The 520,145-nt window shown below is 57.5% G+C and overlaps 7 protein-coding genes, 1 long non-coding RNA gene and 1 other non-coding gene across 30 annotated transcripts; 7 read left to right on the top strand and 2 right to left on the bottom strand.

Annotated features, from left to right (window-relative positions):
- The first annotated feature begins 1,774 nt into the window (after window positions 1-1,774).
- Window positions 1,775-20,657, top strand: LOC105070377 (tumor necrosis factor receptor superfamily member 26). Of its 4 annotated transcripts, XM_074371501.1 has the most exons (9): window positions 1,775-1,848; window positions 9,801-9,837; window positions 11,128-11,256; window positions 12,289-12,403; window positions 13,788-13,867; window positions 16,347-16,466; window positions 16,965-16,990; window positions 17,814-18,071; window positions 19,254-20,657. In XM_074371501.1, the coding sequence occupies exons 1-8, from the start codon at window positions 1,798-1,800 to the stop codon at window positions 17,919-17,921; spliced, it is 666 nt and encodes a 221-aa protein (XP_074227602.1). In that variant the 5' UTR covers window positions 1,775-1,797; the 3' UTR covers window positions 17,922-18,071; window positions 19,254-20,657. The 4 variants fall into 4 exon arrangements, with proteins under 4 accessions (XP_074227602.1, XP_074227600.1, XP_074227599.1 ...); XM_074371499.1 differs by having other exon boundaries at window positions 16,347-16,990; XM_074371498.1 differs by having other exon boundaries at window positions 16,347-18,071.
- Window positions 20,658-27,842: 7,185 nt separating this feature from the next.
- On the top strand, window positions 27,843-63,340 carry CARS1 (cysteinyl-tRNA synthetase 1). 4 transcript variants are annotated; one of them, XM_074371493.1, is made up of 23 exons: window positions 27,844-27,948; window positions 34,324-34,569; window positions 38,713-38,804; window positions 39,867-39,955; window positions 40,500-40,596; window positions 41,079-41,177; window positions 42,051-42,200; window positions 46,599-46,739; window positions 46,961-47,049; window positions 48,798-48,919; window positions 51,796-51,908; window positions 52,267-52,395; window positions 52,747-52,876; window positions 52,957-53,060; window positions 53,534-53,631; window positions 53,823-54,012; window positions 54,435-54,503; window positions 56,833-56,914; window positions 59,001-59,081; window positions 59,676-59,743; window positions 61,903-61,962; window positions 62,483-62,566; window positions 63,031-63,340. In XM_074371493.1, exons 1-23 carry the CDS (start codon window positions 27,924-27,926, stop codon window positions 63,163-63,165), a joined length of 2,493 nt encoding a protein of 830 aa, XP_074227594.1. In that variant the 5' UTR covers window positions 27,844-27,923; the 3' UTR covers window positions 63,166-63,340. The 4 variants fall into 4 exon arrangements, with proteins under 4 accessions (XP_074227595.1, XP_074227594.1, XP_074227597.1 ...); XM_074371497.1 differs by lacking the exon at window positions 27,844-27,948 and adding an exon at window positions 32,918-32,934; XM_074371494.1 differs by lacking the exon at window positions 34,324-34,569 and having other exon boundaries at window positions 27,843-27,948.
- A 9,275-nt stretch (window positions 63,341-72,615) lies between these two features.
- NAP1L4 (nucleosome assembly protein 1 like 4) lies at window positions 72,616-116,368 on the top strand. 2 transcript variants are annotated; one of them, XM_074371488.1, is made up of 16 exons: window positions 72,616-72,645; window positions 88,168-88,198; window positions 88,965-89,023; window positions 91,401-91,500; window positions 93,887-94,028; window positions 94,261-94,347; window positions 95,584-95,718; window positions 99,182-99,253; window positions 103,583-103,722; window positions 105,008-105,153; window positions 107,376-107,398; window positions 107,774-107,893; window positions 108,104-108,439; window positions 109,983-110,012; window positions 110,439-110,495; window positions 115,276-116,368. In XM_074371488.1, the coding sequence occupies exons 2-16, from the start codon at window positions 88,185-88,187 to the stop codon at window positions 115,312-115,314; spliced, it is 1,500 nt and encodes a 499-aa protein (XP_074227589.1). In that variant the 5' UTR covers window positions 72,616-72,645; window positions 88,168-88,184; the 3' UTR covers window positions 115,315-116,368. The 2 variants fall into 2 exon arrangements, with proteins under 2 accessions (XP_074227589.1, XP_010955109.1); XM_010956807.3 differs by lacking the exons at window positions 72,616-72,645; window positions 108,104-108,439.
- On the top strand, window positions 99,848-99,970 carry LOC123617356 (small nucleolar RNA SNORA54). Its single transcript, XR_006725502.1, has one exon. It is a non-coding gene; the product is annotated as a small nucleolar RNA SNORA54 (small nucleolar RNA).
- Window positions 116,369-127,156: 10,788 nt separating the features above from the next.
- PHLDA2 (pleckstrin homology like domain family A member 2) lies at window positions 127,157-128,259 on the top strand. Its single transcript, XM_074371492.1, has 2 exons — window positions 127,157-127,682; window positions 127,951-128,259. The coding sequence occupies exon 1, from the start codon at window positions 127,276-127,278 to the stop codon at window positions 127,669-127,671; it is 396 nt and encodes a 131-aa protein (XP_074227593.1). The 5' UTR covers window positions 127,157-127,275; the 3' UTR covers window positions 127,672-127,682; window positions 127,951-128,259.
- Window positions 128,260-130,135: 1,876 nt separating this feature from the next.
- Window positions 130,136-152,128, bottom strand: SLC67A1 (solute carrier family 67 member 1). Of its 6 annotated transcripts, none has more exons than XM_045517975.2 (12): window positions 151,999-152,128; window positions 151,850-151,878; window positions 149,684-149,842; window positions 147,437-147,534; window positions 146,401-146,561; window positions 146,143-146,275; window positions 139,087-139,205; window positions 137,748-137,855; window positions 136,680-136,780; window positions 132,442-132,543; window positions 132,119-132,239; window positions 130,136-130,369 (listed from the first exon to the last, which is right to left on the bottom strand). In XM_045517975.2, exons 3-12 carry the CDS (start codon window positions 149,825-149,827, stop codon window positions 130,182-130,184), a joined length of 1,275 nt encoding a protein of 424 aa, XP_045373931.2. In that variant the 5' UTR covers window positions 149,828-149,842; window positions 151,850-151,878; window positions 151,999-152,128; the 3' UTR covers window positions 130,136-130,181. The 6 variants fall into 6 exon arrangements, with proteins under 6 accessions (XP_045373931.2, XP_045373930.2, XP_010955110.3 ...); XM_045517974.2 differs by having other exon boundaries at window positions 149,684-149,839; window positions 151,999-152,122; XM_010956808.3 differs by lacking the exons at window positions 151,850-151,878; window positions 151,999-152,128 and adding an exon at window positions 150,419-151,260.
- Window positions 152,129-162,960: 10,832 nt separating this feature from the next.
- On the top strand, window positions 162,961-165,615 carry CDKN1C (cyclin dependent kinase inhibitor 1C). 2 transcript variants are annotated; one of them, XM_074371486.1, is made up of 4 exons: window positions 162,961-163,321; window positions 163,501-164,156; window positions 164,682-164,818; window positions 164,925-165,615. In XM_074371486.1, the coding sequence occupies exons 1-3, from the start codon at window positions 163,101-163,103 to the stop codon at window positions 164,813-164,815; spliced, it is 1,011 nt and encodes a 336-aa protein (XP_074227587.1). In that variant the 5' UTR covers window positions 162,961-163,100; the 3' UTR covers window positions 164,816-164,818; window positions 164,925-165,615. The 2 variants fall into 2 exon arrangements, with proteins under 2 accessions (XP_074227587.1, XP_074227588.1); XM_074371487.1 differs by lacking the exon at window positions 162,961-163,321 and having other exon boundaries at window positions 163,332-164,156.
- Window positions 165,616-193,713: 28,098 nt separating this feature from the next.
- Window positions 193,714-515,162, bottom strand: KCNQ1 (potassium voltage-gated channel subfamily Q member 1). 9 transcript variants are annotated; one of them, XM_074371477.1, is made up of 17 exons: window positions 514,690-515,162; window positions 463,570-463,660; window positions 427,465-427,591; window positions 426,917-426,995; window positions 426,462-426,558; window positions 425,767-425,907; window positions 418,300-418,410; window positions 416,948-417,043; window positions 414,666-414,788; window positions 413,592-413,736; window positions 381,969-382,178; window positions 365,742-365,862; window positions 267,781-267,856; window positions 263,131-263,225; window positions 262,255-262,301; window positions 261,399-261,460; window positions 193,714-194,994 (listed from the first exon to the last, which is right to left on the bottom strand). In XM_074371477.1, the coding sequence occupies exons 1-17, from the start codon at window positions 515,145-515,147 to the stop codon at window positions 194,764-194,766; spliced, it is 2,310 nt and encodes a 769-aa protein (XP_074227578.1). In that variant the 5' UTR covers window positions 515,148-515,162; the 3' UTR covers window positions 193,714-194,763. The 9 variants fall into 9 exon arrangements, 8 of the variants coding, with proteins under 8 accessions (XP_074227578.1, XP_074227581.1, XP_074227580.1 ...); XM_074371480.1 differs by lacking the exon at window positions 514,690-515,162 and adding an exon at window positions 514,046-514,557; XM_074371478.1 differs by lacking the exon at window positions 193,714-194,994 and adding an exon at window positions 226,505-226,909.
- LOC141578801 (uncharacterized) lies at window positions 326,405-350,836 on the top strand. Its single transcript, XR_012509483.1, has 2 exons — window positions 326,405-329,414; window positions 349,440-350,836. It is a non-coding gene; the product is annotated as an uncharacterized LOC141578801 (long non-coding RNA).
- Window positions 515,163-520,145: the final 4,983 nt, after the last annotated feature.

Raw genomic sequence — 520,145 nt, 5'->3', positions numbered from 1 at the left:
GGAGACAGCGGACCAGCCCTAACAGCACGCGAAGGATAAAAGACCCAGGACAGGATGGAGCCAGGACTGGAGCCAAGGAAGGGGCAAGTGGGCACTGCCATTCCAACCGTCATGCCTGCCGTAGGCAGAGGACTCCCAGGGCCCCTCTCCGAGGTCAGTGCCCCAGACTGGCTCTGGAGCCCCACTGCTGGAGAGCGAGTGTCCCGGAGGTGGCAGTGTTCCACATCTGGATTCCAGGGCAGGCTGCTCTGGACTGGAAGACCTGGGCCACCCAACTTGCACCCTGAACCCTCTTTCAGAGCCGGACTTGGCCACCCTGGTGCAGCCTGACTCGCCAGCTCTTCCAATCCCTGCCCCCTGCAGCTTCCGAATCTCGTCCAGAATTCTCTTTATGACCTGGGCATGCTAAGAACTATTCTAAGTCAACAAAGAAAAGAAAGCTGGGTGGGCACAATCCCAGGGAAACAGGTGGCCAGTGCACAGAGAGGTGGTTGCCAGAGTGTCCTGTGGCACCTCCACGTACTAAAAACCTGGATGTAGTTTCTGGGTTCATCAGGTCAACTGTTGGGTGTTGAGATGCCGGTGGGGCCATCTAGGAGGGTGTGGGGTGCAGAGCTGTGCCTCTCACCCCACCCCCACTCAGCACGCCCCCCACCTGCACCACCAACCCTGTGCCTGGCTTGGCTCCCAGGGTATGTGGGCAGGACGAGGACAGGGCAGCTGAACTGGGAGACAGGAAGCTCAGGAGGGCACGTGCCCTGGCCCCACCCCACCTTCCAGAAGCCCTAGAGCAGCAGGAGCAAGTTAGAGGCGGGGCACTTCCCCGGGGACATGACATCACCTCACTGGCACTCGTCACCTCCTGGGGTGACCTGCCAGCAGCTTGTAGTAGGAAGAATTTCTAGCAGAAGGGACCTGGGTCCCGGGCGGGGCTCAGAGACTGGAGCAGCCCACCGGCCCCTCCTGGAGTGTGGGGCTTCCGTGGGGGGTGGCATGGAGGAGGCTTAGGAGACTAAGGGGACTGGAGCTCCCTGTTCACCTGCGGGGGCTGTAACCCGTCCCCCCCCACAAAGAGGGGTCTCCTCCCCTGGAATCCCTCTCATCAGCCTGTGAGTGAAAAATGTTGTCACATCTGTAAACAAAGGACGTTGCAGCCACCAAGTCACCACAGGTGTCCCCAGTGATGCTGAGCCCTGAGGGAGCACAGGACAGAGTCAAAGGGGCTGCCCCCTGCCGAGCCCTCAGCCACTGCAGTCGGCCTCCCAGAGGTGCCCCCGCCCCGAGGGGACTCAGGATGGGGAGCACAGGACACGGCCCTGGACAGCCAGGGCTTCCATCTGAGAACGATGTCAGGGAGCCCGACCTTAGGACCTTCCCAGACCCAGAGAGGCGTTCGGCTCCCTAACCTGAGGTAGCTGGTTTTCCTTCGTTGACAGGAGCCTTTTGAAGCTCTGACTGCCTGGGCTTTGTTGCAAAAACTCCTGTATGTGCTGGCTCTTCTCTTACCTCTGTGGACAGCCCCTCCGCTGTTCTGAGAGGCTGTCTCCTGTGGGAGCGGAGGGGAGCGGCGGGTTAGCGGAAGCATGGGGTCTGGGAGGGGCGGGCCTGCGGGGCGGGCCTGCGGGGCGGGCACATCCAGGCGGGGACGGGCAGGGCCAATAAACGCGAGGCTCGCTTAAGCTGCGTTTCGGAAAGCCAATCAAAACTTTGTACTAGGCTCCGGGAGGGGGGCAGTCGCCCAGGTCTATTTATAGTCGGCTGCTGCCACAGAGCTTGCTCATTCGACCTCCCCGCGACATGACTTGGTGGCTTCTGGTCGTCGTGTTGCCGTTGCTGCTCCTGGCGCAGGTGGGACGGCTGGGCGGCGGGGCTCGGGGGCTGCGGCGGGGGGCTCCGGGGAGGGAGGATCCTGGGGGCCGGGAGGCGGCTGTGCCGGGGCGCGCGTCCCGAGTGAAGCTGACGCCGGCGGCGTGATGGTCACGGCAAGACTAGGATCAAGTCTGAGTGCTGGAGTCACAGGGGAAACACTCAGCATCCTGCACCCGGATCCCGACCCCGAGCGGGTGGCAGCGGGGATTTTCCCCCACTCCGCTCAGCCCGAGGCCGGGCGGAGGCCACAGCACCCCCTCGGCCACCAGTAGAGCCCCGGGGAGCCGGCGGACGAGCGGGCGGAGTTGGCTGCGGGGAGCGCGGGAGGGAGCCGGCGGAGCGGGCGGAGGGGGACGGCAAGCAGATTTAGCGAAGGGGTGAGGGGCGGGGGGGCGGGGGGGCGGGGGGAAATGTGCGGAGCGAGAGGAATGAATGGAGAGGGAGTCGGCAGAGGCCTGCTCCCGGCGCGGGGCGGGACGGAGGGCGGCGGGCGGCGCAGGAGCCGGCGGACGAGCGGGCGGAGTTGGGAGCGGGGAGCGGAGCCGGCGGGGATTGGGGGTGTGCGGAGCTCGGGGAGAAGTTCCTGGAACGCCGGGAGGGCGCGGACCACAGAACCCGCAGCGGGGCCGGCGGGGATGGCGGGCGGGGCAGACGGGGCTGGAGGATACTTGCGGACGCGACCGAGGAGCCGGCGGAACGCGGGGCGGCGGCGGCGGGCGGCGGCGGGGTCCGGGGGCCACCGCTGACCGGGGCCGCCCCCACACCGCTGGGGGGTGAAGGCCGGGGCTGGGCGGCGTGGGCAGCCGCGGGGACAGCGCGCACAGCCCCGGACACCGCTGCTCTCCCCTCAGCCTGGACAGGGTCACGCTAGTATAGCGCTAGAAACCAGTTCTCGTATCGATTTCAGTCTGGAGGGTGACCGAGCGCGCTGCTTCTCTGGGGGTGACCACCCGGCGCCTGCGGAGACGTCCGCTGGTGGCGGGTCTGTTTAGCGCAATCTCTATGGACCTGACCGACAATGAGCAATCACCATGACTAATCGGGGACCCGGGAACTTCTTCCGGGAGCCTGAATGAAAATAAGTTTAGTTTTTGTTTTGTTTTGTTTTGTTTTTGTAGGGCGAAGAAAATTAATTGTTCTTTTAAGTGGAAGTCCTGGGGATTGAACCCAGGACCTCGTGCATGCTAAGCACGCATTCTACCACTTAAAGCTCACATTTTTGAAGAAGTCCGGTTTATCACTTTGTCTTCTACGGACTGTGCTTTCGGTTTGCGATCTAAGGATGCTGTTGTGTCCAACGGCACAAAGCCTTCCCCCTAGGTTTTCTTCTAGGATTTTTATAGTGTTAAGTTTTACATTGAGGCCTATGATCCATTCTGAGTCAGTTTGGGTATACGATGAAACAAGTGTGGCTCCAGCTCCATTTGTTCATAGGTCAGGACCCATTTGTTCCCACACCGTGTACTGAGAAGGCTGTCCTTTGTCCACTATGTTGCCCTGGGCCTTTGTCACAGTCAGGTGTCCATATATGTGTGTAGGATTAGTTCTGGTCGGTGACAGACCATTTTGAAGCCGGACTTCCTGCAACACCAAATACCTCCAACCTGCCATGTCCCCTCGGCCCGAGCTCAGCAGCCCCCAGCATGGGTCGTCTCTTTGTTAGTGAGTTGTAGGAACTCTTTATATATTCTAGATAGGAGTCCTTTATCAGAGATGGGATTTGCAAATATTTTCTCCCACTCTGTGGGGTATCTTTCACTTCCTTGATAGTATCCTCTGAAGCACAAAAGGATTCCATTTTTATAAAGTCCAGTTTATCAATTTTTTTTTCTTTTGTGTTCTCTGCTTTTGGTGTTATATCTGAGAGTCCTTTGCAAAGTCCAAGGTCATGAAGATTTACTGCTCCATTTTCTTCTAAGAGTTTTGTCATTTTCGCTCTTACACTAGGTGTTTGATCCATTAGAAACGTTATTGATGTGAAGTTTACGTAACATAAAATTAGCCATGTTCAAGTGAACTATTCAGTGGCATTTAGTGTATTCACAACGATGCTCAGGCACCACCACTGTCTACTCCCAATATTTTTCTCCCTCCCAAATAAAACTCTGTATCCAATAAGCAGCCAGTTAGTCCCCATCCCCTTTTCACAACAGTGACTGGCAGGCACCAATCTGCTGTCTGTTTCTGCAGACTTACCTATTACAGGGATTTCATATAGATGGAATCATACAATACGTGACCTTTTCTGTCTGACTTCACTTAGTGTATTTTGAGGTTCATTGACAAATGTAGCAGATACCAGTGCTTCATTCTTACTCATGGTGAAGTAATATTCCATTGTATGGATGTACTATCGTCGGTTTATCCGCTCCTTAGTTGAACGACATAGGGATTATTTCCAGCTTTTGGCTATTCTCACACTGCTCCTTTGAACATCTGTGGGGAAGTGCTGTGGGGCACGTTTGTGTGAGCCCCTGTCTGCAGCTCTCTGGGGGGTGGGCCTCGGAGGAGAGCTGCTGCGCATATGATCACTCCAGGCACTTTTCTGAGGACCCACCAACTTTGTGTTGATATGGTGGATCACATGAAGGGACATTTGGATGTCAAGTCAACATTCCCGGGAAAAATTCCACTAGGTCACGAGGTGTAATTGTTTTGATGTGTTATAGATATGATTTACTAACATTTTCTTGAGGATTTTTGAGTGCGTGTTCGTAAGCATGACTGGTCTGCAGTTTTTGGTGATGTCTCTGTCTGGTTTTGGTATCAGAGTAATTCGGGCCTCATGGAATATGTTGGAAAGTGTCCCCTCATCTTCTATTTTAGGAGGAGTTTGTGAAGAATTAGGTGATTTCTTCATTTGGGGTGAAATTCAGCAGCGAAGCCACCTTCTGCCTTTTCCTCGTGGGCACCGTTTTGATTACTACTTCAGTCTCCTCGCTTGCTACAAGTCTGTTCCCATTGTTCCTTCTTCTTGGGTGTGTCCCTCTAGGAATTTATCCACTTCACATACTGTCAGGACCTTTCACTGTCCCTGTGGCTAACGTCAAGGGACTAGAGCGCACAGTCTACTTTCAGAGAATCTCTGTCCTGAGACACATCACTTGCGGATAATGAGGCTCAGGCTCACAGCTGGATGTCCACGTGCGGTGTCCCTGGGCGGGGTGGGGGGTCGCCTAGTGACTGGGTTCGGGTGAAGTCCAGTTTGTGTGTCTGTGCCTTTGTTGCCTGTGCCTCTGGTGTCACGTCCAAGAAGTCATTGCCGGGAAGCTTTTCCACTATTTTCTTCTAGGAGTTTTGTCATTTTCAGTCCTGCTTTTCGGTCTTTGATCCGTTTTCAGTTCCTTTTTGTGTGTGCTATAGGGCCAGGGGGCAACTTCATGTTTCTGCACGTGGGTATCCAGTTTTCTGAGTATCATTTGTTACAAAGCCTGTCCTTTCCTTGTAGAATGGTCCTGGTATTCTTGTCAAAAACGATCTGACCGCATATGTAAGGGTTTGTTTGGGGGCTGGCTCTTCTGTTGTGTACCACACTCTTTCGCTTTCTGCTGAGTTTTGAAATCAGGCGGTGTAAGTCTTCCAACTTTGTTCTTCTTTTCAGGATTGTTGTGGCTATTTGGGGTCCGTTGAGAGTCCATGTAAATTAGGGGATGGATTTTTCTTTGTACAAAGAATATCATTGGGAATGTGATGGGGACTGCATTGCATCTGAGAGCTTTTTGTGTAGTCTTAACATCTTAGCAATATTAAGTCATCCCACAAATGAACATGGGGTGTCTTTGCACTTCTCTGGGTTTTCTTTAAGCACTGTTTTATAGTTTTCAGTTTACATCTTTCACCTTCCTGCCTCAGTTAATTCCTAAGTATTTTAATCATTTTAATGCTGTTGTAAGTAGATTTGGCTTTTTCATTTCTTTTTTGAACTGTTCATTGTTAATATATAGAAATGTAACTAATTTTTGTGTTGATTTTGTGTCCTGTAGTTTTGCCAAATTTATTAATTCTAACAGGTTGTGGGGTTTTGTTTTTTTTTTTTTTTTTTTGGTGGAATTCTATTGTTTTTTGCATATAAGATCATGTTATCTGCGAACAGAGATCTTTTGATTTCTTCCTTTCCTATTTGGGTGGCTTTTATTTCTTTTTCTTACCTAATTATTCTGGCTAGAAATTCTAATAGTATGTTCAATAAAATTTTGAAGACCAGTATCCTCGTTCCTGATCTGAGAGGGAAATATGCCGTCTTCCCTGTAAAGGATGATGTTAGCTGAGGGTTTTCACTTATGACCTTTATTGTCTTGAGTGTGTTTCTTTCTCTTCCTAGTGTGTGGAGTGCTTTTATAATGGAATAATATTGAATTTTGCCAAATGCTTTTCCCTGTTGACCGCGATGATCACGTGCAGCTTTCCTTCATTTTGTTGCTGTTCTGCATTATTTTACAGTGATTGATGTTTCGTACTGAACCATCTGTGTATTCCAGGAACAAGGCCCAGTCGGTCACGGGGTATAATCCCTTTAGCATGCAGGTGAATTTTGTTTGCTCTTTTGTTGAGGTTGTTTGCATCACTATTCATAAGGAGTGGTTGTCTGAGGTTTTCTTGTCATGTCTTTGTCTGGCTTTGGGTGCTGCTGGCCTCACAGAATGACTTTGAAAGTGCTCCTCTCTCTTCAATTTTGGGGGAAGAGAGAAGGGTTTTGTGTTCTTCTTTAAATGTTTGATAGAATTTACCAATAAAGCCATCTAATCCAGGGCTTTTCTTTCTTGTTTGTTGCAGACTCTTTTCCATTAAAAGTTATCACAGGGCCTTGAGTTATTGTGTAGTGTCCTTTTATTTCAAAGAAACTCACTTTAGCTTTTCTTCTAGGACAAGTCTAATGGCTACAAACTCCCAGCTTTGCTGAATGTAGAGTTCTAGGGTTACAGTTTTTCCTGTTAGCATCATGATTATAGCAACCCATCGCCTATCACCTGGTACCCAAGGTTTCCAATGAGAAATCTGATAATCTTATTGAGAATTTCTATCATTTCTGTCTTGCTGTTTTAAAGATTCTCTTTTTGTCTTTGGACAATTTGAGTATGTGTCTCAACAGAAATCTCTTTGACTTTGTCATACATCGAATTTGATTGGCTTCCTGGATTTATAGATTCAAGTCTTGCATCAAATCAAATGTTGCAGGCCATTATTTCTTCAAATAACCTCTCTGCCCCTTTCTCTCTCTCCTTTCTTCTCTGGGGCTCCCGCAATGCACAGAGTGGCCCACCTGACAGTACCCTTTTGGTCCCTTAAGTGCTGTCCACCTTTCTTTAATGTTTTTTATTCCTGTTCCTCAGACTCAGTCATTTCAGATGTCTTATCTTCATGTTCTCTGATCTTTCCTCTGCCTGCTCAAATTTGCTTATGAATCCCTCTAGTGGATTTTCCATTTCAGCTACTGTGCTGTTGAACTCCAGATTCTCTTTTTCGTTTCCTCTCTCTATATTGATTTCTTTGCATTGTTCCTGTATCACTCTCCTGACTTCGTGTCTTCCTTTAGTTCTTGGAGCATCTTTATGACAGTATTTTAGAGTTTTGTCTAGTAAGTCTGCCATCCGGCCTTCGTGTGGAATGTTTTCTGTCAGTTTGGTTTTTTACTTTGAATAGGCCATACTTTCCTGTTTCTTCATGTCTTGTGATTTTTTCTTTTTCTTTAAAACAGAGGACTGACATTGATGGGTCTGCAGACCACCTTCAGATTATGCCAGCTGTCCCACTGATGTCCTTGAGGAAAGCTGGAGTGCTGCCTCAGTCTCTTTTTCTCTCCCACAGCCTTAACACTGTGGAAGAGCACTGACCAATCATTTAAGAGATTGTTCCTCAGTTTGGGTTTGTCTGATGGCTTCTCATTTTCAGTGAAAACACCACCTAAGTGACATTGTGTTTTTTACAGCTTAGTTCAGTTAGTGTCTGCTAGGCTTGCTCACTTTAAGTTCACTTCTTTTCCTGATGTAATTACCAAGTATCTTATGGGGAGTTGCTTTCAAACTATGTAAATGTTCTGTGTTACATTTACTACCGTTAACACCTGTTGATGATTCTTGCGTGAAACAGTTGTTGCTGTGGTGTTTGCAAACTAGACTTTCTTGTTTAAAGTTATCTAAGTATGTTTTTCTGTTACATTTTGCTTCATTTTTCCCAAGGTAAAATACAACATAAAAGCAATGAAAAGGTAAAAATAGAATTTACTCACTTTTGCACTGAAGGGAGAAGCAGGAATCTGGGAGGACCGGGGGCATGAGGAAAGCAGAAGCCAGAAATGAAAGGGAGAAAGGAACCAGAGGGAAAGCGTGATACCACGAACACAGAACACGCTGGTGCAGATGGACTGAGGGTAGTAATCCCACATGCACAGATAAGTGAAACTCACTCGTGGATTATCAGGTTGAATTAGAAAGGAAAGTCCAGCACTGTGGCGTTGGTAAGGGCTATCCCTGAAGGGCAGGAGTGCAGCACGTAGACGGCCATGCAGAGCACGGCAGCCTGCGGCATGCGCAAGGCTGGGCACAGAGGTACCAGGCAGGGTCTCACTGTCACGTGGAAGGGCGTGCAGGCCGCAAAGCCCCAGTGGGGAGGAGCAGTGCGCAGCCTGCTGCTCGGGGGAAGAAAATAATAACTGAGTCCTGTATTTGCAACACTTCCGTTCTATAAAGTCACTCTGAGCACAGAATTAGCCAACGCTGACCACGGCCTATAGAGACGGGCAAGGTGAGTTCCCTGGGAGCTTCTAGCTGCAGCATTTTCACCAGCCTGTCAGTATAGAATCTGGTTTTATGAGTGTTTCTGTTTAAAGACACCTGACTTAATATGTAGTTAATTCAGTGTAAGTCGTTCCTGCACAAAGTTTATTCAATGTACCTGTTTTTCATCACATGTGTGTAAAACACGTCACAGTCTTCTTGTGCTTCAGAATCCCAGGCAGCACACCCACACTGCACTAGGGACCGTTTTAAACAGCAAAATCACCAACAACACAAAACTATGAAAAACTGGCTGCAGAAGGGACACTGCACTCTGAGAGCTGACATAAGAAGGCGGCATCACCTTGGTCGGCCTCAGCTAGGAACGTGTATGTCGGGAATGGAGGCTCTTGCCACTCTGCCCGTGTCTAAGAAAGCACCACGAGTCTCAACTCTGGGGTCACAAATAAATGTTAGCACGTAAGCGAGTTCAAAAATAACAGAATTCATCAAATAATGAGGATCGACTGTCCTAGTGAAACAACATGACACATATGTAAACAATAACGCAGCCTCAAAATACAAAAGGCAAAAATTGACGTCATTGCTTGATGTACTCTCCAAGTCTACAAACTTACTAGGAGGTTTTAATATACCTCAGAACCAACAAATGGAGCAGAAAAAAGCAGTAATTATATACAAATATTGAGACCACATAACAGGTTTCTGTGTATGTGCACATGTTCACACACACAGTGATGTACACACTCAGGTACACATAGATCAGCTCAGATCCCTGTGCCCACACATAGACAGTATCTTTTCCTGATAAAATGTATATGCAACTGCATAAAAAAATCAACTATCTACTAGAAAGAAACAAAAGACTCACTAAATTTTGAAGGATCCCTACCCCAAAGGATCTAGTTCTGACCTTGCAAATAGACTAGATGTCAGCCATTGGGATAGATTACAAAGACACATGCATTTGGGAGCTAAAGGACATATTCCCCCTGGATGATCCTGCTCGGTATAGCGAGTGGAACAGCAGAGAGATCAAGGAGACGTTCCCATGTGTGATCCTCCTACGAAGCCCACCCGCCACGACGGAGGCAGGGCTCTGGGCTGGCGGGTGGCTGGCACTCCCTGCTCGAGCCTGTGTGCTTCCACCAGGAGCACAGGCCGCCCTGATAATGCCAGTCTCCTTTCTGATTGAAGGTGACCATGACAACAAGGGAGACCCTGTGTGACCCAGGTGAGTACAAGGGTACGAGCCTCTGCCTCTGCTATAAACTCTGTCCAGCTGGTGAGTCCAGGATGACTTCCAGGGCCTTCTGGGACAGACCTCCTACCTCGGAGAAGGGAGCTGTTGGACCCTTTGAGCAGAGCTGGGGGGAGCACCTGCTGTCTCTGGGTGAGAGGGCCTCTCCTTGGCAGCCGTCCAGTGCCCCACCCCTGCACCCACTTTGGGGGCTCTTGTGGGAACAGCGGGGTTGTGTGCTGGTTTTGACGAGGATGAGGCGTGTTCAGCAGGGCTTGGGGGACAGAAGTGGGGTGCATGCCCGGGCTGGACAGGCCCAGCTTCCTCCTGTCAGGAGGGCAACAGTGGGCACCCAAGGGCGGGAAGTTTCTAGTGGGGAGGTGCCCGCCACCACTGCCTCATGCACAAATCCATCCATTCTCGTGAGGATGCTCTGAAGTCAGAACCCACCCCATTCCCGGCTCTACCGCACCTCCTGGCCAAGTGCTGCATAACACCTGGGCCTTTGTGGGGACCGTGGTCCCAGGCCCACGGCCCACATGCCGGTGAGACTCACCATCCCGCACCCCAGCGACACACGCAGACAGCATGCTCCCACAATCAGGGAAGCTGCCTTCTCGCTCTCCCATTGTAAGGGGCCAGCCGCACACCTGTGCCCTCGCACTCTGCGCCACCCACTCAGATACCTGCACACGTGCCTCGTTTTATCCACAACCTGTGCCTTCTCGGGGCTCCTGTTTCAGACACCAGGCCCCAAACCCCTGGACCACTGAGCCCCGCCACTCCCCACACACCTGGACACGCACGCCATACATCTGTACACATGCCCACCTGTGCACGCACACACACACACACACACACACACACACACACTTACACAAAGCACATTTAGGAAGGAATGAGACAGAATTGGTCTGACGTGGTATCTGGTGAACTCTGCCCTGGAAGGGTGTGAGTTGGCTCCGTGCCAGTCTTGGCCGAAGGTGAGCACGGGGCCAGGGGGAGCTGCTGAGTCTGCTGGGCTGAGGGTGAGGGATTCCAGTCCTGCCAGGCCAGCTCTAGCACCCACACACTCCAGGGCACCGAGGGGCGGTACAGGTTTCCGGTTCCTGGGACACAGGCAGCCCCAGATCAATCCAGAATGTTCCAAGGAGGCAAGAGGGGTGGTCCTGTGCAAGGGATCCGGCCCCAAACCTTCTCAAGGACAGGCCTCACAGACTGAGCACGTCTGGGGCAGAACAGGATGGCCCTGGGCCCCCACCTCCCCTTTGTCCCCCCTCACAGGCTACTACCTCACCGAGCAGTTCCAGGAGGGCCGCAGCGTCAGAGCGTGCAGGAAGTGTGAGTCTGGGACGTTCAGGTCCCACCCCAGTGCGGAGACCAGCTGCGTGCACTGCGCCCTCTGCCGGGACGGTAAGTGGCGGCGGTCGGGCAGACGTGCTGTGGCGACACGCCTGGGGGGCCTCCCCAAAGGAAAAGGTCCCAGCTGGACACGGTGATGGAGCTGCTGGGGCAGCTGGGACAGAGCGCTGGTTTTCGTCACCATGGTGTGTGTACCGGCTAAAGACTCCACGTGCAGGCCGTTAAGATCTCAGAGCTGCTGGACGTACGACAGACGACAGGCAGAAGTTCTGAAACTGTATCAGCAACAAAGCGCCTCTAAACGTGTGTTTTAAACATCTGCATTCACCAAAATGACCCCAGAAAAGATACTTTAAGGAAATCTCAATCTGCCAAGTAATGCCGTGAGATTGTAAGCAAGGAGACTCCATGCGCTAAGACTGTCCACTTTCCACGGACAGATTCTTAGATTTTGCGCATTCCCGGTGAAAATCCCAACAGGGTGCGCCAGCGCCTCGTGCAGTGCACCTTAAGCATGCACAGGTTTGTTTTAGGTATTTTGGGAGGCGGGTAATTAGGTTTACTGATTAATTTATTTTTAGAGGAGGTACTGGGGATTGAACCCAGGACCAAGAAAAAAGTCTCAACAGGTGTCTTTGTGAAACTTGGTGAAGTGACAATTAGGAGACTCTGCAGGTTAAGTTAGAGACAGCTAAGCCAAGTGATGCTCGGTCAGCGGTGGACAGGGGGCCAGTGGAAACCGTCCCACGGGGCGAGAAGTAGGGTGTGGCACCGTGACCGTGCCGTTCACAAACCTGCTGGGATGGGTCATTCAATGTCACACGGAGTGGTGGCCTTTTCTCCGTGGGGCAGACAAGATGGACAGAATGATTTGAGGTCATTTCTGAGGATGTGGCCCTGTCCCCCCAGCACAGATAGATGGCAGGGGCACCACTGGCCCCTACGCAGACAGTCCGGGTTGCAGGGAACAAGGTCTGGCTGTTACCTCTCCATCCCTGCTGAGAAGGGAGGGCGCGGGCAGCTTTGGGCGTCCACAGACAGGGTCCTGGCCCTGGTGACTGACCCCCATCTTCCCTCCAGCAGATCAGGAGGTGGTGACTGAGTGCTCCCCGACCTCCGACCGGCAGTGCCAGTGCAAGGAGGGTCACTTCTACTGCGACTCGGGGAGCTGCACAGAGAGCTGCTTCCGCTGTAAAAGGTCCAGCCTCGGGGGCCCGGGCCTGCGTCCCCTCCCCCACTCACTGCCTGTTGCGCTTTGGGTCACTCATGTTGCCGCCCCCTCCCAGACCCCCATTTTCACATCTGTCAAGTGGGGCTAATGGTAGCACCTGCCCCAGGGAGGGGTCCTGAAGATTAAGTCAGCACATCGCCTGGGCTGCTTGACGTCAGGGTTCCTTCATTCACTCCTTCGTTTACAAATGAGTATGAGCCCTACTGGGGCCTGCAGGCCTAGCACCCACCTGGCGCCCCCAGCCATGGTGGAGCCCATCTGAACACACACTCGGGGGCAGAGAGGGGACAGAGGGGCTACTGGAGACAGTCGCTACAGCAGAGGCCCAAGGAGGGAGGGAAGGTTCCGGGGAAAGTGAGCAGTGGGCAGAGACAACGACCGTGCTGTGCCCTGGGGCCTGAGTTTCCCAAAAACCCACTGAGGTGTGTTCTTTCACAGCTCGGGAGACCAGAGGTCTGAAACCACGGTGTTAGCCGGGCCCTGCTCCCTCTGCAGGCGCTCCGTCACTTCCTGCTGCTTTCCACGTTGCTGGCAGTCCTGGGCTCTCCTTGGCTTGTAGACACATCACTTGTGTCTCTGCTCCTACCTTCAAGTGGTCTTCTCCGTTCTCAAGTGTGTCTGTGTCCCTTGTCTTTACATGGCCTTGCCTCTGTCTGCATGCAGTTTCCCTCTTATGAGGACATTGGTCATTGATTCAGATCCAGCCTGATCCAGTATGACCTTGTCTCCACACAATTACAGCTGCAAAGACTCTATTGCCAAAGAAGGTCGCATTCTGTGGTCCCAGGCTGGCGTGGATTCAGTGAGGCTACTGGGGGAGACATTGACAGTGGTGAAGCCACTAGCACAATAGTTCAAATAGTTCAATTTGTAGACTCTTAACTGCAACTCAAGACCATGTTGAACGATTGGCTCTTGAACCTGACAAGTCCAAAGTAAGGGCTGCCTTCAGGTCTGGTTTGATCAGGGCTCTGGCGTCTCTGGACTTGCTTCCCTGTCCCCTTCTCCATGAGCTTCTTCTTTAGGCTGATTTCCCTCTTGGTAGAGAGATGGCTACAACAGGTCCAATCCTCATAGCCACACACAGCTCTGTTCAGGAATAGAGACAGAGGGAGCCCCCCCCCCCCACCGTGTATCACAGCGAATGCCCAAGCTTCCTTCTCATTGAGCCCCCTTTGGGCAGGATAGCCTGGGAAATGCCAGGACACTGATTACCTGCTGCCTGGTGGGCCAGCCCAGGAGACGGGGCTGGTCCCTCTGGCCCCTGGCCTGTGGGTGGTGAGAAGGACGCTTGGGGGCGGGTGTGGGCAGGGAGAAGACGTGCTCAGGGATTCTTTGCTCTCCCTCTCAGATGTGAAGGCAGCACCGTCCTTCATCCATGCAATGCCACCAGGGATACAGTTTGTGCCACAGAAAGTAATCCAAAGCCAGGTAAGAGTCCAATTCCATCTCGTCAATCCATAAAGGCACAAAGTTAAGGCTGTGTGGGCCCTGAGATCCCTGCCGTCACAACTCAGCTCTGCTGCTGCGGAAGAAGCTGGAAGCTGTGAGCAAACAGGTGCTCAGCTGCGTGTGAACAAAACTTCACGCACAGAAGTAGGCAGTGGGCCGGACTGGACTGGCAGGTCACTATTCAAGGGCCCCTGTCCTGAATAAACGAATAGGATCGTTGGGGACAAGCTGCAGCCTCCTCATCCTTGCTGCCCAAGTCGGGCCGTGTAGGGTCAGGCTGAGCCGCCCCGGCCTGACCAGGTAGCTCCTGGGTGTCATCCTGCCCCCCGTTCACAGGGAGCAAGGGGAGCAGAGCGGCTGGGCTGGCCAGGGCAGCATCTTTCTCCCCCTGCAGGTGGCGCACTCCATCCCCCGTCCTCCTCTCCCGACATCCCGACGTCCTGACATGCCAGGTCCCTGCCCTCCTGGGACTCTCCCAATGGGCCTTGAGGACATGAGGTTGGGCACCAGCCAGGCGCGGACAGGATGCTCCTGTGTTAGTGTCTGTGGGAGAGTCTCGCCCGTTTTTTTTTTTTAAAGATTTTTCTTTTTAATTGAAGTATAGTCGGTTACAATGTGTCAGTTTCTGGTGTACAGCACAGTGTTTCAGTCATCCGTATTCCTGCATGTTCGTCTCCAGATTCTTTTTCATTATAGGCTATTACAAGATATTGAATGTAGCTCCCTGTGCTGAAGAGCAGAAACTTGTTACTTTTATATATAGTAGTTAGTATCTGCAAGTCTCGAACTCCCCATTTCTCCTTTCCCACCCCTTCCCCCCGGGAACCATGTTTGTTTTCTATGTCTGTGAGTCTGTTTCTGTTTTGTAAATAAGTTCATTTGTGTCCTTTTTTTTTTTTTTAGACTGTCACCCATTTTCATATTGGGTTGTCTAGGGGTTTTTTTTTTTTCGTCTTTGGTGATTATTTATCACTTGGGACATGAGCCCTTTGCATTGGAAATCTCTCCCCCATCTGCCAGGTGCCCCTTTATTCACTTCGCGGGGTCGCTTGTGGACAGAGGCCCTGCATGTTAGTGTGGTTGAGTTTGTCACCGTTTTCCTGATTTGAGAAATGTTTGCTCACCCGGTAGAGACATTCTGTCGCGTGACCTGCCAGCAGCTGCATGGTCTTACCTTTCTCGTTTCATTCTGCACGACCCTGGAGTTAGGTTGGCATGGTGTGAGGTAGGGGTCGGCGTTAGGTGGGTTTTTTCCCAAGTGCGTGAAAGGATGACCCAGGTGGTGTTGAGGACCATCCCTTCCCCGCTCTCCGGGTTCCTGGGTTGTAACTGAGCAGCCGTCTGGGCGTCCTCTCTGTTCCGGGACCAGTGCCACCTTCATGCCCCCTTGCCTCCTTCCTTGGACTCGGCACATCCGTTTACGTTTCAGAATTGGCTGGTTGATTCCTTTTTTTTTTTTAATTGAAGTACAGTCTGTTTACCCTGTTGTGTTAATTTCCGGTGTGCTGCATAGTGATTCCTTTATACATATGTATACATCCTTTTTCATTTTCTTTATCCTTATAGGTTATGACAAGATATTGAACGTAGTTCCCTGTGCTAGACAGTAGGACCTTGTTGTTTATCTATTTTATATATAGTAGTTTATATATCTGCAAATCCCAAACCCCCAGTTTATCCCTGCCCACCTTGATTTCCTTTTGGTTTCAATAACATGTAAAGACATTTAAAGGCTATTTCAACACCAGAAAAGAAGAGAGAATTAGAAAGGGCCTAATTTGAGAATAAAGAAAAGCCTTTAAGTAGGATGGTGGCACCGCATGAAAGATTCACTCCACTGTCCTCTGTCCTTCAACAGGTGACATCAGGGTGGCTGAGCGTCCACAGCCCTGATGGGCCTCCCCTGCCCCCCCATATCTGTGTGTCCAGGGCTCCTGGGGGTGCTGAGAGCCCCCCAGGGTGAGACAGACACACCCTAGTGGTCACGCCAGACATGTCCCCAGGGTGGACCCGGCCCTGTCCCTTGAGCCACCGTGGCCAGGCCTTGCTCCAATCAGGACGGGCCATCCACTCCCTCCTCCCAGCCTCCTCCTCCAGGCCCTGCCTCCTGCTGCTCATGGAGTATGTCCGGCAGCTGCGACCACCTGCACCTGAGCCCCTTACTGGGACGCCAGGGCCCCTTGTCGCTCTTCCAGTGGCTCAGACCTCCTGCTGCTTCCGAGGACCTGAGCGGGACCTCCCAGCCTCTGAGCCCAGGGTCTTGTCTGAGCAGAAGGATCAGCCTGTCCTGCCTTCTGCTGGAGCGGTTCACAGCGATGGTCGGCTTGGGAGCACTTTGGGGCCTGCAGAAGGCAATGCTGCCACCCATCCCAGAGAGGGACTCTCCTCCGGCACGTCACTGAGATGAGGAGAGCGTGTCTGACTCTGTGACAGCATTCTCTCCTCTGCGTCTTTCCAGGAACCTCAAGCTGTTCGTGGCCACTACTTGTGGTCCTCGCCCTCACCCTCGCCTTCGCCATCAATGCCTTCATCCTCATCCCCTGCATTCGCACCATCCTTCACAACCATAGCAAAAAAGGTAATCATGGTCACATCAATCCTGGAGAAAACAAGATCACAGCTGCATCGGGAGCTCAGGAACGGGGGACTGGGGCTCGTGGTTCCTCATGGGAGGGGGGCGTCTCATTTGAAACACAGCTACACTCACTTTCTAACTCGGGGGCCTTTCATGCCTCTGATCTCGGGGCCACCTGCTTCGGGCTCCCGGACACACAGGACTTAAGACCAGGATCTCAGGTCAGCTGGTTGGAGACAGGGTGTCCAGGGTGCCCTGTCCGGGAAGCAGGGAGAGACTGGTGCTGCCCGAGCCAGGGGCATCCTCAGGGAGGCAGGCCCCCAGGGGCTGGTGAAGCTCACCAGGTAAGGCCCCTCCTGCATTTTCTCAGGGGGTCATCGGTTTCTTGAAACTTTAGGACACTTTCTTTGCTGTGAGTTCAAGGCAGCTCCTCTCCCTCAGAGAAGCCACTGTAACAAGTAACATCTGTTATATTTCTTTCTCTATCTTCTTGATTTGCAGAAGATCCGAATGAGCCAGGCAGTCCTGTAAGTCTCCCCCTGGGGTTTGTCCAGTGGGGCCCCGGGTGACATCTGGGGTGGGGGCAGGCGCAGGGCACCCCAGGCCTCCCACCTGCACCCGCTGCTCAGCCTGGGCCGTGGTGCCTGCACTCACTTCAGCAGAGCCCTGGGGCGTCTGTGCTGGAAGAGAACTTGAATTCTGCTGGTCGTCTGACCACGGAGAGGCAGCTGAAGCCCAGGGGACAAAGGGCTTTGTCTGGGTTTCCCAGGGCTGCAGAAACAGGTCCCCACTGACCCCAGGGCTTGAGACACTAGGAACGTACTATCCGCAGTTCTGGGGACCATGAGTCCAAAGTCAAGGGGCTGATTGGGCTGGTTTCCTGTGGGGGGCTCTGGGAGAGGGTCCTTCCTGGAAGCTTCTTTTGCTAGGGACTGGACATCCTTGGCTTGTGGACACGTCACTCCAGTTTCTGCCATCTTCGTGTGGCCTCTCACTGTGTGTCTCTGTGTCTCCAAATCTCTTTCCTTTTAAGGACAGTAGTCGTGAGATGCAGGTCCCACACTAGTCCAGTATGACCTTAGCTGCAAAGACCCTATTTCTAAATAGGCCCCATCCACAGGCACTAGGGACTGGGATGTGGGTGCCACCATATAACCCACCTCCGGCTAACTCCCCAGGGATGCTCAAGGGGTAGGTGACAGAGCAGGGGCCTGACCCCATGCCGTGTTCCTCTCTAAAATGCACAGCCCTTACTTATCTGTCAGATAGTTGGCGTTTCTCTCCCTGACAGTGACTTGGGAAAGGCCTGTGCTGCCTCCTGTCACCGGAAGAAATGACTTTGTCCCTTAGTCACCTAGAAGCAGCCAGCCCGATGCGACGCGGACGGGCCCTGAGAGGGGCCGACCAGCCCCTGGCCAGGAGACAAGACCGCTGTCGTGGGGGAGGACTCAGCCCTGACACCCCAGGCTGGGGCCAGCCCGGGGCCCTCCCATGACCCTGAGGAAAGCATGGAGCTGCAGGTGGTGGTGGTGGAAGGAAGTCCTGCAACCCCAGGGCAGACGCCAGGCCCAGGCGGAGGCGTCCCCCTCCCTCAGTAGGCTGGAGCAGGTACGTGGGCATCTGGGTGGGTCTGACTGGTGGCAGGCCCGCTGGGCGAGCTTGCTGTGTGCAGCGCTGTGTGCAGGGCCTCCTGCAGATTCCCTGGGGCTGCTCTGACAAAGCCCCACAGCTGCGGCTGGGAGGCTGGTGTTTACACAACAGACATTTATTGTCTCCTGGTTCTGGAGGCTGGAAGTCCAAGATCCAGGTGGCTGCAGGGTTGGTTCCTGCGAGGGCTGTGAGGGAGAATCTGGTCCGGGCCTCTGCCCCAGCTTCTGGTGGTTTCTGGCCATCTGTGGGGTTCCTTAGCTGGCAGAAGCATCACCCATCTCTGCCTATTTTATCTGATTGCTGGCTCGAAAACCGCCCACCGTGTACCCAGGCCTCCAACAAAACTGATGATGGCTGAACACCTTGAGGAAGTGGGCACATTGTAACCCTGCGTAGAGCAGCTGCCGTGGTGCGGCTCCAGCTACGGGAAGAAGCAGCGGGGGGAGCATTTCCTGGGTCACAACAGACCAGCAGGACGGGCGAGCCAGAGAGCTCTTTGGTTATCAGCAGGGCCTGCTCCACACATTAGCATCTTGACTGGCATGTCAACAGAATCTTCACCTGATCTAGGAATAAGACTTCCTAGTGCTGTGGGCCAAAATTAGTCATGAAATGTCTCCCAAAATATTGATCCAATTTAGGACCAAAGGGAAGCCCTGTGAATGAAAACCAGCGCCAGCCCTATCAGTAAACAAAGGACGGTGTCACCAGCCGCCGCGCCGCCCCCGTGAGCGGAGGGAACTCAGGACGCAGACAAGCAGGCAGCCTGGCCTCTGCAGTGCCCCCAGGGGTGCCCTCGAGAGGTCTCAGGATGGGAAGGAACAGGACACTGGCCCTAGACAGCTAAGCTGCAGATCAAAGGAGTGATGGCAATGAGCCCAGACCTTTCGCCTTCCCACACATAGAGAAGCACTAAATTCCTTAACCTGGGGTAGCTGGTTTTCTTTAAGTAACAGGAACCTTTTGATGTTCTGACTCCCTGGTCTTTGTGGCAAAACCCCCTATGTATCCTGGCTCCTGCCCTGCCTCTTTGGAGCAGCCCCTCAGAACCACCCGAGAGGCTGTCCCCAGGCTCGAGTCCCCAGAAAGCTGACAAATAAAACGTAACTCTCCACTTACAGCTTGTGCATTTCATTTCAGATGACAAGGACGTCCTGGAGGAGCTGGCCGGTCGCAGCCCCTCCCTGGGGCAGCCTGAGGATGTTGGGAAAGCCGCCACCTTCGTCCTTCTGTGGGCATCTCCATCACGTCCTGTCGATGCCCTGGTGCCCAGGGAGTCCGTTCCAGCCGGCCCTGAAGGAAGGGTTCCCCAGAAATCTGGGTGGACATAATCCCAGGAGACACGTGGCCAGTGGAAACCAGTTGGATTGATCCCACCTGTAGGCCTGTGAAGCTACTGAGCCCGTAAAAAGGGACACCACCACGCCTAGTGGCCCCTTGCCCGCTCCCTCCCCTTCAGGGACGGCCCTCACTCTGTCTGTGGAGTGTGTACCTGCTTTTGCTTTAACCTGAGCACCCAACTCCCACACCTCTTTCCCTGCCTTTCTCTGGCCTTACACTCTATGCAGTGTGTATCTCTCTAAAGAAATCTACCTTTACTCAACGGTGATTTGCATTTGAATTCTTTCCTGCACGAAGCAAAGGACCGACACTTGGCTCAGCCGTCCCAGGGGCTCAACTGAGATCCCCGCTTCACCCCACACCCGTTTTCCTGCATCAACAGGCCGTCCAGGAGGGCACGTGTGGGAGTGCAAATTTGGATTCTAGTGTAATGATTGCTTTTGCCAAATCATAGTCTCACCTTTCTGTATTCTCACCTTTACGTAAGGGCATAAGAAATGTATAATCAAACCCCATGCTTTCTGTATGTGTCATTATACGGATCCTTCACAGCAAAATGTCCAAGAGCACAAAAGACTGAACCCTCAGTACCGGTCACCACCTTCTCTACGGGACTGAGCTCCGCTGCCTTGAAGCTGCCGTGCCAGCAGGACCTGCCACAAACTGTCTCTGCGCCGCCGTGAAAAGCAAGAGACATGCTTTGCTCGTTCTGCTTAGCTTGAGGTCGTAGGTTCAGGGCTGCTTGTGCTCATGGAAAGTCACAGCTCGTCCCCTGCCCTAACGGGCAGGATGTGCTTCGCTCATCAGGCGCAGGCGGATAGCGCGGGCCGCTCCTGCTCACGGAAGGCAGTGGCTGACCCTCAGCTGGGGACAGTGGGGCGGCTTCGCGAGCTGAGACGGTTTCTGACCATCATACGGAGACCCTGTGGCGGGCTGGGTTTTCATTATAAATTATTTGGAACACTGTAACCTTGCTCATGATTCTTTGAGGCTTAAAATAACCATTCGTACTGTCAATATTGTAACCTTCTCTCTAAGTATAAATTAAGGTTATGCTTCTGTTTTCCATGAACTGAGACTGCTGGCCCGCATCCCTGCACGCGCACGGCGCCCCTCACTCGCTGCTGTGACGCATGTCACTTTGACCCTCTGTCTGACTGTTCCCAATAAATGCAAGCGCTCTGGAGGCGCTCGGGGAGTTGGTCTCCGCCTCCCTGTCACTCTCCTGACTTTATCCATAAAGTCGTGAGTAATTTCGTTCTTCCGTGGTGGGACTTGACGGACAAAACCCATGGCGAACAGAACACACAGACACGTGCCCTGGCCCCACCCAGCCTTCTAGAAGCCCCAGAGTGGCAGGAGCAAGTTAGAGGCGATACACTTCCCCTGTGACATGGTGACAGTCACCTCACTGGCACTTGCTGTGAGGTCTGGCAAGACATCTGGCAGGAATCTGACAGACATCTGGCAGATTCCTGCTCCAAGGCCCCTCGGACACAGCAGGAAGGTGTAGGGGTGGGGGACGTGTGGGGGGGGGGGGCCCTCAGGTGCCTGGCTGCTGCCCTTTAAAGATAGCAAAGACCACCCCTTCCCTGGTACATGCCTGCCTCAGCCAAGATAATGATCCAGGGTGCAGCACCGGGAAGCCTGCCCGCCAGGCCAGCCTCAGCCCCCTCCCAGGGCCCGGTAGCCTTTCACGACCCCCTTTCCCTGTACCTCAACATCAACCAGTTAGAGGCTTGTGCCAAGTGCATCAGGCGTCTTGTGACCCCACGGTACCTGGTGTGACCCTCCCTTACAGAAGACCCAGCACCCGGCCCCCTGGGCTGCACAGGCGACTCTTGTCTGCGACAGCGTCCCTGAGAAACTCCTCTGCTCTCACCCTTTGTCTTTTGGAAATTCCTTTGCTGCCTGCGCATACCAGCCCGCTGAACCCCACGACACTTGTCACCTCCTTGGGTGACCTGCTGGCAGCTTGTAGTAGAAAGGGCTTCTAGCAGAAGCGACCTGGGTCCCAGGCGAGGCTCAGAGACTTGAGCGGCTGGCAGGCCCCTCCTGGAGTGCGGGACTGCCGGGGGGGGCATGGAGGAGGCTTAGGAGTGTAAGGGGCCTGGAGCTCCCTGTTCACCTGCGGGGGCTGTAATCCGTCCCCCCAAAAGGAGGGGTCTCCTCCCCTGGAACCCCTCTCACTCGCCTGTGAATGGGAAACGTTACTGTTGCCCGTGATTAGGGGTTTGGCTTGTCCCAGAAAGAGCTCGGAGAGCAGACGTGGCAGCTGAGGAAGGGAAGTGAGGGTTTATCAGGGGACGGACGGCACACTCTCCCGGGGGAGTGGGCAGCTCAGGGGAGCAGCTGCCCTGAGGTTCTGTGACAAGCTGGTTACACAGAGTGTAAAACTGAATGGGCGGAATACTCACTGGGGAGGGAAGGGTTTGGGGTCGTATTCCCTGACTTTCATCCCAGCTCCACCTTCCCGAGGGGAGCAGGGATTTTTGTCCTTATTCAGCCTGGATCAGAAGTGTCATGGTGTTGGTGCATGCTGGGTACTTGTAATCTGCAAGGCTAGTTTTATTGTAATCAGGGCGCAATGAGAAAAGGTTACATTTGGACACTGGAGATTCCTACCTTTTCCCACCTTTCTTTGTCGGCCTCAGGGCACTTGTCACCCCAAAACGTGTGACCGCTTATCAGCCCAGAGGTTCCAGCTTCTCTCTGTCTGCCCAGGGCCCCCAGGGCTTACATGATGTAGGCTGCACTTGGCCTGTGCCCCTCGTTTTTGTCCAATTCCTGCCATTTGGCCCACGGCCCCCTTGCTCTGCTCATGTCTAACTACCCACCTGCTCTGACACTTTCGGCACAGGGAAGAGCTGACTTACGTTACTACTTGCAACCAGTACAAGGCTGTCTTCTCAGTCTGTGCGCGGCCCCACTCACATAAGCCCCGCATTCAGCAGACACCTGCTGCGTGAAGCGGGGAGCCAGACAGACCTGAATTCCCAAAACTGCTGCTGGAGCGAGCCCGACTTTCCCCCCTTCCCTTCCAGACTCTGGGTGGTGGGAAGGTAAGGGACAGATAATGCTCTGCCTAGGTTTGTGGTTTGTCTGCTTTTCATGGTTTTCCTTTTATTGAGGTAAAGTACACGTAACATAACATTTCCCATCTTCACCATTTTTAACTGCACAGTCCTACAGCATTTAGTGTAATCACATCATTCAGCCATCACCACCATCCACCTCCAGAACCTCTCCTTCTTCCCCAGCAGAAACTCTGTCCCCTGTAACACTAACCCCCTCTTTGTCCTCCCCTCTTTCTCCTCCCCCAGCCCCTGGCCCCCCCTCCACCATCCTACTTTCTGTTTCTGTGAATGTGACGCCTCTGGAGACCTCATGCGAGTGGGATCAGACAGTATCTGTCCTTTTGTGACTGGCTTCTTTCACTGAGCATCATGTCCTGAAGATTCATCATGCTGTAGCCCGTGTCAAAATGTCCTTTGTTTTTAAGGCTGAATAACCTTCCATTTTCGGGATGGATCACATCAAGTTTCTCCATTCATTGTCGACCAGCACTTAGGCTCTTTCCACCCTTCAGCTGTTGTGAATAATGCTGCTGTGAACATGGGGGTGCAAATCTCTCTTCAAGATCCTGTTTTCAATTCTTTTTCTTTTAATGGAGGTGCTGGGGATTGAACCCAGGACCTCGTGCATGCCAAGCCTGCTCGAACACTGAGCTCCACCCACCCCCGTGCTCTCAGTTCCTTTGGATCTCCTGTGGGGTGGGAAGTGGCTTTGCCATGGCAGGTCCTAACCAGAATCCTCAAGATGGGCTCCAGGGGAAACCGGCACCATCACAGACCCAGTAGAAGCACCAGCCCTGCCCAGGTGACGGGGCGGGGTCTAGAAGCAGCCAGGGCTCTCCCACTCCAGCCACGCCCACACCTGGACCTCTTCCTGAATCTCTGTCCTTGCCTGACTGCTCAGCAGCTGCCCCAGTGTCCCCACCACCAGAGACCTCGGGCCTTAGTCATTCGGAGGGTCTGAGCAGCAGAGCTCAGGGTCACGTCCAGGGTGGAAATCAGCACCTGCAGGGGTCTGCACGACCCGTGTTTGGAGACCAAACGCTCCTTCAGGACCCGCTCAGCCTCGCTGCCACCTGTGCGGGCTCGCTGCTCCCATGGGGGTCCTTGGGGACTTCAGGCCAAACACCCCTTGCAGATGGGATGACGTGCTCCCAAAGCCATATGTGCAGGTCCTAGCTCCCACGCCTCAGAGTGGGCCGTGCTCGGAGATGGGATGTGCCTGTCCCACATGCAGATGTCCTCTGTTAAGATGAGGTCACAGTGGGCGAGGCTGGGCGGGAGGCCTAACCCCCCAGGCCCTCTCGGCCCGACCCAGGGGCAGCAGGGCGGAGCCCAGCAGACGCTCCTCCCACGGGGCTTCTGATGTTCCCGGGGTCCTTGGCTCCTTCTCTCTGGCTCATGGTCTCCTGGAATGAATGAGCATCAGATGTGTCAGGAGACACGGCAGGTCATGGCCAGACTTTGGTCTCCTGGTCCCTGGACCTGGATCCTCCTGAGGAATCATCTGAGCTGGCCCCCCACATCCTGGCCCATGATGTGCCGCCTGGTCCCCAGGCCCTGGGGAAGATGGAAACTCCTCTAGGAGGCAGCCCCGGGAGCAGTTACGGAGGATGCTACACGCGCCGCCCAGAAGTGTAAACACCCTTCCTTTTTTTGTTTTTATTTTTTTCGGCCACCAATAGGATCTGCTATGAATTTGTACATAAGGCTCCAGAAAGTAACTGGAAGATGTCTATGGGGTTTATCGGACTTGATGAAAATGACGTGATAAGGGAACCCAGACATCCAGGAAATTTGGAAGAGGCTCAGAAGCTGGCCCGCAGGGGGAGGACTGAGCTGGGGAAGGATGTTTCTAGTTTCAAGCTCATGGCTGCCCTCTATAGGATGCATATTTGCAAAATATTGTAAACAAACTGGTTGCTGACATTATCTTGGGTGGGCAGGCAGAGACACCCAGATAAACCCTTTTTTAGCACAGGATTGTTCCATTAAGCATGATCCTGCATGGACAGGATCGGAGCTGCTTTCCCCGTTCTGATCCCATTGGAAACTTCTTGAATCCCGATGGAGCTGTGGCCCTTATCCAGAGAGACTGCATATACATCCTCCAGTGGGGTGGCGGGTAGTTCCGCATGCAAGCAGAAGTGCTTCTGCGCTGGGGCGGGTGAGTCCGGGGCGTGAGCTGTGGCCAGTGTGGCAGAGGTGGCATTCCCGGGCTCACGTTTCTCGGACGCTCTCCCCAGGCGCCGAGGCCAGGAGGGTTTGGTTGTTGTCTTTCTGCCCCTACCATCTCCTTGATCTCAGGTCACTGTGATGTCTCCATGACCTAGAACCGGGCGTGGCACTGACCAGGTGCCCCATAAATATGTATGAGCAAGTCGATGACAGGAAACCCACGGGCCACTTTGAGCAGTCACAGACATGAGTCACACCTGGCTCACACTGGGACCTGACTATCCAATCAGAAAATAGGCAGAAGCCCTAAATAAACATTTCTCCAGAGAAGACATACAGATGGCCAATAGGCACATGAAAAGATGCTCCACATTGCTAATTACAGAGAAATGCAAATCAAACCCACAATGAGGTATCACCTCACAATGGTCAGAAGGGCCATCATGAAAATGTCTACAAATAATACATGCTGGGGAGGGTGTGAAGAAAAAGGAACCTTCCTACACTGTTGGTGGGAATATAATTTGGTGCAGCCATGATGGAAAACAGTATGGCAGTTCCTTAAAAAAACTGAAAATACAGTTACCCTATTAATGAGCAATCCCGATCCTGAGCATATATCCTGAGTAAACTCTAATTTGAAAAGACGCATGCACGCCAATGTTCATGGCACCACTATTTACAATAGCCAAGACATGGAAGCAAAATAAATGTCCATGGACACATGACTGGATAAAGAAAATGTACATATATTCAGTGGAATACTACTCAGCCATGAAAAGAATGAAACAATGCCATTTGCAGCAACATGGACAGACCTAGAGATTATCATAAGAAGTGAAGTCAGTCAGACAGAGAAAGACAAATATCATATGGTATCACTTATTTGTGGAATATAAAATAGAACACAAATGAACTTATTTACAGAACAGAAACAGACTCACAGCCATTGAAAACAAACTTATGGTTACCAAAGAGGGAAGGAGGTTTAAATTAGGAGTTTGGGATTAGCAGATACAAACTACTCTATATGAAACAGATATACAACAAGATCGTACTTTGTATATAGCACAGGGAACTGGGTTCAATATTTTGTAATAACCTATAATAGAAAAGAATCTGAAAAAGAATATATATATTCAGGTATATATATATAACCGCCATACACGTGAAACTAACACAACATGGTAAATCAACTACACTACAATAAAAAAGAAGAAAAAAAATCTCAGACTACCCTTCAGCTCCTCTAACTGAGGATAAGACTGGAATTTGACTAAGTCCCACCTTTCTAAACCAGGAAGGACAAGCCAGGGTCAGTCATGGTGACAGTCACAAAGACCATTTTTAAGTACGTTCAACTATTTATATTGTAAGGAATAGATATCACTATAAACTTTTTATTTTGAGATAATCATATATTTACAAGCAGCTGGAAGAAATAATATAGAGAGGGGAGGGGATAGCTTAGTGGTAGAGAGCCTGCCAAGCATACATGAGATCCTGGGTTCAATCCTCAGTGCGTCCACTAAAAAAATACATAAACCTAATTACCACCCCCCTCAAATATATATATAGAGAGATCTCCTTCTCCTTTACCCAGTTCCTGAAATTATAAAGTTTTGTGAAAATTGTGGTACAAAGTCACACACAGCCCGAGTATTGGCATCGACAGTCAGTACACAGAACGTCTCCATCATCACTGGGTCCTTTTATAGTCACACCCACCTTCTTCCTGTGTTCACTTCTGCTGTTCACTAGTCCTTTCTTTTTATGATTTTGCTGTTTCAACATGTTAAATGACTGGAATCATACAGTATGTAATGTCTTGAGGGTTTTTTCTTCCATTTAGCATAATTCTCTGGAGAAATACCTTAAGCTTTTCAAAGTATTAATGCCAAAGGTACTCTTTTGCCAAAAGATTGTACAATACAGCAATACACGGTTTTATAACTTTTCCTTTCCTGATAGAATTTCTATCCTAAATGGCATTTCTTCCCATTCCCTGTGAGTGCAGAACCTTGAGTGCGATGTCCCTGGGAGGTGGTGTCTTGCACAGAATAAAGCATGGGTCACAACAATGTACTGTGGGGTGAGGGGCTCTGAAACGGAGATTTAAGGCCTGAGAAGCCTCTACTCCTTCTGGTTTGTGGTGTCTCCAGGGTCTCCATCCATGGTTGAGCTCAGAATGTGAGCCCTACACTGCCCCCTCTTTCCTACCCAACATCAACAGTCCTGGAAACACAAATCAGCTGCCTACTTTCACCCAGCACATCTTCAACTTCAAGTTCATCATTGAAGTAAATGCCACAGCCACCAGTCAGTCTCCCTCAGTCCAGAAACTGGGGTGTCATCTCCAGCCCCACAGCTCCCTTATCCCCCCACATCCCAGCGCCTGCTGCCTCCCGTGTTTAAAGCAGAAATCCAGCCATGCCCACCCCTGTCTAAACTCTCCTGTGGATCTCTGCCATTCTTTCTTTTGGTGGGGAAGGTAGTTAGGTTTATTTATTTATAGGTAGGTACTGGAGATTGAACCCAGGACCTTCTGCATGTTAAGCATGCGCTCTACCACTGAGCTATACCCTCCCCACCTGCCATTTTTGACTTTGTTTACAAGATGCTTCCAGGAGAGCCAGCCCTCGCCCGTGCCCCAAGCCCCATCTCTCACCAGGGCTGTTCCAGCATGTCCCGTGGTCATGCTGAACTTCTCAGTGGCGTGCTCTCTGTTGGGTTCATTTGCAGGACAGTCCCCTCCGCACAGAATGCACTTCCCACCCATCCCCAGTCCCCTCTCTAAGCCTCTGTCCTACTGGTCCTCCCTCCTGGACCCTGGGAGGCTGGAGCTGGTGGCCACAGCACTTGGTGCAGTGCTAACTTCAACACCCAGGCATGAGATGATCGGCCTTTCAGGCCCGTCTCCCCGCGGTGAGGCTGCGACCTCCACCCGGAGCCCCGTGCCCGGGCTGGACCCGGGCCTGGTCCCGGTTCCGTACACAGAACGCTGGCCCCTGCGATGCTCCTAAGCCCGGGAAGCAGCGCAGTAAGAACCACAACTCCCAGCATGCTCCGGGCCGGCGGCGTCCCGAGCCCGCCGCGGTTGCCTAGCGACCGGGCGTGTCCCGGAAGGCGGGCCGGGCGCGAGGCGGGACTTCCGGGACGATGGTTGCATCAGATTCTGGGAAGCTGTCGCCGTGGTCGCCGGTGCGGGATTCCAACGATGGCAGGTTCCTCCGCGGAGCAGGGTGAGTGCGCGTGGCGGGGCGGGCGGGGGCGGCCCCGGGCCTGAGGGGCGCGGGTTCCCGGAGCGGAGAGGCGACCCGGATCTGAGGGGAGCCAGGTCCCCGAGGGGGCGGGTAGCGGGACTGGCAGAGGGCGAGGCATGCGCGCGACCCCCGGGTCCCTTCGGCCGGGCTCCGCTCCTCCATCCCCGCGGGTACCCGGCCCGACCCGCCTCTGCCGAGGCCACCCGCTCCTCAGCCTCAGCCACCTCCTTGGGTTGTGCCCTGGTTGTCTTGCGCCCCAACCCCGGAAGGCGGCCCTGCGTTTCCCGCGCCGGTCCCTGGTCCAGACCTCGCCCCCTCCCGCGCCCCAGAGTCGGGACAGCCACAGCCCGAGGGTTGTTTTGGGTTCCTCCCAGCCCGGGCAGCACCCTGGGTGGGCGGAGGGCGCATGAGGTTGGCATTTAGGAAAATGGGGCCGAGGAAGCGGGGGTACGCGCACACACATGAAAGGCTTGGGGTTTTACGAAGGCTTTCATCTGCGGCCGCGAACAGTAGCCATTGGGAGCTGCCTGTTCAGAGCGTTATTGCCCCACTTTATTACCGCCTGGGAGTTTCCGGGAGCAACTCTGGCTCTGCCCACCCGGGTCACTCATGTCACCAGCCGGTAGACAAGCCGCCCACAGGCAGACTCCAATGAGTCTTTCCTCACCCTCCCTCAAGCAAGGTTTTAGGTGCCAGACAGACCGGTGGTTGTCCCGAAATTCTTAATTCTGGAGCAAACTTTGTGCAGGAAGAACTCTCAGTGTATGGCTTTCATTCTCCTGGCTGTGCCCTGTGGGCTGCACAGGCTTCCTTGGCACCCGCTGGTCCCCCATGCTACTGGGGTTCCAGATGGGGAGCTCTGACTGCCTGGGTAACCCAGTGACGTAGGAGCCCCCTGATGACAGGGCTGCTGTCACACACCGGTACCTACCTGCCAGGCACCCCCACAGTCCCCCTGACAGGTGTGCCTGGATTGCAGCACCGACTCCGGGCCCCCTACCCCCACCACGGAACCAGGCCCTCAGAAGTCCACCTAGACTCCGGTGAAATAGCAGTGTGGTTGACAGCCCACTGGGGTCCCAGATTTGCCCCTTCCTTCCCTCCAGCGGGGTAGCATGCCCCAGCTCAGAGGGTGTCGTGGGGGTTCGAGGGGTCGGGAGGGATAGAGGATTTAGGATAGGGATGGAATAGGCACTGTGTCAGGCTTGAAAGCGGAGCCTTTGGGGTTTTTTTCTTTTTCTTGCTTCCTTTTTTTTTTTTTAATGGAAGTGTGTTTTGGGTTCATTTGTGGACATAGATGACATCTTAGGTTTTTATGTTTTGGATTTTTAAAGTGCTTCAGAACTTGAGGTTTTCAGAGCCTTGGTAAGAATTGGCCTGTTTTTGGAGCTTGGTATGTGGGTTAGGATGCACCCCTCAGGATGTCTGGGCAGCTGACAGATTTTCCTAGTCCTCAAATTTAGGAGGACATCTCCTAGCCTGCACTCTGCACCAGGGCATAGCCCGCCTGCTCTGGCTTCACTGCTGCTGCTCCCTCCCTCTACCCCAATACACACTGTCCCTAGGGCCCCCCCAAAGGCCAGAACCTGTGGCCATCCCGAGGAAACAGGAGGTACAGTGAAGCGGTAAAGGCGTCACAGAACCATTCTGGATATTCCTGGTTTCCAGTTGCTGAATGCTTTTTACTCTCGAGTTTGGATTCCTGGAAAGTGAGCACCTTCCCAGACTTTCCAAGGAGGCCCTCATGAAGAAAGTCCTTTTCACTTCACATCATCTTCCTTAAGTTGATTCAGAACACCTGTTTGGTCCCCTGCGATGCCAGTGGGGCTACAGCTTCTTTGGAGCTTGAAGTCATGTGACCTGTTCCAAGTTTGGGTTGTCTTAGAGAGATGAGTGTGGAGTCTGGGGACCCCAGGGTGGATGGAGTTCATCTCAGAGGCCTTCCCCTGCAGATTGGGGCTCTCTGCAGTGGGCGCATGTTAGGTCAGACTTGCGGTTTCATTTTTTATAGAGTCTAATTCAAAAGTCCTTCGTGATAATCATACAGCTGGCATTTTTCTCAGCATGAATCTGTGCCAGGCTCTGGTCTAAATACATCTGCGAGGGCCTGTAATCCTCAAAGCAACCCTTTGTGGTCGATACTGCCCTTATCTTCCTGTCCAGGCAAGAATCCTGAGATTCAGAGAAGTTAAGTGATTTGTCCAAGGTCACACAGCTAGCCAGAGCCTGTGTGGCTGCAGAAGGGGCCTAGACTATACCGTGCGGCCTCTGATAACTGGTCAGAGTGACACTAAGCGCCCCAGTTCCAGAGCGGGTCCAGGCAGACCACAGGGTGGAGCTGATACTTCCTGTGTCTCCCACAGAAAAATGAAATGGACCTATTTATAGACCACAGATACTGGCTCATGTATGAACTCAGGTTCCCCGGTATTGACTTTGTTAAGAGTTGTGAGAGATTGTGCCCTCGGGGTGGAGGTTACAGTGTTTCCAGTGTCCCTGAGAAGATCTGTCACGTTCTGTTTATTCAGTAAATGGGCTTCAGCATCAGCTCTGCCAGGTCCTGGAGGGACAGCGGTGGGGTGTCTCAGCCTCCCCGGACTTTGCATCCAGCGGGGACGGGGTGGGTGGTGCACAGAACCCAGAGCCTCTGAGGGTGGCTGGGCCGTTCCTCTCTGGGTCATTTCCCACCTCACGTGCTGCTGGTAGGCTGCGTCCAGGGAGGTGGTTCAGAGGCCGGGCCCCTCCCCTCTGTGGCTCCATCATTGGCCACATCCTCCTGTGCCAGCTGTCTGTCACTCTGGCAGGATGGAGGGCAGGGACACATGTGGGCAGCTCTCCGGGCATCAATCTGCTGGCCATGCTCAGTCCCAGAGCCTGGAGATGGAGGGCCTGGGTCTTGGGAGCCCCCTGCATCCTGCTCCTGAGGAAGGGCCCGGCCACGGCGTGGGGCAGGAGGCTCCCAAGAGGGGCTGGAAGCTGAGCCCAGAGCAAGAGCAGGAGTGGGGCTCCTGGCACAGAGCACTGCGTGCCCTGAGACCTGAGGGCCAGAGCCTGCTGCCTTGCTTTCCATCAAGTTCCAATGAGGCCAGAGGGCGGCAGGGCTGGGAATGGGCCATGGGGAGGGGTCTGCAAGGGCTCTGAGTGCCTTGTTGGAATTTGGGTTTTGGAAGGTTATCTGCCCCCTCCCCCATGTGGACTGAGGCAGGGACACCAGGAACACCCAAGACAGTGGTGACCGGAGTGGCAGCGGGGACAGGAGAAGCTGGCGGCTTGGGAGGACCAGGCTCACTGCTGGGTTTGCCCTGAGGAGTGAGAATCAGAGGTGGCCAGCTTCAGACCTGGCGGGAAAGGTGGCCCTGCCATTCCCTGGAATTGTACCCGTGTTTGGGAGTGAGACGTGATGCTGGGGAACAGCCCGTGGCCAAGTAGCAGCTGGACTTCAGGGCTGGCACACAGGAGAGAGGTGGGGGCTGGAGAGCGCTGAGGGGACTTTGGCTGGTGGGAGGGGCGCCTCGGTTCCTGGAGTGGGTGGCATTGGCGCCAGGTGTCAGAGAGCAGGGGTGCACGTGGCCAGGAAGCAAGGGAGGGGTGCAGACCTCCGCTGAGCCCAGGCTGGTCTTTGGAATGGAAACAGACCCGGCCTGGGAGCTTGGTAGACAGGCGGACCTGCAGTGACGGGGTCCGCACGCTGAGGTCTGCGAGCCCTGGTGCAGGGCATGGGCCCATGGGGAGCTGGCCACCTTCAGGTTCCAATTACAAAGGTCTCAGCTGGGCCTGAACATGTGCTTCCAGGAGCTCCCCATGCTGCCCTCGCCATGGAGCACCTCTGAGCTGGAGCACGCCTGAGCTGGTAGCATGAGGGCAGCATGAGCTGACTGGATGGGGAGGAGGAGGCGGAAGGGAGGAGGTAGGCGGAGAGCAGGTGTCAGTGCTGACGGGAAGGGGCTGGGGAGGTGATGGCTGGTGGACTCACATCTCGACTGCGGCTCCCTTGCTGTGGCTTTGGCTCCTTATCTGCCTGCTTATCACCTGGTTCCTGCATTTGTGTAGTTTGTAAACTTGTCATAAGGACTTTGGCTTTCTAAACTGTGGTATCGGTGCATGTGTTCCGCAGGCAGAATGTGTGTCTCCTGCGGTGTGTTTCTGAGTGGAACCGCAGGTGGCCTGGCCGTGGCTGTGCACTGGAGTTTGCTGTCTGCATGTGGGTGCATGAGGCTCCGTGTTGAGGGGTCCCCTGTCCCAGAGCCTCTCACCTCTGGGCATCACAGGCTGACAGGCAGACCGCGGTCTGGCGCACAACCACGGCACTTGAGAGCTGACCTGCGTTTAATCTGTGTCCTCAACATCCACTTGAACGCAGCTGCCGCCTTCACCCCGGGGACTGTCCACCTCCGCCCTGCAGCCTGGGAGCCCGTCCCCTGACTGGGCACTGCCCCTCCTGCCCCAGACTGGGCATTTTAACTGTGCCTGATCCCTGGGTAACCTCCTCCGGGGCAACGATGATGATGATGATACTAACAACACAGCAGTGGTCGTAATGATGATGATGACAAGCGGGTGGCACTGGCTGTGAGCCCAGCGTGTGGCACACAGTTGGCAAGTGCGATGTCCCTGATGGCCACATCTTTACCGTCTCCTTCCCTGGCTCAGAGGGGATCCAGGGACACGGCTTTCCTGAAGATGACCATGTTGTGTGCGTGTTTTCCCCACGAGGGGAGGAGCCCGAGCGGATCTCGGCACCGGCGGGGAGCTGCCAGCAGTGAGGGGTGCAGACCCCGCTGCCCCCAAAGCCCCCTGAACTACTCCATTAGCGCCTGAAAGCCACGCTGTTGCTGGGAAGTTTGACACATCTTTCTCATACAAATAACACGCTTGTGCAACATGTGAGCAGAAGAAAAAGGAGGGAACCCCCCACACCCCTCCCCCGTGAGCGCGCTCACCCCGGAGGGTCGCGGGCAGGGTCTGGTGAGTCCCCGGGGCAGTCTGTGCGTCCAGGTGCTGTTCTTGGGGTGAGGGCAGGGGGCGTGGAAGTCCACGCAGCTTCTCAGAGCAGGGCTGTCACCTCTGCCTGGTCCCCCTGCCTCCCGCCCGCTCGGTCCGGGCACAGGTGGCTGCACCAGAGATGCCTGAGACGGGTGTGGGGATTCGGAGGGTCCCTGTCAGGAGAACCGCTTCCCGAGGGCAGTCTGAGAGCCCCTACCGGGACGTGGCCCACCCCTCAGCTCTGCCCACACCTCTGGCAGGTCCCTGATGACCTTCCGTGAACTTCATTTTCTCCCTCATGAGAAAGGAGATGGCTTCTCAGGTCCTGACAGTGACAGGGCTGCTGGGACCACGCCAGTGATGCAGACATTCCCTGGAAGGAAGCTGCTGCCAAGGAGTCTGTGTAGAGTTAGGTTTTCCCGGTGCTCGGGGCCCCCTTGGCAGCTGCTGCCTCCTCTGGGGATTTCACTTTGCGGGAAGAGACCGTCCTGTTAGTTTCCACTGAAGCCGTGAGGCGGGGGCCCGAGGTGAACCCCTCAAAGGAGAGCAGGGGGCCCAGGCCCGCCTGTCCTCTTTCACTGTCTCAGAGGGGATCCAAGGACCCATGTTTCCTGATGATTCCATGGCAGGGGAGTGGCCTCATGTCCCTGAGATAGACAGTGACAGTTGTCCTCGGTAACTGCCCCCGGAAAGGGGGCGGGGCCTGGGCCAGGTGTGGGCGGAATGTTGGGTCTCCAGGCAGGGGGCTGAGGGGCTGCAGTCCTCCTCGGAGCTCAGCCTTGGCTGCTTGCAGCCAGCCTGGTGCCGGGTGTAGACGGAGGTGGACGGAGCGTTCTGCAGTTCCCCCACCCCGCCCCCGTCGCCCACCTGGGGACTGGTCAGCTCCAGCCTCCTGGCTCTGGGAGGGAGGCAGACCAGTGCTCAGGGGGCGGGTGTGTTCCTCCTCAACTGAGGTGAAAACCACCAAACATAAAATGAACCATTTTCTTTTTCCTTTTTTAACTGGAGGTACTGGGGATTGAACCCAGGACCTCGTGCATATAAGCACGTGCTCTACCACTGAGCTCTACCCTCCTCCTCCTCAAAATGAACCATTTTAAAGTGAGCATTTTGGTGGCACTTGATGCAGTGACAATATTGTGCAGTCACCATCTCTGTTGAGTTCCGAACTGTTTTCATCGCCCTACCCCGGAGCCCCATAGGCAGTCGCTCCCCGCCCCCCACAGCCCTGGGCACCCACTGGTCTGCGTTCTTAGTTGAGTTGCCTATTCTGGACATATCCCATCCGAGAAAGGTGACCCTGGTCCCCGTGTCATTCTGGACTACCCCAGGCCTCCATCCACACTGACCCACGTGCCTCTGTCTTTGCAGCTCCCGACTACAGGTCCATCCTGAGCATTAGTGACGAGGCAGCCAGGGTGCGGGCCCTGAACGAGCATCTCAGCACGCGTAGCTATGTCCGGGGGTACTGCCTGTCCCAGGCGGACCTGGACGCATTCAGGCAGCTCTCGGCCCCTCCCACCGACGCACAGCTCTTCCACGTGGCTCGGTGGTTCAGGCACATACAGGCGATCCTGGGCCCCCACGCCACAGGCCAGCCCTGTGGGCTTCAAGCAAGTGAGTAGCAGAACTGCTCCCCACAGTGGCCCTGCACGGTCAGGGCCTCCTCCATCAGGGCCCCATAGGTGCATGGCCTGGTGGGCAGCAGTGCCCCGGAGGAGACCACGGGGCTGGCTCCCGTCCAGCATGTGAGCACGCAGCCTGGTGGGCCGGCCAGCGTCTCCCGAGTGGAGGTTAGGATGAGACCCAGAGAAGCTGGCTGGGTTGGGGGCGGGTGCAGAGCTGCCAGGGGTGTTCGCTGCCCAGAGAACTGGCCTTGGTGTTCAGCTCATTCCTTTTGTGACCTGAATTTGCTTTGCTTCTTTTTCTTTTTCTTTCCCTCAGATGGCAGGGCATGTGTCCACCAGATTTAGAATTGTTGAGTCCTGAAGCAGTCCTCATTAACATGAACTTTTTGGAAACCAGAAAGAGGGTGTTTCTGGGCTTTGAGAGAAGAGCAGTCACGTGCGCCTGTGGCGGCCTGGCCCTGGCTACTTTGGGGGTACCTCTCAAAGTCCCGGGGCTCGGTGCCTGGGTGTCTCTCTTTGACAAGTCGAGGTGCTTCTCCCATAATCGCTGATGCCCTCGAGCAGCTGGGTTTCCTCTTGGGGGGCTTCGGGCCTGCGCCCCCTTCAGCCAGAGGCTGCCACATGCCACCTCAGTGGTCCCTGCTGGCCGGGCAGCCTCCGGGGGCCTTTTTCAGATTCTTTCAGCCAGAAGTTTCAGCGCCTGCGTCTGCTGCGGCGGGGTGGGGGTGGGGGGCGCTGGTTTTCTGGATCACCTGCAGCAGACGCCCCTTTCCTGTCATCGGGTGGGAGTCTTGCTGTGCAGGAGGTCCCCTCCCTGTGCGTGCAGGCAGTGACCCAGTTGACGTCGGTGGTGCCCGGTGCCTTCTCTCTGAAGGGCTCAGGTGTCAGGTTGTCCCCCAGGTCCCACCTCTCAAGGCATGGCCTCCGGGGGCGGGGATCGGGGGAGTCAGGGTTCTGAGCCTTGGCAGTGGGCTGTCTGGTGCTCCGAGCAGGGCACTGGTGGGGAGAACGAAGCAGGCACACGTGGTTGGCAGCACCAGGAGGTAAACGGGTCTCTGGCCAACCCCCAGCGTGCCCTGCGGGTGGGTGTGGCTGCTCGAGGCCTGCGGGGAAAGGCAGGCTCCCAGGACGACACAGATGGGTTACCCACCTCCTTCACTTCCACGTCCCCTCCCCACCTACACACCTGGGAGGCCAGCAGGGACCCTGGGTGGCAGGTGTGAGGTCGATCAGCCTGCGAGTGGAGGCCAGACACTCTGCGTCCGTGTCCTCGGTGACGTCCCTGGGATGATGTCCGAGCATCTGCCTCCTGGCATCACTGCCCCATCTCAGACGTCTCTCAAGTCTGTCCCGGGCGGGAGTGCCCCCTCTTCCAGCCCCTCGGTCCCCAGCACCCCACTTGCCTTCCTTCCGTGTCCTGCTCCTGCTTCCAAGTCCCCTCGACTGCTGGGCACCCCCTCAGCACCGGGGAGCCTGTGACCAGCTCATCACCATCCTCTCTGCCGTCCCTCAGTCTGTGCCCCTGTGCCTCTCGTGCCTCCGCATCTGCCCATGGCCAGGGCCCTTGGCAGCTCAAGGAGGCCTCTCAGATGCAGAAAGCGGGACCACGGCTCTGCCTGAGGCCCCGTCCCTCTGCTCCTTATCCCGCCCCCTCTCCATCTTGTCGACCTGCAGGGAGGGTGCACTCTGCTCAGGGCCTCCAGCCTCGCTGTGTCTGTGTGAGTGCCCCTGGCCCAGAGCAAACGGGGCTCAGTCCAGTTGGCTCCTCCTTCCCGGGGCTCCCTCTGCTGCCGGCCCCATCCCCCTACTGGTACCCCGAGGGAGGAACTTCAGGGCCTGCTCTTCACTGAGGAAGACGTGTGGGTCTGTCAGAGGCTGGGCGGGTCTTTAGGGCTGTGAACCTTTGTGCTGCTTCTGCCCCGAGGCCAAGGTGGGCACAACGCCCCGGGGGACGCCGGCTGGTGTGTCTCCTTCTGTCTCTTCCTGGAGCCTCGTGGGACGCCGGCTGGTGTGTCTCCTTCCGTCTCTTCCTGGAGCCTCGTTCCCAAGGCGTCTCTGAGCCTCATGTTCTGGTTTTGTTGCCGCGGGTCAGGGATTGGTTTCGCCACAGGGACTGCCTGCCCTGGATGGGGCCGGGGCTGGATGGCGTGTGCTGGGTGAACGGAGGCGTGTCAGTGTTTCAGACAGAAACCAGGATGGCGGACAGGCACGGTTGGTCTGCGGGAGGCTCAGGGAGACAGTCAGTGCCCAGGGCGCCGGGGCAGTTGGCAGTGGAAGGGGACTCTGGTGACAGTTCCTTCTCATCAAACCGAGGGTCCCTGGGTAACATCTCCGGGTCTCTCCCTTTGGCAGATGGGAATCGTGTGTGCTGACTTCCTTGGACTCTCCCGGCCTTGTGGCGGGAGCGGCCCTCTGCGAGCTGGAAAGACCTAGTGGGACCTGTTGTCCAGGACAGTGTCCCCTGGCCAGGTCCCTGGCTGCACCCTCAGCCGTGTCCTGTCACCACCATCTTCTCAGATGAGCCTTCAGTCCTGTGAACCCCGCGCCCCTCCGGTTTAGGGCCAGCCCCATGGTTGTCAGGGTCACGTCCGCGTGTGGGCAGCGCCCACCCTTGTCCCCAGTCATCCCGGGGGGGCAGCTCGGTCCCTGTGTCGGGAGCTGCAGCATCTAAGTGAGGAGAGGCGTGGATGGAGTCGTAGCAGGGCGGAGCGAGCCAGCGCATCCTGGACCAGCAGTGTCCTTCAGGGCTGTTTGCTGCGTTGACAGTGAACCTGCAAGGCTGTACCTGACCTCAGGGAGCACTTCACCTCTGCGGGGACTTGGGCTTTGCCCCCCTCTGGTCTGTGGCCACTGGGGAGTTCGCGGGCACCTACCAGAGTCAGGGGCTCCTGTGTAGCTGTCTGTCTCCCTCCCAATCTGCCGCTCCTCCGCCCACCTGCACACTCATGCCTGTAAGTGCACACGCACACACACACGCAGCCGCCTTCCCCGCCTTCCCTGGTCAGTTATGTGTGTCCTCTAGGGAGTGCATGGCCAGGCCCAAGGCTGATTCCTCAGTGACTCCTCAGGGGAAGCAGTGGGCGGCCACCCGCTGGCCACGCTCAAGGTGGGTTCGGGGTGGGGGGCCCTGTGCTGGGTCTCATGAGGGCAGACACAGAGGTGGGGCAGGGATGGGAAGTGCTGAGAGTGTCCACCTGCGCCTGCAGCTGTGCAGGCGGAGTGCAGGCAAAGCTGGCTCTGGGTGAGGATGGGGGAGGATGGCTGGGTTCCAGGTGTAGCAGCAGCGCCAGGGGAGGCTGGTCCGTCACTGGATGCCTTCGGATGTGAAGACTCACCTTGGTAATTAGCTCCTTCAGGCTCTCAGGGAGCAAACTGTGGAAGGACTGCCCTTCATCTGGCTGGCAGCGTGGGCTGGGCCCCCAGAGCAGCAGGGGCAGCCCCAAGACTCGAGGGAGGGGTGGGGGTTGGGAGGGGAGACTGGCGGCAGGAGGAAGGGAGAGCAGAGGCCCCGGATGAACGTGACTGGAGGAGGCCCGGCTCCGTGAGCCCCGAGCATAGCATGGGGAAGACCTCAGGCTACTTCTAAAGGCCTTCAAGAACTGGTGTGGAGCCGTGAGGCTCTAGGCCAGAGCCGCGCGCGGGAGCCACCTGCATGTTGCGGAGGGCAAGGAGGGACCAGAGTAGAGTTGCGGGCCGGCTACTCGCTGACGAATGCTGGGCTGGGGCTGCAGCTGCTGCTGACTGACTGTCTGCAGCCATGAGCCAGCAGCTCTTTCTGTCCAAACCTGGCTTCTGTGTCTGGAGATGGCCCGTGTCCCACTTCCCATGAACCCTCCACAGAGGGCCATCCTCCCGGGGAGGGTGTGAGCCCCGAGTTAGGGACTGCGCTACAGTCAGCCGTGTCTGGCACCGTGTGCCCGGGGCCAGCAGAGGGTGGGGGCTGGGGTGGATGTGGTGGGCCTCCTCACGCCCTGTGGGGTTCGGGGCAGTGGGATGGGCAGGGCAGGACAGAGAAGCAGTTGCGTTTGACACGGCGGCACCGTTGGAGAACGGTGGTTTCTGGGAGCGCAGTCCTTCTGTCGTGGAAGCGAAGTGGCTGGTGCGGTGTGACCAGCTGTGCTCTCTTCGGCAGGTAAAGGCCGGCGGGCACAGCCCCAGTGGTCCCCTCCAGCCAGGTCCGAGCCATGCCAGCTCCGCCTGTACAACAGCCTCACCCGGAGGAAGGTAAGGTGGGCTCAGGTGGCGGGGCGGAGCCGGCGCTGTAGGAGCCCGTGTGCCCAACCCAGCACAAACGGCGGTCCGCTCACTGGCTCAGGCCGGAGTCCATAATGCTGGTTTGCTGACCCTCAGCCAGTCAGCAAGTGTCCCCCGTGTGGCTGGGGCCGAGCTGTGCCCTGGAACTTGGCACACCCGGCACACCCCACACGAGTGAGCGCCCCGGCTGGGCCGGGGCCCTGCCCGCACACATGTGCTCGCAGCCCTCCACAGCCAGGCCAGGGATGGCGTGCTCTCAGAGGGGACGCGTGGTGGCAGCGAATGTCCCAGGCAAACCGAGCAGGGCGGCAGGCGCAGGACCGGTTGCTGTTGGGAGCCCAGCAGGTGTCGGGGAGGAGGCAGAGCCGGCTCCTCCCTGAGCGGGGCTCACTCGGCGGGGCCAGTGGCTTGAGGGATTTTGAAAAGGGCTCCAGCCACGAGCTGACTGGGGGTCCATCAGCGAGCACACTAAGCAGGCAGGAGACAGGATCCCCCTCATGGGCCTGGTTGGCGACAGCGGCCCCGGAACTGGGCTGAGACTGGTGGACCACCTGAAGACAGCTGCGCGCTGGCTGGTCCTGGCCGCGAGGCGGCTCCTCCCGGAGTGCGGACCCCGTCCTCTGTGACAGCAGCGCTGCCTCTGGAATTGCTTCTGGGAGGAATACAGTCAGTCTCAGCGCTCAGCCCTGGGGGTGCCTGATAAAGAAACTGTAGCTGATCTTGTGAAAGAGGGAGGACTCCAGCAAAAACAGAAGCATCCGCTTCCTTGACCACCAGCCTCCAGACAGGAGTAGAGCCCTGGGGAGGGAGAGGCCTGGCCACCTGGGCTCCTCGGTGCGTGGAACTCGCCTCAGGAGCGTCCTTGGGCTCCCCTCCCCCACCCCAGACAAACACGACTTTCCTCAGGAAGACTCAGCTGTCCTTGTTGAGCGTGTAAACCACAGAAGCCCGCGTGCCCGTGTCACGGCTGCGCGGGCCCCGCAGGTGCCTCCTGCATTTCTGGTGACGGTCCCTCCTTCGTTTCTAACAAAGGACGTGTTTGTTCCTCAAGATGGGAAAAGGGTGACGTGGTACTGCTGCGGGCCGACCGTCTACGACGCGTCTCACATGGGGCACGCCAGGTAGGGCCCGCCCTCCCCCAGCACCCGGCTCTGCCCGGGGCCTGAGGCCTGAAACGACAACCAGTGCCGCGCGTTCCTTCTCTGGTTTTTAAGATTAAAAATTTGAGAGCAGTGGGGAGGGTGTAGCTCCTTGGTAGGGTGACTGTTTAGCCTGCGCGGGGCCCTGGGTTCAGTCCCAGTAAATAAATGGACAAACCTGATCACCTCCTCCCTCCAAAATAAACCCCAGAAAAGAAAAGAAAACTGCATTCCATGAGCACTCCACACTCGCTGTGGCAACATTAAGAAATCCTGATAACCAGAAAGTCCCCCTCCTGGGCTCTGGCCAGACACTTGTCGCCAGGAGCCTGAAGGCCACCCTGTCCTGTGGCTCTGGTGGGAGGGCCGGGTGCTGGTTCCCTGACAGTCACGGGCGGGGGCGGTGGGCGAGTAGCTGGCCGTCGGGGGTGTCACGGCACCCTTTCTCCTGTGCGTGTGTAACTGCGAGGCCGAGGCCATGTGCGTGGTGTGCCCTTTGGAAAGGCTTGTCTTTTCATCACTGTAGGTCCTACATCTCCTTTGATATCTTGAGAAGAGTGCTGAGGGACTACTTCAAGTTTGACGTCTTTTACTGCATGAACATCACAGACGTCGATGACAAGGTAAAGGGGGTTTTCAGGATGAAAGGTTAAGTGCCGGGGGCGCACAAGGGGGAAGTGACGTCGGGGAAGTGAGTGAAGCGTGCAGGCCCAGCCCGGGCTGCGCCCTCATGCACGTTGAATCCAGTCTGTGAATCACGTCCGTCTGCGGGTGATGTTGTCGCGTACTCGGCTGTTTCAGTGCTGCTGGAGCCCTGCAGGCTCAGGGACCAAGTTCAATAAATGTTATAACACGCGGTGCGTGGGAGGGAAGACCTGGGCAGCGTGCCATCGTGTGCGTGGCGCACAGCTGGGCCGGCCGGTCTCCCAGCATCGGGAAGGTCGTCAGGACGGTCTCAGCTCCAGGAGGCGTGGAGCTCAGGCACCGCTGGCGCGTGGGGGACGTGGCCCGGCTGGCATCTGCGGCCACCCCTTACTCCAAGTGACTGCCGCGCAGGGACGAAGCAGGTGCTGAGCCAACCCCCATCTCCCTTCTCTGCCCCCAGATCATCAAGAGGGCCCGGCAGAACCACCTGTTTGAGCGGTACCGGCAGAAGCCGCCCCAGGCGGCACAGCTCCTGGAGGACGTGCGCGCTGCCCTGAAGGTGGGCCCACCCACTCCGCGTCCCCAGGCCAGGCCTTTGGCCACTCGCACAGCTCGGGTTGGCAGCAGCTGTCCTCAGCGGGCTTCACAAGTGGGCGCCACTATAGCCGGCCCCACCAAGGTCACCGGGGTCTCAGTCACAGTGCTGCCCTGGCCCACGGGCAGGGCGCAGTGTGGGTGACTGTCCCTGCCACAGGGGAGGGTGCAGGACTGGTCCTGGAGCCGGTGAGATGAGCATCCAGTCATCCACCTGGAGGTCACAGCCCAACCATGTGTGCTTGACTGAGACGCAGAAGCTGTGCCAAGCCCGTTAAATCGGTGGTGCTGGGCATTTTCAGGATTATTTGAAGACATTGGTTCTTCCCAATTTAGTATTTTCATTATGGATAAATGGTGTCACAGATTGTTGTGTTACATAGTGAGATTAGAAGAAGGCCTTTTGTTGTTTTTAGTAATTACAGTGATAATTACTATTGTGCTTGTGAAGTTTTATCTCTGGAAGCAAAAATCGGGCTAAAATGAGAGCTTAGCAGTCTTCTAGGCCAGCGAGGGGAGGCCCCCGGGCGGTGGCGCCTTCGTGGTGGAGGCAAGTCCCTGAGTCCCGGGTGACACTGTGTGTCCCGAGTGCGGCCTTAGGAGCTCTGCTGTCACCCCCGGTTCACATCGAGACCCGGAGGCCGCACCAGCACCACCCAGGCCAGGCTGTGGGGTCACTCAGCCGCTTGGGAAGAGCAGGGCGCCCCTCGTGCAGACTTGGACCCCTGTGTCCCCACGGGCGGGGGCAAAAGTGGCCTCGGGCGTGTGGAGTCGGCCTTGGGCCTGGGGTGCCACTGGGCAGGAGGTGGCTAACGGTGACCTCTCCCTGTGGTGGCAGCCCTTCTCTGTAAAACTGAACGAGACCACGGACCCCGACAAGAAGCAGATGCTGGAGCGCCTGGAACGCGCGGTGGCACTAGCCGCTGCGCCGCTGGAGGAGGCCGTGGGGCGCAGCCTGGCTGGGGAGGAGCTGGACGGCCCCGCGCAGGTGAGGCTCGGAGCGGCCCAGGGCCCGGGTTGGAGCCCGTCATGGCAGCAGCCGCCCCTGCCCCTCCCCCTTCCCATGGAGAAATCGGGCGGGGGGCCTGGGGGGAGCCGGCTTCTCAGAGTGACCCCTAGAGTGTCCAGAGGACTCTGTCCTGACTGCTCAGCGGCAGCCCTGGGGAAGCAGAGCGAGAGGCACAGGTGGGATGGGCTGTGGGGTTCATGGTTTCCCCGCTGAACCTGAGCTTCCCCTGGCCGGCCTCCGTCTCTGTGAAAAGGCCTCCATGGACACTGGGGAGGGCGCGGGGTGCCCGAGGGTGCCCAGGCCTGAGCCACCTGGAGGGGCGGGTCCCACGGTCCTTCTCTGTTGCACCGGCGCCCCCTGCTGGTCACTTACAGAACCTGCAAGAGGATGGAAGCTGCAGGGAGCTGGCCCCTGCCAAGCCCCCTCTGCTCTGCCCTCGCAGGGCCTGGCTCGGCTTGTCCTGAGCTCTCTGAGGAGGAGTCGGGGGCAACAGGGTCTTGGGGACGACGGCTTCTGCGCAGGGTGTGCCTCTGAGGGGGGCCACACGTGGCAGCTGTCCTTACTTGAGTGGACGCCTCGGGCCCCGCTGTTTGCTTCTCCCGGGCGCTGGGTTTCCACGTTACCAACAGGGCTGCTGTGAGGTTTCTTTCCCAGGTGTTCCACTGACATCCTGTTCATTAAAATTGTAAAGCATAGTTACCTCCAAAACCTCCAACATTCTCTTCCAAAGATTTTGAAGTTGTGCAGTTCCCATCGACATCTCTGACCCCCCGAGAGTGGGCTTTTGTAAGTGGTGCGAGGAGGGACCCAGCCCCCTCCCCCCAAGTACAGGAGGGCCCCCTTTCCTCGGGGTCTGCGGTGGCCCCTGGCACGTGGCCTCTGGTCTTGTTCCGTCGGCCAGGTTGCCTGCCCGCGTGAGCATCACGGCGTCTCCGCGATGCCCGGAGAGGTCGGAGGCCTCGTCTTGTCTTTGTTCTTCAGGTGTGTTTTGAATGTGCCTCCGCTTGTCGGGTCCCATGCGAGGCACCGTTGGGATTTTAAATTACGCATGGAAGGATCGTTTCAGAGCCCCGGCTCTGGTCATGCTGACACTCTTGCTCTCTGTTCTATCTTCTATTTTATCAATTTTTAAAAAGAGTTTATTTTTTTAGAGCAGTTTCAGGTTCACAGCAAAACTGAGAGGAAGGTACAGAGATCTCCCTGCGCCTCTCCCCCACCCTCCATCCCCCTCAGCCTCCCCCAGAGGCTGGCACGTGGGCTGCAGTCAGTGAACTCCGCTGCACATCGTTACCGCCCAGAGTCGCTGCACATGAGGTTCTTGCTCCGAGAGCTGTGATGAGCAGGTGTGCGTCCCGTGGGCTTGGACGAACGTGTGGTGACGTCCCTGCCGTCAGTCTCATGCACAGGCGCTTCGCTGCCCAGAGTCTTCTGTGCTCCGTTCATTCACCCCTCCTCCCCCAGCCCGGGCAGCCACGGGTCCTCTTACTGTCTCCGTAGCTTTCCATTTCCAGAGCATCACAGAGTTGGAGTCACACAGGACGCACCTTCCTCACATTGGCTTCTTCCACTTAGTGATGTGAACTTAAGGTTCCTCCGTGTCTTTTTGGGGCTTGATAGCTCATTTCGCTTTAGCTCTAAAGTTTAGTCCATTGACTGGATGGACCACAGTTTGTTTATCCATCCACTTACTGAAGGGCACCTTGGTGGCTTCCAAGTTTTGGTAATTACACATAAAGTTTCTATACACATCCACATGCAGGTTTTCATGTGGACATAAACTTGCAGCTCTTTTGGGTAAATGCCAAGGAGCGTGACTGCTGGGTCACATGGGAAGAGTATGTGTAGTTTTTTAAGGAACTGCCACACCCTCCCAAAGTGGCTGCACTTTGCATCCAAACCAGTGACAGGTGAGAGTTGCCGCTACCCCGGAGCCTCGGCAGCCCTCGGTGCTGGCCGCTCTGACAGTGCGCGAGGTCCCGTGTCAATTTGCATTTCCCTGATGACCTACCACGGGGAGCAGCTTTTGACTTTTATTTGCCATTGGTATGTCTTCTTTGGTCGGGTGTCTGTTGATATCTCCGGACCATTTTTTTAATCAGGTGGTTTTCTTATTGTTGGGTTTCAGTGGTTCCTTGCGTATTTGGGGCAGCACTCACTCACCAGATGTGTCTTTTGCGAGTGTTTTCTCCCAGTCTGTGGCTGCTCTTCTCGCTCTCTTGACAGTGTCTTTCCCAGAGCAGAAATTTTTAATTGTAATAAATCTGGCTTATCAATTCTTTCTCTCATGGGTCCCACATTCGGTATTGTTGGGACGAAGTCATTGCCAGACCCTAGGTCGTCTAGGCTTTTTCCTGTGTCATCTTCTAGGAGGGTTACAGTTGGGTTTTGGTTTTGGTTTTGGTTTCTTTTTGCTTCTTGAGGAGGGAGGTAATTCGGTTGGTTGGTTGGTTGGTTGGTTGGTTCATTTGTTTGTTGAGGACGAACTGGGGACTGAAGCCAGGACCTCGTGCGTGCTGCGCGTGCGCTCTGCCGCGCTCCCCTCCTCGGTGCTGCACTGTGCTCTGAAGCCTGTGCTCCCTGAGTCAGTTCTTTTGGATACGCAGTGGTCGAGCACAGTTTGTTGAAAAGAGTTATTTTGCTCCACTCTGTTGCCTTGCAGTTGACGGTACCTGAGCCTGTTCCTGGGCTCTGCTCTGTTCCGCTGATCTGCTGGCTTGTCCTGTCCCCAGCACCGCAGTGTCCTGGTGGCTGTAGCTTTATGGTGCGTCTTGAGGTCAGGCAGTGTCGTCCTCCAGCTCCGGTCTTCTCCTTCAGTATTGTGTGGGCTTCTCTGGCTCTTTTCCCTCTCCTTATAAAATTTAAGGTCAGTCTGTTAGTGTCCACAAAGAAACTTGATAGGACTTGGGTTAGGATTAAACTGAATGTACAGGTCGAGGTGGGAAGAACCGGCACCTGACTGTGCTGAGTCTCCTTCCCGCAGACGTGGGGTCTGTCCCCGCTCTAGACTCACAGCTCTGTGGTTTTCCTCCTGTGGCACTCGCACATACTTTGTAAGGCTGACGTGCAAGTGTTTCATTTTATGGGCGCCAGTGTAGATGGGGTTGTGTTTTCTATTTCAAATTCCACTTACTTGTTGGCGTATAATTTTGTCTTCTTTCCCAGTGTTCAGACGGTCCCCGACCTCCAACAGTTTGACTTACAAGATTTTCAGCTTTAGAATGGTGCAAAAGCAATAAACATTCAGTAGAAACCGTACTTCAAACTCTTCTCCTGGGCCAGCAGTGTGCGGGCCTGGACTCTCCTGGGATGCCGGGCACCAGCAGTGAACCGGAGCTCGCGGTCAGTGCCTCGACCACCAGAGTAGATACCTGCTACACTTAGTTACTCGGGTCCCAGACAAGCGTTTTGTTTTACACTGTCAGTACAATACTAGTGCGTTACATGAAATGCTGAGCACATAATTACAAAACAGGGTTCGTGTCAGATGATTTTTCCCAGCTGTGGGCTGGTGTATTCTGAGCACGTTTTAGGTAGGCCAGGCTAAACGGTGATGGTTGGTGTGTTAGGTGTTTTAAATGCATTTTCAGCTTAATGATACTTTCAGCTTGTGATGGGTTTGCAATCCTGTTGTGGTCTGTCTCTTCTTTCCCCCTTCTCTTGCCTTATCGTATTAGCAAGGACTTCCAGGATGATGCTGGAAAGGGGCGGTCAGAGGGGACTTGATATCCCCGTGTTTACCTGATCTTAGTGAGAAAGCTTCAGGTTCCTCACTGTTCAGTCTGATGTCAGCTGTGGGCTTTCTGTAGCTTTGTTTTAGAAGTCCCCCTCTCTTCCTGCTTCACTGAGACCTTTTATCCTGAACGCTGTCGCGTTTTGTCAGATGCTTTTCCTGCATCTATAGATGTGACACGTGGTTTTTCTTTTTTAGTCCGTTGATGTGATGATTTACATTCACTGATTTTGCAAAGTTGAACCAGCCTTTGCATCCTTGTGATAAATTTGACTTGATTGTGGTATGTGATTTTTTTTTAATGCTTTTGTGGATTCAATTTGCTAACATTCTGTTAAGGATTTCATGTCTATGTTTGGGAGAGATACTGGTCTGTGGTTTTCTTGTAATGTCTCTGTCTGGTTTAGGTGTTAGGGGAAAGCTGTGCTCATAGAACGAGTTAGGAAGAATTCTCTTAGCATCCGTCCTCTGAGAGAGATTGTGGAAAACAGATGTATATTTTTCCTTAAGTGTTTGGTAGAACTCACTCGTGAGTCCACCCGGATCCGGCTGTGACGGCGCATCTGAGCCCCGGGAGGCCTTCGCTGGCGCAGGTCGGCCGCACCAGCTGTCATACTACGTGTGGAAATTGTTTCTTTTTATTTCAGGTGTTGTTGGAAGAAGCAAAGGATCTTCTTTCCGACTGGCTAGATTCCACGCACGGCAGTGAAGTGACTGACAATTCCATCTTCTCCAAGCTGCCCAAGTTCTGGGAGGAGGAATTCCACAGAGACATGGAAGCCCTGAATGTAAGTGCCGCCGCCTGTCTTGGCCTTGCTGTCTTGGAACAAGGGCCCCAGTGACCGACAGGCCCCATGGGGTCCAGACCATCTTCATTTTGCAAGTAAATTCAGTTTAAAACGAGAGGCGAGGGGCCCTGGGCTCACAGCGGTGCTTTCTGGTTTTCTGGGCGTGTCTCCCTGGGACAGGCATTTCAGAAGGAAGAGTCGGACTTCTCTCGTCCCTCCAGGTCCTCCCTCCCGACGTCCTGACCCGGGTCAGTGAGTATGTGCCGGAGATCGTGGACTTCGTCCAGAAGATCGTGGACAATGGTTACGGGTAAGCGCGAGGCCCTCCTCGGGGCCGCCCAGCGCGCAAGGGAAGGTTCTCCAAGGAGAGCAGCGCTCCTTCTCGGGCCGGGGCTGGGAGCAGGGGAGCTGGTGGTTGTGCTGCTCAGGGTGGCAGAGCCCAGGGGCTCCTGTCGCAAAGCGCTGGAGGCAGCAGCTTGAACCAGAAAAGTGTGTTGGCTCACGGCCTCCACGGCTCAGGGTTGTGAGGGAGGGTCTGTCCAGGCCCCTCTCCTTGGCCGGCAGATGGCGTCCCTGTGCCCACATACCCTCGCCCCTCCTCTTATGCCCTGATCTCCTCTTCCTGTAAGGACACCAGCCCTACTGGATTAGGACCCACCCCAGGGGACTCATTTCAACCTGATTCCCTCTGTAAAGACCCTATTTCCCAGAACAGTCAGACTCTGAGGTGGGGGGGGTCAGGACTCCGGCATTCAGGGGACACGGTTGAGGCCATAACCTCATCATACGAGCAGCCCCTCTTCACTGTCCCCTCACAGCAGCCTCTCTCCTCTGTGCCACCTGGATCTCGGCTTCAAGGTCACTTTGTAAGAGAGCCTCTGGGTTTTCTTGGTGTTGGTTGCCATCCAGACAGGTGATCAGCTGTGCACGGGTCACCTGTTTGTTCAGGGCAGGAAGGAAGAGCAGGAGGGCGGTGCTGGCTGCACCCCTTGTCCCCGCAGACCTGCTTGTGTGGCTCCAGGCCTTGGCCAGGACCTGGGCCACCCCCACGCCCAGGGCCGACCGGCCCCTCTGCTCGGGCTCGTGGCCTGTCGTGGGGACCTCGATGAGAGGCGTTTCAGGGAGCACCTGGCCGGCGGTCCACTAGGAAGCTCCCAGTTAAGACCACACATCACAGGGGCCCCAACACTGTACGCTGCTGAGTAGGGGCACTGCCAGTTCTCTGGAGACATTGGGTGCATGGTGCGGGTGCTCCGAGACTTCCTGGTGTCAAACCCCAAGCAGGGTTGGTTCGTCAGTGGTCCCTGCGGGGCTGAGATTCGGCCCCAGGTTACCATTCTCCCACCACCTGCCTGTGTGGAACGCTTCTCAGGTCCCTGAGGTCAGCATTTTCAGGAACAGGCCACAAGTAGGGGTGTGGACGGAGCCCAGCAACCGTCTGCTGTTTAGGGGTTCCTGCCCCCAAAAGCTCCCTCCCCACCTCGCGGGGAGATGGGGGATGGAGGTGTCATTGTGCCTTGGGAGGAGCCGGAAGCCTCAGGCCCAGGGCCCAGGGCGGCAGGTTCTCGGGAAGTGACTGCACCTCCATGCTCCCCCGACTCCACATGGTCACGACAGGGCGACTGTGTGCCAGGCTGGGTGCCGTGGGCGGGCCAAGGTGAGAAGAGAGACTGTTCTGGGCTGGAAGAATCGGGAGTAGTCCTGGGAGGCAGAGAGCCTTGGCAGCCGGGCAGGGGGTAGAGCGCAGACAGAGGCGAGGGTGTCATGCGAGATGGTGTGGTCACTGAGGCCGAGGCCAGGGCTGGGGCTACACCCTTGCGGACTCCAGGTGGAGGGTCTGTGCAGAGGGATGGGCTGCTGGGAGGGGTGAGTCGCCGTCACATCCCCACTCAGCCCACCCTACTCAGTCCACCCTGCGGCCGTGGTTTGGAGCAGCCACCTGGCCACCCCGCCGAGTGGCCCAACCAGAGGCAGATGCACCGAGCTGACACCGGATGGTGCTCTGAATGTCCAGATCGTCCTTGGGTCGTGACAGCCGCCCTGGTCTCTGTCTCACAGCTATGTTTCAAACGGCTCCGTGTACTTTGACACGGTCAAGTTTGCCTCCAGTGAGGGGCACTGCTACGGGAAGCTGGTGCCCGAGGCCGTCGGGGATCAGAAGGCCCTGCAGGAGGGGGAAGGTAAGCGCATTGGGCTCGCAGCCCCCGAACACTTGCTGGAACCCTGCTTCTCATCTAAAGGGATTGTAGGACTTAGCCCTTGAAGTGCATTATTGTTTAAGGAGCAAAAGAGTGAGTAGGTACAGGCCCACCTTGGAAAGTGTCCAGACCTCGGGGCCCCGGTGGGGGTTGGTGTCTGCTGATCTCGGCGCCCAGGGCCCCCGGGCTCAGTGGGCTGTGGGGCCCTGCGGGAGCGTGGAGAAGAGACAGGTGGCCCGCTGAGTGAGGGGCGCACGCCACCCACACGATGGCGGGGAGCCTGGGGAAGGAGGACCCCGGGAAAGGAAGCAGTCGCAGACTCACTACTCACAGGCCTGGGACACGGGGCAGGGCGGGCAGGGGAGCTGGCACTGCCTGTTATGAGGTGGTGGCAGGAACTCGTGAGGAGAACCCTCAGCCCAGTCCTTATCTAAGGGTCCAGGCTCTGGGTGTGGGCAGCATGGCCACCCTGTGAACACCAGGGTGGCAGCTGGGAATGGCTGTGTCCTTGTCACAGCGAGTGTGACACATATATAATGACATCCACCATGCCCATTTTGATCCAGATGCTTCAAACGTAGACACCAGGCTGCTTCTGGACCAGGCGGAAGTCTGTCTGTCGTGTTTTCTGCATTCTCTTCCGCGTGGCCCTGTGCTGCGGGCGCTGCTCCCACGAGCCAGACACACACTGTTCACCCACCAGCATTTCTGGAAGCCACTTGGACCCTAAAAATGTTCATGCTTTTTGTTTTTTGAACCATGGGTATACTTTTCGCAAGTTATCTTCCAACATTTAGGTTTCACCATTAAACATGCTGAGCAAGAGTAGATAGTGGCCCTACGTTCGGGTTTTTGAAATGCAACGATAAGTGGGCGGGCGGCTTTAAGGCTGTGATGGGTAGAGCAGTCCGAGCATCAAGGCTGGGAAGGCCTGCCTGTGCGCTGGCATGCCTGGCGCCCCGGTAGACGTGGAAAGCTTTGTGTTGGACTTGGAGGAAAAACCCGCTTGGGACTGAACTCAGGTCTCAGGGTGCTGGCAGACCCCCTCGACTTCAGACTATGGACAGAATGAGGTGTCTTCGTCAGTCCACAGAGACTACTCAGTTGTTAATTCACAGCATTCACTTTCCCCAAATAGGGAAAACGTTTGCATGCTTCGATCAAGTAATTGCACCTTAGGGGCTCTGTTCTGAAGACACATCAGAACCTAAAAGAGAAGACGCAGAAACAGTGAGAAAGGACGGGCTGCGTTAGTCTCACAGCACGAGCGCCGGGCCCGGTGGCGCTTAAGGCTAACAGTCGCGGAGGGGCCGGGCATCGGGCAGACCCTGCAGGCCAGGGGAGCACACCCTGGGGGAGCCACGTCGGGCACCAGAAATGACCCCGGGTGAATGCAGAAGGGTCTGTGGAATTTATTTCTCGTCCTTAAAATATCTGGAGCAAATACCAAGTATGACCAGGTAGTGACGTTTGTTGACGTTTGTTGAAGACAAACGTTGGGGGAGGGGGTGTGAGACAGAGAGGATCCTCCTTTCCCTGTTACAAAATTTTTCAAAATAAATTTTTTAAAGTTAGATACATTCATGATAACTATGTTCCTAACAAAGAAAAAATTTTAAACTTCAACGTATGCTAGCTGTCAAGGAAAGGGTGGGTAAAGAGGAGGTCGCAGCGCCACATCTAATTACGTTTTTGAGTAACCGCTGACGACTCGGTGAAATGCTCACCGTGCGAGGAAACAGACACAAACCAGGATGACGCTTGTCCTGTTTGTTGGATACGTCTGTGTTTTGCTTACGGGGATTAAAAAGCCGCAAACCGCAAATCAGCACACCGAGATGTTAATGGTGGTTATCCCTGCGTTTATGCTTACGGCATTTTCCCCATGGTTCTATTTCGTGTTTTCCAAGTAATCTGTGTCTAGTGCCTGTTTTACCATCACGAGGTCTGCATTTAGCGGTGCCTCCCTCTGGAATGTGTCCTCGGGCAGCTCATGGGCGCTGCTGGACGTGTTGCTCGCAAAGTGGCCTTTACCCAGGTCCCATTCCCGGCTTTTCCATGAGGGGGCGACGGCACCCAGGAGGAATGAGGGACCTGGCAGACCTTTCAGGGCTGAATCAGGACAGAGGCCTTTGCTCTGACCCATTCTCCCAGCACCTGCCCAGCCCCCACGAGGGTTCTCTGCATGCAGGTTGGACTGATGGTGGGTTTTCATTGTCACAGCAGCTGATGTGTCCCACGCATCTGATGTGGTCTAGGGGAACCTCCAGCGGTGGCCGTGGGGTGGTCCTCTGGCTGGCTCCGTCTGCTTTGTGGGAGGAACCTTGTCCAGGACCTGAACTTGGCCCAGGGAGCAGAGCTCCGTTTCGCTCTGGGTTCCTTCTTCCCATGACTTCCCTGGATGAACACGGGAGGGGCAGCAGAGTCCCCCAATTTGCACCTCCAGGCCCAAGAGGCCACACACAGCCAGCTGACTTGTCCTCATCCTTCCAGAGCCACAGCCACAGTCGCGCTGGGTGTCCATACAAGATCGTGGGGTCCCTGAGGCAGGCCCAGGAGGACGTCACACCCTATCCAGGAGCCCTCACCTTCCTAGACGAGGGCTGAGCATGCAGGGAGGCGGTGGGTGTGGGTCCAGGCCCGTGGTAATCGCCGTTGGACACCAGCTCGCGAGTCTGTGTCTTCTGAGCTTCCAATGAGGATTTCGTAAATCTAGGTCCTGGGGCAGCTCCAAGATCTAGTCACAGTCAGCTTGGATATGTGCTTGCCCAAGTTAATAACAAGTGAACAACTCGTCCCTTGAGTGAGAGGAGTGCGTCCACCAGGCAGCAGAGTCACTGCCTCCCCCGTGTCCGCAGGCGACCTGAGCGTCTCGGCAGAGCGCCTGAGTGAGAAGCGGTCCCCCAGCGACTTCGCCCTCTGGAAGGCCTCCAAACCTGGGGAGCCGTCCTGGCCGTGCCCCTGGGGAAAGGTGAGCGTCCCAGGAGGCGGCTGGGGCTGGTGGGACGCGTCCTGGGGCCCCCTAACCTTGGGGCATGTCATCTCCCTTCCTGAGCCTCGCTCCTTCTGCTCTGCCGCTGGGGGGCCCCCGTCCTGGGGACCTCTGCGTATTGGGGGACACCCTCTGACAGTCCGTGTCAGCAGTCCTGACGGCCCAGAGCCGCAGGGGTGCCAGGGATTCCGGAAGTACCTGAAGCTTGTGACCTTCCCAGTTCAGCCCCCTCACCTTCCCAGGTGTGGAAACTGACCCCTGCTCCCAGCTAGTTTTGGGGCGTTGGGGGTCGTGGGCGCCAGCGTTGGTCAGGCACTCACCGCCGTCTTGTCATCAGGGCCGTCCAGGATGGCACATTGAGTGCTCTGCCATGGCGGGCACCCTCCTGGGGGCCTCGATGGACATTCACGGAGGGGGCTTCGACCTCCGCTTCCCCCACCATGACAACGAGCTGGCACAGTCGGAGGTAGGCGGAGGCCGTGGGGGTGGGCTCAGGCGGGCGGGGTCCCCACCGTGGGGTCGCAGATCAGACTGTCAGCCAGGTGCTTTCTGAACAGAGCCTGGCGTCCACGTCGGGGCTCCGTCCATGGACTGTGAACCCTAATTACTTAGTCTGGTTCACACATAACAGCCTGGCCTTTGGCGGCACCCAAGCCTGGCTTCCAACCATCTGTCACCTCCTGGCCCGCTGCCCCGCCCAACAAGGGGGGCACCTCCTTCCACGTGTGAGGTGCCCACGAAGGGGCTCTGCGCCCACCGAGCAGCCGGCGGGGCGCCCCTGAGCCCTGCGCTGGCCCCCCTGCCCCTTCCCGCCCAGGCCTACTTTGAGAATGACTGCTGGGTCAGGTACTTCCTTCACACGGGCCACCTGACCATCGCGGGCTGCAAGATGTCCAAGTCGCTGAAAAACTTTATCACCATTAAAGACGCCTTGAAGAAGCACTCAGGTAAAGAGAGCCCAGTGTGTCCTCCAGCCGCGCGGCAGTGGCTGCAGGGACACGGAGGGACCCTACTGCTTCTCTCCCAGCGCGGCAGCTGCGCCTGGCCTTCCTCATGCACGCCTGGAAGGACACGCTGGACTACTCGGCCAACACCATGGAGTCGGCGCTGCAGTACGAGAGGTTCCTGAACGTAGGTCCCGGGCACCTCTGGGGTCCCTGCCCCCGTCCCCCTAGAGAGAACAGGCTCGGGCCAGAGCAGCCAGATTCCAGTGGGGAAGCCAGCTCCCTGCCCCTTGCCTGAAACTCCTGCCAACCTGCCTTGTACCCAGAGCCACCATGGGCTGAACCTTTTTTTCAAACACAAGCAGATTTATTAGACTTACTTACTAACCAAAATGATAATCTTAATGAAACCAACACTTTGAAGTAGTTGAAGTGAAGTATTTGTAGAAGTGATTTTAGGGCTCCCTAAGACTAAAACTGAAATGCATTTCTGTCTTGAAGAAAAATCTTTCACGTTCTTGCTTGGCGCCTGTGTGACGCCGCCTCCTTGCCGTCTTCACGCCACACGTGAAGGAAAAGCCCGTCGGCAGAACGGCGCCGCGCCAGGGCTTCTGGGGCGGAGAGGTCTAAGGGCCGCTCAGCTGAGCTTTCTCACCGCAGGAGTTCTTCTTGAACGTGAAGGACCTCCTCCGCGCTCCCGTGGACGTAGCCGGTCAGTTTGAGAAGTGGGAGGACGCAGAGACGGAGCTGAACGAGAGGTGAGACGGGGCCTGCCTCCCCGCCGGGGCTCACACACCGTCCTCGTGTCACACACCCCGACAGCCAGGAGGCGGCCTGTGGCACCGTCACACCTGTTTGTGCAAAACCACATGCAGAAGAGCCGCGTGTGCGGTGGGGAGGGCCTGCGGGGTGATGCCGGCCTGATGCTCGCCTCCCTGTCCCCACCCAGCTTCTACGACAGGAAGTGTGCGGTTCACCAGGCACTCTGTGACAACGTGGACACGCGCACCGCCCTGGAAGAAATGCGGGCTCTGGTCAGCCAATGCAACCTCTACATGGCGGCCCACAAGGCCGCCAGGAGGAGGCCCAACCGAGGTCTGCTGGAGAGCGTGGCCCGCTACCTCACCCACATGCTGAAGGTGAGCAGGCCCAGCCTCCAGCTCTTGGGTAAAGGCCCCCATTGGTGCAGGTGCTCTGCAGGCCCTGTCCTGCACTCCATCCTCAGGTCCTGCCGCAAACCTGGGCCCTAGGGATCAAGCCCTGCCCCGTCCTTGCTCGGAGTGATTTCGCATCTTTGCCTCAGTTTTCTCCCCTCCCATCTTGAGGTTTGAAAAGCACAAGTGCTTTTTCCACCAAGTGGCCCTGGCCGGAGGGGACCAGGACTGGTCCTGGAGTGGGTGGGGGCTGGGGGAGCCCGGGCCTGACTCTCCGTCTCTTCCCACCTGCCAAGGCCATTGCCCTGCCGTCCCGCCCCTCCCGGCACAGCAGTGTGTCCTGAGGACCCGTCCCCACTTGTGGTCTCTCAGGACCTCGTCTCCTGCGTGCTTCCTTCTTTCCCTAGATTTTTGGGGCCATAGAAGAGGAAAGCTCCCTGGGTTTCCCCGTCGGAGGACCTGGAACGAGCCTCAACGTGAGTAAAGCGCACTTGGGCCTGGAGTCTCCCTGTGAGGTCAGCGCATTCTGTCTCCCCTCAGGGGTCAACCCCGCTGCAGTCTGAGGCCGGGACTAGGTCCCTCCTGACAGGAGGGACAGAACTGTGACGTCTAGCCTTGGGGGCCTAACAGCCTTCCTCACGGCAGCAGTGCTGTCTGTGTGAGCTTGGCCCCAGGAGACCAGGCTGGATGGGACGGTCCTTGGCCCTCGGGTGAGCCTCAGTCATGGCCACAGCCCCTGTCCCATGAGGAAGGCTGTGGCCGTGGCCACAGCCACGGGGTGTCCCGGAGGCCCCCTGCTCGTTTCCCGGCTTACATGCAGCTGTACGCAGGTGCCCCGTTGTCCGATGGTCCCTGCAGTGAGAGAACCCGCCTGCAGTTGCGGTGTCTCCCGGTAGTCGGACACGCGGTCTCCGCTGCGTGGTGACCGACACGGGCACTCGGGCTCATCTCGGACGCCCTCCCCGCCTCCCCTGGTCAGGAGCGCTCTTCAGTGATTTGGCTACAACACGCGTGTCATTCCTTACACACGACAGGGGTCAAGTCTAAAGTGAAAAGGCAGAACCTTTTAAAGGTCATGTGTCCCCGTGACGGGCGGCATCAAGCTCCCTCTCCTGCAGACGGAGTTTAGGGGCGTTTCCCCTGGAACTGAGCTCCAGGAGGAAGCGAGAGCCGCGGCCCCGCCCTCCTCCGCGCCGCGGCCCCGCCCTCCTCCGCGCCGCGGCCCCGCCCTCCTCCGCGCCGCGGCCCCGCCCTCCTCCGCGCCGCGGCCCCGCCCTCCTCCGCGCCGCGGCCCCGCCCTCCTCCGCGCCGCGGCCCCGCCCTCCTCCGTGCGCCTCTCAGCCGCAGGGCTAGCTGTTAGTACTTGCTGCTTTATTTTTAGGAGGGAGAGATACTTAGGTTTTTATTTATTTATTTTAATGCGGGTACTTGGGAATCGAACCCAGGACCTTGTTCATGCCAAGCACATGCTCTACCACTGAGCTAAACCCTCCCCTTAGTTGGTGGCTTTGAGGAAGTGATTGCTTTGTTCTTTTGTGTGATGATACTGGATGTTTATTTTTCTAAAACAAAGCAGAAAAACCTGCTAGGTTGAAGAAAGTCTGCCTTTGAACGTAAAAAAAAAGTTTAATGTTGAATGCCCGGTAGTTGCTTGGGGGCCCTCAGTGGTGCTGGACTGCCCCTGAGCTCCCTGGAGTGAGTGGCCTCGAGGAATCGGGGTGGGTGTCTGCTCAGCCAGGGGACGGGAGCCGCGGGTCATGCTTTTCCAAGTTCGTGGATTAACTTCCAGACCCAAATTGTCTTAGGAGCAGGGGAGGCAGCTCCCAAGTCTCGGGCCACGTGCACTGGATGGCCCGCAGCATGCGCTAGTGTGGTCAGCCGGACGGCTGGGGGTGCCTCCCTCAGGTAGGAGGCTGGCAGGGGTGAGAGCCCCATCCCCCCGCAGCAAGGCTCCCCAGCAGCTGTGGGGGTGTGTGCGGGGAGTGAAGACTGCAGACCGTGGGGTCCACCCCACCCCACCCCCAGTGCACCGGGCCTCGGCCCACGTGCAGCAACGGGCCTGGCCGTGGTCTAGTCCACGCCCAGGGCTCGGCAGCCTCCCCAGCATCTGCGTTTACTCACTAGGTTTTGGTTGCTGAGCTGCCGAATGACTTAATTAAGAGGCAGGAGAGACCTTGCTTGAAAGCCTACTGGGAAAACGTGACAGACGTCACAGAAAGGCTTGCTGTCAGATCAGTACTTCTCCAGTTTGGATCTTCCTCTGGGGTTTTCCTTTATGTCCCGTGGCTGCCCATGTGTCACTGCAGGTGGTTTAAGCGTCGAGCAGACGTGAGTGTGCGTGTGCGTGTGGGTGGCAGACAGTCCGAGGGGACAGTTTACTGGTGTGTAAACGAGTGTGTGTGGCCCTGGGTCAGATTCCCCCACACCCAGGCTCTGCGGCGCCAGCCCCACTGGAGGCCAGGCCCCAGCCCAGGACGACCGGTGTCACACCCCAGAAAGTCGTCCCTCCTGGGAACACCAGTTGTCACCACGAGGACGGACTCTTAACAGCCGTGTGTCTGCATGAGACCACGTGGCCCCTGGGAGCAACCGGTCCTCAGCTGCTGGGAGACAGGAAGGCTCCCTCTCTGTCCCCTCCTCACCACGTGCGGGCGCCCTGCGTCTAGGGGCCGAGCGTCCGGGAAGGGCAGGCCCATGCTGTGGTCACTGGGCACAGCAGAGGTGCTGCCCAGCCGCGTGTCTGGACTCTTCTCTGTGAACATGAGGGGGCTGTTCTCTCCCAGCAAACAAACGTTCTCCCCACAGCTCGAGTCCACGGTCATGCCATACCTCCAGGTGCTGTCGGAGTTCCGGGAAGGGGTGCGGAGGATTGCCCGAGAGCACAAAGGTGAGCAGTGCGCTGGCCGGGAGTGTGGGAGCTGCGGCCCCTCGCGGGCTCGTGGGCGCTGGGCACCTCGGGCCGGTCCTCCCCCTGGCGTGTGGGGAGGTGGGCAGCTCCTCTGGCCTTTGCTTACGAGATCCAGGCCCTTCCCCCTCCCCAGGCCCAGGCGGGGCAGCCAGGCCCCCAAGGGCACTGTGAGGGGTCGACATCTTGGGGGGGGCCCTTCTGTTTGTGGGAATGTGGTTGTGCTCTCTGGGGTATCCGCAGGCCGAGAGCTGGAGGTGTCCTCGTTCCTGCTTTGCAGAGGTTACCTGGTGACTGGACAGCCTCTGCAGGGACACGTGTTCCTCAAGAGAGGCAGGGCCAGCGTGCAGAGCCCCCTGGGATCAGGCTTCCAGGGTGGGGATCAGGATGCCCTGACGTTGAATGGGGTGAGCCTATTGCAAAAAAAAGGCAGAGTCAGGAGCTGCATCCTGGGGAGGAGCCAGCATTGCTCCCAGCGTGGAATTTACAGAAGTCTGTTCCGTGATTTGATCCTGCTGAGCTTTGGAGTCAGATGGCCGTCACCTGCCCCTGAGCCACCCGAGCTTCTCCTGCACAGACTCCCCACCTGGACGCTCGGTGCAGGCCGTGGCCAGCAGAGGGCTTGGTCAGATGGGACGATTGGGCCTAGCAGCCTCCGGGGGCTGGGAAACGGAGAGCCGGCCTAAGACCCGGGCTACTGAGGTCCTTGTCCCGGGTCCCCGGGCCCCAGAGCATTGCGGCTGGGAAGGGGTGGGTGGCCTGCTTCCTCACCGGCGTCTCACTCTCCTTCTAGCTGCGGTCGGGGTGGCACTGTGTCCTGTGTCACAGAGGGGACCGCCGGTCCGAGAGGCCACAGCCTCACCCAGGTTGCCCGCCTCCTGGCCCGGTTCTTACCCCAGAGTTGCAGCTCCTTCATGCTGAGGTCAGACACACAGAGCTGGAGTGTCTGGAGAAGTGTGTGGACTTGGGGTATAGCCCTCACGTACCCCTTGTTCCCAACTGTGGATGGGCTGGCCTCTCCCTGCCACATCCTCCCAAGTCGGTCAGCTTCCTGAGGACGGGGCCTGTCTGGCCATCGGGCATCCTGGGTACCATCCCGAAGTCAGGAGGGAGTCAGTGGTGTTGACTTCTGCCTCTGGGACCAGCAGAGAAACTGACACAGTGGTTACGAGTGTCCACACCTGAGGGGCCGCCCGGCCCAGAGGCCACACCAGCAGTCCTTTCAGCCCCCCGCTTTGTCCGCTTCACGTGTGTCATCTCTCCTGGACTAGTCACTTCAGAGCCAGCGGCCAACCAGGCCGACACTTCCTCCCTGGCTCCCTGGGTCTTCTGCTCCTTCCAGCCCAACTCTGGGCGGCCACCCGCCTCGGGTGGGGCAAGGCCTGGCCAGGAGCGCCAGTGCGCGAGGCAACGTGTCGCCAAGGCGGGGCGTGGGTCTCCATCCCCCAGGCCCCTGGCCCTTTCGTATTCCCTACTTGGCTGGGGTCTCTCGGTGAGAGATACTGGCAGCTGTGGAGCCACTCCAACTTCCAAACACCCATCTCTTCCTGGGGAGCCACACCCTCCACTGCAGCTGTGTGCTTGTTCTTGCCGGTGGGTCCCTGGGCTCGGTGTGCCTGGCTGCAGCATGAAGTGACCTCAGGGCTCAGGCTCAGAGCACGTGTGGGTTTGGGTCCCTGGTTCTGGACTGTGGGGCGCAGCTGCCTCTCAGGATTGCTGCGCCAGGACCTTGGGGCTTGGCGTTCCTGGATACCCTCCCAAGTGACCAGGGATCTTGTTTCTGTGCAGCAGAACCCTGGCTTCCTGGGCCTGCTGCCCAGCTGGCCGTCCCTGCGCAGAGCCCAGGGGCCAGTCCGTGTCCGTCTGCAGGAGCGCTGGCCCTGAGCAGGGCCCTGAGGCAGCACCCAGACCACGGGGTCCTGGGGGCTGCAGTGGCCATGCCTTGGGTCCTCCCGCCTCCTGTGGTGAATGGAGCAGCCGGCCTGTCCAGAGGCTCGGGGAGGCGCAGGATCTGTGGGTCCAAGGCACCCTTGTGCCCAATGGACTGAACCGCTTTCTCTGTCCGCAGTCCCCGAGGTCCTGCAGCTCAGTGATGCCCTGCGGGACGACATCCTGCCTGAGCTCGGAGTGCGGTTTGAAGACCACGAAGGTGGGTCCTCGGCCGTTCCTGGGGGCCTATTAGAAGGAGCCCCGGATGTGACGGGCAGGGACATGGGAAGGACACTCGGGTGGATGGTTGTTTTTGCAAGGGCCACAGGAAGAACTCCCGGGGTGGGTCCGAGGACATTGAAACTTTTACGTGATGCTGTGGTCCCGGGTGGCCTGTGGGTGTGTCTTCTCATGGGTCACCGCCAGCACCTCCTCTGTCTGAAAGGCGTCCAGGCGTCCACTCCTGCCCCCTAACTGCCTGATGCCCATTTCTGTCAGGCCACTGGCCACCTTCTTTCATGACCTGTCCCTTGGGAGACGGCCTGTGTCATGCGGATTGTCTGCGAGTTTCACAGCTTGTCTTTTGACTGGTAGGGTTTTCACTGCACAGAAAATTACTGAATTTTAAACATGCAGACACCACGTCTCATTTTATGACTTTTAGGCTTTCTGTCATGAGCAGCAAGCCCCCCGCACGTGACAGTCAGGGTCTGAGCTGTGTGAGCAGTTGGAAGCCCCCCCACTTCTCTGCGGGGGCCCTGGGGGCTGGGGGGCGGGCCAGGCTCGGCCTCATCTCTCGGCTGTCGCTTTTCAGGACTGCCCACCGTGGTCAAGTTGGTGGACAGAGACGCCTTACTGCGAGAGAGAGAAGAGAAGAGAAGGGTGAGTGACACAGAGATGACCTGGGCGGGGTACTTCCTGGAAACGTAAAGGCCGCTGGCGTTTATTTTCTTCACCTTCTGAGAGTCAGTGTTTATACTCTTACTAAAGTGCCAGAACTTATAAATGTCAGAAGGAAGAATTAACTAGAAAAGTAACTATTTGACAACTCTGTTAACAAAACCCCAGCTTCTGAGGAAGGACGTCTTCTTAAAGAACTGCGCCCAGAGCGTAAGGGGGTTGAACGGGTCACAGTCACACCTCCAACCGTCCCCGGTACCCACGCCTCACGCGCCTCAGGCGTTACGCCACCTCTGGGACCGACTGAGCCAGGGGCTCCGTGAATCGGAGCCTTCCCTGCTCCCAGGGACCTCGGGGTCCCGTAGAACAAGAGAGACGGGAACCCAACAGTACCCGTCGGGACGGCTGGGCACAGCTCGTGGGGGTGCAGGCCCGGAAGGCCTTGAGAGGAGCCCCCATGGAGAGGGGGACCAGGAAGGGACCTCACAGCTGCTCGGTGAAGAGCCGACAGGACAAGGGTTGGCCAGGGACCAGGAAGAGCGCTCCCCGGGCAGGAAGGGTAAGGAGCGCGGGTGCCGTGCGGGTCTGGCGGAGTTAGACTGATGACTCGTCAGAGGCGGGAGGTTTCGAGGAGCTGGGGCCCTTCTCAGCCACACTCCCCCCCCACCATTTCCATCCCATCTGGTCACCCCAGTGGGTGTCATGTCCCTAGGGCAGGCTCTTGCCTGTCCTTGGGCTCTGTAGCGTGTGAGGCTGGCGGTGCCTCCTGCCACCAGGGCCCCTGCTCCCCTCCCCCGAGGGTTCTGCCACCTGCACGCGCTGGCCCCGGGGGGTGAAGCCACGGCGGTCAGCTCGGTTCCGGCGCAGGCGGGCAGCCCTCCTGCCACGTGCCTCTGCCCGGTTCCTCACTGGCCACAAGGCCCTCGAGGAAGGAGTCGCCACAGCGCCTCCCTCCAGTGACCCCGTTTCCCAGCTGGGGGCCCCCATTCCAACCAGCTCTCCATGCGGAAGTGCCCAGGACTGCGGCCTCGTCCCCAGGGCCAGCGGGCTGCCCTGGTCACTCTGGTGGTTTGTCCTTCTGCCCCCCCCCCAGTGTCTCGCTCCCCTAGCCAGAGAAGCACATCCTGTCTCTAAGGGAAAACGCAAAAGTCCTTGGCATGTTTCTTCCCACTTCCCGAGCTCCATGCAGCCCCTCCTCCTCTCTCCCTGCTCCGCCCCTTCTGCTCTAGTCAGTGCTCTGGCTGGGTTCTTGGTGACAAGCACGTCCTGGGGTGGCCCTGCCCTTGACCCCTGCTCTCTGGAGCCGTTGCTCTGCGTCCCTTACGCACTGGCCGTACCTTCCGCCTCTCTGGCCTCCCCTTCCCTCCCTGGGTGACCTCACCCCGACCCACAGCTTCTCTGCCACCCATGTGCCTGTGACCCCCAAGTTCTCTCTGGCCCCAAACTGGCCTGTGCCCAGACTCCGGTGTCCAGCCGCCTACCTGAGGGCTCCACTTGACAGGAAACACCTGAAACCCAAGGCATCCAGGAGGGAACTTGTCTTTCAACCCCCCAGACCTGTTCCTCCTTCCTGTCAGTGGCTCATGTCTGTCCATGCAGTGGCTCGAGCCAGAACCTTCCAAGGCAGCCTCTCACGGGAAGCTCAGCACCCAGGCCAGAAGCTTCCTCTGTCTCTGGGGCCCTGGCCCCTGTCTGGATGCTGCCTGCCTGCTGGGAAGCGGGCTCCCAGCGTCCATGCTGTCTCCTCCAGCCGGCCCTCCCTCCTTTCCTCCCCAGGCGCCCAGGACCCACGCAGGGTCAGCCCTCACTGTGCTGCCCTGGTCCCCCGCCTGACAGAGGCTTCCCCCACCGAGCCTGGCCAGTGGTCTCTGGTCACTTCGTCGTATTGGTCGTACTGCAGAGGGTCTTGAGTGGTGTCTGCTCCTGCCCCAGGTCCAGGGCAGGGCTGGGCTCCCAGAGGCCCTTGTGGATAGGTGCTCGCCTGGAGGCCCTGCCTGCACCAGGCTCATCTCCGCTGTGGGGGCGGCTGGTAGAGTCCAGCTCCCAGGCAGGGCACTGGGGGACGGCAGGGGCTTGTCCTGTTCTACCCCCACCCCAGGGCCTCTGTGGACCCGGCTCACAGGGCGTCTGCTCTTCCCCAGGCTGAAGAAGAAAAAAGGAGGAAGAAGGAGGATGCCGCCAGGAAAAGACAGGAGCAGGAAGTAATGCACGGCTTCGGGGGGCGAGGGGGGGCAGGAAGTAACGCATGGCCGCGGCGGGGTGGGGGGCAGCAGGAACTACCCCACGGCCGCGGGGAGTGGGGGCTCTCCTGCACCCATGGAGCCTGGATCTCTGCCTGCTCTCTGCCTCCCCCAGCCCGTGGGAGGCTGGGAGCCCTGGGCAGGGACAGATCTGTAGCTTTCGCAATATGGTGATTGAGGAGCCTTCCTGCTGTTCCCGCAGGAAACGCCCACGTTAGTGCTGCCTTATCCTTTTTTTTTTTTTTGGAGGTGCTGGGGTTGGAACCCAGGACCTCGTGCATGCTGAACACACCCTCTACCACTGAGCTACACCCTCCCCACCCCTGCACTGTCCCTCCTTTAATTTCCCTCTGCCGGGCTGAGACTCCCCAACTTTCCTGTTGCTCTCTGAATTTGGGGGCTGGGGTGGGGGCTGACACAGGGTCACAGGTGTGGAGCCCGATGTGAGCTCGGCAGCAATGACCCCGCGTCTGTGTTCCAGGCGGCAAAGCTGGCCAAGATGAAGATTCCACCCAGCGAGATGTTCTTGTCAGAAACTGACAAATACTCCAAATTTGATGAAAACGTAAGAATGCCCATTTATCTTTTCAGAACATGCTAGGCCACTTAATTGGCATGATGGGGGTTTTCAAACTTGGAGGAGGAGATTCCTTGTCTAGGGTGCGATTTTCAGAAAGGAAGGGTGATGTGGGTGCCTGTTGTAGGTCCAGCATCTGCAGCCTGCAGTGCCTAGGGGCCTGCCCCGCCATCCCTGTGGCCTAGGGGCTCTGCACTGGAGGTCACCACCTGGGCCGGGTGACGGATTTACAGGGACTATTGTCCCAGGTGGCCCAGAAGTGCCCTGGTACAGATGTGCTCGCTGCCCCGGGATTCTTGAGTACGAGTCAGAACGAAGCCCTGTCGGCCCTGGTGGGAACAGCGTCCCTCACCCCTTGAGCCGGCAGGCAGGCGGCCCCAGGCTGGCTGCTTCCCGAAGGCTGGGCCCGGAGCGGCGTGGGGAGTCGTGACCGCTGGTGCTCCGCCTTGCAGGGGCTGCCCACCCACGACGCAGAAGGCAAGGAGCTGAGCAAGGGACAGGCCAAGAAGCTGAAGAAGCTCTTCGAGGTACAGGAGAAGCTGCACAAGGAGTATCTGCAGTCAGTTCAGAATGGAAGCTCCCAGTGACACCAGGGGCTGGTGGCAGACTGACCGTCAATGCACGACAGCTTCCTCTGCCCGCCGGTGGCTGCCCCGGCTCTGGGGGGCAGTGGTCCTCGGGCCCTAAGTTAAGAATTCTGTCCAGAGAGACCTGAGCCACGCCCGGCCCTGAGACCTCACTAATAAATTCTACCAAACGCGAGGCCGGGCACCCTCTCTGCCGTCAGCCTGCTCGGTCAGCACTCGCGGGGGCCGCCGGGTGCTTGGTCAGCAGGTCACGACGGGCTTCAGCCTGGGAACATCCCCCGACCCCGTGCAGATTGCTATCGGCTAATCTCTGGTGCGAGGGCGCATTTGGAGGTATTCGAGCAGAAAAAAGACAGGCTCCGGCGGGCGGCAGCCGTGGCGCCTGCACAAAGGCTGCCCGCCGGCCCCCTGCCGCTGAGTCGGCGCAGTGGGTCTCCCGGCCAGGCCGCACCAGGCTGCCGCAGGGCTGGCTCAGCTGGGGACCGCCACACCTGGCAGCGAGCCCGGGATCTGCGCGGGTGAGGGGTGGGTCTCAGCACCGCAGGGCGGCCAGTGTCTCTAGGTCCCAGCGTGGGGACCGTGCCCTCACCGCCCCCACACCTGTTTCTACTCCCTGGGCCAGGCATCACCCCCTGAACTCAAATGCGCTTGACCGTCCTTACCTGAGGAGGGCGTCAGCAGCGCCGGCACCTGCTCACCTGAAGCGTGGCACGAGGTCGGAGCCACGCAGACAAGTGATGAGTCATCGGTGCGGGGAGATGGGCCAGAGACGCCGTCTGGTTCTCATGCAGCCATAGTGGCGGCGCCAAGCGGCAGGAGTCCCGTAGAGGGAGTGTGGCCGTGTCCAGGGGTGGGCGCGCTCACCCTTCTCCCCTGGAAGCCCGCCTGTGGGAAGCTGTCCGCAAGGGCCCTGCGGGCCAAAGCATCTGTCCGCGGGGCAGCTGGGAACCAGGCTGCAGGCTGGTACTGGGTGCACTCGGGGCTACCTTGAGGCTGGGCTCTGGGTATTGACGTGTCCAACTTTTGAACCCGGTAAGTGTTTTGTATAAAGAAAAATAATTTAACCAGGAATTAAAAAGGCCCCAAAACAAAGTGGAACAGACCCATTCCAGTTAACTATCGCTGCCCACCAGGCCACCCCAGAGCTTAGTGGCTGACACGACAACAACCTTATTGCCGCTGGCGGTTCCCGTGGCCAGGGTTCCCTTGAGCGGCTGTCGGTCAGGGCCGCCCCCCGAGGGCGCAGTCCACCTGTGAGGGTCTGCGCGCTGGTGCCTGGGGTCTGGGTGGGAGGCTTGCGGTTGGGGCTGTTTGGCGTGGCCTCCAGCTCAGCGGCTTCCACGCATCCAGGAGAGACGGGCACTGCGTGCCCTTTGGGGCCTAATCCCCGAGGTCACGGGGGCTCCCACTGTCTTCCCTGAGTGGAGGCCGCCCCGGCGCCCACCCGCAGTCACCTCCCTGCAGCGGGAGCAGCGAGGGGCTGGACAGAGCGTCACAGCTGTTGCAGAAAGTGCCGTCTGCCGCAAAACTGCAAACCAAGTGGGTGAGAAAAGGGCCCGTTTGGTTGATTTGAGGACTTGCCACTTTGCTGCACATCGTTTGTGGGTTGTATTCTGAGGCCACAGAAGTGACAGAAGTCAGACGCAGCTCAGTTGCCTTGCTGTCGGTGGGACCTTGGTGGTGGTGTCATCGACCCCGAGCTGTGGGGCGGAGCCGACCTGCACGCCTGTGTCAGCAGCAGAGTTCAACGAGAGGAAAAGCACAAAGATAACGTCAAGGAAGTTGAGGGAACTCACTGCTGTTAAATAGGAGCCGGAGAAAGCAACGTGGGCTGTCAGGACACTGCGAGCATCCCTGGGGGCCTGATTCCAGGTTTCTGGGTTCCAGCCCTCTCCTTGGAGAAGCGGCTGATGTCAGGCCTGAAGCAAATGCACCAGGGGACAGGCCACCGGCACCCCAGGGGAAGCTTCCCCAGACTGAGGAGTGTCAGAGGGACACGGGGGTCAGGCCAGTAACACACAGCAGCCTGGCGGGTCTCCAGGGCATTGGATCATGAGATTCCATGGAGATGACTTTCTCGAGATGCCAAAATTGCAAAGCAGGTTAGGGAGGCCAGGGGTGGGGATGGAGGCTGACTAGAAGGGACAGCAGGAGAAGGGTATCTTCATGGCAGTGGGACAGTTCTGGACAGCCCGCCGTCGACTGCAGTGGTGGCCGCAGGAGTCTCCGCCCACGGCCACAGGACAGCATTGCTGCTGGTCTCCTGGGCTGACCTTGGGCAGGATGTGACTATCGGGAACCTGGGGGGGGGGGGTGCAGGGACGTCTCTATGGCAGCCTCCTGGGAACCTCCAATTATTTCAAAGTGAAGAACCTCAGGAGCTTCCCCTGGCCAAGTCTGGGACAACTGAGCATTGAAAAGAGGGAGTCAGTGAAATCCAGGCATGTGTATGTACCCTTAAAGGCGAAGGCCAAGAAATAACTTGTCACCACCGGAGGTGACGCTTGGTCTGGAAACTTGTTTATAACGGCAGAATTCAGCATCTCTCCTTCTGTAGGGACTGTATTTCAGGGCCACCAGCGGCCCCACCGAAGGGGTAGTAGTGCCAGCTGGTAGAAGTGGACGAAGCAGGATGATTAGAAAGCGTCCACGCTGCAGCCCCACCGCAGGCCAGGGCCGTCGGTGGTGCCGAGACCCTCGGTGGAAGTTGGTCGGAGCTGACTGTTCTCACGATGCCAAAGCGTCACCTTGAGGGGGGTTGGTAGGTCACGGGACTGGGAAAGGTGGGCGTGTCACCTTAACAATGCTGAGCTCTGCCTGTGCCCACCTCCCCCACCAGTACGCAGTGTCAGCATCCCCCAAAGAGGGGCCGTGAGCATGAGGTGTCCCCTGCAGGGAGCCCCCAGCATCACCTGCGCAGGGAAGTCTTTCCATCAGAAACCTGCAGTCAGTGTTGAATGAAGCCTTTAGACTGGTGCCGCCGGGACCTCCTTACCACGCGGTCTGTGACTGGGGTCTGGGTGGGGCCGGGGGGCCTGCATGTCCCCCAGCCCCTGGGGTGACACCCAGGCCTCTGCTCAGGGGCCCCACTGAAAGGAGGAGGCTGTCCATTTCCCTTCCTGTTCACGGGACGTACTGGGGGTGGAGGCACAGGCAGAGGATGCCGCAGGGAGCAAATGGAGCCATCTAGAAGGCAAGGCCCTCCTCGGGACCCCTGAGCTGGCACCTTCACGGAGTCCTGTCTGGGGGGAGGATCAGACGGACGGGACAGGAGAGACTCGAGAAAGAAAACCACCATGTCCCATGTACGAACCGTGATTGGTCTGAGCAAAGTGGCCACAAAGACGTTTAGGGAAATCAGCACATGGACTGGGTGTGGTGTGAAGCTAAGGAATTTTTGTTCATTTTGTCAGTGTGATCAGGCAGTTGTGTCCACAGATGTCCTGAGTTTGGGACAAAGTGATGTGAGGCCTGTAATTCAATGTCCTTCAGCCAAGGGAACTGATGAAACAAATCACGCAGGTACTCACGGTCACACCTCAGTGACCGGCGTCTTTCCGAGGTCATCCTGTCTGCCCGCCTGTGTTCAAAACTGCCCACGAGCAAGTGCTCTTTAAAACATGTCGCCAGGAAACACTCTCATCTTCACTGCGGACAGGAGCCCAGCCCCGCTGCTGCAGGGGACCGGTGTGCGGGCGGCTGGCCTCTGCCAGGGTGCCTGGACGGGGCGGACTGGGGCCACCTGGTCAGAGCATCCTCGCTGGCCCCCTGCATTTGGCCTTTGCACCCTCACAAGCTGCTGCAGAATCTTCTGGAACAAGATGAGGCAGAAACTTTTTTTTAACTTGTAAAATATTAAGTCACCGTAAAAAGCGTTTCTTTTGTGTGCAGGAAGACTCTTTCCAGTTCTAAGAGCCAGAATTGTCTTTCTGCTTCTCCCCAAAGGGAAGTCTTTCATGCTTCTGTTACACAAAGTCATAGTTCACTACTTAAGAAATCAAATTATGCAGAAAATGACCCTTACAAAGTAGGAACCTAGTGTCCCTTTAAGGCCGTCTCAGAGAGCCTGTAACAGTTGGGGAACAGCCCCCCGGACTCCTTCCTCCCGAGGGTGTGAGCCTACAGATACACCGCGTTGTGCGGCTCTCTCCTCGCACGGACTACGTGGTGGGTATTTCTGATGCCGATACACCAGGAGATCTGCTTCCTCCTTCACGTCTCCACGTGTCTGTTTTATTAGTGCATCGTGACCTGGGTGCCACTGCCCTGTTGGGGAGTCTTGGGAGTGCTTCCGGGGCGTGGTGCTCCCCCTCTTCTACCAGCCCCAGGGGTTGTTCATCCAGCAGAGCCTCCAAGAGGTGAGGGGAAGGTTGGAGGTGGTCCAGCCATTTCTGAGCGCTGGGTGTTGGGCGGGGTCTGGAGGGGTCGTGCAGCCCATGTTCCCGTTTCCTCCTCTGGGGATGGGACCGTGGTGTCCACGCGAGGCATTGCCAGGCCGAGGCATTGCCACTATTCTGTGGCGCCGAGATGAGGCACACTCTCCAGGTGGGAAGCAAGATCAGGTGCCCATCCTCCTGAGCTCAGTCTTGGGGTGGCCAATGAGGCTGAGGCGGCCAAGGAGCAGGATCCAAGGGCAGGGCCGCCCCGGGAGGGTAACCCCCTGAGCTCCCCAAGGCCGGAGGCAGAGCCAGGCTGGGGACCTGTGCAGAGGGGCTGTTGACAGATGTGCATGTTCTCAGAGCTCACTGGGGTCAGTGTGACGATGGTGGGGAAAAGAAAGCCATGAGCTGGCCAGTGCTTCCCGGCCCTGGTAATACTTAGAATCATCTGGGGACTTCTAAACAAACCACTGGCGCCTGGCCCGCCTGCCCCGTTCTGGGTTCACCAGTGGCAGCAGGGAGCTACAGAAGGCTGCAGAGCAGCAGAGCTCGCCAGTGTGCTGGTGGACAGTGTGGAGGGTGCAGATGGACAGAGGACTGGCTGTGACCTCAAGCCAAGGGCACAAGGGGCCTCAGCCTATGAAGAGCAGGGACCCTCCTGGCTAAGGAGGGACTGGCCCAGTGGAGATCCATTTGCTAGTGCTTCTGCCGTCGGGGGATAGTCAGGAAGGACTGTGTCCGCGGAACAAGAGTCTCCAATACTAGGCTCTGGTGTCAGCAAAGCTTGGGTGTTTGTCAGATGAAGGTGTCCTGAGGGGAGAGATGGGAGTGTGTTCCCACCTTCCAGGCATCCGTGTGACATGGAAACCACCTTCGCTCCCGGCTTTTGGGAAGCCTCCAGAAGCCTATGGTCCAGGGTGGGGGTGGTGTCTTCAGACACAAGGCCCCAGATGCTGGGAGCTGGTTTCTAAAGCCAGGGACAGGGAGCCCAGGCAGCCAGTGGGGCTGCTGCTGGAGGGTGGGCGTCTCGCAGTTGCCTTGCTCTATTGAGTTCAGTAGTGTCCCCCCAAAACTCACATTCACCCAGAACTCCACAGTGCGAGCCTGTTGGAGACAGTGTCTTTGCAAATGTAGTCAGGCTAAGAAGCGGTCGCACTGGCTGGGTGGGTGGGGCTCAGTTACAGAGCTCACGCTTAGCATGCATGAGGTCCTGGGTTCAAGCCCCAGGACCTCCAGTAAAGTAAGTAAATAGATAAACCTAATTACCTTCCCCCTCCAAAAAAAAAGAAGGAGAGGTCGCCCTGGAGTAGGGTGAGCCCTAAATCCAAATGACTTGTATCTGTAAAAGGGGAGACACAGACCCAGGGAGAGGCCACGTGAGGACAGAGGCTGTAGTGCTGTGGCCACGAGCCCGGGGACACCTGGAGCCCCTGGAGCTGGAAGAGGCAGAAAGGCCCTCCCCTAGAGCCTCTGGAGGGAGGGGGACCCTGCCCACACCTCAGCTTCAGGCTTGGCTTTCCAGAACTGGGAAAGAACACCTTTCTGTTGTTGAAGCTCTGCCATTTTTGGTACCTCCTTGTGACAGCCCCAGGAACCAGCAGATATCCATCCCTGAACTTTGGCCTCTTCAACACATTTAATATGACTTAGTGCTTTATTTAAATAAACCCATATGTGACTATAATGGGTGGGGGGCAGAAAATATAGTCACAGTGCAGGCAGGCGAGGAACGTTGCCTAATTTCACAATAGACACAGAGGGACATTTCGCAGGTTTCAAAGAGCCGTTCCGCATGAGGACAACTGCAGGGCATTCCTATTCCCCTTTCTGTTGGGGAATCAGACTCAGTGCCCGAGGTCTGGGGAAACGTCTGACCCAGGCAGAGGGCATGGGGTGGCATTGCTGGCATCACTCTGAGCCTGGCACCCTGCTGGCAACACCCTCCCATCACTCCTCCTTGCAGGTGAGGCCACGGAGTGCAGCCTGGCTGAGGCATCACCCCCTCTCCCCCGCCCTGAAATCTCTGTCATGCAAATGTGTGCCCGGACATCTGCCAGGAGCTCCCTGCAGCCCCCCACCCCCCCAGCTGTCTGTAGGTCCTGGAATGCCCTGTGCTGCCCACCTCCTGCCTCCGCACGCGCTCCGCCCTCTCCTACAGTTCTCAGGTATCTGGAGCACCACTTCCTCCTGGAAGCCTTCCTGCTACTTTTTCTTCTAGTAGAGGGGACAGACTTGCTCCTGATTGAGTGAACATACTTCAAGAAAGCTGGCGATAGTGCTGTGGTGGAAATAAGGCAGGGGTAGGTGGCAGTAGGGGTGTTCAAAGAAGGGCCCTCCGAGGAGAGTACTTCCAGCTGGACCTAAACGACAGGTAGGAGCCCACAAAGGAAAATGTGGGCAGACAGGATCTTGCTATCACTCACAAACCCCCAAAAGGGGCCTTCTCCCAAACCTACATGAGCCCCAGAGTGGCAGGCCAGGGGTGTGGACAGGAGGGCTCTACCATCCCGGGCCCTGCCTGCTTTCTCCAGGTAGTGTCTGCGCCACAAGCAGGCCCCAAAGTTTGGCCCTTCTGGCCTGTCAAAGGGCAGCCCAGAGTGGCCCTGGACTCAGTGTGCTGGCTCCGAGGTGGCTGCACAGGCCACCCTGAGCATCAGGGCCTTTGGCTGTGGTGGACCAGATGTCACCTGGGGCAACGCAGGCCCAGCGGCTTACCAGACAGGATTTTCTGCGCAGGGACTAAAGGGCAGAGCCTTCCCCCTCGCCACGTGTCGTGTCCCCAGGCACTTAGTCCCTGGCCCTTGCCAGGCAGCTGCGGCAACCAGAACAGACCCACACCAAACTGGCCACTTACCCAGTGCTGATCCAACTCTCCCCAGTCCCACAAAGCAGGTGCCAGCTTCTCAGCCAAGGCCACCCAGCTAGAATTGGGTAGAGCAGGGCTCTGGCTCCGGTGGTTCCACCCAGGAACACCCGTCCCTTTACCCCTGCTCTCTTGTGCACAGCCCATGGGTCGAGGCAACGGCCAGGGCACCGCCTCAAGGTGCTGTGGCCCGAATGGCAGCCTCCCAGTTACAGGTTCAACCCCTACTCCCAGAACCTGTGCACTTGATGGTCAGAAACAGGGGATTTGCAGATGTGATAAAGTTAAGATGAGGCCATTAGGGTGGGCCCTAGTGCAGGGACTGGAGTGTCTTTCTAAGCAGAGGACACGTGGAGACACAGAGAAGGCTATGTGAAGATCAGGCAGGGACTGGGGTGAGAACAGCCACAAACCCAAGACGGCCTGGAGCCCCAAGAAGCTGGCATAGGCAGAGAGTCCTCCCCTGGAGCCTTTGAAGGGAGCCCAGCCCTGTGGCGTCTCGATTTCTGCCTCCTAGCTTCCAGAACCCTGAGAGAACACAATGCTGCTGTTTTCTAAGCCCCACTGTTTGTGTTCCTTTGCTGTGGCAAGAAATCAAAACAGCATTCTCAGTATTGTCATAGACAGAAGGTCTTTGGACGATGTCACCCACCTCCCCACCAACTCACTAAAGTGACCCGGGAAACAGCCACACCACCACAGCCATTCCACCAAGGACCAGACCCAGCTACCAGCCCACCAGGCCACCTAACTACCGCTGGCATGGTGGCCGGCTCCGGAGAGGACTCCACCAGCTCGATGCCACCTGCACCACCCCCCAGCATCCAGGCAGGACGAGATCCAGTGGCCTCTGAGGGTTTGAGACTTTATTAACCAGGCGGAGGAAAGACCTCCAAACTTGAAAATGCTGGGGTTCCTATTTTTGGAGTAGCTTATGTTCCCCCTCCACCCTCCAGCTCTGCCCCAACCTCGCCAAAAGCAAAGCAAAGTCATTACAGGAAAGATCCAAGTAAAGCAAACAGGAATGACACACACATGCTCCCAATACAGATGCGGGCAGAGGCCAGTCTCAGCTGTGAGGGTCACAGCCAGGCACCTGCTGGCCACCCTGTGGTTTGTAACAGACCTTATGTCCCTAACAGGAGCCTCGGGATGGTTTCAAACTCCTCCCATCCCCCAACACCATAGAACAGGAACTTGCTGAAAGTTAAGAGTGTTTCAGACGCCACTCAAAGAAAGTAAAATTTCTGAAGAAACGGACAGAAATAATCAAAGACCCTTCCGTAACTGAAGATAGTGCATAGAAATAAACTCTCTCAGACCAGGCCTGGGGAATATGGGTTTCCAACCAAATTGTCATTTTACTCATGCAGTTTTTAGATTAATGCTTTTCTAGGAACTCAGATGAGGCCCAGCACCCCCTGCCCTTCCGGCCAGTGGCTCTGCCAAGCTGAAGCCAGGCTGAGAGACTGGGGAGGCAAGGCCTGGGCGCTGTCCAAAAGAGCACGTGAGTGTGCGGGATGGGGTGGGGGTGGGTGAGGAAGACGGGACCCCGCGTGTCAAGCCCTGCAGGCAGGAACAGCCCAGGAATTTGAGGGGAGAGGCCCAGGCGATGGGGTCGCCGGAGGTCGGTGGGGTCAGCGCGCGCGCTCCTGGCGGTGGAACTCAACCAGAGGAACTAGGGGGCGCGGGGGGGTGACTGGGCAAGGAGATGGCACCCAGTCCTACGGGGCCTGGGGAGGGGGACCGCGCAGGAGGAGATGGGGTGAGCCCGAGTCGGGAGTGGGGGGGCTGCACTGGCCGGGGTGGGGCGGGGTGAGGAATGCACAGCACAGGCCTGGGTTGGGGGGTGGGAAGGCGGTGCGACGGAGGGGGTTGGGGGGTGGGCTGCCGCAGGCGCCCTCCACGTGGCTTCCGCGCGCCCCCGGCCCTTAAAGAGACTGAAAGAACGCGGACGCGCGCCCCCCCAGACGTCACACCCTCCTGTTTGCATGCGGCCCGCGGGTCTCTGCCGGGCTCAGCTTGGCGCCTCCTCTGCGGCCTCTGATTGGTCGTCACCATCGGCGCCGAAGCGTAGTTGACTTGCGCCATGCCCCCCCAATCGCAGCCCAGTTTGCTCGTGGAGGGCGGGGTCAGAGGCTCAGCCAATGGGAGGCGGCGTTATTGGCGGCCACGGCGGCGCAGTCCCGGAGCGAGCGAAGCAGACACGGCCGCCGCCACTGCCGCAGGAGGCGTGAGGTATGGACGCGAGGGCTCGACCGGGTAACGGCGGCTGGGGCGGCTGGCGTGGCTGGCGGGGCAGGGGCGGCGGGGACGAGGCCTGGGGCTGCCATCTCGGGAGTTCGCGGCGGCAGGGGCGGGGCCCGGCCCGGAGCGCCCGGAGCGGCGGCGGGGAGCGGGGCGTGCGGGAGCGGGCGGCGGCGGGGCAGCGGGGCGGCGGGCGGGAGCGGGACCCGCGGGGAGCCGGGCGGGGCCGGGCGGCGGCGGGGCGGCGGCAGGTGTCGCGCCCCGCCCCGCCCCTGGCGGCCTGAAGGTCAGTAGCGCTTTGTTCCCGCGCGGCCCCCGCCTGCCGGCCCCGCGGCGTCCCGCGAAGGTTAAGGCCGCGGGGTCCGGGGCGGACGCAGAGCCGCCCAAGGACCTTTGTTTTCGGAACCGGAGCTCTCCGCGCGGAGAGTGAGCGCGCGCCGCGGCGGGCTCCGTCCCCGCGTCGGTGCGGCGGGGCTGCTGCGTTTGCGGAGGAAGTGGGACCCGGCGCGGTCCGGGGTGGTGCTGGAGGCCGCGCAGGGGGCACGGGCGGCGGCGTGCGCCTGCGGCGGACTAACGGACACGCGGGACGGGGCGGCCGGCTAGCCTGCGCTACTGTCTAACGTCATCCTGCAGACGGAGAAGTGGACCTTCCAAGAAGGGAGAGTTCCGTGGCGCGGGCACGTCACGGATGGAACGGTGCCATGCATGTCTCGGCTCAGAGATGTGACAGCAGACACACTGGTGTCTTTTTACCTGAATGCTAGGCCACTATCCTCCACGCCCACCCCACCCCCCCAATCTCTTGTTTTCTGAATGCTTTTTGTTCGTCCCAGGAAAGGGCTGCCTGGTGGTGGTAAGACTTGCCACCGTCCGCAGTTCTCTATGGTCTAAGGTGAGCCTGGCAAGAAGCCTTTAGGCCCCTAGGAGGGCTGTGTCCGGTCACTGGTGTGGGCGCGTGTGCGCTCACCTAGCAGGGTTGGCACTGTCCTACACTCTCAAAGGAATCCTTGGGACGCGTCGGTCCGGGCTTTGGTTCACATGCTCACTCTGCTTTACCTGCGTGTAGGTGTAAAGCATGCATACAGGCTTGTGAAAATTCTCTCGTACAAGCAAGCAGGGGAAGTCGTGGAACTTAAAATTGTCCTTTTCAAAGTTCCTGCCTTCCTGCAGTAGTAACTGTACCTCGAGATGTCTAGTGACTGTACTGCACACCGTGACCTCCGATAATCTCTTTGGCTGCGTCAACTCACAATAATAGTCTGATAACCTTATGAGATAAGTACTGTTCCTTTTAACCACTGAGGAAGCTTGAGGCCCTGTAAGGCAGGCGGTTTTCACTTTGCCCAGTTTTACTGTTTCTGTATAGAAAATAAAGGAAGTTTTAATAAGAAATTGTTATTATTGCACTGAACCTAACAGAAGACTAGTTTTTGAGAATTTTAGCTGGTCGATCACTTCCAGCTCCAAAGTGTGATTCCCCAGAATGCTGAATGCTTCCCATAATAGAATCTGGAAATAATTTCAGATTGATTATTAACAATTGCTAGTGGGATAAATAATACACAAATGTAAAATGAACTCCTGAGAAAGGTGGTAATAGAGTAGGGATATGTTTAAAAGATTAAATGAGTGACTAAAGCAGAGGGAGATGGTTTAAAAATTAAAGTTATCAGTGGTTAACTTTATTAAGGTAGAGTTGACAGGAAAAATAACCCAGAAAATGAATTTTCTCGAATCTGCTAGCTACTTTTTTTCTTTTTCTTCTTTTCTTTCTTTCTTCCTTTTTTTTTTTTAACTTGTTTTGGGAGAAGGAAAGTTTTTTCTTTCATCTTTTGAAGGTAAGTTATCATTTTTGTTCTGAAATTTGGAAGACAACTGAGGATATGACTATTGGTCAAAAAAACATTGCAAAGCTTAATTTCTTATAGAATTAAAGTAGCAACAGAAATTAATTTTAAAGATAAAATAAAAATAGAAATTGTAACCTTCCCAGGTTTACTTAGGGACATTTTCACTAGAAGCTTAAGACCTTGTCTCATGGTATGAGAATAATTATTCTCAAAATAATTGTTTATAATTATACAAAGTAACTTTAATTGTGTAGTGCTGTCTTAAATACCTGTTAGTACACATACATTTGCAGTCTTTTTTTCTTTTTTTTTCCTCCCCTGGTTGAACGGTGTTACTAATTTCAAGTGTTTGTGATTGAATGTGCCTCTGGATCATGAGATAACATCTAAGTACTTATGTGACACTATCTTTGAAAATGATACATAGAACAGCGAGTGGAGACGTTGAATGGGTTCTGTACCATGGCTGGGTTTGTCATTTTTGATTTGATAACCTCAGTGAGCTGAATTCTGGAAAGAATACATGTGTTTTGGGATTGTTGTCCTCTGAAAATATCCAGGCATTGTAGTTTTGTGAATTGATGGTTTAGATGATCAGACTCTTCTGTGGTATTTTGAGTTTAGAGATTTTTCTCTGTATGAGGTAGTTCATAATTTTACAGAAATTGAGTGCTTAGAGTTGGAATGTGTTCATCAACACATTGCAGTCTGAATTTATACTTGAATCTTCAGTTAAAATAGTTCCATTAACCTGTCAGGATTTTTAGCAGCCTGATATTGAGAGCACATTAATTCCCTGTATCTGCAGTTCTCTGACCAGCTGGGGTTCAGACTGAAGCCTTCTCCACTTTCCTTCATTGGAGCAGTTGATAGTCTTCTGGCTTCAGGAGGAGGTGACCTCAAATGCACGTGTATACATGAGATAACAAAGTTCAGAGTTACTCATTTTCAGAGTGTTTTTCTTCCTTTTTGTTCATTGCCCACAGTTTTACAGTGGTTTAAAACTGTTTCGATAAGTTCATGTTGTACTTCCAAAAAATTTGCCAGTGAACCCAGTTTTCTTGTTTGTTTGTTTTTGAAGAATAGTATCTGGGCAGGAGGTTATCAGCTGTATGAAATGGGGAAGAACCAGTGCTCCCAGTGATGGCCGGTTTGAATAATAAGGCAGCAGTGAGGAGTTTGTTGGGCGATTGGTCTGGGATTGTTATCTAAGGAGTGCTTACTTTTTTGTTTTTTATTTTTATTTGTTTATGTTTTGGAGGGGAGATAATTAGGTTTATTTACTTAGTAGAGGTACTGGGGATTGAACCCAGGACCTCCTGCATGCTAGGCGTGCACTCTACCACTGAGCTATACCCGTCCCCTCACTTTTTTGTTTTTTAAAGGGAAATGGGGGGAGGGTATAGCTCAAGTGGTAGCATGCTTAGCACGCATGAGGTCCTTGGTACAATCCGCACACCTCCTCTAAAAATAAAGAAAGAAACCTAATCTGTCCCCCCAAATAAATAAATAAATCGAAGAAGCTCAAAGACTTCATTCATTAAAAAAAAAAAGAGGAATTGTGTTTAGGCATCCAAAGTAAAAGGCTGATAAACCACTTAGTTTGTCCTACCATTGGGATAATTTCAGAAATAGAATGTTGTTGATGCAGAGTTACTGCAGGAAGTCGCTCTTCTCTGGCCTTAGCTTACTTTGAACCATATCTCCTAGTTTAGTGAATACTTGCCTTCCTAAACTGCAGTTGTGAGATTTTTTTTCCCTTGAGCACAAAGGAAACCCTTATTAATGGGTAGTGAAGAATTTTGTGTTGGACTGTTACGACAGTTTCCAAGAAATAGTTTGTGATGACATAGGTTTGTTTTTATTTGACAACCATTGGTTTTCTCCCCTGCCCTTTTCAGAGATGACAGGGCTGCTTTACATTGTTTGCCATTGAATTTTAAATTTCATGAATAGTTAGCAACAAGAGCAGCAGTATATTTCTGTAGTAAGAAAACTACAAAAGATCACTTTGTGAATTCTGCTTTCTGATCTTGGTCACCTGCTGTGTAGCCTTACATTTCCTCTTACAGGTATACCCTGTCACTGTTGTTCTTAAATGTGCTTCCATTCTGGGTCATGAGACTTTTTTTTTCAGTGTTTGTACTGTTCATTTTATTATCTCAAAAAGTCTATTCAAAAATGAGGTAAGATGGCTTCTGTTTAGTAGTTGTGCAGTAGAAAGATGGATTATACAGCTTAAATCTGTACAAAGGTGATAAGCATGTAGTTGTATTGTAAGTTAGAACATCATTTTTGCCCTTTTATCACAAAGTAGCTTGCAGTGCTTCACATCTATTTGTTCTTTCATTCACGGAGGCCTTCAGTCTGTGAGGCACGCTTCTAGGTTCTGGGGTGCTGAGCAAAGCGGACAAAAGGCCTTGCTGGCGTGCACTCCACGGTGGGTGACAGGCGAGCTAGTTGAGTAGTGGTAGGTGTTTTTGAGAAGAGAAGTAGGGAGGAGTGGGGACTTGGGTGATGGCCGTTGTAAATGGGGTGGAGAGGAAGAGCTTTGGTGACCTTGGATTAAGAAAAACTTTCAAATGTTTGACTCATTCAGTCATTTACTAATGAGCTGCAGAGAGAAGAGTGGAGGGGGAAATTGGAACTATAGCAGTGAAGAACCACTGTGTCTTGAGTAAAAATTGGAATGTTTTGGGTTTTATTTTTAAATTAATTTCACTTGTTTCTTTTACATTTTTTTAAATTTATTTTTTAATTCATTTTACTATTTTGGGGGGGAGGTAATGAGGGTTGGTTGGTTATTTATTTATTTATTTATTTATTTAGAGGAGGTACTGGGGATTGAACCCAAGACCTTGTGTATGCTAAGCATGCGCTCTACCACTGAGCTGTACCCTACCCCTGGAATGCTTTGGTTAAGGAAGGGAAATTGTTTTTTACTTTCTTCCTGAAAACGGAGGGCTTGGTCTCTAGCAAGCTTCTGAAGAGACAGTCCACTGTTGTGTCATGACAGTTAGATCTTCTAAGCAGGCATGACTTCCTGTGTGTCTTCAGAACCTGCTTGGGAGAGGCTCAGGTATGCATGGGATCCCTGACCCCGTGCTGTGTACGTGTAACACAGGCAGACTCGCTCAGCAGCAGTGAGTGAATGAGGCAGGCAGATTGCTTGGCCACTGTCTCCTGCCACAGGCACTGCTGCGTTGAGCAGGTAGACAGGCCCGTGCTTTCCTGCGCTTGTTCTTCAGCGGGGGGACAAATGTGTTGTTCATCCATTCTTTTTTTTTTTTTACATGATAATAAAAAGTTTTCAGCCTATCCAAAAGTAGTGATTCCCCGTACCTAACTACCTAACTCTCAGCAGCAGTAGTTAACTATTTGCCAGTCTTGGTTTATCTATGTAGTATGTGTGATTTTTTTAAAATAAATTTTTTTTATCATACCAAAAGAAAAAGGAAGTGCATATGTATTGGATTATCAGTCTTATACTGTGTTCAGTATCTTACAGTAACTTATGGTGAAAAAGAATATATGTATGTATATGTATGACTGAAGCATTATTCTGTATACACCAGAAATTGACACAACATTGTAAACTGACTATACTTCAATGAAAAAATATATATACCCCCCTCCAAAAAAAAAACCCAGTGCTTCTAATGCTTACAATGGGGACACTAGAAGATGAAATATAAAAGACCCTGGTATATAAAGATAATTAATTGTCAAATAAAAAGTAAAGTACCAATTCAGAACTCTTAAAAAAAAAAGGTTATCAGTCTTTACACATGATTGAAATCAGTTTGAACGTAAGTTTGAGACTGCTTATATGAGTTTAGGATCTGAACACTTTTTTTCAATAAGAGATAACAAGTATATTGAAGGGTGTGTTGATTTGCGATTGCTTTTGCCAGTAGTTCAGATATTTACATAGTTATCTGGTTGTTTACTTTAGATATATTTTCACTTACCTGCTGGTTTGTTAATTCCTACGTAATTACTTGCTAATACTAAGGAATGTAATGATAAAGACTGGGTAAGGGATCCACAGATTAGAGCAAAATGGACTAGCTCCGGGCTGCCTCAGCCAGGGCTTCCTATACTGGCCAGGTTTTGTGGGTGATGTTGTGGTGTCCTTCGGGGATGTCCTAACTCCTTCTTGGAATTAGATGAGTAGCTGGCCTGTTTGCCCCTCTGTTGTGGTCCTAAACCAAAATATGATCTGGTGTCCTTGCAGGGCTTGGAGCTGTTCCCTGGGGCTGACCAGGCTTCATATTAGGTTGACAGGGTGCGGTCACTAGTGCTCTGACTTACGTGAGCCAAATAATTATGCTGTGGGGTTCGTTTAACTACCATCCTAACCTAATAAGAATTATAGACTATATTGAAATTCTCAAGTCTTACAGAAACATATTGATGACGTTCAAGTTAATTTTAATCGTTTACTTATCTCATGGGGACACATTGAGGACCTTTGCTAAGACAGTTAGTAAAATGGACCAGTCTTACTAAGGATAACTTAGAACTCCACTGGCCATTGTAGGGAACCTTTGATCTCCCCAAACATCAAACCAAGACCCTGGCTACCAGATTAAACCATTCAAATGGGGTCATTATTTTAATTGTTATCTGGAGGCTCCTGAATGTGTTCAGGATTCTTAAATTGCCTTCTTACAAAATCCTGTTTCCAAATCCCAAAATCCTGTTTATTTCCAAGCAAATAAACAGCTAAAGATGGATTTTTAAAAATGTGAGAGGCCTCTGTATCTTAGTGCGAGCTGAGGTCCCGTCTACCCCCACTGCTCCACATCTTCTGTGTATCTCTTTGCTGCCTCCTTCCCCTCCCCTCTGTCTGAACTTCCTTGCTTTCCTGTCTCTGAAACCTCACCAGCCAAGTCCATTAAAACCTCCTCTTTCAACACTGGACCACAGCAAGTTTCCTGCACCCCTTGGGCAAAGGTCAAGTTTAGGGCTGTAACTAAGGAACTTTCCCAAGGTAGCTTAGGAGCCTCTTTGGTGAGAAATTCAGTACTGTAAACCCTGACTTGCCACCTTGATCTCTGCAGTCTACCAGTCAGTCCACATGCTTGCCTAAAATAAGGCAAACCCAGCACTGGATTAAAACAACTGGTGGAGAAAACCCTGAACATTAGCTAAGGCTTAAACTAAACCAGCCACCTGCCGTGTTGTGTGACCAAGCTCTCCATACAGCCAAAAGACAACATGAAGCCACCCCTAGAGCCTCCCCCAAGTCCAGGGACTGGAAGATGCAGGCATGCATCCAGAAGCATGCTGTACCTGTCCGTAGCTGTTCTGGCAGGCCCCAAATCATGTTCAAGCGGAATTTCAGGCTTCTAGTGGGTGCTGACTCCACCCAGGGGCTTTTAACTCCATGTTTGTAAATGACCTAACCAAGGAGTTAATCTGTTCGTCAGAAGAACCTGTATAGAATTGGAGACTGTGTCTACCCTGATGTCGTCAATCTGGCCGGTCAGTTACCTAGTACCCATAATATGATATCAAAAGAAAGACAACTCCAGCAGATGGAGACTCCGAAGCAAACCTGGCCGTTGGAAAAAAGATTGCTATAAATTGAAATCCAAACAGTTGCAATCCTCCAAGAACCAACAGCCAAACCCACTCCAGTGTTGGAGCTCAGAGGACACACATGTTCCCTGTCGTGCCTTTAAGTTTAGGCTGGGGGAGATTGCTTTCCACATGGGAGACAAGTTCCTGACAGCAGTGATAGGCATGGGGCTGCTCTGCCAGTGCCCAACCTAACTGCAGTTAAACAGTTTCTTCCTCAGAGTAGTGCGCGTGTTCAGCGCGTTGTACCTCGGGCTGCAGTGAGGCCCTAGCCTCAGCCATACCTTTTTGTCTGGGGCTTGTGCAGAGCACTCATTTCTCCCCGTCAGTTTGGCTCCCATACTTAGTTTACTAGGAGGAGACTCCTGGAGAAGTGGCACACTGCCATCCTTTCTCTCAGAAGGGGGAGGCATCCTTTTAATTCTGATCAGCACTGAGGAGAATTCAGCCCCTTTGCCTTTAATACACTGCAGACCAGAGAAGAGCAAACCTTGGACTTACACCCCCCCCCCCCACTAAACCGGGTATCAATCCCCACTGCTCTTCGGGCAGAATCCTCAGCAGACGTAGGCAGAATTCATGGTGCCTCTTCCGTTGAGATCCAGATTGACCCCTCAGAACCTCTCTGAAGAATAAAGTGGTAGCCTGTAAATAAAGAAATCGTACGGGCATAAATTCTGTCCAGAGGACTGTAAGCCCAAGGACTCACTAAGCCTTGCCCCAGTCTGATCATGCCCCTGTTTTACCTGTAAAACTCTCAGTGGCCAAGACCTCTGGTGACAGACAGCAGTGCTGTCCTTGCTGTCCTGTCGTCCCTTATGCCCACGTGCTTTTGGCACCCGTCTAGACCAGAAGCCGCTTTTTCACTGTGGTTGACTTATCCAGTGTGTTTTTTGGTATTGCTGTTGCTGAAGGTAATCAGTATCTCTTCGCCGTTACCTGGGAGGCCACAGTGCACTTGGACAGTCACGCTTCAGGGCTTCACTCAGGCTGCTTCTCTGACAGAGTTTAAAGGCCAGCTTAAATGACATAGAATTCTCTGGAGGCTCCACCTTACTGCAATATGTAGATGGTTTGCTTCTTTGCTTGCCTCCCAAAATTCCCACAGAAAGACACTGTTCACCTGTTAAAAATCTTAGACATTAAGAGATACAAGTTCTCTAAGGAAAAATTGCAATTTTTCTGAACTCTGGTTCGATACCTAGATGTTTACTCTCAGAACAGGGACTACACCTGGATCCCAGTAGACATCAAGGTATTTTAAACTTTCCAGACCCCAAACCAAATGTCAGCTGTGGGGTTTTCTTGGGCTAACTGGTTATTGTTGCAGTTGGATTCCAAACTTCTCCGTAGTGACTCTCCCCCAAATGCCTTCTGAAGAACCCCAGACCTGCCCCCAGTGTTGGGGCTGACCAGGGTAGCTTAGCCTTTGAGGAAAAGCTTAATAAATCCACCTACCTTTGGATGCCCAAATCATCAGCTGCGCTTTTTCTTTTTGGTATATGAGGAGGAAGGGATGTCGTCAGAACGTTTATGGGAAAAACATGGGGCTATCACCCGCCCTGCGTTACTGGGGCCAACAGTTAGAGCCCTGGCCTGAGGGTAGCTCGTGCCTTAGAGCTGCCTGCTGCGCCCTTTGGGTAAACTGCCATCTGTGCACCTCGGACCATTGAGGCTCCCTTGAATGCACACCACACTCAGCACCTCGCAGCAAGCCATTCTACCCTCCCCCCACAGTGAAGTCTTCCTCACTGACTCAGTCACTCTCATTCACTGTAGCAGTCTCAGGTGTCAAGTCTGCACCCGTCCCCCCTCCTCTCCTGATGAAATTCCCTGGGACCCTGACTTTGGTGGGTCACCTGTGGACCGCTCGTGACTATTTACAGGAAACCCCCTTGATGAATCCTGATCTTGCGTGGTTTATCAGTGTCTCCCACATAAAAAATAAAGATGGTAAGTTTTGTGCTGGGCACATGTTACCGGCTCCTTTCAAGATCACTGAGGCTGTCCCCTTACCTTCAGCTGCTTCAGCTCAGCAAGCTGAGTCGTACAGGGGCACCTCGTTGTGCTTCGCAGATCTTTTTTATAAATTGAAGGTTTGTGACAACCCTGTGTCAAGCAAGTCGGTTGGCACCATTTTTCCAGCAGCACTTGCCCTCTTGGTATATCTGCCACATTTGAGTAATCCTTGCAATACTGTTAAATTTGTTATGGTGATCGGTGATCTTTGATGTTACTACAACTTGCTGAAGACTCAGATGGTGGTTAGCATTTTTTAGCAGTAAAGTATTTTTAAATTAAAGTATGTACATTGTTATCTAAGCTATTATGCTGTTGCACACTCAACAAACTGCAGTACAATGTAGACACCAAAAAATTCACGTGACTTGCTTTATTGTGACGTTCGCTTTACTGAGGTGGTCTGGAACCAAACCTGCAGTATCTCCGAGGTGTGCCTGTGTGCTCTCCCTCAGGCAAGACAGGAAACATCAATTGATAGCTAGTATGCCTTTAGAGTGGTGCATTAGTTTGGAGTGTTATGGAAACAAGTGTTTCCCCACTTCCAGTGGAGACCAAATTAAGAATGTTCAGAATCTGGTGGAATTCATGCTGCTGCCAGTAGCTCTCGCTGTCGTTGAAGTGCCTGAGCTCTGCAGGTCTGGTTCCTGGAAGCTAAAGGAAAACGCCTTGCTGACACCTCTGCAAAAACCCTCTCATACGGCATCCACAGACCAAAGCTCCGTCATGGCCCGAAGGCTCTTCCCCTGCAGGGACCTAAGGGAACTACCAGGAGTGGACAACCGCTGGCCTCTGAAAGAAAAGCACAGCTGGAAATCTGAAGGCTGGTCATTACACCCGCAAAGAACAGGGACTGTGGTTTGAACCCAGTAATAAGCTGGTCCTGCCAGAAAATCTGAAACTTCCCTTACTGACCACTGTATGTGAATTAAACCATTGGCCACTGAGAAGACGGCAGCCTTTGTAAGTGGTCATTGGTAGAGAAACAGCAGCGAGTCCACAAAGAGCGCTTGTCATGCTTGTACCTGTCCTGAATTAACCCCAGGGAGGCCTGCTGGTCCCACCCCAGGACGGACAGTTTCCTCAACAGGCTGTTAAAGTTGTGGCAAGTGGATTTCATACAGTTGCCCCCAGCTTGTGGATGTAAATATGTTCTAGTAACGGTTTGCATGTTTTCACGTAGAACGGTGACTCTCTCTTCTGTAGCTGAAGTCCTTTTAGAAAAGATCACCCCCCAACCCCCGCCCTGGAACTCCATAGTGACCAGAGGACTCCTGTCACCGTGCTGTGTGGCCAGTTCTACCCTCCTACCAGGCTTATCATCCTCAATTGTCAGTACTGGCTCAATACACGAATGGAGTTACAAAGATTCTGTTGGCTAAATTAGTTGAATTCCTTCAAATACATTGGCCAAAAGTACTGCCCTGGTTTTTCCAAATCTTGGATCTCCTCCATTTGGGATTCATAAATTCTCACCCTTTGAAAATAGTCATGGACGGCCTGTGCATTTAGCCCCTGCTTCCTTTGACCAGCTAATAAAAGGGCGCACACATCACATTTGCACAGGTCTGAGGTTATGCTGTAGTGAAATACCCTTTCCACAGCATGCTCCCAGGAGATGAAGATGTCTCTTTACAGTCTGGAGACAGAGGCCTCTCCATAAAGACTCCCCCCACCTCATTGGAAGGACCCCTACCAGGTGTTATGGACTAACCCCTGTGCCACCAAGCTCCAGGGGTTAGGCTCCTGGATTCACGTGTTCCCATCTTAAAAAGGCCCCCAGACCCGAGTGGACCTGCATTGCAGCTCAGGACCTAAAGCTGAACCCTTTGACTGAAGCAAACACCAGTAGACGGCTCTTCAGAGATGTAACCTCTCGCTTTACCCCGTTCTGTATCACACAACCAAGGCATGCTGCTTGAAGTTGTAATTGTCTTTTCTCTGACCTCCTTGCCACCCCCTAGTTTGGCTGTGATGCACCCCTTTGCTCCCACCTTATAAAAACTGATTTCCACCAACCTCACTGTTGGTTGCACCAGTGTCGGTAACACTCATGATGAACCCGAACTGGAAGCCTGGCCGTTATCCTTAGAAGGATGGCGGGAGGTTTGTCTGGCAGAGATGGAGGATTTTCCTTTCATGCCTTCGCAGCTGTATATATCCTCTCTTCTGGTAAGTTGGCATCTGATATTACAGCATTCCATGGGGTGCCTCCCCACCCATACAGTCCAGACTCTTAACCCAAAACCTTGCTCTTGTTTTAGGAACATTAATGGGACGGGTGAGTCTCTAGGCTGCCTCCTGCTGAATGCTTGTAATGATTGTGTATGACTCAGATGGTCATGAATCTATTCCCCACTGGAATCTAGGAGACTAATGGGTCTCTTTGGTGGGATAATGAAAAGGGTAATGATACCAGGAGGTGGGAAGCTGGTGTGCTTCCTTCAGTGGTACCTCATAGGGAATTGATCAAAAATCTGCTGAGTGGTGGAGACTTAAGCCGGCCTGTGTTCTCCCTGGAGCACCCCCAGTCCTCTGTCGGGACGCCACCCGCCGCAGGCAGACGCACCCGTTACTCCACGCATACTGAAACCTAAGAAGCCCCTCTAACCGTTCTGACCGCTAACAAAACCACTTATCATGTGTTTATATAAATGACTGGTTTTGATCATGAGATCTTTTTTATTCCAGGAAAAGAAATCTGGACAAAAGGGCCCACTGAACCCTATCTTTAAAGGCACTGGTTGTTACTTTCTGTGTGGAAGGAATGCCCTCTCCACACCCCTTCAGTGGAAAGGACGCTAGAGTCATTGCCATCCCTCCTGATGCTGAAGTCAGGGAAACCCCGCCTTCCATCACCACCAATCTTGACCCTTTCTCCTACCAGCTTACAAGCGCACAGCGTGGCTGGGATGGATACAGCTTTGGGTGGACGCCTACAGATGCCCCCGTGGTAGATGGAGACTTGGACGTGCCTTTGCCCAGGCCTTTCCCCCTTTGGTTGGAGTAGCGGAGCTTGAGAAGGCAGTTCAGAATCTCTCCACAGTCATGGCTGCTACCTTTAATGGTTGTGTGAGTCTTTGAACATCAGCAAACCCAAATGGACAGCCTAGCAGCGGCAGTCTGAAAACCACAGCGCCCTAAACCTGTGTCCAGCTCAAGGAGGAATGCTGTTTTTATGTTAACATATTGGGGGAATTCACACAGGAACTACAAATAATGAAAGATAGCATCAGACTGTTAACTGAAATAGGCCAAACCCGAGGGTCCTGGGACATTTTTGACCTATTAAACGTGGACAGCTGGGGAAACAGGTTGAGAAGTTTATTCCAGTTGGTAGCTGTAATTCAACTTCTGGCCTTGGGTATAGTCCACATAATTAAATTTCTGCTGTCTTGTACCAGCGGGCAAATGTCTTTCTCCCAGATGTGTGTACAGAATAAAGTTCTTACTACCAGATGTAAATACAGAGTAAAGGCTTATCCTGAAACTGAACTGACCACCTTGGAGGAACACAACTGAGATTCCCCATTTCTCAAGGATTGTTTCATTGCTCAGATGAGGCCAGATAGCCACTTGTGGTTTCCCTTCTCTGTGGGACGAGACATCCAAGGATGGGTCTCCTCTGCTCCAAGTGACACATAATCCACTGGGGCCAGTGACACCTTTGATTAAGTGAGATTCCCGTACAGTAAGGTTGACCGGTGACACTTCCTGTGAAAGAGCTTGATCAAAAGGGAGGAACGTGAAAGGATTTTAATCTGAAATGAAACCAAAGGCTGTGAAGTGGAGAGTCTCGTGCATGTGTTCTCAGAAAACAGAGTCAAAGATGGTGGGACTGATTTCCCATAAAAGTTTGATTTACAAAAGATCAAAACTTACTTTCTAGACAGTGAGTATCTGCCAAGAATCTCTCCCCATCTTGGAACCAGTGGACTTGCTGCTAACCCCTAGTGGGGTTTTCCCCTTTTGCACTCTGCCAATGGAAGCGACCCCTGCTGCGCCTTCAGTAGACTCACCTGTAGCTCGCTGTAGTCGGCGTGTCCCGAATCGCGGTTTCTCTGCGATTCCCAAATAAACTTGCTTTCTGGTAACTCACGTTTGCCTTCATTTACCTCCTTTCTTTCATGTTGACAAACCCAAGTCCACATCTTAACTAGCCAGGTGGCCGTGGGCTAGGCATTTCACCCTCCTCGTCCTTGGTGTCCTCCTGTATGCTGGGAGTGCCTCCTCCCTGCCAGGGTTGGTGAGGGTATGAGACGTAGGAAGTACCTACCCCGTAGGTACTGTCATTGGTACAGGAGGTGTTGGAATTGGGTGGTGAGAACTGGACTTGGTCCATCAGGCTGGCAGTGACAGCTGCCGCGGGAGAGTATTTGGTGTGTATGTGGTCTGCACAGAAGGTGCAGTTGGATGTGTTAGTTAGACGATGGAGAGTTTAATTATGTGGACAAATTAGAGTTGCCTGGAACCTTTTTGGCAGTAGGTACCCGATCCACTTATGGTCTTTGACCCGGAAATCCTGCTATTGCCGTCTCGATACAGGACAACTCGGGATAAGATCTCGTGTAAACTAAGACGTGTTTGTACAGATGGTATCAGAGGTGTATCGCGGGGGAAACCTCAGTGTTTAACAGCCGGTAACAGGCAAATGTATTTGCTCTTGAAATTTTGTTGTCAGGTGTTACTTTGAAGACCAACCTCTGTGTGTCTCACGCTTTGCATTTATAATATATGAAAAAGCAGAACATACTAGCTTGGGAGTGAATACCCCAGGTGCAGCTGTGTGCATGCAGCAAACTGCAGAGGAGCTGAGCTGGGGAGCCTGGGGGTTTCTGGGTGGACTGACTCTGGACTCAGCAGTGATAGGGACCCTTGAAGGGTTTTTTTTTTTTTCCTTCTGGTTTTTATTTGCTTCCTTAATTCATTTAGCTTTTTGAAAAAAATAATGTAACATTTATGTAGTATTTTTAACTTTAAAGGTAGTTGACATGTTTTATTCTGAAACAAAATGGCCTAAGAAAGATGCGGTTGAGTTAAATACAGAACAGTTGTAGTTCATAAATTTCAACTGGAGCTGCTTTTCTTAAGTATGAAGGGTTATTCTTGTTTTGTTTGACCCTGAAGCACTGATTTAGGGGTTTGGGCTTCTCTCAGATGCCTAAGAATGAGACGTCGACCAGCTGTCGGCTGGGAACCACCCTTCAGAGGGGCTCTGAAGTGTATTTCCTACGTCTGGGAATAAGCAGTTCCATCCCCAAACCTGACTCTATAGCTATGCGTTTAGATAGGGTTTGAAATTGTACTAATAGAATGTTCTGTTCAAGAAGTTAATATCCTAGAACCCACCTTTAACACCTGTAGGTGAAAGTCTTCTAGGCTGTAAATCCTTCTTCATACGTGTCTTGTGGAAGTGGGGTCATACTGAGGATGTTACGTACGTTTTACGCAAGCCCCACGCCTTCCGTGTGGAGCTGATAGAACACAGCAAAGTAAAACCGCCCGCTGAGTTAGAGTTTGAAAGGCAATATGAACACCAGTAAATGCTCTGGATTACTTTAAACTAAACTTAATATAGAGATCAGGCAAGTTCAAATTGATTGTCTTTGTTCTGAAGTCTGGTCATTTGAGTGCCAACAAGAGAAATTTTTTATAAATAAAACGTGCTTGCACTGAAACACAGATCCTAAGTGTATAGTTACTTTTTTACTTTTACTTTCTATTTTTGGTGAGGGGGTAATTAGGCTTACTTATTTACTTATTTTTGGAGGAGGTTGTGGGGACTGAACCCAGGACCTTGGAATGCTAAGCGTGTGCTCTACCACTGAGCTGTATCCTCCCCCCTCAAGTGTGTAATTTGATGGGTTTTGACAAGTGTATGTTTCCAAGTAACCAGTACCCCTCTCAAGGTCTAGAGCATTTCCGGCACCCCAGAAAGTTCCTCGAGCCCCTCCTTAGGAGATCCTCATCCCCCACAGTAAATCACTGTCAAAAGAGTACATTTGAACATTTTTTGTTTCTGAATACTTAGTAACGTTATTTCTTTTTTAATTTGTAGGGGATAAAAGCATTCAGATGGCAGATAACAGGTAAGCCAAAACGGACTTTGTTTATTGGAGTTTAAAATTTTAGTCGGCGACAAGAGCCCAGCCTTATTACTTCAGTAAACAGCACTAGACGTTCCAGCTGTTGGCTTCCTGCGCCCACCCCTGCGCCCCGCTTGTGTATTTGAGCCCATAGAGAACTGGCTTTGGGTGTGGGAATGTCTCAGGCCTTCATGAGGAGCCCTGGCACCTCCTGGGTGAGCAGCTCTTGGAAGATCTTGACGCCACCCTGGTATCCCTGTAGCTTCCAGGGGTCGAGTGGGAGACTTTTGCGGATTGCCCTGAGGGCCACAGCGGGTTATGCATTGTGTTTGATGTGGCTTGTTTTTGGTGAGTGGGGGTGTGTCCAGGCATCTTTGAAGACTGTTAGACCTGTGTTCGTGAAGTTTGTTTTTAGAACTTTGTGTGGCTGTGTCACAGAGTCTCTGTGGACACCTGTCCTAACAGCTTGGCAAGGCTGCTTTTTTAGCATAACAGTGAGGAAAATGTTTTATACATCACACCTGTGTCCAGAGTTCTCTTCTGCCCAAATCTGAAGTCACCTTAGAGACACCTCTTTAATATATTAAGTAAGAAAAACACCCTCTGGCTACCAGTTTGATGGCTTGCTGTCAAGTATGTTTCTCAGTGTGTATTTATCCATCCCTTCAGTAAATGTTACTGATAAAAGAGAGAAAGAAAAAGAAAAACACCCTTGAGCTATTTATCTTTTGAACTTCCTGTAGAGTAATATTTTTTAAACATGTTTTAGTTTTTCAGATGGGGTTCCTTCAGATTCCTTGGAAGCTGCTAAAAATGCAAGTAATACAGGTCAGTTCACTGCAGTGGGAAATTGAACTGTTGGAGGGTTTGCATGCAGGGCAGGGAGGCTCCTACTCTTGAACCATTTACTGAAATAAAACAAGTGATTCAAGTACAGGATTACTATAATTACTAAACTTTAAAGACTACAGCAAAGTTAGAATAATTAAAATGAAATCTGTGTCATTTAAAAGCATTTTACTCTAGGAAATTCAGCCTCTGCAGAAGGAAAGTGCACGGTGCAGGCGCTCTCTGTACCCGCGCCACGCAGGGCTAGCGCCGAGCCCCAGACACCTGGCCTGCCTTCGCCTGTGCCTTTCCTTCCCACCCCCGAGTGCTTGGAAGCAGGTCCCAGATACCATGTCATTTTGGTGTGATCAGAAATTAATAGGTGTGTTATTTTCCCCCTGTTTTCAGACCTATAGATAGATCCTTTTTTTCTCTCTGACCTGTTTGAAAACAAGTTGTAGATACTCTGGCTCTTTTCTCCTAAAACAGTTTAGTGTAAATTTCCTAAAAACCAGGATAAATTCCTATGACCACATGCAGCTACCACAACCAAGCAGTCTAACGTCACTGCATCCTGGTGGCTGACGTGTGGCCCCGTTCACTGCACCCCAATGCAAAGTCAGGCCTGGCCAGGGGCTGTGTATCGCATTTACTTCTGTCTCTTTCACTCTAGGGTTACCCACTACCTTGTCCCTCTTCCTTGAAGCAGGCTGTGTGTCCCCTGTCTTACAGAGTGCCCACACCCTGGATTGGTCTGTTTCCTCCTCGTTAGGCTCAGGGGAAACGTTTTAGTAAGACTGCCACATGGTGACCTGATGGGGTGGGAGGTGCAGTTGGGCTGGTGACGGGGGCACTGAGATTGGTGACTTGGTGGAGACAGTGCCTGCCGGTTTCTACACTTTAGGGTCCTTTGCATAAGTGAGCTGTCGGATGCCCTGTGGGAGTCCTGTTCTCCATAAAACTTTCCCACCAGGATTGTGGCACAGTTGGTGATCCTTGCAAATCAGTGATGACATTGGTGGTTATAAAAGGGCGTTTTTCTAGTTCTGCCGATCTTATTAACATATTACATATAGTAAAGGAAAGCTTTCCTTCCCTACTCCCCCCACCCCATTTTAATGTTACTGTAGACTCATGGATTAGCTTTTTATTCAGTGATTTATCATTTGCCATCATTCATTTTGGACAGTGGAGTTGGGGGGGGGTCCCTTTAAGCTGGCTTCTATGTCCTTTTCCTGTGTCCCCACTAATTTTGAGTACTTTCTAACTTTGTGGCACAAGTGATCCATTTTCTCTTGAACTTTCCTTGTCCTAGACCTGGAATCTTCCATTTATGCAAGAGGCCCTGTGACTTTTAGTGGAGGGAGATTTAAAACCCAAAATATAGGTGCCATCTGTCATGGTTTTAGGCCTCTCAGAGGCTGGTGCTAGAGATGCATGTTTGCGTGTACGTGTGGTATTTACGTGTTACACACGCATACAGTTTTATATCTACACACTTACGTACCTTCAGTACACACACAGTGTTTCAAGTTCAAGTTAGTGCTTGTGCTTGGAGTTGAATGTTAAACTGAGTGCCGACTTGTGTTCAGCTCCCACGTCACTGTCCTGCAAAGGTAGAATTTAGGTGTGTGCTTCCTTTTTGAGTCAGGTGAAGGCGCTAAGTTTGGGTTTCTGTACAGGGTCACTAGGAGGGAATTGGCTCAGCACAGAGCGTGTGCCACTCACTGGGACAACTGACCTCTGGGGGTCCTGTTTATTCGTGGGAACCAGTATAGAGTGTGTGAGCTGTAAGGCAGCGTGGTGGACAAAGCAAGTGGCTTTGGCAGGGGTGGTCAGGCAGGGCCTTGAGGTGGGTTTGGGCAGAAGGGCACTGCAGGTGAAGGTGGAGGCCAAGAGCGCCGGGCAGCCTGGCGCCTCCTGCGGACTGGTGGGAGTCGTGCTTTCCTGGGCTGTGAGCTGGGGTGCCCGTGGGTGCTGATTACTCTGAGGCCCAGGTGCCCGTCCCTGTCCTCAGCTCCTGGGCCCCACCAAGGGACCTGGGCAGAGAAGGCGGGGTGACAGGAGATAGGCCGCCTGAACTGAGCAAGTGGCAGTGCCCTCAGTAGGGGGATGTGGGGCGCAGACAGCCCAGGGGGGAGTCAGGGCTGCGGGTGCTTCGGTGGATTTACAGCTGTCCACTTGGGTGATTAACAGCGAGTATCAAATGCCTTTAAAAATAAGTATTTTTGAAACATGTTTTCAAGAAGCCACTTGCTGTCTTTAGAAATTGAAGTAGATAAAGCTAGTCTGTGTGTTGGCGATTTGACTCCTGGCTCTTTGTTGTGTGGTGGGCATAGCTGACATCTTTGGCCTTGTTTTTTTAAACTCTTAATAGAAAAGCTCACAGATCAAGTGATGCAGAATCCACAAGTTCTGGCAGCTTTACAGGAGCGACTTGACAGTGTCTCCCGCACCCCCTCGAGCTACATCGAGACGTGAGTATGCTGCAGGCGAGGCTCGACACGAAGGGGAGGCTCTCCTGCGCCCTCAGACCAGGAAGAAGCGCGTTTTTGTTTGGCAGCCGTTGCCTCCTGAGAGTCAGGCATCGGGTTCCAGCACGAGGGCTGGGGTCAGAACGTGGTGTGGGACCATCCTGTTAGCTCATAGGTGAGGGCACAGTGCCGCCCTTGGTGATAGTAGAGGACTTCCCCCATTCAGGGGAGTCAGGGGGACAAGGAGACCATAGCAGGGGGCTTGGACCAGGTGGGTGGGCGGAGTGCTGTCTCTTCACGGTGGCTTGTATTTGGCCAAGAGAACCGCTCCTGCCTGACTCTCCTCCATCACCTGTGGGAGCCATACCTGTGTGTAGGGAGGAGGCCAGTGTCCTGGCTGTGCTGCACAGTGGGGACAACGGGGACACCCACCCTCCAGTCCTCTTCTCAGGGCCTGGGTGTCCTCCTTCCAAGGCCGAGCTGCGCCCACTGCACACTGGTCCCCACGTGGGCCTGACGATGCTCCTGGGGTCCGTTACAGGGGGGCGGGCACACTTGCGGTCAGCTTTGCCCATCAGTGTAGAGGGTTCTCTGGGAGGGGACTCTGTGGGGATGGTCTTGTGAGATTTCGCAGGCTAAGTCTGTGAGGTGTAGCGACACTGAGGGGGCGGGTAGAGGAGTATGAGCGATGGTTTCTGGTTTTCTGTATTTGGGAACTGAGTGAATGGGGTGGCGTTCATTGAGAGGAAGTGCAGGCGTGGGAACGGTTTTGTGGGAGCAGAATTTGTTCCACGTCGGACACACAGGGCAGGGAGGATGGTGTGTCATTGCAGTTACTGTTTGGAAGGCGGTGGGGGTACCCTTTGGCTTAGAACCCTTCTTGTTACTCCATTAAGGAGGCTTTGCAAGTCAGGAGGTGTTTAAGTTGTGTAATTAACGAGGAAAAGAAGTGCAGGTGGTGCCGTGTGTCTGCTGCTCTGCTCGGCTCTCTGCCTTTCCCTTGTCCTCTTCTGCTGCCTGTGCTCTCGCGGGGCAGCTGTTGCTGGGAGTCTTTGGTGAAGGACCTCTGCCTAAACTGAGGTTGCCGTGGGCGTGGGCGTCGCGGGACAGGGGTCCTTTGTGGTTCAGGACTGCTCCTGTACCGTCCACCCTCCTCATCCGCCGGTTCTGTGGGTTCTGCACCTGCATTTCAACCAACCGCAGGTCAGAAATAAGGGGCGGGGGTTTCCCAGAAAGTTCCAAAAAGCCAAACTGAACTTGACCTACACCGGCAGCTGTGTGCATAACGTTTACGTCGTGCTGGTTGTTGGGGGTAGTCTGCGGAGGGTGTGCAGTGTGTGTGAGGGTGTGCTGGGTCGTGTGCACATACCACCCCTTTCCACGCGAGGGGCGGGAGCATCCAGGGGTTGAGGTGCCCACAGCGTCCTGGGACCAGTTTCCCTGGGGTGCTGCGTTTCCTGAACAGCGCTGTGCTGGAGAGCTGCCTGGTGCTGTGTGCTCTCGGCCCTGCCCTTGCGGGAGAGAAGCACCCAGAGGGCGGGACCTGGGCCCACTGACAGGGACTGTGGGGCTTTGAGAGTCCCAGGAATCTGCTCTTGGTTCTAGAGCGTGACTGAGAGCTTTAAGTTAAACAAGTGATTCTGATGGGTTTAAAATGGTTTCTTCTAATTTATGAAAGTAACGCATACAAGCGAACGTATTTTTAAGAAGATGGGAAAGTATCAGAAAGCAAAGAAGCTCCCAGTTCTCTGACTTTAGAAGAGAACAGAGACCCTGGCTGTGTTGTCTCTGATTTTCCCTGGGTCAGGGTCAGGGTCAGGGTCAGGCTCAGTTCGAGCACTTGACGTGGCCCTGAGTCTACCTCGAGGACATGGCTGAGGACAGGCCCTGCTTTAATTCTGCACATCTTGTCATTGTTTCCAGTCTGTAGATGATACACCAGTGGTCATTCCAGTATATTAACTAAATACTTTGTTATTTCCTTAGGATATAGTCTTAGAAGTAGATCCAAAGAACATTTCCAAGGATCTTGTTTGCCCCTAAGAAAGATAAGTCAGAGGGCCTCTGCTTCCAGCCTCATCAAACCTGGGGATTTTTTTTTTTTTTTGGCCAATTTGTTAAGGAAAAGACAGCAGTTCTTTTAAATTTGCATTCTTTTGGATGTTTTGTGAGATTGGATCTTTCTTTGATGTTTGATTATTTGTGTTTTTTCTTTCGTGGATTATGTTTTCAGCTTCCTCCTCCCTCACCACCCTGCTTTTGGGGGAGGCGGCAGGGGTGTCCTTAATGATTTTTAGGAGCTCTTTTTCATGGTAAGGTGGTTAATTCTGTGCATGCCACCTTATGTTGCAGACTTATGGATGTTTTGTTGTCTTGTCCCCTCTTTCAGTTTACCTAAAGCAGTAAAAAGAAGGATCAATGCGTTGAAACAGCTCCAGGTGAAATGTGCTCACATAGAAGCCAAGTTCTACGAAGAGGTCCACGACTTGGAGAGGAAGTACGCAGCCTTATACCAGCCTCTCTTTGACAAGGTAGGGGCTCTGTTGAAAAATTTAATCAGTGTATTTCAAATCTTCCTTTAGGTGAAACATCAGATATACCCAGTGAATCACTGGATATTATTCTTGAAGCCCTAAAACTTAGAATCCTAAAATAAGTTATAAAAGCACTCCGTTTCCCCACACTTCATTTACAGTCTCGTTGTCTTAGCTCTCGATTGTGTGAATAACTGAACGTAACTCAGAAGGTTTCGTCTTCACTTAGAGAAGGGAGTTCGTCACCGGTGACGCTGAGCCCACAGACGCAGAGTCAGAGTGGCACAGTGAGAATGAAGAGGAGGACAAGCTGGCTGTAAGTTTCCTAATGAGTGCAACTTGTGTTCTGTTCCAGTGCTGCTGGAAAGAGGATAGTTTCAGTGGCTTTGAGCCGTGGGAGAGAGCTGCTTGCAGCAGGTGCTGCTCCAGCTGCAGGCTGGGTGTTCACGTTCCTTTATGGCAGTGGAGCTGAGCAGCCTGCAGGCCTGGCACTGGACTGGGTTCTGTCTGTCAGTGTGACGGACCAGACTCAAGTCACCTGTGACGACTCTGCACAGTAGTACAGTGAGCTAAGGGGCCAGGGGAGCAGAGGTGGAAACGTCAGGGGAAGTCTTAGTTGAAGGAGCAAAGACCTGCCCGGGGAGAGCACACCGAAGACGTCTGAGCCGTCCTGCTCAGGGGCCAGCAGTGCCAGCGCCGTAGCCGGGTGCACTTCGCTGCTGTAGGTTGCTGGGTTCCAGGTCCTTCCGGTGATGTGCCCTGTCGGTCACCTGCTCACAGCCTTTTTCTGGTGACAAGTATCATTCCAGTGCCGTGGGGAGTCCCAGCATGGCAGGGTGCACTTTGTCAGCCTGATTTTATGTTTGGGAGACAAGTAGCTATTTTTGTTCTATAATATAAATTTTCAGGGATTTTTGAAAGTGTATAATGTTAGTTTTGGTAGCCACATATGTTCTTGATCCTTTAAAAATCTGGCATAGTTGAAGCCATGCTGGTGTATCCATGTAGTTATGAGCCAGTCTTTGTTGCTTGAGGAAAATCTGCCTCTGTTAATTCAGACACCCCTGTGATCATTTTCTCTAAGAATCGTGTCGAGGCTGTGATGTTGGAAAACACTCCCGTCCTCGTGGCCACAGGGCCTTTCCCGTCACCGCCCTGTGTCTGCCTTGTGCCTCCGTCCTGACCTCTCCCTCCGTGTAGGCGGGTGTGCAGCTTGGCTGGGGCGCATGTCGGTGCTGCCTGCCCCGAGATGGGCGTCTCCGAGCCGGCACTAGATGGCCTTTCCCAGATGGGGGGCGTCATACCAGCTCTTGATTCAGCTTCTTCCCTTTGATCTGACATTGAAGCATGAAGTCACTCCTGGATGGAACGCCTTGTTTCTTGGAATCGTTTGAAATTGTGATGGGCACAGTGGGTCTTAGAGGCGAAGATTCGAAGGACAACTTTTGTTAGAAGTTTACATGGGATTTTGAAATAATGTTTTGTATTAAGCCATTGGGTTATTTGTAAACTTGTTACTTTGTGGTGTTTTATTTTACTTTTTTTTTTTAAGGGGGACATGAAAAACAAAGTAGTCATAGCAGAAAAAGAAGCAGCAGCAGCAGCGGAAGAGCCAAACCCCAGAGGAATCCCAGAGTTCTGGTTTACCATCTTCAGGAATGTCGACATGCTCAGTGAACTCGTCCAGGTGGGCACACGTCCACCTTACAGAATCTGCGAACCGCTCAACAGGGTGTTCAGCAGTTGTTGATTGCGGGTGGGAGGGCACCTCCTGTGACCAGCAGCCCAGACAGTGAGGGTCCCGCCGGGAGGCGTGGTTACGGCCGGAGCCTGCCCTGCGTGCTGCCCAGACCTTGGTCCTCACGGGGGGGGGGGGGGGGGGGGAGGCTGCCGCTCAGCACCTGCGCCCAGTGCCCCAGGAGGCGTGCTCAGGGCCCTGTTCCACCTCACTGCGACCCGAGCCGGCGGGAGGTGTGAGATGGGAGACCTGCACACACGCTCTTGCTGGCGCAGACTCGGACTGCTCTGGGATGATTTCTGAAATTTACTGCATTTGAAATTTTAGTGGAGCGAATAGACCCTGGATGTTTCTCAGTGGTTTTTGAAACTCAAAATGGGCCTGTCGTGCGGTGCTGCCAGTTGTATAAATACATAGCAAGTTACTCACGTGTTCTGATTGTCTTACTTGAAAACTTCTCTAGTTCTGTTTTAATGGGAATAGCTCAGCCTTCTGTTTTTATCTTGTTGTGTTAGACTTTCTACAATGAAATGGGAAGCAGTTAAAAGGCAACAAATGTAACTTTCCCTGAGCAGAGTTATGGTAGAAGTTTCCAAAATTCAAAAAAAGATCCTGCTCAGAAGTCCACGGAGATGGTCGTCTCTGCTTTCGGGCTTCATCCAGTCAGATCTGCACGGTGTGTCCGTGTCAGCGTGTGGCCTGCAGATGGCGCTACTGCGGTTGTGATGGTTCCAGAAACTTGCCGCGTCGCTGCCTTTCTTGCCCACCTCTTTTAATGCCTATCCGAAGGCTGGAAGTTAAGAAAGGATGGGCGGGACGAGTTTCCTGCTCTCCTTCCAAGCTTGTGGAACGTTTAAAATACATGACTTAGGATAGCCTGTGTTTTGTCTTGAGTGTCCTTTTTCATAGGAAATGGTGGGGCTTAAGAAAACTAGACCATTTAAAAGAATGTCTGATCGAGAAATTTACTGGAAAACGTGAATAGCACGCACTAAAGCCTGGTTCTCAGCCTGACTGTGAGAATCACCTGGGCAGCTTCTAAAACTGAGTAGCGTCAGTGTCTCCCCTGCCGCACATCAGAAAGAGCTCGCCGTGTTTGGAGAGGCTCCTGCGTGTTTCTGACGTGCACTAAGGGTTGAAAATCCCCCCACTAGCAGAGCAGACGGAGAGAGGGATGGAACTGTCATGGGTGTACCCAGCACCTGGGCATCCCATGAAAATGCAGGTTCTGAATCAGGTCTTGGTGGGACCTGAGGGTCTGCATTTCTGATGTGCCCCCATGTGATGGCCCTGCTGCAGGTCGAGGGCACACTGAGTGGCGTCAGGATTGCCATGAAGTCGGCTTTTCGGTGCTGGTCAGGTGACTTGACTGGGTGACCCGACTCTGGTGCTGTGTGGCCAGCTGGTCAGGTGGGAGCCAGTGGTGAGAGCAGCTGCTTTGTGTGTGGCCTGTCCTTGGCTTGGGGGTGGCAGCACCGGTGGCTGTGTTTTGATGAGGTGTCTGCTCCGTTCTCCCAGCACCTCTGTGTCCGTGTCTGCACTTCAGTATTTACGCCGCAGAGCGTCTCCCTGCGCTTTGTCTTACGGCTCTGAAAAGACAGGGTGGTGTTTTCCGAGAACTCCCTCAGTGTGCAGAGGGTGATGAAGTGTGGCTCAGGCTGTTTATAGCCTGAAGCAGGTAATGGTGGGAGGTTCCCCGCTGGTCAAACGTTAGGTCCTGAAGACAGGCCCGCCCCCCGGCCCCTGGCCCCTGGCTCCTCTGTCTGGGGGCGGCCAAGGTGCAGACTCCACAAGTAGGGCTTTGAAACTTGGGAAGGGGGCAGCTTTAAGTCTCAGTCCCTGTGTTGCTTCCACTGTTGGCCCTTAGGGTCCATAGTTCTGAGTCTGCTAACCTAGGGCTTTCCATTATGCTCTGGGCCACAGAAAGTTCTTGGCCCGCATGGTACGTGGCTCGTTGAGGAAATTAAGAACATAATGGTTATTTCATGAATTTGGGAAAATGCCAGTGGGTGCTGCTGGTTTGCCTGGGCTGAGTTTGAAGACCCCAGTGCCACGTATGGAACGCATACAGTGACACGTGCGTCTTGGAGCATTAAGAACTAGCCGTGTGTGCCAGGTGGGCAGGCTGCAGCCTTAGGGCCAAGTGTTTCCTGGTTCTGGAGTTTGGGACCTGACGCCTCATACTGATGCGGCCTTCTCTGAGAACCGTCTGGGCTGCTTTCTGTCCGGGGCCCTGCTGGGCGCCTTTGGGGCTGCTGCTTGTTTTGCGCTAGACAGGCACACCGCGGGGGTGCGTGGCTTTGGTTCGGACCGCTGCAGGGAAGCGCGTGCAGCCTGAAAGCGAGCTGCACGAGGGTGTGGTTTCCCAGGGCACGTGCAAGCTGCGGGCGCACGTCACCTCGTAAGTGTGCGGTAGCGTGTCTGAAGGTGGTGCATGTGCCTTACACTTCGTTCTGCTGTGTCACGTTTTTGGCTTTTGTACTGAAGTGTACGGTAGTGTGTCAACGTGCATTCCTTAATGTAAAAGCACTTTATTGCTGGAAAGTGCTAACCTTCATCTGACAAGAGAGTTTCCACCCACCTTCAATTTGGGAGAAAAAAATATATATGTATTTGTATTTATGTATTTGTGAAGCATGATAGAGCGAGGTGTGCCTGTAATGTCCAAGGAATTTAAAGTTGGTGGTGATCAGACTCAGTTCTTAGACCCTAATGGAAATCACTAGGTCCAGCCCCAGGCTTCAAGGGCAGAGAAGTAACTGCTTTACGGATGAAGCAGTCATCGTTAGTAAGTGGTCACCGGCTTCCGGTCTCGTGATTTCTTTTTCTCCCCCGAATTTTTCTCATTTGGACTTTACAAATGACAGGCCCTGGCAAACTTCTGAATTTGTGTGATAATGACATATAAAAGCATAGGGCCCCTAAAGAAGTCTGTCACTGAGTGGCCCCGTAAGTGGCCCTGACTGTGAGTAACTATGCGTGTTGGATTTTGGATATTTATTGCCACGTGCCATGAGCAGGAATGGCTTGGCTGCCAAGGTCAGTAGCTTGTCTAGGCATGTCCTCTGATGCTGTCCCTTCGGAGGTGCTGAGGACCACCGGTCTTGGTTGGTGGCATTTCTGACCCCGTGTGCAGTGGCGCTGGCGTGAGGGCAGGCAGGGCCCTTGGCCTTCCTGCGCGACACTGATGTTACCAGTGCTCTGTGCCATACAGCGTGGCACCTCGTTGCTGCCACCCTACAACTGGACGGCGGTGGACAAACTTGGGTGACTTCCTGGGAGTGGCGAGGACAGGATTCCAACAGGGCTGACTCTCCGGTGTCTTGGAGTACACGCAGCAGCCACTTAATGAGAACATGTGTGCTGTTTTTAGAAAGCCCACTGGAGGTTTCTTTTTTCTCTTTATGTTCAGGAATATGATGAGCCAATCTTGAAACACCTGCAGGATATCAAGGTGAAGTTCTCAGAGCCTGGACAGCCTATGGTGAGTCCTGATGGTCTGAACTCCTGGCTGGTATGAGAAAGGATTGGGGCACTGAGGGTAAAGGGCTTGGAGCCAGGACAGGAAATCCAGACCCGGCCACTCGCTTGTTGGGTGACTTGGATGCGATGCTTACTTTCAGATGGCCTTTCTGGGCCTCGCCCAGCACGTGCACAGCCTGACAGGTAACTCAGGCCACCAGCTGCTGGGTGGCAGGTGCAGGCGGCAGACGCAGGGTTGGACTCCTCAGCCGTGGTGTCCGCTGTGCCACGCCCTCTCTCCGAGCTGGTTTGTTTCCTTGGTCGGGAGGGGTGGTGTCATCCTTTTCCTCAGTGTCCCAGGTCTGTGAGGATCTGAGGTATACAGAACAGGCAGGGGAGGGTGGTAGGTGTGGACTCAGATAGAAGCAGCGCTGTGACGGAAGCCCAAGGTACTAGTGAAAGAAGCCTGCTAGGGTTCAGCTGTAGAAACAGCTGCAGGTCGTTAACGTTGGGAGAACGTTTCCCTGCTGTCATGAGACACAGCGTTGCAGAACACGTCCCACGGCCTGCAGCTCAGTCTCAGTGGCTGCAGTTAGGAGAGTTGGACCTGGGTGGCACGCACTGTTCGTGACCTGCTGGTCTGCCTGTGGCTGGTGGGTTCCATTCCGGTGCGACAGTAGTTCCAGCGGCACATGACTGACTGACTGGTGGCCCTCAGTCTCAGCTCGTGGGGACACAGTGCCTGAGCGCTGTAACTTTGGGATCTTGGGATGGGAGACGGGAACCTGGGCTTGGTTCCTTCCCTGCAGAGCAGTGTGAGTGGGATTTCTCTCTTCCTGGTCCTGCAGGTGGTTCCTGCTGGGGGCAGGAGCAGGGGCCACACACACCTGTCCCTGTCCCTGTCTGAGTCTGCTCTACTTTGGGAGGTGGCATTCAGCTATCCCTTTGCAGGTGGGGCACGGGCACCTGCCAGCGTGGTGGTGCCTGCTCACAGGTTGGGGCCACTCTGGTAGCTGAGGGGCCCCTCTTTCCCGCGGCACCCAGGTTGTTCCTAGCTGCTTCTCCCACACGCGCCCCTCACTGTGCAGGGCTTGGCCGGTGCGCCCCCTGGCGGCCCCTCGTGGCAGTGCACTGCCTTTGCTGTGATGGGGTGCCTTGGCTTTCCCCATCGGGCGTGTGCGCGCGGGCGCTGTTGTAAGATTCTGTGTGTGTTTTCCTCACCTGTGACTGACCCAGACTTGATGACCAGTTTCCCCCTAGGGATCGTTTCCTTTTCCCCTTCCTTTGCTCTTGTCGGACACCTGTTTGGATCCCCTCGGCCCGTTTCCTTTCCCTCCCAGCCTGTGCCGGTTCCCCTCATCTTGTTCAGTGGCCCGTAGGCGGGTGGAGCCCCAGGTGCGTGCGGGAGGCTCCAGACTCTGAGCCAGTCTGGTGTTCCTGCTACTTCCCCGCGCACACTGTAAAAGTCGTGTGTGCTTCCTGTAAGAAGACTGGGACAAGACGGAGAAGTGTGATGAACACTGTGCAGATCTCCGTCTTCTGGAAGTGACTACCAGCGGCTCAGTGAGCTTCCCCACAGTCCGCCCTTTTACAGGTTACTGTGAAACAGCTGAGACATTAAAGTTACAAAGAAAATGAAAGGAAGCCACCTAGCTTCAGGATGAAACACTGCCAAGGCAGTCGTCCCTCAGCCCTGGCCCCGTGGCCACCCCCAGCTCACCGTGCTCATCGCCTTAGCACCGTGGAGTGACGGCGTCAGGGCCTGTGGACAGCGTGACCCTGCTCCTTCCTAGTCCTGCAGACTGTGGGGTGGGCAGGAGCTGTCGTATCTGTTGGCTGTAAACAGATTTATTTAACATTCCCCCAGATGTGCCACTACCGCCACCACCCCGTTCTAAACCGATGCATTATGATCGGCTTACTTGAACCCCAGGCTTTTGTTTAAATTTCTGGTGGTTTCCTCAGTTCAGATTCCTTTTAGCGTAATTACTGGGTCAAAGTAAGGCCTAGCCATTGTTCGGTTTACTTTCTGATGATGTTAGTGCTTTTTTTACACTTTTCTCTTTTGTAAGAATCTTTTTTGTCGCGCTTAGAGCGGAGCTGCAGCAGCGGTGCAGAGACCCCAGACTTGAGTTGCCTGCTTTGCCCCATGGGCGTTGCTGGCTGGAGACCACCTCCTGGTCTCCTCAGCCTGAGTGCTGGCACAGACAGTGGCAACTGTGTCACTCTGCGGGGCGGAAGAGATGGGATTTTACCCTTAGCTCCGCGTGCGTTTGGGCGTCTGCCCTCTGCTCACGGCCAACTTGGCTGTAGGCAAGGTCGCCTTGAACTTGGCCCTGTTCTGCTGGAGTAAATGCTGTCCTTAAGTCAGCCCCACTTGCGCTTGGCTTACTGGTGACTAAACAGGGCTCGGGACAGGACAGAAAGGAGAATACGAAGGAAGGCGGTAGCGCCCTTGCTTTGGGGAGATGGCAGGTGAGGAAACGGGGAGGAGGGGAAGCGGAGAGCTCCGTCTGTACAGAAGGTGGGGTAGTAAGGGAGGATGGTCGGAGCAGCCCCAGGCTGCCCGCGCACACCTGCGGCCACAGCCCCGGGCCGCTCCCAAATGAAGCAGTCTCCAACTTTTAAGCTTTTTTTAAAATTTATTTTTTAAATCTTATTTTATAATTATTTTGGGGGCGTAATTAGGTTTATTTACCTACCTGGGATTGAACCCAGGACCTCGTGTGTGGTACGCACGTGCTCTACCACTGAGCTACACCCTCCCCCCATCAGCCTCTACGTTGGCGGCCTCCTTGCCTTCCGTCTTTACCCTGGTTTTTCTCAAACCCAACATAAAGATCAGGTTTGGAAGGGGGCTGGGGTCAGGGTCGGGAGAGGCGTGGAGCCGGGCCTGCTGACGTCATCGTTCCCCGTAGCTGCTCGCCCCCTCCCCGGCCGCGCCACCCCGGCAGAGGCCAGGCCGCAGCTGGCTGCTCCGGCCCCTCTGGGCACTGACTGGACTGCCCCAATCCCCTGCCCTCCTGTGACTGGCCCTTCCTCCCTCCACCCCTTCTTGGGAGAGTTCTTTTTTCATTTCCCTTGTGAACATGGTTTGTTTTCAGTCTTTTTAAACTTTTTTCCCCAAGTGATAGTTGTGTCATTATAACAAAATAGCCAACTTCCAGCAGGCATTGCCTGTGGGCCTGGCCCTGCCCTCAGTGCTCCTGTAGAGGAGTTCTCCAGTCGGCTCAGAGAGAGAACTTTTATTCCATTTTGCAGACAAGGATACTAACACACTTCATATATTTTATACACTTTATATATAACACACTTTAACATACTAAATAACTTTGCAGAATCACGCAGCACCAACGGGCAGAGGTGGGATTTGAATCCAGGCTGTCTGAACCCAGAGCCGGCCGTGTAGACTAATTCGCACGCCCGGGTTGTCTCTGATCCTTTATAAACAGGGCCGAGGTGGGTGTCTTTGCACAAGTGGCTGCATCCGTCCAGGCGTCCTTTGCAAACAGGACGGGTTCCTCAGAGTAGAATTACCGAGTCCCGGGACGTCATTTACATTGTTCATTTTTGGCGTTGCTGAATTGCCCTTCACAAAGCCCTCTGCAGTGTGTAAGTGCACCTTGTTTCCCAGAAACCCGTACCAGCACTACACAGTCTCTGGACATTTTGCCCAGAAAGGGGGCTTCTCGTTTTATTTTTCGTTTACTTTGTTCCTCGTGAGCATGGGTGTCTTTCTGCTGCCATCTGACTTGCGCCTGCTGCTTTGTGCAGTGCCCCTCCCGTTCCCCTTGCGTGTCCCTAGGTCGTCAGGGCACTCTGAGTGAGGGTGGGCTTGTCCTCGGGGTGTTTTGAAGAGGCCCAGTCAGTGCTTCCTCTCCCCCCCCACGTTGAGTCTTGCACTTTGCCGGCAGAGCAGATGTTCTGCCTGCGTCTCGGGGCCTCTGGCGGCGGAAGACTGCGCTGCTTCTGCCCTCTTCTGCCTGCGGAGCCCCGCCCTGCCGTGGCCTCGGGCAGGGAGGGGCAGGGCAGCGGCGAGAAGCTGGATCCCTCAGAAGAGCTTGTCCCCCACCAGGGAGGGGGCATCGGAGGGGCCCACGCCCCCGCTTGCGCCTGAGGGGTGGCTGGTATTTCCCCTGACTGCCGTTTGTGTTTTAACTTTGGGCTGGTGTTTTTGCAGCAGAGACATTTTTCTGGTCACGTGGCCATACCTGTGAGCTTCTCAGTGATGGTTCCTGCCTGTGGTGTCCTGCTTGGGGAGGGGGGCTGGATTCCAGTAAGTTCTGGGCAGTTCATGAAATCTGTAGTTTATAGATTTTGTGTGGTGCTTACCCCAAGTTTTTGTTTTTAGTCTTTTGTATTAGAGTTCCACTTTGAACCCAACGACTACTTTACCAATTCAGTCCTGACAAAAACGTACAAGATGAAGTCAGAGCCGGACAAGGCTGACCCCTTTTCCTTTGAAGGGCCTGAGATCGTGGACTGTGACGGGTAAGAAAATGCTGTTTCCACTTCTTTTTCTGAAACAAAAGCCCGAGATGGTTTTAGAACTTTACAAGTAAGGCAGAAGTTAGGAATAAAGCAAAAAGTCTTTAATCTGCTGAAAAGCCCACTAGACAAAAATGTACAAGAAATAGTCTTCCTAGAAAAAAAAAAAGAAAGAAAGAGTCTTCCTGTTTGGGCGTGCGATGGCCTCCTGGGAAATGTACTTTGTGGTATGTGGGCCACGGTTTGGGGCAGTGGCCCAGTTTCCTCACTTTAATGAGGGGAGTGGGTTTTCTGGTCCCGTGAAATGAAGCGGTGCCCAGTGAGCTAATAGATTCCTCCAGCAACCGTGTGTTGAGTGAACGGGTGAGTTGGTACCGGGCTGTGCTGGTCAGCTGCTTGCTCTTGGCGTTGGTGGGGCAGTTTAACTGTTGTTTGCCTCATGACCAGGCAACTTGGTGATTTCAGTCTGGACTCATTCAGAGGAGAGGATGGCTTGGAGTTCATTCCCCCAGTTGGTTTGGGATGTTTTGGGAAATTGTTCTATTCCTCATTGAAACAATTACCTTCATTCACTGAGCCAAGCACTTATCCTTATGAACTTCCCTGTTTGAGCAACACAGAACTTTATTCAAATCCTACTAGACTCAAATAGCTAGACTCATTTAGAAAGGTCATTTCCCTGGGCCAGGCCACCCTGTGAGAAGACGACCTGGCTTTCCAAGTGTGCTCTCAGGCAGACACTAGTCGGATACCGCCAGGTGTCACCTGTTGGTCCAAGGTGGTTGAAAGAGTTAAACAGCCGTCCGTGCTCAGCCCCAATCGGGGACCATCCGGCACTCCTGGAACCGGTGTGGCTCACAGTGGCCGCCTGTTTGCTTTCTCCAACCTGTCTCCCTCACTTAGTTGCCTTGTGAATTCGGCTCCCTGAGTGGGTGGCTTCGTGTGCACTGTGGGGTCTGTCAGGGGCAGCAGGTGACAAGCCCAAGAGCCTCACACTGGCCCCTCTGCCCGGCCTGGACCAGGCATGGCCACAGCAGGATCATCACAGCCCTCCCCCCTACCCCCACCAAAAGTGACTTGCAGGGGCATAAAGCTTTGCCCGTGGCCCAGGGCCACGTGCCCCTCCTTCACCCACCTCCATAGGGGCTTCGCAGGCGTGTGGGACGCTTACTTGCAGGCTGTTAAGTTTTGCAGTTTAAGCAGAGAGCTGTGATGTGGCTTTCTGTGCACACATGAACCGGTTTTTCTCATGGAGTGTGTCCTCGTGACGGTGGTCTTGTCCCTGTAGGTGCACTATTGACTGGAAGAAGGGGAAGAACGTGACAGTCAAAACCATCAAGAAAAAGCAGAAACATAAGGGTCGAGGCACCGTCAGAACAATCACCAAACAGGTCCCCAACGATTCTTTTTTCAACTTCTTCAATCCTCTGAAAGGTGAGCTGGCCGGGTGTTGGGTGACTCCTGGCTGCACACTCACATAGAATGACAGGTACCCTCAGGAGGCTGGGTACCGGTCCTCAGGCCAGCGTGGCGGTAAAGGGGCAGCGGCTGTGCCGGCAGCAGGGGTGCAGGGACACAGGCTTGTGGATGGCGGGGTGGGGCTCTGGTCACATGGGCTCAGCTTTCAGATCATCTGCCCACCCCTCTCTTTCTCAGATTGATTCTTTGTGTTCCTGCATGCCTGGATACAGAGCTTCAGGGGTTTGGGAATCTATAGCTTGTGACAGACAGAGACTTTGGGCAGAGTCACAGCTGGGAACCCCCTCCCCCAGTGAAGTAGAGCTGGGGCTTCACGCCAGGAGAGGCTGAGCCCCTGGATTGGAGGGAAGCTGCTCGGAGCCCTCATGTCGTCTCCTGACCTCTAGGGCTTGGGGGCCAGCCCAGCTGACAGTGCTGAAATACAGAAATGAGGAAAAACCTTTTTCTCTTTATTTTCCACGAGCAAAATACAGTTTGAAATAAAGAAATGCTGGCTCTGCCGTAGGTAACTGCCGTAGGAACCTTTGGGCTGTTGGTCCTGGGGTCACAGGGTGGCTTCACCCGGGAGTCTGGCCCTTGTGCCGTGTTACCAGGCTGCCCTTCAGCTCTCAGTCCACTGGTTTTTACTGAGGTGACTATTTTCTGTGATTCGTCTTTGAACCTAGAGGGTGCAAGTGTGTATTCGTTTGGGCACAAGAACGGTCATAAATTTAGTTCTGAAGTACCCTTTTTGGGGAAGATCCCTTTTGGAGCCTCACGTCAGCACAGTGGATGTTACTGGTGTGCATTCTCCGTGAAGCAGAGGAGCTTTGAGCCCTAAGTTCGGTGGCTTTGCTGGAAGCCTTAAATAAGTAACAAAACTGAAACGGAATCAAGCTAATTCGAGTGGATTCAGGAGGTGATTTTGGGGAATCTAAACCTGACCTGCCGTGGCTGCACATGCAGCTCTGGAAAGGCACCCGAAGCCACTGAGCGGTGACTGCTTGGAGGTGAATTGTATGGCATGTCGATGATGCCTCAGCGTAGCTGCTTGCAGAGTGATCAAGTAAACACAACAACATCAAGCCTGGCTCCGTGGTGGAGGGTGACAGTGGGGGAGGGGTAGTCTGGGAGAAAATCAAAATTGATGAAATGGAGGTAACGGGATGGCTAGTCCAGCGCCCTGTAGTCTTTAATCCTGCAAAACCAGTCCAGTCCAGCAGTCAAATGAGGAAGGTCCAGGGGCTGATTGCTGGCTCCCAGGCCAGAGCCGCCGAGCCGGCGTCTTGAGCAGCCTGTGGAGCAGGGGCGCCCACGCCCAGCACTCAGTGTCCTCGTGATCGGCCAGTGCTGCCTCTCTGCGCTGGCTCCCCGGGGACAGGCCTCCATCACAGGGGCTCACGAGAGGGTAGACAGGCCGGGCTGAGCCCAGCTGGGGCTCCACTTCCGGTGGAAGTTGGGGTTCCGAGCTCAAGCGCCACTGGGCTTCCCTGAGCGTGGTGTTTGGTCTCTTTCCTGTCACGCCTGGTTCCGGGCTGGGCCCCACTTCGGCACCCAGGTCTGTGTGGCCGTGTGTGTGGAAAGTAAGTCTCCCTGACTGTGAGCAGCAGCGTCCTGCCCGGGGGGTTCTCATTCTATGGAGGAGCACGTCAGCACTGTTCTCTCCTTCCTTTGCCAACAAGCAGAGGTGCAGTTTCAGCCGAGCTGAGGTGCAGCACCGCGCTCACACCCAGGTCTTACGAGGCTTACAGAGCTTCCTCTTGAGGGGAGGGTGGAGCTCAGTGGCGGAGCGCATGCGCAGCACGCACGAGGTCCTGGGCTCCATCCCCAGTACCTCCGGTTAAAAACAAACCAATGAGATTTTCCTCTTTCTCTACTGGATCATCATGTGTACAGGACATGAGTTAAAACTCCACTTAAAACACAGATGCCCTGAAAACCCGCAGTCTGGGGCACTCGGTGCACCTTTCCCCCTGTTAATACTTGAAGCTTTTGTGAGTTCTTTCCTTAGAGCGGCCTTCGCCAGCTGGGCCTGTGGGCCCTGGAGTGGGGGGCGGTGGGGAGGCACGAAGCTCAGGCAACTCCCACTGGAAACCTCGGGTTGTTACATACCCGGTTTATCTCAGCTGAGCTTCTGGTGTGGGCTGTGAAGAGGTTTTGGTTGCCAGCGTAACGTCTGTCTTCTGGTTTTTTTCTAGCATCAGGAGATGGAGAGTCCCTGGTAAGCTTGTGTCGTCATCACAGACTTCATTTTGCTGTTGAAGCCTTCATTTCCTGAGCCGTCTGCTGCTTGCTTTCCAGTCTGCTCCTCCTCCCTAGACTCCTGGGCTGGCTGGTGCCCCCTGTGGCCCGGGGTGGGGCGGAAGCATGTGTTCTGTGGGCGTCCTTCAGCCCGGGCCCCCCGCAGGTGTGGGCCCTGCCCTCCGTGTGGCAGTCCCGGTACCGCTGCCCCGCCTCGTAGATGGCTGTCACTCGGCAGTGCTGCCAGGAGGCGGGGGGTGCTCCTCAGCCATGCCACTGGAGGTCGGGTGAAATGAGGCTGAGAGGGCATGACGTTTACCGACTGAGACGAGTTAACGTTCAGTTCTCCCCTCAGGATGAAGATTCCGAATTCACATTAGCCTCCGACTTTGAGATCGGACACTTCTTTCGCGAGCGGATAGTCCCTCGAGCTGTGCTCTACTTCACCGGGGAGGCCGTAGAGGATGACGACAATGTATGTGGCTGATGGCCGCCCAGGCGCCTCCCTCCCTCGGGGTGGCTCGGGGCGCCCAGGCCTAGGTCATGGCATCCTTGGCCAGACTCGTGGGGCCTGCTGTGGGGCATTGGGAGGACGTGGACCGGGGAGGGAGGGACGGCAGGCGTCCGAGCAGAGAGCCAGACACTGCACGAGGCCCGCCCAGGGACTCGTTTCACATGTTCTCAGGGACCAGGGCTCACTGTGCTGCACTCGGGGTCTCTCAGCTTGGGGCAACTGAACACGAGGAGGCTCATTCCCGGAGGTCTGGCCACACCGAGCACTTCTCAGCAGAGCCGATCGTGCCAGCAGAGCGGTAGAGACCCCTGCTCCGCACAAACACGGCGCCGCCGTGCTGGCCGCCGTGCACTCTGCCTGAAGGAGCCAGCCCCGCCACGGTCGGAACTGGGGAGCAGAGCCCCTGAGCGCAGCCTGGCCAGCCGCCCTTGGGCTGTCCCCAGAGACAGTTTTCCATCACGACCAAGGCCCAGCGTACTGCCAGCTTTCTTGACGTGGACGAGTGAGGTCTGGTTCGGGAACACGTTGATGGGAGAAGACATTGATTCCCTTGTGTTGAGTGCTTGTGTGTCTCCTCACTGCTGCGGTCTGTTGGGGCCTTGACAGGGCAGTGGGCGCTGGGCAGGTTCGGTGGCTTTGTGCCCTGAGGCGGTGGCGGTCAGCGTCTCCTCACAGCTCCCTCCTTGTGCTGAAGGCCCCAGTGGCGGGAGGGGCCCGTCTGGTGTGCCAGCTGACCGGTCTGAGACTAGCTGACTTCTCCAGTGCGCTCTGTCCGCCCTGGGCTGGGAGGTGGCTTTCAAGGTCCAGGAACAGGGACACACAGCTGCTCAGACTTAATTTTACAAAATGCTGGTTCCGTAGCAAATTCTAGACTAGCACAGTCCAGTGGAACCTCCTGTGATGATGGAATTTCCTCTACCTGCTCCAGCCAGTGCATTAGGGCCAACACCTAGTGGTGCTGGAAGATGTAAAGTGAGGAACTAAATGTTCGGTTTTATATAATTTGGCCAAAAACCATCTAGGGGCTGCACACAGTGGAAACTCATCTCCAGATAGTGGTCTCCAGACTTTTTTGGTTATACACCCATCAACTTAAAACCTTGATACGCTGCGTGTGTGTGCTAGAGTGCAGTGCGGGTGCTCACGTGGGCAGTGCGGCGTGTTTGCTTGTAGCACACGTGCATGTGCTCGTTCCCAGCACCTCTGCACATGACTGCTGCTGCGCAGTGTAGTGAGGTTAGAAGTGGGGTTCACCTCAGCCTGCTTAGGCAGGAGCCCCAGTCCTGCCCATTCCCCGTGTGAGCTGGAGGTGATGTAATGACTCCAGCTGCTTTTCAAGCCCTCAGAACCCCGCCCGGCAGAGGAACTGCTCGCTGAGGTGCAGGGATGAGCTGGCTGACCTGAGGCTCGCTAGGGGCGTGCGCATACAGGACGTTGTTTTGGAATGAAGTGGGTGTAGAAGTCCTGGTTTTGTCTCCCACACTCTTGTGGGTCACCTGGTAACTCCTCCCATGTCGATGCAGCCAACAGTGATAAGGTGTCTTTAATTTTGTTTTTGCTTTATGTTTGAGACTCAAATCAGTGCCCAACCAGGGATGTCCTTGGACACGGGAGAAATTCATTCAAGACCAGCCAGCTACAGTATTGGAGTTTCCCCTGTGCACTTCAGTTAAGACTGAACGCCAGGGTTTTATTGTATTTCTAAATACAGATTAAAGACTTCGCCTGTATGAGATACAAAGTGGCATGAGAAGTCCTGTGTGTAATAGAAGCACGCTGGGGTTTGCTTAGCTCAGCCAGTTTCCCGGTGGGACCCCGCGCACTCCCAAGCTGACCGTCTCCTTTCTGCGCCCCTCCGCATCCACGGTCCCCCTTCGAGTGGTTTTCTGATCCCTGGTGTCCCTCTGACACAGCAGGACTCAGGAGCACGCGGCCCTGTGCTTCAGGCGGCGGCCTGACCGGCGTGGGCACCTGCCGGGGACCGGGTCTGGGTCTGGGTCTGGTTGCCGTCACACTTAATACACCTAAAACCCGTTTCCTGTCTTTTCAGTTTGAAGAAGGTGAGGAAGGAGAAGAGGAGGTAAGACGTCTTTTCCTGAGGTTGCACTAGGCCTTCTCTCTGCTTGAGTGGCCAGAGCCCGTGACGTCACAGGCGCGTCACAGTCGTCCCCGCGGCGCGGCCTTGGCGGCCGTCAGCCCTGCCGAGCTGGCGCCAAGGGAAGGCGTGGCAGATGTGGAACTGTGTCCAGAGTGGGACCCTGCAGCTGGCTGCATGAAAGTGCATCTTTGAAAATAATCATTTAACAAACAGAATCTACTTTTTCAGCAATCTGTTCATTTCAGGGTTGTCTGTGAGAACAGAAGGTGCCCGGGGGTGGGGTTAATCAGTTACGAAGACTAATGACTGCAGTTGATTCCCTTGTGAATCAGAGTTTAGCTTTATTTGGGCAGTGGATCCACAAGAACTTAATTCGTGTCTGTTCAGCTAGTTCTCCTTTTGATACAGGAGTTAGAAGGTGACGAGGAGGGAGAAGATGAGGACGACGCCGAAATCAACCCCAAGGTTAGTGATCTGGGGGCCGCGTGGTTGGACTTTTAAATCGTGTTCCCCACTTTGAGGCAGTGGTGTTACGAATGTGTAATTGTCGTTCTATAATTAGTAAAGTTAAAACACACCAGAAAAATACTTGAATGAGGAACTGTTGAGACATGTGATACATAATTTGAGTGTTAAGTGTAAATATTCACTAAAACGCTTTCCAACTCTTTCACAAGTTGTATCTTATTTTATAGAAACTCGTTCAGTTTTTTAAATGAATGATGGAATCGTGGGCATAATCTTACAATTGTACTTGGGCTGAGAATACTCAAAAGTTAAGTGTCTAGGTATCTCAGATAATTTAAAATAAACTCAGAAGCTTTGCTTAAGAAAAAAGAATGCTAATGAGGGTGAGTGGGCACCTACAGATCAGAGTTTTCACTTTTGATCTCAGACGAGATCAAGGGCCTTGCCATCTGGCACGCACTTCAGATACAGAACTGTCCCCGTGCTGTCCTGAAGCTGTGATGAGAAGTGCTCCTGTTTGCTCACGTGACATGTGCTGCTCACCTGCCTCTTAGGACTAACACCACGGGCTGTGAGGCCACTAACATTACCTGGCATTGGAGAGCCTTGCCTCTGTTTCTGTAGACTGTGTGTGTTTCTTACCCCGTTTTTGCCCAGAGCAGAACGTGTGCTGTGCTGTCGGGGTGTGACTGTCGTGGTGGCCGTGTCTGAGCGCTCGCTCACGGCATGGTTCCTTCCTTAAAGTGCCCAATAAACACTGCTTTGGGCGCGGGCTCACCAGCACGTTCATCTTTTCAGAGCCAGCCTGTCCGTTTCGGCACGGACACGCCTGTGCTCAGTTCCCGAGTGAGGACCGCCAGGGGTCGCGAGGAGGGCCGCCGGCCCCAGCCCTGCTGTGGGTGCAGCGCCCGGGGCGCAGGTGCATGTGTCCGCCCTCGGCGCTGACACACGGTGCCGGTGTGGGCTCTGGAGTGGAGGCGGAGGCCGAGGTGGTCGGCCCCGTCCACTCCGGGCGCAGTGTGCAGTCTGTCTTCCCCCGCTCGTCTTACCGGCAGCGGGTGCTCCGCTCCTCCGTGTCTTGTTTCCTTCCGTCTGTCCTCCTCCTCTGCTGTCCCCTCGCTGGACCTTCTGTCTCCTCTCACATCTGAGTTTTCTGGACAAGCATTGTCACCAAGTAGTTACAGACAGCTTAACAAGAAGTAAAGAATTGTCAATACTAACCCTTCATGAAGTCTTGATTGTTTGTTGGTTGGTGAGAAATGATTTAGGAGGGTCAGTTGTGTGAGCTGAGAACTGTCAACCACGTGGTCGAAATCCCCCAGTCTTGCCCTCTGGGGTCATGCTGTGACATTTCTATTCCTTCACGCACACCCCTTCAGAGGGGCCTGTCACGTCACAGCCTGCACAAACAGAGGAAAACGAGAGAAAGGAGGTTCTGGTGTCAATGGCCCGGCTCTGGCAGGAGGCTTCCCACCTCAGGGTCGGGGCCTCGCCCTCGTGTCACGGGAGGCAGTGGCTTTTTCCTCCTGTGTAACTCTGTGCATTTCATTTTCTTTCACGCTGACAGTTCCTTTCAGTTTTTTTCCCCATTTAGGTGTAATTTTTGTCTGTTAATCATACGTTTCTAGGTAAGGTGGAATTCCATTTATTCCTAACTTCCAAACTTCGGGTCCACGCTTCGCAACAATGCCATGTTGTGACTCAGTGGATAAAGAGGAGGTGGCTGTCCAGGCGACTCACCGGGTGCCAGGCTGGACTGGGGCTGGCTGAAGAGCGGCGTTTTGTGCAGGCATCTCTCGCGTGTCCTCTTAAAGCCAGCTGGCAGAAATCACATCTGGCTTCTGCTCGCCGAGCCCAGTGTTGGTCGCTGACCAAGTAGCAGGGATGTAACTGCTGTGACATCTTTGTTGACGACTGGGCTGCCCTCCAGGAAGAAGGCAGAACAGGGGGGCCCTGGGATCGGCTGCCCACGATGGCAGTAGGCATCAGCCCACTGTGATTATCTTGACACATGTCTCTCGATCATTTATACTTTTTAAATTGAGGTGTTATGCAGACTGACAGATAAGGAAGGGTAACTGAACTTCTCACACCAGAGTATTTTACCTGAAGAGCCACTGGCATCCGTTTCATGTCGGCGTTAGTGAGTGCTGCTGAGGGTGCCGGGGAGAGTTCTGCCTGAGCGAGGCAAGAACTGACTGCAGGTTTCAGTGGGCATCAGCCAGCCCCGGCGCCGCCCTGTCCCCCACGTGGGTCATCGGGCATCGTAGCTCTGCCCCAGCCAGAAGCCCCCTCCCTAGTATGGTGCACGGGAGGGGCCGGTGGGCCTCTGGGGGAGACCAGCTCAGGAACGGCGCTGTCCAGGGAACAGCAGGGGCTGCACGAGCTGAGCTCAGTGGGCGGCCAGTGTGTGGGAGAGGGGGCCGTGTCTCAGTGCCTCCTCGTGGCTCGGGGGGCCGGGAGGCCGGCTTCCCCAGAGCCTTGGGGGCCTGTCTGCATGGCCTCCCTGTCTTACTCCTGTGGGCTTGGTTTCTTAGAGAATTGCTAGGCAGTGGGCAGACATGGGCTGAGGAAAGCATTTTAACTCGATGGAGTGAATGTACATTGTGGATCTCTGTGTCTGAAGGCCAGGTCTGATCACTGGTGGTGGCATCTAATCGCCCTTGCTTCCCACACGTCTGAAGACGCCCGCCAGGGCTGTCCCTGTTACCTGGAGCATCTGCCCGCACCGACCTGTGTCTCTAGGAGCGAGGGACTCTGTTCAGTGTAACCACGGCAGTGCCGTCAGACTGTCAGCAGGGCTGGAGCTTCCCCCGGGAGGAGGCCGTCCCTCTGCAGCCCGGCCGCCCTCGGCCCCGGGCTGCATGCCTGTGGCGCGTGCTTGTTGGCTGTGTGTCTGTTAAAACCCTTATAAATGGCCCCTGACGGGCAGTGTGGGCTGTTAGTTTGTTCCTTTGAAACACCGACTCCTGTCCTTTGTGAGCAGCCTTGGGTGCCCAGGCTTCTGACAGCGTCTGACTTGAAGCAGGACACTTGGGTTTAGTTGGCAGTTCTGTTTCGGCCTCTGCCACAGGCTGAAGACCGTCGGTGTCTCGTGGATGAAGTTCACGTCCCAGTTCTGTGTCAGCCCTGCAGCCTGGAGTTGTGTCCACGTGGACGCTGTCCCCAGGGCCGGGGCTGCACACGGGCCTCGGGTGGTGGGGGTGCCGGTGGCGGCCCAGTCCTCCTCATCTGGCCAGCTTCCCGGCCTCCCTCCCCTCCAGACGCAGGGTTCCCGTCCAGCTTCTTGCCCTCACAGTGGCCCTGGCCCTGGTCTTGGTTTTGGTGAGGACCCCTTTCCGCCAGCCATCTCCGTACCCCCAGGAGGGGGTTTACTTTACGTGAATAAGATGCGTTCTCCTGAGTCCCTCGAGGAGCACGTTGTGGACTGTGCAGCGCTCTGCCTTACCTGGCATCCTCGGTGTCCAGTGTACACATTTACCTAGGGAGATGCAGCATGCCGGGTCCCCCCGGCCCACCACCCGCTCCGGCCCCACCCCACCCTACCCCCAGCTTCGGCATCTCTAACCTCCTTCCTTCTGCAAATGCATTCTGGAGACACGCACACCCTTCTCCCCTGGTCCTGCCAGCGCTGTCCTAGGCCTGGAGCACTTCTGCACCCCCAGTGAGTCTGGAGCCAGCGTCTGGGCCCCTTGGCCACGGGTCTGGGCCGCCTCCAAGTCTGTCCTTGGAATGGCGGTGTGCGGTCTTCCTCAGCTAGGATTGCGGGTGGGGTGCCCGTCCCGGCTCGTCCCTGTGCCCTTTCCGTTACACTTCTGGGCGGGGCCTGGGACCAGGGCCCACGGGCATTTGTCTGTGTGCATCCTTTGCACACAGTTTTTCACCCCTTCAGTGTGGTTTCCCTGGAACAGGCTGCAGCCTGGCTTGTCCTCTGACGGGGTTGGTGGCGCTGTCCCAGACGTCCTTTCAGACTGTGCTGCGGGCTTTTCTGAAACTCCGTGGGCCTGGCCGGTCACGTTCAGTCATTGGTCATCTTCACGGCCAGAAACCACGGGTTACTGGGAGGAAGTCTTGTCTGCTCAGAAGCTCCTTCTCTCGGGCTGCTGTTGGCTCCACACACGGTCCGTGGGGCTGCCTCGTGTGTTTCAGTGGTGAGGTGTGGGTGTCGGGTCGTTCTGAAGTGAGTTGCACCTCGGGGCGGGGAGGGTCTCCCTCACCCCTTTTCTGGAGGATAGAATTCCCCCATGGGCAGGCTCCTGGGAGGGCTGGGGCTGGTCTGTGAAGCTCTCAGTGGCCTCTCGTCCTCTGTCAGGGCGCAGGCAGAGCCCAGTGCCGGGGGCGTCCCTCCTGCGAGCCTCGGGCCAGCCGGCCGGGACAGGGGTTGCTCCAGGCAGCGGCCCAGGAGCCTCTTCCCTGCAGGGCCGGAGGGGTGCCCGTGGGCAGGGCTGTGGTTGCCCCGCGGCTCTGAGGTGCCTTCAGCTTTGGGACCGGGGCTTTCCTGTGCGTTTAATCAGCCTCTGCCTCCGGAGGACCCTCCCTCCCCCCAGGACCCTTCTGCTGTGAATGAGAATGTCCTTAAACAAAAATGGGCAGCCCCACTGTGATCTTTTTCCTGGGAAGTTAATTTTTTTGTTACTATTTTAAAAGTATATCTTGAGGAACCCTTTTTTCAGTAAGAATAAATGAAACATTTGAGTCTTTGTGTTCGATGTTGGTTGGAGATGCTTGGTTGATGGGGTTGGTTGATTCTTTACAGTCTTGTTTTCTCTTTTGACAGAAAGAGCCCAGCCAGCCCTCCGAGTGCAAACAGCAGTGAGACGCCCCGCGGGTGTGGCCGCCGCACGTCGTCAGCTCTGCACCGACCCGCGACCTGACAGTGCTCAGCTCTAACTCGCTTCCAAGTGCATGGTTTTCACCTAACTTCTTTTACTTTATTATTTTGCTTAACCTGTACAGTGGTAACTCAGATGCATTTCAGAAATACGAGGTTTAATTCTAGCACCCTCTACCGCCTTGGGCGCAGCTCAGTGGACCTGCCAGGCGCCGCCAGGGGTGGGGGGGTGGCACAGACCACACAGGGTAGACGCCAGGGGCATGTGTCCGGGGATGTGGTTCCAGGGCCTCTGGAGCCGGTTACCCCTCTCCCGCCATCGGGCCAGACTCTTGTTTCATTTGAAGGACCCACACGCTGTTTTCCCGCCGTGCCAACTGTTGGGGGAGCCGGCGGAGTGGCGCTCTCCTCTCACTGTCCTTTCCTGGGCTTCGCTTTCCTCGGGTGGGCATGGGGTTGTGGCGCCCACTGACCCTGAGGCACGAGTGCTTGTGGTTCATCTTGTATTTATTTACCCTTTCACGCTGGTGAGGGCTTGGGACGCACGCTGTTGCTTGTGCTTAGAGTTTCTGAAACTAGGTTTGTGACTGGAGACCTGGTGCCCTGCGCGGGAAGTGGTCCGGCTCCTACGGGACGAGGCCCGCATGGAAGAAGCTGCCGGCGGCAGGAGCCGGTCCCCACGACACGCGGGCCACAGGGCAGAGCCGGGATCTGCCAGTCCTTGTGGCACGGGGCTCGGGCTGGGGAGGAGAGCCTTTCCGTTCAGTGTGTAAATGTTCTGCTTTCTCAGCAGCTCCCGTTTCTTGGCCCCACGTTCATCTTGTCTTAAAAGCCCTGGGTTGGGAGCGACCTGTTCTTGGCTGGCGTGTGGGTTCCTGAGGGTGCGACTGCAGCCGCTGGCAGCAGGGGGCGCTGTGTCCACGCTGTGGCCAGGCCTGTAGGGTGCTGAGCCTTACTTACTACACATTTGTAACTGAATACAGTGTTTTCAATTTGTACAGAATAGTTAGAATATTCTATTAAAGTTGTGAAACATGAAGCCAGCACTGTGATTGCCTTTCTTGCTGGGCGGAGCGGGCGGGGGCGCCGGCCTGCTCCCCTCACGGCAGCGCCAGGTGTGGTCACGCAGCCCCCTGGTTTTCTGTTTTGTTTCTGAGGCTTCTGAAGCCAGTCTTTAGGAAGAGGCCACTTCACTGGGGTGGGTCTGGGGTCCCCAGGTGGGCTCTCTGCTACCTTAAGGAAGCGTTCCTCCTGTTTCCAGAGCTTGTGGGGATGTGCCTTTTTGGTCAGAAGGTTCCAGGAGGGACACTTCCTGCGTGAAGGCCGTGTTTGCTCTGTCGTCTTGTTGGGGCTTCCCTGGTGGCTGCTCCCTCTCCACAGGAGGGAGCGCTCTTCCCAGAAACACCTGCTGCCGGGGCTCTCACTCCAGTTCCTGACCCTGGGACCGCCCTTGGCAGGGCCGCCCCCTGCTCCGCGGGAGCCGGTGTCCAGCTCACCTGGTGCTGGCCTTCCTGAGGGGCCGGCTTCTCCCCGGCAACAGCCAGAGGGAGAGAGTACTGGCCACGAGAAGGAGCAGGAAGCGCCCGGCACGGCTGAGCCCAAGGTGACCAGAGCCAGAGGGAGCGCTGCCCTCCTGAGGTACCCAGGCGAGTGTGGTGTCAGACCCCGTGGCAGTGGGGCTGTGGTGAGCCTCCCCAGGCCTGCCCCAACCCTGCCCCGATGGCCGCTGAGAAGAGGCGAGGGTGCTGGGGGTTTGGTGAGTTGCGGGGACAGCCTGAGAGGACGGAGCGGGGGTGTGGACTCAGAGCCTCTTCCGGGCAGCTGGTAGGGTTTCCAGAGAGGTGTGACTTGTGGCAGGCCTTCAGCCTGGAGTGTGCGGGCACAGGGGCCAGGTGCGCTCCCGCAGCTTACACGGGCCCCGAGGGGGCAGCCCTCACTTCCCAGGAGGCAGAAGAGTCGGTCCCCACACGCCCACAGTGGACCGACTGTGGCCACAAAGCTCGAGGGCGCCCACATCCTCACGGGAACACTCTCTGTGGTGCGTCGAGAGGCGCATGGCTGCGCGAGGCCACGGTCATCACGTCTGGAGGCTACGGGCCAACCAGGGAGCTGGACGGAGGGCCAGGCCCAGGCAGCAGAAGATCCAGACCTGGGTGGCTCCCTCCCTGCGTTCTCTGTGGTGACCCACGTGACATAGCGCCCAAGCAAAATGTCCTGATGTCAGGCCAGTACAGATGGGAGCAGGGGGAGGGCCATGCTCAGAGGTGCTGGGTTTTATCTCCCCTGTGGGGTACGAAGTGTGCGAGGCTGCCGTGCAGGCCTGGGGCCTCCTGGCCTCAGGCTGTCGGTCGGCCGTTCCAGGTACGCTCGGGTGGCAAGGCCACAGCTCGAAGCCCTGAGCGTTGGTGCCACCCCATGTGCCATGGCTCCGACCTCCCCTCAGCCAGTCCCCTCCTGTGGGACCCTCCAGTGCCTCTGAGAGCCCCGTGTGCCTCATCCCCATTGCTGCCAGGACCTTGAAAGTGCAGAGGCCCTCAGGCTCGTTCAGTCCCTGCCACTCGTGCTGTATGTCACGGAGTATCCAGTAGGTTTGCCTGGAGCCATCAGCCAGGGGGCGGGGGGCGGGGGCACTCCTGCTTGGGTAGGGGGTGCAAGCTGGGTCAGCTTTGCAGGGCATGCCGCCCAGGCTGCCTGGTCAGCCCTTTGCCTCTGTCCCCACTGGGCCCCTGGACTGCCCCTAGCTGAGGAGGGCCCCCCTCTGGGCGCCACGTTGATGATGCTCTCACCCCACGGCTCTGCCTCCCTGCTCCCTGGGTTACTGGCCCCAGGCTACCCGAGCTGTTGGAGACATGGCCTGGCTTATCTGTCACACACGCTCAAAACCAAGGGACTGACTGGGCTTAGCTGCCCTTTCTGGTTTCTGTCCTGTGCCGGTCTCGGCACCCCCACTTCTGGGAGGCACTGGGCCCTGTGGCAGGGTCTCGGGGAGCAGGGGCCCTAGGCAGTGTGGACACGTCCACCAGTGGCCAGCAGTTAAAGGTGGGCAAGAGCAGTGGCTGTGCCCCTCTCGGACCCTCGGCATCAGGAAGCCCACAGCACCGGGATCTCAGAAGTGTCACCTGCGCGGGGCTTGGGGCGACCCTTCTCTGTGGCATCCAAACCTTCCAGGCCTGTGTGGGGAGCACGGCTGCCGAGAGGTGGGCCTGGGGCCGGCCGGGGCGCTGTCTGAGGGAAGGGAGGAGCCGCGCGGTGGGGGAAGCTCCCTCAAGTGGGTCCGTTTATAAACCGTACCTCAATGAAGCTGGTTTTTTAAAAGCCTCCCACGTTAGGGCACTTCCTAATGGTCTCCCCCTTAGGGGTTGGGAGTTCCGGCACCCGGGGCCTGCCCTGGCGTAGGGAACAGTTCTCCCGAGCCCCCCCAGCCCCTGGCAGCTGGTCTGCTGAGTCGGCTCATGGCCCCCACATCATGGAACAGGGGCCAAGTGGACCCACCCCCTTGTGCGCGCAGCACCTTCCCAGGCCCCAGGGCTCCCTCCGTCGAGTCCAGGCCACCACCGGACCAGGCTGTCTCAGCCCCACGGCTCCTGCTCCCTGGGCGCTTTGACCTGGAGATGGGAGACCAGGCCCGGTGGGAGGGCGGAGCCCTTGGGCTGGAAGTGCTGCTGACCCCTGACCTGCCCTCTGTTGGGACCCCCCCCCCCAGGAGCGCCCAGTGGGCCCAGTGGGCAAGCTGCTACCTCCAGCTATGCCTTGAGGGAGCCCCTGGTTGAAGAAGGGTCCGTCCTGGGCGCTGGGCCTGGCTGGAGGGCACTGTCCCTAGTGTGGGTGGCCCTTGGCTCCCTGCCCGCCGGCCTGCCCAGCGCAGCCACACCTGGACTTTGGCCCCTGCCTCCGAGCCCTTCCGAGCGGAATGACTTCCCAGCTTCCTTCCTGTGGAGGCAGCCGTGTCCTCCCAGCCTCAGCCTCAGAGGGCAGAGCCACGTGGCAGGCGGGAGCCTGTGACCCCAGGCCCTGACAGCAGGTGCTCCCTCTCTGGCCCAGGTTGGACTTTCAGTTCCTCTGAATTTGGTGTGATTCTCCAGGCACCTCGCCTGCCTGGGACCCTCCTTACAGCCCCTGAGCCTTGGAGCTGGGGCCTCTGACCATGGTCGACTTGGGCCACAGCGAGGACTCCCACCAGGCGCTGACCCCAGGGCCCCCTTTCAGCACCCCCCTTCCTCAGGCTACCAGGCGGGTGAGGCCGGGACACACCCCCTGAGGCCAAGTCACCTTGGTGCGTCTGGGCGGAGCCCCTGCCCTCCAGCGATGTCACCACTGGGCCAGCCTGGCCACGCAGACTCAGCTCAGGGTGGTGGCCGGATGTTACTTTCCATGACGACCTAACAGGCCTGGCCCAGCCCCACCCAACTTGGCTCTGAGCTCGCGGGGTCTGGGGCCCTCCTCCAGGCCCAGGAGGACGGGTTGGGCCCTACAGACACACCCTCCATGGTCTCCTTCCGCTGGGACAGGGGTGCTCCCCAGGGCTCCTCCAGAAATCTGGGAGTGTCGGCCACACCCCAGCCTCCCTGGGACTCAGTTTCTGCATCTGAGACAGGAGGACAACCACCACCTGCCACCCTGGGGACTCGGGAGAGGAAGGCCTGGTGTGCGAGGCCAGGGCTGCCCTCGCCGGCCTCCCCAGTGCCTGCCGGCTGGGAGCCTGTCAGGAGGTCAAGGCCCTCGGCCTCAGCGAGCCTGGGGCCAAGCTGGGGGACACGGAGGCTCCAGAGTGCATGTCTGGGCCCTTTTGTCTTTACCCTCAGGCTGCCCCGTTTTCCGCAGCAGCTGGAAGATCCCAGCAGAGCAACCAGGGCTTCCCCTGCTGAGGACCACGACCCTTGAGAAGTGAGCGCCTGGACCCCCAGGCTGTGAGCCGCTGTGACCTGGACGAGCCCCTTCCCAGCTCTGCAGTGGAGGTGGGGGAGGGGAGCTTGAGGGGCACCCCGGCCCTGCCCTTGGGGCCCCCTCAGATGGCGGGGCAGAGGGGCTCTGAGAAGAGTAAGTGGAGACTGGGTGGGGGCCAGGCCCAGGGGCCTGTCCCAGCTCCTCAGCAGAGGGCTCAGGACGGGGCTGGGCTGGGTCTGATCTCCAGAGCGGGGAGGTAGTACATCTGTGTTGTTTCAGGCCCCCAGGCATGTTGTCACCTGTCGCAGTGCCCCCAGGGCACGCGTGTGGATGGCCACGGGTGGCCAGGCTAGCGGCGGGGAGGGGAAGGGGTGGCAGAAGAAGCATAGGAGAGGTGGGAGCAGGGGAGGGGGTCCCGAGGCCTCTGGCCTGCGAAGTGGGAGGTAGGGAGGGGACACTGTTCAGAGCATGAGATGCCTGGATAGGGGGCCCAGGAAGCCTGGGCCAGGACACCCGGCAAAGTGCCGATTGAGAGAGGCTGATGGGCCAAAGGAACCAGCGTCTCCACCAGAGGAGGGGCCAGGCGGACCCCTCTGACCAGCCCCTCCCCACTAGTGCTCCCCCATCTCAGGCAGCTCCCAAACCTCTCCTCGCTGTCTGGGTCGGAGATCATCCATCCTCTCAGCCACACAAGCTGGACTCAGGTTGTCAGGGCACCTCCGCCTCCCGCCATCCACATCCAGTCAGGCTCCGAGTCTAGGGCCAGGAAGACCTGGCCTCAGGCTCCCCACCTGAGACAGGCAGTGTTTCCGTCTGGATTTTCAGACTTCCGCAGAGCACACTGGACGTCCAGCTCCGAGCCCATGCCCAGGGCAAGCCAGGGGATGTGGAGAACTCCTGTTCATCCTTGAAAACCCAGCTCAAAAGTCACCCGTATCCCCAGGAAGCCTTGACCTCACCACCCATGGCCGGCTAATGACCCCGTCACCTTTGTCTGGTCCTCATCTGCCACTAGACTGTGTGCTCCAGTCCCAGGGGAGGGGGAGGGCTATAGGAGAGGGAGGGCAGGGTCAGCACCGACTGCCTGGGGGCTGTATCATTGTCCTGGGGTGGCTGTGACAAATGACCACAAACTGTGGTGCTTAAAACAACAGAAATTTACACTCGTGGTTCTGAAGGTCGGAAATCCAAAATCAAGATGTTGGCAGGGCTCTAGGGAAGGATCCTTCCGGAACCTTCCAGCTTTGGGGGTTCCAGCTGTCTCGGGGCTGTGGCCACATCCCTCCAGCCTCTGTCTCCAGTGTGTCTCTGATAAGAACAGCTGTGATGGCACTCAGCCCCCTGGGTAATCTGAGACCAGCGCCTCCTTTCAAGCTCTTGAATTTAATCATCTAATCGTGTCTCTTGCCGTACAAGGTAACAGTCACTCTTCTACCATGTAAGTCACAGTCACAGGTTCTGGGGATGAGGACACGGACACACCTCTGGGGACCATCAACCCACTCCAGAGGCTCTCAAACAGACACAAGGATGTGCATGACAAAGATGGCAGACACACAGTTTCTTAACTATGGTAAAACATATGTAACATACAATTTACCATCTTAACCATTTCTAGGCACACAGCTCAGTGGCGTTAAGTTCATTCACAATACTGTGCGGCCACCATCACTGTCTGTCTCCAGAACGTCTTTGTCTTACCAAACTGAAACTGTCCCCATGAAACACTCACTCTCCACCCCGGCCCCCACCATCCGACTGTCCGACTATGAATTTGGTGCCTCTGGGGGGCACACATGAGCGTGAGTGGCATCAGACAGGATTCGTCCTTCTGCGTCTGGCTTGTTTCGCTGAGCATCACGTCCCCAAGGTTCATCAGCACTGTGTCCCGGGTCAGCATTTCCTTCCTTTTCACGTCTCAGTAATATCCCATCGTGTGGCTGGACCACATTTTGTGCATCCATTCACCCATCAGGGGACACTTGCGTGGCCTCCACCTCCTGGCCGTTGTGAATGATGCTGCTGTGAACCTGCGTGGGCAAGCACCTCAGGTCCCTGCGTTCACGTCTGGGGGACACATGCAGCAGTGGAGCTGCTAGGTCACATGGTGACTCTAGTCTTCATTTTTCTGAGGAAATGCAAATGCATCTTTTAAAAAGGATCATTAAATGTTATAATTAAAAATAAAAATAAATTTAAAAAAGGATCAAAAGTCACTCGCTACGTCAGGTGGGCCTGGGATGGGATCATGAGAGGTGAGGACTCAAAACTTTGAAATCATTCAGTGATTTTTTACTTTTTTGTGTCAACACTTTGTTACTATTTTGATAACTTTCTTTTGGAAAGAATTTGATTAAAATACACACGACAGAGCCCTGTCCCAGCCCAGCTGCACCGGACGCTGGAGGTCGGGGTAGGCGCCCTGCCTGTCCTGTGGTGGTGCCGCCCGGCCGCCGCGAGGGCTGGCCACTGCTCAGAGGGTGGCGGCCATGCCTCGTCCACCTCCACCCTCCTCCTTTCCTGTATTTCGTTCACTCGTTCATTCAAGCTTCCAGAAAGGTCCCTTGTCCCCGTGAACCAGGCCCTGGGCAGTCTGCTCAGTGACGAGAATGCCAGCGGCTCCCCCCCTCCCCGTCCATTCTGTGGTGATGGGAGAGGCCCCTCCCCTCTGCCCCCCAGGCCTGAGCCAGCCTGGCCCGGTCCCGCCCCCCGACAACCCCCACCAGCAGCTGTTTCGGTTCCACAGACAAGCAAGTGATCCCCACGTCGGTTGCTCTGCCCAGAGTGGGGAGTCTCGGACAGGCAGATAGATGCTTTTCAGGTCCACCCATTTCCAGAAGCACTTCCTGAGCGCCCAGGCTGGGCCTGGAGGTTGCCAAAGACGAATGTCACTGCACTCCCGGAGCTGGTAGTGGCTCCTGAGCAGGGTCCCTAGGGGTGAACAGGAGCTTGACAGGGGCCGAGGAGGAGGAAGGTGCAGTGTCACTGTCTCATTCGATCCTCAGGGCCCAGTGAGGCAGGGCCTGCCAGTCAGACTACAGCTGAGGGGCTCAGGGAGCCAGACAGAGGAACAAGGGACACAGCCCGGAGGGGCCAAGGCCAGGCTGACCATGAGAGCCTGGAACCAGGTGGGGACAGGCCTCCTGCCCCCCGCCCTTGGACCGCTCACTTGTCCCAGGCCGCGGCTTTGAGGAGAGGGACTGAGGGCAGGCCTGAGTTACAGGCCACGGCCAACGGGTGATGTTGGGCTCAGGTCAGGTGGCATCAGGCCACCTCTCAGGTGCTGCAACTCCAGGCAGCTAGGGCCTCCCCCGCCCTCCTCCCCAGGCTCGCCTTAAACGGGACCCCAAGGCCCAGCAGTTACGTCATTGGTGGAAGCAGGCCTTAGGGTGGCCCTGGCAATCTGGGAGGGCTTCCTGGAAGAGGCAAGAGCAGGGGGACCCAGGTGGGGGAGCCGGAAGAGTATGGTATCGAGCCCCAGGCACCGGGCTGCTGACACATGGTTTCCGTTCACCCGGCTTGTTGGGAAAGAGCCTGGAGGGCCTGGCCTCGTCACCGCCGTGGAAATGACCTCACCTGGTGAGTTTCAAAGAAGCGCCCTCGCCTCTGCCCAGGCTGCCTGACATCCTCACCCAGCTGGACGGGATGGCAGGTGTCCCCAGCTGGGTGTTCGGGGACCATCTCTGTCTGCCCGTGGGGAGTTCCCTCAGTCAGGCTCCGGTGAATCCCGGATGTGGCCCTGGGATAAATATTAGTAAACTTGGCCGAGATCAGCGCTGCCTGACGTGAGACAAGGCCCAGTGTGGCCCCCTCCCCGTCTGAGAAGCAGCCACCAGACACCCCCACCCAGAACCAGCTCAGCTGCTTGGGGGAGGCCACTTCCTGAGTCCCTTAACTTCTCTGAGATCCCTACCCTGTTCCCTGCAAAACCAAGAAAGCACCCCCACCTCATGGAGTGACCACGAGGGAGACACGAGGCCAGGCCGGCTGGGCGGGGCCATGCTGGCCTCCCTGCAGGTGCCAGGCTCCTGTCTCTGGTCAGTGGCTCCTCCCTCTCCTGTACCAACCTGGCTAGAACCCTTCGTGGGGTGGGGAGCGGGGAGCGTGGCTCCCTACGGGTGCAGCCTGAATGAATCCACACCAGGGGGTCCGTCCTGGTGGGTCCTCTGAGGTCCTAGGTATCAAATGGCCTGGGGGGGCATCCCCCTAGAAGGTCCCCACTGTGGGTGAAAAGTCAGCTCTTGGCTCCCACATTCCAGAGGGCCTCAGACAGGCCTGCTTGGGGGTGGGGACAGGGTCCCTCCTCGCTCCGGCTTCATGCTGGTTTGGCGGCTTCATGCTGGTTTGGCCTCACAGGAGCTGGGAAATCACTGAGGCGGAGCGGGTGGAATCGGTGACCCAGGGGCCTCTGGGGGGTGGCCGTCCCCGCCTCCCCTGGGGAGAGGGGTGGTGGGTTCCCCACCCGCTACGACCTGCCCCCCCAGCTCCCACTGATGCCCACCTGTCAGAGTGGCACCCCCAGGTCACTGGGCAGCGACCCCTGCCCCCTCCCCCAGAGGCCTGGCAAGGAGAGGAGCTCAGGGCAGGGTGGGCGTGGGGAGGGGCAGCTCCCCTGGCCTCACCTTGTCTTCAAGGGCGCTCACTTCTCTCCTCTTGCTCAGTCATTCCTCAGCACTTTCAAGCCCTGTCTCTGCTCCTATCTCTCCTGTCCCTTCCTCCCACATCTATGAAATGTGCTGAGAAGTATGCCCACCTTGGGTGCACTCCCAGCACAGGCCTGGCACGCCAGCCCCTAGCAAGCCTTCACAGCCTCACTGACCTGGGCTCCTCAGGGACCCTCTCTGGCGCCTGCCCTCCCCATGGAGTCCTCCAAGCCATCCTCTTGGCCCCAGACCCTCAGCCCCCACTCCCTCACAGCTACCCTGGTGCTCCCTAGGGCAGGCAGGGGTCCTCCCCTCTCCTCAGGGTCCTAGCACCTGCCAGTCCTGCAGGCACACAGTAGGTGCTTAAGCAATGCCAGTGTCTGAGGTTCTGCTGACTGGCCTCGGGGGCTGCGGGGTGTTGGTGGGTCCCGGAGGGGGTCCGGGCAGAGCGCTGGGCACCCAAAGGCTCACAGTGGCTCCCGAGAGCAGCGGCACAGAGTTCCGCCCTGGTCTGCCTCTCCCGGGTCCCACTGCCCAGAGGACCCCTCAGCACAGCCACAGCCCAAGCCCCATGGTGGCAGAGCCCCTGGATGGAGGGTCAGTCGTCTCACCCTGCCTGATGCTGGAATCCTCTTAGCCTGTCATGGGCTGGCCAGCTCTGCTGGGATGCCTGTAGTGATGGGAAACTTACCACCTTACAAGTCTGCCCTGTGTTGTCCCGAGGGGAGATCCTTTCCCCCACCCACCTACCCACCCCGTGCTGCCTTCACCTTCTGGCCAGCTCCCTCCTCCACCCCCACCAGAACACTGACCAGCAGTCCCTATGCTCGTCCTGGGCCCCACCTCTGCCCTCTCTGCTGCCCAGCCCTCCTACAGGCCCTCTGGACCCACAGGTGGGGACCACTGGGCAGCTGCCACCTGCCAGCCATCTGCCCAGGCCTGTTCTGAGCCAGAGGTGACCCTCATTCCTCAGGGTGACCCTGAAGGGCCAGGGACGGGACTTGCCCCAGGCCACACAGCGAGGGCAGGTAGGGCCAGCCTAATGGGCCTGCACCCAGAACGTCCCACACTTGGCTTTGTGCTTGGCAGTCACCAGTCACCGTCCTGAAAATGTTAATGCTTTTGGAACCAGGGCACCTGTGTTTCCGTTTTGCAGGGCTAGGGTGGCTCTCCCAGCCCCACACCACTAGGGTCTTCCTTGCTGTGTCTGCTTTACAGCACCTGCCCAGCTCACAGCCTGGTGGGGTGTTGAAGGTGGGCCCCCCCCATCTCTGCCGGCTCTCCCCACCCCCACCCCCTGGGAACCCGGGAGGAGCCCGCGGTCACTTCCTGCTCCTATTAAACCCTTTAAAGGAAGAGGGTAAATAAAAAGCCTTGTCCGGCTGGCAGGCCATGATTCAGCCGCCCTCACCGCCCCCGCCCCGCCGCGGGCCGGCCGACCCCCTTCCCCGCTCCCCGCCATGCACTCCGCGCCCCCTCGGCTCCCAGGACCTCCGGCCGCCCGCCCGCCCGCCCGCGGTCGCAGTCGGAGTCGTCCTCCTTCCCTCCCCTGACGTAGAGCCGCCACGGCCCCCAGGAAGGGAGCTGGAACGGCCTCTCCTCCCCTCACACTTACTGGACACTGTGGGGAGCTGTTCCAGCACTTTCCGTGGGTTACCTAATCTAACAAGTGTCACTGTCCCCATTTTACAGAAGGGAAAACTGAAGCTCTGAACGTCTGCTCTCCCGTTCTGCCTGACCCAGGGGAGAGAGCGCAGGTCCTTCCAGGCGCGGATGATGGGTGGCTAGGTGGGACATAAGGCGGGCTGGGGCACCAGGGGGTCTCCCCCAAAGGGCCCCAAGGGTGTGGGAGGAACAGGGGCTGCGTTCTCCATCTGCCCCACAAGCCCTTAACAGCAGGGCTGGGTGTCAGGGCTCCTGGAGGGTAGGGGTCTGGGACCCGCCGTCACCGCGCCCCGGGCCGGCCCCAGCCGCGGGCACTTCCCGGGGCTCCCGGGCAGTGAGTCACCGCGGGCAGGGCCGGTCGCAGCACATTCCTCCGTGGGGCCGGCGTCCGGGGTGGGGTGGGGACCATGAATCGCCCCATGGAGCTGGGGGGCTGGGGCGCCGGGGGAGCGGTGGGTAGGGGCCCGCAGGCCGCAGGCAAGGGAGAGGGGGCGACCTTGGGAGGCCCGGGGACGGCACGCGGCGCGCAGCCTCGCGGTGGCCAGACTTGGGGGGCAGGGGCGGGCTGGGCTCAGGACGGGGGTGCGGGCGGAAGGGCCGGGGCGTGGCCGGGGCGGGGCGTGCACGGGGTGGGCGGGGCCGAGCGAGCGGGGCGGGGCCTCTATAAAGGCCGCTCCGGGGCCGACGGAGCGCACTGCCGGCGCCGCCACCAGCCGAGCCGTCTCACCTGCCGCGCCCGCCGCACCCGGCCGACATGAAGACCCCCGGCGAGGTGCTGCGTGAGGGCGAGCTGGAGAAGCGAAGCGACAGCCTTTTCCAGCTGTGGAAGAAGAAGCGCGGCGTACTCACCCCCGACCGCCTGAGCCTGTTCCCCACCGGTCCCGGCGCGCGCCCAAAGGAGCTGCGCTTCCACTCCATCCTCAAGGTGGACTGCGTGGAGCGCACGGGCAAGTACGTCTACTTCACCATCGTCACCACCGACCGCAAGGAGATCGACTTCCGCTGCGCGGGCGAGAGCTGCTGGAACGCGGCCATCACGCTGGCGCTCATCGACTTCCAGAACCGCCGCGCCCTGCAGGACTTCCGCAGCCGCCAGGAGCGCGCCGCGCCCGCCGCGCAGCCCGAGACCCGGACGGCCCGCGCGCCCTGAGCGCCGCCGCGGTGAGTGCCGGCCGCCTGCCCGCCCGCCAGCTCGGGGTCCTGGGGGAGGAACAATGTCAACCTCAGACGTCGCGGGGAGGCCCTGCCCGTCTAGGGGACACTGTCGAGAGGAGACTGGATGCCGCGCAATCGCCGCGCCGCTAAGGCGCGCGGCAGGAGTCGTCGCTTGCGCCTCCCGTGTTGGGGCTTTAGGGGACCCACAGACTGAACCCCAGCCCGCTCAGCCCCGGGCTTGGGCACAGCCCCCTGACCCTTCCTCTCCCCACAGGAGCCACACACTGGACCAGTCGAGCAGGAGCCCAGGGGATTCCCAGGGCGGCAGGAGCCCGGGCGGCGCCCACCCGCTGACCACAGCGAGGACAAAGGCCGGGGCGGCATCCCTGCCCCGCAGAGAAGGACCCTCCCGTGCGGAGCCGAGGAGCCTCGCCCCCGCTGTGCGGGCGCGTTAAATTATTGGACTATCTATGTATTTATTTTGATGATACTTGTGGTAAAACCATTTGTCTTAATAATATATATTTTTTGCATCAATATGTCCATTCCAAATAAACTACTTGAGCTGTTCTCTTTTCTACCAGCTGGGTGTGATGCAGTGAGCTTCCTCTGGGGAGGGGAGCGGGAGTCAGAGGCCCCTTCATTCAGTGTGTGTTGGAGCAGGGGGAGCAGCCACCCCAGGCCTCCGAAGGGCAAGGAAATGCGCTTTCAATGAACACTGTCCTCTGCTGGACCCTAGCCACACCCTCCTTGCCAAGCAGCCTCTCCCAAGAAGGCTGGGAAGTGCCTTGGGGTTTGGCCCTGGCTGACTTCCGTTCTGGGTGTGGAATGGGGAGGACTGGGCAGTGCTTACTCAGGGAAGTCACTCACCAGCTGGCCCACTAAGGTCAGTGCACCTCCCCGAATCTGAGCTGCTCCTGTACTCAGTGGCGGACCTAGGCTGCCCCCTACCCCAGCCACCTGTCCACACCCCTGAAAAGAAGCCCTCGGCCCTGGCTGCTGGCCCCCTGCTGGCCAGTGCCCGACTTGTGGGGCCAGCAAGGTGGGCAGTGCTTCTGGGCATCTGAGAGAGAGGCCTGCACTGTGTCTGCTAGGGTGGCAGGAGGCTGAGGCCTCCGAGTGGCCCAGGACGAGACATGGGGGTGGGGAGGCCTGAGGTACCTGACAAGGCGGGGAGCTTCCCTGTTTCCTGCCTGGGAAGGGGGGTGGCCTGGGACACACTAGGGCTGCCCCCCCCACCCCTCCCTCAGGGTGTCTCCCTCCACCCAGAAGGTCTGTTGGTGACAAAAAGCCAACACTAGAAGAATGGGACAGGACACTGATCCTGGCCTGGTGAAGGGGCCTTTGTTTCCCCTTTGTGGCTGGGACAATACCAGGTGTGGGAGGCAGCGGTGAGGGGAGGAAGGACCCAAAGTGGCCCTAATGTCAGTCACTCACCCTTGACCTCGAGGGCACCATCGCAGGCCTCTAACTGGGTTCCAGGGGTCAGACTGGGGAGGGGCTGTCCCTCTGCTGGGAAGCCGGGGGGAGCCTGGGTACTGGGTCCGCAGAACACACCACTCCCGCGATGAATTCTCTCCTGAACAACACTGTGAAGCCCCCGTGCGCAAGGGGAGTGGGGAAGGCCAGCTCCAGGGCCCACGTCCACCCGGGCGCGACTTCATCCTGCCCCACCTGGGAGGCCCCTCCCACCAGACCTTCCTGAGGGAGCAACCAAAGTCAGAGAGTGCGATCCCCGCTCCTGCTGGGGCCGGAGCAGAGGCCGGGAGGGCGGAGGGCCGCGGCTCTCTGAGGACCAGGGGACTGTGGAATTCTGAGGTTGGGCATTCGGAATTTTAATCACTTTTTCACAGGCAGCCTGTGGGGGAGGGGTGGCCTTCCCCGTCTGGGGGCCCCTGCAGGCCTGACACGTCCTTCTCTCTACACTGGTCATTGGCCGCAGCAGCCAGCTGACCTCCCCATGTCTGGTCCCCCTTCTCCACAGAACCTGGGCTGGGAGGCGGGGGGAGGGGGAGGGAAGCCAGTTCTCAGGCCTGGCTGCCCCGTTCTACCCTGGGCTTCCCAGCAGGAAGTGAGAGTTCCTTTCCTAGATACTGTCCCAAGCCTCAAATTCCTGATCTTTTAAAACTGGCCTGTCCTGTTTCCCTTCAGGAACAATGAGGGCCTGCGGGCACGTGCTCAGCCCAAGGCACGGGGTGGGGAGGGCTGAGCAGGGAGCCCTCGTCTCTGGAAATGTGAGCAGAGCTATCTGGGCAGCAGCGGCAGGACTGGCGGGCGATGGACCCTGGGGTGGGGCCCACCTCACACTGGGAGGAACTTGGGTGATTCTGTCTTCCCCAGAGCCCTGGGGCCCAGCTGCAGGCCCTCTCCTCCAGGAAGCCCTCCAGCATCCAAAGCTCCATCTTTCATCCCCAAGCCTCCTGCCCAACGGGTGGGAGCCTGCAGAAATCAGGCTGAAAGAGGTCCCGAGGGAGTTTATTGCCGGTCTGTGCCCGGGGGCATTAGTCACCAGACTTTGTCTTTCTTCTGGGGCATAGGCTGCCTCCAGAGGAACAGGAGGACAAGGAAGTTGACTGCAAACTGCACGTGGCCGAAGATGGGGACTCCAAAGCTGTGGTACAGGAGGCCGCCCAGGGTGGGCCCCAGGGTTCGGGTCAGCGGCTGCACAGAGGCGCAGAGGCCCAGCATGGTCCCTGTGAATGGGTTGGGAGCGTAGTCAAGGCAGGGCAGATCCCTCAGCACCACTGCCCTGGACACAGCCACAGCCTCCCTGCCTCCACTGTCCCCCTCTCCATCCCCCAGCTCCTTCCCCTCTGTCCTGTGGGTCTGCTCCCTGCAACGTGGGCCAGGGCATGCCCCGTGTCACCCCCCACGGCCCCTACTGCCTTCAAATGGACCAGAGGGAACAGCCTACAGGGCTAGGGAGGGGCTTCAGGGCACAGGAAGGGCCCCCACCTGCTTCTCTGCATTAAATTCCCAGGCTCCCCTAGCTTCTTGCGCCCCCTCTTATCTGCCACCCCCACCTCCCCTCCCCCTCGTCAGCTGTGTCCACTGTGGGTCGCTGAGTGTGGCTGCTGTCAACACTGACATCTGTCCAGAGGGTCCCGGGCTCCAGGGGCTTAGGAGCCAGGTCTCTGGGAGCTGGGAACCCTGGGCGGTGGGGGCGGTGGGGCGTGGCTAGGCAAGGCCCCGCCCAGGCTCAGGGCCAGCGTGGGGGAAATTTTAAGAGCAGCCTCTCCCATCGCCCACATGCCCTGCAGACACCAGGGAGCAATTACCGCCCCCTCTGTGGTTTGGGTTCCCAGGCCGGCTGGGAACCAGTTCCTGGCTCCTTCCAAGTGGAGGGTGGTGCCTCGGGCCCAGTGCGGCCCAGTGGCCTGGATCTGCTCTTCCCTCCTCCCTCTCCTGCCTCCTGCCCTCCCTCATCTCTCCAGGCCTTGCTCCACTGCTCCCTCCTCTTGGTTCTCTAAAGTGCCAGCCCACTGTCTCCAGGAAGCTGTCCAGGACCAGCCTGGCCTCCCAGAACCACAGAGCCACAGGTCTGGAAGGCCTTGGAGGTCCTCAGCTTGCCAGACAGCCTCCCCATTTTCATCCTGGCCTCTAGACCTCAGTCTGCCCCTCCCAGAAAAGCAGGTAGATGGCCAGAGGGTCGGCCAAGCCCCTGAGCTTTCTGGCCCCACTGCTAGGGGAGCCTTTGACCTCCACCAGTCCCCAGGAGCCCCTGACCTGGGTCTGCGCCATGCCCAGGGCAGTGCAGGGGAGCCTGGGCACCATCAGGATGGATGGGAGACTCCTTGGCCTCAAGAAAGAAGGCTGGTGCAGAGTGGGGGCTGGGGGTCCATGTCTGGGGGTTCCTGATTCCAGCGGCTGGCCTGGGGGCCTCCCAGACTTAGCCAGCTGCGTGCATTCACTCACTCAGTCCTTCACTCAGAAAGCACCTGCACACCCGCTGTGTGTTGTGCGCACGTGGGGAGAGAACAGAAGGCCGCGCCGGTGCGGACCGCTGGCTCTAGTCTCCTTCCCATTCTGGTCTCCCTCCTTCCCTTTGGCCTCTGAGGTGGACTTTCCGACCCGCAACCCCACACCTTTGCTCTGCGGGGGCTGGGCCTCGGGTGCCACCTTTCCTCCTCTCTTCTAACGAAACCCTGCCTATGCTAGCTTCAGAGCCAAGCCAGACACCACCTCCAGGAAGCCCCAGGGTTGGCTGGGACCAGCTGGGCTCGGGGGTGGGCAGAACTCTCACCTGGGCTTTCTTGTAGCCCACCATCCTCACTCTGCCCATTTAGACTCTAGGCCACCCGCCCTGCTCAGCACCTACTGGGTCCGGGCAGGTCTCCAGTCAGGGCAGCTGCTCTGCCTGAAACTGCTCAGCAAGCCGCCCAGAGGGGAGGCCGGAGTGCCCCCGGGGCCCGCCCCGCGCGGGGCCGGGACGCCTCACTCACCGGTGTCTGAGGCCGAGACGGCCTTGGTCAGCATGCTGTCGGTGACCACGTTGAGGGCACACAGGCTGAAGACCAGGCCGGGCATCAGGAGACAGAAGTGGAAGACGTTGGCCATCAGCGCCTGGTGCAGAGCAGGGGCCCTGGTGATTGGGGGCCACACGGACCAGGATTGGGGGGCCCACCCCTGAGGTCCCACAGAGGTGGCCCTGGGTGAGGATGGAGGGACCCAGGGCCTCAAGTGCAAACTGGGCACCTGCAGAGGGTCAGGGGAGTGGGCCTGGGACCCACTCATTGTGGGGGCAGCCTGAGCAGGGCGCTCTCACCATGGCCAGGCCCACGATGCTGAAGACCAGCACGCTGGCCCGGAGCAGGTCTCCCTCAGAGAAGTGGCTGCTCAGTCGTCCGATGACCAGGCCCTGGATGACCTGGTGAGGGCGAGAAGGTGGAGGTGGGTGTGGTGGAGCCCTGGAAGGGGGTCTCCCAGAGCCTCCCCCACCCTCTGCAGCCCTTGGGGCCCCTGCCACCACCCCTAGCAGCAACCAGGCACAGGGCAGAGGGTGGAACCCACGCTCGGACATGGCCTGCCCGCACACACATGTGCACACACACGTACAGCCAGCCGCTCAGAGGTCTGAGTTCCACATTCAAAGCTAATCTTGTCTCCAATTTCAGACATGATAAACATGTTTTAACCAAAGGTTCAGTTAACTCCTGATGGGGGCGTCGGGGAGGCAATGGCTTATGGTGCAAAAAGCTTCTTAGCATTAAAAAAATTTTTTTAACATTTTTCTTATTGTTAAAAAAATTTTTTTAAATGGAGGTACTGGAGATTGAACCCAGGACCTTAAGCATGCTAAACTAAACATGTGCTCTACCACTGAGCTCTACCTTCCTGCCAAAAAAAAGCTGCTTTGATATGAACATGCTCACAGTGTGGCCCTGACTCCAAAGCCTGGGTTCCCTTGTGGCCCTGGGAAGCCCCCTTCCTTGTCACTGGCCCCTGTGTGCCCCCATCCCGGCCAGCCACTCTTCCTCAGCCCCCTCTTTGGCTGCCTCTTCTGGGAGGTAGGACCTGCCCATTTCACAGATGGGGAGACCAGGGCCCAGAGAGGAGGAGGTGGCTGGACTGGGACCTGAGCCCAGAGCCCTGGTGCCCACCTGGGGCCCTCGGACCAGCTGGCCAGAGCAGGCACACCAGCTACTGTCTACTGGGTGCCATCCCTGTGCTGGGGACTGGGTCAGGAGCCCCGTGTCCTCCACACCATAGGAGGCTACCACCCCAGTTATAACTGGGGACACTGAGGCCCAGAATGCTGGCATCACCTGCTCAAAGTCCCACAGCTGGCTGGTGATGGAGCTGGGGTACAGTCTGGTGGGGTGGACAGTGAACCTCAGGACCCAGAACCAGTGCCTTGTCTTGAGCCTGTCAGGTGAGGGCCCCTGAGGAGGTGGCAGCCCCGGGTAACCCCCACTGACACTCAGCTGTCCACTCCCAGCTGTGTCCTCCTCGCCCTCCCCCGGGATGGCCAGCCAGCCAAGAGCCACGTGAAGTTAGAGCTCCCCTTCCTGCCCTTTCCACGAGGGTGGGAGGAAGGGCCCCCAGCAGGGACACCCAGGACACTGGGGATGTGACTCAGAGGGCAAGCCCAGCCCTCAGGCTGTTCCCAGGCCAGGGTGAGGCTCCCTCTCTGGTCCCCGGGCTGGCAGGAAGTGCCCAGGGCACAGTGGGTTTGGAGCAGCACCCACTGGGGCTGGGGCCGGGCAGGGCTCAGTGTCTTGGGCTGGGCTGTGGGTCCTGGGGAGAGCACAGCCCTGAGGAACTGGACTGACCACTCTCCTCGCTGCCTGCCTGCTGTAAGGAAACTGTTCTAAACCAGAGCAAAAGATGCGCTTCCTTAAGAAAAAATCCTACTTTCACACTTGCTTATCTTAGTTTTGTTTGTTTGTTTGTTTAAAGGGAAGGTCTGTTTGGCAAGTTTCTCTGAGTGCAGGACACCAAGAGGAACCCACCAAACCACAAGGGATTGAAACCTGCTTCAGCTTTTCCCACAGACCCCAAGGCCAGGACCAGTGAAGGCTGTCTGTCCATTTTCCCGTTAACTTTAAAAAGACTGAACTTCTGTGCCTTAACGGATTCTTACATGAAACTGAAGTTACCAAACACACCAGATGTTTTGCTTTCTCCCAAACTTCCCACCTGGAGACCCTGTCCACTTACCCCTCCTGCTCCCTGTCACCCTCGTCCTGGCCCGAACACCACTCCCAGGTCACACTGGCCACGAGCACCCAGTTCTATACACACCCCTGCTCGAGCAGGCCTGGGATGGGGCGCAGGGCCGGTAAGACCACATCCAGCCCCTTCACAGCCGCACCCACTCCAGGTGACTCTGAGTGAATCCAGGTCCTTCTTGGCCTTGCAGCCCACCCCCCGCCGCAGTGCACGTCTTCAGAGCCTGGTTCTCTCCCCTCAGGCCGGCTCAGCCACCCCAGGGCCTTTGCACTGTAGCCCCTCCTCGTCCTGTGGTCCTCTCACTCCGGTTTCTCCCTGCGCCAGTGGAGAGCGCCCCGCCAGCCACCCCGCATACAGCGGCATCTCTACCCCTCCCAGGACCTCGACTGTCCCTCGGTGTTTGTCACCCTGATGCGTCAGATGCTAGGCGGCTGGGGGTTTATCTCCGTCTCCCCGGGTGTGAGGCAAGCTGCTCATCTCTGCAGTGGCACCATGCCTGGGGCGCAGATGAAGGCCAAATGCGGGGCTCTCACAGCAGGGCCCTCTAGGGACAGAGGGCGGCAAGACCACCAGCGGGAGGTGACTGCTGCCTCTTTTGTTAGGACCGCCTGGGCTGGTGTCCCCTGAGTCCCCAACCCCGACGACCCGCCCACACAGGGGGCTGACGGCGGCGGAGGGTGCTATAGCTCCCTGGGGATCAGGCTGCAGCCGCCACACCTTGGGTGGGGCCGGAAATGGTTTGCAAGGGAAGCAGCAGGTGTGAGATCAGCTGTGGGGGACCAGGTGGGAGGCACAGTTCACCCTGCAGAGGGGCCACCTCCCCGGACCGCAGGGACCAACCCTGCCCTGGGTGGGGGTGGGGAGGGGCCTGATGAAGGTGGCTCAGGTCTCTCTGCAGACACAAAACTCAGGCCCCAAGGTGGGGTATAGCTCAGTGGTACAGCACATGCTTAGCATGAACAGAGTCCTGGGTTCAATCCCCAGTACCGCTATTAAAACATAATAAAAATAAAATTTAAATTAAAAAAAATCAAGGACCCTTCTCCAAAAACAATCCCACCAGAAAACCCAGCTCCCAAGTCTGCCCTCTGTCAAGGAGGCTGCAGGCCAGCTGCCCACCCACCTCAACCCCTCAGGACTTAGGGCCTGGGGTCTGGCACCCCACCGCTGCTCTGTGGGCTCCCTGCCCCTCTCCGAAGGCCCTCCCCTCCGCAGCCTCCTCCATCCAGTCGGCCTGTGCTGGGGTCCCCAGGCCTCAGCCCCAGGCTCTTCTCCGTGTCCATCGCCACCTGTATGGGGTGCTGGGGCCCCAGGCTCATCTCAGTCAGGCCCACCCTTGCACCCAACCAGGCCAGAGGCTACCAGGGTCTGTCCCTGAGGGTCTCAAGGGTTCTGCTGGCTTCAAGCAGGGTACAGGGGAGCCCAGGATGAGCTCAGGCTGGTATCCTGGCCCCAGGCAGGCTGCTGCAGTCGTTTAGAACAAGGGTCCCGTGGCCCCCGATTTTAGATTATTATTATTACTGTTGCTGTTTTCTGTGTATATCTTTTTTCCGCCACCAGGGTGGCGCTTCCCAGCCCAGCTAGGCCCTCTCCGCCCACAGTGGGGCGGGGCAGGCCCCTCTCGGGTGTGGCTATTTTAGTGTCAGGGCTGGACCAGTCCTGGGCCCAGAGGCGTGGGGAGCAGATGGCTTGGAGGTGCTGGGAATGCCACTCGCTTCCGGAGAATTCGAGAGCTCTCTCCCCGACTCAGGCAGATCCCAGAATAGCCCTCCTGCGCTCCGGCTGTCAGGCAGACATCCCGGGTGGCGGCGGCACGTCGCCACCTGTCCCCGCCACGGCCACACGACTGGTGGGCAGGTGGGCGGGGGAACGCAGAGCCTGGCCGTTCTCCTGAAACACGCCCACCCCTGGGGTCTCCTCCCTCCCTCCCCTGTCCGCTGCAGTGCCCAGACGTGCACTCGCGGACCGTGGGCTCCCGATGTGTTTCTGACGGGAGGCCAAGGGCTCACCAGCCTCCACGGGGGATGTTTCCCCTCTCCCCTCTCAGATGGAAACCCAGGGCAGATGGGTGGGCAGACCAGGTAGGTGGGCGCAGACCCAGGCTGGGGGTTCCGAGAGCAGAGAGGAGGCGACCCAGAGGCAAAGGTGGGGACACCCAAAAAGCGAGCATGCAGGATGGAACCCGCACTGCTCAGGAACCCAGCCAGGCAGGTGCGAGGACCCAGGGACCCTGACACAGGCCGACAGCGTGGATGGGGCTGGGAGGGCAGGGGACCACAAAGCCTGGGATGCCAGACCCTCGCCCACCCTGTGCACCCGGCACCCACTCACCATCTGGAGGACCCCGAAGAAGGACATGAGGTAGCCGGACTGGGCGGCCTCCAGCTGGAAGAAGTCCATGGAGATGATGGAGAACATGACCATGAAGAGCCCTGGACGAGGCGGGAGGTCAGGCTGCGAGGTCAGGCTAGGGGACCGGCCTTCCCCCCACCCCCAATCAGCTGGCCAGTCAGGGCTCCAGGGGCCCGGCCGCAGTGACTGACTCGGGAGGCCAATGCCAACCCTCCGTGGGGTCCTCGCTGGCCAGGGAGTTGCTCCCCGTGCGGCCGCTGTGGACCGCGCACAGGAAGGTGCTGGGAGCTGCCCCATGGCCGGGGCGGCTGAAGCCCAGGGCCATCAGAGGAGGGTGGTTGATGATGTGGGAAGACGTGGCCCCAGGACTGCCGTCGGTGACTCAGTTCCCATCACTGTGCCCCCAGAGAGCCGCCCCGGATGTCAGACAGAGCTGACTAGGGAGCCCCTCCTAGGAGCTGGGGCAGGTTTGCAAAGGCAGAGAGCTTCCTGCAGCCGAGGGAACCCTCCTGCACCGATGTGGACGGGGAAGCCCTTAAACGCCTGTCAATCATGTCACACTGATTTGTCCTCTGTGCTGCTCCCCTGGTTGGAGAACCCCAGACGGGGGCTCTGAGGGTAGCTACCAGGCACGACTGTGGTCAGGGATGCCCTCAGGTCCACCGAGAAGGGACACGAGGTCGGCAGAATGTGTGACTTCACCCGCAGACTGCCGTCTTCTCTGCCTCTCAGGCTGCCCAAGAGGCCTCAGGGCGGGGCAGTGAGAGCTTTTGTAAAGCAGGAGCCCTGAGGGGCTGGAGGACAGGGAGAAGACAGATGCTTCTCTGTTCCTCCTCCTTCTGGCCTGAGCGCCACATCTGCCCAAACCAGGCGGCTGTCTTCCTCTCTGGGACAGATGTGACTGGCTCAGGCACCAGGGAGGCGAGGAGCATGCGGCACAGGGCAGAGGGAAGGGGCGATCAAAGGGCCGCAGGCCTCCGTCCCCACGGCCCGGAATTCTCGGCGGCACCAGGCTCTGGACACCTGGCTGGGCAGCCCAGGACTCACCGGAGGGGAAGCCAGAGATCACCTTGACCAGAAATACGGGCAGGACGCCCGGCTGCAGCAGCAGACGAGTGATGGCCTTCAGGTCAAACACGCTGGCCTTGGGTGCACCTGGGGCACCAGAGGGGGTCGTCAGACCACAGGACAGCTGCCTGGAGACCCGTACCTGTCAGGGACGGGAGCCCTCCACAGGCTCCCTCACAGGCACCCTGGGTGTGCCCCGGGCAGCTCATCACACTCACAGGACCGGACCTCAGGCCCTGCCGACCCTGCGAACCTCTGAATTCCGGGAGACAACCTGGCCTGGACCTGGGTACCAAGTAATGGAGGCCCTGGCTCCCCCAACCCCCGTAACCGGGGCAGCCGCTCCCTGCCCAGCCCTAGGCTGCGGCGAGAGCGCGACACGGCCAGGGAGGCAGCCGTTACTGAGAAGGGACCACCCTCAGTGGCTGAGAGTGACCACTGGCGGATACTTGAGGACCACGGTGCAGCCTCCCAGCTGGGTTTGGCTGCGCTGCCCTGCCTGACTCTCCCAGGCTCCTCCTGCACCTCAGCCCTCTTCCTCTGTCCCTCCAGGCCTGACCCCACCCCACGCCCTCCCTCCTGACTCTTTCTGGGTTGTTCCATCAGAGCTGTGGTTCAGAGGCCTCCTGTCCCGGGCTGGCTCCCGGGTGGGTCTGTGGGTTGCTCTCGGTCACTGGGCCAAGAGGCCCGGGGTCCTATGCTGTGCCAGGCAGGAAGTGGATGGGCTGGGATGTCCTGAAGGGGACCCCATGTGGAGCCCCACCTCTCCCCACGAGGCCTGGGAGGCAGGGTGAACCCATGTGCCCTAACCTGGCTGTGCTCTGCTCCCTACCTCGGTGCTCCCCCAGAGCTGCGCTCCTGAAGCTGGTACCCTCAAGTCACCCTATACAGCATGGCGACCAGCTGCCCTGGGCCACAGGGTCCTGGCTAACGACCCCTGCCCTGCCCCAGGTTCCACCTGGGCCTTTCCAGGCTCCGCTCTGATGGTGTCCGAAGCTGGGAGATGCCCAGCACCCTGGAGGGGCTTAAGGAAGGACAGAGCACACCCATCTCCCCCACCCCAGCAGGTGGGAAGCCACCATGGACGCTTTGGCACATCGTGGTCTTGGCAAACCCCCTGGAGGAAAGGCCGGGCTGGGGAGGCCTAGCCCGGGGTCCAGGCTGCTGGCTGGTGGTGGGGAGGGCTCAGGCCTCACGCTGCCCAGGTGTCTGGAAGCAGTGTCCCTGGTGGCTGTAACTGACCAGGTGTGTCTGGCAGTGAATACCTGGTGGGACGTGCACGGTGGGGCACGTTTTGTGTGCATCTGGTGGCCCTTACCTGGCAGGGCAGCCTGGGCCTGGGCGCTGGCCTCTTTGGTGCTGGTGGGGATGCAGGTGAAACTGAGGACAGCTCCCAGGAGATTAACCACAAGAGCCACGATGGCCGGACACTGAATCCTGGGAGTGACAGTTGTGGTCACACAGGGCTCAGGCCCCAGGGCACAGGTGTCCCCTGGGCATCTCCCCTACCTGCCCCTTCAGTCACATGTAGGCTCCGACAGCTGAGGACAGCTCAAATGCCGCCACCCAAGTCCCTGAAGCCTCTGAGCTGGAGGGCAAGAATGGGACCCTCAGGGCACGTCACGCAGGTGACAGAGGAAGGAGGAGGTGGAGCCCTTGCCCTCCCGCCCCTCATGCTGTGGACACTCTGAGCGGGGGCTGCAGGGGGACCAGGATGGTGAGCCCTGGAAGGGCGGGGGTGGAGGTGATTCTCCAGGGGACGTTCGGCTCCCAGGCTGCTGAGGGGTAGGGAAGGGGTGAGAAGGGCCCCTACTGCTCCTGGCCAGAGCGGGGGTGTCAGAGACCAGGGGCCCTGCACTGAGCCCTGGGGGCCGTGTTCCGTGGAGCCGGAACCAGCAAGGAGGATGGTCCCAGGCACCCGAGCCAGGTGAGGGCAGCGCCAAGGGTCCCGCCCACTTTGTAGAGCAGGACACTGAGGCTCCTGGGGAAAGGGCCCTGTCCCCAGCTCCCTCGGTCCCCCTCCCTCTGGTGGGACTGGAGTGGCCTCCTGGGGGAGGATGGCGGCTGAGACCTCTGCCCTCGGTGACTCAGGTGAGGTGGGGTAAGGGCTCACTGGCGGCAAAACGCCAGGTGGCACTGGGGCTGGGCGCCAGGAGGGGCACCAGACAGACTGGGGCCGCTGTGCCGGGTGGGCAGGGGGCCTGGGTTTGAATCGCAGCTCCACCCACCCTCATGGAAGACCATGGGACCCTCCTCATCCTGCCTCCTTCCCCTCATGGGGGACAGGCCTGCCCTCAGGGGGCCTCAGGAGCCTCTCCCCCTGCCCTGCTTCCTGGAGGGGGCAGGGCACGCTAGGCCCACCGGGTCGGGGGTGCAGGGTCCGGGGTTGGGACACAGCCCACGGGACGCCTTCCCTCCTCACAGCACCACCGAGGGCTGTGACTCAGGCTCTCATTTCTGAGGGAGCGTTTCTCCTCCATGAGTCACCACATGGGAACTCAGCCCTTGACCCCTCTGGAAGGCATGGGCAGGCCTCGGCCTCCAGCTCCAGGTGGCCAAGGCCACCTGGGAGCAAGGGTACTGGGGGCTGGCTGTTCTGTCACTGCTCCCTCCTGAGGGCTGGCCTGGTACCGCCACCCCGCACCCCCAGCCCTGAGGGGAAGACAAGGAGTAAAACAGGAACTTCTTACTGAGCCAGGCTACTTGGACCTCCAGGCCTGTCACGGCCAAGCACCTTGACCCTCAGAAGAACAGAAAACTCCTATGCATCCTGCCAAAGCCCTCTCTGTGAGGCCCTCCCACTCTCTTCTTTCCTAGTGGGCATCCTGTCCTTTGTGAAGGGTTTCCTCCACTACAGGGCCAGTATCTGGCTCCCGCCCCACCCAACCACAGCTGCACCAGAGCACCAGACCCCGGGCACACAGGCACAGCTCCCACGGGAAACCTCAGGCAGGAAAGGGCTCTACCCCACGTGAGATCAAGGAAACCCGTGGGGCCTCTAGCACCAGAGAGGCTGGGCCTCAGCCACCCTCACTGCTCGGGCTGGGACCTGCCGGGGCTCAAACGGTTGGTCAGTGGTGGACTGGCCCATTGGCAGGGCCCCTTCTCTGACCCCCTGGCTGAAGACCGCTGTCTAGAATGCTGGGTTTTCTGGCTGTCAGGGTTCCAAACAAAGGGGTGTGTCCCTTGACTGCCGGGCAGGAAGCGTCAGGGGGCACTGGACTCCAGAGTGAGGCCTCTGCTGGGACCCCAGGGCAGGGATGAGGCCGGGTGTGGGAGCCATTGCCCCCTCCCCCAGCCAGCAGGGACACCCTGGCCCCAGTGGCCAAGTCCAGAGAGAAGGGCCCTTTCTTCAGAGCTCTGGCCTCAGAGGCCCGCACGTCACTGCTTGGGGCCTGTCCAGGCAGGGACAAAACCAGCTTTCTTTGCCAGATGCCCTGGGAATTTGTGAGGGCAGAGGCGGCCACTTAGATGGCTATTTTGGGAGGCTGGTGGCAAGCAACCGGGGGCGTGGCAGGGAGCCAGGCCGGTTCTCCTGAGATCTCTCCTGTCCCTTGTGTGGTGGCCAGTGAAGTGAAGGGGGCACAGGGACCCTGGAGGGCCCTTGGAGGGTGTCGGGGCCCCAGGGTGTCCTTCCCTACTCAGTGCTCACTCTGACCCCCTCAGACCGAATGCCAGAAGGAGAGTGAACGGATGGGAGGGACACACTGCAGCCCTGGGTCTCCCTGAGGGCCTGCTCCGTGGGGACACCCTCCAGCCTCGTGCCCCCAACTGGTGCTGCTCTGTCATCCAAGACACAGCTTGGGCGCCCCTCCCCGCGGGCCTTCGGTCGACGCACCCCCAGAGTTGGCCCCTGTGGGCTGTGTGTCCACTGGCTTATTGGACCATTTGTTACAAACTGAGCTCTGACCATGAGGCAGGCACGGTTAGGATGTCTTTGTCCACTCACCCCCTTTTATTTAAGCTGAGTGGCTGGACAGGAGACCAGACACATGGACCCATGGACACCCTGAAAGGCCACCGGGCCAGACTTGGGCCACCTGAATCCTTCTGTCCCTTCCCCGTGGCTACCTTGCTGGGTGACCTCTTTTCCTCAGAGGCAAATGAGGGCTGGACTCACAGGGAGTCCCCTGCCAGGACCCCCTGTCCGCCCCACCTTGCGTCCCCCCGGGGGAGGCTTTGGGGACTGACCACGGCTTGTCATGGCTGCCACTGGCCCTGGTCAAACTGCAGCAGCGGCAAACACTGCCTTTCATCCTTATCTTGAGGGCCCGGAACTTACCGATGTGACATTGTCAGGAGGGCGGTGGGCCTGGCTATCTGCCCACTCCGTGTGGACTTTCCGCCCCACATCATGGGTCTTCTGCCCATCTCTGGGGTGACAACTCTTCCTGCAGCTGGAGCTGCCCTCCCCGCCTGCTCTGGGGTTGAGAGTTGATGGCTCTCGGCCACGGTCCCCCCGGCCTGGCTGCAGGTGGGGCTCACGGCCTCCTGGGCTGTTTACCCCTGTCCTGTCCAACCTGGAGGGCAGTCTGGGGTCTGTGGGGACCCAACTCCAGGTGAAGCCTGGCTGTAGGGGCTCTCGACAGTCACTGGGTGTCCAGCCTGAGCTTGGGGCCGAGAATCTCCCCGCCCTTCCCGATCCACAGGCCACAACGCTGTGGCTAGAGCCGTGTCTGAAAACAGACGTCTTGTGGGGCCACTCCTGATTCAGCCCCACTCTGGCTTTCAGGTTCCAGAAAAAGGCCTTCAAGCTGGATCTGGCCTAACTCTTTATAGCCCTCCATTCTCCGGAGCATCTGACCACACAGACCTCAGGCAAGCCCCAAGCCCCTTCCTGCCCCAGGGCCTTTGGTGGGCTTTCCCTCTGCCTGCAGCACTGACTTCTGGTTCTCAGGTCTAGACTGAGCTCTCAGCCATTTGTGCCCTGTCCGTGTACTTCCTAGTGCCTGCAACACCCAAGTTCTCTCTGCAGGGCCTGTGCGACCTCCGGGGTGCGGCCCGGCACAGCCTGTGACGACCTTGAGCACCGAGTGGGGCAGGAAGCCTGGCTGGCCCCTGAGTAACTCCTGTCCCAGAGCTGTTCAGGGCAGCCCCGAACGTCTACTCATCAACGTCAGGGAAGCTGCCGTGTCACTGGGGCGGAAACGCCATGTCAGCAGGATCAGGGGCCCGGACCAGGGGCAGAGGTACGGTCCTCAGGGAGGCTGGCTTTCCCAGGCCTCCGGATAAGGAGTGGGTCATACCAGCTGAGTCATCCAGGGCCCACGGGGCAGAGCGGGGCTGAGGGTCAGAGTGGGGCCACATGCCAGACAGTTAGGGCCCAGGAGGGCTGGCCATTGACCCTGAGGCCCAGCTTTGCCTGACCTCTAGGGTCTGTGGCTGGACACTCCCCCAGCCGAGGCCTGAATTGAGTGGCCACCCTGGTGGGCCATCTCCAGGGGGCCAGAGCCCAGCTGGACCTATGATTTGCTGTGCAGGGCTGCCCCTTCAGCGCGCCGTAAAGACCCCACGTCCCACCGTCACCCGACACACCAAGTCCACAGTGAGGCCTGGCTCTGTCTGACTCCACTGTCAGCGAGGTTTGACGCGTGGCGCCCCCTTTCACAGATCCCTGGACCTGGTGGGCTTGGTAGGCTGGTGCTGCCCACCTCAGAGGCACATAGCCCGCTGTTGGGGAGGGGATGATAGAGGCCTCCCCAGGCTGTGAGGTGCCAGGCTCCAGGCCATGAGTCACAGGGCTGCCCCCTCACCTGCTAAGTGACTCAGGGCCAAGGTCTGTGCCCTCCTTGGGAGCCCGGCCTCCCAGCCCTGAGCCCCAGGCTGGGCCCAAACCAGTTATACCAGTGCCCAGCCCACAGCAGTGGCTGCCAAGTCCACTTCCTCCACCTGCTCCCCGGAGGGGGTGGCACATGGCTGAGGCCTTTAGGGGACAGGGCAGCGGGGGTGGGGTGGGCAGGGAGGAACAGCGAGGGAGATCTTGCATCGTGTCTCAGTTTCTATCAGAGAAGGGGAGAGGGGGCGGGAACGGGGCCTTTACATCTGCCTGGCCCTTGCCCGGAGCTGTGCCAGGAGGCGGAGTGGCTGCTGGCCAGCAGAGCGGCCAGACCGGGAGAGGGCCTTGCCGTGGGGTTTCAGGGTCCTGGAGCCCATGTCCCTTGGGCCTTGGACGGGACTGGGCGCTCCACTGGGGAGTCTTTCTTACCCTCTCTGGGCCTCAGTTTCCCTGCCCATGAAAGGAAGTATATAAAGCACCTTAGATCTTGGGATGAAAAAAGCTGATGGAATGCTCTGGAAGGTGAGGACAGGGTTGGAGGTGGTCTTGGGGGCTGCTGGGGGGGAAAAGGGAGTGAGGGGTGTCTTCTGGGTCAGCAGCTGGGCTGGAGAAAAAGGCAGGCGATGACAGGCGGGAACGTGGGGTGGGGCTGGCCTGGGGAGGCCTGTGTGTGTCTGTGTAGGTGTCCCCTGGACACAGGGCCTGGCCTTAACTCCTAGGAGTGAGAGCTGATGGGCCCATTTCACAGCTGAGAATACCTGGCAAGGTGAGGAAAGTTGCCACATGGCCCATGATGGCCGGTGGCAGGGCTGGGAGGTGACCCACCATTCCTGGTTGCTGAGTTCTGGGGGGAGGGGCAGCATGGGGGCTCCTCCCTGCCCGCCTCTCCCTCCCCTACACCTAACCCTCCTTACTAGGGGCCCCTGACTGTCTTTCTTCCCCCCTGGGTACACAGAGGCCCTCTTTCTCTCGCACCTGGTCCATCCACCGAATCGGGCTTCCGCCCCGGCGGTGCGTGGAGGGAGGCGGCCCGGGTCCAGCAGAATCAGCAGTCATGCTCAGGAGTCCTGTCTTGACCCACTTGCCTGGATGTTCACCTGGACCCCCTTCCCTCTGGTCCTCCCGGTGCCTTTTCTTGATCCCCGGCTTCTAATGTAAAGCACTAGCCTTGATCTGAGCTGGTTCACAGGGCTTACAAACTACCCCCTGGAGGACAGAGCCCTGCTCTCCTCCAGCTCAGACTCCCTCGCCCAGGACCCACTCCAGAGCTCCTTCCTTCAAGCATCTTTTGGGCACCAGACTCATCCTGACAGAGACCCAGCTCCTGCTGGTGCCTGGGCAACTCAGATCTCAGCGAGGCCCACGGCTCCCCCAGGACTAGCCCCAGAGTTGGGGCACTGCCTTGAGTCCACACTTACATCCCAGCCATCAGCAAAACCAAGCCAGAAACTGCCCTCTGTTGTCTCCCCATCACGGCCATCCCTGCTCCAGCTGCCATCCTCTCCCACCAGGACCTCACTGGTCTCCCTGTGGTGGCCCGAGCCCCCCCACACTCTCAACGCAGCAGCCGGGTCATAGCCTGCCCCTGCTCCATGGCCTGACCTAGTGCCCACCTGCCCCGTCCCCCCACTGCTCCTTCACCCCAGCCCCACACAGCCCTTCCTCCCACTGCCCCGACCTCAGGGCCTTTGCACTTGCTGTTCCTTTGCCTCCCCTGATGTCCTCTGCCTAATGTTGTACGAATACATATCCTAGTTATTTCACCTGAGGACTCACCTGTCATGTTCACCACTGCATCCCAGCACCTGGAATCCCAGGGGCACTTAGTTCAATAAATATCGATGAGAAAACAAACAAATGAAGCAGTCCTGCCCTCTGCACCCCAGCTTCCTGCTTACAGCGCTCAGCAGAGCCTGCCATCCCCAACCCAGCTCTGACGAAGATGCTGGGGGGGCGCAGGGGGTGGTGGACGCCTTGAACAGACCTCCCTCCAGAGATGGAGCTGCCTTGACAAGGGCGCTGGGCCCTCCTGTCCCTCAGTCTCTGGGCTCAGCCATCGCCCACTCCCAAGTCTGAGACTTGTGTGAGGCACCTGGGGAGCCCAGGGAAGCTAAGGCTCCAGCATCCCGGCGGCTGGCATAGGGTCGTACAAGATCGCAGGGCCGGGTTCAAGAGAGGCGCTGGCTGCGTGCTGAGTGTGCACGCACGTGGTTCAGACATCAGGAAGGTCCTTCCCGGAATGGAATCCCAGGGTAGCTCATGCTGGCCCTGGCAGAGCTGGGGGATCACCAGCTGGCACAGGGCCTCTGGTCAGGTAGGCAGGGGTCTCCACCGAAAACTGGGCTGGACACCTGGCCCCGACTCCCCCAGAGCCACACCCACCTGGTAGGTTCCTGCAGGTCACCGTCCCAGGGACATAACCTGCTCAGGGTGCACCTGGGGAAACTGAGACCTGGAGAGGTGGCGAGGCTGCAGGGCGGGGTGGCGGTGCAGAACCGACCCAGCCTGGACCGTCCTGATCACATTCCTGTCCACCACTCTGTCCATACCTTGTCTGGTCTGCCTGCCCCCAGCAGGGTCCTCGCCCTGGACACTCACCCACATGCGCTGCTCAGGGTCCCGCCGAGCAGGGAGCCGACGATGACGCCGATGCCGAAGCACAGGCCGAGCCGGCCCAGGGCCGCCGGCCGCTCCTCAGGCACGGTCAGGTCTGTGATGACCATCTGGGCAGCTAGGCGATGGGACAGGGGCTGAGCGCCGCGGGCCCCTCGCTGACCCTCGTATGGCCTGCGGGTCCAGGCCACGGCCTCTCACCTCCCCACCCCACCCTGCTCTCCTGGCCCCCATTGGCCTTACCTGGCAACGTGTGCATGAGTGCTGCGGGCAGGCGCGAGGCAAAGAGTAAGGCCACGCCGGGCAGGGACGGGCTGCAGGCTGCGACCAGGAGCAGGTAGAGTGCGGAGGATGCCAGGAAGGAGAGCGTGAAGGCTGCCCTTGCCCCGTGCTGGTCTGCGAACCTGGGGGGCCCCACACCTGTGACCCTCACAGGTGGGAGGCAGGGTTCTCCTCCTCTGCACCACACCCACCCCTTGGGACTGCCAGGGGCTGGCCCAAAGTGTCCCCTGCAGGGCTAATCAGGGAGGCCAGGGTTTCTGCTGGGCTGCGGGCCTCCCTCCTCTTAGAGCCTGTTTCTCCATCCTTCCAAAGGGAAGGATCTCAGGGAGTCTGACCAAGACGGTCATTCCCACTCCTATGAGGTAACTTGTGGGATGCAAATGGACCAAGGGCATGTGCACGTTTTATAGAAAGTGTTTCCCAGGCTCCAGCCCTTTCTCCACCCGAGCTCCAGGCAGCATCGTGAACCACTCCCTCAACCCCAACAACCCCTGCTCAGTCTGATCTTACTGGGTCTGGAGTTTCCTCTGAGTTACTCTGAAGATCCGACTTGTGCCACATTAATCTGTCCACTGCGGGGTTTGCGGGAGGACGTCTCCCGTCCTGCCCCTCAGCCCAGCGCCCCCGTAGCACTAAGACTAGTGGGGCTCCCAGTCCCCAGAATTGTCTTTTCCAGAAAAATTGCTGGTGAGACTCCCAGCTCACTGGGGCTGAGCGTTTATAGTCACGAGTGTCTCACCAATTAGATCTTCTCTCAGGCCACACATCAGAAGTCATGGGTGAGGACACCCTGGGAGCGAGGGCTTGACCCAGCCTCAAAGCAACTAAAGCTCCTCTGTGCCTCAGTGAGCCCGTCTGTGCAGTGGGAGCTGCCGTCTCTCCAGCAGGGCCCAGAGTAAAGTCTGGGTACCCAGCATAAGCCAGGCCATGTCCTCCAAAGGGCAAGCCTGGGTCGTCATGGGGTGAGGGCCCCCCAAACCTCCCTGTCCCACAGTACCTGCCAAACACGGGCCCACCTAGCAGCTGAAGCACCCCAAAGATCGTCTGCTGGTAGCCAAAGGCAACAGAATCCAGGCCCAGCCGCCGGGACAGGTACTGAAACATAGGAGGTTCTGTTGGAAGGCCCTGGGATGGACCCCAGCACCTGTGACCCAGGGGCCTTCGTGGGCAGGGGGCAGGAGGGGTAGCCATGAACAGGGTGGGAGGGAGTTGAGGGTCTGGCCCTGACCACTCTGCCGTGCGCCTCGGAGGGACCCTTATGCTTGGACTCAGCTGCTTATCTCGTAGGGGAGCCCATCAGAACCTTTGGGTCCAGACTCCAGTGAATTCAGCTGCTGCTCCTCCCTCCCCTCTTCTGGGTACTCGTCAGACAAGTGAGGAGAGGCACCCGATGCCCACTTTGCCCCTGCTCTATACTCAGTGTCTAGAAGCACCTGGAAATCCACACATCCATCCAGCACTGACTCCCAGCCTCCCTCCAAGACCAGCTCCTCTGCTCCCCTGCTGATGCCTCCACCCTTCCAAGGGTTTAGTCCTCAGTGTCACCCCTGACGCACCCCACCCCCTGCCGCTCCTTTCTCGCACACCCACATCCAATCCATCATCAGCTCCTGGGCTCAAACTTAACCACGGAGCCTCCTACCCTGTCCCCAGCCTCTCAGAGGTCCTGTAGCCCCTCCTGGCCTCAGCTCCTTCTCCCCTCTCCAGCACTGGTCCCACTTTTGCCCCAGACCGCCAGCCGTCCTCATGGCAGCACCGCTCCCCATGGCGGTCCCAGCTCCGTTCCTCCTGCCCCCCCCCCCCAAGGGCCTTTGCACTGGTTCGCTCACTCCTGAGTCTCCTTTAAGCCTTTGCTCAGGGTCATCTTCACAGGGAAATTTGTAGACCCCAAGCCTGCCACACTCCTCGCACCCCCAGTGCCCCTCCCCACCGCCGCCCTCCACCAGCACAGGCTAACTACGCAGAGTTTATGCATTGTTGGTAGGCGTCACCAACCCACTGGACCACCAGCTGTGGGGGTGCACATTGTCTAGTCCGATTTGCATTCTGGTGTATTCTGAGTTCTGAGAACAGGTGCTCAGAGTACCTGCGAGCATTTACTGAACAAACACAGGCCCCTCCCTGGAGGGCCAGTGATGAGGGGAGGGTAACACTGCGGCTGCTCTGTGCCTCACGTTCTAAGGGTTTCAACTCTTCACTCATCACTCCAGCACCGACCCTCTGAGGGAAGGACACTTGTCACTCCTTTTATTATGAGCCTAGGTCACCTGGCTGCTAAGGAGGGGAGTCAGGGCTTGGAGCAAGCCATTCGGTGGAAGTGAGCCGAGCTTGGGAGGCCGGGGAGATGGGCGTACTGCTTGGCCAGGGACAAATGGTGACAAAGGCGAGGGCCTCTCCCACCCAAATCTTCAGGCCCACACCACTCAAGAGAGTCTCCTGGGGAACTTTTAAAATTGGCCCTACCCAGACCAGGCAGAAAAGGATCTCTGGGGCTCTTGGCCTCCCAAAGCCCCCTGGGGGCCGTTTCCACAGGAGGGAGGGACCCTGTGGGGCAGCTCCACCAGTGGTTGTTGAATGAATAAATAAGAGTGCATAGGGGGAATAAAAGGAGGATGGGCCAGCAGGCGCCAGGAAGCCATGGTGGCCATTTAACCATCTGGTTGCTGTGGCCTGGCAGAGCTCCAGATCAGGGCAGGTGGCAGAGAATGGGATGGATCAAGTCCCACCCTCACGTCCTGGCTGGGGAGGCAGAAATAATCTAATACCATGAAGTACAACGTAGGGTGCGGGCAAGCTGCAGATAGACCTACCAACCAGGACCGAGGATGGAGAGGAAGCGACTCCAGGGACCTTGCAATGTTGGGAGTGGGGGAGGGCCCGCTGTGGAGGAGGCCTACGCAGAGGCCTGAGTGCAACTAGGAAGTAGCTGAGGTGCTGGGGCAGCGAATCAATAGGGCAAAGGCCTGGGGGGGAGCAGGAGGAACGGAGCTGGGACCGCCATGGGGAGGGGTGCTGCCATGAGGACGGCTGGCGGTGCAGCCAGGGCCCAGGACGTGCTGATGGTGGGGGAGGTCCAGAGGCAGAGTCCCTAACTGGCTCAGCTCCAGTGTGGCAAGGGGCCCTCAGCAAGAGGAGTCCCGGGAGCATCAGGCCCTACCCCCGGCCCCGGCCGGGGCCCAGATGGAAGGTGAGAGTGCCTGCGTGGGCACACTGGCAGCAGGGCTGCCTGGGGAGGGGTACTCACGGGCATGATGGAGAATTGCATGAAGAGGCAGGTGAGCTCCAGGGCCGCCAGCACATAGGTGAGTAGGATGACCCCAGACCGGCCTAGAGCACCCATCCCACTGGGGGACTGGCCCTGGCCCCTGGAGTCCCCGGCATCCTGCATACTGGGCAGGTCCTGCTGGGAAACCATGTAGGAATCTGAGCTGGAGGCTGAAGGAACAGGCGGGGGCAAAAGTCCTGCTGTGCCCAGCGAGGGTGCTGAGTCATAGGGCGGGCAGCCGGTGGCCCTGAGAGGTCCTGTGGACAGGACATCCGACTCCAGTTGGGCTCTCCAGTCACTGGCTGTGTGACTTTGGGCCAGTCTTGTTCTTGGAGAACATGACAGCTGGCCCTCCCCTCCATGACAGACAACACTGGGTCTCCTGGCCCACAGCCATGGAGATGGAGACCCTTGCAGCGTGGGCCAGGCTCAGCACCCCATTTCCAGAGGGAAATAGGCCCAGAGTGGCTGCCGACTGCAGCTCAGGTAGGGGCCTCCGGCAGGTGTGGTGCTCGCTTGGGTCCCTGTGTGTCGTGGGGGCGGGGTCCTTGGGGCCCATTGTGCACCCCCTACCACTACAGTGGTTTCAGCGTAAGGCCTACTTTCCTCAGCTCCCCCAGCCAGAACCAGAGGGGCTTCTGGAGTGGCCGGGTGTGGGCTGGATGGAGGACAGCTCAGCCTTCCAGGCCCCCAGGCAGGGCAGCTCCGTCTCACCTCCTGCAGCGGGGCACGTCTGCTCCACACACCCCCACAGGCTGGAGCCAGATTCTGCGGTTCCACAGCGGCCTCCGCAGTTTTGCCAAGTTAACAATTGGTTGTACAGGTGGGCCCAAGGGCGGCCTTAAGAACCCCGGCCCTGGGGTGGGATGGGGTAACATCAAGGCGGGGACCCGACCCGACCCGACCCGGGACTGTGCCCAGCCGCCTTCCCCATCCCTGGGTCAGGCAGCTTGCGGGTGCGGGGAGCAGGGCAGAGGCTGAGAGCGGCAGGTCAGGGGCTGCTGGCTGGGCAGGGGCTGGACACCCGAGCGGGGAGCGGGTCAGGGAACGCGCTCGCTAGAGCGAGCTCCGGTCTCTGGCTCCGCAGGACTCAGCTTGGGCACTGTCTCGGTGAGGTGAGCCCTCCTCGGGTGAGCTCTGGCCTGGCCCTTCTGGAGCTGGGCTCGGGCACCCACCCTCTCGGGATGACCTGGGACACCCACCCTCCCGGGTGAGCTCCCGCCCGCCTCCCGGGATTGACCGGGTACGTCAAACACCCCGGGCTGGGCCCGCCCGCGCGCGGCCTCCACGCTCTCTCATTGGCTGAGCTGGACACGCCCCCAGCGCGCCCCGCCGCACCCCGCGCCCGCCGTCCCTGCACCGCCTCCTTCCTCCTCCCTCCAGGCTTTGCTCCCGGTTGGCGGGGGAGGCAGGAACCCAGGCCTCTGGAGCAGCACTGAGTGTCCAGCCTGAGCTTGGGGTCGGCAGGGTGGAGAGGGTGATGGGACGGAGGGACGCAGGACAGGGGCTGGGAAGAAGGATGGGAGAGCTAGGCGGCGAGGAGGCATTGCCTATGTCCCCCCACAGAGCAGGAGGCTTCTGGGAGCCACCGAGATGCCAGTTTCAGTTTTCCTCATTTCACACTGCGGCCACCCCGCCCGCTTGGACAGGGCCATCAGAGCCCCAGGGGATGCAGGTACACATGGCTTCAAACTGTTCCTCTGCAGGTCTGGCCTGGTCCCCCTACAGCCACCCAGAGACTCCCCCTTAGGTCCAGGAACCATTTCCCAGATAAGTAACCAAATAATGGCAACTCCACCACCTCACACCCTGCACCACAGCCTGGAGCCAGGCCACAGGCCCAAATGTGAAAACCAAAGTCCCCTCTGGCGTTCGGGGCAGAAAACTGCAGGGGCCCTGAGACATGTGGGGCAGGCAGCCACAGAGCCGCCCCTGCAGTGCCCGGGAGGGCAGGCCAAAGTCCGGCAGTGAAGCACAGAGCCAGGGAGCCCCAGGCCTGCTGTGGGCCCTTCAGGGAGGGCAAGGGGCCCCAAGTCCGCAGAGGGAGTGGCTCAGGCCCAACTCTCCGCATAGTGGGCCTGTGTCAGAGGAGGACTTAAGTCCAAACGCGTGGGGAGGGGGGGCAGGAAGGCGCTAGTTACTCACCTTTCTCTTCCTCCTGTGTCAGACAAGGCCTGTGGGTAGAAGGGAACTGGTTTGAGCAGAAGCAATCGAATCCTGCCTAAGTGTTTGTCGTGACAAGTTCAGGGGCAGGGAGCTTCCTGGCACCCAGGGACTGTGGGAAGTCTGCTCACTTAGCCTGGCATCCACAGGCCTCCAGGACCCACTCCAGCCCCAGGGCATTCACAGCCTCTAGGCCTCTCACGGAAACTTGTTGAAGGTTCTGCTGGGTGAGGCTGATCCGGGTGGGGCTGAGGAGGAGGGCTTCTCAGAGGAAGTGACACTCTGCAGTCTAAAGAATGAGCTAGCCGAATGCAAGCGGCTGGACGGCTCTGCCACACACCTGCCGTTGTCTGGTGCTGGGCTGTGAAACGGGCAGCCTCGCTGAAACCAACAAACATTTTTGAGCTCCTACTGTGTGCTGGGCTCTGGTGCTTGGGATACTCAGTCCACAAATGGGGTTGCTCTCGTGTACAGCTTCTAGTGCATCTGTGTGCCTGTGAGTGTGCAGACGTGTGTGTGTGTGCACACGTGTGACTGCGTGAGTAGGGGAGGGCGGGTACCCAACGCGTGGGATGTGTAAGGCAGCGGTGCACTGATTGTGAGCGTGCAGGCTTGCTCTGCATGCCGTGGAGCCGCTGCAGGGTTCTAAGCTCACCTGCTGTCCTAGAAGGGACCTCTGGCTGATCAGTGGCTGCTGGGGTGGGCCGGGGTGGGGAGGCTCCTGCAGTCCTGATGAGGGTGACGGGGACTGGGGCAGGAGGTGGCAGCGGAGCCTGAGACCCAGCAAATCCGGGCAAGGAGGAGCTGACTGGGTGTCCTGGTGGTGTTTGTCAGCTGAGGAGCTGGGGTATTTGTGGGGGGCCTCAGGGGAGAGCCTGTTGGGGCTCAGTGCTCCAGTGGTGGAGTCGCGGGTCAGCACACAGGTGCAGGGGCGTGGGATCGGGCTGGGCTGTGGTCTGAGCTCGGGGTATGGATTAGGGCATCTTTTGCATTGAGACAGTGTTTAGGGTGAGACACTCTGGACAAGATGAGCCCATGGGTGGGTTGATGAGGGTCCCATGGAACAGTGCTTATTACTCTTATTGTTCCCCCAGGGCGCACCTCAGTGTCACCTCTTCAAGGCCGCCAACAAGGTTTTGGTTGGGGTGGGACCAGGGTGGGGGCCAAGGTGAGAGGTGGGTCTCCTGCCCCAGACTTACCTTCCCAGCCCGGTGAAGGGCAGTTTCAGACCTTGGCCGGCAGGTGGCGCCCGAGCCCACAGCAGCATGCATGCCCCCAACAGCGTCCCCAGGCGGTAGGACTCTGGCTTGGTGGGTGTCCTTGACGTCACCTCAGCTTGTGCGGTCACCTCAGCTTGTGAGCTCCATTTTGGAGGCTGTCAGGTTAAGGGCCTGGGAGGGCAGGTTCAAAGTCCCTCTACAGATGCCACATGAGGGGCTGGGCTGACAGGTGCCGGGGAACCTTCCAGAACTGGAGTCTGTGACTAGGGCCCTGGGAATGGAGTCTAGGCGGGGGCTTTTTGGAAGAGCAGGCAGGAGCTGGGCCTTGTGTTGGTTCCAACTCACCGGCAGGATTGAGGCCTTCAGGCCTCGGTGTGGCCATGCACGCAGAGCAGGCTCTGGCGGCCAATGGGGGCTTCTCCACTGGCCCTTAGGGATGCAGGGACCCCTGGATCTGGTGTCCAAGCAGAAGGAGGGCAGCAGAGGTCTGGGGTCCTGGGACAGGCGTGCGCCCACCTCTTACCCACTGAATTCTGCTGTGCTCCTGGCCCAGTGCTGGGACACAGGGTCCCACATGGTGGGGTGTGGGTCATTCACTCCAGGGGCTCATATGGCAGCCTAGATGGGGACACCTGGCTGAGAAGATTACTGGAGGTGGTGTCCAGGAGAGAGGCCTGTAGACGAGGGACCTCAGGGGCACTTGGTGATGGCTGGGGTACAAGGTGGGATGGCCACGTCCCCTTTCTCCCACCACCAGAGGAGAGGAGGACCAGGGGACCCTGCTCTTGGAGGTGCCAATGGCTCTGGCTTGCGTGGGACGTGGGGCTTTCCACATGAAAGCGGAGGCAGTCCTTGGACAGGACCAGCCAGGCCAACTGGTCACCCTCCCTTGAGGGTCACTGGAGGGCAGGCAGACTCACACTGGGCCTTGACCCAGAGGAAGGTAGGGGTGGAGGACAGCAGGGGCTGCACTGCCAGTTCATGGGGCCCCACTTCTAGAGCTCTGGATGAACTTGGGCAGGAAAAACAGCTTCAAAGGAGGGATGTCCACCCAGGAAGGCCAGAGGGGGCATGGCTGGCAGCCGGAGGTCTGGCTTGGTGGTGAGAGGGTAGATGGGCAGCCTGGAATCAGGGAAAGATGAGCCTTCCAACTTCACAGGGAAGCAGGGCTCAGGGAGAGCAGCCCTGCACCTGTCAGCCATGCTGGGTGGGGAAACCAAGGCAGGACAGGTGGCGTGAATGTGCCTCTCTGCATGTGTCCCGGTGCCTCAGTCCCCACATCAGGCACGTGGCGGGGGGGGGCCTGCATCTCCCCTGGGCACCGCCTCCTCGTCCCCCACTAGAGGGGCCACCCCATTTTCTGACCATCCATCTCACATCCACTGTCTTCTGGAACCTTCACCCATTGGGAACTCAGTAGAGAATCCAGGAAGTAGAGGACTTCTAGAAAGTCAGAAGGGAAGTCACCAACCCACGCACCCCTTCTTACCCCAGAGAGCTCCCTGGCCCCCACCCGTGGCGGTTTCACGGGGCCTGGTTACTCGCTTGCTGTTGGAGACCGCCACACTGCCATCTCTAGAGGGGAGAAGCAGACGCCGCCTTCTCTGCTCTGGGCGCCCTGGGACCTGGTGGGCCTCTCTGGCCCCAGCTGCCCCCGCCCCAGGACCTCCGGTCTGCTGCTCAGCTCCAGAGCGGCAAGGTCTCGCATGCGTTCTGCAGACTGAAGAAGTTGGAGAGAGCCTCAGCTGGCCTTTCGCCCTGCCCCTTCCACCCATGGGACTCGGCACAGGCGCGGCCCTGGAAATCCTCTCTGGACCCGTCTCAGGGGGCAGTTGGCCCCTCTGCCTGGCTGCAGCCCGGGTACCGCCCTGATCTCTTCACCGACTTTTGCCCCAGCCCACGACCTGGAAGCCCCTGGAAGGGAGGGCGCTCCTGAGGTCCCAGGGAGGTGTCTGCTGGATGGAGGGGCTGCCCAAGGTCATGCCGAGACACTGACAGTGGCCGAGCTAGGACAAGACTGGCTCTGCAGTCAGCCCTGCTGGACCGGCATATGACTCATCCAGCCTTGACTAGCTAGCATCTCAGCCTCTCGGGCCTCAGCTTTCCCTTCTGTGAAATGGGGACAACGCAAACTCCTCCCTCGTGGGGTACTCATGGGACTAAATGAGGTAATTTGCACATCAATTGTGTGGTGTGGGGTGGCTGCCTGGCACCGAGCAGCTGGGGCCAGACAGGGACACTGTTGAATGTCCCACAGACACCCCTGAGTTCTTGGGTGCAGTGGAGCCCTGTCCAAGCTGCTTGCTACATAAATACTGTTTCATCCTGTCTGACAATTTATTAGGGAACTGCCCATGATTTGGGGGTACAAATGCCTTTGCTGGGATCTGAGTCTCGCTGCCAGCCCACGTCCCCAAGCTCAGGGCGAATGTCTAGTTTTCATGACCAAGTTAGCTGGTGGGGTCGTCAGTGCACGGCTGGCACTCCCAGTCCTCCAGGTCTGGAGGGAGAGACTGATGCTGGGGAGGGGGGGTGCCTCCTTCTCAAGAAGAGGGCCACTGTGTCAGGCACAAGGAGGAGTGGCCTCAAAGCCTCCTTAGGAGCCTTACAGATGAGACAGCAGAGGCACAGAGAGGTTAAGCAGTTTGCCCACAGTCACACAGCCAGGAATAGGCAGTCATTCTGCCTGAATCCAAAGACCACAGATTTGCCCCTTGACCTGGCAGGTCCCCTCCCTTGCCCCCTGCCCCTACTCCTCTTGGTATGTGACTGTGGCCAGCATGGAGTGGCCAGAGGTGGAAAAGCCAGATGCCACCAGCAGGAATCCCCCTGGCACCCCAGCCACATCTCCCTGTGGCCACACCCTCCTGCCCGCCAGCAAGGGCGTGCTGCCTCTTACCCCCATCATCACTCCAGCGACACGAGGCGCCTCCTGGCATCATCCTCCCAACTCTTCCTACCCTGCTCCTTTCTCCTACCCTCTGATCCCAGGGTCCCGGAACCCCCTGGCCTGGCCTCTCCTGGGCCCCCAACCCGGCATTTCTGCTTGCCTGACTTCCTCACCTCTCTCCCAGCCTCTGGTCGTGGCATCTGCAACCACTACTCAACCACAGGACCCTAGACCCCCAGCCAGAACCCTCCAGGGCTCCCTGTGCCTTCCGGATGTGGCCAGCTCCTGGGCTGGACGGAGCCCCCAGCCCGCTCATCCTTTGCTCACCCTTGGGGCAGCCACTGTGCTGGCCTGGGCAAGGCCACCTCCTTGCCTGGGAATCCCTCCCTCCGCAGGCTCTCCCTCCTTATCCGAAACTCTCCCTCCTTATCCTATGGGGCCTCTTGCTGCACCCCACTTCCCATCATAGCCCCAGGAGCTGCAGAAGCTCAGGGTTTGTGTCTCACTGTGGGCAGCTTGGGAGTGGACCCCAGGCCTTCATGGTGGCCCACAGGGCTCCCTGAGGGTGTAGGGTTAATTTTGGGGTGCAGGCAACTGATGGAGATCATGAGGCACACACACCCCTTCAGGCCTGTCGGCTTCTCTGTGCTCCCCTCCGCCGGCCGTGGCCAGGCGTGCCTGCCCCGAAGCGGCTGTGTCTGCCCAGATGCCTGCCAGGCCCTGGCTCCCAGCCAAGGTGGGAGTTTTGAGGGCCGGCATGGTCACTGATGTTAGGTGGGCCGGAGTTCAGTTGGCTTCCTAAGAGAAGCAATGTGGGTGTGTGTCCACACGTGGCTGCCCAGCCCCACAGTGGCGGCAGGCAGAGGGGCCAGGTGTGGGCCTCATGGAGAGGCCCGGACTGGGGCTCTGACCAGCTGCACAGATGTGGGGAGTGAAGGCAGAGGGCACTGGGGTGAGGCCTGGCCCCCAGCAGGACCTGGCCGGAAGAGGAAGAGGAGGAGCTGGGGATGAGGAGGGGCTGAGGGGCAGCAGAGGGGAAGGAGGGGAGGGGAGGGGAGGGAGGGGGAGGGGAAAGAGGAAGGAGGGGGAAGGGAAGGGGAAGGAAGGGGGAGGGGGAGGGGAGGAGAAGGAAGGGTGAAAGGGAGGGGAAGGGGGGAAGGGGAGGGGAAGGGGGGGAAGGGGAGAGGCAGGGGCCCTAACCTGGGGTCTTTAGCCTCTTTGTCTCTCCCCTCCCTGTGCCTTGGCTCCCTGGCCCCCTGTCCACCCTGGAGGTAGGGGAGGCCTGCACCCTATTTCCTACTAAGGTGTGAGTGACAACCTGCCAGCACCCAGGGGTGTTTTGTTTTTTTTTTTTTGAAAATGAGGCATTCCCCCTCCACAGCCTGGACAAGCCACACTGGGCAGAACCCCCCCACCCCACCTCATCTCCCGCCTCAATCTTAGATTTGAGGAGATTCGGGGTACAGAGAGTGAGGCTTTTGCCCAAATAACCCACAGGGTAAGGAATGAGGGAGGTGGGCAGGCAGGCAGCAACCAGCTGGGGGTGGCTTTCCCAGTCCGTGGGGGTGGATGGGCGGGCTCCCGGTGGTGGTGCCCTTTATGGACACCAGGGGGCAGCAGGCCTCAAGTTTTGGGCCTCAAGCCTGTGGTTGGCTGGTGAGAGGCGGTCTGGACTGGTCTGGCGAGTGGCCTAGGGGCTGCTGATCACATGGAGGACCCTGGCTGCTGCCCCAGCCTCAGCTCCCCTGTCCGGGCCATCGGGGAGGGAGGGGACAGGCGCCCCTTCTGCTGAGCCCCTGCTCTGTGCAGCCCTGGCTTTGGGGAGGACAGACCAGAGCTCATCCTTTGTCCACGGCCTGGCCTCTGTCCTGATCAGCAGCTGATCACCTTGGAAACCCAGCCAGGGTCAGGGGAGTTGGGCAAATGTGGTGACCGAGTGAATGGGGGCATGGATGAAGTGGTGGGGGTCTCCTAGCCTGACTGTGGACAGGCAGCGGGCCAGGGGCTGTGCCTTCATCCCGCCCTGACTTGCGGTGGGAGCCTGCTCAGGCATGTCCCAGTGCTGGCCACGTATAGGGGCGCAACTCCTGTCTCAAGTGAAGTCTCTCCTGAGGTCTAGAAGCCCCCTGCCCTGAGTCCTGGTGGGCACGGGGGCTCTTGCCTCTTGTTCCTGTATAACTGCGGGGCCAGGTTCTGCTCTGGGGGTGGGGGTGGGACCCTAATGTCTCCTCCCTGGCATTTCTCTGAGCACCGTGTAGGGGTGTTGGAAGCAGAGTGGCAGCTGGCGTCCCTGGTGTGCCCTGGGAGCAGAAGATGCTGACCCACAGGGGTCCCCACTAGCTCAGAAAGATGAGGCAGGAAGTTGGGGGAACAGGGTCGGGGCACGAGGCCTGTGAAGGGGGCACCTCCTCATCCCCATGCGTTTTTCATGCTGCTTCCCAGGAAAAGTGAGCCTCCGGCCCCGGGATGGTTCAGTCTTGTGTCGTGCAGGTGAGGAGGAGCGGGGTGTGGTGGGACTGAGAGCCAGTCACAGAGGATGTCAGACAGGCCCCCACATGGCCCTAAGACCCTCCTCTGTGCCTCCCCCCTGCTCCAGGACCTCTCCTCAGCCCTTGGAGGGTCTGTCTGGAGCTCTCGATGACCAGTGGTCCAAGGTCTCCTGAGACGTTGGGTGCTGAAACCAGAAAAGGCCCGGGGAAGCTAGGACAAGGCCCCCCCCCGCCCCCCGCCTGAGACCCCAGGGAAGCAGCGGTGGGGGAGCTCTCCCGTCGGAGGCTGTTCCTGTTCCCGCCGCCCCTCCCCCAGGATTGCCCAGCCCCCTCCCGCCGATTGCGGGGGAGTGAGGACCCCGGCCCGGGACCCTGAGCACAAGGCAGTCCCTGTAATAGGAGATTTGGATTCGCGTTGTGCGGCATGTGGACGCGTCACCGGAGGGAGGCCGGCACCTGCGGAGGACGTGCCTGGCAGCCGCCCCGAGAACAGCCTGTCCTGGGGGGGGGGGGGGAGGGGGGCGGGGCGAGGCGAGCCGAGCGCGGGAACTCGGTGCGGGAGGAACATTCTCGCTGCGCGCGGGCGCTGGGCCCCCGCCAAGTGCGCTGGGAAACCTCCCCCTTCGCCGGGCGGGCGCGGAGCTGAGCCTGTCGCTGGGGGCTGGCTAGTTAATCGGTAACTCTCCACACCCCTCGGGGCCTCCAGGCTCCATCTCAGGGAGGAGAAGGTGAAGATCGGAGGGGCAGCCGCCTCCGCAGGGGGTCGGCCAGGCCTGTCCAGGGCCTTGGTGAAGTGACTGCTGGGGGATGTGCCTTGAGCTTGAAGGGGTGGCCCTTCCAGGCTGGGCAGACTCCCCAGGGCACAGTGGGGGAGTCCGGTGGGGCAGCGAGGGCCTTGTACTGGTGGGCACGAAGTGGACAAGCTAAGATCTGGACAGAGGAAGGCAGACCTGGTGCAGCAGGGGCTCAGTCACCTCCCTGGTGGGAGGCACCCCGGGGGTCAGCCATCCCAGGGCAGGGCCATACCCCCTCAGATGCCCACTCCTGGTTCCAGGGCTTCCAGGATGTCAGAGGAGGTTAACCTCAGGACTCAACTGCTTTCGAGGGGCTCAGGGCTGGACCAGAGGCACAGATCTGCTGCCATTGAGTACTGGGTGATCTCAGGCAGGCTGCTCAACCTCTGAGACTCAGGCTTGTCTCAGGCTTGGGCCATCCAAACGCCTCCCTCTGCAGGTTCTTGGAAGGATTAAATGAGACTTGGAGCCCAGCGCCGGTGCAGGGCAGGCTCCGGGTAGCTGGTGTTGTCAGCGTTTGTAATATTTCTCCAGACTCCCCAGAAGGGCACCACGCTAGATATCTGGCTAGTTGCCGCGAGCTGCCGGGAGGGACATAGACACCCCTTGAAGTGTCCCCAGTGAGATCCCAGAAGAGAGGTTTGAGGTAGCCAGACAGGTGCAGTGCAGGAGCCAGCCACCAGGAGGCAGCACGCGGCTGAGGATGGCGATTCCCGCGAGCAGGGATCAGGTTCAGCCACTCGCTTGGGCAAGCGTGTTTCCCCTCAGCCTCAGTCTTCTCAACTGCCGCTCTCCTCATGTTCTGTGACCAAAACCGGCGGCGTTCTGCCTCAACCCCAAGCTGTAAAGGTGTTGGGGGAGTGCTCTTTCCATGTGTTCAGAGGAAAAGGTAAAGATTTGGCGAGCTTTTCTCTGCTGTTCCTCCTCTGGATGGGGTGAGAGCTACAGGGATTATACCTGTAGGATGCCAGCAGGGAGCCTGGTGCTTATGACACCCCCCCCCCGCCCCCTGCTGCAAACAGGCTCCCTGCGCCCACACATGCAGGATTTGGGGGCTAGAGCAGCCGCACCCTTCCCTGGCTCTGCTGCCTGCATATTGTTCCTTTTGTATGTATGCTTGTTTCCTTCAGGTACATTTTAAATTACAAAAGGAGAGCTTGGCTGTTGTACCTAGACATACGGTTGCTCGGTTGTTCGCTTCAGAGCCCCTTGGGGTGGAGGACTGAGCCTCTCCTCCGTGCTGGTTGGGGCTCCCAGCCCCCAGTCCCCCAGCTGTTCCCCGGCCCCCTGCCCCACCCTGGGTCTATCCCTGGGCTCCGGGAGGGACCCAGCCCACTCCTGGGACCAGCAGGTTCAGCAGACTCAGAAGGCCACCTCCCTGTCCTAATGCGTGGACGAGAGAAGAGCTGTCCACATGGCCCCTCAAGAAACAGAAGTAGGAAGCCAGGCAGCTGGGGGAGGGTTGGGTCTGAACCCTGCTGTGTGGCCTGGCAGCTAACCCAGGCTCTCGGTCTCCAAGTCTCCAGCTCGCCACCATTCCTTCCCTGTAAAACAGGTGAGGCCCAGCAAGGGAGCCACGGAAATCATCCTGCACTGGGCTGGGCTAGCTGAGGGCTCCACAGCTGCCTTGCTGTGTGACCCGACTTGTAGGGACGTCCACTCCCAGTCCTCGGAGACAGGACTCTGGCTCACATGCTGTTGGTCTTGTCACTGGGGTGCCCCTGGGACCCACCTGCCTGAACTCAGCTGGCACCCATGAGGGATCCGTTGTGCAACAAAGGCAGTGGGAACGCCCCACCCCCAAGCCCATCCCCAGACCAACTGTGCATGGGGAGGACAGGGCCGCACGGAAGCCTGGTGCAGGGACTGCTCCTGCTAATTTATGAAGCGTGCACTAGGTTCCCTGCCCTCACGGGGCCCAGGGCAGACAGGTGCTCACACCACGGGGCAGTCTCCGTGAATCCTGCCTCCCCTGGGTGTCCAGAGCCGGCCTGGGAGTGGGTGGTTTCCCTGACCTGCCCTCCTGGATGGCTGGAGCCAGGGCATCCTGACCTCTCTGGAAATCCTGAGGGGCACGTGTTTCCACATTTTGTGGTCATACCCACTGTGGTCTGGTGCATATGTCCTCTGGGGAGGCTGGTGTAGCTGTGGCAATGGGGGTGGCAGGGCCCTGCCTCCTAGTGATATCAGCCCCACCCAAGGAGGACACAGGGGCCAGGAAGCCTTTGTCATCTTCTCTATATTTTCCTGAAGATTAAAAAAAAAATGTAGTATCTGTACTTGTGAGAAATTTGGAATACAGTGTACAAAAAAGAATAAAGAAATCAGCACCAGTCATTACCTTTGGTCCTGCTACCAAGAGCCAGAGTGGCAACCTGCCCTGTGCCTCAGCTGGGCTGATGCCCTCTCCTGTTCACCCTCCTTGCTTCAAACCTTGCTCCCCTGATCTCCTCTGTCATCGTGGAGTTACATCCCTGCATGCCCTTGAGCCCACCTGACTAGGGGAGGCACCCCCCTCCCTGGGCTCTGGGCTTGCTCACCCGGGACAGAGGCTGAGAGCTCCGCTGGGCCTTCCAACAGATGCTTGGCAGGTCCTTCCCTTTCTGGACTGGTCTCCCCATCCCTGACACTGTGGTGGGGCCCACTGGCTCACATGCCCTGTCCTTCATTCTTAGGGGTGCATTTCGCCAACCAACAACGTTTATTGTGCACAACCGAGGGGGCGCTAGTTTTCCAGCATAGTGGCAGAGAGATGCAGCTGGAATGGGGCTGCCCCTGAACCCCCCACCCACCTGGAGGTTCCCCGTATGACAAGGAATAAGGCCAGCCCAGAAGATCAGCATACCCAGGCAGGGCCCCAGGCTGGGCAGGGCCAAGCCCACCTGCCGTGGAGAAGCCTCTAGCGCCCAGTCTGAGACCCATCCAACACAGCAGCAGCCTCCAGTCAGCCAGCCTGGGCAGCCGGACCGCTCACCTAGCGTGGCTCAGACTGGCCCAAGCCTGAGGGGGCGGAGCACCCAGACAGCAACATGATGGGAATAGCCCAGGATGGGCACAGCCAGTTTCCCATCCACTGGGCAGGGCGGGCGGCTCCAAGAGCTAGAGGTTCCAGACCCCGGCCAGCTCTAACGGTGTCCGCCACTTCGCCCTTGGAGAAAGTGGAGCTGAGCCTCCCTCCCCCTGGCCCTCCACACCCCTCTCCCCGCGCGTGGGCCTTAGGGCCAGCAGGTGTGTTAGGACTCCAGGTGCGCGGAACTCTGCCATCGACACAAGCCTCGGGCGCAGCAGGCCGCGCGGGGGCACCCGAAGACCCCGTCTAGCTCCAGCCAGGGACGAGATGGCCGCGGCGGGTTAAAGGCCCGTCAGCTGGCGCGGGAGACTCAAGGGCGAGTGCGGGCAGTGGGGCTGGGCGCCCCCCGGGGAGCGACTCGGGCCAGGCTGGACGCCGTTGCCCCCGCGTCCGGGAGGGCGCGCCGGCCGAGGTGGGGGCTCCCGCGCCACCGCGGCCGAGCAGCCCCCGCCTGGAGACAAAGGAGCCGGAGGGGGGCGGGAGCGGGGGGGGGGGCGCCGGGGGGATGGGGCGAGGGGGCGGGGCGCCGCGGTGTCACGTTACCGCCCGCAGCGCCCTTTAACTCCGGCCCCGCCCCGCGAACCGCCCCCTCCCCCGCCGCTGCGCGCGCCCCGCGCCCGGCCAATCGGCCCTCGCGCCCCGCCCCGCCCTCGGGTGGGTGTGTGCGCGCGACCAATGGGAGGCGGGTGGGGGCCGGGCTCCCGGAGGGGCGGGGGCTGCGCGGCCGCGGCCAATCGCCGCGGTGTTGTTGAAACTGAAAATACTACATTATGCTAATAGCAGCGGGGCCCGCGCGCGGGGGGGTGGGACCCTCGCGTATAAAGGGGCGCGCGAGGACTGGGCGTTCCACAGGCCAAGTGCTCTGCGCTCGGTGGGTGCCAGCCAGGCCTGAGCCAGCCCAGCGAACGAAGACAGGCACCGAGGGGGCGCGGCCGCCGGCCGGACGACACAGCGAACGAGACTCAGGAGCAGTCTACTGCCCGACAGCCAGGTAGCCGCCGCGCCGTCCTCCTGCCGCGTCCCTTTGCAAATGCAGACTCCGGGTGCACGGGGTCTCACTTGCGCCCGGCCTCCGCCCTCCTTTCCTCTCTTCCTCCTCCTCTTCTTCCTCTCCTCTCCCGCCGCCCGGCCCGCGCAGCCCCCGGCCATGTCCGACGTGTATCTCCGCAGCACATTGGCAATGGAGCGCCTCGTCGCCCGCCGCACCTTTCCTGTGTTCGCACGCACCAGCGCCTGCCGCAGCCTCTTCGGGCCCGTGGACCACGAGGAGCTGAGCCGCGAGCTGCAGATGCGCCTGGCCGAGCTAAGCGCCGAGGACCAGCGCCGCTGGGACTACAACTTCCAGCAGGACGTGCCACTGCGGGGCCCTGGGCGCCTGCAGTGGACCGAGGTGGACAGCGACTCCGTGCCCGCCTTCTACCGCGAGACGGTGCAGGTGGGGCGCTGTCGCCTGCTCGTGGCGCCCCGTCCCCGCCCTGACGGTGCGGTCAATTGCCCGCCCCCGGGGCCGCCGGCCGATGAGCCCCTTGACGGCCTCGGGGAGGCGCCGGCGCCGCCGTCCAGCGGCCCGGCCGTAACACCCGCCCCGGCCCCGGCCCCGGCGCCGCAGGAGAGCGCTGAGCAGGAGGCGGTCCCGCCGCCGCGCAGCCAGGAGCCTCTCGCCGAGCCGCCGCACTCAGGGATTTCGGGGCGCCCCGCGCCGGGCACTGCCGCCACCGCTGCCGCCACCACCGCCGCCGCCGCCGCCGCCGCCGCCACTGCCACCGCCACCACTGCCGCCGCCGGAGGCGCCGCGATCAAGAAGCTGTCCGGGCCTCTCATCTCCGGTGAGTTCTGAGCGGCCCCGCCCCGGCCCGGCCCGGCCCTGCTTTGTCCGGCCGGCCGGGCTCCACGGCCCTCGGGGGCCTCACTCGGTCCCCGCCTCCTCCGTGGCATTAAAGGGCCCGCAGCGCGCAGGGCGCGGCTGCTCCCGCACCCCGTCCCCTCCCTGTTGTTGTGCTCTCGAGAGTCTCTCTCAGGAGAGGTGGGAGGGCGCGCTCTGGCCCCCTCAGAGCGCGATCCTCGGCCCGGCCGCTGGAACCCCTTCTCGGGAGCGGCCGGGCGCGGCGATCGCGGCGCGGAGGGGGTTAAGCGCGGCGATAGCCCCGGGGGGCTTGGCCGCGGGACAAGGGGAAATGCTTACACAGCACATTGCGCGGCGACGTAAACAAAGCTGACCCGCCGCGGACCTCGGCGCGGGCGGGGACGGCGCCCCCACCCCGGCCTGCCAGCCGCCCGCGCCCCCTCCCGGTCCCCTCTTGGGCTCCCCGGCCGGCCCCGCCCTGACCGGCTGCGCTCACTGTCGCCCGCAGATTTCTTCGCCAAGCGCAAGAGACCCGCGCCCGAGGCCAAGGCGTCAAACGAGGTTCCCGCGGGATGCGCCGCGCCTGGCGCTGCTCCAGCCGTCGGCTCGGCTGAGCAAACTCCGCGCAAGCGGCTGCGATGAGAGGTGAGTGCGGTGGCCAGGGTGGGCGGGGAGAGTCGCCCCGCAGGCTCCTCGCGGCCACTCGGTCTCCTCTCTGCCTCCTGTCGCTCACCGTCCCTCTCTCCCGCAGCCTCGTGCCCAAAGAGCCCTGAGGGAGCCCGCTGGGCAGCGGACAGGAAAGGAGCGCTGGGCCTCGGCTGGGACCGTCCATGTAGCAGCGACCGGCGGCAGCTGCCTCTGAGCAGCCTTCGGTTTTAAGTTTGAAAACTGTGCAATGTATTAATAACGTCTTTTATATCTAAATGTATTCTGCACGAGGAGTACACTGGTCCCAAGGTGTAAAGCTTTAAGAGTCATTTATATAAAATGTTTAATCTCTGCTGAAACTCAGTGCAAAAAAATGAAAAAAGGAAAAAAAAAAGGAAAAAAGAAAAAAACATGTATATTTGTACAAAAAGTTTTTAAAGTTATACTAACTTATATTTCTATTTATGTCGAGGCGTGGGCCGCTCTGCCACGCAACAGCTCGGTTATTGGTTACGCCAAAGGCACCTCACCCGCATCTGGTTATGACAAATGTAAATTTATTTTTATAGCGGACTCTGGGGGGAGGGGTCGCTCACAAGCTGTAGCTGCCGTACAAGCCCATCTAGCTTGCAGTCTCTTCGCGCTTTCGCTGTCTCTTTTTATTATTATGATTAGTTTAAACTTGAAGACAAATCTGTTTAAAAAAAAAAAAGGTTCCTGAGCCGTCTGCACCACTGCCCCGGCCCCTCGTCTGCCGGGTTCTAAATAAAGAGGCCGAAAAATGCTGCAACTCAGCTCCGTGTGTGCTTGTACTGCCTCCAGCTTTCTTCTCTGGCACCCCCAAAAGTTAGGGAGCTAGAGCTCAGGATACAGGGGCAGCGCGGCTACTGTCTAGGCTGTCGGCACTAAAGGGAGGGGGACTTGCTCTTGGCAGGGCTGGCCCACGCCCACCTGCTCTAGGCCCCTAATTTAGGGATGAGCGGCCCCGCCCTCACTCTGTGTGTTACACACACACACACACACACACACACACACACACACACACACACACACACCACGTTCAAGTCTGTGCGCCGAGCCCACTCACACCCCAGCTGCCCTGGGCTGAGCCCCAGTGGGGCTCAGGGGGGCACCTGCAGAGACCCCGCCGTTGCAGACCTCCTGACTTCCCTGCCTCGGGGACCTGAGCTTTAAGTTCTTCAGGCCCCGCACCTGGTGGAGCCCGGAGTGCTCCAGAGTCCCCAGCTTCATGGGCCCGGGTCTCCCAGGGTGGGGCTGTAGGACCCCTGATGTGTTCCTGGCCTACTTTGGGCCCAATGTGGGGGAGGGGCAGCCTGCAGGCCTGCAGGGGTGAGGGGAGAGGGGGAGCGCGAGGAGAGGTGCCCAGGGCCAGGTTGGGGTGGGGAGGGATGGGCTGCATCGAAGCTTCTGCGGAAGAAGTCAAGACTGGTTCCATCTGTGCGCCCAGCAGCCTTCTGGTTTCAAAGTGCTCCCTTTTAGTCAAACGGAGAGGTTTATTTTTTATTTTTTTATAGCTGACCTATAAACCTCCGAAAATTATGGCTCACAGTGGAAAGGGTGGCGTGAAACAGCAAAACCGCGTGGCTAGCAGTGTTTCTGCCGGTGCCGCGGGCTAGGAGAAGCGGGGAAGTGGTGTATTTTTTAAGTTAACCGTTTTTGGGGGCTGTATGCAATGCCGATGTCCCCCACCGATCAGGTTCAAAGGCTTGGCTCCAGCCTGATCCTGGAGATGTATTTCCCCCAGTGATGAACTTACCCTCCCCCAACCGCCTGAAAGGGCGGGAGGAGGGAGATGGGGACTGGTCCTGAGTTCCAGACTCGAGGCTGAGAAGTGCCCCCCTGGGAAATGAGAATGGGGACCCTGCTGCCTTCAGCTCGGGATCAGCTGAACTTAACCCAGGAATTAGACCGCCTCTCCTCTGGAGTGGGGCTGCGCTGCCTCTGTGACCAGGCAGAAGCCCAGCCTGGCAGAGAGGGAGGAGGATGGCCCCTGAGCGTGAGCAGGTGAGCGGAGCCGGGAGTGCACAGGCAGCATCGCTCCACCTGAAGGACGACTCGTTACAGAGGACAGGGTCCTCACATCATCCCCAGACACCGCGCCCCAGAGTCATCATTGGGTGGGCAGGCCTGCCAGGCACCCTACCCCTGCTCTACTGCTCCCAGCCCTGCCCCCAGCATGGGCCCTGGGGATGCGGCTCCTGCTACCTGGCTTCCTGGTGTCACTCAGGGCGGCTTTCTCAAAAGCAGCACCAGGACTGGAAATGAAACACTTGTGTTGCTTCTCGGGCAGGAGCTGGCAGCAGACACCCAGAGCTTGCCGACCTGAGGGGAAAAGTGCTGGATTCTGAGTCGTATGTGTGACCTGGGCACCTTGTGACCCTGGGCGAGTCCTTCTGTTCCTCTGTGGGCCTTAGTTTCCCATTTCTGACATCCTTTGGTTCTTGTCAGAGGGTCATCATGGGAACAGTAACAGCTGATGGCCCGTTTGCAAAGCTCCTTTGTCATCTGTGCTCTTGAGGGAGAGCATGAGGGCTTGCCCTGCTGTCCGGAAGGGCCCTTCCTCTCTGCCCCCCAGGCCCTGCCCAAGCACGGAGGTGGGGAGCCTGACCTCAGCCCCCTCGGGGATCCATGACCCTACTGTTCCTGACCAGCCTGAGGCCATGCTGGCTTACAGTGTGGGCTCTCTCCCCGTGCCAGGCCAGTGCTGAACCGGACTCGTCCTCAACCAGATCCTTGCAGTGTGGTCCCACCGTGTTCCCATTTGCCTAAGGTGGAAACTGAGGCACAGAGCAACCTGCTGGAGGATGAGCAGCTGAGCTCAGCAAGGCTGAGGGGCTCTAAATGGGGGCAGCCGGGCCCCCGAGCCCGAAATCATCGCACTCTCCTGGAGGGTGGGCACCAGGTGGGGAGGAGGGCCAGGTCCCCAGGCTGACGTGAGGAGAGTGAGTTCACACAAGCAACTCGTGGTGTGTGGCACCTGGTACACAAAGCAGGCTGAACCTCCGGGGTCAGCATGATGCCACAAATGCGCACCGAGGACCAGGCTCCAGGGAGATGGCAGCTTCCTAGGACCAGGCTGGAGCCAGGATGGAGAGCCTGTAACCCCCCGCCCAACGAAGGGAGGACAGCCAGGCAGAGGCTGGGAGGGGACTGCCCTGGGCGGTGGTGGGCAGGGCGCTTTAGCTGGGTGTTCAGGGAAGCTGCAGGATAAGACGGTACCTGTGTGCAAAGGTGGGATGGACCCCGTAAGTGGAGGGAGGACAGAGGCCGTGAGGGAGGTGGAGTGAGCGTGTTGGAGCCAGAGGGTCCAGATGAGGCAGGAGAAGGGGATCAAGGGGGCTGCTGGGCCCTCAGCTGGCCTGGCCTGCTGATGGGTGTTGGGCCCTTGTGTTATTTAAACAGCATTCAATGTAAGAGTGCCTTTTAGGGTACACCTGCCTGGCTTCCCGACTCCCTGGTCTCCCTCTGGTCTCTGGGACCTTCCAGGGTCTGATGGGCTGGAATCAGCTGTTGGATTTTGTCTGCAGGCATGAGAGAAGCTGAGACAATTTTCAAAGACATCCTGTGGCTCCTGGGCGGGGAGGGAAGTCGGGACTGGTGAGGACTACCGTGGCCATCCGAGCAGAGGTACCTGTCTGGCAAATACCCCAAGTGCCTCAGAAACACAGCAGTGAATGCAAGGGACACAATTCCCTGCGGCAGGAGTGGGCCCTGCAGTGGGAGGTGACATAATGAAACCTGTGAAGTGAGCTGCCTTGTTAGGAGTAAACAAAGTGCAGCCCCGGAGCCAGGGGGCTCTTCTTCAAAGCAGACCGTGCCAGGAAGCCCCCCTCCCACTCCCCAGCAAGTGACATCTGAGCTGGGCAGAGGTTCGGGTGCCAGCCATGGGGGTAACTGGGAGAGGATAGCTTCAGGCAGAGGGGACAGCCAGTGCAAAGCCCTCGAGGCCTGAAGTGTCCAGGGACGAGTGGACCGGAGGGGCTGGAGTGGGAAGTGGGGTGGGGGGAGCTCGACGGGGAGGGAGGACTTGCCAATGGACTGGATGGGGGTGGAGGATGAAGGGTACTGAAAAGCAGGCTGGGGAGGCCTCTGAGGTTCCTGGTTCCATGTGAGTGTCGATGTGGGCTGTTCTCACAACTGAGAAAGACTTCCCAGAGACATGTTATAGGCTGCCCCTGCCCCGATTTCCACTCCCAGCCCGGCCCTGCGGACCCCAGGATACGTGTTTACTTCTCTTAAAGTCTTGTCAAGGAGGCGTTCACTTTCCACGTTACAGGTTAGGATGGCAAGGCTCAGAGACATAAAGCCACCAGCTTAGGGTCACTCACTGGCTAAGTACCCAGCCAGGAACCCCACCGCCCAGCGCTGCCAGCCCCGCAGCTCTACCTACTTCCCCCTGACGCTGCCTCGAAAGCACTGTTTCTTTAAAAAAATTTTTTAATACATTATTAAAATATTAAGTAAAGTCTATATTTTATGAGTTCACTCAATGCTGGATGTTTTATGGGTTTGGACAAATGTATGATGTCATGGATCCACCACTAAAGCATCCTACAGAGCAGTTTCACTGCCCTAAGAACCCTGGGCTCCACCCCTCCCCCAGCCCGGGCAACCACTGGTCCTTTTACTGTCTCCATAGTTTTGCCTTTCCTAGAAGGTGCAGAGCTGGAATCACCCAGTGTGCAGCCTTTTCAGATTGGCCCCTTTCATTTCTCTTGTTAAGTTTCCTCCAAATGAGTCTGAGAGCTCATCTCTTTTTATTTCTGAGTAATGTTACCATCATCTGGATGGACCATGTTGATTCATCTGTTCACCTAGTGAAGGACACCTTGACTGCTTCCAAGTTTGGGGAGTTATAATTCGTGTATTTTTGGTGTGGACCTGAGTTCTCAACTCCTCTGGGGAAACAGCCAGGGCCCTGGGTGCTGGACAACACACAGCAAGAGGACGCTGAGTTTTGTGAGACACCGCCAAGGCAGCCGTATCGTTTTGCATTCCCACCAGCAGTGAATGAGAGCGCCTGCCCAAGACACTGTTTTTCAAATTTGTCTCCTATGTGGACCACACCGACCACCAGTTTTAAAGTGAATTAGTGAAAGAAAGAAAGAAAGAAAGACACCTCATTGCAATTCAGACATAAGAACAAAGCATAATTAAAACCGAGCACTGAAGACTGTGGCTTTACCTCAGTACCTCTCTGGTGTGACCCGTGGGACCGAGAGCCTGCGCTGTTGGTCAGCTCCTCATCCAGTTGGCGCCACATGAAGGCGGATTGCACTGTTACCAAATATTTGCTGCCCCGCCCTGCGGGAGGGTTCTGCATCTCCTGCACGTTGCTATCAGACTTGGTCACGCGACTTGCTTTGGCCAATGAAATGTGATTGGTATGACCTGTGCCACCATGGAGGGGAAGCTGTTCAAGCCCAGGTGTGGCTCCACCATCTCATCTCTCCACTGTGAGACCAGCAGGGCCCTGATGGGGGCTGCCCCTTCTGCCAAGTTGCAGTGGCACCCAGCCCTGGCCCACCAGGGTGGGACTGTCACAAAGCGAGAAATTCTCTGTGGTTGGCATTAGCCACTGAGATTTTCGTTACACAGCATAAAGTAAATGAAGCTGACTGAGACAGCTTCTTTGAAGATCCCAACTCCTTGTTGTAGGTTTCCAGGAATGAGAGCAAGGGCCAGGTGGCACTGTCGGATGCTTGGACACCTGTTGGGAAATTACGGAGATGCTTCTCTGAGCACTGCCTTCAGGTGCCAACTCCAGCCTGTCACGTTTAAGGGTGGGAGGCCAAATCTTTCAGCGTGGCAGGGTCCCGTGTCCTCGCCGATTGCCTTCTGTTCTGCTGTAGAGTTTGTATGTGATTTAAGAAGCATCCAGTAGGTGAGGCGGGGAGCATCCTGGCAGAGGAGCTGCAGGTGGAGTGGAAGAGCATGGGGGCAGGACGTGGTCCTTATGCATGGCTGGTGCAACAATGACTCAGCTTCTGACAGCATCACTGAATGAGATGGTCGCACGTTCGTCCCTTCCACGGGGACCAGTCATCCTGAGCTTTGCTGAGCCACCAGGACTGACAATGAGCTTCTACAGGAAGGAGACCCAGCAGCCAATTCTGCCCTGCTGTCCCCTGGCACCGCACCGATTTGGCTGGTGTCCAGGCCCTGGGCTCTGGAAGCAGGGCTTGCGTTCCCAAGTCAAAATGTGCTGTACCACCGAGGTGCTGGTCCCCACCACGGGGAGGTTGGCTCCTGGTGGCTCAGAGGAGTGTTTCTCCAGGTCTTGCTCTCAGGTGAAGTGAGCTGCTTTCTCCCTGCCTACAGATGCCCCACCACCCAACAAAGGCTGGTGGATTTGAGGGACAAAAGCCCCAGCCTCTTGCTCTGAACAGACAACTCCGAGGGACGATCCCAGCTCCAGGGTCCCCAAGGGACTGGCTGAGACAGTTGTCACATCAGCCTCAAAGCTCAGCTTCTCCCCTGCTCAGCCCTGCTCCTTCACTGCCCTATGCAGGTGCGTCCACGAGGAGTCCCCGGAGAATCTTCCTGTGTGACCCCCCACACACACGTACACACTCACACAGGCACAGACACACTCAGCTAACGTTTTTATGACACGAAGGAGGAAGATGATCAAACTCTGGGAACAGGTCCCAGTCTCAGAGACTGCACCTTCTTAAGGAGCCCCCATGGCCTCTTCTGAAAGTTAAAAATGGTGTTACTGAAGTCCTGAAGTGAGTGTTTCAGGGGTCGTCGCAATCCAGATTGTATTGCTGGTATATGTTTCTTAGAATAAGAAAGAGAAATGGCCTCTTGTGGCCCGAGTGGCATCCGGAAGAAATGCTTTGAACTTAGCCGTTGCCTGAGAGCCCTGGAAAGTGGGTCCTCCTTGGGGGCCAGCCCGCTTCAGGGTCATGTGCACCGTCCCCTTCAGCCCTGAGACATGATCACAGATGCGCTACTCAACCCCAGGGGCATGAAGTCAGAGGAGGTTGGCATCTGGAACCTTCTTCTCCACCAGCATGAAAACACCTGTTTCAATGATCTCTTGCCAAGTCAGAACTGTCCCTATGCTTTGTGGTTGCAAACAACGGTTTTGTTTATCCCTACAATGTGATGACTCAGGAGCTTGGGAAGTGCTGGCAGGTCCCTTGGCCCCATTTTAGGGGGTGTCAGCCAAGGTGGTGGGATTGGGGTCAGGGGATGGACTTCTGAGATGCCTCAGTCCCCTGCCCGGCAGAGCAGAGCTGGAGGCCGGTTGGAGCCTCCCCTCCTTTCCACACGGCTTCTCCACGGGCCCTCTTGGGCTTCCTCATGGCGCGGCGGCTGGGCTCCGAGCACTCCTGGAAGGAGCAGCGAGGTATCCAACAGCCTGGCCTTGGGGGTCAGGTAAAGCTCCCTCTGTCTCATCCGACTGAGCGGACAGGTCACTAGGAGCACCCTCGGTCCAAGGCGGAGGGACCCCAGCTCTGCTGCTCCGGAGTCTGAAGCCGCGTGGCCACAGCACCCTTCCTGGTGGCGCTCAGTGCTGGCGCTCAGCGGGTGCCCGGCACACCCTGCTGGGGGTTTGCTCTGGGACTCACAAAAAAATCATTACCCAAATTAAAAACAAAGCTGTTTTCCTCTAGCATAGAGTTTAGTAATCAACAGAAAAAAGGTCATTGAGCACATCTTGCGCTGGAACTGACCAAATGCCGCCGGGGTGGCTTCTTGCTGAAACATCAGAGCTGGAACCAGGCGAGAGGCAGAGCCGGGGGCTCATGCCCGTGACAGCAGTGAGCCGTCCTCTCGAAGGCCACTGAGACGGCGCCGTGACAACCCCTGATCAGGCCGTTTCGCTAGCAGCCCTTTCCGCCTTCCTTTACTGTGTGTGTGTACACTTTATATAACATATATTTTGTATAACGTATGTATCTACACACATTTATATGTATACATATGTACATACATACGTATCATTTCTCTCGTTTTTGTTAACTATGTAGCTGGTGTTCAATTTTCCCAGCAATAGTATCACTTGTACCTCCTTTAAAAAAATGCTTTCCGAACTTGGAACTTGCAAAGCTACACAAAGTTACTAGAACACACCCTGGGCTCCCCTGACTCACCAGCAGGCCTCAATAGTTGTTTGCATTTTCTAAACTTGTCAACTTCTTTTCCTTCCCCAACTTTTAATTTTTTGTTGCTGCTGTTTGTTTTAAAGTGGATCCTAGATCCCATATCCCTCCCCTGGGACCAGTCTGTCCTTGTCACCAGCGTAGGCATCAGTCTGCAGGTGTCGTGTGGATCCACGGTGCCGGCGCAGCTGTGGGCCGTCCCTGCTGTCGGGGCGGTGCCCATCAGTTGGTCCTGGACAGCATTCCTTCCCCTTGTTCTAGAAGAACACTATTGGCCTCCAGGGAAGGCCCTGTGCTTGGTCTGAAAACAACACAAAAACCTCGCCGACCTCATGCCAGCGCCACACCACGTTTCCTAAGAGACTGTGCCCAGGGGGTCAGCTCACGATGTCCCGTTTCGTTGCCAGTCGGAGGGCAGTGTGCCCCACCTGCTGGGTGGCCTTGCATGGACAGAACAGCCCACGTTTGCCCTTGGGTCCTGGCTGGATGATATGTCCATTGATTTTCTGAATCGCTTTTGGGCCATTGGTCCATTTTTGGTGACTGAAATAGTAATAGTAATAATAATAATAATAATTTAAAAATAATAGTAATAAAAACGGGAACGTCACATACGCTCAGATCCCTGTGGAGGAGTCTAGCTGGGGGCTGAGGCGAAGGCAGGGGTCTGTGTCCTCTGCTGTCCTGTGCAGACCACCCCCGCATGGCCCTCCTGCACCAGGAGATCCTTTCCTGGTCTCTTCTACCCCGGAGGGGCAGGGGCTGCGTCCTGGGGTCCAGGGCCCAGTTCCCAGCCTGCACTGAAGATACTCGCATTGGTTCTGATAGTGCTTTAAGCCCAGAGCCATGTGCCTGCCCAGGAAAGAAAGAAGGAAAGAGAAAAAGAAAGAAGGGAGGAAGGAAAGAAGGAGAGAGAGAAGGAAGCTGGGAGGAAGACACACCATCTGAATCCTGTCCAATGACTCTCGTTTGTGTTTTTCTTGTTTTGTTTTTCTTTTTGGTGGCTCATTCCAGGGCTTTTGGTTTTCAGGTTTACTTGCAGTGTTTTGGGGGCGCAAGGAGCCAGGCTTAGAGAGCAGACCAGCCCCCCTGCTCTTCTGGGCTCCTGCACCTTCCGCAGCCTGGGGCTGGGACAGGGCCTCCTGCCGCTGGGGGTGTGGAGGCCCCCAGTTCTCCACCTCCTCACGCCTCCCGCCTAGCGCACCCCGCCGAGGGGGCAAAGTGAACAAACTCAGCCAGCTTGCAGAACAGCAGAAAAGAAAAGCGCGTGGGCCTCGGGGAAGTGGGTCATCGGGCTTCCGTGGGGAGACAGGGCCTCCCAGTGAGGAGCCCTCCTCGGGGAAACTGGCTGAAGCCAGACAGGGCTGCCTCCTTGGAGCCCCAGGGAAGAAGGTGGGGAAGGTGGGAGGAAATGGCTTTGGCTGGGCCACTGCACAGGCAGGAATGAAAAGTGGCACCTGGGTGGGACACCAAGGGGGAGACGCAGCCCCACAGCTCGGCTGGTCGAAGTCTCTCGAGGTCAGAAATGCCCAGGCAGGAAATAAGACACAACTTGTAAAAGACATCAAAGCAAATGGAAAAACATTCTTCTAAGATGTCAGGCAGAAAAGGGGGAGAGGGGAAGTGCTGGTCCTTCACGAGGGGAGGGGTGGGGGAGGGGGTGGCGCTAGATAATTAAAAGCAAGATGAATTTGAAAAAGCCGGAGACCTGGGGGTGGGGGCAAGCATCTCCCTGCAGCCAGGAGACCAAGGAGCAGGCTCAGGCCCTCTAGGTGTGCCCCTGTGCCAGGCATCCTGGACTAGTCTTCAGCGGCCTGGCCATCTCAGCCAGCATCTGCAGGCCTGGGGATGCGGAGTCCCTTGGGGGGCACACAGCAGGCCGCCAGCGCAGGCTGGCGCTGCCAAAGATCTGGCTGCTGAACGCACTCCTTTTCCTGGAAGAAAACCCCAGCTGAACCCGTGTGCCAACTCTCAAGGATGCCTGGAGCACTGCGGTGCCTGAGTCCAGCCCTTCTGCGGAGAGAGAGGCAGGGTGTCAGTCCAACTGAGGAGCTGCTGCCCCAGACGGGACAGCTGGCCTCAGCACCCTTGTCCACAGCCGGGGGCCACGCCCTCCCTCTACTCAGGTCAAGGCTCACTCTCACTGTGCACCTGAGGTTGGCTGTTTGGAGCAGAACCCTGTCCCCTGACTCTGTGGGTGGCACCCCAAAGTGGGTCTTCCCTGCTGCGTCTCTGTGCCCCCAAGGTGGTGTTATACCCACTGTAGCAGCTCCTGACCACTTCCTGGCGGTCAGCATGGCCCAGCTCGGCCGTCACTTCCACTCTCCAAGGAGGGAGATTTGTGGCCACCAAGGATGTTTCAAATAACATCTGGAGAGATTCACAGCTGCATCAGATAATTGGAGGAACTAGTGCTCAACACTCCCCGCCCTCACCAAGACCTGGGCTCTGATCAGGGCGCCCTGGAGCAGACTTGCCCCATCTCCCCCTCCGCCCCCGGGGGTCCATGGAGGTAAGCATGGCTGCAGGCTGACTTTTTTATTCTGAGGTTACAGGGGAAGTTGATTCTGGATGCACAGGTGAGTGTCCAGGAGTTGAGAGCGGTGCCCTCAGGTTCCTGGGAGCGTCCTTTCCGGCTGGAGGCCTCCATCCAGCCTCTGAAAGGGGAAGGATGCAGGAAGCACGGGGGACCCTGGCCTGACCCTGGGACAGGGAGGGCCTGGTGTGGCTGGAACAGGCGGGGTGTGGATCCCCTCTTTCAGGCACGTCCCTAACTGGGCTGGGCCTTAGCGCAGTGTGACTCTGGCCAGTGCAGTCAGGTGGGGTTGTCTGTCCCAGGCCCTAGGGGAGCCGTGGGAGCCTGGTCCCCCCTGAGGGGCTTTCCGGGCTCCCAACACTGTGAACACCTGCAACAGTAAAAGCAGGGGCTCGAGAAAGTTCAAGAATTTGGTTCAAAGGCAGTCCGACCAAGCACCCCGAGCCCTGCAGGCCAGAAGGGGCCCGCTGGGTGCACGGGTGCATGGGCCACTCAAGGGGACCCCAGCCCTGGGCGCAGGCTGCTACCGAGGGGAGGCCCCGGGTCGGTTCCCTCGGGCGCGGGCAGCTGCGCGGGTGGGGAGGGAGCGCGGCGGCGCCCGGCGGCCCGGCCCCGATTGACGGCGGCCGCTGGCCGGCAGGCGGGAGGCTCCCCCTTGGGCCGCGGCCGCGCTGGGCTCACCCGTCCGCGGGGAGGGGCGGGAAGGCAGCTGGACGCGGCGGCGATTTATGGGCCTTTCAGGCGAGCAGGTGCCTCCTCGGGCCGCCCATTGTCTCACAGGCCTCTCAATGGGGCTGCTGCAGCCGCAATGCCGGCCCCCACCGCGGCCTGCACGGGCGCGAGGGCCCCGGGGCGGCGCGGGCCGTCCGGCCGCCGTGCGCAGGTCGGTGCGTCCGTCCGTCCGTCCGCCCGCCCGCCCGTCCTCCGCGCGCGGGGGAGCGGCGAGGCTGCCCTGCGCGCCCGGCCGGCGTCGGTCCCCGCGCACGAATTGCCCGCGCGGCCGACGGGAGCCCCGCGCCCTGACGTGCGCCGGCGGCCGTGGCGCCCGCTCCTCCCGCGCCGTCGGGCACCGGGCTCCGCCGGGCTGGCACGGCTGCGCCGCCGCGTCCCGGGCGCACACACAGGGGCCCATTCTTCCCGGCTCCGCGCAACCATATGGCAAATCCGCGTCGACACAGCGGCCCCCGCTCATTCAGGCGCAGAATGTCCCGCAACAGGGAACAATCACAACTCTGTTCGCGTCTATTAAGGATGCGAACTGGCGAGGAAAAAAATCATTTACCTCCAAGAGATAGCCAGCTAATTACCAACCATATGTGAGCCCGGATTCAAAGCGATGCCGAGGAGTTCATTCTGAATCGGGGCGACTTTATTAGGTATAGAAGACAGATGTCCCGACAGCACACGCATCACAGAAAATCGTGTCGGGGAGTTCTTGAAATGTCCGGGAGAGCTCTTTAAATATTAAAGACCCAGCCCTGCTGATGGGCTGCGCCGGGGTCCTCTGGGAGCCCCGGGTCCGGGAGCCCAACTTAGCAACAGCGACTGTGGCAGACGCTGGCCCTGCGGGTGGAGGGAGGCGTCCCCCTTCCTCCGCCTCCTCTTCTCAGTGCTCGGAGGACTTGGTCTCAGGTGCTCTGGGGACCACAGGGAGATGCAAAGGGAAACTCGCAGGTGTTGCTGGAGCCCCCCAGGGCCAGGGCATGGTTATGCCGGCGCACCGGGGGCCCCCCTTTGCCCCTGGGGGAAGGGACTGGAAGGAAGCTGGGGTTGGGGATGTCTGGTTCCATTGGCCCAGCCAGGGCTAGGCTGAGCTGTGCACAGTAGGTCTCCCACTGGAATTTACTGAATGAGTGAATGAATGAATGAGCCAGTGGCAGCCAACCCAACTAAGAAGATCCCTTGGGGTGGGGAGTGGGAGTCGGACAGTCACGAAAGGAAAACACCCCTGGTTTCTTTACCGGGAAAGTAGCCTCTGGCAATGAGCCTCATTCTTTCAGGAAGGGAAAAGAGAAAGCTCGTTAGAGAGAGAGAGAAAAAAATCTTCCTCTGTTTTCCATGCAATGCAATTATGTTCCAGCTTTCACTCCTTGTTATTCTTTTAAGCCAAATGTCTGAATAAAAGGATTATTCCCCCGCCCCCCCCCCACCCCCAGGACTGTGGGGGCCACTGCTGGCTAGATTAACTGCCGCCCGTGGCTTCCGCATCTTCTATGAAAATAAGTGAGGTCAGCGGCTATTCAATTGTCCCAGCATATATATTTGAAAATTTAAATATTTGAATCAAAGGGAAAAGGAGGATTTGCATTTCTGCTCAACACGACGAGCGCCTTCCCTGAACAGCGCACAATGGGAACGTTTCAATCGGAATGAATTGTCTCCTTGCGGGAGGATTCTGTATAAAGGCAGCCAGCACTTTCTCTTTTGTTTCTTCTGCTTTTGTTTTGTGTTGTGTTTTTCTTGCCTCTTACCCGCTCAGTCCAGGAGGGTGTTTTCTGAAACTTGGTGACTGACTTTGGTTTCGAGGACAGAAAGAAACATGGAAAAACTCCCAAGAAATGCTTGCATCAGAGGCCTCTCTGGCACAAAGGCAAAATTTAATTGAACATGTGAGGGTGGAAAAAATAGATATGGGGGACTCCCAATGCCACCAGAATGGGCCAATCAGCTGGCCCCAGCTGGACTGGATGAGGCTGTTAATGATGACCTGGTGAGCCGGAGCAAGGCCCAGCGCCTCCGGCAGCCCTGGCTAGGGCCTGGTCCTCCAGGTGGGCCCTGATTCTCCAAGGGACCAAACCTCCCCAGCCATCCGAGCTGGCCAAATCCAAATGTGAACTTTCCCCAGTTAGTGTTAGGGATGCACAGTCGTGGGGCTTCTTTTTATTTTGGCATTTGGGGAGGGGACTCCCCACTTTCACAGTGTGTTGGGACGTTGCTTCTAAAGAAAGCTGGCTGGAGGCAGCTTAATGCACTGAGTTAGAAGAGGCCTCAAAGCCTGGCACGGGTGGGGGTCCCTGTCGGTCTGGAGCCCTGCGACGCGGCCTCTCTGTCCACCCTGGCTGCATGGGTTTGCACGGGTGTCTTCACCTCTGTTGAGCTGGGCGGGCTGAACGCCGGGTGTATTCGTCTCCCAGGACAGCGGTAGCGGTCCCACAGACGGCATGAGGGGGGTGCTGAACCAGCACAGTCACTGTCGCCCAGTCCTAGAGGCCGGAGTCCAAGATCAAGGCGTGGGCAGGGCTGGCTCCTCCCGGGGCCTCTCTCCCCGGCATAGAGACGGCGGTCTTCTCCCTGGGTCCTCACGTGGTCGTCCCTCTGCGTGTGTTTGTGTCCTGATCTCCTCTTCTTGTAAGGACACCAGGCCTGTGGGATTAGGGCCCACCCTCGGGACCTTATTTTACCTTGTTCACCTCTCTATGTCCAAATAAGGTCATATCTTGAGATACTGGGAATTAGGGCTCCAACATGCGAATTTTAGGGGGGACACAACACAACTCGGCCCGCAATGCTGGGCTCCCAGTTTGGGTCTCCTACCCTGTGACCTGGGATGCCCAGTAGTGAAGCGTCCTCTTCAGGCCTTCAGCAGCCTGGCTCAGGGGGAGACTGGGGGCTGGGGGGCCTGGTGACTGAGGTCCATGACTAACGCAGGCTTCAGGGCCTTGCACATCTCAGGGAGACCCCCACTCTCCCAGGTCCCCTCCTCCCACTCCTGGACTGAATATTCCCCTCAGAGTCTGGCAGTGGGTGCTGCCTGATCCCCAGCCCCCTTAGAACCTGGCTCTGGTCAGGGGCGCAGGAGAACGGGCCAGCAGGGCCACCTCAAGGGCCTAGTCCCGGCCTGGGCTCCGGAGTGGCCACTCTGCCTGGCCCCCTGCCCCGTGGAATCAGTGTTTCTTGTTTGTTTCCTGTGTCTGACTCTGACTTTTTTTTCTTTTTTTCTCTCATCACATTCCTGCTTTTTCTTCTCTTTCTCAATGCCCCGCTCACCCCCTTCCTAAATCCAAAAAAAAAAAGCCCAGTAGGGGCTGAAATGCAATAGACGCCACAGCTCTGCAGGATGACCTGGGGCCGGAGCCCGATATCTGTTCTGGCCCCATTGCTGTGTGGCCCATATAGGTTTTTTGACCTCTCTGAGCTTTGGCAGGCTGGCTTCATGGCAAGCAAAATGCTGACCTGTCTAGTGGGCAGAGTGAGAGGGAGCTAAGAAAATGGCTGAAAAAACACTCCAGGCATTTAAAAAATGTCACGTAATTGCAAAATAATAATAACAACAATATACTTTGGAATTTTGCTGGAACCAAGAGTGGGCCCAAGTGGAATCTGGCATGGAGGGAGCCTGCCCTGGCCTCTGTCCAAGGGGGTTTGGTTACTGAGGGGTCCCCAGGACTCTGTTGTGAGGTGGTCCTGCCACCCAACCCGCGCTCTCCCCTGCAGGTCTGGGGCCAGCTCGCAGAGTTGTTGCCACAATGCTCAGGTCACATGACTGGAAAACCTACAGTGCTTTTGATTTTTTTTAATTCCCCAAATGAAAATAGCCTTATATTTCCCCGTGATTATAGAAATAGTATACACTCATTGTAAAACAAAATGCAAACAATACAGAAATGTATAAAAAAGAAAGTGAAATTCCCCCAGGGTGGCAGTTCGGGGGTGCTACACAACTTTGGGACCCACATTTATGTTTTAGGTCCAAGTGCATATTTTAGTATGACTTTTAAAGCATTAAAGTGAATAGATGCATACACATATATTGTTTTAATTTTAAAATATTTAACCCCGGTGAGAGGTTTAAAACCCATAATATGTTTGTGGTAAACAAAGTGACAGACACATGGTTTGGAAGGAAGAGCTCAGCACACCCAGCAGCTGGTGACGGTAGGAAAAGCGGGAGAAGATGCTTGCTTCTTAGTAATGCATCAGCCAAGGGCCAGGCTCTCCCCCGGTTACAGGTTTGAGGGGACGCCGCTGTTGAAAATCGGCAACACAAACAGGAGGAGAGCACAGATACTCCAAAGAAACAGCTCACAGTACAGATGTAACCATACCCGAGGCCCAGGGAGGCCAGCGAGGCCGGGGCAGGGCTGCCGTTCCAGGACACCTGGCAGGCTCCAGCCTCATTCCCAGGAGGAAGCTGGAAGTCTGGGTAAAGAAGAGACTGCAGGTGGCTAGGGCCAAACCATGTTTGTCTCCAGTGGGTGCAGAGATCTGCTTTGAGATGCTTCCTGGAAAGAAATGGAAGGGGAGGTCTGAGAGGGGCACCTGTTATTTCCACACTGATGGGAAATGGTTTCCATCCCGTGACCATGGAAACTTCCATGGTGCATCCTGGCCATGCATTTCCTAGAGCCCCCCCCTGCCCATAGCTTGTCCCTGGGTTGGTACAGATCCTTGGCCGGCAGACTGGGCATCAGGGCAGAGCCCTCTGGTCCAGGCCCGAGTGTTGGCTGGAGCCCCCGTGATGTCCCCCCGAGTCTACTGAGTCAGGCTCTACTGGGCACCCACAGGTGAAGGTGGCCGAGGACTTCTCTGAGGACCCAGGTGAGGGAGGTGCCTGGGACTGTTCAGCAGAGCAGCCCCCAAGAAGCTGGGAGGAATCCAGGAGGAGGTGCCGGTCAGAGGGGCTGGCAGGGAAGGCACTTCCGGCAGAGGGCTCAGCAGCAGGAGCCCGCACTGGGCTGGTGGCAGCTGGACCAGTTCACCGTGCTGGCCATGGAACATCCTATCAGGGCATGTCAGCCCAATGCCAGACTGCAAAAGTAGAACAGAAACTCTGAGGAATACACAGGTCCCTCTTTTTCCTAATGGTTGCTCTGGCCTGAGTGATGTGTCAGGAGTGTCTGCTGGCCTGGAGAACGGCCCCCGCCCCGTTTCACAGCTGGTGGCAGAGCAAGTCCACCACCCTGCAAAGAACAGGATTTGTAAGTTTGTGGCTAAAACACTAGAAGGTCGCAAGGGACTTTCCCCATCAACGTCTGGTTCATTCATTCCTTCCATCCTTTCTCCCAAGCGCCCCTAGCCCAGTCCAGCTGCACACCCTGCCTACCCCTGCGGGCTGTGTGGTCTGGTTCAGCCCGCTCTGGGCACAGAGCTGTGGGTGCGGGGAGCCGGGCATCACCCTCGCCTCTCTGGGGCCAGAAGCCTGTGGGGGCAGCTCAGCTCCTGCTGAGGCTAGAGATAGCACAGGAGGCCGGGCTGACCCCCAGCGGTTGTGCCCCCCGCGGCCTGCTCCACTTCCGTGTACAGCCGGGCCTGGGCATCTGTTCCTGGCTGGAAACTGGGGGAGGGGCGCCTGTCTGCATTCCGGTTGCTCAAAGCGTCCCTGGAGCCGTGGCTCCAATTAAAGAAGGCTCCACGCCTGCCAAGACTTACCAGGACCCCCCCCCCCCCCACCAAGTGCCATCCTCGGGCGGGGCCCTGACGTTAGGGTGCGAGGGGCTGGGCCTGGGGCAGGGGGCCCGTGGCCACCTCCCCCCCACCCCCAGCCCCAGCCCCTTACCCGCCTGCCGCCCCCACCGCGCCGCGAGAGTCTGTTTGGAGAAGAAAGCGGGCCAATTTGTTTTCATTCAGAATCACTTAAGATCCCATTTTGGAGAAATGAAAAGAGAAAAGCGCGCTTCCCGCGCCCCGGCCCGCCGGGTGCCCGCTCGTGCCCGGCGGCGCGCTGGTTGGGGGACGGCGCCCCTCCCCCTCCTTCGCCGCCCCCGCCCCGGCGGCTCGGGGTCCGAGGGCGGCGGCCGGCAAGCGGGGCAGCGGCCAGGCCGCCCTCATCTGCATGAAGCGCACACTCGCGGCCCATCTGCAAAGGCGCAATTAAGCGCGGGGGGCGGGGGGGGGGGGCGCCCGAAATTAGCATTTCCGCGGCCATCTGGCGCGAGGAGCGGGCGCGGCCGGACAAAGGGCGCCGGGCGAGGGGAGAGGCGAGTGTGCCGCGGCATTGACCTGCAAATGAGGCTTTGTCAGCGCATTAAAGCTGGCCGGACCCCCGACCCCGGCCCCCGCCCCCGCCTGCCCCTGCACGGCCCGCGGCCCCTCGCGGCCCCTCGCGGCCCAGGCCCTGGCCCGGCACCCGGAGGCCTGGGGCCAGCCTCGGCCGCGCTCGGCCTGTGCGGGAGACAGGCCCGGGAGCTTCGCAGTTCCGCGCCCAGGCCTGGGCCTGTGGCGGTGCGTGTCCAGCAAAGCCCCTGGGCCTGGCCGCCACCGCTCCAGCCACCCCCTACGCCCTGCCCCCACCACCCACCTCTGGGCCTTTTACTTCCCTGCTCACTGCCTGGGAGGGGTTTTATGGAGATGTGGGTGTCTGGCCTAGAATCCTAGCTGGTGGGTGGGCGGAGGGGGCATGGACAGGAGGGGGCCAGGTGGGGGAAATTTCATACTGCGGAGATGCTAAAACCTGACCAAGTGACTACCTGGGCAAGTCCTCCCCTCCAATAGTCTTTAATGCCCTGAATCTTTGAAAACGGTGACTTCAGGGTGTTCCATGATCTCAGGAGCTCAGGCAGAATCTTTGGCAGTGGGTACACAGTTCTCCAGCTTGGTGACGGGGGCTCAGGGATAGGCCACCATTGACAGTCGACCTTGTTCAGGACCAGGCCCTCTGAGACTCTGATGTGTGGGAGTGAAGTGGCATTAGAGGAACTGCGTGACTCCTCAGAGGGTGCTGCTGGGGCTGTGGGGAAGGCTGAGGGTTCTGGGGGCCGGAGGCAGGACTGGGAACCCTGGAGATAGACTTCCTGGTCACTCGGTGCCCTTCTAAGTCTCAAGGACTTTCAGCAGCATTGCTCAGGCTCTGGACCCCCTTGGTAGGTTCGGTCAGTGGACAGTGTGCGGCTGTCTCTGGGCCTCAGTTTCCCCAGGTAGACAAGTGGGCATCTTGATGATCCTGTTCAGGGTGACATCCATCTGTGGTCGCTGTCCCTCCTCCCCTTCACATGCAGCCTGAAGATGCCTGGGAAGCTTCCTGGAAGAGGGAAGCCTGAGCTAAGTCTTGAATGAGGCAGAGGGAGGAGAGAGGGACCGTTGCCCACCCTAGCTGGGTGGGGATGGGGCCTGGGGCCTGGGATGCAGGGTGTATGGGCTCAGGGTGTATGAAGGAGGATGCAGGTAGGTGCTGGGTTTTAAGGCCATGGGGGCTAGACTGAGTCATGATTTGTGGAGGCCTTCAAATATTCCCCCTTAGCAGGGGCCCGAATTCTAAAATTTCCCAGAAATACAGACTTCAGGGCTCCCATAGGTTCTTCTGCTGTTTCTCCTGCTGGAGTGCTAAGACTGTCAGAAAGAGAAAACTGAAAGTTGAGTAGTCAATAACATTCTAGTGAAAATTAGTCTTGGAAACTTGGGGCCCAGGGACCAGTGTTCAGTGCTGAGAGTCTTGGACAGGCGCCCTCAGCCTGGGAGGCTCCTTGTATGGCCTGGTCCTGGCCCGCAGCTGCGGGGGCTGTGGCTTCCAGCCACCTTGAGGGGCAGGAGTTCCTCCATCTGTGTTGTGCCTGACGTGGATTATGCGTGAGAGGTGGGGCACAGGTTTCTGGCCTGGGAGCTGTGTGAACGTGGATGGGGTGTTTCTCCACCCTGGCCTTGCGTTTTCACTGTGTAAATGGAGCAGGGTAACCCCCTCCCGCCCTTACCACAGAGGGCCTGGGGCGTGGTGCCGGAGTGGGGTGACATCACAAGCACATATCCTTCGGAAGCTGGAACAAGGTCCATCAGACAAGGCTGTGAATGTGAGATGCCTTGGAAAGGAAAGTGAAGGCATTCCTGGTGGTGGTGAGGATGGCTGGCCGCCGTCTGTGCTGGGTCTGTGCTCGGGGCCGGGTGCGTGGCGTCTCATTCTCCCAGGCCTCTGTGGCTGTGCCCATAGAGGAGATGGGCACAGAGAATTCAAGGAACCTGTTCCCTTGATGTTGCTTTCAAAACTGTACAGCTGAGGGGTGTGGGTAAGGAGGGTTCTGGGGTGGGTGGGTGGAGCCCTACGGGGCTCCCGGGGACCGCAGCGCAGCCGGGCCGTGGGGACAGGGTGCTGCCGGGAGGTACGGCTGGAGAGCAGATGGAGGGCGTGTCCCCTCTCTCCTCGTGGTTCTCGGTGGGCATCTCCCACTCTCCAGGGTCAGGCCGAGCCATCAGCACACAGTGGAGCCCAGCACCCAGGGCCGTGAGCGACCACAGCCCCTGCTCTTGTTGCTGGGAGTTCCCAGGCCCGGCCGGAGCTGGCTTCCTAGGCAGCTCCTAGACAAACACCGAAGGGTCTTCTGTGTTATGCGTCCCCCTACTTAGCCCACTGAAGGGGCATCGCCTGCAGTGGCAGAGGGCACAGTCAGTGTCTGCAGTGGGTGCTGAGTGCTGCGGGGGGAGACCTTGGCCACATTGGGCTGGCCCTTCAGGAAAGGAAGGCTTCAGGGAGGATGGACCACCTGCCCTGGGCTTTGGCGGACTAGTAGGAGTTTGCCAAATGGCGATGGGGAGGAAGGGCCAATTTGGTGGGAGGTGGAGCTGTTGGCAGCTACACCGGGGGTGGTGACTGAGAGGAGCTGGGGCAGTGGCTGCTGGATGGGTGAGAGAATGAGGGGCTGGGCCTGGGGACCGCTTCCTCCTTCGAGTTTCCAGTCCTTATTTCTCCAGCTGGGTTGGAGCCTCCCGGCTACGGGATGCTCTTTTCAGTGTGACCAACCAGGCAGAAGAGCTGAGTGACAGGCAGCTCGTGGCCCAGCCTCGGGAGAGCAAGACTGCCTCTGAGCATAGCGGCAGAGTCCTGGCCCGGGCCTGAAGCTCGAGAGGGAGCCTGGGGTGGCCTGGAAGGAGCCCTTGAAGCTCATCCTGGCTGTGGAACCTGGGGGCGCCCTGCCCAGCACTGAGTCAGGACAGGGCTGCACTGATGTCTGGTGGCTAAGCTCGCCTCCATTTCCCTGCCCGCCCAGCTCCCTCTTCCTGTCCGGTCCACAGGTGGCCAGTCTGGCAGGGGATGTAGCTGTGGGAGCCCCTGCTGTAGCCTCCCTGGGAGAAGAATAGCCTCCTTCTGACTAGGGGCTCAAGGTTGGCCAGAGGCTGGGCCTCCACGAGGCCCGTGAGGCTGCAGCTTGTGCCCAAACGCGAAGGCCAGGGCCGGGGGTGGGTGGGGGCAGGCGCAAGAGGCAGGTCAGTGGTTTCAGGGCCCCAGGTCTTTCTGGGTCTCCCTTGAGTGGAGTTAAGGAAGGGAGTGGTGGTGGGGCCTTCTGTCCTCAGTGCAGTGCGTGAGTTCACTTGCTTCCTAGACTGGCCACAGCTGGCCCATCTGTGTAATGGGTCCAAGAAAACATCTTGGGGTAGGGGGCTGGCCCTGCTGACCTCACACACCTTGGTTCTCCCGGCTGCTCCTTCCCCCTGCCTGATCCTCCCCAAAGCTGCTGCTGGACCCACTCTCCTGCTCACTCAAAGGGGACTCCTGGGCGGGGCAAGGGCAGGCTTGGGGAGGCCGCCCCACCCAGCTCCACCCAGCTCTGCTCACTGGTAAGGGAACTTGGCAGTGGAGTCAAGCACTCCAGCCTTGAGTTCCTCGTCCATAAAGTGGATGCAGTGCGGGGACTGGCTCCCGTAACACTCGGCTTGGAGGGTTTCATGTGCCCCCTCAGGCCGCGTGCAGTCTGTGAGGCTCTGGAGGTGGGGCAGGGGTCTCTGTCACCCTCTCCCCCTCCAACACCTGTGTCCGGGGGCAGGCAGTCCGGGCAGCACTGGCTCTGGGAGGCCGCTGCCCTGGCGTGGGAGGGCCCAGGTGGGGAGGCAGCCGCCAGGTCGGGCCAGGCCTGCTCCAGCGGAGGCTGAATGGGTGCTCTGTCCTGCAACCTGCGGCTGTCATCTGCTGCTGGGATTTGGTTTCCTGGAAGCTGGTGCGGCTGCAGGTGGATTCTGTGTGGCCTGGTGACCTCGAAGCCTGGAGCCCGAGTGTCTCTGAGCCAGGTGGGGGCCGAGGAAGGGGGAACAATGAGGCCTTTTCCCCGGGGGAGCAGGGCTGAGCCGGCAGCGGGAAAGCAATCTGCCCCTGCCCTCGGGCCCCGCGGGCTCGCTGGCACGGAGAGGGGCTGCTGGGGGCAGTGGTGCCAGGCCTTGGCAGGGCTCGCGGGAGGCTGGGCCAGCCAGGTGCCGGGTAACCAAAGCCGCTTGGACACACGCGGGGTTTTGTGGAACATTTTCAGGGCACGGCTCTGCCTGCTTCACCTTGGGGCTGGTGGCAGTGGGGAGATGGTGGGGAGGGAGGAGGGCAGAGGGTTGGTGGGCGCCAGGGACACTGGGACAGACCACCTGCTGGCCTCTTGCTTCCCCACGGCAGCCTGGGTTCTGCAGGAGGTGAGGTCGGGGCTGGCCCCCTCACTCCCTGTGCGGGGACAAAGGTGCTCTGCGTAACGAGGGGTCTAGGGGCTTTCTGGCCGTTAAGAGCAGGGAGCTTGGAGTCAGGCAGGTGTGCCAGCTCACCGTGTGCCTGACCTCTAGGGTCCTCGTTTCTGTTCCTTGACACTGGACACACTGTGGGGAGTGTCGCCAGCTGAGTCATTCAGTCACACGTGCATCTGTTCCCCTCATAGCTGCCCACCTGGGTGTGCCCACCTGGCCACTTGGGGACCGGCCTAGGAGCCCCGAAAGGAGGTGCCTTTTGAACCGCAGCTTCTCCCTGTGAGCCTGAAGGGTCCTTTGGAGCGTCCATGCTGCTCTGCTCCGTGGGGTGACGAGGAGCAAGTTGGGGCTGCCAGGCACACTCCAGGAGTGTGCTTTTGGCTCCTGGGGAGTGTGGTTGTGGGTGTCCCCAGTTTGGCACTCAGTGGCCGCACCCCAGAGACAAGTGAATGTCTGTCTAGGTGTAGGGAGGGCTGAGCATGGTTACAGCGAATGGATGGAGAAACTCCGGGCAGAAGCTCAGCAGAACTGGACGAGCCTGTGGACAGGCTCCGTAGTTCCTCGTGTCCATGGCTGGAAGGGCCAGCAGCTGCTCCTTAGTGTCCTAGAAGGGGCCCTTTTCTAGTCCCGGGAGTCGGGGTGTTTGGAAACACACAGGAGAACGTTTTTATGTCTCTGCCTTGAAAACAAGTCAAAGGAAGAAAACCGTGGGTGCAGATGGGGCCCTCTGGGGACTGTGGGCCTAAGGAGCGTTCAGCTAGTGCCCACTGTGTGCTCATGATGAGTCTGATGGATGGAGGACCGACGTGCAGCGATCTGGGTACCTGCCCTGAGTTTGCAGGCTCCCTCCCATTGCACTGCCCCCGTGCCTCGGTTTCCCCTCCTGCAAGTGGTCGTTCTCAGTGGCTGCATTGCTGAGGCTTTTGAGGGGATGTGTAAGAGGCCTCCCCCCGAGTGGTGGGGAGGCAGCCTCCCCCTCTGCCGACCGGTCCCCTGAATGGGGCTGTGCGGGATCACTCTGGGCCCCCTTGGGTGAGACTGAGGCCCGGGAGGAGACCAGAGGGCTTAGGGTCACGGATGGAGTTGTAGGCCGGGCGGGGGCCCCAGGCCCCGTGCTGCCGGGCCGGCCAGTGGAGTGGAAGGCTTGTTGACTGTGTCCTGCCTCCCTGTCCTCTCCAAAGTCCTTTTGACACGGCCTTGTGGACGGGAGAGGAAATCTGATTAAGACTCTTTGAAATTACTTAATGACATTAGCCACCGTCCTGACAACCATTCTTCAGAAAGCCCCTCTCTTGAGCGGCCTCCCAGTCCGTGCTGGACGGGCCCCTTTCCCAGGTGACGCTGCGGTTCCCCGGGCCCACCCGGGCCCCAGCCCATCAAAGGTCAGGACCCCGCGTCTCCACCCTGCAAGTGCCTGGGCCCCACCCAGCACGAGCCTCCTCTCCCTGAGCCCGGCTGATCCATCTCCGACCTGTCGCTTCCACTGGCCTTGGCAGAGGGGCTGCTAGCTGGGCCTTCGGGAGCGGGCGGAGGGCACGGCTGCGGGTGAGCGCTCCCTGTGTGCTTGCCCCAGGCCCCCTCCGGCAGGTCCTCTGGCCCCCGGGGGCTGAGACTGCTCAGGGAGGGCCCTGTGAGTGACCGCGAGAGGCTTCTGACACCCGGGTGTCTCGGCCTTGCAGTGGGGGCTGTCCGTCCCCATGGGCCCTGGGACACTGTTGGCCTCCCTCAACCATTCTGGGGGAACTGGATGCTGGTGGTGAGGCCCTGGGCCCTTCGAGTGACCTGAGCTGGCCAGTCACGTGGAGGGCAGTGTCCCACTCAGTGTGCACTTACTGTTGAGAGTCCCACATCGGGGACAGTTTTGTGTTGCAGTTACATATAAAGACACATCCCTGGGCTAAAGAATGCAGTTAACGTGCATGTCTGTCCCTGACTTCAATGCGCACTGTCGCGGGTGCCTGGTTCGAGGCTGCTGCGGCTTTCTTCCGGTCCTTGCTTGTGCTTAGCACCCTTTCTGGCAACTCTATGAAGCTGAGGCTGCAATGACCAGCTGAAGCTCAGAGAGGTTAGGGGCCCTGTCCAAATATGCACAGCCGGAGAGTGGCTGAGCCAGGATAGGAACATACTTGCGCCGTGTGTCTGTGTGTGTGCACGCGCGCGCGTGTGTTTAGGGAGTGGGTGGTGGGGAGGGACACAGCCAAGAAGCAACCAAAAGGAATTCAGTGGGGTTTGATGGATTGAATCAGTAATCATGTTTGTAACAGAGTTTCCTGAAGACCCAACGGGGAGTTGGGAATTCTGCATGGCATGTGCAATGGCAGCCTTGTTGGAGCCAGTGGACGTGTCCTGATGGACTACTTGCACCCGGCTGCATTGGGCAGGCATAGTATTTCCTGGCTCCTTGGCCCAAATGGACTGGCAGAGGAGCTCTGTTCACTCCGCCTGGGAATTTTGCACATGTTTTCCTCGGATCTGGCCTCGCCAGCACCACGATCCAATCCGAGAAGGCCAGCTGTTTGTTTCAGTCAGTCCATCCTTGCCCTCTGGCTTCCTGGCCCAGCAACAGACTTCTCTCCCATTGGAAGTCCTGTTTCGTCTCTGAGGCCTTTTTCAGTGCAAATTCACCGAGACAGGTGCTGCGTTGGGCTGGCCCTTCCCTGGGCCTCGGTTTTCCCATCTGCGCCAAGTGGGAGGACCCATATGCCCTGAGGCCTCTGCTCTAAGCATCTCCCTCCCCTCAGCACAATCAATGTACCCCATGAGCACCCCATCACCCCCTCACCATATGTTCTGCTGCTGCCACCAGCTTCCTGGGGCCGTGGGCTGGGCAGGAGGGCGAGGCTGCCGGCGGGACTGATCCAAGCAGCTTGTGCCTCCTACTTGGATGTTGCTCCTAGAGGTCACACGCTTCTTACTGGCTGGAAACCCAGAGAGAATTTTGCCAGGCAGAGTGTGGAGGGGGCTGGGTTGGGGTGGAGAAGGTGGGGGGTCTTCCAGAGTCCCTGGCAGGTGGGAGTCTTGAAAGTGTCCGAGTGGCGAGCTGTCAACTCAGTCTCCACACTCCCCGTCCCTGTGGCCCGGGACCACCAGGAGTGCCTGGGTGTGCCAGGCCTGCCGTGGGCGTTCGTCCTGGGCTGGCTCTGGGCCTCCTCAGGCTGAGCGGCCCCTGCCCTGATGTGTGTGAAACCTAGGCTCGGGATAAGGGGGGGCAGATGTGCGCGGCTCTGGGAATTAAGGGCAGACCTGCCCCTCTGGGTGCTGCAGGGGTGGGCCCTGGGATGGAGGCCTGCGTGAGGCTTGGGTACTTCACAGGGGTGCTGGGGCGGGGCAAAAAATGAGATCAGGCCAGCAGGTCACAGAGGCACTTGCTGAGAGGAGTGGATCTGGGGTTCAGAGTGGACCTGCCACCTCCTGCCACTCAACTAACACCTGAGATCAGGCAGGGAGGGGCTGGTGTCCTGGCCTGGGGATGGGGCACACCTGGCCAGGACCCCTATCTGAGAAGACCCTTCTTCAGACCGATGTCTTTGGCTGCTGCCGAGAGCCTCTCTCCCACCCTCTACCCAGGCCTGGTCTGCTGGAGCTGGAGGGAGGCAGCTTCCCACCTTCGAGCAGGTGAAAACATGGCAGCTGCTTGATGCGGTCAGAGGGCGCCTGCTCCTGGGCTCCCATGCTGCCCGGCTGTGGGGCCCTCTGCCTGCCCACCGAGGTTCTGCTACACAATGAGGCTGGAAAGGGCGCGGGTGGGGGCTGTCTGCTTCCAGAGGGCCTGGCCCCTGGTCCCTGGCACTCAGAGGTCAGTGGAAACTGAACTCTTACTTGCCTAGCTCTGGTGGCACTGAGCACGCTCTCGGCCCGGCTGCATGGCTGACTGCGTCAGGCCTGATCCCCCAGCTCCCCAGCCCCCCGGGGCCACATCACAGGGCCAGAGCAAAGAGGGGGTGATGCTGGGGGCTGAGAATGGAGAGGCAGACCCCCTTTCAGATCCCCAGTGAGCCACAGGGGTCCAGGACCCTGAGGGTGGCCCTGGGATGAAGACGGGGTTTGGGGAGGGCAGGTTTCTGGGGAGCTAGGAAGGGCCTCCCACATCAGGGTCTGGCTACATGTCAGGAAGGGGGTGTCCGCCCTGCCGGCAGCCCAGCAGATCCTGCCGGTGGATGCTGGCTTGGGGATGTGTTTGGGGCCTGTCCCAGGAACCTGGCCCACATCTGCCTTTTGCCAGCTGTCTGGCCACCGTAGTCAAAACGCACACCAAGTCCCCTCTTCCAGGGAACAGGATGGCCAACCCCCAGAACATAATCACCTGGCACCGCCTGGTGGTGCCCTGCCTGGGTCAGGCAGGTCTGCAGCCCCAGCAGTGCCGGTAGCCTCTTTCCAAACCCCGATTTTATTCCTTAATTTAACCGGCACTCCCTGAGCCCCTGGTGGGCTCGGGCCCTGCGCCAGGCGGCCCTGGGCTCTGCCTCCCCTTGGGGCCTGTAAGCCCCAGCACAGCCCTTCTCCAGTGGCAGGCTGCAGGGCACGCTCCTGGGCCCTGCTTAGTGGAGGGGGCGCTGCCGGCTAAAATGTTCCTGAGCGGAATAGGGGTGTTGGCAGGTGGGCTGTGCCTGCTGGCAGCTCAGGGCCCCCTAAGATGCAGGGAGAATATGACTTGGGCCCAGGACAGTGGGTGGTGGACAGCTTGCCTTGTCTCTGAGAGGGCGCTTGGAGAGGGTGGCTGGACATAGAAGGGGGCAGGAAGTTGCTCTGAGGGGTCATGTGGGCCAGGCAGTGGGGGTGCAGTGAGGAGACAGACCCTAGAACCAGGTTTCTGGCCTATTTGTCTGGTTGCCTTAATTAAGCACCTGCTGTGTGCCTGACCTGGCCCTGGACCTTCCGTCTTATGTCCATCAGCCCCTCCCCAACACCCCTTGGAGCAGCTCTCTGGTCTTCATTTCACAGATGGGGGAGAGGGTGGGAGTGTGGGCTGGCTCCCTGGCCCAAGACTGGGAGAACCTCAGGTTGGGCGGACGCTGGCCTCAGAGACTGGCCCCCATGGCTGAGCCTGGCGCCCTCCAGATGCCATCCTTCTGCCCGGCTCCAGAGGGCGCCGATGAGAGCAGGGGCATGAGCAGGGGTGGTGGGCACCCCAGGAAGCGGGCAGGGCAGGCCCCCCGCCGCCCCCACCCTGTTACCCCAGCAGATACTCCTGGCACCCATTGGACACCAAGGACCCCAACAAGGAAGCCCAATTTGGAGACAAAGGCCGGACACTGGGGACAAATACTCATGGAGCGGCCAGGCAGCCTGGCGGGGCCCACAAAGGGGCTGGGGGCGGGGCCCACAAAGGGGCCGGGGGCGGGGCCGGCAGTGGGCCTGGGCTGCACATGCCACCGTTGCCCAGGCGACGGCCCTCTCCCGGAGAGGTCTGCTGGGCCATTGTCCGGGGCACACAGGACGTGTCATACACCAGATGGCCGTGTGCTGTGTAAGTCAGTTATCGGGGGCAGAGTGAAGGAATGCGGCCGCGCGGCGGGCTGGGGCGCCATCTGTTCCCTCCGACCGCGGGCACCGGCGGGCATTGAGCGCCCGGCCGGCCGGCCCAGCCTTCACTGCGGCTTTAATTAGCTAATTCCATAATTGGGCTTTATTTCAGGTAAATTGCATTTCACACTCGAGAGGGCCGCAATGGCCCGTCCAGGAGTGAAGCACTCAGGCACTTTGTGCACAGTTGATAATACGCAAAACAAAGCGGGGCTGGGTGCAGGGGCCGCGCCCGGCCCAGATGGGCGGCCAGCGAGCGAGCGCACCGAGGGCCCGGCTGAGCCTGGGCTGCCGGCGGGGCGGGGGCGCCGTGGAGGGCCTGCTCTCCCGCCAGCCGCCTCCTGGGGTTTCCACAAATATTTACTCAACAAGGAAACAACAGCTTTTGCCTTTCCAGTAATTGTTGCTCTTGCCCCTCCCCCCGTGGGTGCCGGGAGGCCCCAGGCCCTGTGCTGCCCCTCCTCCCCTCCCCCCACTGGCCAGTGCCCGGCAGGCCAGCCATCCCCTTGTCCCCTGGGTGGGAGCCAGGACTGGGTCTCAGGAGCCCCTGGGGCTCTGCAAAGTGGGACCCAGGCCCCTCCCCTCCCACAGGGGCTTGGATGCCACTCAGACCAGGAATTCCTGCTTAGCGGCCACCTGGGCACCTGCCACCAATGGGACTACAGGGATGCCGCCCATGAGGGGGGCCGGGGAGGGCTCCAGGCAGGGCCTGTGGGGAAAGGAGATGGGCCAGGGAGGAGGCAAGGGCCCAGATGCCCGTGGGCAGCAGTGGGAGGTGGGCAGCAGGGTTCAGGTACTGTCCTGGAATTAAGAATTAAGCCCTGTGGCCCCGGAAGTAGGTATGGGATGTGAGCACTGCGGACAGTGTCCCTAACATGCTTGTCTGGTGGGTGATGACCCCACCTGCTCACCCTTCCCCTCAGTGAGGGTCACAGGCCTGGGGTCGCTGTCTCATGAGGGGCTCTCAGGGAGCGCTTGCCACAGGAGGGGCTTTGAGTCTGGCCGTAGACCATGGGAGCGGTCAACAGACGGAGAGGGTCAGGAGAACTTCCCAGCAAAGGCAACAGCGAGAGTGAAGGCTCAGAGGGTGGGCTGGGGCCCTGCCTTGGCTGAGGGGACAGGAAAGGCCTGGCCTACATGTGCTCCTGGGTCACTGGGGGACCCCGCTCCCAGAATGCCCAGGCCAGTGGGTTGGGGCTTCCAGGCCTCTTCCTCTCGCCTGGGCGGGTGTAGACGGGGTGAGGGGCACTGGGGCGCTGAGGGGTGGGTGGCAGCTCCACGGGAGGATAGGTGGCCCCCGAGGTGGTCCTCACTCCCCAGAAACGGAGGTGACAGCAGTGTTAAGATCGATCTCGTGACTCCACTTTTATTGGGAAAACCCTGCACGATTGATTAAGAATCAAAATCACACCGTGAAATTCATTAACACGCAGATTCCAAATCACCACAAATTATTCTGATTTCCGTGAGACGTAGTGCCCAAGAGGAGCCCCGTCCGGTGCAGAGATGGCGACACCCTCTGCTCCCCTGCGGCTCAGCAGCTGGCGAGGAGAGGTGCCAGCCTGTGCGTCTGCCCAGCTGATCAGACCAGGCAGGGGGCTGGAGGCAGGGCCCACGAGCAGAGAGGGGCTGGGGGACCCTCCTCTTTTCTCCGGAATGGGTAGGAGGAGCTGCCAGTTCAAAGTGGGGAACTTGAGCGTGCCCGTCCCTCTGGAGGATGGCTCACCCAAGTGAAGCTCTCTGGGGACAGCGGTAGGCCTGTCCCCCCCATTGGAAGCTGTGGCTTCAGGAGCAGCTCCCCGACAGCTCCCGGCCCCAGTCAGTATCTCTGGAAAGAGAGGGAGGGAGCCAGCCCCCGCCCGGAGCCCCTGAGCCGGTGCTCAGGCCTTGATTGGGCTTTGGCTTGTGGGCATCCTTTGTGCAGCATGGGCTGGGCCTGCCCTGCCCTGCCTGCCTCCTCCCCTGCGTCCTAGAGGCTGAGGGTGGAGTCCCCACAGACCCTGTCCTGGCCGGCCCTCTGTCTCCCCTCAGAAGGTCCCTGGGGCCGGCACACAGCTATGCTGCTTACCGGCCACACACAGGGTGGGCCAAGTGCCGGGGTGCGCGGCCTGACCCCCTGCCACTGTGTCCCGAGTATCATGCAAGTGATGTGGGGGTCCGCGATCTCAGAGATAAGAGGGCCCCTCCCCCCGCCCAGCCAAATCCTAGTACCCACTGGCTGGGAAGAGGCAGTCTGGGTGAGCCCCCAAGCCCAGGTGGAGGGGCACGTGGCCCACCGGATGTCTGGAGCCTTGAAGGGGTGGCCAAGGCCCAGTGGGTGGGTGGAAGGTGGGATGGGCTGGGGGGGCTCCTCTGGGCCTCCCCTCTCAGGCTTGGGCCCCAAACCCCCATCAGGATCCCTCGTCAGGGCCCCTGCGGGGCACGGTTAGCTGTTCATAGGTGGGCAGCGCGTTGCTGGGCAGGAAGAGCTGGGGGTTGATGGAGCCACTGCTGCAAGGCTGGGCTACCTGGGCCCCGCCCTCGCTGGGGGGCCGGCTGCTGGGGGGGCCCCCGTGATGCAGGGAGATCAGCTGCTGCAGCAGGTCTGTGATGAGCACCAACCTCTGGTCCAGCTGCGTCACCTGCGGGGACAGGAGCAGAGGGGAGCTGGGCGGTGGTGGCGGCCATAGTGCGCAGATGGCCCCAGGGTCTGGGCTCCTTGAGGGCGGGGGAGGGGCGGGGCCAGGCCCTGGTCTCGCCTGTGTATAGAACACGTGTGTGTGTCCACAACGTCCGTGGCCCTGCGTGCCTGCACCTGAGCGCACACGTGTGGGTGGGGTCCCCGCTCTGCAACCCCCTCCTGAGACCTGGAGGCCGAGCTTCCTGGAAGGGCTGATGGTCCCAGGCAGGGCTGCTCCCCTGCCTGCTGCCCTCCACTGCCCCCCACGCTTCTACCAACGGCCTTTCCCATGCTGAGCACCAGGGCGGCCCGCCGCGGATGAGGTGGGGCAGGATGCGCTGCGGGCAGCAGGCGCTCAGCCAAGGCTGCTGGACGGCCGTGAGGGGACGGGGCTGAAATGGGCCCAGGGGTCGGAGGAGGGCTTCAGAGCCCTCAGAGTAGGGGCGGGGGAGAGGCAGAGGTCCTGGCATGAGCCGGGGTCTGGGGGGAGGCACAGCTCATCTGCGGCCTGCAGTGCCCTTGGGGTGGTTCCCCCAGGGTCCCCGTTAGAGGACCTCCTTGGGTGCCTGGAACACCGGGAAGACTAGAAACGTGGGGGAGGGAGAGGAGGTGGCCAGATCATCACCGATAAGGGCCAACCTGCAAGAGCTCTTCAGGGGAGAGTGGCTCGGCCGAGGGTCAACACCGGGGCTGAGGACAGCAGGCAGGGCTGGCTGTGGCCGGCTGTCCAGTTGGACAAGCTCACTTCGTGATGTGTGTGCTCTGGGCCTCCCTGTGCCAGACGGCCCCTGGACCTCTCTGGGCCCCACTGAGGGCTCGGATATCTCTGCCCTAGGACCGGATGGAGCTGGGTGCTGGTTGGCCTGGGGAAGAGGCCACAAATCCCGCGGAGCTGGATCCCCAGGCGGCCCGGGCCAGGGTTCAGGGGTGGGGAGGCAGTCACAGCCCTTCACCCGCAGTGGACACTGAGTCAGAGGGGACAGGCAAGGCTAGGATAAGATGAGGGGGGGTCTCTCCTGAGTTGAGTTGCGGGTGAGGGTCCCTTAACCTGAGACCCAGCGGCAGGTGGGGCATGATGGGGGCTGTCCTTCCCCAGGGGAGGAGGCCTTGGTGACCCGCCCCCACAGCCTGGCACAGGGGCTGCGCTGTCTTCCAGGCCCTCCCAGGCTCTCTGCCCGCTCTGCCTCCTCTGACCAGGTGGGGCCTGAGCTTCCCCCAGGGACAGGGACAGCTGCATGTCTGAGGCCCCATCGCCCAGGCCAGAGGGGTCTAATCTCTTCCCAGACAGATCTGATCTGGGAGCCGGGGCTATAAAGGGAAGGGTGTGGAGCCTCTCTGGTTTGGTGGAGGTGGGGCCTGGGCCCCTCACTGAGCACCCTCACCCCTGCACTCCCCCAGCTGCCTGCCAGACACCCTGGTTCCTCCACTGAGGCCACCCCACAGACACAGGCCCTGAGGCCCCAGGAGAAGGGCCTCATTCGGGGTCCTGCAGCCCCCACCTGTAGGTTCCAAGCTGGGGATAGGAGAGTGGCCCAGGAGGGTTGAAGCAGTCACCTCGGGAGGGGGCTTGAGCAGGAGGTCCAAGCTGAGCTTAGATGGTAAGGCCCATCTTCCAGAGAGAACAGGGGTGGAGGGGACATGGAGGGGACTTGCACAACATCACATCCAAACCCCGTCCCAGAGGCTGGCCCAAGGCCCCCAGGGCCCCGCTGCCGGCCTGCTCAGTCCCACTGCTGGCTTGCGCCCTGGGAGGCCCGTGGGAGACCGCACGCCTGGCAGCCTTGAACGAGCCTTGAATGAGGCTTGTCCCACAAGGCTTGCGTTGCCGAGCTGTGCCGGCCCCAGCATGGGTATTGATTGGTTTGGCATCAATTAAAGCACCAAATACGTTACAGAAGAAAATCTGTGGTTTCATACATTTTCACTTTACGGCACTTGAACATCTGTTGAAGCCCCCAGAAGTACAAGTGGGTATGGAGGCCTTTATAGGGTGTTCTTGGGGAAGAAGGAAGTGGAAGAATGACTGAAATGGGGGGGGGGGTGCGTGGGGCATGGCTGGAGAATGGGCTCGTCCCAGGGCTGGGAGCGCTCAGGTGAGGGGGCGCAGCCCCTGCTGGGGAGCAGGCGGGGGGCTGGCCCCAGGCCGAGCTCGTGCTCTGGCGTTTCTGAAGCTGCCTGCGTGGGTGCCAGCCCTGGCCCTGCTCGGTTCCAAGCCCAGCTTGGCCCCTTGGCGGCTGCTCATGGCAGATGGAGCTCTGAGGGGCGCACTGGGTTTCCTGGTCCCAGGGGACGTGCCCCCATTAGCCAGACTGCTGGAGGTGGTGGGGGAGCCGGGGGTGAGCTAGGATCTGGGCCAGAATCCCAGAGCTGGCCTGATGCCTGGGCCTCACGCCTCCTCCTCCTCACACAGGAGAGGAGGTCTAGGGAGGAGGGTTCAATGCCACCACTAATGAGACGAGAGAGGGGGCAAGTGGAGAAGCCGGCCGACCGACCAGACTCCTGCCAAAGCCTCCCAGCCGCTCGCCGAGTCCTCCTGGTCCTCCGGCCGCCCTCAGGGGCCTCCTGGGCCCTCCTGGACCCCTGCAGGGTCCTCCTCCTGCCCAGCCCCAAGCCTGCTGGACAGGGCCTCTCTCCATCCCTGGCCCAGCTTCAGGGCGTGGTGACCGCTGGGTGGGCCAGGCCCTGCGGCGCCCTCCCAGCCCCCAGCCCCCAAGCCTCCTGGAGCCTGTGGCTGACCCGGTGCCACACAGCACCCAGGGCCACTGGCTGCTCACCGCTGACGCTGGGCTCCCTGAGCGTGCCCTGCACCGCCCCGCCCCCCAGGCCTGGTCCTGGCCTCTGCCCAGCACATGTGGGCCCCCCTCCTTCTCAACGACTGATCCTATAGCCCCACGGTGCGGGGTGAGCTGGGTCAGGTGGGTCTGGGTGGCCATGTCACACCCGCATGGCCGATGGGCTTTCCGCCCTGGGCCTCAGTTTCTCAGCGGGGCAGGGGGAAGTCCTCTCCTCCCTTAGAGGGTTGTCTCGAGGATGGAGCAAGACGGTCCGGCGTAGGAGCCCGTGCTGGCCCTGTGAGCGTGACTCACGCCTGCTACCTTCTCCTCCAGAGCAGAGGGCTGGGCTGTACCACTTCCCAGGGACAGTCCTTGGGTCGCCTCACCCTGTGTTATCCTCCGCCCTGAGTGCAGGGCACGGTTATCTTGCTTCGGATTTGCTGGGGACGCCAGCAAGCCCTTCAGTCGGCCAGAGGGAGGGCGTGGCCTTAGCCAGACCCTGGCCACCGAGAAGCGTGTCCGTCCGGGCGGCTGCCTGGGGGAGGGCAGTGCCTGCTCCGGGGACCGGGCTGGTGCTCCCCCGGGTGCCGCTGGGGCGCGGCAGTTTTGGGGATCTTGGATTTCGCCATTATTTGCTGTTTGATAGTGACTGAAAGGGCAAGGCCAACAAAAGCTCCCTTGTTCCCTCCTCAACTCACCGAATTAATAACCATAAGACGACTTGCGGCCTCAGAAGAGAAAAAAGCAATTAGAATAACAGGCAGTTAAGAGAGCCCCGGGCGGCTGGTGATTAAACCCAAAGCGACGGGATTCCTGTTTGATGTGGTTATGAATTTGTTTTCAAAAGAAAATCTTGAAAAAGAGTCCTTCAAGGGAAATTTTTGCAGAATCTGCTGGGCCTCGATCCCAGCTCTGGACACACTGATGGCCCTGGCCTCGTGCGGGCCTGGGGCTGTCTCGGCCACACTGGCCAAAGGTGTGCAGGAGACAGGGGACACCAAGGCCTGGGGCTCGTGAGGGGGGAGACCCCACCCTGGGAGGCAGCTTAGGGTGGCTTCAGGGTCCCTGGGTGGGCAGTCCACCCTGTCACCCCTCCCCAACATATGGTTTGTGAGAAGCCCCCACCATGGGGCAGGACACAGGGTCTGATGAGTGAATTCTGATTGGCGGGGAGCAGGGCCCGTGCCCACCCCCATTACAGGGCCTAGCCATGTGCTGGCCACACCTGGGGTGGCAAGGCTGCAGCAGGCCACTGCCTCGGGCATCAGGCCCTGCTGGACACCGGAAAGACTGAGTCTGCGAGAGAAGACACTGCCCCCTGGGACCTCATGGCCCCTGAGTAGGTTTCAGGTGGACCTGCCCCTCCCACAACCACCCCCGGGACTTCTGGGTCCTTCGTCTCCATAGAATACCATTTTTTGCCCCACCCCATAGGCTCTGCCCCTGCCCCTGCCCTTGCAAGCTGCTGCCTGAGGGGGGTGTCACAGTGACCTATGACTTCTGCCCCCTGTGCCCTCCAGCACACGCAGGTGATGCTGAGCACTGGTTTTTAGGGTAATGGGTGCCACTGAGAGAAACCACACAAAGCGGAGGGCACTGGCTGCATCCCCACATCCCCACATCAGTCTAGACCCTCTCTCCACTGACCATGACAGGAGGAGGGCCACTCTGACGTTGTAGCTGTGGTCTGCTGTCCTCTGACCCTGAGCACCCAGGCTCAGGCCAGGGATATACCCAAGACCACCGACTAGACCCCACTGGGCCCCAGGCCCAAACTCAGGCCATGAAAGCACGGTTTTCCCGCCCCATCATTTAGCCCCTTCTCAGCGCCCACCCTGTTCCCTCTACATCTTCCTCAGCTCAGATAAAGTCTCCAAATCTCAGCATCATGTTCCATATTCTGTCAGCAGAAACCAAGAGACCCCTGCCCGCCTGTCCATGGCCCCCAATTTATTATGCTAGGACTATTCCAGTAGCTTGCCAGCCAGCCTTCTCCCACAGCATACTTCTACATGGTGGTCCTTTCAAAACGCAAACCAGGTCACATCACTGCCCTACTTACACCCTCCTGAGTGCCCGTCTCATTCCCAGGAGAAGCCTACGTCCCTCTCATGGCCCCCAGACCTGCCCCCTGTGCTCTCTGACCCCCTTACTTCTTCCATCCTCATTCACTCTGTCCCAGGTCACTTTGCTGATCAAACGTGGTGGCACGTACCTGCCTCAGGGCCTCTTCCCCTGCTGCTCCCCTGCCTTCATCAGCCACCCCTCATCCTCGGGTCTCACCAGAAGCATCGATCTGAGGCCACCCCACCTCCTGCCACGGCCCTCAGAGTGTGGTTGTATCTGTGCGCCCCTTAGCTGGTTCTCCCACCAGAACGAGCCTGCTCCCCTACCCGTCCCTGCCAGCACACACAGGGCCCAGTTCATGCGTGTGGAATGAATAAGGTGGGCACTACTTAACCTGGCGCCTCGACTCAGAGCCCCGGGAACCGAACTGCCCGCGGGACCTCCGCGCCTCCTCCGGGCTTGGGAACGCCCCTCCCGCACGGCGGGAACACGGGAATAACACCCGTAAATCACCCTTTCGTTAGAGCCCGTGGGGCTGGACCGTCTCAGAGAGCCTGGTATGAGTGGAAATAGATCACAGCGCTTCATAACGTCGTAATTTATGGCAGGAGACAGTGTAATTGTGTTTATGACTTTGTTTTAGTGCTTTAGCTCTTGGAGAACTCAACCGTGTTTCTAGCCACTGAGGTTTTACCGCCCGTCCCCGGGGCAGCCGGTCTGCCCGAGCGCTCTGTTCTGTAGCAAGCGGGGCACTCATCTGGCTCGGGGGGGGCAGCTTCAGAGCCGGGCCCACGGCTGCAGGGCTGGGTGTGCACTGGGCGCGTGTGTAAGGCTGCGATGCGCACATCCGTGTTTGTGGGCGGGCCCCCGAGGGAGGACGTGTTTTGGGTGTACGTGCCCATGTGAGCAGGTCTGGGTCCATGTAGATGGCTTGGGTACATGGACAAGCTGCCTGGGTTCATGTCCTGCCTCTTCTGCTTCCTGGTTTCCTGGTTGGGTGACCTTGGACGAGACACTGGCCTCCCTGAACCTCAGTTTCCTCATCTGTGAAATGGGGATGATAGCAGAATTTCCCCTAGTAGGATGATGCAAGGACTGAATGAATTAATGCGTGAAACCACTGGACACAAGGCTCAGCATCTGGCAAATGCTGATCAAGTCTCCTTTTTTGTTTTGTTTTGTTTTGTTTTGTTTTGTTTTGTTTAATTGAAGCATGGTCAGTTCACAATGTTGTGTCAATTTATGCTGGTGTACAGCACAAGGTTTCAGTCATACATGTACATACTGAGTCTGTTGTTGACAGTCACTGTCGGTAATCACTGTAAGCACGTGTACCATCATGCCTGTGTGTGGCGTGGCCTGACTGTGAACGAAGATTCCTGCACAAGGCCAGTCAGCATGTGTGTGTGTAGACGTGTGCATACGAGAACTCGGGCTTTACAAAGACAGGGAGAGTGTGTCCAAGAATGCACAAGCCACCCTGGTGTGGTTTTGCACAATTCCTTGCACCTTCCACCAAATCGTTCCCTGAGCTGCCAGACAGCGCAAGTGTATCTGCCTGCACCTCTCGGTCCCTGGGCCTTTGCACGGGATGCTCAGAGTGCGGGCAGTGGGCGCCCCACAGAGCATGGGGGGAACTCTCCTGACTGGGAGACAGATCCTCTCTGCCCATGGTCACTGATACCCCAGCTGTTCTGCCTGGCTCCTAGGGTCCTCTTGCCAGGCAGAGTCCAGACTGGGGGTGCACCTTGGCCAGAAGAGGTGGGTGATGTGCAGTGGTCCCTGGGGTGAGTGCACTGGCTGGCATCATGAATCAGCCAGGGTGGGAGTTTCAGAGGCTGCAGACCAGGGCCTCTGTCCTGGCTGCTGTCTCTCGAATCTCTCACTGTTCTGGCTCCTGGGTGGCCAGAGGGAGCCATGCTATCAGGTGACCTGAGCCACCACCATAGTCAGCCACGCCTCAGCTGGGTCCTCAGGACAGCATGCCAAGTGGCCAAGGGCCTGGACAGTGCCACCACTCACCCCGAGACCCTTCCTGCTGAGCACCCCTTAGGAGTGCAGGTGGCTTCCCTCTGAGAGAGCATCATTATGGGGAGAAGGCCCTTCTACCTGCCCCAGAGACACAGGCTCACCCAGGGCAGACCCACCAGTGCCTGGCATCCACCAGGGGCCCTCAGCAGTGCCTTGTTCCAGGCTGACCACTTAGAGGGGTGCGGCTCAGCACCGTTACTGCAGGCCCCCGTCTCTCCTGCGATCACCAGCCAGGAACACCTCACCCACCCTCCACACCCAGACAAGGACTCCCGCCTGCTGGCACCACTCATACACACATACCCTCAAGTCTGCACCCCAGCTCTGCACTCTCCCTGGGCCCCAGAACCTTGTCTCTACCACATGCAGGTCTAGCAGCGTCTTGGAGCAGCAGATCCCAAAGAGAACTCAGACTTGCCCTGAGCCTGCCCCCAACCCTGTCCTCCCATCTCAGAAAGTGGCGCCGACACCCACACAGAGCAACAAAGCACTGCATTCCCCTGGTGCTCATCCACCTCCCACCCATTCTCTGCAGCACACACTCAGAATCCAACTCCCTCAGACACCCCTTGCCCAGGCCAGTGGCATCCCTGGCTGGCATTGTTGCCACCGCCTCTGCTTGACTTGCCCCTACTCCCCTGCCCTGTTCGCTCCAGACCAGCCAGGCTGAGCTGCCTCCCTCTGCAGAATTCCCAGTGCACCCAGAGTGAAATCTAACCTCCTTCTGCAGCCCCTGGGGCTCTGCGGCCCCTCACACAGTCCTCCCTGACGCCCTTTGCTCAGATCCTGAGCATATCCCTCTCGATCTTGCCCCAGGGCCTTTGCACGTGCCATTTCCCCTGCCTAGAAAACGGTCCTCCACCACAACACATAACCTCAGCTCAAATGAGCGTGGCCTTCCCTTCCACCACTGAAAGCTCCTGAGGCCAGGCCTTAGACCATGCCACCACTGTCATATCCCAAGAGGGTCTCCCCGCTGCCAGGCAGCTCCAGCAGGGGCCTCCGCTCTGCTCTCCTCCCACTCTTTCACTCGGCCACCACTGCCGGAATGTCTTCCTGGATTCTCACATGGCTCACGGCCTCACCTTGATCACATCTCTACTCAATTCTCCCCTCTCACGAGGCCTCCCTGAGCTCTGAGTGAAATGCAGCGACCTGCCCCCTAGACCTCGGTCCTCCATCTACTTTCTTTTCCTCCAGGACACACACTGACATCACTGGTTTATTATGTTTTTTGTCTCTTGCTGCCCCTGTCCAGGACAAAAGTCCCCTGGGGACTCTCAGTGCGCTGTGTTTACCGATGTGCTGGGTCCGTAGTCCTGGACGCTCAGCCACCTCCTCCCTACCCCCCACCTCTGCTGGGGCCACATGTGTGCCCAGAGTTGTTCACGATCACCGCCTCACTGTGTCCCGCTGAGGCTGCCCTGTGTGGACTCAGGGAGGACGGCGTAAGGGAGAGCTTACAGAGGGGTTAGTGGCAGAGTTGGGGGCTCCGGGCAGCGCACAGCCCCCTGAGCTACACAAGAGCCTGTTCACTTGCCCCAGGCTGGAGGGGGACCTGGGCAGTGGGGCCAGGACTCATGGAGGCCAGGAAGCTGCCCACGGCCTCCTGGTGGGTAGGCAGGGGAGCCCCTTGCCCAGCATGGGTGGGTCTTAGGCCTCCCAACGTGCTGGCCAGCCCCTAGCCGGGGCTGGGAGGTGTCCCACAAGCAGAGGCCAAGTGGGGGCGGCTGCCCGCCCTGCCCACGCCGGGCAGCCCCAGGCTAGCCGACGCAGCCGCCCTGCTCGGGGCGGGCGAGGGGGAATGTGGGGCAGCTGGAAGAAGGCGCTGGAAGCCGAGAGGCCGTGTCTGTGTTGGCGGTGGGCGAGGCCCCACCTGCACTTGATTCCCCCCTGCCTCCCCCTCCCGCACTGCCCCTCTGATGAGCCCTGAAGTCCCGGAAGCCAGGGGGACGCTGGGCAGAACACTTTGTGCCGGGAGCCAGCGAGCGCTCGGCTGCCCCAGCCAAACCCCAGGCCTGGGCGGGTGACACACGGTCCAGTGACGGCAGGCAGGTGGGCAGGGACTGCCTGGCAGCCCAGACCTCACTGTTCCATCTGCCTCTGGCTGCTTTTGGCCAGGCCTGGCTGCCCTAGAGTCCCCCATCCTGTGGCCACTGGCCAGGGCGTGGGCAGTTCAGGACCCCTGGGCTCCCCAGCCCCCAGGCCGCCCAGCAGTGCCCCTTGAGGCTGGCTTGCCCTCCCTGTAGCTCTCCATAGCCAGCAGGCCTCCCTCTGTCCTCACACCGCAACCTCGCCCTGCGTGAACCTCCGCTGGCCACCCTACTGCTCTCGGGATGAAGACACAACCCTGCCTCAGCCAGAGGGTCCCTCTTGGCCTGGGCCGTGTGCCCCACCTCGGCCGCTGCCCCTCCCTGCCCCGCACTGGCTTCTGTCAGTTCTGTGTGTGCTGTGCCCTTCTCTGCCTCAGGACATTTGCACCAGCCCACTCGCTTCCTGGGACTTCCCACCCCGCTCCTGAGCCAGCAGACCTGTCTCGTTCCTCAGTCCCCCAGGCAGGAGTCTCCTCCTTAGAGGAACCACCCCTCTTGGTCTCCCTGCCATCACCTCCGCGCTCTGACCCCTCCAGCCACTCAGTCTGCCCAGGCACCACCCACATTGTCGTCTTCTTAAATGTCCACCTCCCTGAGAGCCAAGCCATCCCTGACCCGTCACCAGCTGGGGGTCTCCGGGCCTGGGCCGCCTTCCTAGCAGGGATGGGACCGTGAACCTGTCCTGCAGCTCAAAGGGGAGATTCAGGCGATGTGGCTGGGGTGCCCTGGGGGCAGAGTCTAGCTCCTCTGGGCAGCTCCTCAGGCCTGTGGGGGTCAAAGGAGCCCCAGTGTGCCCCGCAGGATCCCAGCACCCCCAGCTGCTCTGCCCACCTCCCCAGAACATGCAGCCTACTATGTCTTCTCTCCACACCTCTCCCAGGCCACCCATGGCTGTTCCTGCTCAGTCCAGGACTATGATCTCTCTCTGGACACCTGCCCAGCCTCCGGGCTGCCCCCTGACTGCACTGGCCCCGGGAGCCTCTTCCCTGTGGACCCCAAACCTGCTGGCCTCCAGGAGAGCGACCACGTGCCCCCTGCCCAGGCAACATGCTGGGCTCAGCTGGAGATCCTGCTGTTGAATTAGCCCTTTACAAGGGCTCGCCTGACCTAAGTAGATGTGAGTACCCTTCGAAAACATTCTCCCTAAAAAGTAAAAACATTTCAAAGAAACAGCCCCTTTGACCTGGCCCGTCTCACTGCAGCCCCTCCTCTCCCAGGTAACCGTCTCAGTGAGCTGGTATTTATCCTTCCAGCCATTTCAAAACATGAGCTGGCGCATGCGATCCAGGCTCGGTCCGTGGCTTTAGCATAAATGGTAACGCAGCTGCTGCGGCTCCCTGCTGGCCTGCTCTCACTCAGCACAGGGTTTGAGGCTGCCCGTGTCGAGACATGCCCACGGAGCCCGCCCCTCGGAGCGGCGGTGCAGCGAGCCTCTCTGCGGCGCTCTGGAGGCACCGCGTTGTCAGTGTGCACACGGGGAGGCTGGGCGGTGCACAGCCAGCACCGGCTGCGGGAGGGACCGCTCTCCAGCAACGGCGGCAAGGCGGGCCCTGCCCTTCCTCGGCGTTCCATGACGGGCTCCCCCCAGAGCCCTGTGCCCCCCCCCTCCACTCTGCTCCGTGCTGATCTGGAGGCGAGGAGGCCCCGCCCTGGCCTGTCCTCCTGTCCCCCGAGTGCACGAGGACAGCTCAGCCTCCTCCCTTCTCCCCAGATCACCGCGGCCTCCCGCCCATTCGCTCATGCTCATTCTCCCAGCCCTGACACAAAACAAACACAACTCTCTTTTGACTTTGCCCCTCATGGCCACTGCTGCCATCTCTCCTTGGCGGTGTGGGCCCAGGCCAAGCAGTGCCCGCGTCCAGCACCGCACACAGACCCCCCACGAGGGCCTCCCCTGGGACGTGAGCCGAGGACCAGCAGCGGACTCTGCCTGGCTCCGTGATGCCGCTCCCTCCATCACCGCTGGGGTCCCCCTCTCTGCATTGGCCGGTACACGGGATGCCTCGGCTTGGCTCTTGGTCCTTCCCTTTGCTACACTCCCCATCATGACCTCATCCAGCTCGTGGCCTCATGTCCAGCCACATTCTGGGGACCTCACATGTACATCTCCAGCCTACACCTGGGATTACACGGAGCTGCCCACAGGCTGCCTCTCCAGGGCGTCTCAAGGCACCTGGAGGGCAGCGTGTGCTTTTAGTGGACCTTACGTCTCCCCCTAATCTGCTCCTCCCATGATTTCCCCACTCAGCTAAGAAGTCAGGCCAGAAACCCTGGGGTCACCCTGACTCCCCTCCCTCTCAGGCCTCTCATCTGATCCAGCCACAAAGGCACCCACCACGATCAAGGTTGGAGACTGTCAGGGCCCAGCAAATCCATCCAGAATCGTAGGCTTCTCCCACCCCCGCGGCCACAGCCCTGGCCTCAGTCACCAGCATCTTCCAGGTGCTGCAGCAGCCTCCCACCTGCTCTCCCACAGCCACTCCTAGACCCCAGGGGCGGGGGCAGGGCATTAAAACGGGGGCTCCCCATGCCCTCAGAGTCAAGGCCAGGGTGCTTGCAGTGGCCCAAAGGCCATCACGTTCTGGCCAGTTCCTCCCTGCTGCCCTGCTCCCTCTGGCCCAGCCCCGGGGACCCTCTGTCCAGGCCCTGAACTGCGCCTGCTGCCTCCGTCAGTGAGGCAGGCTCTTCCCCTACGAGCATCCAGCTGCCTCTGCCCTCCTCCAAGCACTCACATAAAAGCCCGTCGCGGGCCTGCGCCGGTACTGCTTCTGCAAAGACGCCCCTGCCCTGGCACACCTGCGATGCTCAGCTCCTTGAAGGCAGGGCTTCTGCTCTGTTTTGTCGCAGCTGCTAGCTCAGTGCCTGGCACACAGTAGGTGCTGGTTAAAGATTTGCAGAATGGGTGGATAACGGCCACTGGAGGCCAGAACTGTCCAGGTTAGCCCCAGGTAGGGCGACCAACAGAGGGGCTTGGCCAGCATGTGTGTGTGTTCACGTGTGTGTTCACGTGTGTGTGTGCACAAGTGGAGTTCTATCTGAGCTGTCCTGGGCCCTCCACTGGGGAGTGGGTGAAACCTGACAGCTGGCACGTGGAGCAAAATCCAGGGGCGGAGTCAAGGTCTGGGGGACTAGGGTACAGGCTAACCACCCCCAGCCCAGGGGCCCCACGCCTGCCCGCCCTGCAGGAGCCTGCGTGTACATTCTCCCGGCCTTTCCTGCCTCGGTCCTGGCCTGGAAACTGCGGCCCCATGACTCAGCCGGCTGGGGCCGGGCTGCAGCTGCAGCTGACCCAGGCGGGTGGGCAGCCCTTGGCCCCTGGGCCCCCTGGCCCCCGGGCCCACACCCAGGACAGGGCTGCCCCACCCCCACTTCTGGCTCCTGCTGCTAGGACAGGGTTTCCTGAATTAGCCCTCCAGAGGCTGGAAGCAGGTTGGAGGCTGGGTGGAGGGGCTCTGGGCTGGGGTCCCAGACCCTGGAATCTGGATCCAGCCTCTTTCCTGGCACCCGGAAGAGTCTCGTGGGGAAGGAGACGTGGAGCAGGCCCCAGCACAGGGGCTGGAGCGCCCTTCCTGGAACCTGCCTTCCTGGGGAAGCCGCAGGGATTTCCTCCCCTCTAGGACCAAGCCCCGCAGCCTGCCTGGCACTGGAGGCCTGCTGGGGGCTTGGGTGGGCCTTCCCCACCTCATGGACGGGTCAACACCCTCCTGGGCCTGTTCCATCCTGGCCTGTGGGGCCCATAACCCCTGAACCAGAAGCCCCTCCACCCATCCTTCCTCCACCCAGCACCGGGCTCCCTCCCTGACTCTACTTGCACAGTCTGGGAGACGGGGAGCTCAGTCCCCTGCCAGGAGGCCCGGCCCCCACGCACTCTGTGTCAGGGGAGCTGGAGCAGACCGCCTGGGGCTGAACCCTTTGTGGAGGGGCAGCCCAGGCAGACCCCGAAGACAGGCCCCTGGAGGCTCAGGCTGGGATGGGAGCGGTTGGGAGTGAAGGTGGGAGACAGATGGCGGGGTCTGGTGAGCCTCTGGCCCTCCATTGAGAACAATGAGGGGGCCTCCAGGGCCCCTCATCTTTTTGCCCTCCACCCCCTCCTTGGTGCTTCCTCTTGGGGCAGGTCAAGTGCCCACCTAGTCTGGGCTCTGCTCACCCCTCACCCTCCAGCTCAGCCCAGCATGGCTCCTGCATCAGTGGGTCATGACCCACCCACATGGACACGTGGCCATTGGGGCCTGACCCGTCACCGAGCTAGGCAGGAGCCCAGTGTAGGGGGCATCGGAGGCCTCTGTCTGCCCCGGCAACGCTCTTTGTGCCTAAGGGGGACACTGCCGCCCCTCCTCTCCACCCCGAGACCCGCTGTCCGGGAAGTGCGTGAGGAGGCGGGGGAGCAGGTGCGGCAGGAAGTGGCCGGGGCTCCCGGCCAGGCCCCAAGCGCTCCAGCCCCGTCTGGACATACTTGGCAGGTCCCGCTCACCTCTGCTTCCAGCCCTCCCCCAGCTCCCTGTCTTCCCTTCACCACTGCTGCCTGTGGCCCCCCTCCCCGCCTGGGGCCTCTGCTCACGGGGCCACAGCTGGGCCCCGCCCTGCAGCGGGCACGGAGGACCGCCCGGTCCCCTGTGTGCGCACGTGAGACCCGCTGCTCAGCCGCCCCGAGCCTTCGTCTGTGCCTGCACAGGACAAGGGTGCGAAGGGACAGTCCAGGAGGCGACAGAGGGCCAACGGCACCTGCCCCGTGGCCCTGGGAAGCCCTCTGTCCCCTGCACTGTACACCTCCTTGCGCAGTTAGTCACTGATAGCACAGGCTGCTGTGACCACGGGGGACAGGTGCCCGGCAGACCTAGAGCCCAGCTGCCAGGCCTGGGAGCCCTCCCTGGGGCTCAGGCCACCCACTCCTCTAGGTGGCCTTCAGAGATGCCCTGGGGGGGCGCAGGGCATGAACCCCCAGGGCTCCAGGGTCCTGGGTGGGGCGGCGTCCTGTGGGGAGGAGCTGGGGGGAGCTGGGCCTGTGCGGGAGGTGGGGGCCTGGCTCTCAGCCTCTTCCTCCCCCACCCGTACCCAGCCTGGGGGCACAAGAGGGAGGCTGCCGGGAGGCTAGGGGTCACCTGGACGGAGAGAGGCAGTCTCTGGACACAGGAGCCTCGCTCAGTGCAGGACCCTGGGGCTCGGGGGGCCCACTCTGGCCCTTCAGTGCTGGCCGCCCCAGGGTCCCGGGCGCACCAGGGTCCTGACCTGGCTTTGCTGCCCTTGGGTCTCTAACCTGCCAGCTTCTCCGGAAGCCCCTGGGCCTCTTGCCATTTGGGACATGAGGCGGGGCTATGTCCCCTGTCATCCTGTAGCCACTCCTAGGGCTTCTCCAGTGGTCTTGGCTGTATCGGTGCTCCAGGGGCGTCATTTGCATCCCTGACCCAGCGCTGCCTCCTAACCACGAAGGCCCAGCAACTGCCCCAGAAGCCTCCTGACTCCTGGACGGTCTGGGCCCCTGTCTGGCGGGCTGGCCTTCCACAATGGCCTGCCTGTGCTCCCCAGGGGTGTGTCTCCTCTACCCGCAGGCGTGTCCATGGGAACACGGGATGAGAGGGTATGGGAGAAGGCCAGAGAGGGGGTCTTCAAACCACAGAGCCCAAGCCAGACCACCTGTGGATCTTGTGCAGGTGACAGTGCTGCCCCTCACTGTCCCCACCTCAGTCCAGCCTCCACACCAAAGCCGGTGACCTTAGAAGCCCACCCTTGACCCCTAGGTGTGTGGCCAAGTGGCCTGGGCACTGGTGGGGACAGGGCGGGGTGCCCTGGCAGGGGGTTGGAGACCCGAGGGCAACTGAGCGGTGGGTGATCCCAGGAAGGCGCGCGATTCCCGGAAGGCGAGTGGAAGAGCAGGGAGGCCTTCACCCGGGAAGGAGGCCTGGGCTGGCCCGCCGCCCACGTGGCCTGGGCTGACCTGGAGGCTGATGAGAGATTCAGGCCACCCTGTGGCCCCCCGCCCACACTTCCTGCTCTTGGGGCCGAGAGGAAGAGCTCCTTGGGACACTGGGCCTGGGTGCGGGGAGCCCGCGCCGACAGGACCAGGCGTGGTCCGCAGGCGTCTGGGAGGGCCTGTCGCAGCCAGCAGGCTCCCCATTAGGGCCTGGGTCTGGCGGCCTTGGGGACCATCCTTGGTACCACTGGGGTCACAGCCCCGGGAGGCCCCACCAGGTCCATCTGTCAACCGAGTTAAAGGTGGGAAGGGGGTGCCCACCAGTGAGCCCTGCTCTCTCACTGCTGCCCCATCTCACACGGCCCCCGCCCCCTGGTACCAGAGGGCTCCTGTCCAGGGACCAGGCAGCGCTACGTCTGCACATATGGCATGAAGGACACACCCCGCCTGCCTCCTCACCTGCTCTCCTGCTCTTCCCAAACCTGGCAGTCCCCCTCACGTTTTCCCCAGAGCCCTAGCATCTCAGCTGGCCCCCTCCTCCTCGCCAGGGCCCCATCAGACCCCCTCCTTCTCTCCCTCCCTTCTCCAGTTTCCTCACCATCAGCAAGCAAACCCACCTCACGAGCGCCCACGTGTGCTGCTAGGTTTTTACCCTTAATTCCTGACCCAGAGGCAACAGCTCAGTCCTCCCCTCTGTCCCCTGGCTCTGCCTTGGTGTTTCTAGACCACACCCGTGCACTGCTACTCCTTGCTTCCCGGGTTTCAGGCACTATCTAGGGATGGCCTGACACAGAAGACGTGAGATCAAGATTTCATTTTCACAACTCCTGCCATGCCCTTATCCTTCCAATATATAGTGGGATGCTAGGCTAAACATTTACTGTTTGCATTTTATATAAACATTATGTGACTTTATATTTCACATATATTTATATGTGAATGCTGTTTTCAGTTAAGTCCTGTGGACTTCTATGATTATAACTTTTTGTTTTCCCTGGGATTAGAAATTGCCTTTATGTTTTGCTTAGTTTTAAATGCCTCTGTCATTAGTTCATTCTTGGACTCTCAGCCAGAATTGTAAAGGTTCCAAATAAATAAATACCCTGTTGAGAACACCAGCTTTATTATTTTTAATTCTGGAAGTTTCTTCCTGGGGCCCTAGAAACTAGTTACTCTCTTGGCCTGCTGAATAATTGTGTTGCTAGACTTTCTTTCCCTCATGATGTTGGGAATGTCCTTGGCCCCTTTTTTGGGGGTGGGGTGGGGTGTTGGAGTCCCCTGGTTCTTGGATGCTGTGTTTCTCTTTCTTGGTTTTCCCCCTACTTTTGCTGAAGCAAATCCTCAAATAACTTTCTGAGAAAAGGCATGTGATAGGTAAAACTTTTGATTGTGCTTGTCTGAAAATGTCTTTAATCTACTCCCAGACCTGAGAGTTTGGTTGGATATAGAATTTTAGATTGAAAAGAATATTTTTGGTGTTGCAGACTGTGAAGTAAACAGAGAGGGAAGGACACTGTTCTGCACCCATTTCATCCCTGGGTGCTCCAGTTTGGCTGGGACCCCCTGGGTGGCAAAATTCTCTTGATTAGGCTCCCGCCACTGCCATTCTCTCAGCAACAGCTGGGACCAAGCCCGTTGCCCTGAATCCAGTCCATCATCTCTTTGCCAGCTGCTCTCTCTGCCTCCTCCCTGCCCCCCATAACCCACCCCACTCTACACAAAGCTCAGAAACACATAAATCAGAGAATGTCACCTTTAGGCTTACAGCTGAAAACCTACCTGTGGCTTCTGATGGACTGAAAATAAGCCTAAACGCCTTATGGGGGCTGCCAGGTCCCAACCTGCACCCCACCATCACCTCTTCCCACTCACCCGAGCCCCACTGGCCTGGGTGCTGCTGTCGCCTGACACTCTGGGCTCTCTCACCCCAGGACTCAGGATGGATGCTCTCAGCTGACAGTAGGCACTTTTTAAAGGTTTGTTGAATGGCTTAGTGAACAGGTAGGTGAGCGGGTCAATGCCACTTTAACACAAGAAGCACAGGAACCACCTAAGGCCCATGGGGGTGGTGGGGTTAAGGGTGTGGGGAACTGGGGAGTGGGATGGGGGTGGTCAGAGCCTGGTCGTTAGCACCACAAGGCTCGAGTAGGGACTGAGGGTGGCCTGGGCAGCCCTTCCTCTGCTCCTGGACGACTGTCAAGCCCACGCCCACCCTTGTTCAGTTTATGTTTTGATGCCACCTCCCTGGAGACCCCCCTGCCCACCTGCCCCACGGCTCACTCGCCACCCACCCACTTCCTTCCTCCTGGTCCTTGCTGCTCTGTAACTCTGTGTCCCACCCCCGGTGGCCTGCTGGCTTCTTGTCTGTCTCTCCCTGGACTGCGCCTCCTGGGGAAGGGGTGTGGGTGGCCTCCCCGGCACTTGGGGCCACTCCTGGCAGGTGCTTGAGTCACTGAGTCAGCAGATCTGGGATGGAGGCAGGGCTGGGCCCCGAGATGAGGGATGCCCGGGGGAGCCCCACTTCCCCTGCGCCCCTCTCTGCTCTCCCCCAGGCCAACTGGTGAAAGGCTAGGTGGGCCGGGCAAGCGACCCCCCCCCCCCCCCCCCGCCACCGCCAGCTGCAGTCTGCCGGGGTGAGACCTGCGGGTGAGCAGCAGCGGGAGTGGGGGAAGGGCTCCGAGCCGGGGCTTGGCGCGCGCCCGCCCAGCCCGTCCTCTGAGTTTCCGTGACTGTCTGTGCGTAACCGCACGGCGGTTTCCATCAGCGCTGCCAAGTGGCGGCTGCCGGGCCTGGCCGCGGGTTCTGATCCCCAACAAGCCTGCTCTCTGTCAGGCAACCCCGGGAAACTGGGGAGCATGGGGGGTGCAAAGGGTTAAGCTGCCCTCACCCCGTCTCAATTTCTTCACTTCTAAAAGGCTGGGCCCTCTTTCCTCCCAAGTCGCAGCTGACGTGAAATGCAGCCTTAAGATGCAGCTGACATGAAAAACAACAGCGCTCCCTCGGAGAGGCTCTGCTGCGGGCGGGACGGCCCCCCGCCCCCCAATAATTACTCAAGACATCGGCATGAGCCGGGCCGGTTAGGTAACAGGCTGCCTGCTCCGGAGACTTGTAACTCATAGGCAGCTACACATGATCTCCGCAGACAACAAAATCGTTTCCAGGATGGCGGGGAGGGCGAGGCCTTGGGGAGGGGGTTCGGGGGCAGGAGGGGCTGAGACCAGGCTGGGTGGGGGTGGGTCCGAGGGAGGCCTCCCGGGGGCCCCAGGGCTGCAGCCTGGGAACTTGGGAGCCAAGGAAGCGTTTGTGGGACGGAGTTCTCTGCCCACTCTCTGCTCTGGTCCCTGGAGTGTGAGGCCAGCCTGGTCCAGTCTGTTACTGAGCAAGGCATGGGAGAAACTCATTCATACTGAAGTGTGAGTGACTGACCATGTTGGGAGCATGTCCCCCTCCTCCGTGGAAGATAATTAATTGTCTGTTTACTGTCCATGGCCCCATTGTACATGACTCCCTCAAGGGCAGGTCCACATACTTTCCCCCGTGTTCCCAGCGCCTAGTACATAGCAGACATTCAAAAAATATTTGTCGAGGAGGACGACATCTAACCCAAAGAAGGAAGTGTCAACAGTGTAACTTCAGGCACATGGGGTGGGTGGGGCCCCCCTCCCTCCCTGGCAGCTAATGCCAGAGGGATGCTGGCGAAAAGACCGTGGACGATCCGGTCCCCTCCGAGCCTGCCCTCTGACACCCTGGGCCCCTGGAGCCCTCCCACAGGAAACGCCCATTTCCCTGGAAGGACGCTGAGCCGAGGAGGGTGGAGGACTCGGACTGCGTGGGTGGGGAGGGCCCTCCCCCGGCCTCTCCCGGCGGTCTGGGTCGGCACTGGTGGCCCGTCCACGCCCAGGGAGCATGATGTCCGGGGCCGCAGCTGGAGGGAGGGTCCAGCCCAGGCCTGGCCCCAGCCACACCTCAGGGAAGTGGCACCTCCCACCCTCTCTGGGCACTTTTCCTCTGTGACCATCTCCGGCCACAAGGATATCCCTCTCTACGTCCATCCGGCCTTGGTCTCAGGCGCCAGTCTGAGGTCAGGCACACCAGTCCTGCACTGTCCCCACGTGCAGACCGACTGACGCACAGACCGAGGTGTGGGCGGTGGAGCTGCCCCCTCGCTGGGCAGAGCCAGGCTCCCTCAACCAACACCCGGCTGTCCCCGCCCCAAATGCCGACCTCCTTGGCCTGCCATTCAGGCCACAGGGGTTTATGAAGCACCTGCGTGCTGGCACGGGGCTCCCGGTGGCCCAGGCGGTGTGACTCGCGGCCCCGGTCAGGTGAGCACAGCGCCCGGTGGGGTCGGAGTGGATAGAGCAGTGGCCCTGAGGCGGACCAAGCAGGAACTCCGTGGCCCTGCGGGGCCGCACCTGATGGAACGTCCCTGGCCTTGTTCCCACCCTCTTGAGGGCACAGTGCACCTCTTCCTGAAGTCACCTCCCCTAAGCTTCTGGGACGCCTGAGATTTCTCCCCTGAAATCTCTTGCTGGGCGTCCTTGTCCACAGCCTTCTCTGTTCCACTCCGATCACCCTCAGTGTCTATTTTGCAGTCCAACCTCACCTCTGAGCCTCACACCCTAACTGCAGGCAGGTGCCCCCATGCCGACATCACAGAGACGCAGCACGTTGTCCTCTGCTGTGTCCCCTCCTGGGAATCCGCTCGCCCTCCCCTCCCCCACTGTGTGGCCAAGCCAGAGCCTGCGGTTGGGGGGGGGGGTCTTTCCTGATGGTCCCACCCGCATATCCAACCCGTCCCCAGGTCTGAGGATTTCACCCCCGAGCATCTTCTGAACTGCCTTTCTTTCCACCCTGTGGTCCTTTCCGCCTCCTCCCTCCCAGGACCTCGGGCATGGCCCCTCACCTCTCTTCTGGCCCCCGTGTCAACCCCCATTCTAGTCAGACGGTTGCTGTTGTGGGATGATTTCATTACATGCACACGCTTGCGTGTGTGTGAGGGAGTGTGGGTCGGCAGGTGCGTGTGAGTGTGACCCAAAGGATGCGTTCCCCGTAGAGCTTATGAGAGAAAGACCCAGGCCCATTTCTGGGGCAGCTGCTTCCAAAGCTTCTCTTTGGCAGTTCCCTTATCAGCTGTAAGGAACGCTTGCCATGTTACTTCTTGAGATTTATCAACTTCGGACGCCCCCCACATAATCCCTGCTGAAGGGCAAGAATGAGCTCTCTCATAGCATCCTGTGTGCCCCCCACTCCCATTACTTCTGAGGAGAGCTTCACCATCGTTGTAATTCAGTCCATGGTGAAGTCTGCACCCAGAACTCAGCTTCCTTAGAGCCACGGGTCCATGGTCCTCCACCCTGATTCCTTCAAGGAAGCAGTGCCTTCCTTGGGGTGACCCTCTGCTGTTCCAGAAGCCCCTTTGTGCCAGGTTGGCTTCTCAGCCAGCCCTGCTCATCACCTAGGAGGTCTCCCTGGAGGGGCCTGTTCTCTGCTGGGGCCTGGGCTGAGGTCTCCCCTGATGTCCCCCTGACATCCCCCTGCATGGATCCCCCATCGTCTGCCTCCCATGCCTTCCTCCTGCCTTCATCTGCTCCCACATTTTGCTGGAGCACATCCTCCCTAACTTTCTAAGAAAAGGTGCAGAAAGTAAATTTCACCAACTCTCGAGTGTCTGAAAATGTCCTTATGGTGTCCTTGCCCTTGAGAGATACTTTGGCTGGGTATAGAACTGTGCCCTTTGGAATTTTTCAGGCAGCTTTGTAAATCTCTACTGAAAACCAGCCCAGGGTCCACGGTTTGGCAGGCTGCCTGTTAGTTCTTTGGGAAGGTTCAGAAGGACACAAGGACGTGGCAGCTGCCCTTTGGAGCCCAGGTTCTCGGTGGGCCCTCCCTCCCATTTGCGTTTCCTCTCCTCAGCTGTCTCTCATCTCCCTTCCTGGACTGTCTAGAAGTTGGATGTTGAATCTGCTTGGACCGAGGCTCCATGCTTCTTGGCTGTCCTCTCTTATTTTTCCATCTCTCTGACTTTATTCTACTTTCTGGGAGATTTACTTCAATCTTTTACTGTTTTTTTTTTTTTTAAATTCAGCAGCATATTTTACATTTCCAAGAGCTCTTTCTGGTTCTCTAATGGTTTCTTTTTCATAGCATCCTGTTCTGGCTTAATGATTACATTATCCTCTTAAGTTTCTGAGTGATCTTACACATGCAGAATTTTTCATATGGCTTCACTGCCTAACGTCCTTGGGGTGCCTCACTGTCCTCACGCCAAGTGTGCCCTTCTTGGTCAAGCCCTGTCTAGCTCTTCACTCTCCCTCCCTCGACTCTCCCTTGGCCTAGGCTCAGCCCTTGACTTCCTCTCAGATCCACAGGCAGGCAGGCACGTTCCTTCCTGCCTCAGGGCCTTTGTATGTGCCGCCCCCTGTCTGGAAGGCTCTCTCCAACCCTTTGCTTGGCAGAGCTAATTGCCACTCATGCTTTGTGTGCAGATCACAGGGTGCTTCCTCAGATGCCTTTGCAAACTTCCTAGATGGGGTCACAACCCCTGTTATGTGCCCCTGTAGCTCCTTCCAGCACTTAGCAATGATTCTAAGTAAGTACCCGTCCCCAGCCCTGCCTCTTAGAGGGTGAGTCCCATGAGGACAGGGTCTGGTCTTTCTTGTCTGCTGCTGTACTCAGGGCCCAGTACTGAGTTGGGCTCGTATCAGTGTCCCATTGCTTCTGTAATGAGTTATCGCAAACCTAGTGACACACACATTTATTCTCGTACAGCTCCGGAGGTCAGGAGCCTCCTTGGGCAAAAATCCCGGTGCCATCAGGCCTGCGTTCTGTCTGGAGGCCCCGGGAGAGAACCGCCTCCTGACCTCTAGCTGCTCCTTCCTTGACCTTCAAAGGAGCAGGTGGCATCTTCTCTCCTCCCTGATCTTGGCTTCCATTGTCACGGCCCCTCCTCCGACTCTGACCCTCCTGTCTCCCTCTTATACGGACCCTTGTGATGACATTGGGCCCAGCTGGGTAACCCAGGGTGATTTCCCCATCTCAAGAACCTCCACTTCATCACATCTGCCAAGTCCCCTTTGCCACGTGAGGTCACATGTCCACAGGTGCCAGGGACTAGGACGGGGCATCTTTGGGGCTGTCACATGACCACGGCGCTCATCTGTGCTTGCAGAGCAGAGATGTGGTTCCAGCGGAGGGTAACTGGGGTTTCCTTTAAGGGGGTGCCTCAAGGCCTGGGCGGGTAAGGGGGGAAGGTGTCATGGGCAAAGAGATTAAGTTGAGTGAGAGGGTATTGCCCCTGAGCAGGTAGGTGTGAGGACGTTCAGGGGGACAGCACCAGGGCCCCCTCACAGCCCTGGGAGCTGCTGTGAACGGTCTAGAATGACAACAAGGGCAGAAGACAATGTCAGTGACCGGGGCTGGGGGAGTCGGCACGATTCTGCCCTCACAGGGCCCTTCCACAGGCCACTCCTCCTTGGTGTCCCCTGGGCTCTCCACCTGCTCTCCTTTGCCCTGACTCAGGCCTGACGACCTCCCATCCCATCTGAGCCCACCCAACCAGCCCCCATGGCTTCCTGCTGTTAGCAGAGGCCAAGCCAGTGGGATCCCTCACAACACAGCACGGTTGGAAAGGGAAAAGTAAGGGACGAAGGAAAGGTGTGGGAACGTGGGGGCTGGAGCTTCCAGAACTGATGGATAGGTGGCTGCAGGAGAGAAGAAGGAGGCGGAAGGAGAGGAGGTCCTCCAGCAACGAGCAGAGACCACTGCACACGGTCAAGTAAAGGACACGCGTGTGCCTGGACTTGAAGGGCCCAGAACGCAGAACAGAAAAAACTCAAACAAAACCAGTAACTCAGGAAATCCATAGTATCATTGGCAATTATAATACTCATCTCTCAGAAGCTGCCATATCACAGTGGGACAAATAAACAAAGAAAATAAGGACGCAGAGGAACTGAACGATTCCACTAACAGAAAAGGCCCTGCTGCCTCCACACATATGTGGAAACTTCTCTAAAGTGACTTTGTTAGGCCCAACAGGAGAAGTCAATAAACTTGAGAGAGTCTGTACCTTAAGATAAACTGGAAATCAGTAACACGAGGAGAGCAACAAAGCTGATGTACTTGGAAGTTAAAGAGGAGGGTTCTAAATAATTCGTCGGTTAAAGAGAAAAATACAATGGATATTAAATTTATTTAGAACAGATTCACAATGAGAGTAAAACATATCAAAATCTGTAGGATGCTGCCCAAAGGGTATTCAGAAGTTATTTATAGCAGTTTTAGAAAATCAGATAGTTTGAAAATAAATGGGCTAAGCTTTCAGTTCAAAAAGCTAGAAAAAGACCGCTAAAGTAAAGAGAAAGGAGGACTTTGACAAAACAAAGGGAAATTTTTTATGAAAATAGAATTAATCAATAAAACCAAATGCTGTTTTTTTTTGGAAGAGTCAATAAAATAGATAAACTTGAAGCAAGTGAAGTAACAAAGAATTGGAAATGAAAAGGGAGTAATAACTATAGACGCAGAGTGAGTTGAGTAATGATGTTAGTATGATATATTAGTTTACGTCTATAAAATTAAAAACTTGACATGAACAATTCTCAAGGAAAAGATTGACCAAAGTGGCTTATGAAATAGAAAATTCTGATTAACAAAAACCCATTGGGGAAATTGAAGTGATGGTCACCTACCCTCCTCCAGGAGATTCTAAGCCCAGTGTTTTGAGGTATTTATAGAGTATTTTAAAGAAGCAGATAAACTGATCCCACAGTATGTTTTCCAGTGCATAGGCAAAGATGGGACATTACTCAACGTATCTTATTGGATAAAACCAGGCACCAAAACTGAACAAGGAAATACAAGAAAATTCTAGGCCAAAGCCAGTTATCACCACAGATGCCCAAATCCTAAACTGCACAGTAGCAGATGGAATCCAGCAGCCTAAGAGAGTCAAGATCATATATAGCCCAGGAATGCAAGGACAGTTCAACCTTAGGAAGCCAAGCAATGCTCTAGCTCACATGATCCTGTTTTTGGTGTGTTTTCAACTGGATTTATGTTCCCGTTTGCTGGCTGATGTGTTCCGGTGTGTGTCTCCCATTGGCAAGTTCCCAGCCTGTGCAGGTGCAGGTTGGTGGTGGTGGGGTGGGGTTCACGCCAGCCTTGCCTGCCCTCACTTGTACTCATTTGTGCTGTTTGTCTCCATCCTTCCACCCCTGAGCTCATGGCCAGGCACACGGCAGCCACTCAGGGGATCCCTGTGGAACTTATCTGACTTTCACTGTAAGCCACCACACTCAGGCATTCCTTCCTGATCCAACCATGTTTCTTACATCAGTGGGAGGTGACCTTGGGTTGGAAGGGTAGGAAAGGATGGAGAGACAGGTGCAAAGAGTGTGGGCAGAGTGATGGGAGGCAGCCAGTGGTGATGCCCGAAACCCAGCCTCCCCTCTCCAGTAAGCCAAGGTGGATGGCAGCTGTGGGTCCCCAGGGTCAGGTACTTGGGTTTAGGCGTTTCTGAGTTGAATCAATCCATGGATATAGACTGGCATTCAGATGAGCTTTTGGGCCTTTCAGGGGGCAGAGAACCAAGGATCTGGCAAAAGAGCCCTGGGATGCCTCACTGGGGCCCCCTGCCAAATGCCTTCCCTCTGAACCAAGTCCTGAGCATCTGCTGGTCCAGCACGACCCAGACCCTGAGCACCTCTGGGCCATGCACCCCACCGGCCACAGCAGCACCCCTGTGTGGGCCACCTGGCCGGCTCTCAGGAAACATGGGCAGAGCCAGGCTGCAGAGAAGCACACTGTAAAGGAGCCCGGGGGAGGGCCTGGGGCCCCTCGGGGAAGGCCGCCTTCCCGCCCCGGCTCGGTACCGCTGTTCCCTCTGCCTGGCCTTTGCAAGGCTGGCTCCTCGCCATGGGGTCTCAGCTCCTCAGAGAGGCCCTCCCAGCCTCTTCCAGGCCTCTCGTCATGGCCCCCATGTTCTTCCTTTCACAGCACTTTTTATCACCACCAACTTACCCTGTGTTTTGTTTGTTCCTTTGTTTTCTTGATTACTGTCCGTTCTCCCCAGCAGATCACAGCCCCGTGGGAGCTGGGACCTCTGTGACCTAGCCCGCCACTCACGCCTGGGGCACAGGAGTGCGCAGTGAATGTTTGTTGAGTGAGTGAGTGAGGGAGGGAGGCCCAGGGGAGGACACTTCTCCCTGGGGGACTTCTGGTTGGTCTTTTTAAAGGGCAGGAGTGGCCTGGAACCGGGTGCATAAGAAGGTGGGATTCCCAGCAGCAGGACCGGGGCAGTGGCTGGGCGACTGTGCTGGAGGCTGGGCCAGACCCCTCAGGCTGCCTGCCTTCCCGAGAGGCAAGTGGTTCGCTCCCCACCCCCACGGACACAAGTCTGCTGGGGCGGAAGAGCAGGAAAGCCGGGCTGCCGCCCCGCAGCGCTGGGGACACCTGTTGGGGAGGGCGTGCTGGGGGCCAGGCTGGCAGCTGAGAGCGGGGCCTGGCCCGGGCCAGGGGGAGGACCTGGCCCACTGGGCTGGGGGGCTCTGGGCAGCTGATGCTGAGGACCTGTGGGCCCGACAGGTGGGCGGGGGCCTCAGCAGCTGGGCTGGCAACAACTGGACGCAGGGGGGGCCACGCCCCGGGGCAGAGCCGGTCGCTGAGCTGTGTGTGGGGGGAGGCGGGCCCAGGGGGTCTGGCATGGGAGAAGGGACAATGGGGGCATTTCTGGGCCCCTCGCCATGTCCTGTGACAAGCCCCAGCATTTGGCTCAGATGTGCCATGGGCTTTTCTGCCTGAGAAAGTCCTCTTTTTGCCTTTCGGAGGACTCTGGGCGGCCCTAGGATGCGCACACCGAGGGGTACAGCGTGGGTTTCAGGCGGAAAAGGGGTGGGGGACAAGCTTCTCCTGCCGGCGCGCCTCCCGCCCTGGGAGGCTGGGCTCCCCGCGGCACTGGCGGCGGGGGCGGGAGGGCTTGGGGGCGGCCCTGCAGCCTCCCTGCCCAGATCATGGGTGTAGATGGCTTTTTTCCTTCCGGAAGTTTTACTTATTTATCTATTGAAAAATGTTTTTAAATGGAGGTACTGGGGATTGACCCCAGGACTTCGTGCATGCTAAGCGAGTGCTCTGGCACTGAGCTACATCCTCCCCCCCGGGGGCTAAATGTTAACGTACATTCTGTCAGGAGGAAAGAAGACCGGGTTTCCAGACGTGCTCAGTAGATTGGGAACTACTGGGTTAAACAAAATCCGGTTCTATGACTGTAGGCCTTCTCAGGGCCTTTAAAATGCAAATGAGCACCGGTTGCACAAAGCCGGAGGGGAGGGGGTGCTGAGTGGGAAGGCAGAGGGTCCGCCAGAGGTTTCGGAAACTCCTCTGGCCCTGGATCCAGGGTTGGAATTCCCAGCAGGATCCCAAAGACTGGAGGTTCCCTTAGCCCAGTGTTCCGCCTTTGCTCCGGAGGAGAGGCCTGGGCCCTGTGCGAGAAGAGTGGCCCCAGGTAGCTCCCACAGCTCTGCGAAGCTGGGACAGCCCGGAGTTAATGCCCCAGGCTTGGCCCAGAACCCGCCCTCCAGCCCTTCTGACCTCAGACCCTCCTGCCGAGCCTTCCGAGGGTACCTGAACTGGAACTGGGGACCTGCTATCTCATGAAGGGAGCACTGGGGCGCAGGGCGGGCGGGTGGGCCCAGCTCAGGATCCCAACTGCCTCTGCCCCTCCAGGAAGGGGCCCTGCTGGATGGGGCGGCTGCCACCGTCTGGGCAGCTTCATCCTGGGCTTGTCTGCACAAAACCAGGGGTGGGGGCGGGGGGCGGGGGGCAGGGCGAGGGCACCGGCAGGGCCCTCATCCTGGGTACGACCGGGTTCGAGGTAGCGCTCAGAAACTGGCTGGAGCCTCGGAAAGAGCCGTCGTGAGTTCTGTCCAATGTAGTTAAAAACATCTGACTGCAACCACAAAAATGCTGGCCTGGGGCCTGCTGCGAAAACATTTTCATGTGAAATGCAAGCACTGGTGCAGCAGGAGTTGTGTGTTAACCCTTGGAGGGGAGTGGCCGCGGCCACGGCGGGGACACAGCCCAGGGCACTGTCTCCTGGGGCAGGTGTGGGCGGCAGGTGTGGGTGGCAGCTGTGTTGCTGAGCTCTGGTGCCCCGAGCCTGCCCGTCGGCCTTAGGCCTAGGTGTCCTCATGGGATGGGGACATCAAGGTGTTGGGGGAGACCTCCAAGGCCTGAGGGGCAGTCTGCTGCCAGGGGTGGGGCTGCAGCTCACGGGCATGTGTTCATTCATTCAAGGGACCCTGAGTGGCAGCGGCGTGGCCAGGGGCTGGGGACGTGGGTGGAGTGAGCAGAGCAGATGCCAGCAGCACTCAGCCAGCGTCTCGGACTTGGGGCAGAGACAGAGCAGTAAACTTGGGACCGCACGGGCCCCAGGGAGGCATGACCCTGGGTGAAGGCGCTTCCACAGTGCTTAGCTGGCTTGGTGAAACCTCACAGCCACCCTGAGGTTGAGCAGGTCCCACATCCCTTTCGTGTCACCAGCATGCTGGCTGATGTTCCACAGTCTGCTTCTACTGTCCCCTCCACGACAGCAGGGCGAGTCCGGTTTTCCATGCTCGGAGGACCACCACACGCACCGCCCAGAGGCCCAGCCCACCCCCTGGGGCCCCAGTACCCGCAGGCAGCTTCCCCGACGGGTGAGCGCGGAGCCAAAGGGTGAGCGCCATCTCCGCCCTGATGCCCCATCACTTCACAAAGGCCGTGGAAATGCTCCCCAGACACAGGTGGGCGAGCCCCCAGCTCCCTGCCCTGTCACCAGCACTGGGCGACACTCTCCTTTCTCATTTCTGCCAGTCTGCCGTGAGCACCTGTCTTTCACAACCTGAATCCTCGGACTCCTGGACCACTGTCACATTTCCTGCAGTGTGGGCGCTCTCTGCACCCGCAGCTGGTAACCCTTCCACTGCCATACGCGCTATGGCGGGCTTCCCCAGAGGAGGGCCACTTGGCCTTAGTCCCAGCAAGAGGCAGGAGGGGACACGCTGAGAGGGGACATGCCGAAGGCCTCCACCCCAGTGGCCGTCCACTTCCTCGGGGGCCGTCACTGTCCTGAGACTGGCTGCCAGCTGTCTGCACTCATCACCCGCGGGCGGCCCTCGCCCAGGGCTCTCTGCACACTTAGGCCCCCAGCGCCCGGGGACCGCTTGCCAGGGAACGTGTCCAGCTGGCTCGGCCCCCAGGCCCCTCCGCCCCAACAGGTGTGTGGTGACTCAGCGGCGTCTAATTTTTCGGCACAGGCAGCTGTTGGAGACAGCCTGGAGACCCCTGAGCCCGCCTCAGGCTGAGGGTGGGGCTTCAGAGTCAGACGCTCTGGGGGCGCCTGGCTGGAAGAGGGGGACAACTCTGCCCAGTGTCTCTGGGGCCCCATCTCTTCCCCGACCCTCGCCTAAGCAGGGACTCCAGGACCTCCCACCTACTCCTCTGCTTGGATGGCGGAGGGCGGGTGGCCCTCCAGGGAGGGTCTTGGGCCTCCCGCTTGCCTGTGCCAGCCTGGGAGTGTGGGGTGCCAGGGCGGTCGCGCTACCTTCAGCCTATGGCATCTCCAGTGCACTGCCTTCCTTGGGGTTGGTGACTACTGTAGGACGGCCTGTCCCCACTCCCAGAGGGTCTGGCAGGGGCCCTGGCTGGGGATCTTGGGCTGGTACCAGGTGTTTGGACCCACAGAGAGGGAAGGGCTCCCAGACTTCCTCTGACACCATAGGCCTGGATTCGGGACCTCCCGAGGGACCCCAGTGTGTCTCATCAGGACCCAGAGGGGCCACAGAACCCTCCCTGAGTGCAGGGCGCAGCGGGCCCCTGGGGGTGTCCACGAGGCCAGGGTGTGCCTCCAGGGAGGGGTGTGGACACGGCTGGAGGCTCTGCACACAATTTCTCACCAGCTCCAGGCCAGCCTCAGAGGCCGTGGGGCCAGGAAGCAGAGAGGGGCACCTTCTCATGAGCAGGGAAGAGTCTCTTGAGGATCAGCTTGAGCCCTCGGCTTTAGCAGGATGGCCGAGTGATCTGCTCAGCGACCAGAGGCAGACGGAACAGGAAGGGATGCCAGCCCCGAGGGCTCGGGGCACAGGTGTTCCAACTGACGGAGCCTCGCCTGAGGCCCTTTTCTCCTCATGCAGGTCTGCGTGCTTCCCGCCTCGCATCTGTCAGTCCATCTTCCCTTGCACCCACCCACCCATCCAGGCATCCACCTTCCTTCTAATATCCAGCCATCCACCCGTCCATCCACTCACCCATCTATCCTCCGTCCCCTCTTCCTCCCTTCCAACATCCACCCACACATCCATTCATCCCCCCACCTACTTCTAAGCTCACTCCCACCCCCTCCTTGCCCCGGCCCCGGCCTGCGTGTCTGCCTCCATTCCTTCCACGCGCAGTTAGCAGCTGCCTCCTGTGTATCTTGCAGCAACAACAAGAAGATCAAAAGGCACTTATGACGCAGCCACTGGGCCTTGGAGTGACAGCCGGCCACCAACTAAAAATAGACCCGGGCCAGGACGCTGGCCCTCTCATCAGCCCCCTCTCTTCTCTCCCCAGGGGACATGCTCCACGGACTGAATGGTCCCACATCAAAGAGGGGCTTGCGGGGACAGGCCTGGGGGGTGCTGTCAGGCTTGGTGACCAGGAGCGAGGCTGAGGAATGGGGTGACTCTGAGGGTTTTGGCCAACGGTGTGGGCTGGGGCCGGATGCTGAGACAGCGAACACTCAGGGAAGGCAGGTTTGATGGAGGAAGAGGCAGCCCCTGGTCCTGGCCCCAGTGCACGTGGGAAGGCCGGGTGCCTAAGTGGAGGTGCGCAGGGACACACGGGTACGGGTCGGGCTGGGGTCAGGTTCTGGGACTGCACAGCCCTGAAATGGGCCCCGGGCACTTAGAGGCCACTGGAGTCCCCATCAAGCCTCCCCGGGCGCCTGGGAGCTGGGATGGGTGCCCTCCACCTCCTGCCCACCCCTTCGCTTTGACCAGGGCTGAGGAACTGCAAGGGAGACACTGCAGGCCTGGCCCATGTTTACAGCGAATCCGTTCAGGCAGCGAAGTGGCTTCACGCAGGTCGAAGGGCAGTTACTTCGCACCAGGCCCGCCCGGCACAGGGCATGGCGGGGGCGGCGCCAGACCAGCCCTGCCCTTGGGGAACTTCTGCTCCTGCTCCTGTCGGGGAGCCAGACCGCAACACCCCCCATGTTTAGGGTCAGACGGTGGTGGGGCACCAGGGCGCTGGGGGCAGAGACCCGAGGGCAGTGAGGGGAACGGCGCGTCCGGCAGGAAAGAGCGCGTGCAGGCAGAGCTCCCGGGTGGGGCCTCGGGGAGGGCACCCCGCGAAGGCTGGGGCAGGCGGGTCGGGGTGGGAGGTGGGCGCGGGCAGTGCAGGGGCTCCTGGACTGTGTTCCAGAGAGAAGGGAGGCCGTTGGGGATTTGAGCAGGGAGGGAGTGATCTGGTTTATGTTTGAGACGTCCCTCTGGCCTCTGCATGGAGACAGGAATGTCGGGGGTGGGGGGGGGGAGTGACAGTGGGACGCCCCCAGGGAAGGGGCTGCTTCTCTGGGAGAGAACACAACCTTCGGACGTGCTGTTCCCATCTGCAGGAAATGCCCTTCCGCCTGCCCGGGCAGAGGCTGTGGAGGACATGGCTGTGATTCAAATCCATCTCCCCCATCACTGATGACCTGTGCCTCTGGGTGTGTTGCTTCCCTCTCTCTCCAAGCCTCAGTTCCCCAGCTGCAAATGACCTTTGTAATGCCCACCCACATGGCTTGGTGAACCTGGCTGGCCCAGGGCCCACCTCCTCCAGGCAGCCCTCCCTGAGTGCCCACGGCTCAGGTGGCTTCCCCCTCCTGGGACTCTCTACCCTTTGGACACTCCCGAGACACTGGGCTCACTGCAGCCCCGCACCTGTGCGGCCAGTCTGCCCACCAAGCAAGGGGTCCCCTGTGTGGGGCACCGGGCCTTGGCTCCTGCTGTGTCCCCAGGCCGAGCCGAGGGCCAGATGCCTGAGGGCAGCTCCACGAGACATAAACAGTGGTGAGGCCATCACTGCAGCCTGGGACACAGCCCCCCAAGGGCCCCGGCCTCTGTGATCAGGGCCTCAGGACCCCTCTGAGTGTGTGTGAAGTCTTAGATCTGACGGACCAGATCTTGTGAGTGAGCAGGGCCTGCTCTTGTAGACGGGGTGGCGGGGTGCGTCCCAGTGTGGCACCCAGCCGGGCAGACAGCAAGAAGCAGGACCCCGGTCTTGCTGTCTGGGTGTGGCTGGGAGCTGAGCCCTCCTCCTTGTCCCAGGTCACCAGGACGGAGGGAGGGAAGTCGGTTCACGTTCGCTCGGCATGTGTTCTGGGCCTCAGCACCTTGTACAACTGGGAGATGGGGTCCTGTACCAGAGCAGTGGGCCAAGGCACAGAGGGATCTGGGGACCCTCCAAAGGAGGATCGCTCAGTGGACTACAGCGTGGCCAGCTACATCTGAATTATACATAAACAATGACTTTTTTATAGTATAAATATGGTGCATAGCATATCTGGGATATACTTACACTAAAAAAAAATCACCCACCTTAGGTGTCCTGCATTTTTATTTCCAAAATCTGGCCACCTGCCAGAGAACTTGTAGCTTGGGAGGGGCTTTCAGACTCAGGACCCCCCAACTCTCCCTGGGATGCAAGTTCTGATGCTGGGGAGGGGCCCCATCTCCCTGCTGGTGGGACTATTTGGTCTTCAGCCTCCCTGCCAGGGCGGCCCTTGGGGTGCTTGCGCTGCAGCCTGTCCCGGGAGGCTGTTCCAGGCGGGACCCGCCTACGCTCCCTGTGCATCCGCGAGGCCTCTCCTGATTCTGCCCCATGGAGCCTTCTAGGGCAGAAAGTTTCAGACCTTCAGCCCCACTGTTGGCCGGCTGAGGTGGGCAGGATATTCCTCCTTGGGCAGGTGAGTCCTCGGGAGGAATTTTCACTGCACCTCCAACCCTGGAAATCAATCACAACCCAGCTCAGAAAGCAGCCCACCTGGAATTCATTCTGTTCTTATACCTGTGACCCAAGCTGGCCAGTGGGACCCTGACCACGGGATTCTGGCTGGAAATGCTGGGAAATGGAAAGCTGTGACTTTTAGGGATGTAAGTCTGGGGCTACTGAGAGCCACTTGTCCCCTCGTGGAGAGCACTCAAGCCAGAGAGGCGGGCTGTTGTTGCCAATGCTGTAGCTTCCTTCCCTGATCAAGCCGTACCTGAAGCTGCTATGCTTAGATTTTTTTCAGGTATGTGAGTCAACACATTTCCTTCTTTGCTCAGACAAGTTTTAGGGGAGTTTCTACTCCTTGAAATGGAAAGTAGGTGCGAGGATCAGGTTTTTGGGTACACACTGGGCAAAGGTTGGGGTGCAGGGGCACAGCTGCCTGGAAGGGCTTTCTGAAGACTTAGAGGGGCCATGAGGGGCAGGCTGACAGCCACCAGGGAAGGCAGTACCAGGGGAAGGGCGCATGGGGTGGGCACATATGGTGTTGGGGTGGAGGCCCTGGGGCAGGTTTGCTGGGTGTGGGGTTTGTCTGGGGCAGGGCCTGAGCCACGACGGGTGCTGAGCAGGGAGGGGCTCTGAGGGGCCGTTTACACCCGCAGCAGCAGCCGCCCCCATGGCTGTGTGTGCACCTGCTGGGCTCTTCCCATGTCACCCTGTTTATTTCTCAGAATCATTGTCAGGCAGAGAACCATTCCACCCCCATTCTGCAGATAAGGAAACTGAGGCTCAGAAAGCCCAGTCTGCCTGAGGTCGCACTCCAGGGCTTGGGCCTGAACCCACGTGTGTGGAGGCTGAGTGCCCTGCGGAGTCTGGTTTGGGCACTGAGGAGTGGGTGACAAGGTCTTGGGGGTGGGGTGGTGTGGTGACCTGGCAGTGACTCTGAGGCCTTGGGGTACAGAGGCCAGGGCATCATGCCTCTGCCATCGTCATGAGAACAACACGCCCCAGCCTGCCCTCTGGCCCAAAGGGACAAGAGACCAATGGCACCTTAGCACTGCCCAGATGCCCCCAGCCAACCCCTCGCTGGCCTGTAGATGCCTGAACGAACCTCAGTGAAAGATGCTGAGGCCTGGTGGCTGCCTGTTACACGGCACGACAGACCGCTGCTTAGGGCTGGGCTCACGGCTTGCGGACCTGCTGCGCCTGTCTGCCTTTAAGGGGCTTCATTCTATTCTCATGCCTGCTGACCGCACATGTGCGGGCTGTGCACGGGGAAGGGGAAGCACATGGGTTACTGCCCAGCTGGACGCACGCCATGGGCCCCTTGTTCACCCAAGGCCTGGAGCTTGGGGCTGAGAGTGCTGACATCTCTCTGCGTGACCCCACGAGTCATGACGGTGTTGGAGGTGACTGTGCAAGCCCACAAGTGATGGGTCAGCATTTTACCAATGATTTCTCACGTAATGCTGGCTGCCTTGGAGGTCTCTGGGCAGCTTCCCCAGAACCAGACCCTGAGATGGGGTTTTGAGGGCAAGGAAGAGGGAGCAGAGGGAAGGAGGCTGCTGTCAAGACCACCGACACCAGGGCTGACCTCCCTCCAGCAGCCTTGGTGCTTTGACGTCTGGGATCCTCAGGCAACGACTGGCCCCCCACCTAATCACATCAACACAATTGAATGCCGGCAAGTCCCCCAGCACTCAGACCCTGAAGAAACATTGGAAAACGCTTGGATGGTGAAAGAGAGAGGCCAGGCTGAGCAAACAGAAACAGACAATGAGGAACGAAGCAGATCCCAAGATAGAAGTTTGTATCTGGAGTCTCCAGAAAGATTCCAGAAGCCACTGTGCCCATTATGGAAGTGCAGGAAGTCAAAACAGACGTTAGAGAATAAGAAAGTGCCATGGGACGTTCCAAACAGGGTCCCTAATAAAACGCCAGCGAGCTCTGAAGGGGCCACGGCGAGGACGCAGCCTTGTAAATAGAAAAGAGAGAAAAGGGACGTTGCGGTGTCATTAAGAACGCCCTCAATCTGAGTAGAAGGACTTCCAGAAGGAGACAGGAGGGATGACATCATGAAGGAGATGATCAGAAATAAGGAGAGACCTTTCTGGAGCCCAAGGACGCAAGCCTCCAAAGGGCCCACCACACGCCCAGCACAGCCAACGGGCAAGGTCGCCCACTAGGACCCTCCCGGGAACTCAGACCCTGAGGCCAGAGTGCGGAGACTGAAAATTTCCAGGAGGAAAAAAGGAAAGCCCACCGCAAAGCCGTAAGTATAAAGCAGGCCGAGGACTTCTCAGTAGCAGGTCTGGGCGCCAGACCACCACAGGACAAGGCCTTCAAGATTCTGAAAGAAAGTTACTTTCTGAAAGAGAAATTTGAAATTCTATACCCAGTTAAACTATCACAAGGGCATAATGGTTGAAGAAGGACATCTTGAGCTGCGTGAGGACTCAGAGCGCACTTCTTGCTAGGAAGGCCCTGGAGGCTTCCCCCCAAAACTGAGGAAGTGACAAAGGAGACATGAGATCCAGGGAGCAGTCAATCCAACCTAGGATAGTCGTACAGGTAAGTTCCTGAAGGAAGCTAGGCAGGAGGCTTTGGGGAAAAAATTCTAGGTTGGAGCAGGAGGAGGGAGGGTTCCAGAAGGAATGTGGCCAGGACCCAGAGGGGTGGAGAGATGGGACCCCACTCCAGCCTGGATGGGCCTCTGGATGGGACCCCCACCCCCAGCCTGGAAGTGCCCTGCGGAGGAGAACATGGGCGTCTGTAGGAGAAAATGAAGGCGGCCCATACAAGGGAGGACAGCGGTGAAGCGGGCAAGACGGGCAGAGCCTTCTACATCAGTTACTTGAAGAAGAAACCTAGCCAGTCAGGAGGCTAACCAAAATCAAACAAAGAACTGAGGAACAGGCACTGGGTGAAAGGATCACGCGGGTCCCGACTCTGCCCTAACACAGAACCAGGATGAACTGACGGCGGGATGGAGGGCCTCGGAACGGCACCCGCGTGTCACAGGCCTGGGCCAGCCTCACGGCCACGACACGACGAGCACTAGCGGGGAGGCAGGAGGCGGGCGGGCAGGACTGCAGCGTCGCTCGCCTCTGCCTAAGACCAAAAGAGCAGCGCAGGAGCCCACGGCGACCCCAGCCCCCCACGGCTTATCACCTTTTCCCCTTGGACGTGAAGGTACACTTAGAAACGAGCTTCTCCTTTGGTGGAGAAATGTCTGTCTGGACTCAGCAATTTTTCTGTTTCACTTTGGTTTTTTTCCTTTTCTTTGTTGAGAAAAACAAATAAATCAAAATTAGCAGTACCATATTCATGACAGGTTCTGACGGTGTGTCTGCTTATTGGTGCAGCCATCCATCCACCCGTCCATCTACTCACCAACCATCCATCCACCCCCCTATCCATCCACCCGTCTGTCCACCTGCCCAGCCATCCGTCCCTCTATCCCCCAACCACACACGCATCCATTCACCCACCCATCCATCCACCCATCTATCTATCCATCTATCCCCAAACCACACATCCACGCATCCACCCACCTATCCATCCACCCATCCACCTATCTGTCTGTCCACCTGCCCATCCATCCGTCCCTCCATCCCCCAACCACACACCCATGCATCCACCCCACTCCCATCCCAGCACCACGTATCCATCTGTCTGTTCATTCATCCACCTGCCTACCCATCGCACTTTTCCCTACGTGACACGAGGAGCAATGTCTGAAATGCCACTCCCCTCACACTGATGACGGGTACTTCTGGGACAACAAGGGATACCCTTAGGAGGAAGGAGGAGGCCCTAGAGGGTTCACTTTCTTTTCTAACCTTTCTGTGCTGTTTGAATTTTCTAGAGATTCAAACAGAACTAAAATATCTATTAACTAAACACTTTCATTGAAAAAAAAATGAACGACCGTCATCTCTGGAGAAACTAGGGTCCTTTTTTTGTTTTGTCCTCTGGACAGCTCTGCACTGAACCCTATTAATAGCAACTCCAAGTGCTATTTTCAGATGCCCCTCCCACGGAGGTCTTCCCTGACCACCCCGCTCCCCTCTGTCACAGTGCCCTGCTCTGTTCCTGCACAGTAATTATCCAGGTCTGTAATTACGTGGTGTATTTTTGACCGGGGGCAGCTCCATAATGCCAGGGACACCGTCTGGTCCCTGCAGCACCTCCAGCTCACATCCACAGTCTGGGACACGGCAGGGGTTCGCGGGGTGTTATGGGGTGGGCGCTGGGTCAGCCTGGATGCCTTCACTCTGAGCTCCCTCCCACCAGACTTCTGATGCCCTAAGCAGATGGCATTAAATCTCGGTCTGGCGCTTGGCAGCAGGCGGGGGAGACGAACCCACAGCCGTGCCCACAGCCGTGCCCACAAGAGGGGCGGGACGCAAGGGCTTCCACCTCGCCACGTGCCGGGCGCCAGGCCAGGTGCTCAGCAGACAGGGCTCCAGGTAATCCTGGCCACGGTCCCGGAGCCGGCGTCCCCGTCTCCTCCTCAGGGATGTGGAATCCGAGGCTCAGAGGGGCCCCAGGGGGAATTTGGGGCTGCACAGCTTGGAGGCAAGGGTCTGAACCCAGCTCTGTCTGCTGGAGCCCTGCTCACACCACTGCTGGGAGAGATCACTGGGCTGCTGGGGGTGAATGAGGAGGGGGCTTCTAGGGGTGACAGGGGTGGGTAGCAGACACCAGGGCCATGTGGCCTGGGGCAGAGGTGACATGGGAGAGGCGAAGCTGTGTCTGGGGCCGAGAAGAGCAGTGGGAGGTGGCCAGGCAGGGAGTCAGGGCTGAGGAACACCCCTGAGATGGGGGCAGGGCGCACAGAGGGGGTGACGAGAGGGTGAAGGGAGAGCCGAGCCCAGGGGTGCCGCAGCAGCTGCCTGCCGCTGTGCGGGGGAGCCCCCAGGCCCTGCCCCACCCCTGGCTGCCGGCTGCTGGGTTGGCCTGGGCCGGCAGGCGCCTGCCTTGGGCTCCCTAGGGCTGAGATGGCTCAGGCGCTGTGCCGGCCCCTCCTCTACAGAGCAGACCCTGCGGCCCCAGGCAGGCAGGGCTGCTGGGCCACCCACTGTCCCCTAGGCCTCGGGACAGCAGGGGGTGGCCAGAGAGAGAGCTGAGCCAGAGGCGGAGCGGTTGCCTTCCTGGACTGCCCCACCCCAGGCCCGGCGCCCCCAGGACCAGGATCCCAGGAGGGAAACGGGGCAGAGAGAGGTCTCGGAGGCCAGCATGCGCAGGAAGTGCGGGAGGAGCCCGGAGGGAGGAGGGGGGCGGGGGCGGGGGGGGGGTGCGGAAGGCGGGGGCGTGGGGGGGGGCAGAGGCCCGCGCTCCCCGCCCGTGCCCACGGTGGCCCCGCGGCCCAGGCCCCGGCCCAGGCGGCCGCACCACGCCCAGCAGGAAGGCCCGAGGCGGCAAGGGACGAGGAGGGCCGAGAGCTGGCGGAGAGTGTTCCAAGGAGAGATTTATTAGTGAAACAAAAGCATATTTTTTCAGGCAGGGCTGCTTGTGCAGTTACCTCATGGCAGTGCCTTGGCCGGGGGCCCGGAGGCCGCAGACCCGTTCGGCCGGCAGCTCGCGGCCCGCGGGCCTTATCTGGTCCCGGACATCAAAGCGGGGCTTTTCATGAGCGAATTAAACCAGCACACCCACAGCACGGGACCGACGGCGATCGGCCCCACGGGGGCGGGAGGGGGGTGCTGGCCGCGCGGGAAGCCGCTTCCTAAGGAGCCGCCGCCGCTTGTCAGACTCGGTGAAATACTTTGCCCAAAGCTCATTATAATAATGAACTTGCACTTCTTTCCCCAAGAGAATAATTAGCCGACTTCCAAATGGGTTAAAGCGGCAATTTGAAAACAGCCCCCCTTAATTGTCCCATTTACTTCACTCTGTGACAAGGAAAGTTGGCGCCTCCGTGAGAGCCGAGACTCTCCTCGCGGTCACAGCAGCGCCGGCCCCGGGCCTGCGGAGGAGGGCCGGGCCCCTGCCACCCCTCTTGGCCACCGCCCGGGCACTGTGGCCACATCCCCCGCCTCCGGCCCATCTCTGGGTGGCGGGCGGGTGCAGGAGGCCTCGGGGGGCCTCTCCTCTGTTTCCGGGAGGGCGTCAGCCTCCTGCTGGCCAGCAGACCCCCGGCCTGGGGTGATGCCACACAGGTGACTGCAGGCCTGGGTGCCCTCTGGCGATGCCCTGATGAGGCCCACAGACGGAGTGATGGCGGTGCTGGGGTGAGTGCGTGGGGAGGAGGGCTAGAGTGAGGGTGAGCCTGAGGTGTTGGGGGGGGGTCAGAGGCCCCCACAGGAAGCCCCAGGTCAAGCAGACACTGCCTACCCCTTGGTGGACAAAGCAGAGAGGTCACCTGCTGCTCTGCCCCACTGCCCCAGCTGGGTGTCACCTGTCCTTCCCAGACATGGTGGCCAGGCTTTGCTGTGCAGTGACCCGACGTGGCCACAGTCTGGGAAGGACAGAGATGAGCCCTCGTGGAGGGGAGGCCAGAGGGTCAGAGCCCTTCCCTTCTGCTGGGAGCCCCTCCAAGTCTCCCTCCCTTCCTCCACGTGGATGCTCACTCTTCCCAGTTACAAAAACAGGAACCACTCATGCCAGAAAATTCTAGAAAATACAGAAACACTGCTCTAAAAACGCATCTCTAAGTCTACCCTCCAGAGACAGAGGCAGTAAAGTTATGGTGTGCTTTCTGCGAGGTGGCATTTTACGCGCACAGACGCTCCACCCAGGCCGTGCCCTGTCCGTCCCCAAGTCACCATGCACACTGGACATTTCCCGGGGTCTCTGTGAGCTGTCTAGTGTCCCTCACGCGCATGACCAGAACCAAGCATCCCGCGAACGCCGGCTACGTGGTCGGTTTCCGATCTCTCACCATCATAAATAAGGCGGTGATCCACTTGCCTGCACATGACCCCGTGCTCTGATTTGTTCTTGAGGGAGGGAGTCCTGGAAGGAGGAGGGCGGGGCCACAGGGAGAGAACAGCTGTAACACTCTGGATGCCTCTCAGCCAAGCGCTTTCCGGAGGGGAAGGTCGAGCCGGCTAACGGACTTTCCACCCCCGGCTTCCCCAGCGCCGATGTCCTGTGTTCTGGCCCTCTCTCCACTTGAGTCCTCAGAGTGAGGGCAACTCAGCTCTACAGGGCTGCGGGAGAGCAGCCGCAGACAGATCACATGCCAGGGGGCGTGGCTGTGTCCTAATAAAACTTTATTTACAAAAACAAGCCGAGGGCCAGATTAGACCTGCAGGCTACGGTTGACTGGCCCTGTCTTAGAGGACGGAAGGAGAGAGGAATTGTCCACTCTTTGAGGCCCTTCCTTTGAAAACTGTCTTTCCAGGTGTTGTTCGTTCGTTTGTTTGTTTGTTTTGGCCTACTCTTACGCTTTGTTCATAGATTTGGAGTCTTTAGGAACTAAACCTGCTGCTCTCCAGTACCGGCCTGCTGTCTGGTGAGCAGGCTGGGGGGCAGCGAGGGCCCTGGGGGCTACGCCCTCCCCCCCACTTCCCGCTCTCAGCCCTGACTCAGAGCGTGGCTTGGCCTGACCCGCTGAGGCCACAGGGCACCTCCGTCTGTGGCCCAAGGACGGCCAGCTCCTCACGCACTCTTTCTAACTTTGCTTTTTATGAACGGTTTCAGCTTCATGTCTACGGCAGTCTCACGACGGCATCTCGTGGTCCGCCGGCAGTGACGCGCCACCTGCGTTTTCCCTGGTGCCGTCAGCACCCATCGGGCTTGGGACGCTGCTGCCTCTCCCCTGTGGGAAGCGTCACGGGGTTCCGGGTGGAGCCAGGGAGCCTGGGGACAAGTGCCACCCCTGCTGCTCCGCAGCCGCGTGGCTGTGACCGTGGGCCTCAGTCTCCCGGGACAGAGACTGGGGAGGGCGGGGCACTGGGGTGGCAGGAGGCGAGCGCGCACCTGGTGCGGGCGGCCGGCGGGTCCTGGGGCTGCGGGGCTGGTCTCCCGGGCCGGGCTGTGAACCGAGCCTCAGGCAGAGCGCCTCGCTCCGCAGGTCTTTTCCTCAGGAGCATCACCGCTGTTTCCACCTCTGCGCTGTAGCAGCTCTAGAACCATTTCATCGAGTTAAAAATACCCCGATGCTTTAGTCAGGGTTGTGATAAACCTACAAACGCCCCGGTGAGAACACGCCTCCCGGGGGCCCAGTCCTCGGGCAGAGGCACCCACTCTGCTCTGGCCTCCCCTTTCCTCCTTCACCTCGCTCCTTACCACCCGTGCAGCCGTCCTTCCTGCTCCTGCCTCGGGGTCCCGCTTAACAGATGGGCTCGGCCAGACGGCCTGGGTTCAAACCACAGTGCCCACGCCAGGCCTGCGTGCAGGGCCGAGTGCCTGCGGCCGGGTGGGGGGAGGTCCGGCGCTCTGCGGGGGGAGGGGGGGTCTGGCTCTCTGCGGGGGGGGGGTGTCTGGCACTCCGTCTGTGTGTGTGTGTGTGTGTGTGTGTGGGTCCAGCACTCCACGTGGGGGGGGGTGTTGCTTCCGAGGTCCCTGGGAATGGGATTCCCGCCTGCTTCCCCTTCCGCTGGTGACCGTGGCGAGTGAAGTGACTCCAGTGACATTCTGAATTCAAGATGGGGAAGCCTGGGGCTTGGCATGAATGGGACCTGCCAGGTGGCTGGAACAGGTCACTCAAGGTGGCCCGGCCCCCACAGGCTGGTCTTTCTGAACTCCATTAACCTCAGGGTTGTGGAATCCGTGGCCAGAGCCAGTGGCCCCATGGGGCCCCTGAAGTACCTGTGTGCCCACGAATCTGTAGGGCGTCAAAGTGGGAGCTGGTGAGGCCGAACCAGGGGCAAGAGGGTCAGAGAGAGGCTGGGAGAGGAGCAGCGACCACGGTGGAGAGGATGGGAGGAAGACGGGCCCCAGGAGCTCCCTGGGCAGGTCTGGGCAGGCAGTGGCCCTAGGCATTTGGGGGACAGGCTGCGGGAGGGCACCGGCTCCTGAGCGGCACGTTGGGCAGGCCGGGGCAGGCGGGTAGGAAAGGGGCTGGTGGCAGGGCTGCAGAGGGCGCAGGCCCAGGCTTGTGTGCCCCAGGCCCAGCAGGCTGCTCTGAACCCCCCTTCCCAACCCCTGCACATAGACCCTCCAGCAATCTGCCCATCCCTCCTCAGCCCTGCCTGGGATCAGCCCACCTGCAGGGGTGGTGAGGGGGGTACACCAGCTCTAGCCAGAGCACAGGGGCACCCTGAGTCCCAGGGTACGGGGGGCACTCCAACCCCTTTCAAACACACCACAAAACCTCTGCAGACAACCACACAAACACAAAACACAAACACAGTGGGCTCCCCACCTTAGGCCCCGCCTTCAGGGCTTCCCGGCCAGGCCCCCACCCCCGTCCATCCGCGCCCAGGCTCGGGCTGACCCTCGGCCAGGAACATCCTTCCCTAGCCAAGTGCTAGCGCGGCCCCTTGGAGGCCCCGGCCGACTCGCGGACGCTGTTCACTCCTCTGTCCTGGACTTGGGGTGAGTCCGGGAGCACGCACGGACAGTCCCAGAGTCCTACACGGCTGCATGGCCCCGGCTGCGGTCCGGAGCTGCCCGAGGCCCTGCTGGCCATGTCCCTTCTCAGTCTTTCGGCTCTTGGGGGGCCACGTTGGAGGAGGTCCAACGCCCAGCTTGCACTGGGACCCGCACTGCCTGCCTGCCTCCTGCTTGTAAGGAGTGGCCAGGGCAGGGCTTGCCTGGATGGGCCCCCCGAATGCTATGAGGCCAGGTGGGGGCCTGTGCCGCAGCTGAACCTAGCACACCACCCAGCCTGGCCAACCTGGGCAACACTGAGGGTCTGCTGGGAGGGCCTCAGACTGGGCACCTGACATGGTGGCTTGGGGTAGACTGCGGCTCCCCGGCTGCAGGGCAAGGGGTTGGGGAGCTGGCAGTGGCTTCACTCCTCCTGGCCCAAGGTCCTGATTTGACGACCCTCCCCCGGCTCCCCTCCTCCTAGGATTCCCCTCCTTTTGGACCCAGGGTCTCCCATGTAGCCATGGAGGGGGCATCTGGTGCCCCTCTGTCCTCAGTGAGGTGTCTGGGGAAATTAGCTTCTGGAGGGCCTGTCACCCCTCGTGCCTTGGGGGTCTGCCCTCACTTCTTGGGGGCTCTGGGGGCACTGAGCTGGCATTGAGAGGCTGCCAAAGCAACCATCCCCGAAGAATAGGCCATACTGAGGAGGTGCCAGGCCGAGGCCCTGGGCCCCAGAGCGGTGGCGTGGCTGGAGGTAACAAGAGCCTATTGTGGCGCAGCCGGCCTCCGGCAGGTGTGACAAACACCCACAGAGTGGCCGCCTGTCCCGGAGGGCGGCACCAGGGATGACCGCGCACACTGACAAGCCCAGGGTGGCTGCTCTGGTGCCCCCAGCCCTGCTGACCAGAAGCAGGGAGAGGGACAGGGCCTGGGTCCAGGGACTGAGTCCTGTTGCCCTTCCTCCTAGCAGACTAGGCCATCCAGAAGTTTCCATGCTTCCCTCTCCACGGCCAGAGAGTGGTTCAGCTGACCTCTTGGATCCCTGGTCATGGGGCCACACCCCCAGTCCCAGTGAACCCCCTTTGTGGCACTAATGGTGAGAACCCCTCCCCCTGAGCTAGTGCGTCCTCCAGCTGAACATGTACCGCCTCGCCGAACTCCCTGCTCCTTCTGAGCTGTGGTCTCTCATCATCCCATTTTACAGACGGGGAAATGGAGGCTCAGAGAGGCGATGTGAGCTACCCACGCCACAAGGCTAGTTTGCAGGAGGGAAAACTGGACCTGTCTTGGGCGGGTTGGAAGGCTATAGGAAGGAGGAGCTGTGACCGACTTCTGGGCCCCAGTCCCTGGTGCTGGAAAGGGCCTCCCCACCAGATGCAGCTCCACAGAGATGGGCGGAAGGAGGCCCGTGGCGGGGTCAGAGGCAGGACGCCGGCACCTGCAGTCTGGGCAGGCCTCGCCCAGCAGCAAAGCCTGAGCTGCCTCTTCAAAGGGAAGGCCCTGGAAGGATGCATGGATGGTGGGCTTCTCTGGGGGCTGGAAGGCAGCTGGGAGGGAGGGTCGGCAACATGTCCCCAGGCTCTTGATGCAGTGGGGTTCCGGGCAGGTGGGTGGCTCCGGCCGGCAGAGGGCCTGGAGAGGGGCAGGCAGCGTCACCCACACCTTCCCTTCAGAGTGGACCCCACGCTCTGCAGGGCTGATCCCAGGCCCTGCGCCTGGGCTGAGGTAGGCTTTGCGTGTCTAGTGCTTCCCCAGAGGACATCCTGGTCAGTGGAAGGTCAGCACCTAGACCTGCAGGCTCTGGCATGTGCATCCACTTGCCTGGGTCAGCAGCCCTGTTCCCGGGGGCCAGTGAGGTGCCAGGTTGGGTGCAGGCCCCCGTTGTCCCCTCCCAAGCAGCTGGGGTGGGAGACCTTCCTAAATTTCCTGTGCTGACAACACGGGTGTGGCTTGGGCTGGGAGGAACCAAGGCCTCATGTCCCCAGCCAGCCCTAGGGAGGGGAAGGGGACCCAGATGACAAGTGTACACCATGCTGACTAAGTCATCTCCAGCTACGAGAACTCAAAGGCCTTCTCGGCGCCCCTTCCCTGACCACTGATCAGAACAAAGGCTCAGACCCTGCCCAGGGCTCGGGCCTTCTGAGGTCACGGTGCGGCCCAGGGGCTGCGCAGACCGGCTCCTGTCACCACGCGGATGGGCTGTGCTCCTCTGACTTGGCCAGTGGGTGTGGCCCCCGGGGGCAAGGACACCCGATGTTCCAGCGCTCCCCTCCCTCACCTCCTGCTTCTCACCCCTGCAGCTCTCAGGGGCAAGGGCGCAGCCTGGGACGACACTGTGCTCCAAGCTCAGATGCCCCCACAGGGGGCAGTTGTCATGGACTGAATCGTGTCCCCCCCAGATTTATATGTTGAAGTCCTAACCACCAATGTGACAGTATTTGGAGATGGGGTTTTTAGGGAGGTGATTAGGGCTAAGTGAGTTACCAGGGGTGGGGCCCCGAGCCCACAGGATTAGTGGCCACACAGGAAGGAGAGACAGCAGAGCTTGTTCCTGCGTACAGAGCAGAGGTCTGGAGAGCGCAGAGGTGAGGGGTGGTCATCTGCAAGCCAGGAAGTGCATCCTTGCCAGACGCAAAGTCCCCTGGCACCTTGCCCTCAGACTTCCAGCCCCCAGAACCCTGAGACACAGACGTCTGTTCTGCGCTGTCCTGTTGCAGTAGCCTGCGCTGCCCAACACACGGCCCAGCAGCAGAGACAGCGGGCAGGAGGGAGGGTGGGTGTGGGGGCGCACGGGGGAGGTGTGGAATACACCCCCTGAGACATTTCCAGTGTGAGACTCCTGGGAGCATCCTGCTGAGTAGAGGCACTCACGCCTCCAGAGTGCAGGGTGACGCCAAGACCTGACCAGCCCCAAACTTGCCTCTGACCTCCAACCAACCCCACCCCCTCTCGGCCTCCCGCACGGCCTTCACCAAACACTGTGGCTTCTACCTCTCTCCAGCGCTGGCACCACCCCCATCTGCCCATTGCCAGTGCCCAGCCTGGGGGCCTCACTGACCCCTTCCTCCCCCATCCCTTCCAGAACCTTCTCCAGGGTGGGCAGCTGGAGTGGGCTCTGGAATCCTGTCCTCCACTCCTTGGGCCCAGTCCCACGATCTGAGCCTTGTGAGCACCCACCAAGCCAAACCTCCCCTCCCCTCCCACCCCGGCTCAGCCTCATTCTCTGCTGCCCTCCACAGCAGAATTATCCCATAACCTGTTGCCGGTAGATGTGTGCACCTGCTCTGGGTGTGCAACACGGAGGTCCCCAGCCCTCAGACACCCCTGCACATGCTCCCTCTCCCACCTCAGGCAGAGAGAGGCTGTGTAATGCGCCCAAAGTCTAGCGGATGCTAAGCAGGGTGTTGGCTCCAGGGGCCCGTACCAGCCTTGCCAACCTTCCACCACACATCCACGCTGGCTGTGCCGTCTCTGACTCAACATTGTGCTGACCCTGGCCGCTCCTCACCCCCTCCCTAGGCCGCACCCAGCATCAGCGGTCAGAGGGGCCAAGGCAGGAAGAAGGGCTGCCCGGAGTGCCCCGCCTCAGGCCGGGGGTGGGGGGGCTTCAGGGGTGCGTGTGTGTAGGTGGGGCCCTGGAGCTCTGAAGGGCAGACAGGGAAGACACAGCCTCCCCTGGCCACAGACTCAGTGTGGCCACTGGGACCCTCACCCAGCCCGCCGAGGGGGTGGCTGGCCTCTGCTTGGCCACCTCCCGTGACGTGGAACTCATTCCCATTCCGCACAGTCTGACAAATGCTTGTCAGCGTGCTTGGCATTGACCCAGACCTTGCACTCCTGGAAAATAAAACACAACACAAGGGGAGAACGTGGGGAGGAGGTTTGCCGTTACAGGGTAGATTATGGTGAAAACTGTAAACAGCGCAGGCTCAGTGCCCTGAGCACTAGGGGCACGAGTCCCTCGAAACTTGCCCTGTGGCTGCTTTGGGCTCAACACAAACGCCCCCCCGCCACAGTCATACCACATTCGTGCTCACCAGACCTCACCCAGAGCCCAGGGCCCTTGCTCTGGCTGTCGCTGCTGCCTGAGGCCCTCCCAGGCCCCTGGGGGAGGGGCTTCCTCCCCGTCCAGGTCCAGGGCTCCGTTTAGGTTTCATGTCAGGGCTGAGCTGCCCCTGGTCATTGCGTCCTGGCCCCGTGTCCCTCCTTGTCACTGGTCCCTTCACTGAGAAGGAGCCCCTATTCTCTCCTCCTCCCTGCCCTGTTCTTGGCCCCTCTAGCCCCTTCCTCTGCTGCTACCCCAATAATGGACCCACACCAGCCCCAAATTAGGCAAACACATGTGCACCAACTAATGCAGCACCCGGTCGAAGAGGCAAGAGCTCTAACAACGTGACCAATTTATAAACAATTTTCTCTGCGACGATTAAGTTACATTTCCCCAATAGCTGCTTAATTTTCTTGTCAAAAATACACAGTTTTCACATTTGTCTCGCTATAAGGGTAATTAATTTCCAGACCATAAGTAAAAACTTAATTTGATACCTGCAAGGATTATAAACTATTTCAAGCTGTTGTTTACATGAAATCAAGAAAGCTTTGTTCTGTTTGCAATTATGTTAATGAGGAAATAGAGTGGGGGGTTTCGGGTGGGGGAACACAGCATCGTTTGCCGTTAAAATGAATTACTATAAAAGAGTCCGTGGCTGTTGCAAACCCCTCCACGGCTAATTTTAAGGTGACCCTGGCTGGTGAGGGGGGCCCTGTGGGGCAGCCGTGTCCCCTGAGGAAGGCTTTTGTGGTCAGGGCCGGATGGGCTCTGGGGACTGGCCTGTCCCCAGACTGTCGGCAGTGAGATGGGCCTGCAGGTGGGACATGGAACCTTCTCTGAGACCCCTTCTGATGGGGAGATGGAGAATGGAGGCTGGACGGTCAAGGCGCAGATGCCCCAGCCCCCTGGGCGTTCCGGGCTCTGGGCTGTGCGTGTCCGCGAGGCATCCCAGGAGCAGCTTGGGCTCGGGCTCGGGCTCGGGCTCGGGCTCGGAGTGTGAGAGACACTGTGAGGGCCACGCTGTGAGGGCCACGTGTGCCCTGCCACGCAGGGAAGGAAGGAGCCTGTGAGACGTACAAGGGTTTGGGCAGATGTGCTCGGGGCCCCGAGTGAGGGCTGAGGGTAGGCAGGCGGCCAGGGAGGAGGCTTCGCCTGGGCGGGCGGCGAGCGCAGGGCTGGCACGGCCGTGGGTGCTCTGGGGGAGCTTTGGGGGCCTGGATCACACGGGAGCGGTCATCAACTCACTGAAGGCTGAGGGACAGTGGTCCCCAGTGCTGGCTCAAGCTCCTGGGGGCAGTCCCCCTCGGGCACAGCACTGACCAGGAGGCTCTGCTTTGCCACCCGCCCAGTGGGGGACACAGGGGAGAGGGCCCATTCATGGCGTGACCCGTCATTGTCAGCAGGCGCACTATGGCCCATGCCCGGCTGGTTGGCTGTCACCAGTAGGGGAGGGAGGGTAGAGGCCAGCACACTGCCTGGCCCTCGCCAGGGGCCCAGCCTCCAGCGCCGTCCTCATCCTCCCAGGGCCTCCCCCCGGAGCCTGCCGGCAGAGTCCTCGCAAATCCGGGTGCTGGAGACAGCCTAGGTGAGGCGGGAACAGCGTCCCCTGTGGCGCCGTGGGGATGGTTTGCCACCACTTGCCACCAGCCATACGTTGGACAGTCACTCCCCACAGATCAGCTTCCCCTCGCTGGCCGCTGGGGGGGTTAGGCCTGGGACAGGCGCTGGCTCCCTCGACACAGAAACCATTTAGGGCCGGGATAAAGGCCGCTTGTGTGGCACCGGGAGGCGAGCGTTTCCCTGTCCCCTCGCCCCGTCACCGGCACATCTGTCAGGTGGTGTGGGCGGGACGGCGCAGCAATGGGGCTTGTGTGGGGACGTGAAGGACGGCCCACAGCTCCACTCCCTGTGCGCCCCGAGGCCTTCCCACTGCCAGGGCCTCAGCGGCCCTTTATCTGGGGGGCGGGCCCAGCTCTGAGGTGGGGGGACAGGCGGCCCCGTGGGGCTGGGGGGACCGGGCCCCGAGGGAGGCCCACAACCCGGACATAGGTTGCTTCCTTCATGACAGAGGGTTTGTGACAGTGAGGGAGCAGGAAGCCAGGCGTGTATGTCAGGCTCCAGGCCCGGGCCCCTGGAGCCGGAGGCCTGGTCTGTCTTGGGGAGTAAGGCGGGCTGGAGGTGGGAAGATGCAGGAGGACCCGGGAGAGGAGCAGGGGCGTTCCCACCGCGTCATCAGCCAGGGTCAGAGCCGCCCGCCAGCCTCGCTGAGGGCTCTCCACGCACCTGGGCGCTGAGAGGACGCACACGGCCCCCCTGTCCTTGGCATCCACCTTGAATTGAGCCCTATAGGGACCCTGGCCACGGTGGGCAGCATCGCTGGTGCTGGGGGAACAGGGCTGAGCTGGTTTCCGGCAGGAGACAGGTGACCTCACGTGGGCCTGGATGGCCACTCTGTATTTTAATATCTGTGCTCGTGTTTCAAGACTGGAGAGGAGCATACAGACCACAGAGCCGCACGTCCTGGTGGCGTGTCAGGGAGGTGCTGCCCCAGCAGGAGCACTCCCGCCCACAGACGGGGTGGGCAGCAAGAATGCGAGGGCCCCGCAGGACCCTGGGGCGGGAGCGGTCAGCCAGCCGGGCAGCACTCCCCTCACCGGGTGAGGACCCTGCATCTCCCGATCTGTAAGGTGTAGAGGGGCAGTGACACCTGACCCCGCCGGGAGGCACCTGTCCATGGACGTCCCCCACTGGCCTGGAAAAGACAGGCTCCTGCCCGCATTATGGAGTTGAAAAGTAAGTTAACTTTCCTTGTGAAAGGGCAGGGAAGATTTGGTGGGCTTGTGGCTGGGGGCTGGTGTCACCTGACAACTGAAAGCCTGCAGCTAGCAGGATTAGGGGCAGGACCCTGACTTTGGGGAACTCTGGGTGAGCCCCAGTGGTCGGTCCTGGAGTGGGTCAGCTCGAGCCAGGGAGGGAGCTGGGTTGCATCACACAGCCATGAGGCATGTCCACTGTGCCCGAGGGTCACTGCTCCATTAGCTCTTGCTCTGTCCCGGGTGTGGGATTTGAAGATGCTCAGTCTGGCTCTGCTGCAGAGCTCCGGTTTTAGGAACAGAGGGAAACCGACAGGGGCAGAGAAGCGAGTTCACCAGATTCCCTGGGGTTGTGTCACTGGGCTCCCCAGAAGACCCTGCAGACCCCCCAGCCGCAGGCCCAAGAGTGGCAGGGCCGCGCTCTGTGAACTTGGCTCCTTCTCTTGCCCTCAGCAGACAGAGGCCCTGGGAAGGTGGCAAGTGTCCCCACCTGTTTGAGGTGCTTCCACTTAATCTACGAAGCCCCCTCAGGGCAGGGAGGAGAGATGGGAAAGAGACTGGCCATCAGCTGGTGCTGATGGGGCTGAGCAGACAGGGTTGGGGGGCAGGAGGCAAGTCTGAAGACTGAGTCCTTGGGGACCGGGAGACCCTGGGCTTTGGGTCAAAGAGACCTTCCGAGGGCTGGCCTCCGCACCCTCCCGCACCCCCTCCGCACTCTGCAGGTGTGGTGAGCCACGCCCCCAGGCCCAGCCAGGGTCTTCTGCCTGCACACTCGTCCCAGGCATTCTCTTCCCTCAAAGGACAGGTATGTGTGGGCATTCGGAGGGACAGAGAGTCAGGAACCGTGGCTGGCCTGCCTTCATCGCCTGTCCCTGGCCCCCTCACGAAGGAAACCCTCCCTGGATGTTGGTGGTGCCACGCTGCTCCCTCTGATCCCAGACACACCAGCTTCTCTCTTGTACCCCTGAGGTCCCACGTCCTCACGACCTCGCAAAGCCTGGCCAAGCTCAGGGCTGGGGAAGGCCAGGCAGCATCCGAGTGAACCGCATCCCTTCCCTTGCCCTGTCCACGGCCACGTGAGGCCCTCTCCGGCTCTGGTGAGTCTTGGCCTTGCCATCCCCCCTGCCTCCGCAGCCCTCCCTCCCCAGTCCCCTCCTTCCTTCTTTGCTACCTGATTTCTACGTACCAACGTCCACCTGCCCACTGGACACGCCCACAGTGGAATCCGAGATGGCCCTGCCCCTGGCATCACTCCAGGCAAAGCAGCCCATCCAGGTGCTGTCAATAGAAACTTGGTCCTTCTCCACCCCCATCCTCTCCGTCTGCCTGTCCTGTTAAGCAACCAGTCCAGGGGACTAGGGGCTGTTGCCCCACAGGTGTCTGTCCTGGTCTGAGGTGCACATGCCATGTCTTAATCCCACTGCAGCCCCTCCCCGCTCTTTGGGCTCCCACCCTCATCTTCTTCTAATCCTTCCAGTGAAGCCAGAGCTATCCCTGACCCCCAGGCTCAGAGAGTGATTTCTAAAGTCCCTAATTCGGCTGGCCTGGCCTGGCCTGCACCTCCCTCGCCAGGCTCTGCCTGCCTCCAATGGCCATGCCCCTACAGCCCCAGGGCCTTTGCACAGGCCGCTCACACTGGGAACTCTGTCACCCATACCACCCTCTACCTTGTTCAGCCCTGCCCTGACCCCCTGCCCAGAGGAGGCCCTGTTTGTCTAGAGCATTCCTCTCTCACACGGGGATGTAGGTAACCATAGGTCATTCTGTGCACCTCTCCCGTGCCCCGTGAACTGTGTGTTCCAAGGGAGCAGGAACCAGCTTGCCCTGTCCACAGTGGCAACCCCTGAGGCCGCTGGTGCCCAGGGGACCCAGATGACCATGCAGCCGGTGTTTCAGAGGGCCCCCTCCTGTCCTCTGTAGTCCCTGCAGATGTGGCTTCTGGTCCCTCTGTCCAGACCAGAGGGCTCATGTCTTAGGATACCCATATGTTCTGGAGGAGGCGCAGGGTTGAGAGGACACCCTCAGAGGCCCCCACTAGCGCAAATTTCCACCCTAGTTATCAGAGGCAGCCACTTATCAAAAGGTAATGTCCTACAGCCTTAAAACCAGCACGCCGTGCTTGCCAGGTGGGCCGCGTGGGGGGGGGCCTGTGATGCTGCGCCCCGTCTGCGGCTGTGGCTCCCCGCCACTGGGCGTGCTCTGCCTGGGTCTCACCGGACTCCCCATCTCCAGCACTGTGCTGAGGGTGGCCAGGTTTGGCGCCTTGGGCCAGGGCCTTGCACCACCCTGAGAAGCTCCCGCCCAGGGGTGGGTGCTGGGGGTCCGACAGGGTGTCTGCAGGCCGCACCGGGGAGGGGTGGGTGGCCCCGCTGGATAGAGCATCCCCGCGCGGGCAGCCGGCGGGCTGGCCACCTTGCTGCTCACACAGATGGCTCTTCATGTGTGAGACCTGACCTGTGGCTTCCGGCCGGCGGGGACAGAGGGGACTGGGCAAACTGAGCAACCTGCCTCCTCGGGCGGGGGCGGGAGGAGGGATGGGAGCAGTGTGCACTGGCCCGCAGCAGCCCCCACAGCCACACCTGCCCCGCTTCCGCCCAGGGAACGCAGCTGAAACCGTAAGCTGGATCTCTGCTCTCTCGGCCCCAAAGACCCCTCCCTCCACGTGAAGCGTCGAGTCCTTCCAGTGGCCCCGAGGGCCTGGAGGCCTGCGCATCACTTTACCTGTCTCTTCCTGCCTCCAGGCTCCTCCCTAACCCACGGCCACACTGCCGCCCTGGTGTTGCTCAGACAGGTCGGTCATGGTCACACCTCAGGACATTTGCACTTCTTGTGACCCCCGCCTGGAACATGGTTCCCCCCGATATCCACATGCCTTGCTCCATGTCCCTCAAAGATCTTTCCCATAGACCAGCATACCCCCAGTCTCCTTCAGAAAGGCCCAGATCCTGTCTGGACAGAGTTTCCCCAAGAGGTAGTGAGGAATAAGGCCTTGCCCCTCATAGTTCCCTGGTGCCTCTCACCTTCCGGAGAGCAGGACCTGTGACAGAGACTGTGTCCTGGGCATTTTCTGGGTTCTGGTCCCTTAGCTCTTGCCTGGTCTGCACATTGGCTCCCATTTCATGGATGAAGATCTGGAGGTCAGAGGGGCCCCCATTTGAGACCAGCCCTTCCCAACCAGCCCTCCCTTGTCCTGCAGCCTCTTCTAGACTTGGGGAGGGGGTCGAGGCTCCCCGGCTCTGGGCCACAGGGGTGAGGGAGGGTGGAGGGCCCTGAGCAGGCGTGGAGGAGGGGCCCAGGAGCAGAGGTATGAATGGGTGACGCGGGTGGGTGGGAGCTGCGGATGAGGAACGGGGTGGGGAGGGAGCGCTGCCAACCCAAACAGCCCAGCGCGCCTCAGCCCCGTGTTTAATCCACAAAAATTTCCATGTGCCTCTGGAGCACTGGGAACCCGGGCAACGGAAGGCCGCACGCTCGGCAAAGTAAACACAGCTCCGCACGGTGACTCCCGTGTGTTTGCGCCTGTTTGAAACGGCAGCGTCAGCCATTTTGGCGATCCCGACGGCCAGAGTGGGTCCCGGCCGACCGCGAGGAGGCCGCTCCTCGCTGGGTGCGGCTCTGCAGCCGGGACCTGCCAGTGTCCACCTGCCACCCGGCATCGAGCGGCTGTGAACGGCACTCAGACCCTGCCTGGCTGCCGCCCGGTCCCCACCCCTGGCTGCTCCCGGACGTCGCAAGCCATCCCTGCGTGGCTCCGCAGACCCGACGGGGAGGTGGTCCCGAGCGGACAGGCAGCTCGGGTGCCCTGCTGCCAGCTCTGGGGCCGGCCGCTGCAGGAGTCGGCGTGGCCAGGGCCTGGGCCGGCTGCCCCTTTCCGGCCTGGTCCCCTCCCGGAGCAGGCAGGACAGCCCTGCCTCTGGGCTGGGACATCTATTTTTGGTGGTGACCAAGCCACTGTTTAATATGCAGGACTGGCCGGGGGCAGGCTGTGCCCTGACCCGCAGGGTGACAAGTTTAAAAAAGGACCCATTTTGATCAAAATACATATTTTTCTGAGGTCGGCCAAGGCGGCGGGGCAGGGTTCGCCGCAAAGACAAGCCTCCGGGCCGCCCTCAGCCCCGGGCCCCCACCCCGCTCTCCCTGCGGAGACCCCTGATTACACATCACCCAGGAGGGCCCGTGACAGACTCACGGCCACCGCGTGCTGCCCGCTGAGCCCGGATGCACATGGCTCTGCCCGCCGCCAGCTCCCTGCCCCCTGCCTCTCTCAGAAGCAGTCAACCCACAGAAGCTGACGCAGACTGGAGCTAAATTTTAAAAAAAACGTAAATTTCCTTTCTGGCCAATATTTGAGGCCTATAAATAGAGTCATTCAGGAGAGGCCTGGTTGGGGGGAGAGGCTGTCGTCCCCCGGACAGACTGGGAGAGAAGCACACAGGAAAGAGGAGGGAAGGCGCGGTTCTCGGAGGGCTGCCAAGGGTGTGGGGAGCAGGCGGTCACAGCGCAGCTGGGGAAACTGAGGCTCAGACTGCAGAGGCTGACCGAGAGCTACACAGTGGGGTCAAGGCAGAGCTTGGGCCCCTAGACTGGCCCCTGGCCCCTCTTCCTGCGCAATGGCTAGTCCCCCCTCACGCCCACTCTCTGAGCTTTGTAGTCAGACACACGTCTTGCAGCTCTGCACTTGCCATATGTCCCCCATGCCACAGGGCCTTTGCATGTGAGGTTCCTCTGTTGGATGTGGGTCAACTCATGGATTGTCCCAACAGCCCTTGTGTCTAGCATTGGAGCCAGAACAGACTTCAAAAGCCAGCACTCACATTCTTCCTTGGGAGGCCAAGTGTCTGATGCCATCAGGGTGAGGCTATCGCCCTGTGGGGTCAGGCCTGCTGGCCTAGAGGAGGTGGACTTCGGGGCAGCAAAGGGCTGAACCATGGGGCCAGCCTTCCTGCCTCTGGGTCAGGAGAGGCCCAGGAACACAGCCCAGCCGGGCACCTGCCCTGATTGTCAGCCCTGATGTCAGCTCCTCCCATTGTGTTTCTGGAAAATGGCTGTCTGGCCAGGACTACATCCCCCATACTCCTCTGGGTGGGGCCACATGACTCATTCCTGCCAGTGGGATGGAGAAGTGATGTATGTGCCACTTCCGGGGTAGAGTAGTTAAGGGCTGCGGCTGGTCCTTAGGGCTGGAAGGGGCCTGGACCTGATGGACCGTGTTCCCCATCTTGGCACAGAGAGGGCCTGAGGGGAAGGAGACTCAGACCAGGGGTCAAGGTCTGGGTGGCGGGTGCTGAGTGAACCCAGAGTCCTGGGGAGGGGCCCTGGGGGAAGGGCTCACAGGATGGTGAGTTTGGGGTTTGCCATTCTGGTGGGAGAGCAGCCTCAGGGACAGAGCAGGAGGCTGACAGGACACAGCACCCCTACCTACATGACCTTGGAACACACACAACAGCTGTCAGAGGCATCTTGACTCAGACAAAGCCAGGATGGAGCACCTTACAGCTGCATTTGGGCTGCCTACTGCCCGGACAGGCCCAGCATCCTGGAGCTGGGCTGTGCTCTCGCAGCCCTCCCTGCCGCTGTCCTGGGCGGTGTGGCTGCATAGCACTGGGATCCTGGCTCATGGCATCTCGGGTTTCTGATGCAGCAACTCAAAGTTGTGGCTCCAGAGCCATGCAGACACGGCAGGCAGAGTGGTGCCCACTGCAGGGAGTGTCTCTTCTACTCGGCTGTCCCCTCACCACAGTCAAGTGGCCCTTGGCTTCTCTCCATCACAAACCAGAGCATGACAGTCATCCTGACACATGAACCTCCAACCCTGGGGTCTCCTTTCCTGGGAATGGAGATGTTAGATCAAAGGGTACGTGTGGTTTTAAAGTTAACAGACGTTGCTAGATTCCTTCCAGAAGCTCTATTACTCCGTCATTCGCGTCCTCACCAGCAATGTGTAAGACTGCCCGTTTCCCCACATGGGTGCCAACACGAGGTGTTATTGTTTTCTTAAACCATGATGTCACTGTGCATTCCTCGGCCACTGGCCGGGATGGGGAATCTTCCCACAGATTTTTGGCCAAAGCTGGGCCGTCTGTTGAAGGATAGCCCCTGAGCCAGGCTCTGGGCAAGGCCTGTGAGGGCTGTCCTGGCCACGGGAACTCCAGTCACTGACCTCAGGCTCCCTCCCTTCCCGCGGGCCCATCAAGTCTCCCTGCTCGAGGGGTGCGGGGACTCCCCGGCGGGCCCGCCCACCTCTGCCCAGGAACGGGGATGGTGGCGCTCAGCGTCAACTGACGCTTTCATTATAGGTTTATCTTTGAAACCCTAGACAAAACAGGGCTTGTGTGGTTTGACTGAAGAGCCAGCACCTCAGGACCCCGCCATCCACTAAGACGGCTCCTCAGGGAAGAAAAAATACACGAACCTTAAAATAACCAGTTCCCAGAATAGCAACTAATGACGGCTTCTGAAGGGGGCCCTTTGATCAGTCAGAGCCCACGCCTTCGCCTATTTACGGCCGTGTCGCTCAAGAGCCGCTCACCGGCAGAGAGAGGAGTGTTGGGGGTGCAGAGGAAAGTCAGGGTGGGGGGCTGGGCCTTTGGTGCCCGTCTGAGGCCACCCCGACTTTCTGATGCAACCAGCCCAGGCCGGTGCTGAGGTGCTTGATGGAGTCCCAGGCAGCCTGGAAGTGCAGCCTCATGCAGTGAATGCCTCACCTGACGTGACGGCCCCCAGCAGCCGAAGCCGGGGAGCCAAGGCCCGTGGGAGACAGATGTGGTTATAAGAACCAGAATCCTGGGCGCAGGGTCCTCACACACCTTGAGGAGGCATGGGGCATGGGCTCTGGGGGCTCGAAGGAGGAATTCAGGGAAGAGTCTGAGGACAGGAGCCCAGGAGCCTGGAAGGTCATGCGGAGGGGCTGCCGGGCCTGGAAGATGCCACCCTCCACCCCTCATTTGCCCTGCATCAGCGCTCACTCATCCTACTTGTGTTCACCCAGCATCTCCCTGGGCTGACCTGGTCACATGCTGCGGGGACCACTCACGCCCCTGCCTGTAGGCACAGGATGGTCTAAAGATGCCTCTTCAGTGGCCTGGTCACCAGCCCCGCTTGGCTACAGAGTCCTGGAAATGTGGCTCATGAGACCGAGGAATTGGATCTTAACTTGATTTAATCTTAACGAATTCAAATCTAAATTTAAATCCAGGTTCCCAGCTCAGTTATTGGAAAACTTTAACTACGGTTGGTTGGAAAGACTTAGGCATAAGAGTCTCCCTTTTTTTCAACTTGTCAATTTTATGATATCTAAACGCAGACCCAGCCGTTCTTGTGAAAACTTAGCAGCCAAATTGAGAAGTGCTGTGAGTGTTAAAACATACGCTGGCTTTTGAAGAAAGAATGTTGACCATCCAACAATTTTTTTATGGTGATCATATATTGAAGTGCTAATATTTTCAATCTATTGGGTCAAATAAAACCGATGGCAATGAATTTAACTTGTTCTTTTTTATTTTTTCTAATGTGGCTATTAGAAAATTTTAAATTATATTTGTGGCTCTCGTTGTATTTCTACTGGACAATACTGGCCCAGTCTGGGGAGCAGCAAACTTTTCTGTAGAAGGCCAGATAGTAAATATCATAGTGTTATGGGTCACACACAGTCTCCGTCACACATCCTTTTTTTATCTTTAAGTGCAAAAACAGGTCGGGGGCCAGATTTGGTCCATGGGCTCCAGTTTGCCGGCGCCTGGTCTACAGCCTCCTAGCTGGCCTCCGTACAAGTTAGTGGGGGAGTTCTTCCTCTCTGAGGGGTAGGGGGGTCTGGAGAGGAGGGTCCCTCTCAGTCCAGCCTGCCGAGGGCTGGTGGCCCAACCCAGACCCCCTGGAGTCCCAGCACGACACTTACTTAGGACTAAAACCCCAGGGACCAGCGTGCCTCAGACGCGTTACTGACGCCCAGCAGCCAGCCCCTCCCGGCTTCTCGGGGAGACGGAGAGCAGGGATTAGCACAGGAGGCTGGGGCAGCAATCAGGCCCGGGCTGCCCAGAAAAATCCCAGTCCTTTTTTTTTTTTAATCTTTGATTTTTAGTTGAAATTTTTTAAATTGAAGTATAGTTGGTTTACAATGCTGTGTCAGTTTCTGGTGTACAGCACAGTGATTCAGTGACACACACACATGCATATTCTTTTTCATATTCTTTTCCACTCTAGGCTGTTACAAGATATTGAATATAGCTCCCTGTGCTGTACAGCTAAACCCTGATTCTGTCCCTTATAAGTGGACAAGAGTTTGTCTGACCATGAGACTCGGGGGCCTTGATGAGCTAACCAGGGAGTATGAGAGGGTAGGAGGCTGAGCACACAGTCAAAGGGGAACCCACGGAGGTAAGAGGTGTCCTGAAGGCATTTGGTGAACTGAGCAAACTTGAGCTTTGGTTGCCACAGTCTCACAGGTAACGGGTGGCTAAGTATCCAAACCCAGGCCTGCCTCAGGTGGGAAGTCTTACAGCCAAGCCCCGTGTAAAGCTGGGACCTTCAGAGGGCCCTATGTTCAGCGTGAAGGTCAGTGAGTCATAACCCAGTCCCCAAAAGGACTGTATGGAAAATGGCCTTCCTGCAAGCAGGGGTGGAAAAATGTTTGCCCTGAGAAGTCACATCCGCAAGCTGGTCCGTGCTCAGCTTGGACACCAAAATGCACACCTCCTGGGTGGTCTGGAAAACATTGAGCCTAGAATTTATAGCCCAGGTTGGTAGCACTCCCATGTGAACAGCACGGGGAGAACCTCAACTTCACATTAGACCTCAAAAATTTCCAAAGATTCATTAAAAAAAAAATGAACTCATGACTAAAACAAGGAAATCCTCAAAGTGAATGAAGCACCATGAACGAGAGCCAGAAGAGAAAAAGAAAACCAGAGAGGCCAACTTACAAAGACTTTAGATACCAGAGTTAACAGAAACTAAGTTAAAATAGGCATATTCCATACCTTTCAAGAAATTTTTTAGAAGTTTGAATATACAAGTGAAAAAAATTACTATATAAATGATCTATGAAGTATGAATAAGAACCAAATAGAATTTCCACAAATAGAAAAATAATAAGTGAAATTTAAAATTCATCGGATAGGCTTAACAGCAGATTAGATATGGCTGAAGAAATACTTAGTGAATTGGAAAATGGATCAGAAAACATTATTCAGAGTACAGTACAGAGAAACAAAGTGATTTTTTAAAAAGAGAGAGAGAGAAAGAGAGAGACTTAGAGACGTGGAGGGGACTGAGATGGTCTATCACACGTCTGATGAAAATTCCAGAGAGGGTAATGAGCTAAAGCCAGGCCTGAGAGTAATCTGGAACTGATATAATACACCAAACTACAGATTAATGAAACCCACTGAATTCCAAGCAGAATGAACAAAAGAAATTCTCTGGTGTATTATCACAGTGAAAATGCAGGACACTAGAGTCAAAGGAAAGATTTTAAAAGCAGTCAGAGAGAAAAGATACATTGCCTTCCAAGGAGCAACAATTCATTGTCATCTTTGTTCTCAATGGTAACGATTGAAGCCAAAGAATGATTGTATAATATTTTCAATTTGCTAAGAGAAAATCATTTTGGTAATCTAGGGCCTAGAATTTTGTACCCAGCGGAAATATTTTTTAAGAACAACATTAAGAATCGTTTTAAAACAAATAAAACCAGAAAGACTTTGATTTTCACTGAAGGCAATTCTAATGAATACTTCAGCTAGAAAAATGTGACCCCAGATGTAAGATCTAAGATGAAAAATAAGTGATGAGTGACATAAGAGGCAAATAGGTGGGTAAATTTAAACACACATTGATTGTACAAAACACTACTAATTATGCTTGAACTAAATATACAAAAAAAGCATACAAGTGAGCAGGAGAGTGACTGATGCTGAAAATGTTCTAAAATGAACATTTTATTACATCCATCCTGTTACAGATGCGGGTAAAGATAGCAAATGGCTCTAGTATCTATCCATCTACAGTGTTCTAGGTTAACCTCTACAAAATGACAATAGAATACATAACTTCAAACTAGTAGAAGAAAACAATAGAATAAGAAATCATCATCAATCCAACAAGAGGCAAGAAAGAGGAGCAAAGTAAACATTAAAAAATTCAGTACAAATGAAAAGCATAAAATACATTGCTAGAAATCAACCAAAATAGATTGGAAATTACATTAAGTATGAATGTATTAACTGACTTTCTAAAAAACCTAGCCATATAGTGTTTACAAAAGGCCCCTAAAATGTGTACACAGGATTAAAAAGAATTTAAAAACCTGATGCCAAAATCAGAAAAAAAAAATCACAAGAAAACGACAGAGCAGTATCTTTCATGAATAAAGATACAAACATTTTTAACAAAATATCAGCAAATCAAAAACAACACATAGAAGAGATATACACCATGATCAAGTGGGACATGCAAGATTGGTTTAACACTCCAAAAATCAGTGAATGCGTTCTACCACGTGACGAGAATAAGGGGTAAAAACCATGTGACCATCTCAGAAGATGCAGAATGGGCAACTGAGAGAATCTAACATCCATTCATGAAAAGAGCTCTGAACACACACTAGGAATAGAAGGAAAACCCTCAATTCAATAAAGAGCATCGATGGAAAACCTACAGCACATTTAATGGCAAATGACTGAATGCTTTTCCCTATAAGATTTTCACTAGCCACTTCCTGTCAACATTTAACTGGGTGTTCAAGCCATAGTAATTAGGCAAACAAAGAAATGAAAGGAATCCAGATTGGAAGGAAGACGTAAAACTGTCTTTATGCACACATGACATGACCCTAGATGTAGAAAATCCTAAGGAATCTACAATAATAACAACAAGAGTTACTAAAATTAATAACAATGAAGTCATAGTTTACAAGCTTAATATAAAAAACTGTATTTCTATATACCAGTAACAAACAATTCAAAAATGAAATTAAGAAAACAATTCTATTAACAATAACATTGGAAATAATACAATGTTTAGGAGTAAAGTTAACAAAAGATGTGTAAGATTTGTACACCGAAAACTATCACTGGAGAGAAAGTATCACTGGAAGAAATGAAAACAGATCAAATAAATGGAAGGACATACCATGTTCATGAATTAGAGGACTCAGTGTTGCTAAGATGTCAAGTTTTCCCGAATGAATCTATAAATTCAACACAATCCCTACCAGCAGGCTTTTTTTTTTTTGGTAGAAACTGACAAGCTGATTTCAAAATTCATACAAAAATTTATAGGACTCAGAATGGGCAAAACAATTTGAGAAAGAAGAAGATTAGAAGACGCACACAACCTGATTTCAAAACTTACGGCAGAGCTACAATAATCAAGATGGTGTAATGTGGGTAAGGATAGGGAATATAGACCAATAGAATAGAAGTTGAGAATCTATGAAAAAACCCATATATTTATGTTCAATTGAGTTTTTGACAAAGGTGCCATGAAAATGGGGAGAAAATTGTCTTTTCAACAAATGGTGCTGAGGCAATTGGATATCCATGAGCCAAAAAAAAAAAAAAAAAAAAAAAAAGAACTTAAACGTCTCCTCACACCCCATAATTAACTCAAAATAAATCATAGACCTAAATGTAAGAGTTGAATCTATAAAACTTCTACAAGAAAAGAAAAACACACAGAAGAAAATGTTCGTGTCCCTGGCTTAGGCAGAGAACTTAGATACAACATCAAAAGTGTGAGCCATACAAGTAAAGATAAGCTGGACTTCATTGCAATTTAAAGCCTATGTGTTTTCAAAGACACGATTAAGAACATGAAAAGACAGCCACAGAATGGGAGAAAATATTTGCAAGTCACATATCTGATAAAGGACTTGTAGCCAGAACATATAAACAACTCTTACAACTCAATAACAGAACTGCCTAATTAGTAAATAGGCAAGAGGGTTGAATAAACATTTCCCCAAAGCAGACTATGAATGGCTAATAAGCACATGAAAAGTTGCTCAACATCATTAGTGATTAAGGAAATGCAAATCAAACCCACAACTAGAATGGCGAAAAGAAAACAGACCAACCATACCACGTATTTGCAAGAATATAGAGAAAGTGGAACCTTTGTACATTACTGGTGGGAAATCAAAATGGTACAGACCCTTTGGAAAACAGTTCAGAAGTTTTTTAGAAAGTTAAATAGAGACTTGCCACATGACCTATCAATTCCACTCTTAGGAACCTGACCAAGAGAAATGAAAACATATGTCCACACAAAGACTTGTAGATAAAAGTTCGCAGCAGCATTGACCATAATAGCCCCAAACTGGAAACAATCCAACTGCCAATCTATCAACTGGCAAATGGATAAACAAAATGTGTTCTATCCATCCAACAGAATACCATTCAGCATCAAAAAGAGAAATTCACGATGCAGCCCAGATGGACCTCGAGAACGTTCCCCGATGTGAGCAAAGCTAAACACAAAACACCACAAATCATCGGATTCCACTTACGGGAAACATCCCGAAAACACACGTTTCTAGCCGTCTAGAGTTTGAGGGGCACAGGGACAGACAGCATGTCAATGACTGGCTGTGGCTGGGGGCGGGAGCTGGGAATGATTGCCAGCAGGACGGAGGGACTTTGGGGGTGTTGAAAATGTTCTAAAACTGGGTTTTGATGATGGTTGCAGGTCAAACTAGATATTTACTTAAATGTGTTGTGCACACTTCTGCTTGGTGAATTTCACGGCATGTAAGTCATACCTCAATAAAGCTTTAAAAAAATGATAAACAAAATTAGGTTTGTATAAATAGACTTTAGAGGGAAAAACATTACTTGAGAGAAAGAGGATGCTATGCAATTACAAAATTTTAAAACCAGCAGTGAATATATAAAAATCTGAATATTCTATGTATCTAACCATAAGATCTGAAAATACATAAAGCAAAAATGGACAGAAATACAAGGAAGACTAGAAAAACTCTCCACAAGAGCTGGTTCTTCGACACATCTCTCAGCAATGAGTGACCAAGCAGATAAAAGCATTCCAGGGAGGATGTAGATTGCAACATGACAGCAAGCTTGCTGTGACGGACATAAACATAACACGGTACGCAGCGGCTTCAGAACACACGCGGTCTTCAGGTACGGAAGGTGCCCTTACAAAAACTGACCACATGTTTGACTTATAAAACACATTTCAAAATGTGTCAGGGGGTTGCTATCGTACAGATTGCTTTCTCTGACAACAGAGCAATGACAAAAATCACTTTGCTGTAGCGCCCCTGGGAGAAACAAGAGGTCATAACGGAAATTAGAAAAATATTTAAGCAAACGAACACCAGAATCGAACGCTGTTGGTCGACACCTGGGGGGGTGACGTCTGAGTGGCATTTAGAGAAAATGTGTGTAGCCCTCAGTGCACACTTTAGAAGCCTAGACAGTCTTAAGATTAATAATTATCCAGCCTAGGAAGTTAAAGGACAATACATTAAGGCCAAGCGAATAGAACAAGAAAATAAACAGAAGTAGATGAAACAAAACAAAGCCAACAATAGACTCAACGGGGTCAAAAGTGGGTTGAAAACATGAATAAAATGGGCAAGTAGCTGGCGACCTTGACCCATGGGGGGAAGAAATGAAGGAGCAGACAAACAACATTGGCAATAGATGGGGGGGCTAACCACTGGTGATACAGATGCTAAAGTGATAACAAATGCCAGCAAGTGTGAAAGCTAGGCTGGAACGCACACAGCCTTCAAACATACAGCTTATCGAAACTGACACAAGAAGAGGTCGAGAACCCCAGCAGCCCCACAGCCGCACGCGTCGCCGACGCGGCAGCGAAACCTGCCCGCCAGAAAAGCACCAGGACGCTCTGGGGCAAGGAAACCTAACCTTGCGCAAAATATTCGAGAATACAGACAACGAGGGAACACTTCCCAGCTCATTCTGTGAGGTTCACATAAACTGGATACCAAAATCCACTGAGAACCGTGTAAGATGTGGACACATCTTGCATGGCAATAGGGACACAAAAATTCTAAAGAAACTATTCGCAAGATTTTAGCAGCGTCTAAGAAAGAATGTCCCACGTGAAGGACTGGTGTGTGGTGGGCAGAGGAGGGTGCCACACAGATGTCTGGAAACATAGTGTAGATCCAGGATGATAAAGGCCTGAACTCTGCGGGGAGGGCGTGGGGCCGGCATGCAAGGGCGGGTGGCTTCCGGGGGCTGAGGGATGAGCAGGGGGAGCTGTGGGGATGACAGTTCTTCGGGGTCTTGCTTATAGGCCTGGGTGGATGGAGGGGTCTCTCTGGGCTGTGGGAGGAGCAGGGTCTGGGTCCTGGGTGACTGGGCCTGCCTGGTCCAAGGCCGGGCCTGGGGAGGTGAGGTGGTGGGGGCCTGGGTTCGAGAGCTTTCCTGTCCAGGAGAAAAGTATGCCTGGCCAGGGTTCTAGGACCGTGGAAGGAGAGCCTCGCCGCCCACGCCCTCTGCACCGCGGCCTGGAAACGCAGGACTTCCCTGTGTCCGGCTCTGGGCCATGGACATTTCCGGCAAAAACAGAGAAGAAAGAAATTCTCCCAGCCCACTGAGCTCCTCATATCAGCCAAAGCTGTGTGAGCTGAGCTTGCAAAATAAACAGGGCTCAGTGTAAACACTGCAGCAGGTCCCGGGGATGGAGCTAAGAATACACGCTGGGGGAGGAAGGTGGGAGCGGCCCTCCCTCCTTTGGGTCCCCAGAGAGCCTTGGGGACCTTGCCTCCGGAGGAGCAGCCCTGACAGGGAGGGGCCAGAAACCCGGGCCCAGGGCCGGGGCCGCGCTCTCAGGACTCCTGTCCCAGAGCTGGCGAGGGTCTCTGTCCGAGTGTCTGGATCCGTGCCGCCCCCTGACCCTGCCGCCTGTGGGCGGTCCTGCTCTCCCCCGCCCCCAGCCTCGGCCCTCAGTGTTCACACTCAGCCCCTTCTCCACCAGACCCTCCTGTTTATGAAGCGCCTTTCTGGTTTCTTCTTTCTCCACTCCATCTCCACATCCTTCAGCGGCCTCCTCTGGGGCCAGCTCTTTCCCTAACTCACTAACCAGCCAACAGCTCCACCTCCCTGGGCCTCAGTTTCCCTACTTGTAAAAGAGACTTTACTGGGACAGATCCGAGTCCTTCCCAGAACGGAGAGCACAGCGTGGAAGAACCACTCACACCCTCTCCTACGACTACAGGGGGCTGCGGGGGTCCTGGCCCCGGGAGTTGGGCAGGCCTGCCAGCCGGCCCGGGCTGGGGACAGGCGGCGTCCTGAAGGGCGGGTGGGGGCATCTGAGCTGGAGCAAGTGTTGTGAAGAGGCTGCAGGGCCCGAGAGAAGGGAGTGTGTCGGGCCGCCGCGCCCACATGGCCCCTGGCCTGGACGTGAGGAACTGAGGTGCCCCTGAACGGGCAGAGCTGGCCTCTCCTGGTAACTCCCTGCAAGCGGGTACCCCAGGGCCCTGACCCTTGCACTGATCTGCTCACAAGACGGAAGGAGGGAGTGGCAGCTGCTGTGCGTCCCAAAGGCCCCTCTCCCACCATCCCCGCCCTCCTTGTCCTGCAGCTGAGCGAGCCGGCGGGGATGGGACCCCCATCACAGCCGAGGCCTGAGCTGAGGCGAGGAAGCAGTTGGGGGCCAGGGTCCCTTCCGCCTCGAGGCCAGCCCGGTGGGGCTGGCGGCCATGGGCACTGCCGCTGCTGCCGGCCTGCGGGGACTCGGAGGGCGGGCGGCTGCTGGGTTTCCTGCCCCTGACTTCCCGCAGTCAGCAGGATTGCTGGGGGTTGTTTATGGCCCCGATGGCTGCAGCGATAGCCGCGGTAACGAGGGGCCGGGACGTGCCACTGTGCCCTCTGGGCCCGGTGGGGCCCTTTCCCAGGGTCTGTCCCTGTGGGGGCGCCGGTCTGTGGGGGAGGGCTGGGCAGGCCGAGCTGGATGCCAGCCCACGGTGGCCTCTGCCGGGGTCCTGCACAGCCCCACCTATGCCTTGGTGGCAGCGGGGTGGGGACGCAGTGTGGGGCAGGCCTGCTCCCAGCCTGGAGACCCCAGCCTGGTGACTGCACCTCCCAGGCTGAACCAGCTTCTGGGAGGCAGGAGTGGGTGATGACGACACAGAGTGGGTCTCCCCGAGCACGTGCGCGTGGGACGTCCAGGAATCCTTGCAGCTCAGAAATGGCCCCTCTCCTGGGGCCTTGTTCCCAAACCACGCCCCCAGGGATCAAGGGCTCTGGAAAACCCGCCCCTTTGTTGTTTAGGTCTGAAGAAACGTGGGCACGTAATTCTGTTCCCCCAAGCCCAGCCCAGCACGCTGACATCAGCTGATCAAGGGCTGTGTCCTGGTTCTCAGACCCTCACTGCTCCAGCCTGGGGGGGGGGCATTGCTCCTACCCCCCATCACCACCCCCAGAGGACACCAGGCTCCTGTCTAGATTTAAAGGGGTGGCCTGTCCCATGGAGCAGTGGGCAGAGCCAAAAGACAGGCCCGGGGCAGCAGGACAGGGGACAGAACCAGACCAGGGTGAGCGCATCTGGATGCTGGGATGGCAGGGGCACTCCCAGGGCTGCTGGGTGGGGGAGGGCTCCTGTGCCCAGGGGCCACCACAACCCCTGCCAGTGGTGAGGGCCAGTCAGCACAGCTGCCTTGGCCAGGATGTTTCAGGGCTGGGCAGGGGGCCTGGGCCCAGGCCCCACTCTACCTCTGCTTCCTCTGATGTCCAGAAGTCCCCACACAGGGTGCCTGCTCTGCTGTACTGGGCATGGCCACCTGCTGCTTCTCACGGAATGCGCCAGCCGGAGTCCCTGGTCCATCCCACCACACCCCCTCCCTGTGAAGAAGAGCGAAAGCCAAGGACTTGTCCCGTTCAGAGCCCGGGGCCCCAAGCCTCAGATGCCAAGCGACCTGGTGAGCTGACTATTCCCAGCGAGGGCATCTGCCAGTGGCCGTCTGCTTGGGCAAAGGCCTGTGCTGACCGAGGTGGGCAGGCCCTCCGGCGGGGTCAGGGTGTTGGCATCACAAAGCCCCGGCTGGCCAGACCCCAAGTGAGGGCCCCAGCGGGCACCTGGACAGTGGCCCTCCCTCTCTGCCTGGCCGCATTTACTGGATCGCAGCCCGACCCCAGCCCAGGCCAGGGCAGACCGCAGGTGAGCAGAGCGTGATGCTGCAGACCCTGGCGGGGGAGGGAGGCTGGGGCGGGAACGGGGGGCTGCGCCCCTGCCCGCCTGCCCAGCGGCCGCAGAGATGGACATGGGCCAGAGCAGGCGTTGCCCAGGAAACTGAGTGGCGGACGCACTCCCTGCCCAACTGAAATTCCTCTATTTTTAGTCCCCCGGCTACTTTCAGATAAAGTCCATGTAGACGAGCGAGCTGTTCGGCCAGATAACAGCCAGCTTCAAACCATGGAGACTTCAAAGGGCAGCGCGGCGGCCCCTCCCGTTCCCCAGAACCTCCCGCGGCTCCCACGATGCCCTGGGAAGAGGCCGCGGAGCCAAGAGACCGGGCAAGGGGTACAGAGCCCAGCGGGGAGTGGGGCATCGCAGCAGCCGTGGCTGAGCGGGCCAGTGCCCAGCAGCGGACGGAGCACGGGCACCACATCCCACCTGGATGCCCGGCAGGGCCTCGGCCGGCACTCCACACCTCCCAGTGCCCTCAGGGCCCTGCAGTGCGGGGTCCTGGAGCCCACAGCCCCTCCTCCATACGTGGTGGCCCTGCACCACTGTCGGCGCCTCTGAGGTCCCCGAGTGCACGCGGCCTGGGGCCGAGGGAGCCATAGGCACCGTGGGCAGCACGGCCCGCTCCGGCGTGCTCTGGGCAGTCCTCAGTTACTCCAGGGAGGGGCCTGTGAGCACTTTTCAGGGGTCTACAGACCAGCCTGGCCTGGCCTTCTATGTCCTCCTCCCATGGGGCCTGGTGCCTGGCATGTGTGGGGAGTAATTGGAGACCTTGGTGTCAGGTGGGCACGCTGAGCATGGACGGACGGAAGGAAGGAGGGAAGAAGAGAGGGCGGGGGAGACCCCAGACACCTCGGGCACCCTCCGAGCCTTGCACGCTCAGGAAAGAGCCAGAGAGTAAAACACTGCTGCAGACAGCACTGTCCGGGCCCAGGGCGACGCCCATCAGGAGACACGCCACGTGGGCTCAGGTGCCTACCTTCTCCTCCACCCGGTTCAGGCGGGCGCCAATCGTGTTGCTGCCTCGGTCCTTGGTCTTCTCTGTGGGATAAAGCACCCAAATCAGGAATGCCTGAGCCAGCAGATAGTGGAGGGGGGCAGGGGACCCCGACTGGGCCCGGGGAGAAGGGTGACTGGGGTGGAGAGCTGAGGGTCAAAGTCCTTGGACCTACGAAGACATCATTCAAGAGCTCTTTGGTGATGAGAGCTCCAGGAGGTGGCAGGAGGGCAGGCACTGGCCACTCTGTCCCTGCGCCACCCTTGCTGGTTCTGTGACCTCTGAGAGCCTCGGAGGACAGGGATGCGCCCTGCCCGGGGCTGCGGTGCAAACACGACACCCCACCCACCCCAGGGGGGCACTTGCTCTGGCCGGGGGGCCTGCTCCTGCCTTCCATCTCTGAGTGAGCTGCGGCTCCCAGTTGCACTTGGGCGAGGGCAACCCCAAGGGACTGGCCTGGCCTGTCCTCCCTGGTGTGACCCCTAGCCCCTGGAGGGAGGACAGGAGGGACGTGCCTCAGAGCTGGAGGACGGCACCCACTGGCCTTCTGGCTGGCCACTCACCCCTCCAAACCCCACTCCCAGGCCTCCTCCCTCGCAGGATGCCGGTCTCGGGTCCACACCCAGGTGGTCGATAGCCTAGAAAAGCCTGCCGTTCAAAGGGACCCACGTAAGTTCTTGCACTAACTGGAAATCCTTTGTGAAGCATGTTCAGAGCCACTGTGCTAAGGGTGGTCTGCCTGACCGGCTCTCTCTGGGTCTCCTTGCACTCTCGGACGGTGGGAAGAGGTGGGCGTGGGTGGAGGGGCGGGGGAGGGTACCGTGATGCTGAAACCCACCTGAGACAGAGATGAAGAGGGAGGGCTTCCCGATGGACTGGTCCAGCCTAGGGGAAGGAGAACACAGACCAGGCACCGCATGACATCTGGCCTGTTGCTGGGCAGATGGGCTGGTGTGCCCAGCAAGACGACAAGCCATCCGCCCCGCCTGGGGGCCGCTCACCACCACCACCCAAAAGCCTGCCAGGAGCCTCTAGGCCCCAAAGGCCCGTGCTCCCAAGGGCGCCTGGCAAGGGGCTCAGAGGTGAAGGGCGGGGGGGGGGCTGCCCCTTAGCCTCCCCTCCGGGCCGGCAGGGTCCCAGGGACGCCCAGTGTCCTGCTGCTGCTTCATAAAAGCCCCTGGCCAGGCTCCCTGAACGTGCCCAGAGAGGTAGGCTAGCAAACGGGCCCTCCCAGGGCGGGCCAGGGCGCTGGGCTGGGTGGGCTCCATGTCCCTGCAGTAGGCCAGCAACGGGGGGGGGGGGGCGCCTGAGCCCTCCTCGGGCCTGTGGTCAGGACATCACAGCTCCCAGCCACACCTTGCGCTGCACGGAGCTCGGGTCCCAGGCTAGCCCACCATGGAGGTACCGCTCACCTGACCTGTGCGGGCCCCTGAGGACCACGCTGCTCCCAGGAGAACGAGCTCACCGGGCTCTGGGCCGGAAGCCAGGACACGTAGGCTCCCGGTCACCAGGGTCTCCCTGGAGGTGGTGCCTCCTGGGGCTGGACCTGCTGCTGCTCAGAGCCCCCAGGTGTCTGCAGCTCTGAGACGGGGACGAGCCTGGAGCTGGTGCTGTTCGCCTCGTGCCCCGGCCTCATCCACTCCCCATCCGTCCTTCCCCTCCGACCACCCCCTGGGGCCCACGCTCCCCACCCCCCCGCCCCGCGTGCGCCCACCTTCTCTGCAGCTCTTTGATGCGCACCATGAGGTTGAGGTGGCCCTGTGAGTACTGCTCGATGACATCCCGCACATCGTAGGGCTTCCGCGCTTGCTGTGGGCCAGAGAGACACGAGTCAGCCCCTGTGCCCCGCGGGCTCAGCCCAGATGCAGACTGTGTTGGTGCCCGCCTTTCGTGGCCTTTCAGGATTTAAGGAGCCACCCACGTAGCTCTGCAGGTAGGCCAGGCCCAGTGCACATGCAGTGGCCGGGCTCATCGCCCCTGGGAGCTGGGGGACCCTGGCCAGCCGCCTCCTGCCCTGTCACCTGCAGAGACCTGACTATTCTCTCTTTCTAGGCCCCCAGTTCCTGTTTTCAAATTGCCTCAGAGAAGCTGGCTCAGCTGAGGGGCCAGGGGAGCAGCAGGGCTGCCGATCATGGGCCAGGAGGGCACAAGTTTGTGCAGCCACCGCCGGCCTGGGCCCCAGGCTGACCCTCCACCCACACACTCACTGGCAGGCGCACCCACTGTTCTCAGGGCGGGGAGGCGGACTGCCACGCGCCCTTCCCAGGCAGTCCCATGGGCCGAGCAGAGGTGGCCGCAGGTGACGGCCCCTGGCCTGCAGTCCCTACTCTGGGTGACAGGCCTCCTGCTGGGGCTCCAAGGCTGCCTGGGAAGAGGAGAAAGGTGCACAGCCAGCCTGGGGCCATGGGGGCAGGGCAGGGGACCCCAGAGCACCAGGCTTGGCACCTGCTCTGAGCCCGTAAATGCATCCAGGGCTCAGGTGAAACCGCAACAGAGAGGAGGAGGCTTCTCACGACGGCAGTGAAACCGCCAGCCGCGTTCATGGCCTCGTCCTGGGAGCCACGGGCCGAGGGGCTCACCCAGGCAGGAGCAGGCCGGCTGAGTGGGGGTTCCACGGCCCGGGAGGCCCTTTGCCCACACAACAAGCCAGAGCCGTGCGGGGACATAGACCACCTCTATAAGGGGGGCCCTGGGTGGTCCTCATTAACACTGAAGGGCCCATATTAGTGATGAGCTGGGGGGCTTCTCAACCCTAGGGCCCCAAGCGACACGTCCTCTCTGCCCACCTGAGGCCTACCTCTCCTTGGGGGGCCACCCCAGAGACTGAGGCTACCCCAGACTAAGGGGGTGGTCACCTCTGCCTTCCCAGAAAGATGGGGCTCCCCTGAGGGCAGGGTCCTGTCTCAGATCTCTGGGTACCCCTCGGACATGTCCAGGGGCCCGGCCATCAATCCTGGCAGCTTAACAAAGTTCTTGCATCTCCCTAACATTGACTGGGACCCTAGGAACCCCAAGCCAGGGCAGAATCCTCCTCCCTATCAGGGACTGGGCACGAGAAATCTGGGGGTCCCTTCCCCCATCACACCTTTGCCCCCAGTGGAAGGACCTGCCCCCGGGGGCCATGCTGTGTGCCAGAACCGCCTCGTGGCCTACACCCCAAGGCCCGTCGTGGGATCACAGGGCCGGGCAGGCTTGCCGACTAGTCACACACTCAGCTTTGTGACAAGTCCAGCAAGGCCACCTAGCCACAGGCTGGTGGCAACACCCCCAGGGCTCGGTCTCTCCTCCTGGAAGATGGAAGATGGAGCCCTACTAGCCCGTCCTGTGACGCGGAGACGCTGAGTCCTGCCTCACTCTGGCTGACAAGGGGGGTGAGGGGAAACTAAGACGCTGGGCGAGATAGGTCAGGAGTCCTGAGCTGCTCACACGGGACGGCCTGGGGCGGCCGTGATGGTGGCTGTGGCTGAGCCCAGGGCACGAGCTGACCTTCAGTGCACACTGGAGGTGGCCCTGAGTCACAGCACCCACCGTCCTCTGGGCCAAAGGGCTTTGTGAGGCTCGTGGCACCTCCAGACCCGGCGGGGGGTCCGGGGCGGGCCTGGCCTGGGATGGAGCAGGTCCTTGCACTGGCCCCTCGGAGACCGCAGGAAGCCATGCATGAGGGTGAGTGTGGGCACCTGAGTGTGTTGAGAGCCTCTGTGTGCACACACATGTGCAAATGGACCCGTGGGGTGGAGTGGGAATACAGGACGAGTGTGCGGGAGTGAGTGTGTATGCACGCGTCTGCCTGTCTGCTGGGCCGCGGCGGGTGGGGCCGTGAGCAGGGCCCCTGGGCCTCACCTTGTCCAGGGAGGAGGTGCCCCACCGACACCCAGGACCCATGGCCAGGCGGGGCCCCAGGCCCCCGCGGCGCCTTGTGGAGCCGATGGGCACCGCCCCCCCAGGCCTGGCCAGCGCTCCTGGAGGCCTTTGTCAAGTGGCTGCCTGGGGCCCAGCCGAGGGGTCATCTCAGCTTTCTCTCCAGAGCTAATTCCTTCTGGCGGCAGCAGCAGGAGCCCGAGATGAGCCGAGATAATGCCGGGCTGTCCAGACTGACCGCCGGTGGACCTGGGAGTTCAAGGCAAACTTGAAGGCCTAAGAGTCTCTGGCTCCTCGGGCCAGACGCGGGGCGGCCAGCCGGGGGCTTATCGGCCAGCGAGGCAGGCAGGGGGCCACCCGCCATGCCTGCAGCCCCTAAGGCCAGATGGGGTGGGCGTGCAGGCAGACAGACAGACAGGCTGCTGCAGGCGGAGGGAAGGCCTCCCTGACAGCTGGGCCTGGGGCGGGGGGGGGGCCACCCCGGAGCCCCACGGAGCTCCTCTCTGCCAGGAACTTTGCCCACTGCTTCTTCCTCGGTGGGTCCCTTTTCCCTGGAGGCCCCTTGCTCCCCACCCCGCCGGCTGCCCCTGGTGACGAGGGCCAGCAGGTGAGGCCTCCCTCCTTGCTCGAGAGCCTCTGTACCCAAGGAGGCACACCTCCACTCAAAGGGCCTCACTCGGCTTCCTCAGGGCCCCCCAGGGGTCCTGGGCACAGGGGAGGGGCAGGGAGCAGGGAGAGTGGGGTTTCCAGAGGCTTCACAGGCCACTTACAGCACCCTGGCCCATGTCCTGAGGCAGAAGAGGAGACCCTTGGCCTGGAAGGGAGGACAGGGCCCCCACCAAAGCCAGCGACCAGTTTTCTCACTGGTGCCCATGTCTGCTCCAGCCACTGTGGGCGCCCCTCTGCCAACGGCAACCTGCGGTCTGAGCTGGCAGCTGCCCATGTCACCCCCGAACTGGGCCTGCCATGGGCCCCAAGGTTCCGTCTGCTCTGCTGGGTGCCCCAGACTCTGGGAGCAGCGCCCAGGAAGGCCGGTGTCCACCCTGGCACAGGCCTGCACATCCGAACTGAGCCCCAGGCAGCGGGTTGTGGCTTTGTCCTGCGGGGGCCTGCTCTGAAACCGAGGCGGCCCAGCTGCTCGGGCTGGGAGTCGTCCTGCCCTGGAAAAGCCCCCCCGACCCCTCTGCTCCCCCAGGTTGGTGTCTGTGGCTTTAGCCATGACAGCCAGCTGCTGGCCAGTGAAGGTGACACATCTTGGCTCTTCCTGTGGCCTCCTCTGCTCTTGGGACACTCCTGCCCAGACCTGACCCCCGAGGGGAGAACAGCACCCCACCCCCAGCACGCCTTCAGCCTCCTGCTCTACCAGACCACCCTCCGCCAGCACCGCCAGCACCTCCAGTGCAGCCCCTGGCCCTCCGGGAAGGAGAGGCCGCAGAACCCAGACGCCCTTGACCAGGGCCGTCGGATCCCGCCCAGAGCATTGCTGGGCAGACCTCCCAGCGCCGGCCGAGAAGAGCGTTCACCACGACTCTTTTGTCTCAACAGTGAGAAGTCCCAGGCCCGGGCGGGAGCCTTGGCACGACTTGGCCCAGTTTGGTGGGAAAGGCCTCCCCCTGGGCTGCGGGCAGACGGGCAGGCAGCAGCGCAGCGCGGGGCACTGAGGGCGCAAACCCCCGGCCAAGGGGGGCGCGCGCGCCGCCGTGCGGCGGGAGGAGCGGGGGGCTGTCCTCGGGGCGCTGACGGATGGCGGTCATGTCCCAGCAGAGGCTGCATGAGGCTGGGCCCGCGCATTACGGATGGGGGAGGAGCTGGCCCAGCACTCCTGGGGGTGCGGTCTGTCCGGACCCCCCCACTGAGTCTGGTTCTGTGGCCCGGGCAGGTGGGGTCTCCGCTAAGGGACCCGTGTGGAGCCGCATCAAGCCTGCAGCCTGGGGTGGCAGGCGTCGCCTGGAGGGGGCTGCGGAGATGGCAGCTCTTGCCCCGGCCTTGCTGTGGCCCCTCTGGGGTGTGCAGGCTGCTGCTGGCTCTGGGCGACCCCCACCCTGACTCTGTCGAGGGCTCATTTGAAAGGCAAGACTTAGGGAAAGAGTGACCTCCCCCCAGGGTCCCTGCTTCCTAAGGCTACACGTTCCCAGAGTGAGGGCTGAGGCCGGCCCTGCTCCTCAGACAGGGGACTGTCCCCACGGAGGAAGGAGGCTGCCACCAGCCGGCTTCCTCTGGCAGCCTTAGGCTCTGGAGGCTCTGAGGGGCTGCTGGGGGGCTCAGCCCAGAATGGCTGCTGATGGGGAAGGCCAGTGCCCCCAGTCTCGCCCAGCCAGGGAGACACTGCCTGGGCACAGAGCAGGGCGGGGTCTCCCTCTGTCCCGACCCACGCAGGGTGGGCAAGGGGGGATGAGAACCCTGGGCCGGCCTGGGACAGGGCGCTTCCCGCCAGGTGACCTGGGGCAGGCTTGGCGCCCTCTCTGAGCCACTCCCACTGAGCTGGAGGGCTCAGTGCAGGACTCACCTGGAACTTCTTCTTGGCCACAAAGTACTGCATGCGCCGAATGACCTTGATGGTGGCCCGATGGTGCTCCCGCAGCCTGCAGGGGAAGGGAGAGAGGGCGTGAGTGGCCACTGAGACAGGCATCCCGTACTCACTGCCGTCAGAGGCGCGGGGCCTTCCCGAGCGCCCCTGCTGCACGCGGGCTAGGTCCTTCCAGAAACAGGGAGCACACTCAACCCCCTGGGACGGACACCAACAAGGCCACGTCCTGGTGGAAGGAGGAGAGCTGGGGGCCAGGAGCTTCTAATCAGTAGGATGATCTCAGAGGGCTCCCTGCCTTGGTGGTTGTTTGGAAGTGGGTCAGGAGTCAGGGCCCTGTGTTGGCGATGGCTGTGCCCCCCCAATTTTTCTACCCTTGGGCCTCCCTGCTCCTCATCAGTATAGTGGGGAGGGGGTACAAGCAGATGGCAGCTGAGGCCCCTTTCAGCTGGAACATTCTATGACCCTCCCACCCCAACCCAGGCATGCACTTGGGAAACAGAGGACTGCAGGAGAAACTAGCCAGGGACAGTTACTGCCTGAGCCACTCTGCTAAGGGGACTGCATCGCCTCCCCTCTAAACTTCCTTCTAGAGACATCCTCCAAAAAGGAAACACACGAAGAAGATGTTGTGTGTTCATACGATGGAACACTACTCAGCCATGAAAAGAGGGACATGATGCCACCTGCAGCAACACAGATGGACCCAGAGATGGTCATATTGAGTGAAGGGAGTCAGAAGGAGGAAGACAAACGTCCTATGACATCCTTTGTATGTGAATGTAAAGAAAAAAGATAAGACACAGATTTTATTTAAAAACCAGAGATAGACTATGGACACAGAACAGCCTCTGGTTACCAGCGGGGAGAGGGGTGGGGGGGCAGATGAGTTCGGGGTCAGCAGATCTACGTTACTGTATACAAAATAGATAAACAGCAAGGACCGACTGTAGAGCACAGGGAACTATATTCAATTTGTTGTAATGACCTGTACTGGAGAAGAATCTGAAAAGAAAATACGTATGTACATGTAGAACTGAATCACTTTGCTGTACATTTGAGACTAACATTGTAAATGGACTATACTTCAATAAAAAGTAAGAATTAAAGAAAAAAGGAAACGTAATGGATGGCATGTACTTGCACAGAGAAAAGAATATTAGAAAGTACATCCAACGGAACCAGTGGGGTTTTGATTCTGGGTCTGAAAACTGTAGGTGACTAAACCTTCTGCCAGAAACACCCGCACCAACCAGAGAGGTGCCCACAGCGCCCCAGCTGTGGGGCGGCCTTCGGAGCATCGAAGACTCCGCGCGCGGAGATCCCACAGGAGAAACCAAGTGGAGGAGCCCCCGTGTGTGCGTGCCCTGCTATGTGGGGCACACGGGCCAACGGGAAACGGCGGCTCCCTGGACCGGCAGGATAGGCAGGGCCGGGGCACGAGGACACCCAGGGCTGGAGGGGACAAGGTGCTGTTGAAGGGGGAGCACAGAGGAGGGAGCCCCCTTTCACACAGTTTCCCCCGATGCATCTGTGAATTAAGCTGCACAGTGTGGGGGTGAGATTTGGAGAAACTGGGCAAAGAGCTAGAAGGGTGAAAAGCTGCACGGAGAGCCCACAGATGCACGTCCCTGCGGAGAAGGATCAGACTCCGACCAGCAAGGGAGATGGAGCTAGAAATGAACAAGGAACAGGTAACCAGAAAGTCCCGAAGTGTTTTGGCAATTGATCGAAACAGCTCAAGTGTCGAGGAAGAAAACAAACATCACGCTTCACGACGGTGAGCTTTGATCCACCTGCTCCTGTGATGGGAGCAGGACCAGGATGTCTGCTGTCACCGCTGCCACCCAGCACTGTGCCCGGTCTCAGCCAGTGCGCTGAGGTGAGTACAGAGAAACGAAAAACAGAAAGATTGAACAGAACAGAATAAAACTGCTTTGTCGCCATTTGCAAATGACATAATCATATACGTTAAAAAAAAAAACCCGTCAGAATCTTTCAGATAAGCTACTCTATTGCTAAATGAATTTAGGAAGAACACTGGTTTTAAAGATGATATTCAAAAATCAATTGTATTTTTATGTTAGTAACAAGCAATCAGAAAATGAAGTAAAAAGATACCAATTATAACAGCATCAAAACCCATAAGACACCTAAGAAAAAAACCTCCTGGCCATGAACAAGACCTCGCAGAAATGCACCAGACGTTAGTGAGAAAGGCTGAAGAAGCCTAAATCAGTTGAGGGTTAGAATATGCTTATAAATTGGAAGACTCAATATTTGCAAGATGCGAATTTTGAGGTATAGACCAAATGTGATTCCAATCAATAGCAGAGTGCTTTTATTTATTGGAGGGGGGAGGATTTTCAAGCTGACTCTAAAATATTTCTGAAAAAGCAAAGGGCTAAGGATAAATAAGACAATTTTGAAAAACAGCAAAGTTGAGTATTTTCGAAAAGATACCTGCACCTCAGCAAAATTCACAACAGCCAAGACATGGAAACCACCTAAATGTCCATCAACAGAGGACTGGATAAAGAAGCTGTGGTGTATTTATACAATGGAATACTACTCAGCCATAAAAAAGAATAAAATAATGTCATTGGCAGCAACATGAATGGACCTGGAGATCGTCATTCTAAGTGAAGTGAGCCAGAAAGAGAAAGAAAAATACCATGTGATAGCACTCATATATGGAATTTTAAAAAAAGACAAATGATCTTATTAACAAAACAGAAACAGACTCACAGACATAGAAAATAAACTCACAGTTACCAGTGGGGGGAAGGGGGTGGGAAGGGATAAACTGGGAGTCCGAGATTTGCAGATACAGTTGACTATATATAAAATAGATAAACAACAAGTTCCTACTGTGGAGCACAGGGAAGTATATTCAATATCTTGTAGTAACTTATGGTGAAAAAGAATATGAAAATGAATACATGTATGTCTATGTATGACTGAAACATGATGCTGTGCACCAGAAATTGAGGTGACATTATAAACTGACTCTACTTCAATAAAAAAAACCCCAAAAAACACAAAGCTGAGGACTGACACCATTTCTACCTAACACTGTCCCCAGTCTCAGCCAGTGCACTGAGGTGAGAACAGAGAAACAAAAAATAGAAAAATTGGACAGGACAAAATAAAACTGTTTTTCACTACTTGCAAATGACATAATCATATACGTTAAAAACGAGAAACAAAAAACAGAGAGCTCAGGATGTCCTGTAAAGCCACAGGGAAGGGAACAGTGTATTAGAAACGGAGTGTTAGGCATGAGGCAGCAGAATGAGGCGGATGAACAGGTCAGTGGGACAGAATAAAACACCCAGAAGCACACATACGCCTGTGGGGTCACGGGGTTTATAAGCCGGGCGCTATTTCAATCCAGTGGGGGACAGGACGTCCTTCTCAGTCAATGGTACTGAAGCAATTTGGAGGAAACGAAATCTGAACCGTGATTCCTGCCGCACCCAGTCACAAAATTAATGCAGGTGAGGTCTCGGGCCAAAGCGTGAAGGCAGAGGCCCTCGGGCCTCCAGAGAGAGCAGGAGAAGGTCTTCCCGATTTTGGAAGACGTCGCAAAACAGAAGCAGCACTGACTACACCATAAAAATACCCGACAAACAGCCCTTCCTTAAAACTCAGACCTGCCATACAGCAAAGGATGCATTAAGAGAATGCAGACACACGCTCCAGGCCAGGAAAGGGTGTTTTCTGGTGACGGACTTGTATCCAGAATGTACCAAGAACTCCTACAAATCAATAAGGAAACGACCACATGATTAAAAAAAAAAAGAAGACTTGAGCAGGCACTGCCCCACAGAGCACGCCCTAACGCCAGCAAGCCCAGGAGAAGGGACGAGATCGTTATCCTTAGGGAGATGGAGACAAAAACCAAAACCAGGTGGCCTTAGGCCCGCATCACGACCGGCCCCTCCACTTCCAGACATAGACTCCCGAGAACAGAGCACTCCCGTCCCCCAGAAGACACCTGCCCAAATGTCCACAGCAGCTTTACTCATAGGAAAGCCCACCAGTGACCAAGGTGAAGACCGGTATGACTCAAGAGTAGGTCCAAAGGCGAGAGAGGCCGGACAGCGCCTGCCTGCGGAGGGGCGCGCTTCCCTGCGGAGGGCTGGGGGCACTTCTGTGAAGCGGAGATGTTCTGTCGTGACCTCGAGGACTTTCTGTTGCATGTATGTGTGGAGAAATAAGCTGGCCTGTTCATGTGGGATTTGTGCATCTTGCAATAAATAAATCACACCGCAGGTTTTACAAAGGCTTTCAAGAGAAGCAGCTTTTAACGTTCTCAGGGAGAGGCGGTCTCTGCGTAGCCCGGAGGTGGCCGCCTTGGAGCCTGGAGTGTGCGACGCTCTGTGGTGAGCCCGAGCCCCGGCGTGCTCCTGGAGGAGCGGGCCCACCTGTACGAGGCACTCGGGGCTGTGTCTCCGCGCCTCCTATCTGCGCGCACCCGAGCACCTGCACTCTCGGGGACACCCAGTGCCCCGTGCACGCGGCGCCCAGGCATGGTGGCACTTCTACACGGGAGGGGGACAGCAGCTTATACACATCAGGACACACACATGCTCATACACACCAACTCTCACACATGCACGTACACACGGGCTTGAAAGAGGAGTCTAAGCAGGCGACGGGAGGCCCCGAGGCCCTGAGATGCCTCCTCTGCTGTCAGGGCCACTGGCCCCATGAGGCCTCTCGCCCCAGGCCTGAGCCATGGGAGGGGATGTCCCCGGCCCCACAACCCTCCCTCTTTCAGTCACCCCAAGTGGTGCGGGAGCAGGCGGAGGGCGGGGCTTCACAGGTGCCCCACCGTGAAGGGCCCTCCTGGCTGTGACCGCCAAGGCCTGGATGTGGCCCGAGGTCCACAGGGGTTCTTAGATCCCTCTTGGATTGAACAGAGGACCACACCCAGTGGCCTCCAGAGGCTGCCACCACCCTCACCTCCACCAACCCCACAGAACAAAGCTGTGGCCTTTGCAACCAAGCCATCCCGGCTAGGCTGACGGAAAGCCCGGGCTGGGGGCGCCAGGGCCCGGCTGGTGCTGCTCAGACTCGCCGTGGCTGGCCCCAGCCCTGGGGACGGCCCTGCTGCTGGCCTCCCTGCTGGACACAAACGCCTCTGTGGTCTGTGAGGGGAGGCCCTTTCTCAGCGGGCCCGCTCCTCTCTCCAGGCTGGGCTGGGCCCAGGGAGGTGGCAGGTGCCTCTTCCTGGTGGTTCCAATACCAGGCAGGTGGGCCGGGGGAGAGACGTGCTGAGCCCCGTGGGAGGTGTCCACGTTCCCTCCTCTCTGCTCGAGAAAGTAGACCCCCCCCCACCCCAAGAGAAGGACCAGACAGACATTAGAGTTTATCAAGCCTTTTCCACGTCACTTGATAGGGTCCCCCAGCCGGTTATGTGATGGATTATGTCCATTGAGTTTTGGATACTGAAACAGTCTGGTTTACCTGAAATAAATCTCACTTGGCTGTGATGGCTTTTTTAATACATCATTATATAATAGGTTGTTCTGTCTATCTTTCTTTTTAAAACAATAAATATATGCTTTTTAAACCTTTTTTTAAACTCTTTTAAAGGTTTTTTTTGGGGGGGGGTAATTAGATTATTTATTTATTTATTTAATGGAGATACCGAGGATTGACCCCAGGACCTCGTTTGCGCATGCAAAGCACTCACTCTGCCACAGACCCACACCGTCCCCTACTTTTTCCTTAATAATACAGAAAACCCCAGGAACCCACTGCTCAGAATGAAAGCTAGGTGCCAACAATCCCCCACTCAGCCCCCTCCCTGCCCCCCTCGCTCTGCATCACCATCCACCTGAACCCACATCCCTCACTCCCTGCATTCCTGTTTCTATGACTTAATCATTATCTGCGTGTATCCCAAAAAGAGCATATGTTTTCTACTGCAGTGATTTAAACCTTTTACAAATGTATTATGGTTTTCCTTGGTCTTACATTGCCAAGACCCACACACATGGCTGTGTGTCGCTTGTTTGTTTATTTTGGCCGGTGGAAGGACCCCTCTGGGTGGACATCCTGAGGACATTCGCTGCCCTGGGTGGGTGCGTGGCTGGGGGCCGCGCACCCGGCTTGGTGAGAGCACAAGCTGGGCACGGACTGGAGCTTCCCTGGGTGTGAACCCGGGCGGGCCACGTCCGGGTTGTCGGCTGGGTTGTAGGAGATGCCACACTGTCTGTCAAAGTGGTGGCCCTACCATGCCTTCCACTGGCCGTACAGGAGAGACCCTGGGCCCCCAGCCCCGTCTGCACCCCTGGTGATCAGGCCCTGAGCTTGATGCCAAGTGAAAGGAGGGTCAGCAGCATGCTCGCCTGTCAGCCACGTGGCTCCCTCCACTGCGCAAGGCCGAGCACACCCCTGGGCCATCCTCCTGCTCCACTGTCTGTGCACTTACTGATTAGTTAGACACAAACTGTCTACATGATTTCTTTCAATCGATCAGTTAATCAGTCAATCTGCCTACCTACCAATTCCGTATCAATTCATGCACGGGGAACGTTTACTCCTGCATTAGGCAGGAAAAGGCTCCCCCAGACACGTTCTAATCCCCAGTGCCTGGGAAAACGTCACCTGACATGGCACTAGGGACTTTACAGATGTGATTAGGGCTGTGCACCTTGACGGGGGAGAGTGCCCTGGATTATCCAGATGGGCCCAATTAGACGCTTGAGTACTGAAAAGTGGAGAACCTTCCCCAGCTGTGGTCAGAGGAGCCGCAACTATGGAAAAAAGGCCGGAGGCAGCAACACGATGGCTTTGAAGACCAAGGAAGGGGCCGCGGAGCTGAGAGAGGCAGGTGCCCTTAGAAGCTCAAGAAGGCCAGGCATGGATTCTTCCCTGGGGCCTCCAGGAGGAATGAGCCCGAGATGACTTTCAGGCCCTCAGGCTGTGTGGCACTTCTGACCCACAGAACCGAAAGATGATAAGTGAGCGTGGCTCACAGCCCCCAGGCTGGAGGGACTTGCTGCAGCTGCCGTAGAAGACTAGCGCAGATCCCAGTTTGCCAGTGACCTTTCCACTTCAGTCAGGTGCCTTCTGATGAATGGGGGTGCTTATTATATAAACAAATCCATTAATGTTTTTCTTTCATAGTCAATGCTTCTGCCTCATATGAGAAATAGTTCCTTATGCTAAGGGTTGAAGGACACTAAATGACTTACATTTTCTAAGAGATAAGCTCTGTATTTGACGTCTAATGTTTAGGCTCATCTGGAGTGAATTTTTGAATATGGTGTGAGATGCGGGCCTCACTTCACTTTTTCATTATGGGTAATCACCTCTCACGGTGATCTACAATGCCGTCTTGGTCACACTTCAAAGTCTCACGCTTGTGCAGGTCTTCTCTGGGCTCTCAATCCTATTTCACTGGGCTAATTGTCATTTCCTGCACCCACATGGCAGCATCTCAATTCTGTAGTGTCACACCAGGTTCTGACCTCTGAAAGGAAAGTCCTCTCCTTGGTCTTCTTAAAAAGGTCTTGGTTACATTTGGTTCTTGTTCTTCCACAGAAATTTTAGAATCATCATATTAAGTTTCATGAAAAAGCCTGTCAGTTACAAGGTGCCGGTTTCTGGAGCGCAACACAGTGTCCCAGTCATGCATAGACATACATTTGTTTTCATGCTCTTTTTCATTAAAGGTTATTACAAAATATTGAATATAGTTCCCTGTGTTATGCAGGAGAAATTTGTTTTTTTAATCTATTTTATATAAAGTGGTTAACATTTGAAAATCTCAAACTCCCACATTTATCCCTTCCTATCCCTTTTCCTGGTAACCATAAGATTGTTTACTATGCCTGCGCGTCTGCTTCTGTTTTGTAGATGAGTTCATCAGTGTCCTTTTTTTTTTTTTTTTTAAGATTCCACATATGAGTGATATCATGTGGTATTTTTCTTTCTCTTTATCAGGGTTTTTATTGGAATTACAGAGCACCTATAGATGAAGGAGGAAGAAATGAACTGACACCCTTATAACATTGAGTCTCTGGTCTATGCATATGGTATATCTTTTCCTTTGTGTAAGTCTTTAAGATCTTGGAATAAAGCAAAACTTCAGTTCTTTAAAAAAGTCAACAAAGTAGATAAAGCTTTGGCAAGACTGATTGAGAGAAGATAGAAATAAAAACGTAATAAAAGAAAATAAGGAAACACTACAAATACAGATTAAAAAGATAAATGAAAGAATATTCTCAACAACTCTATGCCAAAAACTTTGGAGAACCTAGATGGAAACAGGTACATTCTTAGGGAAAAAAATCTAACTCACTAGAACAGAACCAGGATGGAATAAATGTTTGAATAATGCTACAACTACTCAAGGTACTGGACATGGTAGTTAAATGTCTTCCCACAAGGAAAAACCAGGCCCAGAAGGCTTTATCCAAATCCTACCAAACTTTCAAGTTCTAACCAACATCATCACAATGTTATACAAACATCGTAAACTGAATAAAAAATGAAAACACAACACGACAGCATCTGAAGGATGCAGCTAAAGCAGCGCTCAGAGGGAGATTTATAGCATTCGGTGATCTGGGAAAGACAAGGAGAGCCTCAGATCAATGATCTACATCTTGGCCTCAAGGAACTAGAAGGAGGAGAGCAAACGAAACACAAAGTGAGCAGCAGGGGGGAAATAATGACAATGTAAGCAGAAATGACTGAAATAGAGAGCAGGGGGCGGCCCTCGCCTGAGACATGGGCTGCTGTGCCCTGGAGGCCCGCTGAAGCCACAGAGGACCAGCCCCTTGCCGGCTTTGTCCCTCAAGGTCCACGCCAGGAACACCTCCACTACCCAGCCTCTGGTCTCCCGGGACACTTGCTCTTCTGCCCCTGAAAGCGGCTGAGTTTGGGGACCCTCCCTTTCAGGTCTTTCCAAAGGAAGGGGCTTGGGGAGGGTGTGCAGAGGCAGCGGGCTGCTCCCACCTTTCCCTCGGGGGCTTGATATGTGCTTGTTGCCCAGTGATGGCTCTGATAGGAAGGCAAGGTGTCCCCCTCTCAGGCCCAGGGAAGCAGAGCCTCGTGACCTGGCCTCTCTGCTGGCAGCAGTGCTGATGCAAGACTGGTGTGTGAGCTCCGTCCGTGTGACACAGAGTCCCCTCCCGCTCTGGCTCAGGGTCCCGCGTGGGGGCGGGAGGGGGCCCAGGCCCCACCCTAGCCCGCCGGCTCAGGCTGGGCTCTGTGCCGAGTCCTGCCCACCCCCCCCCCCCGGCCTGGCTGGGGGCTCGCTGCCCACAGTTTTCCCTTCCCGCCCTTGACCCGTCCTCCTGGGCCAGCTCTGGCTCCCGGCGCCGCGTACGTGCTGGAGGGGGTGGGGGAGGCCTGCGTTCGGTCAGGCAACTTCTTTAGACAGAGATAGCGCCCTGTGGGGTGAGGTTGTGCAACCCCTGGACTTCTGACCAGCCCGCCCGGGCCACACAGCCCATCAGCTAGCTTCTGGAGAAAACAGCTCAGGACAGGCCGCGAAGTGCGCCGCCTGGCCCGGCCGGGGCCCAGAAGACACTGCGCTCTGGGGACGGGTGGACAAAGGGACCGCCAGGCCTGTCTTCTGCAGACCTTGCGCCCAGTGTAGGGGGCTCCAGAGCTGGTGAGCCGCGGCTGTCCCCACCGGGGTCAAGACCAGAGCCACCAGTGGGCAGGGCCCAGCCCAGGCGAGATGGGGGCTGGCTGCCGCCTCTCTGCATTCTGTCCTCCCACCACGGCTCCCACGTACGCCCCTGCCACGCCGAGGCCACCCTCACGCCCACCTGGGGGGTCCCCGGCAGGCTGTAGCCCGCCCTCTCTCACCTCATCTCCTGGCCAGAGCCCACCCTGGCTCTCACCCAGTCACACCCCTTCCCCAGGATGGTCTTGGGTAGCCCTGCTTCCCAGCTGTCAGCAAACACCACCTGCAATGAGAAGAGCGCCGTGCCAGTCACGCTCACCGCGGGGCTGAGGCCATGAGGCCCAGAGTCCCTGCACCCCACTCACTGGGGTCCCGGGGCAGGAGCCGAGGGCGACCCCTGTCCGAGAGCCCCTGAGCCCCCAGGCCCCCATATGCCGGGGTGGGAGGCCTTGAAGACTCTGCTCATGTGTGAAGACACAGGGCTCTGGCCTGAGCTGGCTGTGTGGGCCTTCAAAACTCAAGTTAGATCAGGAGCGGGGACCAAAGGTGGTTAAGACCTTCCCCAAACGTGTGCAGAGCCACCACAGAAATTGCGCACCTGAGCCGGGAGCCAGGCTCGGCACACACTCCGGCACAAAGCTCGTGTCTCCTGGTGAGGCTAGCTCACTGCTGCTGGAGACCCTGCCCCTGGGGCCTCGATTCACTCCAGCTCACCCTCTCCTTCAGCCACGGCTTCTTCCCCTGGCTGGGGGCACCTCAGTCAAGAAACTTCTCTGCGCCTCTGTCTGAGTCTCGCCTGATTACAACACAAGGAAGTGAGGCGCCTGCTGCTGGCTTTATTTTTCTGTTTGTTGTTTTTGCAATTAATGTAGGTGATAAAGGGCTTGTATCCAGGATACGTAAAGAACTCTTGTAACTCGACAAGTTGATCCGGTTAAAAACTGGGCAAAACTACTATATATAAAATAGATAGACAACAAGTTCCTGCTGTACAGCACAGGGAACCACACACATCCAATAGTGTTCAGTAACCTACAATGAAAAAGAATATGAAAACAAACATACAAATATATGTATGTGTATGTAGGACTGAAACATGATGCTGTGCACCAGAAATCCACACAACTTTGGAAACTGACTATGTTTCAATTAAAAAGAAAAAAAACTGGGCAAAGGACTTGAAGAGGCATTTCTCCAAAGAAGGGAAGTGGGTGACAGGTGAGAGGGGACAAGATGCTCAGTGTCTCCAGCCACGAGGTATCACAAGTCAAAGCCACTTCCACCTGCCAGGATGGCTGCCCGAGACGAGGACCAGTGCCGGCGAGAATGTGGCGGCTGCTGTGGGAAATAGCCCGCAGGTGCCTGAGACTGCGCGGTGCGGGGTTGTCAGGTGACCCAGCAATTCCATGTGTGGTGAAACGCCCACGAGAGCCGGAGACCCACGTTCACACAAGAACGTGTACGTGGACGCTCACGGCGGCTTTGTGCGTAGCTGTCTGAAGGTGGCAGCAACCCGAGAGTCCGTCAGCGGGCGGGGGGGGGGTAAGGGGAACGAGGCAGACCCGCTGAGAGGACGCTGCTCAGCCATGGCAAGGAATGGAGCGCTGACACGTGCTACGACACGGGTGAAACTTGGGAACAGGACGCGGAGCGAGGGAAACCGGTCGCGGAAGACCACACGTTGCGTGATTTTGTTGATCAGAAATGCTCTGAACAGGCAGGTCCACAGAGACGGAGAGCCTGCCTGCGGCTGGTGGCGGGTGGGGAGTGGCGTCTGAGGGGTGCAGGGCTGAGTTTGGGGGTGATAGACACGTTCTGAAATTAGGCAGTGGTGATGGCTTTGCAATTCTGTGTTGACTAAACACCCCCGAAGTGCTCACTTCCAAAGGTGCGGGTGACTGTCCCAGATGGCTCCTGACAGCAAGAGCTGGGAGGGATGGTGTCTGAAGGTGCTAGGAGCTTCTCTGGGGAGACGGGGCAGGCTTTGGAGGGGTGGGGGAGAAGGGCCACCCCCAGCCCTCCCGGCTCCGCCCAGGACACATGTTTCTTTGGGGCAGGACCCTCGCGTTGGGGCGGTTTGTGGACACGGACACGGGCAGGCTGCCTCAGGAGTGCAGCTGTGGTTGGCCTCACTCCCTCCCCGGACGCTGTGGAGGCCCCCGGCCTCCCCATTCTGGCTCAGCCTCCCCACTCCCAATCCATCCCCCACAGTGTGGCTGCCAGAGGGTGCTTTTTAATCCAAGGGGCAAATCACAGACCTTGTTACCCTCCCCCACCCCCGCCCCAGCTCCCTGCTGCCTGCCAATGACATCCAGACTCCGAGGGTGGCCTGCTGGGTCCTTCACAACCCGGCCCACACAGAACAAAATATTTGGTGCTCTGGGCGGGTCCTGAGAAAACGCACCTTCTTTCCCTTGCCCACACTCCACCCCCCAAATATTGTTTCACACGTGTAACACTAACGCGTAGGGTTCTTAATTTTTTCTAAGGCTGTTTTCATATCAATGATCCTTAAATCAGAGCAATCCCATGCTGGCCCCCAAGCGCAGGCCAGACCCTTTGGTGGGCAGTGAAATTCTTTAAGGACCTTGGGACAGGTGACTGAAATGGACTTGGCAAATATAACTCATTTCAACATACCCCCAGAATCAAGGGAAAGGAACAAATTCTGTTTCTCTAAGAACAGGGCATCCTACTGGACCCCCAGAGACCACCCAGCACAGGTCAGATCAACCGGCAGCTTAGTTCGACTAAGCTCAGTTAAATCTAACTCAGGCAACTCGACTCTGTTCAACTCAGGGCAGCTCAGGGCAACTCAAGTCAAATTTCCCAGGGAGCTGAAACCAGCCAGGCGGGAGAGCGACCACCGCTGGTGGCGTCCTGGGCCAAGCCGTCTTTGCAGAAGAGCCCTGGGGACTGAAAAGCCAAAATGCAGAGACTCCAAGATAGGAGTGGCCCAGGTTCCAGAAAGCCCCGTCCCCATCACTAATCTTGGCCGGGCTCGGGGACCAGCGTGGTGGACAGGCTGGTGGTCTGGCCAGCGAGCTGGACACTCACCAAGCCGTTCCACAAATGCCTGGTGACAGTTTAGGGGACACTGCGAGTTACAAAGTGTGGGGATGGTGCCTGTCCAAGGATCCTGGCACCATCTGGGGATCAGGAGGGCCTCTCCAGGAAACTGATGTTAAGTGGAGACAAGGAAGAGGAGGAAGATGGCAGTTGGCAGGGAGGATGGCGCGTGCGAGGCCCGGGGAGGGGAAGGGGCGGCAGAAAGAAGGCCCGTGTGGTTGGTGGCCCAAGCGAGGGCAGGAGGGAGCAGACGGGGGAGGCTGAGCAGGTGGGCAGTGCTGGCCTCGGTCCCCTCCAGAAAAGGGCACCCCTAAACCTGGGTGGGCGGAATGTTTCCTGAGTGTTAGTTACTTCATCCTCACGCTGGCCCGACACGTGGCGCTGAGCGGCCTCATTTTACGGGGGAGAAATGGCAACCCCTGCAGGGTAAGCCCTGGCCGTGGCGGCCGTTCCCCGATGCAGCATCGCGCCTGCCTCACCCAGGTCCGTGTTCACACTCACCGCCGGTCCTGCCACCCACGTGGGGGCACCGCTTGTATTTAAAAACTGCTGGTGACACTGGTCAAGGGCTGCCCAGGACAGCTGTGTCCTCAGTGGAACAGCCTGTGAGGTGCGGAGGGGCCAGAACTCGAGGGGCTGAAGAGCGGGAAGACGTTTGCCGGGAGGGGCTGACTTGGCTGTGACCCTGGACGACCAGCCCTGGGACCTGCGCTCACAAGCCCTCCATCACTGCCACCCAAGACAATGGGCGATTCTCAGGTCTTTACATCGAGGACAGGCTTCTTGGCAGTGGGACGTGCTACCACTGCCCACTCTGGACATTTGGCTTCACCCCCCCGCCCCTTGCTGGTGGAGACCCCCGCCCCACGACCCAGGTCCTCTCCCAAGCGCTGGTGCTCATTTCCTCCTAAGAGCCCGGGACTCTTCCTGGAAGTGGTGGGGCGGCAGAAGGGGGGCGGTTGGACGAGGGCGTGAGAGCCCCAAACACATTCCCATGCTGGGTTTCAGCTGGTTCCAGCAAATTCCTTGAGCTTTGGAGGCCTTAGGAGCTGGAGGGACCACAAAGGACAGTGCAGACCAGGACCGGGGTTTCGTCACAGCGAGGACGTGGCCTCAGAGAGCGGTGGAGCCCAGGAAAGCCGCCACAGCTGTGCAGCTCTGAGCCCGGGAGATTAGAGCTATTGAGAAATCACCAGGGCTAGACTCGGGCCCTTCCTGGGGAGTGGGGAGCGTAGTCCCCGTGCCCCAGCCGGGGTGCCCTCCACTGGGTGGGCAGCCGGGAAGGCTGAGGCTGCCTGGGCAGGGTGGCTGGGAAGGAGCCGGCAAAGAAACACATCTTTGTCCCGGCTTTGTCCCCGGAGCGGGGGCGGGCGAGCAGACACGGAGAGAGCCCGCGAGGTTGGGTGTGAGTGGGCGGCTGGGGAGAACCCCATTTAAATCCTGGGGAGATTATGAGGACGTTTGTTGCAGGCTGTCAGCCCTCATTAAGTTAATGGAACTGGCGAGTTGGCCCGCTTCCAAAACGCCGGAGAAAGAAAACAAGAAAAGTGTTTTCAGCGAAAGAGCCAGGGGGTCCCATTTTGCCGCAGCCCCGGGAGATTAGGAGCCATCGGTAATGGCCTCGCTGAGATGACTTATTGGGAACTTGTTGATTAAAACAAGGGAGAGAAAAACCCGGACGTCTAAGAAGAATTACACGGGCTTCTTACCGATTTTCGTCTAGAGAAGTGATTTGTGTGCACTTCCTTCCCAAAGGCTGGCGAGCTACCGGCCGGGCCGGCCGCGGGCAGAGCCTCCGCGGGCGCTGCTCCACCCGGAGCCGGGGCGCGGGGGCTCTCCCGGTGGGTGAGCCTGGGGGTCAGAGGCCGGAAGTTCCCGCCAGGCTCCGGGGGCAGCTGAGGAGGGTTCCGGCTGCTCTTGGCCCAGACCTGACCTGGGACCCCAGACCTTGGGGGGGGGGGTGGTCTGGCCTCCCACTGTCCTCCTCCTGCTCCCTCCTACTTGCACGCACTTACAGGCCTCTCCTGTGAGCCAGGCCCCGTGCTGCCAGACGTTTGTTCTGCCCGCTCTGCTCTCCCCACTGCAGAGATGAGGAAACCGAAGGCCAAGGAGGCAGAGCCCTGTCCCCAGACTCGCAGGGCTGAGCTGACTGGGAGGGCACCGTCCGCAGCTGGGGCCGCACCCCCAGGGCCCTCCCACCATGGACCGCAGACTCCCTGGGCTTCAGGCTGGGTTTCGGGGCCATTTCGCCCTTGCTGAGTCTGTGCCCCCTGGAAATCATGGTGTTCACGGACCCTTCCTAGAGGGGTGCTGGGGGGACAGGCCTCCAAACCAGGGGTCAACAGCCACACCAGGGATCTCGGTGATGCCCAGCAGGCGCGGAGGGCTCTTCCGCCCAGAGCCCCATCCACTCTCACCGAGGGGCCAGCAGGCTGCTTCTGACGCCAAGAATGGCAGCGGGGACTTGTTGGACTCAGCCTGCACCCCGACTCCGGTTCTGGAGGCCTTGACGCTCCCTCCCACGTCCACGTGGCCCAGAGGGCCGAGAGCCGGGCCTCCGTCCACAATTAAACACAAGGACGAGTGACAAAAGTGGGGCAGGCGGTGCCCTTGGCAGGATGGCCCCGCACGCTCCACCACCAGGCTGGAGGTGGGGGCCCCAGGTCACCAGGCGCTGCTCGCCTGGCGCGATCAACCGTGTCCCTCTCACATGACAGATGGCCTGGGGCCTGGAGAAGGAGGGACAGCCCAGGGCCCCTGGTGAAGCAGCCAGACCCTGTGCACTGGGCCCTGGCCAGGCCTGCTGTGGCAGTCGGGGTCCCTGCCATGGGCCCTGGTGGCCTCTGGGGCCTCATCAGAGACCTCCCGCCCCGGGCTGTCCAGAGGCTCCCGCAGCCCCGGTTCAGTGCTGGCCCCGGACTCTGCCTGGGTGTCGTTGTCACACTCGTCCCACCTGGGACCCAGACCTTGCTCCGGCTCCGAGCCTGCCACCCACCTCAACCAGCGGGAGGGTGGCACAGGACACTGCTCCAGGCCCGGGGGCCAACTTGGGGCTCAAAGCCATGCAGTCCCATGACCACTCTTAGCTCCCAGCTCCTCCTACCACGTCCTCGACACACACGACCACTTTCCCGGGACATGCAGGGCAGGTGTGTCCCTGGGACCCACGTGAAAAACAGGGCGCGTGGGCCCTGCCAGGGTGAGCCGTGAGGGTAGGGGCACTTTCTCTCCCCCTACCCTGGTCTGGGGACACAAGGAGATACCGCCCACCCCCGCCTTCCTGGGGGAACTGGAGTTCGGGTTGGGAGTGGTCTTCCTGTCTGGCCTGGGCCTCCTGGGGTGAGGCCAAGGACAGCGCCGGGTGTTCAATAGGGCAGAGCTGGCCTCTTGCCCAGCCCTGAGGGCCAAGTATGGGTGTCGGCAGTCTCCTGCAGGTCAGATGCCGTTCTCTTGGGACCCCAGGCCTGAGTCGTCTTGTGGAGAATCCTCCTGTGGGTGGTAAGGGAGCAGCTGATTCCTGGCCTGTTTCTGAGACGGCTTGCTCCAGCTGGAGGGATGTTTTGAAATGCAAACGTTATCACTCTGATCTTCTGGAGTCCGAGGAAGCCGGCTCCCCAGGTCTGGTTCCTGCGCCTGCATCTAGTCCAGACTACCCCGCGCGCCCTGTCCTGCGCCGCCTTCCCCACCTGGCTCTCTCCTCCCCTCCTCCAGGCGTCCTTCTGCCCGGCCTGCCCTCTCTGGCCCCCGGCCCTTCTGTTGGATGCCGGTCCGATGTACCCACACCTGCCTGAAGCCAATTCCTCTGTGCTGGGACACCTGCCACATGGGGCTGCAACCTGCTTCTGGAGGGGCCTGTTTCTCTCACGGCCGCCTTCCAGGTGCTGGACACACAGCCAGTGCCTGGGAAACAAGGACAACCCGGGCCGGCAGGGACAGGGCACTGGCCGCCTCTGTGGGGGGTGCTGGGGGGCAGAGGGCTGGGCAAGGCGCTCCTGGGGCCACCACCTCCCCCCAAAGGAAAGGAGAGGTTAATAAACCAATTACTTTGGGCAACGAAGCAAAATAAGTCCCATTAAAGTAATTAGCGTCCTGTGCACAGCCCCACTGGAGAGGACTAATAAACTGGGCTTTGTCACCGCCCAGTCATTTCTTTCTGAGGCGTTTCTTCATCCTCATCCAACAGCACAGTTTAAACCTCTGTTAATACTTTTAAGATGGGCTCGATGCCAGACTAATTAGATTTGCATTTCCACCATGGGCCAGGCTAGGCTCGGATGTGCCCAATGAAAGAGGCCCGAGGACCCCGCAGGGGCCCGGGGACAGCACCCGCCTTTGAGAAGGGGCCATGTGCGGATTCCCACGTCTGGCCTGAAACTCTGCCTGCCTGCCCAGCTTCCCCACCCTGCAACCAGGGGACGGCTCTGATCTGGGCAGAGACCAGACCTCTCCAAAGGGTCCCTTCCTGAATCTGCTCCCTCCCCACCACCTGGGCTCCTAGGGGTCCACAGGGTGATCCAGGGCCCCAGAGACAAGCCCTGGCAGATCCAAGGAGACGGTATGGGAGAGAGAAGACAGCAGGTGGATGTGGAGAACATGGTGATGCTGCCTCCACGGGGCGGGCAAAGTCAACACCATGGCGATAGATGTGCCCAGATGTGACCAGACCAGGAGGCACCTCAGCTCCAGGGCTTCCTCCCCAGAGTCCACAATCCTAGTCTCCCTGTGAGAAACAGAGTGTACAAATCCTGACAGAGGAGCATCCTACAAAATACCTGACACTCCTCCCCAAAACTGTCAAGGTTATTAAAAACCACGAACATGTGAGCAACTGTTGTGGCCAAGGGGAGCCTAGGGAGACATGACGACTTACTGTCATGGGGGATCCTGGATGGGGACTTGGGAAGTCAGGTAAAGACAGGGAATCTGGTGGGGGGTGGGCATGGCTCAGTGGTAGAGTGCGTGCTTAGCAGGCACAAGGACCCGGGTTCAATCCCCAGTACCTCCAACGAATGAATGAAGGAATGAAGGAATGAATAAACAAACAAACAAATAAACCTAATTACCTCCCTTCAAAACAAAACAAAAATAAGAAAAAACAAACAAACAAACAGGATCTGAATGCAGTGTGGACTTCCAGAACCACCACGTGTTGGCTCATTTGACAAATCATCATCCTAATGTAAGATGTGCATGACCGAGGAGGCTGGGTGAGGGCTTGCCTGTGATTCTAAAACTGTTTCAAAATCTCCCCCAGCCTCCCTCAGCTGCCTGTGTGATGGGCCCTTTGCAGGACGGCGAGGAGCGCAGGCAGCACGGTGGCCGGGCAAGGCCCGGCAGGAGCAAGTGCCTGGAGAGGGCGGGAGCCACCAAAGCGACCTGAGTTACTGAATGCTGCGTGTGAGCTCGGGGAGCACGGGGTTCCGAAGACAAGCCAGGTCGGGGCCTTGACAGGCTTGCTGGGCACACGGGGTACGCCTGAGGCGGGAAGGACGGGGAGGCAATGGACGTGGGGTGTGTCAGGTGGGGCGAGAGGTGCCACTGGCAAGGCTACAGCCGACGGGCTCCCGAGCACAGGACGTGGGGTTTGGACGAGAGCTCACGCTCAGTGCCCCTGCTGCTGCAGTTCAAAAGCAGCTGTAGACAGTGTGCCAATGGCTGAGTGTGGCTGTGCACTGGCAAAACTCAGCCCTGGACATTAAAACTTGGATTTCACGTAAGTTTTGGGCATCAGAAGTATTTTTCTTCTTTTGAGTTTTTTTCAACCTTTTAAAAATTTAAAGCTTAGCCTTTGCTCATGAGCCATAAAAATAGGTGGTGGGTCATAGTTTACGACCCCACGGCAAAGCTAAATAGAGCAGACAGACGTCTGCAATCCAGTTTTGCAATGAAAGTGCAATACAGCACCTCTTTGATGGAGATGTACAGACTGACCAAAGCTGTCGATGTATGTATTGATAAAGTGATAGAAGATATAATGGAAACTGCAAAAACAATTTTTAAAAAGTACTGGGGACATCCATGAGTTAATAAACTTGAAAACCCAGATGAAATGGATAAATTCCTAGAACTAGATAAATGTCAAAATTGGTGCTAGAAGAAATAGAGGCTGTGAATAAATATGTAGCCAAGAAATTAAAATGTAAACGAGGACCTCCCCACAAAACTCATGCTTAGATGGCTCTGCAGGTGACCTCTGCCAAAGTTTTATAAAACATCTAAATAGAAACTCCTTCCTTCTGTAAGTTGTTTCAAAAAGTGGAAAAAGAAGAACATCTTCCAGTTCATTTTAACAGACTAGTGAATTTGATTCTGAATCCATGAAAGGAAATATAAGAAAAATAGAATTATAGGACCATTTTACTTATGAATATAGAGGCAAAAAAAAAAAATCCTAAACGAAATATTAGATAACCAAACATAACAATGTATTAAAAAAGGAAATAGAAATCACGATTTATGCCAGGAATGCAAGGATGGTTCAACATTTGAAATCTATCAATGTGATTCTCACCTTAATGGGAAAATTACATGATCATCCCTGTTAGTGCAGAAAGTATTCGATAAGGTTCAAACCATAGTAAGAAATTAAATCTTTAAAGACTAGAAATAGAAAGGAACTTCCTTAACTTGGCAGTTTACAGATCAAAACCTAGAACAAGCCATCTGATTAATGGAGAAACTTTAATTGCATTTCCACAAAGACCTGGAACAAGACAAGGATGCCCATGGCCACACACTACTTAAGGTAGTCATAGAGATCTCACTTAATGCAAAAGAAAAGAAAGAAATAGGTGTGAGGATTGAGAGAGGAAAGATAAAATGGTCATTATTTGTAGCTGATTAGCTACATTTATAGCTGATCGCCTGCTTAGAAAATCAGCACCATCAACAGAGCAATTATTAGAACTGATAAAAATGCCCAGCACGGTTGCCAGAGAGAAGGTGAACCTGCTCAAATCAATGGCATTTCTTCACTCCAGCAATAAAATCCTAGGAAAAATAAGTCTCCACATAGCACTAGAGAGGAGGTAATTTCTGGGAATAATCAAACAGAATCCTCATGGGAAGCTCCCTCCAAGAGCACTTTCAGGCTCCAGTGAAGGACCAAGAAGATGTTCTGAGTGGATGCAGAGAGTTTCCTTGCTCTTGGTTGAGATGATATGACAGAGTTCAATTTTTCCCAGATTTAATCTGTGAAGTGAACACAACCCCAAGCAAACTTCCCATTGAAATTAAGAAACACAATAAACTTAGTCTAAACTTGGAGGAATAAAGGTTGGGAGCAGATAAGCCAAACTTTAGAAGGAAGTAATGTGGGGAGGAGGGTTGGCGCTCTGCTGGTATTAGAACCCATCTGGAGACCAGAGGGTCTGTGTGTCCCTGACATGTCCTCTGGACAGTGGGCCACTGGTGTGGGGAGGGGCCCGCTCGCACCCTGCGTACATAGTGAGAGGACACCAGCGACCACCAGGACAGGCTGGAGAGGCAAGTTGGGAGGCAGGGTGGGAAAATGGAGTCACTCCATGAAGGAAAACGGAGCTGGATTCTCAGCCAGCACACAGGGGTACACCTGGAAGTGACTGAAGACTTACAGGACAACCGGCGAACCCCGACACCGACAGGAGAAAGCCCGCACAGACACCTCCCAGCAGCACGCGCGGGGAGGCCGAAGGTGGCCGCACCGGCTCTGTCCCAATGTAGGGTTTCCTTTGAAGGAGGGACTGTCCATGTGGCTGGCTGTTCCCTTCCTCTCCCAGGCCTGTGTTCACCCACCATCAGGCTGCATAGGAGGAACCTCACTTCTCTTTACGGGGATTCCTCCCTCCCTGTCCCCTCCCCTGCAAAATCCAAAGCTCTGTAGAAGGAGGTTTTGTCTCTTCTGTTGACTTCTGTATCCTCAGGCCCCAGGACGGTGCAGGGCATGTCAGGGGCTCAGGAAACAGTGGAGCATGAATGAAGAAATGAAGGAAGGAATATATACGTGCATGCGGGTGGCCTGCAACCAGAAGCCACCCCAGACAAGTCTCAGCTCTGCCTGGCCTCAGGTGATGGCTCTGAAACGGGGGACCCTTGCACCTGGCAGGCGTCAGGCGCTCACTGGGACTGGGGTGGGTGGGAAACACCTTCCACTTGCAGGGGCCCAGAAGAATCTAAGGGAACCCAGATGCCCCAAGGAACGCCCCAGCTGGGCCCACTGGGTGCCAGCCCAGACCAGAACGTTCCCCGCTCTGAGTCTCACACTCGTGTTCACCAGTTCCGGAGGAACCGCCAGGGTGGACGTAGGACATCAGCTTTGGGCTGACCCCCTGGAGGCAGCCCGGAAAGGCTCCTTGCCGGCCGTGTGAAGCACCGTGGGAACGGATGAGTGAGGGGTCTCTTCCCTATGATTCTTAGAGCAAAAAGCCTGGATCTTGGGTCCCTCAGCTTCCTAGTCCTAGTCTCCCTGCGCCCAGACCCCAAAGAGAAGCCTTTCAGTGAGTGCAGAGGTGGGTGGAGGGCAGGTGGGTACACTCAACGGCCGCAGGCTCCCCTTTGGGTCAGGGGAGGGCCAGGGAAGCTGGTGACCCCACAGGTCCCTGGAAGTTCGAGCCCCTGCTGAGCCCGGGCTCCAGGGCTCAGGGTTTGGGGGAGCGGGCGTGTGTCCAAGGAGGTGAAGTTACATGAGCACCAGCAATGGGGAGGCTGGTGTCCTGAGCCACAGTGGGGCAGGGTCGGTGGGGGGGGGGCACCCAGGGCTCAGAGCTCAGGCCTGGGGTCAGGGGAGACCAGGTGGGGAGAGAGCACGCGGGAGCCGGCCCTCAGGCCGCACCCCTGCCCCCAGGCCCACCAGGACAGGCCTGCTGCTGACGTCCTGTGAGGACACCTGTGTAATAGTCCCTGAAACATCTTGCCCCGCCGGAAGGACCGGCCGAGGGTGACATTCCTTTCCTCAGGCAGTTTGTGGACTGAGCAGGCACCAACGCGTCGCCGGGGTGACCGGCCGCGCTGCTGAGCTCTCGGGAGGAGCCAGAGGAGCTGGCCGTCACAGGGCCGGCCGCTGGGCGCCCCGACCCGCCCACTCCCCGAAAGCACCGCTGTGCGCCCCCCAGCTCCCCTGCCCCGCCGGCCAGCTCCTGCGGGCCCCTGCGCGCCCTGGGCGTACCTAGACCTTCCAGGCTTGTGTTTGCGGTAGAGAGAAACTCCAGGCACATGTGGGGCAGTCGGACAACAAAAGTCTCCCCGGTCTTATCCTCTGTTCGACCCCAACACCCCTTGGCTGAGACTCCCTGAAGCTGCCGATGGAGCTTCGCGGACATCTGAAGCCCACAGCTGCGCACACTCACCCAGCCGGGTGCACGAGCTCTGCCTAACCCGTCACGGCCACGATCCCACCTGGCTGAGCCGGGGGTCCTGGGTGCAGGCATGTCATGATTTTTAAAAAGGAGAGAAAATAATACTAATTATATGACAGATCTTATTTATGATAAATTTTTACATTTTTTTATCATTATAATTCAATTATTTGTTAATCATTATCAATAAATTAATAAAATTACTTAAAATAGAAGAGAGTCAGAGGGAGCAGGGACCATCAGAGAACGGTGTGTGTGTGCGTATACGTGTGTGTCCACGTGTGTGTGCACTGAGGCCACCAGGAAGATGAGCCTTGCACCTGGCTGGGTGAGAGTGTGCCAGGCACATCCCAGAGGGCATCAGGGACAGGGCCTTTGGGTGGACATACTGGGCAGTGGGACATGGGTTAGGAGGGCTCCCACGATCCCCCTTCGGGCACCACTGGCAGACACAGCCCTGTGGCCCACCCGTGCAGACTCAGGGAGTCAGGCCAAAGCTGGCTAGGAAGGGCTGCTCTCCTCTGGGGACACAGCTGGGGTGGGCAGTAGGAGGGTCCTCTCCTCTCCCTGCTCACACTCAAGTTAAGACAGGGGAGCTGTGGGGAGGCTGGTGCAGAAGGGGACAGAGAGTTGGGGGCTCTGAACACTGGAAAAGGCCAGCATTATTTCCAGCCCTAAGGTCAGCTGCTGAGAGGGTGGGGGCCCTTCTCTGCCCCCAGTGCCAGGTCCTGGAGGGGAAGGGGCTTGAAGAACACTTCAAAGGGAGGGAAGAACCCCTCCCTCGAACCCCAGACCTCCTTCTCTTGAGGAGCAGAGTCGGAGGCTAGGAGACCCCCTTACACAACAACCAGCCCTCACGTGGTGAGGGAGGCCTGGGGGTCCACCTCCAGCGGGAACAGAAGCTGTCACCACGGTGCCTCTCACTCTGTTGGCCGGGTGTCCCGGTCACACCAGTTGTCCCCCAGTGACTGTTAAGAAGGTCAGTTCCCCTCTCAAACGTCACAGCGCGGGTCTCCTGGTGTTTTCAATGTGTATCAAAGGCTGCGGGTCCGAGGCCTTGGCACAGGGCTCACCGCACATCGAGGACTCCGCCTGGAGCCTGGGCAGACAGCGGTCAGCGGTCCCCCGGACCAAACAGCCAGCCACCCCGCACTCCCACTCTGCCGCGACGGCGGACCTCAGGCAGCCACTGTCTAGTCTTCCTGGTTGTCCCTGCACCCAAAGCCTGGAGGCGGGGGGCCCCTGTGCTCGCTCACTTGGCCCCTCGGCTGCTGCTCTGCTTTGCTTGGCCGGCATTTCCTCAGCAGCCAGGAGGAGGCGTCTGCAGCCCCTTGGCACAGCAGCAGGCCCCCTGGGAACCCAGCGCACTTGAGGGGAGGGGAGGCCTCCTCTGGGCACTTGTTTGCAAAGTTCCCACAGGACCAGGTAGGACAAACACGGAACATCCTCAGCCCCAGAAAAGCCAAATCGGTAAACACCCCCCACCATGGCATTTCTGCCTCTGATTGATTCAGCTGCAAAGTGCAAACTGCCCCAAGAAAGGGCAGTGGGGGGCCTGAGCCCCCTGGACCAGCATTCAAACAAAGCTTTTACGTGAGGCGGTGCAGCTGGGCTGGCAGATGACCAGCTGGGGAGAGGGCCCCGCTGCGGCACGGGGTGCGGAGGCCAGGCGGCTGTGGGCCCCAAGGCAGGCTGCAAACGGGCACTCCGGACCCATCTCCCTGGCAGCTTGTGGGGGCCAACTCCAGACAGCATGGCCCGGGGGCCAAGCCCCCCACCGCTAGGAGGGCACGAGGGGTCGGTCATTCTGTGCAGAACCTCTGCCGGCCTCAAGAGAAGGCCAAGGTGGGAAAGCCTGTTTTATTTTCAGATTTTCTTTTTTAACCTTTTAATGTAGGAAAATCCAACGATGCCACAGTGGCCAGAAGAGTGTCCGCCACCATTGGTGCTGACCGACAAACTAGAGAGCCCAGAGTTCCATGAGGTTATAAAAAGGCTGGGAGCAGCGGCCCGGGCGGGGTGAGACAGGCCGTGCTGGGGACTCTGGGGGCTCACGCAGGCGGCCACCGCCCTGGCCCTGCCTGGGCAGCCGGAGAGCGAGCGGCTCAGATGGGAGAAGGGCTGGGTCTTCTTGAGGAGGGTCCAGGGTCCCTGGAGGAGGCCCTGGCCCCAGCTGTCCGTGTGCCTGCAGCTAACTGCCCCTTCGAGAAGACTAGCATGTGCTACAGCCTGGTGCTATAACTCCAGGCAAATGGCGGTGGAATGTCCTGGAATGTTCAATCTGGAATGTTCTGGAACATTAATGAGTAATGGGGGTTAAAGGAAGGAGGGCAGAGACCATGATGGCGGTCAGCCTGGGGTTAGAGGAGGCGAGCTGGGAAGGCTGGGACCTGGCAGGGGTGGGCCACCTCTATGGGCCACCTCTACATCCCCCGAGCTCACAGGGGCCTGTCCTGCCTCTGAGACGCCCCCTCCCATGCCCTGGTCTGCAGCCGCCTCAGAGACCCCTCTCCCACCTAAGGCAGTGCAGCCCAAGGTGGCCTGCGAGGGGGCACAGGGAGATACAAGCATTGTACCCCACCTGGGGCACCGTGCTGAGAATAAACGATCCCCAAAGATGTCTCTGGAATCCAGGAAAATATCTGGTTACCAGCGAAGGGGAACAGAGGTTGCAGATGGAACGAAGGTTGTTAAGCAGGTGACCCTGAGGTGGGCCATTACCCCAGATTATCTCAGGACGCCCACTGTAGTCACAAGGGTCCTCAGAGGGAGAGTCAGGAGGAGATGTGACCCTGTGCAGAAGGAGGTCACGGAGATGGGGCATGAGGAGGACCCGGCTGGCTGTACTGCCTTTGAGGATGGTGGATGGGGCCATGAGCCGGGGGATGTGGGTGCCTCTAGAAACTGGGAAAGGCTGGGAGTGGATTCTCCCCAGAATCTCCAGGAAGGAACCCAGCCTGCCCACCCTTTGAGTTTAGCCCAGTGAGGCCATTCAGACCTCCAGGACCATATATAAGATGACAAATTTGCATTATTTGAAGCCACCACATTTTGGTCATTTGTCATGGTAGATGTAGAGACTAATGTGGGCACCCACTGTGTGGTGTCCAGCCCCCAGGGCCACTGTCCGTGTTCGGGGTCTGCTGGGGGGGCTTCAAAGTCAGCACGCGCTGTCCCCTGGGCGGGGCCGCACCAGGGTCCCTCACCCCGTCTGTCACTCAAGCTGTATCTCTGAACACCTGTACCACTGTTTACTTAATGTTTCTCCTTTAAATACACCCTGCTTCCTTATCTAAGTGTATTTGAAATCGGAATAAGTGACTAGGTAGGTGGTAGTTGTCAAAACACACACGATGAAGAGTAAACTTCTTCGAATCTGCTAACGTTCCCCTGCCCCGGCCCAGGTCGACAGCTGCCTGCTCCCACCTGCACCCCAACCTCACTCCTGCCGTTCCTGGGGGCTCCCCCAGGTGCCCTCCCCCAGAGAGGGGGCCCATCCCATAGGAGAGAGAAATAAGTCCTGGGGCTTCTTGGGGCTTTAAAGCAAACCAGAGCCATGCCGGCCCTGCTGGGCAGCACCCCTGGCCTCCCCCCCCACCCCCCAGCTCCTCAGGGCCAAGGTGGAGGTGGGCACAGGGTAGCGGGCCCTGGGCCCCTGGCAGGGGGCATCGCACTGCCTTCCCATTATGCTCAGTGGCCAGATCCCATGTTGGTGAAGCCACTGGTCCCCACCTACAGAGGCCGGCCTCCCTCAGGGCCCTCCGTCAGGTCACATCCCAGGAGGCTCCCGACAGCCCTGCCCCTCCGACGCAGTCAATGGGGCCGGTATCAACCAAGCGAGGGGACGATGTCGGGGGGAGCCAGTGGTTCTCAGAGCACTGGTTCCCTGAAACCTTCTGGGACTTGCTGCCTGCAAGGGGCTGGGCTGGGGGTGGGGTGGGGTACAATCCTGCCGGAAAACTCAGGACTCCTCCCTCTGGGCTGACACGATGCCCTTGGACTTTCTAGAGTCAAATGGTGGTGCTTACTTACAGCAGTCATCCTCTCCCCACACAATGAAAAAGCTGGCCGTTTTACTCCACCCCATTTCTTCCAGGGAGCGTGTGGTGGATAATGGCTTTTTGATGGGGCCTTGAAATCCAAACAGCTGAGAACCACTGATAGAGTGGAAATTGCTCCCTTCCAGGAGCCAGAGCTCCTGGGTTTAAATCCTCACGTTGGATCTACTGTAGAGCACAGGGAACTGTATTCAGTTTCTTGTAATGAGTTGTAATGGAAAAGAATCTGAAAAAATACATACGTATGTATGTGTGTAACTGAATCGCTTTGCTGTACACCTGAAACTCACATTGTAAATCAACTACGCTTCAATACAAAATAAGAATTATAAAAAAAGTCCTTGTGTCGCCATGCAACCTTGGGTGACATTGGACTTGCCACCCACCTTCTGGAGCCTTAGCTGCTGTATTTGCGGGACGGGCTAGCCGCGCCTCACACTGTGGACACCGGCTCAGGCCATCCAGCCTGAGGGCCGCTGCCACGTCCAGGGCCTGTCCCTACACACTGAGCATGTATGGGGTGCCAGCTGGCCATTCCTCTTCAGGGTTACCCTAGGAAGCCAGGCCAGTGTCATCCCAGCCTCATGGGAAGAGGGAGCCCACAGGGACGTCCGTGCTGAAGGCTGCACGTCGGCACCAGAGCTTGGACTGTCCTCCATCACCTCAAGCCTCTGCTCCTGACCGGGAACCCAACCGGACCCCGTGCTGAGTGGCAGCCAGTGCTGTGTCCCCACCCCCCGTCTGCAGCACCCACACTGCACCTGCAACAACGGAGGCAGCCTGGCCCGGCGTCCAGTTACAGCCCACCCCACAGCCTGCGCGGGATTCCTGCGGAAGGCAGGCCGCGTGCAGAGGCCCGGGGCGGGGTGAGGACCACCCCCCAGCATCAGTGCGGTTGGCGCCCAGCACGTGGTCTGAGGAGAGGACAACCTGGCCCAGCTGGGGGCTCTGGGGAAAATCAGACAACTCCACATCTGGAAGCCACACAAGCCCTTTCCAGGCCAAGCCCCACGTCCTCCCCGTGACCCAGGGCCCCCGCTGGGACGGGGCAGGTGTAGATGGGTCAGCCTTCTCTGGCCTCCAGGCACACTGGGCTTCAGGCCCATCCCACAGCTCTGGTGGGGTCTCTGCCCCCGGGGCGGGGGCAAGCAGAGGCCCAGGGAACACTGGAGCAGACGCGCTGGGTGTCGGTGCCCCGGCCGCTGCATTTTCTTACTCTGTCCTTAGCCTGGAAGTGGGCGGCTTTCTGCTTCTCCTTCATGCTCAAGTACAAACATCGCCTCCTCAGGATCACCTCATCACCTCCATGATCACCCTGGCCTCACGATGAGGTTGCTGCCCACCCACTGGGCCAGGGACCTGTGCTGGGGGGGCCTCGCTCCCGCCCGCCTTCCTTGCATCTCTCTTCCCTCCCCGTTCTTTGAAGCTTTCCTTGCTCGCTTCCCTCCTTTACAGGGTGCTTCCCAGGCTGCCGGCAGACTGTGGCTCAGCACTGGGTTAGGACTCTCTCCCCTGCCGTTGGAGGGTGACGTGGTAGTCCCCTGACACCCAAGAGGAGACGGCAACCATTCTGTGCCCCAGAAGGTGCCTCCCCTGTGTCAATCCCTCTGCCCCCCCTACCGTGCGGCTCCCCAGCTGGCTCCCGAGGGTCTCGACGGCAACGGTGGGTCCCCTTGTGAAGGCCTGTGGTGGGGCTCAGACAGTCCTCACCGCCGACACCCGCAGGCCCCCGTCGAGGCCCGGCCTCCCGACCTTTGGCAGCACGGTGGACGTGGAGCTCGAGGGCCCCCCCCACCCCCCACTTCGAGCCCCACTCGGACCCACCAGCGGCACTAGTGACCCATTAGGGTCGCGTCGGGACAGGGGCTTGCTGCCAGCATTTTACACAGAGGTTCTTCGCAGCGAGTGGAGTCAAATGGATTCACATTGGGATCATAAATATAATTCGGAGGCTTTTATTTTCAAGTAGCACTTCTGAAATCTATAAAATTAAGCTAATACACTGATTTTTTAAAACACAAGACTTTTATGGCTCTGTGCGTCAGAATTTGCCAGCCCACAAGGCCAGGAGGTAACACCTTCCAGGTCTCAGGCATCCAGCAGGCCCCCAGGGGCCTCCCCGCTTCCCCCACCAAGTGGGAGACGCGCCCAGGAGAGCAGTGACTGCTCTGCCTCCTTCCCACCTCTGGCCACACGGTGACCAGCAGAGGTGACCGGCCTCTCCCTTCATCACTCACTGTGCCTCACAGCCCTCCGCCCCCTCCTGGGTGACCTGTGAGGCCAACCCATCCTTTGCCCCCTCTGCCTCCTCTTCTGAAGTTGTCGTCCCTGGACAACTGGTGCCCAGTACCCCCACCCGGAGCCCATCCTACCCCTGCTCTCCAGGAGTGGTGGCTGTCCTTTGACCCCCAAGGTTTCCCAGGCCCCTCATTCTCACAGGTCCTGGATCTGGGCTCTCCAGGCCACAGATGCCCAGGGATATTGAAACTCAAGGGCCCAGGTTCCAATGTCCAGAGGTCCTAGTACTCCGAGGCCCCCAGTACCCACCAGACTCAGTCATTCTCAGTCCCACGTGGTCTCAAGCCCTGGAATGGACTCTTTCCTGGCCTCTAGTCCTGACGCTCCCCAGGGTGGTGGCCAGGGATTTCCTTGAGCTGTGCAGGCCTGGGGGTGCCCTGAGGGCAAGGGGAGGGCTGAGCCCTGCCGGGGAGACCCTCTTTGGCATTCCAGGGTTTCTCTGGAAGTGACCACCTTGAGGATGACTTACCACCCTCCTCCCGCTCTCACTTGCGGTGCCTCTTGTGGCCCCAGCCGCAAGCTGTCGGATCTAACGTCTTCACTGGGGAATTCAGTGTAAGCCGGTGCCGCCGGCGAGGACCACACGCAGGCGCACACTGCCACTTTTCAGTGGTCCCAGACAGGGTGGGGGGAGCCACAGTTCTGTCCGTGGCCGGCAGCCCCTCCTCTTGGAGTTGAGGCCCCAGCTCCATTCACAGGGGTCACTAGTCCAACAACAGAGTACACGGTGGAGAAGTGGAGTTCTGGACCCCGTATGTACTCTGTCCACACAGGAGTCTCCGGAATTGCCAGCTCCCCACACCTGACCGAGCATGCCTGGGACCCGGCTGCACTCCTTAGGAAGCCCCCTACTCTGAGGCTGCTCTTTTCCTGGGGTTTCTGACTCGGGGGTGGGGAGTCATTGCTGTCCCTCCACCCAGTGGCCTGCTCAAATGGCCTGACGTTGGCCACAATAGCCCCAGTCCTCCAAACCACCCACCACCGAGCCTGCCTCCATCCCCTCCCTCACTCGCATCCTCAGAGCCAGCCCTTTCTCCCTTTGCCTCGCCTGAGAGCGGGCTCAGCTAAGGAGTTTGGGGCTCCAGGGCCACCCTCTCCCGGGTCTGCCGCGGCTGGTGGGGCTCGGAAATCTCTCTCATCTGACCCACCGTTCCCTGCCCTCCACGCTCTCCACTGCCTGGAGCAAAGTCCACGCGGCTGGACGTGATCACCAGGCCCTTCCTGGCCGCCCTGCTCTAGAGTGCACCCCGGGCTCTGGCCCACCAAGGAAACTCGCCGGCTCTCTCTCACTGCCCGCCTGCGCGATTTTTCATTTACTGATTCGTTCATTCATTCATTCTTCTAATGTTTATCAAGCAGCCTCTCACGCCCAGGTCTGCACCCCCCGGGGCCAGAGCAGTGGCCTCCCCTGAGGGGACCAGCTCTCCCAACTCTCAAGAAGAGACCAGCACCCCCACACTTGCGATTGAAGACCAGAAGCTCTATAAGGCGAGGCCAGGGCTGGGAGAGGAGCTGTGAGGGGGTCCCGATTTAGAACGTGGGCTGGTCCACGGAGGGTTCTCAGGGGAAGTGGTGCTGGAGGCCTGAGGCCGGAGGGAGGAGTGTGTGTGTGCATGTGTGTGTAAAACAGTCACAGGGCTGTATCCCGAGGCCGGGGGCATGAAGCGGTGCCCAGGGGTCTGCAGGGGCAGAGGCCTCTCAGTAAGGGGTCCTCGACTGGAGGAGAACAGCCCTGAATGAGTGGGGTGGGGGAGTCCAGGGCAGGTGACCAGGAAGAGGTGACGGTACGTGCAATGGGGAAGGGGGGGACAGCACAGACTGGGGATGTGAGGGTGTTTCCGGGGTTGGGGGTAGGGGGGCCCAGGATGACCCACGGATCCAGCCTGAGCAGCCTGGAGACAGTGGGTCAGGAGCTCAGCGGGCCGCAGGGCCCCCAGGCTTGAGCTGCAGAGTCAGTCAGTCCCGGGGCGGGGCTGGGGGCAGGCTGGGGGCACCCGGTCCTCTCTTCCTTCTCTCCCCCTCCCGGTCTCTCCTGTCCAGTCCCTCAGCCTGGAAGTCTCCCTCCGGCCCTCTAGACCCCTCCGGCCTCCTGCCACTTTGCACCCTCTGTCTCCCGTGGGTTCAGTTAGCAGAGCTTCCCCAGATTAGAGGGGGACAGCACATCCCTCCCCCCAACCCAGGGTGCCCAGCCAGCTTCCTGCTCCCGCAGCCCCTCTCCTCAAGGCCCAGTTCTCCTAGCTCCTTCGCGGAGGCGCTAACAAGCCTGGGGGCACTGACCTCCCTCGGAGGTTCCTATGGCCTGCTGCACATTTGTGAGCAGGACGAGTGCCCTGAACTGGGGGTGGCGTCCACAGCCACTGGGCACATAGGGGAGGCCTGTCAGGGAGCCTGGATCAGCCTGCTGGGTGGCGGAAAGGAGGCTGAGCAAAGAGCTGGGTGGGGCGTAGCAGGGAGGGCCAGGGGAGGCCCGTTGTGCCCAGAGCTCCGAGCGGGGCCGGCCCCAGCCCTGGGGATGACCCAGCGAGGGGCCGGAAGCTCTCCTGATGCGCACCGCGGCATCACGGAAACGCCGTCCGAGGGCAGCACAAGGAGCAGAGGCCGCCGAGCGCGAGGGAGGGGTGTGCCCAGCCCCGGCCTGCCCGGCAGGGCTGTGCTGGGCGGTTCTGGAGACAGGCGAGGCTGGGCGAGCAGGAAACTGAGGCCTGGGAGGTGAGGGCGGGCTCCGGGGAGCCCCGCCTCCCACGTGCCTCGGCCCAGGCCTGGCCGGCTGCCTGTGGGTGGTCATGGGCTCCCAGCAGCCGTCCGTGCGGGGGGGGGGGTGGGTGGGGGGGGGACGGACTGAAGCCACCCTGCCTCGGGCACGGCGGGGTTGGGGCCTGGGGGGCCGGGGGTCTGGAGAGGAGACTGTCAGGGCAGGGGTCCCCTCCCCAGGCCCTGGTGGGTGGGACAGGGGCCCCCGGGCTCCGGCTGTGAGGCGAGGCCCTCGGTGGCGGCCACAATAAATATGTTTGTTCAAGGAAAGCCAGGCTGGGAGCTGTGCGCGCTGGCCTGGTGAGGAAGAAAAGGCCGCTTGTGCCTCGCACACTGGGGCGATTGTTCGTGCTCACGCAACTGCTGCCCCGTGGCCGGAAAGGTCAGACGCCCCTCGGGCCCCGTCGGAAGCAACCGGTGCCTCAGGCCCCTGTGCTCGCTCCCAGCTGTAGTGCTGGTCGCCCACAGCCCCTCTGGGCCTTGGCACAGGGCGGGAAGGTGCCAGGCAAGGTCTGAATGGTGGTTCCCGGCAAAGGCAAGGGGCAGAGAAGCCAGGAGTCTGCCCGATGGTGGGGCAGACGTCAAGTTGGGGAGAGCAGGCCCCGCGGCGCAGCCCAGTGCCTGGAGGGAGGGAGCCAGTGAGGCACCGGTTTGCTCACTGGTCGAATGCAGTGGTGCTGACCATGGTGTCTGGGCATCGGGGAGGCCAGGGCAAGAGCTGTGCAGAGACCTGGAAGTGGGCTGAGGCCAGCCGGCCACCTTCTCCCAGGAGCAGAGGGCGCCACGAGCTCCCGGCTGCAGCCCGGCTTCTAGAACGGTGTCTGGCACGCTGCAGGCATCCGCCAAGCGTCTGTGGGGCGAGCACATCCCGGACGGGGCCTTGTCCCGGGCACTCCTGGCCCTCCCTGATCTCAGCACCCTGAAGGGCAAAGACCTAGAGCCCGAGCCTGGTCTTCTGTTCCTCCGACGGGGGGAGGAAGGACACTGGGTCCTGCCATGTCCTGGGCTCAGGGGTGGTGCCCCCACGTCACCCCCACCGGGCCTCCTCTTGGTGTCGTTGCCCGCCCTTGGCTTCCCGGGGAGAAAGCCCTGGAGATGGGGCTGGGCCGGGACAGTGCCTCCTACCTGGGCACTGACTGGGGTGGGGGGAGGGATGGGAGAGGGTACCTGCTCACCTCCACACACACCCACACACACCCAGGGCAACGAGGATGGCCGGCCTGAGGTCCAGCTGAATAGCTGTTCTGGGGTAACATCCGTGAGAAGGCAGCCCAGTGACCTACTTTATTCGAGTGAATCCCCCTCCTCACAACCGCCTTTCAACCAGAAGACGCTGGGCTGTGAGGTGAAAAAGGTGGCCTTGGGGAAGAGCTTCTCGCAGCTTCTGAAGAGATGGTGTCACCAGAGGCCTCCTGGCTGGCCTTGTGTCAGGGTGGCTGGAAGGGAGAGGGTGGGCCCCAGTCCTGCCGAACGCGCACTTCATGCCCCCTGACCTGCGCCGTCTCCATCTCCCCCGTGTGCACTCCCGGGGATTCCAGGGCCCCGACCCCCAGGGCTGCAGGGTCCCCGGGGAAGGCAGGCTGCTCAGGGCCACAGTGAGGTCTTACTTGGGCCGTTGAGACACAAAGTAGAACCAGAGGGGCTTGCCTGGAGCTGAGAAGGGGACACAGGACAAGAGAGGAGGTCCCCCACCTGGCAAGCACCTGGAGCTGGATGATCACCAGGGGAGCCTCGCTGGTGTCCCCGCTCTGTGCCCGGCGTGGAGGCGGCATCCTGCGGCCTTGGCTCCCTTTCCTGGGACTCCCCCACTGACACGCAGCTGGAATGTGCCAGACTCACCAGGGCCCGGCATTCGGGCGTGGGAAGAGGGCATTCCAGTATTGCTCTCTGCACGACAATGGGGTGCATGCGTGGTGACGCCCTGCAGAACCAATTGAGGCCGTGGGGACTGCAGCAGCCCTCAGATTGGGGAGCTCTGAGCTACCGCTGCAGGTGTGGGTGTAGCTCCCCTGCTGGGAAGAGCAAGGACCCCCAGCCAGACCTACCTCCTCCCCACTAGGCACAGGACCTGCCCGGTCTGCCTTCAGCTGCCGGGCAGAAGTAGGTGTTTGCTTGCAATACATGGTGACAAGGCCTCTTTCCTTTTCCCGTAACAAGGCTGAGCTCCCGGAGCAGCCAAGCACCCGGCTGGGTGTCTGGTCCCCATGGCCAGTCCTACCAGGGAAACCTCTGGTCCGTCCTGCCCAGCTCCTGTCCACGGCCTCCAAGGCCTGGTTCCAGCCCCCATTCCCTCTTCGCTTCTGCCTGTTCACGCCACCACAGCTACACACCCCCCAGCCCCTCTGGCAGCCCCCACCCTAATCTGCCTCCACTGTGACGGGGCAAATCAGAGCAACTCTGGCCACGCAGGCCTGATGCCAGGACTTGCCACCTGAGGACAGCATCGATCTCCCTGCTGGGGCCTCCTGGGCACCTGTGGTCTGCCCCCACTGCCCCACCAGCCACGCTGTTCCCCTTCCAGCTCCTGTAGTGCACCCTGTGCTCCTCACAAGGGAAACAGGGGTCAGGAGAGTCAGAGAGAGGAGGAAACAATGGAAGCAGAGGTGAGAGAGCTGCAAGGAAGGGGCCACAAGCCAAGGGACTGGTAGCCTCCAGAAACTGGAAAAATCCAGGAAGAGATTCCTCCCCAGAGCCTCCAGAGGTAAACAGCCCTATCAGCACCTTGATTTTAGCCCAGGGAGAGCCATGTTGGACTTCGGACCTCTAGGACTATGAGATAATACATTTGTGTTGTTTAAAGCCACCAAGTTCTCGGGAATTTGTTACAGCAGCCACAGGAGACTAAAATACTTCCCCTTCCAAATAGCCTCAAAATCCACCATTTCCCTCCTCGCCCACATGGTCCAGCTGCCAGCAGCACTGGCCGCCCAGGTCTGCCTCTGCCCCTCCACAGTCCATCCTCGGCTCCGTTACCATCAGGGCTGGGCCAGGCCCTCGTCGTCTCCCTGAGATGCTCTGACCCACATGGGACAGGCGCCTTCCGCGTCAGTACCAGCCCTGCCTACCTTCTGTTTTCCTCCCGAGCACTTATCAATAAATAAAGAAGAGCTAAACGCACTTCTGTCTGCACCTGTGACGTCCTTCTTCCCCATTCGGAATACTGGCTCTTCTAGGCTGTGTTGATTTGTATCAGTTTTGTGTCCATGCAGGTTAATCGTGTCAATTTTGTGTCAACACTGCACCAATCTGTGTCAGTTGTGTATCTCCAGTCCTGCAGCTGGAGCAGGTGTCCTTATTGGTCAGATAGACGCACAATACATCTCTCCTGAAGGACTAGTGTATTTGATCTAATGTGATTCCTGGCAGCTCTATGGCATGGGAAATTTATGAGCCCATGTTACAGGTGTGGCTACGGAATTTTGTCACCCACAGTGCGGCTCTACCCTGTTGGGATGCTCCAGGGAGGAGAAGTGCCAGGGGCAGATTCCAGGCCGGGACAGTTCTTGCCCCTGGGGTCTGCCCCTGAGGAGAGCCGGGCTCAGGGGTCCCTGGCCCAAGCACCCTTTGTGCCTGTCCAGGGCGGGCGGGTGGCAGGCAGCGTGGTGGATAAATGGGCCATTGTTCTGGGGAGCACAGTTGCCAGCCTGACGTGCACAACAGCCCCTGTGTCTACAGCGGCCCCCAGAACCCATCAACACCTTATCGCCGGCATTAATCACCGCTATCGGCCCCAAATCAGGCAAACACTTCTGGGGTGTTCAGACCCCCGACTTCACAGAAGTTCCTATGTAATAATAGATTAAGTTTCTGGTGGTTCGGCGGCATCCATAGAGGCCGGCCCTCCAGGGTGGCGAGGGGTTGGGGAGGCGCGGAGCGACCCGGACTGCCAAGGCCCTGGGCCCGGGCCGGCCAGCTGCCGGCTCTGGTGGGGCCCCCCTGGGACGCCCCTCCCGCGCCCTCAGGGACCAGATGAGCCATCTCTGTCTCTCTGGGGCCAGCCTCTGGGAGGACGCACTGGGCTCTGCCTGGACCTGAGCCTCTGCCCTGTCCTCCCCAAGGCTCAGCTCTGCCAATGGGCTACCTCAGCATGGTTTTAGAATCTCTAGGAGGAAGCAACTCGGACCATGATGAGCGGGAACAAGAGTCCCCCCAACCCCCCACTCCGGCCCCAGGGTACTCCCCTCTGAGGCAGAGGAGACAACGGACCCTGGGGGTTGAGGGACACACGGGAAGACTGTGCGGAGCCACAGTCAGAGTCAAAGCAGAAGAGAGGGCGGAGGGGCCGGGAGAGGAGATGCCAGCGTGGGTAGTGGCAGAGGCAGGGCCATTGGAAGACCGGGATGGGTACCCACGCAGAGGCGGGGCGGGAATGAGCTGGAAGGAACACAGGAGCAAGGAGGAAGCCAGGGCACCCAGGCATGGGGAGGGGACGTGACAAAAGCAGAGTCCCAGGGGATGTGGGGAGCCCCTCTGCCTGCACTGTGATGCCCAGCAGTGTCTCTGTCCCTTCATAGAGGGAACAAGGCACGGGCTGGGCTCAGCCAGGTGTGTCTCCCCTGGCGTGTCCTTGCATCCTGGACGCTGTCTTCACCCTTCCAGACCACACGGCCCCTCCACTGGCTCGCTCTGCCTCTGGGGGCTGGTCGCAGCAGGCTGCGTCCCAGGCCCCTTTCCTGGGCCTTCCTCATTGGGCCTGGGTCTCGCCATTGGCTGGGTCCCCATCCTGGGTCCCTGCTCCTCTCCTCAAGGTTAACTATTTACTCGACCTTTGCTCTCCGGCCCCTTCCCCCACCCCGCACCCAACCCTGAGTCAGGGCAGGACTGCTGCAGGGACATTAGCCCCGGATTCCTGCAGGAGGCCCCATGGCTCCCAACACCCCGCCCACACATGGATAATCCCAAAGTGCGTCTGCTTTCCGTGGAGTCCTGTCCCCTACACAGTTACCCTGCATTATCTCCACTTTACAGATAAGGAAACGGAACCTCAGAGAAGCTGTGAGCCCCCAGGTCCTGGCCAGCTGGGATTCAGATCCTGTGTGTCTGCCCAGAGCCCCCTGCATCCCCTAGGTGGCCTTCTCACCCCCAGCATCTGCAGGCATGGACAGTTGGAAGCCCCCTGCTGCTCCAGAGCCCTGCTGTCCTGGGGGCCCACCGTCCTTCTTGGAGTCTAGTGTATAATAACTGCCTTGCTTGGACTTGGACGGAGGGTTACTGGGCTTCAGAATTTGAAGCAAATCCAACAGAGCAGAAGGCAGGCACAGGCTTTTCTGCCAGGATGTTTTACAGACCAACACAGGGTTTGGTAGGACCCGCTTGGGGATGAGAGCTGGGAGCACAGAGCCAGAGCCCCCAAACGAGTTGCTCACATGTCCCCTGCCCCCCACAGACCTCCATGTTCAGGCTAACCCCCGCCTGGGGGCAGGGTGCGGGGAGCCCAGTGTGTGGGGGTGACTGTGTCTGTCTCTCTCTAAGGAGCAGGGATGTCTGCTGGGAGCTGGTGGGGAGGGGCCTGGGTGCTCTCCCTGAGCCCCCAGATGGGCAGAGCTGACCCTGGGGCTAGGGCAGCAGGAAAGAGGGGTGCCCCCTCTGCCCAGAGCAGGGTGGCTGCCCACTGTGCGGAGGGAGGGGCGCGTTCTGGGGGAAGGCAGACTAGCCAGTGCTGCGACGTCCCACTTGTCCCTGTTGAAATCAGCTCCTATTCAGGCCAACACAGACACAATGTGATTTGGGGAAGAAATATCGAAAAATGTTCCTCCCTGCAGGGAACGGGCCTTGGCCACCTCTGGCCTCGGTCCACAGGCTCGTCACCACAGTCCCGCCCAGAGCCCCTCTGGGCTCCTGGCAGCCGCCACCCTGTCACAAGGGTCACAGTGGGGTGGGGCTGGGAAGTGACTGACCTGGAGCAGGTCGCTTCTCTGCCCCAGGCCTCAGTTTCCCCAGTTCTGAGGGTGCAGTGGCCACCTCCTGTGGGGTGTCTGGGCCCTGTGAAAGCCTGTTGCTGGCCTGAGGCTCACCTCCAGGAAGACCCTGTACCTCACTCAGAGGCACCACTGCCTTCCAGGCTCAAGGTGCTGGCGGGCCCCCCAAATCCATCTGGGCCCCTCAGGTCTGGAGCCCGGGTGGACGAGCCTCCACATGCACACCCCCCCCCCGAGCTGGCCACGTCCACACGCACATCACGTGAGCATTGCAGCCCAGCCTAAGCCACCGCGGGACCCACCCTGGCCTCCTGCCCCCGCCAGCTGGAAGCAATCTCCTCGGAGCGGGCAGGTGGTCCTCCTTAGCCGCTCCCGAGGGGCCGTCCCCAGCCCTGCACCTACACAGAGGTGGCTGTGCACGCACAGCCGCCTTGGGGCCCCTTCCCTGCTACAGTGAACCAAGCGCTCTGGAATTCGTGGAGGAATCAGGGGTCTTTCGCCTGCTGTTTTTCTTGGCGAGGCCTTATCACAAATTAGTGGGGAAGCCCGAAGGTTAGGGTTTCAGTCAGTTCAGCAGAATCTGAGAAGCGAGGAGTGGGCCTCCCGCCTCTCCTTGACCCTCAGGGCCCCAGGATGATTAACCGGGCAGGTGACCGGCACTTGGGGCAGGGGAGGCAGCGTTTGCGCAAGCTGCCCAGTTTCAGAGAGGCCAGCAACCCCCCGCCTCCCCCAGACCCCCCTCGGCTGGGGACGTGGGAAACCAGCCGTGCAGTCCGGAGCCCGGGGCGCTCGGCCTTGCGGGGGAGCGTCTGGGAAGGGGCAAGGGCAAAACTGGCCTGGGGTCCTGGGGGCAGGCCCTCTGAACCCAGGGACCCTTTCGCTAAGGTGCATTCTCAGCCATAGCTAAACATGAGACTCAGAGAGCAGTTCAGGGGCCCACACAGGCGAAGGGCAGGGTGTCCCTGCTGTGAAAGCTGTTAGGTGGGCGGCACCGTCTCCCGGGAGGAGCCAAGGTGCTTCTCATGGTGATTGCGCTTTCTTTCCTTCTCTTTATTCGTTTTCCTTTTCTCTGTCTCCCTCCCTCCCTCCCTCCCTCCCTCCCTCCCTTCCTTCCTTCCTTCTTTCCTTCCTTCCTTCCTTCCTTCCTTCCTTCCTTCCTTTCTCTCTCTGTCCGTCCCTCCCTCCCATGTCAGCACCGTTTACTGCAGCCTAATCAGTCAACAAGATTTCAAAAGGAGAGAGATGACTTCCTTACTCAGTCACAATGAGCCTGCCTTGGCCCTGGGGCTGGGACGGGGAATGGACGTGGAGCTTCCCCGCAACTCACCACCCATCCGCCACCACGGCCTCTGCCCACGTGTGGGGCTCTCCCGCCTCCACTTCACTGGTTTGGCCCTGCCGGGCCCACACTCCCAGAGCTGAACTGGGGCAGGAGCAGGTGGAGCCCGGGTTCAGCAGATGGTCCACAATTTTCAACTAATCTCACGCTTGACTGCTGGGCTCGCTGACTGTTCCTGAACAGACCAGGTGCCTGGGTGACACGATGGACTCCAGTGTGATGCTTCTCATGGGCCATTTCCATGTAGGTTACTGGATCAGTCACTGGCTCCCTGAGACAGTGACAACACGCCCCCGCTTCAGGACTGGGAACAGTGAGGCTAGGGCCTTGAAGTATCCTATTCAGGATCGTGCAGCTGGCGAGTGGCAGGGCAGCATGGACCCAGCTCTGTGCTGAGGCCCAAAGCCTGGCCTAGAGGCCCTGCTCCACCAGGGGCCCCCGGCTCCCCCTGCCCTTCTCCCCGAGGGACCACCTGGGGGTGTGGTGCCGAGGTGGAGGGGCTACGGCTGGGGGCCTCTGGGGGGCAAACCTTCACCTTCCCCACTCCGAGGGCAGCCACCAGCTCCTAGCCCCCAGCACCCCGCACACACCCGGCCACTAGCGGGCAGCCCTCTGGCTGGCGTGTTGGGACCCCGGCTGCCAGCCCCGTCCCCCTGGGCAGAAACCCAACCCAGGCGGGAGGGCGGCTGTCGCTCCCAAGGATTTAGGACTGTCACCTGGTGGAGCGGGCTCTCCGCCCTGATGGGGTAAATGGCTCCACGCCGAAAGGTGACACCGAAAAGCGATACTGAGCCTGTGGGAGGACCGTGTATCATCCGAGCCTGATGTGTGCGTGTTTTTCTTTCTGTCTTTCCTTCCTGAACTCTTTGCCCGTGGCTCCCCAGTGACTTTATTGGAGCGTCCCGTGCAGGTGTGGTTTTCTATCAGAAGGCTGGGACCCCTGAGCAGGCTGTGTGTGGAGGTGGTGATGGGGACAGGGCTCGGGGTCAGACGCAGAGAGCACGGTTTAAATTTCTGCTTCAGCCAGCGAAAAGAGTGAATTCCTTCACACCTGCAGCAGATGGGGAGGGCGGCCAACCCCTCCCACGCCTGTGGATGTCCATCTGCCGTGAGACTTCGCAGTCTTCATCCAGGGGGAGGAAGCTGGCTCTCCACTCTCTGGAGTGCGGGCCTGGCCGTGTGAGTCGGGAACAATCTGTTTTGCAGCAAAGCTGACTGCACATTGCCTCTCTGAGTTTCAGCCTCGTCTTTCACCTGCATGGCACTGTTTCCAGGTACCGCTGGCTCACCAGGGACAGAGCTACAAGCCAGATCAAGCTTGGGCTGTCCTCATGTGGTAGGCACGTGAAAAGTGCCACCTGTTCTCACCTCTGTCACCCCCCCCCCAGCAGCAAGGAGGATGTCACTGCACTCTAAATGACAGAGAAGGCTCAGAGAGGAAAAGACTTGCTTGGGGTCCCGAGGGCCCGAGCTGGGATCAAGCCTGGTCTGGGTGGGTTCACACGTGTCCAGTGCCCCCCGAAGAGTCCCGCATGCCCAGTGTCCCTTGGGAGGCTCCCGGGACTCTGTGATCCAGTGCTTGTTCAAACAACAATGGTGACAGTGCTAATGGCACGTGGCACGTGGAGCACCACAGGTGGGTGCCAGGCTCGGCCAGTGGCCATGCCTGCCCTGCAGGACAGGAGGTAGGGCGCACCCAGAGCTGCTCTGCCTATAGTCACCCCCTCGCTCATAGCCCTCCAAGGTCTCTGTCACCCACAGGACCCAGACTCAGCAGTCCAGCCTGTTCCAGCCCTCCCTCAGGGCCCTGGGCTGAGATGGCCTCTCCAGGGCTCCCACAGTCCACACTCACAGCCCCCTGCCCTGCCCAGCTGTCACCTCGGTGGAGAGCCTGTCACCATGGGCTGGGGAGTCACACCCAGCCCCAGCCCAGCTGCCTGCTGGCCTTTCCTGCCCTCACTCCACCTGCTCTTCTTCACCTGCCACCCTCATGTGTCATGTCACCTGTGAGCTCTGAGGGACAGGCTCCCCCTGCCTCTATTCCCAGACTCGCCCAGGTGGGGGCCTCAGGCTCCAGCCCCACTCTCCGGGGGTGCGGGGCTCCCCACACCCTGTGCTGGCAGGACCCCAGGAGGCTGTCTGTGTGCTGCCTGTGGGCAGCGGCCACTCACGCAGGACGTCTGGCTGTGAGACCCCGTGGAGGCCAAGGTGGCCACAGAAGGTGACGGGAAGCCCTCAGTGGGCGTCTCCTGGGGGTGATGTGGATGGAGCCAGGCCTCGGGCTTAGAGTGAGGGTGTCCCCAGAGGGCAGTGGAGTCAGGTCCCATGGGCCACCCAAGACTAGCCCACCACAGGGCCTCCCTTAGCTGGAGGAGGGGATAGAGGCCTCGGAAGGGACTGGGGGACAGACAGAGAGACAGACAGATGACTCTGGGTGAGCTTGGTGCTTCCTCGGAGGCCCGGCCAGCATCTGGCCAGGTTGGGGGGGCCGCCCCAGCAGCTGCGGGGAAGGCAAACAGCCCGGGAGAACGACCACCTTGCCCCATTCGCCACTATTCACGCAGCAGAGTGGAGGGGGGTCCTCTTAAAGGCTCCATGGGGAGGGGGACGGTGACCCCCAAGGCCTGCCCCTCCCCCATCCCACTCTGTGGGGTGGCTCCCACCCTCCACGCAGGAGAAAAGCCTCGAGAAGACTCTCCACCACCGGAATGTAAATCCCTAAAACTATTTCTTGATGCAGTCTGCTAATTCCACTCACATCGAGCCCCGGGCACACCCTCGGGCCTCGGTGACTGGAGACAGAGGTTTGCCATCGCTCCCAGGCCGGCAGGCCACGGCCCTCACAGAGCCCAGCGGGAGCCGGCTGATTAGCTGCTCTCAAACAAAGGCCGGGAAGGCCGGGGCCCTTGAGCGCAGACCCAGCGGGGAGCCTTTCAACCCCCGAAGCACTGCCTTTTAACTCGGCCTCCTCGGCAGGACAGGGGAAGAAATTGGTCGTGGGTGCTGCTGGATGTTTTGTAACTTATCGCGTTGTCTCCCTGGAGTTGGTCCGGCCTGGCAGAACGGATAATCTGAATCTGCCCCCGCTGGCCCCCTCCCTGCCTTTTTTAACTCTTTATAAGCTTCCAGAGACAAAACCCCTTTTTCGCATCTGAGCCTGGCCTCTGCAGGTGCCAGACCGTCAGTGGCTCCAAGCCGGAAAGCTCTGGAAGGCGGTGGGGGGGGGGGGCCCTGGCTTGGCCTCTGGGATGGGGAGACCCAGAAGAAGCACCTCAAATCCCTCAGTGCCGAACCCCAGGGTCCTTGGGGGTCTATGCCAGTCTCCAACTCCCAGCAAGGCCTCCACCCCAAACTAACCTAACTTAATGAGGAAAACGATGGACAACTGCCCCAAAAGCTCCGGGGCCGTAACTCCTCCCAGGCTGCAAGGCAGACCCCAGGAGCTCCCCGGAAGGCACGCAGCCCTCACGTCCTGGGAGCCAGGCCGCCAAGGTGGGGGTGGCAGAGGCTGCTTATGCCTTTGCTCCCATTTTCAGTGCTACTCTGAAGGTAGGGCGTTCAGGGGAGGTCCTGACAGGAGCTGGGAGCTCCAGGCAGGCAGGGGTTAACAACACACTGCTGGGGTTGGCCAGCCCTGGGTCCCACTCCCCTGGAAGAGAGCAGCCAGGTGACCTTCGAGGGGGCTGCCTCTGCTTTGGGAGGCTCTCCCAAGGCCAGTGGCCTCCTCCTGGCCTTCAGCTGTCCCCGCACAAGGCCAGCGTGGGCTTGGCCTGAAAGAGGCCTGACCTCAGCCTGGCCCCGGAAGGCGGCCGAGCCAGGGAGCATATGCCTGCGTGTGCAACTCTGCCGGACGCGGCCAGCCTTCCGGAGACAGCGATGCTTGCTGAAGACAATAAACGACAGGGACGCACGCTCTGTGCTGAGTCCTTAAATCTCTTGGGTGTGACCAGCTTGGAAGTTCAGCTCCTGTGCTGTGTCCACTGTGGCAGGAGTGTCACCCTACAGGCCTCCAGCCAGTCTGGGGATCGACCCCCACTCCTTTGGCCACCCCAGCATGAAGGGAGACTGACAGATTGGGAGCAGGGTGCGGAAGATGGTGAGACTGTCTGTCTGTACCCAAGAGGGGTCAGGCGCAGGTGCATTGAGCACAGGAGTGCGTGACCTGGTCACAGATCTGTGATAAGAATTTGATCTGTGTTCATTTCCGTCTTTCCATGACGGAAGATTATGCAAAATTGGGATGCCTCCGGAGGTCACAACCAGGCTGCGCTGTCTGTCTCTGAAACCACACAGCATATGACCCAGAGCTCTGTCCCTGGCCATCCAGCTTTGCTTGCCACCAACAGGCCTCGGGTCTGGGGCTACCAGATGAGGCTGCCACTCAGCCCACACCATACTGAGCTGGGGGCGGTGGGGGCAAAACTACGAGGGTTCTCAGGCAGAGACAATGTTCCCAACTTATTTTGGTTTGTGTTCCCCAAGTTTTGGGGATGCGTGTGCCACGCATGACAATGGCATTAACCACCATCACCCCTTGCAATGGCTAGACACGCATATTCATGACCTCGCATCCACACTGAGCGGCAGGTGAGAGATGCAGAGGAAGTCTGGACACAGGAGGTCAGTTCTGTACCGCAAGCACACAGGCCCCAGGTGGCTGGTGGGGCTTTAGGGCCTCCTGACCCCAGAATGCACTCAAGGTTGGGGGGGGTGGTGACAGGGTAGATGACACTTACAAGGGGGCTGTGACTTAGTCAACACCAGGAGGACACCAACACCTCAGTGTGCCGTAACCACAGCTACCCTGCCCCACACACAAGTGGTACCGGCCGGGTCACACGTCCATGCGGAGACTCGCGGGGGCTTGGGGATGGGCCACGCCATGCATGCGCCCCAGGAGCCGCGTCTCTGGGTGGCCTCGTTTCCTTGACAGTGAACAGTCAGCCTTACAGCCTCCTAGAGCTGGCCGATCCCTGTCCTTCCTCTTTCCGGTCACCCACGTCCTGGGAGCCACACCTTACAAAGCTCGTAGTGGGTGATCACAGGTCCGGGAAGCTTCTGTGAGTCAAAAGGATGGTGTGGAAACGAAGAGAAAAGGAGAGGGGTTAGCCAGGCAGCCGGGAGGCCAGGCTAGGCTGAGGTCACTGTGTGTGAGGCCAGCCAGGGGCTCTGGTGGCCGGGACAGGTGTGTGTGTGGAGGGGTGGCAGGTGAAGTGGGGGAGGGGAAGGTGGGGGTCAGGAGGGGCCCTGGCTGAAGCACTGTTCTGAGTCCCACCCTGAAGGCTGGGGAGGTCCTCGAGGGTTTTAAGCCAGGCCAGGTATGTTGGCCCGTCAACCTAGGCTCACCTTGAGAAGCCAGCAACTCCACAGACCAGGTGCTGCCGGGGCACCAAGGCTATGCCCTTTCCACCAAGCGAAGCGGGAAGACGTGCTTCGTCAGCACTCATGCCCTTCCCAGACTTCGGAAGCCCTTTCTCCATGGCCCCCGGAAGTCCCCCTGAGCTACCAGCCCCGGCACTCAGACCTTGAGACCCCACGGCGGGCAGGCCTGGGGAGCGCCCTCTGGTCTGAGCCCCTGCCAGGCTGAGCTTGGCATTCCTTCACCTCAGACGCAGTTTTCCTGCCTGTCGCCTCCCCGATGCCATCCTAAGGGACTTCCGACATCCCTCTTCCGAGAGCTTGTGTTCAGAAAAAAATAAGAGGCCAGTCATTACGGCCTGAGGAGCTTTCCTGAATCCGGGAGGTGGGGGATGGGGGCTGTGACTTCCTGGAGCTCCCCTCCCCCAACGCCAGGGCTCCTCCGCCTGCCTGGGCCCCAGTGGGGCCTGGTGGGGCCTGGTCGGGTGGGGGCAGGTAGTGCTCTGGGAGGAGGACTGGGGAAAGGGCAGAACGTCAGGAGGGAGGGGGAGGGGGGAACTCTACCGTGGCCACTTCAACGACCCCTTTCTGCTGGCTGTCCAGTACGGAGATTTTTGCAGAAATTGAGTTCCCTGCAAATGGAAGGCCAGACTGCAGTCAAACATGCCTGGTGGGCCAGCTCCTTAATGCTCTCACTTTTAGGGTGATCTGTGCGCTGATTTCCAACAGCCCTACAAACAGCCTTGACTCTCCCCGAGGTGACCCAGAGCCCTGGAGTCCAGGGGACCGGGTGCTGGGAAGAGCCCCAGCACCGCACCCCTGCAGGGCTTGGGGTGTTTGTCTGCCCTACAGGGAGCGAGAAGAAAGCGGGGGCACTCGGCTCAGGGGCCCCCTCCCCACCTCCCCGACCCCGGGGCAGCTTGGTTTCCAGTGGGCCTCCGGCCCCAGCTAGCCACTCTTTCTGCTGTCGGGGGCAGGGGCTCTGGCTGATCATTAACTCTTCCAGGACAAGGTGCTGGTGCCTGCAAGCCCGTGGGGTGTAGGGAGGCCCCACAGAAGGCCTGGCCGGCCTGGCCTGTAACAGCACAACCCCCCAGCCACGGCCCACTTTGTGCTGGGACCCGGGTGAGCACTGCAGCCGCAAGAATCTCATTTCAGCTCAGACTTGGCCCTGCGGGGGGGGTCTTGTGCTCCCGAGTTGACCCTCAGAAAAGTAAATGTCAGGTCTGAGAACACGTGCCTTGTAGGTGATGGAGCATGATGTGAACTCTTGGTCTCCCCAGGTAGCTGCACGCAGAGGGTTCCACACCATCACCTTGACGGTCAAGGCCAGAATCCTTCCAGAGAAGCCAGCCTAAGTCCCAACATGGGGCCCATGGGTACGGCTTCCCGAGCCACAGACTTTGGTGCTTTCCTCCCCCATAGAGGAGAGGCCTCTAGCTCCTCACCCCATCCTTCCAGACTCTCCCTCCTCCTGGCCTGCGACCAGGGCTGCTTGTGGTAGCAGCCTGGCTTCCTTCACAGGCCCCACCGCCTGCCTGCATTAAACAAGCAGAGGGAACGAAATCCTCGGGGCTTTTTGTTACTCAGCAGGACCTCAGACATCCTGACAAGTGCAGGGCCAGGGCTATTCTGCACCTGCCATGGAGAGCTGCTAGCCCATTCAATCACTGCACGTTGAACCCCTGCTGTGCTGCTGGCCTTAGGTTGGGCGTGATCCCCAGACATGGCTCGCTCTTTGGGACTCAGTTACCTCCAGCTCCTGGCTGCCTGCAGCTCCCTCTAAACGTGGAAATAGAACTATTGCTTTGGATCCAGAATAGACAGGATGTTCTGGGAGGCGGGGAGTAGAAATCCACCAGGCCCTGCAGAACTGAGGCTGCTCCGAGTCCAACCTTGGGAGCTGAGTGGGCAGCCACGTGCCCTGGGAGCCCCAGGCTGGCCCTGGAGGCCAAAGACAAGGCTGTCTGTGGAGTAGGGACCCCCAGTGGCCCCTAGATCGCCACCATGTGCGTGGCACTGGTGACCACTGGGCTGTCTTTGACCATGGAGGCTTGGCCAGCCAGCCACATAGCAGCACTGCCTGAAACCGTCTCTGCGGAACCCCAGACGAGCCCGTCTGAGGAGGCCGAGGAGGTCCTCAGCTTCATGTCTATTTCCTGCTCCCTTCCTCAGCAGGACCGCTAGAGCAGGGCCCTGAGAGGGCGCAGATGGCTTTGGGATTATTTACGACCAACCCAAATGTGAAAAATTGTAAGTGATACAAATAGCAATTAATGTGGGCAACCAAGACAAATGAGGTGGGTGAGAAATAGGGATCCGACCTCCCTGGGCGGGGTCAGCACCTGACGACAGAGCTGGCCCATCCCTCCGAGGATACAAGAGGTCCAAGGAAGGGCGTGGCCCCAAGGTGGCTTAAACCTTGTGAAATTCGCTTTTACAGGAGAGAATTAATCCCAAAGCTGCAGGCCTGAGGTTATCAGCAAAGCCCTGTTTTATCTCAGGTAATCAAGCCCCAAGTTGGTCCCCCAGGAAAAAGCGTAGCTTCTCCCCACCATTGGTTACAACCAGAGGGGTTTGGAGGAGACCTGGGGGGTGGTTTCAGGGTTTACATCAGCCTGGTTTCTGACCTGGCCACCCCCTGTCCACTCAATCACCAGAGCTCTGGTCCACACGGGCACCCCAACCCCAGGAGGCTGATGGCTTTCAGGTAGACATGAGGTTTTAGGAAAGCGTGAGGGCACCCTAGCCAGTCAATCTCACAGGCAGGTCTGTTCGGAATGTAGCTGAGAGCTCCCTGGATGTGTGAGTGCCGGGCCCAGCCGGCCCAAGTGTCCCTCAGCGTCATGACTGCTGGCTCTGCTGTCCCCCCGCTCCCATCTACACCCGGGGCCCCGTGTGGGCAGTGCCTGTCCCCGCAGCCCTGCCCTGGGCTCCCTTACAGAGCATCACTGACAAGCCGGAGGACTCGTGTCGCGAGGAAACCAGACATCAGGCCCCGGGATCTGGACTCTCCGGGGAAGGCCTATCTGTCCGCATCACTGCCTTGCTCAAGGAAGGAATGCCACTCTTTGAAAGCTGACACGAAGTATGTGTGTCTCAGCGGGGTTTTGAGACCCTCTCCCCGCTGACTCTGCCTCGGCCTCACAGTGTCAGGGCCCTGTGCCCAGACCCAGGGACATGGAGATGAGCAGAAGCAAAGAGCAGGGCTTTGTCTCCACAGATGACGGAGTGGCCACCCGGCCACCCCAGCCCCACCCCAGGCACACTCAGCCCCAGCAGAGGAGCTGCAGGAGGAAGCCTAGGAACCACGGCCCAGCAGGCACAAGTTCTCAGGAGCCTGGGAGGGCAGGCAGGGGCCAGGGAGGGCCTGAGGGGCTGACCTCTGTGTGCAGACCGTGTGAAGGGAGGTGCGGAATGCTCGAATGCTCCCGTCTGATTTATCCTTGGGGGTGGGGTGGACAAACAGGACTCCTCCAGCCCGGGCAGCGGTGGGGCCAGGGCTGTGGAACAGGCCCCGGCAACAGGAAAGGCTCAGGAAGGAAGCCTTGGCCCCACAGCTCAGGCCCAGGGAGGCTCCGGCACCCGTGTGGGGCCGGGGGCCAGAGGTCTGGTGTGCAACACCCCTCCTGAGTGTGGACACACCGGAGCCCCCCAAGTGAGCAGGGGCTGAGTGGGACCCAGGGAACAAAGGCGCGGTGCTGAGCGGCACGCTGGGCTGTCGCATCCGCAGGGCCGGGCTCTGAGTGGGTGTTTGCCCATCTGGAAGCAATATTGCAGTAATGTAAGACGGCCAGGGTACGGGATATTCTCTGAATACGTGAACTCTACAGTGAGGAATATGGATTTAATGGATAATCTTACCAGCAGCCAAAAGAACCCAGATTCCTCCCCAGGCCTTCACCCTGCACTTGGCTTCCACTGCAGCCCAGCCCAACCAGGGGCCAGCAGTGCCGTGGCCGTGGCCTCGAGAAACGGAGCTGACCCAGGATCTGAGCTCACTTCTTCTCTCATGGGGTGGGAGTGGGGGATCGGAGACCAGCTCTGGGAGCAACACTGGTTCCTGTCCTTGAACCCCGTTTATGGGGAAGAAAGCGAAGTTGGAGAAAGTAAAACATTAGCAGGAGGGAGGGGTGATTAATTAAAATCTACAATGGCTACGACTTGTGGAGTCTGGGGGAGAAGAAACTGTTTCTCTAGCTCTTCCCAACTTAATATAGCTGGAATAATAAAATAAAACAATAAAAACCACAGCGGAAAAGATGACTGGAGCGTTTTTATGGCGAGCAGCAGAGGAAGAGCCCAGAAGGACCGACGGAGAGCGGCGAACAATGTGATTCAGGGAACGCTTCCAGAAGGCGGGAGGAGGAGCGGAATGCAGGTCCGGCTGGCCCGGGGCGCCGGGAGGAGCGGGGGCTCCCCACACTCAGTCCACGGAAGCCGCGTCTCCAGCAGGGTCCTGGCTGCCGGCTGGGATCTCATTTCAGAGGCTCATTAATCCCTCCCAAACGTAAAATCCCCAGATACCAAGTGCTTCGTGAGTGGTTTGTACCATGGGGAGTCTGCAGCCTGCCGCGCCCGGGTGCCCCTGTGCCAAGGGCTAGGCCCGCACAGCAAGGCCCCTGTTCCCTGATCCATCCGTACCGCTGTGGCCCACCCCACCCTATGTACAGCCGGCGGTCTTCCAGGGAGCTGACCTCGCTCTGACAACAGCCTCCCAGGGAGGCGGGGGTGGGAGTCCTTCCATCTACCCGGAGACTCCTTCCTCGTCCAGCCCAAGACTGGAGGAGGCGATGTGTGTGCCCCGTGCCAGGAGGCTGCGAGAAAGTCACGTGTGGAAATGGCACGGGAGCCCAGCGGCTCTGGCTTCCCGGCCACGGCTCTGGCAGGCCCGAGGCCCGGGAGGCTCCCCTCGCAGGCCTCCTCCACCCTATCTGCACGTTTGAACAGAAGCCTCCGAAGCACCTTCCCCCGCCCCTGAGACGAAGGATGGGGGATGAGGTTCGGAGCCTGGCGTGTGGGCCCCCGGACTCCTGTCCACGCCCTGTCTAGGGGGCGGTCTGGCCTGGTGACCTGGGGAAAGCAGGTGGGAAGGGAGTCCCGCTCTCTGCCCCACAACACCTCACTGTGATTATGGGGAGCCCTGCTCTGAGCCTCCCTGCAGCCTTGGGGGGCTGCGAGGGAGCATGGTATCCCACTCTGGCCCTGGCCCCGGCAACCCTGGAATGAGCTCCCTGAGGCCGGGCAGACCCACTGGACGCAGACAGGGAGCACTGGCGTCCATCCACACCACAGCGCAGTCCCCAAGCTGAGCAGAGGGCGAGGTGCGCAGAAAGCGTGCGGTAAGTGCGGATGCACAGGCAAAGGAGGCCAGGGGGTGACCGTCATGGCTTTAAAAAGACACGAGCCCACAGCCCCTCCCTAGTTTCCAAAGGACTCAGAAACCACCGCCTCCTTGGACCTGGTCCCCTTCCTTCCTTTCTAGGGGTCAGGAAACACCGGGGGTATTTCCCCTTTTTACAGACGGAGAGACACCCAAGGAGGCCGGGCATACCCGCTGACGGTAATCCAACTTGGCCCAAACAGCTCGGCCCAGCCCTGTCCAAGGGGACAGACCCAGGTGAGCAGGTGAGCAGCCCCGGCCATCTGCCACCGGCGAGCTCGCCACGAGCTGCCTCCGCCTCCCCTCGAAGGCACCCTCCTCAGAAGCAGTGCCAGGACCCTCCCCTCTAGGGCTGCAGACTGGATTTGAGACCCTTGAGTTGAAAGGAAATTTGAAAAATTGAATTCCTTTTGTAAGCTGCCAAAGTCCTGCTTCCCTGGCGGGGAGGCCCCAAGATGCGTCACGTGGTATTTAAGGACTATTTCTCAGTCACGGGGACCGGTGGTAAAATGACTCGCTCGGGAAACAGCTCAGCTTTCCTATGGACCCACCTGGGTTCCCACACCACGTGCCCAGTCTTGGGGTGTGTAGTGGGTCAGACGGTGGAGCCACGCGGGCCCCCATAGTCTGGGGGTGGCATTCACACTGGTGGAGGAGGGTCAAGGCATGTAAAGAGGCCGTGTGAGGGGCGTGATGGCGTCTTAATGTCAGGGGTAACTCAGGGAGCCCGCCGGGACGCGAGAATGCTCCCAGAGACGGGAGGAGAGTGCACGTCCCAGGTGGGAATGCAGGCTGTGCAGAGCCTTGGGCCAGGGCAACAGTCTGTGCACTGCAATTAAACGAGACCACAGAGAAGCATCTCTGGAGCCCAGAGAGAGGAGCCTCGGTGCCTGGAGCAGTGGGGAGGCTCTGGGAGGAGGGACCTGGAGGCTGGGCAGGACCAGTGGGGCCACGGATGCACAAAATCCCATGGGATCAAAAAAGAAAGGCAAACATTAAAGCTGAAAACCGTAAGATGTTCTTGACAGAAGATCTAAAAAAAAGACGCCCCACGTTCGTGGACTGGAAGGTATAACGTTGCTGAGACGCCAACAGCCCCGAAGCCCACCTGCACGCTCAGTGCAGTCCCTCTCAGAATCCGAGCTGGTTCCTCTGCAGCAGCTGACAGGCTGATGCTGAAATTCACGTGGAAGAGCCAAGGGGCCCAGGACAGCTCAACAATCTTGAAAAAGGAGAACAAAGTTGGAGGGCCCAGACTCCCCGATTTTGAAGTCACTACAAAGTTACAGTGACCAAGGCAGGGCTTGCGTGCCAGCATAAGGACAGACACACAGAAAACGGGACAGGACCGAGAGTCCAGAAACAAACCCATACATTGAGAGTCAGTTGATTTTTGTTAAGGGTGCCCATGATCACTCAACGGGGAAAGAATCTTTTCAACAAATGGTGCCGGGTTAACTAGGCTAAGCTATGACACACGTGACGACCCGGATGAACCTTGAGACCGTGATGCTCAGTGAGGGAAGCCAGTCTAAAAGGCGAGAGAGTGTGTGATCCTCCTCATGTAAAATGTCCAAAAAAAGGAAATCCAGACAGACAGAAAGCAGATTCGTGGCTGCCAGAGGCTAAAGAATGAAGCTATGCTCCCACCCCACACCATGCTACAAAAATGATTCAAGTAGGTCACAAACTATATGAAAAAGCTAAAATAGAAAATTCTTAGATGAAAACACAGGAATAAATCTTTGTGACCTTGGGTCTGCCTACTGTTAACTTAGATACAACCCTAAAAACACAAGCAACGAAAGGAAAAAAATAGGTAAATTGGACTTCATCAAAATGTGAGTGTTTTGAGAGCCAAAGGACACCAGCAAGAACATGAAAAGATGGCCCCATCTACCTGATAATGCTCTTGTATCTAGGATGCATGAAGAACTCCACTTAATAATGAAAAGGTAAATGACCCAACCAAAAAATAGGCAAAAGATCTCACTGGGTGTTTCATAGAAGGAGATATGCAAATGGCCTGTAAACACATAAAAAGATGCCCAGTATCACTGGCCATCAGGGAAATGCAATCCAAACCACAGTGAGAGGTCACTTCACACCTGCTAGGACGGCGGAAGTGAAAGGAGCACAGTGACAAGTGCTGAGGATGATGGGGAGGAGTCGGAGCCTTCACGCGACGCTACTGGGAACATAAGACGGCGCAGTCATTTTGGAAAACAGCCTGGCGGCTGCTCACAAGGTTAAACATTAGGCTACTTTATGACCCAGCCATCCCACGCCCTGATGCACACCCAAGATTAAATGAAAATACTCGCCTGTTAAAAAAAAGCTTGTACCTGAATGTTTGTGACAACATTATTCATGACGGCTGAAAAGTGAAAACAGCCCAAATGTCCCCCAGTGGACGAACGGATAAATAGACGTGGTCCAGCCATTAGATGGAGTATTATTTGCCCATGGAAACGAAGAACGCTCTGACACACGCGACGACACGGATGAACCTTGAGACCGTGATGCTCAGTGAAAGAAGCCAGGCTAGAAGGCCAGAGAGTGTGTGATTCTCTTCACGTGAAGTGTCCAGAGCAAGGAAATCCAGACAGACAGAAAGCAGACTCGTGGCTGCCTGCGCTGGGGAGTGGGAGGAGGGAATGGGAAGTGGCGGCCAGAGGATGTGGGGTTTCTTCTTTTCAGGGTGCTGAAAATGCTCTGGAACTAGACAGTGGGGAAGGTTACACAACTCTGAACGTGATAAAAACCACCGAATCGTACTCTTTAAACGGGTGAATGGTATGGTATGTGAATTCGATCTCAATGACGCTGTTACAAAAACAAAAATCAAAACCAAAAAACACGAGGTATGCAAATCACCCTGCGGGACCCCAGCACCCTGGCGGGCCCCGAGTGCAGCCCCCCACTCCAGGCCAGCCCAGGAAGCCCCCACAGGCCGTGGGGACCCAGCTCCTGCCCACGTCTTGCTGCACGGCTCCCAGGTTGAATATTTCTCATGTGAAGGCCCAAGAACAGAGCCAGAAGTCCTCTGCAGCTGGGGTGGGGGGGTGGGGGGCCTGGAAGCCATGCAACAGAGATGGAGGCTCCCACGCTCCAGGGCCAAGCTGACGTGACTAAAGCTAAACAGACCCCGTGCCACACGGGGTTCCAGAAATTCTGTGCCGCGCGAGGCGCCCCGCGCCAGCGATGGCAGCCGAGGGAGGGGCGGTGCAGCAGGCAGCCCCAAAGGTAATTTGCACACGGAGTTTATAAGGCCCCTCAGCTCTTTTAAACATATGCTTCTCTGATTATAAACAGCTGATGGCTCACAAGATTCAGATTTTCCAGCAAGGCTTCCAAAAAAAGATTACACTCCGAGCAGGGAAAGGTGACCGGGTGCTTAGCTGCGGACGTAAATCCAAGCATGTTCTCCAGTGGCTGGAGCCGCCCCTGCTGTCAGACTCGGAGTGTGTCACATCCATGCTATGTTTGCTGCCATGGGCCTGTCCCGAGGAGGGCTTTGGCCCTGACTGTGGACCTGGGGGTGGGGTGGGGTGGGGTGGGGTGAAGGAGAACGGGCCCTCTTCTTGGACTGGGGCCTCGGCCTCCTTGGAGCTGCTGCTGCATGAAGCTTCACCTCCTGCCCTGAGATCTAGGTCCGGGGCTGAAACTGGAGGCCACCGCCCACCTGTGCCCCCAGAGGCATCTGTACTGACCTCCCTAGGGGTACGCCGCCTACTCCCGGGCTGACTCCATTTTCCACTGGCCTCCCCTCCCCGGAGATCTGGGGTACCCTGATTGGAAGTTTCAAGCAAAAAGAGGAGCACAGAGAAGGAGAGAAACATCAGCAGAGACCACGCACCCAGGTGAGGCCCCGACACAGTGCCAGGCGGGTTCAGCTTGGCTGCCCCAGTGGTTGATGTCGGGTCGGCCCAAGACCCCAGAAAGGAAAGGCTTCTCTAGGAACATGTCCCCGTCAAGTCTGCTCAGTGCCCGTTCTGAGGCCAGTTTGGGTCAGGGTCCTCCCCCTGCTGAGGAGGGGTCCTCCGAGGCCTCCCCAGTGTTGTGAAAAATAATGTCGTGGTCAAGTGGAGTAGAGGTCCTGGGGCCCCCAGTCCTGGTCGTCTGCTGGGGAGCCTCAGGGGCAGGAGCACGACCTGAGGGGCTGGCACCGCTGGGGGTCGGCCGCCCACACTGCCTGCCCCTGCTGGGCACACACAGATTCAGCACCCGAGGGGCCCAGTGTGGACCGCGGCACAACTGCCCTGGTGTTCAGTGAGTGCTCTGCCCACGATGCGGCTGCCCCACCCAGCCAAGCGAGCAGGGCCCCGTCCCGCATGCGGGAGGGAAGGATGGACAGACAGAGCCCAGGATGCCTGGGCACAGAGCCGGGCTCTGGCTCCTGTTACCTGTGGGGCTCCTGGCAAACCCTGTGACCTCCCTGTGCCCGAGTCCCCATCTCCAGGGCAGGCTGTGGGAGGGTCAGACGAGTTACTGTCACAAAGCCCTTAGACCTGGACCTGACAGAGTGCCCACTGCGAGCTGCTGGTTAGGTAACACAGACCTTCCTACTGGAGGGGCCCTGGCCGCACCCAGCCATCTCTCCTGGGTCCAGGCTGCTCGGAGAGCCTCACGGGGGCTCCCAGCCGGACCTACAGGTGGATGGCCCAGAACACCAGCCAGTGAGCAAGACCTTGGAGGCAGGGGCTGCCCTGTGAGATGGGGGCAAGTTTCCCGGGTGGGGTCTGTGCCCAGGCAGACACACACCTGGCCTCTGGGGTTCTATACCCGCCTCTTCTGCCTTTGGTTCCAGTGGACGCTCACAGAGCAGAAAAAATCCCCCCCCCAGCAGCATTGGACTTTCCCAAGGGCCCAGGGAGAGCAGAAAAGTGGGGGGGGGGCCCTCTGTGCCACTCCTCACCACACAGCGCGTTCCACCAGCCCCCCGATGTGCCTGCTCCCCTTTCCCTGTGGCTGACGGATGAGAGGGCTCACCGAGGACCACGCACAGAAAACACATGTGGGACAGAGCTGCTGTCGAGGCTGCTCCCGGGCCTCGGTCACCTGAGAACCATCCATGTGGGGCAGATGCGACAAGTCCAGGGTCCATCCTCTGGCCCACAGGACACAACCAAGGAATAGGAAGCTGTACCCACGGGAAGCAAAAGGACAGACGTGCAGGTCCACTGCCAGCCCCCGGCAGCAGGGCACCAGGAAAGGAGGCGGGTAGGGAGAATCACAGCAGCGGGGGGCACAATAGGTCGGTGCCCTCCAAGGTGGGCTGGGGTCAGACCCGCTCAGACAGACGAGAAGTCACCCTGGAGACCAGGCCTTCTGGTGCCCAGGTGTCCTGGAGGCTGCCTGGAGAGGTGCGGTCAACGGTCTGAGGACAGGTTGGCACTGCCCTCCATCCTACCCATGTCCTAAAGAACCGGACTTGGATGTCCTCTGGGAGAGAAGCAGTCACCTGTTACAGTGGCTGGATGACATCCAGCCATCAGCCTCCCCCACCATCAGCACAGTGCCGCAGAGTCAGCCCCTGCTCAGGCGCCAACAGCTCTGTGCTGCCCAGAGACCACCCACTGAGTTGAAATCGCTTGTTTTTGTGACTGAGACCTGCACGGGGTGTGATTCTCAGTGGGGACCCCAGGTCCAGAGCCACCGGCCAGGGAGACAGAATTCAAATTCCAAGAGAGCGGAAATATGACTTGCCTGCCTGGGGCAGACGTTGCTGTCTGGTCACGGCACTCTTTCTCCCGGGACCCAGATACCACTTTCCTGGAAGCCATCAACCACTGGCAATATCTGCTAGGCAGGCTGAGCCCTCCTTCCTGACTAAACCTGGCAAGGGTGGTTGTATCAGCTAGCTATTACTGAGTAACAAATTACCCTCTAAACTCACAGCTTCACAGATGTTCACAAAGCAATAAACACTTATTATCTCACAGATTTCTGAGGGTCAGGAATCCAAGAGTGAGTGGATGGTGCTGGCTCAGGGTCTCTTGGGAGGCTGGAGTCAGGATGTTGGCGAGGGCTATGCTCATCTGGGCTTGACTGGGACTGGAAGATCCACTTCCAAGATGGCTCACTCATGAGGCTGTTGGCTAGAGGCCTCAGTTCCTCACTGAGTGGCCCTCTCTTCAGGGCTGCTTGAGCATCCTTACAGCATGGCAGCTGGCTTCTTTCAGAGTCATTGACCCCAGTGAGAGAAACAAGGATGCCACAATGCCCTTCATGATCTGGGCTTGGAAGTCACACTGTCATTTCCACTATATTCCATTTGTCAGGAGGAGATCACCAAGTCCAGACCGAAGTCATGGGGAAGGAAAAAGCCCTGCCTCTTGAAGGGAGGAGTCTCAAAGCCTCACAGACAGATCTCCAAGCCACACAGCCACACGGCACCCCAGTCAGATTGCTCCTCCTTCTCATTCCTGTCTTTTCTGCCCAAATTCCCTCCATCCCCTGATCCTGCCTGGCTCAGTTAGAACATCCCCCTCTGAGGCCCCTTACGGCAACCACTTTGTAGCCACTGTTCACTGCGGGCCTGGTGGGTTTCCCGCAGTCACCTCACCCTCTGCAAGCACAGAGCTGAGGGGACAGTAGGCTCTCTGCAGATATCTGCCCTCATCACCAAGATGGACCAAGGCCCTTTGATGTTCAAAAACAACCAGCAACCCCAGAGCCGCAGGGGTGGGGCCTCCCATCCACAGCTTTCCCAGGACTTGAGAGATAGTTGAAAATACTTTCTGGGGTGGCCCTGGCAGTGCCACTGTCCTCAAAGGCCCAGGGCCAACCCAATCTGGAGGGCCTGGAGATGATGGCTGAGTGGTGGCTGTGGAAGCGGTGGGCCTCGGCAGGAAGCGGGGGGAGGACGTGCTCGGGGATGGGGCGCACCGTGGGAAGAGGCTCTTTCGGCGACGGGTCTGGCAGAGCCTGGCTGGCTTGGCTTTCCCGCCCCCCACGCCTGGCATCCCACCAGGCCCCGAGCAGGTGCTCAGGAGACAGCTGCTGGGTTAACTCTCATGGAAGCGGGGGCTCTGGGAGAAGCGGGGTTGGCTCATCACAGCCGGGGCTATGCAATGCCCAAACACACACACACACACACACACACACACACACACACACACACACACACATACGGCACAGCTGCCCTTGGGGTGGGGAGTGGCCCGCACCCTGCGCTGCCACTCATCAGGACCACCTCGACTTGAGACACCCCCCCCCCATCTGGCATCAAGTCATTGCTGCCCCCGATTCTGGAAGGTAAACCTGCCCATGAGAAAAGGCCAGGATGACCCTAGTGCAGCTTAACTGTCTGAGGGCGTCTCCCTGTGCTTCTATTCCTGCACTGCTCTTGGAGAAGGGGTGCTATGGAGGCCACCCTGGAATTGGGTATAGGACCCACATCACCACACTCGTGCCCTGGCCCAGGCCCTCGGTAGCAGGGACAGAAGGGTAGCGTGGAGAGCCGTGCTGGGGGAGGGACAACACCCAGCGCCGTGGGCCCTCACCACAGCTGGGCAGGGGTGGGGCTGACACACGTCCACAGGTTTCTTAGCATCCGGCTTGTCTACTGACTCTGAATCTCCCACCAAACCCATCCTGAGGGGACCTCAAGCTCCTCTGTGTCCTCAGCTGCGGGGTCCTACCAAAGCCACCTCCTGCAGGAGGCCTGGCTACCCCTTTCACCGCCACGGCCACCACCTGCTGTCCAGCCTCCTGCCTCTCTCATTGGGAAATGGCGAGTCTCCCCAGGGCCCTCCTGGGCTCCCTTGCCTCCTGGCCCCGTCCAGTTCTCTCTCCATCAGCAGCCTAAGGGACCTTTCTAGCAGGGAGGCCCAATCCTCACCAGCACCATCCTAGGACCCCCAAAGATGTGCCCTGCACCCCAGCCCTACATGGCCCGCGAAGCCCAGGATGCCCTGGATCTGTCCATTCTCACTGGGGTGCTAAGCTCTGAAGTGGAGGACACAAGAAGGGGAGATTCGGGGGACAGAGCTCTGGGTGGGGACACGAGGGTGTGCCACTGTGGGTGCGGAGAAGAACTGGGGGAAGAATTCGGCCCACGGGTAGGGTGGAACGTAGAAGGCACGCAGAGGTCACAGGAGGAGGAAGACTCTGGAATGAAGACGTGGGAAGCAGGGTCAGCAGAGACCTGTGACCGGTAAAGAAGCCACTGGAGGGAGGCGCATGGGGTCATGGAGGCTGACCCGGAACAGCGGCAGTGGTGCGGGCTGTGTGCAGCTCTGTGCACACGGAAGAGGACCGGGGAGGGGCCCCTGGGCCCTGGGGACATGGAGATGGTAGATGTGACCTTAAAAGCAGGCTTCTTGGTGACTGCCTCGGCTGCCCAGGGATACCTGTGGCTCCTTGTCCCCCTGTGCCTTCCTGTCCACTGCAGAGAGCAGCGTGGGTGAGGGTCCTTTCTGGGAAGGTGGGGCCGAGGCGGCCACGCGGCCCTGGGCCTCTCTGATTTGGAGGGAAGCAGCTCTGGGAACCTGGCTCAGCCTGAGGCTGTTCCGCCCTTGGGCTGTAGGGTGGGGAGGGCTGGAGGGCACACTGCAGCCCAGATGATCCCTCAGCTAGGCCTGGCCACGTCTGGCCACTTGGGTGAGGGGCTCCCACCGTCCCTCCCTCCTGCCGGGCGCTGTGTGGAGGAGGGCTGGTGTTTCCCCCCGGGACGCTGCGGGGCTCTGGGCCCCATCTGCACTTCTGTGCTGGCAAACGCAGGAGAATTAGCTCAGCAACTTCCTCCCTTAATCCCCCACCCCCATTCTAAATACCTCGGAATCAAGAGAAAAGCCGAGTGGACGTTTCGAGCCTAATTCTCTTCAGCTGTGTGTGCGTGTGTGCGTGCGTGCACTCGGGTGCAGAGGCCTGCGAGGAAACCTTTTGAACCCCGCGTATCAGTGCCGGAGGAAGCGTGAGGAACATTGGGTCACCCCTACCACGTACAGATGAGATAAACCAGATGCCCTCTGTCACAAAGGGAGCCAGAGTCAAGGCCACCAGGTGCCTGGGCTCTCTGTCCCGCACCTACTCCGCCATCCTGAGTCCCAGAAGGTGACAAGGGCCAGGCACCACAGCCCAGGGCTTCCAGGGAGCCCCCAGGCTGACCTGGGCTCAGGAGAGGCCCCACGACAACCCAGAGAGGAGCTAGCCGAGCCTGCCATCCCCACCTCGAATTCTGCCCACGTGCCCCAGGCCAGCCCCAGGCTCCCCACCTCCCCCCGCCCCAGCCAGCCTGGCAACCCCCAGTCTGCCGCAGGCTGGCCTGGAGTCCTCCCAGCCTCACAGGCTTCTTCAGCCAATTCCCACGTGTCTCTTGTCTCCCGACGAGACAACAAACCCCTCTCAGTCTAGGGCTGTTTTCCTCTCCATCTCCCCCAAAGGACTAGAGAAGAGGCGGGGGTGGGGGCACACAACAGGTGCGCCGGGCTGGCGGGCAGGCTGGCTGATTGACGGCGCCCCATGTGCGGCGAGGGGGTGAGGGCTGAGGACGCGGCCCGCCTGTGACTCGGAACCGTCCTCCCACCCCTGTGTCAAAATGGACAGCAGCAGCCTCCTTGGCCTGGCTCGAAGCATGACCCCAAGGAGAGCTGGCCACACAGCCGCACAAAGACGCCTTGCCCAGCGTTTCACTGTGAGGCAGGCTTTCAGGGAAAACCCGAGCGTCCTGGATCTCAAGGTCTGAGGTCAGTCAGCACCATCACATAGAAGCAGGCATGTATGAATTTATCCACCCTTGAAATGTGCCCCCACCCAGTACACAGTTAAAACCCAGATTCGGTTAAGTGTCAGATCAAGTCAACTCAGCTTCAAGGATTTCAAAAATCAGTTTTCAAGATGAAATCCCCATCAACACCCTTGTCACTCTTTCCTAGGAGGTGGGCGCTGTTTTCAGTGGACTTGCTTAAGACAGCTTTTCATCCTGTGCTCAACATCCTTGGATTAAAAGCAAAACCCAAATCCAAAGGCTGGGGGAAAGCTGGTGATCATGAGTGAGGACTGGAGGAGTCAACCATGGTCCATGGCAGCTAACAAAAGTAAGCGAGGGATCTCCGGGTTCTGACACAGGACGGTGTCCAGAGCACTTGGGGAATTTCTTGCCTGTCTTTCCTACTGGAATGTAAACCCCACACAGGCAGGGATTTTGTTTTGTTGAAATCTGTGGAGTCACTCTGAAGACCTGGGGCTCCTGCTCCCCTGACATCCTGGGAGGTGGAAATGGACATGCCTGAGGGTGTCCGGGGAAGGATCCCTGCCTCCCACAGAAGGACGCGGGAGGCCACGGGAGGCCATGGGAGGCAGAGGCCTGAGCTACACCCTACTATTTCCAAGCAGCAGGAGCCAGGGCAGTGCCTGAGGCAGTGTTGGACCTGACGTCCCAGCACTGCTTTCTGTATGTTCTCTTGAGTTCTCATCTCAAGCTTCGCAAGGCTGGCAGCATCACTCCATCTTCCAAGTAGGAGTCCCAGCCCTGCAGATTGTGGGCCAGGATGCCAGGGCCTCCCTGCCTTTCTTGGCCAGGGACAGAGGGTAACAGTGGTCACCCTGGGGAGTGGGGAGAGGGAGGCTGGGCAGACAGTGGAGGCAACACAGTGAGCATCTGAGAACCTGTCCTGAGGCGGCACAGAGGGGGTGACATCGCTCGTGAGCCTAGGCTCCAAGCCCCTGGAGCACACTCCGTTGTCCTGTCACTCTCCGCTTATAAAACACAAGTTCAGAGATAAAATTATTAAGACTTTCAAGATGGTGACAGAAGAGCATTAAATTCTAAGCCTAGGGCCCCATGTGTTTGGTACTGGTGACAACTGCCTTGAGGATAGGCAGGTGCCCAAAAACTCCCAGCCAGGTTGTGAGGGCCAGACAACCCTCACCACCCCAGGCGGGCTGCCTGGCCTTCTGGTGGGCTGGGCAGGCGACAGGAAGATGGGATGGCCAACCTGAGAAGTTTCTGAAGGTCAGAGAGCAAGTTGTTGACACATGAAAAGGTAGCACCATTCTCCGCTTCTCCTCCAGGTTGAACCACAAAGAAAAGAAGGGGCTCAATCACCCTTGGGGAGATGTCAGGCTCTTTTCACATATGCATATTTCAGGCAAGGCAGTTGTGATGCATGGCCTTACTGTGGGCATTGGGTATGGGGGCAGCTGCTGGCTTGGCTGCCTCCAGCCTTCCCCTTCCTCCCTTGTCTGAAGTCAACCCTGGGTAGAGGGCTGGGGGACCAACTCCTGAGAACATACTGAGAGTTCCATGTTCCAAAACTGTTTCTGCAATTCAAACGGAAGGTCCAGTCTGCCCCCGGCTTGCTGGGAAAACCTCAGCAGAACAAGAGCTGCAGGAGGACAGGCTTCCTGACGGTTGCAGTTGTAGACAGCAGTGTTCAGGGCAGTGCCTGGCGCCCAGGGGGAGCTCAGGAGATGCGAGGGAGGGATGGGAGGAAGGAAGGATTTGTGAATGAGTGAATGGGTGGGTGGATAGATGGGTGGGTGTACAGTTCGTAGGGACCACAGTCAAGAGACAGACAGGACCTGGCCTCCAGGCATGGGGCAACAGGAGCAGGAAGAGGTCACCCACCACTGTCGGGATCCAGGCGGAAGACCAACTACGTGGGTCACCTTCCTTCTGTCAACTCCCAAGGGGAAACCTGAGCAAGTCCCGGCACCTTTCTCACAGGGTCTCCTGAAGACCAAACAGCACAGCTCCAGAGGGAGGTGCACCTGTCCAGCCGCGCGGGAGCCCGAACTGGGGCCGCGGGTCGCGGTGGAAATCTAGTTCTGCCTGCCAGCAAGGACCCCTGTGGAAGGGTCTGCAGAGGGCCAGCCAGGTGCCGAGTGCTGCAAATGTTCCTCGGGGTCACCCTGGGGCCCCCGGTGTCGCATCAGTGGGCTGCCAGGGCTCGGAGGCCGCACTGGACGGGGACTAGGACCGGAAGGATGGACGCTCTCAGATCGCAGGGGTGGGGGTGGCGCAGCCCCTGGGCCTGGGCGGAGAGGGCGGGGCGTGGCACGTGGTGCTGGGCTCGCCCAGCCAATGCGAGCCTCGGTGGCATTGGCTCCAGCCCTCTCGGCCAATGGCAGAGCGTGGCACATTGCTTTCCGCGCCCAGCCAATCCTCAAGGCGGCACGTAGCAAGCCCGCCCCTGCGGGCCATCCAATCAGGGGCGGGACGGCCGCCACGTCAACCCAAGTCCAGTGCCACCAGCCCCACTCGGCAGACAGTCGCTGCGCCTGGCACGAGCGGGCTGCTTGGGCCGCGCTCGCCTCCGTGCCGCGCTCTCCTCGCGGCCGCACTCGCCTCACAGCCGCACCCCGCTCAGTGCCGCGCTCGCCTCCGTGCCGCGCTCTCCTCGCGGCCGCACCCCGCTCCGTGCCGCGCCCTCCTCGCGGCCCCGCAGCGCTCCGGGTGCTGCCCGCCCCGGCCGCGCGGGGACGGGCGATCGCCGTGTGCTGAGGTGAGCTCCGCGTCGCGCGGGCGGTGGGGATGGCCGCGGTCAGCCGCTCAGCTCCCGGGGCCGGCCTGGCGGGCGCGCTCCGCTCTGCGCCTCGCGGAGAGCCGGCCGCGGTCAGGGTCGGAGTCCGAGGCCCGCGGTCCGGGGTCCCGTGTCCGCGTCCACGTCGGGGTTCCGAGGTGGGGACTGGAGTTCGGGTCGCCTGTCTGCCTCGTGGTTCCGACTGGAAGATCGGACGGTCGCAGTTCCGCGTCGGGGATTGGCGTTCGGGTCGCCCGTCCGCCTGCGGTTCTGAGGGGAGGATCGGATGTCGGGGTTCTGAGCCCGCGGTCGGATTTGCGCCTGGGGTTCACCTCGCGGTTCTGCGTCGGGGGCCCCGGTGAGGGTCGGTGTTCTCGGCTGGGGATCAAGTCCGGGTCTGTCAGAGTTACGACTGGAATTCTGAGTCGGGGATCCGAGTCCGGGGTTGGCGTCCGCGGCCGCAGTCCGCCTCGGGGTTCTCAGTCGGAGAGCTGAGCGTAGCGGTCCTGGTGGATGCTCGGGGCTCCGAGTCCGCGGTCGAGGGCCCGGGTCGGGAGTCGGAGCGGGCTCCGCTGTCCACCTTGTGATTCCGAGTCACACGTCGGGGCTGCGGGTCCGGAGTCTAGGGTCCAAGTCGGGATCAGATTTCCGAGTAGGAGGTCCTAGTCGGGGCTCCCGGTTGGGGACTGGAGCCGAAGTCGTGGTTCTGAGTCCGGGTCCAGGTTGCGAGTTGGAGATTGGGAGTTGGCGGCTGGAGGTCCGACTTGGGGATCAGAGTCTGGAATTGAAGTCAAGGTTTCTAGTCGTGGTGGAGATTTCTGAATCAAAGGAGGGTGGGGATTTTGGAGTCGGGATCACAGGTCCGAGTCCGGGATGGGAGCAGGAATCTCAGGCAGGTAGGCGGTGGGGGATGATGACTGCAGTCGGGGTGCTCAGCTTGGGCAGGAGCCCCCCGGTGGTGCAAGCTCATCACCATCCACTCCTGCTCCTCTGAAAACGTTGCCTGCGAGATGAGGATGAGCACCTTCCCACAGAATTGTTCTGGGCATGAGAGGGATTAATTCATACACGCAGAATAGTTCTGTCCTGGTTAGAGTGTCACAAAGTACAGTAACGTAACTCCTAATAACAAGAACGTTCACCTTTGAGGTGTGTTTCCCAGTCCTGTTCCTTGCTGCCCCGCCTGTGTGGGCAGAGAGCTCCCAGAGGGGACTTTTCCGGTTTGTCCTCTGCTGCCTGCCCCGCATCTAGCCGGGAGCCTGATACACAGCCTTGCTCAGGCAATGCTTGTTGAAGGAAAGCAGGCAGGCAGGATTAACCCGATTTCTATGGTGTCTCAAATGATCCATTTCTGCACCTGTTTTCCAGATACTCGCTAGGAGAAAAATTTAAGGATTGGGTTGCTTGATTACGGCCCTATTTTAATGTGTTTCCAAACATGCTAAAGAGAAAAGTGGGTCTGTTTCAGGATTTATGCTCCAGCTAGAGGGATCTTTTTAAATTGCGAATCAGAGCATGTCTAAATTCTAATAAGGAGAGCACAAGAAAATTACGAACTATTTCTTTTATGAACATAGATGCAGAAGTCCCATGTACTACAGTGTTAGCTAACCGAATCCAACAGTATATTAAACAATTCTTAAACAAGTGGGATTTCTCCTCAGAATGCAAAGATGATCCAGTATCAGAAACTCTATCCGTGCGATTCACCATATTAAGAGACTAAAGGAGAAAAACCAAATGGTTTTTTCAATGGAGGCAGAAAGACTATATGATAATGTTTAATGCCTTTGTGTGATTGGGGGTGGGCACCACTTAGCCATCCACAGCTAGAAGAGAACTCCCTTAGCCTGATACAAGTCATACACAAAAACTTTTCTTTTCAGCAAACCTAACAAAGAGACCAAAAGTGTATCCGTTCCTTTAAGATAAGAAGTTCACTTAGGATGCCATCCTGGCTACCCTCTAACACAAGAAAAGGAAATGAAGAGAGAAAGAAAAAAACCCTGCTGATCGTAAGATAGGCTGTTTGTATGAGGGTTCTTAAATGTTTTGGTCTCAGGACCCTTTGTACTCCTAAAAGTTATTGAGGTCCCCAAAGAGCTTTTGTTAATATGGGTTATATCTGTTGATAGTTACCTTCTTAGAAGTTAAAACTGAGAAACACTTAAAACACAGGACAACATAAGCACATATTCCAGTGGGATCAAGCTGCCTCTGGAAAACTCTTTAACTTTGTGAGACTGAAAACAGGAGAGGCAAATGATAGCTGAGTATTGTCAGGAAAATGGTTTGGACCCTGAGAAAGAGTCTCAGGGGCTCTCTGGGGTCCTTGGACCACTTTGAAAACTACTGAGCTACATGAAAAAAAAAATTCAGCTTTTATAACTGAAAAAAGATTTAAGCAAAATTTTTGGATATAAGATTAACACCTCCCTAAGCATTTTTTTTTTATGCCAGTAATGAGTAACTAAAGAGCGTAATAAAAGCTAAGGTAGCAATCAGAATAGCAGCCAAATTTATATCAGGCCCAGGAATTAATGAAGAAGACTTTTATGAAGAAAAATTTTAAATTTTACTAAAGGATATAAAGAAAGATCTTTTGATACGGAGAGATATTCTGTTCTCTTGGATGGGGCAGTTTAGCACTAGAGGGATGTCAGGTTTCTCCAAATCTGTAAATTCAGTACCACTCTGCTTAAATTTCCAGTTGGAGCTTTTGAGGAACTTGACAAACATACTCTAAAGTGTATGTGAAAGAAAAAGATCTACAAACACCAAGTGAACTTTGAAAAAGGAGAACAGAGAAGGCCTTGTACCTGCAGACCCTGGGGCACACCCCAAGCCTCAGTAGTGGAAGCAGTCGGGGACAGGGGCCCAAAGAGACTTCAGAGGCAGCCCTGCACCTAGAGGAAGGTGGCATGAGATAAAGGAGGCACCACATATCTAAGGGGACTTCTTAAAGGATCATATTAGGAAAATTAGCTCGAAATGCAGAAATATGAAGTGGATTCCTATCCCTAGAAAAGCAGGCTCCAAAGGGACTTAAAGATTTACAAGTAAACGGTTCTTGACATTTGTTTAGTAGGGGAAACTGAAAAATAAGTTTATGACCCAGAGTGGCTGGGGCCCTTAAACAATACCCAGAAAGCACAAACCTCAAGACTAAAACTTCTGAACTTGAATACATGCAAATTAACTATCTCTGTTAAATAAATCCATTGTGGCAAAGGTCAAAACTATTTTCACAGTACTGTTAAGACGTCGCTTGCCTTTTCCACTCTCAGTTATGTTACTCTGCCCAGGTTACAGATGACAAATTACAAGATATTTGAAACAACTAAAACTGATAAGGGAACAACAGCTAGAATATACTAGAAAGGCCTGCAAATCAGTAAGGAAAAGGTGGGAAGCCCAAAAGAAAAGTGGGCAAAAGACGTTAATTGGCAATTTGTAGGGGGGTTAACAACTGCATACAAAGATGCTCAAGCTCGTTAGTAATGGGAGAAATGCAAACGAAAGCAACAGGTATTCCTCACAGGAGAAGAACTAGAAAGAAGGAGAGCGCCAGGCACCGGCAGAGACGCAGGAGGCCGCCCCCCCCCCCCCCGGCCGCTGCCGGCGGCTCGTGGCAGGCGCTGGCGTCCGGACGGCCATCTGGGGCTTCTTCCTCAGGTGGAATGTTTAATACCTGCAGCCTGGCAGTTTCCCTCCTGGTGAACAGCTAGAGCCCAACTCACCAGAGCAACGAGGGGGCCGTGTGTGTGCACGCTCGGTGCGGCCCTGCCTACCGGAGTGGGGACTGCAACCTGGCACTGCGGGGAGGACTAGCCGTCCACTTCACAGAATGGAGACCTGCGGACACGGCACTGAGTGACACAAATACTGAACGGAACGAGGGCCTTGGTACACGGCTCTGTATTTAAGTTAAAATTACACACCACCCAGACATGCTAGAAGATACTCCATGCACTACCAGGGCACATGCGCACAAGGATAGAAATAAATTACACTGGAGCAGCTGTCTACAGTGGGAGAGGAGCAGGGGTGGAGAATGGGGACTAAACGGAAAAGCACAGAAAGGAACAGAGGGATGCCTCCCACAGACCCTTACGGGGTGACAGGGTTTCATCAACTTAGGGTTGTGATTAGCCCTATGTCTTATGCAGGAGAGTCCCAAAAGCCAAGAATGAATGAGTGAGTGTCCCTCCCCTGCCAGGCACCCTCTAGTAGCATCTATTTTTAGGAAATAAAATTTAAATTCCATCAGGTTTTACAAGATCTGCCTTACCTGCTGTCCTTCCTTCTCACTGAGCTCCTGTCACACCAGCCTTCTGCCTGTTTCTCAAACCAGCCAAATGCCTCAGGGCCTTTGCACCAGCTACTTCTGCTTGGCTTGCCCTTCCCATGACAATTCCTTCTCATCCTTAAGGTCTCACCTGAAATGCTGCTTGTCAGGGAGACCTCCTCTGACCTGCCATTTCAGTTGGCCCCTTCAGTCACTTGCTAGGTCAGCACTATGTTTCAAGCTTCTAGAAGCACAGACTATACCGCAGCACTTTCTAGTTCCTTAGGCATCTACTTATTTGTTGCCTGCCTGCCTCCTCCCCAGGAAGGGAGGCCCAGCGAGAGAGCGTGTCTGTCTTCCCTGCAGGGTCTGCTCACGGCGGTACGTCATGCATTTCTGCTGAATGGCTTCATTGATTTGTTGAATGAAGGAGGAGGCCAGGCCAGGGAAGTGCATCCATTTTCAGGAGGCAATGCAGTAAGCAGCATGTCACGATCCCAGCCGTTCAGACCTAGGGTTCTCATGCCACGCTGATGACATTTGGGGCCAGATCACTCTTTGTTGGTGGGGAGAGGAGGCTGTTTTTTGTGTTGTAGGATGTTTAACAGGTTGCCTGGCCATTACCCAGTAGACACCAGTAGCACTCCCACGGTTCTGATAATCAAAAATGTCTCCACACATTGCCACATGTTCTCCAGGGGGGCACCCCAGGTGAGGACCACTGTCTGAGACCATCTCTGGGGACTGGGATGATCTCTGTTCTGGCTCTTTAAACAAAGCAAGCCCCGGCCTGCACCCTGCCACATCCAGCACCCACAGCTCACCCTCTCAGTGAGAAAGGCCCTGACCTAGGCCTGGCCAGTTGGAGCGCCCCTTTCCTGGCCAGCGGTGCACTTCAAGGCTGGTGGGTGCCTCAGGCCTGAGGCCGTGGGCCGCCACCTGGGCCTATAGCTGGAATTGGCTTTCAGCTGCAGTCCCCAGGCCGCTTCCAGCACAGGCGCCTCTGGCTTGTCTGAAGTAGTGGTGGCCTGGATAGAGGCCCGGCGGTCTTGCTCACCTTCTCCAGTGAGTACGGACTGACGAGGGAGTGGATCTCGCTGGACAGCAGATCCAGAAGGTTTGCAATAAGCCCTAGGAGGTGGCGGCATCCGAGGGGGCATCAGAGCAGGCCTGCGGTGGGGGGAGGGGGTGGGAGTGGCCTCTAACACTGTCCTTCCTTCCTCAGCCATTGCCACATTCCTCGGTGCTGGCTGGCCCTGGCCGGACCGGGTCCACCCAGAGTTTTGATCAGATCAGCCAGGAAGGCCTAGGAAACCGGAGCATGTACCAACTCCCGAGCCACCCCATCTGCAGAACTAAAGCCTTTCTCTAGGAGCCTTTCCCGGGGCTGGGCGAGGCCCTTGTTTGCAATTTAAATGTGGGCTCGTTTATAGAAGAATCTTTACTGTTCGAAAAAGCCTTGGGCTTGGGCTCACCCTCCCCAGCAGCCAGGCTGCAGCCAGGAGGAGAAACTGATCTAACAGCCCTTTCTCCTGCTAATTGTAGCAATTAGTGTCAGAGAATAGTGACTCCCTGGGGGGCCAGGCCCCAGCTTGGGCCCAGGCCCAGCCATTCAGGCCGCTGCCCAGGCAGACTGGGCCCCCACTAAGGCTCCGACTGGGTTTCAAGGCGGCACGGTGGTGGGTGAAAGGGCCAGGGCTGCCAGGCGTCCAGGTGAGCTGCGGCAGGCGTGCACCTGAGCGCGTCAGTCTAGTGGCCACGTAGGTAACCCTGGGCTGTGACGTGGGACCCTTCCAGAGGAGGGACTGATTGGAGCAAAGAGCCAGACCACGTGTGCCTGAGTGTGAGTGTCCAGGAGGGCAAAGTGAGGCCCATGTGATGGTGTGACAGGAAGCAGTCTTGGAGCAAATTACTCTTACAGAGTGGGGAGCCACTTCCCAGTGTGGCCCAGTGGGATCCTCTCTCCTCTCCCCCCTCCCTCCACTGGGGAGCGCCTGTTCCTGCATTCCGCAGGCTCACCGCTCTGGGGCCTGCGCCCCGTGCCCTCTGGGGGGCTGTAGCAGGCCCTCCCCGCGCGCACGTGCAGGCTGTGGCCGCCAATGAGACAGGCTGCGTGAGGCTGACCCTGGGCAGTGTCCTGCCATCTACGCAGCACTTTTCCAGGCAGCGAGTTCTGTCTGAGAGGCAGGGGGGTGATCATGGCCCCATTTTACAGATTTGGCTGTTGAACACATCTCCGTTGAAAACTCACCAGGCAGTAGGGGTTTGGTCGGAGCAGGAACTGAGCAGCCCCTGCCCTCGTGGGGCTTGTGGTCTAGAGGGGGAGAAACGACCCAGAGTGTGGATGGGTGCTTCACTGCACCCCAAGGGGAGTGCTCTGCAGGTGGGAAGGCAGGAGGTTCATAACAGGAACCACCTGGATCAGGGGCTGTACCAGGAATTAGTGTGAAGTCCTGGAAGTTCCCTCGGGGAAGGTGAGGAGAGGCAGGCTGAGAGCTGCCGGCCAAGGGCCCTTGGTGGAGGGAGCCCCTGAGCCAAAGGGTCAGAAGGAGGCCAGGCGCCTACAGCACGAGGAGAGAGCTGCAGGTGAAGGCCGGGCCAGGCAGGCCGTGCTGCCGCTGAGGACTTTGGCCTTGTTCTGAGTGCCGAGAGCCACTGAGAGGTCCCTCGCAGGGAGTGACACAGTGGGATTTGCATTCTGAAAGGATCTCCCTCCTCTGAGTGAAGAATGTAGTGGGAGAGGGCAGAGGTAACTGCAGTGTCCAGAGGCGGTGGCCTGCCACAGGGCAGTGGGGAACGGAACGGGGGGGAGCAGAAGTCATCTGGAGATATCGGGGTGAAAGCAGCCTGGCGTGGTGTTGGACTGACGCAGGCAGCTAAGAAGAGGAAGGTGGTGGGAATGATTCTAGGGTTTCTGGCTTGCATGGCTCCAAGGAGGGTGGCAGGGACCTTTGCTGTTGGAGAAAAAGCGCCTTGTGGTGTGGAGTGTGGAATGACAGATGCTGTAGAGGAAGCTGTCAGGCAGGTGACGGGAACGTGGGTCTGGAGGGTGGAGGGCGAGGCTGAAGACATGTTTGGGAATCAGGGACCCACAGACAGTGCTGGGAGTTGCAGGTGCCAGGGGAGCAACTCAGGGAAACTGGAGAGAGAAGAGAAGCCAGCCCCAGAGAGGCCTCGAGGATCTCCGATGTTAGCAGCCAGGCCAGAAGGGAGAGTTTGCAAAGGAGACTGAGGACAGAGCCAGAGAGGCGCAGGAAGGCCAGGAGACTAGGAAGGTGGGGAAGTCACCTGCCCCTGAGAGTCATGGCCCCTTCAGAGGCCAGGCTGGAATCAGTGTTCCCAGTCCTCTGACCATTGGCAGTGGATGACCACTGGCCTAAAAATGGCCCTGCTGGGATATTTCTCCAGCCAGTGTGGCTCTCTGCTGGCCACCTTTCCCCAGGCCAGGCGGAGACCCCCTTCTGAAAAGTCCTTCCTCCTCTCTCATTCCGCCCTTGGAATTGTGGCTACAGAGCTGCAGCTCTTGGAGGGGGGGGAGCTGGGCTGCTGCCCGTGGGGGGGCCTCAGCCTTGCTGAGCTATTTCATAACCTCGGAAGGGCGGAAAATCCCCCCAACCTTAACGCAAAGCCAGCAAGCTGAAAAATGGCCTTGAATAGGCTGAGATGAGAAAACAAAGCGGCCGTCAACATGAGAGTCTTGGAGGGGGCAGGGGGCTTCAGCAGACCCCACGCAGACAGCAGTTTCTGGCTTCAGTGCTCAGACCCAGAGACGCAGCCGGGGACCGGGGACCGGGAACAGCATGCGGGGGGGGGGGGGGGGGGGCGGCAGCAGCCCTGCAGCTCAGCCCTCCTGATTAACCTTCAAACAGGCTTCAAAGACTCAAAAGGGGTTAACTGCAGAGCCTCTCACTCCTCCGCTTGCTAATTTTTAAACGCAGCTGAGCTGAGTGCCCCTCCCAAAAGGCCCTGAGAGGGACTCTGCACAGCCCCCACCCCTGGTGTCGCCGGAGTCTGCGCGCATCCAGAACAAAGGCTCCCCGTTCCCTCCCTCGTCCAGCTTGTTCTGATGCCTAAGACAGGACTTCACCCCAAAGCCTCTGCCCTCCATCCCAGTGCAGTGGACTTTAACGCATGGCCGTGTATCCCAGATGAGTCTTTGATGCTGGCTTAGAGGAGCTGGGACCCAAACCCCACAGAACCTGGACGGGAGCAGAGAGAGGCTTGGAGCCCCCAGAGACCAACCCCAGCAGTGGGAAGGTGGCAGCCCGGGATCCAGGGCCATGTGCATTGTGTTCTCACAGCCTGACACCCAATTTCCCTTTGACCTCTGCCTGCCAGGCCGAACTCACCGCACAGCTCGAGGGATGGGAGGAAAACTGCTCAGAAGTTCTAGCCGATGCCCCATGCACCCACCTGCCCTGACACACACCCACTGATTTATCCACTAAAACGTATGCACCCAGCCTGTGACTCACACCTTGACAGGCCCAGGGGTTCTGTCCTCTCTCATGTCACTTCTTGCCCAGCCCCTGACCCCTGTGTCACCTTCTTCATGATGAAGGCGGAGCCCCTCTCTAGCCCAGTGGCTGTTCCCAGCGCCCAGGGCCTGGCCCTGCTCTCACATGGCCACACACGCAGCCCCGGGACCCCTGCTGTTCTCAGGGATGGAGACCGCCCTCCTAGTACAGATGTGTCACATGCCCGCAGAACAGCCACGCCAGCAGCACCGGCGCTCCTTAACCATGCAGCACCTTAACTTCATCACGTTCAACTTTATTCAGTTCTTATAACAGCCACACAAGGAGGGAGGTACTGCCCACATGTGCAGAGGCAGCAAAGAGCAGCTTGGCCACATGGGGTGACTTGCTTGAGGCCACTGGGCACTGACACAGAATTTAGCCCAGTCTCTGGGGAGACCAGCCCTCCCTGTCCCCTCAGGGCTGGGGAGGGCTGCAGGCCTTTGTCCGACTCCTTGTCTTAACCTTGGAAGAGAGTCATTTTCCAACTTTCAACTCATGGGAGAGCCAGGCTGAGAGAGGGGAGGAGAGGCAGGGCTGGCCCTTAGAGCTCATGTGCCTTCTCAGCCTGTACATGGGCAAAGGTCAGCCCAGCTCTGGGCCACGCCGAGGCCCACCACTGCCATCACTGTGGGGGAAGGCAGCCTCGGCATCCAGGAGGCCTTCCCTGTATATATGGGAGGGGGTGCCCAGAGAGATACCCAAGGTCATGGCCAGGCATGTGGGAGGGCCAAGCGCCACCCCAATAAGGTATCACTTCCCTTCCTCCACGGACTACTCGGGAGCCTAATGCCTCCCCTCCAACCAGCTTCCCAGTGGGACTGTGCCCCGCGCGAGTGCAAAGGGCAGCTGCCCCCAGCAGCCACTCACCTGACCCTGGCCCCCTTGGCAGGCCACTCATCCCACTGTCCCTCCCACTCCTGCTGCCAGGCCTGCAGGCTACTTGCTGGCTTCTTTTGTTCCTGAAATGTCTGGATGTCTGAGAATCCAGGAGATACCCCTGCTAATAGATTTCTCCATCATTCATTGATTCATCATTCATTCAGTCCCCCTTGTGCAGGCCCAGTGCTGGGACGTGAGGGCCATCAGATGGGGTGTGCCTCTGTGAGCTCCCAGGCTGGCAGATGAGGAGAGGGAGCAGATTTGGGGCTGTGGGGTGGAACACGCTGGTGATGCTGGCTGGGCAGTGGCGAGGCTCCTTCTGAGCTAAGGAGGGAGGGTAGTTCTGTGGACACCTTCCCGGCTAGGGCTTGCCGAAGCGCACCAGGGCCTGGGCAGAAGCATAGCAGAGGGCAGGGGGTTTTAGGGGCCGGTGTACTGGCAGGGCTGCCCCTCCTCCACTCTCCCCATTTGCCCTCTCTTCCCAAGGCCACCAAAAAGGCCCCACGCTGTAAGGGGTGGGGCATCCAGTGAGTGGCATTGAGTCCCAGGGTCGGGTGGGAGATCATCTGTGCAGGGGCTGATAGGAACGTCCCCCAAGGGCTGACTTCAAAGCCACTCGGTCTAACCCCCTGCATCAAAGGCAGCAGGCTGAGCTGTTTGAACATTAAAGCGGGGGGAGGCACCTCCCCAGCCACCTGCATCTCCACAGCTTCTCTCCTCAGAGTCTCAGAGGCCCTCCTGCACAGGCTGGTAGGGGCCAGACCACCCTGCTCCCGGGCACATGAGCCACTGCTGCGGGGAGGGGTAACTGCCCCTCAGAACCTGGTGGCAGGTGCCCCTGTATCCTGGGCCCTGCAGCCCTGGCTCTTCTGCTCGTGCCCTGCCATTTTCTTAGGGCTCTTCTAGAGAGTTGACATGCTCCCCAATCCCCAAGGTGGAGGGAGCCCCCCCACCCACCCACTCAGATCCAGACCTTGCTGCATGGCCTTTGGCCTGCCCTCTCCGCCTTGGGCACCTCACCAGGGGGCCTGGGCCCAATGGGCTCTTGGGGGATAGTGGAATATGAAGTGTGATGTGGCAGGACCAAATGGCAGCTCCAGGCCACCCAATTTGGATCCCAGTTCTAGCACAAATGAGGTGTGTGTCACTGGGCAGGGAACCTAATTGCTCTATGTCTCATTCTCCTTATCTGTGAACCAAAATTAAAATCAGCAGGTACCTCTTGGGGTTGTTGGACTGGTAAAAGGACCAACTCTGCCCCAGTGTTCAGGAAAACGCCTGCCTGGCCAGCAGTGAGCACGGGGAGCCGTGGCACTAGGGCCAGCAGACCTGGCTGTGTGAGCTCCGTCCGCCACCTGGAGCTGGAGCCCACGCCTGGCGTCATCCTGTGCCCTGGGGAGGACACACACAGATCGGGGCCAGGGCTGCACGGACGGCTGGCGAACAACAGCAACTGCTGAAACCTGGGAGATGCCCCAGATGTGAGCGGGGGCCTGAGGAGGCTGCTTGAGTGATGGCGCTTGGACTGTCCAGAGGCCTCAGTTTCCTCGTCTAGACAGAGGCTCGTCCTGGCACCTCCCTCCCAGATCGGACAGGCTAGGCAGGAGAGTGGACGTGCCCTCGGTGGGCTCAGGACAGAGCCCTCCTTCCCCCTCTCTCAGGAGCTCTCTGCTGAGGCTGGGGTTTTTCCACCTGGCCTCCCTCCCCCGCCCCACCGGGTCCCCTGCCTGACCCTAGCATACCCAGGCCCCAGAAGCACAGACTCCTCGCTGCAGCCGAGCGGGTGTATGTGCCTGGGCCCTCCCTCACACGGGAGACATCAAAGGGAAGCAGGAAGCGGCGGCCGGCTGACCCCCAGCAGGCGGAGGAGTGCAGTGTCACGGCTCAGCCTGCCGCCCGACTGCTGGGGATTTTCCATCCCACCAGGACTTCCGCAGGACACCCCGACTCTGGCTTTTGAGGCACCTTGGGAGTCAGGGTCTGGGCTGGAGCCTGCTGAGGCAGGGCAGTGGGCCTGGAGAGCATGGCCAGGGACACTAGGAGGCCCTTGTCCTCAGTCTCCCCATGACCTGCTGTCTACTGGCGCTGGGACCTGGCTGGGGAGGGAAGGCCACAGATCTGGCGAGGGCTCGAGAAGAATGGGGAAGGGACCTGCTCCTCCCCTGCCAGCCACGCCTCCCTGAGAGGGGTCAGGAGACCAAGGACACCCAGGAGGCTGTGTTAAGCGTGTCAGGGAGAGGACTGCACAAACAGTCCCAGGTCCCCAGGACAGCTCTCAGATCCAGTGCAGGAGGCCCAGGGGTGTGTCTCCACCTACCAGAGCCTTGTGCGGAGTGTAGCACTGAGGGCAGCCTCACGCCGGCCAGATTGTCCCCGCTCTCAACCCAAGGCCATGCGGCCTGGGGACCCAGCACTCCCTGCAGCCCCTGCACCTGATGGACAAGTCCCGCCTCAGCTCTCTCCCCTGCAGTCTGTGATGCGCTCCCCTCAGGGCGTCCGTGTCACTCTCTGGGACCCTCTTCTCCTAGAGCTGAGACTGCTAGGTCTTCACCCCAAGCTACCGGCCCTGCCTCCCTAAGCCAGGCCTGGCCCTGGTCCTCACCTTCACTCCCCAGGAGGATGAAGCAGGTGTGCCCTGGGTCACAAGAGCCCTCATGGACCTGCGCTGATGGTGCCAGTGGGAACGCAGACACTGGCCGGCGGGAGCTGTGCCTGAGGCCCTCTGCTTGTTCTGTGGGGGTGGGCAGAGGGGGGCTTGCTCCAGAGAGGATGTACTTTTGTAGTTGGAAGCCAATGGTCGAGACTGAAAACGGGGCTGGGTAGGACATCCCAGCCTCGAACACGGGTTTGCCGTCCAAGCGGGGACCCATATTTGGCACAGAGGGTCCTGTGAAGCCCAGAGCTCGGCCTAAGAGCAGATGTGCTCACGTGGAGAGTGCTGGCAGCCGGGCTGGCGACCCGGTTACAGCAGCTGTCCCTGCAGGAACGTGCCGCCCGGGCTGGGAGCTGCTGTTCCGGGGCTGCGCAGGAGGCCCTGTGCTGGGGGCAGGCGAGGGTATCTGTTGGTGGGGATTGTTTCAGAGTAATCACAGAAACTTGGCAGGAGGGGCTCTGCACGTGCGGGTCCAGGTCTCACAGTCAGGGGTTGAGATGCCCTTGCCCCACTGACGAGTGTGTGCCTCCCCCAGCCAGGCAGACTGCAGTGTGGTCTGGGGTCCGGCCCCCCCAAACCAGTGTCACTGCTGGGGTGAGGATGTTCCTCGCATCCATGCGTCAGAGGACCTGAGGGTCACACAGTCAGGCTGGAGCTGGTTGGGGGGTGGGGGGGACAGGATGGGTGGGCACAGCTGTGTTCTCAGGAAGGTATAGGCAGCCCCAGAAGTGAGGGAGTGAGACAGGGCGAGTGACCATGCCTTACCACTGACGCAGACCTGCTAGAGGCTGGCCCAGCACCCTTCTCTACTCTCTCATCCCCTGGATGGGTGGGGGCCAGAGGGGGCTAGAGCAAGCCCCACCGTGACTCTCCTAGAAGCAGAATGAAGCCCAGAGTGTGCAGGCTGATGGAGAGGGGGCCAGGACTCACGCAGGCTTGTCCACAGAGGGCATTCGGCTCGGCCCAGGTGATGGCCTAGCCCCTGGCAAGCCAGGAGGTGGCTGGGAAACGAGCGGGCCCACTCCACCCAGGAGTCCTGTTCTGGGGAGCGGCTGACCTCGTAAGGCCCTTTGGGCAGACTGACTCAGAGCACCAGGGGGCAGGGGCCTGTCTCCATAAGCCTCAGACCCCAGACTCAAAGGCCCAAAGCCCGCATGGGGCCTCTGGAATTAAGGTGCCTGAGTGAGGGGCTGCGGGGAACACCCTCCCAGCCCACGTGGAGTGACGCCTCCGTGCCCCGCACTGCGAGCCTGGTGGTCTGTGGGCCGCCGCTGCATGGCGGGGCCGGCGTCCCACGCCTAGGTGTGAGCGAGCCGCTGCTGTGGCCCATCAGAGGGAAGGCACGCTGGGTTTCTGGGGACACTGAGGGCTTCCCATTCAGGGTGCAGTTCCATGTGAAAGGAGACCCGTGGACACCCATCCAGCCCCAGTGACACGGCTTTTGTGCACTGGGCTGCCCGTCCCACACAGGGGAACGCTCTGTCCAGAGGGGGGCCCGCCCCAGTCAGCCCCTTCCCTGTCCAAGTCTGCCCATCAGACCCTCTGTGCCATTCAGAGCTCCTCTCCTCTCCCCAAATCTGTAATTCTCCCAGGTTGTCCCATGAGGCACACATGTTAAATCCAGGAAGTGAGAGTGAGGCAAGGATGGGAGGAAGCTGGTGCAGGCAGAGCAGCGGAACTACAGGAATGGAAGCCCCTTCCGTTTGCCCTCAGCCGTCTGATGCACACAGAGCACGCCGTGTGGGGCAGGAACACAAACCTGCTTTCTCCTGTTGACCTTGCCCGTGCCTCAGGCTGCTCTCTGAAGGAGGCTGGTCGTGGGCTTGCCCCAGGAAGGGAGACTCCTCGCCCCTGCCCGTGGCTGGGGCAGTCTGCGAGGGACGGTGGAAGGCAGGACCTTCCCTCACCCCTTCTGGGTAAGCAGGCCTGGTTGGAGGTGCCTCCCAGGTTCCCTCCACCAGAGCCAGCTCCCCGGCCGGCTGGTGAGCCCGTTCTGCTACGAAAGCTCAGCCTTGACTCTGGGGCTGTAGACACGGGGCATGCTTGTCTGCGGGAAAGACACTTCAAGGAAACATTGCTTTTCTAACCCCTAACAGTGGAGAAGGAGGAAGAGGAGGGAGGTCAGCTAGAAAGTTCTGGAACACAGTCTATTTACCAAATAAACGTGTTTTCAAATGAAAGAGAATGCTGCTGGGAGCTGAGGAGTCAGTGGGGACGGAGCTCCCATGGCACCCTTGGGCTGCCTGCAAGGAGGACCGCACGGATACACATGTGGCGGGTCACTCTGGCCACGTCAGCTCCCCTCTTGTTAAGTTACTTAAGCCAATCAGAGAAGGCGCCAGGCACGGTCCGTAGCAGACAGCTGCCGGTCTCCTGGCAGAGCCCTGCCCAAGCCCCCGTGGGCACGTCCCTTCCTCAGCTCTGCGGGGGGCCCCGTTCTCAGCGGAAAGGCCCTCTTAAGAGGTGGTATGAAAGGGGTCCAAGTTGCTGTGCAAGTTAATGAATTATTTGCTCTAAACAATATCTCGATAAAGAGGAAGGATGAAGTTAGCTGGTGTCAATTAAGGAGAGGCAGAGCTGCCGGGGAAATGCTTCTAAATGGAAAGAAAAGGCAGTCATCAGGTTCTGTCCGACTAGGAAAGATGTCCTGGGGAGAGTACCTCTGGCCATCTTTTGTGTTTATGATTTGGAAGAAAGAGGCAGCGGTGAGTGTGGGGCCAGGGAGAGGAATCCAGTGAAGCCGCGGTGCGAGACGGAGGCCGAGGTCTGGGGGCACAGAGCAAGGGCGGCCGCCCTGGTGCACAGGCCCGGAGGGAGTGAGGAGGGCTTAAGGCCCAGGCTGGGCCCCAAGACCTTCCAGCCTGGAAGCAGTGAGGTAAGAAGTCAGGGAGGACTCCAGAGCAGAGAGGAAGGAGCAGGTTGGTTCAGGTTATGTCTGAACTAAGCTGGCATTCACGGCCGCAGTCAGTACACAGGGGCTTTTACTTCTTTTAAGTCTCGCTGTGTTATAAATCTTTGCTTCTTCTCAGCAGTTAGAAGTGTTTACTCTGAACAAAGCCCTGTGTTTTAACACGAGTCATGTTTTAATAGGAAAACCATCTTTGATGGGACCATACGCGATTCCTGCTTTTCCCCGACCAGCCAGAGCCCTAGGGCCAGCCTTTGCAGGCAGTAGTGACAGGCAGAGTGGCCTAGCGCTTGGCACAGAAAACCTGTCCTCCACATGGCTGGTCTTGCAAACCATCGCCCATACTCAGGTCAACAGGCTGCAGAGGCCAGGACCCAGGACCTTCGCTCTGTCCCTTACCTCCAGAGCGCCCTCATTCAGAGCCTTTAATCAGGTGCTGGCCCTGCTTCTGACGCCAGCCCTTCCCTGTGCCTCCTGAGTGCTGAGAGTTACCCTGGGAACAGGAAGCCCTGGAGGCCCCTGGCCCTCAGGCTCGCGGGAAGCTTGCCATTAGGAGGGAGGAGCAGTCTTCGTCTCTGTGGGGCAGAACAAGGGCCACGAGGCCAGGAAGACACCTGAACACAGCCTGGCGGCAGAGAGACTCCTGGTCTCATCGTGCATGGCCTCCTCAGGTGCCACCTTTTTCTGTCCAGGAGCATCTGCCATCCACAGGCCTCGGTGTCGTGACCTACAAAGACTGAAGTGGTCCTACACACTGGGCCCCCGGGCATCACCAAGGCGACTGCATTCCACTTCCCTGTACCTCCGGACCGGCAACAGAAGGGAGTGGGCTCGTGCGGGAGAGATTTTGTGATTAGAGACTTTTGGTAGACTCTAGACTCTGGCTGCCATGGGCTGTGTGAGGTGAGGAGCGGGGTGAATGAGCCCCAGGAAGAGCACCAGGCCTCACTGCCGCTGCGACCCCCTGCAGCCTTGTGGGCCCCTGTGAGGAGGGCGGACCACAGCCCGGCTCCCGGGCCGGAGTGGCCCGGTGCAGACCCCCCAGCCCTGGCTTGTTCGCGCGTGAATTCATCAAACATTCACAGAGTGGCCATGACGGGCTCTGTGCGGATTAAGCACCAAAGATAATGCTGAACAAAAAGACCTGCTCTGCCTTCGCTGGCCTTGGGATCGAAAGAAACAGCTCGGACCCCTTCGCCACAGACAAACACCCAGTTATACATTAAGAATGGGGAGGATGGGTTCTCTGCGGTCCAGTCTGGGGCTTAGACATTGGCCACTCCGAGGCAGGGGCATAAGCTGGCCCCCGCCTGGGGAAGCGGAGAAGGTCACGAGAGACCTTGGCTTGTCTCAAATGATACCAAGAGAATATTCCAGGGGCCGTGGTGACTTCAGCAGAGCCACTGCTCAGGGTCACTACTGGCTTTGTGACTCTGGGCCCCAGGCTTGACCTCTTAAGCCTCAGGTGGATTATACATAAAACGGGAGAGAGAAGATTCTTATGTCAAAGCTGCCGTGATATGAGGATTAGTGACATGATGTTTGTAAAGCACTTCGCACGGGGCCTGGCTCAGGGCAGGTACAAGTACTGTTATTATTTTAGGAATATTTTTTAGCCCAAAGATGTGTGTAAGGGCTAGCAAGTTTTCTCCTCACCAAGATGTAGCGTCGCGCCTCCTTCGGACCCAGGTGCCCAGGGCGTGTTGTCGGCGAGACCAGACCCTCTGAGAGAGTAGGGGTGGCCCCTGCCCAGCTCCTTCTGGCCCCGGGGCTTGCGCTCGGGAGAACAGACACACCGGGCCAGGGGGCACCCTCTCCTCCAGCTACCGTCAGGGCACTGCCCTGAACCTTCTAGGTCCTTTCAGCTCCTAGAGCCTAGACCGCCGCCCGCCCCCCCGCGGCCCCAGCACACCTGCCCTGGGGGAGGCTGCAGGAGTCTCAGATCAGAGCACCTCTGGCCCTTCTTAGCGCAGGGGGTGCGGGGCGGGGGTAGGCACAGCTAGAAAGCTTTAGAGAAGTAAAAGGCGAGTTCCTTCCAGGCTTCACGGGTAGCCCAGCCTGGACCAGGTGGGACGCTTCACCAAACTCCATTGCCCATCAAGGGGGTCTGAGGTCGTGACGGTCAGCTTATCCCCCCCCCCCCCGGAGCTTTCACAAGGACTCCCATTCTTTGTCTGCAATCACCCCAGCCCCAAGGGCTGTCCTCTACATGGGGGTGAGCAGGGAGCTTCAAGATGCCCAGGGTCCCAGAGTTAGAGAGGGAGACGGAGCTGGAGCTGGGTGGGCTGATGGGGAGAAAGTGAGGCCCTCTCTAGGGGGGCATTCAAGATAGGAGTGCCCCCCTCCCAGCCCCACAGGACGGCCCCAGGGCTCCCAAGCTGCTCCCCAGGGCTCCCTGAACTCCTGCATCTAAGCCCCCACAGAGCGGACAGGCTTCCTTCTACCTCACTCTCCATCAGACATAAATGATGTAAAAATGAGTTTTTTTTTTTTTCTGAATCCTGTTAGCATTCAGAAATAGAATTGTTGTACAAGAATTTTTTAACAAGAAGGAAATCCTGCCATTTGTGACCACATGGATGAATGTGGAGGACAGTGAAATAAGCCAGACACAGAAGGACAAATACTGTATGATACCACTTCTATGAAGAATCTAAAACAGCCAAGCTCACAGAAGCAGAGAGCTGAATGGTGCTGCCAGGGGCAGGGGGAGGGGGCAGCTCAGAGGAATCTGTCAAAGGGCACAGAGTTTCAGTTCTGCAGGATGAATGAGTCCCAGAGAGCTGCGTCCAGCACAGCGCCTGTGGTCAACAGTGCTGCTTTGTATGCTTCCAAATTTGCCAAGAGGGCAGAGCTTATGTTAAATGTTCTTATAAAACAATAATGTACATAATAAAGAGGGCGGGAGGAAGCTTTTGGAGATGGTAGGTAAGTTCATGGCCTAGATTTTGGTGATGGTCTCACAGGTACATACTTATCTCCACATATATCACGTTGTATACATTAACTACGTGCAGCTTTTGTATGCCAACTACTTCAGTAAAGTAGTTAAAAAAAAATTAAAAGCAGAACAAAAAACTTTTTCACAGGAGGTTTTTTTTTTTGTTTGTTTGAGGTATGTTTTAAAATAATCACATCCTTAATGAAATCTTTCAGCATTTCTTTGTGGAGCCAAAATTCCACTGATGTCCAACTCTGACAAGACTGGCATAATAAAGGAATATATGCCGACTTCATCTTTGGTAGTCAGTGCAGAAAGAGGGAAGGTATTAGTAACCAGGGTCCATCAGCTTTAAAAATACAGCCTAAGTAGGGTCATGCCAGGAACACAATGAATGAATCCTTGGGATGAGTCTCTAGGGAACTGTGGTGAGTGAGAACTGTCAGTTTCAAAAGGTCCCTTACTGTACGGTTCCATTTACAGAGTGTTCTCGTAGTGACAAAAGTAAAGCAACGCGGCGCTGATGAGTGGTTCCCCGGGGCTGAGGACAGCGTGGGACGGGAGGGACGTGCGTGTGGCTACACGAGGGACCTGGGTGACAGGAGCTCCCCCGTATCAGTGTCTGTGTCCGGGCCGTGATCTTGTCCGACAGTTTGCAAACTGGGTAAAGGCTATGTGGAATCTCACTAATGTTTCTTATAGCTAGCTGCTAGCTGCGTGTGAATCTATAGTTATCTCAAAATGAAAAGTTCTGTTAAAAAAAATCAGTCGTCTTCCTGAAAATACCCAATAATGAATTTTAAAATGTACAAAATCTATACAAACAAAGGGCTGAAAAATAGCAAGGGACGGTACAACTGATTTGAACATGTGGATAAATCCTATTTTTTGGCTAGAAAGTCTGTTTTTGTTAAAAAGATAATTCTAAGTTAGTCTAATTGCAGTTTCAACAGAAAATACCACAGAATATGGATGGTCACATAGAGTTGTTTTTCTTCAGTCAAGCAAGCTGATTCTATAGTTTATGTGAAAAAATAAAAGAACACATATGCAAGTCCCGTAAAATTCTGAAAAAGCAGCGTCCAGAGCTGTCCGGTGCTGCCGGGTGCCCTGCGCACCGGACAGGCGGTGGGTGGTAAAGATAACCCATCGTCCCAAACGGTCTCACGAAGGTGCGACTGCACTCCTTCCTGAAGGTGATTCTGCTCATTCAGACTCCCCTCCCCACTGACCCTGTCAGGCACCCACCGTGAGAACATGAGCTGAATGGCGCATCAGGACGTAGACACTCGTCTACCCGGCACGCAGAACCCCCCATGTATCAGCACCAGTCTGTGTGCGTCACTTGAGTGATCTGTTTAATCTTCCCAGGAACCCTCTGTGGAAGGCACGCTTGGTCATTATTCCCATTTTGCAGATGGGGAAACTGATACTGAGGTTAAATGACTCATTCAGGGTCCCGCAGGTAGGAAGCGGTGCCGTCAGGATTTGGGCCTGGACTGTGGCTCCAGAATTTGCTCTTAAGCACTCCTTTCTGTTTACAAGTCAGTAAAGGCGAGCACCAGGCAGCGGGGCAGGGGCCAGGGCAGTGTTTCCCAAGGGTGAGACTGGAGAGGCACACGGCACAAGCGGCCCGGATTAGAGGAGGGAACTGAGTCACTGCTGTCCAAGTCGCCACGGGAAGCCACTTTGCCTGCACTGGTGGTAGCACTGCTTAGTGTCAGTTTGTTTCCTCTGTGGCGGTCGGCCTGGGGAGGGGCTGGCTACATGTTATACAGATTTTGTTTCTTATTGCAGGTTTTTTCCTCCTTAAATTAGGTTTATTTACTCTCTCGTTCTCTGTTGAGTTGCTGAATTCAGTTTTCATTAAGATGCCCTGAAACTGTGATGGTGCACGTGTAGGAAATGGCCCTCGGGGTCAGAGCCGCAGCCCTGTGCATCCCCTGTCTGGATTCTGCCGTGTGAGCGAGCCTCAGAAGAAAGAAGTGCCCCTGTTCCCTGACATTATTAGACCCCGAAATGAGGACTCAGTCCCCAGCACTCCAGCTTCTCGTCCAACTCAAGAGCTAATCCTGTGTTTCTGGAGTGTTTGGTCTGAGGCCATGCCATGGAGTCCCTGCTGACTGTTCTGTGTGGCATGTAACAGAGACGGGGGCAGCCCTGCTGTGTTCTTAAGTACGTCGTAAAGTTCACAAGTCAAATAGCCAAGTCTTGCCCATCACCAGGCCCGCCGGACTTCCAGAAGACTGTCTAGAAATAGACACATTAAGTGAGAGTTTGAAATACGACAAAGGTAACAGCTTACGTCAGTGCAGAGAAGATGATGTATTCAAAGGAACAGTGTTAGGAGAACGAGTTAGACATGCAGAAAATGAATTGGATGAATTGGATTTAACAACTCCTTATGCCAGCATCCAAGTCCAGCACTATTTAAAATGTAAAAACTGAAATAAAGATGACAGAAGAAAACGTGGGACAATTTATTAAGACAATCTCAGTATGAAATTTTTTCAAAATTTAAGACTAGGACTTCAGATCACAAAGGACTTACCAGAGCTGACTGTGTCAAAATTTAAAAATTGTGAAGTCCAACAGGAAAAAACGGACCCCAAATTTGAACAGTTTGTAAAAAGAAAATACCACGGGCTTCTGGAACGTAGAAACAAGCTCAACTTTTAATAAAATATAAGAAATGCAAACAACCTCCAAATTAACAAGTCCTGCCAGAGGAAAAATATAGACGCAGAAAGACCAAAGGAAACTAGGATAAAATACCTTCATCAAATAAGAGCACGGAGAGACGGTCACAGAGACGGAGAAACAAACGCTTCCACTTGCTTGAAAAGATAAAAACCTCACTTAACGATAGAAGAATCGCAAATTAACACTGTAGTAAGCTATTTCTCATCAATCAAATTTATGGAGATAAAACCTGCTCAGTCACTCGTCGGTGAGGGTGTGGGGGACAGGCATGTCTGCTCAGTCCTCCAGCAGTGTAATCGGGCACAAGCCTTTGTTTGGCAGTGTCCATCAAAACAGGTGCAGGCGCTTCACCCGCGCTGGAAATGGGGGGAAGACGCACCTCTGGAGGTGAATCCATTTAAAATAGAGACCAAATTTTCACGAAAAATAGATTTGGGAAGTTATCTTGAGAAACAGCAATAGTATTTATGAAAATAAGATTACCTTACGTATAATAAATTGTTCAAACTGCAGATATCTACTTGTTTCAGAAAAAAAGTGAATTGAGAGAGGTCGTGGTGTAACGTCTGTGAACGGGACACGGCAGCGCGGGAGGGCGCTGCTTGCTTCCTGGTGGGCTCTGGCAGCACTTCCGTACAGAGGGCTGTTCCTGTAGGAGGCAGGGCTTCGTGCTGCACCCAGGGCCACCCTTAACCTTGTGTTATTTCATCTGCTCTCCTTTGAAATGCTTAGCTAGGCATCAGCCTGGATTTCCTCTTCCATTGGTAACCTGTTTACCTCTGCCTAACTTCCTAATCTCTGGTAGAGAGATTCTTCAATTTCACATCCCTTAACTTCATGAAATCTCACATCTTGACGAGAATCACAGTTCTTCACAGTGACTTTCTTTATACTGTCCTTGTTTGGTAAGAGACAGCCTGGGAGACTCAGTTTACAGAGAGCAGGGTAAGACGGGAGGGGAGAGACAGCAGTGCTCAGTGGGACGTGCTGTTTCAGAGGGCCTAATTTCATAATCGGGCAGCTCGTCAGTGGGTATTTGAATGGCTAATGGCTGCCTTTAGCCGCGCTATACATCCATCAATAGGGGACTTGTTCCATACATTGTGGAACAATGGAGCGCTCTGCAGCTGTGAGTGAAAGGCAGAAGCGCTGGACTTCTTAATATAGACCCATCTCCAGAACACGCAGGCATCTTCCCTTTGAACAGTGCACACTGGGGCCGCGTGCTTACCAAGAACTGGGAGGGCTTGCTAAGTGAGAGCTGAAAGGGTTCCTCCCAGCATGACGCCTGCGGAGACGGGCCCCAGCACAGTCCACTGGACAGGGCTCTGGTCTCTTCAGATGCCCAGACCATCAGGCGAGTAGGCCACCTCCTGCCAGCTGCAGTCAAGGCAGTGCTGCCCTCGGAACTGCTTACTCAGGCCTCAGTGAGCAGCCCACCTCTGTGTCCTTTGATGGAAAGCCCCCTGATGAACACCCAGCACGATCTCTAGCCTTCCCGCAGGTCTCCTGCCCCACAACCTAGGTGCCATTTGCAGGCGGCCTGGGTCCCCGTGTTCACCAGAAACGGAACCAGTGCCAGAAAGACTAGAGCTGCCACGAGCACAGTCCCGCCTGGGGTAAGCCCAGCCCAGTGGACGGAGAGCAGAGGCCGCATTCCCTCAAGGATCCTGGCCCCTGTGCGTGCGCGTGCCCCGCAGTGGGCTGCTCTGTGATAATCAGCCTCGTCGGGGCAGCTCTGAGTATGCCCTAACGCATAGTAAGTCAGCAAGGCAGACCGCAGAGATCCCCGTGTCTGTCTATCTATCTAAATACTATGTTACCGTTTGTGTGAGAAGGAGGTGAATTCTAAGCACACACACAGACACCTCTGCCCACATGACACGCTCTGGAAAAATTCAATAGGAGACTTAACAAGTAACCTTTAGGGAAAGAAACTTCAGAGTTAGGGGCTGGGGTGGGGACAGCCTGGGTTTTGCCATATTCCTTTTTGTGCACTGAATTTGTTTCACCGTGTGTGTGCAAAGCTACTGGGTCACGATTTTTAGCACAACACCGTGTTGCACAGAGCACAGGGCGCCGCGGCTCCCGCAGACGCTCGGCCCGGCTGGGGCTGTGCCTGCCTCGCTGCGGGGCCGGGGCGGCGGGCGCGGGCTCTGGTTCATGTCACTCCGAGGAGCAGGGGCTGCTCCGGCACAAAGAGGTTTTTGACAGGGGGCGGCAGAGCCGGAGTGAGAGCAGGCCCCGGGCAGGCTCCCGGCGAGCCCGCCCTCTCCAATGGGAACGGGTGCCCTCCACCCAGCCGCAGGCCAGCGCGGCTCTCCTAGGAGATGAGACGCGACGTATGTTTCGTCATTACAGAATTTCGAGAGGAGTGATTTTTGAAAAAGAGGATGTGTATGGCATGTCCTAACTGCTGTGTTTCATTAAATATTTCAGTTTTTATGTAACTTTTTTCCATTTCCAGGTTATCTTTGATTTTGATTAATGCAACGGTGACAATATTTCATACATTTTTAAGTTGATTTGCCTAATGTCTTTGTTAATTTAAATAGCTTCCAATGCATATTCCCATTTTAAACTCTTTTTAAACCTGTACCTTAGCCCCCGTTTTCCATTTCTGCTTTATATCGCCGAAATTCTGCTTTGGAGAGGGGCAAGTTGTCTTCACGTCAGAAACAGCCCTGCGGGGGGGCCGGCTGGGCCCTGGGTTTTCTGGGGAGATGACACAGTGCTGACCTGGGAGGGCGTCCTCATCTCTCTCTCCAAGCGGGGAAGGAACAGAGGAAGACAAGGCTAGGGACCCTCTTGGGACGCGCCCACCCCCACCTCTCCAAGGGCACTGCCTTGGACACCCCGGCCCCCACCGGGGCGTGGGGAGGCCTGGCTGCACGGCCGGCAGGGAAGCCAGGCGGGAAGAAGGCGGCCGAGGGCCCGCCGCTGTATGAGGAAACGAAGAGAGCCGGCCCCAGCCGGCCCCGGAAGCGGGGCCCGGGAACCTCTGCGGCCGGGGCTGGCACAAAGGGCTTTTCAGACCCTGCAGCCGAGGTGCCCAGCGAGCCTTTTTTTTCCTTTTAAACAGCTATTAGGGTGACAAGCCTTTCCAAAGGCAGCAGTTGGCGAGGGTTTCCAGGAAGCTGGTCTGGCACCAGGCTGGGGCTGGACCGACTTTAATGAGTTAACTTCAGAAGGAAGGGAGCATCAGGAAAGGTTTAAGGGTCAACAAGCTTTTTGAATTATTTTGCAGAAAGCTCTGGCTTTCCAATTCAAAGGCGTGTTTTGCCGTGACTCTTTCAGCCAGAGCCTGTTGCAAAGGCAGCGCAGCCCGCACGCTTCTGATACATGCACTGCAGGTGTTTGTCTTCACTTCTCCGGAGGAGCTTTGCAAGTGCCGCCCAGTGCCGGGAAACAGTGGGGTCACCGTCCACGTCGCATCAAACGTCCCTCCACCCACGTGCCTCTCCCTCTGCCAGCCCCCACGGCCGTGTGTGCACACGCGCACACACGCGCACACCTTCCCCAAGCAGGAAGCTGTTCTTTGCCAAGAGCGAATGGAATTCATATTTCCAGCGGGTGTCCTTGGGCTCCAGCTCGGCAGCCTCGCTGAAGAAGGGTCCTAGTGTGTGTGGCAGGGGCCGAGGGTGCGGGGCTCCGTCTCTGCTCACGTCCATCTGGGCCCCAAGAAAAACCCACAACTGGCTGCACTCCCCTCAGCCACACCCGGCCTCGGTCACATTCCTTCCCTTCCTGAGCCCACACTGGGTGGCCCCGGCAAACCGGCTTCCACACCTCCCTCCCCACAGTGGGGAGACCTAGGCCAGGCCCCCATGGGGCAAGCAGCAGTTCCAAACGAGGCACTGCACTCCAGGGCCAGAGCTGTGGGGGCCCCTGAGGGGCCCCAGGGCTGGGCCTGCCCCTCGTGGCCTGCCTGCTCTCACCTCCGTGGGAGAAGACAGTGCTCACTCTCCCTTCCAGGCACTCTGGGGCTGAGCTCACTGCAGGAAGTTCCTCTGCAGAGCCAGCCTTTGCTCTTCTTGCTGGGGACCTGGTGGGCTTCCCGCACAGGCTGATGCTGCCCTTCCGCACCAGAGGGTCCTTGCGCACCAGCAAGGAGGATCCCCTCCCCCCACCTAGTCCGAGCCTTCCCAGCCCTGAGATCGGCATCCTCGGGGGTTAAACATTTACAGGCAGAGACCAACACCCACCCAGTAAATGAGACAAGTCCGAGATCAGCCTCGCGTGGTGGACTGGCTGGTTATGCTTAGATTCTCTGTGGCCTAAGTCGTTGGGACCTTACACCTGTGTGGCCAGGTGGCAGCAGGTGGGGAAAGGGCCATTTCTGCAGGTCCTCAGAGTCAACAAGGACTGTGATGAGCGGGAGCATTTACGGCATTTCAGGCGCTCAGCACAGAGGGGTGCCTGCACCCAGGGAGAACGCGTCTGCCAGGGCCTGGCGCCCCGGCAGTGTCCACTGCTAAGCCAAGACCAAGCTCCACGTTCCCCGGACAGTGCCCTCTGTTTGCTCATGAGACTGTTTCCACAAGCCTTAGGCTACCAGTGGCCTGCGTGTCTGCCTGGGGAGAAGGCTGCAGCTTTGCAGCCTGGGCTCGGCGTCTCCAGTCGGGCTTCTGGCCCTGCTCAGGGCTCCTTCGATCCTCCTGCCTGGGCTGGGAATGGTGGCCCCCGTGTGCCCTCCTGGATGAGCACCATGAGGACTTGACTTCACTGTCCTTTCTGGCCCACCTCTCAGTGTTTGTGTGGTGCCTCGGCTCCCTCAGCCTCTCCTTCCAGGCATGGCCTGCAGCAGACTTAACTGGGGACACGATTTCCTGGCCCCTACGTGCGGGAGAAGCAGTCAGATAAGAGGCGGGGCACAGCCAGCCACCAGGCCTGGAGCAGGTGCTGCGTGCTGCCCCATCGCAGTTGGGGGACTGTGGCGTGGTGCTCATGGAAGTGCCCCGGCCACCCCGTGGGACTGGGGTCACTTGGCCCAGGTGATGGAGGGGGCTGGCTGGGCCTGGTGTAGGGTGGAGCACAGGCCCCACTGGAGTAGACAGACAGGCCCCTCTGGGACCACACAAGAGTGCAGGTTCAGAGTTAGGAGCCAAGGGCCTACCCCTGCCTCTGGTAGCAGCTGAGCAAGGTCCGCTCATCTCTGGGCCCTCTCAGGGCCCCCATTTCCCAGCCTGTTCATCCCCTGACATCTAAAGGGACATTTCCCACCCTAAACCCAGGCCACACGGGCCGAAAGAGCCCGTCTCCAAGTGCAGGCGGCGCAGGGGCCCCGCCACGGGCCGTGCGCGCCACCGGGGAGAACGTCTCAAGCGGCCCTCCGGGGCCCTGGGGACGGCCCGGCCCGGCCGCCGCACACACAGCAGCCCGAGTTCAGGCAGGCCGGGGGCCCGTCTGCCTGAGCGCTGCTGCCCCCGAGGCCGCCCCAGCTCCTGGCGCCGGCCTCGCAGCCGCAGCCGGGCCCCGGCGCGCTCCCACCCGGAGCCCGCACACCTGGCTAGGGGCTCGCGGTGGCGGTTCAGAAGGAGCAGGAAGAAAGCACTGAGGAGTGTCACACTGGAGGAGATGCACCCTCATCTACCGTGTCCGGACACAGACGTAAAGAAAACACGAAAACCAAGTCCGCCCACAGAAGACCCGAGAGCGGGGGCTCGGTAGGAAAAGAAAGGCCCCCGCGGGCCGGGGGCGGGAGGCGGTGCGCCGCGGGCAGGCCGGGCCGGGCCGGGCCGGGGACGCGCTTCGGGGCTTGAAGCCAAGGTCCCAGCGCCACCGTCCCCTGTCCTCCTCGGCCCGGGTGCAGAGCCCGCTGCCTGAGGAGCCGAGCAGAGGTCCCGCGGCTGCCTGCCTGGCGCCGCCCGCCTTCTGTCCTGGGGCCTGGCTCTCCCCCGTTACAGGCCTGGCAGCGTTCTTAGGCCTGTAACGCCAAGTGAGGCTGTGGGGACGGACCCTGAGTGTGTGTGAGTGTGTGAGTGTGTGTGTGTGTGTGTGTGTGTGTGTGTGTGTGTGTAGCTGTGTGCTCTGAGAGCCCTACCCCCCAACTCCCAAATAATGTCTTCTACTGCTTTGTGAAGTTGCCCAACCCCCCGCCTCAGTTTCCCCAGCAAGGCACCACAGGGCGTGGCGGTGGCAAGGATTATACACTTCAGGTGCAGTGTAGCCTGGTCTTGTGTGATGCTCAGTTCTGATGTCTTGAATGACTAATCAGGTAATGTCAGAACTACCTTGGAAATCCCTTGAATTGCCTCTAAAAAAATTCCTTTCTCAGAGCTTCATGTATGCCCCCTACTAGGTTGCCGCTGTGCGGGTGAAATGGGAGAACCTCTGGGTGAGCATCTGGGGTGCCCCCACTCTTCTCCAGGACACTCCCAGTGCCATCTTCAAAGGGAGCCTCTGGGGCCGCTGCCCACGTGAAGAGACGACTCGAGCAGATCAGAGCAATGGTGGCATCATGGCTGAGGGTGCCGGGATGATGTGGCTGCCAGGGATGCAGACTTGGCTGGACCTGGACTCCCACCTCCCGCTGCTCTGTCCTTCTCTTCCTCTTCCCTCCGCGAGGCTCCAGGATGGCACCCAGGGCCTCCCACAAGCCAACCAGACCTGACAGACTAATAGCCGGACCTCCGACCGCAGTCAGTCACTGCTGAGGACGTGCATCTAAGGTGTGGCCCAGCCTAGGACACCGGCATTGTCCCCAGAGGGCTCGTAAACCTTAAAGAATGAGCGCCTAATGGGGGGCGCTGGGGCACCACGAGGAGCCTTGAAGCCCGGCCTGCCGCTGCATCCTAGGAGGCCAGGGCGCCGCTGCCCAAGTGATCAAGAGCCTCTGAGCGGCCTGTAGGCCCGCGGGGCCCCTCGTCCTCCTTGCACGGTGGAGCCAGGCCTGTGGTGTGTGGAGAAGGGGACACACAGGACTCTCACTGGAGAAGGCCACAAAGAGTCCCCCAGCCACCATGCACACTGTCTCCACGGACTGTTCTCTCCTGCTTGGTGGGCCACAGAAACACTCTGGGAGGCGCAGACCCAAACTGGAGGCCAGATTTGCCTCTGCTGGCTTGTCACCTCCCCGCCCTCTGCTTACCAGCCCTCAGGGTGGCAGTCCAGCCTCCTGGACTCACAGACCTGGTCTCCCCTAAAGACGGTGTGTCTGGGAATGAGCCCTGGCTCTACCACTACCTCATAGGTGACACTGGCAAGTCCTAGCCCTTCTGTGAACTGGGGGACTGACTCACTCACTCTCTGAGGGCCCTACCAAGGACGGGAGCTGTGTGTCTCAGCCAGCAGCAGCACCCCTCCCACCTCTGGCACAGGACAGGCATCTGGCAGGGCCTCCTTCGGGCTGCTGGAACTTCACTCTCTTCTAAGCACCTGAAAGCCACCAAGCCTGTGAACACTGCCGCCACTTTTGGGCTGTGCAATCCGCGAGTTGCTCAGAGACTGAAAGCTACTGTGGCGCCTCCCTTCCCTGCCAAGTGCAGCGCCAAGAGAAGGCAGGACACATGGCCTGCTGGGCCTAGCTCTGCTTGAAGACTGCTGCCGTCCTTGGCAGGTGAGCCTGACTTTGAGAATGAACGGCAGGGGCACGTCAGGGCACCTGCCATCACCACGGGGTGCAGCCTTCTGCATCCTGCCCCCCCCCCGCCCCCGCCCAGCAGCGGAGGAGTAGGCTACAGGTCGCCCCCTGTACCTCCACAGGGGCTAGGGCAGCTCGGGGCCCCTTTCCCAGGGACGAGGGGTGTGGGGTGTGGGTCTGCAGCTTCCCCCGCCCCCGGCCCATCCTAAGACGCAGGGCTGCCCAGCCTCTAGGTACACCTGGTTAAGGACGACCCCTAATGATCGCCCCTCATTGAAACTCGTGACCTGGCAGCTTCAGGAGCTCTCAGCCAGGTAAGGGATGTCCCCATGAGGTTTCCCATCACAGAGAGATGTTTCACACTGTCTGACAGGCATCAGGCACTTTCCTGGATCAGGCACACGGCCCGACCCTATCTCCTCCAGGCCCACACCAGCACCAGGGGACGCATCTCTCATGCCTACAGGAGGACACTGAGGCTCAGATCGCTGAGGTGACTGCTCTAGCATCCCACAGGTGAGATGAAATGACCCAAGCTTGCCAGCATTTCCTGGCAAACTGTTCCCAGGCTTGGTGAACCCATCACGAACATCAGCTAACAAGAATAAATCCCAGACGAAGTGTGCATGACCACCACGCTGAAAACTACAGGACATGGTGGGAGAAATGAAGGAAGACCTGAATGAACGAGGGACGCATTGAGACCACAGTTCCAGAGACTCGGGTTGTAACTATGTTCGTCCTCTCCATGTTCATCTAGAGAGCCGCTGTGCCTGCAGGGGGTTTTCTGTGGAAACCGGCACATGAGTGGAGAGACAGGTGCCATACAAAGGCAGCCAAGCCAGTCGCAGGGCAAGAGAGCTGGTTGGAGTCTGCGGGGTCAGCAGTCAAGAGCTGTTCTCAAACTACAGTGACAACCAAGCACGGCCCTGGCAAAAAGGAGAAACTAAGGTCTGCCCAGTGGGAGTGAGTAAGGTCCACAAACGGAGCCACACCCAGGGAGCTGGCTCACGATGATGCTGACCTGGCAGGACAGTGGAGAAAGTATGGCCTTTTCAATAGACATTGCTGAGTCAAACTGATGTCCAAGTGAGGGAAAAAGGTACCTTGACCTCAGCCTCACATTGGATGCAAAAACTGATTCCAGATGGACTGCAGATCTGCATGTAAAAGGTGAGCTGCTAAAGGTTTGGAAGAAAACAGAATATCTTTGTGACCTTGGAATAGTCAAAGTTTCTTAAATAGGATACAAATAGCACTCTCCAGAAAGGAAATATTTGATTAACTGGATCACATTAAAATTGAGACCTTCTGCTCATCAAAAGACACCCTCAAGAGAGGAAAAAGAGAGCCCGCAGAGGGGGAGGTGCTGTCTATTTGAAATGAAAAAATATATATCTGACTAACGACTTAGGTCCAGGATAAATAGAGATACAAAGAACTCCTACAAATCAGTAAGGCAAGATAACCCAAAGACCACCGGCAGACGGCACAGGCGTTTCCCCGGGGGCAGCGTCCAACTGAGTCATGAGGACGGAGAAACAGCTTAGCTGCGTTACCCATTGGGTTACTGCAAACTAAAATCACAGCCTGATGCCACCAGACGCCCGCCAGCATGGCTAGAAAGGAAACGATGGAAAAGGCCGAGTGTTAGTGAGGACGGAGAGCAGCCAGGGTGCCTGGACACCACTGATAGGCTCGGACGGGGCGCGCCTGCTGGGGACCCGGGGGGCGGCGTCCGCGAGAGACGTGCCTGCTCGCCCAGTGCCCTGGTGGCCCCACCGCAGGCACGTCCCCCCAGGACTGCAGCCCGTGCTCCCACCAGAGGGCCTCTGCCGAATATTCTTAGCACTGCTGATAACAGCCCTGCGCTGGCACCTGTCCAAGCGGCCGTCGAGAGCAGAATGGATAAACAAAGTGCAGGCCGCGCACACGGCGCCCCGGCCGGCGGGGAGAGGGCGGCGCGCTGCTCGGCGAGGCGAGGCGAGCCTCACGGCCGGCGGCCGCGAGTGTGTGCGCCGTGTGCGTCCCGTCTATAGAACATTCAAGAACGGGCGAAGCGCAGTCCTGTTGCTCGAAGCCAGGACAGTGGCTATCCTTGGGCATCAGTGACAGGAAGTGGAGTCACAGGGGCTTCTGGGCTAGGCGCCTCCAGGGAGGCTCTGAGCCTCACCTGGGCGCTGGCTGCAGGGGTCCCAGGGGGAATGCATCGGTCAGTGTGTCTCGAGGCCTGTGTGTCCAGCTGTGTGCACTTCACGCCTCAGCTAAAAAGCTGGAAACAACGCCCTGTTCAGAAGGTCAGCGCTTTCTAACCCTAACTTGAGTGACGGACAGCTCCGGCCCAGAAAGGGGCTGGGTCCGGCCCCGCCCAGGGCATGCGTGCCTCGGGCTTCCTGGTCAAGCTGCCAGGGGCTCAGTCGTGCCCTTCTAGGTTTGGGAGATTTAGGCGAAGCACAGGAGGGAGCTGTGTGGGACTCCGCGGTGGCCAGAAACATCTCCACAGCAACACCAGTGCGACCCTTGCAGTCACCCCCCCAGCCATCTCGGGCTTTGGACCACCTCCCCCGCTTCACCTCCTCCCAGCACCGCCCACCCGTCTGGGCCAGCCCTGCCGGGACCCGTGCAGCAGACGCGGCGGAGTCGGGGCCCAGGGCGCCTGGGCCAGGGTTACTGCGGTGGCTTCTGAGGAAGAAAGAAGCCTCCCCGCTTTGCTCTGGGCCTTCTCCCTGGACGGCGGGCCCATTCCCCAGAGCAGCGGCCCCGGGAGATTAGCTGCCTCCTCCTCATGGGCTCAGAGGGAGGAAGTGAGGCCCCCAGAGGTTAGGGGCCCCCGGGGACCGGCCCGCAGCTGGGCCGATGCAGGCTGGGGGCCAGACGGAGGGCATCCGATTCCCAGTCCCGTCCCTTTCCCACTGAGCTGCTCCGCCTCGCTTTCCACTTAATTAGGAGAACATTTAATCCCCCCGTGCATTTCAGAGACAGTTTGCGCCTGGCCGGGCCGTGAGGTTCTGATGGGGAGCCTGTGACTCATGCAGCTCCGCACGGCCCTCCCGGGCGGGCTCCCACGGGGCTTCCCTGGCACCTTGTGCAGACAGAGGTGGTCTGGAGCTCCAGAGAAGACAGGACGCTGGTCTGGAAAGATAAACTAGCTTCATCTGTTTCTGGCAAGTCCCCCCTTCATCTCTCTGGACACTGGCCCCAGAAAGGCCGCTTCGTCCTTTCCCACCACGGTTTGCACGGCAAGAAACAGAGTGAGGGGCTTGGGTGTTCACAGAAATGCAGTGCCCAGCGTCTCCAGGCCCGTGGGAGTGGGCCACAGGGAGCCTTGGGTGTTTCTGAAACGTCCCAGGCAAAGCTGGTCCCATCCACAGAGCTAGTCCCCTGGTCCACGGAGCTGAGCACAGGGCCAAGCCTTATGACATTTGCCCCTGTTTCCAGAAGGCATGGGGCTGCCCTGGCCTCACTGACAAACGCAGATTTCAGGAGACATTAGTAGTGATGTGGATGAAAGCCAGGCCACAGCGGCCTCACTGGAAAAGAGAAACTTGAACGTTTTGGCGTGAGATTCTGCAGGGTCCAGGAGAAAGTTGAAGACATGGAAATTCTAATTAACGCACACAGGGCTGGTTTTGCTCAAGGATCTCCAAGCTGTCATGTCGCAGGAGGCCTGCAAGTACATATTCGCCGGGGGTGGGGTGGGGTGCTCTCAGTCACCTGGTGGGGGTCCTGCAGTGCCCCTGGCCCTCTTTGAGCTGATCTCAGTGTGCAGGGTGCTGCCCTACACTGTCCCCCTGCAAAGCACAACAGAGGGGTGCTTGGTGACAAAGAGCTGAGCTGCGCCCATCCAAGACGCCATGACAAAAGAGATGGCAGGGGCCTGGGACCGACTCTCTGGAAGGGACCCTTCAGGGCAGCCACAGTCTGCTGTGCTCACAGGGCGTCCGGCCTCCTGCACCATCTGTCTTGGGGCAGACGTGGATGCCAGGCCAGTTCTGGCTGAGTCTGGGGGGACTTCACAGAAATGGCCCATCTCTCAAGGCTGCTGGGAGAAGGGTAGCCAGGCCATAGCCGCTCAGAGCCTGGAGCCTCACACAGAGGCCAGTTCTGACCCAGCCGTCCGGCCCTGCCGGCCAGCACCGGAGTTCAGACGCCTCAGCCCTCACTCCATCCCCTCCTTGGGCAGGGCTGGCTGGGCTCTGGCTGGGGGATCTTGTCTGGCTGGGGGCATGAGCAGCAGTCCTGGAGCTCCTTCCAGCCTGGGTCTTGAGGGGAACCACACTCTCCCTGCTCCCTAGGAGCCGAGGGTCCCGAGAGACAGGTACTCTCAAAGAGCCCCAGGCCCCACACAGAGGGCCTCGAGAGCTGGGGGAGGATGCGGCTGCCTGGCCTGTGGGCATCCTGGGCCTCCGTGAGGGGAGGAGGACTGACAAGATGTTGGAAAGATGAGTAGGAATCTGATGGCTGCAGACAAATGACAAGGGTGTTTCAGGCAGAGATGCCATGTGCAAGACACAGGGATGCACACACGGGTGGCCCTCCCCTCCCACTGTGCTGCCAGAGATCCTCAGTGGGCAGGAGCCTTAGGAACTCGTCCCAGCTCCTGTTGGGGAGCAGGGCTCCCCTGGCGCCCCACATTGTGCCCCACATGCCTCATCTCTGCCTCACACTTGCTCCTTGGAAGCCCTAGTGGCAAGACTCTGGGTGGGGGCACAAGTGCAAGGAGCTTGAAGCAGACGAGCTCCCTTCTGGCCCTGCTGCGCCCACAAGACTATCTGTCTGAAAGGTGTGTGTGAGACGGGGGCCTGGCCCCCCGGCGCCGTGTGAGGGCCCTGGGGCTTGCCAACAGGGCAGGCTGACCAAAACCAGTTTCCCCAGCCCGCTGCAGCACCCTCCGCCCCTGCTCGCCGGCAGCTCCCTAGTTTGCACCAGGCTTGCTTGCTGACCCCCGGTCCCCTGACCCCTCGCTCCACCGATGGCCAACAGGCCCCGGAAAGACGAGCTTCGCCCAGCCCCAGGGACCTTCCCGTAATCAAGGCTGCAGTGACCTCACCTCCCTGGGGCCCTGCGGGCGGGGAGAGCTTGAGATGGAAACAAAATGTGTCTTTATTTATGCTTTTAATTTGAATTCTGGAACCGGCCCAACATGGTAATACATTTAACATCAGTAAAATGCTGGAGAGAAATGGATCTGGTTTTCAGTAACTGCCTCCCATCCCCAATGCCCCCGTGAGACCCCTGTCCCTGCATACACACCGGGGTGTGCACCTCTCTTCCCCACATGGGGTCCCCAAGGCTGAGCTGCCACAGGGCTGAGTTTAATTAGGGCCATCACTCACCAGGCAGGCCGGGGGTGGGGTGGGGGGCAGAGGAACGTGGCCCCAGTGTGAGCACCGAGACCAGGCCAGCCTCCTCCCCGTCCACGCTGCAGGCAGGCACAGCCCTGAGTAAACACAGTGCCCACTGTTGCCCCTTCCTCCTCCGGCCATGGTGGGGCGAGGTCTCTGCCCAGCCTGGAGCCCTGAGGGTGCCTAGGATCTGAGGCCCTACCACCTCTTTCACTGCGCCTGCACCCCACCTTCCCCACTGGGGCTCCCTTGAGAAGCATCCTGACTACTGAGGACACAGCCATGTGGAACCCCTGCTGTCCCTGCCACACCAGGCCACCACAACCTCGGTCATCTCGCTCCCAGCCTTCACCGCCGAGCTCCCGCCTCGCCCACGGCTGGGCTCGTCCTCGCCTTCCCATCTGGCTGGCATCCAGGGTCTGCACTGGGAAAGGTGAGGGTGGCCGCAGCCTGGCCGAGGCCCCACCCAGTGCTGGAGGTGACGCCCTTCCACAGGCAACAGGCCGCCCCGTGGTGGGGGCGCTGGCCCGAGAAGGCCCACAGCAGGCCTGTCTGGACGGTGATGCACCAGGCCCACGGCCCACAGAGCGTTTGGGACTGTTCAGCCTGATGGCCTGTCTCGGAGGAGGGAGGACCAGAAATGGCCAAGATTCTCTGATGACGCGGCTACATTCACCTGAGCTACCTCCTGGGGCTCCCTGGCAGGTGGGCAGCCTCTGGCCCCAGGAAACTTGGTACAAGCTGATGCTGACCTGGACAGACCTCGCTGAATTCAAAAGGGGCGACTGTGCTGGCCAGCTGTGGGCCTGGTCTTGGGCCACCTCGGTCCCCAGTCGTACACCGCCTCGTCCTGGGCCTCCCTGCAGCGGCCTTGCTGGGCCCAGGGAGCTGGTGACAGCCGACTGCCCGCTGGATGGATGGTGGGTGACAGCCCTGCCCACCAGGGTGCGACTCCTTGTGTGTGCACCGGAGGGGCTGGGCCACCACTGACAGAGAGGAGGAGGAGGAGCTCTGGCGGGGAGAGCGCGGCCGGGAGGACGGGACGGGGCTGGCCGGGCCGCACGGAGAGGCCTGGTGGGGCCCGCCCGGCAGGAGGGCCACAGCTCCCGGCAGGCTCCTGGCCATCCTTGCTCTGAACAGGCACTGTCACCGGTGCACAACACTGGCCACAAGACTGCAACTTTTACCACTTTAAGGCCCCTCGTGTCCTGGACTCTGTTCAGGCCTCAGCCAAAGCAGTAAGCATTCTGCCTTCGGACGCTAACCTGTACCTGCCCAGCCCACCTGGCTCGCACCACTGCTCGCACCGCTGCCCGTTTATCAAGTGAGCCTACCGGGCCGTCTCCAGGAGGGCCCGGAGGTCAGAGCCCCGTCCGCGGGGGCGGCCTGGAAGCTCACTGCAGTGCGAGGCCACAGAGACAAGTAAGCGCTGCTTCCCCGGGCCAGGCTGGCTCCCGCCGAGCCCGAGGACGCCCTCACGCACACCCTGCCAGCCACGGGGCTGCCAGCCTCCCGTGAGCCCGACGGGTCTGGAAAGGTGGCAGGCGGCTCCTGCCGGATTGCAGGGCCACCCTGAGACAGCCCTGTCTTCCTCTCACTCTGGTCACCCGACTCTGCCAGCCCTCTGGTTACAGAGCGCAGGAGCCCTGCAATTCGGGCCCCGACTTCAGTCATCTACAAGGCAAAGGCCGCACCCGGCGGCAGCACAGGCAGCAGGCCTTCGAGAGAGACGCACGTGGGTCACGACAACCAAAACCCTGTGAGCGAAACCGCAGAGAGCGGGAGAGAACGCGAGTGCCGCTCACACACCGGACACGAGAGGACTCCCCTCGGGCAGTCCCCAGCGGGGCGGGGGCCAGAATGGGCCTGCGTGTCCCGCTGACCCCACCGCGGGCTGTCACCACTGGGTGCCCGCACTGGGAGCACTGAGTCACGTCGCAGGGGAATCACACCGTGGCCGGGCCCCGGGGACTGGCCTGGCGATACCGTGACGGCGGGGGAGGACGGGCATGCGTCCCAGGCCAGCTGTGCCTCGGGGGCAGGCCAACTGGAAGGCGTGGAAAATCAGCCATTTCCTCCACCTGAAGGAGCCCCTGAGGACAGCAGCGGCGACTGGCAGACGGCGCTCAGCATCTGCCCCATGGCTTTGGCCAGGGTTCCACCAAGAAGTGCTGAAAAACAAAGTCGCCTCTTTTTGGGGGGGGGGGCGGGGAGGGGGCTTGGGGAGAGAAAAACAATCTTCTCAGACGCTCAAAGCACGAAAACAAGTGGAAAATGATCGGTCTGGTTTTCCATAAGTCAAAACAAGACGATCATGCTCCCAGACGCGGCGGGAAGGGCCCGTGCTCTCCGCCCCGCTCGGTGCCCGGGCACCGCGGCCAGGGCCCCGGGATGCTGAGGGCAGGCGGCGAGTGCTGGGCACTGGGGGAGGCGGCCCCTTTGAGCCCCACACCCCGCCACCTTGTCATCCTCCGGCGAGCAGGCACTCACTGTGACACGTGGGTGATGGGGGCCAGGAGTGTCTCCCCTTCCAGGTCCAGGTCCTCGGCAAAGCTGTTGGTTCTCATGAAATGGGCCGTGTTCACTTCCAGCAGCGTGGGGCTCTTTTTCACTGTGGGCAGAGGTGTGAGGCGGCACGTTAGGCCTCCATCGGAGACTTGATGGCGAAAGGAGCCCGGGTTGATCAAAGTGAGCTTAGGTGCTCACCCCAACCTGCCACCCTGGCTGGGGGACAGACCTGTGCCTCCCGAGCCTTCCCGCAAACAGGCAGGATACCCACTCGCACGGCTGGGTGAGGGGCGGACGTGGTGTACGGAGCCTCGGCACAGGGGGTTTGCAAGGCGGCGGGCTGAGGTGGCCCCCAGCCACCGGAGGCCTCAATGGTCAAGGAGCAACTGAGAGCCAGGGACACCTCCTCCGAGTGAGGACTGTGCCTGGGCCGGGCTCAGGCGTCCAGCCGTGTCCCCAGATTCACACCCGACTTTCAGGTAAAGAATAACATACATGAGGCACAGGTCTGGGAAGGAACACTGACCCCCACCACCACGCTGGCGCTGGCACTGTCACGTGGACAGCGGGCTTGTGACGCATCAGTGAAGACCCCGGGTGGCAGGACTCCTGCTCAGGGAGAGTCGCAAGTCTGGGAGGGAGGGGCAGCCACCCCCGCCCTGGGGGACAGGCACGAGCCCCCTCGCAGCTGGTTAACATTCAGATTCCTGGGCCCCGCTCAGTGACCTGCCGCCGGCGCTCAGGGCTGACTCAGAATCCCTGTCAGTCCCGCTTCTCAGCCTGAACCCCTTTTCTTTTCATTTAAAGCTTTTATCGTAAAATACCCAAGTACTTGCTGTAAAAAGTGAACAACACAAAGATTCACCAAGGTCCTCCCGCCTCGACGGGATGTTAACCACCAGGGGATTACTTGCTCACGCACTAGAGCAGCTGACTCCAGGTGGGACTCTCATTTGTACACACGTGACAGCTCTGTTCCTGTCACTCTGCAGTGTGTCTATCTCATTTTCCTACAGGTGTACAGATGTGGAGCTACGTCTTTTTAGTAGTTGTGTAAGAGTCTACACTTTAGATCTGCCATAGTTTACTCAACCATCCCATGTGTGATGGACATTCAGGTTCCATTAGCTTGAAGCCACTACATTAAGACAGTGACACACCATCCATCTTTGTGAAAATCTGACATAATGAGGCAGGTGGGAGGGTGCTTCCCTGGTAATTTTAATAGATGTGGCTGGATTGTTTTTACAAAAACTTGTATCAATTAGACTCCACCAGTAGCGTGTGAACATGCCAGCTTCCCCACCTTTGGCAGCCTTTGCGGGGCCTGTCAAACGTGGATGAAGACTGGCATTCTGATTTTCCTTCTATGCTGAACACCTTTTGTGGCTCAAAGGCTATTTGGTTTTCCTTTTGTGGAATTCTCTGTTCATATCCTTTGCTCATTTTTGCTCATCGATTTGTAAGAATTTATTTGATATATGTTAGAGATAATTAGCCCTTTGTCATATAGGGCACAGGTGTCTCCCCTAGTCTGTCTTTGGTGTTTTTACCTTCATCGTGGCTGTTTTATCTTAGAAAATGTTTTATGTTGCTGACATGACACACCTATCTTTTGCTTTTTGTAAAAGGAAGGTTTCGCCACCTCAAAGTAGTATAATTGTCTCCTAAATTTATCTGAAATATGAATGTACGAGTATGTGTACATGTGTGTGTTTGCAGTGTAGCACGTTTGGCACTTAGGCTTCATGTTGCTGGAGATCAACAATCAGAAGATGAAAATGTAAAAGGTGTTATATGCAGTCTTACTGAAAAACTAAAGTAAAACACAACCTATAAAATTTCTTCAAGAAAACAACAGGGGAAGAATCTCTGGACCTTGGATTTGGCAATGAGTGTTGGAGTATGATACCAAATGCTCAGTCTGTAAGGGGAGAAAATTAAAAACTAAAAGCATTTGCTTTGCAAAAGATACTGCTAAAGGAACGGAAGGAGAAAATGTTTACATGTCACCTCTCTGGTCAAGGACTTACATCCAGAATTTATAAAGAATTCTTGCAACTTGACAAGAAAGCTAACAACTCGGTTTAAAACATGGGTTATGAGTAAACTCAGGAAAAGATGCTCAATTCAGTCAATATCAATAGTTAGAGAAATGCAAATCAAACCTGCACTGAGCTGCTATTACACTCTTAGTAGAATGACTAAAAATTTAAAATCATGTCAATTTTAGATATTTGGAAAAAAATAAAGTTAGAGCCTTACTTTTCACCTTACATTAAGAAAAGAAAGAAGAAAAAAAAAAAAACCCGAAGCCTGACAACACTTGCACGTGACGATTCAGAGAAACTGAACATCTTAACATGCTGCTGGTGGGAGCGCAAAATGATGCAGCCATGTTGGAAAAGGGTCTGGCTGTTTCTTACCAAGTTAAACATACATTTGTCACGTGACCCATCAGTCCCTGTCCGTTATTTACCCAAGTGAACTGAAAATGCACATTCACAAAAACCTGTACCTAAATGTGTGTAACAGTTTCACTCAAAATTGCCAAAACCTGAAGCAATCAAGATGTGCCTAGGTGAGTAGGTGAATGGATAAACAAACTGCGGTACGTCCACACAATGGAATACCACCCGGCAAGCAAAAGAAACAAACTAATGATTTATGCAACAACATGGATGAATCACATCTATGCAATTTTTGCTAAGCAGCTAAAGAATCCAGATGCAGAAGTTTACGTATTGTAGAAGTCCATTTATATGACATCCTGGAAAAGGCAACACTCCAGGGACATAAAACAGATCAATGGCCTCCAGTGTTCAGGGGAGGGGGAGGACTGAACTTCAAAAGAATTGCACAGTGGAATTTTTAGGGCTCTGAACTTCTCTGTATGATGTGGTGGTGGAGACACGCCTCCAGGCATTTGTCAAAACCCATAGAACTGTACATCTCCATGAGTAAATTTTACTAGATGCAAACCAAAACCAAACCCAAACCAAACAACAAAACCACTGTTGGAGGATCCAGGATGGAAAGCAGACTGTGACGTGTGAATTCTGTATTACGGATGTATAACGTAGCCCCAAAAGGAGAGGGCAAGAAGGAACTGGCTGAGGAAGCCTTGGGAAACAATCTTTTGACTGCACGTGTTAAAGTAAAAAAAAACTACCATAAACACAGCGTTCTAGTTGGTAAGTTTTTTTCTCATAGTGGTACTGTTGGTATACCTGAGCTCAATAAATTACAGACAATGGGGGCCAGGTTTCTCAGCGTTAGAGACAAAAGTAACAGGTAAACAGGATTAGGGAGTCATGAACACACCCTGTGGTCAGAAGTAGCAGTATGAACTCATCTTTAGCTTGATATACACACAAATAAGTAACAGATATGTGTGTATCCATGGATTATTTACATACGTATGTTTCCTAGCTCTGTCCACTGAGAGGCCCTAGAAGCAGCGACAAGCCTGGAGCAATGAGCACACCTGTTGCCCAGATCTTGGTTTCTAAATGCCATCCACTCTCCAGTAAAAGGAACCCGGGGCTCTCTGGTGGAATGCTGATTCTAGGGCCAGAGCACGGAGAATTCAAAATGAGCCTGAAGCACTCACTGCCCAGTGCTGGAAAGGAAGGGGACACTCAAAAATAAATAAACAAAGAGGATGAGGGCACGTCAAACAGATACAGGAATCAGCCCCATAGCGTTCTCAATCCAGTGGCCAAAGCTAGAACAACTTGAGCAACAAAATAAATACTAATAGTATTGGATTATACAGCTCAAAAATTTCCTGAGTCCACACTGATTTAAATTAGCAGATTAATAATTGGAGGGGAGGAACAAAATGCCAAGGAATAAACAGAAGGAATGAGGAAAATAGGGAAACCACCATTAGAGAGAGCCCCACAGTGACACTTGCTGCAGGCGAGATCCATGGACGAGTGCTAAAGTTAGTAGGTGAAGCTTTAAGGAGAAACTTCAAAGCATCTCCCCTCAAATATTCATTCGTTGCTGCGGTGGTTTTAACATGTGTACACCAATTCTTTGACAGACTCCCCTGCAGGAGGCAGAGCGTGACTCCCCACTTCCTGGAGTGTGGGCTGGGCTCAGCGACTCTCCCCATGACCAGGAGGGGAAAAGTGCTAGCCTGACAGAGTCCGGCTGACACCGCCTTAACCAAGTGGGTCAAGGGTAACGTCAGTAGTGACAAACCACGTTGTATTCTGCACCCTGATGTGAACCATGAGAAAACAACCTCACTTCTGTGACATTCTTGCCCCAAACCCACAGCCCCTGTCTAATCCTGAGAAAGTAGCAGCAAGCCCAAACTGAGGGACAGGGACCCCTGACGAGTGTCCCTCAAAAGCGTCAAGGTGATGAGCAGCAAGGAAGGACTAAGACGCTGCCTTAGCTCAGAGGAGACCAAGGAGACCTGCTGACTGAATGCCACGGCGGAGGCTGGAACAGAGGAAAGGCACTGGTAGTGAAACTGGGGAGACCCAGATGGATTAACTAAACTGCAGCTTAACTAACAGTGTTGCTGCAATGTTAGCTTATTAGTTTTGATAACTGTTCCGTAGTCACATAAAACACCAGCGTTCGGGGAAGCGGGTGAGAGGTGCACGGGGACTCCATTTTTGCCTCATCTGTAAGTAAAACAATTATTTTTTAAAAATCCTGTTATACCAATAGTAAAAAAAATTCTTTACTATCTAATTAAGGATATACAAGAACTCTAAGGAGAAATTACAAAACCTCAACGAGATACATTCAAGAGGACATAAATAAATGAAGAAATATGCTTTTGTTCCATCGATTAGAACACCCTAGAAGACTCAGTAGTGAAAAGATTCTCCCCGAATCTTAATAAAAATCCCAAGGTCTGTGAGTTGGAACCTTGACAAGCTGATTGTAAAACTGATCTGGAAGCGCGCAACGCCGAGAATCAACAACATTCCTGAAGAACAAGGTAGAAGAACTTGCTCTGCCAGATGTCGCTACTTCTTACCAAGTCATGGTCATTATGATGGTGTAGTGCTGATGTGGAGAGAGAGAGAGAAGGCCCAAGGGCACGGGGCTGAGTGTCCAGAAACAGCACCCCCCATGGGTGCTGCCTGTGTGCCAGAGGTGGCCTGCACAGCGTGCGAAGGGACAGCTGGCTGTCCACATGGGAAAAGTGGTAAGTTGGACCCTGACCTCACACCACACATCAGAATTTCATCCTTGGCATTCCAGGCAATTGAAGACTCATGGAGAAAAACAAAACTATGAAGACTTTATGACTGAGTCTAGAAGACTGTCTTCATGACCTCAGGTTTGGAAGGGTTTCCTAAAACTTAAGCAAGAACCATAAAGGAAAAGGCTGATTAATTACGTTAAAATTAAGACCTAATCATCAAGCAAGACATTAGAGTAAGAAGACAACCACAGAGGAATAATAGCCACAAAATATAAAGAACTCATGCAAATCAATAAGAAAAATATGAACAACTTGATGAAAACTGGGCGGCAGACAGACAAGCACATCACAAAAGAGGAATCCAAGTGGCCGATGAACACGTGGAAAGGAGCTGTGCCCGGCTAGCAATCAGAGATGTAAATAAACTCGGGAGCTCACAGCCCGTGGGGGCGGGGCGGATCCAGCAGGAAACCGCACAGGCGTTACTTACTCACAGCCTGGAGGAGGGCTCCGAGCGAAGGGCTCTCTGCCCGTGACGTTCTTGGGGAGCGCAGGGAAGTGACTGGCAAGCCTTGAAGAATGCGCGCACATTCAAAGGCTCACAGGTCTGGGAGCTGGCGGGAACACTCAGGGCCCCCGCTGTAGAGATTCGGGGCTGAGATTCAAGTGCCCTGGGTTGTATTATGCAGTTGTCAAGTGACAGAGCTAAAACTTGGTCCAGGATTCAAATGTTCTTTCAGAAAAAAGAGAAGGAAGAAAAGAACACAAATACATATTTTTATGTCTGCATCACTTGTATACAGAAGGAAGGAGCAGCGGAGCGGAGGCTGGAAAGTGGGGCTGCTTTTCAAACAGCCGAGATGACAAGTGCCACGTCCGAGGCCAGAAGGCTGTGGGGTGAGCCACCTGACCCCCGAGAAAGGCCCAGCCCTGGTGTTTTAGGAAATTAAAATGTGCAAGTTGGTCGGCTGCTCGGAGCGGGTGGGGCCTGCACCTGCCAGAGAGGAATGTGTGTTGTTTGGTTTAATTCTGAGAACAGCACATGGGGCCCTGCAGCAAGGGGCAAGGAGAGGGGCCCCACAATTTTGTTTCCCAAATCGACAGGAAAGGCCCTGCCTGGCCCCACCTCCCTGTCAGAGACTCTAGGGTCTGTCCCCCCTCACAGGCGGGCAAGCCCCGTTTCCCGCCGGCAGTCAGCCTGGTCCGGCGCCTGCAGGATGGTCCAGGGGAGGGGGCACGTGGGTCCGGCTCCTTGGCAGACACGGTGACACACTGCCCTTTCATGCAAATGCCTTGTCCCGGGAGGCCTGGCTTGTCATCTCCACCTTCAAGGAGACTGAGGTTGGTGTCTCCCAAAGATGTGGGGAGACGGCAGCCCCGGCCTCATGACAGCAGAGCAGGCCAAGCCCGCGGCATGCTCCGTGGGGCAACTCGCCGGCACGCCGAGGCGCACCGCCAGGTGAGCCGTGCGGAGGGCTGGCCCTTGGGAGGAAGGGAGCACTGCGTCCTGGTGACAATGAAGTCACACTTTGGTAAGACAGTCCCAGTTTTCAGTGCTGTAATTCCTTGGCTGCCTCTGCCTTGTCAAGGCCAGAATCTGGGCCTAAGTTTTCAGGGCAGAACAAAACAATTTTGTTTTCTAGGAAAATGGGAGGTCTGGGATGGCGAACGCAGCCTCTGGCGTGGCGACTACCACAGCTGGCGACACCGGCTGCCAAGCCGCATCCTCTCCCCAGAGAGCGGAACCGAACAGCACAGCGTCTTTCCTTCCAGCCTGTGGGCCTCCTTAACGGGGCGGTTCTAATCTTTAAAAAAATATGGGCACAGAAGAAAGACTGGAAGGAAGCAGATCACAAGATTAACTGTTGGTCTCTAGGTGACGAGACGGCCAGGCCTCACTCCCTTCCTTGTGGGTCCGTGTTTGCTCTCTGGGATGACCCCTTCTCCAGTCAGGGAACAGTCTCTTGAGGAAGTCTCCCCCATCTGCGCCTTGCCGCCCACCCCGCGGCCCTGCACGCCTTGTCCTGGGCCACGCTGGAGTGTGTCAGAGCGTCCTCCATCCCGCCCCCTGGCCCGGAGTGGCCCTCGTGGCCGCAGAGACCCTTCTACCACAGACGTGCCCGAGGCCGTCTGTTCCCAGGAGCTCCTGGTCTCCCTCCCTTGACTCCTCGTCCAGCCCCGCCCCCTGCCCGTTCGTCCCTCACTCTCACAGCAAGTCCAGCTTATCCCCAACGCTGGGACACACCTCATTTCACGGTCACAGCAGCTCTGTGGGATGGCAGCTCCGATTCCCATTTCTCCACGACCAAGCAGGCCGAAGAAAGCTCAAAGCCACGCTGTGGGTCAGGTCACACAGACGAGGGAGCATCACGTCGAGCGTGCTGTGAGGCCCCAGCCCACGCCCGCTGCCCTCTGGAGGGTCTCCCTGGTGACTTCACTTAGCCCTCCCCTGGTGACTGATTAAAATCCTGCCTCATCGCCCAGGTGCGCCCCAGATCCTTCATGGAGCTTCCCAAGGCTCCAGAGACGGCCCCTTCCGCTGGAGGGGTGTGCGGCCTGCGTGGGCCTGGCCCTCAGGTCTGCGTCGGTTCCTTGGCACGGGGACCTTGCCCTCCACCTCCCCCTGCTCCTCCAGGGCCTGGCACAGGCGTGCTCCCCGAGCCAGCTTTCTCCCCAGGGATAAACAGAAGCTGCCCCTGTCCTTCCCGAGTTAAAACCCCTTCCCACCTGCCCGCAACAGCCCCCAACCCCCGGCCGAAAAAATGCCCCCGCTCTTGGCAGATTTACCAAAGCCCTGCAGATCCTGCACTGGGAACGAGAACCCCCTCCCCAGGGCATCCGGACAGCTGCAGCCAGACCCTGCGTGACATTGCTGAGCTGGGGCCCCAGGTCTGTGCCAGCTGCCCGTGCCCGGCCCGCAGACCACGAGCCAGCACCGCCGCGTCGCCACCTGTGTCTCCACTGAGAGGCGAGAAGTAAGGGACATGGACAGAAAGTGTGAAAGCCATTCCCACAACAGCTGCCAGGAACGGGCAAGAGCGGAGTGAAAATGCATACCCGCAGCTGGCACCCATTCCGCTTAGGAGAATGCCTTGCCTGAGTGGACACCTGTTGTTTGCCCGTCCAGCAGCGAGGCCTGGCTCCTGGGAACGGCCTCATGGGCCTTCCCTGGGGGCTGCTCCTTCCCTGCCCCCGAGGCTGCAAGCTTCGGGTACCCACGGGCCACCCCCAGAGAGGCCAGCGGGCCCAGGCCTCGGCCTTCAGAGGCACAGAGGCAGGTCTGAGGATGGCTCGCACCCCGGCTGGGGCCAGTGAGAACCTGGCCCCAGACTCTGGCAACAACGGTGGGGAGAGAGATCGCCTCTTTCTGCTGGGTTTGCTGAGCTGGCGGCCATCTGCCCCCTTCAGAAAGTGTCTGCCTGAGGACACAGCCATCCCAGGGGGCAGCGGAGAGGGAACACGGCGGCGGTGGGAGACCACGAGCATCCCAGCGCGGCCGGCTGTGCCTGAGACGGCGGGGTCCGCTGCAGGGGCCAACAGTGTCCTTTTTGCACTTCAGCTAGATTGAATTGGGGTTCCGCCATTTGTTAACAAAGAGAATCTTCAGGAATGCATGTGACAAACTTGGGGGTGAGGCATGCACTGGAGGGGATGGGTCTGGGGAGCCCAGGTTACACAAGGGCTGAACTCCTCCCGCTGTGCTGGGGGGGGGCACAGGGCAGAGAGGACGCAAGCTGGCGGGACAGACCACCCCTGCACCGGCCCGGGGAGCCTCCGAAGCGGCTTCCCAAAGCTGCAGGCCGCCAGGCCACCCTGCCGCCCTGCCGCCAGCCCGTCTCCCCCCTCCTTTGGTGAGGACCTCGCCACACTCTGCACCAGGGTGTCCAGAGCAAGCTGTGGGGCGTGCTGCCTCTCACGTCCAGTCAAGGGCATGCGGAAGAGACTGGACCTGAGCGCGACAGCGACATGGACAGTCGAAGGTGTCCTTGGGAGTCCTGGCCAGCCCCGGGGTGGGGGTGCTGGGCTCTCTGCACCCCAGAGATGAGGGCCCTGAGGAGCCCGGCCCCCGGCGCTGCCCCTCGCCACGGGGCTCGTGGGCTTCAGCATACACACATCTGCAAGGGAACCCTTGGGACCAAGGGTGGGGTCCGAGCAGCGGGGGCACTGAGGAGGACAGGCAGTGACAGGGCCAGGACAGGGTCAACCCTCAGTGAGCACAGGGAACAGAGAGGGGGCCGCTCAGCCACCCACACCACCCGGGCGGCCCCGCGGGGTCTCCCTGCTCCAGGAAGTCGCTGTCCAGTTCCAGGGGATGGTTCCCGGCAGCAAGAGCAGCCCCAGGAAGCGTTAATACACAGTGGAATCTGGGCTAAGCGCTGTCTTCTCCAAGCGCTGAGCTCACAGGACATTCCCAAGAAACCTCTGGAGAGGTGGGGAGGAAAGCTTCTGGAGGTCTTTGGAAGAAGAAAACAAAAAAGCAGCCTTGATTTTCAAGGCAAAATTACAGAGGAAGAAAAAAATGTTTTTAATCTAATTAAGAGCAATGTTGTCACCTTCACCACAACACCGCGGACCTGTGCCCGCTCTGAGCTTCACGCTGCCATCAGAGCAGCGAACGCGGGAGCGGCCTGGAGCCGGTGCGGATGTTCTCAGGACGTTTAATGGGGAAATGAGTTGCAGGCCTCATCTCAGCATCCGGCTCCAGGCCCTGGCTACCAAATCCAGACATCTGCTGGGCCCCACCCCCAGGCCCCGAGGGCGCGGGCTTGAGAAACACGGGTCCCTTCCCAGGCCACCTCCCAGCCAGGCCAGATCCTGGGCTGAGAGGCTCCCCATGGCTCCCCAAGCCGAAGCCTGGACATAGTCAGAGCCACCCCAGAGCCGGGGGGAGGCTTAACGTCAACGTTCTGTTAACAACTGATGTCAAAAATAATCAACTCAGCCTGGCTCCCCCACCCGGTCCCTGCTGGCTCAGGAGTGCTGGGAGGCAGGGAGAGGGCAGGGGGCCCCTAGGGGAGCTCTCAGCTATGACACCACTCCTCCCCAGTTTGCACAAACACCCCTCCATGAAAAGCCATGGTGCCATCTGTCTGGTGTGGCCCCACAGTCCCCATTACAATGCTGCTGGCCTCTCGATGGGCCCAGGAGTCAAACTGGCTGAACATGAGGAATTTCCAATAATCAGAGAAAACATGGAGAAACGAGGACGATGTTTACTTAGGAAACAGCCTGTTCCAGAGAGCAGAGGGCCACACGTCTGATAGTAACCGGCCGTGGGAGACCCCGAGACCCCAGCTGGAGCAGAAAGCTCAGCCAATCCGGAGCCCCTGCTGTGCGGCAGGCGAGGGAGACACAGAGGTAAGGAACACATCCTCCCTGTTCTCGGGGACACAGGCAGCACGGGGGCCCCACCCGTGTGCCCTCAGCACTCACGTTCCATACGCACCAAAGGCTTCTGAGCGCAACCCTGCCAGATGCTTTCACGAGCGCTATCTCTGACCTCAGGGGCCCGCTGAGCCACAAACACGGCGGGCCAGGAGTGACGCAGGGTGAAGCCCCCGAGGGCCAGCTCTCGGCAGTGAGAGATAAACACCCTAAGCTCCTCTAGCAGCTGGTGGAACAACTCGGAGGAGTGTTCTGTGCAGCTTCCCAGCTGCCCACCCCTCCTGCCCAGAGAGCGCACACAGGCCCCCGAGCTGGGCTCTGTCCCCAAGGAAAGTGCCCCAAGGCTGGAGACAGGAAGTGGCTGGGGCACTGTCGGCAGGAGATGGAAAGGTGGTGGCGTGGAGGACAGAGGAGAGGAGGCAGGAATGGAGATGGAGACGAGCGAGGAGGGACGGGCGGCAGCCCAGGGGGAGCAGCCAGGCCCAGGGAGGTGGCTGGGGAGCAGGCAGGGGGCGGGCAGAGCCGCCAAGGCCCGCTGCCGCCGCAGGCATAGGTGCAGACTTTCAAAAAGGCAGAATTTAAAAAGGCTTCCAGCCAGTGTGGAGGAGGATGGCCCGCTGCGCCCCTTTGCTCTGGCTCCACGCCCCCCTGCCAAAGCCCGACCCCAACAAGGCGTGCGCAGAAACCCGGCCCGGCCCGGCCTCCGGCGCGCTAGGGGACGGCGCTGTCGCGGCCTTCGAGTCACCGGTGAGAGATGAACCACGTCCCATCAGCACTAAAGCCACCTGCCTACCTCGGCTCAGGCCTCCAGAGGAAGAGTGAGGAGGTGGCGCTCAGAGCACCTGTCAGGACACGTTAGGAGGGGAGCACCCTCGGCCAGAGGAGGACGAGGGCCTGCCCAGGAGTCTGCCCTTGTCAGAAACACAGAACAGTCAAGGGGAATCTGTCAGCATCAACTTAGGCAGACCTCTGGAAAGCAGTCACAGGTTTACAGCAACCAAGTGAGCACCCAGCTGAGAACCAGGCATTAAAAATGGTAGGAAAGCTCCAGGGCTGTCTTCCTTGTCTTTGCAACACTCCTGCCCCTGCTCAGGGCCGTCCTGAAGCCCAAGTCCTGCTGCACGATCCTGACTGCTGGTTCCTGAGGGAGCAGAGCAGGCCTTATTCTCGGGGAAGCGTGCCTGTTCTGTATTGTCTGGAGTCCGCCCGAAGGACAGGCAGGCGACTGCCTTCATCCCCTCTGCAGTGGAACTCAGTCAAGTGCAAAATGGTGGACATTCCTCAAAAACACTGTAAGGGTTTCAAACAAATCACAGCCACCTGGGGAAGGATTACCTTTAAGGCATAGAACCACCTTAGCACTGAGAACCTGGGAGGAAAGGCTGAGGAAGGTTTCTCTGGGAAATCAGGCCGTTCTAGAACACCTGAGTACACTGAAGACATGAGAAAGCCAGGAACATGCCAAGGGCGGGACACATGCCGAGAAAAGCCCTGAGCACACATTAAGCTCTCACCTCAGGCTGACCTCTGCCCATCTCACACAGGAAGTGAAGGCTAAGGCAGAGCGGTAAGCAGCCTGGCCAAATCGGGAAGGACTGCCCCAGCATGGAGCTGAAATGCCTGTGTTGGGGGAGCTCTCTCACATTTCCCTCCCCACCTGACTGCCGGCACTCAAGGAAGTCTGTCAGGACACCAGCTGAACACAAGCTGGAGGAACGGTGACTTTAGAGATCACACATGGCAAATAATACAGATGCCACAAAAATAGAAGTCACTAAACAGTTCACCACAAGAAAAAAAAAATCGTGATGAGGGGAAAGAATCTGCAGTCTAGACTTACTATATATAATATACAAAATAGCCAATTTAAAAAAAAATGAAGTATGTAATGAAACAAGAAAGTGCAGCCCATTCACAGAAGAAACGACCAGAAACTGTCCTTGAGGAAGTACAGACCCTGAACTTACTCAACAGAAAGCTTAAGTCAGTTTTCTTCAGTGTGTTCAAAGGACTGAAGGAAACTGTAGACAAGAACTAAAAGGAAACCATGAGAATGATGTATGAACAAACAGAGAATATTGATAAAGAGAAAAATTATGAAAAGGAGGTAAATTGTGGAATTGAAGAGTATAATATGAAAAACTCACTAGAGGGTCTCATTAACATATTTGCACTGAAGAAAAATATCAGTGTACTTGGAGACAGCTCAGTTGAAATTATCCTATCTGAGGAGCAGACAGAAAAAAAAGGCTGAAGGAAAAATTAAGAGACCCCGAGGGACCTGTGGGACATCTTCAACACAACAACATACCCATAATGGAAATCCCAGGAGGAGAGCCAAGAAAGAAAGGGGCAGGAAGAATATTTGAAGCAATTAAGGCAGATGACTTCTTAAATTGGATGGCAGACATCAAGCTATACCTTCAAGAGTCTCACTGAAATCATAATCAAATCAAATCAAATCATAATCAAATTGTTAAAAGACAAAGAATTGTGAACAGAGTGAGAGAAGTGACTCATCATATCCAGGGATAGTAAGTAAGATTGACTACAGATTTCTCATTAGAAAGTGTGGCGGCCAGAAGGGAGTGGATAGAACTTTTAAAGTGATAAAGGAGAAAAAAAAAAAAACTGAGTCAAAAATTCTATAGATAGCAAAATTATCTTTCAATACTGAAGGAGAAATGAAGACTGTCTCAGATAAACAAAAGCTAAAGGAGTTCCTTGCTAGCAGATGTGCCCTACAAAAAGTGCTAAAGAGAGCCCTTTAGGCTGAAATGAAAGGATACTAGAAAGTAACTCAAGCCCACATGGAGAAATAAAGAATTCCAGAAAAGGTTACCACATAGGTAAACATAAAAGCCAGTATCGTATTTTGAGTTTGTAATTTCTCTTAATTTCTTACTTGACTTAAAAGATAAATGCATAAAACAATAGTTATCATAGCTGTCATTGGGAATACAATGTATAAAGACACAATTTGTGACAATAACAACATGAGGGGATGGGACTGTACGGGAGCTGACCTTTTGTACTGAGAAAAAAGTCATGCATCGAGGTGTAACAATTATAAACATGTGCACATCAAACAACAGAGTCCGAAAACACAGGAAGCAAACACTGACAGAACTGGGGGGTAGAAACAGACATTTCTAGAATAATAGTTGGTGACGTTGCTACCCAACACTCAGTAGTGGACAGAACAATCAGACAGAAGATCAACAAGGAGATAGAAGACTGAACCACGTTATAAACCAACCAGACCTAACGAACATGCACAGAGCAGTTTGCCCAAAAACAAACAGCACAACACGTTCTTCTGAAGAGCGCGTGGAATAGCCTCCCGGGCAGATGGCATCTTAGGCCACAAAGCAGTCTCGGTACATTTTTAAAAATTAAAATCATACGAAGTATCTTCTCTAACCAAAATGGAATGAGGCTAGAAATCAGTAATAGATGGAAAACTAGAAAGTTAACAAATATATGGAACTTAAACAACACATTCCTTAAAAACTAATGGGTCAAAGAAGACAGGGGAAGTTAGAAAATATTTTGAGACGAATAAAAAAACAACATACCAAACCTATGGGATGCAATAAAAGCAGTGCTCAAAGAGAAAAATATGGCTGTAAATTCCTACATAAAGAAAGAAGAAAGATCTTCAATAACCAGCTTTACAGCTTAAGGAATTATAAAAAGAAAAGCAAACTAACCCCAAAGTTAGCAGAAAGAAAGAAATAATAAGTATGAGAGTGGAGAAACAAATAAAAAGATGGAATCAACCAGACGTTGATTATTTTTGAGAAGATCAACAAAGTTGACAAATCACTAGCTCGAATGACCAAGAAAACACTAGAGAAGATGCAAATAAAAATGTAAATAAAAGTGGGACATTATAATGGACCTAACAAAAATAAAAAGAATTACAAGAAAATACTATGAACAACTGTACTCCCCAAAATTAGACAACCAAGATGAAATGAACAAACTCTTAGGAACACATGAACTGCAAAACTGACTCAAGAGGACATAGAAATGCTCAACAGACTTAGTAAAAAAGTGTCGATCCGTTATCAACAACTTTCTAATGAAGAGAAGCCCAGGACCTGCTGGCTTCACTGGTGAATGATAAACATGTCGACAAGAATTAACACCAGTACTTTTCAAACTCTAACAAAAAACAGAAAGGAGGGAAGACTGCAACACATTCTATGGGGTGTTACTCTGATGCCAAAACCAGACAAATACACCACAAGATAAGAAAGCTGGACACCCTTATATCTATATCCCTTGTAGATACAAAACCCCTGAAGAACATACGAGTAAGCCAAATCCAGCAGCATGCTGAAAGCATTATACACCTTGAGTAAGCGGGGTTTATCTCAGGAATGGAAGAGTGGTTCAACATAAGAAATATCAATGTAATACATCACATTAATAGAATTATCTCAATTGACAAAGGAAAAACACTTAACAAAAATCTACAACCTTTCAGGATAAAAATTCTCACAAAAGTAGAAAAAGATGGGAATTTTCTCAACGTGATAAAAAGCATTTATCAAAACCCCGTAACTAATATCATAATGGTGAAAAGACTAAAAACTTTTGCCCTAAAACAAGAAAACGATACCCATTTTTACCATTGCTTTTCAACAACATACTGGAAGGTTTAGCCATAGTACTTAGGAAAATAAATGAATAAAAAGCATCCAAATTGGAAAGGAAGAAGTAAAATTATTTTTATTCACAGATGATATGGTCATACATTTAGAAAATCCAAAAGAGCACACACACACACAACACCCAACCTATCAGAGCTAATAAACAAATTCAGCCAAGTTGCAGGACATGTGGTCAACACAGAAAAATCACTGGTGTGCCTATCCAACGGCAATGAACAATCTGAGAAGGAAATTTTTAAACAATCCCGTTTAAAATGGCATCAAGAAGAGTAAAGTACCTAGGAGTAAATTTAACCAAAAAGCTGAAAAACTTCTATGCTAAATACTACAAAACAGATGGAAATGAAAGACCTAAATAAATAGAAAGACATCCCATGTTCATGGATTGGAGGACAATGTTGTTAAGATGGCAGTATTACCCAGTGATCCAGAGTGAATACAACCCCTATCAAAATTATGATGGCCTTTATTTTTTTCAGAAATGTGAAAACTGATCCTAAGCACCCACAGCTATAATCAAAATAGGTGGTCCTGACGCACAGGAGGACCAGTGGGACAAGGCAGAGAACCTAGACACCAGCGCTCCCATATACGGCCAACTGATCTCCCACAAGGATACCAAGACCGCTTGACGGGAAAAGGACAGACTCTTCAACAAATGGTGCTCAGACAGCTGGACAGCCACAGGCCAAAGAACATACGAAAAAATTATCTCAGAATGGGTTAGCAACCTAAATGTAAGGGCTAAAACCATAAATTTCTTAGAAGAAAACAGAAAGAAATATTTATGACCCTGAATTTGGCAATACATTGTTGGATAATGTGAGCAACAAAGCCAACATTGTGCAGTAAATGCCACTGAGTTGCTTGACGTTAAAAAGATTCGTTTATGTCATGTGGATTTCACCTCATTAACAAAGGGGGGGGGCACAGAAGACTGAACAAAAGCACAGACAGAATTACCTCCAGAAAAAGCCAGCCCAGCATTAGGTGTCCAGATGGAGGCTGCAGGACAGAAACAGGCGGTGAGCAGCACCGGCAACAGGGAGGGCCTTGCAGGGACTGGTCTGAAGGGCAGTCTCAGAGAGGCGCTTCTTGAGAAGGCTGAGATCCACAGAGAAGTGGCGCGGCAGTGAAGGTAAAGGAGGAAATGAGCAGGGAAATGAAAGAGTCCTGCAGGAACGAAAGAAAATCAAGACGTGCCAGCTGACTCACCCCCCCCTCCCCCACAGCAGCACCGTCTAGACGTGGCACGGCCTAGAAGAGAACCAGCCTGGCAGGAGGGGCATTCCCGAACTAGGGGCTCTGCCCTCTGAGTACGTGGGAAGTCTGCACGCTCCATGCATGCAACTCTTCTGCAAGAAAAACATCAGAAAACGAGAATAGAACCTTTTCTGCTAGTAACAGTCTCCCCACAAAACCAACCATAAGGCCGAAGATGATTGCAAAACAATATTCCCAGCTGAACTAGACGGTCTCTGCATTTGGGACATGAAAACATACCTTGAATCAGAATAAATATACTTAAAAATCAGAAGTGGACAAAAATAAATAAACCTCAGAAATGACAAGAGGTGACTGAACTAAAGACAGAAACAGAAGAAGAGCATGCAAGCAGCAAGGATAATTAAAATGAGAGGACAACAGAAATAAAGAGTAGGGGTGACTGCGGCAGAGGTGGAAGAGGCAAAAGAGGTCCAATGTGCATGTATCTGAAGCCTCCGAAGAAGCAAATAAAAACGACAGAAATAATGTTTAAAACTATATGTTAAAAACACTATAAATACAATAAAATCTAACAGTTACATTGAAAGGACCCACATGGGAACCAACTGATATGGAACAATCAAGTCTGAGACATTTCCTAGTAAAACCATGAGACTTTAAAAACAGAAGAAATCCTTAGGGCCTCCAAGCAAAAAGAGGAAACAACTTACAGAGGCAAGATCATTTTACTGTCAATAGATTTATCAAAAACAATATACAAAATGAGACACATGGAGAAGAATTTTCAAGAAACTTAAGAAAGTACAAACCAAGGACTGAATCTCCAGTCAAGCTGAGCTTCACCTATCAAGGTGGCTGAACAAGTTTTACGTATGTGCAGGATACACACATGCCCCCTTGCTGAGGAACTTACTAGAGGAAAAGTTTCATCCAACCGTGAGAAGACGGGAAAAGCGGTGGCAAAAGAAAGAACTGATGGCGAACACTTCATACATTTAATTGCAGATGGAGACCTGGATGGAGGCATGGCTGAATAATAACATGAACATCATGTGTCCTGGCAAAATAGAAAGAATACAAATCTGGGAGGAAAAGAATGAGAAAGGACCTGATAAGCACACAGGAGGCAGCGGTACACAGAAATACGACGTATAACTTAAAGCGGCGTTCCGAATGGCACAAGGTTAAGGAAGGAAAGGGGGTCAGACCACAGCAAGACTCATAACACAAAGGAAACCACTAGTTAAAAAAGTGTAAGTATTCTTTAATCCTAAAATAATTTATGAGAAAGCAAGGCAGACAAACAAAGCACCGGAATTGTTCTGTCATAGCCCATGCAGGAACCACAGCCTGGGGCAGTATACATGGGGATCCAACATGGCAGTTACATTAATGAATGTAATTTTAAAAACATACCTCTTAAGAGAAAAATATATTCAGATGGACTCATAAAGCAAAATCAACTCTATGCAGTTTTTAAAAAGTTAGACATCTAACATTCAGTGACCGAAATGCTGAAAAATCCATGGGAATGGATAAGATGTACCAGATAAATATAAATAAGAAAAAAAGGGATTATCGTCCTGAAAAACTATAATTAATGCTAAAAAGAAGCATTAAAGGGGACAAATAAGGATGCTTTATAACACTAAAAGTCACATTTCATGATGAAGTTACAGCAGTTGTAATAACTATTCAAAAAATACCACCCGTGTAAGACAGAAATGACTGGGTGTCCATGAAGAACACGGGCGCATTAATAACGAGAGTCTCACATTCTGCTTCCATGTGACGGACTAAGTGAGCAAAAACACAAAGCAAGGACATAAAAGATCTGAAGCATATAATTTATAAGTTAGGTCTTGTGTGTGTGTGTGTGTGTTTGTGTGTATACAGAACCCCACACCATGACAACAGAGAATGTTCCTTCTTGAGCACACATTTATAGGTCTAAATACACAGATCAATAAAAATACACAAATTACCAATTCAAAAAGCTAAATAATACTATAGCAAATCAAAAGGAAGCACAAAGAAGAAAATAGTAAAGACAAAGACAAAAGCAGAAATTAATGAAGCAGAAAACAGTAAAATAGTAGACCAAATTAACAAAATAAAAATCCTGGTTATTAAAAAAAGTCATAAAATAGGCAAACTACTATTTAATTGAATTAAGGAGCAGAGAGAGAAAGTACAAGTACACCGAAGAAGTAACAAGAGAAAGTAAGTGCCACGGAGGAAATTTTAAAAATTGTAACAGACTAACTACTTGGTACACTTCCGTGCAAAGTATTTGCAAACCCAGGTAAAATGGATCATTTCATTGTAAAATACAATTTATCTAAAGTTGATCTCAGTTGAAGTAGAAAGCTTAAACACCTAACTTCCAAAAAAATAAGTAGAAAACTAGATCTGGGAACTACCCTAAAAGAAAGCGTGACATCCATTAGGTTCCACAGGGGAATTCTACCAAAACCTTTTGGAGAACAGAGAGTCCTAATTTTCAAAATATTGTTTCAGAGCACAGAAAATGAAGGAAACCTTCCAAATACATTTAATAAGCAAATGTAACATGGATACATAAACTTCATAAAAATAGAACATCAAAAGATAAAAAAGACCAAAATTATTTCTGGATGCTTATGCAAAAATCCTAAGTATTTCACCATATTAGTAGGTTTGAGAAGACACATGATTACCTCCAATAATTCATCATCCACTCTTAGCTAAACTCTTGTCAAAATACAGATGGATGGACCCTTCCTTGATATATTTACACGAACCCTAGGAGAAAACAGGAGTGAATTCCTCTGTAAACGAAGCATAGGAAATGTTTCCTAACCATGGCTAACAATCTAGACGTAAGAAGATAAATGAATTTGACTACAGATTTATTGAACCTTTAGCACTGGAAAAATATCTTAATCAAAAGATAATGAGAAAACGGAAGGAAATCTTTGCAACAGAAGGCTAACGGCTATGATACAACATTTTTTAAAAACTGAAGGAGTGAAGGACCAAAATGGCTATGGACAAATAGGCAGGAGATTTAAGCAGACATTTCAGGAAATGTTATATGAAAATGGCACTTAAATTTATGAAGACGTTGCAATTTCTTACAAAATATTGGAGACTAGCCAGAGCACTGACCACAGGATGGGGCCCACGGCTTGCCGGCCAGAAGCTACCTACACATCCAAGGTTAAGAAGTTGGTTGAGAAGACTGCACCACACACTCACTACAGATACCAGGCAGCAGGGCTGAGAGAGCGCTCAACGAACGGATATTGAGTGATTTCTAGAAGATAGTGTCAGGGAAAATAGCAAAGCACAAAAGGGCACATACAGAATACTACATTTTTTTGTAATAAAGAGGGGAAATGAGAAAATAATCACATATGTTTGATACCACACACACACACTCACACAAAATCACACACTAATAGTAAACAGAAAACACAAATTGGTTACCAACAAGGGGTGAGGAGAACTAGGATAGAAGGGGTTCAGGAGGGAAGGGCATCTGTCTCAGCAGAGCTTTTTGTAGTCTTGACTTTGGAAGTACATAATATTCTACACATACAAACAATAAAATCAGTAAGATGTAGGGTGCCTCTGTGGTGGTGGAATGAGGACCTTGACAAGCTGCTCGCTAGAAAGCAATGATCCAACTGGACCAAACTGTTAAAAACAATCATTTAAGAATTCCAGAAATTAACCAAAAGCATACAGCTGATTCAAAAGGCTGTCTTCGAGGCAAACTACTGAACGTTGGTAAGAACAGCAAGGTCTGTGGCAGTGAATGTGGGGCTGCTCCCACTCCATCACCCAGGCTGTGTGGCACGGCAGCCTTGAGAACTTTCAGTCTCGGTGCCAGGAAAGAGGGCCACCTGTTTTGGGGCTCCCTGAAAACCCTTACACTGCTGTCAGACAGTGGTGATCGCAGTGGCAAGTAGCTGGGGAAGGCCTGCGTCGCAGCTGCGGAAGCCTGCAGCCCCGGCTGGGCAAGCAGCAGACCAGCAAACATGCTCAGAGGGGTTACTGAGACCTGGAAGACTGCACACCTTCTCAGGAGAGATCAGAGAGGAGCTCCATTATCTACGTGTCCTTGGCTGACTGTGAGACCTTGTGCAGGAAGTAAAAGCCAGGGAAGACTGTGAACTGCCTGAACCCTGAATGAATATCTCAGTTCACACACAGATCACCTCAGCAAATGGTAGAAGTGTCACTGGCTTGAGATGCTTAACAAAACTTAGCAATCAGCATGACCACCAGGCTATGCTGATCCAGGGGTGACAGCAAGGAATCCAGGCTTAAAAACAGAAGGAATAAGACACCCAGATGGCCAAGAGGCACATGAAAAGGTGCTCAACATTGCTAACTGCTAGGGAAATGCAAATCAAAACGACAGTGAGGTACCACCTCACATCAGCCAGAATGACCGTCATTAAGAAGCCTGACAATAATCAATGCTGGAGAGGATGTGGAGGAAAGGGAATCCTCCTCCACTGTTGGTGGGGATGTTAATTGGTGCAGCCACTATGGAGGACAGTATGGAGGTTTGTTAAAAAACTAAAACTTACTGTATGACCCAGCAATCCCACTCCTGGGCATATATCCAGAGAAAAATGTAATTTAAAAAAATACATGCACCCCAGTGTTCACAGCAGCACTATTTACAATAGCCAAGACATGGAACAACCTAACAACATAAATGTCCATCAACAGATGACTGGATAAAGTAGTGGTAAGTGTATACAATGGAATACTAAGCGGTATAAAGAATAAAATAATGCCATTTGCAGCAACATGGATGGACCTAGAGATCATCATTCTAAGTGAATTAAGCCAGAAAGAGAAAGAAAAATACCATATAATATTGCTTATATGTGGGACCTTAAAAAAAAAAAAAAAGACACAAATGGATTTATTTACCAAACAGAAACAGACTCACAGACATAGAGAACAAGCTTATGGTTACCAGGGAGTAAAGGGGGTAAGAAGGGATAAATTGGGAGTTTGAAATCTGCAGCTACTAACTACTATATATAAAATAGATAAACAAGTTTATACTGTACAGCACAGAGAACTATACTCAATATCTTGAGTAACCTATAATGAAAACGAATATGAAAATGAATACATGTATGTGTATGTATGACAAACATGCTGTACACCAGAAATTGACACAACATTTTAAACTGACTATACTTCAACTAAAAAAGAATGTGAGAAAAAAGACCTTCCGCAAACAAAAACCAAAATAAGAATTAAAAAAAAATTAAGCAAAGACATCAGCGGCCACACACTGCTTGACACACAGACTACAGAATCAGTGCAGGCAAGGCCTAAACAAGTCAACAAAAAACCTAGCAACAATACTCACCCCTGCTTAGGGGGAAGAATCAGAACCCAGAATTCCTGTTACATAAGATGATCAATTTTTAACCAAAATTTTTGAGGCATGCAAAGAAAAAAAGGGGTATAACCCTTAGACAGGAATCAAAGGCAACTAATTAGAAATGATCTCTGAGCGGGGAGGCCTTAGTCGTCCAAGACTTCAATGCAGCTTTTATAAATCTGTTCTAAAGGAACTAAAAGAAACCACATTAAATGAATGAGGGGAAAGCATGATGACAATGACTCATCAATGGAGAGTATCAATAAAGAGATAAGAATTATAAAATAAACCAAACAGAAATTCTGAAATTGAAAGCACAATAGCTGAAATGAAAAATGAGGCAGGGCTAAACAGCAGATCTGAGCTGTTAGAAGGAAGAATCAATGAACTTGAAGATAGATCCATAAAGACGATTCATTCTGAAGGACATAAAAGAATGGAGAAAACTGAATAAAGCCTCTGAAACCTGTTGGATACCATCAAGAGTGACAACATATGCATAATTAAAGCCCCTGAAAGGAGAGAAAAAGGAAGAAAAAAATTTGAAGAGATAATTTAGCATTAACCTGAAGCAATCGGTTTTCAGTTGAGATGCTTATTGTAATTCTCAAATTACACATCAAAGAAAATAACTTTAAAAATAGGAAAAAGAAACAAAGGAGTTAGAATGGCACACTAAAACACATCTATCATCACAACAGAAGGCAGTAAAGGAGGAAGAGAAGAACAAGATGAGAAGAGACATGAGACATGGAAAATGAATAGCAAATGGCAGATGTATATTCTACCATATCAATAATTACATTAACTATAAATGAATTAAACACTCAATAAAGAAGCAGAGATTGCTAGACTGCCTAGAACAGGAACCAAGTATACACTGCCTACAATAGATACATTATATACTGAAAGACACAAATCAGTTCAAAGAAAAAGGATGAAAAAAGGTGACATGCAAACATTAAACACAAGAAAGCTGATGTGGCTATACGAAATATCAGACAGAACAGGCTTTAAAATAAATTATGTTCCTGGAGACGAGGGACATTTATAATGATAAAAGCGTCAATACATCAGGAAGAAATAAAAATTGTAAAGAAATACAATTCATATATGCAGCTAACAGCAGAGTCCTGAAGTACATGAAACAAAAGCTGACAGAACTGGTAAGAGAAATAGACAGTCCAACAATAAAATAACAATATTGTTCAAGGTTTTATATCAAGATTTTTTATACCTTTTGATATTCCATCTTGTTTTATCAATTATTAAGGGTGGAGGACTGAACTATTACCTTGCTACTATTGTTGAATGAGGTGGTGGGACATGCGCCTGTATGGCACTCTGTCTAATATCGCTGCCTCTGTTCTCGTGTCAGGGACCCGACGGGAAGCTGAGTACCCTACCTGGCCACAGGGTCGACTGGGAAGCCGACCTCATACCCCACTCAGGGGCAGCCAAGTAGTGTGAATTGGTGCCTCCACTTTTTCTGGGACGATGTCCGTGGGCCAGAAGGGGAGCTAAACTTCCACCCATCTGCCTACAGCGGAGTAGTGTAAGGCAGTGCCCTACACTTACTGGAGCGCAGTTGCGACTGGGCACGGGGGAGCTGAACAGGCACGCCCACCCAGCCCTCCTGCCATACTTCAACTTGTCCGCTAGAAGAAACAAACGAAACAGCTGCAACGAAAAAAGCCCGTCACCACCACCATCACAACAAGAAGGAAAAAAAAAAAAAAAGAGCCATATACGAAATTGGATTCAGAGTCTTATAATCTCTAAAATTTCCAGGATACAATTGAAAATCACTTGGCATGACAAGAATCAGGAGAGTCACAATATAAACGAAAACAGATAGTCAAGAGATGCCAAAACCAAAGTAAACAAAATGTTGGAATTATTTGACACGGACTTTAAAGAAAGTCAAAATAAAAATGCTTTAATAAGCAATTACTGAAAATGAATATATGTATATTCATGTATGACTGAAAAATTGTGCTGTACACCGGAAATTGACACATTGTAAACTGACTATAACTCAGTTTTAAAAAAAGCAATTATGAATTTCTTGACACAAATGAAAAAATAGAAAAATGTCAGCAAAGAATTGGAAGTTACAGTAATAACAAAAACTCACTGGATGGACTCAGTTGTAGTTTGGTAATGACAGAGGACAGAATCAGTAACTTGAGACCAATCAAAAGAATTGACTCAATCTGAACAATAGAAAATAGACTGAAAATAAAAAGTGAACAGTCTCAGTGACCTGTTTGGCAACAGAAGAAGGGCTAACATTTGTATCATTGGAATTCCAAAGGAGATAAATAAGTGAGAGAAAAAGAAAGAATGGCTGAAAATTCCCCCAATTTGATGAAAGGTACAATCCTACAGATTCAAGAAGCTTAAGTGAATACATCCTAAGCATAAGCCCAAATCTACCACCAAAAATCTATACCAAGATGCATTACAAACTTCTGAAAGCTAAAGACAAAAAGATTTATAGAGGAATACTAATTTCAACAACAGTGATTTCTCATCAGAAACCATGGAGACCAGAAGGAAATGGTACAACATTTTTCAGATACTTAAAGAATTGTCAGCTGTGAGTTCTATAACCAGCAAAATATACTTCAGGAATGAAGGGGAAATAGACATCCTCAGATGAAGGGAAACATGAATTGCCGCTAGCAAATGTACACCTAGAGAACAGTAGAGGAAATTTTACCATCTAATGTGCTCAATGGATGAGAGGAAAATACTTGCAGACAATTGTGTTTTTTAAATGGTGAGGATAAAAGAAACTAAATGGAAGTGACGTTTCAATACTTTGCCAAAGAGTAAAGCACTGATATCAGTAGATTATGATAAGTTACATATCTATACCCAGTACTTAGGGCAATTACTAAGAAAACTGTACAAAGCTTCTCACTCCAAAACACTGCAGACAGCAAAAGGACAATGAGAGAGTATGTCAGACAGCTCTACACATGTAAGTTTTGCAAATTAGATGAAATGGACTGATTCCTCAAAAAGCACAGACTGCAGTTCGCCTAGTATGAGATAGGTGATTTTTATAGTCCTATGACGATTAGGAGACTAAATCTGTCATTGAAAAATTCCCACAAAGGAGTCTCCAGGCCCAAATGGTTTCACTCTGTATCGACATCACCCAAACTTTTAGAAGACAATTAATGAATGTGCCCCACAGTTTCTCCCCAAAAATAGAAGAGAACAGACTACTTTCCAACTCATTTTATGAAGAAAGATTTCCCTTGATAACAATACAAAGACAGTGCAGAAAGAGAAAACTACAAACCAATATCCCCCATGAATATAGATGCAAAATTCCTTCAAAAATAGTAGTGGGGCATCGTGTGCCCTGGTTTCAAGTACGTTACAAAGCTGTAGTAGTTAAAATGGTATGGCACGGGCATAAAAACAGACATACATCAATGGGACAGAATAGAGAACCTCAAAATAAACCCAAACACACATGGTGAATTAATTTACAACAAAGGAGCCAAGAAAATACAACGTGGAAAGGGCAGCCTCTTCAATAACTGGTGCTGGGGAAACCAGACAACCACAAGCCAGAGAATAAAACTTGACCACTATCTAACACCACACACACAAATTAACTCAAACTGCATTAAAGGCTTGAATGTAAACCTGAAACCATAAAACTCCTGGAAGAAAATATAAGCAGTAAACTCCTTGATATGAGTGTTGGTGATGAGTTTTTAAATCTCACACCACAGGCAAAAATAAACAAGTGGGACTACATCAAACTGAAAAGCTTCTGCACATTAGGAGGAACCATCAACACAATGAAAAGGCAACCTACTGAATGAGAGAAAATATTTGCCAATTATATATCTGATAAGGGGCTAATATGCAAAATATATAAGGAACTCATACAATTTAATAACAGCAACAAAGAAAGCCTGCAATCCTATTAAAAATGGGCAGAAGATCTGAATAGACATTTTTCCAAAGGAGACGAAGTTCATGAAAAGATGCTCAACATCATTAATCAGGCAACATGCAAATTAAAACCACAATAAGATCTCGCCTCATACCCACTAGAATGACTATGATGAAAAAGAGAAGCAATAACTACCGTTGGTGAGGATGTGGAGAAAAGAGAACCTTTGTGCACTGTTGGTGGGATGGCAACTCGGTGCAATCACTATGGGATACGGCATGAAGGTTCCTCAGATACTAAAAATGGAACAACCATAAAATCCATTTCATCATCCAAAGAAAATAAAAGCACTAACTCAAAAAGACATCTGCTCCTCACGCTCACTGCGGCATTGTTTACGACAGCCAAGAGAAGGAAACAAATGTACGTCCACTATGGGTCAATGGATAAAGAAGCTGTGGTATATATGTCTCTACACAATGAAATATTATTCAGGTATTTAAAAAAGAATGAAATCTTGTCATTTGTGATGACATGGATGGACTGCAAGGGCACTATACCAAGTGAATTAAGTCAGAGAAGGATGAACACATTTTGTATGATCTCTCGTATATGTGAAATCTAAACAAAATGAAACAGTGAAAGCCAAGCTCACAGAATCAGAGAACAGATTAGATTGGTGGTTGTCAAAGATAGGGAGTGGGGAGGTGGGAGAAGTGAGTGGAGGGGTCAAAGAAGGTGAAAATAAAAACATAAAAAATTTGAATAAAGACAAAGACAATCATCCAGGAGATGTATTCAACTGATGGAAATTCTAGAAAGAGTAAAGAAAATAGAGGGGAGGAAATTAATAAATAAAACAGTGACTTCTCACAGTAGAGGAATGATCATCTCAGATTAAAAGGGTCCACTGACCAAGTGTCTAGCAAAACAGATGAAGGGATAAAAGACCCCATTTCTGGGCTGATCATTGTGATCAAAACACTAAGCATAAATTAAGAGAAAAAACAGTAAAATTCCAGAGGTGGAGAAAACAGGTCATCAATAGAGAAATGAGAATAACATTAGCAGCCCAAAAATAATTTAAAAAATTAAGTATCAGTAAACAGAATTCAGCAATATATGAAAATAATTGTATACCATAACCAGTGGGATTTACTCTAGGAAAGCAAAATTGGTTCAGAATTCAAAATCATCTGATGTAGTGCACCATATTAGTAGGCAAATAGTAAAAGTCACATGATCATATCAAGTGATGCACAAAATGCATCTGACAAAATCTTTTTTTTTTTCTTGTAATGTCTTTTCCTGATAAAACCTCAGAAAAAATAGAAATAAAAGGCAACATACTCAATTTGATAAACACCATCTACCAAAAGAAACAATATCTAACATTATACTTACGGGTGAAAAACTGAATGATTTCCTCCCAAGATTGAGAAGAAGGCAATGATGTTCACTCATCACTCTTATTCAACATACAGTTATAGCCACTTGAGTAGCACAGGAAAAGTCAGTAAAAGATATACAGATAGGAAAAGAAAATCAACTGTCACTATTTGAAGATTACATCATAGTAAAAATGCTAGAAGCTAAAGACAAAGAGAAAATCTTGAATGGAGCAACAGAAAAAAGAAAAATCTTACAAAATTAACAGGTAACTTTAATCAGAAATAACAGAATGCAAAAGCAGTGGGGCAACATATCTAAAGTGTTTAAAGACAAAAAAATTAACAAACAATCTTATATCCAGAAAGACTATCTTTCAAAAGGGAAAGCAAAATAAAGACATCCCCAGGTAAATTTAAAAAAAAAAAAAAAAGGAGTGAGAATTCCTTTCAGCCTGCCTAGCTTATAAGAACTACGGAAGACAGGGTTTCAGGCAGAAAGCAAGTGACCCCAGATAATAAAGTGAGCTCACACATGTGAGAAAACAGAAAGCATCCCTAAAGGCAATCGTGTAATTGTACAATATGAAAGCATTTTCCTTCCCATTTTTTCTAACTGAGTAAGAAAGCAATTATATAAAACAGCAGGTACTTGGTTGTATTGCTGGACCTGAACCATATAGAAGTGTAATATATTTTTAAGTACCAACTCAAAAGGAGGTTGATTGTTGCAAGCTGAACTGTGCTAAATAAATACCAACGGTTGGTAGTTAGAATCCGAAGGAACAAAAGAATAGGATCAAACATGTTAATTAAGGAAGTCAGTAAGACAAGCACTATGTAGTTGCTTTCCTTTTTATAGGACATAGAGTGATACAAAGTAATCATTATTCCAGTATGCTGTTGGGTTTAGAACATATGCGGATGTAGTATGTTTAACGGTAACACCACAGAAGTAGGTAAAACAGAATAAAGTAATGAAGGAGTAACTTACCAGCCTCTAGCTGTGATTAAGTTAGTATAAATCTGAAGCAGAGTCTGCTAAGTTAAGAAGTACAGGATAACTATAAGAACAACTACTAAGGATATAACTCAGCCAAAAATAACTGAAGAAACTAAAATTTTGTATTGGGAGATATTCACTAAATGTGAGAGAAAACAGTATAGAAGAAATAGAGGAACAAAAAATGCATGAGAGAAAACTCATAAAAACTGCAGACAAATCCATGTGTACTAATAACATTAAACGTGAATGGATTAAACAATCAAAAGGCAGAGCGTATCAGACTGGATAAAAAAGTAAGATCCAACTACATGCTGTCTACAGGAAGCACATGTCAGATTCACATACAAACAGACTGGAAGTAAAAGGATGGATAGAGGTATATCATGCACACAGGAACCATAAGACACTGGGGGCGCTGTACTCAACTCAGACAAAGTAGACTTTAAATTTAAAAATGTTTTTAACAGTGTTGAGGGGCATTTTATAATGATAAAAGGTCAATTCATCAGAAGACATAGCAATTATAAACATATAATCACCTAACAATAAAGCACTGAAACACGTGGAACAAAAACTCAGGCTTGAACAGAGAAATAGCCAACTCAACAACAGCTGGAGACTTCAAAACCTTATTTTCAGTAATGCATGCAACAAGTATGCAGAAGGTTGATAATGAAATAGAAGGGATGTACAGTACTGCAAACCAACTAGACCCAACAGACATCCACAGAACGCTGTAAACAGCAACCACAGAATATACAGTCTGTTCAAGTGCACACGGAACATGATCCAAGATGGGCCATAACTACAGCATGAAGCAAACCTCACTCAATTTTAAAGGATACCAATAATACAGAGTATGTTTCCTGGGCCCAGGGGAGTAAAAGGAGAAATCAAGAACAGAAAGGAACGTGGGGAACATGCAAATGTGTGAAATTTAAGCCACACACTCCTATTACATACCCATGAGTCAAGGAAGAGTCCCATGGGAAATGAGAAAATACTGTGAGATGCATGGAAGTGAAGGCACGACATAGCAGCACTTACGGGACCCAGTGACAGCAGTGATAGGAGGGAGTTTTATGCTGTCAACGTCCACACATCAAAAGAAAACAGATCTCCTGTCAACAGCCTAACTTTCTACCTTTGGAGGCTGGAAGAAGAAGGAAAAAAAAAAACCAAGCAGAAGAAATGAAACACTAAATATAAGAGAGGAAGTTAATGAAACAGATGATAGAAAAGTAATAGAGGAAGTCAACAAAACCAAAAGTTGGTTCTTTGAGTAGATGAACAAAACTGACAGAACTCTGGCTAGACCGATGGCAGAAGACTCAAATGACTACAATTAGGAATGAGAGAACTTTACAGCTGACCTTACAGAAATAATAAGGATTATAATGAAGGCTGTGAACAATTCTGTGCCAATAAATCACACAGCTTAGATACATCCCTAGAGAGTAAAAACCTACTAATTATAAGTAGAAAATCTGAATAGACCTATAACAAATAAGGAGATGTAATCGGTCACCGAAACACTACACACAAAGAAAAGCCCAGCAGGTCCAGATGGCTTAACTGGTAGATGCTACCAGAAACCTCAAGAATTAATTCCAGTTCTTTACAAACTCTTCCAAAAATAAAAAATAAATACAGAAGCAGAGGAACCACTCCTCAACACACTCTCTGAGGCTAGTACTACCCTGCTACCAAAACCAGACAGAGATCTAAGATGAAAAGAGAGCTACAGACCAGTAACTTATGAAAACAAATGCAGAATTCTCCACAGGATACTAGCAAATACAGTACTGCACTATGAAAAGGATTATTCAGCACTACGACCAAGTGGAATTGGTTCCAGTAATGCAAGGCTGGATTGTTATAACACCTGAAAATCGACGAGGCTAGTGCACCATAGCAATAAAGGCCTAAAACTACATGATTATCAGTAGAAGAGAAGACACAGAAAAAAGCTTTTGATAAAATTCAACAGCCTTTCATGATGAAAAAAAAAAGCATTCAATATACCAGGAATAGAAAGGAACCTCCTCAGCCTGATAACGGGCATCTATTTAAAAACCACAGCTAACTTCACACTTAACGGTGAAAGACAAAATGCTTTCTTTTTTCAGGTCAAGAATAAGACCAAGGTATCTGCTCTGACCACTGCTATTCAGCATTGTGTTGGAGGTTCTGTCCATGACAATTAGGCAAGAAAGAGAAATAAAAGGCATCCAGTTCAGAAAGAAAGAAGTAAAACTAGCTCTTTTCAGTGATGACATGATTTTATATACAGAAAATCTCAAGGAATCCACTAAAAACTATTATAACTAATAAATGAGTTTAACAAGGCTGCAAAATCAGTATCTATTGTATTCCAACACACTTTAAACCAAAAAATCAGAAAATGAAATTAAGAAAACATGACATCAAAAAAGAATAAAGCACAACAGTATGAATGTACTTAATGCTACAGATATGTACACTTAAAATGGTTAAAATGGTAAATTTTATATGTACTTTACCACAATAAAGGAAGAAAAATATTCAGGAGTACAATTAGGAAATGCAAAATATATACTCTGAAAACCACAAAACATTACCGAAAGAAAATATCTAAATAAATAGGCATTCCACGCTCATGGGTTGGAAGACAATATTGTCAAGATGGCAGTGCTCCCCAAAGTGATCTACAGAGTGAGCATAATCCTTACCAGAATCCCAGATCTCTTCCTTACAGAAATTGACAGGCTCATTCTAAAAGTCATACAGAAATTCAAATGGCCCAGACTGGCCAAAACAATCTTGAAAAAGAATGAAGTTGGAGGACTTATGCTTCCCAATTTCAAAACTTACTGCAGAGTAAAAGTGTTCAGGACAGTGTGGTATTGGGGTAAGACACAGATCATGGAATAGGATGAGAGTTTACACAATAAAGCGTTCTGTCCACGCAGTTGATTTTTGACAAGGGTGCCAAGAGGACTCAACGGAATAAGAATAGTTTTCTGAACAAATGGTGCTAGAACAACATGAAAAAGTAAAGCCGGGCCCCTCCCTCACACCATATACAAAAAGTAACTCAGGATGGATCAGAGAGATGTAAACATAACAGCTAGAGCTAGCTAGTGCTCTCAGAAGAGCACATAAAGGTACATCTTCACGACCTTGGTTTTGCAGTGCTTTCTAAAATGCATCAACAGCACAGGCAACAGAAGGAAGAACAGATGTATCGGACTTTATCAAAATTAAAAGCTTCTGTGCTTCAAAGGGCATAAAGTGAAAAGAAAACCCATGTGGGAGATGGTATTGGCAAATCATGTATCAGATAAGGGGCTTGTGGCTAGAATGTATGAAGAACTTGTACAAATCAACCCCACCCCAAACCCCAATTTTAAAAAAATGAATGAAGGATCCGAATAGTCATTTCTTCAAAAAGAGACACACGAGTGTCCAATCAAGCACACTTAAAGAATCCCGTCACCATCGGTCGTGGAGACGCTAACCAGAGCCACGGTGAGAGTCCGGTTAACACGAACTAAGATGGCTGTAAACGTGAATTTTGAAAGGCGGATAACAACAAGTGCTGGTGAGGGTATGCAGAAACCGTGCAGCGTGCATGCTCTGCTGGCGGGGGTGCACAATGACACGCTCGCTTTGGAAAGCAGTTTGCTAGTTTCCAAAAAAAAAAAAATTAAACATGGCTCTAATTTGACTCACGCTTCTCTCCTATATGCTTACCCCAAAGAAAGGAAATCATATGTCCACCCCTAAGTTGTCCATGAGCACTCACAGACGCAGTATTCCCAACACTCACGCGGTGGAAGCAGCTTAAGTGCCTGTTAACTGGAGTGTGGGTGAGTGAAACGTGGGATATCCAAACGATGGAATATTGTTCAGCTACAGAAAGAAATGAAGGACTTCTACACACTACACCATGGGTAAGTCTTGAAAACATTATGCTAAGTGAAGGAAGCCAGCCACAAAGGACCGTGTATCGTACGATTTCGCTTTTATGAAGTGTCCAGGATGGGCAAATCCATTGAGACAGAAAGCAGATTAGATGTTGCCTAGGGCTTAAGACGAGGGAATGGGGCATTGGGAGGTGATGCTGAAAGGGTACTGGGCTTCTTCTGGGGGTGATGAGACTGCCCAGAAATGGACTGTGGCAATGGTGGCACAACTCTGGGAGCATACTACAAACGACGGAATTGTACATTTAAAAGGGATGAACTGTATAGTACAAGGATTATGTAGAAATAAAGCTGTCATCAGAAAAAGTACTGGAGAAAATATTCCAGGTCTAGGGTTAGCAAAGAGTTCTTAGACCTAACGTTGAAAGTACAGTCCATAAAAAGGACAAACTGGACTTCATCAAAATGAAAAGGAGCCTGTTAAGAGGGTGGAAAGGAAAGCTGCGGACTGGCCGAGGACGTCTGCAAGGCGCACGTCTGTCTTAGGACTGGTATCTAGAACGTGGAGAGACGTCTCAAAACTCCACGCTCAGAACACAAGCCAGTTAGGAGATGGGCGAATGATACGAATAAAGGTCTCACCGAATAGGTTATACAAACGGCAGACAAGCACATGGAAAGATGTTCGGTGTCACTAGCCATTGGGAAAATGCAAATCAAAACCACAACGAGGTCCTGCTACATACCAACGCGAAAGGTCAAATGAAAACCAGTGTCAACAGCAGGTGCTGGCAAGGACACCGAGAAACCGGATGGCTCATGCACCGCTGGAGGGGACATAAAATGGCAGAGCCACTTGGGGACAGTTTTGCTGCTTCTCAAGTAAACTGAATCTGCATCTGCCAGACAACTGAGCAGTCACACTCTGGGGCTTTGTCCGCGGGAAATGAAAACGTTCCTTCACACAAGAGCCTGTGCATGGAGGTTGAGAGCAGCTTTCTCTGTGTATTAGTCTTCTGTCGCTGCTGTAACAGGGCAGCCAGACAACGGCTTAAAGCAACACCAGTTTCCTCCCTCACAGTTCTTGAGGCCGGAAGTCTGACATTAACCTAATGGGACTGAAGATCGCCAGCAGGTGATTCCTTGTGGAGGTCCCAGGGAGCACCCGCTTCCTTGCCTTTTCTGCTGGGAGCCACCTGCATTCCTCAGTGGTGGCCCCCTCCCCACCACACACTGCATTTCCTCCCCTGCTTCCAGTGTCGTGTCACTGTCCTCTTCTACGGTCCCATCTCCCCCTGCCTCCTTGGGAGGAAGGACACTTATGATGGCGTCGGGACCACCCAGATAACCCAGGGTCGCCTCTCCTTAGCTTAAGCACATCAGCAGCATCTCCTTTGCCATATAAGATGACAGTCACGGGTTCTAGAAACTGGAATTGCATATTTCAGGGGCCATTATTCAGCCCACCACCACCTGTCATTGCCCCAGACCAGAAACAACCCAGATGTCCTTCTGTGAGTGACTGGCTAGACACCTGTGGCCCATCAGAGCCACGGGGTTCTACTCCGCAGTCTATAGTAAAGGAACTGTTGATGCACAAAGCAAGCTGAGTGAGTGCTATGCGGATTACGTCAAGGCAGAGGAGCCCATCTCACGTGTCACAGAAGCAAACACGTGGAAGAGAAGCAGGCTCTTCCTTCCAGTAGGATGCTGAGGTGCTTTCTCCTGGAATGCCGTTCTGGTTGGACAGTGTTTTTCCCCAGCACTTTGGTGGAAGGGGTGGTGGAGCTGGCACATCAGCATTTTGCAATCACCATAACAGAGCTGGTGCCAGAAAGCCTCTGAGTCTGGGAGGCGTTTTTTGATAAGGAGCAGGATTATTTGCATTGCACATTGCCTCAGAGTATCTCCCCCAGACTGTTTATTGGTTACACGGCAAAGTAGTGTAAACGTTCACAGGAACAACTGGACAGTGTTTCAACCGGGCGATTAAAGTACCACCATCAGTTAGAGGGAGATGCCATCGTGCGCCTTGGGGACGAGGCACCGCGTCACCTGTGAAGTACTGGAGATGGGGATGCGTCACCTGGATCTAACCGCAAGGAAACGTCAGGCAACCCCCCAAGAAGCGGCGAGACTCTGCCCTTCAAAAGTGCCGATGGCATAAAAGACAAACTGGAAGTTCTCCAGGTTAAAGGAGGCTGAAGAGACGCCGCCCCAGCCTGGACCCTGCGCTGGCAGGAGAACACGCCGTGAAGGACACGGCCACGTCACCTGGGAGGCTGGGACACGGCGGAAGGCTGCATCGTGCTTAAGCGTGGGGTTTGATCCTCGTGCTCCAGGTTTAAAGGAGGACGTTTTACAGTGTTTGGGGCAAAGGGCTGCAGAGCATGCCGCGGGACTCACATATGGTTCAGAAAAAAGCGTCACGTGAACACACACACAGAAGGGGGTGCAAAGGGTCAAATAAATGGGGTAAGGTGTCAGCAACCAGTGGCCGGGATCTTAGCGGAGGGTGTATGAGTGTTTTGTATCTCGTCCTTATTCTCTCAGCTTTTCTGTAATTAAGGATTATTACCAAAGAAACAGTTGGAAACTGCCCCTAAAACTCTGAGGTATCTCGGTGCTTCTAGTGGGGGCACAGCCACAGCGCGTACGTGCCGCTAAACCGCCTACGACGCACACGAGGCCCTCAGCGAAGACGCTCCGCCCCAAGCATCCGCGGTGCTGCGCGCGGGGGGGGGGGGGCCCTGCCCCCCGGCTCTGCGGCGACGGCGGCGGGGGCGCAGGGCGGGGAGGGCAGGCGGGACGGGCAGGCTGGGATGTGCTTGAGGACGCCCCCCGCAGCGCCCAGAATTCACATGCTGAAGCTCCAAACTCCAGGGGCCCAGAGTGTGACCGTGTTTGGAGCCGGCGCCTACAGAGGTGATCCCGTGGCACGAGGCTCTCAGGTGGGCCATAACCCAGTCTGACTGGCGTCCTTATGAGGAGACGAAGTTCGGACATACAGACAAGCAGGCGCACACATGCAGGGGGAAGACCCCACGAGTGCCCGGCGAGTGGGTGGCCAAGCACACGCCAGGGACGGAGGCATCGGGAGACACCGCCCTGCCAACGCCTTGCCCTCAACGTCCCAGCCTCCAGAACCACCAGATCAGCTCCTGCTGCTCGGGCCACGCAGCCCAGCTCTTTGCTCCGGCAGCCCCAGCGAACTGTTTCACCCCGGAAATTACCACCAAACAAGAGGACAGGGGCCCTGCCTCGTCCACGGGGCGCCTCCCAAGGCCCCCAGGGGATGCCTGAGACCATGCAAAGTGCCAAACGCTTCTCCCCTATGCACGTGTCTAAAGTTTATATTCTAATTTATATTTAAATTATACCGTAATTTAGATAAAGCTGAATGTGTAAGTTAGGCATAGTAGGAAATGGACAATAACAACATGGAACAATATACTGTAAAAAAAAATGTTACGTGAATGTGCTCTCGCTCAAAATATTTTGTTGTACAAACTGAACGCCTTTTCCCTCTCGAGCACGTGTCGGGGCCATGGCCGGCACACCTGCAGCCGGCGCGGTAACCGCAGGGCCAGCACGACGTTCTCTTTCTCCTTCACAGTCTCACGACAGGAGGGGCATTCTTCCTGCTGTGCTCCGCAGCTGCAGCATACGGCGCTCTCCTTTCCTTGACACGTCGAGAACTCTTGCCTCTTCACTTGAAGGAAGCACTTAACAGCTTCCCTCTGGCAGATTGCAACGGCCAGCATCACTGCTCTGGCTCTCTGGGGCCCCTGAATATAAGCACCTCAATACACGACCTTCGATCTGACAACCCCCACAGCTACTAAGTCACCGACGGGCGGGACGCATCGGCAAAGGGATGACTCACGCGTGGGGGACAGGACGGGACAGCACAGGGCTTCGCCACATCACGCAGACCGGCATGTGATTTGAAGCTTACGGGTTGTTTATTTCTGGACATGTTTGGCCCACGGTTGGCTGCAGGTAACTGGAAACCGTGGAAAGAGGAGCCACAGGTGAGAGGGGACTGTGGTGCCTGTCTGTCGGGAAGTAGGGCTCAAGGGAAGTTTTAGAAAACTGGCCAAAACCTGAAGCAAGACGAGTCCTCGGCAACAGAGGGCATCTTGGCGCGTGGACACCCTGGGGAATGCAGGAGAGATCTGAGTTCCAGAATGAACTGCTCCCGAACCTCTGGAGGGAGGAAGGGGAAAGGCAAGATGCAGAGAAGCACATGTGCTGAGATCCCATGTGCTGGAGATGAATGATGAACCCCCACGGGATTGTGTGTACCTGGTCATCGTCTGCTGGGAGCACTGGGAAGAACTCAAGGGTAACTCCTGGATTGGTAACGTAGGTCACAGAAGTGACGGAATCAAGCAAATGTGAAAAAAAAAAAAAAAAAGGACTGCACAAAAACATATGCATCACACACATCTATAGAGTTATATGTGTATTGTAAGGTAATAACATTTTAAGAAAGATCAGCCCCAAGGTTTGTGGCCTGGGGAGCCGGTGGAGTGGGGGCTGCTTGGCAGAGGAGGGCAAAGAGGACCAGCGCAGAAGCCAGAGACACCAGGGTGCTGGCAGCAGACAGGCTCTGGGTGAGCACTGGCACACGTTAACTGACCCGGTCGACACAGCGATGCTGGGAGCGGCCCTGTTAGACTCCTGATGTGGGGGCAGAGCTGGGGCACAGAGAAGGCAGTAGTTTGTCTAGCATCACCAGGGAGAAAGAGGCAGAGCCGGGCTCCAACCCCAGGGAGGGTGGCCTTCGGGCTGTGCTCCCGGCCACTCCAAGGATCTGCCACTCAACTTCTAAAAACATAATTGCAAAGGAAGGATTTAATTTTCCTGTTTCAGAATCTGGCAGATGTGTTACATTAGGAAGGACTAACAGCAGGAAGGCTGGGGCAGATCGAGTGACGCAGTGCCAAGGAGGTATGCACGCGCGTATGCATGCACACACGTGTGGACGCATAACCCCCCCCCACATACATTTCACCTGGGCTTACAAGTAAAAGTCTGTGTCCTACAAATGGAAAATTTATCTCCTTAACTCAGGTCCATGGAACATTTACAAAAGCAATGATTTTATTTTTGTACTTGGACACAAAAAACTTCATCAAAAAAAGTAGAGAGTTCACAGGCCACACCCTCTTGCTGTAAGTCTGTTAACTTAGTAATCAATAACAGTGATAAAAATGTACTACTTAAAAATTAAGGAAACATTTCTTAAAAGAACTCTAGATTAAAAGGAAAATCAAAACCCAAAACAAAAACTACCAAGAAAGCAATGGAAAGGAACATGTTTCATTGTAAGATCTACGTGTCGTGGCTAATGCTGCAATCAGAGGAAAATTTATAACCTTTAACATGCTTTTTAGAAGAAAGGCTTTAAATAATCATACTATTACTCTTCATGAAGTTAAAACTTAATCAAGTTAACCAGGAAGAGGGAATGAACAGATACAAAAGCCCAAGTTGGTGAAACAGAAAACAAAAACAGCGAAAAGGTAGTTCCCTGATGAGATAAGAGAAGTGTAATAAATAAAATAGTAGCTCTGTCAGGAACATGATTAGGACAAAGAGAGTGAAAGGGTAAGCGCTCAGGTAAGGGGGAAGAGGTGAGAGACACAGAAGACACCGGGTCACTAAAAGGGAAAATTCGTTGCTACCGAGCGACCACATAGATGAACCCCTTGAGGAGTTAAGTAGCAGTGAGTAAATTACCCAGAAGACGCAGCACGTGTATTTAGAACAAAGAACTATAAATCGGACTAAGAGGAGGCTGACGGTCTCCTTTAAGCAACATACCAGGCCCAGGTGGGTCTACAACTCAGCTGCAATACTTCATCTTGGAAGAGAAGATACTTGCGGTGCTCTTCAGACCCTCCCGGGACACAGCAAAGGGCGGGCTCTCTTTCGCAAGGCACCGTGTCTGCACACAGAGGTGCACGGAGCCCCTCCTCCTCGGCAGCCGAGGCCCTGTGACCTCTGGGGTCAGATATCAGGGGCGTCTTCCGCCAGCACTGAGCACAGCATCCCAGGTTTAACGGCTGTTTGAGGGGTGCCCAACACGTCTTTGAGCAGACCTCCACTGATGGGTATGTCCGCGGTCTGCTGTCCTTTGCTATTTCACAGCGGCAGAACTCAGTATCCTCGCAAGGGATCCCTTTGCAGATGTGCAGCATCAGTGCAGAATGTGTTTCTGGAAGGGTCAAAGGGCATATGCATCTTTCATTGCCACTGAGGTTGTATCAACTTCTTCTCCCAACATCAGTGACTGAGGTTGAGAGTTTCCCTGTACACTCGCCCACATAGTGTTATCAAACTCTTTAATAGTCGGTAAGTTCAAAAATCCCATTGCTTTGGTTTGCATTTATTTTAACCATAATCGAGGTTCTAAGCATCTTTTGACCCTTAAGAATCACTGGTATTTCCATTTCTGAGAACTGTTTCTGTGTCTTTTATCCTTTTGTCTTCATGATTCAAAAGAGCTTTGTAATATATTGATGAAATTAGCCCCACATCTGTGATTAGAGTGGCCACTGCTTTCCCCAGGGTATCTTTGAAAAATTATTTTTGGTATTTTTTTGTTGTGAGAAATATTTTTATGTTACATATTTTCCCATTAAGGCATAACGGACATATGGCCAACTGCATGTTTGATGCATATGATTTAACGTGTGCTGAACGTGGCCATCACCCCCCAAAGGTTCCTTGTCCCCACCTGTACCCCTCCTCCCAGCACTGTCCCTGTGCCCCCCACCCTTGTCCCAAGTTAACCACTGATCTTCTTGTTACTCTAGATTTGTCTGCATTTTCTCAGGTTTCATGTGCTCTTTTCCTGTCTGGCTTCTTTCCCTCATCAGCATCATTGTGAGGTTCATCTGGGCTGTTAACGCCTCACTTCTGAGTGATGCCCATTGCATGGACTTAAAAAAATATGCAAATACTGACGGGCATTGGGGTTGTGTCCAGTCTTCATAAAACTGCTGTGAACACGCCCCGTTCGTGGGTTGGCACATGCGTCTGCTCTTATTTCTCCTGGACAAACACCTAGGCACAGAACGACTGTATCATAGGGCAAGTATGTATTTAACATTTTGGGAAACTGCCAAATGGTTTTCCAAAGCAATTTCTCATTCCTGCCAGAGCATGAGAGTTCCAGTTTCTCCACCAGCCCTCGGTGTGGCCAGTCTTCTTAATTTCAGCCTGTATATTAACTGTGTGGCAGCATCTCACCGTGGTTTTAGTTGGCATTTCCCTAAAACCTCATGATGCTGAGTATCTTTTTATTGCTTGCCTGTGTATCTTCTTAGATGAAGTGTCTGTTCGAACCTTTTGCCCTTTTTTCTTTCTTTTCTTGTTGCTCAGTCGTTAAGTGTCCCTCATATATTCTGGATACAAGTCCTTTGTCAGCTGTGTGGTTTGAAAACATTTTCTCCCAATCTCTGGTTTGTCTTTTCATTCTCTTAATAGTGTCTCTCAAAGTGAAGGTTGTGATTTTGGTAAGTTCAGTCAGGTTGTTCTGATTGTGGCTTTTCCTTCTGGTGTCATGTCTAAAATCTTTAGCTCAGATCACAAAGATGTTTTCCACTGTGTTTTCTTCTAAAAGTTTCAGGCTTTACATTGAAGTCTATGGTAAATTCTGAGTTAATTTTTGTCTGTGATGTGAGAGGTAGATTGAAGTTGGTTTTTTGGCATGTGGATGTCCAGTTGTTCCAACACTCTTTGTTCAAAGACTATCATTTCTCCACCAAATTGGCTTTGCACCTTCGTCAAAAGTCAGCTGCCCATAAATGTATAGGCTTATCTGCACTCTCTACACTGTTCTGTTGATCTGTTTGCTCACCTTGATGCTAATGCCACACTGCTGGTGTTTTTCTTCCAACTTTGTTCATTTTCAAAGTTGTTTCGGTGTTCTAGGTCATATGCATGTCCATGTGAATTTCAGAACCAGCTTGTTAATTTCTACAAAACGCCTGCCGGGATTTTGCCTGGCAGCACATTGAGTGTAGAGCTCAATATTGAAGCTTGTGATTCATGGACATGGTACACCTCTGCAATTATTTGGATATTCTTTAATTCCTCTCAGCAGTGTGAGATGAACAGCTCTCACATCTTTTGTCGTATTAACCTCTAAGTAGTTCATATTTTTATACGACTCTATCTTTAAAAGTTCAATTTCAGAGTATTTCCTGCTTGAGGACAGAAATAGAGTTGATTTCTGCCTATCAGTCTTCTATCTGCCACAAAGCTAAATTCACACACTAGTTCTAGTAGCCTTCTTCTGCATTCACCAGACTTTCTACATAGATAACCATGTCATCTGCAAATAAAGACAGTTTTACTTCTTTTCCAAACTGGCTGTCTAAAGTTTCTTTTTCTTGCCTTATTCCACTGGCTAGCACCTTCAGTTTAGTGTTAGCTAGAAATGACGAGAGCAGATTCTTGTTGTGTTCCTGACCGTAGGGGGAAGCAGTCTTTTTTCATTAATATGTTATAGCTGTAAATTTTTGCTGATAATCTTGATCAGGTTGAGGAAGCTCCTTTTAACTTTCCATTTGCTGAGAACCTTTGTTTAAAAATGGCTGTTGGATTTTGTCAAATTCTTTTCCTGCATCTATTAAGATGATCATATGGTTTTTTTCATTTGTCAATATGGCTAACTGACTGATTTTCTAAAATATCAAAATAGCTTTGCATTCCTGAGCCCTAGCTGGTCATGATGTGTGATCCTTTTAATGTATTACTGGATTTGATTTGCTAAACTTTGGCTTAGAATATTTTTGCATGTATGTTCATCAGGGATTCTTACCTGTAGCTTTCTTTTCTTATAATATCTTTGGCTGGTTTTCAGATCAGGACAACGCTGGCCTCACAATGCGTTTGGAAGTATTCCCTCCTTTTCAATTTTCTAGAGAACAGTGTCTAAAATTGATTTTATTCTTTCTTAAGTGTTTGGGAGGATTCCCCAGGAAAGCCATGTGATCCAGCAGTGCTGTCTGGGGGAATGTTCTGAACTATAACTTTGATTTTATTAGCAAATAGAGACCTATTCAGGTTATCTATTTCTTTAGTAGTTTACACCTTTCAAGAAATTTGCCCATTTCATCTAAGCTGCTGAATTTAAAGAACTGTAGGCAGTATTCCCTTACGACCCTTTTCACATCTGTAGACTCTGCACCACCATAGCTCTCATTTCTCATAATCCATGCCTCCTTTTTCTCCTGACGTGTCTGGGCAGAGGGTTACCAGTTGTGCTGACCGTCTTTAAAACAAACAAACAGCGTTCGGTTTCATTATTTTGTTTCTGTGTGTTCTATTTCATTTGTTTCCCCTCTGATCTTTATTGCTGCCCTGTTTCTACTTATCTGTGATCGTTTCTGGGGGTGAAGCTGAGGCTGACTGAGACCACGTCTTGCGCCCGCGCTGGGACACCGCACGGCCCCTGAGTGCTGCCCGCAGCAGAGACTACACATTTTGATACGCTGTGTTTTCATTTTCATTCGGTTCAAAACACTTTTGAGTTTTCATCTGGAATTCTTCTCTGACACTGTGCTGTTTTGAAACATGTTACTTGGGTTCCAAATAGTTGAGGATTTTCCAGAGATTTTTTTCTTATTGATTTTCAGTTTAATTCCACTGTGGTCAGACGACACTCTTTATCTATCACTTGAGTCATTTTACATTTATTGGATTTGCCTTATGGTTCAGAACATGGTCTGTCTTGGTCCATGTCCCGTGCACACTTGAAAATGGCATGTTCTCTGCTGCTGTTGGGAGGAGAGGTCTCTAGGTGTTAACTAGGTCGGCTTGGCTGGAGGTGCCGTTCAGGGTTGTGCCCTTCCTGCTTTCTGTCTACTTGTTCTATCCGCTTTTGAGACAGCTTTATTAAAATCACCACCTCTAATTGTGGGTTTCTTTCTCCTTTTGTATTATTCATTATTTTTTCCTTTTTGCTGATGGGCCTTGAAGTCATATTTAGATACACAATTCATGGCTCAATAATCCTTCAAATACTTTATATGCTATGGGATCTGATGAGGAGTGTTTCTGTTATTATTTTTCTAAATATTCTCTAATTTGGGATTTTATTTCCTCTTTGACAGAGAAAGAGCTTAAAAACCAGGAACACCACCAATCAAAACAGCAAAACGCTGAATCTAGTTCTAACAAAATCAGAAACGTGTCAGGGGACCCTTGCCCACTGTATTTCCAAACTAGCGCAGGAAGTCAGGAGCCTGGACACACTGGCATAAACATCTGACTGGACACAGCAAGAAATCAATACAAGAACTTCAGATGGTACGTGGGAACAATCATGTCCTGACAGGGATGCAAGCGGGAAGAAGCCTGCACGGCTGAGGTGGAAGCAGGTGTCAGAACTGCGGAGGCGGGGCGGCGTGTCGAGGACCCGGCAGCGGCTGTCCTGGGCGGCTGCACGACAGGTGGCTGCTCCTCCTCACCACTCGGGTCTGTGGTTTCATACGCTCTGTGATGAGCATGTGCCACTTTTTAAATCAGAAAACAAATCCGGAATTTGAGAGCGGAGCTCTTTCTGTGGGATGACCTTCAGGCGGACGCGTCTGGGAGGAAGAGCTTGGCTGTGGGTGCAGAAGGGGGCTTCGTGGGCAGAGGTGGCCGGGCCAGGTGATCGCAAGGCTCCCAGAGGCATCTGGGCTGTGTCCCAGAGGGGACAGGAATCCTGGAGGGTCTGAGGCAGGCGCACGTGCCAACCTGTCCCCTGGCCACACAGCAGACGGGAGGGGAGCACAGTGAGCCTGATCCGGCGCCATCACCCTCAGCGAAGGCCCAAAAGAGACAGAAGCCACGGGGGCCGAGGGGACAGGAGGGAGCAGCTCGGGCGAGGGCCGACGGGACGGTTCTGACCCAGGAGTTCAGAGCATGCCCATGGAGCCCTGGCAGCCTCTTTCCCTGCCCCGCTGTGCCCCCACACCACTCAGAGAATCACGGGCCCTCAGCCTGCAAGACCCTGTGGGCCCACTTCCCCAGGACCCTGAGGCTGGCAGGAGTGACATGGGATGACTGGATGGTCACCAGAATTTATCATCAAAAGTCCTCTCCAGAGCTGGGGTGACATCACACCCCAGACCAGGACAGAGGAGCAGATGCCAGGAGGGTGCCTGGGACCCTGTTCTTGTTCTGAACAAGGAAACGCTGACCCAGGTGAGACCAAGGTGGGACGCTGACCAGGATGTCACAGAGGCAGGATGTCCCCTGCGGGCTGCACTAGTGCACGGGCCACATGCTTCAGGGTAACCTGGGGCTTGTTACAGACGCACACCCCTGGGCCTCCCCACAGCCACTGTGACTCAGAACCTAAGGGGTGGGCCTCTGAGTTAGCAGTAAAATCTCCAGGTGATTCGAGGGGCACCCAGGGATGTTCCAACCTGGAGTATCACAGTCCCCTGCCCATGGGGAGCTCTCAGCCTCTTGTGTTGGGAACAGATCATCTTTCGCAAGAGGAGGACCTCTGTGTCCGGCAATCAGCAGGCCTGATGCCATAGAAAGCCTCTGTCTGTGCAGGAACAGGGCTCACCTGGTGGGGCAGGGGTGTCCCTGTGGCCCAGAGGGAAGCAGGTGCAGCGGAGCAGGCGCGTGCTGGCTTTGACACGCAGGCTGTCCCGGGCTGCCCACCCGGGGGACACAAGTGGACTTACTGCCCCTGGAGAGGAGGAGCCTGCACGAAGCTGAGACCCCACATCTCAGCCTGGGCCCCTCGAAAAGCTCAGCCAAGAGTGAGAGGGTGGACTCAAACCACAGAGCAGAGCAAAACAAAACCAGCCAACCAAACCCACGTGCTGGCAAAAGGGGGAGAAAAAGAGATTCACCTGCCTTGGCCCGTGTTCTCGGAGCGTGAGTCACAAGTCTCCTCTCGGGGCGCGTGGCTCAGGGCTGCCCTTGTGAGAGGCTCGGTGCGTATTTACGTGACACGGGTCGTCTAGACAATCGCACATCCACACACCAGCACCGCAAGTGCCCCGGGGTGGCTCCCGGGCGCCTGGGCCAGCAGAGGGAGACCTCGCCGGGGCAGCGTCCCTCAGGCAGCGCGCACGGGCCCCCGCGGATAGGGGACCTCCACCAATCACGACCTAAGCTGCAGACCCACGAGGAAGCAAGGCACCAAGAGTGAGTGTCAGAGAAGCCACGGCGAACGGAATCAGAGTCTCCGACAGCTGTGGGTGACGGGGTCACGGGACGGAGCTGCTGAAACAAGTGGGTTCAAGGGGCTGAAGGATCCGAAGCTGTGATGCGAACCAGGAGGAACATACGTGGTGCTAAGGGCAAGCAGACCCGCCCCACGTGCGGACAGATGGAAACAAAAACATACATGGTGACGGAAACGGATCTCAATGGTGGCACGCGTGGCGAGTCTGTAACCAGACAGCCGTGAGCGAGGAAGCAGCGCCCGGGGCGAGACGGGAGCCCGGAGGCAGCCAGGGAGGTCAGAGCGAGGTCAGGTGGGAGTTTTGGGGAGATGAGAGCATCTGGGGGAGACGACAATGCACGACGTGGGGCTGACTTTCCGCTCGATGGAAGACACACCCTCAGATGCGGGAGTCACGACAACTTGCTAGCAGAACAAATACAGATAACCCACCAGCTGATTCACTCGGTGAAACTCCAGGATGCCAAAGCCACGAGAAGGTACGGGGAGTCACCAGACAGGAAGGGAGGGTCGCCCACAAAGGACTGTCGAGGACTGGACAACGCGCGCGGGCGGGCGGGGGCCGGCGGCCAGCCGGCGGGGCGTTGGGAACGCGCAGCTTAGCCTGCAGCTGAACCGTCATCCAGGAGCAACATCTCAGACAACACCCGAGCTGGTCGCCACCCGACTGCCACTGAAGGAAGCACGGGCTTCGGGAGGAAGGAAGTTAAAGCCAAACCGAGAGGCGAAAACTGGCAAATCGTGGGTAAATCCAAGCAGGTCTCCAGGGCCAGTGGCAGGCCCTACAGCAGAGGAGCGTGACGGAGGCCAGACCCACAGCCCGCAGCGAGGCCCGGGGACGGGGGAGGCGGCGCGACGAGGGCCCGCGGCCCGGGCGCAGCGCCCAGGGACACAGTCCCGCCGCCGCCAGCGGAAACGCAGCGCCGGCACCCGCAGCCCCCAGACCCGCGGGCGGGGCAGAGGGGGGGCTCAGCGCTCGGGCCCAGCGCGGGGCGCAGGGGACCACGCGGCCAGCCTGCGCGTCGCGGCTGCTTCGCGCCACCCGCATCCTGCGAGCTCGCCGGCACGAGCCCGAGCCCGCTGCAGCCCGGGCCCGCAAGCGCTCGACACGGGTCCTGCCTGCCGTGCGGCACGTGGCTTGGGGCGTGCCATCCTCTGAAGCTTTTGTCTGAAATGTTTTGTGATGAAAGTGAACAGCCTCTCTTCACCCAGTGGCCTGACTATGCCCAACTTGGCACAGCCCTAGGCCCTGGCGCCAGAGCCCTGAGTCTGCAGACCTGCCCGCCGCTCTCTGGCCCCTCTCCTCCCACCTCCTCGCCCCTCAGTCCCACGCAGGCCCGAGACCGGCCCGCCGCCGTGTCCTGCCCGCTCCTCCATCCGCGCCACCTCTGGGACCAGGCAGAGTGCAGAGCTGCTCCGTGGCCTTCTGCTGCCTGGCCCACCCGACACCTGCAGGCCCTGGGTCACTACTCCCATCCGAGGCCTCCGTCTTCTGAAGGACAGTGATCAAAACAGCATGAGCGCATGCGGGAGCCCACGCTCCTCACCTTACAAGTGGGGAAACCACGTGATACTCCCAGGTCACTCGGCGAGTATGTGCAGACATGGAGAGGTCTGTTCCCCGCAGCACCTCCATCCAAGCTGCTCCTGCCATTTGCCAGGTGCTTCCTCGCCATCCCCAGCCAGCTCTGCTCAATGCTGGTGTCACCTTCTCTGAGAAGCCTTCCCAAGTCCAACCAACCCAAGCCAGGTGTTTGTCCCCCAGAAACCCACACATTCTGCCCCTTGCTGTCACCCACCGTCCTCCCTGGGTGGTGAGGAGCGCTCCCTATGCCCCGGGGGCCTCACCTGGGCCCAGCGTGGAGCAGGCCCCTGACCACGGCCCCTACTGAGCCAGTGCAGCGCGAGCAACTTGCGTGATGAGAACCTGGAAGTGGAGGGAAGCTACGGGGGCCGGGGGTCCTGCCGCCCACACCACCCACCCCCGTGAGTGTGAGACCCGGCCTGACGCCGGCGAACCCAGCCGGGAACCAGCAAGCCTCTGGAGCCCACACAGGACGGTGAGCGTCTCTGTCTGGGACAGGCGCTGTGGGCGGGCAGGCGCTGGCAGGGGGACGGTCCTGCCCCACACACCCCGTCTGCACACCCACGCGGGGCTCGGGCTCCCGCCTGGGTCCGGCAGGGTGGTGGGACCCAGCGTGGCTGTTGGCACCCAGTGTGCGGGCGCTGGGGTCGTGGGCCCTTCCCGGTGTCGGCCCCCGCCCAGGGGTCAGCACCCCTCTCTCACCCAGGGCTCCCGAGAGCCTCCGGGCAAGGAGGACTCGGGGGTTTCAGGTAACCCCGGGCGGGGGCCGCTCTGGGTCCCCAGGGCCCAGGCCCACAGCTCAGGCTCAGCTCGGCGGCTCTGGGCTGGGCTGACTTATCGTGTCGGCAGGAAAGGAAGCACTCCTCCGGGCAGGAGCCGCCCACAAAGGGCGCCCGCCGCTCTGCCCTGGGAGCTCGTTAACATTCCGCAGACATCGCTAAGTACTTAGTAACACACAACGGGCTGAATGGACGCATCGTTTGGGCTGCTCCGTATTCAGCCCGCAGCCACGTCGCTCCTCCCCGCGCCCAACCTACCCATCAGCATTTGCAGAAAGCCCCCATCTGCATCGCGACAATGGTCCTGCCCCAAATCTGGAGCTGTGGGCACAATTGTCCTTTGTGCCCACTCTGGCGGGCAGGTGGGGAGCGCGTCCCAGGGGCTCATCGGCGATGGGGACGGGCGGGCACCCCGATGCCACGCCCAGCGGGCTGGGTGCTCAGGCGCAGTCTCGCACACCCAGCTCCCAGGGGACATCCACAGCCAGCCTCAAGGGACGCTTTCTGCCCTTCTGCCAGCACTGACCAGACGCGGGAGGGTGCATCAAACCTGGCACCAGGCGGACCAGGCGCCGGCGCCGTGAGCACGTAGGGTCAGGAACAACACGAGCTCGTCGCCCTCTGCCGTGCCTGAGACAGGGACGCCGTCCTTACAGCCACCAGCAGGCTGGGATGCTCTAGTGGATGCCGGAACATTCTGGGAGGTTCCGGGAAGAAGTCCAAGAGGGGAGGGAGGGACGGACACAGAAACACTAGAACAACGCACGGAGCAAGGAGGAAGGGGACAGCTGCGGGCACACAGGGCTGGCTCGGCACTCAGGACCCCCGCCCCCACTCCACCTGGAGTGGGGGTCAGCATGTGTGCGGGCCACCTCCTCTCTGCCAGACTGGGGGTGCCAGCCGCATAGCTGGACCGAGGCAGGGCCTGGCTCCCAGAAGCCCAGAGCCCAGAAGAGAACAGAGAAGACTTCTCCGGGTGACACCAGGTTCGCCGGAGCAAACGCAAGGACACCTGATGCCCACAGGATCAGAGCATGTGGTCCAGGGAGGACTGGGCGTCCACACACCCCAGAGGTCCTGCCGGCCCTGGTGGATCAGAACTGAGCATCCAGACCCTGTGCCCACCCCTTTGTCCTGTGTGACAGTTTCTCACCAGAATTGTCACAGCCGTCCACCGAGAAGTGGTCAGGCCTCCGCTCCTCTGCTGCGAGGTCGCAGGTGATGTGGGGGACCACTGGCATCTTTTCTCCGGGGCTCACCCCATTGTCCTTGTCCAGTTTGAACTTTTTTTTCTTTACCTAAAACAGCAGACAGTAAGTGGTCAGTCCCTGGGCACCCTCTGCCAGGACTCCTGCTGGCCCAGAGCACCTGCACCAGCAGGCTGGGGGCACCTGCCAGGGACCCAGGGCCAGGGCCAGCCCCTCACACACAGATAGGGCGGGCTCAGCGTGTGACACTGACAGCGGTCCCGGGGAGGGTGCAGGTAGACAGAAAATTAGCAAACAGATAAATGCAGAGGAACACATCAGAGCAGGTGGTGACAGGGGCTGTGGCCTGCAAGGGCGTGAGAGCACAGGGCGGGGCACAGGCTGAGGGCCAGCCAAGGCTTCTTTGAGGGGGTGACCTAAAGGAAGTGGGGTAGTAGGCCATGCTGGAATCTGGGAGAATGTTCTGGGAGGTCAAACTGCAGGTGCCAAGGCTGCAGGGGCAGCCAGAAACTGAGAGAGCAGGACCTCTCCGAGGACGGTGTGGGCGTGAGCCAGGGAGAGTGCCGGCCCTCCCTTCGTTCCTGAGACCCTCGCCCCAGGCTGCCTGAACTCCCTCACGCTACGACCCACCCCAGACCCTCTTCTGAGCCAGGAGGCCATCTCCGTCCCCTGATCCCCACCACGCTCAGCACACAAAGCCCAACACCAAGGCCCTCTCAAGAGCCTCTCCCAGCAGCTCCCAGAACCCAGCCCGTCCTGTTCCTGGGGGATTCCTCTGACCTCCCACAGCCCTGGCCTTGGCGCGGCCGGTCCTACGTGCCCGCGGCCGTGGGACGCTGGGATGGCGGGAGCCCAGTGCGGGCTGTACCGCTCCAGTGCCCAGAGTGGTGCTGATACCCTGACGTGGGCTGCACTGGGTTGAAGCGCCAGGGTCGAACCCTGGCCGCGAGCTGTGGCCACCGTGGCTCCCCCGCTCGCTAACAAGTGCCCCAGCTGGGCGGCGGGCGGCGGCTGGTTACCATGACGGACTTCTTGGGCTTGGGGCTGGGAGAGAGCAGAGCGTGGCTCCGGGATGGCTTCCGGACGTAGATTTTCCAGGTGGAGGAGTCGGGGTTCTCGGCTGCGTAGCACCGCCATGCTGTCTGAAACCAGCAGAAGGGAGGGGCTGTCACCTGCTGAGCCACCGACAGGGCCTCACAGGGTGCTGCGGGCCCTTCCTGGCGGGACAACAGGGCATCCTGTCTGCCAGCCCTTTCCCTGATGCCCCCCAGGGCCTGTGCCTCTTCCCAGACGGCCTGGCTCAGCCCCTTCCTCGGCCGGGCAGCTCGCAGCCTCACACACGGTCACTCCTAGCTTGGACACCACAGAGGCCTGTGCCTGCAAAGACCAGCCCACCTGGTTCTGCCACCACCTGCCAGTGCCCCCTGGACCGGCCCCACGCCCGGCCCTAGAGCTGCAAAGGTGCCCAGTTGCCTGCCTCTCCACGGGGCGTGCAGAAAAGTAGGTGCACAGTGAGGGCAGGGGTGCGCCCAGAACCAGCAGCCAGGGTCCACCCACTGGGCACCGGGCCCCTGGGGCTGGCAGGAGGTAGACTCAATGTCCAGGAAGCAGAGCTCCTCCCAGAGGCCCGAGTGTGGGATCCAGGGACCCACAGTTTGGGGAGCCCCAGACGGGTGTGGGTGCAGGTCTTAAGGCTCCATTCTAGAGATGCCCATGGCACTCCCACGCAGGGAGTGGCCTGGAGGAGGGGAACCAGGGGAGCTGCGCCACGCCCAGGTGGGCAGAGGTGGGATGGGAGGCAGACCCCAAGCCCAGATGAGGACGCAACCCAAGGGCCTCGGCACCGCCGGCTGTGGGAGCCTGGGAGTGGGTGAGGCAGCAGGGTTCCCGGGGCCGTGACACCACCTGTGATGTGGGCCACACACTCCCCAGGACAGTCAGGGAAAGGCCACAGGCCCGGCCCCCTGAGCCCACGTGCCGCCGTCACCATCTCCAGCGGCCAGCGCGTCTCCTGCTCCCAAACGTGACGTGGCCTGGAGCTTCCCTGCTTCCTTCACAGCGCCCGCCCTCCGCCTGCTCTGGCTCCAGTCTTCTCCCGCCTCCGCCTCCTGGGGACACTGGTGCCAGGCTGTGGTTCCGACTCCGGATTCCCAGAGCAGCACACAAGATCCATGGGGAGTCAGTGCGCCCCTCCCGCGGGAGGCCCTCTGGTCTCCCCAGGAGACTCAGCGGGAGGGGCGCAGCCCATCAGCCTTACAGCCTGACTTCTACTTCCTTCCCACCCAGATGGGGGTCCCAAAAGGGCCTGAGGAACAGACCACCCCTGGGTCCCGAGGGGTCCACACTGTACCCGGCAGCTGCTCTGCTGAGCAGAGGGCCCCATGTCCGTGGCCAACACAGGATGACACCGCTGCTCCTGGCCCCCCATCCCTGCTTCTCAGCCCCGGCCAGGCCAGTGACCAAACCCTCAGCGATGATTCTCAAATGAATCTCGTGCCTACATCTTCATTTGCACTAAAAGGGTCGCCTGGTTCTCCAGTGAGTCCCAGAAGCTTGGGGTCCCAGAGCCAAGTGTCCAGGGCTTGGGGCCACCTGCCTCCTCACCTGCCTCTGACCCTTCCTTTCCCCAGCACTCTGTCTCTGCCTCCTCTGCCCCCCAACCTTGGAGCCTCTGGGACTGTCTTGTCCATCAGCCTGGTGGGGAGGAGGGTGGTCGACTAGCCTGGCTCCCCACCAGGCAGTGCAGGGCATCAGGGCAGACGCAGCCCCACCACCAAGGCCGGCACTCTGAGCCGTGGGCCTGTGAAGGGCAGCTGCCCGGCCTGCCAGAAACCCTGGTCCTCAGCCGCCTGGGAGCCCTGAGCCTCGTGGGAGCTGGAACGGCCCAGAGGGCACCTGCACTGCACCAGCGGGGCCCTGACCCCGGGATTCGGCCCCCCCGAGGACCCCTTACTCTTCCCTCCCAGACTGGCCCCACGCAGAGTGCGGCGCAGCCACAGAAGGAGGACGGAGAGGGGAGAAGCCAGACCACACCAAATCCAGGACTGGCCTGGCCGCCTCCTCGCCCCCAGCCCGGCCCGCAGGACATGACGGTCCACAGAAGCCTCAGTGGGGGGAGGAGGGCTCCCCGTGCCCCTGTGCACCCTGTCAGCACCACTAGACGGATGAGCGGGCACGCCTGGGCGCAATCGCGGCTTTTGGAGTCCGTAAGCAGCTCCTAGTTCCCAGACCAGACAGCTTGTGTCTCCCTGGGGGACACAGGCTGGATGTACGGATGAGGCCATGGGGGCCAAGCCATCACCTGGATGAGCGAGGCCGCCGCCGGGATCTGCCGGTTGAAGTGTTTCTGCCTCTGCTTCTGCTGGACCTTCAGGGCGAAGCCGGAGCCGAGGATGCCCTGGGGGGAGCAGAAAGCAGGGCTCGCGTCCACATGGACACATGTCCCCTGGACGTGGGAGTCGGGGAGATGGGCTGGGCACCAGGTCGCGGGCTCGGGAAAGCCAGGCCTGCCCGGTGCTGAGGGCCCCACAGATGCAGCCCCCCCGCCCACCCCGAGCAGGACACTGCTGCCACCCAGGATCGCTCATGGGGGGAAAAGGGCCGCCCTTCGTGTAGGGAGCTCCCCGCCCACCAAGGGGAGCAAAGCAGACATGCTTACACACGCACACGCACACGCACACGCGCACGCGCACGCGCACACGCACACGCACACACGCGCACGCGCACGCGCACGCGCACACGCGTACCACACCAGAGCTACTTGGCACACTGTACACACACGTGCAGACACACGCACACACGCACACGCACACGCACACACGCACACACGCACACGCACACGCACACGCGCGCGCGCGCACGCACACGCGCACGCGCACGCGCACGCGCACGCGCACACGCACACGCACACGCACACGCACACGCACACGCACACGCGTACCACACCAGAGCTACTTGGCACACTGTACACACACGTGCAGACACACGTACACACGCAACACGTTAACGTGACCCCCACAGAGCACACGTAACATACGCACAGTGTGTACCCACATGATACATGTATAAACAACACACAAACACACGCAGCATGTGTGCGTAACACACACACACATGCAAACATGGACACAGCCTGCATGACGTGGAACCCACAGTGCACACCCACACCCAGCACCGCACAACTGTCGCACCCCTCCACACACACACAGTGAGCTGGAGGGTTTCAGCGCTCAGGACCTGTGATTTCCAGAAAGGACCTGGCTCAGGGCCCCACCACCACCTCCGGGCCTCAGTGCGGGCCTGCCTGCTCCCTCAGGAGGCACACGGATTCCACCTTTGCAGCCCCATGGCAGCCACTGTGGGCACCTCAGGCCTACCCTCCGGGGCCGGATGACCCGGCCCACACCCCGCTATCTGCCGTGAGAGGCCCGGGGGTCGCCCTGAAACCACAGCAGGCCGCCACCTGCTCCTGCTACAAAGGACCCAGCGGGGACGGGAGCAGGAGGGCGGGGGGCCTCCAGAGGCCCTGCGGCAGGCGAGCCGGGGTCCGAATGTGCCCCTCGTGAGTGATCTGCTCCCGGAGGGCTCCCTGCCAGCCCCGGGCCTAGAGGAGGCTGACGAGCCGCAGAGACGCCCCCACCACAGAGCACCTACCGCTGGGAGAGCAAAGAAGGAGATGGCGAAGACGGAGAAGCAGGAGGCGATGGTCTTCCCGACCCACGTCTGGGGCACCTTGTCCCCGTAGCCGATGGTGGTGACTGTGACCTGCGAGGAGGAGCGCGGCAGTCAGCGGTGGAGCCCGAGCCCCGGACGGGTGTCCGTCCTGCTGACCCCCTGCACCCGAGACCTGCTGCCCTGCCAGCAGAAGCCAGGGGGAGAGCCAGCACTGAGTGGCTGTGTGGCTCGAGGGGCAGCGCCAGAGCCTGGAGGGACTGGGTTCCCAAATCAACGGAAGCTTGGCGCCGACGGAGGACAGGGCCCACCGGAGGACATGCGTGGCCTCCACGGCCCCGTCCCGAGCAGGCCTGCCACCCAGGCCACCGATGTTGCTGTGCTCCGGCCCCCAGGAGGCCGGAAGCTCCCACCGGGACCCGTCCTCGACAGGGAGCCCGGCCGGGGATGACACACCACTTCCTGACGCCACCCGGGCACCGGATGTTCCCTTTGTCCTCTTCCCTGAGAGCACCAGATGCAGCCCGCTCCTTCTCCTCCGTAGGGGAGCTGTCCCTCGAGGTGGGGCACTGGGAGTGGGGGCCACTCCCTGCTGCTCCCGCTCCCACCCCAGGCTTGCCTCCCCCTGGCATTGAGGTTTGCTCCCTGGGCCTCCAGCCTGAGCATGACAAGGACATCCTGCAGGGGCTTGGAGCCCCGCCTGGCCGTGCCAGCGTCCAGGCCGTGGGGCTGCCTGCGGGGCTTCTGATCTGAGGAGCCAGCTCTGGGCCTGGCAAGGGGACCCAGGGCGCCTGGGGTCACAGCTCCACCTTTCAGCACACGCACTCAACCTGCACACCAGGGCAGCAGGCAGGGTGGCCCAGAGTGTCCCTCAGGCTCCCCACCTGTGGCGGTCAGTCTGGCGCCTGCCACCCTGTGGTCTTGCCAGCCCTGCTTCTCTCCCCCAGGCCACATGAGAACGGCCCCCGGCAGCTCAGGAAGCCCTGTGTGGGACCTCCATGCAAACCCCCGGCCCATGAGGCCAGCGCAGGGAGCAGGGGACACGGAGGCAGGGCCTGTGGCGGCCCATTTAGCAGATTCCAATGGAAGGCTAGGCCCGACAAGAAGGAGCGAGTCCTGCGGCAGGGCCCACTCCAGCCCCTCAGAGAGCCCACCAGCCACGGGGGTGAGGAGGGAAGGGACAGAGAAGCCTGGTGTCCACAGCTGGGCCAGACACACGCTGTGCACGCGACAGCTCGGAAGCACCAGAGCAGAGGTGGGAGGCCTTCAGGAAGCAGAGGTGACTGAGTCTGGAGCAGGAAGGACCTGGTGAGGGCCCAAGGGACGCCAGCGAGCTCGACGCTGTGGGGAAACCAGGCACACGCTTCAGCCTCCATGACCAGGGAGCCCAGGCCACCCGGTGCCCAGCACACGCCCGTCTGTGGCCCCAGGATCTGGGGGCCATCTCCTGCAATGGCCACGAGGAGCCTTTCCCTGCAACGCCACTGTCCCCCAGGAACACGTCCCCCACACGCAGAGCCACCTGCTCCCGGGCCTGCCTGCGCGTGCACACGCACAGCCAGCCAGCCTCGCACAGACACGGGATGTGCAGTGGCCGCCACGTGGCACACACGTGTTCACGTCACACACACAGCATGAGGTCACATAGAGGGTCTGGTCCCACGTCAAGCCTGACTCTCTCCAAGTCCAACCTCTGACACGCACACCGCACGTGCACACAGGCTGGGCACACCTGGAGCACAGCCCTGCTGCCTGTAGGGGGGACCACACCACCCCGGGGCCACGGGCCAGGCCGACGGCCAGCAGGCAGACGGGGGCCCCTCACCAGCAGCCCCAGCGGGCCTGCGCCCCATGTGTGAGGCCTGGGTTGCAGCTGCCTCCGCAGGGGCCCGGGTGTGATGAGCAAAGGCCGATCGCGGCTGCGAACGGCCATCCGAGACACTGTGTCCAGTGTCTTCTGGAAAATCCGGTTTTCCACAAAATCACTTCATTTATGTATAAACATACAGTGGGGCTATTTTTAAATTTCTAAGTTTCATTTTCTAATATGGTATTGATATAAACCACATAAACAAAAGCTCCCTGGAGCCTTCAGTTACCGCTAAGAACGTAAGGGTTCCCGAGACAGGTTCAAGAATGGTGGCCGTGCAGGGAGTCAGGGGCAGGGTGACCTCTGAGACGGAGCAACCAGGGACATGAGTGTGGCCCTCACGCCTTGGGGGCAGGACGTAAAAGGTGTCAGAAAACTCAGTCCTCGAGACAACACGTAACGCACCATTTTAAATTACCAAAGTTAATCCAAAAACCCCCCAAAAAACAAAATACCTCCACAACTGGAAACCAAATGCAGGCGGGAAGAGGGGAAGGGCCCATCTGGAGGGCAGAGGGGTGCAGGGCGGCCGAGGAGGGGGAGTCCACCTCCCTCCACGGACAGGAGCGCGGGAGTCTGCATCCTCGCCCCACTGGGCCAGGCCTGGTGCTGCGCCCGCCTGTCTGGGAGGGGCCCGGAGGGCACCCGCCTCGGCCCCTCAGAGCCCGTCACAGACCTTCTCTGCCGAGTGATCGGCGTCCCTGCAGCCCTGGAGGAGGCAGCCACCCTGCAGAGCCGCTGGCCTTTCCTGCAGCTTGGGAGTGGGACACTTTATCGCCACTGTGCTGGGGACTTGCCCGAGAGCAGGTGATCGGGGGTGCAGACCTGGATGTCCCTGGACACAAACCCGGGAGGTGGCTCAGCCAGGGCGCCCCATGCGCAGCGGCGCGCGAGCACGGATGCTTCATGCCCTGGTGCCGTCCCCCGTCATCTGTGTCTCCTCTGGGTCTTCACTCACGTCTCCAGGAACAGGGCAGCCCCGGTGGGCAGGGCTGTCTGTGGGCAGTGAGGGGTGGGCGCCGTGGTCCTGGGGCACAGCACCGGTCGCCATGGGGAGACGCCGTAAAGGGGACGAACTCCGGTCCGGGAGGCCGGGGGCTGACCCAGTCAGGCTTGTGATCTCTTCTCCCCACCCAGTAGGCACCTGCCTACATCCCTCGCACAGAGGAGTCCAGGAGGGCGTGTAACACGCCCAGGGCCACTCAGTTGGTCGGGGGTGGAGCCCAGGTCCCACCCACCACGTTGCCCCACTGCTTCCTCTTTCACTGTCTCTGGCGAGCTGAAGTGGGAGAGTTCTCACCCTCGATGACACGAGCTGACCTCCACCCCAGAGGAAATCATCCTGGACACCACCCTCACTGGGCTCGCCGAGTCCGAGTAAGACAGTTCCGCAGGTGTCCGTCACTGGACAGGAAGTACAGAGAGGTGGACCTGCCCTGTGGACTCCTACTCATCCTGCAGAACCCAGTCATCAAGGCCCTTCTCTGACTGGGCTCCCAGAGCCCACGTTCCCACCCCATACACAGCAGTCCACAGGTACAGAACCGGATCAGGGCGGGCAGCAGCCTGGGGTCCTACAGACACTCCGTTCTCAGCTGCACTGCACTCCCAGGTCTCACACGGAGCCCAGGCAAAGGAAGAGCCCTGCCATGCGGGGTCTGGGGGCCTGGCCCCCGCCCCCCAGCCCACAGGACCTTGGTTTCCCCAGCTTCACATGAGGTCCCGGCACAGGACCTGCCCACCTGGCCGTGCCAACACGGCTTGCACGAGAATACCTGGGAGGCCCTGTCCTCACCCGGGCCCCAACTTGGCCCCCAGACCCATTTGGCCTCACGCTGCCAGGATGCAGTGCAGTCTGGGGAGCCAGAGCCTTCCGGAGCCCGCAGCGAAGGAGAATGAGCAGAGGTCAGACTCTGTTTTAAGTGGTGGCTGAACGCAGGGGCGGCTTCTAGGCTTTTTACTCTAAAAGCTAAATTTAGACGCAGGGGTGAACAGGGCCCAGCAGCCTCCTGACTTGAGAGACCCCCGGGCGCTAAACAGAGGAGCCCGTGTTTGCAAAAACCGCTTTTCCCTCCACTCAAATGTTAACACAAACAAACGCATTTTGTTCCAAGGGCAAAGAAGAAAGTCTTAAATCCTCCCCAAACACCTCAGCAGCCAGGCATGGGGCGCCACACTCGGGTCCCCACCTGGGGCGGGGGGACTGGAGGGGACGCTCAGCCACTGAGCTGGCACCTAACCGAGACGGCCCGGAAACGGGCTCAGTGAGGGGAGAGCGCGTCTCGTGAAGTCCCGGGGGAACAGCTGCCGGCCGGGGCTGAAGCGTGCCCCCAAACTCACGCCCACCTGGACCCCCAGCACATGAACCTGTTTGGAAAGTGGGTCTTTGTCGATGTGACTGGGTTAAAGGTCTTGAGATGCGAAGGCCCTGGGTCTCGTGGGCAGGCCCTAAACCCACTGACCAGTGTCCTGACCAGAAACAGAAGGTGCAGCCCTGAGCCCAGTCGGGCCTGGGGGCCCCCAAACTGGAAGAGGCAGGAGGGACCCCCCTGGAACCTTTGGAGGGAGTCAGCCCGGTAGCACCTTGACCTCAGACTTCTGGGAGACCTCAGATCTGGGAGAACACAGCTCTGCTGTTTTAAGCCGCCTGGCCTAAGGGGCTTTGTCATGGCCATGCAAGGATACTGAGAGCCGCTGTCCCATGTGCCATGGACGCCACCACCCTCCCGGCTCCTCAGCTCATGCACTCATTCACACAGCAAACACCGGCCGGGCAGAGATGCTGGGGTCACCCCCGTGGCACTTGTACCCTGCCTGACAGTGTCTACGTGTGGCAGCTCCCCTGCCCCCCCGGCACTCCCTAGCGGAGACCCGGCAGATGGCACATCCCAGCGGCCTTGACACCCTATCCGCACGTCTATCTCACACATCTCGGAGAAGCTGGTCTGGCTCTGGCCGTGCCCACCCAGGCCTGTGGGGTGAGAGCTGCGCCGGCAAAGCCTGGAGCAGACCCAACATGGACATCACAAGTGGCCTGGCCTGCAGTCCCCTCCCCTGCCGAGTGCCCCGTGGCAGCACCACTCACTTAGCAGACCCCTCGGCCACCCAGGCGGGAGCTGCAGGGCGGGGTGGGGCCGGGGGTGCTGGCGCTCTCTCCCTCGGTGGGCAAATGAAGCCACCACTGGGGTGCAGTACAAACTGGCTTCAAAGCCCCAGTTGGGCTGCCCCATCTTGCATTTCTTGAGCTCTGTGTGTCTGAGATGTGCCAGGAGCACAGCCCATAACTCAAGCCTGGGGCACTCCTGCCCGGACAGCTGCAGGGGCAGCCGCTACCATGAATGGGGGCCAGAGCCCCGGCGGGGCCCAGGGCGGCGGGGGCGCGGGTCTGGCGGGGACAATGGCCGGGCCGGGCCGGGCCAGGCCTGCGGCGGCCGAGGCTGGGGCTGCAGCTGACGGCGAGGCCAGGGCACCGGTGCCAAGCCGGGCACAAAGGGGCCTTTTCCCGGCCGGCGGGCGGATGTTTGCACAGGTGTGCGGCAGGAGTGCCGCTGGCCAGGGCCGGGGGCCGGGGAGCAGCCTCAGAGCGGCCCGGGAAGGCAGGGAGGGCAGTGCCAGGCCGGGCACCGCTTATCAGCGGAGCCGCTGGCCATCACCCACACGCTTCCTGCCGCGTCATCCGGTCCCCGGGGAATCCTCCTGGCTCTGGGCAGCCTGTCCCTCCATGGGCTCTGCCTGTCACCAGGACGTATCCCCTCCACCTACCACAGGCAAGCTCCCTGCTTGGGCTGAGTCCTCCGCCCAAACCTGCCGGGGCCTGCCACGCCCGGGCCTGCGGGGCACAGGCCTGGAATGGGGCCTTCCCCAGCCCAGGAGCTGGGTCAGCATATCCTTGCCTTCCCTGAGCCACCTGGCACTTGGAAGCTTCCAGAAAAAACGCTGACTCTGCCAACTTCAGGAGCCCCCGCCTTATGGGGGTGGGGATGCAGAAACAGCAGGGGCACGTGCCTGTGCGGGAGTCACAGAGCAGCTTCCGCCCCCACCAAGCAAGCTGGGATGGACTCTCTGCTGGGGGGGGGGGGGCCTGGAAGGAAACAGCTCAGGGACAGATCTAGCCAGGGCCCTTCGGACCCTGTGCTGCCCCCAAGACCCCAGCCCCACCTCGTGCAGGCTGTGACCCTCTCCTCTCCCTAGCTGAGCAAGTCTGGGCCTCGGCCCCCCAGCCCCTGGCTCAAAGGGGCTCACATTGGGCCAGGCTGGGCCTCGGGCAGCTCATGGCCAGGGCCAGCGTCGCCTGCTCTGCGGCTCAGGCTGTCCTAGACCCTTCTGGGCAAGAGCTCCGTGCACCCAAGTGCGCCCTCAGGAAAGGTGGGGGGCCAGGCCCTGGCACGGGGCTCAGAGACGGCCCACGGAACAGACGTTCCAGGCGGCACCCCTGCCTCCCCCACAGCCAGTGTCTGTCCGGGCTGCCTCAGGGCCCCCTGCACGTGCTGTTCCCCAGGCCAGTAATTTGCTGGCCACCCTGCTATTAAGAGCCCAGGCCCTGCCTCCCCACAGGGCCCGAGTGGAGGGTTTGGTGAAGGGTGTCCTCCGTGATCTGAGGCCCACGGACCAGTGACGCAGGACGCAGGGAGCACACGGTTCAGATGTCCCCTCACAACCATCCACAGCAAGTCCAAGTGGTCCCCACGGAATGCCTCCCTCCCCCACCACAAGCCTGATTCCTGCAAGGAGCCCCGGGCCTGGCAGAGACGCCCGCCCACCTGCGGGGATGTCAGCCTCCCGTCCACCCCTCCTACAGGCTGGCCACCGGGAGAGCCTCCAGCCACTACAGCCCACGCTCCTGGCTACTTCCAAGGGAGGGAGAAGGGAGGGAGGGGGGATGGAGAAGGGAGGGAGGGGGGAGGGAGGGGCAGCACGCCCAAGGAGCCCATCTTCAGAGCCGGGGAGCCTCCGGGTCCCCAGCGCAGAGCAGGGGCAGCTCTGTGTTACCGCTGCTGGGCTGGCTACAGAATTTGCAGGCCCATCGCACAGTCAGAACGTGGGAGCACTTTCCTTTCTTCCAGGATCTCCCCGCCTGCCGCATGTGTCTTGTTCGCTGTGTAACATCGCACGCTGGGCGCACGGATATTCGAGGGGCTGATGCAGAACCGCACAGACAGGGCACGCCCGGCCCTGCCCTCCCGTGCCTGCACCCAGGCCCCCGCCAGGGTACCGGGTGGCTGGGGCCTTGGAGCAGGGGAAGGGCAGCCCGCACAGGTGCCCCCTGCACACTCGCCATTGTCCCTTACAGAAGGCAGGTTCAAAGGTAGAAACAGTAAGAACCTCCAGAGGGCAGCTGCAGGGCCCTTCTGGGTGGAGCCTGGTGCGGGCCACCCGTCCACCAAGCTGGGGCAGCCGCTCTGGCTTCAACGAGAAATCCACGCAGGGCTTCGAGCGTGTGGCGGGGGTGGGTGGGGCGTGCTCCCACCAACAAGGCACGAGATCTTGAGAAGCCAGAGCCCCGGGGAGCGCAGTGCCCAGACCCGGGGCTGCGGCCGCGCGGCCCCACACGGACAGCCCTGCCCGAGGTCCCGACTCACCACGCCCCACCACAGGGCGTCCGCGTAGCTGCCGAACTCGACTTGGCCTGACGCGTTCACGGCGTCCTTCTCAGCCAGGTACACGAAGTAGGAGGAGAAGATGAGCCCCAGGAAGCCGATGTACAGGGTGGTGATCAGCTCCTGGGAGGCAAGCAGGGGCTGCCGTCAGCCGGGTTGCGCCCGCAGCCACCCCCAGCCCCTGCGGACACACCTGGCCGGGCACCAGCGGCAGTGCGGGCCTGCCCGGCAGCGCGTCCCCACGCTCCCCAGAGGGCCTACAGCTACTCTGGAAAGCCCCGTGTACAGACACTGGGCTTCAAAACCATCCGTCTTCCCCAATGCCCGTAAACGGCAACGTCGGGTCTCACGCTCCAGGAGGGAGCGGGCCCCTGGCCAGCAGCACCCTGCACCGCCCGGATGTCCTTCATGCAGGACCTTGATCAGGCGACTGGTTGGGGTGCAGGGTGGCCACCGCCACCTCCACAGGGCTGCCCTCCACCTGCCCAGCCAAGACCTTTCCCATCTTGCATTTCTGTCTTTCCACTTGCCTGACAGGCTCCTGTCCCCAGCTTGAAAGAATGTGGGCCTGTCATCTGCCTGGCAGGCTGGGCACACTGGCCCCTTGGTGGGGGGCCGCCCAGCTGGCTTAGACTGAGGCCAGGCCAAGACCCTGCCCTCCCCGCCGGACCACGCACCTGGCGGTGGATGAAGACCACGGAGCCCAGCAGCCTCCAGGTGCCCCCCTGGCGGTCCACATGCAGCATCCGCAGGATCTGGAGGAAGCGGATGCCCCTGCAGAGGAGAGGCTGCTGTGTGCCGCCCGCAGGGCCAGCCCCGCCCCCGCCCCGCAGCCCCTCACTGCCGTGCACCACCCACCCTCCTGGAGCACAGGGTCAGGGCGGGGGCAGCACTCCCAGCCCAGAGCTAAACCTCCAATTTCTGAATTCCTTCCAGGCCACCTCTGGGCGAAGCCCCAGGATTGCCCCTATTCACAGACGAGCAGACTGAGACCCCTGGACAGCTAGGTCCCAGCCCGAGCCCCAGAAGCAAGTCATGGGCTTGTGCTCAGGCTCGAACCCCAGCTTGGCGCAGGCCCCGGGCCACCCCCGCCCAGCACGCTGCCCACGCCGGGAGAGCCTGCGGCGCGTACCTGATGGCCGAGGTGGCAAACACCTGCCCTTTGGAGCCCACGCAGAGGACGACCGTGGAGGCCACAACCACGATGAGGTCTGGGGGGAGACAGTGCCACCGTCACCAGCCAGGCCGCTGGCACCAGCTGGACGCTGGCAGGCAGGCCAGGCCTGACAAAGGGGACGCGGAGACACCTCTGACGGGGAGACCGGGCCCTCCTTCCCGGGCACGTGCAGAGGTCGCCTGGCTACCTCCCCAGCCCTGGCTCCTGGGCCAGGGAGGGCAGTGGACACCCAGGTGAGTGTGACCAGAACCCCTGTCTGTGAGCAGCAGACATGGGCGCGGAGGCCGGCTCCTGTGTGAGGGACCTTGGTGGTCATCCTGCTGGCCTTGGGGACCTGCCCCATCACAGGTGGAGGAGCTGGGGAGTCTCTCAGCCTCCAGGGGTCTCTGCTTGGTGGTGCTTGTGATGGGGTCCACCCACTGGATCCCCCTTCCTGGAGACAGTGCCCAGCCCGTGCCTGGAAACCTTGAGGTGGAGCTCCCAGCGGGGCAGGCAGGACTCACCAATGATGGAGATGGGCTTCCGGGCAAAGCGCAGCCGGCCCCAGATGCCCACGTACTTGCTGCGGCAGCCTGCAGACCAGAGGCGGACCACGTACTCCGTCCCGAAGAACACGACCAGGACGATCTCCTGCAGGGACAGAGGGCGTGAGCTCACCTCTTGGCCGGGCCCTGCCGCCCGCTGAGGCCGACTGCACGGAGGAGCGGACGCCGCGCCAGGAGCCTCCGCTGAGACACGTGGCAGGAGCAGGTGGCCTGGGCCCTGGTCTGCTGCATTGCCCACCTGGACAGGCTGGCCACTCAAGCCCATGTCCACCACTGCATTCAGCATCACTGAAGAAAGATTGGACACTAGGACCAAGTGAGATTTACACCTGGGATGCAAGGACAGTTCGACGTGTGAAAATCAGCCAGTATAATCCATCACACCAATAGGATGAAGGGGGAAAAAAATCACATGATCTCATGATCACGACGGATGAAGAAAAAGCATCTGACAAACTCAGCACCCTTTCGTGATAAAAACCGAACAAATTAGAAGAGGGAGAGCCCCCCGCGTGATAAAAGCCATAGACGGACACCCCACCGTGAGCAGCACGTCCACAGAGACGCCGGAAGCTTGTCCCCGAAGATCAGGAAGCAAGACAAGGATGCCCACTCTCCCCGCTGCTGTTCGACACTGAACTGAAGTCCCAGCCAGAGCAAGTGGGCAAGAAAGAGGCATCAAAGGCTCCCAAACTGGAAGCGGGGAAGCAAGCTTCTCTCTCCTCGCAGACGGCGGCCCTTACACCTGGAAAATCCTGGAGACTCCCTGCAACGGAAGCTCCAATAAATGAACCCAGCAAACAGGAAACAGAGTCGGTCACAAAACTCAGTTGCTTTCCTATGTACAAACCATGAACAGTCTGAAAAGGAAATTACGAAACAATTCCATTTATGCTGGCATCAAAAAGAGTTAGAGTACTTCTGAACTCACTAAGGAGGCAGAAGACTCGAACAATGAAAACTGGAAAACTGCTGAAAGAAACAGATGGCGACAAATAAATGGAAACACATCCCATGTTCGTGGGACGGAAGACGACATCGCTGAGACGTCAGTACGACCCACAGTGACCTGTGGATTCAGTGCAACCCCTCTCTAAGTCCTGATGGCACTTTTGCAGAAATAGAGAAATCTCTCTTAAATTCACGTGGAATCTCAAGGGACCCTGAATAGCCAAGACACAATGCTGTCCATGCGTTCAAGGACTGCTACGCGGCCTCGTAGAGGAAGTTAGCTCTGAGCCAGGCTACAGCGCAGGTGGACCTGCGGACGCTGCACTCAGTGAAATTAGCCCATCAGCCTGCTTCCAGCTGGGGCCCCCCACCCTGTCCTCCCCGGGAGCCCGGCCCTGGCAGGGACTTCTGCTCCCACTGGGTGATGGTGGCGGGCCCTGCTCCCATGCCCGACCTCTGCCCTTCCCCATCAGGGAGCCCACCACAAAGGGGTGGCCAGGCACTGCCCGCTGGCTCCCAAGTATCAACAATTTGGGTGGAACACTTACCCCATCCAGCCTGCGCTCGGGGCAGACTCGGGGGCGATGGGAGAAAATGTGGGCAGGCTTACTGCTCTCCTTTTGTGAAAAAGTTCTTGGTTTAAAATGTTGAGTTGTTTGGCGTGCAGGGCAGGTGGGAGATGGCGGAGAGTGAGGGAGTGTGGACACTCCAGGCTTTGTGGCCTCACTGGCGGGGGGGGGGCGGGGTGCCGGTGCCACCTCTGTCCTCAGCTCTGGGGCGGCAGCCTTGGCTGGAGGGTGGCTGGGTCCACCAGGGAAAGGGCCACGTCCATCTGCCCACTGCCCTCTCCCTGGTTGGCCCCGGACGTGGATCTGCTGAGTGAATGAACGAACGAATGAATGCTCAGACTGTGCCGTGGCCTTGAGCTCCCGGTACAAGAGCTTCCTCTTGCTCGTGTGTTTCCCAAGATTCTGGCCCAGCCGGTTTTCAGCTGGCGTGATGAGCAGGTGACAGCCGAGGTCCTGGCAGTGAACGGAGGTGGGGCAGAGGGTCCTGCTCCCAGTGTTTGGCCATCACGACAAGGGCCACAGAGTGACCACTCCGGGTCCCCAAAGCTGAGACACCAGCGCTGGCATCGTCACAGACCACTGGTGGTCCCGAAGGGACGAACAAAGCCCCTGAAGGGCAGCCCCAGAGCCTCAGCTCCAGCTCCGTAAATCCACACACCCTCAGGCGGATCGATCACTCAGCAGGCTTTTTCTTACTCCGATGCTCATCTTACTACTTAAGTACCTTCTCCGGCCGTGTCCTAAGCACATTGGAAGTGGCAGAAGCCTTATGACCGACGGGTCTGTAGCGCGATCTTACGACAGACGTTAAGATAAATAACTGCCACGGATTGCTGCCTGGGGCTGGCAGGCGGAGGCCGGGAGATCCCCCCTCTGCAGGGAGGAGCTGCAGGAATAGTTCTTTAAATGTGAACCCCCAAATCCTGTTTGAGTCTGGAATGCGGCTCGAGGGGCCGCACCGGGTGCTCACCGTGTCTCTGAGCCCCAGGCCTGGCCGGGCTGCGCATCGGTGTGGCACTGCTGGCCCTCGGGCGGGACAGAGCCTGGGACAGTGGGAACCAACGTTTGCTCCGAGATCAGATCACCACCGTCAGCCTCAAGTGCTGGGCGGGATGCACTTTGGGTCAAGGCCAGGACCCCAGGACTGGGCGTCATTCACTTGGACGCCTGGGGCTCCCTGTGGCCCAGGCACCCACAGGCCAGGTGTCCTGGTCAGCCTGGCCCATCACCATCTCTTGGAGCCACCTGTCCACTGACCTGGGTCCCGGGAGGGCCGGACAGGCTGACCTGAAGTTCTGGACCAGCAGGGACTCAGGGATTTTTTCACCAGAGGGGCCTTGGCCACCCTGGACCAGGGGCTGCTGTGGGCTCTTTGACTTGGGGGGGGGGGTAGGGCCAGCAGGAGGGCTGACCCCTAGGTCACCCCGTGGGGCTACCCCTGCCACTCGCCGTCAGAGCAGGCTCACGGAAGGGCAGGGCTGCCTGCTCTCAGCTCTGGGTAACGGGAGGCCAGCCTCACGGGTCCAGACCCAAAAGGGTGACCCCCACTGCGGGCCACCCTCCACACTCTGGGTCCCCTGCACCAGGCCCTCAGCAAGCCCCAGAGGAGAAGGAAGAAGCCTGAAGTCCCCCCACAGCCTGCCAACTGCTACCATCCCCCCCCAGACCCCTCCCCACTGCTCAAGCCACTGCCCTGGCTCCCTGCTGCCCACACCGAGGGTCTGGGCTCAGGTCGGCCCACCTGAGAGCCTCTTACTGACCTAGGGCACCCCTCCCTGCCCCCGAGCCCTGGTCCGAGTGCTCTGTGTCTGGGACACTCTCCTTACTGCTCCTCACCGCCCCCAGGCCCTCACACCCTTCTCAGTCCACCTCAGGCACCCGCAGCCCCGCTGGGGAGCCCCCACCCACCACTGATAACAGAGCCGGCCCGGGGCCCCCTCTCAGCGAGCCCCACGTGGAGCCTGCATGCCCGGCTGTGTGCGCAGGTCAAGGGAGTGGCTGGAGCACAGCCCTGAGCTCTGCCCCGTCCTTGGGTCAGGGATCTCCACTAAGACCACAGTCAACCAGAGGGACAACAGGCACCCTCCCGCCCGGCCACTGTCCCCAAACAAAGCAAGGTTGCCTCCCAGCTGCAGCTGGCCTCGTGGACCAGGGGCCTCTGGGCCGGTTGGGCGCTGACACCAGGGCACAGACCTGAGAATCCACTGCCTGCCAGAAGCAGGCTGGGGCGCAGACACAGGGACGTCCGTCCAGGCTCCGAGCAGCAGTGAGCCCCCTACTCAGGGGCCGAGCCCCTCCTCTGTGAGTTTCAGGTCAGGAGATCCTAGGCTCACCCAGCGTCTCACAAGCAGGGGCTCTGGGGGTGGCTCTCAGCAGCGTTACTTGTACAATTTAGAATCCTTTTTTAAAAATAAAGTTCCTAACAAACAACCCAATTAAAAAACAGGTGGGGAACTTGAAGACGCACTTCTGCAGAGAAGACAGACGCCTAGTCAGTAAGACCGTGGAAAGTTGCTCAGCCTCACTGGTCATCTCGAGACGCAAACCAAACCACAACGAGAGCCCACCTCACACCCATCACGGGGGGGCTACCTCCAGAAAAATGAAGTGAGTGATGGTGAGGATGTGGTGGAATCGGAAACCTGTGCACTGCCCGTGGGAATACAAAACGGCGTGCCTGCTGGGGAGGAGAGCGCAGCGGTTCCCCCCCAAAAAGCTGAAAACAGAAACAGCACGTGACCCGCGACCCCAGTTCTGGGTACGTCCTCAGAAGAAGTGAAAACAGGGACTCGAGTAGGTATTTGCACACCCAGGTTCACAGCCCCGTTTCCAACAGCCACAACGTGGAAACACCCCGAGGGTGCCCTGAAGGGTGAACAGGGAAGTGAAGTGTGGTTCACCCGTAAGTGAATATTATTCAGCCATGAGAAGGGAGGAGATCCTGACGCACATTACCGCGTGGGCGCGCCTCAGAGACGTGCCGTGCAGTGAAAAGAATGCAGATCCAGAAGGACAAATCCTGTGCGAGTCCACTCATGGGAGGTCCCCAGAGAAGTCAGACGTGGAAACAGAAAGTGGGATGTTTCCAGAAACACTTTCTGCTTGGAAAGATGGAAAGTTCTGGGGATGGCCCATGTGATGGTTTCTCAGCAGTGAGAATGCACTTAATGCCTCTGAACTGTGCACTTAAAAATGGCTGAGATGCCAAATTTTATGTTCTATGTGTTCTACCACAGTTTGAATAAAAAGAAAGCCCATCGGTGGTTGCCAGGGGCCAGGGGTGGGGGAGGAACGGGGAGCAACTGCCAACGGGTACAGTGCTTCCTTCAGTGGTGATGGCAAAGCTCTGCAACGAGGCAGGTGGTGTTTGCACAACGGTGTTGATGTATTAAACGCCACGGAACTGTGCGCGTGAGAGCGGTGGCCTGTATGCTATGCACGTCTCCCCGCCACACGGACGCACTGTGCGCCGGGACCCCGGGGCGGCCTCGTCGGGCAGAAAGCGTGGCCGGGAGCGTCACCTCACAGTCGTCCTTGGGCCCCCAGCCCTTAATCCTTGTGGCCCGTGGTTAGTTCAGTACTAAACCAGCAAACTGAGCGCAGCAACTGACTGCAAGTGTCAGGCGGGCGCGGCCACATCCCCACCGTGAGGACAGGACGGGAAGTGGTGCGCAGGACCTGGGCGGCCACGGGGCACAGCGGGTCGCGCTGGCTGCTGACGGACCCCCGGGACCGCACCGCCTCAGCCCGCTCCCCGTGCAGAGGCCCTGCCTCTAGCAGACGGACGCTGGGACCCCCGAGCTGGACCAAGGCACAAGCGAGGGGCGCCGCCCGCACCCGCCTTCGGCGTTTTGGGGTGACGGCAGATCTGCAAATCCCAAGAGCCAAGATACAGGTTTAGAAGAGCAGGTGCTTATCTGGGCTGTCTACCCCAGGACGCAAAGGGGAGAGGTTGCGGATTCCTTGGGCATTTCGTAATCCTCGTGGCACCACCGCTCCCCGGAGAAGGATGAAGGTCCACGAGGCTGTCTTATCTGCCGTCTCACTTTTATCAGCTCATCAACCCTCGTCATCCACCGGGGAGCCTGTCTAAAGCCCGTGTGCTCGGAGGCTCAGTGCTGCCGGCGTCACCAGCCTCTGAACGTCCCGCGGAACGCGGCCCCCATGTGACAGATAGCGAGACGGCCTGAAGGTCAAGCTCGCTCACGTCGCCTCTGCTTGTACCCTGACATTTCAGATGAAAGATTTTTCCTTGTTTTTCGCTAAACCACAAAGGAAGCCTCGCAGATCCTTATCCTCCTCCCGGGGCTCGTGTGTCACTGCTCTGCTATCTTTATGATGGAAAGTTAATTTTAAAGAGGGCTGGAAGAGGAATTGCGGGGAAGTGCGTGCCGAGGCTTTCGGGGCGGAGGGGCAGGGGCCGACCAAAAGCAGGAACTGGGGTCAAGGACAACAGGCACCGCGCCCTCCCAGGCAGCCCTGTGGACGCCAGAAGAGGCCAACTCGGGGACAGGGCCTGGGGGGCCCCTTGCAGGAGCTCCTGGCCCTCTCAAAGGCTTCCAGGGGTACACGCGATTTTAGCAGACAGGGGAGGACCGGGGGGCCTGGGGGCCTGGACGTGGGGACCACACCACACCACACCACACCACCCATCAGGGCCAGGGGCACAGGCAACAAGGGTGAGGGTCTCACCCTCCTTCCACAAGCCTGGAGAACGTGCGGGCTGCCCTGCCCGGGCCAGGAGGCGTCCCCATGGGAGGCCGTGTCCTCCAGCACAGAGTCCGGCCGGCGGGCTCCAGAGCCAGCTGTCCCACCTCCACGTGGGACCCAATAAGCCATAGAGGGAGCTGGTCTCGGCATCCCCGGGAGGGTCAGCTGGCCGGGGGGCACGGAGCAGGCGCGCAGGCTGCTCAAAGGCCCTTTGTTCAGGGGTCCGCCTGCGGCCAGCTGCTCCTAGCCGCACGCCCGTGGTGAGGGCCATGGGCCTCCTGGTGACATGTGCTGGGCACAGCTGGGCCTCCCCCGGTGCATGCTCTCTGCCCGTGCAGCACAGCACCGCCCCCACCCCGCCCCCTGCAACACCGCCAGAGCTGCCGGGTCTGGGGGCGAGGGCAGTGCGGCCCTGCTGAGGGGCCATGAGGTGGAGAGGCCTGTGCAGGGCCGGGATCTGGCCTGCCAGGACCCCGCAGGGGAACTGACCCCCATTCCCCTCTCCCCACCAACTCCCCCTTAGCCGTGGGGAGCCCCTCTGCTCGGCTGCACCCCCTTGGTCCCACAGCCTCCCTGAATGTGTGGCTACCACATTGACAGCAGCCCAAGGTGGCCCTGAAAGGGTCTCCTCCCTGCTCCCAGGTGGCTGCTGGGAGATGGAGTTGGGGGTGCCCTGCTGCCCGAGGGGCACTCCAGGCTAGGACAGAGGGACAAGCCAGCCCCCTCAGAGCCCCCACCTAGTGGTGACCCAGGTCAGCCATTCAACGCCTGGGTGCCTGAGCGTCCTTGTCTGCACAACAGGGTGCCAGCAGGACCCCTCCCAGGGCTGGGGAGGGTGAGATGAGAAGAGCACCCTTGGCTGCTGGAATGCCGATGGAAGGATCTAGAAGTCGGGGTGGCGCTGGGTGACCTCCTGGGGAAGGTGGGAGGGGCGGGTCCCAGCACAGGTGGGGAGGCCTGGAGGAGGGCCCTGCCCAGACTTGCCCTTCTGGGTGACGCCCCGACCCCGTGCGACAGACGCGGAAGCCTTCGCTCCCCACCCGGCCTGAGCCTGTGTCCCCCCGGGGGACCCCTGCCCACCTCCTTGGCTGTCTCTCTGAGGCCCTGCCTGCCTTCACTCCAGAAGCCCCGTCCAGCGCTGTGCACAGGGCGCCCGCGTCACGCTCAGCGGGCTACATGGAATCACCACGTGGGGGCGCTCCTGCTCCTCCCCACCCCATGTTCTACACTCGAGCAGCTGCTGGGGCTGAGGGGGTGCTGCCGGGGGTGCGTGGCATGTGGGGAGGGTCAGCTCTCCCTGAGCTCCATTTTGTGCCATCACCACCAGCCTCGTGGGGGTCACGCTCAAACACATCACTGCGACCCTCCAGGCTTAGTGGCCAGCTGGGCAGAGCCTAGGACATCCCAGCTCCCAGGGAGGTGCCTTCTCCACACATGGGCTTCCCAGGAAACCCTCTTCCCAGGAGCAAGCAAAGCACAAGGATGTACCTGGAGCAAGCCCCTCCTGCAGCCGGCAGCTCAGGACCCCTCCCCAGGAGCCACAGGGGCTCCACCCAGGCCTCCAGCCCCTACCCTCCTCCTCCCCTGTCCAAAGTTCTACAAGTAAGTACAGATCCCAACGCCCGTCACCCTAGGCACTGCAAACGGATCTGAGCCCCGTGGGCCCCCGTGTGTGGAGGGCGTGCGGTGAGACGAGGGTCTCGGGCATGTGGTGCCAGGCACATTCTCAGGCCCGTTATTGTCAGGGCCAAATCCCTCCCAGGATCGCAGGCTTCTGGGCTCAGCCTCGGAACAAAGGCCACCCACCCACGGAGGGGAGAAGAGTGGCCCCGCGGTGACTTTAAATTCACGTGGACTGCCGGTGCCTTCCTGAGGCTGACTAGTTTCACGTGATTCAGGTGGTTTAACGAGGTGTCTCCAGCCTGGGGACCCAGCTCACAGCACCAGACGTGCGCCAGCCACGTGGGGGTGCCAGCATGCTGTCTGCTTACTCCCCACCTGGGGCTCCTGAGGTCAGCAGGCAGAGGGATGGGGGCTCGGCAGCCCCCAACACCTGGCTGGCACGGGGGAGGCAGATGCGGCCGGGAAGGGGGCCCACATGCCGGCCGTCTTCTCCTTGCCTGGCACCAGGCTTGGCAGACCCTGGCGAAGCAAAGCCTGTGCATCGCCCACACCCCAGGGCGCCTGGCGGAGGGGTGGGCACCCAGGAGGCACTTGGTGAGTATACGTGGGTTACACAAAGTAGAACATATACATTTTATCGTATTATTATTTGCTTTTCATGAGTGAATTTCAACCCTTCTGGGGAGACGACACGTGCAGACACAACGAAGCCACTGCCACGTGATGTGGGCAACAGCATGACAGCGGCAGACGCGCCCGTCGGTGCTGGGGGCTGGAGTGGGCCCGGGACGCGCCCTCCTGCACGCACGGGGGCTGCTTCCACAACCACACGCGGCCACACGCTCACACTCGTCTCCTCTCCTTGATGGTCCCCGAGGAGAGTGCGACTTAATCCCCAGGTAGTTAAGCCTCCTCGGTAACCTTGTAACCACCTATTTCTAACTGCATTGGGCTTTGATCAGAGAATGTAAACAGCTACATCTCAATTTTTCAAAGTGTGTTAGGTGTTTTTATGGCCACATAAAATGATTGGTTTTACAAGTGTTTCACAGGCACGAGGAAACACAGGGTCTCCGTCATCAGGACCCAGGGCTACAGCGCTGGCCTTGAGTCATGGTCCTGAGGCTCTTCCTCCTGCTGCAGCTGGGCTCCGTGAATGCTGGATCGGAAGAAGAGGGCGAAAGGACTGTCCCCAGGCCTGTCCACCTCCAGGCTCCTGGAACCAAGCTGTGAGGAAGCCACATAGCCCTGGGGAGGCCTGGGGAAGAGGGCTTTCCACCATGTGGCCCACCGGGTAGGGCCTACAGGCCCAGCTGACTCCAGGCAGAGCAGAGGAAGCCGTCCCCGAGGGGCCCCGCCCATGCTGCACACGGCGGGCTCCCATGATGGCTGCTTGAAGGAGCCAGATGTGAGGATGTTAGCTACACGTTCGTAGATAACAGGGACAGTGACTTGGCATTACCGCTGGGATCTGAAATGGTCACAACTACGACATGGACCGTCCACATCTCCACTTGTGTTTCATCTGCTAGAATTGTCCTGTTCTGAGAGAGATGCATTAAACCCTCCCACAAACACCACATTCAATACATTTCCCTAGCGTTTCCAATAGCTTTTGCTTCACATATTGTGTTGCGCTCTTTGACGCATAAAAGTTTCCGTTACGTCTCTCTGGAAACGGTGACTTGACTGGGCCAGTCTCAGTGCTGGCCCTCACACTGTCCATCCTGCTTTTATGTTTTCCTTTTGTGTCTACTTGCTTGGCATCACTTCGGCCATCCTTTCATTTTCCAACTGTCATTACCAGTGTGCTTGACTGAACTCCTCTGAACAATGTATCTGTAACAAGTAAAAACCCTCCTGACAGTCTCTGCCTTTTAACAGGGAGATTCAGACCATTCACATTTGGTGTAAAATTGGATACATCTGGCTTCCTTCCACTTTACTCGCTATTTGCTGTTTCACTTAGTTACTCCTTTCATTCTCCTTGCAGTTGCCAAGGTGGCCACCCTATTGCCCACTCCCTTCTTATTCATGAATTGGGGAGTTTCATGGAACCCTTCCATTCCATTACCGAGACCCTTCAGTTCTTTAACTAGTAACCAAACCTGCTCAGGGCTAGAAGCAGTTTCCACTGCAACAGTTCCCCTGCGGCTTTCTCCCCAGTGAGGCAGGAGCTGGTGTGTGACTCCATTCCCATCAGTGGCTCCCTTCAGCCCATCAACGGGGGCCAATAAAGCACCTCTGATGTTGCTTTCACAGACTCCACGAAACCCTGCCCCTTTTGCAAGAACACTGCCTTTGCCTCAACACCAACTAGCATCCTGTGGGGTGCTAGACGGTGGGGACAGGCGGGGGCCAGCGTGGCAGGCGAGGTCTTGGGGACAGGGCTGAGGACACGTGGCGGCTCATTGGGGGACGTCTGCGTGCTGTGAGGACTCTGCTTTCCTTCCCTACAGCTGCTCTGGCGGCTGCCTGCTGTGACAAGACATGTGGGGCACCAGGCTTCAGAACCTCAGACCCTGGAAACCAAATAAGCCAAGGTTTTTGTTTTTTGCTTCCACATTTCAGGAGGTGAAACTCTTCGCACACCTGCACTCAGGCGTCTGGGAATGTCTTCCTCCTAAGCAGACAAAACTAAGGAAGCCACCCATCCTTCCTTCCTTCCTCTGTGTATCCATCCCGGTCCCAGCTCGGGGGCCCCAGCCACCCAAAACTGCCGGGCCGGCCTGCCGCTTCCCAGCGCTGGGAACACCAGAGCCGGATCCTTATCCATCCAGCTGCACCTACCGTGTGCCAGGCCTCCGTGTGCAGCACGTCCGCAATGCCACCGCACAGGCCTGCTGCTGAGAGCAGCCGACATCGCTGGGAGTCACTCAGCACACACCTGCTGAGCACCTGCACCTGCAGCCCGTGCCCAAGGCCACCCTCCTCCCGGGGCCCTGAGGAAGAGCACACAGGGCTGGAGCAGCAGCTCTACCCACAGAGCCACCTTTCTGTCCCCAGGGGCCACCTCTCTCCTGCCCTGGGCCTCACCTTTGTGGCTTCTCCTCTGCCCCTTGGCCCCCTTCTCCCCTCGGTGCCGGCTCGAGTGCCACCTTCTACGAGGGTCTGACAGCCCAGCCCCACACCAGCTGTCTCCACCACCCAGTCCTCTCACCATACTGGAAACCGCCGCGTTTCCTGGCTCACGGGACCATCACCACATCCAGTGGAACGCAGGGCCTGAGCACAGGGGCCTCTCCTGTCTTGCTCTGGCTGAGTCCCTGGCACATCACCAAACCCAGGACCCGGCTTGGGCTGTTAGTACGACCGGTGAAAACAGTCACCGAGGGCCGCTCACCTCTCACAGCAGAACAGGGGGCAGATCAGAATGACCCCCAACGTCCCTTGCTCAACAAGCTTGCCCCGTTCAGGCACTATTCGGGGTTGACACTGTGTTCCCCACACCCAAACTCATGTGTTGAAGTCCTGACCTGCCAGAATGTGACCTTATTTGGAAATAAGGTCGCTGCAGGGGTGATGAGTTAAGATAAGGTCACTAGGGTGGGCCCCCCCTCCGGTATGACTGGTGTCTTATAAACAGGGGACACAGGACACAGACATGCATAGGAGAATGTCACGTGCACGTGAACCAGAGATCGGGGAGAGGCTTCCATAGCCAAGAAATGTCACTGGTCGACAAGGAGCTACCAGGAGCTGGGGGAGAGGCCCGGCCAGATGCTCCCTCTCAGCCTGAGACACCAGCCCCGCCCCGCCCACACCTTGACCACGGGCTCCCGGCTTGAGGAGGGAGCAGCGGTGCCTGGGGCTCTGGCTTGTCACCAAGGTCAAGCCAAGGCTGGACAAGGGTCCTTGGGGACGTCCACGCTGTAGGCCCCGAAGCTCTGTCCTGGGAAGGGGACCTGCGCTGCGGGACACCGCACAGTGCTGGAGGCGGCACTCGGGCTGACGCCCAGGCCCCGGCGGGAAAGGGTGGGCGCGGGGCAGGGCCGGCGGGCGCCGAGCTGCGGGCAGGCGGGTCCCGCGCCCCGGGCCCCACCGCGTGGCCGCAATCCCGTGCCGCCGCCGGGCAGCCAGCTCACACCCCGTCCTCCCCGGCCGGCTCCGCGGGGGCCACCGTCGGCTGGACCCCGGCTGGAGCCCCACGTGGAGGGCTGCCAATTCCGAGAGGGGGGAGGGGGGGGTGGGCAGCGTTTTCATCTGCTGAAGCCCCAGCTTCTAAAAGCATCTGTAAGAATTTACCCGGAACCAGACGTTTACCAAACCGAAGGCACCTCGGGGAGGAAGATGCTTCATAACTAACCGGTCCGCGTGCTGAGAAGGTGCGTGGTCTGCAGAGGGCGCCCCGGCGTGTGCGGCGGGGCCGCGCGAGCACGTGTGCGGGGGCGCCGTGTGCGGCGCATGTGTGCTGCGCGCGCGCGGGCCCCGCGCCTCTGTGTCCTGGCCGCTGCGGACCCGCTCCGATGCTGCGTGTTCAGAGATTTTAATGACAGGCGTGAATTTAAACAGTTTTTTTTTTTTCCCCTTTCAGGGATGTTTTAAGGGATTGAGAGGAAATTGTGCACGGATTTTGCTGTTTTAAGAGCTAATATGTGAGCAGCTTCAGAGGATGTATGTTGTTTTAGGGCTGAAGTTTACAGAGTAAAAGTGTGAGACAAAAGCAGACTCGCCGTGGCCTTGCAGGGCCCGCTACTTGAGTTTCATTCCTCAGAGAGGGGCGGCCTTCCCGGGAGCGAAATCGGAAGGAAAGGCCGAAAGCCTGATCTTCAGCTCCCCACGTGCGCCTGCCCCGGACTGTGTCCTGTCACCGGGCCGCCAGGGAGGCCAGCAGCTGTGAGGGCTGGGAGGGGACGTGGAGCAGCTCTGGGGCCAAAGGCCACCAGCCTGTGTCCCCTCTCAGGGCACTGCGGAGGTCCCCTGCCTCCGGACAGCTGCATACCCCACTGCCCATAAGCCACCCAGGAGTGACATCCATCACAAGCTGGTCTGGTCCCCAGTCTGGGCGGGGGCACTGGCTCCTTGGGGACAAATACCTTCAAAGACATGAACTATGGAATGTCGCTTGAGAAGGCGTAGGTAACGTGAATAGTCCTGGATCTATGAAAGACATTGAACTTCTAACATAAAAGCTTTCCCACAAAGAAGACTCCAGGCCCAGATGGAGTCACACGTCCGATCAAACCCTCTCAGAGAAATACAGCAATTACGTGCTAACGCTTCCTAAACTGAAAGCAGAGACACTCACCAACCCCGTTCTATGAGGCCGGCCTTACCTGAGGCCAAAAGCAATGAGGCTACAAGCAAGCCACAGACACCTCCCCCAGGGGCACAGAGGCAAACACCTATACAGTAGTTTAGCAAGTCAAATCCAACGGTACATTCTTTCAAAACGCATCGTGACCAAATGGGCTTTATGTTGAGAATTCGGCTCGTTACATTTGAAAACCAGTCAGTATAGTTCACCATGTTAATGAAAGTCAGAAAGAAAGCACATAGAATTATCTCAATAGATGCAGAAAAAGCACCTGACAAAATCCAACAACCACGGCCAACATCCACCCTTATTCCCGGCGTACGAGAACGCGAAGGAGCCTCCTCGGCTGCTGAAGAGCGTGTGCGAAGCACCGGGACCAGCGTCGTGCTGACGGCGAGACCGTGAGTGCCCCTCACGTCAGGGACGAGGCACGGACGGCCGCTCTCTCCTCGCCATGGAGTCTTGCCGTGGAGGTCCCAGCCAGGGTATCAGGCAAGAACAAGAAATAAAAAGAACAGGACTGAAAAGGAAAAAATAAAACTGACTTTATATGGGACAACGTGATCATCTCTATAGGAAATTCGAAAGAGTCAACCAGAAGGAAAAAAAAAAAAGGTTCCAGAACTAATAATGTTAGCAAAGCCACAGGATACAAAGTCCACAGACTAGCAAACAATGATCCGGAAGTGAACTTGGGAAAACGATGCCATCTCAGTAGCTTCAAAGACAAGAGACACTCAGTAACAAATCTCACAAATTATGTGCGAGATCTGTGCCCTGAAAACTAGAAAACATCAATGAGCGATGCTTAAAATCACCTAGATAAGTGCAGAGACACATCACGTTCACGGTCAGAAAACAGCGTCATGTGTTGGGCGCCCGAACTCATCTGTTTAACACGGTGCTAATCAAAATCCCAGCAGGACTTTTGGGGAGAAATTAACAAGCTGATTCTAAGATTTACATGGAAATGCAAAGGACTAGAATTGCCAACATACTTTTGAAAATGAACAAAATTGAGGGATTAACACAGCCTGATTTCAAGGCTTACTATAAAGCCACATTAATCAAGACAGTGTGGTAGTGGCAGGACAGATTAGAAAGTCTAGAAACAGACCACGCAGATGGTCAACTGACTCTCATCAAAGGTGTCAAACTAATTCGATGCAAAAAAGGTGCGGGAACAATTGGACAACCACGTGCAAAAAAGGTTTAACCTCGATCCAGACCTGTCACCGTCGGTAAAATTACACTCGAAATGGATCACAGATCTAAACAGAAAACGTAAAGCTACAAGATTTCTACAGAAAACAGCGGAGAAGACTCTCCATAACCTTGGACTAGGCAAATAGTTCTTAGAACACAAAAGACATGAACCTTGGGGAAAAAAACCTGAAAAATTGGACTTCATCAAAATTAAAAACTTCTGTTCATTTGAAAGATGCTGTTAAGAAAAAACAAAGGGAAGCCACAGATTGGGGGGGGGAAATTTGCAAAACACAAATCTGATCATTGAAATCTAATGCCTAGACTCATACCTAGAATATACACAACAGCCCTTACAACTCACTAATGCGGCCCGTGACCCAGTTACGCAGATGGGCAAAAACCTGAAGACACTTGGTCAAAAAAACAGACGTGTGAACAGCAAATGAGCACAGGAGAGGTGCCCGGCGGCATTGGTCACCAGGGAAATGCAGCTGAAGCCACGGGATGGGGCCCGCACATGCACTGCAGTGGCGAGGACGCTCGGCCGGGCAGCGCGAATGCCGAGATCGCAGGTCAGCAGGCGCGGTCAGACACAGAGGGAAGGAAGGCGCAGCGAAGCAAACTGCGGAAAACAGCTTGCCGTTTCTTAGAAAGGTCAGCGTGCCTGCAGCACGTCATCCAGGATCAAGCTCCCAGAGATTTCCCCGAGAGAAATGAAGACAGAACGACCACGCAGAAAACCTGACTGCAGCAATCAGGGCAGCTTTAATCATCACAGCCGAAAACTGGAAACAGCTCAAATGTCCATCAGCCTGCGAACAGATAAACAAACCGTGGTACATTTTATCCTTTCCAATTAAAAGGAAACAAATTACTGAACACAGGCCACAACATGGACGAAGCGCAAATGTGTTGTGCTCAGTGAAAAAAGCCAGACACAAAGGCTACAGAATGCAGGATGCCTTTCCCATGACGTCCTGGAAAAGGCAGGACTGTGGGGACAGGAAACGTCCGTGATTACCAGGTGCTGGGGGTGCGGGGGCGGGTGGGCCGCCAAGGGCACAAAGGGGCTGTCGGGGGTGGTGGGAACGCTCTGCGTCTCTGCTGCGGTGACGACCCACAACCGTCCACGTCTGCCAGGGCACAGCGAACTCTGCACCAAAGGAGGACGAATTTCACCGCCCGAAGTCCAGATCGAAAATGAGAAGAAATCAGAAAAATCACGAACCCAACCCAAGAGATGAGTAAGTAAATGGGTTACTTGAAAAAAAAAAAAATACAAGTTCACACGGTAAACAGAGATGCACTAAATCACAGCTCTGCTTTGGGGGGGTTTCCATAAATCCACTCTAAGTGAGGAACTGGCCCCCATCTGTCCAGAGTCGACGCCTGGCCTCACAGGTCCACTGAGCCCGGCCCGGCCTCCCCTGCCCCCGCTGACCACGGCCCCGAGCCTCCAGGGTGCAAAATGCCCCCCAACACAGGGACTTGTGCCACTGGCCCCCTGCTCACCTCCCCAGGAGGGCTCGCCCCACTGCCCGTGGCCAGTGCCCTCCTCGCTGTCCCCGCACGTCTCACTGACCACCTCGCTGCCCAGCTCCCTCTCTCACGGAGAGGCCCCTGCGGGCAGCTCTCTCCGCCCTGCTTCATACCCAGGCCCCAGGCCGAGCACGCAGGGCATGCTCAGGAAATAGGTGCCCATGAAGCCGGAAGCCCAGATGACGTCCAAACCGCACTCCTGGGACCCCAACCCCATTTGCAACCCAGCCCTGCACTGAGCCCAGTGTCCCCCATCGCCCATCCCAAGACTGAGGGGGCCCTTGAAGGCTCCTTCCAGAAGCTCCTGACCTGGCCCCCACCCAGAGCGCCCTCGGGCCGTGGCCCATCTGCCTTCGGAGGACCCAGGCTCACGTGTCGGCTGGGTCGCCACGTGGGAAGTGTGCCCCAGGCCCTGGTCAGGCGAGTTCCAGCTCACCCGTCCCCGCACACACTGGGAGATGGTCACAGGGACCCCGTGGCCCTGCTCCTGTGATCTCGGAGCCTGCTGTCTTCCTCCACCCACACTGCTGCCCCTGGTCCCCAGGGCGAGGAGGTCCCGCCTGAAAGGTCCAACCTCCACATCACGGGCCCTCCCCTGCAAGCCCCAGCACAGTGACCCCAGCACCGGGAAGACCCATGCATTAGGAAAGCAGGGGGACACGGTGGAGGGCAGGGGGACACGGTGGGGGGCAGGGGGACACGGCACAGGGCAGGCCTCCCTGAGGAGGTGACATTCGAGCTCTGGCCTGATGGACATACATGAAGGCTGGACCTTGGGGAGGCTGTGTCAGGAGGCGGGGCTGGCCCAGCGGAGCAGAGACCTCGCCTCAAGGGACTTTGTGGGTCACAAGGGGTAGGGGGTGTCCTTTCACAGCGTGGGAAGCTTCCGGAGGTTGTAAACAAGGCAGGGACCAGATCTGATTGGCCATTTGAGTCTGTCTTGTCCACACACAGTGGGCACCGGTGACGTCTAGCCTGGGGAGAGGGGTGGGTGGCTGGCACGCTCTGGATGAGGGACAAGGGACAGCAGAGCTCGGACCCAGGACAGAGTGAAGCCCCCGCCTAGACAGTCACAGGCATGTGTGGCCTAGGTCCTCAGTGCCCCAGGTCAGAGAGCCTGAGCTCTGAGCCCTACGCCGCCAAGCCCAGATGCATCCTGGGGGGACACGGGACAGGGCCCCCCGATCGGGGACAGGGACGCTCTCGGTCAAGGGCCAGCCCGATCGGGGCCCCCTCCCGCCGCTGGCGGACACGTGCCGGGGGAGCCCAGGGCACTCCCGCACGCCAGGCTCGAACCCACACGGTGGGAGGGAGGCAGGGCGCCCCTCGAGCCGCGCGCAGAGCCTCCCTCCCCGCACTGTGGTCTGAGCCAGGGCCTCACGCTTCGCCACGGCCAAGCCGCCTGCTTTTGTGGATTCTGGAGCCGGCAAAAGAGCAGTGGTGGCTGGGCTCTGGGGGAGGGAGGGTGAACAGCAGGGGCCCAGAGGCTCTTCAGGGCAGCCAGGCTGCTCCGGGCGACGCCGTGATAGACGTCACTGCACATTTGTCAAAACGCACAGAAAGAGCAACCCAAGCGGGACCCCTAACGTGAGCTGCGGACTTGAGTTAATAGTAATGAGTCTGCGGTGCTGCGTGATCGCAACCAACGCCCGGGCGGACGCACCAGGCTGGCGCCGGGGGCCGCCGTGGGGCGGGGGGGCAGGGGGGACTCTATGCTGCCTGCTCAGGTCCTCCGTAAGCCTAAAACTGCTACAAAAAAGTCTCTTCCTTTTATAAAATTAATTTTAAGGGGATATTTTATTGGCACACGCCCCGCCCTCTCACGTCCTGCGCTCTCCACACCATCGGGGCCGGGGGCGTGTGCGGCTGGGAGGCCTGTGACCGCTACCCGCATCCCCCAGGCCCACCGCGGAAACGCTCACCGCCCAGGTCTGCGCCGTCGCCGGGCCGCGTGGCAGCAACAGCACGCTCCGCGTCCCGCTCTAGTCTGCCCCTCCCCAGGCCTGACCACCTTCCCGCCCTAAGGAGGCGCCTTCCCCTCCGCCGCATCCTACCCACCAAGTGGCCCTGAGGTCTCCCCTCAACAAGCGTAGAGGGAGACAGAGATCACACGTGGGGGCTGGCGGGCAGGGGGCCGAGGCCCCCAGATCCATAGCGTAGGAGGGCCAGCAGGCCCGAGGAGGAGCCTCCCTGTGCCCCGAGCCGGCCACGCGCTGCCACTCCCGCCCACTGCCCGCCAGGTGTCCCCAGGCCCGGCCCGCTGGAGCCTGGGCGGCCTGCCTGCTGGAGGAGCGGCTGCAGCACACAGACCGCCACTTGTTCCCATCCTGGGGGCTTGGGGGTGGGAGAGCCGGCCTTGGGGCCGAGTGGACTGACAGCGGGCCCCCAGGAGCAGCTCCTGGAAGAGCACTGCTCATCAAACAGGCACAGAGGCCTCCAGAAACAGGACCCGCCTCGGCCAGGACGCCGGGCAGCAATGGGCTGGAAAGCGAAGCCCTGGCAACACCTGGGGCAGCTTAGATGGGGGACAGAGTGGTGCCAGCCCAGTCCTCCAAAGCCCCTTGTGGGCCCTCGTGGACCACCACCTCCATCGTGGAGCTGGCGGCTGAGACGCCCCCTTCCCCCGGGGTGCGGGGTCTCCGAATACAGACTGAGATCTGGGAGCTCACACCAGCATCCAACTGCTGAGTAGGTGAGGGCACCAGGATGCCAAAGAGGGCAAGGTGGGGCTGGGGAAGGCAGTGACAAGACAGCGCTGGGGGGTGAGAGACCCTGCGGCTCCCTTCCAGCCAGCTCAGCCTCTGCCTGCACCCATTCACGGCCCAGCGCAGGGCCAGGGGCGGACGGAGGGTCCCCGTGCCCGCTGTCTCGGGGCCTGGCTGCGACACACACACACAGAGGAACGCGCACACACAAGCACACGATGAACTTGCAGACGTGTGCACACACACAAGCACACACATGCATGCACCTGCTCACGGCCAGTGACCCTGGGATGCAGCAAGCCAACCCCCCCACACACACCGATAAAACCTCCTGCAGAAATGCTTTCCCCAAGGGATCGGCAAACTCTGCAAATGTCCCAGCAGAATGAGCCATTTGCAGACACGTTCCCATGACCCCCGCAGATATCAGGGTGCCCCGTTGCACCCATGAGGCTGAGAAAGGGCATGTAACTGCTGCGGAAATTTCTCAGCTATGGAGAAATAGGTCTTTGTTCCATATGAAATTTTAAAAACAGACCTTAGAATATAGCAAATAACATGACAAGAAAAAGCTCCCACCTCCTTCCTGCTTTGTTTTTCTCCATTTTGCCACATTTGGTTCAGATTTTTTTTTTTTTTTTGAGAAATAAAACCTGTTACGGAACCAGTAAAAGCTTTCTCCTATCCTTCCCCCCAGAAGGAACTGCATTTGGGGTGTAAATGCTTCCTGTCTGTGTTTCTGTGCTCAGATGACATGTGTAACCAAAATAAAATCACACGTCCATGGACCCTCCAGTCCAAGCCGCCATTCTCCATCACCTCCCCACTCTCTGCTGCTGCCTGCCTGCCCCTCCTTAGCCTGTCCTCCAAAGGTCAGAGGCACCCCATGCTGAGCTCTGGCCCCCAAGAGGAAAAGCCCAGTGCGCAGCGCCCCCACACCCTGCACGCCAGGCTGACCTCCCCTCTCCGACATGGACCAGGCACATACTTGCCCTGGGTCTTGGTGGGACCATCCCTTCTGCCAAGAACATCTCCCCCCAAAATGTAGGACTCAGTCCTTCACCTTTGCACAGAGTCACACAGTCACCTGCTCAGTGAGGCCACCGGGACCCCCACCTCCCATGTCACTCATCACTTTCTTGCCCTCTGTGTATTCAGATGTTGATGCTGGGTTTGTGGGGTCCGAACCTTATCGAAGAGGAAAACGGAATAAGCCCACTGTGCGTGGTACAGGCTACAGGCGGGAGTCACAGGCTACGGACGGACACCAGCGAGCCGGGTGAAGGGGTGTGTGGGAAACAGAGGCTAAAGAAAGCTCAAGGTGTAAGTACAGAAGTAACCCTCAGAATGGAAGCACCAGCCTCCTGAAATACCAACATGTGTTTAAAGACTAAAGAGTACACATCTTTTAGGGAAAGCACCACGGCAACTGTGACAAAACACACATAACTATAAAAGACGAGAGTTGAAACCAGGAACACCCGGCATATTAATACACGTAAGTAAGCTTAACTCAGCCTTAAAAGAAAACTATTTTAATCTGACTCACAAATTGAAACTCAACTGCATGCTTCACACACAATAAAAACACATTGAAAATATAAAGACACAAATAGGTTAAAAGTAAAATAAATGAAAAAGATATACTATGCTAACACTACTGAATAGAAAGCTAGACAAAGCAGATTTCAGAGCAAAGAAAATTCCCAAGGCTAAAGATGGCCAGTGCACAATGACCATGAGTCGGCTCACCAAGAGGACATAACAGTTCTAAACACTAATGCACCCAATAACAAAGCTTCAAAATATACTAAGCAAAAACCACTAGAAACAGAAGAGCGAAAGGATGGATCCACAATTATAGTTAGAGATTTTGATACTCATTCCTTCTTCTCAATAACTGAGAAAACAGGAGACAAAAAAATCAGTAAGGATATAGGAGACTAGAGAACACCACCAACCACAGTGATCGGACTGACATTTACAGAACAGTCGTCCCAACAGCAGCAGAAGATACACTCCTGCCAAGTGCACGTGGGACATTTACAAAGATAAATCTTATTCTGGGCCATGAAACAAGCCTTAATAAACTGTAAAGGAATTAAATCATGTTAAGTGTTTTCTTCTACCACAAATGAGTTAAAGCAGAAATCAACAACAGAAAAGTATCTTGAAAACCCCCAAATGCTGGGAAAGTAATACACTTCTAAATAACCCACGAATCAGAGAAGAAATCAAAAAGGAAATTAGAAAATATGTTAAATGGAATGAAAACAACACATCAAAATCTGTGAAATGTGACTAAAGTAGTCACTAGAGAAAAATGTATGCCACCAAACGCCTACATCAGAAAAGAAGAGAGATCTTTAATCAATGACCTCAGCTTCTACCTTAAGAAGCTAGAAAAAGGAGAGTGAATTAGAACTAAGCAAGCAGGAAAAAAACAGTAAAAATCAGAGCAGAAATCAACGAAATAACAAAAAAGAAAAAAAATCCAATGAAACCTCAAGTTAAAAGTTGGTTCTTTCGGATCAGCATAATCACTAAAACTCCAGCCAGACTGATGATTTTTTTTTTTAAAAAAGAGGCACTAATTACCAATATGGGAATGAGAGATGAGACATTACTACAATCCTACAAATGTCAAAGAAAATAATAGTGATAGATTATGAGCAACTTTGTGGCAATAAATTTAACATCATAGGTGAAACGAACAAATTCCTTCAAACACACAATATACCAAGCCTACTCACAAAGTAACACAAAACCCAACTGTAATTGTTAAATGCATTAAAACGCTAGTCAACAACCTTCTCACAAAGAGAAATCTGGGCTTAGATGGCTTCGCTGATGAATTTCAGCACACACGCAGGGAAGAAATAAGGCCAGTTACACGCAGCCCTTCTCCCCAAGTGAAGAGAGCACAGCCCAGCACACTCTACCATGCCTGCGTTACTCTGATAGCAAAACCAAAAACATCATGAGAAAACTACAGTCAATATGCTTCATGAACTTAGTTGCAAAACTTCCTAGCAAAATCTTGGCAAATTAAGTCCAACAATATATAAATGGGTACTAGAGCGTGACCAAGTAGGGGTATCTAGAGATGCGAGCTTGGTTGCACTTTTGAAACTCAATCAATACAATTCAGCATACTGAGGCTAAAGAAGGAAAAACATGATTATCTGAAGAGGTGTAGAAGAAGCACTTGACAAAAATCCAACATCCATTCATGCTAAAATAAACAACCGTTAGTATCAGAAGGGAAAATTCCACAATCTGATAAAGGATATCTCCAGGAGCCTAGTAATTTCATGGTAGTGAAAGACTAAAGGGATTTCTCCTAGGACTGGGAAGATGGCAAGGATGTTCACTCCTCCTACCTCTATTAAATATCGTGCTGGAGGTGCTAGCCAGTGCAATCAGGCAGGAAAAAAGATAGGCATCCAGCTTGGAAAGGAAGAGGTGAAACTGCCTTTACTTGCAGACATGGTTGTCAATGTGAAAAAAAATTAATAGAATCCACAAAAAAAGTACTAGAAATGAGTTAGAAAGGCCTTGAGATATAAAATATATACACCAAAATTAATTACAACTCTAAATCCCAGCGATGAACAACCAGAAATCAAAGTTAACGCAGAAATACCACTGACAGTAGCATAAAAATATGAGATACTTGGTGTCTGACAAAAGAAGTATAAGACCTTGCACTGAAAACTACCAAACATCTCTGGCAGGTGTTAAAGATCTGAATACATGGAGAGAGATACAGTCTTCATGGTGGGAAGATCCAGGATTGCTGAGACGTTGTTTCTGCCCTCTTTGATCTTGGAGTTCAATAAAATTTCAAAACCCCACCGGGCTAAAAATCGGCAAGCAGCTTCTAAAATTCATGAGGAAGTGCAGAGGACCTGGAATGACTGGAACAACTTGAAAGAGAAGAACACGGTTGGAGGATTTGCCTCAACTCAGTTTAGGACTCTTTGCAAATCCACAGTAGCCAAGGCAGTGTGGTGTTAGCACAAAGACAGACGAACAGACCGACGGGTCAGAATACAGTTACCAAAAATAGGCCCACATTTTTATTAAATTACATACTTAAAAGGGTGCCAAGGTGATTCAATGGGTAAAGGTCACTCTTCTCAGCATATGGCACCAGAACAATTGGACGCTCATACAAAAAAATTAAGATCTTCAGCCTGTAATTTACATGGAATACAAAAATTAACTCATGGACCTAAATGTAGGCACTAAAATGAAAACTACCAGAAGAAAACACAGATGAAAATCTTCGTAATCACGTGTTTGGTAAAAGATTTCTTAAATATGACATTAAAAGCATGAAAAGCATAAAAAATGAAAAAGCAATAAATTTGACTTTATTAGAATTGTGATCTTTTAGTCCTTAAAAGACGCTGTTAAATAAATGAGAAGGAAAGCCATAGACGGGGGGCAACATCTGTAAAACGTATCCATGTTTCTAGAATACATAATGAACTTTTACAAGCCTCTCACAAGGCAAGCAGCTCAATTTTTAAATGGGGAAAAGATTTGAAAAATGCTTCGCCAAAGAAGTTATATGGAGGCCAATCAACCATATGAAAAGACCCCCACATCATTAGTCATTTGAAAACGAGAGTTAGAACCCAATGGGGTACCACTACCCACCTATCAGACTGGCTAAAATGGAAAAGACCAGGCTGACCGCGCGCAGGCGAGGAAGTGGAGGAACTGGAACTCTCACGCGGCCGTGGGGCTGGGAAGTGGTACAGCCACCTGGGAAAATGGTTCCTCGGTTTCTTACACGGGCAAACAAACACCGACCATGTTATCCGTCACTCTGTCCCCAGGTATTTACCAAGAAAAAAGACGTACAGGTCTTTACAAAGGCTTGAACGCAAAGGTGCTTATAACAGCTCAGAACTGGAAATGACCCAAGTGCCCACCACCGTGTGAAAAGACTGCGGTCCGTCCACACAGAGGAATACCAGCCAGCGGCAAAAGGAATGGTCTGCCGGGGCACGCCACCGCCTGGGCGAGCCTCAGAACAGCGGTGCCGAGTGCACGGTGCCCGACAGAAGGAGCACTCTTGTGTGAGCCCATTGACCGAGGACGCCAGAAAGTGCAGATCAGTCTCCGCCGTCGGGCAGATCAGTGGCTACCTCCTGAGTTGTGTGTGGGGGGATCTCAAGGGTCATGAGTACACCTCTGCTGTTCTGACACTGGCGGTGGTCCCCTGGTGTCTACACATGTCAAGATTGATCCAACTGAGTGTTTTAAACGTGGCGGTCTCCACGCATTGAACGTGCCCCAGTAAAGCTGGTTTTGGCTTAAGAGGGCAGACTGCATAGACCGGAGGCCACCGCATCGTTCTTGGTCCCGGTCCACATGCTGCCACGGCAAACTTGCGTCTGTCTGTCTGTCCTCCCCCTTGGATTTCAGGTACAAGAACACCCAGGCGCTGCAAACAAATCCTGTGCCCAGGCCGCCGGCTCCCAGCTACCGACAGCCCTCCCACTTACCTGCCCAGCAGCCCCGCCTCGACACTCACTTGACACCTACCAGGAGGAGGAGGCAGCGGCCCGCCACTGTCCCTTTGGCCCTCGAGGCTCTGGACGCCGTATGTGCCCCTCCCGCAGCCCCAGGCCCCGAGTCGCTGACCACACCAGTTTCACGCTGAGGTCCGGGGAGAGCGGTGCTGTGTGTGGGTCCGCCTGGCTGTCTTCGGGGTCTGGGCCACCACCACCACCACCTGGATTCTCTCTGGTGAGGCCGGAGAGTCTCCCTGTGCGCGCCCGGGCCCCACGGGCCTGGGAGGGCCACCGCCAAAGGCAGGCTTCCCGAAACCAGACGGGCGTGGAACCCTGGAGGCCCCAGGCTGGCTGCCCACTGCCGCCCTTTCTCAAGATGGGTTACAGAGGCTTCCAGAGGCTGCCAGCTGCCCCTGAGTACCCCCTCCTTCTGCCCATCTGCACGGGAACCAGGGATGGAACCTGAACACCAGGGAGGAGCCAGAAATCCTCACAAGCTCCCCAGGATGAAGGGGTGCTTCCCCAGGGTCCCAGGGCCACTAAGTGGTCAAACAGGTGTCCTCATTTAAAGCAAAACCACCTGCATCCGAGGTGAGGACGGAGCCCTTGAGTGCAAAGGGTGGTGTCTAGGGAAAATGAGGGGACCCTGACGGGGGCTGAGCCACGCTCACCAGCACCCTGAAAATGACATGGTCACTGGGGTTTGCGGTCAAGTTCAGGCGTTCGCAGCGATCGCCAGGTCCAGGGACCTCGCAGGTTCGGCCACGCTGAGAGCGAATACACGCAGACCCCAGCCGGGTCCCCACCACCAAGGACGGTGGCACGGTCCCCGAGCCTCCCCGGCTGACTCAGACAGCAGTCGGGGAGAAGAGACACAGGCCCGCTCAAGAAACTGAAAATGAAATAAAGACGCCGGCCCTCCCCCAGGTCTCCCCACCGAACCCTGCTCTGAATGCACAAATTATTCTCAGCTCATCGTGCTCGGAAGCTGACCAGATCATGGCCCGCCAGGCCTCTCAGCACACACTTGACATTTTGTTCCCGTCCAGGCTTCCCGTGCTGACACTTTCTGGATTAAGTGTGCAAATGGAACGCGGCGGCCCCGAGGGGGTCTCGCTCCCTGCCGGCCGAAGCTCGGGCCGAGCATGCTTGTGTGCACGTGTGCAGGCAGACGTGTGTGTGCCTGAGTATGCATGCCACGTGAGTGTGTCTATGTGTGCGCGCGCACCCCTGTGGGTCTGCGTGATCTCACGGACTGTGTCTGTGTCTGTGTGCGCCTGGGCACGCCTGCCCCTCAGCGAGGTGTCTGGCTGGACGGGGCATGAGCGGGAAGAGGCTCCTTCGTCCACCCTCAGCCTTGGCCAAGCTGGGAAAATGGCACCTCCGGCTCGAGGCCACCCTGGTGAGCATGTCGGCACACGGAGCTTTTCACAGCCCGGGGTGGCCGCCTCTGCCTGAAAATGCAAATATGACGCCCCTGCCTCAAGCTTTGGGCTGAGGGTCTGCTTCTCACAGCCACCAGCCAAGGGGAAGTGAAGCTGGGAAGGCCTGAGGCTGGGGCTCGCCTTCTGGGTGGCCAGAAGCCCGGCAGGGGGACCAGCGCTGGCAGGAGAGACCCCCGTTTGGAGAGGGACCATCGCCCCCGATTCCTGTGACCATGCAGATGGGCTCTGTGGGCCTCCTCTGCCCTCACAACTGCCATCAAGTCCACCCAGAGGCCCCGAAGGAGCTGACAGGCAGTGTGCGGGACACACAGGGCTGGCCCCGGTCAAGGGCATCTCTCGCCCAGGGTCCCGCACGGCGCCCCCTTCCACTCACCCCGCCAGGTGAGCCCGCCCACCACACTTGGGGAGACAGGAAATGCAGGAGGTCAGTTCAGTGAGGCAGGCAGGGGTCTGGGGGGCGCCTAGGTGCACCGACCCCGCAGGGCTGCACCAGCCCCGACCTTCGCCCGGGAAGGCGCACAATGACACACTTCAATGGGCGCACAGCCGGAGCCCCTGGTTTCCATTCTGCGTGACCCTGCGGGGGGGTGGGCAGGAGCACATTATAGCCCATCTGAATGCAGCGTCCTGGGGAGATTATTCTGGCACCTGCATAACCCCGGCCCCCGCCCGGCCCAGCGACTCCGCCAGCCCTCCCGTCCGGGGGCGGGAGGGGGGCGACAGCTGGCGGACCCCACCGCGCCACACCCCATGGCCACGAGGCCCCGCCGGGCTCATCCTATTATCCCTGACGCCTTCCCCAGGGCAGCCCCCCGGAGCCCCCACGTGGAGTGCCGGTGCCAGGCCCCCGCCCGCGCCCAGCGACACGGCTGCCTGTTCAGCACGATCCCCGTTATGTTATGTCAGCTGTTGCCCGGCGCTTAAAACAAGGCGCTCCAGCTGGCCAGGGTCAGATGTAAAAACAAGCGCTGACAAAACCCGCCCTCAGCCACCCCGAGCCGAGACCCCACTGAATGTGGCACTTAATGACAAGCTTCTTTCCAGCCCTCGGGCCGAGCATAAAGGAAACACCTGTCCCACGGACGGCACACTCTAATCCCCCAAGCCCCCAGTGGAGGGGCCGCGGGGCCGCAGCAGGCGCCCCCCCGCCCCGGAGCCTGACTTTTGTCCTGGGCCTCAGGGAGACGCTGACGAGAGCCCCCGCGCTGTGGAGGGTGAGCCGGGAGAGAAAGCACAGAGCGGCCCCCCCCAGCCAGACCCACAGCCACGGAGGGCAGAGGGCAGAGTGGGGGCCCTCCTTGGGGCCACTGATGGGCGGCCTGGGTGCAGGGCAGACCCCATTCTTGCATGGTCGATGCCTTCTGGAAGGACAGGAGGGGCGCGTGGCCTGAAAGGCCCTCCTGCTGACGAGGGAGGCTGGGCTGAGCTCCCCCCACCCCAAATCAGATAGGTGATGCCCCCTCATCCCCACCCACCTGCACCTGACTGGGGCAGGCCTCTCTCTGGTCACCAACCTGGAGCTGAATCATCAGAATCTTTGAAAAGAGAGAAGAAGGGAGAAGGGAACCGTGGGCAGAGCTGGAGAACGAGACCACCCAGGCATCTGGCGTGCTGGGGGCGAAGACCGGGAACCGACGCCCATGCGCGTGCACGTGTGCACAGACACATGCACGCACACGCATCCCAGGTGCCAGGAGTGGCCGTGGGGTCTGCCCCAAGGGAGGTGAGGATGCCCCAGTGGTCCTGCTTCCTTGACCAGCAGGACGGTCATTGCCACCCATCTCCCTCCAGGGGTCCACGGACCCGGGGGATGGGCTTCTGGGGGGAGGGTCTAGGAGACGCTCAAAGAGCCCAGGGCACAGAGGGTGCTGGCCAGGGGGTCTCCCCAGGCTCCCAGGCCAAGATGCCAGCACCCACCTGGCATCACAGAGCTTTACAGCCTGAAATCAGACAGGAAACACTATGGAAACAGGCCCCGACCCGGTGGTTCTCAGAGCTGTGGGAGCCCTGCGGGCTGGGCCCTGGCTGCTCTCGGACCTCAGACCCTGGACCCCGGGGCCTCCACTTGGCGGGTGCAGAGTCTCCCCGGGGCCCAAGAGGACCCACGGCCAGGCAGGAGCCAAGGGCCACCTCCACTCTCCTTCAGGGGGAAGTTGGGACCCAGGCGGCCCACGTGGGGTTTTGGGAGAGGGGTTCTGGTGGAGGAGCGACAGGGAGAAGGCACCCTGCTTCCCGGGTGACTGGGGGCTGCAGGTGGATGTCCCCCTGCCCACCCCCAGGGCCCTTAATCCCAGGTGCCCCCCCCCACCGCACACGCTCCAGAGCATAGAACCGCCCCGGCCAGCATGGCCCCAGGGCGCTGGCCTGACTCTCAGATCACTTGTAGGGGATCGGGTTACATGTTTTTAGGGAAAGTTTCAAACATTTTGCAGTTTCCTCTAGGTCCTGCCCAGGCCACCCCCGACCCCGCCCTTCCCTGTTCTGAACCAGCTTGACATGACAATCCCGGCCCTCGACAGAGTGTGGGCCTCACAGAGGGCGCCTTTGTTCCAGAGGACGAGTCGCCGTCAGACCCCCTCCACCCACAGGGCCCGCGCACCCGCGGAAGGTTCCGGTTACAGCTGAGGATTCCCGTTTTCACGGCTCTCGGCTGAGGGCAGCCCCGTGTGAAGGAGCGTCAGCTGTCCCCTCAGAAGCAGCTGCCTCCAGGCCAGGAACGCGGCCAGCCCGACCCCTGTCACCCCAACCAGGGACAGGGACCCTGGTGTACATTATGTCCCTGGTGGTGGGGACAGCCCAGCCACTGCCCTGGGCCCCACAGAGGGCCCTGCAGCCTCACCCCTACTCATGCTTGGATGTCCTTAGGGGCCAGGGGACTGCCCCTTTTATAAAGTGGGGACAGCAGCAGTTGCGCCTTTGAAACCCAGGAGACCCCGCAGGGAGGCCTAGTCCACTCCAGGTCACTCCCACGACAACCACACTCCGTGGGAAAAACACGCCACAGACACCTGGAGAAGGGGTGACACTCGAATGTAGCCCGTGGGTCGGACAGAAAGGCCCAGTAGGTGTCAGGGAACTCGAGGGGCTGAGCACAGTGAGGGCAGGGCAGGGCCTGGGCCCCTGGCTTGGGGGCTCAGAGGTGGCTCGGGTCAATGCCCACAGAATCACTGCGGTGGGGGTCTCATTCTCAGGGTCCCCAGCCAGCTGGCAAGGGGGCTCTGGAGAATTAGCCAAGACCCCTTGAGGGCAGCAGCTTCAAATTCTGCTTGGTGGCCCTTAAACCTCTGCCCACAGACTCGTGTGGAGACATCAGGGGCGACCCAGACCTGGGGGAGCCGCACGGCCTGCCCGGGTCTCACCCGCCCACCTGCGTGGAGTGTGTGAGCGCACTGGGCCGTGCCCACCAGAAGTGCACTGTCCAGGCGGGCCCCGTCCTCTCCTGCCCGAGGACAGCGCAGACCCCACGTCCACCTTCACCCCCTCCCTCGCCCTGGGGGCCAGCAGCCCCCTCTCCTGTCCCCCCGGGGTTGGCACCGAGCGGGGCCTCAGGGCGGGTGAGCAAGAAGGCCCCCCGCAGCCTGGAGGCACGGGCAGCTCCGCACCCCCGGGTGCGCGCTCAGAACCCAGGCCGCGGCTTCAAACGGCACCGCGGTCCCTCTCCCTGCCTGAACCGGGAGCCGCACAGAAACGTCCGGAATGTGGACTGAGGCTGTGCGGGGCCGGGGGTGGGGCGGCTGAGAGCCCCTGCCCTGCAGAGGGACAAGCAACAGCCCGACAGTGGCCTGGGGCACACACACGGGCACACGTGCGCACATACGTGTGCTCGCAGGAGGGCGGCGCAGCCACTGCCCTCTGGCTCCTGGTGGGGGGTTGGTCCCTCCCCCATGCTTCAGCGCCCGGTCCTCTCTTATGCGGGGCCCTGCGGTGAGGGTCCTGGGGCTGCAGACACGAAGCCCATGTCCTGTTGGCACACAGACCCTGGCACGCAGAAGGTGCGTAATAAGCACAGGTAAACATTTGCTGGCTCAACAAAGGTAGGCGAGGACACCCCGCCAGGGTGGAAGAAGCAGGTGGACTACACTCTGAGGCAGGACGCCAGAGAAGGCCCAGGCAAAGGGAGCCCGTGCTCGCAACGCAGCTCCCGGGTACCAGGGACCGAGACCAAGGAGCTCGAGGGCCCACGGCAGGGCGGGAGAGACAAGGTCTCCCCAGAGTAGCCTGAGGTCCAGAGGACAAAGCAGATATGTCACTGGCTGAGCAGGAAGATGTCTCAGAAGCAAATGTGCACGGGTGGGGCTTTGTCAGATGGGTAGGAGTTCACCAAGCAGCGTGGTGAAGGCTAAGAGAGCAGCACCCCAAGTGGGAGGCAGCTGCAGAGAAAACAAGACCTTGGGGTTTGTTAATGGAAAACCTGGGGCACCCGCCGGTGCCCTGACCTTGGGCGGGAGTGACTCTGCGAATCTCATCCCCTCCATGCGAGTGAAGGACGCGCAGAGGACGTGCACCCAGCAGGCTCTCCGTGTCCTGGCCCTGACTTAGCACTGCTGCTGGCACTGGCACTCAAAGGGTGTAGAGAGCAGGGGCTGGAAACACAGGGGTCTGCAGGGGCCTGGGCTGAGTGAGCTGGGCCGGGGGCCTGAGGACAGAGCCTGGACCTCACTCAAGGGAAACGTGGGACCCACACGGGGGGCCGCCAAGAGGGCCCAGAGAGTCTCCGTGGGGCCTCGTCTTGCACCTGGGAAACAGGCCCAGAGATCCAGAGTCCTGCTCTGGGCTGGGGGAGCGGGAGCCCCAGGCTGGGTGATCCAGCGGCCGGGAGGGCAGTCACAGTGGCGGGCTCGGGGAGGAAACCGCAGCGATGACCTCACCCCCTAGGCCTCCGGGCCGCTGGGCTCGCGGGGCTGCGAACCGCAGGCTTCGCAGGACAGCCTCTGGTATGCTCCTCACCCGCAGGCACGGAACCCGCGGTGTTTGTGTCGTGCTTTTGAGCGCCTCGCTCTTTGTGTGGGATTTGAAAAAGAAAAAGAAAAACAGCCCTGTGACTTCAGAGACAAAAACCAGCCCCTCACCTGGGCCAAGCCAGGGTCTCCTGTTCCAGAGGGCCGTGGGGAGATGGGGTTCGGCCACAGCAGCAAAAGGCACGGAGAGAGCAGAGGAGCCACCAGCCCCGGAACTCGTCCAAGGCGCATGTGCACACAGAACGCGGGCACGGAGCACACACACGGACACGCACACGCGTGCACACGGCGACGTGCACGAGCGGACACACAAGCACACTGCACGCTCACAGGCACGCGGACACACACAAACGCGGGCTTCCTCTGAATCCAGGCACCGGGCCCGGCGGGGGCATCCCTGCAGCCCCGGGAACGGCCCTTCCCCGGGAGACCACAAACAAGGCTCAGCTCCCCCGCGGGCACGTTAACAGCCCCGGGACAGACCCCGCGGCAGACATGGATTCCTCCCCAAACGGCTTCTTCAGGCCCCCCAAATATCCCTGGTTCAGCAGAACGCTTAATCCCTCGGAGGCCGCCCTGGGGCTCCCTCACACGGAGCCGAGATAACAGGTTTCTGGCACATGAAAAGAAGGGAAGAAATATGGGCTCTCTGGGAAAACACAGCTCCGAATGGCTTTTTTCCACCATTTAAATCTCGTGCTGCTCTCGGAACCCGTGCGAGCCCGCGCTCGGCCCCTCCTGGGCTCCCGGCTGCGGTCTGGCTCCGGGCTCCGCGCCCTGGGCCCCGGCCAGCAGCGCCGCGATTACGCTAACAACAGCGCCACCTGGTGTCCCCTGGCCCCGCCCTGCGTCGCCCACCCCAGGCAGGGGCGGCCGACGTCTGGGCTTCTTCAGCCCACTGCCCGCACCTGCACATGCACCACGCCTCCCTCTGCCTGGGGTCGACACCCACCCCCACCCTGCAGCCTCCCCAGAAAGCCCCCACCCGGCTTCCACCCGCACCCAGAGCCCCAGGGCCTGCACTTGCCCTGCCCACCTGGAGCTGCAGAAGGGGCCCCTGCCTGTCCCAGCCACCACCGCCCCCACCCCCGCACCCGCTTACCTCCTCCTTCCCCTCTCAGGGCGTTCCCTCCTCCAGGAAGCCCTCAGCATCCCTGCAGACACATCCCCCAGTCCCCCCTCACCTCTTACCTCCTTCCCTTCCCCACCCCTGACATAACTCTGCCCCTGGAGGCCGTGCCTGAGGCTGCCTCATTCCTCCTTGGATCCCCAGCGCCCCTCACTCCCCATGGCCATGACTCCAGAGGCAGCTGGACACAGCCAGCTCAAACCCACCTCAAAGGATCCGGCCCCACAGGCTGGTGAGTTAGGAAATCCTTGGAACCCTGGCAAGGCCCTCAAAAGGATAAGTCTGAGGCCGTCATGCCCACCCCCTCCATTTTTGCAGATGGGGAAGCTGAGGCCCAGGACCACACAGCAACTTGGGGTGCTCCATGGGGGCAGCTCTGGGCATACAGGCTCCAAGGAGAGGTGCCCAAAGCCCAGAAGCACCATTCTGGGGTTGGCCTATGAGGTGGGCACAGCCACTGGGTCCCCGCCACCAGGAGTGTGGAATGAAGCAAAAAGAAGGGCGCTGGGAACTGCCCCCGCCACGGAGCCCCGGTCACCCAGACCACTGGGGAAAGAGCAGGGTGCCCCGGAGGGACGGAGACCCCGTGGACAGCGGTCAGGAAGGGAGCATTCAGGCAGTGACGCACAGTCGAGGGTGGACCGGTTGAGAAGCCGGTCCTGTGACATGCCAGAGCAGCCACCAGGCCGGGGCAGAGCACGTGCAAGACCTCGGGGCAGCTAGGAGTGTCCAAGGGTCAGCACACAGTATGCTGGAGCGGAGGACGTGAGCGGGGTCGGGGACAGCAGTGCGGGGCCGGTGCCTGAGTGGGCAGCAGTTTGGGGGCCCGAGAGAGGCCTCTAAATAAATGCCACAGGGAGCTTCCAGGATGACCAGATGTAGGTTTTAGAAAGCCCCCCAACCTCTGCTGTGGAGAGGGCTCCTGGGGGGATGTGAGGGTGACAGCGAGGTACTGGTGTGAGAAAACGGGGGACACGGGAGGTGGCATAAGGCCTCTCCCCTCAAAGGGGTGGAAAGGCAGGAGTGGGGTCTCTGCGTGGAGCAGTGGAGCTGTTCACTGGTACAGCCATCCTGGCCCTGCCCCCTCTCCCCTCCCCAAATCACGCTGAGCCCCCAACCTCAGCAGGGGGAACTGTGCCCGCAGTTCAGAAAATGGCCACCAGGTGGCGCGCGGGCCTCAGAGATGCCAGGACTGTGGCTGGGGGCTGTGCCAAGGAGGGAGAGCTGCGGGCGGTGGGGGGGGGGGGGGCAGGAGGCTGCCGGGAAGGGGGCTTCGGGGTGTGACGGGGCCCTCAGCCACCTCCCCCAGCTCTGGGCCACACCACACCGCGACTTCTGCCACCAGGAGCCCTGTCTGAACGTGAGAAGTGCCGTCTGGGGAGGGAAGTGCTCCTGGCCAGTCCAAGGGGAGAGTGGAGGCCAGACCAGAGGAGGCCCGAGGCCGCCAGGGTCTGCCCCCCACCCCGGGGCTGTGCTGGGGTCCCCACCTTCAGCACAGGCCTGGGATCCACGGACACATCAGTGGTGATTCCCAGTCTCCCAGCCGCACCCAGAGGCCCTGCCTGAGCTGCCACCTGGCTCAGCGCCCTCAAGGTGGACAGACTGGGATGCAGGGCCCGGGGGCGGAGGGTGGTCCCTCCGTGCCTTATGTCAACCCTGAGCTGAGTGTGGTTGAAGCCACTTGGAACCCAGAGTGAACCTCCCAGCAGAGGAGGAACCGACCCAAGTCACTCAGGGGGGCCTTACGGCTGAACTGTGTCCCCCAAAGTCATGTGTTGGGGTCCTAACCCCAACACCCCAGAGTGTGACTGCATTGGGAGACAAGGCCTTTAAAGGGGTGATTAGGTAAAATGAGGTCACTAGCGTGGGTCCTAATCCCATAGGCCTGGCGTCCTTACAAGAAGACATCGGGACACAGACATACACACAGAGCGACGACCACGTGAGGACATGGGGAGCAGACGGCCGTCTCCACGCTGAGGGGAGAGGCCCCGGGAGGAGCCAGCCCTGCCCACGCCTGGGCCTCGGATTTCGGCCTCCAGGACGGGGGACAGTGACTGCCTGTTGTTTGAGCCGCTGTCTGTGGACTTTGTTACGGCCCGAGGAGACTCACATTGCGGGGAGAGGCCGACCAGTTCCCTGGGCCCAGCACCACTGACACATCTGGTCAAAGGGTAGCCTTGGAGTCGGGCCCAGCCTGCCAGCGTCTTCCCGGCCCCTCCCAGCTGCTGCCTCCCGAAGACTGTTTTCAGCCGGATGAGGAGCTTGGGCCCGGGGCCACAAGGAGAGGACCCCAGGAGCAACTCACAGAGTGCATGTGCTTCCTGGGGTCCGGGCAGGGGCTCCGATGGCCGTATGACAACCCAGAGCGCCAGACACCCCCCAACTTTCTCCACTCCCCAGCCCTGTGGTCTGGCAGGGGGGAAGGAAGGCTGGCCAGAAGGAGGGACAGTCCCCACCTTGGAAGCAGACACAAGGTGGGCGAGGGCACCTGGGACGCCCATGGCAGACAAAGCAGCTCACCTGTAGGGGGATGGACCGAGCCGCCCCAGGGCCTGCCCAGAACAGAGGTTTGGGGACATTCCTCTCCAGGCCAGTAGTGGCCACCACACCACCTGAGTGCATTCCTCTGGGGAGCTGCAGCCCCGGGGCCTTGGCACGGACCTGGCTGGCACCCGGACTACTTCCACGGGTCCCCAGGGCCAGGGGATGGGGAGGAGGCAGGAGTCCTCCATGACCCTAAAAGCCCATCCCTCTCGCTGGGACGGCAGCCACCCTGCTTTTTGCCATTAAGCATGTCCCCACTTTTACATGAGAAAGCAGAGCCTAATAATAAACAAAATGCTGGGACCCAGGACAGCTATCCCAGGAAACCGAGGCCATCAACCCCCTCCACGGGTGCAGGAAAGACACCCGACAAAAGTCAGCATCGTCACGCTGGACTCACACCCTCGTGAGGCACTCCCGCCCCGAGGACGTACACACCCCTCGGGCCCGAGGCCGCCACGCTCCTCCAGGAGGGGCCGGGCGAGCCCCCGCCGCCCCGCGCCCGGCCGCTACAGCCGGAGGGAGCCTCAGAGCCAGGCTCCCCGCCCGGCCAGCACGCCAGGCCGCGCCAAGCCGCGGTGATTCCACGTCCGGAAAACTCTGAAGGGCCAGGGGGACAACAACCGCAAACAGTGACAAAACGGACGGAGTCACGGCCGCGTGCGCCCGCGGTGCTCGGCTTTCCTACACACCGAAGGAAACCTCCAGAAACCATAACGGAAGGGAAGACCCCATCTGTATCACTACTGTTACGTTAGTAACCGCAACTGTCTAAGGCCTGCATTACGGAAACATAAGGCTCCCGACAGACACACCGTGACCGTGGACAGGAGGCCCCCACAGCAGGGAGAGGTCGGTCTCCCAGGTTCATGCATCAAATACCATGAGGTTTTTTTCTGGGAGGCGGACAAGCTGGTTGCAGAGGTCTCTGGAGAAAACCAACAAGCAAGAACAGACCCCCAGAGACAGAAGAGCTGGTGTGACACAGGTCTCAGTGCGGATGTCCTCCAAGCAGCGAGGGCCCGGAGCGGTGGGCGGAAAAGGAGGACCCCAGGGCGGAGGCGGGGCATCGGGACGGCTGCTTTACAGTACAAACGGCTCCTCCTCGGATCGGGGAGGAAAGACAGGCTTTGCAGTAGGTGCGGCTCACGTAGCTGGCAGAGCAGAAGGCTGGAGGAAGCGTGGCTCTGAGCCGCACGCGGGGACACTCCTAACTGCCAGCAACACTTCAGAACGCACAGTGAACCCAGGCACGTGCTAAGAGATCGTGAGTGGACTTCCCTGCACCCCGAGGCAGGGGAGCTCCTGTGGACCAAAACCCAGAAGCATGAAGGAAAGGTACAGCCGCCTGCATGTGAATAAAATGGGCACGGCCGCCGCGGGGCCCTGCCACGAGGACTCGGGCCCAGGCTCGCAAGCATCAGGAGGCTGGGGCGGGGCACTCAGGGCAGAGGTGGGGGGCAGTGACTGCGACACCTGAGGGACCCACGTACCGGCCGTAACCCAGGGCAGGAGCCACTCAGAACCAGGGTCACAGCACAGGCCACTGGAGACCACATCCCCAGCTCCTCGGGCCCACTTCCTCCTATCCGTCCTTCCCCACCCTGCTCAGAAGCTCCCTCCTCCAGGAAGCCCTCTCAGACCGCCAACCCCAGGATCCCCTCTTTCTCTGGCCCTCCCAGCCTGACAGTCACGTCTTAGCCAGTGAAGAAGCCAGGGTACGGGGCCCCCACACTCCTGGTTCCCATATTAGGGTGAGCCCGCAGCGGCCAGCCAGCAGGGGGCTCCAGCACAGGGTCACCGTGGGTGGGGGTGCCAGGAGCAGCTCACGTCACCCCACGGCCCACACGCCTGGGAGACAGCTGCCCGGCCCCTCACGCTGCTACGTACCATCCAGAAGAGGGTCCCCGTGGCCAGGGCGGCGTACTGCTCGATGGTGGACAGCACGCTGAAGATGAGGCAGACCAGGACGATGAGGAAACTGCGGGACAGGAGGACAAGGCGGTGAGCACCCGCGGGCGGCCGCCCCGTCCTCCCCGCTGCAGACACAGCCCAGGCCCACGGAGTCTGCAGGGCCAGGCCCTGCCCTCCCCGGCTCTGAGGGCTCAAAGCGCCCCAACCTGACCACCAGCCGTGAACAGTGCACAGAGTGGCAGGGGGGCGGCAGGTGGTGGGCATCACCCGGCCACGGAGGGGTGAGTTCTGACCCAGCAGGACGGGCCTTAGAACACCGTGCTGAGAAGCCAGACCCTGGAGACCACTTTTCTATAAAATGTCCACATCGGAAACCCACAGGGCGGGAAGCAGCCTGGTGCCCCCCGGGGGTTGGAGGGGTCTCGTTTGGGAGACAGAAAGGTCCTAGATGTAGTGGTGATGCTCCCCCGGCGCAGCAGGCATCCTGACAGCCACTGGCACGTCCACTGCACACAGGGGCTCAGAGCTCGCGGCCCTGAGCAGGGTGCCTGGGGCTTGAAGCACAGTTGCCAGCCAGCCAAGGAGGGGTGCCGACTCCTGCGCCCCTTAATAGGGGGGGTCACCAGAGCACGGGGCCCCAGGGCTGGAGTCTGCATGGACTGCCCTGCCTCTGTTTCCGCTCCCATTCAAGGCGGGGCCGGAGGTGGAGCCCACCCTGGGGCCGACTCCCAGGCACGGCCCCGGGCCCCATCCCCGCACACAGACGAGGGTAAACCACGGAGACGGGGCCAGGCCCCGGGGAGGAGCAGAGCGCATCTCTCTGGCCCGGCAGTCATGTCTCCTCAACCTCTGCCCCTGCCCCTCCCTCTGAAGGTCATTTGGACCCAGTGGGTCACCCAGGATAACCCCCAACACTGAGACCCTTCACTTAGCCACACCTGCAAAGCCCCCTTCGCCACATAAGAGCCCACATTCACAGGTCAGGACGCAGACGTCTCAGGGAACCACCACGCAGCTGACCGACCAGTCCCCGCTTTAATAAAACCAGCCGCACCTCTGAGTCGAGTGCCCCATGCCCTGGTCCCCAAGCCTACAAGTGACCTGCGTGCGAGGAAAATGAGGCCCAGGAGGGGAGAGGGCAGGCTCAGGACCCCGCGCCAGCGCCTGCACGCGGAGTCTGAAGCTCTCCGCCCTCCCCGGCCCCTGACTAGAGGAGGTGACGAGAATGCTCCGCGGGGCCCCCTGCCCCCCGGGCACCATGGCGGGTGCTGCGCCGCTCCTGACGCAGTTCAGCTGTGCCCTGGGGCCCTGGAGCCGGCCATCTCTCCTCCACGAGGCCTAGCCCTGGATGACTCTGCTGCCAGGGTGGCACTTGACCACAGAACATGGCTGTTAGCAAGACTTCAGCTGCAGGACAGAGAGCGGACTGGGAGCTTGTTAGAACCTAGCGTCGGGCTGGAGCCCGGGGGCCCCGGGGAGGCCTTGGGAGCGTCCCAGCCCGGCTGCACCCACTGCCGCTGCCCGAGGCCTCTCCCCCACGTTGTCCTGGGTCTGCTGTGCTCGGGGGAGCATGATGAACTCGGGGAGCGGGGAGCAGCTGGAAGACTCTTGACCGAGCCTCGCCAAGGAGGAAGGGTCTGTCTGGCCAGAGAGGCCCTGCCGTGGACAGGCCGGCGTGGAGGGCCCATCAGAGTGGGTGTCCTCACCCCACGCTCCCACTCAGAGGTGCAGGGAGACCCCCCCTGCCCCGTGCACACAGAAGCCCGGCTGACTCTGGGCCAGAGCGGGGGCCCCGCTCCAGCAGCCCCTCCCGGGGGCCGGCTGAGGACTAGCCCCGCTGCAGCTCGGGGGGACAGTGTTCCTTTCTGCTCGCTCCCGCCTTGCCAGGTGCCAAAGCGCCACAGTTCTTGAAATATTTGAATGTGCTGTGCCAGTTTCAGAGTCACTCAGTGACGTGAGCTTTCGTGCCCCCCGACTGTCCCGGGTGGGCCCAGGAGCCCAGAAGGTGCTGCGAGCGGGTCCCTGCTCCCGGTGGGGCTCTCAGCCTGGGGTGCCTGGGGCTCCCGCCTCTCCTGCCGCCACAGGGCTGGCCACAATCCCCTCGTCCCAGCTCGCGTCCTAGGCCTCCAACCAGGCAGCCACAGACCCCCGGCAGCGGGAGACTGAGGCCCAGGGGAAGAAGGCGTCTGACCTGCTCTCTGGACAGGGCGTGGGGACCAGGGTGGGGGACCCGAGTTTGGGGAGCAGAGGCTGCCTCGGCCCCGGTGCTGCCCCACCCGACTTCTCAGGAGGCCGCCTGCCTGCCTGTGGGAGGCGGTGCTGCGGGGGCGAGCCAGTGCCTGCCCCGAGGACAATGGCCTGCTTGTGCCCTGGCAGCGGGCCCACCCTCAGGAGCTGCGGCCACGAGGGAGGTCCGGAATGTTATCGGCCATCATCTCAGTATGTGCGGCTGCAGGTGCCCCGGGAACACAGAGGAATGCAGGCGCCGGGCCGGGGCTGCGGTCTGAGGCCTCGGCAGGAGGGCGCTCGGGTGCAGGACCCTCCCTCCCTCCCACACGCCGGCCCCCACGGCCCCTGCGGCTCAGCCCAGGCCGGTGCCCCGGTGAGGCAGGGGACGGGCCGGACCCTCGGGAAGCACCGTGCATCCATGGTGACAGTTTCTCCAGCCCACAGGGAGGCATCTTTCAACCCTGGGATGTTTCCCAACATAGATCCAAAAATTAACGAGATCCACACACTCTACGTGCAAAGGAAACATGGCCTGTTCAAGGTGCCCTCGGAACCTGATGTGAAAAGACTCAGCCTTCAGGCCACCGGGGCTCTAAGCTGAGATTCCAAGGCACTGAAACAGCGCTCTGACGCCCAAGAGCACGCGCGGTGTGCTGCAGCTGCACATGCAATTTCTAGAATGTATAAACATTACACGAGTGCTTTGCAAAGTTTTGCTGGTCCTGGAAAAATGTTGTGTGTGAAAGGATGAAGCTTGCGGACGTGCTGCTCAGTGAAAGAAACCTGTCACCAAAGGACAGACCCTGCGCGATGCCACTCACGGGGGTCCCCAGAGTCATCAGATTCACAGAGACAGACAGCAGGCGGTGCGGCAGGGGCTGGGGGAGGGGGCGGGGGGGGGGCGCGCGCTGAGTGGGGCAGTTTCCATTTGGGAAGATGAAGACGGCCCGGGGTGGATGGTGTGATGGTCGCACAGCCGTGGGGGTGTGCTGAGCGCCCCTGAGCGGGGCACTTAGGAATGGTTAAGGTGGAAAATGTTATGTTATATGTATTTTATCACAGTTTGTTTTGAATTTAAAAGAAAAGGTGGGGGGGACGAAGTAAATGACATTCACACACAAGCCCTGGAGGACTGCCCGTGCTTGACTAAGGCTGCAAACGGGGCGGAGGGAGGTTCAAAGGCCCGCCCACCCGGCCAGGAACTTCAGGGCGATAACACAGAAACGGGCTTGTCCGGCGGCTTCAAGCTCAAGGCCGCCCGCGTGGAACGTGCGATTTAGTAGATTAGGTGCCGGCGTTCCAACCCCAGCCGAGGGCGGGGGGTGGGTGGCTCCTGTTTGTACAAAAGTCACCCTGGAAGATTCCAGTGCCCCTGAGCACACAGAGGACAGGTGCCCAGGCTGCTAAGCTCGGCTCCCCGGATGTGGTCCCCCACGTGATGCTGGACTCCCAGAGGGACTGGCTTCAGCTCCCGCCAGGCCTGTCCCCAGGGCTGGGGGCAACAGTGCCCCACAGGACGCCAAGACCCCCGCCTGCTGGCCGGGCCCGGGCCCAGCACTGCTCTGGGTGCAGCCGGGCTGGGCGTGCTGCAGCTCCCACTCAGGCCCAGGTGCTGGGCACCGAGCACAGGCCGTGCCCCCGAGCCCCACATGGGAGGTGTAACCTCAACCCCACAAGGAGCTAGAGCCCTGGGTGAGGCACAGCGGGTCCTGGGTCCCACCCTGCCCAGCCCTGGGAAGGCCCTGGACTGACCGCTGATGGGGACACCAAGGCTCTGGGACAGCAGCCCAGGGCCACAGGGACACAGAGCCCAGGCAGGCCAACCCTGGGGCCCCCGCCCAGGCCCAGCTTCAAGGCAGACAGAGCCGCCCCCTTGGGCACAGGACCCGTTGCCAAGGGCCAGGCCCAGTGCTTAGTGTCACGGTCCCCCAAATGCTGCAAGGTTGTGGGGGCCTGTCCTGGGCAGGCCGGGAGGGGTGAGGGTGACGGGATGGGGCCCCTTCCAGCTTCTGGGGTCCTCGGTGTACCTGGGCTGTGGCTGCCTCCTCCTGTGTCTTTCTTCTGTGTGTCTCTTATGAGGACGCTTGTCACTGGATTTGGCGCCACCTGGTATCCAGGGTCAGCTCCTCGCTTAAGAACCTTAACTCATTACGCCTGCCAAGATGCTTTTTCTAGGGAAGGTCACGTTCACACGTTCCCAGAGGTACCTGAACTCCCTGGGAGCCACTGTGCAGCCTCTGATAACACACGACAGGTTTCAATAAGCTGGTAAGTTACTCGCGGGATGACAATTAACAGCGAATCTTTAGCGAATTTCCAAAAGTCAGCATCTGGCATCTGGTCAAAATACACATTAGTGTCACAGCTTTTAAAACACCATCCAAGATGTGCTCAGAGTTCCCCCTCAACTTCTCAACACCTAGCTCTGTCTTCCCAGATAAGGTCACGGGTTCCAGGGTTAGGACGTGCAGACTCCCAGGTCACCATGGGGCCCTGCACCATCCAAACCACAACGATCAGGGAGAGACAGGAGCCCGGAGTGACAGATGGCCCGGCCTCCCAGGGCCCCCACCTCTCACCCAGGACCACAGCAGCTCCCGTCCGTCTCCCCAGTGACCCTCTGGCCACGACACCCCAACATCCGTCACCACCACGTGCCCAGCAGGGTCCAGGCCTGATCCACAGACCCAGGCCAGGGCTCCCAGGACCAGGGCTCCCATGATCCACCCTCAGCCCGGCCCCTACCCGCCCCCCGCCCCCCTGAGCCTTCTCATTTCTTTAAAAGGTTCACGTGGGCTGGGCGGGGTGGGGTGATCCAGCCCCAAGGGCCACACGAAAGGCAGCTGGGTGCCCGGGAGGCTCTGTTCCTGCAGCCATTGTCTTCCAGGGGCCTCGCATGTGTGGAATCCTGTTAAACAGACTCCAAGGTGCCCCGTGAGGAGCTGTTGGGAGACTAAAACTCTCGTCCTGCTGCTGGACGGAGGCTGTCCTCAGCCTCACAGGGTTTCAGCTGACACTTTTTCAGAAAGTGGTCTGGGCTAGGGACCCCGGAGACGCAGGACCAAGCTCTGGCTGGGCCCTCACGGCATGCCTGCGCACACAGCACCTTCCCAAAGGCCAGGCCCCTCTACTGCCTAGGGTCACCACCACCAGGGGGCCTCCAGGACTGCACTGGAATCTGCAGCCCACACCCCAGTGGTCTCCGTGCCCCAGTCTTTCAGTGTCCACTGGGCAGCCGGGTGATCTCAGGGAAACGCAAACCACACCAGGCCCCCCGCCCCAAGCCAGGCTCTCCAAAGGAAGTCTGAAGTCCACGCCTGCCTTCCCAGGCACCCCACTGCCCCGCAGCCCTAGGCTTCCCTGGGGAAGGGCTTCTGATGTGACAACTGGCCCTGTGGCCTGTATTCTGCTCTCTTGGACCCCTGATCACCTGTTGCCCAATTGCTGCCCCCAAGCAAAGCGAGGGCTCCCCAGGCAGAGGCCCATCTGTCAATGTCCCCTCTGAAGGCCCCACAGGAGGCCTGGTACATAAGTGTTTCTTGAATTGCAACGACTGAATGAATGCTTTTGGTTGAAATCAGGAACTCAGTGAACAAAATTCTCAGTGCCACCTCCTCCATGTAGGCCTCCAGGATGCATCAGGAAGTGAGATCCTTTTGCTCCATTCTTTCCCTCATTGTCCTGCCCTGCCCCACCCTCACAGGCTCAGCCAGGGCCCTACAGGGCCTTCCAGGGGGCCAGGACACGGCACCGAGGCAGCTCGCCACCACCCCCAGCCCCCGGACTGCAGGCCAGGCAGAAAGGCACTTCCTGGGTGGAGGGAGCATGGACGTGAGCTGGGGGCCGGCACGGCCGCCCCAGCTGCCAGGAGCACACCAGGCCAGCAGCAGCGTAGGCAGGAAGCACTGGGCGAGAGCTCTGAGGGCTGTGGTTGACCCCAGAGGCAGCAGGGAGGGGGCTACCCCCAGCAGAAGACCAACTCCAGGGCAGGTGGCGGGAGGCTGTGGGGGACACTGAGCCCAGCCTGGTTGCCCGGCCACCAGCCCCTCCACCTGACGAGGCTTTGCTCCATGTCCACGCTGCCAGCATCTGCGCAGGGAGTCCAGGACTCACCCCACACCCTCTTCTCGGGGCCTCTCCCCAAAACACAGGGAGGGCACAGCTTGGTCACAGGGACAACGTCCGCGACCCTGGGGAGGCCCGTGATGGCTCGGCCAACAGCAAAACGCCACAAAGACAGAGGGTCCACCACCATCGCCAACACAGGACAAGGAAGGTCCCTCAGCCCGATGGCCACCTTCAGGGACTCTGACCACTCCACGCAGAAACACGGTTCCCTCCCGGAGGTCCCAGGGCCTGGGGAGCTCCCCAGCTGCAGGCACCTCAGGCCTATCTTGGCTAGTCCCCGAACGCCCCAGTGCACCCCTGCCACGAGGTGACAAGGACAGGGGACAGTGGCACCCTTGGCGCTGACCGTGCATTTCCCTTTCAACAGCCCCGCAGGGTTCTGCGGGGCACGGGTGTCATGTGGGCCGTCGGCCTGGCCCCGTCGGAGGACGCGAGTGGACGGTCATGCTCACGTCTCACCCCGACGCCCAGGGTCCTCTCACCTTCCACGCCCACCTCAGCACAGGGCCCTTGGGTGTGCAGGGTGGGGGCATCCCTCTCTGCTGAGAGCCCTGCCCCCTGGAGGCAGCTGCGGGGCAGGCGAGGACAGGCCTTGGCTGAGGGCTTAACCACGTTATCCCAAGCGGTCACTTCAAAGCCCTCCAGGACATGAGAGGGGTGGCGGTGGGGGTCTTGGGGACAGGGTGCAGCTGCGTGCGCACGTGCACAGGTCCATGGGGGTCTGCTTACACAATCAGGAACACGACAGCCATGTCCAGCACGGCTGCGGTGGCTGGACCTGGGACGTCCAGCCCCACCCACGGGCCAGCCCCCAGGTGCCTGCTCAGCGTCCACCCACAGCAGCAGGGACCCCCATCCTCCTTCCCGGCAGGCCCCATGCAGCCCCCTGGGAGCCCCAGCGCCCGGAGGGTGGGCCCGTGTAAAAGCCCCCCCTCCCCCGTCCGCTCCAGTCTTCACGGGAAGCCTCAGAAACGGGTGAATGAAGCCATGTGACTGCCCAGAGTCACCCAGCCCCGAACAGCGAGCAGAGAACCGGCTCCAGGCCTGCCCGACTCCAGCGCCTCCTCCCACCGGCTGAGCCCCACGCCCCAGGAAGACAGCAGCCCAGGGGTCCGGCCGGAGCCGCAGGGTCCCCAGGCCCTTCCCCGCCCGCCCACGAGGGGCGGCCCCGGCCTGGCGGTGGGAAGCCAGGCTGGCAGTGTCCTGCATGCACACTGCTGGGCGGCTGGGGCGCCTGAGACCTGGGGGGCACTCAGGCCCCAGATGGGGGGCCCGTCGAGGCAGGGCTGCCTGGCTGAGGGGGCCCGGGGCTGCAGGGGCAGCTCTGCCCCGGACCGCGGCCTACGCTAAGCCTGGCTGCCGGGCCGGCCCTGCCGTGATAAGAGCCCCCGCGGAGGGTATATTTAGCAGGTGCCGGAGAACACACTGAAGTGACCCCACGCACAGGGGCCTTATCTGCCCGGGACGCACGCTGTCTTCCCTGAAAGAGGAAGAAGGCTGCCCGGGATGGGGAAGGGGCCTAGCAGCCCTTCCCGTGGGCAGCGCGGGCAGCTGGATGCCTTGTGTCCATCTGTTCTACCCTGGACACGGCCTGGGCATGGCCGACCCCTGCCCGCCTCACCTGAGACAGGATGGGATGGGGCAGGACCTCCCCAGCCTCTCCTCTGGGGTGAGAAGGGCCAACAGGCAGCAGAGGGCCTGGGCACTGGGGCGGGGGGGGGGGAGGTGAGGAGGAGCCGGTGGGTTTCCTGCCCAGGGTCCAGGTCCCTGCCCTGCCCTTCTTCAAACAGGGTGACTGTGCAGACTCAAGGCCACAGTCGGGCTCCTAGGACGCCTCCACCCAGGCCTGAGGAGGAGCGAGGAAGCCTGCAGCCTGGGCAGCGCAACCCCATCAGCGCTGGGAGGGGCGGGCTCCTCAGACTCACCCTGCTTGGGAAAGTCCCTCCTTGGGTCTAGCCTAAGTCTTTCATGCTGCCGTTGGGCTTGACTTCCAGCTGAAGGAAACTCCCAGCCTCCCACAGAGGCTTTTGCCCACTCTGGGGCAGCTGCTGTGTGACCTGAAGCCCGGTTCCCCTCTGGGACAGCCTGCCTGTGCTCCACAAAGGGGCTCCATGGCCATGACCACCGCCGGCCTCACGCCACCCAGCCGTAGCTGCTCCACTGCGGAGCCCGCAGCAGCCCCGGGCTCCGGGGCGGGGCCACAGGGGCTGAGCAGGGTGTCGCCAGGCAAAGACCCACCACCAGTGAGAGCCTGCAGGGGAGATGGCGCCTCCAGTGGCTCCCAAGGGGCCTGGGTGCTGCCCACCTCTCATCAGGGGCCAAGGCTCACACCCTGTAGGCCTGGGGACATCCCAGCCTAAAAGGTGCAAGAGGGGGCCTCTAGCTGGTTCTCCTTTCTCTCCCAAGCCTTCCTCCCTCTCCCACTCCCCTTGGAAGGGGCAATCGGGGAGGGCTTCCCAGAGGTGGGGCCTGATCCAGGCAGAGGGAACAGCATGTGCAAAGCCCAGAGGAGAGCAGGGAACACAGCCACGCAGAGCCTGCAGAGAGTTCAGGAAGGAGGTGGCACAGAGAGGCAGGGAAGCAGAACCCCAGAATCGGGGTGATGGAGGAGGTCCCCTTATGTTCGCTGACTCTTCAACATACACACCTGCAGTATCTGACACAAGCGTGGTGTCTGTGGAGCCCGGAAGTGGGCAGGGAAACCTCAGTCCCGAGAGAGGTCTCAGGCCAATGGGGTGCTGCGCCACACCCGGAGAGAGCCGTCCCAGACCCCCAGGGCTCCATGGCTCCGGGAGGCTGCCCGGCACATCAGGGAGAGGGTGGGTGGATACCCCCACTGCCGATCGCTGTCCCCACCTTAGGGTAGACCCTCGCCTTCCACGTGGCCTCTGAAGTCTGGGAACGTTTCTGGGCTGAGGTCTTCCATCTGACACTCGGACAGCGGGGGCAGCTGAGAAGGGCAGCAGGGACACAGCCGGGCTGGGTGGCAGGCTTCTCCTGTGAAGGTTCTGACCTGGCTCCGTACGCATGGGAACTGCAGACCCCCAGAGACCCCCAGGGCTACCACTCAAGGCCCAGAGCGGGCAGCTGACCCTACAAGGAGGCACGGGTGTCACCTCGAGGGGCCGGGAGCCGCAGCCGCCCACGAGACAGGGAGACAGAGGCTGGAGAGACAGTGCCAGCTCCCACCCCTTCATGCACAAGAGTGAGGGCCACCTCGGTCAGAAGTGGTGCTCGGTGGTTTGGCCACATGCCAGCCCGCCTGTGCAGGTGTGTGCAGGTGAACACCTACAGTCGGCAGACCGAGGAACCCTGGTCTCCCTCCCTGAAGCGGGGGCCCCATCAATGGGGGGCAGGCCTCAGGAGCAGAGACTCGGGTTTCCCCAAAGAGACAAAGGAATCCTGCTTCAAGGCAGCAACACAGAAACCCTGCCAGGGTCCCAGCCGCTGGCCTACCCTATGGACTTTGAATTTACCAGCTCCCGGATTGCACGAATCAATTCCTTAAAATTAAGAATCTCTCTGTCCTTCTCCCGGTGTGCACACGTGACATGTGTGCAGACACATGTACACACGTGCACAAATGATTCTGTTTCTCAGAGAACCCCCATCAAGTCGACAAGTTAGGCATTAAGATGCTTATTTCCCAGGTGGGGAAACTGAGGCTCGGAAATGCCAAGAATCCCGCTCAAATCCGGCTTATTCCATCCGTACAGTCTGTCCCCAGGGCCAAGACCACCCACTCAGACCCAGAGAGGTAGGTCCTCGGCCAAGATGTGCCTCGTCCTTCCCTGACCTCCCCAAGCCCCCAACCCAAAAGGCTGCAGGCAGAGGCCCTTCGGAGAAGCCGGGAAGCCCAGGTGGGCAGCCTGGCCTGAGGCAGAGCCCCCCTCCCACCCCAACCCCACACCAGGACCTGCTGAAGACAAACTTCCCCTCCTGCCTGGAGACGGTCAGCTCCTCACCCTCCCTCCCAACCTGCCAAGGCTGCCCACCGAGCAGACATGGGACCCCAGCTGACCTTGGCTCACCCCAACCTGGGGTAGCCGCAGGTGTGGCTCCGTGGGGGCTGCGGGGGCTGCATCATGGCCTCTGGCCCAGGGCCTAGGTGGTCTCTGACCCCTCGCCCAGCCTCCGCACCCCTAAGCCCAGTGGGTTAGTGCCCGGGGGAGGGCGGAGAGGCAGCGGGCCCGCACACCAGGCAGCCCTCGGCCAGGCCTGGCATCGCGGAGGGCCTGAGTACTGGTGCAGGTGAGCAGCGCCCCCCGGGGGGCCATCCTGCCCTATGAGGTCAGAAAGGAGCTGCCCTGGGTCCCTGCAGCCCCGGGCCAGGTTCCCTGGTGAGACACCAGCTCCTTGGAACCCCGGGCAGCCCAGAGAGGGAGGGAGTCTGGCTTCATGGCAACCCCCTCTCTTCAGAACCCCAAGCCCAGGCCATACCTCCTTCCCCACAGGATCCCTTCCTCCTCCCAAAGACCCTGAACTGGGACGCAGCAGCCAGCGGGGGCCCGTCTGCCAACCCCAGATCAGGAAAGCCTCCTTGTCCTCTCCCCACCACCCCAGGCCAGGAAAGCCCTCTGCTGACAAAACAAGAACTCTGGGACGAGGACAGCCTGCGGGCAGCGGGACATGCCAACTCACACAGCCCGGGGCAGCCTCCTGAATGCAGCCCTTCTCCCTGGTCTCTGTGGTCGGCTCCACTCTTGACAGGAAGGTCTCGGGATGCGGGCCAGGGACAGCGCCTCTGCCAGCTCCTGCCACCGCCCGTGAGGCATCCCCAGGAAGAGAGGCAGGGCAGGAGAGGTGGCCCCAGGCCTCAGCCAGTGGACCCAGCATGGCCTAGCCTCCGGCCTGGGTCACAAGAGAGGCCAGTCGGGCAGGGTGCACATGAGTCCATGGTACAGAGCATCCCAGAAGGCAGGGGTGCTTGGAGGGGGGCCGGGGTGTCTGAGGGGATGAGGCTGGGATGGCGGGGACAAGGGAGAGATAAACAGGGCTCCTCTGACTGCCCATCATGGGTCACTACCTCTCTGATGCTGACCCCAGACCCAGCCCAGGCCCTCTGCGGTGCTTCTGACACCCTCCAAGGAACTGGGCAGGCTGCACCCACCACTGTCACCGCCACCTGCCCGTCCGGCATCTCCTCGCTAGGCCAGGGCACGGTCAGTCACCAAAGACTGCAGGGTCCCCTGACCGGCGGCCACTGCTTTGAGACACCCTGCCCCACCCCCCACGGAGCCTCCAGCCCCGTGCACTGCCAGGTCGCCACCGCCCACACCCCAGGGCTTCCTGTTCAGACGGCTCCGACCTTTGGAAAGCCCATCCCCACCACTGCTAGCCTCAGCTTGACCATCTAGGGCCACACCAATGACACGTGGTGACAGCAGCGGGTGGGCATGGAGAGGCCAAGGCAGGTGCTGGGGAAGAGGTGGGAGGAGGAGGAAGCAGAGCATGACACAGCCCGGAGCCCCAGGCGGGGGTCTGGGGCCTCACACAACATCCCCAGACGCAGCCTCCAGGAGCCTGGGGACCGAGCACCGGGGTCCTTGGCATGGGGCCCTCCCACTTGGCACCAGCACACCCAGCTGCCCCCCAGGAGCAGGGACCCTGTGCCAGCCCTGCGGGGGGCACGCGGACCTGGTGGGGAGGGGGTGGGGGGGGTGGGCCCCAGGGGCGGGCAGGTGCGGGCCACGGCTCGGCCTGGGCGTGGACCTGGAGCAAAGGAGGCCGGGCGCCCGCCAGCACGCGGCGGGGGCCCAGCCGGGCTGTCCCTCGACGTCCTGGGACATGACACAGGCCTTGCCCACTTGAGCTGCGGCTTCTGAGGGGTCTGCCCCTCTGGGAAACAGCCCGTTTCCCCTTTCTCCAGCTGGCCTGAGACAAACACTCTGACTTCCTCTGTGCCTCCCCCTCACCCCGTCGGCCCACGGCTCTGATCTGTGAACACACACTCTGGGCTCTCCCAGCACGTGGGCGAGGAAGGCGTCCAGGCAGATGCGGCCCGGGTCCCCAGGCAGTCAAAGTACCCACCCCTCTACCCTGCGCAGCCACGCCCGCCCTCCGGAATGGGGGCCCTGGGGAGCAGGTTCCTGCATCCAGGTTCCCGGGCTGGACTTCTTCCACACAGGCCGCCCGGAACCAGGCCCAGCCTTCATCAAGACAGGGAGCCACTCTCGGGCCTGGAGGGAGGAAGCAGGTAATTGTGCAGCAGGGCCGGAGGAGCTGGGGGGTGGCCAGCGATCCTCCTTCACGGCCCCACAGGATTACTCAATGCCGGATGCAATGAGCTGTTTTATTTTGGTCTCAGCCTCCTCCGTCCCGCGGGATGGCAGCCCGGCTCTGAGACGCAGGTCAGCGCCTCCACCCAGCACTGCCAGCTGGTCAAGGGGGAGCTTGAAGTCACACTCTCTGCACAGAGGGAGGAGTCCCGGGCTGAGGAGTAACCAGGACTCAGCTACACCAGGCCTCCACTTACCAGCAGGCTGACCAGGAAGGTCTGTGGCCTGCAAAGACCGCCTTGGCCCAGGGGATGGTTAGAAACAAGAACGCAAGCCTTCCCGGGGTGCCCCAGACACTTGGAATAAAATGCACCCTCCTCGCCCAGCCTGTGAGGCCCAGGGGGTCTGCCCCCATCGGCACCCCAGATGGACAGCAGCTGCTCTGTGCCTGGCCCCATGCTAGGCTCCAGGGACGAGGCAGACACAGAAAAGAGAGACAGTAAGCCAGAAAGCAGGTAAGGATGGACAGTGACAGCCGCCCTGGGGAAACAGAAAGGGGCTGCAACAGTGAGCAATGGGAAGGGAGCACGCTCCGGGAGATGACATGTGCACTAGGGCTGGGGATGGGCCGGCCAGGCAGAGGCAAGGACAGCGGCCCGGAGGCAGGGCTGGGCAGGCCTGAGGCCCAGCTGGCAGGAGCAGCCTCGGCGAAGGACAGGGAGCACCACGAGCAGTGAGGTCAGAAGGAGCCACACATACGAGAGCCCCAGGGGCCCTCGAGGAGTGCCAGGCCTTCCTGGGCCAGCAGACGCAGGCTTGGGGCTGGGATCCGCTAATTACCGACCAAGCACCTGGCCTGGGCCCCAGACACCCCGAGTGGGAGGAAGGGCGGGACTCCATCAGGGATGCTCCGCTTCCACGCACAGCAACCATGAGGGCAGGAGAAAGGCACCTGGAGCCTTGGACACCAGGAAACCAAGGTCGGGATGCTTCTAAGTAGAAAGGAGGCATCAGCATGAATCCGGCTGGCCGTCACTCTTCACATCCGCGCCATCCCCGCAGGCCCCCACCCCAAGAGGCCCTCTTTTCTTTCTCCAGCTGGCCCCAACCCAGAGCGGCCGCGTCCGAGGAGACAACAAAGCAGAGGAAAGGGAGGACCGTCCCAGGACACAGGGGCCGGAAACGCCAACACCAGGCAGACGTCTCTGCACGCCCTGCGTGGCCGCCGCCCAAGGACCCGGACCCAGAGCTGCCGCTTCCTGCCGGCTGCCCAGAATAACCGGCACATCCTCCGAGCAGCTGGCCCAGACCCCTGCCCTGCAGCCCAGCCCGCCTCCCTCCACCCCTTCGCAGGACACTGAACACCCCCTGCGCGGCACAGACCAGCCTTCCGGAAGCCGGTCGCTTGTGAGCGCAAAGAGCCCCTGCAGGTCTTGGATCCCGGACAGAGTTCTCCAGGCACCGCGGCTCTGGGAGCAGAGATGCAGAACTTGAAGGCGGAGGGAAAGCAGTGTCCGACACCAAGGGAAACAGCTCTGGGGTCCCAGCAGCCATCCCCCAAAGCCTGAAGCCTGTGCACGTCCCTCCGCAGGTCTTCCATCTCTGCCACCCCCCACCCTGCCAGATGGAGCTCTACTTTTTTTGGTCTGTATGATTCTGTGACGGAAGGTGCCCCACTCCCAGGGCCCGGTGGGGTAGCGCTGACACACTGTGAACAGCGGTAGTCCCACTCAAGCCCTGCATGAGCCCAGAAGGAAAGGCACCTTTCTTCCTAAAAAGCTTAATTTGACAGCCCCCACCCATCCCTCTGGGCCTCGTGTTTCTGTCACAGAAGCCAGGGTGGTCACGGCCACCTCCGTGGGTTACCTGGGGGCTCTGGGGAGGCCAGGGGCGGGAGCAAGCTTAGGAGGGCTGTGATGCAAGGTCGCTGGCTCCCCCCACAGAAAAGCTGGGTCACCCCTTCCGTGCTCCGAGAAGCCCACCGCCAGGACCCTGAGTGGGCCGCGCAGCCACCGTGGGTGTCATCACCCCCACCCAGCACCCCAGATGCTCATGTCAGGACCCAAAACCCTCCTGGAGCTTCCGGCAAGGACGTAGCATTAGAGAGGCTCCCAGCAGTGCAGCCAGGCCTCCAGAGACCCCACAAAGGCCAGTTCCCGGCCCCTCAGGACCGCCCGCGCCCCCGCCTCGGTGCCCAGACACCCACCCTCAGCCTCAGCTGAGCTGTCATCCAGCCCCGCCCTCCTCCCCGCCCCACCCCACCTGCTCCTGGGAGACCCCACACAGCCGTGCTCTCATGTTACCTGTCCTCCGATGCCTCCCAGACCCAGGCCCCCCCAAGCCCCCCACTGGCTTCACGACGCCTCACCTGGCTGCGGGCAGACCCCCCACCACGGCACGCCCCACACGGGGCCGCCTGCCCTCCCCAGTGCCAGCCCCTTCCCGCCTCAGCAGCAGAGACTACGGTCCCCAGGGCTGAGGCCAGCGGCCCGGGTCCAGCCTCCTCGCCCTCCATGCCGCCTGCAAGCCCTGTTGCCAGCGCCTCGCCGTCCCCCCGCACCCCTGGGGCAAGCCGCCCCATCCCGCAGCCCTCCCAGCCAAAGCCGCTGGTCCCCCGCCCCCGCCCCCTCGGAGGGGCCCGGCGAGGGCACCAGTGAGCCCGCTGATGTCTGGGGAAGGGGCCCCGGGCGGCCAGCAGGAGAACAGGGACCTTAGGTCACATGCGAGCCACGCCACGTGCACGGGAAACCCTAAGCCCCAAAGCCCTGGAAGGAAGCGTGCCGGCTCCCTCTTTCAGCGCAGGGCAAGGTGCTCAGCCACGACTCACGATCCAGAGGCCGCGTAACAAAAGGCTGATACATTTGATTATATCAACACAGGCATTTTTTTTTTTCCAGAACAAAAAGCACCGTCAACAAAGTCAAAAGGTAGATGACCAACGGGGAGAAAATGTTCACAGCAGAAACCAGACGCAGGACAGACAGTCCTCAGACAGAGACGACTCAAACACGGAGACACGAAGGGCCGCAAGCTGCACAGGACCACCTGGCAGAGGCATGGACAAGCAACTCACAGGCGCGCGCACGCCTGGCCCTCAGCAACCGAAAACCGCCCAGTGGGTACAGGACCGCCACCGGGCTGGCAAAATGTAAACAGTGAGAGCACAGTCAGAGAGGCCCCGAGGGCATCGACACACTCATGCTTCGCTGGGGGTGCACGTGGCAAAAGCCTTCCGCACGGAAATCTGGTCATTTCTAACCAAACTACTTCCATTTCCAGGAATCCACCCTAGAGACACACCTCCGACAAAACAAAAATACAAATGTACACGGCTACCCATTGCAGCGCCGTCTGTGACTGCAGCATCTCGGAAACAACCCAAATGCCGTAAATAAACCACGGTGTATCTGCACCAGGCGGCTGTGGAAAATACGGTGAAGACCCTGATGAGCCGAGACGCAGGGAACTCCCAGGCGCGCGGTTAGGTGCGAGAAGCAGGTACGAAAGGGCACCTGCAGCCGTTACAACAAGTGGTGCTGGGAAAACTGGATCTCCACGTGCAAAAGAATGGAGTTGGACCCTTGTTTTATACTGTACGCAAAAATAACTCACAGTGGATTAAAGGCCTATCCTTAAGACCTAAAACTGTAAAAATCCTAGAAGAAGACATACAGGGAAAGCTTCACGGCACTGGATTTGGTAATTTTTTTTTTTTTTTAGATAGGGCACCAAAAGTACAGGAACAAAAGGAAAAATAGATCCACTGGACCTCATGAAAATTAAAATTTCTGTACAGCAAAGGACACAATTAACAAAGTGAAACGGCAACCACAGAATGAGAGAGAGTGTTTACAAATCATATCCAGGAAACATATTTAAAAAAACTACAACTCAATGAAAGCATCAAAACCCAATTGAAAAATGGAAAAGACCCAACCACAGGCCTACTTCTTTTCTTAAACATTTTTTATTGAGTTATAGTCATTTTACAATGTTGTGTCAGATTCCAGTGTAGAGCACAATTTTTCAGTTATACATGAACATACATATATTCATTGTCACATTTTTTTTTGCTGTGAGCTACTACAAGATCTTGTGTATATTTCCCTGTGCTACACAGTATAATCTTGTTGATCTATTCTACATTTTGAACTCCCAGTCTGTCCCTTCCCACACCCCCTCCCCGCCCCCTTGGCAACCACAAGTTTGTATTCTATGTCTATGAGTCTGTTTCTGTTTTATATTTTTTTTTCAGATTCCACATATGAGCAATCTCATATGGTATTTTTCTTTCTCTTTCTGGCTTGCTTCACTTAGAATGACATTCTCCAGGAACATCCATGTTGCTGCAAATGGCGTTATGTTGTCATTTTTATGGCTGAGTAGTATTCCATTGTATAAATATCCCACAGCTTCTTTATCCAGCCATCTGTTGATGGACATTTAGGCTGTTTCCATGTCTTGGCTGTTGTAAATAGTGCTGCTGTGAACACTGGGGTGCAGGTGTCATCCCGAAGTAGGGTTCCTTCTGGATATAAGCCCAGGAGTGGGATTTCTGGGTCATATGGTAAGTCTATTCCTAGTCTTTTGAGGAATCTCCATACTGTTTTCCACAGTGGCTGCACCAAACTGCATTCCCACCAGCAGTGCAGGAGGGTTCCCCTTTCTCCACAGCCTCTCCAGCATTTGTCATTTGTGGACTTCTGAATGATGGCCATTCTGGCTGGTGTGAGGTGATACCTCATTGTAGTTTTGATTTGCATTTCTCTGATAATTAGTGATACTGAGCATTTTTTCATGTGCCTATTGATCATTTGTATGTCTTCCTTGGAGAATTGCTTGTTTAGGTCTTCTGCCCATTTTTGGATTGGGTTGTTTGTTTTTTTCTTATTAAGTCGTATGAGCTGCTTATACATTCTGGAGATCAAGCCTTTGTCGGTCTCATTTGCAAAAATTTTCTCCCATTCCGTAGGTTGTTGTTTTGTTTTACTTATGGTTCCCTTTGCTGTGCAGAAACTTGTTAAGTTTAATTAGGTCCCATTTATTTATTCTTGCTTTTATTTCTATTGCTTGGGGAGACTGCCCTAGGAGAGCATTTGAGATGTGTGTCAGATAATGTTTTGCCTATATTTTCTTCTAGGAGGTTTATTGTATCTTGTCCTATGTTTAAGTCTTTGATCCATTTTGAGTTTATCTTTGTGTGTGGGGTGAGGGAGTGTGCTAGCTTCATTGCTTTACGTGCTGCTTTCCCCGCTGTTTTTTTTAATTGTACTTTGCCTTACGCTTTGCAGATATTATGACTTTTACAAACTAAAGGATTGTGGAAACCCTGAGTCAAATGAATCTGTCAGCGCCATTTTTTTCAACAGTATTTGCGCACTTGGCTTCTCAGTGTCACATTTTGGTAATTCTTACAATATTTCAAACCCTCCACCAGCAAAAAGATTCAGAAGGTTCAAATGATGGTTAGCACTTTTTAGCAATAAAGCATTTTTTAATTTATGGTATGTACGTGTTTTATCTCATGCCATTGCACACCTATCAGACTATAGTAAGGAGGAACGTAACTTTCACATGCACTGGGGAACCAAAAAATTCACTTGGCTCACTTCACTATTTGCTTTACCATCAGGGTCTAGAACCAAACCTGCATCTCTGAGATCTGCCCGCACATGCTGCTTCACTGTGGCTTTAAGGACTCAGGTAGGCTCAAAGTGAAGGAACTGGAAAAGATGCTCCTCACAAATGGAAATCAAAAGAGAGGAGGAGCTATACTCACACCTGACAAGCCCAAGACTGTAACTAGAGACAAAGAAGGTCGTTATATCATGATAAAGGGGCGATTCATCAAGATACAATACTTCTAAATATTTATGCACCCAACATAGGAGCACCTAAATATATCAAGTAAACACTAACAGATCTGAAGGGAGAAACAAACAGCAGTATAGTAACAGTAGGAGACTCACCCTCCTTTGAACAGTGAACAGCCCATCCAGACCGGAGGCCGGTGAGGAAACCCTGGCATTGCACCGGACGGACCTGACAGGCACATACATAGCGCCCCCTGCAGCAGTGGCAGAACAGACCCTCCTCTCAAGTGCACACGCGACCTCCTTCAGGCTGGGCCGCGTGCTAGGACACGAAACAAGTCTTAATAAATTTAAGAAGATTTAAATCGTATCAAACTTTTTCCCCAACAATAATGGTATGAAACCAGATATCAATTACAAGAAGAAACATGGAAAATTCACAAACATGTGGAGATTAAACAACATGTTACTTAAGAACCACTGGGTCAAAAGAGAAATCAAAAAGTATCTTGAGTGGGGAGGGTGACAGCTCGGGGGCAGAGCGCATGCTTAGCATGCTTAAGGTCCTGGGTTCAATTCCCAGCACCTCCATTAAAAACAAACTCCTGAGACAGTGAAAATGGAAACACAACACACCAAAAGCAGTTCTAAAGGACAAGAGGATGGTGAGAAACACCTCCATTCAGAAAAAGAAAAATCTCAAATAAGAAAACTAACTACTCCTCAAGAAACTAAAAAAAAAAAAAAAAAAAAAAAAAAATGAAGCCTGAAGTTAGCAGAAGGAAGGAAATAGCAGAGATCAGTGGAAATGAATGAACTAGAGATTTAAAAGACAATAAAAAAGATCAATGAAACTAAGAGCTGGTTTTTTAAACAGACAAACAAAATGGACAAGCTTTTAGCTAGACTCACCAAGAGAAAGAAAGGACTCAAATAAATAAGATTATACATGTAAGACGAGACACTGCAACTAATAGCACAGAAACACAAAGGATCATGAGAGACTGCGATGAACAGCTGTACACCAGCAAACTGGACTGCCTAGAATAAACGGGTAAATTCCTGGAGACACACACCCTGCCACACCTGAACCACGAAGGCACAGACAATCTGAACAGACCAGTTACTAGTAAGGAGACTGAATCAGTCATCAAAAACCTCCCAACAAACAAAAGTCCAGGGCTAGATGGCTTCACTGGTGAATCCTACCAGGCCTTTAAAGAAGAATGAACACACCAGTCCTTCTCAAACTCTTCGCAAGAACAGAAGAGGGAGGAACACTTCAAAACCCATTTTATGAGGTCCTCACTAGCCTGACACCAAAGCCGATAAGGACACGGCAAGAGAACGACAGGCCGACATCCCTGGCGAGCATAGACGCAAAAACCCTCAACAAAAAATTCACAAACCAAGTTTAGCAAAATGTTAAAGGGATCACACACCATCGTCAGTGGGATTTACTCTGGGGATGCAAGGATGGTTCAGCATCTGCCAATCAGTCGACGTGGCACCCCGCTAACAACGAGAAGTGTGAGTGTCATGGTCTTCACAATAGATACGGAGAAAGACTATGACAAATTCGAATCCTCCCATGATAAATACTTCAACAAACTGGGCAGAGAGGAAGCACACCCCACCGGAAAGAAAGAAGCAAAATTATCCCTGTTTGCAGAGGACGTACTGTGAACAAAAAACCCTAAAGACTCCACCAAAAACTATCGAACTGATAAGCTCAGTAGAGTTGAATTAATATTAACATTAAAAATCAGCTGTGTTATTTATACCAACAATAAACTTATCAGAAAGCGAAATTAAGAAAACAATACCATTTATAAAAGAATAAAATACTTAGGAGTAAATTTAACCGAGGAGATGAAAGCTCTGTACACTGAAAACTACAAGACATTGATGAAAAATCAAAGCAGACACAAATAAGGGCGAAGATAGTTCATACTCATGGATCAGAAGAATTAATATTGTTAAAATGTCTATGCTACCCAACGCAATCCACAGATTCGATGCAATCCCTACCAAAATTCCAATGGCATCTCCCCCCGAAATAGAACTAACAATCCTAAAATTCTGTGGAGCCACAAAAGACTCCAAATAGCAAAAGCATCTTGATAAAGAAGGATAAAGCTGGACACATCACTCTGCCTGATTTCAAACTATATTACAAAGCTATGTGATCAAAACAGGATGGTCTGAGCATAAAATAATGAAACTGAATAGAGAGTCTGGAAATAAACCCACACATTTATAGTCAATTCATTTATGACAAAGGAGCCAAGAACGTACAATTGGAAAAGAATGGTCCCTTCAACAAACGGTGTTGGGAAAACTGGACAGACACATGCAAGATAAGGAAACTTGACTGCTATCTGGCACCGCACACAAAAATCAACCCTAAGTGAGATAAAGGCTTGGACGTTAAGATCTGAAACTGTAAAATTCCTAGAAGGAAACACAGGAGGCAAGCTCCTTGACATTGGTCTGGGCAATATTTTTTAAATTTGATACCAAAAGCAAAGCAACGAACACAAACAAGTGGGAATACATCAAACAAAAACTGTCTCAGGCAAATGAAACCATCAACAAAATGAAAAGGCAGCTTAGAGAATAGGAGAAAATATTTGCCAACCACAAATCCAGTAAGGAGTTAGTATCTAAAATATACAAGGAATACATACAACTCAATAGCAAAAACATAGATACCTGATTAAAAAAATTAGCAAAGCACCTGAATAGACATTCTTCCAAAGAAGACATACAAACGGCTGACAGGTACATGAAAAGATGCTCAACATTGCTAGTCGTCAGGGAAAAGTAAATCAAAACCCAAACGAGATGTCCCCGCCCCTCCCCTCCAGTAACACAGCGACCATCAGTGACCTAGGTGACGGCAAGCGCTGGTGCAGATGCGGAGACAAGGGGGCCCTCACGCACTGTTGGTGGGGCTGCAAATTGGTACAGCCACTGTGGAGAACAGTGCGGCGGTGCCTCAAGAAACGAAACACAGAGCTGCCATACGATCCAGCAATCCTTCTTCTAGGTATACAGATCCGAAGGAAATAAAGTAACTCTCTCAGGGAGATCTCTGCACTCCCGTGTCCAGCACAGTATTTCTCACAGCAGCCAAGGGATAGGTGCAACCTAAGTGCCCATCAGTGAATGAGTGGGTAAAGCAAATGTGACTCACACACACACACAGGAATATTAGTCAGCCTTAAAAAAGGAAGAAGTCCTGCCATTTGTGACAACTTAGGTGAAGCTGGAGGGCATTACGCTCAGTGAAGTAAGTCAGACAGAAAAGGATAAATACTGCATGAGCCCACTTATGTGAGGAATTGAAAGAAAGAAAGAGAGAAAGAGAGAAAGAGAGAGAGAAAGAGAAAGAGAGAAAGAGAAAGAAAGAAAAAGAAAGAAAGAAAGAAAAAGAAAGAAAAGGAAGGAAGTAAAAAAGGGAGGGAAGGAGGAAGAAGGAAAAAAGAAAGAAGGAAGGGAAGAAAGGAAAGGAAGGGAAGAAGGGAGAAAGGAAGGAAAGAAGGAAAGAAGAAGGGAGGGTGGGGGGTGAGCTGAAATCCTAGAAGCAGGGCAGCAGAGGGGCTGCCGGGGCTGGGGTGGGGAGACAGGGGGAGGCTGATAAAAGGGTACAAACTTTAGCTACAAGAGGAGTAAGGCTGGGGGAGTCTGTGCAACACAATGCATAATGCGGTGCCTATAGTTGGCAACACTCTATTGTATAATTGGTATTTGCCAAAAGCCTAGAATGTATGTGCTCTCACCAAAAAAAAGTAAACATGTGAGCTGAGGGATGTAACTAAATCCACGGGGGTAACCTTTCCACAGTGTGTACATGTATCAGAACATCCCGTCCCTCACACATATTACAATTTTCCTTGTCAATTATACCTCCTTAAGCTGAAAAAAGCATGGGCACAGGACTTGAATAAGCTTTCCTCTAAAGAAGACCTACAGTGGCCAACAAGCTCATGGGAAGACGTTCAGCATCGCCCACCACGAGGGAAGGGAAATCAAAATCACAGGGGGCACCACTGCACACCCATCACGACGGCTCCTCTCAAGAAAGAGCAGAAAATAACAAGGGGGGACAAGGACGTGGAGAAATGCTCACTGTTGGCGGGGACGTAAAACTGGAGCAGTAGCTGGAAAACCGTATGGCTGTTCCTCCAAACAGCTGAAAATGCAATCACCACACGATCCAGCAACTCTGCTTCTGGTTCTACGAGCAGAAGGATTGGAGGCTGGGTCTTGAAGAGGTATCGCACATGCACGTCTGCAGCCGTATTAGTCCACAGAGGCGAAAGCAAGTCCAGTCCGCTGACGGATGAATGGACACACGAAATGTGGTCCGTCCGTGCAGGGGGATACTAGCCATCCTTAAAAAGGAAGGCGATTCTCACCAGGCTAACACACGGACGAACCTTGAGGACAGTACGCTAAGTGCAAAAAGCCAGACACAAAAGGACACATCCTGCAGGATCCCACTCACAGGAGGTCCCTGGAGTCATCAGATTCAGAGGCGGGAAGTAGGATGGTGGGGGTGGGGGACTGGGGAGGAAGGGAGGGAGCTAGCATTTAATGGGGACAGAGTGCCAGTTTGGGAAGACAGAAAGTTCTGGAGATGGACAGTGTGATGAGTTCACAACAGCGTGAGTGTCCTTAATGATGCTGAACTGTACACTTAAAAATGGTTAAGATGGCAAATGCTATATGTATCTTATCATTATGATGGTAAATTACACAAATTTCCAGTAATATATCAAAATTTAAAAGTTTACGAAAGAGTATTTATAGCATGCTCCCCTTCACGTGCAAAAAGGTGATACAAGAAAATACACGTGCGCTTGCAGGGGAACCACAGGAAGGATGAACTGAGGTACAGAGCTGCGTTATCACGGGGTGGGGGGGTGGAAAGGAGTGGCAGGGATGCTGCGGCAGCGGGGTGGGCAGCGTGAGGCTCTGACGACACCCTGTTGTCCGGCTCTGACCCTTAGAGCTACCGCCGTGGTTCACGTCCCCTTCCCGTGCCCCTCAAATGAGCAGACCACAAAACCAATCAGCTCGCGGGGGAACTCGAAATGGAATGTCATCCTAAGAAAGGAATCTAACTGTATTCTGAATGATTGACAGCACCAGGCGGAAGGGAGCGGGGAGGAAAGGAAGGCTCGTAACTGTGGGAAACAGCACTTGGACAGAATCCCGCACATGGAAGACAGAAGGGAGGGGCACTCCTGCTTCTGCGGGGTGTGCGACAGCAGGTCTGCGGCCACGCTCCGTACACGCTCGGGCTGAGCAAACCAGTAAGCCCCGCAGGAGCAGGCTGCCCGCTGCCGACAGAGACAGCAGAGGCTGGGCTGAGCCCCGTGGGGCTGCACTGGGACTGGAGACGTCGACGTGAGCCCACGTTTACATTAAAATGTGCACACACAGGTAGCCAGGTGGAGACACGAGGACAGGCGTGTGCATATGTGTGAGGCTGGCACACACAGACGTCCTCGATCCATCACTGGAGCACAACCAGCACGCCCAGGTCTGGGTTTCTAAGCATCACCGGCCAATGAAGGACCCAGGGCTCGTTGGAGGAAGAGATGGATTTCGGGGGAGGAAATGCAAGCGACGTTTGGAGCATCCTGGGGAGCCGGGTAGTGATGTGGAGCTGGAAGGAGCTGGGGAGGGTGGGAGGGACACGGACTCCCATCCAAACGGTCGCCGGAGACCAAAGTCGGGACAACGTGAGCGATGGAACCAGTCACGACAGGACTGGGTCACGACGCACAGGTGAAGTCAGCACCCACAGGACCGCACTCATCTGTGTGAACCAGTGGCCAGACAAACGGAGGGGAAGGGACCACGCCTCCGAAGGAAACTCCAGCTAGTAAGTGGAGCCCGAACGTGGGACGAGAAATCCCCACTGGACATCCAGCCCCAGCAGAGCCATTTGCACAGGTGGACGCCACGCCCTGCCTGCGGGTTAGGAGGAGAAGGTACGTGCGCTGCGTCAAAGCATCTCCCTCCAGGTCCTGCGAATGGCACAGGGGGTAACCGTGCACTCCCAGCAGAGCAGCCCCAAAGTCACGCCTCTGCCGGGCGATCAAGGTCAAACTCAGCAGGAGTAAGTCGTCCTGCACCCCGATACGAGGCACCTCTCCGGACCCAACACTGTTCCCGGGCGTTCCTGCCAAAAGGGCATAACCTTGATCTGCTCACGAGGCCCGGCAGGAGAAAGCAAGTCAAGGGCCGTTCTACACGGCAGCTGACCCGCTCGTCCTGCACGTCCGGTCATGGAAGGCCAGGGGAGGCTGGGGAGCTGCCGGGGGGGGGGGGGGCCCAGCGGGTGGCACGGTGCACTGTCGGGGGCCGGGACAGAGAAGGGACATGGGTGGGAGAGCCCGTGGGGTGCGTGAAGGCACACGGTTTAGTGAGTCGTGGCACCCCGGCGTCAATGCCCTGGTTTTGATGGATGTGTCTGCTTAGAGAAGACGTTAATATTGAGGGGAAGCTGGGCGAGGAGTCCGTGGGAGCTCTCTGCGCCGTTTGGGGACTTTTGTTTCAATGTAAAAATAAAAGGGCCGAAGTTCAGAGAAGACAGATCTCATTACTCCTCCCCCGAGCCCCTGGGTGCCACCTGCTGCCCCCGGAGTCCTAGCCCAGGTCCACCGTTGTGACCCGGCCACCTTCCCGCCCTCGTGCCCACCACCTTCCTGCAGCGATCTGCTCCAGCTGCCGCTCCATACTCTTCACTCATGCCAAACACATCCCTGCCACAGGGTCTTTGCATGTGCCACCTGCTCTGGCCAGATGCCTTCCAGCACAAGTGGGCAGCCCACGTCCCCCACATCTCTGCTCAGACACCACCCAGCCGGCGAGGCGGTCCCTGACCACCCCCACAGAGGGGCACGCCACTCCCTCTGCCCTCTTCCCCGCTGTGATTTTCAGGCTATAGCCGCTGTCTGACACATTACATGTCCATCCACGCTCTCAGACGTAATCTCCTGGGGGCCAGCCGACCCCGTCTAACTGACGCTTCCCCAGGGTCCCGCAGAGCGCGCAGCTGAGGGAACGCGCGGCTAAAACAGAGGCTGACAGACCTGCGCGCTTTCCTCTCCCCACAAACCACCATCAAAACGGCAAAGTGCTCCTACGCTCATGCCCAGCTTTGAGAGGGTGTACAACAACGGGGCGCGTCCCGCAGTGTGGCGGGGGGTTAAGCCAGGGAAGCCTCTCCCGAAGGCAGCTGGGCTGAAGGCGTTGGGGCCGGAGAGACGTGGGAAGCCTTTGATCCTGTCCGTCTTCTCCGGCAAATGTGACCCGAGGAAATAATCTGGGTTCCGGGGGAAAAACATGAATGTACAAGGATTTGCATCACAATGTTGTTTGTAAGAATAAACTAGGAAATGACCCAGATGTCAGCGGCAGAGAGACAGTTAAACACGTTATGTTCGGTAACACAATGGAACCACCAGGCGGGCGTGAAAGATCACGTCCTGCGAGAAGAACGGACAATGGGAGACACGGTTCACCACCCGTCAGATGAGAAAAAGACACAAGTGGATGGTTTCACATCGCAGTGCTGCCAAGTGTTTACACAAATAAACACGTGTGAATGCACACGGGAGAACGGCGGCGCCAAGGGCCCCCTCTGAGCCGCACTGACTTAAGTGAGGTCGGCTTGGTGCGTTCAGTCCTCTAACACAAGGCAAGGGCTCTGAGCACCCCCACTTCACAGGCGAAGACACGGAGGCACAGACAGGCTAAGCAAACGGCTGGTGGCCGCGCTGCCCGAGGGCTGCAGTCTCGCCGTGGACCCAGGGCTCACTGCTAAGTGCACACTCACACACACACACACACACACACACACACACACACACACCGGAATAAAAGGCTAGGAGGGAACAGAGGCATGTCCGGCTTGTGGGACAATCGATAATTTTAATTTTCCGCTAAAACTTCCAAACGGTCGACACTCAACATGTCTTGAGTTTTATAATCAGAAGAACGAAGCTTCCGAAAACACGTTCTCGTGTTTGGCGAGGAGATAATCAGAAGTGTTGCAGCCGCTATTGACACAGTCATGTGCTTTTGATTAGAATCAGTGACCAGGGACGCACCACAGCCATCGGCACACTTCAGAAGCGTAACCGCCCCCTCTCGGGGTGAGGAGAGACATCCAAAGCAGTCGTGGTCGTTTTGGGGTAAATTCTTACTTATATTGTTTAAATCTGAACTCGCAGGACAGCTGTGAGAGTAGCACACTCCTCCCCCCGCCCGGGACGCGTCCTCCCACCCCGGCCCCTCCCCTCTCCCTTAGGTCCTCCAGAACCACCTGAGAGCAGCCTGGAGCCAGGGGCCTGCTTCCTGCTAAGCACTTGCACGTGTCACTCTCAGGAGCAAGGCCATTCTCCTCCGTAACCGCAGGACGGCTGTCAAAACCAGGAGACCTGACACTGACGGGGCACTGTTACCTGCCCCGCCGCCCGCCGCGTCCTCGCTGGCATCTCTCCAGAATCGCAGCTTCTATGCAGTGACCACGTTCCCCATTCTCCTTTCATCTTTCTTTACATTTTTTAACCTTGACATTTCAGAAGAGCTCAGGCCGGCCGCTTTGTAGCGCGTCCTTCAGCTTGGGTTTATCTGGGGTTCCTTGGCGATTAGATTCAGATTGTGTCTTGGGTGAGCATACAGCTAGCCGCGGACATCGGTTCCAGGGCTCCCGTGTGGGCCTGCCCCATTGCCGGGGGTGTTAGCTTTGCCCCTTGGGAAGGTGGTGACTGCAGGCTTTGTCCCTGGGAAGCTACGCCTCCAGGTGTCCCCTCCCCACCAGGTCTCAGCACCGCGTGGCACTGAGGCCACGTGACACCCCTGCGGCGGCGCCCGCCTCTCTGTCGCCGCACCTCCCAGCTTCGCGGCTGGCGCCCACCCTCGGACGCCCTTCCCGGCCGCTCTTGCTCACTCACGTCCGCACGCAGGTGGCTCAGCGCGAGAGTACAAATGCTCTCAGTCCTTGAGTTACAGCCATCTTCCTCCTTTTGTGTGTGTGGTCCTTTTTAACGTAGTCTTGGGCTTAGGTCACAGCTGTCGTCTCGGGTTTCGCACCTCCCCCCGTACCACGGCCACCCGCACCTGGCCCCGGGCCGCCCCGCTCCCGGCTGACGCGGGCGGCCGTGCGGACAGGGGTGGGGGTGTCCCCTGGCTGGGGGCGTCCCAGGAGGAAACTTTTAAAAAGCGTTTTCTCTCTCATTACTCTTTATCCCGCATTTGGAAGTTTTCAAACACACAGTGGAAACGCTGCGCAGCGACCACTCAGGCAGGCAGCGCCTGCAGGCCCTGGCGCCCCGACCACGCGGCGTCCCTCCCGCCACGCGCCGCGCCCTCTGGCGCGCTCAGTGAGTGGCACCACGTCTGTGAATTTTCAAACTTACCCTGCACCTCCTGGGGTGGTCTCCCTCTCAGTCCAACCTTAATATCTTTTTCCAGACAGGCCACCATCTCACCAAGGGTTTCAGATTTGTTAGAATTTTACAAATCACTGCCAAATTCAATCCTCTGTAAGTAAAGAGCCTTCCCACGTCTCATTTATATTACACACTTGCTGCTCTTCCTTGACAGGAATTATTTATGAAGGGAGGACTGTTTTTCATTCCCTAAGAACCAAGGATCAGGTCCTGAACAGTGCTGTCGATCCAATTTATTTTTGCTTCTTACTGCGTTGTTTTCTCTTCTCATCTCTTGTTTCTTCATTTCTGCTTTCCTTATTAGAAACCTCTTAACCTACATGCTTAGTTTACTTTTTCAATTTTTTTCAAGAATGAAAATAGCCATAGCTATGAATTCGCCTCAGAGTGCAGACACGCACGCGTCCCTCTGACACCTTACGTAGTAGCAGTCTGCTGACACTTTACCTCTAAGTAGATTTTCCTTTAAATCTGTTATCAATTAAACTTGTGTTATATTTAAACTTAGTTTGAAATCAAGGGAATCCAGTGTAGCTTGCCAATTTTAGATTACATTCAGACTTCTGCAGTCTAGTTTAAAATCACCTGTTGTGATTGTTCCAAGAATATCGTAAATGATATATTTTTTGCTCACAGAGTATGAAGTTTGGTGTGTCTATCAATTTAACTACATCAACAATTCAAATTATTTTTCATTTTCTTGCTCTACCAAAGACTGGAAGAAGTGATCCAAGTCTCTGGTTATTTCTCTTTGCATTTTAAATAGCTTTATCTTACGGCTCTTCATGAGCATGACTGCTTCAGAGCTGACTGCATCTTTAGCCATTTAAAATTACCCTTTTTGCCCTAATTCTTTACCTGTAATTAAGGCTGCAACCTCCACTACTTCTTGGTGTGTGTGCTTGAAAATCTTCAGTCATTCTTTTACTGTGATGGTGCCATACTTGGTTTTGTGATTTTTATATGCAACATATATTTGAGTTTGTTTCTAATCAATTCTAAGACACAGGCTCTTAGTAAGTGGGCCCTTACCGCTGTTTACATGCCTGGAGAAGTCTGCTGTCCAGGTTGGGAGAGAGAAGCCAGGCTCAGGTGGGGTGGGGTGCAGAACTGAGGGGTGGGCCGGTTTCAGTTCTGTGGCTGGAAGGCAGCAGCAAGCGTGGGCAGTGATGCTAAGAAAGAGCTGATAGAAGCAGGCAGTGAGCCAGGAAGGAGGGGGCACCCTCCACGGGGCACGCGCCCCAAGGAGCACCCAGTGCTGCTAGGCAAAGAGGGAAGGGAGAATACGGCACTGTGGGTGGGGGATTTCGAAGTTTATTGGCCAGAAAGAGGAAAGGCATGGAAGATGAGGGCGTCGCCGCGGGAGAGAGGCCGGGAGGCTGGGACTGCAGCTGCTGCCCCCTCTCAGTGCGGGTCCTGCCCCCTTCCCAGGCTCTCTCTGGAAGGGGGAGGGGAGAGGAAGGAAGGGAGGGGGAGGGGGAGGGGAGGGGAAGGAAGGGAGGGGGAGGAAGGAGGGAAATGGGTTGGGGAGGGGGTGGGGAGATGGGGAGGGCCTCCCGCCATCCTTCAGGAGAAGAGCTCCTCCCCAGGGGCCAGTTCTGAAGCACATCCTGTCCCTGACCGCAACCCTGGGGGCTCCCATCAGGGTAGCTTTTTCTCACTACAGGTGGGAACTGGGGGGCTGGGACCCCATTGCTACTTCAAACAGGGGCGCAGGAGCAGGGCTTCATCTGACAGAAGTGGGGGTGCTCCAGGCGGAGGGAGGAGCTCGGTCCCAGGAGGGCCTGGGCGCCCAGTGTGACGGGGTGAAGGCGGGTGAGGAGGCAGCAGAAGGGACTTCATCCAGCTGCAGAGTGTGGGGGGGCCGGGGCAGGCAGGACGGGGGGCTGACGCAATAGAAACCGAGGCCCGCGGGGGCAGCACCTGGGTGAAAGCACTGTTCAGAGGGGGCCCTGCCAGGCCACTGCTGCAGACGAGGGGCCCGCGGGCCGCGCCAACCCGTGGTCACATGGCCCGGCAACCCCTTTCCTGGGTGTAGACTCCAAAGAACCAAAACCAGGTGTTCAAACAAAAACCTGTGCACACACATTTCACAGCAGCGCTCCTCACAACAGCCCAAAGGCGGAAACGGCACAGGCGCCCGTCAAAGGATGGATGGGTAAACAAGACGTGGTCCACCCACACGGTGGAGCAGAACTCAGCTGAGGAGGCAGTGAAGCCCTAACACAGCCTACAACGGGGGTAAAGCTTGAAGCATCGCAGTCAGTGAAGCGGGCCACAAAGGGCCACCCGTTGAACGATTCCGTTTGTATCAAACACCCAGAACAGGCAAATCCACAGAGACGGAAAGCAGACTCCCGGGGCTGCGGGAGGCGTGGGAGTCACTGGCCACGGGTGAGGGGTACCCCCGGGTAGTGGAAATGTTCAGGAATCAGGAAGAGGTGATGGGGGGACAACGCTGGGAATTTACCAAATGCCACCGGCTAGACGCTCTGAAATGGCTAAAACGGTAAACTTCACGTGACGTGCGTGTTACCCCAACACAAAGTGCACCTCTCAGTGCGCGCACACGGAGGTCCCTGCAGTTACCACGCGGTCCCCCCCGGCTCTGGCATCCCACGCTCCATCTCCCTGACCGTAAACAAGGTGAGTGCAGGGCTGTGGACTGGTGCCAACGAGCGAGTCCGGTTGGGTGCCCGGCACACATCCAGGGCCCACCTGCAGTGAGGCTGACCACCACCATCGTGATCTAGAACAACCCTCCCAGCCCCGGGTGCCCTCCACTCCAGCGCCCCCTCCTGGACCCCACCAGCTGCACGAGGCTCCCGCCTGAGACCCTCTGTCCAGGGAGCCACACCTCACACGGAACAATCTGACGCGAGGGCCTTTTGTCAGGGCAGTGACAGGGCCAGAGCGGATGTGCAGAATCACAGACGCTTCGGAGCTGCTCCCTAAAAAGTGGTTCTGAGAAGGGGTCCGCACAAAACGGAAAGAGGCCTGGCAGAAGTGAGCACGTGGCGGGCTCTGAGGCCAGCCTCCCCCCACACCCGATGTTATCTCAGCGGTCCGAGGCTGAGGGCCACTTCCTGGGGTGGTATCCGCCCTCCCCCGTGGCTCCTCACTGACCCTCCCCGCCACACCGCATGCCTGTGGGCACCTGGCCAGGCCAGGGAACTGTGCCCCCACCCCATCCCCACTGATCCCTGGAAGAGGGGGCAGCTGAGGGGCGGGAGGGGACGGGACAGACACAGTCAGATCCAGGCCTGACCTCCTCTGGCACTGCCTCCTGCCAGACACCGGAGTGAGATGCAGGGCATCCACAGCCCGGCCCCCGACCAGGAGCTATGACAGGGCGGGGGGCATAAACTCACAGCCCACACCCCCGGGCCTGTGAGCAGCCCTGCCCAGCTCTCCAGCCACAGCCTGGCCCCTGTCACCTCCCGCCTCCTCTGGGAGTCCCTCCCTCAGGCTCTGGCCCCCACCCCGCACCCTCCAGCCCTCGTGGGCCCCCCGCGGCCCGGGAAGGACCCTGGCTAGACCGGGCCGGCTCAGTACCACCAGCCAGGCCAAGAGCAGTGCAGGGACAGGGTTGGGGAGAGCAGAGACCTGGCCCCACCAGCCCTGACCTGCCCAGAGGGACTGGCAGGGACCCTCAGACCCTTTGGGGCCCTGAGAGGCTGGCTGCAGAAGGCACAGGTGGGCCAGAGGACAAGGCCAGGGCAGGAGGGACAGGGCAGTGTGGCGGGTCCATAGGGGCCTCACTTGCCCACTGGGCAGCCCCAGGGCACAGGCCAGTCCCTCCAGGTGGGTGGCTGGCACACTGCTGAGGCGAGGCCCTAGCTGAGCTGGGCCCCAACTCACATGGAACTGCAGATGAGGGACAGCAGCAGTGCAGGGGGCTGGGGCGTAGCTGGGAAACTCAGGCCCAGGCTCAAGGCACATGCAGGGCAGCCAGACGGTGGGCAGGGGCTAAAGCTAGAGGCCTACCCCAGGGACCTCGTGGGCCTCAGCGTGGATCCACAGACCCCACCCCCACCGACCGATGACCATGTGTCATCTCAGAAGGTGCTGCGGTCTGACTTGGATGTATGTCCCTGAATCCAGAGCTGGACACCACAGTGAGCCCACACAGACTTTGGCTAATGGACCCAAGGGGCAGAGAGCTCTGGGGCGGCCCCATCTCCTCCCATCTCTGCTCTTCCCTCACCACCAAGGGCTTCTCCCAGATCCACTCCACCCACCAGAAGGCAGGAATCCAGCCACGTGGAGTCAGGGGGACAGCAGAAGAGGCCAGCTGGCTGCAACCTGGGCCCGTCCTCCAAGCAGACCATTGCCCACCCCCCACGACAGCCCCCCTGTACCCAGCAGGCCGTCTACAGTGTCCACCTGCCAGGTGTTGTCCAGGCCTGCCGTGAGCTCATCTTTTCAATTCTCCCGACAGACTCCACAAGCCGGGGTTCTGAGCCCGGCGCTCGGCCACCAGGGACACTGGGTGACGTTTGGAGATGTCTGAACTGTCACGACTCGAGGGCAGACGCCACTGGCACCCAGTGGGTACCAAGGCCAGGGATGCTGCTGGCCTCCTACAGCACAGGGGACACCCCCGCCCCCCAGGGAACGATCCAGGCCAAAATGTCAGGAGTACTGAGGCAGAGGAACCCTGCTCCATGAACCAAACACTCCCACGATCCCGGGTCCAGATAAGACAGCTGAGGCCTTGAGAGATGACGCCACCACCACGCCAAACCATGTCGAGGGCCGGGCATGGAGCCCGCTGCCGCCCACACCACCGTGGACACAGGAAAGCTCTCCCTCTGCCTTCCTGGCCGCGTCCTCCCTTGAGAACACTGGCCAGCCTTCCTGCAGCCTGGCCACAGGCAGGGCCTGCCAGCAGCCAGCTCCCCGAAGGGCTCTCTGGCCTCCAGGGCCCGTGTTCTCAGGCAAGGCTGACACCGGCGGCCAGAGATCCAAGGCCAGGCAGGTGTCTGTGACGCTGCCCTGACCCCCACTCCGGGACACCCTGGGGGAGGGGCAGCAACACTGCCAGCCCCCTACCCTTCTCAGGACAGTGGCCCCAGGACCCGAGGAGGAGCCCTGGCCCCCGTTTCCTCCACGTCTCCTGCTGTGTGAGCCCCGACTCTGCTCCTGCCAAGTGGGAGACGCACCAGGAACAGCACAGACACAGAGGGGACAGGCCTGGGGAGGGGCCCAGGGTGCCTCCCCACTGACATGCACGTGTCCAGGCCGCAGCTCGGCCAAGGCATTACCTGGCCCTTGAAGGCCCCTTCTCCCCCCAGGGTCTGGCCACCCAGCTACAGGACGGGGCGGCAGGGCCACAGCGTGTCTGTCTCCTCTGCAAGGAGGGTCACTCCTCAGCCTTGCTGGCGATGTGCCCTGAGCAGAGGTCTCAGCCAAACAGTTCCTGAGTCACCTGGGGTGATCTGAAGAGGGCTGGTCTCTGCCTCGGCCCAGACCGGGGAGAGCAGTGCCCGCATGCTCAGCCCCCGCCCCTGGGGAGGCAAGACCGAGGTGGTCACTGAGCTCCCTGAGGAAGGACGGGTCGAGTTACAAGCCAGGCAGGTGCCACCAGGAACCATCCAAATCCAGAACCACCCGGTGAGGCTCCGCTCCCACCGAAGCCTGCCAAGCCGAGGACGACCTTCCCGCTCCCCAGAGGCACCGCTGGTGAGCAGCTGGGCCATCCTCCCCAGAGCTGCCAGGCTCGGAGCCTGACGGCATGCGTCACGTCCCACGGAGCGAGGGTTGGGCTGCAGGGCAGGCCTGCCAGGTGCATGCCGGTCTCTGACCCGTGGGGCCCAGCAGAGGCCACCCCTTCATAACCTTCTCCCTACCCCAGATGCCACTGGCCGGGGGGGTCCCTCGGTGGGGCCTGACGGCGGGGGACAGAGCATCAAGCCCACCTGCCCCACCTGGGCAGACCGGGCCTGTCTCCCTGGGACCTGTACCCGCGGCTGCGGCCCACCCACCCTGGGGACATCCTGGGGTGAGAGCCTGCTCTGGCCGCCAGCAGGCAAAGCGGCCCTGGGCAGTCACCCCAACACCAGCAGGCCCCCAGCCCACTGCCCCCTGACTCCTGAGGCCGTGACTGGTCTAGCACCCATGGCGTGAGCAGAGCCAGAGTGGGGGGCCAGCCCAGGCTGGGGGTTTGCACAGAGCAACTCAGGGAGCAGTGGACATTTGTGGGATGGGGTCTGATGCCTGCCCTGCCACCCATGAGGGATGTGACTCTGGGCAAGTGTCTGTCCTCTTGGGGCCTCGACCCACTTCAACAAGCTGCGGGGCCCTCAGCTCCAAGCTGTCCCCACCCTGGTAGGTGGGATTCCCTCCAGCTCACAGTCCCCAGCTAGCCTGGCCATGGAGGAATCAGGGGTCATGGCCACCATCACAGGGAGCTGCTCCCAGGGCAGTGAGGGCCCCAGGCCCCCGCCTAGATGGGTGGCCGGCTCCTGGGCTGGGCAGATGGGTAAGGGCCATAGCCCTGTGGTGAGCCAGGTGTCCAGGTCCCCAGGGGTTCCCTTCCTTCCCCAGATGAGGTCTCTGAAGGGACAAGGGCCGGCTCCTTGTGTCTCTGGGCAGGAACCCCCCAGGTCTGCCCTCCAGGTCACTGGGCAGAGTGGGGCCCCGACATAGGCCATGCAATCCTGACCCCGTGAGAGAAACTGGGGTCCCCTATGCAGCAGCCCTGCCCATCCCATGCAACTCCCACCCTGTATCTCCCCAAGAACAGGGCCTGGAACCCCGGCCTCTCCAGGACTCAGCCTGGAGGCAGCGCTCAGATCCCGCCAGGCACTTGCCCCCATATTACCCTCCTGGCCCCACACTGTGCTCAACCCACTCAGAATTCTCAGTCTCTGGAAGGACCAGGGGTCCCAGGACCCTCTTGGAAGTCTTCTTGTTGCTTATTTTAATAAAAATAACCTTTAACTATTTTTCAAACAACCAATATTTTCAAAGTATAAAATTCAGATGAATTCAGCCCAGAACCGCACCCAGGGGGACTGTGGGGGCCATGTGGGTCCCCTCTCAGAGCCTCCTCCACCCGCAGGTCCTCGCGCTGTGGCCCCGGCGGGCACACAGCCCACTGCCCGCGGGTACTGCCTTCCTGGGGGGTCCAACCCAGTCCACACTCCACTAGTCCCTACACGTCACTCAGAGTCCTGACCCCACTCCATCTTGCGCCGTCCACTTTCAACAGCGCTGGTCTTGCTGTAGAGAAAGGGCCCCTGTCCTGGCCTGCTTTTACTGAACCAAACCCAATGCCCAATGAGGAACCTTCTGGGTGCTGGCTCCCACCTTCCCTTCGGGGGGTCAGCAGTGCAGTTTCTGGGGAGGTGGCCCCCACAGGGATGGACCCTGGAGTAGCTGGGTGCAGCCAGGGGCCTGACAAGCTGCCTCGGGGCTGACCCCCTCCCAGGCAATACCCTAGGGTCTCAGGAAGTGGGGAGGCCATTGCTCAGAGCCTCAAGTCCTCTGATCCCAGGATCAGATCTCAGTCCCACCGTCTCTGATCTCCCTGAGTGAGACCCGAGTCGTCCCGGCGCAGGGCACAGACAGCCCTCCCCCAGACCACCTCCCCGCCCCCACCCCCAAGAGGCTGGAAAGGCCCGCGGACACCCCAGGGCAGCGTGACTTGGAGGTGGCGGGCGGTCAGCCAGAGAGGCCTTGATAAGAGCAGGGAGGTGGGGCCTGCCTGGAGACGAGGCCAGCGAGACCGCAGAGCCCCCAGCCCCGCCCATCCCCCTGTGCCAAGGGCAGTGAGAACATTCCAGCGCTGCCAGCGAGGTGCCCGGGAGGTGCTGCGCCCCCGCGGAGCTGCACACGGGACCTTGGGCCCTGATCCAGGGAGCAGGCGGGGGCGGGGGGAAAGCAGCCTCCACCTCTGGGGGTTTCTCCCCATCTCTGTTTTAGCCTCAGCCCAGCAGGGTAGGGATGGGCCCCTCCAGGGACCCAGGAGGTCACCTGGTCGCCCAAGGGTGCACAGCAGGTCAGTGACAGGCCAGGAGCAGAGGGCCAGGTTGGGACTCCTGGCTCTGATCACACGCGAACCCGGGCCTCCGAGAATCTGCCTCACACCGGTCCCTCCCCCGCCCCCAAGCAGCTCTGGGGTCTCCAGCCAGGCCAGGACCCTCACCCCTAGGACCCCGCCCAGCTCGGACTGCAGCACTTCAGCAGTGCTGCCCTCCCGTTCGCCCCACCAAGCCCCTCACTCCTGCCCGGTCTCCCTGAGCCATTTGATTCTCAGATGGGGTCACCCCAAGAGCACCTGCCCTACCCCTGCATGCCCAGGGCACAGGGAGGTGGCTGGGAAGTGTCCGCAGGACAGTCACGTGCTGGTCCACCACTGCGTGATGGCGGGGGTCTCCAGGGGACGTGTGGGGCCATGAGGGCTCGCACCCTAACCACAGCCGACACCGCACGTGGCTCTGGCGGTGCCACCAGAAGTGGGATGTTCTAGAACCCGAGGCCTTCGCTGGGAGCCCCAGGGCAGGTGCAAGGCCCAGGACGAGACTAGTCAGAGGGAGGAGGAAGTCGGGACTCAGCGCCCAAGCCTGCGGCCAGCGCTGACCCCGCCGGCCAGCCACGCCCACGTCCGCCTCACACACCGGGCAGCCCTGGGGACGGCCATGGCGGTTCACCCACACGCCCCTTCGTCCAGAACCCAGGCCACCAGAGGGCTGCAGGGCTCCCCTGTGTCCACACAGATGGCCCTCGGCCCAGGGAATCTCAGAAAGATGACAGGGCTGGGTCTCCTCCCAGGATGACCAACCCACCCCAGCTACACTGGGGACAAGCCTGGACAGGCCGTACCGCCCACAGACCCTGTCCAGAACGGCCCTCCCAGGACAGCAGGTAGCTGACCAGCACTTGTGCTGGGTTACTGGTACCAGCATGCAGCCATCCAGCCACCTGTCCACCTGCCTACCCACACGTCCATCCATCTGTCCACTCACCTGTCCATCTGCCCATCTGTCCACCCCCACCCCCGGAGCACCTGCTCCACACCGTGCTCTGCACGGGCACTGGGGACCACCCAGACCGTCCCTTACTCCACAGCAGGCCTCAAATTCCAGAGGCTTGGGAGGCCTGGAGGCAGAGGCCAGGAAGCCCTGGGCCCACAGTGGCACCATGGACGAATCCAGCCCCCAGCAGGATGCCTTGACAGCCGGGTGCCCTTCCACAGCAAGCCCTCACCCCAGCCAGTGGATGAGACGGATGACAAGGGCCCCAAACAGGAAACAGAGGCCCCTCAGAGAGATGGCCCTCCCCACCTTGTGTGCAGAGGCAGGGCCTCCTAGCTCCTCCTGCCCCCAACCCCAGGGGCCTATCTCCCCTTCCCCCACCAAAGGCCCCTGGGGCACCCAGGAGTAACCCTGACCACAGGCCACCTGCAACAGAGCTGCCCCATCCAGGCCCCCTGCCCCACCTGCCAAGGGCTCAGGGAACTTGGCAAATGGCCACATCCCAGCTTTGGCCCAGGCACAGCTAGACCAATGGCCCAGATCCCTGAGACCCCTCCAGAAACGGAGGGCATGACCGGCGGGCTGGCTTTGGAGCCGCGTGACAAGGCAGGCTGGGAGGCTGGCAGGCTGGCGGGAGCCCTTCAAGCCAGGACCCAGGGCTGAGCCGTCCTAGGCAGGCATTACCTGCCCTCGGGGCCTCCTGGGGGCCGGGGGACCCCCTGCTCCAATGAAGCCCCCACTCAGCTCTAGAGCTGCTCCCCTAAAAGGACCAGGGAGGCAGGGGGCTGCATGTCCACCAGAGGAAGGAAGGCAGGCCCACCCACCCTCGGGGAAGTGGGCCACCTGGGGGGCTCGTCCTGGTCCAGAGGCCTGCTCCCAGCTCCCCTCACTGAGGCCTCTGCTGCCCAAGGACCCCGGGAAGGTGGCACTCTGGAGGCTGGGGGCCTTGCTGGGGTTGGCAGCGATCTGCAGGCCTTCTGGGCTCTAGAGGGGCTCTGAGAGTCAATGTGAGTGGTGGGGTGGAGCTCCAGAAGAAACCCACAGATGAGAGCAGGTGTCATTCACCACCTCCTTAACTTTGCTTTGTCTGAAAGGCTGCAAAACATGCTGTGTGGCTTTAAACACACCACGTACCTCTTCTGGCCTGCAGGTTCCTGGGCACGAGGGGAAAATGAATTCACCAGTTCTTGCTAAACCAGCCCTCTGACCAGCCCCAGAGTGGGTGTTAAGGAGATGTGAACCCACCTGCTCCAATTCTGTTGACCCAAATTACCTGCCACGGGGATGAAGCGCAGGACCCTGCCTTTTCATGCCCTCTTACCCTCTGGAGGCAGGAGGGGGCTCACCCAGGAGGGCGGCACGTGGCACTCTATGTGTCTGCATGGCCACCCTGAGCAGACCATCCTGGAGGATGCGATGGCCCACCCCCCCATGGAGGGAGCTGAGGACGGGGAGTGAGCCCCATACCCACCCCCTAAAGATACAAAAGCATTTGCAGAGATTCCTGCAGCTCCGGTACCTGAAAACGGGTAAGGGCCTTGCCTGCTCCCTCGATGCCCTAGGGAGAGGGTCCCCAGCCCAGAGGCAAGAGGAGGAAGTCAGCAGGGGAGGGGCCCCAGCAAGGGCATTGGTTGGTGTCATTCACTCCATCCCTTGATGGCATTGGTCCCAGGACCGTGTGGTCCAGCTCAGGCCAGGGACCATCCCGTTGTGGGGAGGCAGCCACAAAGCCATCTACCAACATGACGGCAGGACTATGATGAGGGAGAAAGGCCAGAGATGGGATTGTCAGAAGGCTCCAGAGTAGGTGACCCTGGGCCTGGGATTGGAAAGGAGAGAAGCAGCTAGTGTGCAGACAGCAGGAGGAAGAGGGTCCCAGACGGAGGGAACCATCACGCAAAGTCGCTGGGGCCAGGAGGAAAGGAGGCGGGGCCAGAAAGGAGGCGGGGCCAGAAAGAAAGGAGGCGGGGCCCGCAGGTGCAAGGGCCAGAGGAAGGACCACAGAACCAAAGACCCAAGAACCTGCTTCTAGGAGCAGGGCCGGCTGTAGGGGGCTGGGGAGTACTGTGATCCCATTTACATGTTTTAAAGAACACTCCGGGACTCTGCAGCCCTGAGAAAGTCGTCTCCAAATGACAGGCGCATGCACCCTCCAGCCCTAGGAATCGCACCCGGAGAGCCCCGCACAGCTGTGCTTCCGGGAGCCGAAAGGTTGGGAATGACGCTCGATATCCCTGAGGGGGACGGGTTCCCGGACACTGAGCACGGCTGGGGTGTGAGAGGATTCTATGCACCACGAAGAAGAATGTCCGTCGACTGTCAGGCGCTTGGCAAATAGCGCTGAGCTCGTCGTGTGCCCAGTGCTGTTCTGGACCAGAGGACCCCGCAGAGGACACGCCCACCCCAGGAGCAGACGTCCTGGCATCTCAGCCGCGTCCCCGGATCCAAGCCCACATCTTTCACACATTGACCGATCCGTTGGCATCTGTGCTGAAGACGAGGTTGCCACGAGCCCGGCCCCACACTGACAGCTACACAAAGGCTCTGTGCAACCACACAGGCTTCCAGGATAGAAAACACGCTCTGCCTCCAGCCCCATGGCAGGAGAGGCCAGCTCCGCAGTCACTGGGGCAGCACTGGGCCGGCTCCAAGCAGGCCTGGAGACCACCCCCACCACGTTACAGGAATGTGAGCTCCAAGCTCATGAGAGCAGAGCCACAGTGGGTCTGGAACCCTCTTGAACCATAACCCACAAACTGACTCCGGACTGAAAACTCCACAGCAGGTTGAAAAGGAGAACTGTGAACACCACGGAAACAGGCGGAACCCGGGACAGGAGACCAATGTCACGAGGCGTGCTTGAGGCCCCACACCCCCAGACGCAAACCTCGCAGGCCCCAGGAGTCCTGCCGCTGCCCCTGGGGGAAACCCGGCCCCAGCCGAGGGGCTGCGGCGAGGCGGGAGCTCGTGGGACCAGGCCTACTGCTCTGTGACCTCCAGGACTCCTGAGGTCCCTGTCCACAGGAAGGGAGGGAGCCACTCACAAAGGGACCCCAACAGCCCCAAACTGGGTCCAGCCCAGCTCACAGGCAGACACCTCTGGGGGAGGGGACAACAGGATGGTGCAGGCCCTGGAGGGCACAGCCCTGGGCCAGCAGCACAGCACAAAAAGCCACACGTCCCTGAACTCAACATCTGCAAACGAGGATTTTCCAGTGTGCTTCATCACGACCTAAGGCCATGTCACAGCTGGTCCCTAAGTGCTTCTTAGAGACTCTTTCGATCTATATGTCCCCACTCCCTCTTTTTAAAAAAGTTCCTTGGTCATTTGTTGAAGAGATCGGGCCTCTTGTCCTGTGGAGGGCCCCACCACTGGGATTTTGCAGGCAGCATCCCCCGGGTGCCTTTCAGCCTGTGCCTCTGACCCCAGTACATCTGCAAACGTGCACTTAGATCTGGAGACCTGATCATAGTCACTACCCGTTTATTCTGGCCAGAAAACCACCAGGGTGGGCACCCCGGGTGGGTGGCCTGGACGGTGCTCCTGCTTTCCCGCATGACAGGGTGGTCCAGGCTCAGCTTGTTCGCTTCCCGCCCCGGACAGGGACACGGACGTTTCTCTGGGACCCTCGGTTTCCCTCGGGGGAAATGGCATGAGAGGCCACAACCTGGGGGCCGCAGCGCTCACAGCCATGGGGGGTTCTTCCTCCTAGCTTGTTCGTGGAAACAGAGACAGTCTGTACACAAACTCATCACAAACACGTGCTGACACTTCTCGCCACATGCAGGCTGGAGGGGTGCTGCTCAAGGCCGCCCTCAGCGACAGCTACGTGGCCACGCCAGGGCCCCACCCCACGATTCCCGCACAAGGGCCTTAGAATAATGGAACAAACACCGTCACAACCATGACGCGGTTACTGAAAACGGCGTGTGGGCACACCCGCAGAGCCGTCTGTCCTGAGCAGACGGCCCGCAGCCACAGGCTGCCTGGTGGAAGAGCTTGCTGGGGCTGTCCCACCCCCACAGTGCGAGTTTACGGCCATTTATTTCACTTCGGTTTTGAGGGACTTCTTCTGGTTAAGGTTTACTCAGGGGTCTTAAAATTATGAGATTGGGGGGTTGCTTTTCCTTTAAAATGATGGGAACTTTTTACCTGGTTTCAAAGTCGAATCTGTAAAACTATACTCAGAGACAGATGGGCTCTGTCACGTCCCCCCACAGAGGCAACTTTTTATAAGTTTTGGTTTATCCGTCCACTGCTTTTATTTAATATAAAGTGTGTGTATGTATGAACACATGTTCATGTAATATGTACTATGTAAATACACGTAGTACATATTACATATGTGCGTACGTATATACATATGTGTGTGTGTGTATATATATATATACGTGTGTGTGTGTGTGTGTCCCTTACTAGAAAAGTAGTATCTTGTTATTTTTACTTAAAATACTTCCTGGTAATCATTCCATAAAAGCATGTGCAGAGAGCACTGCCCCTTTTCACACCTGCATAATATTCCACACACAGCTAATTCAACCTGCCTCCTCCTACGTGCAGGCACCTGGGTTCCCCTTCTTTTGCTATTACAAAGAATGGTTTAACAAACAGCCTTGCAGCTGCACATTTTCCTATTTGGGGGCCAACATCTTCAAGATCAATTCCCAGAAGTGGGATTGCTGGGTCCAAGGATACAGGCAGGTGTATTTCTGACAGGCGTCACCAAATCCCCCTCCTCACGGATGCCACCACGCACAGACCCTCCGGCAGCAGAGCTGCTGCCTACACCTCCCCAGCCGCGGGTGTCCGGAAACACTTCTGGATTCCCGCCAGTCTGATGGACCTCAGCAGAGCCCACATCTGCGCTCCTCTGCCTGCCGGCGGGTCAACATCTCACAGTTTCAGGACTACCCTACCAGCGACTTCTGTGACCCCTCCACTCACATCTCTTGCTTGTCTTCCATGGGCTGGTTGCGATTTTTTCTTCCCTATTCTCAGAAATGCTTTTTATCTTCGAGATGGGAACCTTCTGGACGTGTTTCCATCTTCCCCCGGGTTTTCACTGGTCTCTTTACTGTTCGCAGGTGGTGATGGTGTCACACAAAGGATGATTCTTTCTTACACGCTCTTCTCCTTAATGCACTGGCTGCGAGTCACAAAGAAGTCTCCCCACCCTCACCCTCGGGTCGTGGAGGGTCCCCCGAGGTTCCTTCTGGTACTCGAGTGGTTTCCCGACCACTTGGGATCCATCTGGTGCTCAGGGCAAGGAGTGAGTCCAGCCTCCCCGTTCCTTGTGGCCGTCCACGTCCCCAGCATCACTTATTGAAAACTATCTTTTCCCCACTGGTTGGAGATGCTGCCTCTGTATTTGGCTAAAGTTCCCTATGCAATTGAGCCTATACGTGAATTTCTCATCCTGTTCTGTTGCTTGTCCATAGGCCAGTACCACACAATTTTTACTACCCAAGTCTTAAGTTTTTAATATTTTGAGCTGTTCAGTCTACCAAGAACGTGAATGTGATTTTTATAAGACCAGCTGGGCACGTCCTGGGACAGAAAGCCAAACCACGTGATCCATCAAGCTCATGTGTTCCAAGCAAGTGGTCCTGGGGCCTATCAGGCAACACCGGAGGCTCTCCTGGGCTCCCCGGGGACCCCCAGCTGCTCCATCAGCCGAGAGGGGCACCTCTGGGAGGCAGGGGCTTGTCCCTCTGGGTCAGGGATCCTTCCACTGGCCCCTCCCCGCTGGGAGGGCTTCCGTCAGCCCAGTGGGGAGGAAAGCGGCCCCTGGCACAGACGGGGGCAGGGGTCGCAGTGCAGCTGAGCAGCCTCCATGTGGGGAGGTGCTCTGGGGCTGAAGGGAGTCGGGGGAAGGGTAGGGACTCTCAGTTCCTTTTTCCAGCTCTCCCCAGATCTTCGCATGGTGCTCAGGAGCAAATTCAGCAGCAAGATGCAGAGGGGCCGCCATTTGGGGTGTCCTGGCAGTATGCCCAATATCATGGCTTTGAGAGGGAGCAGAGAAGGGGGCCCACCCCAGGGAAACACAGATGGGAAGCCCACAGCCCCTGCTCCCCAGAGAAGGGCACCCGATGGGTGGGGGCGGCCAGGGGTGGGCCCGCTGCAGGAGGCAGGCATGAGGCCAGCAGTTCCGGGGCTCAGAAGAGGATGGCCTTCAGGTGCTTTGTGGAGGCGGCAGAGGGGGCCTCTGCAGAGTGGCAGTGGGGGTGCCCCTGGGTACACACCAGGCACAATGCGGGGAGCATCAGCACTGCACGAGCTTCTGGGTGGAGGTGGAGCAGCTCCCCAGGGCCAGTCTCCCGTCTACAAGTCACTGAGCAGAGAAGGAGAGCAGGGACCAGGCCCTGAGTCCCGGGGTCGGCGGGGGGAGCCCCGGGGTCAGCTGCCCCAGCCCTGCAATTCGTGCTTGGCGCGTGGACGTGTGTAGATCGTGTTGTTCAGGAGTCCTGCTCTGATGGGCAGAGCCAACATCCCCCTCCGAGGCACCCAGGACCACGGTCGGGTCCTCCCGTGCTCGGAGCCCTCCACAGGCAACACCGCCAGTGCTCCCTGGGCCACATGTCCCTCCTTCAGTGGGGCCCACGCTCTGCAGAGGGGCTCGGGCATGGCTTCCTCAGGACACATCGCCCTTCCCAGGCCCCGCTCCCCGGGCGGTGAGGACCTGGCCCCCCACCCTGGCCAGGGTGGTTAAGCAGATGGAGAAGTTTCAGGGGAGAGGCTCTGAAGAGGGGGGCCTGCAGAACTTGACCACAGCCACAGGAGGGTCCTGGTGGCCTCCGCCCACTACTTTCCAGGCTCACCCATCTCCCAAGCTCAGGAATGTCACTGGATAAAAATACCCACAGACGATGTCATCAGGCCCGGCCTGTCTGTGTGGCTTGGAGTTGCTGACCGCCTCAGCCCAGGCTGGAGGGGGCCAGAACTGAGGAGAGGGCAAGGAGGGGGCCTGGGCTTCCGAGGCCGGACACCAGGTGACCCTCTCATGAGCACCTGTCCCTGCTGGGTACTGGGTGTGGATCTAGACAGCTCCCAGCGGCCCTGCCCACCCACTCCAACCTCTAACGCCCAGAAGCACTGAGACCAGCACACACTAATACCCTGCACAGCATCCAGAGGGGCTGAGCCACTGGGGGTCTCTGAGCACCAGGGGAGGGAGTGGCAAAGAAAGAATGCATAACTCTGCTTGGGGTAACATGGGAAGGCTTCCTGGAGGAGGAGGCCTCCAAGCTGAACCTCAGCCTGTGGTTCTGGGCAGCAGGGTTTAGGGCAGAGGCCTAAAGCAGCCAGATCAAAGGCTTCCAAAGACTAGTCACCCCACCCACAGGGTGGGCGGCCCCAGGACGCTGGCATGTCTGTGGAGGCCCTACTGCCCAGGGGCCATCTCCCCCTCCCTCCCCGACAAACAGTAGCGCCCACTCCTCACGTGGCCCAGCCAGCATGACAGCCCTCCCAAGGTGGGAGGGAACAGGGCCTCCCCAGGCCTCCGCAGACTCTGGCCCCAGCCTTCGGAAGAAGCTATGGGCTTTGGAGTCAGGCAGCCTCGGGCAGGCCCAGCTCTGCGATGGTGGGCACCCCGCCACCCCTCTCTGGGCCCTTAGGATTTGCACACAGCGCCGGCCAGGCCTCTCCGTCTTCCACCAGGGCCTGGGGGGAGCCAGGATGCCCCTCGGCCTCGGCATCCTCCCCTCAGCCCTTGCCCATGCCGGCTCAGAGAAGGGGCCCAGGGTCACCCGGCCAGGGGGCAGAAGACAAACCCTCACAAGCCGAGTCCTACTGCACGTTCAGAGGCCACGTGTAAATGGCGCCTGAGGCTCAGGCCACGTGGTGTCACGGGTGATCACCCGGCCACCCCCCCATGAGATTTGGGATGGTCACGGCACTTGGGGGGCCTCAGGAGGGAAACCCATGGCCCTCTGTTCCCTCCGGGAGGGGTATGGACAGTCACCCGATCTGCCCCAGGGACCCTGCGGCCACCTCCACGCACCAGCACACCTGAGTGTCCTCGTGGCATTGCCCAGCACTGACCATGCCCCTCGTCTGGCCTTGGGCACATTGGCCCAGCTCCTCCAGGCCCTGCACATTCTCCTCACATGTGGGCATCCTTGGACACTTTCTCCTGCCTCACAGGAGCTGGACATGAGACTGCCCGGCCTGTCCATCTTGTCCGTGGACAGGGTCTTGAACCATGAAGGGCACCATATGAGCAGAAAGCCGATTTAGAATGTCGGTCTGAGAAGGACCACAGAGCTTCTCTGGGTCCACAGCCCAGACCCAGAGGCAGGAAGGGTCCAGCCCAGGGCCCCTGTCAGGGCCGCCTCACCACTCAGAGCACACGACTCCCGGAGCTGGTGAGAAACCAGGACTCTCGGGCCCCTGACCTGCCAGACACGCCTGCCTTTCCACGGCCCCACCAGGGCTCGCTGGCCCGCAGACCCGTGCATGTGGGAGCAGTCAGCCTGGGACCCGGCTTTTGCAGGAGGAGGATTCAGAGCAGCTGACACCTTTAGAGTTGGGGGCACCGGACCCCCAGGGGGAGCCCGGACCCCTGGGCAGCCTCCACCACTCCCACCACTGCCGAGCTTGACGTGCCCCGCTTCCAGCCCCGGGGCGCATGCGGCTGAGGTCGGAGCGGCTCGCCGTTCCCAGGGCAGCACCGGCAGGGGGCGCCCGCTGCGGGTGTGCGCAGGGCACGCCGGCTCCAGGCTCCTGGCCTCGGGCAGCGGCCCACAGGTGGGGAGGTGGGCGAGTTTCCTGGGGCTGTTGTAACAGAGTCCCACAGATGGGGGTGGGGGTTAAGCCACAGGAATTTCCCGTCCTGGGGGCGGGAGTCCGAGGTCCAGGTGTGGACGGGGCCGGCTCCACCTGGGGCCTCTCTCCTCGGCGTGGAGACGGCCATCTTCTCCCCGCATCCTCACCTGGTCGTCCCTCTGCGTGTGTCTGTGTCCTGATCTCTTCTTATAAGGACACCAGTCCTATGAGATTAGGACCCATCCCAGTGACCTCATTTTACCTCAGTCACCTCTTTAAAGCCCTCATCTCCAAACACAGTCACATCCTGGGGTGCTGGGGGTCAGGACTCCAAAATACCCTTTTGAGAGGCACAATCCAACCCAAACAGTGAGGCCCTGAGGCGTCGTGTCCTCGCTTCCCCTACTCACAATGTCATTGGCTCGCAGCTGACCCGGAGACGTCCACATCTGCCTTCCCCAGGACAAAGCCCCCCAGGACCACGCCACCCTGCCACGAGGAGGTCCCATTCTCCGGGGACTGTGAGTGGAAATGGGCCCCTCCCTTCCCTCTAGCCCTGGGCACCACCACAGCAGCAGGTGCAGACCTCGGGCCCCGAGCCTTGGGGAGCAGACGATTCAGCGCCAGGCAAGGCGAATATTCCCTCCCACCTGAGCACCATGGCCAGGAGGTGACAGCACTCACCAAGCCTGCCACCAAGGAAGAGATGGGGAGGCAGAGGACTTAGGAGCTCAGGAAACTGGCAAAGCGGCCCAGCCCTGGGACACGAAGCCTCGTCCCTGCCCCACAGCCGAGCTCCCCACACGGCCTGGCCAGCCCTGCACCCTGCACCAGGCGCCCCCGACCCAGACCTTGGTGCGCGTGGGAGCACCTTCCACTTCCTGGACTCTCCCTCCCCTCCCACCACCTCCCTCGAAGCCTCAAGGTCTCCCAGGCACCCTCCTCCTTCCCAGCTGGTGGCCCCAGAGTAAAGGACGCCTGTGGCTCCCCAACTGAAGATAGGCCACAATGAGGCGCTCGACATACGGAGGGTCCAGAAACATCAGGCTGGGTCTAGGGTGGTGGGGAGAGGCCTCCAGACAGCCAGCAGGGGAGACCCAGGGACCAGGCCACGGAGAAGCACCAGAAGGAATTCCCAGCTCCACCGGGACCTGGGGGCTTCAGAATAAGTGGAGGCGCTGGGGAGAGACCAGAGTCCCTCCTCCTCCGTACCTGTCTGCCACGTGGCCCGCCCTGCCCTCCGCCCTCCCTGACCCACTGCCCTGCCGGGGTCCACAGAGCAACTGCCCGGCACCACTTAGGACCCCGATGCCAAGCCCGGGTCAGCTGGGCACCAGGAGCCGGAGTGGGGCAATGTGGCCTGCGAACTGGCCTCCACGCCCAGAAAGGCGGGCAAGCTCAGCCCAGCAAACCGCCAGGGCAGGCTTCCAGCACCGTCAATGATTAACGCTCGCTATGAAGGGGCCGCCACCGCCACCGCAAAGTTCTTGGGAACCCAGGAAAGGTGGGGTGGCAGGAAGGCAGGGGCAGGAGGCACCAAGCCCAGTTTGAGAGTTGGGGCTGCTCTCCACGCCCTCCCGGGTCCCTCCCTCAAACTTCTTCTCAGCCTCACCCAGATCTCCAAGTGTCTCCGACCCGTGGGGTGCTGAGCCCTGCTCCTGCACCAGGAGACTGGGGTGGGGGAGGGGGCTCGCCCAGGCCCGAGTCCTGGCCGCATGGGTGGGAGCAGCTGGGAGAAGACACCAGTCTGCACGTGTCACCCTGCAGCTCCCAAGAGCAAGGAGGGGGGCGGTGGAGGGGGTTGGGGGAGATGGAGGAGGAGAGAGAAGGGAGGAGGGGGTTCCCCAGGGCTCCTGTGGCTGGAAGCCCCTCGTGGAACCTGAGGGCGGCCTTTATCCAGCCCTCACAAAGGGAGGTGGGGGACAAGCCAGCGGCCAGGGCGGGTTGCTACGGGGACCCTGAACCTCACTCCAGTCCAAGCATCTCCCTACACAGACAACCCCAGCCAAGGCCCACCAGCAGGGAGGCCAGGCCTCCCTCACCCTCAGCTAGAGTGGAGCAGCCACACAGTGGGGGCTGAAGAGACTCAGAAGAGGACTTGGTGGCGGGGGGAGTCAGGAGGCAGGAAGTCCCCGCTGGCAGGGGTAGTGCACGGGCAGCAGCGTCCCGCTCCCTGACGCAGGCAGGCGGGGCAGGCGAGGCGCACACAGGAAGGGCCGCGCTCCTTTTGGCCGGAGCAGGGGTTCCCCGACCGGGACGGGGACAGGATATCCTGGCTCGCTTCCCCAGCTGCACCCGGGAGAGTGTGCCCAGCCTGAAGGGCCCACGGCGGCTCCCAGCCCACCCAGGCCCCCTCCCTTCAAGGCCAGGCTCGTCCTCCCTGGGCCGGAAACCAAATCTGGCCTGGCTCTTAACAAGCATTCTGCACGGTTCACCCCCTGCCCGCCCAGGACAGAGCACTTCTCTGCCACTCTTCCAGCCGCTTCTCGGAGTGACACCAGAGCCAGTGTGGGCACCCGCCACCCCTTTCTTGGGGCTGTGGCCAGACTCTGGCCCCTCAACTACAGTCCGCCGCTGCCATCCCAGCCTGAGGCCAGGTCCCCTTGAGAGACTGGCCAATTCGGAGAGTGGCTGGGGCCCTGCCAACCTCCTGGAGACGTTAAGGGTGAGAGAGCACTTTCCCGGGCCCCAGAGAAGCCACGCCTGCTGCCTAGCCAGGGTCCACCTGCAGGCCCTCCCTGCACAGGGACAGCGGGGGTCCGCTCCTTGGGCCCACAGCATATCTCTTACAGGACGGGGCCGACAGCAGGAAAAGACTGACCTAAGGTCACTGAGCTGCCCTTAGGGGCCTCTGTTTCCCAGCTCCCCAGTACCCCAGGGGGAGCCACTCAGCCACTATCCCCAGAAGCCACCCCTGCCCTGGGGAGTCTGGGCAAGGCAGACTCTGCTGAGCAAACTTCCGAGAGCTAAACAATCAGAATCAGGAAGAAAACACAAGTGTAAGCAGAGACTTCCTCTGGGGTGCGGCGGGCCCTCTTCCTTCACAAGGCACCGCAGCAGCCAGGGAGCCCAGGCCACGTGCACCCGCAGCACCGCCTTCCCAGGGCACAGACCAGCAGGGTGTCTGCGGGCCCCTCACCTCGGCGGCCCTCGCTGCAGCACTGCCTGGCCATTCTCTGCCCGTCTGGAGCTGGCCTGCAGGGTTCCAGGACAGAGAGGGGGCTGGGCAGGGTCTGCTCCAGGACTGGCAGCGGGGTTCACTCCACCCCTGGGCACCTCAAGGAGCTTGGGGTCCAGCAGGCATGGGCGGGGAGGCAAGCAGCCCATGTGCCTAGGGGCACCCACAGGCTGCCGTCGGCGTGGTGCTTTACATAGCCAGCATCCGACCGGGGTGGGGTCCCTTGGAGTCGACACACACAAGCATTCCCCCAAGCCTCAAGACACGCCGTTGCTGCTGCAGCCGTGAGCAAGGCCGCCCTCTCCCGCAGCCCAGCCGCAGCCACCGCTCAGGTGTACTCCAGCAGCTCGGGAGGCAGGGGCTGGGGGCAAGGAAGATGCTTGAGGGTACTGTCCTCAAGGCTTGCCCTTCTGCTGAGGAAGGCCTGCCCATCCGCAGGGAGGGCAGCCACTCTGGTACCACCTGCGCTCCGAGGAGCAAAGGTGAGGCACCAAGGCTGTGCTGCCCCACCTCGCCGCACCTGCCGAGACATGCTCCAAGCCAGCCAGGGCCTGGCCCCCTCTGCTCTCCTGGGCCCTGGTGGTGGCTATCAGTGGGACAAAACAGGGCCCTGGACACCGCTCCTCCCCAACCAGGTCTCTCCCAGCCTCAGGCCAGCCAAGGCAGCAGGGACAAGCACCTGCCCTGCCAACAGGAAGCCAGAAGGAGGCCAGCACACGCAGCCCCAGAGCAGCCCACGCCATCAGTGGGGACGGCCAAGCCAAGGCTCACAGGCCAGAGGCAGGCACCAGACCAAGAGGGCACTGGCCAGGCGGCAGGACCACAGAGTGGCAGGAGAGGGCTCCTTGGGCCCCTGTCCCTGAGAAACGTAGTGCCCTGCTGTGCCCGCCCCACACAGGCAGGCGCAGCGGGAATCAGAACCACCTGGGCAGCAGCGGGGCCAGGTGCTGCCGACAGGGCCCTGCTTTCTCCTGATACATGGCTTCCTCTGACTGACCAGTGGAAATGGGCCTAAACCCACTGCTGCCTCGTATGCCCTCCAGGCTCCTCTGCTTCAATCCAGGTTTTCATGAGCCTAGTCGGGTTAACATGGGGCCCTGGGCACGCCCTACAGCCATGCTGACCCCTCAGGCAACACCACCAGGCCTGCCGCCCTTTGGGGCAGCCCAGCCCCTGCTGGCCCAGGAGACCCCCAGCAGGGCCCGCCTCGACCTGGGAGCATCTGAGATGTTGCTGCACCAGCAGGAGCACAGGCCTCCCCCTCTTGCCTCACAGGGCCCTTGGGAATTCTCTCCCCTGCACCTGTCCTTTCGCAGAAGGATTAACACCTGGATGATCCCTCCAGGAAGGAGTGGACCAGCTTTGGGCTCGGGCACCCCTCCCTGGCTGGCACCCCACACACATGCCTGGGCAGCGCCAGCAGGGGCTTTCCAGCCCCACAGGGTCAGACCTACCCGTCCCTAAACTTCAACGGGACAGGTTCCGTGCCAGATTCCTCGCCGTTTCTGTTTTTCGCATTACCCGCTTCCTTCCCTCCGCGCTGCTCTGAGACGCAGCTGGGACGGTTCCGGGAGGCAGCAGGTGGCACGGAGACCGCGCTCCCCCGACGCTCTCCCCAGCCCCGCGGAAAGCGTCCCCGGGCCGGCTGGCGGCGATACTCACACGGCAAAGTGGTAGACGAAGCACTTCCAGCCGGTGGGGCGCTCGAGGAAGTTGTAGACGCGGCCCTGGATATGAGTGCGCGCGAGCAGCGGGCGGCGCGCGCTGTAGATGGAGACGCGAGGGTCGAGGCTGACTGGCGGCCGCGGGCCAAGGTCAGCGGCGGCGGGGGGCGCGGCCGGCGTGGCGGGGGATGCGGGCCCCGGGGTGCCAGGCGGGGCGATGGGTGCGTAGAGCGCGCCGCCCGCCGGGCCGCCCTCCGCCAGCTCCAGCGAGAAGGGGCACTTCTTGGCCGGGCCCGCGCTGCCCCGCCGGGCGCCCGGTAGGCGGCCCCCGCCCCAGCGCTTCCTCTCGGCCCTGGGCGGGGAGGAGGCCGCGGCCATGGCCAGGCAGGGCCCGCGGGGGCCGGCCGGGCAGCGGCACGCAGCGGCACCAGAAGCTGCGGCGAAGGCGGGCGCCGGGGCGCAGTGCTGGCCGCCGCCGCTGCCAGCCTCGCCGCGGGGCCCGCTGCCCGCCCCGCCAGGGCGTGGGGGGGGGGCGGGGCCGGGAGGGGGCAGCGGCCGCGGGCTGGTCCTGGGAGTTGAAGCGCCCCGCCCCGGCCCGGACGCCCCGCCCCCGGCCAACCTGTGCGCCCCGACGGCTCTCACCTGGGTGTCCCTCCCCGACTACGCCCATCTGTTCGGCCGTCGGGTTCCGCGCTCCTCGTTAGGCGCGGTTGGCGCCTACGTGCTCCTGGGTCCCCCTCGCCCACCTGCTTAGGCGAAAGGACACCCCGCCTCCGCCGCCAGCTCAGCGAGGAAGGAAGGCGCGAGGTCAGCAGGCGCAGTGACCACGAACTGCGCGGCCCGGGCAGGAGGGCGGTGAAGGGCTCAGGCACCCACTTCACCCGCCCTGAGTGGCTCCGTAGAGGGTGGGGTGTAAGGAGGGACGCATCAGGAGGCAGACGCGTTAGCCTGGCAAATGCTCTGAGCACCTCCTGGGTTCCGGGCGTTGCCGAGCGCGGGCTGCAGGCAGAGAATGCTGTCGGGTCGTTGCCCACAGGGCCGTCGGACCCTGGAGATGAGACGGGGTCATCATCAGTAAAGGACGGCCCAATGGGAGCCATGTGTGGGTGGGGGGTAGAGGGAGGTGGGGGGAGCGGGCAGGATGCAGGGCACATGCAGGGCGCCCTTGAGGGAGGCGCTGCTGGGGCCTGGACAGGGTTTGACCAGGGCACAGGCTGGCAGGATTGCCTGAGCAGGTCTAGGGAGAGGCATTGGAGACTGGATGTCTTGTCCTCCCTGCCCTCTGGACCCAGCTGCTTCTGCGCCCTGTGAGTTTCCCTGGGTGGGCATGGTGTAGAGGTGGGTGCTAGGGTCAGGAGGTGGGTAACACGGTCAGAAGGATTGCACAGGTCCCCTACCCTGCGCTGGCATTTGGGTCCCTGTACATTGCCCTGGCATGAGGATGAAGGATGGGTGTCTAGCAGAAAAATACTGACCTCCGTCAGGACATTGCCCTGGGCGGAGGAGTCTCCACCTGCCATGTCAGGGACCTGTAATCTATGAGACACTTCCCAGGTCTTCACTGAGCGCCTGGGGCTGATTTGTTAGTAAATAAAGTCAGCTCTTGTTGTTGGACCTAGTGCAGCTCGGCCCTTCACCCCGACTCCTCCCACCTCGGATGGTGCTGGCACGTTTGTGTAAGCAGAGGGAATGAACAAAGTTGGTCCCAGCCTGTGCTGGGCAGTGTGGAGACTCAGGGCTGCTAAGGCGCGGAAAGCTTGCTGAGAAGTGCATCTCCTAGGACACAAAATGGGCAGGGAGCCAGAAGAAGGAGGAGAGCCCGCCTCCGCAGGGCCCGGGGACAGCCAGGGCACCAGCAGGCATTCAGTCAATACTTTCCAAATGAAGACATGCATGAATGAACGGTGTCTGTACAGCCACACCCCAATCAGCAGGAGGAAGATGAATTTCTAACATGCAAAGTTGGAACAACTGGAGAGTCACAGAGAAAGGGAAAAAGGTAGAACTGATCCCTCTTGCCCACACGTGCAAAAGTAAATTTCGAATGGACCAAAGGTATTGATGTGAAAGTTGAAATGAAACTGTGTAGAGTCTACGAGAAAGTATGGGTGAGTTCCTCAACAAGCTGTGAGCTGGGAAACCATCTCCAACTATGGCCAAAATCCGGAGACAATAGCTGAAACCAACAAAGTAAAACAGGCAAATGACAAACTGGAACAAGCATGTGCGATTTACAGCACAGGCAAAGGACTCACAGCATTGACACAGAAAGGACATCTGAAACCGAGAAGGAAGTGACGGACAGCCCTGTGGAAAAGGGGGCGAAAGACGTGCACAGCTCACAGGAAAGGGGGTTCGTGATCCTCGCACTTACAAAAAAATAATGCACAACGTCACCTGTAACAAGATGTGGGGGGTTGGGGAGGGTACAGCTCAGTGGCAGAGTGTGTGCTTAGCATGCACGAGGTCCTGGGTTCAATCCCCAGCACCTCCTCTTAAAAAGAGAGAGGCTAACAAGGGCCTACTGTAGAGCACAGGGAACTGTATTCAGTGTCTTGTAATAACACATAGTGGGAAAGAATCTGAAAAGAAAAATATGTACGCACATGTGTAACTGAGTGGCTCTGCTGTGCACTTGAAACTAACATTGTAACTCGACTGCCCTTCAATACAAAGCAGGGCAGAGGGTATAGCTCAAGTGGTAGAGCGTGTGCATAGCACGCACGGGGTGCTGGGTTCTAAGCCTCAGTACCTCCATTTTAAAAAAAGGTACATTAATTATCTCCCAAAAAAACTAAAAAAATTTTTAATAATAAAAAATAAAATTAAACAATTAAAAATCAGTAAATAAAAAAGAGAGAGAGTAAAAAGAAGAAAGAAAGATGCAAATTGAAAGTACATGCTGACACCATTGCTCACCTACCTGATTGGTGGAAATCCACACGTTTGACTGCGGGCTCCGTGGGCGGGACCGAGGGTGAGCACTGTCATCGGCGGGACAGGGGTCCCGGTGGCGTTAGGAAAAGCACAGTGTCCCATCTGGCCCAGCCAGCTGGTTCCATCTTCTGACCCAAAGATACGTGCGACAAGCCGAGAACGATTTGGACATAAGGCTATTCGCTGCAACATTACTTGTATTAGAGAAGGACTAGGAACAACCAGAAGGTCCCTCAGCTAGTTGACTCAGCCAGGTACAGCCCCACAGTGTGGCCCCTTCTCAGTACTGTCACCCACACCCAAAAGATAAAAGGAGCCCAAAGACCGTACCATTAGTAATGGTATTTGCATCGTTGCTGTGAAATGATACGCCCACGTGTGCCCGTAGTGCCTGCACCGCGTTCAGTTCCTCCCGGACGAAGCCTCTCAGGACGAGAGAAAGGAGATACAAACACAAAGTCAAAGAAGCAGCGACCAATCCTGAGATTTGAACTGGGAACATCAGTGTAAACTCCTCAGCTACGTCATCTCAGAGCTGCTCTCTAGCTCTGTCTGCTGAAAAGTTTTAGGAGGGACCGAGCACCAGCAGAACAATTGAAGCATCCAAAAGAATTGTCAAGTATATTAAAACCCCATGAATTCATTATGATACTAAAAATACCCTCCTGGCCCCTCGTCAGTTTCTAGGGCTCATTATTCTGAAAACTAGTAAAATGAATTAAAAAGGGATGTATGAACCGAACTTCAGGGTAAAAAGAGGCCACACGTGTTGGAGGCACGCACTGACGTGCTTCCAGACGGGCGACGTGATGTCGGGGAATTGCTTCCAAATAATCAGCAGGGAGGGGCAGCGGTCCGGGTGGAGATTAAACCAACCGGCTCTGAATTAGCCACTGATGAGCCGGCCGGCAGATACAGCCTTGACACTGTGGGCTTTGCTTCTGTGTAAGTTTCAGTATTTCTAAAATTGTAGTAAGTAGCCACTCAGGCACCTGGCAGTGGCGGGGATGTGGGGAGCTGAGCTGTGCAGAAGCCTGCTCTGGGGGTCCTGGCCCCAGCGTGGGGGCCCTGGGGTGGATGGGAGACCAGACAAGGAGTTGCTGCAAGTTTCCCAAAAACTCAGAGGAGCTGGGAGGAGGGGCAGGGGTGAGGCCAGGTGCGCAGGGGTAGGGAAGTGGGGCTGGGGCTGCACTGGGCTCAGGTGAGGGCAGAGGGCTAGGGGAGGGGATAAGGGCGGGGCCAGCCCTCAGGAGCAAGGCAGCCCTGCTGGAAGCAGGGCAGAGGGCCTGACCCAGCCCCTGGCTCCCCAGATGCCGCCTCCACCAGGGAGAGCCCCCTCCCTCCCCAGACCTGCTCCTCGGCCAGGTCACTTGGGGTGCACATGGCACACCCTGGGGTCCCAGACGCAGAGGCTGATGGATCTACTTGGCCATGCATGGACTGGGAGGCCCCCCTCCCTGCCTCTCAGGCTCATGGGCTGTCTCTGGGCCTCAGAACACTCTGGAAACACATCACTCACCTTCCCTCAGCGACCCTTTACCAAGACCCCTTGGCACACCTTACCCCCCCGAGGCCAGCCATGGGAGGATCCCAGAGGTTGTCATGGGAAAACTGAGGCTGGGGAAATGACGGGTGTGTGGCCCCTGAGAGGTCAGTGTCTGGGCAAGGATGGCATCTCCTCCAGCTCCATGACGGATTTGTCCACTCACCCGTGGTTCCCCACGTCCCCCTGGGCACCGACTGCGCCAGGCACTGCTCCACACCGGCCCCAGGGCCACAGGCTCCGGGCCGGCCTTCCTGGGGCTCAGGCTCAGCGGGGAGGGCAGCGAGACGCAGAGGACAGGGCGCCGGGGAGGGCGGACTGCGGGGGCTGCCCTGTGCCTCCGCGGGGCTGGGCGGGCCCGGGCTCTGAGCTTTAGCCAGCTCCTCTCCCTCCGTCTCAGGCAGGGGATGCTGAGGACCCTGAGTTCAGCCACCACCTCGAGACAGAGGCCAAGGGGAGTCCTTCCACTCTGACCTGACTCCATCCCTCCTCCATGGGCTGTCGGACAGTCACCCCACAGAGTTCACTGGCGCGGACTGTGGGCAGCTCGTGGGACAAGTCCTCGCTGCTCTCCCAGCCCAGTGGGGCGGGACGGACGAAGCTGGACTCCGCGTCCCAGCAGAGGCCCCAGCGGGAGGGAGACGCAGGGGCAGTCACCCGCCCTCCTCTCCCGGGTGCCATGCCGGGAGCCGGCCAGGGAGGCTGAGGGCCCGGCATGCGTGTGTGCCCTGGGCACAGCTCTGGTGCACAGTATGGTGTGTGAGCACATTGTGGGTGGGTGGGTGTGGCGCTCACATGCCTTGCACATGTGTGTGTGACTGTGTATGATGCACACATGTGCACGTGTTTGTGCAGAGACCTTTTGTGACCACACAGGGAATGGGGATGCTCCACCCCCCCCCAAGGGCGGCCTTCGAGCAATGGGGTCTGGGCCCCTGGGAGTGGGGCGCTCAGAAGAGAGACCAGGAGGGGCAGAGTCAGGGGGCAGGCAGCCACCTCTGAGGGGCCGTACCTCTGACCCAGAAGGCTGGCCCACACAGGTCCCTTGGTGGCTGGGCCCTGCCCACGGAGTCACACCCCCACATTCACCCCTCCCAGCCCAGGATCCAGGTTCCGCCGCCCAATCGGGTGGCAGGTGCTGCCCGCGTGCTCCCTTTGGTCTGAGGTTAGGTCATCTGACATCACTGTCTTCCTGAGCTGGCCTCATGCTCCGTGTTGTCACAAGTTCCCAGCTCGCGGTCGGGGCTGGCCCGGCAGACAGAAGGCCCACTGGACGCTCTCCAGGGCTCAAGTCCTAGTCTCCAAACTGAGCAAAAGAGTCACAAAACTTTGGGGCTGTTGGCACGTTGTTTGTTCCGGGGCAGCAGTAGGGGTGGTTAGCTTTATGGCAATGGGGTCCCCTCCAGTCACCCCCCCACTGGCCACTGAGCCTCCCCCTCCCCTTCTAAGAGGATGTCTTGTCAGCCCGAGAACCCAAAGCCCAGGGACCTGGGGACCAGCGCCCCGCCAGGGCAGCTGGAGGCCGGCAGAGTCTCCCTCGCAGGAGCCCTGAGCAGCAGCCACTCAGAGCTGAAGAGTCAGGTTTCAGGTTCAGGCCCAACTTCCAGCTGGCGGGGCC

Source organism: Camelus bactrianus, chromosome 10 (assembly GCF_048773025.1).
Source record: "Camelus bactrianus isolate YW-2024 breed Bactrian camel chromosome 10, ASM4877302v1, whole genome shotgun sequence".
In the NCBI taxonomy this organism is placed as follows: Eukaryota; Metazoa; Chordata; class Mammalia; order Artiodactyla; family Camelidae; genus Camelus; species Camelus bactrianus.
This window is presented reverse-complemented; position numbering and strand designations above follow the sequence as displayed.

Excerpts from the sequence above, each read along its gene's own strand:
- SLC67A1 (XM_074371491.1), bottom strand. The coding sequence starts at position 149,854 with ATGGTTTCCCAGCAGGACCTGCCCAGTATGCAGGATGCCGGGGACTCC. Across the intron at positions 139,206-146,142 it reads ACCCTGAGCAGCGCATGTGG|GATTCAGTGTCCGGCCATCG; the intron begins GTGAGTGTCCAG and ends TGTCACTCCCAG. Across the intron at positions 130,370-132,118 it reads CGTCTCGGCCTCAGACACCG|GGACCATGCTGGGCCTCTGC; the intron begins GTGAGTGAGGCG and ends ACCCATTCACAG.
- KCNQ1 (XM_074371477.1), bottom strand. The coding sequence starts at position 515,147 with ATGGCTCCCATTGGGCCGTCCTTTACTGATGATGACCCCGTCTCATCT. Across the intron at positions 267,857-365,741 it reads CCCATCACCCACGTGTCACA|GCTGCGGGAGCACCATCGGG; the intron begins GTGAGTGCCTGC and ends CTTCCCCTGCAG. Across the intron at positions 263,226-267,780 it reads TGGCCAAGAAGAAGTTCCAG|CAAGCGCGGAAGCCCTACGA; the intron begins GTGAGTCCTGCA and ends TCTGGCCCACAG.
- NAP1L4 (XM_074371488.1), top strand. Across the intron at positions 105,154-107,375 it reads CTTCTTCAATCCTCTGAAAG|CATCAGGAGATGGAGAGTCC; the intron begins GTGAGCTGGCCG and ends GTTTTTTTCTAG. Across the intron at positions 108,440-109,982 it reads TCTTGACGTGGACGAGTGAG|TTTGAAGAAGGTGAGGAAGG; the intron begins GTCTGGTTCGGG and ends CTGTCTTTTCAG.
- CARS1 (XM_074371493.1), top strand. The coding sequence starts at position 27,924 with ATGGCAGGTTCCTCCGCGGAGCAGG. Across the intron at positions 51,909-52,266 it reads GGCCGTGCCCCTGGGGAAAG|GGCCGTCCAGGATGGCACAT; the intron begins GTGAGCGTCCCA and ends TCTTGTCATCAG. Across the intron at positions 59,744-61,902 it reads AGAGAGAAGAGAAGAGAAGG|GCTGAAGAAGAAAAAAGGAG; the intron begins GTGAGTGACACA and ends GCTCTTCCCCAG.
- PHLDA2 (XM_074371492.1), top strand. The coding sequence starts at position 127,276 with ATGAAGACCCCCGGCGAGGTGCTGCGTGAGGGCGAGCTGGAGAAGCGA.
- CDKN1C (XM_074371486.1), top strand. The coding sequence starts at position 163,101 with ATGCTAATAGCAGCGGGGCCCGCGCGCGGGGGGGTGGGACCCTCGCGT. Across the intron at positions 163,322-163,500 it reads GTCTACTGCCCGACAGCCAG|CACATTGGCAATGGAGCGCC; the intron begins GTAGCCGCCGCG and ends GTATCTCCGCAG. Across the intron at positions 164,157-164,681 it reads GTCCGGGCCTCTCATCTCCG|ATTTCTTCGCCAAGCGCAAG; the intron begins GTGAGTTCTGAG and ends TGTCGCCCGCAG.
- LOC105070377 (XM_074371499.1), top strand. The coding sequence starts at position 1,798 with ATGACTTGGTGGCTTCTGGTCGTCGTGTTGCCGTTGCTGCTCCTGGCG. Across the intron at positions 9,838-11,127 it reads GGAGACCCTGTGTGACCCAG|GCTACTACCTCACCGAGCAG; the intron begins GTGAGTACAAGG and ends CCCCCCTCACAG. Across the intron at positions 12,404-13,787 it reads AGCTGCTTCCGCTGTAAAAG|ATGTGAAGGCAGCACCGTCC; the intron begins GTCCAGCCTCGG and ends TCTCCCTCTCAG.